The 576716-nt window shown below is 41.0% G+C and overlaps 20 protein-coding genes and 8 long non-coding RNA genes across 57 annotated transcripts; 12 read left to right on the top strand and 16 right to left on the bottom strand.

Annotated features, from left to right (window-relative positions):
* Positions 1–29964: 29964 nt before the first annotated feature.
* Positions 29965–33926, bottom strand: LOC125748453 (IgGFc-binding protein-like). Its single transcript, XM_049024581.1, has 6 exons — positions 33369–33926; positions 32420–32987; positions 31413–31612; positions 30838–31212; positions 30421–30704; positions 29965–30135 (listed from the first exon to the last, which is right to left on the bottom strand). The coding sequence occupies exons 1-6, from the start codon at positions 33870–33872 to the stop codon at positions 30126–30128; spliced, it is 1941 nt and encodes a 646-aa protein (XP_048880538.1). The 5' UTR covers positions 33873–33926; the 3' UTR covers positions 29965–30125.
* A 222-nt stretch (positions 33927–34148) lies between these two features.
* LOC125748881 (IgGFc-binding protein-like) lies at positions 34149–41343 on the bottom strand. Its single transcript, XM_049025547.1, has 6 exons — positions 41334–41343; positions 40252–40580; positions 36430–36594; positions 36018–36171; positions 34877–35472; positions 34149–34754 (listed from the first exon to the last, which is right to left on the bottom strand). Exons 1-6 carry the CDS (start codon positions 41341–41343, stop codon positions 34149–34151), a joined length of 1860 nt encoding a protein of 619 aa, XP_048881504.1.
* Positions 41344–58950: 17607 nt separating this feature from the next.
* On the bottom strand, positions 58951–61825 carry LOC125748470 (uncharacterized). The gene is made up of 5 exons (XR_007399556.1): positions 61554–61825; positions 60395–60469; positions 60242–60301; positions 60109–60149; positions 58951–59130 (listed from the first exon to the last, which is right to left on the bottom strand). It is a non-coding gene; the product is annotated as an uncharacterized LOC125748470 (long non-coding RNA).
* Positions 61826–69852: 8027 nt separating this feature from the next.
* Positions 69853–87299, top strand: si:dkey-262k9.2 (uncharacterized). Of its 7 annotated transcripts, none has more exons than XM_049024597.1 (8): positions 69853–69994; positions 80267–80318; positions 80719–80766; positions 81060–81074; positions 81590–81667; positions 82084–82152; positions 82653–82695; positions 84307–87299. In XM_049024597.1, exons 1-8 carry the CDS (start codon positions 69878–69880, stop codon positions 84350–84352), a joined length of 468 nt encoding a protein of 155 aa, XP_048880554.1. In that variant the 5' UTR covers positions 69853–69877; the 3' UTR covers positions 84353–87299. The 7 variants fall into 7 exon arrangements, with proteins under 7 accessions (XP_048880554.1, XP_048880553.1, XP_048880558.1 ...); XM_049024596.1 differs by having other exon boundaries at positions 69854–69994; positions 81584–81667; XM_049024601.1 differs by lacking the exon at positions 69853–69994 and adding an exon at positions 70034–70189 and having other exon boundaries at positions 81584–81667.
* fxyd5 (FXYD domain containing ion transport regulator 5) lies at positions 87197–96612 on the bottom strand. 2 transcript variants are annotated; one of them, XM_049024593.1, is made up of 11 exons: positions 96486–96612; positions 96041–96240; positions 95415–95454; positions 92378–92470; positions 92169–92267; positions 91831–91869; positions 91569–91664; positions 89976–90005; positions 89756–89830; positions 88686–88731; positions 87197–87951 (listed from the first exon to the last, which is right to left on the bottom strand). In XM_049024593.1, the coding sequence occupies exons 2-11, from the start codon at positions 96122–96124 to the stop codon at positions 87927–87929; spliced, it is 627 nt and encodes a 208-aa protein (XP_048880550.1). In that variant the 5' UTR covers positions 96125–96240; positions 96486–96612; the 3' UTR covers positions 87197–87926. The 2 variants fall into 2 exon arrangements, with proteins under 2 accessions (XP_048880550.1, XP_048880551.1); XM_049024594.1 differs by lacking the exons at positions 95415–95454; positions 96041–96240; positions 96486–96612 and adding an exon at positions 92629–93190.
* A 5519-nt stretch (positions 96613–102131) lies between these two features.
* nphs1 (NPHS1 adhesion molecule, nephrin) lies at positions 102132–135046 on the bottom strand. 4 transcript variants are annotated; one of them, XM_049024572.1, is made up of 31 exons: positions 134896–135046; positions 133482–133610; positions 133071–133145; positions 131942–132136; positions 129386–129508; positions 121427–121549; positions 120946–121027; positions 119235–119338; positions 118669–118790; positions 118176–118347; positions 117385–117542; positions 116745–116886; positions 116005–116129; positions 115537–115705; positions 114736–114865; positions 113996–114168; positions 113663–113803; positions 111032–111172; positions 110063–110184; positions 109587–109746; positions 109353–109509; positions 108924–109075; positions 106841–106952; positions 106553–106734; positions 106264–106311; positions 106014–106142; positions 105658–105703; positions 104803–104926; positions 104506–104587; positions 104266–104426; positions 102132–103283 (listed from the first exon to the last, which is right to left on the bottom strand). In XM_049024572.1, exons 3-31 carry the CDS (start codon positions 133117–133119, stop codon positions 103158–103160), a joined length of 3750 nt encoding a protein of 1249 aa, XP_048880529.1. In that variant the 5' UTR covers positions 133120–133145; positions 133482–133610; positions 134896–135046; the 3' UTR covers positions 102132–103157. The 4 variants fall into 4 exon arrangements, with proteins under 4 accessions (XP_048880529.1, XP_048880531.1, XP_048880530.1 ...); XM_049024574.1 differs by lacking the exon at positions 106014–106142; XM_049024573.1 differs by lacking the exon at positions 133482–133610 and having other exon boundaries at positions 134896–135035.
* A 3036-nt stretch (positions 135047–138082) lies between these two features.
* Positions 138083–147347, bottom strand: LOC125748471 (uncharacterized). The gene is made up of 3 exons (XR_007399557.1): positions 147208–147347; positions 146219–146295; positions 138083–138363 (listed from the first exon to the last, which is right to left on the bottom strand). It is a non-coding gene; the product is annotated as an uncharacterized LOC125748471 (long non-coding RNA).
* An 18725-nt stretch (positions 147348–166072) lies between these two features.
* Positions 166073–191515, bottom strand: LOC125748472 (uncharacterized). The gene is made up of 3 exons (XR_007399558.1): positions 191300–191515; positions 179760–179915; positions 166073–166242 (listed from the first exon to the last, which is right to left on the bottom strand). It is a non-coding gene; the product is annotated as an uncharacterized LOC125748472 (long non-coding RNA).
* Positions 191516–196273: 4758 nt separating this feature from the next.
* On the top strand, positions 196274–226433 carry kirrel3l (kirre like nephrin family adhesion molecule 3, like). Of its 2 annotated transcripts, none has more exons than XM_049024579.1 (15): positions 196274–197054; positions 216504–216656; positions 217014–217163; positions 218711–218868; positions 219929–220079; positions 220445–220550; positions 221051–221199; positions 221375–221502; positions 222298–222424; positions 222738–222838; positions 223625–223823; positions 224745–224852; positions 225036–225145; positions 225301–225390; positions 225493–226433. In XM_049024579.1, the coding sequence occupies exons 1-15, from the start codon at positions 197015–197017 to the stop codon at positions 226000–226002; spliced, it is 2280 nt and encodes a 759-aa protein (XP_048880536.1). In that variant the 5' UTR covers positions 196274–197014; the 3' UTR covers positions 226003–226433. The 2 variants fall into 2 exon arrangements, with proteins under 2 accessions (XP_048880536.1, XP_048880537.1); XM_049024580.1 differs by lacking the exon at positions 196274–197054 and adding an exon at positions 202484–202499.
* A 1694-nt stretch (positions 226434–228127) lies between these two features.
* Positions 228128–272874, bottom strand: st14 (ST14 transmembrane serine protease matriptase). 3 transcript variants are annotated; one of them, XM_049024576.1, is made up of 19 exons: positions 272559–272874; positions 256476–256620; positions 255521–255681; positions 252097–252167; positions 251730–251899; positions 251401–251436; positions 250994–251222; positions 245092–245231; positions 244771–244874; positions 241263–241372; positions 240685–240815; positions 236779–236883; positions 236132–236239; positions 234990–235115; positions 234113–234232; positions 233027–233207; positions 231355–231623; positions 230653–230792; positions 228128–230444 (listed from the first exon to the last, which is right to left on the bottom strand). In XM_049024576.1, the coding sequence occupies exons 1-19, from the start codon at positions 272583–272585 to the stop codon at positions 230283–230285; spliced, it is 2535 nt and encodes an 844-aa protein (XP_048880533.1). In that variant the 5' UTR covers positions 272586–272874; the 3' UTR covers positions 228128–230282. The 3 variants fall into 3 exon arrangements, 2 of the variants coding, with proteins under 2 accessions (XP_048880533.1, XP_048880535.1); XM_049024578.1 differs by having other exon boundaries at positions 230653–230789; XR_007399552.1 differs by having other exon boundaries at positions 230307–230444; positions 230653–230766.
* Positions 272875–281649: 8775 nt separating this feature from the next.
* On the top strand, positions 281650–285198 carry LOC125748688 (uncharacterized). The gene is made up of 3 exons (XR_007399650.1): positions 281650–282129; positions 282914–282957; positions 285117–285198. It is a non-coding gene; the product is annotated as an uncharacterized LOC125748688 (long non-coding RNA).
* Positions 283358–284188, bottom strand: LOC125748689 (uncharacterized). Its single transcript, XR_007399651.1, has 2 exons — positions 284030–284188; positions 283358–283493 (listed from the first exon to the last, which is right to left on the bottom strand). It is a non-coding gene; the product is annotated as an uncharacterized LOC125748689 (long non-coding RNA).
* A 2473-nt stretch (positions 285199–287671) lies between the features above and the next one.
* Positions 287672–316891, top strand: aplp1 (amyloid beta (A4) precursor-like protein 1). Its single transcript, XM_049025137.1, has 17 exons — positions 287672–288035; positions 304710–304889; positions 306070–306199; positions 308596–308708; positions 309014–309207; positions 309485–309741; positions 310111–310238; positions 310847–310921; positions 311020–311178; positions 311382–311510; positions 311740–311839; positions 311925–312092; positions 312496–312519; positions 312693–312760; positions 312904–312969; positions 313181–313324; positions 313703–316891. Exons 1-17 carry the CDS (start codon positions 287970–287972, stop codon positions 313802–313804), a joined length of 2103 nt encoding a protein of 700 aa, XP_048881094.1. The 5' UTR covers positions 287672–287969; the 3' UTR covers positions 313805–316891.
* A 2782-nt stretch (positions 316892–319673) lies between these two features.
* On the bottom strand, positions 319674–368041 carry LOC125748685 (uncharacterized). Of its 3 annotated transcripts, XR_007399648.1 has the most exons (5): positions 367867–368041; positions 356869–356931; positions 355423–355471; positions 352671–352832; positions 350968–351532 (listed from the first exon to the last, which is right to left on the bottom strand). It is a non-coding gene; the product is annotated as an uncharacterized LOC125748685 (long non-coding RNA). The 3 variants fall into 3 exon arrangements; XR_007399646.1 differs by lacking the exon at positions 355423–355471 and having other exon boundaries at positions 350546–351532; XR_007399647.1 differs by lacking the exons at positions 350968–351532; positions 352671–352832; positions 355423–355471 and adding an exon at positions 319674–320000.
* Positions 345525–361603, top strand: zbtb32 (zinc finger and BTB domain containing 32). 2 transcript variants are annotated; one of them, XM_049025141.1, is made up of 6 exons: positions 345525–345588; positions 351817–352848; positions 355045–355142; positions 359606–359776; positions 360025–360198; positions 360619–361603. In XM_049025141.1, the coding sequence occupies exons 2-6, from the start codon at positions 351908–351910 to the stop codon at positions 360846–360848; spliced, it is 1614 nt and encodes a 537-aa protein (XP_048881098.1). In that variant the 5' UTR covers positions 345525–345588; positions 351817–351907; the 3' UTR covers positions 360849–361603. The 2 variants fall into 2 exon arrangements, with proteins under 2 accessions (XP_048881098.1, XP_048881100.1); XM_049025143.1 differs by lacking the exon at positions 345525–345588 and adding an exon at positions 350930–351069.
* A 277-nt stretch (positions 368042–368318) lies between the features above and the next one.
* On the top strand, positions 368319–387153 carry igflr1 (IGF-like family receptor 1). The gene is made up of 8 exons (XM_049025149.1): positions 368319–368553; positions 371053–371245; positions 373162–373204; positions 375613–375654; positions 378881–378935; positions 379253–379354; positions 380892–381002; positions 385848–387153. Exons 1-8 carry the CDS (start codon positions 368388–368390, stop codon positions 386168–386170), a joined length of 1035 nt encoding a protein of 344 aa, XP_048881106.1. The 5' UTR covers positions 368319–368387; the 3' UTR covers positions 386171–387153.
* A 45-nt stretch (positions 387154–387198) lies between these two features.
* kmt2bb (lysine (K)-specific methyltransferase 2Bb) lies at positions 387199–429607 on the bottom strand. Of its 2 annotated transcripts, none has more exons than XM_049025135.1 (37): positions 429285–429607; positions 426925–427003; positions 421501–424773; positions 421128–421348; positions 420854–420970; positions 419361–419514; positions 418566–418794; positions 418385–418449; positions 416911–417165; positions 416702–416808; positions 415797–415907; positions 411762–411875; positions 410430–410576; positions 410238–410336; positions 410025–410142; positions 409014–409127; positions 407928–408112; positions 407127–407228; positions 406904–407017; positions 401103–401179; positions 400464–400690; positions 400222–400325; positions 398870–399007; positions 398266–398424; positions 398052–398169; positions 397889–397967; positions 397610–397770; positions 396973–397140; positions 393404–396563; positions 393217–393312; positions 392793–392911; positions 392504–392638; positions 392014–392266; positions 391731–391838; positions 391170–391253; positions 390206–390335; positions 387199–389386 (listed from the first exon to the last, which is right to left on the bottom strand). In XM_049025135.1, exons 1-37 carry the CDS (start codon positions 429588–429590, stop codon positions 389111–389113), a joined length of 11502 nt encoding a protein of 3833 aa, XP_048881092.1. In that variant the 5' UTR covers positions 429591–429607; the 3' UTR covers positions 387199–389110. The 2 variants fall into 2 exon arrangements, with proteins under 2 accessions (XP_048881092.1, XP_048881093.1); XM_049025136.1 differs by having other exon boundaries at positions 419361–419511.
* A 323-nt stretch (positions 429608–429930) lies between these two features.
* Positions 429931–432506, top strand: psenen (presenilin enhancer, gamma-secretase subunit). Of its 2 annotated transcripts, none has more exons than XM_049025159.1 (4): positions 429931–430018; positions 431164–431240; positions 431750–431854; positions 431976–432506. In XM_049025159.1, exons 2-4 carry the CDS (start codon positions 431180–431182, stop codon positions 432113–432115), a joined length of 306 nt encoding a protein of 101 aa, XP_048881116.1. In that variant the 5' UTR covers positions 429931–430018; positions 431164–431179; the 3' UTR covers positions 432116–432506. The 2 variants fall into 2 exon arrangements, with proteins under 2 accessions (XP_048881116.1, XP_048881115.1); XM_049025158.1 differs by lacking the exon at positions 429931–430018 and adding an exon at positions 430715–430824.
* Positions 432507–435845: 3339 nt separating this feature from the next.
* Positions 435846–446640, bottom strand: proser3 (proline and serine rich 3). 2 transcript variants are annotated; one of them, XM_049025138.1, is made up of 14 exons: positions 446368–446640; positions 446015–446072; positions 445804–445912; positions 445417–445691; positions 444887–445032; positions 443978–444063; positions 443135–443217; positions 440323–440453; positions 440001–440170; positions 439283–439707; positions 438761–439010; positions 438508–438679; positions 436559–436640; positions 435846–436436 (listed from the first exon to the last, which is right to left on the bottom strand). In XM_049025138.1, exons 2-14 carry the CDS (start codon positions 446023–446025, stop codon positions 436382–436384), a joined length of 1995 nt encoding a protein of 664 aa, XP_048881095.1. In that variant the 5' UTR covers positions 446026–446072; positions 446368–446640; the 3' UTR covers positions 435846–436381. The 2 variants fall into 2 exon arrangements, with proteins under 2 accessions (XP_048881095.1, XP_048881096.1); XM_049025139.1 differs by having other exon boundaries at positions 440001–440104.
* Positions 446641–446798: 158 nt separating this feature from the next.
* On the top strand, positions 446799–451474 carry lin37 (lin-37 DREAM MuvB core complex component). Of its 7 annotated transcripts, none has more exons than XM_049025155.1 (11): positions 446799–446847; positions 447006–447083; positions 447652–447704; positions 447801–447876; positions 447989–448039; positions 448468–448497; positions 448618–448703; positions 448895–449056; positions 449217–449347; positions 449590–449663; positions 451202–451474. In XM_049025155.1, the coding sequence occupies exons 3-11, from the start codon at positions 447671–447673 to the stop codon at positions 451278–451280; spliced, it is 723 nt and encodes a 240-aa protein (XP_048881112.1). In that variant the 5' UTR covers positions 446799–446847; positions 447006–447083; positions 447652–447670; the 3' UTR covers positions 451281–451474. The 7 variants fall into 7 exon arrangements, with proteins under 7 accessions (XP_048881112.1, XP_048881109.1, XP_048881108.1 ...); XM_049025152.1 differs by having other exon boundaries at positions 446799–446913; positions 447532–447704; XM_049025154.1 differs by having other exon boundaries at positions 446813–446913.
* Positions 451475–457096: 5622 nt separating this feature from the next.
* Positions 457097–461522, bottom strand: LOC125748680 (C3a anaphylatoxin chemotactic receptor-like). The gene is made up of 2 exons (XM_049025146.1): positions 461401–461522; positions 457097–460494 (listed from the first exon to the last, which is right to left on the bottom strand). The coding sequence occupies exon 2, from the start codon at positions 460490–460492 to the stop codon at positions 459443–459445; it is 1050 nt and encodes a 349-aa protein (XP_048881103.1). The 5' UTR covers positions 460493–460494; positions 461401–461522; the 3' UTR covers positions 457097–459442.
* A 2752-nt stretch (positions 461523–464274) lies between these two features.
* Positions 464275–474494, bottom strand: hsc70 (heat shock cognate 70). The gene is made up of 9 exons (XM_049025140.1): positions 474280–474494; positions 471336–471541; positions 468558–468763; positions 468012–468164; positions 467373–467928; positions 467037–467239; positions 466393–466591; positions 465356–465588; positions 464275–465193 (listed from the first exon to the last, which is right to left on the bottom strand). The coding sequence occupies exons 2-9, from the start codon at positions 471538–471540 to the stop codon at positions 465020–465022; spliced, it is 1929 nt and encodes a 642-aa protein (XP_048881097.1). The 5' UTR covers position 471541; positions 474280–474494; the 3' UTR covers positions 464275–465019.
* Positions 474495–475230: 736 nt separating this feature from the next.
* Positions 475231–490966, bottom strand: si:dkey-238d18.4 (TBC1 domain family member 15). 2 transcript variants are annotated; one of them, XM_049025144.1, is made up of 10 exons: positions 490462–490966; positions 488571–488756; positions 487909–488027; positions 486732–486835; positions 484831–484898; positions 481167–481313; positions 477897–477987; positions 476978–477126; positions 476452–476593; positions 475231–476278 (listed from the first exon to the last, which is right to left on the bottom strand). In XM_049025144.1, exons 1-10 carry the CDS (start codon positions 490718–490720, stop codon positions 476116–476118), a joined length of 1428 nt encoding a protein of 475 aa, XP_048881101.1. In that variant the 5' UTR covers positions 490721–490966; the 3' UTR covers positions 475231–476115. The 2 variants fall into 2 exon arrangements, with proteins under 2 accessions (XP_048881101.1, XP_048881102.1); XM_049025145.1 differs by having other exon boundaries at positions 490687–490966.
* Positions 490967–497704: 6738 nt separating this feature from the next.
* Positions 497705–522455, bottom strand: LOC125748687 (uncharacterized). The gene is made up of 2 exons (XR_007399649.1): positions 522303–522455; positions 497705–499337 (listed from the first exon to the last, which is right to left on the bottom strand). It is a non-coding gene; the product is annotated as an uncharacterized LOC125748687 (long non-coding RNA).
* Positions 499331–501388, top strand: LOC125748690 (uncharacterized). The gene is made up of 3 exons (XR_007399652.1): positions 499331–499489; positions 500511–500639; positions 501171–501388. It is a non-coding gene; the product is annotated as an uncharacterized LOC125748690 (long non-coding RNA).
* On the top strand, positions 505220–514280 carry LOC125748681 (myelin-associated glycoprotein-like). Of its 2 annotated transcripts, none has more exons than XM_049025148.1 (13): positions 505220–505374; positions 505795–505853; positions 506874–506939; positions 507096–507485; positions 507612–507908; positions 508191–508299; positions 508455–508493; positions 508858–508896; positions 512746–512892; positions 513059–513100; positions 513191–513250; positions 513398–513443; positions 513917–514280. In XM_049025148.1, exons 3-9 carry the CDS (start codon positions 506894–506896, stop codon positions 512864–512866), a joined length of 1041 nt encoding a protein of 346 aa, XP_048881105.1. In that variant the 5' UTR covers positions 505220–505374; positions 505795–505853; positions 506874–506893; the 3' UTR covers positions 512867–512892; positions 513059–513100; positions 513191–513250; positions 513398–513443; positions 513917–514280. The 2 variants fall into 2 exon arrangements, with proteins under 2 accessions (XP_048881105.1, XP_048881104.1); XM_049025147.1 differs by having other exon boundaries at positions 505222–505374; positions 512743–512892.
* A 9378-nt stretch (positions 522456–531833) lies between the features above and the next one.
* Positions 531834–550056, top strand: slc2a3b (solute carrier family 2 member 3b). Of its 2 annotated transcripts, none has more exons than XM_049026256.1 (11): positions 531834–531950; positions 538653–538719; positions 539907–540011; positions 540995–541155; positions 541253–541493; positions 542419–542581; positions 544314–544501; positions 544659–544763; positions 544871–544972; positions 545145–545348; positions 546474–550056. In XM_049026256.1, the coding sequence occupies exons 2-11, from the start codon at positions 538705–538707 to the stop codon at positions 546723–546725; spliced, it is 1536 nt and encodes a 511-aa protein (XP_048882213.1). In that variant the 5' UTR covers positions 531834–531950; positions 538653–538704; the 3' UTR covers positions 546726–550056. The 2 variants fall into 2 exon arrangements, with proteins under 2 accessions (XP_048882213.1, XP_048882212.1); XM_049026255.1 differs by lacking the exon at positions 531834–531950 and adding an exon at positions 537806–538084.
* A 985-nt stretch (positions 550057–551041) lies between these two features.
* Positions 551042–576454, top strand: ephb6 (eph receptor B6). 2 transcript variants are annotated; one of them, XM_049025170.1, is made up of 19 exons: positions 551042–551223; positions 556454–556518; positions 558453–558725; positions 558864–559033; positions 559127–559422; positions 565700–565855; positions 567736–568007; positions 568252–568333; positions 569993–570117; positions 570529–570691; positions 570854–570968; positions 571060–571115; positions 571384–571500; positions 571753–572000; positions 572279–572497; positions 572605–572754; positions 574102–574286; positions 574541–574696; positions 575263–576454. In XM_049025170.1, the coding sequence occupies exons 1-19, from the start codon at positions 551166–551168 to the stop codon at positions 575366–575368; spliced, it is 3012 nt and encodes a 1003-aa protein (XP_048881127.1). In that variant the 5' UTR covers positions 551042–551165; the 3' UTR covers positions 575369–576454. The 2 variants fall into 2 exon arrangements, with proteins under 2 accessions (XP_048881127.1, XP_048881126.1); XM_049025169.1 differs by having other exon boundaries at positions 551043–551223; positions 574538–574696.
* Positions 576455–576716: the final 262 nt, after the last annotated feature.

Raw genomic sequence — 576716 nt, 5'->3', positions numbered from 1 at the left:
CCTGTGGCACACAGCTCATAATGGCTGTTGGCAGGGCATTCGGCATCTACAGAAAAACAGGGAACATTCTGAAATTCCTTCTCATTGTTCAAAATTTTTAAGGTCTGTGGTAAAGATACATTACCCTTCCTAAAACCTGGTGGTTTTGAACTATATGGAATATACGTAACAGTAAATGGTGGATGATGATTTTTAAAACAGTATAGTCATAGTCCTTCTCCAAAAGTTTTTTTTTGAGGCAGTGAGCTGCTTATGTGTAAATTCTGCTCTTCTTTTTTTTGTAAGAAATAATTGTTATCCTGTCATACCCAGATGGCTACTTCTCAAGCGATTTGACCATTTTGAACAAAACAGCTTAGTTAGAGAGCTAACTACAAAACTGGTCTACTTTCACTGAAAATTAAGCAAACTATGAAACTCAAACTCAATGATAACACCATTATTTACAATATTTACAAATGCCAATAGTAAAAGATGACATACACAATGATGAACTCTCGATTGCAAGAAAATGCTTCTGTGTCTAAGCAATCAACAGAATTAAACAATACTACGAGTCAAAACTTCCATATGGGGTGCGGTTTGTAAAGGTAGCAAACATTTTTGTACTTGCCACTTTTTCAACATTTAGTGCAATTTTCTGACATTTAGCTAGAAGTCAATGGTGTTGTGGATCATCAGGTTTTTTTGTTGTGTAGATTATGTTCAAAATTGTTTATCATATGTAAATATAAATGGCATGTGTATATATAAATATTAAATGTAAATGTTAAATATAAATGTTAAATGTAAATATAAATGGTAAATATAAATGTTAAACATAAAACTTAAATATAAATGTTAAATGTCAAATATAAATGTTAAATGTCAAATATAAATGTTAAATATAAATGTTAAATGTAAAACTTAAATGTTAAATATAAATTCTAAATGTTAAATATAAATGTTAAATGTAGACTCTAAATGTTGAGAAAGTATGCAAATTAGCCACGCCCATCTGTGTAAAAATGGGCGGTATCGACGAGAGCGCAGGTTAGGGCTGATACAGGACAACATGGCGAATTCCACTCACTTAGAGGCCATAGAACGTGCAGTTTTGGCAGGTGTTCGCGCTGCGTTACATGGTATTGCTACACAGCCGGGAGCAACATCATGCACACCCTTCCACTGTGACATTGGGAAGTTATGAATGTATTTTGGGGCGGGAGGGGGATCAGTAGTATCGTATAAATTGGCCTTAAATATTTCCCACCATACTTTCGTTGGTGGCGGCAGTTCGTAAGATGCTGCTGCTGAACATTTTGTTCGAAAATGGCAAGAAATCGCTTGCAAAACGGCAGGTCCAGTCACAAGAACTGTGAGGATCATATTCCAAAATGTCAGAAAACTGCACTAAATGTTGAAAAATTGGCAAGTACAAAAATGTTTGCTACCTTTACAAACGGCACCCCATAACCGCATGCGTCAAATGTGAGCATTAATGTTATTAGTAGTTTTTCCCGTCTCAATGACCATGCGGAGAAGGTTTCCAGGCAAGTTTAAAATATCTGAATGCAAGTCTATATGTACAACGTTGCCTAAGCAAAAACTATGAATTAAGCTCTCATAGATTCCCAGTGAAGCCCTGCATCCGAGAGGACTCCAAAAACACATCATCGAAGCATAATGACCAGTAAGCATTTGTCTATTCTCCATTTAGAGAAAGAGTACAAGAATCTTTCATAGACTTTCAGTGAAGCACAGTGATAGCTTACATGTTGAATCACAAATAAAATTAATTTACATTGATACATTGATTACTTAAACTGAGGAACTGAGCTTTCCATGTACAGTAGTATTGAATCACTTGTGAGTGATATAACAAAAAAACACTTACTACAAAAGTTGCTGGACCTCCATGAATAAACTTGTGCCCCACGTTCCTGACAGGCAGTGGTGTAGGTGGCGATGGCCTGACACAACACATACTGAAGGCCGTTGTAGTGACAGAGATCGTATATGCAGTTGTTGAAGTAGTCGCTGGGGTTCAATACTTCATGGCAGTCACGAAAGGGGCCACTGGGGTCATTGATCAGGCCACAAAAGGTCCCTGTCTCATATTCCTGCTTTTGGGAGAGGTCACAGTTTGGACATCCACCTTCACAGCTTTGAACACAGCCTGATGTGTTAGAGATACACCAGGTGATACCGAATTCTTCAGGGATAGCTGTTGCTTGGCCGTTCTTCATGGTCAGATCATCTTCAGGCTTGTTGTTATAGTTTCCGCACAGGCCACAAACAGCACCCAGGTAGGTGCTGGGGAGAGTGACGGACACGGCGGCATTCCAGTCAAATGATACCGTCAAGTTAAAGTCAGTTTTGACCACAGCATTCCAGCCGCTCTTGTGGACAGATATTTTGCCTCCAGTTAAGGATATCGGCAGAAGAGTGAGCTCATTGTTTACCTGTTTTGCAATAAAAAATAATAGCAGTCACAAGGAAATAGTCTCTAGCAGTAATACATTACAGTGTGTTTTAAATTTCCAAATAAAATCCACTCACCCTGATCGTTCCTGGATTCTCTTTGCTAATCACAATACTCAGGTTATACACTTTCACTTCCACCCGTTTAGCATTGAAGACCACCTTACTATCCTGATTGTTATTCTGGACTAACACATCAAAGGGCACAAGGTTGGGGTCCTTGGAACAGAGACCCACCATCTGGAACAAGCCAGTGCCCTGAAAGTCAAAACGTCTGCCATCAAATGTAAGGTAATGGGGGTCACCAGTGACTGAGCAAACACTGTAGGAGACAGGATGGCAGTCCTGAATACCATCCACCACCTGACAGTGCTCACCAGCTCTACACCCAGAGTCTTGGCACTCAAGCTGGCTACTTGCAGGGTTGCAGGTACAACGTTTGTGACAGTGCTCATCAGTCCAGAAAGAATCTCCTGCTGGAATATTGCGGCCCTGGTAGTAGCAGCCACAGTGGGCGGCTGGCACGCACAGCCCTCCATTCAGGATAAAGCCACTGTTGCAGGTGCATGTCTCTACACAGGGATCCGTGCATCTGGAGGGGGCATCAGGGTCAGAACAGGTAGCAGGACAGGCGTCTCCACACTGCTCATAGTGACTGTTTTCTGGGCATCTGGAAGCTTTCGAGGAAAATGATCAATGGAGAAATTAAACCAATAATAACTGTAAAACATTTTGCAAATGAAATAATATAATACTCAAAAGAAATAATATAATACTCTAAAACTGTAGCAGGAATATATAAATGCAAGACATCAGACAGATTTAGAAGTATTAACTGAATTACATATGGAATGTTTATATATATATATATATATATATATATATATATATATATATATATGTTTTGGGAAGAGTAGTATCCCATTATATAAATTAAAAGATATGTAGTATACTGTATATAGAGAGAGAATTATATATATACACACAGCTCAAAAAAAAAAATAAAGGAACGCTTTGAAAACACATCTGATCTTATCTTCTGTGTCTGGTTTTTTTGTGCATTCAAATTATTCTTCTATAAGACTGATACTCCCATGTACAGAGCATGACCAAAATCTTCAAAGACTTCTTTGGCTTTGTATAGATTATCCAAAAGAGAGAGCAGTGAAACAATTAACACATGGTATGGATTTTCAGTAGAAAAATAATATTCTCTTTTGTTATTAGGACCATGACTAATACTTACTCATTTGATAGCTAATAAATCATATTATGGACCTACCAGGTTGGCTACACAGGGCAGGGGCTCCATATCCATTCTGCTGACTGATACCAATGCTGTAGAGGCCAAAGGGTGAATTGGGGAGGGTAACACTGTGCCACCCTGCTCCAGTTGGGAAAGGTACTTCAGCCCAGGAATATTCACTTTTCTCAACGGTTCTCCAGTGCATATTTCTGGTCACAGGGACATTGTCAAACTGCAGTTCATTCAGATCTTTTGTCAGAACCAGGATTATGACTCGGTTTTCAAAATCGCTCTGCCCATTGAATGCGTAAGAGGTACAGAAGTGATCAGTGGGCAAAATGTTCATGAGAAAGGGGTCATACAAGCGACCTCCAGCCACTTCGACCCCATTGAAGAGGAAGAGGACTTGGATGCCTTTGTTGGCAGTTATATGAAGGGCATTTGGCATGGAGAGTAGAAATTCCTGTGACTGGCCTTGCTTCATATCTATTTCCCTTGACTGGCCTGCTGATCTTACTACAACTTTAGTTGGTTGTGAAGCTAGAATGAAGATACTATCATAGTGATTCTGAAAACTCAGGGGTGGTACCAGAAAACTTTTGCCCCAACTATTAACTGGAGTCAGCTGCTCATAGACATGATTACATTTGGAGAATTTCCAAGTACACATGTGACCAGTGGAGACAGCAACTGGAAGCTTGGAGACAACCCGGGACCCAGTAATGTCATAAACACTCTGAAGCTGTGCACTCTCATAGGGCCCTAGTTCAATGGAGATCTGGCTTCCAGGTTTGTACAGTTTACCCTGGAATGTAATAGGTGCTTTAAGGAAGATGTCAACTGTGTTTTGGTCTTGGTAGTTTGTGATAGAGATTTCTTTGAAGGAACCAGCAGGAGAAATAGTAGGAGTGAAGACAAAATACTCGGTGCCCCACTCTGTCACTGGGTAGACTACTGAAGTGTCCGCTGTGTATAATTTGTAGTTAAGGGAGGTGACTGTCACTTCCTTGGTGGCTTCTATTAAGACTGTCTTGCTTGACTTTTGGCTGCCAATCATTTCTACACTATTTGGGAGTGTGATCGTCACCCCTTCTGTGTCAATTGAATGTTCTTGAGAAAAGCTAAGCTGGGGAACTGTCACTGTGACCTTGGTGTTGAGGTGCATTGCAGATATTTGGATCTGGAAGCGTTGGCCCTGGAGGTTGGGTAGGTAGTTCTGCATGAAAGCTGTTGCAAACTTCTTTCCAGCCGGAACAGCATGGCATTTCCCTACTGGAAAATATAGGAAACCATACGAACTGAATTAGCTATACTGTATACAAAAAGTGTTTGTTTCCTATTTATTGCAGTTAAAACAGTAGTTAAATGGATACATATGTTAAGCAAAACTACCATGTTATAAAACATGAGTTCTACAATCAACTTGATATTTTTGTGCAAAGGGAATTATAAATATATTAGCTGTAAATATAATAAAAAAAAACTAGTACAAATTATGAAGCTTTCAGTATCAGTGAGAATATTTCACTCTCGGTCTTATCAATACTGTTGATTTAGCATGTCACATAATTAATATACTTCAATATTAAGAACAATGGATAAGAACAAGATATATGACCATGACTACACAAAACTTTGGTACACTTGACCATTGTCCAAGACACACCTTGAAGTAACAAGGAAAGAAAAAAATCTAATTTAAAAAAATGTCTTGTGCAACCTGCCTAAACAGGATGGTAGAAAAATAGTTTTAATAATTGGTAAATATTAAATAATGTGGGTTTACCACTAATGCAGTGTAGTACAAAAGCTAAATTGAATCACTCTTGTTGTGAAAGATCTTTATTGTAGTTATATTTATTAATAATTTGCATCATACTATAACATGCTTTGTGAACATGCAATTTGTGCATTTTTTTGGGCATGACCCCAGGTAATCAGCAGTGGAAACACTCAGAACTAATTAGACACTTATAATTAATCCAAATTAGACACCGGCTTGGCACCAGCATCACACTCCACCAAACCCCCGAAATAATTTTGCAAGATGAAGATTTTGCTTAATTATTAAGACTTTTACTGAGGATTGTGGCATTAAATTATCAAAACCCTGAGAGCAAAGTAAACCTGAAAACAATCGTTCCACTGAATGTTCAATGTACCCCTTTAGCCTTTACATAATATGAGGAAAGAGGTTTTGAAGACTTTATGAAATATACCCAAAACAATACATAGAATATCGATAAAATACTAGCATTGTAAAAAACTGCCAGCGTTAAAAAAAGGAGTCACTGAATGATTATACAACATTTTGAGGGAAAAAAAATGAAAATTACAGTAACAAAAGTTTTTGTAGGTTTGCATGTTATGGTAAGAATTTCAATGCAGAAAATGCTGAAAATTGAATTTCCTAAATATCAAAACAAGACATGAAAATAGTTTAGTGCTACATCATTAATATTGTGATTTAACGCTATAAATCAGCAAACTATTATTGCACTTACCAAAAAGAAGTAGAGACAAAAAGCAGTAAAAAAAGTGACCTGCCATGTCTGACATGAGAGAGTTTTAAAAATTCAGCATATGATTGAATTGGTCTCACCTAAAGAGACTACTGGCAAATGAAATGAAATCCCCGGTACATCATGCTTAAATAATCCAACATTTCTTTGTGTTACAAATGCATCTGGGCCTATGTACATTTGCCCACCTTCCAAAATATTCCCTCCCCATTTCTAATGTTCTTGGACTTTCCCTCCTACACTCACACATACACCCTCTTCTCTTAAATTGTTCATTTGCAAACATTGTAGGAGTGCTACTTGTCTTATCAACATTCACAAAGGACTGACTAGAGGTCTATACCACAATTTCAATCAGTGATACTCATTACTCAATTCCCAGGTGATCATTTATTATATACATTTTACAGAACAGATCACTCGTAAGATCCTGACTGAATGAGCAGTAAATAAAATTAATTCATATAAAACAAGTATGCTGGATAATATGGTATCATGGTGCATGAAATTATGAATGAAATATAGTGATTAACAGATGAAGACATAAATCATTTCTGGTAAATGTAACCAACGGACACTTCCACTATTGACCATAATCCTTAATCTGACTTTCCATGATAAAAATAATTAGCTCTGTAGATGGGCGTCGTTAGGTTAATCATTCAGCGCTATAACCCCGAGTATTTTAAGCCTTACCCTGAGAACTTTAGCTCTAATGCCAATCTTTCATCAAAAAAAAAAAAAAAGATAAGCCCCAGGTAAACTTCACGTCTTCAATAGCTAGAAACTCCCCTGGCTCTATAGGTAAATAATCCATCCATTTTCCAAACCGCTGATCCTACTGGGTCGCGGAGGTCCGGAGCCTATCCCGGAATCAATGGGCACGAGGCAGGGAACAACCCACGATGGGGGCCAGCCCATCGCAGGGCACATTCACACACTGGTCAGTCACGCATGCATACCTACGGGCAATTTCGTAACTCCAATTAGCCTCAGCATGTTTTTGGACTGTGGGGGGAAACCGGAGTACCCGGAGGAAACCCCACGACGACATGGGGAGACCATGCAAACTCCGCACACATGTGACCCAGGCGGAGACTCGAACCCGGGTCCCAGCGGTGTGAGGCAACAGTGCTAACCACTGTACCACCATGCCGCCCTAGGTAAATAATGCTTTAGCAAATTTATCAGAAACAATGATACATAATAATGTCTTTTGGCAAGAAATATTCAAGCCCACCTGGCCCTAATTCTTTGTTGATTTTTTATCATAGCTTCACATGGTTTAAGAAAGATTGGAAAAATCTTGGTGTATCACTATGACTACATGACAATACTACTGATATCTTGGTCTGAGTTTATAATTTATGATTCTGGATTCTTGGTTTTCAGGCCCTACCTGGCTTTGTGATGGATGCACTCGGTTCTGGTTAATTGTCTAGCTTAACATTATATATTCCATTTGCTACTCACCTCATCCTGCTTTGTGACATTTTCTTTGTTGATTCCATATATTAGCACTTCAGTACAAGCCACCCTTCTCTTATGCATACTTCACAGTCAGCAGTCTCTGGTTCACTTAGAGAGCAACCTAAACCCAGCTTAGACACATGTCACTGCCAAGTTTGAAGTTTGTTAGCAAAGATCTTTATTATTTTTTGTTTTGTCTTTTTTAATCTTTTATTCAATACAAACTCAAAACCAATAATCTGAGACCATCTAGAATTTCATTATTCTATTTTTTGTTAAAATCAACTTTAAAACAATTTTCAGAGGTGCTGAGAAATTGTATAATGTTTATGGTATGCATCGATAGTTTATGTATATGTAGAGGCATATCTGTATACAATGTATGGATGTATGTATGTATGGATGTAGGTGCATAGAACGGGTGTATATATGTACATGCCAATACCCAGCACTACCTCAGTAGGAATTGTATATATAGTGGTTAAACAGTTGATTTTTATTACTACTTGCACTTTCCACAACCCACTACCCATATTCCATACGGTATGGGTGCACATAGGCATTATTATTTATTATTATTATTATTATTATTATTTGCTCTATCTTTTTATATTATTTTTATTTTGTATTCTTACCTGTATTTGTTATATTCTTTACTCTTGGCTGTCTGGAGCTGCGTTAACACGCAAATTTCCCCACTGTGGGATCAATAAAGTCCTATCTTATCTTATCTTTTAAATTCACTTTCTAAACATATCTAGCCAAGACTTTTGTTTTATTTGAATGCTACGGAGGCAGCAAACAAGATAACAATAAGGTTGCATAACAAGCAAAATATATTTCAGCTTTTGAATATGAAAGCTATTACACTGCTTGCAGACCTTTTATTGCCATTGATTGATCACTAACTAATGTGAACCTAGTAACAAAGTAAAAAAAAATGACTCAAGTAGTGGTTTTAAATGTCAGAATCAAGTATAATGTTCCACTTGATCAATAACCATCTAAACTAAAGAATTAATTCAGTCTAAACATCAACTGATTTTAGGCTGCAGATGAACGATATTTTGAGCTTCTTAGACTTTATTCAGTAGAATTTATAGCAAAGACATTTGTAGTTTTTATTGAACTCGTGTTTAATGGTTCATGGCAGATATCCATCCTGTGATTTCTTTCATCCAATGAACTTCTCAAGAGTCCTCCAGTGTCTCCTATGTATGGATTCTTGTCCACCTTCGGGCATATTATTGATGTCTGGATCTACAAGCCTTGAGATTACTAAATTTTGGAAGTGAGGTGCTCACTGTTGATGTTTGGGCAGCTGCAACTGAGAAAATCTGTCACAGTCATTGATTACGGCCATGGAGCCTGTCAATCGGCCGACAGTCATAATTATAGTTAATCCAGAGGTATATCTTTAGGTACCAGATACAAGGAAAACATACAAAGAGAAAATGGACGTGGCTGTATACACTGAAAGCGAAAGACTTTGATGGTTGTGAGCCTCCTGCTGTAAGTTATAAGTATATTGTGAATTATATGGTTTTTCAAATGTCAGGGGTGGCTCTGAAGCAGATGAAGTATTTTGGTATATTTATAGATAAGTACAGGTACTGTACAAGTATAAACAACATGCTTACTCATCATTTATTGTTATATATTATCATTATCTTAATTTCGTCATGTAATGGCAAAGTTAAGCCATTACATTGTTCTGGGCTCTAATGTTAACATTACGATGCTATACCTGTTTTTGTTGTCATTACAACAAACCTGATTTGATCACACATAAGTGAATGTGTTTTATAAGTAAATTGCAGATCAATTTATTTGTTTCTTTTTAATTACTTACTAGGTCAACCACTCCCAGAGAATTCCAGTTACTCCAGGGAGAACTTGTTTCTTTGCCAAGAAAGATGGAAAAGGTGACACATTTGCGTGTACTGTTTGTATTTTGTTTGCACTCTTATCGATGGTCTTTGTACTTTGCCTAACCTGCACAAACTTATGCGTGCTGAATATATTTATTGTTCCACTCCCCACATTGCATTGTCCCAACTCTTATTGCAGTTTTTATACTGTTTTGTCCCCCATGCACCTGTTCCCTCCCCTGTAACTGTGGCAGAAAAATTTTACTTTCACTGAGTTCTATGATGCATGTAAATAAAGTGATCATGATTTAACAGATGGGGGCAGCATGGTGGTGCAGTGGTTATCACTGTTGCCTCACACCTCTGGGACCCGGATTTGAGTCTTCGCCTGGGTCACATGTGTGTGGAGTTTGCATGCCCTCCCCATGTCGTCGTGGGGTTTCCTCCAGATACTCCGGTTTCTCCCACAGTCCAAAGACATCCTGAGGCTAATTGCCTGTAGAAGTGCATGTGTGAGTTACTGGTGTGTGAGTGTGCTCTGTGATGGGCAGGCCACCCATCCTGGGTTGTTCCCATAGCTTCCGGGATAGGCTCCGGACCGCCTGAGACCCAGAAGGATAAGCAGTTTGGAAAATGGATGGATGGATTTAAGACATTTCTCATTGACCCATATTTTAAGCACAATATGGAACAAACTTCCAAATGGCGCCATGAATGAAACGGTCATTATTCAGTTTGTCAATACATGCTGCTTTATATTTAAAGTTCTAGAAAATCCTCAATCAAACAGAACAACCAACTGACATTTAAGGCATGCCACAAGGGATCTCACCGCTGCCACCAGTGTAATGAACCTAAACTAGTGTCAGAGGCTGTAAAAGGAGAATAGATCACCACAAGAATCTTTTCCACCACCTTATATGGACCCTTAAACCTTCTCTGTAACTTTGGACATAACCCCCTTCTAGCCTTCCTCTGGACCCATATCAATCCCCCCTCTGAATAGTACTGGACTTGCGCTTTAAAGTCATATGCTTCCTTCTGTTTACCAGAAGCTGTTGATTGGTGACATGTCACTGCTTCCACCACTTTGGACAATGTGGCAACACTATCTCTTTCTCAAAAACAACTTTATATGGTGTAAACACAGTACTGGAGTGAATACTACTCCTGAAAGCCATCATCACATAAGGTAACAAAAGATCCCAATTGGACTGATTTTCCACCACAAAGAGAGACAACATTGCCAACAATGTCCTGTTAAATCATCCCATCTGACTCGGGGTGGTAAGCTGATATCCTGGTCTTTTGAATGTTCAACAATTGACACACATCTTTATATAGATTTGATTCAAGATTTCGACCCTGATCTGTATGAATAGAGCGAGGGGCCCCAAAGCGACAGACCCACTGCTCCACCAAGACCTTGGCCACAGTGGAAGCCTCCTGATTAGGGAGAGGGAATGCCTCAGTCCATTTTGAGAAATAATCCCCAATGACCACAATGTACATATTCATCCCTGGGGTTACCGGTAATGGCCGTAAAATGCCCAATGCTACCTGTTCATATGGCCTAGTGGTTACAATAGACTGCAGTGGGGCACACCTCTGTTTCCCCACCACTTTCCGGGAACCACAATCCACACACTCCCGACACCAGCGCTTAACATCCCCAAACCACCCCAGGCAATAAAATCGATCTTTTACCTTTGCTTGCAACTTTTGTACTCCCAAATGACCCCCAGTAGTAGCATTATGCAAATTCCTCAAAATATCTGGCACCAAAGACTTGGGGATAACAACCTGGACTTGATTTGCTGCATCAGAATGCAAAGGTGGATATCGTACCAACCTAGAACCCTGCACCTGCAACCATACTTAACAACTCAGGGAGGAGCGGTGATTGTCCGGGACCTCCTCGGGGACTGGAGCTAGAAGGCCAGAAGTGGGGTCAGGGATAGGAGTAACAGGGGTCACAGTCACTTGTAAAGGCGGAGGGAGCGCCTCAAGCGTGGGCGCGGGAGCTGCAGGCAGAGGGAGCGCCTCGGACACGGGAGCTGCAGACAGAGGGTGCGCCTCGGGCGTGGGAGCTGCAGACAGAGGGAGCGCCTCGGACACGGGAGCTGCAGACAGAGGGAGCGCCTCGGACACGGGAGCTGCAGACAGAGGGAGCGCCTCGGGCACGGGAGCTGCAGACAGAGGGAGCGCCTCGGGCACGGGAGCTGCAGACAGAGGGAGCGCCTCGGGCGTGGGAGCTGCAGACAGAGGGAGTGCCTCGGACACGGGAGCTGCAGACAGAGGGTGCGCCTCGGGCGTGGGAGCTGCAGACAGAGGGAGCGCCTCGGACACGGGAGCTGCAGACAGAGGGAGCGCCTCGGACACGGGAGCTGCAGACAGAGGGAGCGCCTCGGGCATGGGAGCTGCAGACAGAGGGAGCGCCTCGGGCATGGGAGCTGCAGACAGAGGGTGCGCCTCGGGCATGGGAGCTGCAGACAGAGGGAGCACCTCGGGCGCAGGAGCTGCAGACAGAGGGTGCGCCTCGGGCGCAGGAGCTGCAGACAGAGGGTGCGCCTCGGGCACGGGAGCTGCAGACAGAGGGTGCGCCTCGGGCGTGGGCGCTGGAGCCGCAGGCAAGGGCGGCTGCTTGGGCGCTGGAGCCGCAGGCAAGGGCGGCTGCTCGGGCTGCGCAGGTGCCGCAGGCGGAGGCGGCTGCTTGGGCGCCGTAGCAGGAACCGGGGCTCTCCGGAGCTGAATCAGCCTCCAGTACAGTCCCTAGAGGGTGAAGAACTGAGTGGCGAAGGCAGCTGTTGCGGCAGACAGAGGCGAAGGGAGCGCCTTGGGCGGGACTGGTAGGTCCCGTGTGGGCGAGACGGGCGTGGCCCCTTTAAAAGTGCGGGGCACATGCGGGATAGCGTCCCACACCACGCTGGCCCCCCTGTCGGCCAGCTGCTCGGGCTGGAAGAAATACCATTCAAGGGACGGCTGCAGCTCTGCGGTGAACGGCTCTGGTTCTCGGAGCAGGTAGGGTTCCTCCTCCTCCTCGCTCCCAGTCGGGAGCCAAAGCCCAGTGAGAGAGCAAGCTCCTAGGTGGATTGACGGCGCCTCCGGTCTCCTTCTCCTCTGCTTTTTCTTCTTTCTTTGTGGGTCCATCATTCTGTCACGATCCGCATTGAACAGGTGATCATTCGGGCAGGCGAGTGAGCAAGAAGCAGGCAAGGCAAGCAGAACACGGGAAAAACAGGGGTTTATTCTGGATCGGGACGGGCAAGACGGAACACTGATACTGACGTTCACAAACATCAATGACGGACCAGGAACAAAGGTAAGACATGGACTAAAATAGACGGGACTGGGCAAAAATAAGTGGACACAGCTGGGCTAGATCGGGGAAGCACACGTGGATAATCAGGGGGTGTGGCACACACGAGGATCGGATGAGCCGGGCATGACATGTACAATATAAGGTACAGTATATAGTGATTTCAGATTTAAGATATGACTTGTTTTCCCCAGCATGGCCAGAACATATTTAATGTGTGGTTTCCAGCAGCTTTTGTAGTCTGACATCATACCAAGGAATTTAATTTCATTTACTCTTTCCATGTTTACATTATCAATACATATTTTTACTTCCATATTTCTCTTATATTTTCCAAATAACATAAATTTAGTTTTATCTAAATTTAATGACAATTTATTTATATCAAACCATTTTAAAATTTAATTTATTTCCTTTGTGATCATCTCCAAAACCTGCTGCACTTCCACCTCGGAACAAAAAATATTTGTGTCATCTGAAAATAAAACAAATTTTTATATATTTTATTTTATAAATATCATTAATATACCTTATAAAAAATTTGGACCTAAAACTGATCCTTGCGGTACCCCACATGCTATATTCATAAATTTAGATTTATGTTGATTTATTTGTACACATTGTTGCCTATTAGTTATATGGCTCTTTAACCAGTCCAATACAATACCTCTGAAACCATATTTATCCATCCTTCTAATCAATATATCATGGTTGACAGTGTCAAATACTTTCTTTAAGTCTAAAAACACTCCAAGTGCATACCTCAATACATTCTGTTATTTCTTCTACCAAGTCCATCAATGCCAAGGCTGTCAATCTGTTATTCCTAAATCCATACTGGCTGTCTGTCAACAAATCATGTTCCTCAGTAAAACTATCAAATCATTTAATATAAAGTTTTTATAATATTTCAGAGAACTGGGAAAAACCCCAGTTTGTAAAGACAGGTTGTGTTAAAGGTTTTACAATGCCATCAGTAATACTCTTTACTGTTACCATATCAATATTATTCCAGTCTGTACTAGTTTTATTCTTAAAGCCCTTTACAATATCATACATTTCTTTCTCTTACACTGCTCTTAAAAACATCGAGTTACCATTTCTTTCAGTATAATCTGGCATAGCCATATATGTCCCAATAACCTGTTTTGCCAGTTGTAGTCCTATATTTACAGAAAATGTATTAAATCCATGCTTTATTCATATCTTTATTACTGTTTTCATTATCTATAAAATACTGAGGATAACTTTTGTTCCTCATTTCATTTTTAATTATACTGTTTAATACACTTACCTTTTGTATAATGTTTATGGTATTGAAACTTAATAAAATATTCCCTTTTACAAGTTATCATTATATTAATTAGCTTTTTTTTATCATTTTTGTATTTATGTTCTGCCTCAGTGGTCCTATTTTTTATTTTTTACAGGCATTTTGTCTTTTACATGCATATATTTTACTACTGGATAGTTTTTAAATACCCCCAAAATGTTTCATGTGCTTTATTTATATCATTTTCTTCTAATATAATATTCCAGTTTTGCTTTAGTACTTCATTTTTAAAAATATTTAGCTTCTTCTCATTTCTAATTCTTTTATACATAATCTTACATCCATCTCTGTTATCTTTATGATTACCATTACAGATGATCACTTATTCTATTGATTAATAACACACTTGTAATACTATCCTCCATTGTATTTGTACATATGTTATCAATTAAAGTGGCACTATCTGATGTTACTCTAGTTGGTCTTGTTATCAGGGGAAAAAGACTCATGCTATACATGGTATCAATATATTCATTTGTACATTTATTATGATTTGGATTGTAAAAGTACATATTTCGCCACAAATAAACATCTCTTTCTGGCTTAAATTAGTAAACAACCCCTCCATACTATTGTTAAAAATTTTAATCTTAGATCCTGGTGTTCTATATACACTGAACAAAAATATAAACGCAACACTTTTGTTTTTGCTCCCATTTTTCATGAGATGGACTTAAAGATCTACAATTCATTCCAGATACACAATATTACCATTTCTCTCAAACATTTCTCACAAATCAGTCTAAATGTGTGATAGTGAGCACTTCTGCTTTGCTGAGATAATCCATCCCACCTCACAGGTGTGCCACATCAAGATGCTGATCTGACATCATGGGTAGTGCACAGGTGTACCTTATACTGCCCACAATAAAAGGCCACCCTGGAATGTGCAGTTTTGTCTCACAGCAAAATGCCACAGATGCCACAAGCATTGAGGGAGCGTGCAATTGGCATGCGGACAGCAGGAATGTCAACCAGATCTGTTGCTCGTGCATTGAATGTTCATTTCTCAACCATAAGCCGTCTCCAAAGGCGTTTCAGAGAATATGGCAGTACATCCAACCGGCCTCACAACCGCAGACCACGTGTAACCACACCAGCCCAGGACCTCCACATCCAGCAGGTTCACCTCCAAGATCGTCTGAGACCAGCCACTCAGACAGATAATGCACGGCCCCATATTGCAAGGATCTGTACACAGTTCTTGGAAGCTGAAAATGTCCCAGTTCTTGCATGGCCAGCATACTCACCGGACATGTCACCCGTTGAGCATGTTTGGGATGTGCTTGACCGGCGTATACGACAGCGTGTACCAGTTCCCACTAATATCCAACAACTTCGCACAGCCATTGAAGAGGAGTGGACCAACATTCCACAGGCCACAATTGACAATCTGATAAACTCTATGCGAAGAAGATGTGTTGCATTGCATGAGGCAAATGGTGGTCACACCAGATACTGACCGGTTCTGAGTCCCCAGACCCCCAATAAAGCAAAAAACTGCACATTCCAGGGTGGCCTTTTATTGTGGGCAGTATAAGGTACACCTGTGCACTACCCATGATGTCAGATCAGCATCTTGATGTGGCACACCTGTGAGGTGGGATGGATTATCTCAGCAAAGCAGAAGTGCTCACTATCACACATTTAGACTGATTTGTGAGAAATGTTTGAGAGAAATGGTAATATTGTGTATCTGGAATGAATTGTAGATCTTTAAGTCCATCTCATGAAAAATGGGAGCAGAAACAAGAGTGTTGCGTTTATATTTTTGTTCAGTGTATGTAACTAAAGATTATGTTTCTCTTTCTTTCCATCCAAATTTCAACTGTTAAACATTCCATTACTCCATCAATAATAGTCGACATCCTTTAGACTTTTTTGGTAGTTTAAATTTTTATCAATATAAAGTGCCACCCCATTTCCCTTATTACTTATCCTATCTAAATGAAGGAATTCATATCCATTTAAATCAAAGTCTTCATTTTTTTCGGGGGTTATCTGTCACGCCCGGCTCATCCGATCCTCGTGTATGCCACGCCCCATCATCATCCACGTGTGCTTCCCCGATTGTGCCCAGCTGTTACCTGTTATTTTGCCCTTTTTGGTGTATATCCATCTGTCAGTACAAATGGCAGTACAAACACCTAGATTAATTCGGAGCAGTGCTTAACCCTTACCCTACGGTCTAGCTTACCATTAACCCTGGCCAGTGGAGTGTGCCCCATCTACCAAGAACATACTAAAATAAGTCAGACATCCAAAAAGAAATCAAAAGAACATTTATTCACAAATAATACAAAAAGACATACTACTACCAAGTACATAAACTCTACAGTAAATTAAATCTGGCTAGAAACTCATATACTATACATATTTAATACATCACAAACTGTGTAAAACCAAAAGGTTATATACATCAACTACATATGCAATGAGTGATGATGGGAAGGATTTGATTACAGATATAAATCCAGACAGCACTTTTTGGGAGCTCTGATTACAGTGTCCCCCGATCATCCTTGGAGCCGTTCTGAAGTACCAAAACCAAGTGATAGAATGTTTTTGAAGACTGGACTCTCTGACCAAATTTTGTGACTGTTTACTTTTAGGGACTGGTTTGATCTTGTGTGTGGTCTTGTGAATTGCTGACTTATCAGTTCTCGGGTGATCAAACAACTGAATTGCTTTACTGTATGTGGGTGTGTAAATTCCTTTGTCCCATTAGATAACGTCTTCCGCTTTAGTGGAATTAGTTTTGTTTTCTATATTCACTTATGTAATGACATATTGCTTTTGAGTTGTGCTCGTCATATCATGACCATTCAAACGAGACCAAACGTGTGTGTTCCTAATGTTAGTCTGTTTTGATGCTTCCTGTGCTTGAGTGTAGCATGTGTCTACAGTATATTGTGGCAGGACTTCACAAGAATCTGGCTTTGGGGTTCTTGTCACTCAGTGGGGTTGAGGCTGTGCTTTTAATGTGGTGATCTGGGTCCCGTCTTGTTGGAGCCAGTGGAACTTTGGTTTGGAGGGAACTGGTGCAGGTTTGCCAAACCTCAGGCTTGTAGGGCTTGTGGAGTCTTATAACATAATGATTTAAATCACCCAGTGTACTAACACCAATAACATATTGAACAATGTTTATTTTTCCACTCTAGTAACTTCAACATCATATGTCATTTCTCATATACTGCCCTCTAATCAGTTTTGCAATTTATGATTATTTTAAACATCTTGTACTGCACCACCCCCAAACCAAGATCTCTACATTTTAATCTACAGTTTGGTAGGTGCTGTTATAATCCCCCAGTCTAGGGGTTTGGGGTGTAACAGAATCATTTTCCAACCGAAGCAACTCTGGGTCTGACCCTGAGTGCCATTTGGCACTCCACCTCCCAGATTCCCTCCTCCTCCACTGGCTCTCATCTCCAAACCATGTACCTTTTGTGCTTCAACCCTTTATATACCCAAGTCAGCCATAGGCCCTCTCTGATTTCCCCGGTTGTGTCCCTTGGCTCATACTCCTGTATGTCCTGCCAGTAATCCATATTATCCAGGTCCCCAAGTTAAGTTACCCAAGGCATTCCCCATTCTGGTAGCCCTAAACCAGCTCCTTTTGATCCACCTGTCAATTGTGGTCCCCTTTAGGCTTCACGTCCTGGTTCAGTCAGTGTAGTTGCCTCGGTGTTCCTAACATCTAGCAGTTCTGTTTTTTTTTTGTCCCTTGTTCCTGTCTCCCTCTCCTGGAGCCGACACCTTATCGTGGTGGAGGGGTTTGCGTGTTCCAATGATCCTAGGAGCTATGTTGCCTGGGGCTTTATGCCCTTGGTAGGGTCACCCAAGACAAACAGGTCCTGGGTGAGGAACCAGACGAAGTATGGCTCACAAGAACCCAAATGACGGACAACATTTTGAATCCATGGTTTCCCTTGCCCGGATGCGGGTCACTGGGCCCCCCCCCCCCCCTGGAGCCAGGCCTGGGGGTGGGGCTCGATGGCGAGCCCCTGGTGGCCAGGCCTATACCTACAGTATGGGGCCTGGTCGGGCACAGCACGAACAAGGCACGTGGGTTTCCCCTCCAATAGGCTCACCACCTATAGGAGAGGCCATAGGGGTCGGGTGCAATGTGAGTTGGGCAGCGGCCAAAGGTGGGGACCTTGGGGAGGTTGAACCCTTTTCCACTCTGGAGTTGCCCGCGGGGAGAGGAGCTGAGCGGGGGTGGGCATACTTATTGCCCCCTGGCTGGGCGCCTGTACATTGGGGTTTACCGTAGTGGATGAGAGGGTAGCCTCCCTTTGCCTTCGGGTGGGGGGACGGGTCCTGACTGTTGTTTGTGCTTACGCGCCAAATGGCAGTTCAGAATACACACCCTTTTTGGACTCCTTGGAAGGGGTGTTGGAGAGCACTCCTCCTGGGGACTCTCTTGTTCTGCTATGGGACTTCAATGCTCACGTGGGCAATGACAGTGAGACCTGGAGTGGCGTGATTGGGAGGAACGCCCCCCCTGATCTGAACCCGAGCGGTGGTTTGTTATTGGACTTCTGTGCTCGTCATGGATTGTTCATAATGAACACTTGGCACCAGGACACCCTAGGCCGCAGTTCGATGATCGACTTTATAGTCGTGTCGTCGGACTTGCGGCCGCATGTCTTGGACACTCGGGTGAAGAGAGGGGCGGAGCTGTCAACTGATCACTACCTGGTGGTGGCTTGGCTCCACTGGTGAGGGAGGAAGCCGGCAAGGCCTGGCAGGCCCAAGCGTATAGTGAGGGTCTGCTGGGAACGTCTGGCAGAATCCCCTATCAGGAGGAGTTTTCAACTCCTACCTCCGGCAGAACATCTCCCATATCCCGGGGGAAGCGGGGGACATTGAGTCCGAATAGGCCATGTTCCGTGCCTACATTGTGGAGGCAGCTGACTGGAGCTGTGGCCATAAGGTGGTTGGTGCCTATCACGGCGGCAATCCCCGAACCCGCTGGTGGACACCGGTGGTGAGGGATGCCGTGAAGCTGAAGAAGGAGTCCTATCGGGCCTTTTTAGCCAATGGGACTCAGGAGGCAACTGATAGGTACCGGTGATGAAGGATGTTTTCCACTCGTCTCCCTCACGGAGGCGGACGAGATTGTAGGCATTGCGAAGATCTAACTTGGTAAAGATGGTTGCTTTCCGCAGATGTTCCAGGGTGGACGGAATGAGTGGGTATGGCTCTCGACGTTTGACAGTTATGGCGTTCAGCGATCGATAATCTATACAGGGACATAACCCTCCATCCTTCTTCACGAAGAGGAATCTAGCTATAGTTGGGGAGGTCAAAGGGCAGATGATACCTTGCGCTAAAGTGTCCTGTATATACTCCTCCAGGGCAGTTTCCTCAGCTTGTGACAAAGGGTACAATCAACCTTTTGGTCAACCGGTCTGGTACGGTGAGTGATTCTTCCCTTAGGAACTGGCTCTCCACAGATGCCTAAAGCTGCAATGGGTTGGTCGAGAGAGTGGATTAGGATATGAAATTGTTGCGTTAGGGACAGGTCCATGAAACCAGCTGCACCTGAAACGATCAGGGCCGATGTACCATGCATAACTCATATTCAAATTTATGGTCACAAGCAGAGTAAATTTAGTTTGTGAAACATAAGGAGAAGGGGCTGAGGCTACCTTGGTTGCGGAGTCCGGGCGGGGAGGACGCACAGGGCAGGTGCATAGAACATGTCCAAGATCTCCACAATATAGACATAAACCCTGTTCTGTACGTCGTTTCCACTCTGCCTGAGTAAGCGGTGATCTCCAGAGTTGCATGGGTTGGGAAGCTCCGGATGGAGTGACGTCAGTTAGGACCGGTAGCCGGGCTTGTCGGCGGCGGCGTTCATGCATGTTGTTATCCAAAGTGATGGACAGTTGGATGTAATCTTCAAAGGACAGACCGGCTCCAACGAGAAAGAAGTTTGTCCTGCACTTCTGGGTTGAGAGCTCGACGGTACAGGATACGGAGGCATTCCTCAGGCCAGCGCAGTCCCGCGGCGAGGGTACAAAACTCTAAGGAGAAGTCCGCTATAGTTCTGGTGCCTTGTTTGAGATCGATTAACCGTTCTCCTAGACTACGCCCCACAGTAGAATGATCGAACAGCTCCTTAAAGGCCGTTTGGAAATCGCGTGGCGATTCCAGCAAAGGGCTGTCGTCAGTCCACAAGGCCGTTGCTCAGTCGCGGGCTCTCCCGGTCAGCAGCGAGATCACAAACCTCATGCGAGCTGATTCTTCTTGGAATCGCTCAGGATGTTCTTCTACATAAAGTCCACATTGCATGAGAAAAGCTTTACATTGGTCGGGATTACCGTCATATTTATCGGGCAACACAACAGGAACCGGGATCTAGGTGGTGATTCAGGTAGCTGAGATTGACCTGCCTTCTGCTCGAGGAGTTGTGACACCAGGGAGGTAAGATGATCTACCTGTTGCTGAAGGCGTTGATTCTCCGCGGGGTCCATCTTGTCACGGAGAGCAGGGAGGAGGCAGACCCCGAAATACGGAGACAAAATCCTTTATTTTGAAGACCGGGTTATACAAAAGCAAAGAGGGAGGTTCTGAATTGTGGTCGAGGGGCAGGCGAGAGTCGAGAACCGTGAAGATCAGTCAGGCATGAATAGACGAGACGGGGATCCGGGGAGGGAGGAGGAGAGCCGACGAGGGAGCAGGGGACGAGCAGGGAAGGCAGGAAGGCGAGCAGGCAGGACACAGTGGGCAAGACGAACCAGGAAGAATACACAGAGAGATCGCTTGATAAGGCACATTACTAGAATGGCAACCATACTTTGCACTGCTTGCCAGGAGAACTGTGGTTAAGTAGCCGACCGATCAATTGGTGATCGGCAGCCGGTGCTCTGCCCCACCTGTGTGGGTGTGACAACCAGTTGTCACTGAGGTCCTTTGCCTCTTTTCTATGGTCATTTCTCTCTGTACAGGAGGAATTGCTTCAGACGTTATTCCTGATGAATCAACGACAAATCAGAAATTATATTTACCAAAACAGACCAAACAGGAAAAAATTCAATGACCAGTTGATGCCATTAAAATGACCATTCAATACAGTTTTGGCAATAAAGTTCCATAGCACAAATTAAAATCACATTGTCATGTGAATAACAACACTCTTGCAAATACCTTTATTCAGCAGCTCAGAATCCACTTCACCTTCACTCATGAATTCCTCCTCAGTAAGCTCATCAATCCTCTCTGTCAAAAAACGGAAGCAAAAACAGAAGTTATCATTCAAATGCAGGACTACATGGAGTTCTATTCTAATCTCTAATCTTTGGAGCACTTCATTAATTTAATCATCTAAAACTTAGTGACCTTACAGCTAATAAGCATAAAAAATGCATAGATATAAAAACATTTAAATAAAATATACATCCCTGTTGCCCAGTAAACATCCCAGTAAATGTGCACATCTCTGCCCAAATAATTCGCTATGGAAGCCTGTACTAGTTTAGAACAATAACACTGTATACATACATCAGCTTTGTTCAAGTTTAAGCTCCTTAAAATTGCCATTTATAATATAAGCCCATTTCAGATCATTTCATAATCGTAATGGAATAGTGATGTGGGCCCTGCATAGTGAAATTCAAGACAGACATTTCTTTATTCACCCAAAAAGTGTTACTTAGAATATTAACCCTGCAATGAGAATGACATGTTTCGTTATTTTATTATTAATATTTTATTTAAACATTCTTGTTTTTGAATGTATCACCACATTAAAGATTTTTAAGTCTAACAATTAGCAAGTAATTCGGACAACACTGCTAAATCTTGCAATTTAAATGCACAGACCAACATAATCACTAAATATCTTGTAGTAGAATAATATATTGTACTTTGACATATGAGCATTTGAGCATAATGAGTGAATGAGGCATACCGTTTGGGTCAATGTTAATTTGGTCCAAATTCTTTCCCTGAAAATCAGCTATCCTTCCCTTTTCAAGTGCCATCAGCACTTTGCTTACTTTAGCCAGCTGCAGTGTTTTTTCTGGCAATCTGTAAAATTCACGATGGACCCTTATATCATGGCCTAGAAAATTGGCAAGCTGATCCATTTCAGTGTTGCTCATGTTTAGAATAGTTGACAGTGTTGCAGCATGCTTGCGTAGCTTCGTTGATGTCAATGCCTTTGGACAGGAAGAATTGCAAGCAAGAGAAAATCTCCTTAAACAGTCAGACCCTCTGATGTGGGTGATGGCTAATGGTCGAGCAAACATACACACGTGGACAAAATTGTTGGTACCCTTCAGTCAATGAAAGAAAAACTCACAATGGTCACAGAAATAACTTTAATCTGACAAAAGTAATAATAAATAAAAATTCTATGAAATTTAACTAATAAAAGTCAGACATTGATTTTCAACCATGCTTCAACAGAATTAATAAAAAAAAAAAACTCATGAAACAGGCCTGGACAAAAACAATTTTGTCCACGTGTGTATATCCATTCTCTTCTAGCACTCCACAAGACTCCCTGTTCTTCACTAGCAACTCCAATGCTTGCAACATTTTAGGTGTAAGCAATAACAGGAACAGGCCGGCCTCTATTCCCTCTGATGACAATCCTGGAGTAATGTTTGCACAAGGTTTTCTCAAGCTCTGAAAGAGCCCAGTCCAAGTCATCATGATGGTCAGAGGTGTCCCTGGAAAGAAATGCCGACAAGGGCATTCTTGAAACTTCTCCTTCCCTATGCCTGTTGAATAATATTATTTCAGCCAAGCATGCTTTAGCAAGAGCAGACCAATTCTTGACTGAAGCCTCAGATGACAACTGGCAGACACACTCATCCAGTATTTTGTCCAAATAAGCATGCAGTTTTTGCACATCCCGTGTAAATGATAATAGCGAAGGTGCATTCCATTTTATTTCTGCAGCACTTCTCTTAGTGGACTTCTTGAAAGTCTGTGGCTTTCTTCTCCAATACTTCATTACCAGTAATTAATGCTTGAGCTTTAACGAGTTTACTCAGCTTCACTAAGGGTTTACGGGCAAGAGAGGGGATTTTGTATTTTTCAGATTCCTTTTGGTGTTCACATGTGATCTGAACTTTTTTGATAACTTCCAAATATTTTGAGGGATTAATAAAATCTTCCATTGTTTTTAGCGATGTGTATATTTTGGCAGTAACCAAGAGTCTTCCAAGTTCTTGCAAATTCTGTATAGTCCAGGTTTGTGCTGCATCACTCAATCCTTTTTTGTTAAGTAAATGCTCCCCACTTTTACTGTCGTTTTTTCAGGGCTTTCGTGACTTCATCAGCTTGCATGCCACTAAGTGTCTCCCATAATCGGTTACTGGCTTCAGAAGGTGCAGGCTCTGCAAAAGCACAAAGTGCTTGCACTCTATTTTTTCCCTGAACTGACTTAGTGCCTTTAGGACAAAATTTACACAGTTTCACATGTCGCCATAAAATCTTTCAAAGAAATAATCCCTGGCAATATGCACAGTGCAAGTAGTCATCTCCTCTACTTTCATTGTGTGGCTGTTTGCAAGCAACAAGCTGTCCTTCACCCGTCCTAATAACAGCTGCATTATGGGCAAAGTTCCCTTTATTCCTGAGAAAATCTAAATGCTTTCTTCTCTGTTTTGACCCCTTTGGAAAACTACAGGTTTTTGCTACCTCTCTCTCATTCCCCCAGGTGCCCGAGAGAAATATGTAGAAGGTATTGTCCACTATTTTCTCTCCAGGTGTCAGTCTCGTAACTAGTAATTGCAGTGAGAGGAGATGTTATACTTCTGCCTGATGTAAGTTTCATGTCTCTTTTAAAGGTTATTCTGTCATGAAATTCTCTTGCTTCAACTACTGTAGTGTTCCTCATTTTGCAGATTGAGGGCCTCAGTATATCTAGGGCTGGTGATGAAGACACATTGTCTGCAGACACTGAAAAGCCCACATGTGACATGGTTAGCAATCTGAAGCAGTCAATTTTATGAACAATAGACCTTGTTGCAGGATTTAGCCAGACCACAGTCCCCGTCAGCAAGGAGTGAAGTGAGTAACTACTCATTATTACTTGCAACATACTGTACTTAGAGTCTTTGTCAAGGTGAACTTTGACATCTTTCCATGTACAAAGAAGAATGGCAATTCTCAGGGTAGACAGTTTAATCATGTAATTTTTATTTACACATAGTCTACATGAACAAAGGATCATAAAAGACAAAGACAATTCCAACTAAGTGGACAAGGACAGTGCAAACAAGCTGAGGCATTTCAAGTAAATTAAGTAATTTGTGATGCAAACTATAGAATGATGCAAGCATACGCGCTAAGAGAAAAAGTACATGGCTTGGACAGTTTTTGATTTTATGTTCTCTCTCTCTCCACAGATTCAATCACAGCCTGAATAAGGAAAAGTATCAGTTTTGCACACATGTGTTTCATTTATCTAACAACATATGTGGGGGTTGGGGCTCAATGATCCTCAGTTGCCTTACATGAAGTATCCCTCTTCAGGAGCTGGAATATCCTCCCACTGCTCCTCCACCAGCACTGCGACCAGTCTCCCCCGGGACATTGTTGCAATATTGTGCCGAATGGCGCAGGCACCCACAATGCTGCATGCTTGCTCCAGCCTTACTCTGGCACTCAAATTTGCAAGGCTCAAAGCAGTGAGAGCTCTGCTGAAAAATTGCCTTGCAATAATTGTGAAATGTGTATGAATTTCAAACCTGGATTTTAATTTGCCAAAGGTCAACTGGTATCTCTCCCACAGATAGTCATCTGGGAAGGCAAGAGGGTTTACTCTGTCCCTAAAGACCCTTGGGGCTGGTGGTCTGAATGCTGTATGTGTTATCTGAGCACCCTTCTCCGCAGGGTCTTCAGTAAATAGGTAGGCCATGTGTCACGGGACGCTCGCGATCGCTCGGTGAGCGTGCAGGCGGGCGAGCGAGCAGGAACAGGCAAGCAGGCTGAAGACGGGGTAAACGGGGTTTTAATAAAGATATCCGGGGCAGGGAACACTGGACGGCAACAGACATCAATGACGGACGCAGGACTAAGGTAAGACACGGACTGAAATACACTGGACTGATTGAAAAGAAGCAGACACAGCTGGGTACAATCGGGAAAGAACACGTGGGTAATCCGGGGGCGTGGCACACAGGAGGAGCGGACGAGCCGGGCATGACACCATGATTGCGTTCTTGGTCTACTCTGGTTTTCTTCTCTGATTCCTCTGACTCTCCATGCAGGAGTTGATCTCACTCAGGAACAGCTTAAATAGCAGTTGTCTCACTCCACATTGCTGACCTTCATTATGTCATTAAGCTGACATATTGTTCTCTTTTATTTTTTCCCCTCCTCCTCTTATTAAATTACATTTGTCAGATGGTTTTTTACAAAGTGAACAATAGTATTCTCTTTATTATTGTTAAGTATAATAATATTATTAGTATTATACTGTATACAGTATATATAATTGAAGTTTTATTGGAAGATCAATATTGTAGTATGCCATGATGGGAATTTCCATTAGTGGTCTATAAAGCTGGTCAAATGCACCTTGTTCCTCTTTCCTCCCATTTCCACTCATCATCTTGCTTTGTGAGTTCCCAAAGTGGAATGGTCATAGTGGCAAACTGAGGTACAAGCTTTGCAAAACACTGAGCTAAGCCCAAGAAAACTGTGCATCTGAGAGGCATGTGTTGGTGGTGGAGCATTAATAATAGCCTTCACCTTTTCATCTGAGACTTTCAGACTAGCTTTAACCAAAATATGACCCATGTATTATATATGTAATTTTCATTAGGAACTTCTTCTCATTGATGGTCAGCCCTTGCTCTGCAAAGCGGTGAATCACTCTTGTTAATCTTTAATCATGCTCTGCTTCTGTGCAACCAATGAGTACTATGTCATCTGACATATTACTGTATATGCCACTGAGCAGTCCTTAATGACTTGATGATTATGATGATTATTTTCTGAAACTTCCCTGAGGCCTTGTTCACCCCAAGGTTACTTTTTAATTTCTTTAAAATTACATTATCCTGGGTTGCTGGGAGGCATATCCTGGGTAAACAAACATTACCTGTCATTTTACATGCATATCCTATATATTTACAGCTATCCATTTATCCATCCATTTTCCAAACCGCTTATCCTACTGAGTCGCGGGGGGTCCGGAGCCTATCCCGGAAGCAATGGGCACGAGGCAGGGAACAACCCAGGATGGGGGGCCAGCCCATCACAGGGCACACTCACACACCATTCACTCACACACGCATTCCCACGGGTAATTTAGCAACTCCAATTAGCCTCAGCATGTTTTTGGACTGTGGAGGGAAACCGGAGTACCCGGAGGAAACCCCATGACGACATGGGGAGAACATGCAAGCTCCACACACATGTAACCCAGGCGGAGACTCGAACCCAGAGGTGTGAGTCAACAGTGCTAACCACTGCACCACCATGCCGCCCCCTACTTACAGCTAATTACTGTTAAATGTTATTAAAGCCTTTTAAAAACTGTTTGCTCTCTGTTTCATCTACAAGATCTCTTTGTTATACTGTAATACAGAACATCATAAGTAACACAGAGACATGAAATGTAAAATTTCATGCTATTGTTCTTATATAAAAGTCTATGAAAGACAGTTGCCTTAAAAAGTACTGCATACTTTACTACATTGTACATTGAATAGATAGATAAAATAAGATTAAATGAATAAAAAAAGTTTGCCGTAATGACAAAGAAAATAATTTTTTTAGTATTCAGCAAATTTATATAATTTTTCCTATAAAACTGGATGAGAAGCTTAGTGAATATGCTTCCAAGAGCTCTCAGCTGTAACTGCGGATAATGGAGCTTTCATATACAACTGAATTGCTAGTCTCAATACTTACATAAATGTAAGATTTCAGTTTTAAATATTTAACATGTTTATTATTTATATATTTTTTATTTAAAATTACATTTACAACAAATACGAAAAGTAAAGGGGCCTGAATACTTTGAGGCAACTGTGTATGGCATTAAAGCTCAAAAACAAGATCAAAACTAAATCTTTACATCGGTTCTGAGCCACATTCTTAAAACCAGTAAAATTTTCCACAGCCTTTGTATCGCACTACCAATCATACCTGATACTGCACAGTAATGTTGCTGTAGCTCATAAGGTTATCATGGACATCCATCCATTTTCCAAACCGCTTATTCTTTCAATCTACATCTCCAACCTGCTCTCACTCCTAGCTTGTCAATGCTTTAGTGTTTTTGTCACTAGTTTTTTTCTGTGAAGAAATGGTACATAATAACTCTAAGTGAATATTTAATCTGTATCTTATTACACTGAACTGAATGTAATTTTATTGGACATTTCTGCTTCAAACTAATTTTATTAGATTTTATTATGTGATAGTTACTTTGGACATAAATCAAATGTATGTTTCTAATACCATAAATTCTGTATTTTTACAGGCATATGCATGTAGTTGGAAAAGGCTGTACTGGGTTGTCTTTTTAACAGCAATGTATAATAATTTTGCATTCAAGATCCTTTAAAAACAGCACAGCCATGTAAAAACACACTAGATTCTTGTAATATTACACATTTTAATCCTATTTTTATGAAACATAAATTAAAAAACCCAGATTTACTGTATTTTACAGGTATATTCTTAGAAAATGAAAAATATGGCAATGCCCCCCTGAAGGTCCCGACCACGCCCGCTGCCCTCGCCACTCAATTCTTCACCCTCCAGGGACTATACTGGAGGGTGATGGATGAACCGGCCACTCTGGGCAGCCCAGAGGAGGAACAGCTCGCCGTGAAGCTGCGTTATGACTTTGCCTTTTTTTCTCCCGCCTCTCCTTACCACGACTTGGAGAGATTAGCAGAGGGCCTAGGGAGGCTGCTCCAACTACGGAGAGCCCCGGCCCGTGCTGCACCTGCGCAGCCTGAGCAGCCACCTCCTCTGCCTGCTGCACCTGCGCAGCCCAAACAGCCGCCTCCTCTGCCTGCTGCACCTGCGCAGCCCGAGCAACCACCTCCTCTGCCTGCAGCTCCCGAGCAGCCCCTCCGCTGCCCGCAGCTCCCGCACCCACGCCTGAGGCACTCCCTCTGCCTGCAGCTCCTGCGCCCACGCCCGAGGCACTTCCTCTGCCTCCGCCCGCAGTCCCATCCGCACCAGTAACTGTGACTGTGAACCTTGTAACTCTTGTCCATGACCCCACTCCAGTCTCTCTGGCTCCAGTCCCCGAGGATGACCCCACCACCGCTCCTCCCTCCTTGGAGGTAGAGGAACTAGAATGGGACCCCTCGGGGATTCACCTTCTGACTCCTCCGCCCTCGCCCCGGCGAGCTCGACCCCAGCCAAGGGTCCCAATGTCTGTGTTCCGCAAGGGAATTGAACACAGGCGCAGGACTGGGGTCCCACCCACCCTGCCCCCTGGCTCGCCGTCCCTCGCCTGCGCTGGGGCTCGGAGAGCGCCTGCGGGTCCTGGCCCCCCGGGTCGGCTGTCGACTGCGGGCCCCCCTCTGAGGCCTCGTCGCCATGCCTCACTCCCGCCTCCGACCTCTCGTCGGTCACCTGCGGGCTCCCCTGAGGCAGCTCCTCAGTCGTTTGCGGTTCCCCCCACTCCAGCACGTAGGAGGACGTCGCTGCCTGCTGCAGCTCCCCCCCTCTCCTTGCCCTCACCAGGGTCCCCTCCAGCTCCCTCATCCCCTTCCCTGATTATCCCTCCAACTCCCTCCTCGGCCCCTCTGTCTGTCCCTCGCCCTGCCTCCTCTGCACCTCCAAGGTCCCCTCCTGCTCCGGCTGCCTGCGGCCCCTCCGGCTGCTCCCTGTCACCCACTGGGGCTCCCTCGGGCTCCCCTTGATTCCCCCTCCTTCTCTCCTTGGTCTCACGTCTATGTCCGTCCTATGTTTATCCCTCGTCCCGTTGTTCCTCCCGTCTCTGCTCCTCGTCCCCCGGTGTTCCCTCCATTCACTCCTGGCCCTTTTGTTCCACCTGTTCCCTCCATGTCCCCATTCCTGATCTGTCTGTCCGCGTTCCCCGTCCTATGTCAGGTTTTGTCATGGCTTATGCCCTTGTGCCAGTTCTGTCTTTCTGTTCTGTTTGCTGTACCTCGTTAATGATTTTGTTCTTCTTTTCCAGGTCCCGTTTCCCTCGTCTCGTCCGTCGCCTCCCCTGAGGCATGCCCGGAGAGCGCGCCTTTGGGGGGGGGGGGTTCTGTCACGTCCAGCTCATACGATCCTCGTGTGTGTCACGCCCCCCTGATTATCCACGTGTGCTTCCCCGATTGTACCCAGCTGTGTCCAATTATTTTCGCCCAGTCTTGTCTATTTCAGTCCCTGTCTTGCCTGAGTTCATGGTCCGTCATTGATGTTAGTCTTTGTCAGATGTTTCCTGGTCCTAGTTCCCGAATAAATCCCAGTTTCCCTGTATTCTGCCTGCCTGCCTGCTTTCTTGCCCGCTCATCTGCCCGAACGATCGCCCGCTTTATACAGCGATCGTATCAGAGACTTGCAAAGTAACCAATTAGATGTTTTGAACAGATTGAATATTTTAACATGATAATATAGCTACAGATGCAGATGCATTCCCAGGACTTGGTACATTAACAGGAATGGTAACAGACATTATGAAAGTAGCTGCAATATTTGCAAAAAAAGAAATCTCATCAGTATCAACTTTAATGTAAGATTTTATTTTATATATTTAGTCACCAAAATCCATTTTTCCAAAAGATTATAAAGATTGGTTTAAAAAAATTATAATAATTTGGCAATAACTAACAAGAATATGTATTGTTTAATAATTTTTTTTTAAATCATCAAAAAAAAACACAGTTGCATGGAAAAAACAAGTGTGTTGGAGGAGAGCCGACACGTTGGGTCATAGACATCAAGAGTTTCATGCACAGCTGAAATATAAAATGTAGAATGGGTTACTTGCTAGCTGAATATGTAAACTTATTTATCATCCAATTGATCATCTATTCAAGCAATAGTAACTGTGAAACAAGGTACATTTTGTAGTCAAATATTAAATACTTTGAATTAAATCATATGACAAACTGTCACAACAGAACTGAATGAAACTGAAAGTGATTTTAAAACTATACATAAACAACTAGACAACTATAAATTCATGTATCAGATTGGATGTATTGATTTCATTTATAGCACATAATATTTTAAATTCTCACCATCCAGATAGATCCATAGCTTTCCAGGAGTTAATGGCCTGTGACACGTTAGCAGAGATCGTGCCTCCTATTGGTGAAATGTTATTGCTGTTTCCATTGTAGTTACCACAGGCACCACACAACGTGCTACCCAGACTACCTGTGATAGTCACTTTAACCTCCTGGCTGGTAGAATAGGAGACTTGCAAATCTGCTGATATCTGTATGATCAGCAGTTCATCAACAGTAGTGATAGTTATCCCATTTGTGAGTCTTGCAGGGAGTTTGGTCTCCTTTCCATTTACCTGTACGCAGATGGAACATCAGATCCAATTAGTTTAGCTTAAAGTTCCTGAATAATCATCATATTAAATAAGCTTCTGATATTGAATAATCATCTCGTACGTGTATTGTATACCACCAAGAACAGCTACTCACCCAGGTACTCTGCTGCATGTTGATAACAATGGCTGTATCCAAGTAGTACACAAATACCGTGGACACAGCAGGGAAACCAGTCCTGCTGCACAATTCAACTACAATGCGGAACCAGTTGTTTAAGTTCTTGTCACAGACTGAGACGATGTCAAAGGCCCCATTATGGTTAATGTACCCCTCCATGCCATCGAATGTGGTGAAGATCGCGCCCTGTTGGACAGTGCAGATGCCCTGCCGGACATAACATCCTTGGATCCCGTCACGCACTTCACAGACCTGCCCGCCGGGACACATTAGCGCTTGACAGGTCACGGCCCCTGTCGCCTGGCACACACACTTTGAATTGCACAGCTTGTTCACCACAGACTGACCAACCTGTCAAAGAAACAACATCACGTTTCTATGATTCAATGATTATTACACAATATCCCGCAATGGGATGCTAATTTCATGCATATAGGAAGCCAGCATATCCAACAGCTAATTTTAAATCTATAGTAGCAGTTTCTTGCAATTAATTAGTATTTGACAGCGAGCTGTAAAACGCTAAACCGAGCAAAGGGGGTTTTCTGCACCTTCAAATATTGGCCTTCATAAATGCATCCGCAGGAATCCATAGACACACATGAGCTTCCATCCGACACAAAGCCAGGGTCACACTGGCAGCCCTCAAAGCATTGGGGGGTGCAGGTGCTGGGCAAGACCAGGTTGGCACAGTTCATGCCACAAGTGTCAGCACATAATTCATAGTGACTGTTGGCTGGGCAGGTCAGTGCTGGAGGGATACACAGATAGGCAGTTAAATGCATGATTTTTCTCAGTCTTGCTAAAGCAAAACATTTGGCTTACGACTGACCCCATTGCACAATTTTTACATTATGCTGTTGCTAATTTTGACATTTTAATTATTTTTACAACCATTAACTGCCATAAATCTCAAAATGCCACGAATAATACTACAAATAAACATTAAAACAGTAAAATGAGAAATTTGAAATAAGAATCCTGTTTGCAAATATTCAGCCCATCTTTGAAATTCATAATAATACAAAAAATTGTAAGGGTTTGAAATCAAGAACTATAAACTCTAAAGGTAGCTTCAGTAATGAAAGTTGCTTTACAGCAGAGCATGTGAGAGGAGTGGAGTGGCTGTTGGCTCCGCCCTCCCCTCTCCTCTGCTCTAATTCGCACTAAGCCACTTCACCATCAGCTCCTTTGTGAAATGCTTTGCAAATTCCATCTCGACCAATTTGTGTAACAGCCTTGATAATTGTACAGATGAATTCTGGGTAGATTTGGGCGGTTCTAGTGTGAGCGGTATCAGAGCGACTGCTCCAGCCTTAATTAAAAAACCGCTCTGCGTTCTGACCAAATTCCACCCGTTCCGCCCCTTGCTCACGCTCCGCTCCACTCACACGCTCTGCTTTATGGCATTCTTGCAAATTCAAAAGCAAGTGGAAGAAAAATTAAGGAAATGGGTTTGATTCACACTGCTACTAGCCATGACATTTATGTAACAATCGGTTACAATATAAGATACATTTTGAAATAATGAACCACACCCCATGTTTCTTGCACTTACGGCACAATGAACTGTTCCTCCAGCCGTTAATCTGAACTCCAGCACTCTGGCAGGCAATGGCATATGCTTGGACACTGTTGCACAGGGTGGTCCTGTTTCCATCCACAGTGCACAGGTCAAAAATACAGTTACTGACATAGTTCTTAGGTGGAACTACAGCATGACAGGCAGCGAAGGGGCCACTATTGCTGTTGATGATGCCACAGAACTCTAGCTGTCCATACAGAGCTTGCTTGTCCACGCTACAAGTTGGGCACTGGCTCCCACAGCCACCACACATAGCCTCCGGCAGGTTGACCACCCAGGCTCGCCCAAACACATCCACATCGGCTGTCTGCTGGCCATTGGGCAGGAGGAAATCATCCTGACTGTCACCATTGTAATTACCACAGAGGCCACACAGTCTGTCTTTATAGGATGAAGGGACATCCACCTCTACATAGTACTGAGTGTCATAGAGTAATTTCAGTCCAAAGTCCGTCTGCACTATGATGTTGCAGCCTTCCTGGTTTATAGTTATGCGTCCATCATCCAAAATGAGGGGTAAGTGGAAAAGTACTTTATCCACCTGTATGTGAACATAAAACACGGCATGTGTTACCACAACATTATCCTTGTCAGGATCGTGGAGCCATAAGCAAATATAATGTCACATCCTAACAAATACTGAGTCTGAAAATCTGCTCTATATTGCAGTAAAGGACAGCAGAATCTAGCTTTGTAATGTGGCATTCCTTAAATATAAGAAAAGTTAAATATGATAAGAAAACAATATGAGATAAATATGCCCAACATGTTACAATGTGCTTCCGTTTTAAAGAAATTATAATACTATTAAAATAACAGCAATAATAAAGTAACTGTGGGACACAACATTTTTATACAGTTTTTATAGCAATAGTGTGTAATTTTGCAGCACAAACAAAGGGTGAAATAGTGTAACACTCACCATAACTTCCCATTTCATTCCTTGCTTGATGGTGATAACATAGCCATAGACCTGCAGCATGACAGCTTTGGTCACAGCCACCCTGCCATCTCCATATGGCTCATTCTCCTCCTCCACAGCAAAGGGCACCAGCTCTGTGCTGTTATCACAAACCTCAGTGAGGGTGTAGATGCAGCGGCCCTGGAAGTCAAACCTGCGCCCATCGAAGGTGGTGTAATGTGGGTCGCCTGAAGCCACGCACTTGGCATTCCCAGTGGGATAGCAGCCCCACACTCCTTTAACCAACTGACAGGCCTCCCCAGGGCTGCAGGGAGATACCTCACAGGAGACAGCACCATTCTCCCCACACTGACACTTTGTCTGGCACTGTATCGGGTCATAGAACACCTCACCCAGCTTGTAGTACCGTCCGGAATAGGAGCAGCCACACTGTTTCCCAGGGACACAGGCGTCACCACTAAGCAGGTAGCCCTCTTCACACTGGCAGCCTTCTGTGCAATTCATGTGGCACTGGGTGGCTAAAGGCAGGTTGGCACATGTGTCGGGGCAGCCCGCTGAGCATAGTTTGTAATTGCTGTTTTTGGGACAGCTAGGTGCTGCAAAAGGGGGGACATGTAAATGGCAGGCCGGTCTATGTTTGTTAAATCACGAGATAGAAGCAAAAAATGTGGTAACCAGCACTCATAATTTTATGCTAATACTTTCATAACATAAATATACCAAAGTTAATATTTAAAGAATTAAAAAAATATATATACAATGTCACAGATGCAAAGAAAATCAAGAGATTCTCACAGAATGAAGCACAAACTTACGGCAGAAAGTGCTGCTCCTCCAGGCTTGGATGGTCACTCCTGCTTTCTGGCAGGCTACTGCATAGGCTGCTACAGCAGTGCAGATAACCCCATGGTAACCTTTGTACTGGCAGGCATCAAAAACACAGTCTTCCAGGTAGGGTTTAGGGTCAACGTAGGTGCGGCAAGCCCAGAAAGGCCCGTAATACTGGGTAATGATGCCACAGTAGCCTTGGGCCTGATAGACATCCATCTGGGTGGTAGAGCACCCCTGGCACAAGGAACCCTCACAAGTGGAGGAACAATCCACTGTTTGTCCGACCTGCCAACTGGCACCCAGTTGCTCATCAGTAGAGGCAATACCCCCACCCCTCATGGTGCGGTCATCAGTCGGGTTTCCATCGTAGTTGCCACATAGGCCACAGACAGCACCCCAGTAGGTGCTAGGCAAGGTCACCTGGACCAGGCTGTTCCAATCAAACGTCACCCGTAAGCCAAAACCGGCCTCTACAACTGCCATTGAACCACTGCGGTAGACCATCAGTTGCTTGTTGTCGTAATAGAATGGTAAAGACACAACCTGACCATCCACCTGTTATGTGCAAATTAAAAGTAAACAATACCAATTGGGTTAACACTGCTTTTAAGGAAACATAAACACATTTAAATAAAATAATTACTATTCTTTGTCATATTTATCTGTAGGACACTTACCAGGATTTTGTAGGGGAAGTCCTTGCTGATAGTGATATTCATCTCATAAATATCTATATTCACCACTTTCGTATAGGCTACAACTTCACTGCCGCGATGGTTGTTCTGTACCGTGACAGTGAATGGAATGAGCTTAGGGTCATTGGAACATAGTGCCACCAACTGGTATGTACAAGTGCCCTGGAAGTTGAAATAATATCCATCGAACGTGTGGTAGTGAGGATCTCCGGCAGCTGTGCAGGTGGAGTAGGTGATGGGCCGACAGAAACGCAGGCCATCCTCGAGAATGCACAGCTCGTTAGCCGCGCAGGCTGCATACCAGCACACCACCGTGCGGAAGTCAGGGTCACACTCACACTGCTGCTGACAGCCCTCGGTCCAGAAGTGCTCATGAGGCTTTACATAGTGGCCCTGATAAGAGCAGCCGCAGGTCTCGGGGAGCACGCACTGGCCTGCACTGAGGACGTAGCCGTTGTTACAGACACAAGCCTCCACGCAGATACCCTCGCAAGTTGGCTGGTTAGCTGGGAATGGGCAGGATTGCGGGCAAGGGCTTGTGCAATCCTCATAATGGCTGTACGGCTGGCAATTCATGGCTGAAAGGTAGAAATTAATCTGATTTATTTCTTATTACTCCATTGTGATGTAACTAATTTATCCAGTTAGGAATGCTACAGCATCTCAGAGAGGTAAGGAGCATGTGCTGATTACAGCATGTTCCTGCACTAACCACACAATAAACCACCTCAGTAAAGAGATCTGAGTGCAGCCATGCAGAGAGTGATACCTCAGCACCACAACAGTCCAATAGAACAGGGTGAGTTTTCCAGTGGCTGGAGTGCCAACCCTGCCACCAACCCCAATGTTTTCCTTATAAGTTGGAGGACCTCCTTGTGGGGCTGGATGTAGATTAACATCATACCCAGGACAAAGCAATTGCAGGTTAAGGGCCCAGCAGATTAGTATTACTCCAGGCATTCACAGAGTTCCAACCAGCAACTTTCTGATTGCTGGTATAGATCCTTAGCCTCAGAGCCACCACTCCACTCCAAAAAAGTGATTGAATTGAAGTTTTACTTTATTCATCTATTTTTCTTTATTAATCTTTTATATCTCTATACATAAATAAAAAAATACTTACGACAATTAAATTTCTCCCTCCAGCCTTTAAGAATGATGCCCTGAAGACGGCACATATTACTGTAAGAAGCCAATGCTGAGCACAGCATTTTCCGGTCCCCGTTGGTGGCACACATGTCATAGACACAGTTGTTCATGAAAGCCTGGGGGTCCACCTTAGCATGGCATTCCAGGAAGTAATTGTTAACACTTGTGGTTAGGGCACCACAGGAGCCCTCTGTCTCATAAAGCTTAACAATATTGCCACTGCAGGTAGGACAGTTGCCCTTACATGTGTCCCAGCAGTTGGGATTTTGGGGGTCAGGCACCCTCCAGCTCTTGGACCAGTTGATAAGGGAGGAGACAATGTCTCCGGCTGGGTCACGCATATCGTCGTTAGGATTGCCATTAAAGTTGCCACACAGGCCACACACACTGTCGTAGTAGCTACTTGGAAGCTTGACGATTACTTCCCAGTTATAATCATAGGAAACATACAGGCCAAAGTCTGTAGTTAGTACAGCTGTGCTACCGGTATAAGTTACAGTCAGTTGTCCATGGTTTAGGTACACCGGCAAGTTGTTAGTTTCATTGTTCACCTGTGGAATGAAGGAGAGTTCCGTAAAAATTTTTGCTAGAAGTGGTTAAGTTACCAGAATTGTAGAATTATCAAATATGATAGGTGTTGATTCATTTTCTGTAACTTCACACATAGTATTGGCCAGGTTAAACATAGTAGTAAATCAATGCAAGATTCCACCCATCCATCCATCATCCACTGCTTATCTAGGGTCGGGTTGCGGTCTAAGCAGAGATGCCCCAAACTGCCTCTCACTAGCCACCTCCTCCAGCTCCACCAAGGGAATACCAAGGTGTTTCCAGGCCAACCAAGAGATATAATCACTCCGGCATATCTTTCTTCTGCCCTGGGGCCTCCTCCTGGTTGGACATAACCGAAACATCACCCTAGGGACCCATCCAGGAGGCATCCCAGATAGATGTCTGAACCATATACTGTAAACTGGATCCTTTCGATGCAGAGGAGCAACGGCTCTACTTTGAGCCCCTCCTGAATGTCGAAGCTCCTCACCTTATTTCTAAGGCTGAGCTAAGACAACCTGCAGAGGAAACTCATTTCTGCCACTTGTGTCCGCGATCTCTTTCTTTCAGTCACTACCCAGAGCTCATGACCATAGGTGAGGGTAGAAATGTAGATTGACTGGTAAATTGAAAGCTTCACCTTCCAGATCAGCTCCCACTTTTCTACAACAGAACAGTACAGTGTTCGCATTATTGCCAATGCTGCACCAATCCATCTGTCTATCTGCCACTCCCTTCTCCCATCACTCGTGATCAAGATTCCGAGATATTTAAACTCCTCTGCTTAAGGCAGCAATTCCTCTCTCATCAGCAGAGGGAGATCCACCTTTTTTCTGGTTGAGAACAATGGCCTCAGACTTGGAGGTGTGGATGCTCATCCCAGCCACTTCACACTCATCTGCAAACCACCGCAATACATGCTACAGGGGCTGATTATGCCAATAGGACCATGTCATCTGCAAAAAGCAAACATGATTTTCTGAGGCCCCCAAACAGGACCCCCTCTGCCCCTTGACTACAGCTAGAAATTCTGTTCATTAAAATTATGAACAGAATCAGTGACAAATAGCAGCCCTGGTGGAGTCCAATGTCTACCAGGAATGAGTCTGGCTTATTGCTGGCAATGCAAACCAAACTCTGGCTTTGTTTGTACAGGGACGTGATGGCCTGCAACAACGGACCCTGTGCCCCATACTACAGAAACACACCCAACAGGAACCCCTCCCCTTGTGGGGCATGATTGTATGCCTTTTCCAAGTCCAGAAAACATATGTAGGCTGGTTGGATATATATCCATGAAGTCTCCAGTATCCTTGTGAGGGTGAAGAGCTGGTCCAGTGTTTTGCAGCCAGGACAGAATCCACGTTGTTCCTCCAGGATCCGAGGTTTGACCAATGGGATTGATCAACGGGCAAACCCTCCTCTTCAGTACCCTGGTATGTACCTTATCAGGGAAGCTGAGGAGTGTGATCCCTTTGAAGTTGCGGCACATCCCCTGATCCCCTTTCTTAAAGATTGGGACCACCACCCGAGTCTGCTAATCCAAAGGCATTGTTCCCAATGTCCACATAATATTGAAGAGGCATGTCAGCTAAGACAGCCCAACAACATCAAGAGCTTTCAAGAAGCCAGGGTAAATCTCATCCACCCCAGAGCCTTATCACCAAAGAGTTCTTTGACTACTTCAGTAACCTCAGCCCTAGAGATGGGCAAAACCCCGTCTAGACTTCTAATTCTACTTCTTACAAGGAAGGTGTAGCCGTGGGATTCAGGAGATCCTTGAAATATTCTTTCCACTGCCTGACTACAGTATATCCCCAGTTGAGGTCAACAGTTCTCCATCCCTGCTGTAAACAGCATGAGTAAAACCCTACTTCTCCTCTCCCTCCTGAGTTACCTGATGGTTTACCAGATTCTTTCTGAGGCCACCCGAGTTTTTGCTTCAGCAACTGCAAAAGCCTCTTTCCCCTTGGCCTGACAGTACCTGTCAGCTGCTTTAGAAGACCCATAAGTTAACTAAGCAAGGAAGGCTTCCTTCTTCCACCTGAAAGCTCCCTTTACTGCTGGGATTAGGGATTTCTGCCGCAACAGGCACCAACAACCTTACGGTTACAGCTCCACACTGTCACCTCAGCAATGGAGTTCCGGAACATGACCCATTCAGGCTCAATATCCTCTGACTCCCTTGGGATGCAAGAGAAGTTCTGCCAGAGGAGTTAGTTAAAGATCTTTCAGACAGGGGTCTCTGCTAGATGCTCCCAGCATACCCTTACTATGAGCTTGGGTCTTCCAGGTCTATCCAGCATCTAGCACCAACCATCAGATCTAATTCACCACTAGGTGGTGATCGGTTGACAGCTCAACTGCAGTGTCCAAAATATGTGGATGTACATATGATGGTACAATTGCAAAATCAATCATCAAACTTCAGCCGAGGGTGCTCTGGTGCCAAGCGCACTTATGTTCAAACATGTTGCTTATTACGGGCAAACTGTGATTAGATCAGAAAACCATATCTGATTACTGCTCAGGTACCAATCAGGCAGGTTATTCCTCTCAAACACACTCTTCCAGGTGTCACTGTCATTACCCACATGAACGTTAAATTCCCCCGGCAGAACAATGGAGTCGCCATCTTTAGCACCGCCTTCAAGGTCTCAAAGAAGGCCGGACACTCTGAACTGGTGCTTGGCACAAATGCACAAACAGCAATCAGAGCCCATCCCCCGACTCAAAGCCGAAGAGGTGACCCTCTTGTTCACTGGGATGAACAATGCATTGGCAACAAACCTGGGGGCTATAAGTAGACCCACCCCTGTTTGGCACCTCTCCACAATGTGTTAAAATGTCTAATTCTAACCCACTTTACTTAATTGCTATACATCACTTAAACAAAAATAGTGCTTCAGGCTGAAGGTCAGGACCTGTGGTCAGTTATTAAATACTAAAATGATTTACTGATGTAGTGCACTTGTATTTTACTAAGTCCTGTTAACCTGCCTAAAGACGATGGTATGAAAGCCTGGGGGCCTGTATCATGAAGCTGGATTTTTGGGTTAACAAGATAACTTTTTGCACGTAAGGTTGTCTGGGCTAAATACTGTATAAGTGAAGAAAGAAAAAGTTCATTTAACCTGGCTGTAATTCTAGCTCCCACCTCCCAAGCCTACATAGTACTTCTACTTAAAAATTTGCTTTTGGTTCATAAACTTGCAAATAATGTCTTCAAGTGAAAAACTGTAAGCCAAATGTGTGGTAACCATGGTTAATGGTTAAGTGGGTTAATGCACTGCAAGCCATACATTATATGTTTACAAACGCACTCAGCTTTGCCTTGGGCAGTTCTTGACCTCTGCAGGTGTGTCTGTAAAACCTATAAAGCACAACTTGGCAATGGACAGTAGGGACTTTTGTATTCCATGCGACTGAGTGTAAATTCAAATATGCCTATATAACCAAAAGGTGGAGTAAACTGGCCGAGAATTATCTTTTTTTTTTCCCTGTGTATACTATTCAGCTCAACTGAATTTGTTTTATAAAGCACCAGGACAGACTGACAAACATTATTACACTGCAGAATACAATAATTTAGAGCCTATGGGTTAGGTGTACTGTATGTATGTATATGTTCAGAAGATGCACTTTAAACATCTCACCAAAATCCGGCCATTCTGGTATTTAATCATGGTGATGTTGTAGCCATACACAAACACCTCCACATCCCTGACATAAGAAACCACGGTAGTTCCTCGGTTGTCATTCCTTTCCACAATGGAGAAGGGTACCAGGCCCGTCAGGTTCCCACATGTCGTAGACAGCGTGTATGTACAGGTGCCCTGGAAGTTGTAGTCGTATCCATCGAATGTGTGGTAGTGGGGATCGCCCCAGCCCCAGCAAGTGCCGGTATAGTCCGGGACGCACACAGCTTCACCCTTCTGTACTTTACATGTTTCCTTCACTCGACAGTTGACATTTTGACAAGGATCTTTTGTGGAGAGAACATAAAAGGAGAGAACACTTCAAAAACAGCAATGTAGAGCATTAAATACATAAAATCAAATGTAAAACTATATATATATAAAAGTATTATAACTTTACATTCTGATGCCAAATATATCGTTACTTTGAAAACGAACTACATTTTAGTCACAGCAAAATGTGTCATGTAAGCAATGACGGTGATAATGATTTCAAAATTCTGGAAGCCCAATTTGGTGTTGGAAGTTCTGGAACTGGTGAATTTGAATCACAGTAGCAGCCGTAGAAAAAAAAAATAATGCTTAACTCTCCATAAAGCAAAATTTACTGAATAGAATGACAAAATAAGATTTAATATTTTCTTAGGTTTGAACACTTTATTTCAGTTTCTTATAAATATTCAGTTTTGTACTAAGTGAAATTAGTTTTATTGTATTTGTTGTTTGAATAAAATATGCAAAAAAGAAATTAATATACTTTTTTATATTTCTAATTATTTGAGAATGATGATATGGTTCATTTGCTAAAAAAATATGAAATTGAGATGTATGGGTATGATCTACAGTGACGGAACATGAGGAAGGGGCAGTTCCGATAAAGGATTCAATACTTTCTTTAATTTATGTTCTTATGTATTGAATACTTAAACTGTTATGACTTATTATGACTTAGTCAAGCTAAAAACATTGTTTTGTAACCAAATAGCTTTTTTCCAAAGTGTTTTGGAAACCATGCTTACGGTTTGGTTCCTCTTACCTACGTGGTAACATGCTTTGACTCCTTTCTGGACCAGACACTTGGTTTCAATTGGGCAGGAGTATGGTCCACAAACCAAACCTTCCAAAGCTTTGCATACACACTTCACCTGGCAATCGTCCACATATACAACATCCCCTGGCTGTAAAGACACAGATTACATAAAATTAGTCCAAAAGTAAAAGGCATCACTTCTGTGTGTGTGTGTATATATATATATATATATATATATATATATATATATATATATATATATATATATATATATATATATATACACACACACATACACATAGCACCATTGCCCACCTTATATGTGTGTCCATTATTGTAGCAGCTGCACTGTTCTGGTGCAACACAATTCTGTCCATTGAAGACAAAGCCAGGGTTACAGGAGCAGCCCTCTGTACACGTGCTGGGACATGTTACAATCCCATTGAGGCCTGGACAGCCCAAGGAGCAGGAACTCATACAGATCTCATAGTGGCTGTTTGCTGGGCAGGACACAGCTGAGAGAGAGCAGAGGAAAGGTCTTTGAGTCAATTACTTGATTGTTAATTAAACTTACATAAAATTATATTAAATTTCAATGGTTTATTGAACTTTTTTCAACTAAGGCATGAATGAATTACTGTTTGAGTGATTGTCAGTGGACACAGAGAGCACTGCTGTATATTGCTTACGACAAAAGTAAGGTGTCCTCCAGGTCTTGATCTCAGCCCCTGCTAGCTGGCAGTTGTACACATAAGCGGCGATGGTATCACAGAGAACTTTGTGGTTTCCATAAGACGCACAGATATCATAGACACAGTCATTGAAGTAAAGGGTGGGATCCAGCTTGCTGTAGCAGGCAGTAAAGGGCCCGTCTGGTGCTGTAAGGATACCACAGTATCCTGCTGCACCATAGATAGTTTTCAGTGCAGGGACACAGTCTGGACAGGTATTGCCTGAGCATCCATCATCACACACCACATCAGGTATGGCCACCTTCCATGCTAAACCAAAGTCGTTGATGTTCTTTGTGAATGTGCCGCTGGGCAGGCGTAAGTCATCACTCTTATTCCCATTGAAATTGCCACAAAGGCCACATGTCTTGCCATAGTAGTTACTTGGCACGGCAACACTAACATGATACACATGATCATATGTGACAACCAGGCCAAAATTGGTCTTCATGACATAGGTGAAGCCCTGCAGGTATGCCACAACTGCACCGTTACTCAAGTTCAGTGGGAGGTAATTGAAAACTCCATTTACCTGAAGGAGAATACAAAAAGAAAAGTTCAGTGAACCTCAGTTATACAGATGCAGCCACCTCAATTTTCCTCTCCCAGCCGGCTGCCTGCCGGTTGCCAGCCAACTGCCAGCCGGCTGCCTGCCGGTTGCCTGCCAAAAGCCAGCCAAAGGGACTAAGCCCCCTCCTTCTGGGGGTGTGCCTAAATTCTTGGAGCTTAGAAGATCTGTTCAGAGAGCAGAGAACATTCTTTATGTGGGACAGAAAACCTTGTGACTGGAGATGTGATTTCCTTCACCTGTCCCTAATTTCTGTAATAATAATGAAAATTGTTTCTGTGTTTTGATTCACCGCAGTGAAGAAGATATTACCTGACGTCTGAAAAACTTTGACCATGAATTTGATTTTATTATTTATATTTTTGCCCCTAGTGACACTATAAAGGTTTTGAGGGTTTTCTCTTTTGCATCTGCCTCAATGATTTTTTTGCACTGATCATCCTTTATTAGATAAAGGACCTACTGATACTACCCACAATAAGTTTATCCATTTTTGCCCAGTCACTGTGCACAGATAACCAATCTAGCTGAAGTGATTCTCAGAAACGTTTTTTTTTTTTTTTCCATTTTCGACAGAAACTCCCTTATAGCTATAGTTATAACCAAAGTATTATCTTGGCATTTTATTCCTTTTATCTTATTTGACTGGTAGGACAAATTACTAGTACAAACACAGTAAGAGGTATACATGTCCATCTAAGATGTCTAAAACAAGGGTCCCCAACCACCGGGCCGTGGAGCATTTTGTGCCGGGCTGCGGCGAACAGATAACAGAGGCTTTTTTATTTCGGATAATGCTTCCATCTGTGGCTCATATGTGGCGATAAGGCAACGCACTTGGTCAGGGTTTCCGTGCGGTAGTAAAAAGTAGTAAAAGGTAGTAAATGAAATTAGACAAAATTAAGGCCCTTGAAAGGTATTAAAAGGTAGTAAATGGAATTTGACTTGGTAGTAAATTTTTCATCATCCAGCTCAATATATTATGAGTTTTCCATTTGTCTACATGTTTTAACTTAATCTAATTAAAAAATATATAATATACATGCTAGCAGGACCTGAGTCGGAATTAATAGCCTATCAGAATGACGCTGACACCATTTCTCCGCCTTTTATCCCAGTTGAACCAGGGTGATCTAACGTGTTGATATTAGCAGCCTCTGAAATTAGCTAGTAGATGGTGGTGAAGTGGGGAAATGAAAGTTTACTAAAAATTGGCTTGATAGCCTGTCATTTAAAAACTGGTGTAAGCCGGTCATGGGGAATGACTGGAAAGCATTCTGCAGTGTATGCTTTATATGCAGTATATCCTGCATGAACCCTGTTGGTGATTACAGTAAAATCCCGTTATAGTGGACTTGCTTATAACGGAATATTACCTGTAACGAATGAGGTATGCTGGTCCCGGTGTTCGGACGAGTTGAGCTACCTATTGAGACGTACTATCGAGCCTATTTGCGCATGTGCAGTTCCACCATTTGGGGGCTAGGGTTAGGTTTTAGGGGCTTAGGTTAGGGTTAGAGTAAGGGTTTTAGGGTTTTTTGGGGTAAAGGTTAGGGTTAGGGATATCGATTAGCACTACGGTAGCCTACAGTAACTCGACAAAGTAGCTCAACTTGACAGAACACTGGCCGTGCGCCTTTAAGAACCTGCAGAAGCAAAAAGCAGAAACTCTAGATATAACGAACTTCGGATATAACGGACTGTTTTGCCAGGTCCCTTGAAGTCCATTATAACTGGATTTTACTGTAGTTAAATATTGCACACCTCATAGTCTTTGTTACATGTCTCCGCTCCTTCCCCCAACACGGCTCGTAAGAGGGAAACAAGCTCAGGGCTCCTACTAATTCAGCAGGATGGTGAATTGTATTTTTAAGCACTTTGTTTGTAGTTGCTTCTATACCGGTTCATGAAAATATTGTTTTACATGAAATTGGTTCATGGTGCAAAAAAGGTTGGGGACCGTTACACCTCTCTGACAGTCAAATGTCAACGGAATAAAACTGGTCCGTGGTGGCAAAAAGGTTGGGGACCACTGATCTAAAACATCTACATATCTTATGCTAGGTAAAGCATTGCGGATCCCAGCAAATGGTTTTTTGTGACATCCTGTATAAAACCTTTAGAACATAATAGTTAAACGATTGGATGGTCACTTACCAAAACTCCTAGCATGTTGTTCTGCAAGATCAATGTATAGTTGTAGACCTCTAGGGCCACCAGTTTGGGGACAGAAACATTCTTGTTTTCCACCTCAGGCCACCATTCTTCATTTTCCACCATCACGGAGAAAGGGATGAGATGTGTTCCTTCCAGGTCACACCCCTTAGCTAAGACATAGGTGCAGGTACCCTGGAAGTCATATGGGAGCCCATCGAAGGTCTTGTAGTGCGGGTCTCCAGAGGCAGAGCAGACACCTGGACCCGCAGGCTGGCATGTATGAATGCCATTTACCAACTCACACTTTTCATTCTGGCCACAGGAGAACGGTTCACATTCAATCTAAAAAAAAAAAATTAATATCAGTATTATTGTCCCCAAAATCTTCAGAAGTAAGAATTCCAAGGAGCCATTCTGTCCTACCTTGCCTTCTTTTATACATGTGCATTGCTCCAGACACGTTCCGTTGGGAGAGAAGGAATCTCCAATATTGTAGTATTTGCTTTTGTAGACACAGCCACATTGGGAGACTGGTACACAATGATCACCACTGAGGATGAAACCATCGTTACAGATGCAGTCTTCTTTGCATAATGCGATACAGTTAAAGGGTATGGACATGGTGTAGCATGTGGCTGGGCAGCCTGTGGCACACAGCTCATAATGGCTGTTGGCAGGGCATTCGGTATCTACAGAAAAACAGGGAACATTCTGAAATTCCTGAAATTCTGAAATTGTTCAATCTTATTAATTATTATTAAAGTCTTGATAAGACTTTGCTTCATAAATCATTATAAAGCATCTATAATGCATTATAATTGTTGGTTTAAAGAATAAAGCATTAGAGTGTCTTCTATTGACAGTCATAAGGCATCTTAGTGTTGATTATAATTCTTCATAAGTTCCAATGAAGATCTGATATATAATGCTTTATAGATATCTTCTTAAGCAACAAAACATCCATAATTCTTATACCAGGGTTATGCAATTAGTTTCCCCCATGGGCCAGTGTTTTCAACAGTGCTCAATACGAGGCCAGTGTAGTTTTATACATGCATGAAAACACAATTATATGTTTTAGATAGCTGTTGTTTGAATAATAATTATTTTAATTATATTAATTATAATCATTAATTAGTAAGATACAAGGTCATATTTTTTGGGAAATACATAAGCTGTGTAAGCCTATTCAAATAGCTGTCTACATAATATTGCTTTTGTCAGATACCATTTAACATTTTTTAAACAAAACTAAACAGGGAAATCTCGTTCAGAGGGCCGAATATTTTTCTAAGTGGGCCAAATATGACTTATACCAACCATTCTAATACATGTACAATATAATAATACCACAAGTGTGTCTGAGCACAAGTGTTACCTAAGTCCTTAATAAAATTACATCACACTTTATAAAGCATGTTGGTTAGGAACTATATCAAATATAACAGTCAATGTGACCATAACACTTACTACAAAAGTTGCTGGACCTCCATGAATAAACTTTTGCCCCACTTTCCTGACAGGCAGTGGTGTAGGTGGTGATGGCCTGACACAACACATACTGAAGGCCGTTGTAGTGACAGAGATCGTATATGCAGTTGTTGAAGTAGTTGCTGGGGTTCACTACTTTATGGCAGTCACGAAAGGGGCCACTGGGGTCATTGATCAGGCCACAAAAGGTCCCTGTCTCATATTCCTGCTTTTGGGAGAGGTCACAGTTTGGACATCCACCTTCACAGCTTTGACCACAGCCTGTTGTACCAGGAATACACCAGGTGATACCGAATTCTTCAGGGATAGCTGTTGCTTGGCCGTTCTTCGTGGTCAGATCATCTTCAGGCTTGTTGTTATAGTTTCCGCACAGGCCACAAACAGCACCCAGGTAGGTGCTGGGGAGAGTGACGGACACAGCGGCATTCCAGTCAAATGATACCGTCAAGTTAAAGTCGGTTTTGACCACAGCATTCCAGCCGCTCTTGTGGACAGATATTTTGCCTCCAGTTAAGGATATCGGCAGAAGAGTGAGCTCATTGTTTACCTGTTTTGCAATAAAAAATAATAGCAGTCACAAGGAAATAGTCTCTAGCAGTAATACATTACAGTGTGTTTTAAATTTCCAAATAAAATCCACTCACCTTGATCGTTCCTGGATTCTCTTTGCTAATCACAATACTCAGGTTATACACTTTCACTTCCACCCGTTTAGCATTGAAGACCACCTTACTATCCTGATTGTTATTCTGGACTAACACATCAAAGGGCACAAGGTTGGGGTCCTTGGAACAGAGACCCACCATCTGGAACAAGCCAGTGCCCTGGAAGTCAAAACGTCTGCCATCAAATGTAAGGTAATGGGGGTCACCAGTGACTGAGCAAACACTGTAGGAGACAGGATGGCAGTCCTGAATACCATCCACCACCTGACAGTGCTCACCAGCTCTACACCCAGAGTCTTGGCACTCAAGCTGGCTACTTGCAGGGTTGCAGGTACAACGCTTGTGACAGTGCTCATCAGCCCAGAAAGAATCTCCTGCTGGAATTTTGCGGCCCTGGTAGTCGCAGCCACAGTGGGCGGCTGGCACGCACAGCCCTCCATTCAGGATAAAGCCACTGTTGCAGGTGCATGTCTCTACACAGGGATCCGTGCATCTGGAGGGGGCATCAGGGTCAGAACACGTAGCAGGACAGGCGTCTCCACACTGCTCATAGTGACTGTTTTCTGGGCATCTGGAAGCTTTTGAGGAAAAGAATCAATGGAGAAATTAAACCAATAAATGTGCAGGTGCAACAAACGCAATAAATAATAACTGTTATAAGTAACTGTTATATCATTTAAAATTTTTATAATTACAAATAATAACTATGCATCTTAAATAACAAGGATTTTCATATAATAATGTTGTCATTTCTTTGATCGCATTAACTTTAATTGCATTAATTTTGACACCCCTATAGGTGAGTATACTGTAGCATGAGATTTTTATTTTTATTTATTGATTTCCATTTTTATTGGAATTTAATTTCCATGATTTTTCAAGGTGTGTGAATAATCATAATGAAATATTTAATCATTTCATGGCCTTATTTTGATCACACACTTAAGACCTTTTCCCTTCCCCCATATGATGTAGCTGTTCTTTGTTGACAATGCAGAGGGTGCAAATACATCCGCTTCTTTAAGACAACAGGTCACACAGAGCTTAACCAGAAAGAAAACTTTCATGTCACAAAAATATAATTATATCTATCTATTTTCTGAAGCTGCTTGTCTTATTTATGGTCGCGGGGCAGTTTGGAGCTTATCCCAGGGGCTATGGCTATAAGGCTGGGAGGAATCCAGAATGGGGCACTAACTCATAGCAGGGCATACTCACACACCAGTCACTCACACACCATTCACTCACACACCAGTCACTCACACATCATTCACTCACACACCAGTCACTCACACACCATTCACTCACACACCAGTCACTCACACTCCATTCACTCACACGCCATTCACTCACACGCCATTCACTCACACACCATTCACTCACACACCATTCACTCACACACCATTCACACACACACTATTCACTCACACACCATTCACTCACACACCAGTCACTCACACACCATTCACTCACACATCATTCACTCACACACCATTCACTCACACACCAGTCACTCACACACCATTCACTCACACGCCAGTCACTCACACACCATTCACTCACACACCATTCACTCACACACCTACAGACAATTTGATAACCTCAGTTAAACTCAGTGTGTCTTTAGACTGTGGGCAGAAACCAGAGTATCCAGAGAAAACCCCACAATGAGACAAGGGAGAACATGCAAACCCCCCCACACAAAACTATGGCAGGGGCTCGATTGCTGATCTCAGTAGTGTGAGGCAACAGTACTAACCACTGTGCCACAGCAATATCATTTTAACAACCATGAATAATTATAATGACCACTGCCATGTGAAACCAGAAAAGTGCGACCACTAAGTCCATAGACCTCAATGTATTTCTCATCACCTTCTATTTAGTAGTTGATTGCATAGTTGAACACACCCAGGGAAGTATGCTTTGCCTATGACTGTGTTTTAGACACATACTGTAGATAACTGACACAAATTTAACCATTCATAATGTTATTTCAGTCATCTGACCATATATATATATATAGTGTATACACTACTTAGCTAGCAATATTCCTTGTTGGTTTGTGGACAAGGAATTGGTACGTTCTAAGGGAAAATTGCAAGAGCTTAACAACTCTAGAGATGAGTCTAGAGTCTGCTTCCCAAAAAAATTCGTTTGTAGGTACCACTGGAGTACATCTATTGGTACACTACACTACATAGCTTTTCTGTGCCAGCATTATAGAGGGTACAAGTACTAGTGTCGTGCTGGTGCTATGTTTATTGACAGAGAATGCTTAGGCTAACTTGACCACTGGTACTTAACATGAGTCGAAACATTATTTTTCGCAAAACGTCAACTAGGTACATTACAAAGCATTACTAAATGTTATTTATAACTAATTATTTGCTGCATCTTTATTGTCTATATTTTGCACTTGTACAAAAGACAGGTGTCACCACTTGTTCAAGCATATCCACGAAAAAGCCATCGAGTGATCACTTAGTCCCTGGATTCAGTCAGGCGCAGTTCATGCAAAACATTTCTTTCATCAGAAACATTAACATATACAACAAGCACCAGTTTTCAGTTTGTGTGCCTATAAGGAAATGTGTTGCATTTGCACTTTGAAGGCTGGCTACCAAAAATGAATGCAAAACAGTGGGACACTGTTGAACTTTTTCTGTCCTGTGCCGCTTTGTTCTTTTTTGTAGTTTCCATAGTCTTTTTGTGTTTTTTTAATTTCGTAAATTTGCTCCATTCTATGAATGTAGCAGGCTTTCTCAACCTTTGCTTTAATTTCTGCATGTTTTCGGCAAACGCAAAAATCAAATAAAACACCAAACACTGGAAATAACAAATGCGGCTCTGCTGAAGTTCGCAGTGCATTGTTGCCCCTCCCCACACGCCAACACCATGTGTTCGCAGTGCATTGTTGCCCCTCCCCACACGCCAACACCATGTGTTCGCAGTTTTAGACCGATTTTGTGGTGCAGGGCCAGAGTCAGCTTTTTTCCGGTATGACACCTGATAATCAGCAATGGAAATGCTAGGAACAAGTTCCAAATTAGGCACAGACTTGGACCCACAACACGTTGATTGAAAAGGGCTATACAGTATTTAGCCTTATGAACTGACCAACCCTGGGTTAATCACAATCCACCAAACCGCCAAAATAATTTTGCAAGATGAGCCTTTTACTGAGGATTGTTGGCATTAAATTATCAAAACCCTGAAAGTTAATGTTAAATATGCTGTTGTTAATAACACCCACATTTGAAATATATTCATTCATATTGAAATTTAGTGGTAATCATTGAGTAAGTAATAAAAGCATATCTGATTAAACTTTTGAAACAAAATTGTTTCACTTTTAGCCTTTACAAAACATGCAGAAAGAGGTTTTGAGGACATGAAATATTCAATCTTTCAATCAATGCAATACAATATAATATACATAAAATATTAGGTTTTATAGCTAAGGAATCATTCAGAGATTGCACAATATTTTGGAAATATAATTTGGATATTTACTATAACAAATGTAGGAAAATAATAAAAATGACTTTAATGTCTTTTTTTTTGAGGAGCATGCATGTCACTGGTGAAAATTTCAATAGAATATTAGTGAAAACAGATTTTACATATAATTAAAAGAAGACATGAAAATATTTTAGTCGTACATTATTAATGTTATTTGATGTTGTAAATAAGCAAAATATAATTTCAACTTACCGTGAAGAAGCAGCGGCATAAAACAATACAGTAAATAATGGCCCAGCATGTCTGAAATTAGAGGATTTGAAAAATGAAGTTAAAATCGGTACATTAAAGTAGTTAATTTTAAAAATCAAACATAAAAATAACAGCTGCACAACACCTTTAATAATTAATGACTCGGATTAAACCTGTCTCACCTAAACAGACTATTGGCAAATGAAATGAAATCCTCAGCACATCATGCTTAAATAATCCAACGTTTCTTTGTGTTATACAAAATAAATATTCCTACAAGTGTATATGTAACTCCAATTGGTCCTATGTGCACTTGCCCACCTTCAAAAACATTCCCTCCCCAGGTCTTGGACTTTCCCTTCTATACTCACACATACGCCCTCTTCGCTTGAATTGTTCAGTGGCAAACAGTGTAGGAGTGTCACTTATCTTATCGACCTTCCTAGGAAATTGACTAGACATCTATATCGCACTTTCAATCAGTGATACTCCTTGCCCAGTACCCAAACATTACTTAGACTAAGATCCTGATTGAATGAGCAGTTAATGAAATGAAATCATATAAAACAAGTATACTGGGCAATATTGAACCATGATGCATGAAATTATGAATGAAACATAGTGGTTAAAAGACGAACACATACTGTAATATATAACTTTTGGCAAGTCTCTGCCATGGCTTCATTTGTATAGAGTTTGCATGTTCTCCCTATGTCGTTGTGGGGTGTCCATGGTGAATTGGAGTTACCAGATTGCTCCTTGATGTGCATGTGTGTGTGAGGGAATGGTGTATGAGTAAAGGGTATAACTTTGGGTCGAGCATTAGGGAGGGTGAGGTCTCTACCTATTTAAGGGAGTCCAAGGTTGTATTGGCTGGTTTTGATTTTCTATTTATTTATTTTTTTTTGGGGGGGGGGTTACAACCTCCCCATCCCTCCCATAATTTACCCCTATGTGTATGAGTGTGCCCTGTGATGAGCTGGAACACTTACACTAGGTTATTCCCTGCCTTCTCACATGGAAAAATATTTAAAAAATAACATATGACTCTTATCCATTTTACCCAAACATATAAACTCTTTATATGACACTCAAAATAAACATACTATTCATATTTACATACCATGTCATTAGACATACATGTATGCTTTATTGATGTAACATACATATAAAATTATTGTACAGTCAAAAGTATAAGTCCTACATTCATGTACAGTGCATGTTAAATGAATCTTTTGTCAGCTTAATTTTTATGCATAATTCTTTGAATGAACTCAAATCATGGACAGTGGTTCCACATAATTAGAATGAGTACTTTGGAGAAAAAAAACATCCTTTTTGATGCATTCACTGAATTCTGAAAACATAATATGAATTAACATGTCTAATTACACCAATATGGAGAGATCATACTCATGTCTTTCATAAGAATAATATAAAAACAACACTTTAAGGAACAACAAGTAATAAACATGTATTTCCTACTAAACCCATATGTTATCACATATGGTAAAATATAAAATTCATGTAAAAGTAAACTGTCGACTTAGCCTCCCTGAAGCTGGGCCTGAATGTTGATGGTGATGGTGGGTGGTATGCAGCACCTTATTGCCCCTGCGATACTAATCTGGAATAGCTGGATCCTCTTTGGGAAGAGTGGAGGTCAGTGGCCCAACACACATTGAAAGGCTGTCAGATGGTGATGTTCTTGAGTCAAGGAGTCCCAAACGTACTCATTTAATGGGAGGAAAACAGGCTATCACAGGCATTTATTTGTTTCTTTATTTATTTATCCTTTATTTTAGCAAGAAGGTTCCATTGAGATACAATATCATTTCTTCTAGAAAGTCCTGGCCAAGATGGCTGTAAATAAGAAAAAAGACAGAAATTTCATATGCATACATACAGAGATGATTAATATGAACACAAACTAAAAGACATACAAATACTCAAGCTATACATTGAATAAAATTAATTTATATGAAACAATGATGCTGTTCTTTAAGCTCAGAGTTTAAGAGGTTTAAGAGAAGGCAAGGAGTTTAAATTCAATATATTTTGTAATGTGTTCCACTTATGTGGTGCATAACATCAAAAGCATAAAGCAGAAACAGGGCCTTTGTGGATTTTTCTGGTTTTCTGCTCAGCCAAGCCATTTGTCTGTGCAGAGTAACTAGAAGAGTGATCTCCGTGAAATATTCATGCAAGAACAGAAGGCCCAGAATAGACAATTTGACTATTTGACTTCCAGTCTGTCAGGGCAGACTGGAAGGACCACAAGGACAGACCCAGGAGGTTGGGCACCAAATCCAGGTTTCAAAGGATTGGCAGGACTGGGTGGCACCCCAAGACCCATAGGGACAGCACTGAAGGAACAAGACAACAGGACCTGAAGGGTATCAAGGAGACCACAGGAAGGGAACCAGAGCAGGAGGGCAAGACAGGATCAGGATCAAAACAGGAATAGGGACAAGAATTCAAACAGGAGGCCACCAAGGAGACTGCAGGACAGGGGGACACCACCAGGACCTACAGCGCAGGAACAGAGACTAGAACAAGCGCAAGAGGACAAGGGACTTAGATGGCCAGGCTAAACAGCATGTCCTTTCATTATCTCCTGAAGATAAGAGGTCAGCCTGCTCCTCTTCTGGTCCTTCACTTGCACCAAGACTTGGGACCAGATTAGTGTGCCCATATGGCCAACATGGGCCCCCCCAGAGCAGGACCTAGAGTGAGGCCCAGAGGGTCCCACTCCAAGTCCTCTAATTGGGCATCAGGGTCAGTCCACTACAGGCAATGACAACAACAAGTGACAAGGCAGTAACTCACATGAAAGCCAGGGACTACAAGGCAGGCACCAATGGGACATCCAGGGACAGTAAAACCAGTTCCAGCAAGACCTCAGGAAACAAAAAGGTGGTTGAAGTCAAGGTGGACACCTGCAGGGCATCAGGACACAGCAAAATTGGATCCAGCTGAACAACTGGAGGTGAATAAACCATAGCTGGGAGACCTGGCAGTGAGCAGGGCAAAGCAGGGGCACCTGGAGACAGAACAGGGCGGAATCCGGGCCACTGGAGGCACAATGAAGCACAACCAGGCCATCTGGAGACAGGCATGGCAGAACTGGACCAAAAGAGGCTCTCAGGGGTTGCTATAGAGGATCTTGCAGAGTCATGTCATTCTGTCACAACCAAAAACTCAAGAAGTTGTCCAAAACAACTAAACAAAACAAGGGCAGTGAAACCGGACTGGACCAGAACTGCATTTGTAACAAGGATTAATGAAGGAGCAAACAAGAGGCAGCTGGAGTGAAGCACACAAGGGTAGGAACAAGAGGCAAGACAAACACTTAGCAGGCGTTAGAGCCACACTATGGAGGAAAAAGGCAGGGTGTGACGCTTGGTCTATCACAATGACTTTTTGCTGAACATATAGTGGTTTGTGCGTTGATCAGGCAAATAAAACTGCTCTCTAAGCTTCTTCTGAAATCTTTATCATGAAGAAATGTGAATGACTAGCAGCATACATGTGATAAGAGGTAGCATATTATCCATATTTGAGAAATTAATCAGGATTTCCAGCCTAGAGTGCCATATCTGGTTCACATCCCACTTCAAAAGTTGCATGCTGCTGGTGTGATATTGCATTTACTCTAAAAATCTATTAATCTGCTTCATTTTATTCCACTCAATGCTTCTGCACACAGTCTTATAATTAAGATCTCTTGGTCTTGCTTTATAATTTATGATCTGGTTCTGGATTCTTGGTTTTCTGGTTCTACTTGATGGTGGATTGTGTCTAGCTGTTGTGGTTTATTGTCTAGCTTAGCACCCTATGTTGCTCCTCACCTCAACTTTCTTGATCTGTAATCCATCCATGGCAATTCCTCTACAGCTCATCACTGGAATAGAGCTCATCCATCTCGTCTCCATACCTCACATTCAGCTGCCCTTGCTTCTCTCAGCATTTAGAAATAATATATGTATAATAAGCCAGTATACAGCTTAGACTATGCCCATGTCTCATTAATCAGTTTTGAACTTGAAAGTTCTACTTTGTATAATGTCTTTTGACATCCAGGAATAATTTAAAAATGTCTGTCAAGGTGTGAAAAATTCTGTTTTATTTGAATGTTATGGAGGTTGAAAAAAAGATTACAATAGCATTACATAACAACTAAAACACATTGCAGCCTTTGAATGTGAAAAGCTAATACACTGTTTGCATACCTGTTACCAATGATTGATCAGTAAATAATGTGAATCCTGTAACAAAGGACAATGGCAGAAAAGAATGTTGGCTGTGGTTTATCACTCCCCAAAAGGCAAAGGACAAGAGGGCTGCTATCACTGGCACACAGCTTTGACCTGGTCACAGAAGAAGACCCAGCACTGGTTTTCACTACAGCATTTCCTTAAGTAATTTTTTTTTTCACAATAAGGCTTCTTGCAGCTGGATCTACTCCCCCTCTGTCTCTGACTTAAGGTAATTTTAATTCCATTTTTTAAAATTAGTATTTATTTGGTGAAATGCACCTTTATAACACATTCATATAACATTAAATGCACCTTCATAATGTATTCATAGAACATTCTTAAACCTCATGTAAGTATACCTTTGCATCCTAACATATCTTAACAGCTTTAAAATACATTAATAACAAACATTATGCTGTACAGTTATATATATATATATATATATATATATATATATATATATATATATATATATATATATATATATATATATATTTATTATCAGTGATGCAGCTGTCAGGTTCAATCCTTCCCTTCATGGCTCTACCCTGTTTGGCCAGCAGATGTCACTGGCCATCCCCCCCTTTTCACTCCTCTGTCTAACACCTCTGTGTTCCCGTGCTTCTTGGACTGCTGCATAGCTTAGGAGGCTGAGCGTGTGGTACAGAGGCTGCAACTCTGCAGTTTTGGGTTTGAGGCCAGCCTTACCAGTTTTATTGGTTTTTCCTAGTGATTATTTTAGTTTAGTTTCCTAGTGTTCATGTTAGTCTTCTTGTCCTAGGTTTTCCCTGCTTGTTTCCCCGTATGAAATCCCTGTGTTTACCAGCTGCTTCTTGTTTCTGTCATTAGTCCAATGTATTTAAGTCTGCGTTAGGCATGTTTCCCCAACCCTGTCATTGAAGTCGCTTCATGTATTGGCCCATATTCTTAGCTGTTTTCCCAAATAAATCCCTCGTTTTCCAATTCTCCATCTCCCAGCTCCAACTTCCGCCATCCATGACGTGACACAAAGTCACATATCTTTGTCTTGACAATGAACCTCGGTCAATTCTTAGCTGCCTTTCACTGTGAACTCTTATGTAGCTCATTAACTTTTAAATTTGGGTACAAAACCTAGTTCTCCTGATACCTACAGCTGTAACTTTGTACGTACTACGGCATAATTTAGACGGTTTGTATATTACAAAAAAAAGTGCCCTTTTTTTTAAAAATGAGTAGACTTTTAATGTTATTGTTCAGGCTAGCAGACTTTTATGATTGGAGGTTAGGGGTACCCAAGTATTATTTGCGATTTTTCGCATTTGTCTGGATCTTCTGCCCCTAACCTTTGCAATTGTGAAAGGATTACTACATAGGCTGTAGCTTTTAAACTGAAATGTTAAAACATAGAAACCACACATTTTCATTTCTGCTCTGTTTTTTATTGTTTATTTTTCAATACCAATATGCTTTAATTCCTGTTTCAGTCTCACTATTCGTCAACAGTAATAACGCTATAGTATGATCAGCCTTTCACCTCATCTTAGTGCTACACACTACATTTTGCCATATTCAGACTTTTTACATTTTTTGCCTTTTAACACCACACTTTAAACACATCATTTGGAACGGAAACATTTAAATTATGATATCCTCCCCCATCTTTCTGGTGTAAGAATATAAAATAGCTCAAAATTCAATTAAAAAAATAAGCTTGCATAAGCTTGGAGCCTGCGTTTTCTCCTTTTATTCACAAAACTTTTCTCCAATTGCCCTGGTTTTCTTCTGTGGTTTAAATCCTGATGGTGAAATGGTTCGCACTGTTGACTCACATCTCTGGGACGCGGGTTCGAGTCTCCGCCTGGGTCATATGTGTGCGGAGTTTGCATGTTCTCCCCATGTCGTCGTGGGGTTTCCTCCGGGTACTCCGGTTTCCCCCACAGTCCAAAAACATGCTGAGGCTAATTGGACTTGCTAAATTGCCCATAGGTGTACATGTGTGAGTGAATCGTGTGTGAGTGCACCCTGCGATGGGCTGGCCCCCCATCCTGGGTTGTTCCCTGCCTCGTGCAGTCCTTGGAACCTATCCCAGGCAGCACAGCCCTAAAAGCTGATGTACACCCTTAACAGGATACCAATATTAAAAAAACTGCTGTACTAACCATAATCAGACCAGTGTTGAAATACTGAAAACCATGCATAAACCCATTATGCACTAGCATGTTTCTTCATTAAGACTTGAGTAATCATTGCATGTTTATGACTGGAACAAAGAATTAACTTATTTATATATATATATAGAGTGGCAGGAGTGCACTGACATTCAGGAGATCAATAGCTTGGACGCAAGATTCCATTATGCATCAAATACAGGGAATATAAATACATTGCTGTTAGATTTCCCTGGCAAGCATTTCATCAAAGAAAGTGCACATCGGGGTCTTTCATTACTTCCACTTCTTTGTGTAATAAGTGAGGAACTTGCAGGGGTGAAAGTATGGTCTGAAACGCTTGCAGAAACAGGGTGTAGCAGATGATCCAAAAGAAATATAATGTAGTGTTATATTTGTTGTTCACTTTTGATTACTTAAGCAGATTACAATTTTTATCCCAGTGAACAATTTAGCCTCCCTGTAATATAATTTTCATTCATTTTGTCAGCAGTCAGTGTTATCAGAGGTAACTAAAATGATTTGCATTTTACAGCTGTATATGTACAGATCAGAGTCAGATATTTTTAACCCCCCCCCCCCCCCCCATATACTTCCATTAATATACTGTAAGGAAGCTTCAAAATATGAACTTTTATTGACATTCATTTTGCACATTACTTCCACATCAGGTTGTACCCCATCTGGAGCCTGCATTTTCTCCTTTTATTCACAAAACTTTCCTCCAATTGCCCTGTGGTTCCAAAAAATGCAGTTAGACGAAGTGGTTTCTCTACATTGTGATCAGTGTGTGAATAGTGCACATGAGTGGTCCCTGCAATGAAGAGCCACTCCATCCAGAATGCCTTTGCTGCATCCTGGACAGATTCCTGGATAGCTTCCAAACTCCTGTACTGGATAATAAATTATGGAAAATGGATGGAATTACAGGGGAGTGGACAAATAATGGAGTGATATGACAATATCAATATCAAGGATCTACAAAACACACTTTGTGGGGCCACACTTTGCCTTCGGAAAAGCATACTTTTCAAAATTGTGTGAAACTGCTCCTGAACCGGCTGCATGGGGAGGTCTGACCACCGTCCAAAAAGAAAAGAATCCAGTTGTTTGATTTATGAAGGAGATGTAAATCCATTTCCCACTGCAAGCTCCTTTCCAAAAAGGCTCAACAAACCAGAGAATGGGGAAGTCACTGTGAGGGAACAGTATAGGTGCAGCTGAAAAACAGCCACATATTTCATAACTGTTATTCGACTGCCACAAAATGGCTGCCTATACTAATACACACTGTGAGATGACGGTCTCCTTTGTCACAGTTCTGCTGTCATTTTGAAGCCGGTATTTTAGCTGTCACAATTTTGAGACTGTTCCCCTTAACACATTAAATAATTGTCATGCTTTGTAAACAATGCCTGTGTAATTTCACTTCTTTGCCCTCTTTGGGACTATGTAAGTTGCTTCTTGTTGTTTTTTGTTGATGAATATTATGTTTGCATAAAGTTAAATATTAATAACATTATCTACAACTGTGAAGTTACCATGAAGCATTTTCTGAATCAATTGCGTTTTTAAAAAGCTGAATGACAGGAAACCCAGTCAAGTGACCAACTTAGTACATCCTTCCTGAAACCATCAGAAATAAAAACACAATACCATGGGCGAGTGTAAGAATAATGACCTTCCTTGTTCCCAGTCATTTGTTCCGTGTAATCTGTGTCTATTTATATGGGTATGTGGTTTTTTTTTTGGCAGTAAAATACCAAAATTAAATAACATGCTGTTGTTAACATAGATCAAAAGAAAACAGCAGAGTGCCTGCATTGTTTTGTCTTTGTTTTATTTTTCTCCCTGACTTGTCCAGATGGTCACTGGTTTGAATCCCATGGATGGCAGAGTAATCATACTAAATTTGGCACGGCAAGACCTTTAACCCCAATTGCTGCAAGGAGGCTGCATGCTGGCTGACCCTGCTGTCTGACTCCAACCTTTGCTTTCACTTGTGTACAGGCGGATCCTTTCCCTAAGTCTGGCTTCAAGTAGAATTTGCTAGTAAGTTGGAGCAATATCTATACAGTACAAAATAATAATAATTATAATGCAGTAATAGTAAAAGTAACTGCATACCGTACTGCACTCCACTTCGCTGAAGCAACACAATGGGCACAATTTTGACGATCTAACGCAAAACGGAGCTAACAATTATGAGCAATTATCTCCAAATCCATTTTGCTATTTGGAGGGCGGAAAAACCAGACTTTGTGCCAGCACCAGGCGCGAAAATGTCCCCCACTATGTAACCTGTTTTTTGACGTTGTGGGGACCATTTTTCAAAGCCAGATCGCTTTTCATTCTAAGAAATGAGAACCTCATACGCGAGGTGAAAAGGCATGAGCATATCATCTTCCACCTAAGCCAGGGGTGTCCAATCTTATCCGCAAAGGGCCGGTGTGTATGCAGATTTTTGGGGTAACCTGTAGGTCAGGTGTTAAAATCCAGGTGTGAGGATTCTTCAGCCAATCAGTCCTCTAATTAGTAATTTAATTAGGGAGTTGCAGTGAAAACCCGCATACTGTACACGCTGGTCCATTGCAAATAAGATTGGACACCCCTGACCTAAGCCTACCGAGGTAAAGCAGGCGTGGGATGTGGTATCCGTGAGTGTGTCCTCGTTTTCTGCCATCATTAGATCATCCCCACAGTACCGAAAGCGGTATAATGATATCAGAAGACGGGGGAAACAGGAGCTGGCTGCTGAACGAGAGCAGCGGCTAGGAACTGGGACTTAATTATGCTTGTATGTTTTACTTTAATTTTGGATCTGCAGTTTGCAAAATATAAATAAAAGTTCGATCTTTGTTCAAACAAAACACAACCTGCCATTTTAAACGTATTTTTTAAATGTTAAACTAAAAGGCAATAGCGCCGTTATTTTCCTATTCTTACAATTAAGATCATAGAATCCTAGAGACATCCAGCAAGTACAAATAATAGAAAGATTTATTTGTCACGTCCCTCCGTCCAGCCCTCTCGTGGACCACACCTACCTCGTTAACCCCGTGTGGAATCCTTCCGTTTAGTACAATGTCTTGGGCAGAAAGAAAGGCAAAATGTCAAAAACCACAATGAATAATTAGAACTCATGACAGGTGAGTTAGTCTTCACATAGCTTTTACATACCATTCATTATCTTCCGAGGATCTTCAGAGTGACCCCCGGAAGACTCTGCAAGATTTGATCCTACAGAATAGGGGGCTTAGGTAATAACTGAATAACTTAACTATTAGCCATGTTTCCCAATACAAAAATGTAAATTAAAAAAACACTACAAACCTTGGTAGCAAGAAGGCGTCTGCAATGTGTGGTACTGTGGTTGATGGTGTTTGGGACTGGTACTCTGCGGTGTGTCTATTGGAATGAAAGTAAAATTACATGTAAAATGCTGACAGTCCAAGACAGATTCTTTACATTTTGAATACAATAATAGGCAGCGTGCTTTTCTGCTGCTGTGAAGGTGTGTGTGTATATATGTCTTCAAAGTCAAAACCTAAGTAGAAAGCATTTTAATCATTTAAGCAACACAAACAATTTAAATAATTTACTATTCTACACTTTACTGAGAAACCTTATGTTGTCTTATGGGTTATATTTCTTGCACCGAGTCAGATTAAATATTGATGTGCATTTTATCATCAGACTGACTTCAGATATTTTAAAAGGCTCTGGCAAGTTACCACATACAGCAGCCATAACTAAACAATTACTTATATTTACTGTACTTCTTTGGTGATTTTCATTTTGCCGTCCTTCAGTGTTTCAGTCTGCAGAACAGAAATGTGTACCAACTTAAATAATGCAAGGCGGCAGTCTAATAATAAAATTATCCAAGTTTTAATTACCATTGCTGGACCACTGTGAAGTGCAATGCCTGTTGTGTTGTTCAGGCTGTGCAAGGAGTGAAAACAAATTTTAAAAGGGATGTTTGAAAACAAACTTTTCAAAGCAGTGAAACATAAAAGAGAGGTTAATGGATGCTCAAACTAGTGCAATGCAATAAATGTAAATGAAATGAAAAAGGACACGTTAAAAAAAAAAGTGTGAAATTTTTAGTCACTTAGTTTGAAAAGTGTAGAATATGGAAACTTCGTGGAAAACAATAATATTAATAATGTTGCATTAATAAAATCAGGGGTCGGGGGACTCTTCTTTTGGGAGCATGTTTGTCGCTATAATCATCATCACTGTCCCCCATGTAGTTATGTAGTTCAGTTATGAAGCACATAAAATGAAATGTCAAATGTTTACTTTGCTCTTCTTTTCTGCCTCACATCCATTTCTTCATCTGATTGAATGTCTGTTGGGCAATCTACAGTAGTTGTACAGGCTTCTTGAGACATTGTTTTTCATATGATACCGGAAGCATAAAAAGTAAGTTTTGAGTTAAAAAATATATATTTTTAAGAAAACAAAAAATTATGGTTGCTTACCGCACCTTACCAACGCTCTTATATGCCTGTGAATGGGCCAGTCCTGTTCTGGTGGGATGTGGTCTATGACAGCCTTATGAAGTCGCTGCCCATCAAATGGTGGCCAGTAGCATGTCTTCTCATTATCCGTCTCATTCAGCCAGTTGGATGGTGCAATAGCTGTACCTTTGTCCTCAAACTCCACTACTTTCCACAACTGGCTGCTGGGATTGATGTAGAGGCTGCTGGGATTGCTGCACTGTGTGGGAGTAGTGAAGATGCTGTGTGCACTTGTGTTGTGTTGTGCGCCTGTTGAAGCGAAGGGGTTGACTGGATTATTTGAATGTATATATCAGTGTTTGTGTGCCAATACGGTTATGTGGGTGGTTGTTGTTTCATTTTTTATTTTTATTTATTTATTTTGTCTCAGTCTGCGTGAATATTTTTCTGTCCTTTTTAATAGACAGCAAGAGTGTTACTGACCACTGGGGGAGCGTTTCTGTCTGCGTACCTTCGCAGCAAACACCTGCGAGGTATAATATCTAATATTGGTGATGTTAACTCAGAAAAGGACAGTTGCTCCTGAGCTTTGCTCGGTCGCCAGTCGGGCATGGGAGGACATTCCCACTCCGGCAGTAGCCTGCTTTGAGAAGGTTTTTTGGCCTTCGTAGAGCAACTTTTAGTTAAAAGTGGTTCAGCAGGAAGTTAGTCTCCAGTAGGTAATTGTTAATTTGGTTATTTTAGAAGTATCCTGACGCTGTCGGATAATTTAAAAAGTTATCTTTTAACGCAAGTGTTAATTTATAGTTTTTTTGCACTCGGCACTTTATTGTTTTAACTATATGTTAATTAGATCAACTAAAAGTTTAAATATGCTATATTAATATACTGGGCTGGGAGCAAAGGACGGGGTCATAGTGAGTTGGGTAATTATGCGGCCCGCTCAGTTTTGTGTTTGCAAGATGTTTGCCCTTCTGGAAGTTTGCGTCCAGTCAGACTTCATCTGCAAGCGATGTAAGTTAGTGGACTCACTCATGGTCAAGATTCGTGACCTCGAGGAGCAACTGGCTCTCATCCAACACAACAGTGAGTTAAAGGAGAGAGTTAATGCGCCTTCTAGGGAGACTGTGTGTACGCCACAAGCGGGGAGGGGGGAGAATGAAGAACAGGTAGGTCGTGAGAGCTTGGCGAATGTAGGTCATAGATGTAGAACAGGGCGTACAAAGTTCACAGAGGCGGCATCACCTGAAGTCATGCTGCCTAACCGCTTTCAGGTCCCTCCAGCTTTAGAGTCTGAAGAGACTGGGGAGGCAGGTGGGCCCTTGGGCACCAAGGAGCCACCTACCCCCAGGAGCAGGGAGGTTGTGGTAGTAGGGGATTCAGTTATTAGAGGTGTAAACAGTTATTTGTGCACCCGTGATAGAGGGTCCCGTACGGTGTCTTGCCTCCCTAGTGCCCAGGTAGGGGACCACCCAAATCGTGTGGACAGGCTTCTGGCCCCAGCCGGGGTGGATCTAGTAGTCATGGTGCATGTTGGCACCAATGACACAGGAAAGGGTAGGAGGGCTGTTCTGCAGGATAAATTTATAGAAGTCCTGGATAAGCTTAGAAGCAGAACATCCACGGTGGTATTCTCTGGAATACTTCCCATGCCACGTGCAAGCCAGGCTAAGTTAGCTGAGGTAAGGAGATTAAACACGTGGCTAAAAGGGTAGTGTAGGAAAGAGGGATTTAGGTTTATGGGGCACTGGAAGATGGAGTACACTAGCAGGAAGACTAAGCTAAAACCCTGGGTTCATTTAAATCAGAGCTAGATAAGATTTTTAACAAGTCTGAGCTATTTGTAAAGTTCTCCCCAGACGAGCTTTGTTAGTCTCGTTACCCCTCTGTATTTAAGTTCTGCCTCTGTTTAGTTCCCTTGTGGTTTGTTAAGTTTTGTTGGATGTTTCTGAAGTCTGTATGCTTACCTGCTTTATTTCTGTAATTACACTTTGTTTATTCCCCTTTACTTTTGACCCCTTATGGTCCTTTGTTTTTGTTAGTGTTTTCTTGTGTTCTTTAGTTCAGTTAATAAACCCCGTTTGTTCCTTTGAGCCACAAGTGGGCCGTCCACCTTCTGTGCCTGCACCATGCCACGTCCTCGTGCTAAAGTCGCCTGAATCCTTAACGTATTTTAAAAAACTCATCAGACCGTTTCCTCGCTGTGGTCTCAGTACATGTCATCTTATTTCACCACTCGCCAACGTCATGGCATTTGTCACATCCTGAATAGCCATTGTGAGACTTAACATGCTTAATAATGAATGTGCTGGAGCATCACACACAAAGGATGACACAATGACCATCAAGGTTTCACCATTATTTGTCACACCATTAACTAACAGTTTGGAGAGGTCAGCCACAGTTTGGAGAGGTCATATTTCAAAGTCCTTGAAATAATCAAATACACTGTGTGGTTTTCCATCCAACCATCCATCCAACCATCCATTTTCTAAACCGCTTATCCTACTGGGTCGTGGGGGGGCCGGAGCCTATCCCGGAAGCTATGGGCACGAGGCAGGGAACAACCCAGGATGGGGGGCCAGCCCATCGCAGGGCACACTCACACACCATTCATGCACACCTACGGGCAATTTAGCAACTCTGATTAACCTCAGCATGTTTTTGGACTGTAGGGGGAAACCGGAGTACCCGGAGAAAACCCCACGACGACATGGGGAGATCATGCAAACTCCGCACACACGTGACCCAGTGCTAACCACTGCACCACCATGTCGCCCCTGAAGACACCCATCTTTGCTGAAATACAAAATGTAAAGAGTAAATAATAGTTACTTTATTTCACAGGGAAATGCCACCATCTAATGGCCACTTTGGTAAGAACTGTTCTATGTTAGTCTGGCCCTTACATATGATGTCAAAGGCTTTTCATGATAATAAATCTAAACACCCCACAGGCTGACACAATAACTGGCAATTGAAATAAAAATTTTGCTACAAAGCTAAATTCTGATAAAAATGTCCCAAGATATATAAATGTAAAATTAATTAAGGGCCCATTATAAACAAAGACCAGATCTAATTTCTGACCTATTAAAAGTCATTAAGAAATTACTTGTCACATTGTGGTTAGGGCTGGGTAGAGAATAAGGTCATCATGTTGTGATTATAGTTTTCCCCATATAAATGAATGGAGAGTCCCCAAAAATATAATTACAAACCTGTGTGTGTGTGTAGTTCATTGTTGTTGTTAGGTTTTACCCTATATGGTCTATGTTTGTAACTGCTCACACTAATTAAAGTATAGATGTTTTGCTCAAGGAATGTCTTCATCATATTTTTGAGAAAATTAAAATCTACATTAGAAAAGTACACAGGTTCTTACAAAACTGTTACTGCTTCAAAGCCATTTGAAATAGCGATTACTTTGAAAATGTATGTAAGACTAAGGAACTAGAAGACAAGCTGTTTTTGAACTGTTCGATTGGTGATTCCCATTTTGTCACATACTGTAAGTTACTCATAGAAAAAAACAAATAGGCATTTACATTTTTTATAAATAGTAATGTCCAATTGGAACCACGCTGGAGACCTGAGACTTGACTCAGACTGTAATTTTGTGACTTGTGAACATCTCTGCTCCTAGTGTACCAGTGCATTTATGCTTGTGACCATGGGTGAAGTTTTGGGAGGGGCTGTCCCCCAAGTCGCCTGAGTCAAAATTGCATTTAATTGGCAAGACCACCATTGCACAAGTTCTTAACTGGGACTTTGCACCTTTGCATAAGTGGCTTGTTGGTACCCTATACTATAGGTAGACAAAGTTATAGGTCACGTGTGCATCAGATATGTGGGTTAACACATAAGGTAAGCAGGATGCAGTTTTGTATTTTTGCCCATTAAGTGCAAACATCAAACTCTGCCAATGCATGTAATAAATTAAAATCTTGAATCTCATGCAAAAAGCTCTCTTTAATGGCCCAGTGCTGGATCACCTGTATGGGAGATGGATGGATAAAAACAATCACTGTCATGCCATAAGAACTACAAATGTGACACAGATTAAATGCCACAAAAGTTATATTTGGAATCCATATCTTTTGTAGCTGAATACATACAAAATGTCATATGTGCTACTGTGGGATCTGTGCTCAATCTGCTGCGCAATGTCACCTTAGATGCAGCTGTTTAAGAATGTTATATAATGTTCCATGAGAAAAACAGAAGGAAAAGGAAAGCCGGGCAGAAAAGTGAACACAGTGTATAATCAGAGTCAGCTTTATTCGCCAAGAGTTCTGGGGGACACAAGGAATTTGGTTCTGGCTGCTAGAGACTCCTTAGTACACAGACAACAAATGACACTGTACAAACAATAAACACTATTGCAGGGATCTGTTGAAGATCTGCTTGAAGACTGTAGTCAGTTGGTCAGCACAGACTTTGAGACAGGAGGGGGAGACACCGTCTGGGCCTGGTGCTTTCCTGGATCACATCCTTTTCTCATACATTGAGTGCCCTGTGTGCCCGAGGGGGGAGGGGGACTGCCAGAGGTGTGATAATACCCAATGAGTCAGAAAATATGTACAGTTTCTGTTTAAATAATTTGCAATTTATTTTTAAATATTAAAATTACTTAATATATTCTACATAAGCATCCATCCATCCTTCTTTAACTGCTTATCCTAGACAGGGTACAGAATCACATTACTTAAACTTCTCCAGTGATGCTGTTTTGTTGATTTTAGAAAGGAATTGCTCCATTTTTCAGATGAGATATAATGGGGTACATTGAATTTAATCAGTGCTATAAAGGTGCTCTGTTTAGAACTGGAATTGAAATACTTTAATGCATTTATCTCTTCACGTCTTGACTACTGTGATGCTTTGTACACACATCTAAGGAAATCTTCCCTTTCCAGGCTACAGTTAGTTCAAAATGCAGCTGCTAGGCTTTTAACCTGATATGGCTACAGGGCACATATTACCCCCATCATGTATGCACTGCACTGATTTCCGGTTGAGTACAGAATTCCTTTAAAAATGTTGGTGCTCACCTACAGAGTTCTGCATGGGTAAGTGCCAGAGTACTTTACTGGCATTGTGCACCGCTATACAGCCTCTCTGGAATGTAGGATGGGGAAACAAGGTCTCTTAGCCATCCCATGTACCCGGCTAAAGACACGCGGGGATTGTGCCTTTCAGTCTGTGGCACCAAGGTGTTTGGAACAGTCTTCTACTGCCATTGCGCTCAGCTGGGTCAGTTAACTCATTTGAAGAACAACTAAAGACTTTGTTTAAGCAGGCATTTGGATAGAGCTCAATAGTCTTCTGCTTGTATTCTGTTTTATTACTAGTTGTGTTCTAATTAATTTATTTTTCTTGTTGTGTTTTATTTTGATGGCTGCTTTAGTGTTATACGGAGCTTTGTGATCTCTTGTCTGTGAAAAGTGATTCATAAATAAATTCTACTGACTTATTTCTGGTATCCCTTGGTATCCTGTAGAGGGCAGCAGGTTCTGTGTCATGTTGAAATCTGGATCAGTGTCATCATGAAACTAAGGACTTTTTGTGACTAACATGCTTGCACCTAATGTCAGCCTTTTGAAATCAGATGGCTTGTGCAGTAGGTGCATACAAACCAGGGGGATTTTTCAGTTAGTATCCCACATTCGACTTGCTTATTGCTTAGTTTGAAGTTGTGTGCAGCCCCTCCAGGGTTAGGGGCTTGAGTCCCACCACTGCTCTGTGTGTGTGCAGTGTACATGTTCTCTCTGTACATGTTCTCTCTGTTTCACATAGGCTATTCCAGCTATTCCAGTTTCTTCCCATAGTCCAACAACATGAGGTTAAGAAAACGGGTGTCTAATTTGACCATAGTGTGAGTACCAGGTGATGGACTGGCATCCCACCCAAAGTATTCCCCAGCCTTGTGCCTTAAGCTACCAGGAATATGTGTCAACCCTGTAAGGCTTCAGTAGTTGCTTATTCTGGCCCTGTACCTTAAGATTGTGTGCCTGTATTTGGAAGGTGACTGGTTCAAATTCCATGAGTCTTTGAGCAAGGCCCTTAAACCCATTTGCTCCAGGGACTGACTGACACTGCTGTCTGATCCTCACTTGTATAAATACTACCAGTCAAAACTTTTTTTGCACACGCTGGGATTTTCTACATTTTCATGTTGTTGACTTAAAATTTGCAACAAATACACTCAGTATTTCTTTGATAACACATAAATTTACAGTATATTCACCATTTGAGTACATTTATTAGCAAGAAATTGTCATATCTTTGATTCCGCAAAGTAACCTCCTCTAGAAGTTATCAAAGCAGAGAAAATTCAAGGCATTCTTTCTACAAGAGACATTAAATTCTGCTGTGTTTCATGGAATGAGACACTTGAATATTTAATCAAACTAGTGCATTTAAAGTTAAAGGGCAGCCTAGAATTTGACTATGCAATCACAACACAACCAGTTAATAGGATGTCAGACATGCACTTTTACACTCTTTCCATGTTGTAAAGGAATTGTTTTGTTGGACAGTGGAAACTAAGGGGCCACTCTTTATTTTAAAACAATATGCATTTTTAAATTCTCCTTTTAATCGTGGTTCTACTGGCAGAAGGCTACGCTGAGGAGCAGGTTGCTTCCAAGCTCAAAATTTCTAATATACAGTAGCAGTACAAGAACAAGGTGAAGCAGGAGACAATGGGAACAGCTAGAAAGCAGCCAGGTAATGGGAGGAAGTGACTTTCTGGTGCCAGAAATGACCTAATTTATCCAACAGTGCCTTGTGGATCATAGGATGACCTCAAGTGACCTTCAAAAGGAATGGGACACATTAAGTGCAAGTCTGAAATGCACTGCTGGACAGTTTATATCAGGCACCTAGAAGAAGGACTGGAGTCCCATAAAGCAAAGAAGAAGCCCTTCATTAATGAGAAACAGAGAAAAACCAGGCTGGAGTAAATAAATTATATATATTGTTCACAGATGCATATCCATAAATTGAGAAATGAGTGAAACAAAAAATTGTGCTGTGGCCTCTTAATGTTTTCCACGACTGTATGTTCATTTATAGTTGTTGACTCAACTGTCCCATGCCTCTCACAAGAATAAAAATCTGCAGTTATATGAAATAAATGGAAAAAAGGTAAAAACCTGTGGTGTGAAAAAACTTTTAACTGGTAGTGTTTCACTTTGGACAAAAGAACCTACTAAAATAAATAAATTTAAGATGGTTAATTCCGTATTGAATTCCGTATGAATATCTAGGATAAATATTAGTTCACTTCTGTATATTAACTTTAGTGAATCAATATGTTGATGTACCTGTTTTGCACTTTGAAAGCCGGCCCAAATAACTAAGGAGTCCTAGAGTGACCTCAGAACTATATTTTCTACAATTCTACAATGTTTGAGACCTTTGAACTGGGAACTTTGGTCAGTCTCCTTTGGAAGCAAATGTGCTTCTTCATTGAGGCCCTTTTCTGGCTAGTGAGATAACTAATTTTCGAAATATGGTTCATTTTTACGGATTTAAAGACTGACCTTGCAAAATGTACTTTAAAATCTTATACCGAGAAATTTACATTGCTCAGCATGCATATTTTGTTGTAGACATCCTGAACCATGAAACCATTCATCCACAGAGCTATCACTTGAGGGCCATATTATACTAAAAACCTTGGTGCAGATCTACCGCACAGAACTAATGTACATCAAGAACATTATGTAAAATCCATTCAGACTATTATGTTCCCTATCCGAATCTGACTGCTGTGTCCTGGTTCTTCAGTGGAACAAACATATTCTTTCAAAACAATATCATAATAAAAGACCCTTGATAGAACACCTTCTTCAGTATATTATTAAAAGGCAGGACCATTATATAAAATTGCAAACTTCTAAAAAAATACTGTTGCTAGTTAACTTAATCATTGGTTATGTGTATTAATTTGTCTCTCTGTAGTTTATTTACAAATATATTTCTTACACCCATTTTAACATTTACAGGTTAATTCACTAAATTTAGTATATTAAGTGGCAGAAGGTATGACTACACTTAACAGTTAAAACCATACTTTGAATGTCAAATTAACTTTGTACCTAGTACTTTTACTGCATATAGCTATATACGGTGGTTTGATATTGTATTTTGCACTGCATTGTACACTATCCGCATCATTACACTGTGTCACATACATTTATCAGATGGTCTTTGTGTGTAAAGTATTACAAGAGAATATGTGATATTATCAGAAAAGGAGAAAAAAAAACTGCTGTACCTATCATGCTAAGTGTCAGGTTTCACTACACTTAGCAACCAATAAAATGCAGTGCTGGAGTTCATGACCGTCAGCTCTACACGTTCTCTGTGTACTCAAATTCAGGAAGTTCCTAGCAGTACCTACCAAGGAAAGACTAAAGCTTCTAAAATTCTCACCAGAGCAGGTTTATCTTGTAAGGTAAGGAAAAGTTTCTCTTCAGTTTTAAAATATGTGCAGTGTTTTGATTGTACATGTTGGTATTGTGTGGAGTGGAATATGTGCAAATTAAGTAAACGTTCTGATCTATAGTTTCATAAATATAGTTAAACTTAACTCCCTCTAATATGCAAAATTCTGTGCTTGGTGTGGACTCTTAACACTGCAATTATCAAGGTGAGTACATGAGCTTAAATTAATAGCTTGTAGTTCATGAACATTGTGCTTTGGGCTTGGTTTTGTGTGGACCAAATTTAACATCCAGGAAACTTAGAAGAAAATGTGATTATTCTTTAAGTTTTTTAAAACGCGTAAAATACATAAGATTACAAAGGCAACCAAAATACTGTTATTTTTCAATTGTGATATAGTAACATATTGGCTTATTTATTAGTGTGTTACATAACAAGATAATATGTTTAAATTAAATATGTAAAAAAAAAATCTAAATTTAAAGACATCAGTGTAAAAACTGGTGCTGCTTCTCGTGAATAAACAATATTCAACTGTTGGGTGGTTTTTGACAAAACCCGCATGTCATGATGAACATCCAATCAATTTCAGATTTTTGTTCGTATGAACAGAAAAGTGTAGAAAATCCTGTTTTGCAAAGATATGTTGTAACCAGTGGAGTTTAAGCTTCCGTAGTTCACTTCACAAGATAAGGGCAGCCTTTTTGAGGGCAGTAAAAATTAAGGTGTTATTTTCATCCCTTTGCAAATTCTACAATTTATTATTGTATATTTGTTACAAGCTGTAGGTGAATGATAATACACAGAATATTTAAAATGTACTAGTATTTTGAAATTCATTTTTAAAAATTCCGCCTGACGTACAAAAGTTTTGTGTTGTTTATTATTAGTTTACCAGCGATTCATCAGGCCATTTTACACTACACTGCTTATTTTGCAAACTGGATAGCTTTCCCTCATTATCATTATACTGCAGCTATCAATGTCCTGTTACGATAGGCAAAAGATATTTTGCTGTTTTTACAAAAACAGCAAAAGATTTGCTTAAAGCAGCTATCCATCAGATTTTAAAGAAAGTGAGGTGGATAGAACTCTATCTGAAGTAAAATCTGAGTTAAGGAAAATTTTGGTTGAAAAAGTTAAGGATTGATTTGACCATGCATCTCAGTTCATGAAACAAGTTTTAATAATTGAATGTAACTCCACCCTATAACAGCAAAAGACTGCACAAATAACAGCAAACTAAACAACCAAGACTTGTTAAGACTTGAGTGATTATAAAATGAGTGGTAGATGAGCAATGGGTAGTTTTCAAAGCAAGCAGAGGATTTAGATATAGATGCCTCAGAGATGAGGTTTTCTTCCCTTTATTCTTACGATTATTTTTTAATGTTATGACAACTAACTTATGTAGTCACACAGGAGACATCTCACAGTTCTCATGGTAACGCAAACTTTACACAACCTCGAAATGTTTGGAGCGACACTTTGCCTGTAGATTGATTATACTTTTGAATGAATGCCACTGAAGACAACGTTGAATAAATTCAATACAATCCAAAGTATATAGGCAAGAAATTGTCTCTGCCATATAAAAACAGTGCAAAAAAAGACAATAATTCCCATTTGGCTTCTGGTTTTGGATTATTTTTTATTGGCAGTTTTATTATCGTCAACTTTAATAACATCAGGTAATCTTACAGTAAACTGTAGAGTATTGTATGTAGCATGAAATGAGTATTGTAGCTCCATGTGTTTTGTGAGAAATCAAGCATGCTTTCATTATACTGTAAGCTTGCATTGCTGTGCAGTCACATCATACAGTATGTCCAGTCATATATATTGGTTTGTTCCTCTAAATTTATCACAATGTCAACAGCACATTTACACCATGACCATATATTGGATAATTATGAAAGCTGAATGAATTGGATTGATTTCAGGTTTCAATTTTACAAAAATTCCTTATTTATAAAAGGGGAACAAATACTATAAATAGTGTTTCACGATTCCAGTCCAGAAGGGCCACAACACAACACAGTCTGCAGATTTCCCTGCTCAGACACACCTACTAAACTTGGTAATTAGTTGGTAATTAGTTGAGTAAGATGTGCTTGAATATGGAAATCTGCAAACTGTGTTGTGTTGTGGCCTTTCTGGACTGGAATTGGGGAACCCTGCTATAAATAATGGGGAAATTATATCTGGCACTTGTGAGAGCCAAAAGAATGTTCATCGAACAGCTGCAAGAATAATACTTATTAATATAATATTGGTAGATTGTACGATTTTTTTAAAAAAAATTCTTTAGCTGGTAGCCAGTAACCATTAAGGCTGCAATTAAGAGTATTGGAAAAATGGATAAATATTTTTTTATTGTGCAATTTTCTGAAATTACCAAAAGCAGATGATGACTGATTTGCTGTTTTTTCCTTTCAAAACAAAATCAAAACTATACTCCTGAAAGCAGGAGTGTGAAATTCATGGCTTGCAGGCCACATCCAACTCGATAATATCTTAAGTCTATCAGATCTGGCCTATCTGTGTACGTGCCTCATTCCCAGACTGCACAGCGATAGGTGGCACGTTGGCACGTCAATTAAGCCTTTCAAGCTAGCTCCCCCTCCTGCCTCTTGGGGCGCTTTTCCACTGCACCAGGTACCGTACCTTTGGTATTTAAAGAAAGTACCAAAAGTACAGTACTTAAACATGTTGGCTTTCCACTGGCGTAAAAACTGGGGGCACCGAATAATATAACAATACGAGCCGGAGTATTTTGTACTGAATTCAAAAAAGATCTATAATATATTATAGGGCTGAGTGATGCATAATATTAATACCGACATTGTTATGCACATGCAATTCTTACATTGCTAGTCAGCTAGATTAAAATCAGGCTTTTTCTTCCCTTCCTACTGTACAGACATTATAGGGCAGGGAACATAAGAACATAAGAAACAAGAGGAGACCATTCGGCTCATCAAGCTTGTTTGGGGAGAATTCAACTCATTGCTCTGAGTTAATCCAGTTTAAAATGTTCTGCCAAAACATTTTTTCTTTGTCATATGAAAAAGAGTAAGCAAGTTTTCTAATTTTAATGATTATCCCTTTTCAGGATTATATAGTATATGTTTAAAAATCAGTTTAAAGTTTGCCTCCACTGCTTTTGCATCAGTACTGCATGCATTGTCCGAGATAAGCATAATCATTTTAATCTTTGCTGATAAAATAACTTCTAGAAATTTATGTTGAACACCTTTTTTGATTTATAAATACACCAATATTTATTACAACAAAATGTGGTGGAAAAGCTCCAGGAAAAGATGTCTTGGGAGAAGTTAAATTCATATTGCTGTATGAGTATTTTGGCATAATACATCTGACTAAATATGGTCAATTTAAGACTATTTTTCAATAAATACTGTCCTGGTTTGGTCCTCAAATTCAGCTCAGTTTTTTTCATTTTGAAGCCCTCTGTGACTGAGCTTGACACACCTGCATAATCTGGTATTGAAATTTTTTCATTTATATTTCTATTGTTCCATGCTCAACATAAGTGGTTGGTAGATGAATGGGTTTGTATTCTGTAAAATTGTAAAATCTATTTCTTTAAATTGTTCATAGTACGTTAGATGGTGTAGATAGTCATAATTCAAGTGAACATCAGTACAAGTCGAATTAGTTGAAATTTTATGTCATTTATGTTTGTACCAAGTGAAATGAAATGACATGTAAGATAATTGCGAGGGCAGTGCCTTTACATCTATGTGAAGATGCAAATATTAAAGTTTTTATGGTGAGTGAACCAATAACAACAACAACCCAAGGGTTGGTCTAGCTCCCTAAGGTGCCTTTGGTAGGAAAATCGGCTGATTATACCTGTTGAGATTTCATGTTCACTTCTTGATTGGCTACATCTGTTACATTGATGTACTGTTATTTTAGTACTCATTACTGTATAGTACGTTATTGCAACGTGATCCCTGTACAATGAAAACCTCACTGTCTAATACTGAGGAAATGGTTGGACTCACCAAGCAAATTGTTTCTCAAGATGCAAGGTTATGAAGACGTAATCACTGCTTCAGACAAATGTTCTACGTAGAAAAACGCGCAAAAAACAATGGCAACAAAACATTTCCTGTTCCACCCATGAAGTACATGTACCTTGTAAATAAGTCATCTGACAGTTCCTGTCACTTACCTTGACCCTTTACTTATATTGTAATTTACCATATGTAGAAAGCAAAACAAGGTTTGTTAATTTCACTTGTCAGACATGCGCTGCCTTATATTTTATCTGCATTTTATTATTTCAGTGTTCGGGGTGGGGAGAGTACAAATATTACTTTAAATAGATTGCATTATTATTTATATTATAATCTCTGAACATAGTTTACAGCACATTAATGCTTGAAAAATGACAATTTGTAACTCCATACCTGTTCAAACCCATATTCAGTAATGTTCATCCATTCACAGGAAGGCATGGTACATCCTGGACAAAAACAGGATGTGATGTAAGGTGTCCCCATATATTCGCTACAGATGGCTTTAATCACCTGTGTTGCATCTCAGGTAAAATCCATGCATGGTAGGGGCTGGATTTGTACTTTACCGACACAATAATTTCATTAACTGTTCTGCTAATGTGTACCTGCAGAAAAATATCTTGTACATTTAACACATTGACTACTTACACTGCCTGGCGTGTGTATGTTTGTGTATAGTGTCAAGAAGAATATCAAAAACAAACAGCTCATTAGACCTTACATTTTACCACAAGGCAACATATTTATCATTAACTCTTACTGCTCAGAAAGGGATGTAATTCCCCCTCCCCCCCCCCCCCCCCCCCCAAGTCCAGTTTTTCCTAAGGGATCAGTCAGTCATGGGTGACAACCCCATATTAAAACGGCCACCTTTAAAACGTTTCCTCTTATCTGTAAGGTTTCAAACAGTTCCTGCTTCACATTGGTGAATCTTGAAAAACTGTTATGGACCGTATCTTTTAGCCCTGCCCTGCATTTTGATTAGAAGTCCTAATTGGTAGCAGTAATTAACGGTTTCAATTTTGTGTTTTCCTGTACAAACCACTTTGTTCAACGCCTACCAAGACCTGGAGTGAGTTTTCCCGAAGACTTGTTAACGTTACGTCACTCTTAAGTTGTGTATCTTTTAACACATAACTTACGAACGACGTAGCGTCAAGTAGGCTTCAGGAAACTCATCCCTGTTTGATTATTAATTTAATTAGAAAAAAAATGTACGTGCTGTTTGGTGCTAATGCCTACAACAATAATGTGAAAAACTTATGATATTTAAAAAACTAAGTAAATTTGCTCTCCTTAAGTTGTATATATGAAATAACATATATAAGCAAGGATTTATTTATTTTTACCTTACATTTTATGTATGGGAAAAGAAAATAGCTACCATTCTGTTGAATTTTTTTGTTTATAATAAATGCTTTTTTAGTGTACAATATATTTTGCATGTGATTGGAAGTATTTTTGTTTCCATATGTAGGAAAAGTTAAACGGTGCACTGTAAATAAGAGTCCTTCCTTAGTCAGCGTTTTAAAGCTGCCCCGGAAAGTCCCTCTTTTATTTAAAACGACGTTTCTCTGCCACTTTGCACGTTTCCTGTATTTCATTACACTTGACGAGCGGTGGAGGTGAGAGCTTGCTGAGCGCTGCTTAGGCGAGGGAAAATCATGGTAAAGTTGAAATATAACTTAACCCGCGTGAGGAAATGAGGGAAAACTTTTTGTTTTTTTTCTCTTTCTGAATACAATACGTGTAGTTTGTTTGTGTGTGTAGGTTTATATCAATGGATGTCCACGGTCCACGGATGTACATGGATTAATTAATTTTCGTAATGTATTCAGGACATACAGAAAATTCTGGTAGCTCTATATATAGTGAACTTGGAGAGTATAACAATTGGTAACATCAGGCTGTTTTTCTAAGGAAGTTTAGTTTGTATTCCGGCGAGTTATTTGAGATTACGAATAGCGTGACCGTTACATACTAACGAGCGACATTGTGGTTGTAGCGTGGAAAGTTTCTTAGAAACCGAAGTGTATCTGTGAACAAAATAAGTCGAAGATTTTTTTTTTGGTGCAGCCATGATCAAAATAGAATATACGGTGCTCACAGAAACTCGAAGGCTTGCTTAATAATGTAAAAATGTTGTAGATGTATTGGTTTCATGACAAAAGTCCATTGACAAGCATGTCACAGACATTTTTTTTATTATGAATCATCATTTTGTGACAAACTCATTCAGTTTTCTTCTTGTCATTTTGCTATTGCAGTTGTAGTCATTGGCTAATTTGTTACTAGTTAAAAAGCACCCAATGAGACTGCTTGTCAATGAACTTTTTAACTCAAAACAGCACTTTTAGAACTATAATTTGGGTTTCAATTTCTTGCTGTCTAATGTCTAATGCGTGGATTTTTGTATATCATATGAAATACGTTGTATTTTAACATGTGGTTTTGTACAGCTGGTACCTGGGGTCTCTGTTGTAAAAGACAAATAATTTTGTGAACAAATTAATAATTTATAAGGTTATAAATTTTGTTAATACATCAGTAAATTGGCAATATTTGCAATGAATTAAGCATCCAAAGGCTTTCTGTGAGCACTGTGTAATTTTCGCTTGTTGTGAATTACACGAGACTGCACATTTGTTGACATCCCTGAAAATGTTAGGAGGAAACTTACACAATTCTGTGGGCAAAGGGAGATGGTTTTACTCCAAAATGATATTTATTATTTCTCTTGTGCTTGTGCCATTGCTATGCATCTTCCAACTGTTTGTCCTGCTCATGGTGCCCAGGGGGTCTAGAACCTGGAGCCCCAGAAGCTGAGGTAGACCCAGAGGTTGGAATAGACTTAGTGGCTCTGCTTGACCCAGATGCTGAGATAGATCCAACCAGAGATAGCCTCAGAAGCTGGGGTAGACCCAGACACTAGGATACACCCAGAGGCTAGGATATACTTACAGGCTGGGGTAGACCAAGAGGCTGGCGTAGACTAAGAGGTTGGGATAGACTTAGAGGTAGAGCTGGGATAGGATGTCCGTCCATCAAACTGCACACTCACATGCAGTCAGTGTTTATTGAAAACTTCTGCAAGAAGATTTTTTGGAGATGAGATGAGGCTATTAGGTTGTGTGAGATTAGTGGGTGAAACATATAATCAGGGTATCTATAGTTTCTTTGCTTTGTAAACTATGTTTCTAACACAGGTTTCATCTTTGCTACCCCTTATTTATTCTGGGTGTGAATAATAACTCTCTCTGTCACTCTTCCGTCATTGACTAATTCTTAACTTTAGAGTCGGAATTTAGAACAAACGCATGAATAATGGGAGTAAGTTGTAGATTATGTATAAAGTTATTTTGTTCCATATAGGTGGCCTGCTTTTGCTTGTGACACAGTGCTGCCTCAGCATTTAGCAGGGGGTTGGATAGCGTGCGATGCTCCTGTGCTGCTAGCAGCTATGAAACATGAAAAAAAAAACAAGCTGGCCTTATTGCCTTATTAGTCGGTACTTCCTTTGTGTTCGGTCGTGACATTTTATACCTTTGATTTTTGTGAGACAGTGAATCTCCTGCATAGATGTTTTTAGAAATACAAAGAGAAATTTCCAAGCAGATGTTAAAAAAAATATGAAAAGTTTAAGCTAAAGTGTGATTTTAACCTTCAAATCTGGAAAATGTTTGTTAGATTAGCTTGTATTTTTAGCTCAAATAAACTTTAAACGGCTGCACTGATATGTATTTTTCTTGGTGACACTGGTCTTAAGTTGTATTATTTGGGTAGTTGATGGACTTTGAAAAGCTTTGTTGCCATGGAAACACCAAGTGGACTCATGCCAGACAGCACCAGGTGGACTCATGCCAGGCATCCACACCATGGGGGCCAAAGCTGGAAACACTCCAGCTTCCTCTTCAGTAAAGTGCATAATCTGTTTCTGACTGCTGTTGTTGTCAATGACTATATGCAGTTCATTATTTAAAGTATTAATTGGAGGAAGCCTAAGACAATAGACTCTGATAATCATCTTGGTGGTCTGGTTCTTAGAGGGGGCACCTAGACTCCTTGATCTTCTGCTAGAGCAATACTGTGAATGTGAGCGGTTGTGTGGTAATGGTATGGTGAAGGTCCCTCCTCATGGCAGTAAAAATACTATCTTCATTTAAAATATCAAAACAAAAATGCAATTTCTAGCCTGTATTTGTTATCAATAGGAAACCTGAAATTTGTTTTAACAAACTACAAGCTGTGTTAATGAGTCTTGATTGTGCACAAATGGAATTTAAAACATTTAGGGCTCTATTTTCCTCTTGCACAAAGTGCGATACAAAGTTCTTTTGCTAGTTTTTTACCAGCGAATGGCTCATTTTCACGCCATGCGCACACAGATTTTGCACCCGTTTTTCACTCGTAGGAGTGGTGTTTTTTAAATGAGGTGTGGTCAGGCACATTGTTGGCGCATTGCTATTTTAATGTAGTGCAATGTCACTGCGCTTTAGTTTAAACCAACAAAAACTAAGTCAAAAGTTAGTGCTGCATTGTTAAACAGTATTTAAATGTGTGGGTGCATGACACTCGTTATTGATACAGATACGGACTCATGCACTAATGGTATTTAATTTGATTTGATTTCATTTATATACGTTTTTTTATAGAGTACGTCTGGTCCTTTCACACAATCATACTGTTTAATGAAACATCAAAAGAAAAACAACATATATTAAGTAAAGAATAAACCGCATCATTAAAAAACCTTTCTAGTCCATTATTAGAACTAACATACTGTAACTGAAAAGACATTTAGATTGCTGAAAATGCATTTCAGATATTTAGATTATTCAGGTGGAACATTACAACTCTCAGACGGTTGCAACATTCTTTGTGGTCATGTTGTATATTGCGCAACATTGCCATGCATGATAGATGTGTGTTGGACATAAATGAGGACACATTAGAGGACTTTAGAAGGCGTGATGCTGAACTGCATGTGCTGATGCCAACAAAGGAATGCATGCCAGCAGCAGTGCAGGCAGGGAGGGATCAGCTGGCAGAAGAGCTGCATTGTCTGTAGCCTGGTAAGGAATCTAAATTGTAAGAGTTGGAAAGTAACGGCCCTATTTCCTTTTAGTTGGACATTTATTTGAACAAAGAGTGCATTTTTATTTATATTTTGTGAACTGCAGACCCAGGATTGAAATAATAAACACACATGCATAATTAAGTGCCGGCTTCCAGCCGCTGCTCTCGTTCAGCAGCGAGCTTCCATTTTCCCCATCTTCTGACATCGTTATACCACTTTCAGTACTGCAGGGATGGTCTGGTGATGCGAGAAAAAGAGGGACACGTTAATTGTTACCTCATTCCATGCCCATTCCACCTTGAAAGGCTTCGGTGGAACAGTGGTGATCCCGTAGATGACATGCTCGCGCCTTTTCAGCTCACGCACAAGCACATCCATTTCCTCGGCAGGAAAACTGTTCTTGTTTGCCGGGCAAACTCACCATTGTAATAGCATCCCACAATAGATCTTGTGCTGCTACCGTCTATACAGTAGGTGAAGTGATGCGCCATTCGGATTGATTCTTTGCATGCTATGCCTAAAACATGCCTCTGAATAATTGAAAGAGTTAGTCTGGTTTTCCACTGTCAAAATAATTATATGGATTTGGACACACCCATAACTGTTAGTTCCACTTTGCATGTTACGCTTTATGTAATATATCGTCCAGATACAGCCCTTAGTGTTCATGTCTAACATTACAGAGGGGAATGAATGGGTGAATAGGTGAAGTAGGGTAGTGAGTTGGACTGAAGTGAACCATGATAAAAAAAACATGTTGTAGGATGAGATTTGTGCTGAGCTGTGTGGGAATGAGGTGACCTTCCAGCTGTGATAGGGATCTGATCTGTGACTGGTGTGCCACTGACCATTTTGGTCACTTGAGCGTAACTAACATAAAACTGAACCAAAACAGTTGTGCTGACATGTTATGTTTTAATCGACAGTGTTGCTTCGGTAATGGTTTCGGAAGGGAAATGGGTTGTGTTGTAGTGGTAAATTCCTAATAATGAGAGCAGAAACTGAAGTTAGTCATTCATTGTGTTTTATAAACTGGTATTCATGCTTGAATGCTTATTGTACAAGCCAGCACCGGTACAATCTACTGAAAATATCACCATTTCATTACACAAATGTGAATGAATACTTCTGACAAGTTATCTTTCTCTCACAGATTTTAAAGATGCTGAAACTGCTGGTCCTGTGTTTGATTATCAAAGCAACTGGTAAGAACCAATCCTAATCCTAAACATAACCATAATCCTAAATCTTAATTAAAATTAGCTGTATACCTAACCGTAGCCTGCAGCCTGTCAAATAAAACATTGGACTTTAAGATAAACATTAGATAACATGTACACATGGAATAAGTCTATATTTTTTAATTAGTTGTTAGTTTATACAGGTGTACATTTTTATAGGGCAGTGCACTTTAAGTATTTTGCATGTGTTCAGTATATGGACTTTATAAAACTTGTGTTACGAATTTGTGTTTTTAACCAATGCATGAGTCCTGCATCAAATGAGAAATCTTTGGCTGTTCATAAATTTTCTAGTAGCAGACTAAATAAAGCACAGGCTTTATTTTCATATGTCTGACGTAAGAATTTTGCATGTTCTTGGCAGTTTCAGCTGTTGAAATGGATGAGACAGAAGGATCAGCTGATATTGGAAGTGAGACCCCACATATTTACACAGCAGTGTAACTATTGTAAATAGTCAACTATGAATTTTATTCAACCATTTTAATTGTGGTTGACAAATGGGTTGTGTATATATTTGCATCTTATTTAGAAATTAATAATAATTTGAACTATATTAAAAGGACAGTGGATATACAAAAACATTTTCATTTTCCTTTAATTAAAGTAGCACTTTTGACAGCATGATTAAATTGTTAAAATGATAAATCTGATAAATTACACTGAAGTGACTCCTTTTTGTGTTTTCTCTGGCTTTTTCTACAGGTGACGATGAAGACTGTAGGTTTATACCATTTCGAAACAGAATTTAAGACCCAACAAGTTATGGTTGTAAAGATGACTTATATGTGCCTATTACTGCTAAGATTATCACATGCGCCACACATTCCTTCATACGAGTCTTCCCCCACTCAACCATCATTTAATTTGTCTCATAATTTGTACGACAGATACCTGTTTTGATTAATGACCCGCTTATAAAATCAATTAACTGATACAATAATGGTGTATAACCAGGAATTGGGGGCAACCTTAATGTGTGTAACAATGCCATTTATTATAGATGCAATCAGAACAAGCAAACATCAGCTATAAGGTTAATTTTTGGACATTAATCAATCCCACCCCAAACCTCCAGCATTCCGCAGCCTGGTAAAAAACTGACTAATGGTCACCCCTGATCTAGATCGTATATATGTTCAGGTGGCTTTTCAAAAGTATATCACCATTTGGGTCAATGTTATATGCAGTTGTCTGACCTATTCCATCAATCTTGCTTTGCATGCAAGTTGTAGATCATGTGAAAAGAACAAGTGTTAATCATAACTTGGAAAACGCTGGGAATTCCGATAAGTCAAGAGGAGACATTAACGGTAAATAATTAAACAACTAAATCTTGTACATCCTGCATCTTGTGTATATTGTATTTTTCAGGGTCTTACATAGTTTTCCGCATTGCAATAATTGTTTTAGTCACATGAAAACCAAGTAGACATTATGGTAAACAAATACAATATCATGTATTAAGACACATCCCATTCAACACTCAAACTAGTTGCTGAAAAATTACATTATTTAAATGTAATGGGTTAAAAATTCTTTGCAGTAAACAAATCTAAGAGCCTAGTGTAATTGTTAATTTCATGTAAAGTAAATGCTTTAGTCCCAAATGTGTCCATTTACATGTAAATCTATCCCATGTAAATTTGCTTCTAAACAGTCTCTTTGTATTTCACTTTCAAGTTTAAAACCTGTTTGTCTGAATGGTATTTTTCTCTGCAACATTTAGACGGGGTCACCACCATCATCATCATTGCAGCCGCGAGCACGACTGTGCTGATATTAGTCGTGATAGGAGGTAAGGGACATGTCACCTAAACTTGTTTTTGTCACATGATCTCTAGGGAGATGACACTAGGCAGTTTGATATGTATTGATTGTGTAGGGCCTTAGGCGATCAGGACTTACCTACAGTCCGATGAAATGACTTCATATCTGAACCCATCTAACTGCAGACTGTTTGCATGGACTGGCATGTCTGCTTGGGATATTCAATATCATTGTGTTTCCGATTAAGCCAGTGACGCCGCTATGAAAATAATTGACCATTACACTAGATAAAAGTCTTTTAATGTGACCACCTGTACTGTACAAGCAGTCCTTGATTTAAATAGTGATCTTTAGGAGGTATATAAAGTAGCTGCCTCACATGAATGCTTGTGATAAATGTATTTGAAAATCAGTTTTTGGAGCTACGTTTTGGGGCTCTGTTAGTATATCTAAAAATTATGTTCCGTTGATGAATTAGCCATGTAATCAGTGTAATTGCATGCTTTGCCTTTCCATCCTGTGTTTCAGCCATTTTTCTGGTCAAACACCACATGCACAATCTGCATCAAGGGTAAGGATACATATTTTGTTTTATTTGATTGTTAGATAATACCATAATTTGTATTGTTGCTTGCAACACTGTGAAAACCATTATTAGTTTTTAATAATGAGAAACATAAATTCTAAAATTGTATTAATTAGATGCCAATGCAAACTGAATGAGAAAACATCTGAATAATTAAAAATAAACTGATAATATTAAATGACAGATAAGAGACTTTGATATTGTATGTGGCAATATTGTAACTGTCCTCATATTATTACTGACCTGATGTTTCATTCTGCTTTCACCTTGGTGTCTGTGAAAAGGTGACAGTCACCCACAGAATAGAATCCTTTGTCAAAGCCTAATACTGTATCTGTTTAGTCAATGGACTTAATTATTTGGAAATGACTGTATGGAAAAGTGACAAACAAGTCTGATGGGTCACAGTCCCTGCTGCAGTTGGCAGCCTGGCCTCTGCTACGAAAATGTCATCATCGAAATCAGACAGTTGTGCCAAAGGCAAGCGGAATGAGACACATCCCCCTATCAGAGCTGGTTTATACTTGCACCTGAGTCACACACCACTTTGAGTCATCTGATGCCCCCACCTGCCAAAAGAAAAGAAAGGAGGGGGCGTCCTATGCATAACCCTTCGATACAAGACCTGACATGTGTCCAGAAAAGGGTGCATTCGGTGAAAATTTGGCTCTCTGAAATGAGAAAGCAGAAAAACAGCCTGCCTATCCCAGTATTGCTACACTCTGTCTGACATGAAGAGTCAGACAAAAGAACCGCCTCAACCAGTTTAACGGTGATACATTGTGTTTTTCTTACATGAAAATAACCAGCTTGTACAACAGGCCCCAGGGGATCTGTGCAGGTGGCTGAGTTGCGTTATATGAGGGTTATAGTTAATGCTGCGGCTGGCTTTCTGCAGAGTAATCACTTCCCGTCCCTATGTGCGCAGTGTGTGTGCTGCTCAGCCCTACCAGGTTATCAAATTGTCTGTGTACAGCAGAGTCGGTAACTTCTCACCTAGCAACTCGCATTAGCAGTCTGCATACTGAGTCCCCGCTGTGTCTTAATCAACCAAATACTTTAGTAACAGTGATGGTGCCTCCCGGAGTAAGATCTGAAGAGGGTGGTGGCCATAGTGATGAGTGACAGTGTGACTTAAAGGAGGCTTAATCACACAGCAACCCCCAAGTCTTTCAAGTCAACACTTTGGCTTTTTAGGAGATGCTGTAAAAACATTGCAATCACGCCCTGCAAATGTATGCCCTGTGTAAGTCTTTTAGACTTCTGTATGCGGCATTGAACATGGCATCAAATGGTTCGATCACAACAAAAGTAATTTGCAAAGAGTAATCACCACTTTAATCATTCAGTGTAATGGTAATTTACTTGGTTGTTCATTTACTTTGTGCATCATTCTGTATATGAAAAATTTCATATGCAGTCGTCAGTTTTTTTGTTTCTAGCATTATTGGATATTATTTAAGCTGGCTTTGAATTATATGAGTAGCAGTACGGAGTAATGTTAAAAATTAATATAAATATCTCCATGGAAGGCACTTTTGTCTTTGAACTGAAGTTGACATGTGTAGCTAATACATACACAATTTTTCCCTGCAGGATGTATGCTGTTCCAGCAGAACAGGCTCAGAAAGGGACAATCTAATCACCAAGATCTCTTCCCCATTCAACACCTGCCATGGAGCCCTTGCATGGGGCGCTGAGGGCAAAGCAGCCAGCATGGGAAGCCTAATATAACCCTCTTTGCACTCTTAGTTCTTCTTTGGCTTTTGACTCTGTCTCCTCTGTAAGTCGCATTTGTTCACATGCTGAATAATTCATACACTTGTTAGGTCAATCAATACTGCACACTCTTTGATCCACCTTTTTCCCATCTTGCCATTTTCCTCTAATCCCCCCCATGCTTAAAGTGCGATGCCACACTGTGCCTTGGGAAAGATCAGGGCTAATTTTTGCACTCCAGTCACTGTGGGACCTGAATAGGACAGAGTTGGATGAGATCTAACCAAGTCCGTTATTGTATTAAAAATCCTGTAATGCAGACACCTTCTCAGTAATGTACAGTAACTTACGGGTGGTTTTTAGCTAGTTTAACCACCACATACTATACTCATAGTACATCAAATAATAAATGGCATGTTACAGAAAGCACTGAACGTGATGCATTTAAAATATTTAGCAGACACTTTTATCCAAAGTGACATGCATTTTTGAGAAAGGAGGGTCAGACAGTCCCTGGAATAACTGGGGGCTAAGGGCCTCGCTTGAGGACAGCAATAAAATCACACAATTTGAACTAGCACCCTTCCAATCATAAACACACTGGCTCGCTAAGCCACACACCACCCCAATATCACAAGTATATGTTTTTTAACACAGAAAGGATTTCCTGCCCATGTTCTTGTTCCGTCATTATTCTGAAGCAGGAGGAATGCATCTGTCTATTTTTACCCTTATGATCTTAACCATCCTACACATTATCACTACCGGAATCTGCTTCCTGATGTACCACAATACCAAATAGCCAAAAGCTGTCCAGAACAAACAGTGATTTAAACAGTCCCTTGTCCCCCAGCATATTTTATTTCCTATTTGCCATGCATTTACCCTGACCTTGCACTGTAACATTTTTGTAAATAGCTTTGAAAAGTAGTCGTGGCAATATAAGGTTTCAGATGACAGGGTGGAGAGAGAATCAAATCAAGTGGGACAAATTGACTGGGAAACACTCCACAATAAACATCTTTCATTTATACCTTTCACTGTTTGAGTGGATCTGTTCACTTCCTCTTTTATAGAAAACCATCTTACCCACAGGCTTTGGAACATGAGGAATTGGATACAATAACTTTTTTAGTAGCTCCAGAATGCTTAGAAAATATCCTGGTGTGAGAAATTGGCAGAATCTTTTTTGCCATTGTATGAAAAGCGAGATTACGTAAAACAGCATGAGTCAAATGAATTGGTTGTCTACAAAGGGAAGCTAATTTAAAAAATTGTTTGGTAAAGTGAAAGGCATACATTATTATTTTGCTTGACCTTACAGCTATGATATCATTCAGTAGTTATTAGCATGGCTGAACACCTTCAAGGAAATGGAAATTGTTTTTTTTCCTGCTCAAGTTTGTTTTTTTCTGATTGCACTTTACTTACAATGCAAACAGTTTGCAGTCTGTTTGTATACTGAAATCCATTTTAGCCTGTTAACCTACCATAATCTGGAAGAATTTCAAATTTGAACATTTCATTAATGTTTGTTTCTTTCGCTATATCCTTTATATGAGTTGAAAAGTAATTTGTGTCTTGTTTAAGACATACCGCAAGCAATGTATTGTGCAATGAGCCAATGAAATTAGGAAATGATTATGGACAAAGCAATCATCACTGAAAAAATATATAAGCCTTGTAAATCTGCTATTTTTGCACCAAAGATAATTATTTGGAACCTAATGTGCTTACCAGCAAAGTACATAATTCATAACTTTGTAGCCAGATCTTTTTATGGTGTTTTTCTTGTGAATGTCAGAAGTTGTCCAGCACTTTCTGTTCCTTGCAGTGCTGGTCTTTGCGTTGGAATGGATTAGCAGGGCTGTGCTTGAATAGAACAGAAATGTGTTTAAACAAGTAATGTTGCTGAAGTCCATGAAATACTTTGTCCTTCACTCCTAAAGTATCTGAATGGCCTTTTTTTCCTGTATAAAATCTTCCGCCAGTCAATGTTTAGTGGGCTATACAATGTCCTCTTATTAGTTGTGGCACAACAAATTCAAATGGTCGTTAACCCCCCCACCTTGCAGTTTTTCGTCATCTTGAAATAACTGGACTGTCCATTCCTTCTCTGTATTATTATGTTATATTTTTATATTTGCTTAGTTTAATCAGGAGATATTTATGCATAAATACAAATATATAACGGGTGTTTTTGTTGTCAAAATGCAATATGATACTTGTAGCATGTTGAATGTAAGTCAAATCCATGTGATATTTTTGTTTGTTATTGAGAATTTCACATTTACAATAAATCATATTTTTTCTGTTTTGCAGTTATGGGTAAGTGGTACAATGGGCCTGTTTGTCTGGTTATTTTTTTTTTATTATTGAAATGTCTTATAAAGATTATGTATTATTGTATGATTCCATAATCAACTCTGTAACTGATTACCACAACTGGTTGATTAATGCAGTAAAAGGAGATGAGCAATGTCTAAAGGAGACAAAGTGTAATGCTCCTATATTTACTGTTGGTTTTATTGCCTGCCCAACCCACTTTGTCAATGTTTCTCAGACTAATCTGTGTACCTAACAGTTGCGTACTTAAAGGATCACACCTTGGAACAAGGAAAAAAAAAAAAACAGACATCATGTTTCAGTTGGAAATGTGGATAAGAAATTTGATACTGGCTTATATATGTAGATAGTAAAAGGGGTTTGATAGTCAACATAAGCACAAAATTGCATAGACCATTTACCAGAAGGTTTAAGCATGACATTTTACATTGAAATTTTATTAACAGTTGGTATGTGATTAATTATCCGTTGTATATATTCAAACACGTACGTGGACCAAATAATAATAAATGGTTTCTGCTGTACTTCCTGCCAGTCTTCAGTCTGTTCTTTAGGCAATGTCCTGCTTAGGTAACTTTTTGCTGAAGCATGGTGTTTGACAAAAAAAGTAATATGCATATATCTGAGCAATCCCTCAAACTTTTCAGACAGGGTTTATCGTAACTACAATGATGTAAAGAAGAAAATCTAAAACTACTAACAAAGTACCATTCATAAAGCATTTTTGAATAATTTAGCTGTAGTTACTACATCCATACATCCATCTATATTCCAAACACTTATCTTGGTCAAGGTCAAGGGGACCCTGGAGCCTATCCCAGGCAGCACAAGGCTAGGGTATGCCCTGGATGGGATGCCAATATGTCACAGGACACACACATACTGTACACCATCGTAGAGTGTTTCTCAATACTGAGAATGCAAAGATCCTACTTGTGTTCTTGGTCCTTTGCTAACTTGCCTCTCAAGAACAAACTTGGAACGTGATTAGCTACTGGAAGATGGATGGATGGATGGATTAAATTTATAAAATTTTAAGTTTTTGGCAATTGGTATTCATGCTTTTATACACATTACTGTATGCATTTTACAAGACTATGAGTTAATCACAATCATAACTTAATAACAACATCAATGAATGTTCATCTTATTTATACTCTGTTCACCTCGTAAAACCTGAAAGAGAAGCACAGATGTCAATGTCAACTTTTACAAAAAGCACTTTTAAAAACAACACTTGTATAGCATAGGAACCAATAAACACATTTGAATTAAAAGGCAAAAAAGAGTTATAAGATTAAACAATGAAGCATCAATAAAATAAAAACAACGAAAAGCAATCATCTAAAAAATATACAGTAAGTGAATTAAACCAAGAAATACAATAATATTGGTGAAGAGGTAAGGTGTTACATAGTTTAGGTGTTGCCACAGAAAAAGCACAATCACCCCTTTTTTCAGTCTCAATATCAGGACATTTAATAACGTCTGATCAGAAGACCTACTGTGAGTGACCTTGCTGGGACGTAAGTATGTAAGATATCACAGATATAATGTGATAATACAGGACTGGCAGACAACCTTCAAGCACTTTCAAAAGAACAGTAAAATCTTAAGATCGATTCTAAAACGGAATGGAAGCCAAAGAAGAGAGGCCAGGACAGGAAAAAATTGATCATGATTATGTGTCCGAGTTAAAAGGCACATAGCGACTGGTAAGTAGTTCAATTCCTGCCTTTTTCCATCGAGTCATACTTAAGCAAGGATTTAAGGCATCGTAAGGTATGTTTCCAGGAAAGACAGGTAGAGCCTCGCCATGTAACTGCAAGCCTCACATACTGAACCACACGTAAAGCGCACTGGGACACACTGATCTTGACATGAGCATATCATACAGTAGTAATACTCACTTTCCTGAAGTTACATGGCACCTAGACTTCCGGCACACTCTACCAACTGTGTTACAAGGAAGAAACCAGAGTCAAGATCTGTCTTTGAATCAATGGCATCTTTTCAAAGTTATATCCTGATAAGCTGATTTTAGTCTAGATCTCTTTTTGTCATATCAAGGCCTGAGAATGATCCATATTACATTTTGATGACAGTAGTGACTGTAGTAATCTGTAAATAATGAGCACAATAAAATTTGTCACATAAGGCAATACAACAATTCCAAATTCAATACTGGTTATTCTTATGTCCCAGCTCTAGAACATGTCAACATCTGACTTAGCATTTAGGGTTATTTATGAAGCAGATGTTTACTTATTCATCTAAAGTGAAAGCAGACTACTTTGCAAGCATACAACATATTGCAGATGGATTCTGCATATATGCTGACATCTGCTGTCATATAATATAATTGCAATTGTAGAAACGGCAAAAAGATATATATATATATATATATATATATATATATATATATATATATACACACACACACACACACACACATATATAGAGAGAGAGCAAGAGAGAGAGAGAATTTAAATGTATTTAAATAAATGTACTTAAGTACATACATTTAATGTACAAATGTAAATTTAAATACTTTTTCCAAACCCACGCACTGATCTGAGTAATTATTATGAAAACAATGAATGTAAAGAGCAAATAAATGTATGAAATGAATGAACTGCACGTTGCTCGCAGTGCTCTCCATTAAAGAGAATTGAACCAGAGAGGTGTATACCGTGCTCTTTTGAGTTATTGTTATATACTATGAGAACACACCTAAAAAACAGTTTTGTTCAATGTAAGTAATGCAAGTTTAAAGTTGTTGAATGGATTTATAACCTTTATGAAACCTAACTATTATTTGCCTTTTCCTGATCTGGTTAAAGTACTGGTTAAAGAATTTATGTCCAGATATTATAAATTTAAAATCAATCTCATGCTATGTTCCATATTAGTATCTCATTTCACTCACAGCATATGTCAGTGTAACAGTTTATGATTAGTATTCCAGATTAATACTTACACGTCACCACTGCGATTCCCATCAAGAAGAGCACCGCAGCCACAAATAACCCCACATGCCGAAGGGAACTGTAATCTGAGCAAGATATAAATTGAAACGTTTTTTATGTTTGTTAAAATACATAGGTTTAATCAAACAAGCAGCAGACTCATTAAAAATGAAACATTTTCAGATAGGAAAGCTCAAGGAATAAGTTACCATGAATAAAATATCAAATTACCGTAAACAAAAGCTGCATCACAATCGCCACCTGTGAAAAACAAGCTATACTTATATACATGTCTTAAAAAATTTGCAACAAATAACATAGAACAATACAGATGCTCCTCTACTTGCAAACTTTCAACTTACAAACTTTCAGACATACGATCGAAGAGGACTGTAAGTCCAAATTGTGTTCGCTGGGCTCCCATTTCTTGTTTGCAACATCAATTTTTTTTTTCTGTACGCCAATTCCGCCTAGTATGACTTCTGGCTGCTACTCCAGCCACGCAGCAGTGTAGCGTGCGTACTCCCAGAATTCTAGCTCTTTGTACTTGCGTATACCCTTAAAATGATGTCGAATAACAACTTACGAACATTTCAAGTTATGAATAGTCATTTGGAACATAACTTGTTCGTACGTAGAGGAGTTTCTGTAAGCAATTTTAACCTGCATCACACTTAAATGTTCATCAAAAATAAAACAATATGTAGTAGGAATTCTTCAATTTAGCCAAACAGACCAACTAACTAATTATTTAAAGAGTTGGTTTGATAATTTTATGAGAAGAAAATCCATATTTTTACCCATTTTTCCCATTGCACCATATGGTGGGCAGGCCCGTAGCCAGATATGAGCTCACTAAAGTCCAGAACTCGGTAATTTCTTAAGAGCTAAAAATAAAATTTGAAGCTAAATATTAAACTGAATAAAAAATTCAGCTAACTAATGTTAGTCCCAGATCTTGCTATTTTTGCAAACCCTGGCTATGGCCCAGATGGTTGGTTGAGGATTCAGGATCAGGAGCAGTTTGAGAGGTGGGGGGGGATAGTGCCCCTGTGACAACAGGCACCCCCCGCAGCCCCCCGCCCAAACACCTGTGCTATTGTGCTATTTGGGTCTGAAGAAAATGTATTATTTTTATTACTATTATTGTTATTTACATTTATATAGGAGGGCTAAAATTTTGTGCACTGGCAACAGGCGGAACACAAATGTAAGCACATTATCTAGACGGGCCCCTAACATGGGTCCACAGGGTGGTCCAGTTGGTAAAAAGCAAAGTTAACGACACAAAGGAAAATCAAACCTCTGGAAGGAAGACACTCTAAACAAGAAATCAGAGCGAGTTGCAAATCTGTAAAAACTGTAGTATGTGAGTGCAAAGCATTGCATAAATAGCATCGGTTTTCAATTGTCTTTTGCTTCTTAATGCTGGGAGGCCACAATCTGCCCCCTGAACCCACCCCCCCCCCCCCCCCCCCCCCCCGCCCACCTCTCATTTAGAACCGACAATGTTTGGGATTTAACTCCCAATAGTACTATACAAATGAAATAGACTGGTACAGTATAGAGTGGATCAGTATAAGCTACATCACCCTTAGCATACATGGATTCTTTAGGCCTTCCTGCAATGTCCCCTTAAAATAAACGTAGCATTTGATCTCCTTATTCATATGATATAATGAAAACCAAAATACGATATATTACCATTTCATTTATGTTATACAAACTTTAAAATTTTAGAAATTGCCATAAATAGACCACAAAGGAATTGCAGCAGTACTTTATGCTTTCTATTTATATATTTTACTGAGCTGTAGTATATACCACTTGGTCCTGTACACGATGGGTTGGTGCCTCCTTCTGGGTGCTTCCCTGCCTTGTGCCCGATGCTTCCATGATAAGTTCTGGACCCCAGTGACCCTGCATAGGACAAGAGGGTATGGAAAATGAAGGGATGGACTTGGTACTGTCCAGGATTTAATCAAAAATGTATTTAGCTATTAATCAAGTATAGGCCCATGAACCCATGGTTACCCGTGTAATCAACAAGAAGTGCTGAATTAAAAATAAGCATGTGCTGCCTCACCATTATTTGCCATGCTTGCTGTCTCGTTCGTCGTTTTTGCTTAAATTTTCATGGAAAAAGAGAAAAACAACAGTTACATTAATTTATTTAGCAGATATTTTTTACCACAGCAATGGACAAGTAAGAGTGCAGGTTCAGCCAAACCCTGTAGCAATTAGAATTATGAGCCTTGCACAGAGGTCGAACAGTAAAATCATCCTGCAGACCACAGGACTGACAACCTTCCAATCACAAGCACCAGTCTGAGTCATGAACCAACTGTAGTGTGATTTTATGCAGTTGATCTAGCAATATGAAACACAGCTCTTTAAAATGTGTCTCTTCAAGAGATCTTCTACCTGGCACAGTTAGCCCTGGTGATGTTGGAATACTTTCAGTGTTCATTTCCTCAGAGGAAGTATTTAATTCTGTCCCAGATCCAGAATCCTTCTCATTATCTTTGGAAAAAAGATAAATACATGCAAAATGACATAAAACACTCCATAAACCTCCAGTAAAGTTCCAGACTTTGTGTATCTGATTACCCCAGCGCATCAAATGTCATTACCTGTAGATAATGCAGTGGTGATCCATGCAGGTTGGTCAGACATAGGTTGGTCAGAAGTAGAAGTTGAGTAACTAAATGGTTCCATAACACAAGCTGTGAAGAACAAACAAAGTATTGAATAATCTTGGGCAATATTTTTTGTTGAACAAAATTTTGTATTTTCATTGCCTCCTACGTATTCCATTATTACATAGTTTACAGTTTAATAAAGTTCTTTATTTGCATATTTTCACGTCCGGATCAATGCCCACCCAAATTTCTGCTCTGCCCACCGAACTTTATTCCGCGCCATCGGAATCTGCCGATCGCGTTTATTTCATTCGTCATCAGAATTTCCTGATTTCCCATTTGCTGATTGGACAGAATAAATAACGGAGACGCCCCAACTACGATATTCTGTGGAGCATTTGTTGTCGCCTGTGAAAGTGGGGAAAGATTATGACCTTATTCTTATTAAAGCTTATTCTCGTTAAAATTTGTTGCTGTAGTTTGTTGTAATGTGTTGGATAAGGATATTTGCTTGTGGTTTAGTTTATTAGATAGACAAGATAGGTAACGTTTCTGTTTGATAGTAAACGCGCTAGAACAGTACGGTGAACCTTCATATCTGCTGATTTGGTAAGTGCGGTCTGTAATCGGTGGTTTACTATAGCTCAAAATTAACTGGAAAATTCAAAAAATCATCTTTTAATACGCTTTAAATTCCGCATCACTCTACCTAGCCTTTCCACCCCGTCTAGGCTACATACTGTAACACAGTAGAACACTGAAACTCGAACGCCTTATACATCGACCAACTCGATCATCGAACGGGTCTGCCCATCGAATTTTTTCCGATTTGTACCTCGACCGAAATCGTGGAGCTCGGACCTTTCCTACTAAACCATGTATGGGGCGAGACGCGTTCAAGTCTATCAATTCAAACATGTATAAATAACGTTCTTTTCGTGTACATGTATTCATGGTGCCTTCGAACAAGTGGGCAGTTCAACCAATAATGTTACACCTTCCCTGCCCACTTCCCACCAACACAGTGGAGGAAGCTGAGTAGTTTCCACCTTTGTATGGAAGCTAGTTTATTTATGGTTAGATAGTTTTAGCCGTTAATGATTCAAATATGATATTGTTTATGGCAAATGCTTTATTCTTTTATGTTATTATAGCAGCTCATGAGTTTGAGTTCCAAATTTGCTTTTAATATGCCAGTAGATCAATAGATAGGCTTTAATGTCAAAGTTTGACTAGCAGACACTTCTATCTAAAGCACCTTATAAAAATCACAATAATAATAATTAATAACAATAGTAATTTCTTTCCTGATTAGAGAGATGACTGAAAGAATAATGTTGAGTTCCCAAATAGTTCAAACGTAACATATGAAAAGCTGCCCACCCAAAAATTTTTTATTGCCCTCCCCCAACCTGAGCAGTCTAGATCCATCCATCCATCATCATAACCACTTAATCCCAACTGGGGTTATTATTATTATTGAATTAGATATGTTTTGGATTTTCCCCATTGGCTTATTTGCTGCCTGATTTAATCATATCCAACATAGGACGCAATATAAAGCTCCTAAACGTCAAATTATTCCCAATAATTATAAATTTTCCGGTTCCACTGCAACAAAGCCTAAATTTTAATTAGGATTAAGATGCACTTTATTGATCCCAGAAGGAAAGAAGAATAATGAGCGTCCAAATTGTTTTACATTTCGAACATGCAATATGTTCATTATCTTTGAAAAAGACAAGCAAGTGTATAATGTAATGTGGTTTAATATATTTGACATAAGTACCTTTTCACAAACTTAAGTTTCCTAAGGAAAGGTCTATATTTTATATATAAATATACACACTCAAAGACATACACACAGCAATGGAAAAAGTTGAGACCCCTCTTTTTCGTGGCTCAGTTAGCTAAGCCTATGTACCTGTAGTCACTGGTTCAAGCCCAGCCTCAGCCTGTCTGCAGTTCTTGAGCAAGGCCCTTAACCCCCAGCTCCCTGGGCACCCCAACAGGTGACTGCCCTTCACAGACAACTTACTCTACAACGAGCAAGTTGAGGGAGGCATAAAGACAATTTCCCCGCAGGGATCAGCGAAGTATCAATTATTATTATTTTAAAAAACAAGTCTGCATTTTAAAATCCTGGTTTAATGATGGTTCTGCTGGCAGAAGGCAACTCTGGGCAGCAGGTTGCTTCCAGGGTCAAAACTTTGAAGACAGCAGTACACAAAAATAAGGTGAAGCAGGAGACACTGGGAATGACCAGAAACCAGCCAGGTAAAAGGTTGATGACCGTTAACTTATCCAGTAGTTTCTTATGACCTTCAAAAAGAATGGGAAACATTAAGTGCAGGTGTGAACTGCACTGCTAGGAGAGTTCATATCAGGCTCCTAGAAGCAGGACTGAAGTCCCATAAAGCAAAGAAGAGACCTTTCATTAATGAGAAATGGGAAAGAACCAGGATGCAGTTTTCAAAAAAATGAATATATTATTCACAGATACATACCTGTAAATTGAGAAATGAGTAAAACTAAATATTGTGGTGTGTTTTTTTTCCACAGCTGTATGTGTGTGTATATATATATATATATATATATATATATATATATATATATATATATATATATATATATACACACACATACACACACAAACAGACACACATGTGGTATATATTCGTTTGTACACACACAAACATATAAATATAATAGCCCTCTCCTTAATATTTAAATAAGCAGTTTGTAAATAGTTATATTATGAAATACGTTATGTTACACACTGCATTTCTTTTTCAAACATAATCAATATAATGCATGGTCAAACTGTAAAACAGGTTGGACACACATTGCTCCTCTTTTCAACTGAGATCAATAAAGTGCATCTTATAAAGTGCATTAATAGACTACATATATACAGTCTCAAAATACCTCCCAGAACAGATTATGGCTGGAAAATATGTCTTTAGTGAAAAGCTACAGGCTTTTCCATAGTTAAATGGAAAAAGGAAAGTGATTATGCATGACTCACCCGCAAACATCATCGACAGACACAAATAAAGTATCTGTATCTGAAAATGGGTTAACAGAGAAAAATGAGCAAACAAAATCGTACAGTCCAGGTTTAGGTAATAATAAAGAACTGTTCAATATATTAAAAAATATATATAAAACCTTCAGTTATATAATTTTACATCCTGGTCTATAGAATCCATAGGACCATGAAAAAGCACAATTGCCAATTTAATCCCTATAGATTGCTAAAACCACAAGCACTGTGAGCTTACACTAGTATCAACTCTTACAATAGATGACAAGGATGCAGGAACTTAATCAGTGATAACCATAAAATATTTTCCGGTCATATTTTAATTGTATGATACCACAACATAATACTGCAAAACCTAACAAGCCTACATTGCTTAACATGGATTTGTAATTCTTCATCACAAATTTGCACTTCGGTACATGATTCGCTCATTAATCGGTATGATTCCTTGATCTCTGAGCATGTGGCAAGTGCCATTTGCAATTCATGAGGCCTGCTAGGTCCTTCTACTCCTCCTGAATTATCCCACAGCTTCTTCTAACCCATGGACTCTACGGGCCTCTCATACATTGTACACTGTGGGTCAGTCCATATGAGAACCCTCTTACCTTGACCCTCATCCTGAATCTCATTCCCAGCCGTTGGTCTGCAGAAGTACTTGAGCTCCCAGCACTTCTGTCAGTCATGTGCATTGTGAGCTTGTGGTTTCCTTACTTCCTGCCTGCTTCAACAGTGCTTATTGGTGCATCCCCCACTACCTTCGACCTCGGTTTTTTTTCTCTCTTCCGCCTTTAACTAACTCTTCTCCCTAACACATAACCGGAATACAAGACACAACTTCAGTTTAAAATCAGGACTGCAAGTTTTATTACATATCACCTTGTCTAAATATGTGTCCCATATGCATACATGAAATCTTTAAGAATAACAAAACATTTTTTGTGATTTACGTTCAGCACAATAGTGGTTCCATTGTATTTCGCTCATATAAAAGAGCCATTGAATTCACATTGAGCAGAAAACAGAATGCAAGCCAGTTGTAAGCATATTAACCCATTGAAATAGTCTTGTTCAGGAGGCCGCGCAATGCTTGATATCCAAGGCAGGAGCTGTGTCATGCATCTCCGAGAAGCATCAAAATGGAAAGCACCTGTTTCAGACGAACGGAAGGACACTGTGGTAAGAAAATGACCAAGAATGACGTGCTTGCATGAAATCCGCTAAGATCATATTTCACTCACGTGGCTCAAAGTGCAGCAGCTTTAAGCAACCCACACTTGATGGGCCTGGTTCTAGTCTGCCACAATGGACAATGTGGGATATTCACAAAGTTAAACAGAGGCACTAGTCTCTTCAACATAAGCAGAGGTGGACTGGGCCAGCTTAGCCCAGGCCGTGTTTATACTGAACTTGTTTACCTCCAATTATCTCCGACAAGTGCTTCAACAAACCCACATGTGTCTGTGCTCTTTCATTGCTTTGTGAAATGTTCTTGCCAGGATCACAAGACGTCCCTGTTCGATTTATGATCCCACTATTTATGTGATGTGTTTCATGTAAATTATGCCACATTCTCTGATTTTTATAGGAATGTCCTACTGATGTTATATCAAACTGGCAGCATATGAACATGGCACAAATATGAATGCATATGAATTTTTACTTGATCGTAATCTATTGTTACTGTAATCGTACAGCAGTCGTTCTCCCTTCAGGAGCATTTCTCCACTCTGTTATAGCCATTTGCCTGGAAACTAGAGTTGGTTACCTTACAGTGATGTAAGATTCTTGTAATGTGTAATGTTTTGTTTTTTTTTTTTGGGGGGGGGGGCTCATCATTTCTGAACACCATGCATGCAAACAAATCTATTAAATCCCCTACAAAACAGGTCTCTCTTATAGTATATATAATATCACATGCCTAATATTGTGTGTCTCCCTCATGCCATCAAAACAGCTCTGACCTGTTAAGGAATGGATTCCACAGGACTTTTGAAGGTGTTCTGTCGTATCTGGCACTAAGACAATTGCAGCAGATCCTTTAAGTGCTGTTAGTTGCAAAGTGGGGCCTACATGGATCAGACTTGTTTGTCCAGCACATCTTACAGATGCTGGACCGGACTGCGATCTGGTGACTTGGGAAGCCAATTAAACATATTGGACTCTTTTTTATATTTCTGTGCCATTTTTGTAGTGTGGCAGGGTGCATTATCCTGCTGAAAGAGGCCACTGCCGTTTGAGAATTCTGTTGCCATGATAGGGTGCACTAGGTAGGTGGTACGTGTCAAAGTTACATTGCCCAGAGCATCACACTGCATTTCCTGGCTTGCCTTCTTCCCATATTGCATCCTAGTTCCATCTTATCCCAAGGTAAATAATACAGATGCACCTGACTTTCTGCATGATGTAACAGAAAATGTGATTCAGCAGACCAGGCCATTTCCTTCCATTGCTTTGTGTTCTAGTTCTGACATTCATATGCCCATTATAGGTGCTTTTGGTGGTGGATAGGACTCAGCATGCATACTCTGACTGGTCTGCGGCTATGCAGCCCCAACAGTAGCAAACTGTGATGCACTGTGTGTTCTGACACTAATCTGTCGCAGCTAATGTTATCTTTTTCAACGATATGTGCTACAGTAGCTCTCCAGTGTGATTGGACTAGATGGGCTAAACTTTGCTCTCCATGTACTTCAGTAAGCCTTGGTCTCCTCTAACCCCATCACTGCGTCACTGGTTGGCCTTCCATAAACCACTTTGGTAAAGTACTTACCACTGCATACCAGGAATACCTCACAGGACTTGCGTTTTGGAGATGCTCTGACCCAGTCCTCTAGCCATCATAATTTGGCCCTTGTGGAAGTTGCTCAGATCCTTGCTCATTTGTGCATTATCATCCTGATACATGATACTACTTTCAGAGTATAATGTTTGAACCATTGGGAGAACATGGTCCTGCAAAATGGTTCAGTAGACCTTGGCAGTGACACACCCAGCTAGAACAAGGTCCCAATGAACAGGGTTAGAGCTATAACTGATAATTGCATTTCATGGACAATTTGTATGCAATGTCTAAACATTTTATATAAATTTATTTTTGTATACTTAGGGGTGAATATTTTATTCTTAGATAGTGTTATAGTAATTCAGTTAACATTTAAGTTTAAGACCCCTATATTGATTATTTTGGTATGACACTTTTTTTGTACGTAAACGGGGCCCATAGTCACGTGCAGTATTGATTTGTTTTCAAAAAAAAGGGAAGTAAATGGGATGAAGGGAAATAAGGAATTTATTTGTAGAGCAAAACAATTTCTTGACTGTGTTAATACATCCTGCGAATCTTTTTTTTTGTTTAAGAAGATATTGTAACCTGAACTTTATGTTTATAGATAAAGAAATTTTGTTGCATTATACGGCATTGCACGCGTCCATTTTTTTGCTTGAACGCTTTTCGGAATGGTGCAGGTACCAGATCTGTCACCATAACAAACAGTTTCGGTGGAAACAGGAGGGTCAAGGTGCACATTTAATTCTGCAGTGAGTTGGGCAGCTGCGGTTTTATGTTTTTTGGATATAATCCAGGTTTGTGCCTTTCAGACAGCTTCCTCATACGTCCACAGTTTACGTCCACTTTAGCGCGAGGACGTGGCATGATACAAGCAGAAATGCAGAGAGTGAACTACCCACGTGTGGCTCAAAGGACAAACGGATTCATTAAAAAAAACAAGAGAACACTAACAAAACAAAGGACCACGAGGGGTCAAAAACAAAAGGGGAGAAACAAAAATCTACAAAAGGGTCAAGGCAGGGAGGCAGGCTACAAAAAGAATATTCAAAACTAAACTGACATCCAACTAACATCATACATTCAACGAACCACTAGCAAACTAAACAGAGGCAGGGACTTAAATACAGAGGGGTATCAAGACCAAGAAGGGGCAGGTGAGATTAACAAGGGTTGGGAAAACAGGTGAAACTGATTAACTCAAAGGAAGTAAACAGGGAAACTAAGAACTAACCAAGAACAGCGGGAAAACAGAATATAACACTGGGAGTAACAAAACCAATAAAACATAACTAAGGCTCAAAACAAGAAACCAAAACAGAATACAAAAATCGCCAGACACGGTAACTGGAAAAACTCATACAAATAACAACACTAGGAACAAATACAAAGGAGGGGGATTCGAACACAGGACAGAAGGATTTACAAACGCAACAAGTCGAGCTATGCAACTAACAGGAAACCAGGGGAACATAAAGACTGACAGGAGGGATCAGATGGCCAGTGATGTCTGCTGGCTAAACGGGGAAGGATGGCCAGTGATGTCTGCTGGCTAAACGGGGAAGGGACAAAAGACTGAGACAACAGGAGCCGACCCTGACAGAAACTTAAATTATACAGTAGTTCTAAAAGAGCAGTTCTGGGTTACAAAGTTAACCGACAAGCATCATTGGGTGCTTATTAATTAGTAACACCTTTATGTCATGAACTGCGGGTAAGAACGGGCAGACAGGTGGGCAGGATGCAGGGAAGGACGAGGCAGGCAGGCGAAAGACAGGGAAAACTGGGGATTTATTAAAGGGGAGACGGTTATGGGAAGAACAGGACATCACAACGTTACTAACATCAATGACGGACATCAGACAGGGCAAGACGTGGACTGATGTAGAAAAGACTGGGGCAAACTAACAGGGCACAGCTGGGCATGACTGGGGAAGCACACGTGGATAATCAGGGGGTGTGGCACACACACGAGGATCGGACGAGCCGGGCGAGACACTTTACACCAAGCACTTTGTTTATTCTCACTTTAGGAGCCAAAGACTACAATTGCAATAAACAGCAAAATTTCAAGAACAGAACTGAATGAGTCAGTCAGTCAAAAAAATAAATAAATAAAATGTCTGTGGATATGGAAGATATGTTAAATATTGCTTGTCAATTAACTTTTGTTATGAAACCAATAAATTAGCAACATTATTACAAATTAAGGAAGCGTCCCGAGACATTTTTTGAGCACTGTATTGTTGAAAGGGAAACTTGTGGTACAAATGCATTGTCAGGCTACTTACCAAGCACCCATAGAACGCTTTGTGTGACTTTTTAAAATGCAATTACAGTAGGTTCACCAGATCTGTGCTCGTTCTTTCATGTATCAGCACTGACTAGGATGAGGGCTAAGTGACACAATTAAAATCCCCGTGATAAAATTTACTGAGTAGGGAGGGAGCCCTAGAAAGCATCGTGTTATTGTTTCAGCGTTGAATTATAGTAAAATGCCTTGAATTATGGTCAGTGTTAAATTATCAGCTTTGAAACTGAATTGATTTTTGGTCAGATTTTCAATATTATAATATTGATGGTGGCAAAACCTTTATTCAATTTTTATATAAAGTGACTTTTTCAATATTGAAAATAAGATGCTGAGTCAACATCGATATTACTGAAAATATTCAACACTGAATCAATTCATGCTCGGGGATGATCAATCAAGATTAATTCATGGTGGGTTCTTCAACATTGAATCAATTTATGCTCAGTGGTGAAATCAATATTGATATATGCATTTGTATTTTTAGTGTATATTAATTATAATAATATACAAATTACAATTTCACCATATTTATATTAATAATAATACTTTAATGTAGACAACATGCATTGTTTAATTCAGAGAAACAGCAGCGAAATATGCAGGCCTGAGGTGGATGTGTTCTCACTCATGGCGGGCTACAGGTTTAAACTGCTGCGAAGAGAAGCAACGTGTGAAAAAGCTCGTCGGAGGTTGTAAGACGATTATACGTGAGTATATTCTACTTTCTAAAAGGATAAATGGATATTTGTGGGTTTATATTTCAAAACTTGTTCTTTTCAAATAAATGTGTTTTTTAATGACAATTTGCGTTGAGGGCTTAGCAGTGGTAGGAGATATTGTCTTCGGTCAGTATTAGGGCTAAACAATTAAATACGGATTTTTTAAAATTGTGGTTTAAGTATAGATTATGTATTTGCCTATGTTCTTTCATTTCTCAGTAAGTAATGTCCACACTGTTTTTATAAGATACGCTTATAGTGTACCTACTAATATGATATAAGAACAACGGTAACACATTACAATGCTGGTCAACAAATACATTGATATATATTATGCTACAGATGTTCCAAACATCCATCCATCCATTTTCCAAACCACTTATCCTACTGGGTCGCCGGAGCCTATCCCGGAAGCAATGGGCACGAGGCAGGGAACAACCCAGGATGGGGGGGCAGCCCATCGCAGGGCACACTCACACACCATTCACTCTCACATGCACACCTATGGACAATTTAGCAAGTCCAATTAGCCTCAGCATGTTTTTGGACTGTGGGGGGAAACCGGAGTACCCGGAGGAAACCCCACGACGACATGGGGAGAACATGCAAACTCCACACGCATGAGACCCAGGTGGAGACACGAACCCGGGTCCCAGAGGTGTGAGGCAACAGTGCTAACCACTGCACCACCATGCCGCCCCATACAGTGCTAACCACTGCACCACCATGCCGCCCCATACAGTGCTAACCACTGCACCACCATGCCGCCCCATACATTGCTAACCACTGCACCACCATGCCGCCCTCTTGAAAGAAATATAAAACACTTAATCAAAAATAAGTTAAGGTTTAACAAGCCATCTAAAGAATGCCCAGACTGCATTGTTTCTGCATTTTATTGCTAATATATCCCAGAGTGATGCAATTCTCCTGTGAAGCATTTTAAAGGTTAGTCCCTTACATTAACAAAATTACTGTCATCAGTAAACACTGGGCCTTCATCTGGCTCATTCAGTCATTCAATTTGTGACTGCAGGCATGTGTCAGGAGAGCTTGACGTAAATGCCTCATTGATGCATATAAATACACTTATTAACGAAGGAGTACAACAGGGAGAAAGAGCAGAACATTTTGTGTGGTTGAAGTCCTCACAGTATGAAGATTATTCAGCTTTTGAATGCAGAAATATCATATATTCTTTTCCATAACTGATTATCCAGTAAAGGCTCGATGCCAACGATGCGAACTGAAGAAGCACAGGGCACAAGGCAGGGAAAACATGACTGCATATCCAGGGACTACATGGAGGGTTCTTGGAGGAAATTTATGTACGAACAAGAAGTATACATGCAAACATCACAAAGAGAACTGGGCTTATAATATTTCAACTGACAGGCAGGTAGGTGTGAGGCTACAGGGATGCCGCTACACTATATTATGCTGTGCAATAAACACGATGGTAGTATACAGAAAAAATATTACATTTTAATTATGTGAATAATCTGTATTGAAAGGGATTACATAACTGTTGTGAATTGTGGGCTCAATACATTTTATTGACATTCATTTAGCAGACACTTTTGCCTAACGCAACATTAAACTGAGTTCCTGGTATAATTGTGGCTAAAGGGCTTGCTTAAGGGTCCAGTGGTGATATCCCTCTTTTAACCATGGGACCGTCTAACTACACACCGCCCCACATCTGAAATCAAACAGTCAATACTGTATTAAAACGGTGTTGTTAGAATGTAATCAAAAAACAACAATCATAAAACCAAATGAAAAAAAAATTCTATCCTACTATTGATTTGATGAAAAATAATCTGCGACAGTGTTTATTTACTCATACATGACTTTTGCCTGCAGGTGCTTAGATGTTTACAGTCAAATAATCAAATATCATCTCAAACTAACTCCCCCCTGAGTTCAAATGGCAGCTCATAGTCATAGTTATGCTCCACTACTGAATCATATGCTCCGTCTTCTGTCTCCAAATCAGCTGTGTCTTTCCTTCTTCTCTGATAAGCCTCCTGTGAAGCATGGGAGGAGTGAGAGGATATCAAAACGTAATAAAGACATTTCTCTATAAGGGAGAATGTAAAGTCACGGCAGCAAAAATCGAACAGACCTGCTAGCAAGTAATCTCACTCACCTGGAGGTAGGGCTGCTAGATTATGGCAAAAATCATGGTTGTGGTCAATACTAAGATCAAGATTATTTAACACAATTACTCATTGACTTGGGAAGTATCACGCATTTATTGATCTTGTAAAAAAAAAATAAAAGTGTCCTTTTAACTGTAGATTTCCTTGAAATATACTGTAAATATAATTCAGCTGAGAAACTAATAAAAAGGATGTGGAAAGGGGTGCGTATGGCATCAAATCAGACTCACCACAACCTGAATTTGAATTTATTTACTAGAATTTAAATGTCAACCATAACTTCATTTCATTACCTGAATATCGGAACCTGAATGTTAACATGTTTACCTGAGCTTGAATTAAAGAACCTGAACTTGAAAACCTTCACCTGAACTTGAATTAAAGGAGCTGAGTTTGAATTTAGGGCGGCACAGTGGATAACACTGTCGCCTCCACCCCTGGGACCTGGGTTCCGCTCTCTGCCAGGCTTTACTCACTTTTCTCTCGCGCACAAGACAGGGCACCAGTTAGGTAATGAATTCAAATTTGGTGTCTTTAATTTAAATTCAGGTAAACATATTCAGATTCACATTCTGGGATTCAGGTAATGAAATCCAAGTTCAGGTTACCATTCAAATTCTAGTAAATAAATCCAAGTTCAGGTTACCATTCAAATTCTAGTAAATAAATCCAAATTCTGGTTGTGGTGAGTCTGATTTGACGCCATATCTGCGCTTTATAACACAAGACACAGGGGGAGAACAAAATGTGACACAATAATTGTTTTATCTTGATTATTTTATTTAGATTTTCGTGGGAAGCCAAAATCATAACTGAAATTAAAATTTGACTAATTGCCCAGCCCTACCTGGAGGTTGGTCTCCTGCCAAGACCTGTGATGGTCTGTCATGAAGGGGGGAATTAATAAATGAGGGGGGGGGAGGGACACTTCGCCCAAATCTTCATACATTCTCCAGTCCCTCACCTCCTCGTAGTTATGACTTTCTGCCCCCACAGAGTACCTGGCACCTTGGAAGGAAATCATGGTATATGATGAGTATATTTCTTTATGTTAAGTATTTCTGAATAACCAAAAATATTTTCTTACTGTGCATCTCTGGTCTCTCAGGGTGTGAGTACAGCGAGGGCTGAAAATTGGTGATGGGAAAGTAGTACTTATGGCTGTAATCCTGATGACACAAGATTCCCTTCATGATTAGTGTATTTTGAACTGGGTGTTCCTGAAATTCTGCAGTTTAAAGTTTTCATTTGCCCATGAAATTAGTTCTTGTAACTGCATGTCCAAAAAATAGCTAAATTTTCTGAAGAACCTGCCCACCCACTCAATTAGTACCATTATCCCTGTTACTCTTTCTCCTCCCCTTCTCTATCCAAGGTTGCTCACATCTCCATAGGTCTCATATACTGTGCTCCCAGGTTCCGAGCCACTGTCAACCAGTAAGGTGCGCTGGGCAGCTGTGTTGATCATCTCCCCTCCATCATATCGATTCAACTCAGCCAGCATGGACCTACATGGAGCAAGACAGTGACATTCATCAGAAAGTTTGGTAATGCCTCACATTAACTGCACTTTCCTAATACCTTTATAATGTATCTGCAGAACATTCAGTGGACAGGAAGAACAAAGCAAGTGCATAACTCTGAACCTTAAACATACATTAACAACAAACATTATGTGATTATAGTGCTTGTTATTAATATATACTACATCTGTCATGTCTTGTTCAGTGAAACCAGTATGAATGCAATGGGTTAAGACATGCAAAGTGTAATTACGTGCCGCTTATGAATGTCCTATTAATGCTTAATGAATGCCTTATGAAGGTGCAGTTAAGGCAAAGACCTACCAAAATTTCTACTGCTGCTCCTCATTATACTCACAACTACCCTCTTCTGGCATGCAACTACCCTCATGCCCTATGTTATCAAAAGACCCCTGATTCTTACAAACCATTGATTAACTGCACACCCTAAAAATTAGACACACCTGTAACAATGGGTTTCTGACTCCCCAGAATGATCTTAAAGAGATCCCTATCTGATTTTACTATTTCATTAAAGTTTAAAGTTAACAGCCTAACGAATGAGAATAGTATATTTTTTTAATACATGTACTTTTACTTTTTCTTTCAGCTTTACTATCTGTACTAAATCAAATGTGACTGTGATATTTCAAAGTAATTTCCAAGCATTGTTCGCCTGCAAAGGCTTGCTCAGAAAGTAAGCTGGGCTAACTCACCCCTCTCCCGTTTTCATACATCCTTCAGAGCGATTACTTTTTTCATCTGGGAAGAAGAGAAAAAGAGGAATAAGATAACAGAAGGACAGGAGGAAGAAGTGCAAACTGAAAAAGGGACATGGGAGGCGGAAACGACAACTGCAGAGAAAACAAAGTGGCATGCAAGGCCATGCAGATAGAGCTACTGGAGGAGTGAGAAGAGCAGGAAGATAAGAGGGGGAAAAGCGAGATTGCAAATGACAGACTCATTAGGTTTAAGACACATCTCCCCTCCCTTTAAAACTGAGCTTTACGGGCAGCTTCTGAAACTGTATCTGGTGCCAGATCAGGAATAAATGTCATGTCATGGACAGTACCTGTGAGGGTTTTCCCCCTTCTCTTCCTCAGACCTACATAGCAGCCCAATGAGTTGAGGACCAACAACACTCCACCCAGCACTGTCAGTGTTATCACCCAATCGAGCGGCATGACCAGGGACTCTGAGGCTAACAAAGACATTCATTAGCAAGATATACTGCTATATACAGGCTGGAAAGCCGTCATTGAAATTCTGCGAAAACACCGAAGGTCATTTGTTCTGTTTTTCCAAATATTACCAAATATTACCAAATGTTTCCATGTCCATGTCAGGCTGTCCATATGAAGGCTGCAGTTCTGTTGAGATGAAGAGAGCACAGAGAGTTGAATGTTGGAAACTGAACCAGAACAATATTCACAACAGCTGCAGGTTTCAGCTGAATACACTTTCAGAAATTCTAGAATAAAAACACTGCATTCATTTTTAATTAGTTTTTTTAATTCATCCCTTTTTTTGGTTTCATTGTTTTACAAAATACCGTGTTGAATAGACTATTAAGGGACGGCTCAAGAATAAAATATTCCATAAATCACTGACCCCTAGTGATGACTGTGAGAACTGTATCATTATCAGCATATCCACTCTCCCCCATGGAATTGAGGGCATTGACTGAGAAGCTGTATGCTGTCTGAGGAGACAGGCCACTGACTGTGAATATGGTAGCCCATGGTGGAAAGACGTCCACATACAGGAAGCTGGCAGACCCGGGCCAGCGATACCTGCCATGGATATAACCCAATGAAAGAAAGAGAATCACTGTCTGTAAAATTGCAAATCATAGATAATTCATTTTGATTACAGCCTTAATGAACTTAATGAATCCACCTGACACGAAATTTCTGCTCCAATCCACCGTCAAAGCCTTTGTTCCATTCCAGCGTAACTGTGCTGTGGGTGACGCTGACTAATTTTAATTCTGATGGAGGGTCAGGGTGACCTGTGAGAGAAAAATTGAAAAACATTTTGGAATAAAAGTGTAAACATATAAGACAGAAATCAAATTGTATCTATCACCTGTCACAGTCTTACAATAATAGTAGTACATTTTTCATTTGCATACACGATTAGCAACATGTGGCAACATGCAGCAACATATGGCAACAAAATAGCAGCTTCAACTCTTCTAAAATGATCAGAAATAATGAGTGAAAATTAGAATACAGATGTAAACAGAGATATTCAGGGCCGTCCAAAGGCATGAGATAGTTCAGCGGCTGCCTAGGGCCCATTGGTGCCCAGGGTGCCCCCTAAGAAATAAGATGACACATGACAAGTAGGTTAATCAAATTTTGCTTAAGGCCCTTAAAATGGTTGGGCCAGACCTGTAGATATAGACATACAGAGCCCAAGTCTATCGAGGACCATCACTTCGTTATGAGTTGTACTTCTAGGCTTGGAAATTCCTTTACATTAGTATTTGGGTGACAAGGCAGCAGTGCGGAGAAAAGAGCGATGCTGAGGTTGTGGGGTTGTTTCTGTCAGCTCCCTGCACTCACTGAGTTCCAACTGTAACAATCCAGCTGTGTGAACAGATACCAAACTCTGTAAAAAGGAGCTGGCTGAATAAAAAAATGCATATCAAGATTCCCATCAGAGAGTACGGCTCATCATTTCAAGGACAATTTGTGAGGTAGGCAAAAAAAAAAACTGGGGAATACAGCAAAAATAAACATTTCCAGAATAGCATCTTTTTTCCTTACTGCCCATGATGACATCATCAGCAGCTTCCATAAAGACATAAGTATGTAGAAGGAGAAACAGCAGAGATTAGGGTTAGACGCAGGAATAAGGAATAAGCTACAGAGTTCAGGATTAATTTTATTACTTCATGGGCCTGCACCTTCGAATCCTTAATTACCACAAGAATTTTTATTTCAACCTTATAATGATAAGGAGTATATATTATTTAATATAAATGTAACCGATTAATTATGAATATATGCACCAATAAAAAATAGTGAGAATACTGGATTGCACCTCATGGTTTCTAAGTTAAACATTAAATGTGTCTGGGAGGGCATTGCGGATGTGGATGGATATTAATTTCACAGCCTGAAGGCAGAGCAGCCAGGGCAGTGAACAGGGAAGCTCTTCGCAACCTTGCTATCAGGAAATGTTAGAACAAGAAACATTCTAGAATGTCGAATGTAGAAAGGTTCCCAGTGATGGGCACCTGCCTTCCACTGCATCTCACTTATCTACTATGACATCTAGGTCACTTTGTTTTACGTATCAGTGGTTTACAACTAATGATGAATTCCACGTTTTATTTTTGTATGCTTCTTTTGATTAGAGAGCAACAATATCAGGAGAAATAGGCTTCCATAATCACTTCATCTTCTTTTCACATGCTCTTTCCATTGGTTTAATTTACAGGCAGACTATCGCTGCTGTAAATGCCAAACAAGGAACGTTTCAGGTGTTGTCATGGAAATGGACTTTTTTTCCACACTGAGCTTTGGCCTCTCCCTTAATTGTAATCTCACAACACTGTGGCTAAGTGAGGGCAAAAATAACATTAGAATGATTATGTTTGCTTCATTCTTACCACTACATGCCTTGCTTTACATGTGTATGCCCTATATTTCTTCTGTGTTAATTAAAATTGACCCTGTTTCCCTGTTCCTACCATCATCTCCATTCCCATACACACTTCTTTCATACATTTACACCCCTCCTTTTTCCTTTTGTTTATCTGAGTATATTCCTGTCCAGCTTCTCCTCTCCAGCCACCCTTTATCAATATCTCCTTGTTTCCCTCACCATTAACTTCAAATATTATGCATTCTTGCCAAAGGACTTCATTACACCCATTACAAAACTTCATTACACACATTACAGCATCTTAAAAAGTAGTAAAGAATTTCTGGAGAGTAATGACTGGCTGGATTCTCGTCTCCCCACTTACTGGTGCTGAGGAGCTGGATGGCCAGCTGCTCCTCTCCCAGGGCATTGCGGGCATTGCAGGTGAATACGGCATAGTCCAGTGCTGTGCTGACATTGATGATAGTGACTATGCTGGTGTAAACCCAGCCTTCCCTAACAGTCCGCTCTTCGTACCTGCCACAAAAGGGTAGCACAGCTCGGGGAGACATCTCGCCTATGCCCACGACCGCTGATCCTTGAAGTTTATTCTAAATGTCCGCTACTGTTTCTTAGCCATTATAACTCATTATAATAAAACCCAGTGATGCTAAAATGTGCATGACATGCAAAATGAGAAGGCAGTGCATCCATTACTGATTTACACAAAAATATCGGTTTGCATTGACGTCAAACCAAATTCTTCAATGGCATATACTAAATAAGTGGGCGGATTAGAAATAGTTCTCCATACCTTGGGTCAGCAAAATCCATAGGCACATTATTTTTGGCCCAAGATAAATGAACTTTCGGTATCCCCTCAGCCTGGCAGATGACCTCAGCATTGCTGCTGCCATCGCCCCGACTTGCTACTTTGCTCCACTGCACCCCCTTCTGGATCTCAGGCTTAACTACAGGAATGGGAGAAAGCTGTAGAGCACCACATCGTCGTAATGTATCAATTACCTGTGGATGTTAAATTACTCACAGCGCACAACAAGTTGGACCTCTGCACTTGCAGAGGGTCCAATGCCATTGTCTACTGTGCACTTATAGCGCCCGCTGTGGGACCGGGTAACCTCGGCAATGGTGAGCCAACCAGTGTCTTCATCTTCATCCTGCAAACCAAGCTCTTCTTCTTCCTCTCCCTGAAATACACAGAGCAAGATTCTGATAATACTGAGTCAGCTGGAAAACACAGTTCCAATGAACTATGTGCTTAAAAGTGAGAGGATTAAATAATTCAAGATGGCATTGACAAACACTCCCTTTAGTAACACTGTTTTAATGAAACCTATTCTTCTTCCTTTGAGCAAAGAACAAAAGAAGTGGGAGAATGAGGAATTGTCAGGGCAATGAAAGGTTGCATGTTTCGGTTTGTAAAGGAATGGGTGATAAACAGGGGTGAGTTTAAAATACCATCAGTGAAAAAGATGGTATGCCTGGAATGACAGAAAATCTCACCAGCCACTCCCAGGAGAACATGCCCGAGATCAGGGGGTTGGCATCAGCCTTGCACATCAGGTTAGCTGTCTGGCCCAAATCCACATAGACTGGATCAGTCACTATCCTCACACTGGGGGCATCTAGGAACAAATTCAATTACCAAAAATAAAGAATAACTATTTGCCTAGAGTGTTGAAATACAGGTAGAAATTTGAGAAAGATGCTGCACACAGTGGTACATTGGAGAGTTCAGAGCTCCTTAGGTCCCCAAATATTTGTCTTAAACATTTGACAAACTTTAACAATCTTTGTAACCTCATGTGTCCTTTGGAAAATCTTCTACATTATAAACACACGCAAAATTCACCCTGCAATGTATTTGAAAAATTCAGAAATTAAGGTGCTGCGCTCATCATGAGGGTATTGTATGTGGCACATGGCACATGGCAAAGAGGAAATTAATAGTGACACACTATTCATTCCCATGTGGGAACTGGGTAGTTTATGCATATCCTCATCTTTTCCTCCACTAGACAAAACATATACAGGTATGTGCAAGTTTTGGGGTGCAGGGTCAGCTAGCATGCAGCACAGGGGTTAAGGGCCTTGATCAAGGGCCCAAAGCTGGAATAACTCCATCAGCCATTAGATTTGAACGAATGAACTTCAAATCACAGCTTTTAACTCCCAGAGCCACAAAGCATATGTCATGCATAACACCAGGGAAGGACAATCAGAGACAGGAAATCGGGCAATGCAGGGTGTAATTATAAACAACGCAGGCAAAACGCAGACGGACAATACGACGACCGGACTGGTGAAACAAACTGAACTGCGGACTAAACACATAGGGCTAATGACAACAATCAGAAACAGCTGGTAAACACAGGGAATCCACATGAGGTTAACGAGGCGGCGTGGCACATGGAAGGAGCGGACAATCGGGGCAGAACAGCATGCCCACTGCCTCTTTTATGCATGCCTTACACTGGACATCCAAGATGAGGGTGATGTTGCTCTGTCCCTCTGTATTGTTACAGTTGATATTGTACTGCCCCGCATCCTTCCTAGTCACATTCCAGATCTCCAGGCCCTCTCTCCAGTGATAGCGAAGATTGTTGTCTTTCCCTGGATATAAGGATAGTGACAATTGAGAGGCCAGCCACTCGCCTAACAATAGGTGCAGGGTTAGTATGGGCGATATGTAGGGGTCTAACAATTCTCATAATCTGTGGTTCGGTTTAGACCTAAATTCTTGAACCATGGTTCAGTATGCTTCACTTTTGTTTTTATAATTTTTTTTTTGGGGGGGGGGGGGTGGGTAAGTAATAAAAAATGGTAAAAATATTCTGGATTTTAATCATCAACAATTTGAAACACTAAAGTGGGTTTCAATAATGACGCCAGCCTACTGTAGGTGTGATCACTTGATCATGACTGGACCAAAACATATGACACATACATTTGCAAGACAATAAAATAGGTGTGAGGTGTAATATTTACAAAATATACAACTTGTCCTTACTTTAAATCAGGAGTGTCAAAGTCTAGGCACGTGGGTCATATCTGGCTCATGGTACAACTGTATCCGGCTGGCGAGATAATATCTTATGTCTATCAGAACTGGTCTGCTGGTGTATACCACTCCCATCACTGGTACTACAAATGCCAGACTGCACAGCGATAGGTGGCACGTTGGCACGTCAGTCAAGGCCTACGAGCTAGCTCCCCCTCCTGCCTCTTGGGGCGCTTTTCCCCCACACCGGCTACCATACTTTTGGTACTTCCAAGAAAGTACCAAAAGGATGGTACTTCAACATGTTGCTTTTCTACTGGCATAAAAACTGGGGGCATTGAATGACATCACAAAACGAGCTGGAGTACTGTACTGAATTCGAAAAATATCTGTAGCATATTATAGGGTTGGGTGATATGTGATATTAATTCCAACTTCAAATGCACATGCAATTCCTACATTACTAGTCAGTTAGATTAAGGTCAGACTTTTTCTTACTTTTATATTGTATGGACATTATAGTACAGGGAGTTCAAGCATTTTTACTCCATCATAGGAAAAAAAAACTTAAAGTTTTGTTATTTTAATAAAATTGAAAAATATTCCTTTTCTGGATTATGTAGCATCCGTTTTAACATCAGACTAAAGTTTATCCCCGCTGCTTTTGCAAAAGTGCTACATGCATTCTCTGAGACAATCATAATCATAATCATTTTCATATTGTTGCTTAAATCACTCCTAGATGAGTTTGTGAGAAATTTATGTTGAAATCCTTTTCTGCTTTATATATACACCAGTATTTATTACAACAAACTCACATTTCAATATCAATTTCAAGTACAATACTGTCCTAGTAGCTACATTATACAAAAAACTTTATTTCTTGTCATGCCATCCTGATGTTGATGTATCTGTTCTTCTGACCAGCTAGAGTCTCATAATTTGTTTAGCATTTCAAGTCCCACCCAAAAGTACTGAAGTACTAGAAAAGTACCCTACTGTACTTGATTGGCACTTTAGATAGTGGAACTTTTGCTACTGTGCTACTGGCACTCGACCAGAAGTAAATGGAAAAGGGAAAGTACCAAAAGTACCAAAAGTACCATACCTGGTGTGGTGGATAAGCACTAGGAAAAGATGTCTTGGGAGAAGAGTTCATATTTTTGTACGAGTAATACATCATAATACATCTAACTACACATGGTCAATTTAAGACAGCTTTTCAATAAATATTGACCTGGTTTGCCCGCCGAATTCAACCCAGTTCTTAATTTCAGCCCCCTACTTTAAATAGAATAATAATTTTATGATTTACATGAGGGGGCGACATGGTGGTTAGCACTGTTGCCTCACACCTCTGGAACCCGGGTTCGAGTCTCCGCCTGGGTCACATGTGTGTGGAGTTTGCATGTTCTCCCCATGTCGTCGTGGGGTTTCCTCCGGGTTCTCCGGTTTCCCCCCCCAGCCCAAAAACATGCTGAGGCTAATTGGAGTCGCTAAATTGCCCGTAGGAGTGAATGTGTGCGTGAATGGTGTGTGAGTGTGTCCTGCGATGGGCTGGCCCCCCATCCTGGGTTGTTCCCTGCCTTGTGAGCATTGCTTCCGGGATAGGCTCCAGACCGCCCGCGACCCAGTAAGATAAGCGGTTTGGAAAATGGATGGATGGATGATTTACATGAGTTATCGTGTTAATTGTGAAATGAAACATGAGTACTGTAAGGTTTCACATATAATGAGAACTCAACAGGATGCACCTGCAGCAGTGACAGCGAATGGGGTTGGGATGTCATGGTGCCGGAACCACAGCTTAAGATCATGAACGTTTATATCGCGGTTTCGGTCTTGGTTTCAGGACCATTACAGCAATAGAGTTAAGGGTGTGAGACTTCTTTGTACTACTGCCTCCTATATTTAAGGGGAAAACAAAAAGGAATTTGTTTCTTGCCAAGTTAAAATGATTGTTAGTACAAAAATGGAATCATGGATCCATTGTGTTATATTGCAAGGAGCGCAATTTTCATTTAGGCTGCATACATTAAAATGTAATGAGCATGGCATCTGGCAGATGGTTGTCCTGTTGATAGATCAGAGATGCTTCCTACCCTTCAGCAGCTCCTTGCCCAGAAAGGTCCAGACACAGTCAATATCATGTGGATTGGCAGAGACTATCAGTGGCAGGTGTATTGCATCATCCTCTTTTGCTTGGAATAGTATAGGCTGGTTTGGGTCAAATGCAGGGGGGTCTGAAAAACACAATGACGCAAGAAATTATTTTATAATAAACTAAATACCACCTTGCACAACCAATGATACACTCACATGACAATGAAATACAAGTCGATGCACAAAGTAACAAAGCTATCCCACAAACTCACACAGTATTGTTCAGTCATAAATCTGTGCACACAGTCACAGTTACAAAGTAAGGCACTCACAAAGCACACTGAGCTTGTAGAAGGTGTTAACCCCTTCAGACAAGAGGACACTGAAGGCTTCACAGGTGACCCTTAAGCCGTTTTGGTGGGAGTAGAGTAGAAGCGACAGCACACTGCGTGCAGATACGCCCCCATATTCAGCCTTGGTGGGGGCCTGGTCCACCCCATTCAGCCTTGTGAGACAAATAGATATTATAATCAAATTGCTCCTCCAAACCTCAGAGCTACTGCAGACTTCATTAAAATGTCAGCAGCACCCAAACATTGAGTTTTTAAACTATTAGTATTAGTATATGGTAACAGATTCCAAATTACACTAGGTACACCTTGTTTTATAATGTAGAGTACATTAGTACTAATCCAATTACTGGTCTTCATCCATCCATCCATCCATTTTCCAATGGATGAACAACCCAGGATGGGGGCCCAGCCCATCGCAGGGCACACTCACACACCATTCACTCACACATACACTCCTATGGGCAATTTAGCAACTCCAATTAGCCTCAGCATGTTTTGGGACTGTGGGAAGAAACCGGAGTACCCAGAGGAAACCCCACGACGACATGGGGAGAACATGCAACCTCCACACACATGTGACCCAGGCGGAGACTCTAACCCGGGTCCCAGAGGTGTGAGGCAACAGTGCTAACCACTGCACCACCATGCCACCCTCACTGCTCTTCAGCAGTTCTTTAAATAAAAACAAATGTAATTTCCTGCCCTCCGATATTTCTTACTTCTGAGGTCCAAGGTTCCAAGAGATATTTGCCTTGGGGTTGCTGCTGCCTGTGATGCATTCCAAGGTCAACTCCTGCCCACTGCTCACCTCTTTCTGTTTGGCCACAATCTTCACACTGATGGCTGGGACTGGAAGCACAGACACAGCGGTTACGACAAAAAGTTCCTTTCTTCAGACATATAATCCTTTCAGGATTTTTTTCACAACTACTTATCCAGTGCAGAGTTATGGAAGCTCAAGGCACAATGCACAGAATGCTCTAGATGGGATGCCAGGTCATAGCAGAAACACCAGTTCACCTAAATTGTCTGTGGAAGGAAACCCACAGGGAAAACATACAAGCTTCGCACACATTACTACAAGCACCCATAGCTCTGGAGGTAAGACAAGACAGGAGAGAATGCTAATTAATACAGTTCATTTCGGGCACAAAACATTCTTTCTGAACCTTCCGGTAAGTGGTATAATATTGAGATTTATATCACGGCTTTGGTAAATATTTTTTCCTTATGTGGTTTTGATTTTTGTGTAACTACACAATTGAAAATAAAATCTCCAACTTAGCACGTTACACCAAATTGCAGTTGATAATTTTCATTAGACCACACACCTCATCGTTCGTTATGCCTTTTTTAGTCTTTCCATTAATGTTTCACATACACATGTCATAGAACACAAAAATACTATGCAGCTGAAAAATGTGACATACTAAATTCCAACGGTAAATGTTGTGTTAGTACTTTAAATCTCAACTCATATTTGCAGACAGAAATTTCAATAATATTTGACATGTTCTTACAAAGTACGTGCAGCTTTGTCTCGACTGAAAGAACTTTCGTGGCGTCATTGGTAGCGTCACAGCGGTAGATGGCCATGTTGTCACTGGGCTGAAGGACAAGAATCAGTTCGCGGGAGACGCCCTTCTCTGTCGTCACAGGCTTCTCGGTGTCCCGGACGGCTTTACCATCCTGACAGATTGACAATGAGATCATTATGGTACCGCTATAAGATCTGGTGTAAGACTTCCAGCATTTGTAAACTAAGACTACAGTTTATTCAAATAAATCAGAAATAGCATTCCAAACTAAAGGTAGCATAATCCATGCAAATTTTTACCAATGCTGAGTCTATTCCAAAATGCAATCCAAACACTCAAGCATGAATGTTGAAATAAATTCACAGATGCAAAATCCTCAAAAAAACTCAGCAGCAGATTGCGATTTCTCAGAACAGGCAATTTGGCAATGTTCAATGTTTACTCTCGAACCTTGAGCCAAGTCAAGCGGCCAGGGGGGTTTCCACCAGTGGAAAAACACATGAATCTGACTGTAGTCCCTGAGTGCAGAGGGACTCCATCAGGAGGACCTTCAATCCAAACCTTCTGAGGAGGGTCTGAGAGATACATTGCAAAAAGGTCACCGACACAGACAAAATGGGACATGAAAGAGGATGTAAAAAGATAAAAAGAGAATTAGGGTCTAGGGGTAGAGTGTGATGAAGAGGGAAGCGAAAGGAAAATTTTAAGAACTAAAGCAGGAGCTAAAAAAAGGAAAACAGGCATAAAATGAGAGGACTGACAAAGACAAATGCAAAAAACTTATAATACACATCTGAATATTGAATAGTTCAACTGGAAAATTCTGTGGAATTATGATTATTTGCTTAGAGTGGGTGTGTCTAAAGATTTCTGTTATTCATAGCTAAGCAATGAATAAATAATTTAAGCAAATGTGTAAAATGCAATATCATTCAGATCACAAACATGAGAATACACATGTAGAATTACTTCCATTGTTTTGTATGTATAAAAAATCCATCTACTGTAACTGCTTATCCAGTTCAGCAGAGGGTTCCATGTAGGAGGCCATAGAGCTATCAACTCTGCTCAGTGTAACATATTTGATTTTTATAATGTGATGAATCATAGTTTCCCATCTATCATGGAATGCTGGCACATTCCTTGCATGCACATTTTTGCCTATGGGTAGGTGAGAGTCTCAGGCTTACAGAACACTTGCAGGGGAGTGGAAAGTATTTTGGAGTAGCGGGTCCCTCTGTTGAAGGCTTCACAGGTCAGCGGCAGCCCGTTTTCCTCTTGGGAGACCGTGTGGGTCAGGTTGGACATGGTCACCATACCCCCATTACTTCCCTTGAATTGGGACACCAGGTAAGGAAGCTTCAGGCCTGCCTGCTGGGCCAGCATGTTAACTAAACACAGCACCACCTACTGGCATGGAAAAGCACCTGCCACACTAATAAAGCAAATAAAGCTTTATGGAAGATATCTATATCTTTTTAAACTGTATTCCAGAAATCATCTTATTTTCAGCATTCATCAAGGTGTGGGACACAGAATGTTGCCTCATATCTCAGAGACTGACATTGTGTTGTTCTACGGAAGTGTTTGAAGGTATTCTAAAATAACTTTCCCTTTTGTGTAAAAATAAATGACATACAGATAAATTGTTTGTGCAAATTAGTTTACATCCTGGGCATTAAAAGATATATATATATATTTTTTTTTCTTGTTCTTTTTACCACACCCTGCTTCCTGTCTCTCTGTGGATTGTACGTGCAGCCATCTGAGTAGAAATAGTGTTTTGATCTTGTTAAGGATGGTTGTATAGTGTAGAAAAAAACAGCTCACCTCAGTGTACGTGACCACAGTCTGATTGAGCTCACGAAAGCCCAGCCACCAGCGAATATTAACTGGAGGGTTACTGGACGTCGTGTAGCAGGACAAGGTCACTGTTTTGCCAGCTATTGCCTTGGAAGATCCCAGCACCTTCACCTCTGCTGGCTCGACTGTGAGGAGAAGAAGAGGAGAAAGCCGGGCTGTGCAGTTAGATCCTGTGAACGCCTTAGAGGTAAAGACATGCACATTGGGTTAGTCTTCCCCAAACACATCATATCACATAGGCACAAAGTTGAGTATCTGTTGTACACAAAACGAAACACACATATGTGTGTGTGCGTGTGTGTGTGTGTGTGTGTGTGTGTGTGTGTGTGTGTGTTTGTGTGTGGCTTGGTGGTGCAGTGGTTAGCACTCTGGGACCCGGGTTCGAGTCTCCGCCTGGGTCACATGTGTGTGGAGTTTGCATGTTCTCCCCATGTTGTCGTGAGGTTTCCTCCGGGTACTCCGGTTTCCCCCCACAGTCCAAAAACATGTTGAGGCTAACTGGACTTGGAAATTTGCCCGTAGGAGTGCATATGTGAATGAATGGTTTGTGAATGGTTTGTGATGGCCCTCCATCCTGGGTTGTTCCCTGCCTCTTATCCATTGCTCCGCACCCCCCATGACCCAGTAGGATAAGCGGTTTCGGAAAATGGATGGATGGTTATATATGTATGTGTGTAGAACCTCGCGAAAACGGTAGCCATGCATTAATCATGCAACCATGCATGGTTCCAATAGGAGAAGGTGGGCAGTGGACTCACACAAGACAATAAGTCTGCGGAGCAGCACAAAAGGCTGTGGGGACACCTGGTTGACACTCTCACAGCTCAGCTCGGCATGGTTATCCTCTGGCTTCACCTGCAGCGTTAGGATGCTGCTAGCCTTGCGAGACAACGTGTCGACTTCCCAGCTGGTAGATATTACTTCCCCGTTCTGGGTGGGGATGATTGAGGGCCAGTGTTGGGAGGAATGCAAAGCCAGAGAGAAAGAGTGAGGAGCATAGCTCGTGGCTGCAACTTCAGACTAAACTGCAAATCTCATCTCAGTTCACTTAATCCGCTTAATAGCTTATGCCTTTCTGAAACTTGATATACAGAACGAATCTCTGGAGGTAAGCAGATGTCTTCCAAATCCTAATCCTGCTCAAATACTGTCATTGTCATTGAAACATTACCAGCAACCTAACGCCTATGAACCATGAAACAGATGCTTCACGGCATGACCATAAGTCATGGCACGCTCCTTCTTGCTGACCTTGGTCCAGTGTAGCATTGCTAGTGGGTTTCCTCCATGGGAAATGCACACCAGTTTAAGACTGGTCCCAGCTGGCACCATTTCTGTATCCAATCCCTCTAACACAGGAGGCTGAGGGGGGACTGAGAGGCAGATGAAAATTACAGGAGAAACAGAATGAAAAACCAGCATGAATAGTCCTGAACAAAACGTAATATGTCAAGATGCCATCACTAAATTGCACACATTTAACATGACTCTTGGCAAGCTTTTAATTGAAACACCAAGAGACTTGTCCCATGCCTGAAGCCCCATAAGGACAAATGACAAATATCTGAAGAAGATTGCAAGACAAAACATGAGAAAATCCCAGCCAATGAATAAAAGATGTACAATAAAGTACTTTACAGTGTGGTGGCTATCTTATTGCTGCAATCAGTCAAGGAGGCATCACAATACCGAGGCCAGTGTAACAGACTAGAAGGGCGTCAGATGTTATACTCAGCACGCCAGATTAAGAGGCCTGCTAAGTGCCCCAGTCCTGCTCTAGGCATGCAAGAAGAGGTGGAGTGGGAGAAAACCCTTACAGTATACATTCATGGTGATGGAGGTCTCCAGGGGATGTGATAAGACGGGATGCTTCACTCGACACACCACCTGCCGTCCGTTGTCTGAGCTCTGGGCAACAAACCTGGGAGCAGGAGCCCTAGTCAAACCAGCCTCATTTAACAGCCTTAAAGAGCCTTGCCATCTCCATTGCTCACAACATTTCACTATAAAGTTGATAAAGGCTGGATATTTTACGACGAGGATATTCTGCTATCCCTCATGGTGAAAGGTTATATCCAAAGCAGGGTCAGCCTGCTCTATGGGTGACAAGGGCGATCGCTTAGGGGTGCCGTGTGATTAAAAGGGGAGCATAAGAGTGAATGAAAAGAAGGATTGCCAGTACTTACATTCCGTGACATTGCAGTTATTTACACTAGTTTTAATTTTTCACTACCTTTCTTGTAAAACACATGCTAGCTAGGAGCTAGATACCCTGTCATACTGTAATATTTTAAGTATAAATGAGCAGAATCTCGCCTAGAGCCCCAGAACACCCACTGTTCCCAAGCATGTATCAATAAAGGTCTGATAAGAAAGCACATGTTAGATTGGGTTATTCCATCACTATCCACCCTTCTTCCATAACCAGTTATTAAATGCAGGGTCATGGTGAGTGTAGGGTCTATCCCAGCAAGGCCAGAGCACTGGGCGAGGGGACATCCTGGATGCCCATCACAGGGCACACAGTCACACAAACTACAACGCTATGAACAAGTAAGACTGAGGCAGGAGGTATGACTCCAATACTTCAATCCATCATGTCACCTACTGAAACGTGATCTTCAGTAAAACTGAATTAATTAAATTATTTGAATAAAAAATATATAAATTAATCAATCTAATGCATTATTTTAATTGACAATTAAAGGGGGCCCTATTATGTTTTTCTGTTTTTTTTTCCCTTTCCTTTGGTGTGTTATGTAGCTTTATGTGCATGTACATGATCCACAAAGTCTTAAAGCCCAAAGTAATCGCCAAAGGGAGTCCCTCTCACCACAGAAACCACTCCTCTTTAATCTGCTTGGAATGCAGCCCTTACTTATGTGACACGGTGAGAAAAAATCATAACATAATCCTTATTGGCTGTAAGCTTGGCACACTCTCACCAACCTGCAGCATGCTCAGCAACTTTTCCCAATAGGTGCGGAACATTTAGGGCAAACTGACCAATTGGACAAGCTGACCAATCGGAGCACAATGGGCTCATTCGGGGTGGGGCTTAAAGCTCTACCCGAGTGTTTCAGACAGAACTATAGACAGAGTGAATAGAGATGTACAGTATAAGAAAAATAATGTGCTTTTGGAACATCAAAGCATGTAAATCTATTGTAGTAGACCCCAAAAATAAAAATATGAACGGAGAAAATGAGGATAATAGGGCCTCTTTAACAATTAATTCATTAAATTAATTATCGACCTGATTCATAAGCTCCAATTATGAAGACAAGTCAGACATCATAAAACACACGGAATTCAGCTTTAATTTTCCCTTGTAGATTCACTCTAAGTCACTTATTTTATTCTAGCTTATGCAATTTCTTCTTGCACTTTAATGCACTTTAGCTTGGTGTTACAAACAGCTAACTGTGTGTGACTTAAGGGGAAAGCATCTTGAATATACACTGCAAAATTTCCACCAAAATATGCAGTTAGGGAGCTGTAGCATGAAGCAATGAAACGCCCACACACTTCACCATGGCCTCTGTATTCTCCAACTTCTCCTCTGAGCCAGACATGGTGACAGAGTCTGCTCCAGTCATCTCCACTCCATCTGCTCGGAGAGACACAGAAAGAAAAATGACATGTACTACATATATTCCTCAATGCTAATTTTTCCAAGAATTAATAATATTGCATTAACCTCTTACTTTGAATGGATCATTCATTTATTTGAAATTTGGATACCGAATTAAGTAAAGTAATTTTGTTTTCATTTTTGAAAATTAAATGAAAATGAGAACAAATTGCACTGGATGACATCAGAGACTAGAACAGTGTGTAATGTTTGGAAAAGTCTATTTTGTAAACGTTCAGCTATGCCCTTAAAATTAGCTCACTTTTGCTAATCTGAATCCATGATGTCATCACATCCATGACAGAAATAATGTAAGAATATAAAACAGTAATGGTACTCTATGTGGGATAATGATTGAGTGGGACAGGCACGTACCCTTGAACAGGGTGACATCAGCAGCTGGCTTGGCATCCTCGGCAGTGCAGGTAACAATATATTCCTGTCCTGCTATCCAGGGTTCCTCTGTGTTAACCTCAATGAAGAGCTTGGATGGGGGAACTGTAGTAAGGCATAAAACTCAGCTTAAGATAGGTCTCTCAAATTTCTGTAAACAAGGCCTCTTATTGCATAGCCAAAGGTCACATCCCTAGCAAGGTGCAGCGATGGTCACCAGAGGGGGCCTGTAAGCAGGGTTGTAGTAATCGAGTCCAGTATTTATGTGTCCCGGACTTGGGACATACATTTGTATCATATACAGTTGACCCTAACACATCGTAGGGATTAGGGGTGCAGGCTACCTGGAAACACTGCGTAAAATGTTTTGTTCCCCTTGGTGAGCGACGCAATGCATGTCAACATTAACAAAACTCGAAAACGTCAAGACAAAAGTGTAACGCCCAGCTCGTGCGATCCTCGTGTGTGCCACGCCCCCCTGATTACCCACGTGTGCTTCCCCGATCGTACCCAGCTGTGTCCACTTATACAGTCCTGTCTATTTCAGTCCATGTCTTGCCTGAGTTGATTATCTGTCATTGATGTTAGTAGATGGTCGTGCTTCGTCCCGCTTTGACCTTAATAAATCCCCAGTTATTCCCCGTATTCTCCCGGCTCGCCTGTTCCTTGCCCGCTTGCCTGAGCGATCCCGTTTTCACCCAGCGATTGCACCCCGCGTACGTGACACAAAAGCATTAACAAATTTAATTTTTTAATATTTTGTGCTTTCTTAATGCATTGTTATTTTCAAAAAGAAAATGACTTCCGGACAGCTTTGAGGAGATTCTGATCCATCATCCGCATCAACACTGTTTATGGTGGGGATGGGGGGCTGCTGACCTCAACTCGGGACATTTTGGGTCAGTGGAGGGAATACTTTGAAGACCTTCTCAATCCCACCAATATACCTTCCAATGAGGAAACAGAGTTTAGGGACATAGGGGTGGACTCTCCTATCTCTGGGGCAGAGGTCACTGAGGTGGTTAAAAAGCTCCTCAATGTCTGGGCCCCGGGGGTGGATAAGATCCTCCCAGAGTTCCTTAAGGCTCTGGATGCTGTAGGGCTGTCATCGTGGGCAGTGCCTCTGGACTAGCAGACCGGGGTGGTGATCCCCCTCTTTATGAAGGGGGACCAGAGGGTGTATTTACTATAGGAGTAAGTATTCTCGATTCCAACCATATGTGATTTGTGGGCATTATACATATGAAAAATCAACGCATTTTGCATTTGTCGGGTTCTACGGGTTAAAAAACATGGAAAATTTTTTATCAGATATCACATGTAAACGTAGCCACAGAAAAAAAAAATGATCTCACCACACGTGAGATAACAATATTCCTGGGTTTTTTCCGTCCATCAAAATCCCTGTGACGTGAACATTTCACAAAAGCATAGCTACTAACTGTCACGGCATCAAAACATTTAGTGTGGTAAACAGGATGGGTACACATAAGCGACTATGGCTAAACAGGGAGTCCAAGACTGGGAGATGCTAATATACCTGACTAAAAAGGAGGCAAAAACATCGCAGCTGTGACTGGTTAACAGGAGGGCAGGAACAAGAGGGAAGACTAACGAGCCCCAGTTTTGACTTGTTTAGAGCCACACCCAAGAGGAAATGTGGGGATCAGATGGGCGGAGTGGGATGGATGTGACACTAACTACATTAGCAACTTACACAGTTGGAACCATGCGACAGAATGAGTCCAACTATGTAACTTGCCAAACAGAGCTTTTGGGAATTGCACCCTGGGTAGATTGTAGCTGTGATTTTGGTATTCTGTGCAACATCACGACCGAAGCTTTCGCGTTGCTTAGAACCAAGAAGGATTGAGTACTTTTTGTCTCTATTGAGAATCTTTAACAGAGCCCTAATTTTAGCACATAACAAATCAATATAAACAGGATTGTGTCATCCTATATCTTATTTTAAAAACATATCGACATGCCACCCAGCCCTAACGGTCCGTCTTGATCATCGGGTCGAATATCCCTCCCTGTGGCGCGGAGCACTTCCGTTTTGAAAACCACAGCACACTAAAAAAACACACATTAAAAGAGCACAATGCATTAAAAAAATATTTTTAATTTTTTTGTCGTGATGGTTTTGAGTCATTTTTATGTTTTTGCGTCTTCTTAGTGTTTTTGAATTGTGTTAATGATGGCGTGCTCTGGACTTTTAGGGTCACTGTAATCAACAGCTAACAGCAAAATAAGCATGAAAGCAGGCTGGCTAAAACCACTGGATTACTTCGTCAGCAAGATGAACCGCACCCGGAAAGACTGATTGCTAAGGGAACGAATAACAACAAAAATGGCTTAGCAACAGAGAGCTATTGATCGCTACAACGTAACAGCTAACAACTGCAAACCATCATATTTTGAAATTACAAAACTACTTGTGTGGCTTTTGTTCATCTTATTTCCCAACAAGAGTTCACATGGACGATCAAAGTGACCTAAAAATGACTTCATTTCCTGTGCGGCGTTGATAAACTCCTTCAGCAATGTTCTGATATCCAAATTGTTCAAGATCGAGATTTAATCATAAAGTCATCTTTGACCCATTGTGAGATAATTAACATAACTATGTTTCTCTGATGAAAATTACAGGCATGGGCACGTTGTTCAACAGTAATCTGACACTGTATTACTACCAACAACCAGGTGGGGGAGTACTGAAGTACCCTCGGCACCCTACTTCTAGCGCTACTAATCAAATCCATAAACAAATATCGATATAATACCGAATTAGAAGGTTTCTGATAACCCTTACCATTAATGCCTATGCAGATTGTGACAGACGTCACATTCGTGCTTCTATTACTAAACCAAAATAGTTATAGAAGTTGTTTGGGTAGCACAGTGTGGAATACCAGCTATTATGTAGTACTGTTTCCATTACAAATTATTACAATAAATCAAAATCTATTATGCAAAACATAAAAATAAAACAGTAAAGTCATATTTTACGCATTAGATTTGTCTTATTTGTGTTATTATATCTAGTTTTGTATATAATGGCTTGGACTTGAGTAGTCATGACTCGTGACGACAACAGCCTTCTGGAAACTTCCAGGTCTGCCACCCCCCCACCCCCCCAAAAAAACAAACACCTGCAGACAATCACCCGTGTGTTAGGGAGGTACGTGATCTTGATCCCTCAGCCTGTGTTCGGTCATTAAAGCCATTCTTCTGTGTGTGCTACACTTGGGGCTGCACGGTGCTCTCCTGCATCTACTTGGCTTGGCAGTTTTTCTTTGGCTTGAGTACTCAAGGGCTTCTTTGGTGATGGGCTGAGTTAACGAGAAGTATGTGTTTGCTTTTGCCAATGCGAGAAATGCTTTCATATTTACAGACTTCAGCAGTGAAGCTTTATGTGGTCTGATGATGTTTTGTTGAAAGACTCAATGTATCTAAAAGACTAACCTGGGGGTTTCTTTGTTTATACTATACCGTGCAGAGTTTTTGGGTTCCTTACCATTTGTGAATCCCTTTTGTTTGCTGGGTTTCCACACATGTTCTTGGAAACAGTGCTATAAAGCCTTAGACATTGCTTTCACCAAGCCCTATACTTTACGAGTACCACTAGGGGGAGATGTTGTCATACTCAGCCAGCAGTGTTAGTTATTTCTTCACAGAGATGAAAATGATGTAGCTCAGGCTTAAAACTGATTTAAAGGAAGCAATTGGATCTCTCTGGATTGTCACTGCAGAACCCGATGCAGATATAATAGGAAGCATTTCGTCTTAAACCATTAAATTTGTCATGCAGTTATTGACAGCCAGTGCACTTTCAATGGAGTCATCTGCTGCATGTCTCCAGACAATACTATGGACCGCATCGCTTGGCATAGAGGAAGTCTGCCAAAACCACACAAATTCCCCAAAATAAGAAATAATGATACAGTTGCACTCTGAATTTCAGGCTGGAAATCTCACACCTCTTCTTCTCCCCTTTCAAAAGGATCCTGCTTCTTTTCAAGTTTTTTTTTCCTTTTTTTCTTGGTGTACCACTAACTTAAATAACCCCACTCTCTTTGTCTCCTCTTCATTCATCTCCCCACCCTCTATCTCCCCAACCATTCTCTTAAAAATGTTACCCTGTGTTTGTACCATCCTCTCCATTTCTCAGTCTGTCTCAGGCTCCTTCCATCCTGCCTTCTCTCTCTCCTCATCCCCCCCCTCCCCACACTCACTGTAGTTGAGCTCTGCAGAATATCAGTGCAGGTTGTACAGCTACTCAGGTTGGCAAGCAGAGGCCCACAAATAAGAGGTGTTCTGGTGAGCCGTAGGTGAGGCGTAAAATCCCAGCTGAGCCCCTCACCTCATGGACTTAAACACACAAACCCTACAGCAGCCATCCAGGTGACAGACAGACAGTGAAATACAGCAGTGGGTTCATCAGACGAACACGGAGGAGTGGGTGGGTAGGGCTGAGGAGAGAGAGCGAGAGAATATTTGTAAACACAAACAGCCCATAAGCGATGAAAAACAACTGATGTGATGTGTAAATACAGATGGAAGTTAAAAAGCAAATAGCCAGAGCAGCTGCTGATAAATCAACACACATCAGCAGCAACACATACGCCACATATATGTAGCCACATCACTCGTCAAGTGGAATTTGTTGAAAAGAATATATAATATTAATGCATAGAAGGCCACAATTAAGCACATTTCAGACGGTATGGAGGGGAAAAAAAAACAAATGCAGATACACAAAGTGCAAAAAACCAAGAAACACTCAGACGGGAATACACTGGCATATGGATGAACAAAGACACACACGCTTCTACTCTCGCGTCAACATCTGAGGGCTCAGGTGGGAAGCAGAGAGCCAGTGAATGGGGCACCTTTCTCTGATTCCTGTATTTCCCCAGTGCAGAACAGGAGAGGGGGCAGGTGTTTGCCAATGAAATACAGCTGTACTCATCTCCCTTCTCCCATTTGGACATCATCAGCTCTCAGCAGCTTAACTACTCTTTGTCGACCTTAAATGACAGTTTCTACTGTAGTAAAGAGAGTCGTGACTGAAGCAACAGCTCAGTAGCTATAGGGTATCTCATGATGATGATCGTGGTAGTAAGGGGTTTCCCTTCCAATGAGCTGCAGCTTTGTTGCTTTCACACTAGGATCCTCCCAAGTGCCTCAGAGAGCTACTTCATGTCAAGTAACTCCTATAATTTCCTATAGCTTTTCTATTAATCAAATCTTTGTAAGAGGTCCCCAAACATACTTATTATTTCTAATTATGCATGTTATTTCATCTAGATGATTACATATTGCGGTGTGACGCTGAAAAAAAAGTGAAAATGTTGTTTAATTAGATGGGTCCTTATTTCGGACAAACCTACACTCAGAAATTTCTCAGGAATTTAAATTTGGAATTAAATATATTCTGATCACTTTGTCTTCATATAATTTCTTGTCATTATGGACGTCACCTACAGAGTTGAAAATTAATTCGTGAAAAAAAAACCTAGAATAATATATGACTTTGATGATTCCAGAATAATTCTGAACAGATCTTAGTACAAAATTTTGTTGAAACTAGCCAAAAGAGAGTATCCCTCAAATGATTACTTTGATGGACTGTGAGGGCGTGCTTGATCTGGCTAGAGCAATAATCCTCGTGTAAAGCTCTGCAGGATTACAGAAAATGTAGGAGTAATGCCTCCTTTATAAGAATCGCTCCACATTTCTCTTTGTTGGCTTACAGAGTAAGGTTATTGACATTTTTCCTCCCTCGTAGCTACTTTTTTGCCTCAGGTAATGTATCTTGAATTAGCAGGTCATAATACATCTCATATTGATGGAAGAATCCAGTTAGGAACTTATGTTGACTTTTTTCCTTCAGATTATGTGCAGGAATTATTTTATCGTTACATTTATTCTGAAAAAAATAGTGGTGAATTTAATATACATTTTTGGCACTGTAAGCGGTATGACAATGGAGAGCATTGAAAACCACATGAGCACACTGAAGGCCTTCAAAACCAATGGCTGTAGACTCCCCAGAGATGAGACAAGTAGCAACCATATTTACTCAACCTTTGCTTGATTCTGCTTCTACAATTATTAGAAATACGAAAGGATGAATGTGGCTGATAAGTGACGGTCAGACCTCCAAGTTTGGGAATTCTACGTGTTTATCTGGAATGGGCATTTTCATCTATTCTTGGGCAATTTTTCTTATCCTACCATCTCAAAGCATACAGTTAGCACGTGTCTCTAAACTGGCCATAGTGAGTGTCAATGTATGTACAATAGACCGGCATCCTGTTCAGGGTGTCTCCCTGTTTTGTGCACTATGCTTCCTGGGATTGGCTCCAGATTCTCTGTGGCCTCATACTGTATTAAGAGGTTGAAAGACAAAGATTTTTGAAGATATTTTAAATAGTTTGGCAGGCTAGGATGCTGTGTCTGTGAGCAGAAGGGCGCCTGCTGAAATCGTGTAGTCGGCGGTGTGATGTTAACATTGGGACCCTGAGCAAGGCTCTTAACTCCAATTGCTCCAGGAACTAACTCTGCCTTCTCAAAAACAATGTACAGGGATGAATGCAATAAATAAACTGTAAATATTTACATTAAAATACGTAACCTATCTGCTTATAGGAAAGCCAAAATGGTTAATAAAATTTATAGTGGTTCAGCTAGGCAATAACCATTACCCTCCGAAATAATTACTGCTGAGAAATCCCCTTATATTCACTGCAGTGCCAGGAAATGCAAACAATGCGTGTTACTCTGCGCATCCAGAATCCCTTTCTTTGCACCGTGAAATCAGGTGGCCAATCTTTCTGGCCCTTATGTCGACTTATAAGCATGATCTAGCTACAGGTGCTACAGTGCTATATACACAGGCTCTCTTTATCTATCGTAATGTCCCCAACTGTGTGGAACAGTGACTCTCCCTCGGCCCTGTCAGTGATAGATGTGGGACTGAGTCCTGCTGTTCGAGTGGCTGGATAATAGGTTAGCACGCAGCCAGGCGGAGAGCAAGGAGAGGAGGGGCCGAGGAAGAGGAGGAGAAAGAGCTTCTGTTACTCTCCCTCGGCTTTATTCCTCTGTCTCTCGTGATGTCAGGAAAGACCGTTGTGTTCTCCCTTGGAAAGCAGACAAAGACCCATTCGTGTTGCTATGGAAACTGACCCCCCCTCATATGTACACAGACTATGGAAATGCAGGGGAGAGAAAGAGAAGTTAACGAAGTGCAGCATCTTTAAAAGGGCATTTTTAAAGGGCTTCCTGCATATGGACTCTCTCCCACAAGAAAGTGAGGCGGAAAAAGCAGAGAACATCGGAATATGACAACCAGTCACACAGTTACAAAAACTGTTACTCCTGTTTTTATGCAAGACGTTTTACTCCCTTGCTCTTTTAATTAATTTTTTCCTTATTAGGTTAGATCAGTAGGGAGTGGCCAAGGCAATGATATATTCAGTCTGACAACAAAACATATACTAGCAAATCATTTTTCCCAGCAATATAATCTACAGGGTTACGTCTATGTGATTCTGACCACAAGTTTAATGGTAGCAGAACATATGGTGCTGACAGGGGTTATGAAGGGTCTCTGGGCAGGACTCTATCAGTGACTGGAGTCAAACACCTGCCGCTTGCCATTTGCCATTTACCAGAAGATCTCCGAGTCAATAGCATGGCAGTGGCTCCAGTCTGTAGCCATTTGTTCACTAATTTAATATATTGCTTTCATGTCACAACTACAAAAATGAAATATTTTGCTTTTTTAACTCAGATTAGATTGACCCACAATAGTATTATTGAATTGTTCTAAGAAATGCCTTCATATGCATTTAAATCTTAACTTTAATCTCAACATTATGGTTCACACCTTCAACTGATTAGATGTACTGTAGGAGAGTTGGTTTTGCTTACTCAGTACAGTGATCCACACAGTATGAGAGATGATTGGTCCGCTGCTTTCAGACGGGCCCACTTGGCATTCATAGGGGGAATCGTCTTCCAAGGCAACCTTTTCAATCTGAAGATGGTACTCTCCTAAAATAGATAGGGAGGGAGACAGAAAGAGGTGTTGTTGCGACCAAAAAGTTGGCCCATCCTGTGGTCTATGTGGTCTTCAATGCCCCAGTGCAGTAATGAGAACACTGTGCTGTTAAAATGGTGTCATCCTTCTGATGAGAGATAAAACCGAAGTCCTGCCTCTCTGAGGTCATAAAAGATCCCTGAGCATCTTTTGAAAGTGTGGGGTTGGTACTCCAGTACCTTAACTAATTTGCCCACTGTGGCCTTTTGCAATTCTGACCTCATAATCATCCCCTATATCTAACTGGTGAATTTTCTCCTGCCCCTTCACCAGCTTAGTTATTGTACTGTGTGGTGAGTGTACTGGTGCAGAATGGCTGCTGTGGCATCATCCAGGTGGGAGCTACACAGTGGTGGCTCCCTATTGGTTCTGTAAAGTGCTTTAGATGTCCTTAAAGCACTGTATAAATGTAATGCTTATTTATTCACTGTTCATTCAACCCTTGCTTCTACTATAGAAGTTAATATATGGTACTGTAAATCTGGATTCTGGGGGTATCTAGATTAACTTCCCTGGATACAAGCAATTAGTACAGTAATCATGCAATCCAAGCTTTTTTTTACCCTACCTAACTATATATCCTTTAACTCCTCTGCTCACTAGGATCTGTACACTAGGAGGGATTGTGAAAGAACAGTCTGAGAATCAGGAGCATAGCCAACTTCTGTCACAGAAATTTACAAGACCAATTAGCGGAACAGATGCCTTTCTACAATTCTTTAATTCATAACATAATTAGCTCATCACTACTATCAGCACTATTCTCAGTTTTACAGAAACAAATTTCATTAGTATCTTGCTCACAAAATCTGCAATAGGAATACAGGAATATAGTGGCAGCCACTTTATTTTGAACACCAGTATACCTGTTTGGCCATGCCAATATCTAATCATCTGATCATGTGGCAACTGTGTAACAGATAAAGTCATGCAGACACCAGTTAAGTGCTTCAGTTAATGGCCAGATTACAAATCAGAATGGGGGATCTAAGCGATTTTACTGTGGCATGATTGTTGGTGCCAGACAGGGTGGTCTGAGTATTTCAGAACCTGCTGATCTCCGAGGATTTTCATGCTCTAGGGATTACACAGAATGGTGCAATAAACAAACAACATCCAGAGAACAGCGGTTCTGTTAGCGGAAATGGCTTGTTTGTGAGAAGAGAGGTTAGAGGAGAATGGCCACACAAGTTCAAGCTGACAGGAAGGGTACAGTGTCTCAAATAACCACCCTCAACCACAGTTGTGATCCGAAAAGTACAAGTACTCTACATGTCAAACCATGAGGTGAATGGGCTACAATATTAGAAGATTACATTCTGTCAGTTAAGTACAGGCTCACTGGAACTGGACAAGTTGAAGACTAGAAAAAATATCAACTGATCTGATTAATCTCGATTTCTGCTATAACATGCAGATATAAGGGTTATAATCTGGCATAAACAAACATGAATCCATAGACCCAGCTTGCCTTGTTTCAGGCTGGTAATGGTGGTGTAATGATGTGGGCAATGTTTTCTTGGCACATATTGGGCACTCTAATATCAATCAAGCATTGCTAAAATGCCATAGCTTATCTGAGTACTGTTGCTGACCATGTGCATCCCTTTATGGCCACAATTTACTCCTCTTCTAATGACTGTTTCCAGAAGGATAATGTGCCATATCACAAAGTCATCTCTAACTGCTTCCATGAACATGACAATGAATTTAGTGGACTTCAGTGATCTCCCAAGTCAACAGATCTGAATATAACAGAGCATCATTGGGATGTGGTGGAACATGAGATTTTACAGCATCAATGTGCAGTGACTAAATCTGCAAGAATAATGTAATGCAATGTCAAATGGACCAGAATCTCAAAGGCGGGGGTCTTGAACCTTATTTACAGTGAGAGCCACTTCTATTCCTTCTTAGGTACATGATTATATTAACCAGGGAGGTGGCAAACATTGACAATAAATCAACCAGAATGATCAACCAGATTAATTCTTCTTTCATTTAAGGTGGAATTCCTTGCAGTGTAGCAGTGTGCAGATATATGAGCTAAATTGAGAAAAAATAAGAATGTAACGTAATTTAGCCTAGTTTTGAAATGTTAAGGGGAGCTACTCATTGTCTCCATGTGAGCTACTCGTAGCTCACAGGCAAAGTGTTGGCAACCACCGCTCTAAGGACTGTGTTGAGTGCATGTCACAAAGAATTCAAGTGGTTCTGAATCGAGTCCTACCCAGTAATAATTCCTAATAATGTGGTTGGTGAATATGTATAAAATAAAAATCACAACATCAAATGCTACATAATGAGCAAAGATTTAAGGGGTTCAGCAATGGGTCAGGAACTTGGTGCCAATCATTTCCCAGTTTTCCTTTCCTCCAGTTTCTCACCTTTATCCTTGTTGCCAGTCATGCTGTATCTGGGGAAGCCGGGAAGACTGCGCTGGGGCCCCAAAAGAAGTCCGTCCTTGACCCACTGCACTACACCAGAGGGCCTCAACACGGCACACTTCATCACCACTGCGGCCCCCGCTTTCAGGGTTATATTCTTGGGCTGAGTCCTGAAGACTTGCTGAGAGCACACCGCTGTGGGAGCATGGCGTCAGTGTAGGGCAGGAGGTAAACAATCAGTGTGTATAGCACTGAAATGGTACATTATCTTAATAGGGAAATTACATCCACACAGCACCAGGCTGTCAGTGTTAACATGTTAACGTGCAATTAATTTTAAAAAGAATAACACGTTATTATTTTTTAATTGTGCTAACGTACAGCCTACAGCAGAGCCCCAATTGGGGTCAGGACAATGCATTTATCAAGTATTCTGTACCACATAGTTTATTTCAGACCAGAAGCCCAATTTAGACCATGCATGCATGAGAACACTTGTTTTATGCTGTTGATTTACAACAGTTTATAAAGTCAGATAACAACAAGAAAAGAATGAAGATCCTTTAATGACAAAATGAAGTCCGTTCATTGCTCATTATAAGACACATTAGGAATGTATCTTTTAGATGATGAATTTGATTCCACCATTGGGGACAGAATAAAACTTTAAGGTATTCATGAGTAGATTTAAAAAAAAAAAAAAAAAACAAACAAACATACTGTAGAAACATTGTTGTCAATTCTGCCGCATATTCCATTTTTCATTTTTAAAAATGCAAATTGCACATAAATTTCAGTCAGAAAACCATGTACAGATTGTGGTGTCTCATTAACAATTATTCTGACCATGTGCTTTATCCATAAATGCAAATTTGTACAATATAATGCTGTATATAAAAATTAAATGTATTTTCAACAAATTACAACGTAATTCAATATGTGATTAATCATGATTAAGAAAATTAATCTACCAACACATACAAAATAGATTTATCGACCAACATATACCACATGAAAAAATCTTTTTGGTCAATGAAACAAAAGTATAAAATATTAAGTTGCTTTGTGTTGTTGCCGATGCTAACTTTCATTCCCCACAGCATTGATTGGTTGATTTATTTTATCTTACCTGACAGGTGAATGAAAGAGAGAAAGAAGGACCAGCAAACGAGCAACATGCTTGAACGATTAACCAATCGCAGACCTGCAACGTAAAACAATCTGTCACAGAGTGCATGGATATTAGGAGCATCCAAGTCACAGCTCTATAGTATGGTCAGAAATGAAGAAATTGAGATTAGGTGGTTTAAGACTACTGGACTGGAATCAACATGTGATTTTCTCACTATTTCTCAGTACATTAAAAAAATTAAATGTGGCAATTCTTTTGGCAATGACCTTCGACGGATTAAATGCAGCTTATAATGGGCTTTGATTTCTTTTTATTATGTGCATGACGCTATGCTCAAATATTTGTTCTGCAGAATGGACGCTTAGAACATACTGACTGAAGTTTGCCTGCATAGTACCAAGCGCTCACCTCATGCTGCAAGCTTCTGATGGCATAAGTGGTGGGTGAAATGTGTGTGTAGAAGCCTAAAAGTGGGATGATTCAGCACTTTTTTTTACTCTTAATGAGAAAAGCTGATCCTTCTCTGACCTCTTTGACCTAAAGAGTGAAAGAAAAATCGGATCCTTAATTACTTGAAAAATATCGTCACTTCAGAGCAGAGAATTAATTAGATTTTAATTTTGTTTATTTTTTCTGTTAGAAGATGTTTTTTGCTGGTAGCATGCCCTTAGGATTTAACATGAGCATACAAACATACTGTATATGTGGTGAGACGCCCATAAACACATAGAAACACACCCAAGTAGCTTGACAGCAGAAGTGAACCCACATTCAAACAAAAATATCAAGTGAAACATAATAATTAGGATAGCAGTAGAAAAATTACACAAATGTCTATGTGAGTAGAACAGCATCCTTCTCTTCCACTTGTCTTAGGGGTTTATCTGTTTACTACTGAACAATCCATATATGTCTTTCCTTATGTTATAATTTAAAATTGTGAGTTCAGGCATAAGATAAAAGCTTGATTTTTTCCTCAGTCCTTTTTCAAAATATTTTGAATATTAATCTGGTCTCGATATTTGAAAGAATCTCTGAGACACAATGTCCCTTTGCCCTTACTATGACATTTAGAAGTGGAATCATTTAGAAATGCCATATTATGTGAATCTTAATAGATTCCTTTAGTATAACATAAAATGGCTTAATACACTCTATCCTAGGTTTGTTTGCATTCAGGTATCCCAAATGGATGTAAAATCCCATGAAATCACAAAACATGCAGGAAATGATTTTAACTACTCCAAACCATGAAAAGAGTGTGTATGTCTTCATCTTGTAACTCTTAAAAAAAATAAGATACTTATCTTCTGTGCACGTATTTTGCTAAACAAAAGTTGCAAAACGTTTCTGCCAAACAGTGTTGAAAAATCACCCACAGAGGCTTGTTCCATCCAGATGTTTAATTATGCAACTATCTACTTGTTTCACATTACTTGATTGGTATCCGTGATGGATCTGCATACCTTAGTACAAAAATTTTTGCTCTTCACAAATAAAAAGAGAATTCCAGAGATTATTTTGGGAATCTCCATTTGCTTGAAGGCATGCCTTCATGAAATTTGGCATTTTCTCAGGTGTGTAATAGTGTGGCACAACATTAAGTTTAACTTCATCTTACAGCATGAATGTCCCAAAATCCAAAGAGCCTAAATCATCAACACTGGGTCAAAGTAATTTAAAAGCTCTGTGTCCCTGAAATTCAACTGTGTAAGAGTACATAAAGGAGAACAACTACTGCACCACCCCACAATCCATACTGTCAACACCACCTTTGAAAAAAGAGCATTTTTTTATGTGTATGACAGAAAGGAGGCCATACCTGGGTGCAGTTCTGTTGAGGAACCCCTGTTCTCCACAGTGCTGCTTCTTTTGGGGAAGTAAGTGGAATCCTGATCTCTCTCTCCCTCAAGTAAAATATATCAAATGGGCGTTGAGGACAGACAACATAAAACAGCTGACAGTGAAAAAACTCCCTTCCTCCTTAAAACACATCAGTGCCGGAATGGAGAAATTATTTTATTAATTTCTTATTATTTTTATTATTATTCAAATCAAAGCAAAATGAAAAATCTAGAAAATGCAACTCTTATCCTCTGACTTGTTTCTTTGCCAGAGTGCAGTATGCAGTACAGTGAGGTCAATTTTTTGGACGGAAATCTGAAGTCTGAGACCCACTGCCCGTCGAAACAAACGCATCATAGTTGCTCCTACAGCCTTTAGGTTAACATTTATTTTCATAAATAATAAATTGAACAAGAAGTGCTCTCTTCATTTTGTTTTATGTATTGAATACTCCTAGGGGAATCTGTACCACTTCAAAGGGCAGACTTTGTGCAGAATTCATTTTCACAGCGGACTCCTTCATTTTCATAGAGTACTCAACTTTTTTTTTCTTATTCTATGCCTCTAACTGAACGGTAATTGCAGAAATGTGCATGAAATCCACCCTGGACTCATCGTCTGCTGTGACAAGGCTGTAGAATCATTGTTGCCAGAATTTCAATAACATTTTTAATACAGGTAGGAGGTGGACCTATTTGTATTGCACGTTTTTCTGTAAATCACACTCAGTAGGATACTTTCAGGGTTTAACTAGCAATGCCACTGTGCTAGTTCTGATTGCCTGATTTTACTGACCACCAAATTATTTCATTCAACAAAAAATCCTGATTGAATGAATGTCTTAACATTATTTGGGACAGCACAAAATATAAGATATAGTGCACAATGTATAATAAGCGAATACAGAAGATATACCTATTACTATTTTACACAGGGACAATCGTGCATTTTTTTGGTTTAACACTTTAGACCCCTAGAGATAGTGATACATAATAGAGAGGGGCTGTGAGAGGTGGGAGGAACAGATGCTAACAGCTGGACGTTGTTGTTCTAGCTGGACCGCTGACTATCATTAAGCACAGCAGCAGGGCTAAGAGGTTCATTTATGCTGTTTGGGGCCAGGGGAGGTTGCAGTGTGGGTGGATATGCGGATGGATCAGTGAGCTCATCAGCAGTACTGTCAGCAGCTCAGAGCGAAAGGAGACGTCGCTTCCTGACTAACATTTCAGCAAAAAACTGAAGTATACAAAAGGGAGGGAAAACTTAGGTAGAAAAGCAATAATACAAGATGGAACGAAGGAGAAGGGGAAGTAAAGAAATGAGATAATGATGCACATAGCAGAGTGAAAAAAAGGATAACAATGGTCTGAATGGAGAAAATGGCTACATGAATGCAGTGCCAGGCAAGCAGCCACTGTAACTGGACAAAAAAGAAAATGTAAAAGTGATCTAGGGGAACTCAATTGGTTAAAGACACCATTATATGTCTTGGAGGAAGGAAGCAGAAAGGAGAGTGCAGGTCAGAAGCAGCTGTCGACTTGGGAAGGATGTGTAGGAGGAGAGATTTGCTTTGCAGAGTTCAGATTAGTGTCAGGAATTTGACAGTATAGGTTGGGCATATTGAGGCAAAAAAGCAGTTTAATTATGAAATTGAAATGGATTGCCTGGGTTAGTGGCTTAATACATGAGCTGTGTACTCATTCGTTTTGTGATGAGCGCCAATGGAGGATTTAATTCCTACACACCAAGTGACTTAATGGACTGTGTTTAATGTAAAAAGCCCCAATGACCTTAAAGAACTCCAACAATCCTGACAATTAAGCCTGCAGCTATTACAGTCAGTGGAATTTTAGGGTACTGTGTGTGGCACCTGATATAAACCTTTTAATCTGCCATTCTGGAGTCACATTTTATTCTATATGGTCTTATGTACCAGGCTTGGGACCAATGTTCCACAAACAAAGTGAAAATAAAAATAGCACAATGCATTCTTCCCAAAACTCAAACACTAGTGCTAATTAACACATCTAGATCATGCAAATTATAAGTGATATTACTTAAAGGAGAACAAAACTAAAAAGAAGTAACTTGCTAGAAAGTTTATAACCCCTGGATGACTCAAGCAGCTCTCCCTTGCTTAAGGGTAGATAATGTCCCCCGATAATGTAGGGATTGTGTAGCAGAAGCGGGAAGGTTGATCTGAGATAAGACAGGTTTGGGCACCAGAACTCATCTGACACAGAAAACTTATTAGGATAAGGGGGCTGCCAGCTGGGGAGACCAGATTGCAAGGTTTAATCCCAAATCTGTTATATTTAATTCATCATTAAGTAACAGCTATTTATTGCATTTGGATCTGTGTTTTGGGGGCGGTGTGTGGTGCTGGAGGTTACATAATTGGTAGGTCGGCAGTTCAAATGCCATGGGAGGCAGACTGATACCACCGATAGGCCCTTGAGTATGGTCCTTAACCCCAAATGCCCCAGGGGTGCTGAATGCTGGCTGACCCTACGCTAGGACCCCCCAGACTTGCTGCCCCTCGTATATGTTTCTGTATGTCTCATGGGAGCAAGATGAGTTGAAACATGAGGTGAAAACAATTTTCCCATGGTAAAGAGTGAAGTATCTCTATTCTATTAAGGTAATTCAAATCTATTGGGATACTGAAACAGCTTCTTCTTTTGCAAATCAAATCGAACTTGGAGTGCTGTGAAAAAGGGTGATTTTCCTTTTGTGGTGTCCTTGAAAAGAATGTTTGTTAGTTGTATAACTAAATATCCATGTCTATATTTGAGTGAAAGTTAACGCTGAATGAGTTACTATGCATAAATATCACTGTGCAGGAACTGGAATGATATAAAATTAATATCTTGGGGATATGCTGTTCATTCCATGAAATCTGCTACGTAGATGAAATGGCATTGTAAATGACCGTTGTGTTTTTTTTTTCCACCTTTAAAGTTTGTATATCAATTCTATTAGCCGGACATGAGTGTGAATGTTAATTCTATTATATATAACGGTTTTATTTTATGTCAGGGTAACCTGATAGCTCAGTAGTTGTGGGTTTGAATCCCACCTCCACTCTGCATGCATGACATTTGAATGTTCTCCCACCATTGCAAAGATTACCTCCAGCTCCTCCCTGCCCATGTGGCCTCAGGACACATGGTTTGGCGAGCTAGCATCTCAAAAACCGCCTGTTTGTATGTACGTGTCCTGTGACGGCCTGGCATCCCATCTAGGGTTTACCCCAACCTTGTGCCCTATAATGACTGCTACGGGCTCCAGGCTTTCCTGTGACCTTCTTTTGGACAAGTAATTGGAATACGGGTGGGCGTTGCACAAGTTTAAACTCAGCCATGTGATGAGTTGGCACCCTGTCCTCAGCTATTCCCAGCCTTGCACCTGTAGCTTCCTGGATAGGCTCCGGACCCCAACATTTCTGCATAGGACAAGCAGATATGGCAAATGGATAAAAGGTTACAGTAAAAACACACCTAGAATTTCTTTGGAAACTACACATTAAAATATTGTCCTTCTACAGAAGGACTGATAAAAAGTAGCAGATTAAATCCACAAATGCTATGCTGAACATATTAAAGAAACAATCCTGAACAATAACTAGAGAAACTAACAAAGCCTAAAACAAGCGATAAAATTGTGAAATAATAGTTTTATAACAATCCCAGTGGGGTGTTATCTGTTTCTAGCACTCATACTTGATTATTCTCTCTCATTCATCTCATCACTGAACCCCATTCACCTCCACCACTCATAAAACACATAATCACTAAACCTTTCCTAACCTTCTTTAAGACCATTGCCTGAAATCAATTTTAATTAACATATCTGGGATGGCACTGGCTAAATCCTTCAGGCACGCCATGCAAATTGCACAACGCATCATCAGGATCAATATGCTAATGCAATCGAGGCATCACACTTTAAAAACGACAAAACAATCACTGCATGGTGTATTTTGTTTTGTCCAAAGTGGCATTCATATGGCTGTTCTGTTCCCAATGACATCCATCTGGAACGATGAGTAGCTCTACCTGTCTTTCAGCCTTAATCAATTTTTTAAAATATGTGTAATTACTTCCACTAGAAACCATGCAAAAATGGTTATACTTGTGCTTCTGTTGTGCTGGAGCTGATTTTCTAAAGCCAGCCACCCCCAGTGCAGCAGCGTCTTACACCTGCAGAACTCCTCACTGCAGACTGGAGAGCAAGGGAAAGTTAAGCAGCCAAGCAGATGGGTCCTTTTGTCTTCTCATAAAGGGATGGGGTTCAGGGAGATGTTGGCATGCATATGGAAGATGTGGGGGGTGGCAAAAGGAGGGGCCACTCAACAAAGTCGCCTGGAATGTGTAATCTGTACTATTAATGAACCCTGCACCAAAGGCTTAATGAACCATACTCCCTTTGCTAAAATTCGTGCCACTCTTTGACCTCTGCACTCCACTAACGCAAACAATATTTGGGGGGGTTGTATCCATAGAGATTTGAGTGAGATTTAAGTTTTCTAGAATCCCAAAATGTCCCCCACAATGTAATAAAACCTTAAAAATAAAAAAAATAAAAAACTTATTTTGACATTGTGGGGACTATTTGGACTCTCCACAAACATCTAGGACTGCAATCAAAAAACTAAAAAGTCTCAGACAAAAGGGGGCAGCTGAGGAAGCCTGGTGTTTTGGCAGAAACCAGTCTAGTTAACCAGTACTAATCCAACCCCAGACACACGTTAACAGCCCCCCACCCCCTGACTTTTGTGTAAGCATGGCCTAATCATTAAATAACACTGGTCTCCATGCAGACAAAGAGACAAAGCATGTGTGAGTTAATAACCCACCAGGCATCTAATTAACCAGCCTTTGCATTCTGTAGTATAAAATAAATTTAGATACGTCAATATGGAATTAAATGAAAGGATGCTATTACTGTATTTAAATCAGAACAACAAGAGTTAAGAGTGGGGGCTTCTATCCTGAAAAGACGTCCAGGGTAACTGCCAAATGGAAGCGATTTTGTGAATAAATACATCTCGGCTACTCTGGTGATGTACCTTGTCTTATAATATGATCGTTTCTGACACAGATGTGAGTGAGACTTTATATCTAACATGGCAGATTTTAAATAATCATCTAAAAATGATTTTTCTCTTGAAATAATCATGCTAATTAAGTTTTTTTTTTTGACGTATACTGTCCATGTAATTCAGCTGCAAAGAGGTTTTTGATCAATGTTGAACAATGTTGAGCTAATTGTGGGTAATTTTCAGTAAAATTATTGGAAGGTGCTTCTATGAAGCCCTGAGTGAACAACATCAGCAATCCAGTCCGATCTGACTGGTGTCTTTGAACTACAAAAATAAGAACTGGAGACTGTATAATAAAAAGTAAGACAAAACTTCAATAGACAATCAGTGATGTTCTGCCAGTGTGCAGTCCTGAGCTCACTGGTCTAATGGCACCATTCATAATGGGTGCTATTATAATAAAGAGACAGAGCCACACACAAAGCCATCATTTTCAAAAATTAAAGCTGAAGAAACAAACATTTGCCTCACCTCTAAGTGCCTGCATACTCCAAAAGAAATAAAGCAATCACGGTTATTTAAATGACTCTGTGGGCTGCGCCACATGCACGAGCTATGCGGAACGCAGAGCTGGAGCAACTGCAGGGCCCCGATCGGGGAGGTGGGGGGGCTGCAGGAGAGCAGTGGTGCATGTGTGTTTGCACTATGGAGGAAGGAGGTAGCATGGCTTTTCGCCATGGCAGCTGTGGTCATTAGTGCTGCCGAATGAGAGCTCGCAGACACTGGCAACAGGCAAGAACCTGAGAGGTGAAAGAGGGGGAGGTGGGATGCCAATGGCAGACACTCAGTTTGAGGGCTAATTGACAGGGGGGTAAAGAAGCAGTGTGTGAGCACATATAGTCAGAAGTCAGACGGGTGCCGGACTGGCATTTCAATCAGGGTATTTCTGTCTGCAGTGGTCTCATAATCTGGCAAATATTCTGAGGGTCATGGTTATGATACTGTGGAGTGTAGGATTTAATGTAATAATGTACACAAATATTTGTAAGGGTGCCCTAATAATGACTCCCAAAACAATTCAAATACCATATTTTCTTATAAAATTCAACAAAATTTGGTAACAGTTTCTATGAATGCCATGTCTACAAGCACATTCATAACACACTATAATGCCTCCACAAAGCATTATAAACATGGCTATAATGATTTACAAAATGGTGTAATATATTACATCCATGTTTATTATGCAATATGAATGCTTTATGAAGCTGTCATCTGTAATGCACCTTCATAATACAGTACAAAACATCCTTAATTAATATACCGACTATTATAATGCATTATGAAGGTATGTATAAAACATTATAGATGACAACTATAAGTAAACTGTCACCCAAAATTCCCCTTCCGCACAATATTGCCGTTTGTTGCTGTTTAACTTATGCTTGTTTGGTGCTTTCTCATATTAGACATGAAACTGTATTTTTTCCCCAATTTTTTAATTCGACCTTTAACACAAAAAAGAAAAAAGTAATACAATAAATACCAAAGCAATTAATGGTGGCACTTTTAACACTAGAACTGCCAAATCTACGCAAATTTGCGTAAATTCCCTGGGCCTAACACCTACTAGCATCCCTGCTGAGAGTTTCTTGGGCCATTGTCCTCCTGCTTTTGTTGTGCAAACACACCCATTACCTGTGAGGCCTGGCACATTTGCATTTTTTTACTCAGAGCAGCTAAAATCCAAGGCAGGCTAAACCTCTGTGTGTGACATGGAAACCTTCACAAAAGTCTGCCATATCTATACCAAATATCCCACATGCTGACTGACCTGCAAATATGAAAGACACACATTCACAAAATATATGGAAGCACAAGTCTGTTTTATTTATAAAAAAAATTTAGTGTTTCAAACTTTGCAGTGTTTGCAGACCCAGTGACCATCATCCCTGCATTTGGCGCAAGTGAATTTGTAACACTTTGCACTGGTAAACCTGCTGCGGTTTCTGTTGCAGTTCTCCTGTACCTGACACTGAGTTGTCCATACAAGTCCTGGCACAGCAGCAGCCTTCCTCTGTCCCCATAGCCTTTTGTGGCATAAATTGGCAATGGAGTTCCTTGGCTAGATGACTCAAAAATAATCTTCTTTTGCCTTCCCACCCTGTACATGCCTTGTACAGAACGTAGGAATTTGCCACCACCAGGTCCAGCATGTTGTAAAATACAGCTACTGGCCACCTGCATGTTGCTGCTCTTACGGAATACATGCGCGCCATTTGGTCCAACACATTTACACCACACTATAACAGCAGAGAGAGAGAGAGTCATGAGTGTATTTGCTTTTTTTCTACCTTCTTTCTATATAGGCCTGTATAGTACATATCAGAAAACATTGTAGCACTGATGTAAAATTATACACACATTCACATACCTTCATGTGGTTATAGTCTGTTATCGTGTTGGGTTTCCTCTTTCTGCCTTCACAGATCGCCACATCTTGGTCCAAGGAACTCAGAACACACACAATCTTGTTTTTTTAGGTGCATAAATTGTCAAGGAGACACTGCCACTTCTAAGCACTGACGCGGAGAATTCCTCTTGCTGTGCAGTGTCCTTTGAAATTGGAGGAAGTTCATACCAAACTTTATTCCCTGTGCTCAGTAGTGTTGTTTTGCGCTGAAGCAGTCTGTGTGACAGTGCCAGTGAGGTGAAGAAATTGTCCGTTGTGACATTTCTCCCGTCATCCAGAAATGGCTCCATCAGACTCATGACCATGTTCTCTGCCAGCCTCTCCCTTTTCTGGTGACTGGGGTCCTTTCCCAAGTTAGGGGACACGTTGCAGACGTATTTGGTCTCCAAATCCGTGGCCATCCAGAACTTGATCCCAAATTTGTCCGGCTTGGATGCGATATACCAAGTGACATGGAATGGATCCACATCTACTCCACGTTGTCTTTCCACCGGTGTCCCTCAGGGCTCGGTTCTTGGCCCTCTCCTATTCTCCCTCTACACTAAATCTCTTGGCGAAGTTATATCCTCACATGGCTTCTCCTACCACTGCTATGCCGATGACACTCAACTCATCCTCTCCTTCCCTCCCTCAGACACTCATGTCTCCACTAAGATCTCTACATGCTTGGCAGACATCTCATCTTGGATGACCACTCACCAGCTAAAACTCAAAACTAGTAAAACTGAGTTGCTTTACATCCCGGCTGACTCATCCCCCCTCCAGGACCTTGCGATCTCCTTTGACAACTCCCTGATCCGTCCTTCGGTTTCTGCTAGAAACCTTGGAGTTACCATAGATGATCGGTTGTCATTTTCCTCACATATCGCCAGTCTTTCTCGCTCTTGTCGGTTTCTCCTCTTTAACATCAGGAGGATACGTCCATTTCTTTCCACCCAGGCTACCCAGATACTCGTCCAGTCCCTCGTCATCTCACGCCTTGACTACTGCAACTCGCTTCTAGCGGGTTTACCACTGAGCGCCATCCGTCCCCTCCAACTGATTCAGAATGCAGCTGCTCGTCTTGTTTTCATCCTTCCCAAGTTCTCCCACACCACTCCTTTGCTGCGCTCCCTCCACTGGCTTCCTGTAGCTGCACGCATCAGATTCAAAACACTGATGCTCGCATACAAAGCCAAAAATTCTCTGGCACCATCCTACCTAAAGGACCTCATCACACCCCGCTCTGCACCATGATCTCTCCGATCCTCCAGCACTGCTCGACTGGTCCCACCTCCCCTCAAGGCACAAGGAAGACACGCATCTCGGCTCTTCTCTGTCCTGGCACCTAATTGATGGAATGAACTCCCCCTAGATGTCCGAACAGCTGAATCCTTGAGTGTCTTCAAGCGACGACTCAAAACTTTTCTTTTTCAGAAATACCTGACGTAGAACTTCTATATTCTTACTCGACTCTTTTTCTGGTGTGTGTTTTAAAAAAATTAAATAAAATAAAAATTCTGCACTACTCAATGGCGTTCTCAGAGATAGTATTCGTAGCTGGGGTCCTTATTGAGCTAGCATCGGAAATTCATTGCAGAGTCTCAAAGCACTTATGTAAGTCGCTCTGGCTAAGGGCGTCTGCCAAATCCTGTAAATGTAAATGTAAATATACTGCATGGACAATGAACCTTGGTCGAGAACAGCTGTACATCTATGTTCATGTGTTCTCCTGGAGTGAAACTTTCAGCACAGTTCTTGGTGAAGGCTGGCAGAGAACGTGGTCATGAGTCTGATGGAGTCATTTCTGGATGACGGGAGAAATGTCACAATGGACAATTTCTTCACCTCACTGTCACTGTCACACAGACTGCTTCACTTTACTGGGCATGGTGAATAACGTTTGCCGTGAACTTCCTCCATTGGCAAAGGACACTGCACAGGGAGAGGAATTCTCCACGTCAGTGTTTAGAATGGCGCGCATGTATTCAGTACGAGCAGCAACAAGCAAGTGGCCAGTAGCTGTGTTTTACAACATGCTGGACTTGGTGGCGGTGAATGCCTACGTTCTGTACAAAGCATCTACAGGGTGGAAAGGAAAAAGAAGATTGTTTCCGATTCTTCTAGCCAAGGAACTCCATTGCCAAATACAGGGATGATGGTCACTGGGTTTTCAAACGCTGCAAACACAGACTTTGAAAGATAGACAGACTGTGTGGGACAGTAACCACTGAGACAAAAGGCAGAAAGATGACGAAGAGATGAACCTGGAACTGAGGCACGGATACATCAATTTTTACATGAACAGCCAAACATGCAAAGCTGGAGAGATCACACAAAAACAAAATTCACTTTTGGTGTTATAATTCAGTGATGGCCAATGAAAATGAAATGACATTTTATTCTGTATGTGTATGAGCATGTCAAAAACCATGGACCATGACTTCACTCAGCTTATGACATTTATATACAAACATGCATTGGAGACTGAAGTGTTAGCATGTTTTCATTTTATTCATTTCATTCTATTAGCAACTTTTCATTCTATTTTCACTCAATTTGTTTTATAAATAACACAGACTTGTGTTTCCATATATTTTGTGAATGTGCGTCTTTCATATTTGCAGGTCAGTCAGCGTGTGGGATATTTGGTATAGATATGGCAGACTTTTGTGAAGGTTTCCATGTCACACACAGAGGTTTAGCCTGCCTTGGATTTGAGCTACTCTGAGTAAAAAATGCAAATGCGCCAGGCCTCACAGGTAATGGGTGTGTTTGCACAACAAAAGCAGGAGGAGGATGGGGCTGAAGACCTGCGAAAATCACAGCAGGGGTGACAAACACCTTGGGACTCTCAGCAGAGAATAAAAACTCGGTAAATCTAGTGTTAAAAGTCATAAGGCGCGCCATGCAAATGTCTGCCATGAACCAAGTCTTATGCTAACGTTTTTAAATAAGGTCAACCGATTCAGCTGCAAAAATTGTACATAAAGACAATTCACTGTTAATGTAGATAGTGCCATTATGACAATCACAGTAAGCCTGTAAGGGAACACCTTCCCTACTAAATGCTGTTTCCAAGCAAGCTGTGAGTGTGGACTATACATTTTGTCTATGTGTGCATGCTGTTTCTTTCCCCAAGTCTAAAATCATGTGATTTGTTAATATGGCATTGCTAAATTGTCCATAATGTTTGTATGGGTAGGTGCATGCGATTTGAGACAGCTCCCTGCTTTGGTGTCCTGAGCTGCTGGGGAAAAGCTTACTATGGCCTGCTACTATATAGTATCAGCTCTTATGGAAGACGGCTGGATGGATGGAGCTTTTCCTGAGTAATGCATTTAATAGAAAAAAGTCTGCCTTCTGAAAATCATGCAGGTCTCACTGGCTTTTTATTTAAGTCCTCTGATATCGCAGTTATGTGCACTGATAATCCAAAAGGTCCTTCCTATTCCTGACATGTAAATAATACTGACATGGATCTTAATCTGTCACGTAACCCTGATTTTTTTCAGCATAATACTAGTGCATAACATACAGTATGTTTCAGCATATAATGAAATGGAAGACTAATCCTTAAATTGTGCTTCCTCCCAAAGAACAATGCAATCTAAATCTGACTGACATGTAAGGCCCCTCTCTTGTTACACTAGAGTAAACAGACACAGAATTAATCCTGGTTTTATTGATAATCCACATTCTGTGTTTGAATCCATAATATACACGTTGTACAAAAGTGAAGACTATTATCATTATTATTATTATTATTAGAAGTAGTAGTAGTAATAGTAGTAGTAATATTACCTTTCTTGGGGGACAGTGTGTCTGTAATAGGAGGATCACCAGTTCAAATCCAGTCCTTAACTCCCACTTGCTTTCTGCTAAATAAATGAAATAAGTAGTATTAATAATAAGCAATTGTCACGTAATAAAAAACTGCATTTCAGAAACAGTGCAGATTCCGCAGGTTCCTGCCATAGGTTTTAGGATCAGTTCAAAGATATTCCCCATTATGCTGCTAGAGTCTCTTATTTTTTGAATATGTTGTATCTAGGATATTTGTATCATGGCTGTAGATGCTATGAGAAGATAACAGTCAGTAGCAGTAATCTGCAGAGAAAAAAAATCTAGTGGAAAAACCAAAGGCAAAAAGAGAGCAGGTCGGGGGTAGGGGGAGGGATATCAAACACTTTCCACATGCTTAACTATTTTGCACAGTAATGAACGCCCTTAAGGGCTATTAAAAGAGGCTGGCTAATATTTAATTAATGAAGAAGAGGGACCAAAAATATAATAAAAGAAAGGAAAATCAAATAATACAGTGGAAAAAACAGGTTGAGTGGATAATAAGATTGAGAAGTGGATGCCTTCAAGCAGGAGGGATGCAGAGAGCAAATCGATGCGAGAAGTTTCTGGCAACATTCTTGAGAGGCTCACACATGGCTTGCATGATCATGAATGGTGTGGTTATGCAAGCCCGGCGTGGGGGGGCTACCTGCTGTGAGGTATATTACCTGTTACACAAGCACTTGATTTCTAAATATTTTCAAATAATGGATATTGATGTATGCATTCTCATTTTGCACTTTTAAAATCTTCTCTGAATTTTGTAAACAAGGCAGCTTCAATCTGGGTAGTTCACTGAAGGCCATATACACCCAAGGTCTCATTCTCATCCCACCTCCCCGACTGACTGTCTCTGGTGAACTCTACACAGGCAAGGCTGCAGGGTCTGATGAAATCAGCCCCAGGGTGCTTCAGGACCTATCCCTGAGCCTGCAGATGGTTCCTACCCAGGAAGACATCCTGTATGGTCCAGGGACCAAAGACAGGGCGCTCCGGGGAGCCTTAAGGACTTCAGAGCAGTTGCTTTGACTTCACGCTCCATGAAGACCTTTGAGAGGGCGATCACAGGACAAACCATGGACCTTCTAGTAGTAGCTGCAGAGAAGATGTGGGAAAAAATGGAGAACATCATATACAATTCTACCCATCCCTTCCATGGGGCACTGTCTTGGAGCACCTTTAGCTATCGGCTTATTCTGCCATGTTGCACTAAGAAGCAATTCTAGGGATCTTTTCTCTCTGCTGACATCAAGAATTAAAATTCTTAAAAAACCTCCTCCTGACATGCCTGCCCTCACACGCAGCCCAACAACACACTTTTACAACACACCATTCAAAGCAGAGTAGAACATGCTGCACATATATATAAAATATAGATATGGGAACTGCCATATGTCACTGATGAACTTGTGTGGGGAGTGCTCTGCTCAAGATTTTTTTAAATCTAGTTGAAATGCTGGTGGCTCTCAAATTATTTACCAAACCGGTTTAGTACATTTACGCCTGTATTACAAATGTGTCAAAGGGGCAACATGTTGACAGTTCTTCCCTTTATGGTGTTAGTTGAGGCCAGGAGGGAGGACCAGCTGTGGGGTGTTTAAAACAGGTCTGGGGTCCTATTCCTGTGCTGGACACAAATTAACTTTAATGGTGGCAAATCGGCGGAAAAGTAGTCAACTAAGTGAAGTTGGATGAATGTATCATTCACCTACAATACCCGCCACTTATCTGACACCACTGGGACCTGGGTTCGAGTCTCCGCTTGGGTCACATGTGTGTGGAGTTTGCATGTTCTCCTCATGTCGTCGTGAGGTTTCCTTTGGGTGCTCCGGTTTCACCCCACAGTCCAAAAACATACTGAGGCTAATTGGAATTACTAAGTCACACATAGGTGTGCGTGTGTGAGTGTGCCCTGTGATGGGCTGGCCCCCCCATCCTGGGTTGTTCCCTGCCTCGTGCCCGTAGCTTCTGTGATAGGCTTCGAACCCCCCACAACCCAGAAGGACAAGTGGTTTGGAAAATGGATGGATGGATATATATATATACAACTATTTACATCACATGTGCACTCCACCCCTAACATAATTTCTTGTCTATTTTTGTCTCCTGCCTTGTCTATCTGTGCTATGTATATCAGTGCCCTTGATATATATTGTTTTGCTGTTTGCAGCCAGATGTCTCCTTACAATCAACAAAGCCTATCTATCTATCTATCTATCTATCTATCTATCTATCTATCTATCTATCTATCTATCTATCTATCTATCTATCTATCTATCTATCTATGCTCTGAAGTAAATGTACCATTCATCTCATTTAATTATTTTGCTGTGACATTTCTTTTACGCCATGTAGTGACCTAATTTAACCACTTGCCACTTCATAATCCACTTCTGGTGATGGTTAGGAGTTTTCAAACCATATAAAGCAATTTTAAACCATATTATTGGTAGTCTCTGGGTAAACTGGACCTTCTGTGGCCCCCTTCTCCACATCCAATCGCTTGGAGCCATTCAGAGAGCCGAGGAATAAAAGAAAGAATCAGCTCAGAAAGCCCACATGGGACTTTGCTTGTGAAATATGAGCCTTGGGAGCGAGCTGTCCTGGGTCAAAGGAAGACTCCCACCAGGACGTCTGCAGGCATTGGTGCTCTCCACCACAAAAACAGATGGTTTAGCCCTGGTTTCACCCCTTTAATAACACCTCCACTCTTTATTATATCCTATCAAGGTCCATTAGCCCCCCACCATGTGTGAACTACAGTGCCACAGGACTTCCACCATGCAGCTTCGGAGGCACTTCCAAGCTCCTGGGGTTAGTCTGGCCAATGGAAACCAGCCAGTCAGCGAACATTAAAACAAGGAAGTAACAGTGGCCAGGGCTGGCAAGAAGTCAACTGAGTGCAGAGCACATCTCTAAGTGTTTAAAAAATGAGGCAGTTCTGGATCAATACTCTGTTACTTGCTGTGCGGGTATTGTCTACTCACAGGGACAAAGACACCAGATGCATGCTATGGACACAAAAAATTAAGATGCGATTGGGAGACTGTAGATATTCTAGTGTACTGTACAAAGCAGAAAAATTATACCGCTGTTCACACATCTGATGGTTTTATTTAATTTTTTTTTTATTATTTTAAAGTATGAGTAGAATCATTATTCAGACGTAAATTTCACACAAACCTTCTGCATTAAGGCACATGAAAACCCATCCTTTTGTAGTTTTCATATTCCCAAAACTACACAAAACAGTACAAGATGCCTTGTTTACCCAAATACACGTTTGAATCTATTCACTTACTGTAAATATTTAACCTCTGTAACTAATTTCACAACAACACAAAATTTAATTATCAATTAAAGAACGAATCCTAACAAAGGGAGAATTGCTGGTCCTTTTTCCCAGGCAGAATGAACACAGGGCAAATGTGGCAGTTTTTCTCTGTAAAGACTGTTCGCTTGTTTACCTCGAGCCTCAGACAAATGTGTCGCTTGTCACGGCTTCCCGCTATCGAGTCAGACAGATACTGTTGTGCATGGTGGCTCACAGTTTGATTTTTTTAGAAGTCTTTCTTCATCACGGAAGATTATCTTTACCCTGGATTTCAGGAGGGGCATCGTTAAAGCTTGTGGCACATTCTAAGGTACAAGCCCACATATCAGTGTTGTTCTCTTGTTTGTTTATCAGAGACACTGTTGCTCAGCCAAAGAAGGCATCAACCTTCTAGTGTTGTGTATGGTATCTCCAATGGGCTGGTAGCTTTAAATTAGTAAAAATATCTGGTTTCCAATTAGCAAGCATCCAATTACATAAGTGAATGCTGGAGAATGTGTAGTGCTTCTAATGTTTGAACAAATATTAGCTCTCTATCGGTCTTTACTTCTGCATACCAAATTATCCTGATGTTTTGCATAGACAGGGTTTACAAAACTACAGATTTACTCACTATTAACAAATCTCAAAGGAGGATAAATCAAAGTCTAGTGGAGGCCAACAATAAGTGAAAGACATTGGGAAGAAAGTCAAGCAGGGGCATTCATTCACAAAATGGTACCTAGAGGACAACTCCATCATTTTGACAGGGTCCTCCTTGGCTCAGCAAGGTCCATCAGGATCTCTCCAGATGGTTGTGTCCTAGTGCCAGTTGGAAGCCTCTAGTTCCTTTATCTGCATCTTCAAAGACTCCTCAGTAGACTGCCAGCATAAAAGGCACAATGACATGTTTGTTTTGTCCCTACACAACTGCTCTGATATTGCTTTAGCCAGGAAACAGCAGTACAGAAACTCTGGTCTTCTAGCGCTCGATTGATCAGGGCAGATGACAGTGGAGACTGCCAGCCAGAAATGAATGGGGCTGAAAGTGTACTCCACAGTGCTGTAGTATTAAATGTCAACCAGCGTAGGAGAGGACCGCATTCAAAATGAACTATTTGGAGTTTGACCACATTTGCTTTTACAACCTTAAATGTGAAGATGTCCATGCATGATATTTGAAATGTACTTTGTTAATATTTTGGGTAGGTGAACCGTTACTACTAACCCACTTTTTCTCTCTTCATTTGTAATATAACAGATTTTCATATTACTTACGTCTGTGTTACACGTATGACACTATAGATTGTATCAATTACACATAATCAAATGCATACACAGGGTGAAATCTGATTCCTTTTCAACACACAAAATAGTTTGTTCATAGTCTACAGCAATACGCTATATTCATAACAACTCAATAATATGCAAGAGTGTGATTATTAGTTAGTTATTAGTGCAGGAACTTGTAAAAAATTATCGTACTTGTCATTCTGGAAAAAAAGGCAAGCATACTCAGAGTATAATAAACATTAGCGACCTTATTTTCCACTCAAGTTAAGTCAGAGCATGAGAAGCATTCCATGTGGATTCCAGACCATGCTGACCCATTACTTCCCACATCTGAATTAGCCAGAAGTGGATCTCTACCCTGAGTCACATGTGCCATCTCATCCTCCAGACTTGGACAGAGATCTGGTGACTGGGCAGGACACTGCATTAAGATGCACTATTTGTCATGTTCATGAAGCCATTCCTGGACAATCTTCCCAGCTATGGGCATTATCTCACAGAAAGAAAATGTATTTGATTGTAACACTCTGCTACTATGAATGGCTATACACACTTACCAATGATATTCAGATATTGGCCTGCATCAAAATACCGCACAATCACTACCATGACAACCACCAGCCTATCAGGCCAGGCTATTTTTTCAATCCTCCATATTGTCATATCAAGGTACATTCTTTTAGTAGTCCTATGTGCATTCTTTTACTGTCCATTTGGTACCAGCAACATACTGCATTGCCAGTTGCAATTCATCTGCACAATTTCTGTTAGACTTTAAGCTCTTTCATCAATGACCTGTTTTCACTCACCAGCTTGCTGTCAGCTGAAAGTCTCTCAAATGGCGGACAGTCCCAGGTGCACATGGGAGGCTGCTTAGCAGTGTGGTGCTTCTCTCCCTCCTCCTGTCCACCTGGTACCTGTTCACACGCCCAATTCAAAGGCACTCGCTCAGTCTCCTACAAAACACAGCATCTTAAAAATCTTTCCTCAGCCCCCCTCACCGAAATGGATTTAACAAGTGAAATTAGTTGCAGGATTGTACCTTTAATGTGGGTTAGTCTGGTCAGTGTCTTTCTAGGAAAGGGCAGGTGTCCTCAGTGTTTCGTATGAGAGTGCAGTCATTGAACAAAGTTTAAAAAGCGATCGATCCAGCCATCCATTTTTTGCAACCAAAAAATCCTGGTCAGGGTGACCGGGGGCCTGGAGCCTATTGGGACAAAGCAGAGAACAATCCAGGATGACACACCTACCCATCACATACTAACAAGCAAATTGGTAACTTCAATCAGCCTGTGCATGTTTTTGGACTGCGGGAGGAAACCCCACAAGGACGACACGCAAACTCTACACATGGAACCCTAGTAGGGACTATAACCGAGGTCCCAAAGATATGTAGTAGCAGTGCTAACCACTGTCTCACCATGCCAACCTAAGCGACAGGTATTATAGATGAATGATACATTCATCCAACTTCACTTAGTTGACTACTTTTCCGCCGATTTGCCACCATTAAAGTTAATTTGTGTCCAGCACAGGAATAGGACCCCAGACCTGTTTTAGACACCCCACAGCTGGTCCTCCCTCCTGGCCTCAACTAACACCATAAAGGGAAGAACTGTCAACATGTTGCCCCTTTGACACATTTCTAATACAGGCGCAACAGTATTAAACTGGTTTGGTAAATAAATTTGAGAGCCACCAGCATTTCAACTAGATTTAAACAAATCTTGAACATAGCACTCCCCACACAAGTTCAGCAGTGACATATGGCAGTTCCCATATCTAAGAGGAGAACACAGAGCACCACAGGAAGCATGGCTTTTTATGTGTCATCTTCATATGATTTGCCAGAGTTTCATGTCCAGCACTGTTTAATTAAGGGATGCCTTCATAAAGAGCAGACCGACTTTCTCTCTGTCACTCATGGGGTGATTAACAGCTGGAAGCAATTCGGGCTTAACTTTCAATTGTATAAATGTAGTTTCTGTTATTGTTATCCATTTCGCATTGAAGTTAGATTTAATTAAATGAATAATGTGTATTAAAGTAACTAATTTATAGTTACTTTAACTAATCTTCAAGCTTCAAGGAGGGATTTAGAACTTATTCACACTGCAACTCTGATCTCTGCATACTAGTTTAATTTAAGGGAATGGGCTCTTTCTGTTTTGAGTTTACATGTATATTTGTATGTTTGTATGTATGTATATATGTATGTATATATAGCTTTTGCTCTTGATTAGTAGTTTGAGCTGAGTTATAAGTGGAATTAATTTTATGCTAAATAAAAGAGGCCGCTATGTAATATTGGCACATATTTTCTTATACAACATTGCTGTAATCCCACATTATAGAGTAATATTTTTGTGGTCTTGGTTTGTGTCTTTTGTTTAATATGTATTATTTTGTGCCTGGTCTGTAAGTCCCTTTGAAGAAAAGCACCAACCAGAAAATTAAATGTAAATATGAGCAGGTCCTAAAGCCAACTACATGCATTCCGCAGCATTTTGAAAACATTTTAAATGCTTGTTTAAAACCCTCCAATGTAAGGGCTAGTAAGAGAACTTACAAAATCACCTTACAGTAAAATCATGCTTTATGAATTAGGATAACTGGGTTCCTGTCCACAAATCAAATGACTTACAAATTAAATGACTGTCCCACTCCCCCCCTCCCCCAATTGCCACCATCACTTGCCTGCAATCATTAGACATGGGAACCCATCCACATGTTTCGAGACTGGACTGCAGTGTGCCAGAACGGGGGGGTCTCACATAAAGAGCTCTTTCTTTCCTTTCCTGCCCCTTTCATTGGGTACGTAAAGGGGGTTACCAGGGTGATTGGTCCCTCCTGCTGAGGAGGTCTGGGAAATCTGCAGCTTGTCCTGACATTTTCTGGAGCAGAGAGAGGAATAACGGTGAGTAAAGATGAGGGAAGCCAGGCAGACGAGGAGAGGAAGGAGGCGGCCGGCGCCCCTGCAGCATCAGGAGAACATACTCCCACATTCAGAGACAGCTGGAGCCTCCCTGTTCTTCTTTTGTCTCCCATCTCAGTTTGTCCCTTTATTTATTACTGCTTTTCCCAGTTTTTCTTTCTCTTTCTTTGGATGGTTTTGACAGAAAGACAACAAACTGGAGTATCTCTCCCCATATATCGAACTTTCAACGTATCCTCCAGCTTGCACCGTCCCACAGAACAATAAAACAAAACACTGTGGTTTTTAATGAGAACTAGTACGACATGTTTAGCCAATCATATTATTCAACACTGCAATACTGGGCTGTATCCAGTCTGACCAAGTAACCAATTAGAGAAGCATGTTTTACATGGTCCAATAAGATTTCAGTGATTATTTTTCCAAATTCAAAAAGGAAAAAGTTGAGTTAAACTGTGCCACTTAAAATAAGTGCTGACATTTCCCTATAAGCAGCCATGGTTTCCTGACAAATATTAACATGAAAGAATGTCGCGAAGTGCTGTGAAAGTTGATATTAGTCTACATCAGCATCAGGCTATTTTCAAACTCAATCAATGTTTTCTGTAAAGCGCAATATGGCTTCAGACATCACGGAATGCGTGAGGAATTTCCATTCGACTTAACAGACGCATTTAAAAGCATCAGTGCTTTTAATGAAATGGTTGGCTTATGGTACAAAAGAAAGATAGCGTAATATGTCACTGTAGCTCTCAGTGTTGAAGACGCAACACATCATCTATTAAAATGCCAGTCTGTATGTGACTCTTTGTGCTTAAGAGGAAATATGCAAATACATAGTTTTCATGGAGCGACACGGGGGCCCCGCTGTCAGTTGCAAATGAGGTTTGCATTCTGAAGGTCTGCGCCAGTACATGATCCAGTAGAGATGTGGGCTCTTTCAGCACACTGTCGATCTCCGACACCAAATGAAGGAAAAGGGCTCCGGGGGAATACAAATGCTCAAGGCTACTGTTATCACTTTAGACAGCTTGGCTTATACTCTCCCCATCATCTTTACAAGGCATTTTCACGTAGACAGGGCACATTTAATGTAATGAATCCATTAGAGTTGTATCGCCAGCCTGGGAGGAGAAATGTTTCTTACAATCCCCGATTTCATCCTAGCATCCCAGCACTCTGAATTGGGTTTGTGTCGAACAGACCTACAGTATCACCTCTGGTCATTGGAAAAGAGATGCTGCTATGTGATTTAAAGTGCGAAAACAAGCCATTAATCTCCAATCTTATTTCTCTGTTACCAGTAGCTACAGGTCAATTTTTGGGAACGCTTTACATTAACTGCACCTTCATTATGCATTAGTAGAACATTCAGTGCACCGTCATAATGCATTTATAGAATATTCATAAGCTGCATATAAGTAACATACCTTAACAGCGTTATTACAGGTTAGTAACAAATATTATATAATAACAAGCATTATAAATATGTAATAATTTAATGTTTCTTATTAAAGTATATTAAAGTTATAAAGGCATGTTAGGAGGGTAAGCTTTACTTACATGCTGCTTATGAATGTTCTATGAATGCATAATCAGTGCATTACGAAGGTGAAGTTAATGTAAAGCGTTACCCAATTTTTGTAGCCATTTTTAATATCATACACATATATATTCAAGAACTGAAATATTTCCACCAAATTATGTAACTTCTATGCTGCATGTACACAGGCATGCAATGTAAAAGCATACCACAAGATGCACCTTATATAATGCAGGCCATTTGTACAAACACACATACACTCTCCCTGTTACACAGCAAAGGCAGTTTAGATTAACTGGTTTACACACCAAATCACAAGTGATGTTCCAGTTCACACAGCATCACCAGTGATAATCCAGTTGAAAGACATGGGCTCATTGAGTGCACCAAAATTACAATGGCACAGGACAGCATTATAGCAGCTATATTTACCTACCTCAGTCAGTCTGTCCTCATCCAAAAAAAGAAGTATTCAAGGTAATTCCACAAATAACTTTCCCTAAAAAACATTGTCCTATATATATATCCAAAATATCCAACACATACAATTGCAGGATTTATAAACTCAGATGAACTGTGCACAGTGCACTGCCATTAAAGACCATAATTAGATACTAGAACACTAAAACTGTCCAGAGTTTTCATAACTGTGAAATTTGGACCACTGGTTTGTTGAAAGGAAGCACTGGCAAAATTTTTTTCATAAAGGTTGCACTCAACACTTAAATCTGAAAGCCTGTACCAGCAGTTTTTATGCATCTATTACTCAGAACAAAATAACATTTTAAGTGTTCCTTGTGAAAGGTCATGAAGCAACCATGGTTTTGGTATTTGCCATGCATTTGCCATTCACAGATTTATTTATTCTAACGATGGATATTGGGTTTTATTTTTTGTTGTTGTTTAGTTACTGTTAAATGCATGCATCCATCCATCCATCTTCCAAGCAATTTTTCTGAAGTCTATTCCAGGCAACATAGGGCACAAGACTGGGGTACACACTGGGATTCCAGTCGATCACAGGGCACGTATACCCACACACTCACAATATGTGCAAGGTTGAGAAACTGATTAGCCTACCTGCATGTCTTTGAGCTGTGAGAGGCAACCCACACAAAGGAAGGAGAACATGCAAAGTCCCCACACACAGACAGACAGACACACACAGGTTTGTATTCATCTCTTTATAGAGATTGTCCATTCATTTCTATGGGCTTAACCCTAATGCCAACAACCTTAAACCCTACCAACCCCTAATCTTAACCGTAAGAAAGTAAACAAAATATAAGATTGTTGACATTTTTAGTTTTTTTTTATTGCACTCATAGATTTTTATGAAATTGAGTGTCTCCTTATGGGAAGCAAAAAAAAAACGGTTTTTATCATTGTGGTTTCCACAATGTAACACATATATGACCACTCTATGGGCATAACCCTGATCCTAACTATGACAGCCTAATGCTCTGCCCAACCCCGACCTTAACTACAAGCAACCAAACACAATACAAGGTCTCTGGCTACTTCAGTTTTTTGACTGCATTCATAGATTTTTAGAAATGATATTGTGAGGGCTCGAAAAATGTCTGCATATGCTAAAAAGTAACAGGTTTCGTAACATTCTTAAATACACCCCCCCCCCCCCCCCCCAGGGGCGCCGCTAGCAATTTTGGGCCCTATGACAAAATATGAGGTTGGGGCCCCCTACCACACCCATTCAGATCTCTGGGGGCCCCTAATGGGCGTGGGCCCTTAGAATTGTCCCAACTTTCCCCCCCTTAGCGGCGCCCCTGCCCCCCCCCCCCACACACACACACACACACACACACATACACACACAGAACAGAAGTGAGATTCAAACCTAAAACCCTACCCACTGAGCCACCATGCTACCCAACTAAATGTGCAGCAGCATCCCAAAGAAGCACATCAGGTTAAAAAAAAACAGGCCAAAAGAAGGATAAGCCAAAAGGATTTTACACCAAAAACTTGTGATTACTTTACTGAACTAAATTATGTTAATACATTCATTTCTAAAAGCAGTGTGATTATTTTGGCTTCTCTGCAACTGTTTTAGATTTCACTCGCTTGCCATTTTATGCAAAACATTCACCAGCGAAAGCCGAGTTTTTCAGATAAGGAAATTTGCAAGATCGTTGAGTACTTTGCCCTCTATGTTAATGTGTCCTTGATGTCTATATAAATGCAAATCAATATATATTTCCAGCACATTTTTTGATATTGCAATTTTTTTTTAAATTATACAAAAAAGCACACTGAATATATGTAATTTTCTTCATTCTGCTTTCATCTTTTAAATTGTCTTAGTATTGAAAAAGCCATTTTCCACATTCATAAAAAAAGAGTTTGCCTCAATTTGTTTAGGCAATAAAAACTAAACAGTAGCACTTCATATGGCCTCATGTACCCTTTCCAATGCTTCTTTATCTTCTGCTCTCTTCCATCTGACTGTGAAATATTATTTTAGGGAGGATGGGAAAATATCACCGTAGTACCAGACTGAATATGTTATAGCAGATGCCTTCTAATCCTGGGCATGGTGTAATTGAAGGAGACTGGGGCTCTTGCACTATGACTGCCTATGAAAAATTGCGCACCTAGGAATTTTCAAAATCCGGGCGACAAAAAACAGCATATGAGAGAGCGAGGGACAAACGACGTGGGGCGTGAAGTCACTGAGCAAAGCTGGGAGCAGGAGTGATTCTATGATTTTTTTTGAGATTGGGGGCATAAAAGGGGCCATAATTCATACCGAGGCGTTGACCATTTCATTAGCCAATGATATGTTTTGAATCCGTGAGTGACAGGGGAGGGGGCACTTCAGGGCCCAATCAGCTTTCAGCTTGGGTCATTGAACTGTCATATTGTGACAGCGTGATGGAAGTGTGCTGCTTGAGTTTTTCTCATGGACTGGCATCCCATCCATGGTCTACTCAGCCCTACGGCAGGCGAATGGATGTATGAGTGCTGATTTCCATTGAATTAAGTATGATTTCTGATAACTGAAACAAAGCTCACATACACTAAAATACAAGCTAAAACTAATAACAATGTTCTTCCCACACATTTTGCAATCACCTGCTTTCTTACAAGCACTATGGAAACAGAATACAGTATAATTATGATTATGCACTAAATTTTCCCATAAATCATTCTAATATGGCCATTCCTGGGTAGCCTTTCTGGTTAATATTCACTTCCTATTACACACAATTACATTTTTTTTCCCTCTCAGGTGCAAGCTATGAATATCATAATCACAGGTTGCCGATTATTCTGTGCATTAATTTCTTACACCATTCTTCTGGACTTGGTGACTCTCAGTTTGCTTTTGGCTTAACATGCATTTATTTACTAATAACATGCTGCGGAAAAGGCAGACTTAGCCTGTCCGTGGAGCAAATGGAGTCAGCGATTACATCACACTGTTGATTACCGGATTTTAACAAAAAACCTTCCCATCATAGACATGCAGTCCTAATTCACAGAGCCACAAATGTGTTATTTTCAAAGTTCCACAGCAATATGCCAACTATGAAGAGAAATGTGTGAACAAAGCTTGATGATGATGATGATGATGATGATGATGATGATGATGATGGAACTTCTCCGATAAGGAAGAGAATGTGAGTAGGATCCAGTCAACAATAGCATAATGTAACGGATTCTCTAAAGCTGAAAATCTGCATGATGTCAAAGACGGGAAAATATATACATATAAAGGAGGAATTTGAGAGGGAGAATTCATGGGTGTCCATCCTGAGCATGCAGGGAATCTGGTGACTAGTGGCATATCTTTTCACCTGCCACAATGAGTTGCTGTTTGTCTTCAAAATTCAGTTTAAACCCCCGTCTCGACACACACTGTCTTTATCGGCTGTTGCTTCTTAACATGTTCATTGTGACTCGTACAGATGTTGGTTGTTGTTTTCTCTCTTCAGCAGGTATTGAAGCAGATTATCTGTGTTTTTTTTCTTTACTCTCCCTCTCTCTCTCTCTCTCTCTCTATCTCCCTTCTTTTCTGTTTTATTCCTTCTTTCCCCCTCTCTCTCCCTCTCCTTCTCTTAAGGAAATAAATAAAAGTAAATAAATGAATAGGAATAAAGCAGTCCTCTGCAGAGGGGGGGTGGTGGAGGTAAAAAAATAAAAACCCCTGTCTCGATCTTTTCTTTTCATTGCCATTACGCAGGGAGAGCCTCGCAATCCTCTGTGAAGCGAGGTTGGATTTCATGGAATTAGATGAAACAGTAATTGTGTGTTGTGTCTTTTTCTCTTGTGCCCGACAGATTTGGAATTGTCTTCACAGCCTTCCACCCCGTTCAACAGAAGCCGCCCTGGTCAATTACCTGTGTCATGTGCATTTCTTCACCAACCCCTAAAAGACAAACTCTAATAAATTTGTTGTTTTCTATTAAAAGAACCAGTAAACCCTGAGCTTACCTGATCCAAGGAGTATTATGGGATCCTGGTATTTCAAGAAGTTTTACACAGTAACTCTAGAAACGTTCCTACTTCCCAAAGAGCAAACCAAAAAAATGTATAATTTAGTCTTTTTCCCTCTGACTTACTGAAGAGTATTAGTGGATTTAATTTTCCAGTGTTGTCTGTTTCAAAAAGCTGCATGCAAAAAATAAGCCTATTGACTTGGACATGCCAGTCTTATAAATTTGACAGAAATATGAGGGGTCCAAAGAGATGAGCCAGCCAGAGAGTCACAGCATGCCATTCCATTCATTCGTGACATTTCGTCGGGTGCATCAATGCAGAATCGCATAGTCAAATCATTCCATCCTTTCAGTTTTTCGTATATTCCTTTTACATATGCAGACCTATGTCAGAGTCAACATTTTGTTGTGTTTACTGGTAGGCGTTTCAATGATTCTTTATTATTTTTTGCTTTTGTTAATAATAGATAAAGACATATTCCTAGCATGACAGTTTCATTAATTACACAGTGAAGCCGGAAAAGTGAATAATTGTTTGTTTCCCTAAGGATCATATGATCAATGATCATATCTGCTATTTACATAGGTCTATTTATGTTCAGCTGCTAAACTGGCATTATTCCAGGTCAAGTATAATACAATGATACAGTACCATACCTAATATTTCATATGCACAGGTAGCAAGGTGTCGTGCACTGAAAGACAAGTTTTCTACTCCCCAGTAAGATCAGCTCATCCCATCCCCCAACCCTGTGTCCCATGGATCAGTTTCCTGTCAAAAAGTTCAAGGATTTTAACTGAAGTTAAATTCAGTTCTACCAACAGCTAAGTCTGTAATTCAGGAAAAAAGGCTTAATTACGTATGCAGAGAGCAGATGTCATTGGGCATATGCATGACCACAGCCAATGACTCAAATACCAAATGTCAGTTGGTTCAAGAAGCGTTCAGGACAACTGGGTTAAAGAGCAGTTTCCTTTAACAATGCTGATCTCACTAGGAAAGCCGGAGCAGGCCAATATGAGAAAAACAGTGATTTACTGATTTTCAGTTTAGGCACTTTAAGTTCAACATATGGAGGGTGCAGTATATTTTAAAGAATGCTGTGCAACTTGCACGTTCGCCACTGCCGGCACACTGTCACATCACACAAAGAACAAGTGGAGCACAAGAGCGCGAACGACAAGCAGAGGCATTCCAGCCAAGCATTCCACCCCTGGCGACTGGCAGCCGGCCACTGGAGGGAATCAGAAATGTCTGGAGGAGGTACGAGCACCATGCTGGAACAATGCCAATTATGTTTCACCACTGCAGACGTTACAGGCACAATCACAACTCACACTTCACAAAAAAACAATGTTATACTGCCTGGGCTTCTAGGGGTCCTTCCATTCTTACAAAGCTGAATGTTTAAGTGCCAAGTTACCTTGCCTTGTGGTATAAAAACTACTCCCCTCCTGTTGTATCAGTCTAGAATTTCAGGCCAGATTTTCTATAATTTCCGCAAAATGTTGAAAGGAAATACAAAAAAAGTACTTTTACGAAAATGAGGACTTCTCGAGTTTTACAAATTATTTTCAAATTCTTAGAAGAGATATGGGGGAGGATAAAATATATGAAGTTGCAACATGTGCCAAATGTTTTAAAAAATCCTTTGATTTACATGGGATTTCAGTTACATTTTTGTACCAAATAATTTTCCAAACTTTCCTATAAGAACTTAAGGAATCATATCCATGATGCATCAATAGCTGACATATGCACATAACATGAAAATGTGAGTGGTTGTAATAATAAGTCACATTCTACATCTTAATTGTCTGCAATGACAGGTAATTTCAGCCTCCTAAATAGAGAATTATGCTTATTTGGCCACTATACCAAGCTTATGATATTAGGTATGGGAGGGATACAAGCTAACTGATATACCGAGCTCCTGTTTCCACTAGAGACTGGTACTCTGCCCACACAACTGCCTCCATTGACTTAATCCTGTTATCAATTTCATGCTCCACCACTCAAGAACAGCACCCTAGACACTTAAACTCCTTAACTAGAGGTCGTTGTTCCCACCTTTCTTGAAGTGAGCATCCCACTCTTTTCTGGCAAAAAAAAAACACTGTCACACATTCAGATATTCCAGTTTTCATTCAAGCTGCTTCGCGGTCAGAAACGAATCACTGAAACATGTGCCAAAAGTCATGATCTGATGAGAGCAATATCATCTTCAAATTGCAACATCACTCTTAGTGTCATGACCTGCTCGTCCGATCCTCCTGTGTGCCACGCCCCCTTGTTACCTCGTGTGGAATCCCGGTGTTCTCAGCTGTGTCTAGTAGTTGTTAATTGATTCTGTGTGCTTCCGTATCTGTCTTACTGATTGAGGTAATTGAGGTTTGTTCATGCATTTCTGTCCTGCGTTTTGGTGTTTTCTCAAAATAAAACCCTGTTTACCCAACTTTCGACACCTGCGCCCGATTCCCTGGTCTGTGCCCGAGTGCACCGTAACACTTAGTCCTTCAAATCAAGCACACCTTGGTAGTTCCAAAAAAGTGGACACTCATCATGCATGATAACCCTGATAAAAATATTCCGGCACTATACTTGTGCCTCAATATATGATGAAGGAGAGTCAGAGACCTCCTTCAAGTTACCAAAATACATATAGTCTTAGAATGTGGTCTCATGCAGCTATAACAGAGCAAGGTGCTAGTTCAGTTTTGCAGCCAGAAAAGAATATGCATTGTTCCACCTGGATCTGAGGTTAGAACAGCTTGTCTTCTCTAGCACAGACTTTGCTAGAGAAGAGTTATGATTCCCTACCTTCAAAAAATATACCAAACTAGGAAATCAGTTTACCAGCCCAATAGTACTTTGTCCACCTCAATGGAATCAATTTTCTAATCCACCAGAGCCCTCAGGCAGTGGCTACTGAAAGGAGATAATTTCCAACAGGTTGTGATGTTTCCACAAATTACACCTTTCACTATTCAAAATAAAAGGTCAGTACTTCCTAAATTTTACTTAACACAGAATGGCTGAGGACACATTTACCTCTCCATGAAGCATTGTGTGGTCCAGAATTTGTGTTCCAACTGAAAAGTGTTTCAACCTGACCTCTAGATCCTGACTCTTTTTCAGGAAATGCTGTTCCTAATGTTGTTCTTTATCTAAGAATATACGTGAAACTACGTCCTTCAACTTGCCGGCTTTCTATATCATTTGTGTCTCAACAGTCTGAGTTTTTCCTCTCTGCACACTGCAGCCACATTTAGGCAACCATCTCCTGACCGGGAAATAATTAGACCTGTATGTGGAGAGGTTTAAAACCTGATAGACAAGTGGGTTTTTAATCATTTAATCAATCTGATACCATATGGATTGACAGGAAAAAATATTTTGCAGTTCTGTTGATAAAATATTGGAAGGATTTCAACCAGAAGCAGCCCAGAAAGAGTAGTGCAGTGTGAGCAAATTCGTTGGGTGTTGTAACAGAGGAATCTAACTGGTAACTATGGTTACATGGTGGGAAAGAGTGAGCTAGTTGCAGAGAATAATACCTAGATTCCTGGTAACCTAGGATTCTGTAGCAGTTGCACCCTTAACAGAAACTAGAAAAAAATGAGAAGAGTGTCTGACCGGAATGCAAATCAGCTACTTCTTGGAAATGTAAAACAAAAACTAAAAAAGTGAGTACATCAGTTCCCAAGCTCAATGTATTTAGAACAAAAACATAAAACATATGAAACTAGACTGGTGGGGGGGGCTGTTGAAATGACAGCATTGTATTTACTGGACAGCCCCGTCTCTGGCTCCGCCCATCTCATTCTCTGTACATTTTCTAGAATAAATGTGTTTTTACCTGAATGCTATGAGACCTAGTCATGACAACTTAACTCTGAAACTACACCTATTCATTTACTGCACATTCCACTTGCATGCAAATTTGCTGAATCTTTCTCCACCAATTAGGTGCTTACCTGTTCTGCTTTGTGTACGTCGTAATGTCCACGTCTTAAAGTGTCATTCATATTAGAAGTATTATTCATATTTTTATGTTACAATATTGATATTTATTTCTCATTTGCACTATAACCAACATTTTCCATAATATAACAGTAAGAGTATAGAAAGAGTCCAGTGGGACCACAGACAAATTTTTTGTACACTGTCTGCATGATGTACATGTAACTCATATACATTTAACTAGCACTTTTATCCAGATAGACTTATAGGACAGGTAAGGATGATTCAAGTGTGCTGGCAGAGACTTGGGCCAATGACCATCCTGCTCGAAGCGCAAGGCTGTATTGCTTGAGCTACAGAAATTAAATTATGCTTTAGTTCAATCTGCCTATAAAATTCTAACTCTAGCTCATGATCATGCCGCCCGATACTAAGACAGAAATTGCATCCCATACTGGTTCAACACTGGACACAGTATTCCATTTTTCTATACAGGGCAGGATGGGTGCAAACTCTAATCCTCACATTTCCAGAAAGACTTAATTGCATGACTACACTGGCATGTTCCTTTTGCATGATAAAAATCTGAAAAAAATCTTAAAAGTAAAAAAGTGCTCTTATTTTTAGAAAATCGATGGGATCACATACAATCAACAAGAACAGTATACACAAGTATTTTTTAACTCTTTCATTTTCACTTGAATATACTAATTCCTTACCCACAAAACAATGAATATTAACAAGCAAGTGTCTTTATCTTGCCTGAGCAAGTGTGATAAATTTTGACAATAAAACACTGCAGTCTAAAGAAAATATTATCACAAGCCTACCTTATACCTCTCCAGAAATATCAACTGATTAAATTCTCCGACAATAAATTCTGGCAATACATATTTTATCAACCAGCTACTGGATTGCTAAGGATAAAATCTGCAAAAAGGGAGGCTAGCAATGAAAAAAATCAATATGAAATTTGTTATAGATTATTCAGAAAATCATCTTGCGCCCCACAGATTTAGAATCACTGACCTGTACAGTGTTCCTGGGAAGTTTGCAAAAAGATCCACAAATTAAGTTTAGATGGCAGATGGCCGCGTTCACATGATGGAGGCTGCAGGCGCTACGGTGCCCTTTGTCTTGCAGTTCCAGTTCCCCAGTTTTGAGGTGACTTGGGGTCTGGTCAAGAGTCTTCAGGTGAAGATTTTCATCCATATAATGTTTTTATGAAGTGGTAATGAGATCCGTCAAAGACAAAATGGAGAAAATGTAATAATTAAAATGAGTCTGGGGAATACAAAAAAAAATATGAAATAATATGTGACATTAAGAAACAATTGCTTATGTAATTGCTAACTTCCAATGTTTTACTAAGTGATCCACTAATCTTACTTAAGGTAGTTATATTATCATTCATTGCCTAACAACAAAAACAGAAATGTCCTATATTTCATTTCACAGCAAATGACTACAATGACTTATTAAAACTGTCAACTACAAAATAATGATGGACTTCGTGTGGATATGAGACTAATCAATTATAGGTTAAAATTAAATATTTGCACATATTTATTTACTTAATAAACATATTTCTCCTTTTAACAAGTTTTATTTGTTGAACATAATGGACAATTAAAAGTTTTTTATTCAATATAAAAGTTATAAAAGGCGAAATGTAAATTATTTGAAATTAAAATACAGCAGTAAATATAGAAACATTCCATCTAATGAACCTGCTGCTATAATGTATTGTACTATGCACATTTAAAAATATTATTTATGCATAAAATTATTTATGCTGAATGACATGTGAATGTGCCTTGCGATAGGTATCCATGGTTATTCCCTGCCTTGCGTCTGTGGCCTTCAGGATACACTCTAGGCCATAATTGGATAAGTGGTTACAGAAAATGGATGGATGGATGGATGGATGGATGGATGGATGGATGAATGGATGAATGGATGGATGGATGGATGGATGGATGGATGGAATTTATTATGTTGCTCGTCTTGATTGTCTTTGCTGGTATGTAAAAGTACATGGCAATAAATAAACAATCCTGTTCTTGATTGTAAACGTCATGCACACAGCAAGGAAACTAACCCCCAGGACTGCGAGGTGTGAGGACAGGCTCTGTACCCTTGTACTTTGAATTGAAACTGACATAATAGCTCAAAATCAAAAATACTGCTTTCTACTTAGTCAGAAATTCATCATGCTCTAATTGGTACATCAGTAGTTAGTTAGTCTTGAACTGCTGTTTAATGGAAAAAATCATTCACCTTCCAACTGTTTATCCTGTATAAGGTCAGAGAGTGGCGTATCCCAGGCAGGACAGGGCACAGGGGTGGCGTACACCCTGAACAGAAAGGTGGTCCATCTGAAGGCAGTTCATTTTACTGCACACCTAAGGATTGCCGAAGAAAACTGGAGTCCTTGGAGGAAACCTGTCGATCTGGGGTTGAACGCAGCCCTGGAGGTGGGGGTGACAGTGTTACCTAATGCCAACATTTCCACTGCAACCAAACTATACAATCTATTATAATCATTTTACAGATGAACATGCAATGTAAGTTTTCCTCTAATACTCACACTATTTCAAGCTGTAGTTAAAATCTTCCTCCCCCCTCCCTTTCCTATCTAAATATGCTTTTAGAAATCTTCCCCCAGAAACCTGCACTGGTTAAGATAGTCACAAATATCAATGCAATGCAGACTGCTATCACTCAGTATCAGCACCTAAAGTAATTCATGTCAGCCAGCATGAAAGACAGATATCATAGGTCAAAGATTCTTGTGGTTATTGCAGTGCTATACACACAATGTTAAAATTGGGATCGCAGTTCATTGTGTGCCATGTTAAAAGAATTCCAAAAATAGAAAAAATATCATCAAAGTTAAGACTCAAAACCATATAATGAATATAAATGTGTCTCCACATTTTGTCCTCTGTCGCCAGGATATAGTGCCTATTGGCATCGTCTCATCATCCTGCATCCCGTTTAATCCTCACCAATTTACATTCATTCTAACCTGAGTTACTGCAGCTTTTATTCTTTTATTCTATTGAACCCATACAATCACACACATAACCCGAACTCAATGTATTATGTATGCCCGACATATAACATCAACATTTTTCTTTTTTAGCGCATTGTTCTTTTGATATGCAAATGCAAATTAAATCACTTGAGATACAACATAATTTCCGGTACAGGTGTGCAAGAGAAATATTACAAATTTCACTGCTGGAGACAGTGTCGTCTGTGTTATGTGACTTATCATTGTTCCATAGAATGCAGTGTCTCGGGCAATACAAATAGCTATACAAATATCAAAATGTAAAATATTACCAGAAGGAAATGAGCTGAAGTCATTTTATTGAGAAAATAGTGGAATATATATGCATATATATTCCTGAGCAAAATAGTTCCCAGTGCAGCATCCCAACACCTGCTCTATCCTGTATAGCAACCTATGATAATCTAAAAAATGAGGACAGAAATGAGAAGGCAACAATTGGTTTAATATAATATCAAAGAGTTCCCACTTAAAGGAGAACATATGGACATAAATCACCCAGATAAAGAATTTTAGAACAATTCATCTGAGGATTCCAAAAACCATTTAGTGTAATATCTATGCATTCCAATTGATTTAGTCCATTGGCTGCTAGGAGGCCTGGAGACATCTCTTTCAGAATCTTGCTTTATGCGATGACAACATTTCTCTGAACAGGCTGGCCAAGAACGGCAATCCGAATAAAACTACTGATACAATCATACCAGCAAACAATAGTCAAATAGAAGGTCTCACATACTAATGAGATAATGTCATTGGCAATATCGCTAAAATACTTACTGTGAGTCAGTCCCGGGATGTTTTGTTTTCCCCTTGGCTTTAATTTGCGGGTCTTAATTTCATTATTTATTTGCTTGACTGACACCACTGTCACAAAAGGATGAGGAGTGGGAAGGAGCTGGAGAAATGCATGGCGTCCGGTGGCCCACAGGCCACGGGAATGCAAGAGTGCAGAGAGGAGAGTATTGCAGAGCAGCGAAGAGGCTGCATGGAATACCAAATAAGTAGTCTGTCAGTCAGGAGAGCATGCATGGTGCAGATAAGTGCATTTATGGGGGAACCGCCAACATTTTATCTCCCTGCTTCAGGTTAGATCGCCGATTAAAAGGACCCAAGTGCAAATCTGCAGGACTGATAAGATGCAGACTCCTCTCTGCCCGCCCCTTACCTGAGTTGCCCATTCTCCAGGAATATTAAACTTGGCACAAATGTGATTACTTTTCACCGGTTGTCAAATACCTTGGATAAATTTGTATGTGTGTGTGTGTGTGTGTGTGTGTGTGTGTGTGTGTGTGTGTGTGTGGATGAGCTTTATATTACATTGTGGGGACCAAATGTCTCCACAATGTGATAAGTATCCATTATTTTGATGCTGTGGGGACCAGTTTTTGGAAGAAATTCAATTTTCTAAAAAACTGTGACTGCAATCAAAAAACTAAAAATGCGACTAATATTTTGTTTGGTCACTAATGGTTAAGGTTAGGGCTGGGTAGCGGTTGCGCTTGTCATTGTTGGGATTAGAGTTTTTCCCATATAACTGAACAGATAGCCCCCACAAAAACATGAATACAGGTCTGCGTGTGTGTGCGTGTGTGTGTGTGTGTGTGTGTGTGTGTGTGTGTGTGTGTGTTTGTGTGTGTGTGTGTGTGTGTGTGATGGTGGTAGGTGAAACATTATTAGAGAAATTAAAAGGAAGCACCAGGCTGCTGTCCAGCTTACCTGAAAACATAAGTATCCCAGAATGAGATACTGCAGTGCAAGCAAAATGACAAGCATCCCTGTTTTTATGTACTTTATTTTTCCTGGGTATATTTTATCACTCTTCTCCTTTACCAGCATCACTTTTACACCCCCATCCTACTTTCACACCCCCAGGCAATGAGGGGAGAATATTTCAGATTATTTTAAGCTGCAGAGTAAATGTGTTCAAGTGGAATACCTTAGAAGCGTTTAACCCCCTCATCCATCTGTCTCCTGCGCGTCCCTCTGTTTTTCTGGACCAGGCCCAAACAGGAGTACCGTAGGCGCCGCTGGTGAAATATGTTTCGAAGCATCATGAAAAATGTGTCCCGCCAGGGCCTGCCTCGCCTGTGCTTACAATGTGCAGAGGAGAGAGTGCGTTGGGCCGAGACGGAACAACCGCTATAGGCTACCCCTGGCATTCAGCGATTGATTTGCCTGACGCCCCTATTCAAATGCCTCGCTGTCGGAAAACTGCTGGTGGCTAAATGTACCCAGACGCACGCAGTCACACTGAGAACTTTTTATTGTGTTTGATGTTTTCTGACTTAAGAATTTAATTTATGAGCATGACACTGAGAGAGATACCTTTACACATAGATACACACTCACAGAGGAAGGCACGCATACCTTCACGCTATGTGTGAAAAACTTATTTTACATCAATTTTATTTATAGTTTTCCTATTTTCTATGTAAAAGGCATTTTATACACTTTATTGGTAAAAGTTTATAATCTGTAAAATTAGAAAAACAGATCATATTGTCAGTATTCCTCACGTTTATTCTTGAAAGAAACAATCCATAGCGCATCACAAGTGACAAATCTTTTATACCATAATGTTTTAATTAGATTTAATAATGATTCTTGTGACCTCACCATATAGGAATCCATGTGCACTTTTCCGACCTTAAATGGTGGTTTCTAATTTAGTTAACAATTATATGAAATACCCATCCATTTCCTCTCACCACTTATTCTATTCAGGGTCATAGGGGGTCCAGAGTCTATCCCAGAGGATACAGGTGGGAGACATGCAACCCAAGATGAGGTGCTAACCCATCCCAGGGCACACTCACACACCATTCACATTTATGTGTAATTTGGTGACTCCAATCAACCTCAGTATTCTTTTGGACTGTGGGGGGGGGGGGGGAACCAGAATACCCAGAGGAAACCCCCTGATGGCATGGGGAGAACAAGCACACACCACACATGAAACCCTAGTGAAGACCTGAACCTGAGTCCCAGAGGTATGAGGCAATAGTGATAACCACTCTACCACCATGCTGCCCTGAAGCAAAAATTGCAAAATAAATAATATTATCAGGGTGTACCCAAGGCATTCCCCTGCTTTATACCTTGTGCTGCCTGAGAAAGGCTCCACCCCTCCTTTCCCCCACCTCCCACAACCCTGATCAGAGTCACTGGTTGGAAGATGGATGGATGGATTAATTAAGGCTTCTTATCACTGGACTTACAATATTTTAAATCTATCTTTGGGCAAAAGACAAAGAAAAGGATAACGAGCTTTATTTCTACTATAAAGCATATATTTTTATCTTATCTCTCTCAGCCTAACAGCTTTTCGTGTGACTGACAACTTGAAATTGGTGTTCAGTGTGTGTGTGCGTGTGTGTGTGTGTGTCTGTGTCTGTGTATGTGTCTGTGAATCCCAAAATATGCATTGAATAAATGGTAGCCCTGCTCTTGTATTGCAGAGACAGGGCAAAAGGATGATAATGTTATGGCTTTATAGGTGGGAAGTTCATGTGCAGGTCCACTGGTAGAGGAGGTACCAAAATTTGTATGTTTGCCTGACTTGTCTGATTCAGCAGTAATTCTTAATCTCTGCACATTCCAGCCATTCATATCATATCGCCCCCACAGAGACAAACACAAGAATTTTTTTACTTCTATTTGATGTAACTAATGGTGAATTTCATTATGTTGAATTCCTCTTGACTGAATACTTGATGCTGTTTACCCCAGCAAAACCACAGGACTGACTATGAGGCACCAATGGCCAATGCATATAAATGTTTTATCAATTGTAAAAAGACTTATGTAAAAATTGTTTCAGTGAAAACTGGATGAAAGACAGGACGCCTCAGTAATTCAGTTTATGTTCCTGGATGTTCATCTCCTGAATTCTGTACATATGCTCCAATGGCAAAAACTGTCACACTGTAACTACTTAAGAAGCTGGAAACTGAATTTGCAACTTTGCTGATGGAGGCAAGTGGAAAAGGTGTCGGACAGCCCTGGGGGACGTGCGTAAACTATTTAGGATTTCCAATGCTACGGATTTTTTGGCAATATGCCTTTTGCTTGACCATCAGAGGGATTTTATGTAAGGCCAGGAGAATTGCCTGGAAAGGTTTGCCACTAAGCCACTAAGGACATCAGTGAATACATTTTTAAATAGCCCAGGAAGGCAGCATATTACTGTTTGCTGTACAAATAGTGCACTCATCTTGTCTGCCTTGCCTGTAAACCCACGTCCTGGATTACCTAGACCAGCTCGTATAGCTATTGGCTGAATGTATATTTAAATATGAAAAGCCCCTGTATGAATGTGTTTACATAAATCAGAAAATAACTGCTGAGCACAACTGGAAAGACGCACAGTGCACCATTTATCATAGATTTAGGTAAGAGGAAAGTTTCTTCTTAAACACCAAAGTCCATTCATCTTATCAAAGGACTATGGACGGCTTTAATGGGATTTAAAGCCGTCTTTCAGTAACATCAACGAAAGACCACAGAACTGACTATAAAGATAGAAAACACCATAATGCAAATTGATATAGCCTCTCTCTCTGACAGTGCTTACGATTTATTTATTTTTTTTAATTTGGCTATAAAGCAATATCAGAGTATAACAATGCAAGGCAAGGAATCAACCTTTTGGTATGCGACATGAACAACAGCATGGTATGTCTGCAGAAAAGTGTTTGAATTACCACCAAATGTTTCAGATATTTCTAAGAGAATTCCATATATCCCTGTTGTTTTTAATAGTAAATACCACACATAAGCACATATATTTATCATTAGAAAAGCAAAACATTGCTCTATGGTCAGTGGGTACTCACAAACAAACAAACAAAAAAACAAGCAAACAAGCAAACAAACAAGAAAGTACCCATCCATCTTCTGGCCATTTATCCTCGCCTGGGTCAAGGGGAGAACATGCAAACTCCACTGCCACAGAGCAGAGGTCCAGTTCGGAGCCCCAGCCCTGGAACTATGAGGTGACAGTGCTCCCATGCTGCCATGCTGCCGATTTCTAGTTATCTGGTAAGTATCTCCAAAAACTTGATACAGTTTTGTTAAATTAAAATTTAAAACATCACTATTGTTGTTGCTTTTCTATTGCTGTTACTGTTCTAGGGATTCTTGGTTTAGAGCAGTGTTTTTCAACCTGGTCCTCAGGAACCCCTGAGCCATGTTTTTGCTCCTCCTAGGACAGGCTGGGGGTCACAGAGAACTGGGTTGAGAAACACTGGCTTGGACAAATGAAGAAATCAAAATGTTCTCATTCAGAGTTTTAAAGCAGCATGTGATTAGGCACAATGCTGTTAAAGCTAAAGGTGCTGCAGCACTTTGTTTGGTTGAATTCTCATCTTTAAAAAGTGACAGGGCATCAGATAGATACATTTTTAAATTGTATAAATAAACAAAATTCAGGCCATGCCCAAACTATGATGATAAAAATTATGATGATAAATAACAACCAAGCACAAAGAAATGAAAAAAATGCTTCTCTTTGTGTCACTCCTACTTCAGATTAAATTCTTCCAATCTGGTCCATGTATTAGAATTGGCTCAAAGGCCAAGAAAGACTTAGGGGTTTGAATGCAGATCATAAGATGAAAGCTCTATGTAGCCTAAATACATGCTCTCCAAAAAACAAGAGCTTATGTAATCCACATAAAACATAACCTATGGATATGACAGTAGTAGTACAAGAGGAGATAAAAAGCAAGATTGAAGATTGAATGGAATAAGGGGCACAGGCAGATGGTCCTGTAGTCTTACAGAATGTGAAGCTTGTCTTCAGCTTCTAATGGTCACTTGCCATCTCAAATACATTTGGCTCATACAACAGGAAGACTCAAAAAGCCACTTCTAAATTCCGTAGAAGCCACTTATCTATAAATGTCAAACGAGTTATGAACCTTCGAGTGAAGAATAAGGCTAGGTTGAGCTTCATGTATCCAAAGTGAGGCATTCTCTAACTGTAAAATGGACAAATCAACTGTTCACAGGAGGCCTGACTTGCTGCTACCCCTGGATGAGGTAATCCCTTATAGAGGTTATCTATACTCCATTCTGCCAGAGTTGAGTTGGCACCCCGGGAACAGCCCGCTCTGCTGATCTCCATTACCAAACTGTCAGTGTCTCAGGTGGGGCTGATGTGAGAACCTGGCAGATGATAATACATGGATGGGGGGGTGGGGGTGGTGGTGAGCCTTGCCTTGACAGTTTCATAGTAAACAGAGGACTTACCCTCAGACTGACACATGTCTGTGTTATTATTCATTTTTATTCTCAAATGTGTGTTTCTCACGGCAAATTGCAAAGCTTGTAGCAGTAATTTGCTATGTTTTCTGTTCCTTTCATCCATGTTAAAATGGATATTTTGGGTCCCACAGTGCTATTCAACAGCCGAACATACCGTGCAACTCCCTGATTCTGCATTTTATACCCTATACTAGGGGTGGGACACATGGCCAAAATGTCACATCATTGTATTTTTCATCACAATACACTGTATAGATCACAATTTTTTTGGAATGTATATAGTAATGTTACTTGACCATTTTAAAAGATGTACGTTGCCACCTGTTGTGTGAATGGCTTTCAAAAATACAGCAGATTACTTCAGGTTGAATTTCGCAAATACAAACCATTTATATGTAATTGAAGGAGAACCTTTTTTGGCACTAGTTCTTCCCCAACAGTCGTGCTGCACACTAGGCTTATTAAGCAGCATAGCCAGCTCACCCTTGTATTGTCTGTTGCTTATCCTGTGCACAATAGCACAATATTTTTTAGTAGTTCAGTTGCAGGCCTATGTTACGTTTGTTTGTGTGTTTTTTACCAAGTTATGTAAAGCTCAATTAAGTTTTTAGTTCAAGATATAGCCACGGTAACACTTTACATGAGGGGACATGAATAATGTAGTAGAACACACTTAGTTAATGCATTAATTAACCAGTATCTAAGTGTTAAGTACTGATCCCACCTCCCCTCAAGTAAAGCGTGACCCTTAGTCACTAATCATCTCACGTGGTAGATGCTTACTGGTTTGTTGTGTCATTATATAATAATAATCTTAAGTAGTGCTTTTGTGACTGGGTATTCATTGGAAGCGGAGTTTAGCTTTATGCATGTATGCGTACTTGACTTCTTGACAGCACATATGTTTGTAATGTGTTTCCTCTACTTGCATGCCACTTTGAAGTAATGCATCTGCTAAATAAAAGTAAATGTAGTCAGAGATGAGTAGTTTAATTAAATGAATTTATTATTTAATTATGTATTTAATTACTTTTCAGTATTTTGTAACTTTATATTTTGCTGGACAAAAAAATGTACTGTAATTTGTAACAAAATACATTGAGAGATTGTATTTTGTGTATTTAATATATTCAAAATACTTAATTAAATTTACTTTCTGTCATATCATGAACTTTCATCACCAGACTTACAGATTTTTTAAATGTAATGTATCACCATCTTAAGCTAGATATAAGTAAGTCATATGGCACATTCTGTTGAGTCCACCTTGCTTGCTGTGAACTTTGTTTTCCCATGACCAGTAGTCCAAGGAGAATAGCCACTTTGGTGTTTCGTGCAAATTGCCAAGGTAAAGTATGTAGTAAACTATACTATCAGTGTCATGCCCGGCTCGTCCGATCCTCGTGTGTGCCACACCCCCCCCCCCACCCTGTGTGCTTCCCCAATCATGCCCAGCTTTGCCCTGTCATTTTGCCTTTGTCTTTTGTCTATATCAGCCCACGTCTTGCCCTGTCTGAGGTCCGTCACTGATGTTACCTGATGTTAGTAACATACCTGCTGCGTCCTTCCCTGCCTCCTGTCCTACCTGTTTGCACCCGCGTTACCTGACAATCAGATATTGCTCACCGAATGTCATTATAGGACACAAAAGTACAGCAATTATAATTTGTGAATTAAGTTGTAAGTAGTGCTTAAGCCTGGTGGCATTCTCTTAAATTTCATCAAGCATGCTCTGGCAGTGGCATCTTGTGCTTTGTCATATTTGGCAGACTTCATTAGCGATAAATCAAGCTAGCTACTTTTGTTATTAAGGAAGTTAATTTCTATCAGCTAAACATAGGCGTTTTTATATCCACTGAGCCTGTGTAAGAGGGAAAATGGACTGGCGGATTTGACGTTGCATATTATATTCATGGTTCCATTTTTTTTTATAAAAAAAAACTGTCTCTTTTTTCTTTGTGCATGATTGGAACTCTACTATAAGATAAAGCAGAAAATTCATGCATTATGATAATTAATTTAAGAAACCATTCATGTGCTTGCTCGCGTGCACATACACACACCAGCACCCCTGTCAGCCAACCGGCATTAATTCTGCGGGCCGAAGCCGCGATATCACCCCCAACCCCACCGCACTGCTGCAGATTCAGCTTTTTAGGCTCTTGTTTCGTTACCAATGTCACAAAATCATTTTTCATTTCTCAGTTTGCACTATAACACACACAGAATTTGAATTATTGCTATTTAAAGTTAGGGCAAGCTGTATATTTTTAAAATATTATAATATTACAAGGGCTGTGATGGTACACATATTTGTTTTTTATTATTTTTATTTTACAAATTACTTGAATTTTATTATAATACATTTTCTCAAACCATCCATCCATTTTCCAAACCACTTTTCCTTCTGGGTTGCAGGGAGTCTGGAGCCTATCCCAGAAGCTATGGGCACGAGGCAGGGAACAACCCAGGATGGGGGGCCAGCCCATCGCAGGGCGCACTCACACATCAGTCACTCACACAGGCAATTTAGTAACTACAATTAGCCTCAGCATGTCTTTGGACTGGGAGGAAATCCCACGACGACATGGGGAGAACATGCAAACTCCGCACACATGTAACCCAGGCAGAGACTCAAACCCGGGTCCCAGAGGCGTGAGACAACAGGAATAACCACTGCACCACCACACCGCCCCATTCTCAAACTACTATTTTGTATTTTATTTTGTTACATTTGGTGAGCAAGTATTTGTTATTTGTAACCATATTTGTTAATTTCTTAAGACTTTTTCATGTGTTTGGGCCCATCTCTGAACGTAGTGCTGTATTGCAATTTTTGCCATACCACTGAAATATGTACCATGGACACTAATTGTGACTGTTATGATAAAATATTGCCATATCGCCTATCACCACCCTTTACCTAGCATCACCTTGTCTTTGAACTGGTTCCAGGAATTCCAAGCCACTCTTTGCATAATGTAAAATATAAAGTTAATTTTTTAAACACCAGCATGAAAACCTACAAAATCTGCATAATATTCTAGAGCTGACAATAAATGTCTCTTTCTCAGCATACTATAACACAAGACTAGAGCTACTGGTATCGATGGATGTGGAATTGCTTTGCATCCTCCCCACCCATTCTGGGCCCAAGGAAAAATCACTATCTGGGAAAGGCTGGATTTTAATTGATCTCAGTCACAGTTAAATATAAGCATGGATTAGTGCTTAACAGTGCAGGAGATGGCCTTGGCAAAACGATTCCTTTTCTAGCATTAAACTGCTGCACTTTGTAAAACTGATTCTTGTGTGACCCATATAAACTGCAGTGGGACACTGTCTGACTTAATCCCACTGTCTCCGTGATGCATCCAAGCGAGAGGCTATTTATGGCCTATGTAGACCCTTGGCTTTGCTTTTAATCACCAACTGTTATTGCTCTTTAATTTATAGGACAACCATGTCATCCAGTGAAGTGCTGGAAAAGACTATAAACACACTGTAGAGAGAGTTCATGGTTTCCTGTAATACTGGTATTCTATACCAATAGGAGGGCTGCAGTAGTATTGTACAATCACCTTGTGCCGCCATCTTGGTGCATTGTTAGTCATGGTAAAAGAGTACTGAGCATGTTAATGCAATCAAATCAAAGTCAAGTAGGGCTTTATTGTCAGAGAAATCAAATTCAGTTCATTGCATACGGTGACACGAAATAACATTACATAACATGTTCTATAAAAGCAAAATAAATAAAAGAAAATAAAAGCAAACAATATAAAGAGAATGCAGATATTACTGGATGTGACCCAGACGCAGTGAAAGCAAACTGGTTGTGAGTCACCTGCTGCCATTTATGAGGATATTGTTAACTGTCTGGTTATGCAAATGTCATTTGGCAAATGGTAACAACAAAGCAAAATAAAGTGACTAAAAGTCTGGAGGTTTAATTTCTTTATTTCTGGCTGGGCAAAAAAAAACTGTGCTAGGAAAAGTCTGGCCAAAATATTGAAAAGTATTTAGGGGCAAGGGTACGGCATGGTGGTGCAGTGGTTATTCCTGTTGCCTCGCACCTCTGGGACCTGGGTTCGAATCTCCGCCTGGGTCATGTGTGTGGAGTTGGCATGTTCTCCCCATGTCGTCGTGGGGTTTCCTCTGGGTACTCCGGTTTCCCCCCACAGTCCAAAGACATGCTGAGGCTAATTGGGCTTGCTAAACTGCCCGTAGGAATACATGTGTGAGTGAATGGTGTGTGAGTGTGCCCTGTGATGGGCTGGCCCCCCATCCTGGGTTGTCCCCTACCTCATGCCCATTGCTTCCGGGATAGGTTCCAGATCCCCCATGACCCAGTAGGATAAGCGTTTTGGAAAATGGATGGATTTATGGGTAAATTCAAGTATAAATCTCATTTTTAGTGTTTACCATTTAGGTAACACTTAAGGCCCTTTTTTAATAATTTATAAACGCATTCCTAATGCAATGTAATGCATTCATTAAGCATTATAAAAATGGCTAAACTGCCTTATGAAGTAGTCATTTATAATGCACCATAGATACCTTTATAATGCAGTACAAAGCATCCTTGATGCTTATACCTAACATTATAAGTATAAGTATAATGCTTATACTTACCATTATGCTTATACCTGCATTATAAAGGTATCTATTTCTTAATTATTATAATTGAGAAATAAAGCTTTCAGAATGCATAATACAAATGGCTATAAAGTGTTATGATTTTTGATAAATATTTATAGCCATGTTTATAATGCTTTATGAATGCCTAAATGTTTGCTAGGAATGTATTTACAAATTGCTAAAAACAATGACCTTAAATAAAATGTTACCATCATGGATTATTATATATTGTTTATTGTTAAATTATTTCGTCATGTAATGGTGACGTTAAGAAATGATGTTGCTCTGTGCTGTAATGTTAACCTTATAGTATTGTGTCCCTTGTAGCTATTACAGCAAGTTTGGTTTGATCATACATAAGTTAATATATTTTAAAAATAAATTACTGATTGCTTTATTTTTTCCATGGATGTGTGAACTTCATTTGTCTGAAGCAACTGTCTGAGTAGGCATTTCTTTTTGTGTTCCTGTAATTCTGTCAGATTCTTCGTACTGCTGTGCCCCATGTTCACTGTTGGTACACGGTAAGTATTTCCTCAGTCATACACAGGGGCTGTGTTGTCTAATATGAAAGGATAAGAAAAACACATTGCATTTTCTAAACTGAATTATAATTTTATGTTATCAGCTTACCTCTTATAAATCATGTGGCGCAAAAAGCCATAAAATTACTTGTTTTCTACATTAGCTTACATCAGTCGCCACAATAATAAACACAATGAAGGTCATGAGATATAGTACCTGCTTTTTAAAACTTCATCTTTCCTCTCTGGATTACAGTTGAATCGGCAAAAGAAAAAGTAGCTTACAACAGCACACCCAACTACTGTATGATGAACACAACAAAACAGCAGAGATCGCACACACAGAGTACCACACTAGATGGGGAACACAGCACTGGTATGGTAGATGATGCCCTTTTTTGGTGTTGATGCAGTGTGACGTCATGTGCAACCCTCCTATATATCAATTTCTAGTTATCTACTTTGTACAGAACACAAAAGGGGCCTGTTTCATAGAGCTGGATTTCTCGTTTAGCAAAATCACTTGTCAGATTTAAGGTACCTCAGTTTAAATGGACTTTATCTGACTTCACTTATATTCAGCCCAGACTACTGTAAATCTGACACATTATCTGGTTAAGCAAGAAATCCTGCTTTGGGATGCAGGCCCATACAGGACCAAACAAATGTGCCAATTTTCTTCTTTTTTCCCCAAATGTAAGTCTTTTAATACTAGGATTTGCTTAAGTAGTTTAAACTTGTTTAAAAGAGAATGTCAGGAATTTCTGAGTTAAACAGGAACAGAAAAGTAGAATAAGAGCACCATAATGCTTGATGGAAATGGGCTTTATGAACAAAAAGCAGTCAATTCAAAATAGGGGCATGTTACAAATAGTGGATCCTAATGCATACCCCTAGCAAATTGCATGAGGTTGAGTTTGCTCAGTTCGGTTTCAGTCAATGAATTTATAAGGGAAAAGAGGTATATATCATGCAATACACATACTTGAAACCATGTTTTTCTATTATTTCAATTCAATTCTCTTATGAAAAAGACTTGTTAATATTGCAAGTCCTGTTAGCTTTGTATTTCCAGATCTTTATCAGTATGGAATACTCAGTATATTTATAGAGCTAGTTATCCTAAATCTTAAGATTTGTTAATCTATATTGCATTAAGTGGCAATTGACAAGTTATTGATATATGAGCCTTTTTATGATTCCATATATGAAGGATAAAAATGTAACTACCAATATATGAAAGATTACGAATACATGGTAAATTCCCTAACTTGTACCCTCCCAAGCCATAAAAATATATTTATGAGATCCATCTTCCAGTTGAGCGCTAGCATTCTTTGCCATTTTATTTTCACTCTACAATTCCATACATGTATCAAGGTGATTTTGAGAGCTCCTACTGTGTCACCCTGCATGAGAAATATGCATAATTCAGTAACATGCTTTTTTTTCTCGAATTGTACACTGGTAGTATTACCTGCTGATGGAGAGAGCATTATCTTGGAAAAGTGGGGAGCTAGAGGTTAGGTAGGAGTTATTTTTTTCTTTTCCCCAGGACACATACAGTGTAGAATCTGTGGATCATCTTCCTTCATTTGTTCTTTGGACTGGAGATATTTTTGCACGGGAAAGCCTGCAGATGAACAAACAAAGTGAACAATTCACGTTTCAGTTCATCTCACTTCACTGTTTTAAAATTCAAAGCCTACAGGATGTTCAAAAATTATGCAGCTGGTTTTATACTTCAATGTATATTTTTTTAAAAGATTCTTTTGCAAGGTCATGCATTAAGAACTTAGACAACAAAGACCACCAACACAAGCATGTACCTGATAAGCGCATTAAGCTTGGCTGCATCGCTGCTTGTATGAGATGCTAAATGTATATTATGGCTCATTGCTACAAGGTTATATTGAAATGTAATCATAATCTTATATGATTGAGAAAATGATTTATCAACGTTGTAAGATCCAAAACGTCGTCATGGCTCTGTGATGTGTGTGTCTGTGTGTGTGTGTTTGTGCACAGTGTATACAATGAATATGTCCTTAGTTTTAAGCTTAAGCATCTTGAGACAGTAGGGGTATTGTATTCCTGTGAAAGTTTACAAACCCCACTCTAGAACAGCAGCTTTACTAGGCAAAGCATGACGGGAACCATTGCATTCAGATATTCAGACCGGCAGATGGTAAAACAAATGATGCATGCATATTTCTCTCATGACCCTCCATATTTATTTTATGGTGACTGGCTCAATTTTCCTTTCTCAAAAATCACTGGACTATACCAGGAGATGTAAGGAGGAAATAATAAAGAAGGAGAGCCGTTCCACAAATAGATCCAGTAAGATTCTTAAGTAAATCTATCGTTGCTGTTGTAGTTATTGTTGTAGTTATTGTTGTTTTTTATCCATCATAACCAAGAGTGGGTTTATGATGGCGGATGTGATATATTTTAAAATGAGGGATGCATTTGCAATTGAAGGAGAAAAATCAGGTTTTCTTTCAGAATTACTAGCACCTCAATGCTGACTCACACCAAAATATGTATGCCATTTCATGGATTTTACTAAAATTGTAAGTCTTCCAAAAGCAAAGAATGGTCAGCCTAATGAGAATGATGAGTAATAATGCAGCATTTCTGAACACTAGCTAGTTTATTGTCATAATGGGTCCTCTTGTCCTGTCCCCACCCTGCCTTCTTTATTGTGTAAATATTTGAATGCGTATTTTTTGCATTACAGAATCTGGCAGTGGTCCAGGGCAATAGATGAAATTTAGGTTAATCATAGGAAGTGACATACGGGACACCCCCACCCCCCCAACCCTCCCGCCCAAGGCATTGGCTGAGTGAGCAGCTCAATTAAAATCAAACTGCTAAGACAGAGCGAGCTTTATCTGAGGGCTTACCGCAGCACTGCCCTTCCCCCAGACCATGCCATGGATAAAATCACTCTGCCAGAGGGTAGGGTGCCCATGTTATGACTATTCTATTTGTTCATCAGTAATTCAACATTTCGGATAGAATGAGAGAACCCAACGACCTCCACTCAATCTAATCAGCACCCTGACATGACATTCGTGGATAAATCCTGGGATATTAACTCAGTTCCATTTATCACAGTCTGGAGGAAAGAGTTTGTGCACCTACACCTCTGTCGTGCTCAGCCTTGAGAAATTTTAGCTTACTATGATTGTTACTGATGTTGCTATTAATTGAAGCTAAATATTGATTTTCCACCTATATTCTACGCCAGTGAATCAAGAGATCATAAATTTGCTTTTAAATAGTTCATTCCTGTGATAAAGATGTAGGGATAAGAAACAATAAACACTAACTGTAAGCAACATACATTGTTCACTCCATGCTATATTGACCAAACTACTGTCGCTACAACCTCTGATAGTTCTGCTAGTAATTTGTTTATAGATGAGAGGCCCTCAAATGTTTGAATTATGAATTATGTAAGGGCTGCAGAATATTAAGTGCTGTCCCTATTTGAGAATCCAAGCAACTTTGCTACATAGAGGATTTTTAGAAGTTAATGTAAAAGACATTTTGAGTTGGTTAATGTCAGTCTGTCTAGAATAAATCTTAACAGACATCAAGAAATACAACCCAGTTGACATTTTGAGGTCAGGGAATGTTGCTCCATTTTCAGCTTGGCCTGCTATCCTTTTTCAATCAACCTCATTAGTGAGCGGGAATATGAAAAGCTTCCACTGCACAAGCCTAAGAAATGCTTATGCAATTGATTACAAATGTTAATCTTTCAAAATTCAGATAATACTCTAGTCAGCATTACCCTCCTACCCAAGCAGTTTTGCCAAAAAATAAAGGAAAGGTTGGGTACGGCTTAAATTTTGGCCATTTGTCACCAGAAGTATCCAAGGGAGAGAGTTGCTGCTGAAGACACTCTGTGAGAGATAAAAGGAATGTGTGTGTGTGTATAAATGTGTGTGTATGTCAGACATATCAGGAGGTGTGTGGAGACAGTTACAGACAAGAAGGAGCTTGGCTGAAAGTGACCTAAGAACTCAAGACTTGTCAAGAAAAAGTGCTGTCCCGTGACAGCCATGTTGCACCCAGGGTAAAACAAACTGTCCTCTGTCTGGCTACATATTAGAATAATCACCATCTCTGCTGCGTACTGTAGGCCCCAAGTGGAACAGTTCATCGGCAAGCAGATAAGGAGGCGGTCCACTCCTAATATTTGTAGGAGCAAAGCTACTGTGCATGCTTGTTCTCTTCACAGCTTGGCTTTCTGTTCTAGTACAAACAATATTTGGACTGCCTGCCGCTTCTACTCAATCCGGTTTATGAATTTTGAGGTTGGAACAACATAATTCTACCACCTGGTCCATAGGCAAAACCAAGTCTTGATTAATCCAACCACAGAGACTCCATATACTTTAAACTGTCTTCAGTAGCAGCTAATAATAATAATAATAATTGATACTTTATTGATCCCCGTGTGGAAATTGTATTTACGCCTCCTTCAACTTGCTCTTTGTAGAGTCTGCTTTCCACGAAGGGCAGCCACCCGTAGCGGCGCCCAGGGAGCTGGGGGTTAAGGGCCTTGCTCAAGGACCCACAGGCTGAGGCTGGGTTTAAACTGGCAACATTCTGATTACAGGCACACAGGCTTAACCCACTGAGCCAAGAAAGTGTAATGCTGATTGAAAGTTGGTATCCAAAAACGATTATGCTTATTAATGGTGATAATCATATCAAAAAAGAAAAGGTATAGTCAGAAGTTATTTTCAATGCCTTTCTAGCTGTGCATCCCCAGGATACGATTTTTGGTGAATTGTTGACTTTTTAGTTGCAAAAGATGTGTAGCAAGGGCTGTTAACCTTTCAGAGTAAGTCTCTTTCCACTACTTACACTGATTAATTATCAATGATAATCTGCTGAACAAAATTGTTGGCGGCGCTTTTAAAGAACTTGATAACAGCCATAGCTTTTGGGTTTGGGCCACATCAGAGCCTTTGTCTTACTAACGATCACAGATTTAGGTGATGGTGGCAGTGTTTGCACTTACAGGATCCATTGATCTGATATAATTGTTTAGAGTGTAATTTAATCAGCACCGAATAACTGATAAAAAGAATGATGTGAAATCAGGAATGAATTGCGTTATTTTTATGTATTTATTTAACAGACTCTTTGGTGAAAACTGACATACAAATCAGGATCAGGCTACAGGCTACAGGGTGATCCACTTTCCCTGGAGCTATTGCGGTTAAGGCTCTTGCTGAGGGACCCAAAGATGACAGGATTATTTAGCCAGCCACGAGATTTGAAGCCACGACCTTCCAGACATGGGCATGGATCCCTAAAGGCTAGTTTATACTTCATGCGGACACTGATGCATCACCATGCGCAGTTGTAGCGACATAATTTTCATCACAGGCTGGCCCCAGGTGGGCATGGGCGAGGGAGCGTACCTCTCAAAATCTGAAGCAACAAGAACAATCTGTTCAGTGATGCAAACACGTCTCAATCATTCATTGGCCAGGAGAAAAGTAGCAGAAAGTCCGCCAGGAAATCAGAACAAAAGTTGAATACAAGCTCCTTTTCTTACCCTCTCTGATCAGACAGAAAACATATAGCTAGAGGGTTTGAAGAAAGGTTGGCTGAGAAAATTTAAAAAATACCGGCACTTACCCTATATGATTCCTCGCTACCCTATATGATTCCTCGCTAAAAAGACTCCCAAATGGCAACAGACTAAAATAAAATACATTTGTAATTGCAGCACCATGTACATGTCTATGTCCTTGCATCGGTTTTATTGTAGTTTGTATTTTTAATTTAGTTTTTCTGTTATTTTCAATTTTCATTTAAAATCATTTTTTAATCATTTAAGTTTTCAGTGTTATTTCATTAGTTTTTGTTTTAAAGATATATATTTATTTTTTATATATTTTGGTTTCTGCTTAAGTTTTAGTAATTTTATTTATAGGGAAAGACGGAAAATTGTAGGACTATTCTAGCTACTACAAAATGTCGCAATGCAGTGCCATTGGCTTTTTCTATAGTTCTAGTGCATGGTACAAAAGACACCCAAAGATGAATAATTGATACACTATATTGTCAAAGGTATTGGGACACCCCTCCAAATCATTGAATTCAGGTGTTCTAATCACTTCTATAGCCTCGGGAATATAAAATCAAGCATCTAAGCATGCAGACTGCTTCTACAAACATTTGCGAAAGAATGGATCACTCTCAGGAGCTCAGTGAATTCAAGCGTGGTACCATGATAGGATGCCACCTGTGCAATAAGTCCATTCGAGAAATTTCCTCGCTACTAAATATTCCACGGTCAACTGTTAGTGGTATTATAACCAAGTGGAAGCAACTGGTAACAACAGCAGCAACAGCCACATAAAATCAGAGAGCGGGGACAATGCATGCTGTGGCGCACGGTGTGCAAAAGCCGCTAACTGTCTGCAGAGTCAATAGCTACAGACCTCCAAACTTCATGTGGCCTTCAGATTAACTCAAGAACAGTGCATAGAGAACTTCATGGAATGGGTTTCCATGGCGATACAGCTGCATCCAACCCTTACATCACCAAGTGCAATAGAAAGTGTCAAATGCATTGGTGTAAAGAGAACTGCCACTGGACTCTTGAGTAGTGGAGACGTGTTCTCTGGAGTGACGGATCACGCTCCTCTGTCTGGCAATCCAATGGACGAGTCTGGGTTTGGCAGTTGCCAAGAGAATGGTACTTGCCTGACTGCATTGTGCCACGTGTAAAGTTTGGGGGATTATGGTGTGGGGTTATTTTTCAGGGGTTGGGCTTGGCCCCTTAGTTCCAGTGAAAGGAATTCTTAATACGGCAGTATTCAAAGCCATTTTGGACAATTTCATGCTCCCAACTTTGTGGGAACAGTTTGGGGATGGCTCCTTCCTGTTACAAAATGACTGTGCACCAGTGCATAAAGCAAGGTCCATAAGGACATGGATGAGCAAGTCTGGTGTGGAGGAATTCAACTGGCCTGTACAGAACCCTGACCTCAACCCGACAGAACACCTTTGGGATGAAATAAAGCGGAGACTGCGAGTCAGGCCATCTCATCCAACATCAGTACCTGACCTCACAAATGCCCTCCTAGAAGTATGGTCACAAATTCCCATAAGTACACTCCTAAACCTTGTGGACAGCTTTCCCAGAAGAGTTGAGGCTGTAATAGCTGCAAAGGGAGTTCCAACTGAAGTATTGCTGAAACATAATGCCAACTGAATGTAATCACAACTGCTTTACTTTGGTTAGTCATTCTTCATTGTGATCTCATCATACATTTGGAACCATATTTACCATACAGAAGCCAGAACCTTATTTATTACTGTAGGTCAGTCATATATGGGATCATTTAATTACTCAAAGGGGATGCATTGTTTGTTTTGAAGAACTCTATACATTCGTTAAAACCGTGGTTGATTACCATGCTTTGAATATCTCACGTTAAATACTGTCAGGCATCAACCAAAGTTAACAAAAGTCTCCCAGACGCAGGTGTGCAGGCGCAGTGTGCAGTGTTTTGTGTCAGTGAGAACACTGCAGAAGGCAGTGACAATGCTCTGGAGATTTTTACTGTTAATGTACAGTTGATACTGTCAGGATTGGTCCATGCCCTGCCCCCTTTTCATTATGTCCGTCAATTCCTTGTTTGGCCAGTTAGTGTTGCTGGTCATCCTGTTCGGTGTTTTCTTTTTCTATGTATTTGTGTGTGTTTGTAGCTGTTGCTGCCCTGTGTTTGCTACAGCTTAGATGTCTGTGTTTGCTTCTAGTTTTGCTCTGTGTGTTTGTGGTTTCCTGATTGCCATTCTCTCGTGTTATAGTATAGCCCTTATTAGTATTGCTTTTACTTTCCAGCTTTTGTTTGACTCTTCATGGTCCCATTGTCTTTCTGTTTTTTTTCCTGTTGGTGTGCAGTTTTGTTAAATAAAACCCCTTCCCCTGGAGCCTTACTGTGGATCTCTCATCCCTCACCATGCCCACTGACAACAGATATGGTTTGCATATGTTTAAATAAGGCACTGGCTATATTATTATTTTAATGTTTATGCAAACAAAAAATGCGTAGTGCTGCTAATTTGTGGTTTTCAATATAAAACTTGGTGAAATTATTTCAGTTTATTAATACATTTTGAACATTTTCAGCACATTTTGACAATAGCGTGATAATACTGATGACTATGATAACTATGGTCACTATAATTGTGATGTTAAATTTTCATACCATTTCATTTGTATTGCATACATATCAACTGACTGACAATCAGTAGTAATTATTCCAGGCAAAAAAATTACAGAATCCAGTTAGTGTCATGTTGGGCAGGCTGAAGGATGTGAGGGCAGGGCGGGTTGCAAAACAATAGGGGTTTTATTAAACTCACAAAACATAAAACAGGAAATAAACCAGATCATGAGGGATCAAAATGGGAGGAACAGAGGAAAGCAGGGCACAGGCAACACAAGGGTGCGACGTCAACGACCAGACTAACGAAGTTGGGTACAAACTGGTACTTTTTTTACATAGACTAATAAGGGGCAACAAGCATCCGGTGTGGCCCTTCAGGGCCATGTGTGGGAAGAGACAGAAGGGTCACGTGGATGTGGTGGACAGGATGTGACAGTAAACCCCACCCTGAAGCGTAGCTTCTGGTCACGAAGGACAAACGGGAGGGCAAAGGGACTGAATGACAGGGTAGTGGCAAATAAGCAATGAGCATCTACATTTTAAATTTCTGAAATCAATGGAAAATTAACCACAGAAACCCAAGTCTATGCTTAAAATCTTCTCACTTTGCGCCACACGTTTCCATTTGGGTATCTTAAATGGTGGGGAACAGACAGGATACTGGATGGGACAGGACATGACAGAGTTGACGGGACACACGGGACAGACGCCGCAAAAGATGAGATAGAACCACTGGACAGGGCAGGGCAGGACAGGGCAGGACAAACGACAAAGCAAGGGGCACCAAACAAGCAGAGATCGAACCAGGGACCAACAGGACAATAATAGAACCAAATGGACAAAACAGACTAACCTTGGGACATGACCCAGCACCTAGGACAAACTTCTGAACTTAGTGGGGACCAGGGAGCAGAAAAGGCAAAGACAGAGACAAACAGAACAGGCCAGACCAAGACAGGACAGACAAGTAGAGGGGCAACAGAGACTGCAGTGAAAACAGAACAGTAAGTCGCTGGGGACACAGATCAAGAAAAAAAACAAAGGTAGAATAGGGCACTATGACAGGGACAGGAGGCGCAATGAATGAAAATGTAGGCTGTCCGGGAAGTCTTCCAGACCCTGGAAACCTGGATGACACGGATCATCCTGGGCCCATTCATCGGCGAGGCAGAGCCCTTCTGGACTGTAGAATCAGAGAGCCTTGGAGGGCCAGAGGGTGCTGAGGTACCAGCAGGTCCAGAGGGTAATTAAGGCCAGTGGAATCAGAGAGCTCTGAGGGGATCGCAGGACAGGAGGGCATCGGGGGGCCTGCAGAACAGGAACAGGAGGGCACCGAGGTTTCTCTCCCCAAGGCTGCAGCAGAAGAGGTGTCCGGGTGGACATCACTCAACAGACCAGGTTCTGGGCAGCTGGCCCAGGTAGTGTAACTCCATCTATCCACTTCTGAAGAAGGAAACTCTGCCCCCTCTTCTGGGCCCCAGCTGGCGCTATTGACTACACCGGGACTTGGAACCGAGTTGGTGTGAGCATTCGGCTGAGGTAGGCTAAGAGCAGGACTTAGGGCAACTCCAAGTCTGGCTGCGCATCATCAGGGTCACCCCAACTTGGCCTGCCAGCAGCCAGGGAGTCAGGCATCAGCTTAGCAGCAGCCGGCGGGAAAAGAGGAGGCCGTTGGATATCTGGGCAACAACTGGAGATGTGGCGGGCCCCTGGACGATGACTGGAGATGAGGTGGGCACCACCGGAACATCAGGAGATGAGGGTAGGCCAGACTCTATTAGCTTGGGATGAGAGGTGGCCCCTCCTGGGCTAGACATTGGAAGATCGGGTGGAGCTGGAGCTAGCTTCAGGGAGACAGCAGGTAAATGAGTGGAGATCTGAGTAGCCTCACACAGCAGAGAGCCGGCATGCTAAGCGACAAGCAGTAGGCTGAACGGGTATCAGGAGATGAACAGACAACAGGCTAAACAGTCTCACACTCAATTATTCCATGCACTTCCGCCACCACGTGCCGGACCATCACTGCCTCTTGGAAATCCGCACCTGCGGTGAGTGTTTTGAACACCCTCTCCACCAACCAGACAAGAGTTTCGGCGTTGGGGATTCTCCAGACAATGGGATTATTCCTTAGCTCCAGGGTGGTCTCCAGGAGGGAATAGAAGTCCAACATTTGAAGCCGAGGTGCCTCCTGTGGAATGAGTAACCCCTAAGACACCTGCATCCAAGGCATTTGGGGTATCCAGCCTGCAGGATGCAGGGAGGTCTGAAAGCTGTAGCAGAGGGGCAGGCTGTTAGAGTTCTTTAGGAATCCGGTCATTCTGTTGTGTCGGGTGGGGTGAAGGACGCGAGAGCAGGCATGGTTGGAAAACAAAAGGGGATTTATTAAACTTACAGAACATAAAACGGGATCACATGAGATCAAAATGGGAGAAGCAGAGGAAGGCAGAACACAGGCCACATGAAGGTACATCAATGACCAGACTAACGAAGACGGGACAGATGGGTACTTTTATACATAGACTAATAAGGGGCAAAAAGCATCAGATATGGTCCATTAGGGCCACATGAAGGTGGAGACCAGAGGGTCAGGCAGATGTGGCAGGCAGGGCATGCAGTTAACCTAACTGCCTTTGGAATGTGGATTGAAATTGATCTAACCTTAACCCTAACCCAGAGGAAACCTGCACAACATAAGGAGAACAGGAAAACTGCAAACACTGAACCACCATTCAAACCACAACCATTTGATAAAAAATTATTTTACTGATGGATGGATATTTGCTTGAATACAAGGTACAATGGATTTTATATGTAAACAGGACTCCTAATGCGACACATTTTGAATGAAATGCTTGGATCTTAAGACCTTCTTCTTTGTGTTAAACTCCAACCTTACTTGGCAAGAAAGTCTAAATTAATAATGGTGGACAATAATGCTACATGTACGTGATTTATGTAATATTTACGCAATTGTCGAATTTTTGTCTTTTTCAAAACACAGCACAAGGAACATTCACAATAATAATGGCTTAGTCCAGGCAAATCAGTAGTAAACTATTCCATTATTGTCTCAGCTTTGCTGGAAGAGTATTGCCCTACCCCAGCAGTGTAAAATGTAATTAAGTCGCAGGAGTAAGTGGAACAGCTCCAGGAGGAAATGAAGAGCTAGCACCCCCCTTGATGTGACGAAAGCAGGGAGTTTCTCAGGGTCAGCTGCTTCTAATCAGCAGCCACACTCCACCAAAGGAAATCACAGGGTGGAGGAAATTAAGAGAAGACGACAGAGAGAGATGGGATGAGGCAAGCAGAGCGCCAGGGAGGATGAGGAACGCCACCAGGAAACCTGGGGGGGCAGGAAGGTATTTCCAAACAGAGAATCATTATAAATAGGTTAAGCCAAAAGAGAGCATGGCAAATAGCAACATCATCCGAGACACCAGAAGGAAAATAGCATTTTTCAGCATTAGCAGGATAATGTTTAAGGCCTTCAAGTTAAAAGTAAAGGTTGCTCCACTTTTTAATGCATTGACGGTGTTAAAATTCCTAAGTCCATTGCAGTAGTTTCAAAGTCCTTCACCAATAAATGTTGGTAGTTAGATTATTTTTTCACATTTTAAGTATACATCATTTTATTGTATAAAAATAGTCTCCATGTTATTCTCCAAAACAATCTGTTCTAGATCTGTTCAATAAAATAGTAATTTAAAAAAAAAAAAAACAATGACTCAATGCAGGACATCACACCCCCAGATATTTAAAGTCTTAGATTTACATGTCAAATTTCACCATTTCCATATCTTTAATAACTGAAATTTGCCTTTTATTCAGAGCTACACTCAAGAAAGGAGAAGCAAAATGATGGGGGGGAATAGACAGGTTGATTCATAGAGTCTATTGTAGTTAGGAAGTCAAAGTGAAAATAGTAGCACATATGTTGAACGCATTTTCAGATATCCAATCCTGGAGACAGTATGTGGACCCAGCTCTACCGCTAAGCTAGGATTGTCAGTAAAACTGAATAACTGATTGAACAATTGCAAGGAGAGCTAGCCATCTTTTAAATGGAAGAAAGGACTGGTTGTTTCGGCAGAGGCCACAATAGACAAGACAGCGCTGTCTATCAAGCAGCTGTCATTGTGCTCCAGATGCAGGTGCAGTGCAGACGCTTTGCATACATGTATCTGATGCTTGCCGCATAGTTTTTCTTGGCATGTGAGACAGGGAAGTGCTGTCACACTGGCAACACTGCTATCAAAACATTTATATGAGGTCACTTCTCCCACTCAACCAAAAAGCACAACACACCACAATAAAACTATCTACGATATCTTCAGATGACCTTCACATGGTACCCAGTTGCTCTAAGGGATGGAATATTTAACATTTTGCATTAGTTCTGCACTAAAGAGCTTCTCACATGTATTTACACACTCCTAATATAGATAATATTTAAAATGAACTGTATGATTGGTATTCAGATTCAGATATCTTTTAAGGATTCCCATGGAGAGATGCATTCCTTTGAAATTAGACGCCACATTAGCCATATTAGTACAGGTTCCTAAATGAGAGTTTCACCCAGTCTGCTGTCAGAAATCCACAGCACCCCAGGCCCTACAGCCTTGTGTAAACTTACCATGACATTCTAGGACGAGTTGACAAATATGTGACGACCATCCACATTTCAAATTTATGAAATCAATGAAAAATTAACCACAAAAACCCAAGTCTGTGCTTAAAACACTCTCACTTTCTGCCACACGTTCCTGCTTGGGAATCTCCCATAAATGACAGCACTTACCTCCTGTAGGCCTGCCTGGTCTGTGCAGCTGCGAGAATTGATGGGTCCGAAATTTAGAGAGACAGGAATACAAGGATTCTACTTTGGATCAGGGTTTTCATCCCACCCAACTCCCTGTCACAGCCATTCCTGCTGTATTTTTATGTTATTCCTCGCCCTGCATAATGCTTCCTGAAAGGTACCCAGCTATTAATAGAGTTCGCAGAGCTCTGCAGTCTTCGGCTCTGCCTTGCAGCTCTGGAGCTAAGTAGAACTGGTGATCCTGGTGAAAAGGTTCATGTCAGATCCATGGAAAATTCAACCTGCACACGATGGACACGAATGACTTGTACTATATGCAGCCTGATGCATATGCAGCTTGCCTATAATGAGGTACAAATAATTTATTAATATTTATTTATCCAGATTTCCACTTGATAGTAGCATTTTGTTGAATATATTCCTGGAAGCATGTGCTGAAGTAATGTATCCGCTGGCACTTTTTAATATAAATTTTCTAAAGCTATATAGGAGATGTGTGTGTGTGTGGGGGGGGGTTCATCTGCTTAAATATTTGTGTCTGTAGTCTATCCGTCTCTTTTTAACGATTCCTTCAACTCAAGCATTTCTCACATCTTCAATAACGCGTCTGGTTCTTTGGGAAAAACATACACTCCACACACTCCCTGTCAGCCAGCTGTTCCGCATTAATTTTTCCTCCCGTACAGCTGCACTCCTAAATAATCCATGATCTGGGTAGATATGGGCATATTGTCTGTTATCTGTTTGTATCTTCTTTGGTGCTAGCACTCACATTTCTTATAATTTGACATGCTTCAAATTATTTGTTGGATGTTTGGTAGAAATTGATGCACCAACAACACAGATTCAAGACAATCTCTTCAGATTTAGTCTCTAAATCTCTTCATACACAATTTAAAATAGAATGTTTTTTTAATTACAAATGCAAGCTTGGCCATTCTGTTTTTGTCTTTCCAAAGTATATTACTACAAGTAAAACAGTTACCTGTTGGAACTGTCAAATGCTCAACACCCTGAGGAATACTGGCAGTGTGTCTGTGATGAAGGTTTGTGTTTTGAAACTGACCTTACAACAAAACCAAAGGAAACAGGAAGGAGAGGAAAAGCCCTAATAATGGCCACTTGATGGCTTCTCACGGGATAGGAAGTGACAGTGGACAGGACATCCATTATTCATAGCTGCATCGCTGCATCATTTCTTCTTCCTCATGCCACAGTGCATGGAGCAAGTCAGAATTTCATTGAGAGGCTCTGCCCATGCTTGTGACACTGCTACCTGCAGGAATCACCAAACAGCCAATATGAGTGTTTAATCGCAAGGATATTATCATTAATGTATGTCTGTACACTCATTGATATAAAGGCTGTCCCTCGATCTAGCATTAAATGATGCTCTCGGAAATCAGCAGTTTTCAGTAATCTGGGATTAGGTTGTCTTAATTCAAGGCTAATAAGGAAATTGGTGTGTCCAAATTGTAATAGTGTCCAGCAGGAAGCTGCAGGGAGGTTAAATATATGGGGCATTTTTAGGGGTGTGGTTTGACTGAAGGTAAACTAATTCAAAAAAGCAAAAGAGCGTGTAATGGTCCCCAGGATGGACTGGCATTCCATCCATTGTGCCTCGTACCCTATAATTGCTGTGATATGCTCCAGGCTCTCTGTGATCCTCTACTGCAGTGCTGGTCAATCCTATAGGCGACATAGGCGGCCACCTGGGGCACCAAATTCTGAGACGGTGCCGAATTTCGAATTTCACTCATTCCTGGACAAGGGGCGCCGGCGGTGATACTTGTGCCATATCAACTAGGACCGGTATTGCTCTGCTACATAGGTCTTACGGAAGCTCAATAGTTGGACGATATTTAATGATATATGTCACATATCACTGAGGCACTCATTATTAAAAGCCAACCTTAAACCCAGTATAAAAATGTAGAACTTTTGAAGCCAATAGAGTTCATCAGAAGAGCCTATCTGAAACATGGTGGACAAGGAGGGCCGCTCTATAGCAGAAGTAATATGCCATGGGTTGTTAGCAGTCATTGGGGTAATGTTCACATTCATGGGTGACACAGATCAACCTGGCACTCAATATCGGAATTACAGTGACAGCTGCTGGAGTGTCCTTTGCTCATATGGTTTCTAATCCATCAGCAATAACTCCATGCTATAAATGTCTTACTGGCTGAAAGGTAACCCTATTATCAACTGGAAGTCATAATTTGGCTTCTGAATTTTATATTTGAAGAGACAATGATATTTAGAGAATGTAATATTTAATTCATATTCATAAGAAATAGAAAATTGCGTTGGCATCTGTTTTGTGGATGGAATATTTAATCTGATCTTGTGTGTGAAACATCTTTAAAGGATTTACTATCAATATTTAAGTTAGAAGTTTAGAGAAGTTAAAATAAGGGAATAACAGCTATTTGAAATGTGAACTAAACGTTTGTTTCAAATGTAATTGTCAAGCTGCACCAAGACAGTATCATTAAGGTTTTGCAGTATTTCCCCTATAGTCCCAGTTACAAACAATTTTAGATTATTTTGAATTTGTCATTCACAGCTGTGGCATTCAGTAGTCTCACGTCAAAGTATACAAGTATCATTAGAAAAAGAAACTAATAAATAAAAAAATGCACAAACATTAGCATGATTTAAAATTATCCAAATGAAAAGCATCCATGATTAGCCTGTTCCCTCAACTTACTTCAACGAAAAAGCACTGGATTATTCCGTGAATCATATATCAGTTAGCTATAGAGTTATATAATATTAATGGCCATGAACATCAACAGAAACAGAGCTACATTTTGGACATATGCATTTAATATTTCAGAATCTCTAATTTCAAGTATTTACTGACAATTGCTGTTCCAAGAAAAATATTTACCACCGCAACACAGCATTGAACCTGCCATTGACACAATATCAAAATGGTCAATTGACGTTGGTCTCTGATGGACACTTTTGGTGTAGCGCAAGACCACAAGTCGCGGATTATCAACAAAACACAAAAAACGCAGTAATTCCAACAGCTCGGTGTCAAAAAATTGCTTTTTTTTCCATTATAACTTTTTGTAATACCCATACCGGGAGCTTTCATGGACTTATCAAGACCATCTTCTACTAATTTTCACATTATATTCCAATATTATCTGGAAGCTTGTTATTATAAAGTCTTATCAAATAATATTATGAATGTTGTTATTTGTTTATAAAAAAATAACAATCCCCTTGGGAGCAAGGGTTTTCAGTAATTGTTGTAAAAGCAATATTACGATTTTAACTACGCAAGTCCAACCATTTATCTCTGTTTTAATTAATAATTGAACAAAACAAAACAAAAACGAATTCATCGACTTTCGACTTCATTCTTGTTTGGCATAATTCTGGAAAAACAGTAATATGGTCTGCTTTTCTGTGGCTATTGTGCTATGCCATCTGTGTTATGTTATACCAAGAAAAAAAATCCAAAATGTGATTTCAAACACTGCTCCAGCAATGGCAGATATTGTTGTTATATTTTTAATTGACCCCGGGTCAAATAAGGACTAAGATGATATTTTCTTAAGTTATTTCTATTCCCCACAGAAAGTGGTTGCGTGAAAACTTCATTCATAACTTTTGTTTTTTACTTATCTGCATGGCAGTAACCATGCAAATGACCCCTTAACTTTTCTCTGTTATGTGTGGTAGGGTTGCCTGTGAGAGTTATTGGGGCCACCATGTTGTGGCAGACATCAAACAGAGCTCTGCTGTGTGACACAGCCACTCTGCTGCACTTCCCTATATGGTCTCTCAGGACCATTCCCTCTCCTTTCAGTGACCCACCCCCCACCCCCCACTTCACAAACCAGCTGGTGTAAAGGCCATTTAATCGCTACGACTGCTGCAAAGCTTTTAAACAAGCTGTTTATCACATCAGCTCGTGACTACAAGTAATGGGTCACACACCTGTGGCTTTCAACTCAAAAGTCCAATAAAACAGGAACTTAAACAGTATTTTAAGTCTTAGTCAGAGGATGCAATGTTCTGTTCAATTCAGAACCTGCATGGGAAAACTGACAAAAACACGGCATATTTAATTAAAACCAGTAAATTTTGTGTCCCGCAACCTATTATGCCAGCTATGAAACTACCACACAAAGTACTCCTGTCACAGAATGGGAATTGTGGTGAAATTGATTAAAATGGTGAGTAAAACGGTTAGCAGACTTCCTCATGTGTTGTAATTCTCATATTACATGGATTTCATCATTTCATATCAATCACTGTGTGGCTCAGCTCGCTGAGTTGTGACTTCTGTAGTCTGAATTTGATTAAGCTCAGCTCGCAGCCAATTCTTAGTGCAATTTCAGGTCAAATTTAAGGCAATATATTTTCTACAAAAGACAATCACTTGTAATTGGAATAATTTGCAATTATATTTTACACCTCATAAAATATTTACAAGAACATTTCCATTATAAACAGGAGACCTGGTCGTTAGTTTGAGATGCATTTTAGGTAACTTATGTGGTCAGGGTTACTCAAAACTAAATATACTAGTTAACCTCCTTGTACAATGTTTCTATTATGTGTAAGCAAAACTAATTCTAGTGTTTATAACCAGTTCTGCAGTAGTAGCCTGAATTAAGAAAATCTACAATGTAATGTTCCATATTTAAAAGTGGTGTTTTTTAAGCAATTTTACCATATGTACATATATATTTCCTGACAAATTTCTTCAGGCTTTATAAGAATTTACCAGACATATAGCCATCCACTACATATTGGTAGCCTATTAATCTGGTCGCTCACATGATTTAAAAATTGGGGTGCCCCCCCCCCCCCGCCAAACTCCCTCCTTTCCCTCTGCTTTAGCCCCGCCAAGGAAACTGACCAATAGATATCCCTCTGGGGTCCCGGCCAACCTACAGTTGTTTGTGGTTTTCCTCATTTCTCAATGAATAAGTGCTCTTGAAAGCGGCTCTCCGTTTAAAAAGCCTGACATGTTTAAATCGGAAGGATCCCGAACAGATGATTGATGATTGTCAGCTTGGATTATCCCTCTAGCAGGTCGTAACAGGACAAAACAGCAGGGACCGCAAAAAGAGTGAGGGACAGAGAAACGGCGTGCTGGAGGAGAGAGCGAGAGGGAGAGAGTGTGTGTGAGAGAGAATAACACAGAGATCAACTTCACAAGACATTTATTGTTGAAATGCAACACGGCTGAGTTGCAGGGAGGCAAGACGCTGTTCAGCGGCACATTCAAGAAAGACGCGCAGGTTGAAGAAAACACTAAGAAGGACAGAATGATGTGCCATACACACTGTTTTTGAAAAGGACAGAAGGAATGTCTAGTTTGAAGAATAGATATACCTTTGCGATTATTAAAACATCGGATTCCCGAAAAAAAGGACATTGAAAACATCTGACAGAATATATATTGAAACGTAAACTACGGAATACAATTCCCACGACAGACTGACTGGAAAACTTAAAAACTCGATCTCAACGTCGTTTAACTTTACAGCTTTTCCATATCATTACTCTTTAAAGCAAACGTTCAAATCACCCACTGAAGAAAACTGGGGAAAACACCTTGGTCTGTTGTATCTATTACGACTCGCATCAGAAGAAAACGCGATTGCACCTTATCACACTTTGCCAGACGGAAGCCAGCTCAACCGGAGGCTTAGGGACAAAATGTTCACATTTTTGGTCGCCCTTTGCCATATGATAGCAGGTAAGAAAAATCGCAACAAAACAAGTGAAGACGCTACATGGTGTTGCCGGAATAAATCACGCAATGTTCATCTTTCATTGTTGGGAGCGCTGCGTCAAAACACACTGCGACGTGTTGACTGAAAAGAGATCATGTAGGATAAAAATCTGGACTGTATCGACAATAGTGCCATGTCGAATTCCGTTTCTACTCCAAATTAATGCATTCTATTCTGGCATACAAATGATTTAAAAGGTCCCAAAAACGACTTATTGTTTCAGTGGCATTGCGTCAAATAACTAATTAAACGAGGAGCAGAAGTGTAGGGACAAATGTGCTATTAGTATTATTTTCTTAACATTTAATTTTAAGAAGAACACATCCTGTGTATAGAAGTGCTTTATCGTGAAACAACACATGTGCACCTTCCGATCTGCAACTTTAAACAGTTAAATAAGAACGAGTGTTGGACGGTTTTCATCGCGGCATCGGATCAATTATTTTTGCGTTTACGGCGAAGTATTTCATTATGTAAAACAGTACGAAAATTTCTCTGATGTCAAAGTCAGAATACTGTGCATTTTCCCGTTCTTATTAAGTTTTAGGGCCAGCGATTCCCATCTTTTCCCAAAATTAAATGAAGTGGAAGGTGCTCCCCCAATATAGTTACACGGTACTTCCATGCGTTATTGTAGAGGAACACAGAGAGCGGCGGATCGTAAGTGCTCGAATTACTTATCCGTTTTACTCGTAGCCCTCAATGGGAATTCTTCAAAAGAATGGCTCTACTCGCTTTTCACTACTTTTCGCTATAGCCGTACTCAAATCAAGCTATGCTTTACAATGACTTGAGCGCAAAATAAATGGGCAATGCAAGTTCTCCGAAGGTAACAGAAGTCGTATGGCCACTGTTATTGTACTTTGGGTTGGCTGAATCACACATTGCGGCTCTCGAAACGCCCAATCTACCAGTTTCATCTAGCGGTGTGGCGTGCTCCTTTATAGGAAAAGTATCCGCAATATCTATACAACTTGTTTATGGCAAAGCATGTCTATCTATCTATCTATCTATCTATCTATCTATCTATCTATCTATCTATCTATCTATCTATCTATCTATCTATCTAGTCTACGTCCGTCCGTCTGTCTTCCTTTCTTTGCTTGTTTTGTACAGGTACTGGCAGCTGTCTGGCCATTTCCAGGTACCAACAATGCACACTGCGGTACGAGCGCTTAAATCAGATACAAATTAGATGCTGTGTTAAAAAAATGACCTTGTGGATACCTAGCTTTATAACATAAAAGGCTTAAATTAATTATACTATCGATGGGTAATTATGCATGATCAGCTCAACTGATAGATGAAAGTCTTGTTTTATTGCGGTCAATCGTACTGAATCGCAATGAAGGCGTATTTAATAATTTAATATTCAATAACTGAATGATGTAGCTTATGTATCGACATAATCAGTTCTTTACTGGTCAATTTAAGCAAAAGATTCCTATCTTTCTTTGTATTTAATGGGACATATTTGAGGTTGCGGATGTTTTGTGCATGGCAGCGTTTTCTTTCTTTTATTCTTGTTTTAAGCTATTGTATCAGTCAGAATTGGTTAATGACGAATTTGAGCAAAATGATTTACATCCCCCAGTCTTCAAGACACAAACGTTTATTTTTCTAATTAAGGAGCGAAGCAAGGCGCGTTCGGTGGACGCTTCAGTAAATGGATTAAAAAACAAATGTTTATTGGCTGTTAAGCTGTGGTTTTTTCCTCTTTTGATGAATGGGACTGGGATATTGACACGTCGGAAATGCTGTAATTAAATTTAAATGCTAAATCAGAATATACAAGCCCGACGCACCAACACCCACACTCCGTGTAGGAGAAAAAAGAGAAATGCTAATGAAATGCATGCTGCAAACTAAATTGGAAATACAGTTAGTGGGGGGGGGGGGGGGGAAGAAAGTGCCGCGCAGTTCTCCAGGGAAACCACACGCTCCTCTATTGAAACTTAGTTTCTTGAACACAGCAGCAAGCAAACTTTCAGTAGCCTATTAGGCTTTCTTACTCTTTTCGTCTGTGACGTATTAGGGAGTTTAATGAATCATGTATATGCATAAATATTCTGTTTCTAAGGGTTGTGAAAGTGAGTTTATGTCTAACATCGTCCATGTAGGCATTGTTGATGTTGGTTTGGAGCTGTTTCTATGGATCATGCTCTCTAGCCCATTTTTGTTAACACTTCTGTCTGTCTGATCGAAGTGAATAAGAAAAACTGAAATTTGCCTGGGACAGACCTCTTCAGGGGTCATGCCTTGCACATGCAGCAGACCCGCCTGCATTCCCTTGCCTGCCCCACTCTTCCTATTCACAGTAGACTTTCTCTGAATGTCCCAAGGTTCCCCAAGGATTTCCATTGCGCCCACATCAAAATTCTGAGTAATCTTCAATGAGCTCTTTCTGGAACCGTTAGATTTGAGTAGCTAAGTCTCACAGGACCAAGTTCAAAGTGAGTGTGCAGACATCACAGGTTTTTTTTTTTTCCATTCAGAAGTCCTGTTGCCACTGGAGGCTGTGACATTGCAGACTAAGCACCAGAATCTTGGTTACTTTTTCACTTCGGCCAAAACTATGAGGCAGTAAGACATTAGTGCCAGAGTAAGGCTGTCCAGCTAAATGGGTGGCATAAGTAACAGCAACGCTCTGTTTCTCATCTCCATGCACACACAACGTATTTAGTTGCCAAACTGATAGCTTTACCTCCCTTAACCATTAGCGAAGATTTGTCCAGGGCCTATGCTGTGATCAGCACAGGAAATATTTTATGCACCGAATCAGCTCTTGAGGTTTGCTGAGGGAGCTGTGCATATTTTATGAGACACGGTCTTTGAATTTGCCAGAGTCAGATTGGGGCTGGGGACAGAAGTCTGATAGCTACCCACGCCATGATTGACCTGACATGCAGCAGGGATGTGTGGTTGATCTATTTAGGGTGAAGTGTGCCGCAGAACCTCAGCTGCCACCACTGCTCCCCCCACCCCCCCCCCACCCGAAAGATTAGGGCCAGCTTTGGACGACATCACTGCGAATCCAGAGCTGATGAGCTGGTGACAGGCACACAATCGAGCAGACACAGCATAACCTGGCCAAGTCATGTACATTATTTAGTAGGCTGGCACTCATGGCTTAGATATGGAGGAATATTAGCCTACTTTGATTTCAGAACAGCACCTGATTTCCACAGATGCACCTGACATAAATACTATTATACACATATTTTAAGTCAATGAACGAAATAATGCACAGGAATTCTCTGGGGAAAAAAAGCGCTACAACTACTGGGGAGGGTGTACTTCTTATACCTGTTTATTCGGTAGATCAATTTTTGATGTATAACTTATTTTCTTAGTAGCCTGGTATTCCATGACTCAATTCTCAGTCAATAATTCTTTTGTTCTCATGCTCATCCGTGTCCAGACAGTTAACCACTTTTGAAAGAATTACTTGCTCTGTCTTCCTCCACAGACATTAATGATTAGACGGTGAGCAGCAAATGGAGGAATTCGAAGCAGAATGGCCTTTCTGTGCTGGTGTAAGACCTGCCAGGCCAATGGATAGGATCTCATTTCCTTCAAACCGTAAAGAATGACCCCCCCAAGGCTTTTTATTTGTCTGTGGCCTATTCTCAACAGCCCCCCTCCCACTCCCTGATTTTCTTCAGGTTTTTTGCACCCCCTCGGTCCAGGTTATAGGCAGACAAGGAAGGATAGGAAACAATGGGGGGTTCAATTTCTCTATAATCAGGTTTGCTATTCAAGTAAACAGATAAGAAGAAGCCATTGTGTCATGTGTCTTGTTATCAGCTGTTAGACCTCATTGGATGTGTTTTTATGGCACAGGTGAACACAATGGGCCTCCATTGTAGAAGCCCGTTTGTATGGCCTGGCCACTTCTACATTATTTGTTTTTGCTTTAAATCCTCTCTGCTCCGTCTCTATCTTAACACCTGAGAAACTCATCTTCCTGGGGAGATGTGGGTAAACAGAGACAGATGATGGGAAACCATTGATGGCCACCATTCCATAGACTCCTCCTTATACACACATTGCCCCCCCCCCCCCAACTGAAAACAGTTGTCTGCTTTATTGACCTTCATTTTCATACAGTGGCCATTGAGCTTCTATTGTTCTGTTCTTTCCTTCAAACACATTTTTTTTACTAGAGATTAAGAATAAATCATACAACAATGTTGAACTAAAATCTTAATATTTAAAAATTTAAAAATACTCATTACTTTTTTGTCACTGATGTCAAATGTGCACAACAATGAGAAAGAATAAAAATAAATAGTACAAAAGTAATACAGCAGAAATGTAGTAGAGTAGTAGAGATGTAGGATAGCTCATAGAATGATACCTTTGTTTCTAATTTCCAATCAATTCCTCTCCCCCAAGACAAGAATTTCATATCTATTACCAAGGCAGTGAAACCACCAGCAAATTGAAATTTATCTCATATGGTGGGCAATTTCTTTGTGTCTGGTATCTTTACTAGCCCCATTCCTTAACCTTATATTAAAGGCAGAACTATTGGGGTAACACGTTGACATGAGTATATACAGAGCACAGAAAATCTACTCAGTTGTGTAATAAACAAAATCCATCGGAATTGCAAACATTATTATTAATAATAATTTTATCAGTGACACATTTTCAATTATTTTCTCTTCAACTTAATGAAGAGATCATGATAAATTTATACTGCTAAATATGACTGATCATCTCTATCAGTTGTACATATAGCACATTTTAAACATGGCAGCAATTTCCTGCATGTATTTTCGGTCCGTTTTTCTGTATTTAAAGGTGAAAATAAACCTTTGCGATGCCTTCAACTATACGTTGCATCTACAAAGTCATGGGAGTTAGGTCTCTAGGGCTGATTAGTTGAGATGTAGGTTTTACCTCTTCAATAAGATGCGCTTTTACCAACTGATTAGCTAGAACATATACTGATACTACATCACACTAGACGCTGTTTACACAGGAAGGGAGTATACTCAAAGGAACTGGGGCTTGCATAGCAACATCTGAAAAGGCAGCTCTAACAGAGAGGATTCCCACACTCTCCTGGACTTGAGAACCTTGTCTATTTTAAATACGGACCACCTCCTGGCAGTTCAATCTGGCTGGAGGACAAGTACAAATATTGTGATTATGACTCAACCCCTAACCATAATACAGAGCTGTGCTGGAGGCTCAGGCGATACTCAGAGTTCAGTTGAAAATTATGATGACTGGCAGCTTGGTTTTCCTTTTGAAGGTAGACAGAGGGTGAGGAATGGGAGAAAATGGCAGCCATCTTATTATTACTGTGGTAGTTTAGAGGGTAATTTTGAAAATCACCCTGAACGATTTTCTGAGAGACATTGACCAATTTGCCATCAAGAGGTGCATGTCAGTCTGTGAGTATTTATTCAGCTTTCAAGTTTCAGACAAGTTCAGTATGCAAACATGATTGCCACCTCATTATGTCATTCTGAGTTCTGGTAAAAAAGTGTGTGTGTGTGTGTGTGTGTGTGTGCGTGTGTGTGTGTGGACTATGTATATGTTACATTGAAGGGGCCATCTGTCCCCACATTGTGATAAAAACCTGTTATTTTGATGTTGTGGGGACCACTTTTTTGAATGCCCACATGGAGAAACTCAGTTTGACAGAAACCTGTGACTTCATTCAAAAAACTAAACATGCTGTCTTGTATTTTACTTATGATTAAGGTTAGGTCTGATTAAGAGTTAAGATTGTTGTAGTTGGGATTATGTCTCAATGGAAGTGAATGGAGCGTCCCCATAAAGATATGAGAATGTGGACTGTGCAATCGTGTGTGCGTGTGGATTAGGGTTATATTACTTTATGGGGACCGTATGGGGACGTTGTGGGAACCATTTTTCAGGTCCCTACAAAGATCTGTGAATGCAAGCAAAAAAGTCAAAATGGCAAAAGTATCATATTTTGTTTGGTTACTTATGGTCATGGTTAGGGCTGGATAGGGGTTAAGGCCGTCATGTTGGGATTTGAGAGTTGGAGGATGGAGTTTTCCCCATAGACATGAATGGAGAGTCCCCACAAAGAAATAATTACAAACTTGTGTATGTGTGCGTGCATGTGTGTGTCTGTGTGTGTGTGTGTGTGTGTTTGGGAGGTGGGCTTTGGGCAGGCCTGCTAAATCCAAAACAGTCCTAAACAAGAACTGCAGCAAAGGTCTGAAAATATTTTTCTTTGTTTTTGTTTTTTTTTAAACAAAGGCAGCTACGTAGCATGACTGTATTACAGTGAAGTGAAAGAGGCAGACTGACTTTCACTTACTGGTGAAAATCTCCATTTATGACCACCTCTGTGACAAAAAAAAACCTTAAAGGTAGCAGATGAGCATCAGAAATCAAGTAAATTGATGGGGGGGGGGGGGGTTAGTCTCACTCAGAGGGCCAACGGCAGTGTCCTTTAAGCTGGGACTGATTGAGTATTTAGAGAAGGTTGTGATCATACACAGGAATAATCTTGATAGTATGGTGTCATTACTTTTCATTCTTTTCATTGCATTCTAATAAAGTAACACGTCATAATAGGACAATAACTCAATTTCATAAACATCTGTAACTGGAATCAAAATTCTAAAAATATCAAAATTGTCGGGGCTAGGGTTCTTCCCATAGAAATGAATGGAGAGTCCCCACAAAGACATAATTACAAACTTGTGTGTGTGTGTGTGTGTGTGGATGGTGAGAGTTGGCAGTATTTCTCCACGGGATGTTGACCGTTTGATTTGAATCCCAGGCAGTTGTCTTGCTGTATCACTGCACTGAACAAAAGGACATCCCATGAAAATGGGCCTCCAGTCAATCAGGGGAGTCAAGAGGATCAGTCAACAAAAAGACTGGGTGGAATCTGGTCTGGAGCTGTTATCAGCAAGTCGGGTGCCCAGTTTAGCTGGAAAGTGGCTTACATGGAGAAGTGATGGCGTCTTACATCCATCACAGGGTTTCTTTGTAATGATTGTTCTCATTATATTTTAGGAGTTGGAATGAAGTTTGAAAGCTGGGGAGACCGGTAATTTATTTCTGAGATAATTACACAGGGGCAGAAAAGTTTGGTAAATAGACAAGCAAAAGTATACAAAACAAGAGAAACAGATGTATAGGTAGATCAAAATGGGATTTCATGGTTTCTTAGATTCTCTAGACAGGAACAGAAAGTTAAGAAAGATAAAATACGAAGATAAGACCCCAGGAATGGATGTACAATTACACCTTGTGGAGTAAAAGGAAAAGTTCTACATGTGTTGTGTGTAATGGCCTGCTCGTTGGATCTTGCTCTCAGATAAGTGGCCCCTTTTGATGGCTTATATTCCTGTCTTGAAACCCATACAATGTCCCCTTCTATTCAGTTATAGGGACTTGAAGGCTAATGTCCAGCTTGCAATACCCTCTGTGAATGTGTGTGTCTGTGTGTGTGCGTGCCTGTTTCACTGTGCTTTGTCAGAGGAAAAATAAATGGGATCTTAATGGAGCCACTCAATCTCTGACCACTTACAAAGATGACCAAAGTGTATGAGCGATCAGGCAGGCTCAAGGGCCCATTCACAGAGCCAGAGGAGGCAGAGGGAATTATTTCATGGTGGAGGATTAGCCTTTCAGCCACTGCAGACCACTGGCTAACTTACATCGACTGGCTTATAAAGGAGTTGTCTACAGATTGGAAATCTGAACTGTGCAAAAGAATGGTGGATAGTCTTGAAATTCTATAAAAAGCATCATCTTCTTTGTTCCACAAATATCAAAGGGTACGTTTTCAAGTATTTCATGTTCTGGGTTTGGTTGAAAACTTTTTCAGAGAAGGATGAGGATAAGTTTGAAATGATGGTTTGGTCATGTTACTCACTGGGTTTTGAATCTAAGTCCATGTTCAGGCTTTATGATGAACGATATGGTATGGCCTCCATATAAAACTGTTGGAGGATTTAAGGATGTGGATTGGGTCTTTGGTTCTGCTGGCTGGAAGTACAATACACATATAAACATAAAACAGCAGACTGTTGGTTTTGTCACCAAACAGGCACTCTCTGATGCTGGGTGGCCCATTAATGAGCAAAAGCCCAAAGTACTCAGAGATAACAAAAGCCCAGTGTGCGTAGGTTTACAAGCGTGTCCTTTCACACCATTTAATGAAGCACTTTGTGAGCGTACCGAGGTGATGATGATTCTTTTCTGGCTGGGCTTTTGTCAGCCTCTGCTTGTCTGATGGCAGGTTCCTCTCTGGCGCATTATGGTAATTACCTCACGCCGTAATTAGCGCCAAGCACTGGATGTGACATAGAGCAAGGTCTCCATCTGGAGCAGGTCTGACTGCAAGGCTACTCTGTGAAGATGAGTGAGAAAGTTCGCACTCAGACAGCGGTCCTCCACTGCCAAATTGGCAACCTGTTGATTTTTTTTTTTTTTGTTATTTTAGTAAACCCAGTGCCAGTTTCAGCCATACATGAAAAAGGATTCCCTCTCAATGACATAATCACACATCTAATATTGGACATTCCTTCCCCATGTATTTCTATAAATTTTTAACCTTACATCTCAAACAACAGCATCTAGGGGATAGACATAGCTTTATCATGGTAAAAGAGAAGGAGAAAATAGAGTTAACCAGGAAAAGTAGAATGACAGATATCTCTCAAAGGAGCCCCTTGAAAAGAATTGTTTACCTTTCTCAGAGCACATATATGAAAGCTTTGCACACGGATTGAGAGACCAGGCTGGTGGGGGGTGCGGGTCGGGGTACTTGTTTACAAGAAGTTCTAGTGACCCTACCGTTATACCACAGCATATTTTGACACGCCCCTAAAATGTTTCCCCTGCTGTTAATTAAAAGCCAATAAGGCTTGTTCTTGCTGTGTGTTTACCTACACCAGAAGCTCCATTTTCCAGCTTAATCTTGGGAGAGGCTTAATGTCAACAGGTCAAGGCAGGGCTTTGGGCAAAACCAAGCAAAGAATAGTGTTGGGGGGAGAGACTGCTTTCCATATTTCCCCCTCTACGTGATTTAATTTTTCCCTTCTCCCACATCTAATCTGTATTAGCTGATTGTTCTAAGTTGCTCTCAGCGAGCCCATTAGACGCTGGGGTAGGGAGTCTATTTTAATTAAGATTTAAAAGAAACGTCCCTCAAGAAAAAGACTTAGGAGTTTAACATGAAGACTGTCTGCGGGATGGAGGGATGGAAGGCAAATGAAATGAGGTGGACTGGGACAGAAGCAAACAAAAAACAAACATACTACGTTAGTGGGGGGAAAAAGCAATAAAATGCACAGCATCGAGTCAAACAGCATGTCAAACAGGGTGACTGGGATTTTTTTAATAATCTACACATTTTCTACTAAAGGAAGTAGCAGCGGCTAAAAAGTAATTTAAGGCATCATCTCTGTGCTCCAATGATCAATAACCTTAAAGTGTCTGAGGCCAGTGATAGATATATAGATATTATTTATCAATTCCAGTCCGGATCAATGAATATTTTATGATGTGTTATCCTAGGAAAAAAAATTAATAAAACATTTTTCATGCAGATACCAAGGCCACTGTCTCCACTATGGAACATTTCTGCTGTAGTGTTTAAATATAAAGTAACAGGCAAGATGGGTTCGTAAGATGTTAACTACACAGTTGACATTCTACGTTCTTGATGTATACATTATTGAAGGTGCCTATTACTATGCTTCCCAACTCAGTAACATATACGGACACATACTCATGCACTGAGACACAGATGCATACCCTGGAATGAAGTAATGAATGGGGTCAAGGCCTTCCATACTTCAGGCTGCTAAATGAAGTGTTTAAGTTCATCAGACCACAAGCCCTGTTTAAGTAGTCAAGGGGGCTGAGAAAGACCGGGGGTCATGGGACCAGCCTGTGGCAGCCTTTCAGGGCTTACAGGCACCATATGTTCGCTGATTCAATAAGCTAGCAGAGCAGCAGGACAATGTGCCTATTCAGAGCTACAGAAGTATGAGGATATCCCTGATTCCATGCCATCACTGAGACAAAATACAGCACCAGTCAACTTTGTGAATATAGGAAGCCGAGCCAGAAATATGTGCTATACAACACATTCAGGATATACCCAGCTAATGCTGAGTTGCAGCATCGACTGCTGCTGAACTGCCAGCTATTTTCTGCCCAGGAGATTTCCATTTTCTATTTCTATTATTTAAGGGCTTGTTACAAATGGAAGAAGCAAACTGCCAAGAAATATATAGATGGCTGAAGCTTCTTCATTCAAGATCAAACTATTCATATGCAGTACCCCAAAGAGAAATGCCACAATTTAATGGGCCCAATAAAACTCTCCAGCTGGAAAATACATTCTGCATGTTGTCATTCTGCTGTGCAGTCAGGTAACATTCCAGAGCAAAAACCAACCAAACCACATGAAACGAAATGAAGTGCATACCTATATATACTATTTTACTGCAGAGATTAATATTATAAAAAAGGTCAAACCTGACTGGGAATGTGATATTATATCAAAGTCAGTCACAGACCATATTTCACACATCAGACGCAGTGTCTCATCAAACACGGTCACGCCGCATCAGTTTCGATGGCACGTCGTAAATGATTGATGGCTGCCCCAGTTTAAATGGCACTGTGAGGTAGCTGGGAAGCTCTCTCCAGTGCAGCAGATGCTGGCCGCAAGTCCGTCGCAGAGCAGATCAGTGTTTATACCCCATGCAACATGTGCCTCCCGAGCTGTAAATATCAAGTGTAGATATTGCTTTCATCACTATGAACAGAGCCTGGCTGACTGCGGACTCTCCTGACTTTGGAAACATACATGACTGCACAGGAATTGATGGAAGTGCCGCTGTTTATCCTGAACAGTGAGACCGAGGATTGAACAAACAACTTTCAGTCTTTTTCAGTATGTGCTTATAATTTGAAATTCTGGCCGTTTCTCTCCCCTTATCTTTCTTCCTTCCCTGTTTGTCCATTCTTATTCACAGTGCTCGCTTAATAATTAATTGATTAATTAGTTCTCTCATTAATCATTTATTCTTTAATCACAGCCTGATTCTTTTCTTGAGGAAGCAGTGGAATCCAACAAAAAGCCCTGACTTTACATTTTACTCTAATTATGTTCTTTTGCTAATCAATGGTAAAGGGGTGGAGGTAAGGAAATGAGTTTCTTTTCTGTTTTCCCTCAACGCAAAGCAGGATGTATTGTATCGAGGGCGGCAGGTAACGGTTTTCCTTTTTTTGTTCCGGAAACTCTTACTCAGTGATTTTAAGCATTTCAAGTATGGGGTAATCTGATGAAAGGAGTGAAAAATTCAGTTAATTAAAACTTTCCCTTGGACATTGATTAATAAATGGTGGCGTGACGGCCTGGTGTAGCAGCAGACGGCCCTTGATTACTGGGGAGCCCGCAATTGTTTCTTTTTGCTCCCTACCGCTCCTGGGGGGGCTGGGAGGCAATTTGTTTTAATCACCAGGAGGTTCGTGTCATAGATTTGAGTCTCAGTAATACAGAGGTGAGGGGTAGCAGCAGAAGGCGGAGAAGAGAGGGATCACAGAGGGGAGAAGGATTAAAAAAAGAAAGTTTATTATATTTAGTCATTCCAGAACACGTTCACACCAGTACTGCTTTATGTAACTGAACGGTCAAAAAAAAAAAAAAACAAATTAAAATGTGCTTCAGTGGAATTAATGGCAGTTCCACATTAACCTTTAAGCTTTAAAAAGCACACACATTAAGTAGGACTAATGAGACACTCACATAGCCCATCTTTTTTTATTTTAAAAAAAAAACAGCTCCAACCTGATGCAGTAACTGTTTCTTTCTCTGTGTTTATAGATACAAGCAGCTATGAGGAACAATAGCGATGAAAGCACATTCTGTAGTAATGAGATGCATACATTTACAAGATTACTATACTCATTAAAAACTAATAATAATAAAGAAAAATATATTAATTATGAAAGGCAGTGCTTCCTATCAAGCAGGGCCGCTGGCGCCTCCACTGGGCTCAATTAAGAAGTGTAGGTTGCAAATCCCCAGACTAAATTAATTGAGGCCCCAGGGCGTTGGGCCCAGAATCCCAGTGGCACTGTCTAAGTGGAGAATTCCTTTGTTTTCATTTCTGTTTCCTCTGAGAGAGGAGGGCTCACTTTTTAACATTATGCTTTCCACTTTTTATGGACTTTTAATTTATATTTCATGTATTTGCTGGTTCTGTTTACTTGTATTGCAGCTTTGGGAGCATGCAGGAATATATTTACGTCTGCTTTATTTATTTTACGGCGTCTACAAACAGTCGCCTTCTCAGATGTTGCCATGCTGTTGTTTTATCCAAAATGTCAGCTGTCACGCGTACAGTACACCCTGGTTTTTTGCAATCAGCTTGAGTTAATGATTTAAAAGCATAGTAAATTATACTGAAAGCCCTGGCAAGCTCAGGAGAGCATGGGAGAGAGAGGACGTGTGAGAGCAATCGGGGGGTGGGGTGTCTGGGTGGGGGGCAGGGGGGAGGGGCAGGTGGTACTGGGGGTAGTGGCAGAGCCTCTAAGTAGCCGTCTTGTAGGGAAATATCAGAGGGCTTGCAGCAGCGCAATGACAAGGTTGGCTCAATCAACGTCTCGTCAAGCCAACTGGCTGATGCACACAAACAACTCCTCCCCACCCTCCCCCTTTTTTGCGGGGCCCCTTTTCTCGGTCGACGACTCTGGTCGATGCTCTTGCTCGCTGGAGCTCCCTGACACTGAGAGCCAGCCTGGGGAGAGTGGGAGTTCTTGGAGCAGTGTTTGGCAGGGTTCGAGCACGAAGCTCCCTCAGCCACAAGGCCGGTGTGAGAGAAGCAGCCAGTGCAGTGTGGCAGCTGGCCGCTATGGCTCCTATGCACAGATAACAGCATCGTGCTCTGCAGCCCACTTCCCATTCACACCACTGTTACTTCAGCCATTGTCAGTAGCCGGAAATAAAATGGGCGCCGGGCCGCTGATGCCATGAACTTACTGACACTGAACCTGAATCGAAATTCACAGCATTTTCAGAACCCGGGCTGATGACCAGGAGCATTGCTAGAGTTTTTGGGCCCATCAAAGTATATCATATTGGGCCCCCCGATACAGATAAATCCAGTTATTTTCCGAAATTTTAGGGCCCCTGTTATTCAGGGGAACTTGGAATCATGCTAACTCCCCCCCCCTTTACGGCGCCCCTGCTGACGACACACAAGATGGCCAGATTATAGCCCTCCTTTCATTTCCATCATGCATTACCCCCCTTTTGAATCCCCACCTGTATTTTATTATAAGTGTTTCATCCCTTCCTCTGCTGGCCCAGCTTGCCGTGTTCAGGTGTGTGTGTGTGTGCGTGTGTGCGTGCGTGTGTGTGTGTGTGTGTGTGTGTGTGTGTGTGTGTGACCAAGCTGACACGAACCCCTGCGATTTTCACGGGGAGGATGGAGAGCGGCAGGGAGCTGATGACTATGGACGACAGGAAGCTCAGAGATGAGAGACACAACAGCCATGGAGAAGGCAAATCAACAATTAGCAGCACCTTACATAATTCTGCAAGGAGCAGTGACACATTGATTTCAAGGATCATGACTGCTAGGAGTCGCGGGGATGGTTAGCTACATGTCTGTTTTTGCGGGATGGGGGAGCATGTAGACAGTAAGGGACACAAAGCTGGAGGTGAGTTCAGTCTGAAGTGGGAAATGGTGGAAGGTTGTGAATTTTAGATGCTAGGGTCAGTTTCTCTTCTTATGCAAATATTTCTCTGGCCAGGCCTAGAAGAACCTTAGGTGTGACTGGTCATTGCACCACATGGCATGGCAGTCGAAAGGCACAGTTTTTATTAAGGATAACATTGCAAGCTAGCAAAACCAAATCTTTTTGGTAATAAAGAGAAGAAATATTTGCCTGGATTTTGAGAGAGAGAGAGAGAGGAGAGAGAGAGAGAGAGAGAGAGAGAGAGAGAGAGAGAGAGAGAGAGAGCGCCCAAATAGCAAATCTGGGTAAAAACAGGAAAAAAGCGCCTAACATATTCCCATCAACAGTAAGTGCAGGAGGTCCTGGTCTCAGTATATCATCTCGGGATGCTAAATAAGTCTTTAGACAGTTGGAGGGGATGGACTCTGTGTGCTCTCACTTTCTAAGCACACTGTAAGCTTCTGTAGGAAATGCTGTAATGTGATTAGACAGAGGCTCTGCATGCCGAACCCCAAGATAGACACAGGGGGACCGAATACAGCCAGCTTTCTCTCGTATGCGCTCCCATATGCACATGTCAGTAATGAGAGGGAAACAAAGGAGTTGATGGAAACAAGGACAATGAATCCTCTCAGTATGAGCCAGCCGAGAGAGCCAATGTTATTTACTCGCGTTATCTTAACCTGGCACAATGGATGGCACTGGAGGAGTGGGTCTGCTCCATTTGGGGTCTTTGGTTCAGCCGGTTTCCCAGTTTTCAGACGTAGAATCGAAAGCAAAATCCAAGCCTGTACGCACATGTCTGCAGAATTCTCAGATGGAATATATCACCAGATACTACTTTCTATTTTTATGCACTGAATTATTACCGCACCGGGTAAACTGCTCAGTCAACTTAAGAGCACTTGTGCTCCAAGACCTTGCAAGACTGCAAGACCCTGGAGTGAAAAGATAAAATGCGAGTGCTCTGGTGCTCCTAAAATAGAAACTGTCCCTGCCTTGAAGAAGCATTAAAGAAGGTCTTAAGTAGATCTCTGTGGGTAGGACATATTGAAGACATCTATGGGTTTTGCAGAACTGAACTGGTGGAGCGCCAGCCCCAGTCAAAAACTGGGAACAGAAACCCAGATCACCAGAATGCTTCGACTGGCCAGTCCAACAGTCAAATGCTTTCCATCTCCTTCCCATGAGCGTCCAGTAGCTTCAGTCCAAAACTATTATTTCTGTAATATGCTGCCCACCCATCGGTTCAGCACTCTGGCATGTGAAGTGGGGTCACTGAGAGAAAACTGCATGATGCATTCAGGAAATCTCCATGAGTGAGGTGGGCCATAGTGCCATATTTGGATGCACATTACAGTTCTCTGTAGTTCAGTGTTTAACATAGCAGGTGACACGCTGCCCCTGCCCATTACCATAATTCCATTAATGTTCTTTTATGTTCCCTGTGCTGTTGCCCCAGACTCCATTATTGGAAAGACCTGTTTGTATGCGTTTCCTAGTATTGTAAACATGTCTCTCAGTGTAGAAAATGAAAACAACTGGTACTGCGTTTGCCGGCATATATTGATTAGAAAACACAGCCTACCATGCCTAACTCCAATCATATGACATGCTAACAAATTCTCTGTATCAGAGAAAATAATGTAGTCTAGCCTTCAGTCCCCGTTAACTTGCCTGCTCTGTTTACGTGTGAGGCCCCCAGCCCTCTGCTGCTGTGCCCCCCACTGCCCCACCCCACCACAGCCTATGCATCCAGCGTAGTAAAATGATGTTCCGTTTTTTTAAAATCCGGATTAAAGCATATTGGGCCGAGCATGTTTTGACCTTGTTACTAAGGGAGGAAAAATGCAGTGCAATTCTGCCTTTTTGAAGTACACTGAACAAAAAAAAAATCATTTCCAGAAGGAGACTCAGAAGGGAGAGGTTGTACATAAAGGTCCTTTCCAAACTCACCCTGGCTTTCAAAGACAGGGGATGTACTCTAAGTGTCTGTGAAAATATCAGGTGCAATTCAGGCACATCATCCCAATGCCTTATACTCAGGCTGCCTTGATCTCAGTTCCTCTATTAGAAATTTATTCATGTATTTAAGCAGCTAATGTATCCTTAAAGAATTGGCTATTCAGCTAGGAGGTATTAAAGGAATTTTAAATTAATCATTAGCTAGTTGAAATGTTTTCTGCTGAAGATTTCCAGTAAGTATACTGAATTACTGATATTCTTCTGACTTTGTATGCGTAGCTGTTGTCCGTGAGCAAGTGAAATATTTACACAACTGTACGCGTGCAGTTTCCCAAAACAACCAGCAATGAATTATCTCCATTGGACGTTTAGACATTGGAACAGGATACATGCTGGTGACTGATGTGTATATTGTACTTTCCGTAAAAATAACACCTAAAAGCACTGAACAGTTAAAAGGCATTTGAAAAATTACAGTTCGCCATAAGAACAGAATACTGTGGTCAGCCAACCAGTAAGCAGGGTTTAATGTATGGCAAAGAAATCCCAACATCTTCTGAATGCCCAGTAGCTCAGACAGCCATGTTTTAGGTCCTTTGATCCACAACACATGAAACATGGACCTCATACTGACACACAGAAAGACCTTAAACAAAGCAGGGAAATGCATACTGGAATGGAATACGGTTGTATAGAGATGGGAGCTAAACTGGTTTGCGGCATGGACAGTTTATGACAGGGACCATTTGGTGGCTAGTTAAATTCAGAAAAGTTGGAAAGGACAGGGGTTGCGGGGGGGGGGGGGGGGGGGGTCAGGGTCTTGGGTGAGCAGGTTAGGATCGTAGGTTCAGCAGCATAGCCCAGATGAAGTGGATAATTGAGTGGCGAACAAACACTGCCAAGTGAGCTTGAAAGCCCCCTTTTCAATGGAGCACCTTTGAAAGAAAAAACAGAGAGCTAGGGGTGGGGGGTGTCGGTGAATAAGAGAGAAAATCCTGCTTCCCCTCTGGGGAAAAGACTGCTATTGAAAAGCTATTAAACTCACATTTAGCCGGATTGATTGGAAATAAATAGGCCTATTAAAACGCAGGGACAGCGGGACAATGGTGCGTCTCCAGCCACCGTATGCTGCCCTCCTTTCACAGCTTTCTTCCTTGGGAGGCCTCCTACTCTTGCTGTTTAAGTTCTCCAGGCCCAGCAAATAATTGGGCGGGGGGGGGGGGTAGGCGAGGGTCACTGAATAGACCCCCTCTTCATCTTTCTTTAGTCCTTATTCTTACATTTAACCACAAAGAAAGTAAGAGGGGGAAAATGAGGGAAAGCCTTTTTTTTCTGTGAAAAGGAGTTACCGCCCCACTCAACTCCTGCCCCCTCTCTTTCATGCTCTCCGTTTTCCTTATTTCCTTGGACAGATTTGTCACCTGTTTATCAGACACCATACATATGTTGTTTAAGTTATGGTCCAAGTCGTAGGACTTTCACCAGCAAGCCTACAGTAGAGATTTCCTGAGAAATAATGGCAGAGTATTGCCAAAGGCTCCTGTTGTTTTTCAGGACATTAATGGATGGCTCCCCCAGTGTGGCAAATGGTGTTTTGATTGTTTAACATCCATTTTGTAATACTGGCAAAGGCAAAAGGCATGATTTCAGCAGAGTGGGTATACCATATGGTCACAAGGAAGATTTTAATTATAAATTATAATTTGTTTAGGTTTTAACTTTTAGGTTTGCTGTAACACATTCCTAATTATACCACATACTTTATTATACTGTATAGAAATATACTTCCCTCACTTCAAATGAACTCAGTGTTTTGCTTGCAACTGGGATAAGTGCGTTTGTCATGAATACTAATACCTATTTCAAAGAGATAAAAGGTTGGCCACTGAAAACATAAAATGTTTGTGAAAACTCTCATAAGAAGTTACTTTGCTCGGCTTAATTTAGCTGGTTAATTCCTAATGCCAGAAACCCGTGGATGTGGTCTGGATATCAGAGTAGATCATTTTTCCTAGAATGCAGGTTTTCTCTGAGGCAAGGTTGTGATCTTGTGCTGTTCGTAAAACGAAATATCAGACAATATTCACTTGTGTTGCAGAACTTCCTCACAACCCTATACTGTATAAGTGGTTCATTTATGGAAATTATGGATGGATGGATGGATGGATGGATGGATGGATTGTTAATATTACAATGTTCTGTTGGGATATTAGAGTTAAATTTGTCATTCACTGTAGTGTTCATGTAAGTCAGTCCAATTTACAGCCCACTTTTTTGTATTTAAATGGTCTCCCTTGAATATTTTTGGCTTGGGGGTTGATGGTTTTTTTTTGTGAATGAGAAGTTCTCTAATGCATTTAATCATTTTTTGACACATTTCTGATGATCCCCTTAGACTGCTCTGTGGATCCCTGGGGGTGATTTTCCACCAACCTTGTTGCTTCAGCTAGCTAACTACTAATTTGAAATGGATGGCTTCCACGTTGCTCACATTGTAAATGGAAGTTGACTATTGAGAGACGTAACCTACAGCTTTTTTCATTGAAGAAATTAATACTGATATTAGCTAAGTGTTTTACAGTTGGGCTAAACAGATCCTCTTGCTTTGAATGTAAGTTAGTGATTATGAGAAAATGTTAGCCAGACACTACCCGGAGATGAGAATCCAAAACATTTGTAAGTCAAATGAAAATTATTATTATGTGTATTTTTTTGTCATGGTTGTATCCCAACTCTGCTGTTAGGCTCATCTGTATCTCTTTCAGCATTTTCATTTCTGGATTTACATTGACAATAAATAGCATGTAGTCATTACATTTGGAAATGTGTTTAATATGAGGGCAGCCTTACCTCCGGGGTGGAGGTTTGTTCTGTACCCATGGCTTGGTGTGTGGAGCTATGCATGTTCTCCCTGTGTGTAAGCGGGTCTCCACTGGGGACTCCGGTCTCCCCCTACAGTCCAAAAGCCACTTGGTTGAGTGAGCAGGTATCTCTGAATTACCCGTGGCAAGTGAGAGTGTGCCAGGCAATGGACCAGAGCCCATTCATGGTGCCTTCTCCTTGTGCCCAATGTTTTCTAATACAGGCTTCAGGTTCACCACAACCCTGTACTGGACAAGGAACATGAGTGGATGTTTCTTTTGATTGATGCACCTCTGTTTCTAGCAAGGAGTTCTTTTTAAAGTATCTCTGTACTGTAACAAACTATGGGTGTCTGTGAAGCCGGTTTTTGGCACATTATATACTTTGCTGAATAAGTTCTATGGGAGGCAGATTTCACTTCATGAAAAGGAACATTGATTTGAATGTTTACCTTTGAGGCCAGAGTTTGTACACATGCCTGATTCTTTCATGGTACAAAAGAACTTGAAATTCATACTGTTAACAATACAACCAAAAGCAAGATGGCTTATGATCTTGAACGCATTTTACACGTTTTATATGTTTCATATCATTAAAACAAACACATAATAAATACCTCCACAAACCTGTGTTGATGGTTTTGAAAAAGTACATGGGGAATGGATCTCTGTTCCTTTGTTTTTTTACTGTAAACATACCTTTTGCTGCTTTAGATCATGATTAGATCAGATTAGAGACCAGTCTGTTAGGAAACATAATGACTGATGTTCAAAGAACAAAGTCTGTGTGACATATCGGTCGCTAATAAATCAGCAGAGTGTCGTATTTTCTAAACCTTACATTGTTGCTCATGTGTTCCTCTTTGGCCCCAACAGCAGCCGAAGCCGCGTACTTCTCACAGCAACCTCAGGACCAGGTTGTGGTGTCTGGCCAGTCGGTGACACTGCCCTGCGTCATCGTTGGATACCGTGGCATGGTGCAGTGGACCAAAGACGGTCTGGCTTTGGGGGGAGAGAGGGACCTGCCAGGTGAGGCTATCTGATTGCAGGCGACATGATTTGTCAGAGTACACTGGGGACCATCTGCGGCTGAATTGACTTTGCTGAGTGGTGTTACCAAGAGACAGTGAAAATGTCCCACTAAATCACCACAGAATAAATGATGTCTTCAGAGGCCAGCTAACACCTGAATTCCCTGACTACTCCCATGCTCATCATCCTAGTGCTATTCCAAACCATGTTGCTTGCTTACTGGTGAGGAAGTCCCGTTAATGCAGTGAGAGTGCTGACACACCGTGTCTCATTCCCGGCTCCCTCTAGGGGCAGTCCTGTGTCCTGCTCATTTGTTTCGTTCCTGACGGTGCTTCCTTCCCTGGCTTCACGCAGGCTGGACACGCTATTCTCTGATGGGCGATGCACTCTCCGGGGAGCACAGCCTGCAGATAGACTCCGCCGAGCTGGCCGACGATGCCGTGTACGAGTGTCAGGCCACGCAGGCGGCGCTGCGCTCTCACCGTGCCAAACTCACTGTGCTAGGTAGGTAGCGCTCTCTGAACGCCGACGGGATTCCCATGACAGGCTACCACCTTCGTGCAGTTCTTAGCAAAGATATACAAGCATGGTGTGGTCTTTTAATAGGAAAATCTGCAACTTTGCATTTATTTATTTATTCATTCTTGTTCATTTTTATTATACTTTTAGCATATTTATTTCTCTGATAGATGTCCTGAGATGTTACTCTTGCCCTAACAGTAGTTCTGTATTCTAGCAGGCAGAAAAAAAGTCTTTTTACTTATATCTCATAAACATGACTGTGAAGATCCGGGGTACTGTGTTTGCCATATTCACCATTGACTTGCCTAGATGCTAAAACGTCAAGCTTTGCACAGTTAGCACATTTTACTGTGAGTCACCCAGTCTGTCAGCTGCGGGCAGCTTTTACATTAACACAATATGAGTGATTGGTGAATCCACGGGGCCCTCTGTCTCCAGGTCACTGGAGAGAGGGAAGACTGATGGAACGCTGGTGGCACCTGGTGGTTGCCCTAGGCATGGCAGGAATGGATTTTTTTTGTGGCGTTATTATTTGTTGATAGCAAAGAACAAAGAACATTGGAAACTGTTGTTTTAGGTTGCTGTGCTAAGAACTGAGCTGTGAGAAAGGGTGGTAATAAAAAGGTCAAACAAATAAAAGGAAAGTCAATGTCAGGATTGTCATCATTAGCAGTATGCATTTCTCCAGTCAGCACTCACAAACCACCCCAGCAAACAGAGTTCATGCCCAAGCTGGGCTCAGAGCGAAGCCCCAGAAGACAGTGAGGTCCTGGCCTCTTTTTCCTCTCTATCTGAGACCTCCATGAGACAGACGAATAAATCAAGCTGAGCACAGAGGACCAAAGCAATGTGTAGGGAGATCGATGCGCTGGATGAGACCCAAGCAATCCGATGCAACCATTCAGCAGTGGGGACGCAGTCAAGGGAATCCGTGAGGAAATTAAAATGGCCAACCACACACTAACCTAGCAGCACCGTGGGAAGACCTCTGATATCGACGGGGGGCAGGGGAGCCTTAGTTTTTATGTGCTGGTATTTTGTCTTGAGAGACAGATGCCTAGATTGGAGATGTATTTGGCTACCTGCCCTATTTGCAGGCACACAAGTGAAATAAATTTCCAAATCTACAGGTAATATGAGTCACTGCAGGACAAAGCCTCCAGAGTGGAGCTGGAAAATATATAAAGCAACTGGGATAAGTGCGTTTGTCATGAATACTAATACCTATTTCAAAGAGATAAAAGGTTGGCCACTGAAAACATAAAATGTTTGTGAAAACTCTCATAAGAAGTTACTTTGCTCGGCTTAATTTAGCTGGTTAATTCCTACAATTTAATTAGATAATCATCTCAGCTACTTTTAAAGAAGCATTGACTTTAACATGTTCTGTTTTGGAGCTTGAATGGTAGTTTATCGAAAGCCTTTTGTAGCCAGACAAACATGACACATCGTGGAAGTGAAACCACAGGGCGGTATGATGACTTAGCTGTACGGCTCTTGTTTGTGACCTGGATATTCATGATTTACAGTGCCCCCATCTGACCCGGTGGTGGAGGGAGGTCCGGTCGTAAAGCTGAAAGCCCACACCCCTCACAACCTTACCTGTAGAGCTTCAGGGGCCAAACCAGCAGCAGAGATCACCTGGTACAGAGATGGAGAGATCCAGGACTCTGCCATTTACTCCAAGGTAAGTGGAAGACTGGAGTTCTGCTGTAATGGGAGCTGGTTCCTCCCCTTTGATTAACTCCACTATCCCGAAAGACAAATGCTAGGAAGCACTGATTCAGATTGAATCTACAATTTCTAAGTCAGAGCAGTTTGAGAGCCGTGTTTTATCACAAAACCTCTCAAAAACAGCAGTATGGCTATACTTCTCTCTCTGCAGTCCACTATCCCCAGCTCAGGTCTCTAATGCACCAACATCTCAGCATAACTGGAGCATGGCGAAGCTCAGGCAGGCATGAACGTTGATACAGTAGAATTGCTGGGGAGGAGGGGGGTGGGGGTGGGGGGCAGCGGTGAAATCACCCACAACAATGCACAATGAGGATGTGGCGAGGCGTGAAACATCCATAGCCAGGAAGAGTGCCACATTTGTTATGCTCTCTGACCACACTAAACGATAGTAAATGACACGTTTAGAGGGTGAAAGCCAGGAGTGGATGTGGGGAGTAGGGGGGGGGGGCAAATGTCTATGTGAGGTACTTTGTGCTTTTTTGTCCTGGTTGTGGAACCAAACGGCCATTCTAGATGGGTGGGGAGTGAGCTCAGGATTACTCATCACATTATTAAGTTAAGTAGCATCTTGCTGTCAGCACTGACATAATTTTGAGGTACTTGCTGCCATTATTGGTCCGAGTCAGCGCTGAATTTTGCCTCCACCTGCAATAATCCTTCAAAGTGCGTATTTTCTCACTTAACAGTATTGATTTTTGCTAGCAACAAATTGACATCTGCGGCCAAAAAAACCTGGGAGAACAAACAAGGACTGTTTACCTCTGGATGCTAGCAAGCTGAGTAATAACGGACAAATAAATCAATGCGGTGTTATCCCAGGCCGTCTGATTTAAATAATAAACTAACAAATTGAGTACGCTGACTCATGCATGGTGTGCTTAATTTATGGAACGTAAGATTTCATACTGACACCATTTCATGAGGGTTTGAAGAATTCATATGGGCCTGACGAAGGCTGCAGTACCAAGAGCTTCGCTAAATTGGACGGTGTGTTTTCTCCGCAATGGCAGACGCTAATGGAGGATGGCAAACGGGAGGTGGCGGTGAGCATGCTCCCACTTACACCCGAAGACAAGGACTCGGGGAGCATTTATACCTGCAGGGTGCTGAACCCGGCGGCCCCAGGTGGACGGCAGACCTCGGTCACCGTCAATGTGCAGCGTAAGTATAAGCCACGTTCCCAGCCCTCCAGAAGCCAGCCGCAGCAGGCTCAGTCTCCGCTTAGTCTACGCCAGAAAAGGAAAGTCCCGGTTCAGAAAGTACAAATACAGACCAAGATTTTTATTTCAACTAGTTGGCTCTAGCTTCCACCTATGGTCTACACATGGAATGTTCATTCCCTGAATTGGAGTCTGAATTTGAATTTAGGAAAGTGAAGATCAATGCCTGCATAGGCTCTTTTGATTAGTGACCTGAGTACATTACGCATTAAAAATGTATTGTTTGTAATAAGAGCAGCTGTGGATATGGATAGTATAAAATGCACGATTTGAAAGGTTTTGTATAATGGACTAATATTGTTGCAGACCCGCCTTCAGTGACTCTGTCTGCCCAGCCACAAACAGTGATGGAGGGAGCCAAGGTCCTCTTTATTTGCATGGCCTCTGCCAACCCAGAGATCACAGGTTACAGGTAACTGTTGTACTGCTTACTCTCATATTAGGTAACACTACGTTACCAATACACTTCATAATGCCTTTATAATGCATTCATAGAACCATCTTTGGTAGCATGTAAGAATACCTTAATATCCTTAATAACTTAAAAATACATTAGTCTATCAATCAATCAATCAATCAATCAATATTTATTTATATAGCACTGTTTTAACCAAAGGGTTTACAAAGTGCTTTTAAAAGAACCCATGTTCTCAGTAGAGGACTTTAATGCCTAAATCGATTATACAATTATAATGTTTATTATTAATATATATATTAAAGCTGTCATGTCTTGTTCAATGAAAGTATTATGAATGCAATGCTTTGCGACATGTTAAAGTATACTTACATAATGCTTATGAGTGCTCTATGAATGCATCATGAATATGGTTTTGAACCAATAAATGTCAGTGGTTGACGTTGCATGGAGTAGTATGGTTTAATGATGTCATTAACATTACTGCGACCAACCAGGTGGTCAAAGGGTGGTGTTCCCATACCTGAAGCCAACGGAGACAGGCTGGAGGTGACAGTGGACTACTCCTACTTCACAGACCCGGTATCCTGTGAGGTATCCAATTCTGTGGGCAGCACCAATGTCAGCACACTTGTTGATGTCCAGTGTAAGTCAACAGCACACTGTTTATGCCGTTCAAAAATGTTAATAAGTTTGTATTAATAGATTTATAAAGCTGAATGATTATTTAAAGTAACATTTGTGATTCCTCTTAGCTTTTAGATCTTGAGCTTTTATAGAACATTAAGATGACTAATATGCTGCAAATTTGATGTCTTTAGTTGGTCCCAGACTGTTATCCGAGCCCAAGCCTGTGGCTGTAGACATAGGTATGGATGCAGCCTTCACCTGCTCATGGACCGGCAACCCCCCCTTAACCCTGGCCTGGACCAAGCAGGGCTCCAGCGTGGTAAGATCAGCTTCTGGAATCTCAAAACAAATCTAGACAGTGCAGTGGCTCTCAGTCTTATTTAGCTGGCATATGGTTCAATCTCAATAGGCGGTATCTGCTGAAAACTGCGAGGGAGGCTTTAATGGATGATCACACATTGCAGTATATTCTTTCTGCTTCTTTAAATGTCTTGTGTCCCCAAGGGTCTGAGGCTTAGGCTCAGAATCACTGAAACCGTGTGGTATTTGATGCTCCAGTCTACATTTATTTTAGTTTCTCATTCACTCACCAGATTCTGGTTTGCAGGATGCCCTGTCTGCTATTTTATCAGATTTATTTGGACGATTTAGAGCTGCATGTCAATATAGAAGCAATTGTGTTGCATAAAGAGAAAGATGTCCCACTGTGTCCCATGGAAATTTGGCTATTTTAATCCACAGGGTGCGTATTTCATTATCTAGGCGATATGGATTAATTGGGTAATTCAATAATTGGGAAGCTAAATGGATTAATCACAGCTTGAAATTTGGGGATCAATGAGCTCACAAGTGACCAAATGTAACTGGTCAAAAGGTTAAAAAGATTCTCATTCAGAATCCTTTGTTCTGTTCCTGCCTTTTTACTTAAAATTATTTGAAGAGCATAGCCGTGCTGACAAGGCAATATGGCTTAATTGCACGATTAACTTGATTACAATAGCGTTAATTCCGATGTTTTTACGCTGTGGTGTCAGTTTGCTGTTTGACTGGGCGACAGCGCTAGCACTGGTGTGCTGAATTAGATCAGTGTTGCATTTACCTCATCTTACCCCAGGTTCTCAGCAATGGCAACACCCTGCAGCTGAAGGCTGTCACACAGGAAGATGCTGGCGTCTACACCTGCAAAGCAATCGTTCCCAGGATTGGGGTGGCTGAGAGAGAGGTCACTCTCACTGTCAATGGTAAGTGTTTGTGACATTTGCATTTCAGTGGTGGCGATTTTTATTATGTCAGTGAGGAACATTACATTGACACCAACTCATCTGCACCAAGTTATATTATATTCGTCAGCTTTGTATTGGGTTTCTTTATGAAGTTAGCAGCTTTCTACTCTGAGTGTCCCTTCATATATGTGCTTGTCTCCGCTTAGCATCATCATTATCATCATCATCACCAGTAGCTCCCCTTCTTGCCGGAGCTTAGCCTGACCTTGCTTTCCTTCCTCTCCCTGTTTCCTTTTACCTCATTCACCATTATATCCAATCTGCCCACCAGGCCCCCCCATCATCACTGCAGATGCCACACAGCACGCAGTCAAGAACTCCAAGGGCAAGCTAGAGTGCGTGGTGGACAGCAGCCCCCCTCCTGACAAGATCGTAAGTGTACCTCCAGGGCACTTTCCATGTGCACATCTACACTTGCATGCAGATCTATGCTCTAGCACTCCCCCTGTTGCTCCCTTGCTTAAACAGCTGGCCTCTAGGTCTATGGACTGTGACCTCGCTGTTCAGACACTAAAATGTAAAGAGACACGCTCTGGCTAACATCCCTCAGGTGCTTCAGGATGCCTCTTAATTAGTGTTCAGAATTAGGGCCTACAAGAAATGGCCAGTTTGACCTCTGAGTCAAGGCCTTCCAGGACATTATTAAGAGCTGAGCAATGAAATCAGGGCACCACACTCACGCTTAAAGGAAGGCTATATAATAGGAAGAATTATATATCTAAAAATGGGGCGACGTAGCGGATTGGCACTGTCGCCTTACATCTCTGGGACCGGGTCTCCTCCCTGGATCCAAATTTGCCTGTTCCTTCCGTGTCATTATGAGGTTTCTGTCAGGCACTCTAGTTTCCCCCCACAATCCAAACACATGTTAACAAGGTGAACTGGAGTTACCAAATTGTCTGTAGGTGTGAATGGTGATTGTGTCCTGTGATGGTTTGTAAGTCCAGATACCCCATGACCCTGAACAGGACATGCAGAAATGGATGGATATTTCTAAAAACATATGAATTAAAAATTTGCTTTCCTCATATGAGGAAATTATGCATTAGGGAAACTGCAGAATGTATCTGTGGTCAAAGTTTCATGTTATCTATATATATTATGCAATACACAGTGAAACCTTTTCTGGGACACATGTGCTTCTCTCTTTATTTTCAGGTGTGGACCTTCGGGGACATGAGCCTGGCCTCTGGCTCTTCGGGACGGTTCACTGTCCAGACAGTCACCACAGATAGAGGGGTCCTGTCTTCCCTCATCCTCTCGGAGACCCTTGCACAAGACTTCCAGCTACGTTATAATTGCACTGCCTGGAACCATTTTGGAACTGGCACTGCATTGGTCACTCTCAAGGAGCAAGGTAGGGGTCCTTCTATAAAACTGTTTAACTACCATCAGCATACCTGTGTAATTTCACAGCTTTAATAACTTACACATTGATCTAGACTCAGTTTATGTAATCTGAAACATTTTTATCACACCTGCAGTGTTGGAGTTTGAAACTTGCTTCTGCTCTGTATGTGTGGAGTTTGCATGGGTTTCTGCCATCAGCTGTGTTTTCCACACACATTCCAAAAACAAGACACTAACTCATGTTACAGTGTCCTGTGATGCACTAGCTGCGCTCCATTCCTGGTCTGCCTAGACCAGTGTTTCTCAAACCAGTCCTCAGGGACCCCCAGCGGTCCACGTTTTTACTCCCTCCCCATTCCCAAGGAACTGGGAAAGAGCAAACAATTTGTTCATCTAAGGGGTCCCCGGGGACTTGTTTGGGAAACACTGGCATAGACCAGGAGAAGTGGCTAGGAGATGGATGCTGGCTTTCATGAGAAAAGTGTCATTACATGTATATTTGTTGTGAAAGAAAATTTAGAATATTAAGATGTTTCAAGAGGCAAAAAAGGCACAATTTCTTTCAAGCCTTATTGCAATTTTTCTCAATAATTCCTAAATAAGGATAACAGAATCATATCTTTTGTTGTACGAGACAATAGAAATAGAGCTGTCACTTAGCAAATTGTGTCCGTATATTGGTGTATTCTCAGGAGAGTTGCAGTGTGGTATCACCTAGCATCTCTAATCAGGTTGCTGCCTATTGCCTCATCATGCATTGGTGCCCTTTCCCATAAGAAATTATAGACAATTTCAGGCCTGGAACAAGAAAATAGGTTCCTATTCAATTTAATTCATGCTTACAAAGGCACTAAATACTACTTGCTAAAAGAATTACAGTACGATGTGCACCTGCACAAACCTCTGGCCTTTTGCTTCTTCCTAACAGAGGCTCTCCCTATACTCATCATTGTGGGGACTTCAGTCGGGGGAGGCTGTGTCCTCCTCATCTGTGTCATCACCCTGGTCACCCTCTGTTGCAGAAACTCTGTAAAAAGTAAGGTGAAACTCCACTAAGGAATGTTTATGTGATTAGGACTCAGTATTGGGATAAATCATGTATGGAAGCCATTAAGAGTTTAGGCCTAGGAATAGGGTGAGGGTTTTTGGTGACATTCTATTTGGATTATTCAGTTTATGCCTGTTTCGAATAACCACAAAAGAATAACTTTTTCTCAAGGTAAAAAGGGAACAAGGCTCTCTAAAAGTGACATCAGAGTCCAAATTGTGCACAGTGATCACAATGCAACGCGGAGCAACGATGATGAGGAAGATGTCAAGGAACCTATGGTACAGTGTCTTATCTCTGTTTCTTTCAGAACATTAGTACTTAAATTACTTGATATTTTTACGAAAGCTTGATGGGGAAAATTAGCAGCTTACAGCTTGTTACAGATTTAAGTAGGTCTAATTGTTGATTCTGGATAATATATTTAAACCTTCAGGCCCCAAACAGCAGCGAATCTCCAGGTACATCTCGAACAGAACACAGCGACCTTCTAGAAGAGGAGGAGGATGAGCGATCTGAGATCAAGGTAAAGCAGAAATGAAAAACGTAAGATGACACCTGCATGTTTGTGTTCCCTTGCATGCGTGCCTCTAAATTTGGTGGAGCCTAATCTGGTCTCTCTGTTTAGGATCCCACCAATGGCTATTACAATGTTCGGGCTCATGAAGATCGCCATGTACGCAGTGGTTTTTCAGAATATGTGTCCAATCCACGGCCTGTCTATACTCCATCCCAGCTGGCCTCACCTAACCCGCTGTATGGGCAGCACAGCACCCAGCCGCGGATCTATGATTTCTCCCATCGCTATGCCACCACCACGGGTGCACGTTCTACCTATGAGCAGCAGCAGCAGCAACAGCAGCAACAGCAGCAGCAGCAGCAGGCACAGCAGCAGCAGGGAATGTACCCCCCCGAGCCCCTGTATGGCAGCTCTGCTTACCTGCCCGCCACATACGGCCGTGCCTTTACGAGCTACGTCAAGCCCTCCACCTATGAGAAGGTGGACGCCTACGATCACTCGGATCAAGCCAGCAAAGTGTCCAGTTCCTCGCGTTTCTCCTACGCTTCCTCCCAGGTGTCTTCACAGCTGTCTGACTATGGCCGGCCCTCACACCAGCGCATGCAGACACACGTTTGACAAGACGGAGAGGCTGCAAGGGATAATAAGTGATCTATTCAAGCATCTCCTCTATAGGCTACATGGATACTGCTTTTCTTTCCCGTGGAATAGGTCTTGAAGAGGACCATTGGCTGAAGATTTAAGTTTTTTGGGAATACTGTTTTTAATTTATTGTGTGTTATTGTTCAATTGGATCTGTATCTTCTTATCCTCTGGATGAATTGGAGCTTCTGATGATGAATCCCCTTCAAGTGTGTTTCACTGTTTAATTTTTTAAGGATGACAAAGGCAAAGCCACACTAGTTTTACTGATGCCATCTGCTTAACTGTTATTGATTTATATCGTGCATGGGAAGGTGTGAATTGGAAATCTCCTCTTACCAAATGTCCCATGGCTGTAGAGTGAAATCAGGACTCAAAGACTTGCATCTGGTGAACTTAAGATTTTTTTTTTTTAAATAAAACTCATTCATTTTTGTTTCCATCAGCATGCAAAAGAATTCTAAGCACGCTCACGTTTCGATCCATTATAAACGACTGAGCCAAACCATGAGGTTCAGCTTCAAGCTGTGAAACTGGCATAAAAGTACAGCCAAGCAACATTCACATATTTTCTGGATGGTGAACTCTGTCGAGTTTTCCTAAAAAGATATTTTTATGCTTTTAAGATTATTTCAGACAACAGTTCTGGCCTGATGGATCAGTGCAGACAACTGAAAATAATGGATTTCAAATAATGGAGAAAAGCTGATAGCATTAGGTTACAGCTACGAAAGATGAAGGATAGTCTGTATTAATCATTCTTGCTTCAACGGGGGATGAGTGACTGAATGAATATCCAAAGATTGTGGGATATGCGCAGGTGGAAATCGCTGCCTCGCTCTATCATTTCTGTGTGATTACAGCGTACATCCTAGGCTCACTTTTAAAATTATGAGCATCACTGTTCAGTAATGTAGCTGATTTTCTGTTAAAGGCTGTGTTCTTGTACAGAGAAGGCTTTGAAGCTCGGTTGCAATTTTGCCAAACTTTCCGATCAAGAATCTTGATTACCAATGGAAAACTGTCACATTAGTATCCATCCATCCATCTTTCCATCCATCTTCCAACAGCTTATCCTGGTGAGGGTTGCGGGACTTGAGTATGTAGAAGCTTGAAAATGTTTACAAACCCTATACTACCCAAAACTAGTTAAGTGTACAAAAACATTGTCTATCTGTTGCATGCAGATGTGTTCAAGTGAAATACTTTGACATTTTTTCATTTCCATTGCCAATGTGAAAGATTACATATTGTATCTTGTTGCAACTTGGATCCAGTTCACTGGAACGGTGTACTGCCATTTTTCTCAGAACTGTCCACAATCCACTGGGTTGGGAAATGAAGCAAAGAGTGAAAAATATTGCTCGTCTTTATTTTTATATTTTATATAAGCCTTAATGTACAGCGTGTAAGCTGCTTTTACTGTAAATTGTATCTTTATATATACATGAATATATATCCTAACTTGATTTTTAAATTTGTCCTCCATTTGTCTTTTACTGTTTGTCCATCAACAAAAGCAGAGAAATACTTTTCTGAATGCGACTAATGGCCATTGTTTTATTTAATTTTTAATAATGGATTATGTTAAAAAGCGATTGTGCTTGTAACTTTGTACACATATTTATATTTAAATAAAACCATTTCAGATAAACCTGCCCAGCTGGGACAGTTTATGCTTGAGGACGTACAGCTGAATGCTTACAAATGCTTTTTGACAAGGCCACACATGTACCTGAACTGAAAAACCCTCGTTGGAATCCTGTTGCACACATTTCCAAGGTAGAAATGCTTATTATAATGAAGACAGATAAGATTTGAGCGCTCCTGCCTGTAAATGACACTCAGGAATAGTCACCAGCTGACTCCCAAGTGACCAATCAATCTGACCGTGCAAGGCATAATGTGACACTATAGCCGTGTCATGTCCATTTCCATGCTTCTTAATTATGAGCAACACTTCACAAATGCTGGCAATGGCTGGGAGAATAGACAGCAAAAAGAACTAAGACCGACAACAGAAACAAACGCTAAACGTTTCACATGCTTTGAGGATACAGCAAGCCCACAATGTATCTAGCACAAGGTATAATAACAAAACTTCAAAATCAAACAATATTTATTGAATACAATGAGGAGATCGTTGTTATAAAAAAGTGCACATAAACAAAATGTCAAACAAGGGCACCATGCACCTAGTCAGACACAGGTACTAGTGTATAAAACTCTAAACAAAACCAGTATTACTGGTACATCAACCAAGTGCTTGACGTTTGTTATACATCTCTTTGTGTGTACGTGTGTATATATACACACACACACACACACACATATATATATTATATATACATAAAATGGTATATTTCTGAGGGTTAATGCAATTGATTTCTTAGTAAGGAATTCATTACCTTGAAATACATATAGTCCTTTTTATGATTCCATCTGGATCATTCCCCTAGTTATAACATATATTAATAGCAGGTACTTTAACGAAATAAAACATGATGAAAGTTACCAAATACAAAAACGACCACATAATAATGGATAATTCAACACTGTATATGACCATGACAGAATTTAATTTACCTCTATTTCGTGACAGTTAATTTACCTCTAAATGTGTGACAGTAGCAAAGTAAATCATTTGTTGTACAGGCAGTCTCCCACTTAACATCCAACTTACAGACAACTCGTACTTACGAACGGACTGTCATAAAGCCTATTATATTTAGCATTTAGTTAAATACAATGGCTTTTAATAATGAATGCATGTACTACTTTGTGATGCTTATGAAAACATTGCGTGGTTTCAGTGGTGTGTCGGATCGAGGTACAGTACAGTACCATATGTATTTACTTTTATTATTACTTTATTGTGCTGTATAATTATTATTCTGAATTGCCTACAAATTCAATTTATATATATATATATATATATATTCCCTTACCTTTCTGTCGGTCCTCAACCCTAGACTGGGGATCATTAACAGATAGACTTAGGGAACAGATCTCATTCATATCCCATGGACTGCCTGTAATTGAACTGGAAAGTAACTTTTGGTTCTGGAGAGCTACACAAAACCTAACAAGCAGCAAGTAAAGAACAACTTAAAAAAGACAGGGATGTTTGTATGGAATACTGTTCACCGGCTTCAACATGAGAAAACATCACATCATCTTCATTTCTGTGCAAATATTAATAGCAGAAACGATCCCTGACCTGACCAAGATCCCAAAATAGCCAGAAATACATATGGCAATTACGTAATGTGTCCCTTTCATAAATAATTTAATAGTCTAACTATGACTTGGCATTTTACAGAGACATCAATGTACCAATGTATTCAACTTTCAAAAGTCTACACTTAACCAGGCTACACATTAACATTTTTTGCTGACTTTTTCAGAAGTATTTCAAGAACTTCAAAGTTCAAAATTCTCACCAACATGACTGACATCATGTGTTATATGGTCATTGTTAAAACTGCAGTAAAAACTCCATATTATACATTTTTACATCCCACCTCAGACCAGTGTTAACCACCACACATAAAACATCACAACTATATTAAAATTTCACCAAAAAATGTTCTCCTTATTCTCTTAATGCATATGATCAGCCAGGCCTTTCATACCTCAGAAAACTATGCAAATGATCCCGTCTATGGCCAAAGGTCATCGGATAGCAAGCTTGCTGAATATGGTTAATATTTGAGTGCTACTTCATGGATAAAATCTCTTAGGCCACCACATAAGAAATATGAGTTTGTAAAACTATGATTGTATGTCCATCAAAGTGTGTCATCTTAGCTATTTCAAAACTCATCAAACTGCAGGATTTGCAGTTAACATCCAACATGCCCATCTATGTGTTGAACTTGACCACCAGCACACATTATTTGGCTCATCAATACCTCCTAAATTTCAATAGCTAATTATGTTATTTAATTAAAAGTGAGCTGTTGGTGAAATGTGACAAATTCATGAATGCAAGGGCTGTCCCTTTTGGTTTTGGAACCAAAGCTCCGTATTACTTTTTATTGTATTAATGTTTATTTGTATATAATTTATTTATATTTTATTGTTAATTAATATCAATTTAAAACAGTACTGACTGAAGAGAGCTTTCCTAAATATTCTCAAACTATTCACCCCACCAACTTGAATCTCTTAACATTTACCCGAGTGACCTGCATGTCGGTATTACATGTGAATTTTCTGAAACTGCCCCCATTTTTCTGCTGGTAATGCCCAGTCTACACCCCACTCCCCTCCCGGATCCAGTCCCGCAGCTTGGTAACACGCGTGTAGACCCCGGGCTTGTTTCGGCGGGCACAGCCTTCGCCCCAGCTCACGATGCCAGCCTGGAACCACTTGCCACTCTCCTCTCTGCATACCAAAGGGCCCCCCGAGTCTCCCTGCAGGGGAGGGCCAGGAGAGAAAATGCTGTGAATTTCACACAAGAGGAAGGACAAGGAAAGGAGCCAGACTAGGGTGCACAACAAAACTTTGGTCCAGCATCTTCTGGAAGAAACTTTGCTGGAAAAGTCTTTGTAGCCGTAGCAAGTAAACAGTAGATATTTTAGATGCACGATTAACATTAAAAGGTAAGTTTGTGTTCTTCACCTGACAGGCGTCAACACCTCCTGCCAGAAACCCACTGCAGAGCATCCTGGATGTCACCTGGCCCTCTGTTACCGTGTCACAGATTGTGTCGTTGATGACCTTCACCTCTGCTTTCTGCAAGATTGGTGCAGTGTTACCTACTGGTCATTAAAAGGAACAAGAAACAAAAGATTGAGATATATTGGAGAATTACAAAAGAATCTTCCCTTCCACCCATACATTTCTTAATTGCTGATGCTGGCCAGAGTCACAGATGGGCTGGGAGCCTATTACAGGCAGCACAGAGCACAAGGCTGTGGTGCACACCGGATGTGATGACCATCCATGGCAGAATGCGGGCGCATGCACGCACACACACACACACACACACACACACACACAAGGAAATAGAGTGAGACCAATTAGTCTAACTGCATGTCTGTGAGATGGGCTGTAGAATGCACAGATAGAAGACACAAACTTCACACACACAGAGGAGGCGAGATTCAAATCTCCAGGTGTGAGGCAACAGTCCTGCCCTGTCAGTTTTTTTTAACTTAATTCCAAATTAATGCATTAATGGAGTGGACAAATGACATATGGCTATTATCGCAACAGTAATTGTTGCACTCAAATCATTCATGGAGTCAGCAGGTATGGAAACAATGTTCTATAGAGAAGTACTGTAGGGAGAAAGATGTTTCTGATATGGGGGGCGCTCACCTCCTTCACGCAGCGTCCCCCAGCCCGTCACCCAGCAGGAAAGCCCTGCTGGGAAGACGTGAGCGCTGTCAGGCAGGCAGATGGGGTAGATGGTGTTGGTGAAGACCAGTGGCTCATTCAGCTCCAGCAGGGCAATGTCATAATCGTTCGTCATGTCATTATATTCCGGGTGGGTGATTATCCTTTTGATGTTGCGCATCTGCACGTTTTCCTCAGAGTACTGGGTGCGCAATCCGCTGTATGCCCGCCAGTTGTCAGGAACGAGATTTCTGAACACAGTGAACATTTGAAAAATAATACAATACAATACACAAAGTACAGCTGGGCAATTCATTGAATTTTAATTTCAATTACCATTTTGATTCCCAAAGATTATCTAAGCAAAATAATCAAGATAAAACGATTATTGTATTGTACCGCATTTTGTTTCACAATGATACTCCCATTTTGTCTTTTGTTAGAAATCCAGTACATTCCTTTCTAACCCCTTATTTGTTTAGAGCTGAAGGAAACCCACAATTAAAAAGACAAGTTTTTTTTTTAAGTTCAATAAATGCATGGGTGTTCCCAAAGCCACCGTGCTAAATAACTGTGATCTCAATATTGACCAAAAGAATCGTGACTATGATTTTTGCCATAACTCAGCAGCCTGAACACAAAGTGAAAAATTCACTTCTGTCTCATGTTTTCATTACCAAACAATTATAGGAGTTTATAAAATTTGGGGTAGCACTCGATGCACTATGACTCTTGAAGACTTTAACAGCAAAAATTTTGAAAACTGAAAGAATCTCTCAAACAGAAGGTTAGTGCTTCCACCTAGTGTCAGAATTATAGAAATACAAGTATCAATTGTGAAATGGTCATAAGAATTCTGAACACAGAATCAAGTATCAAAGAAAACAAGGGAGTTTTAAGACAATTCTTACATGATGATGATTTGTAGTAGTGGTAGCAGTAGTAATAGTAGTGATATTAAGGATAATGGAAATAATATTAACAGTAGTGGTAACAAAAGCAGTAGTATACATCCACCTGAATTTGTAACTGCTTAGTCTGATCAGGATGACAGATGGGGCCTGAAGCCTATCCCAGTCTAGGTCAGAAGAGGGCAGCACAAGGCACAATTCGAGGACACACTCTGGACAGGATGTCAGCTTGATGTTTCGTTGTGCACCCTGAATCTGATACTAAAAATAACAAACTAGAACACAAAGGCTAAGGATGGGCTTTTTGGTGACTCAGTGGGTAGCGCTGTCACCTCACACCACTAGCAGACATACACTTAGGCTACTTTCCAATAATGTACTATTGTGTGTATGCATGTGTGTACTTTGCGATTGATTGACAACCCATCCAATGCATACCCCAGAATTGTGTCCTGTGCTGCCCTCTTGTGATCTAGACTGGGAGAAACAGGTAAAAGATGGATGGAGAGATGCATAAATGTTAAGGGAGTGGTTCAGTGGCTCAATGGGTAGGTATTTAAACTGTAGGGTTTAAATCTCCTCTGAGTGTGTGTGGAATTTTGATCACTGAATTTGATGAATGCTTAGTGTTGTTCGTACTCTGAGCATATGGCTAAATGAGGTCATGGTGATTGTTGCTGTTTGTATTGGCCCATCAGAGACACAGATAGTGGCACTAGAGAGGGCTGCACCATAGCACGTACTCTGGGGAGGTCGTTTGGAAGCAGTGAGTAGCCGACAGTAGCCAAGTCTTGGACAGGATGGAGGCACCACAAACGTGGCCATCGGTCTTGAAGTGTAGGCTGACCTGCCATGGCCACTCCCCGATGTCAGCATTTTGGCCACCCACGATGCGGTTGTGCTTGTAGGGCCTGGTGCCACACACTGAGGAGGGAAGGAATGGAAAAGGCAGGGAAGGACAGTAAAGGGAAGTACCGGGAAGGAAAAGGATGGGAAGGAAATGGCAGGAAAGGGCAGGGAAGGGAAGTAAAGGGAAGGGAAGGAAAATGATAGGAAGAAAAAGGCAGGCAATGGAAGGGAAGGGAAAAGAAAGAAAAGGATGGAAAGGAAAAGGAAGGGAAGGGAAAAGGAAGGGAAGGGAAGGGTAGGGAAGGGGAAGGAAGGAAAAGGCAGGCCAGAAAATGGGAGGGAAGGGATAAGGGAGTGAGGTAGGCAACTTAAACTGGGTTTAAAATATAAGTAGCATAAATGAATAAAACTTTCCTCTGGAAGACCAAGTGTACAGTTTTACAGATATGCTTTCAAAAATTAAATAGCAGCAGGAGCAAGGTTGTTCATGATTTGTATGTTCTGCTTGTGCTGTGTGGAATTTCTCCATCTACTGTGGGCTAACTGGTGTCCTTAAATTGGAGATAGTGAGGTTTGTGACTGTGCCCTGTAATAGACTGTCATCCCGTTCTATCCTGGTGTCCCCCTGCCTTGTGTCTGGTTCTGTCTGGAAATAGCACCTGTCACTCCCCAAACTGGATAAGGGGTTGCAAGATGGATGGATGGACAGCAGCACCTGAATCATTGTTAGAAATTATTCCATCATCTCCAAAAATAAGAAGCTCAGGACTGTTTTTTTCTGCACATAAATCTCTTTCTTTCGTGCTCAGACCCTCCCTAGAGAAATAATGGTATAATGGAAGGCAATGAATACCCAGTGAATGTACTGGGAGATGAGGGGTGGGCTGCCAAGCTCTGATTCAGTACTAAGGTACTATTCAAGTGCTCAAGCAATCAAGTTTAGACAGGCACACAGTGGGGGAAAGAAATTCCTTCATTACTGCAGCCCTCTTCATCAGATCCGTCACTGCAGTCATTGGTCAGGTCGCACTCGGCGTTGATCTTGTGCACACACTCCCCACTCTTGCACTTGAAGGTGTAGTCAGTGCAGACATTAATCCCTGTGCAGAAACCACGATGCATTTAAACCCAGACCCACTACGCAAGCACTAACATTTCACGTAACCTTAAGAAAACATGTGGCTCGCTCACATACTGCCGGGGTATGATGACTATGGCTCGCTCACATACTGCTGGGGTATGATGACTAAGGCTCGCTCACATACTGCCGGGGTATGATGACTAAGGCTCGCTCACATACTGCCGGGGTATGATGACTAAGGCTCGCTCACATACTGGCGGGGTATGATGACTATGGCTCGCTCACATACTGCTGGGGTATGATGACTAAGGCTCGCTCACATACTGCCGGGGTATGATGACTAAGGCTCGCTCACATACTGCCGGGGTATGATGACTATGGCTCGCTCACATACTGGCGGGGTATGATGACTAAGGCTCGCTCACATACTGGCGGGGTATGATGACTATGGCTCGCTCACATACTAGCGGGGTATGATGACTATGGATCGCTCACATACTGGCGGGGTATGATGACTATGGCTCGCTCACATACTGCCGGGGTATGATGACTATGGCTCGCTCACATACTGCCGGGGTATGATGACTATGGCTCGCTCACATACTGGCGGGGTATGATGACTATGGCTCCCTCACATACTGGCGGGGTATGATGACTATGGCTCGCTCACATACAGGAGGGGTATGATGACTATGGCTCGCTCGCAGAGCGGCGGATATAATGAGTATCGCGCTCAGACATAGCAAGGGGATGGAGATATGATGACTATGGCTCACTTCGAGATGATTCGGTGATGCAGTTTGACTCGTCGCTCCCATCTAAGCAGTCCTTCTTTCCATCACACATCAGGGTTTTCAAAATGCACATCCCATCAGAACACCTCCATTCGCTCTCCTCACATCCTGAGTTGGACAAAAGATTTACCAAGAAAACATCCAGGGAGCAACAGAACTGATGAAAAAATATATAGCCAATTAGATGCCGTCAGAACGATAATAATGTATTCCCTGGCCCTGTTGTCCCTGCAACATCTAATTCCTTCTCCTTCCACACCCCCCAAACTCCACAATCTATAGCCCCTCTACACACTCTCCCCTCCTCTCAAAAGATCTTTATTAAAAAACCTGATTTGTAGCACATGTCCCAATGTAATCAAGGTCACCAGATCTGTGACTGTAGCTGTACTTCCATGCGTCACCACTAAGCAGCATTACTGCAGTTTTGGTACAATTTGTCCCAAAATGAAACTGGTGCCAGATTATCACCTATACAATGTTCCAAGATCCACAAATATGCAAAGCCCTTATCACGTGCAAATTGCTTCTTATTTTTTTGGATATGATATTGTGTTTTATCACAAATAAAAATACATATTTGTGGATAGAAATGTATGTACAGAACAACTGCGGTATATGGAGCCCAGTAGGAAAATATTTTTTTTTTATAATTTTGTGTTTCCTCTCAATAGTTTTGTGTTCCCTAGCAATACTTTTCCATTACTAATAAATGAAGGAATAAAGCGTAATATGACATGATAAATGTTTTTGTTTTCCCATCCAATACATATTATATCACACATCCCTACTTCCATCTTGGTGCTCCGGCAATATTGTACTGCTACAGTCTGCGTATAATAATTGCATAGATCTGTATTTCCCATCTGAGGAATACAATAATTACACTTTTCATGTATTACTTTGGACAGTAATGGAGGGATGATGGCTCCCACCAAGTTACTAAGTTGCAGACTGAGATATAAACTGGAATAGGCTACGTTTAAGCCTTCTGAGGAAAACAAGGATGGTCTTCAATCATGCAGTGATCATGTAAATCAACATCTCGTCAATATGCTACCACACAGAGCACTCTCTTCATAGCCTTCTAATGCTGAATCTCCCAGCCAGAGAGGAGAACTCACCACAATCCTTCTCATCACTGCCGTCACCACAGTCATTGACACTGTCACACACCCAGTAAAGGGGTTTGCATCTGCCATTGGCACAGGCAAACTGCTCTTGGTCACATTCTGGAAAACAGAGCTCACTCAGTACTTCATTTATCTATGAGTCAGATGCCTTTTTTCAAAGTGACATTACATTTATTCATTTAACAGGCTCATTTAACTCTATCCAAAGCAATGCACAACTGAGAGAGCAGGATCAACCAGTCCTGGAACAAATGAGGTTAATGCCCCAACAGTGAAATCACTCTGTCAACACGGGGATTTGAACTGGCACCCTTCCGATTACAGGCACAGCATCATAACCTGTTAAGTCACACACGCTACCCTCTGCCATCTAAGTAATAAACTGCTTCTGAGTGTGGACATATTCAGAGCAGTATGAAAGCAGACATACAAGTGAAGGTCAGAGAGTAATGTCAGACAATGTGCCTGGAGCTATTGGGATGCTGAAGGGCCGAATATTCAACCAACTACAGGATTTGAACTTGCAACCTTCCGGTCGCAAGCATAGCCCAAACCAGCATACCACACTCCATTCCTCTTTTAACTTGTAGCAATAGTGGGCTTTCTTGGTGCAGTTTGAAGAAGGGGGGCAAACTCACTGCATTGTTCTTCATCACTCCGATCTCCACAATCATTCCAGCCATCACAGTGCAGTTGTTTCGCGATGCAGAATCCACTGGCACATGCAAACTGGTTAGGGCAGGCTGCAGAAAAAAGTAAATGACTGACTTCACTCAGAATCTTAAACAACAGAAAATCTACTGATATTAGGCTCATATGCCCTGTATTAGAAAAATTTGAAATTTCCTTCTGGGACCGATAGTTTCTTATCTTACTAAAAACATTGCTATCAAGGCCTTAAACGGTAGTGCGTTCACTTTGACAACGCTTTGCTTTTTGTAGCTGTCCAGGCTATCGAGGATGCCTGTACATGCACTCTGATAATTCAACACCACATCTATATCAAAAACATTTTTGGAACATTAAAAATGTAACTATTAAGGGTGGTTCACAACTAAATGTTTCTTATTACCAGACTGTTTCCTACATTTCCAAAGTAAATTGTTTTACAGCCCCCTGCAAAAAGAATCACCCTCTGACATCACATGGAGATATTTCAGGCTTGTAAAACTGAAGCATTGACCAACACATAGGTAATAATAGGGGAGAGTTCAATTCAAGACCACGACTTTGAAGCATTCGGTCAAAGTCAAGACCGAAAGGGGATCAAAACTGAAAAAGGTCCATTTTCAAGACCATGGTTTTAATTATACTTATTCACTATCGTCATCATTCCTGCTAATATTTAAAAGTTAAATTTTATTACTACAGAGTTCGAAGTTACGGGACAAATCTCATCCCGTATGTTCCTATACAGAATAAATTGCGTCAGTTCAAAAAGGTACACAGCATTTTATTAGTCAATATAGACAATCCCATGGTAACTTATAAGCTCTGTAATGTTTCAGACCAGTCAGGATGAAAAACAAAGATAAATCATTTGTGGCACAACCCTGTTTTCAAAAAAGTTGGGGCAATGTGTAAAATGTAAATAAAAACAGAATGCAATGATTTACAAATCATATTAATCCATATTTAATAGAAAACAGAATAAAAAGACATATCAAATTTTGAAACTAAGAAATCTTATGGTTTTATGACAAATATACGCTCAATTTGAATTTGATGCTAGCAACACATTTCAAAAAAGTTGGGATATGGCTGTTTCCCACTGTGTTGCATGTTTCCCACTGTGTTGCATCACTTCTTCTTTTAACAACACTCTGTAAATATTTGGGAACTGAGGAGATCAGTTGCTGGAGTTTCGAAAGTGAAATGCTGTCCCATTCTTCTCTTATATAGGATTTCAATTGCTCCATAGTTCAGGGTCTCCTTTGTCATATTGTTCGTTTCATGATGTGCATGATGTTGTCAGTGGGTGACAGGTATGGGCTGCAGGCAGGCCAGTCTAGCACCCAGACTCTTCTGCTACGAAGCTGTTGTAAACCTGGACAGTGTGCATTAGGACATCTTGCCATCTAGCTCATTTTACTTCTTCTGCCAGCCCCTGGAAGGTGGTTCCACCTTTGAATCTGGTTCCTCCCACTGTGTTTTCCTTTTAGGGAGGTTTTCCTTGCAATGTTAGCCTTTGGCTTACTCACTGGGGGCTTTGGGCAGGGATAATGTAAAGTGCTTTGAAACAATGTAATGTTGTGAAAATGCGCTAGAGAAATGAAATTGAATTGAACTGAAATGAATTAATATACACAGAATGCAGTTTGGCATTGTTTTGCTGAAATATACAAGGCCTTCTCTGAAAAAGAAATTGTGTGGATGGCAGCATCTTTTGCTCCAAAACCTGTACACATGGGCATTAATGCACACCCAAGCCATGGACACTAATGCACCCCCATACCACCATGGATGCTGGCTTTTCAACTGCTAGGAAGATGGGCACTTCTGTGGACTCTAGCCCCTCACTGGTCACGGAGTGCCTCCTGCTCATCAATCGTGCGACCCCAACTGCGAGCACGAGCAGGCAGAGTCTGAGCACAAGGAGGTGTGCCTCAGCTGGGAAGCCTGGCTTGCTGAAGAGCGCGTGAGCTGGAGGAGTGGTAGGAGCAGGACCATCATAAGCAGGAACAGCTACGGGAGTCCACAGAGTAGGCGCGGCAGGAGCTGGGCCGGCTGTGCAGTGAGCTGGCCAGCTGGGAGCCAGGCATGTTTAGCCGAGGCAGCAATGGCGGCATTACAGGGCCGTGAGACGGCACTGCTCAGCCGGGAGGAGACATGTCACAGCTTGGAAGCTCAGCTGATCCAGAAGTGCCACGAGCTACCTCATGGGGCTGTGAGGAGTTGTGCCACGCTCTTAAGGCACTGCTGGCCAAGGACCGCCACGAGCTGAGACAGAGCCCAACAAGCAGGAATGCCTGGACATCTGCCGCGGCTGGCAGGTCTTTCTGGTTGAAGAGTGCCACAGAAACTCATGAAGCATGCCCCCCAACCTGGGGACCCTGCTGCTGGAGGACATGGTCAGCTGGCAAGCCCAGCTCACAAACGACCTCCACGAGCAGCGCGAGGAGGATGCACGCTTCCAAGAAGCCATCCACCAGGTTGCAGTTGTGCAGGGCTGCCCAACCCCGCGAGCGGAAAACCCTGCAGCAGAACCTGTCTTCCGCCCAACATCAGGGCCCCACTCAGTGGGGGAAGAAAATGAGCCAAGACCAGGAAAAGGTCACACTGCAGTGCGGCCACAGCAGCACCTTGCGCTACCTGTCCCCGGAAAAGAGGGTCTGGAGGGGAGTTGCTGGGTTTGGGGTGGGTAGACCCCCTGGAAGGGGTCTTAGGTTCCTTTAAGGTGCACAAAAGGAAAGGTCGGCCCCAGGAATTATCTGAAACGCCAGTGGCCGCCAGCAGCTAGCCATTCCAGCGCTCAGGAAGCCCCGCCATTGGAGGTAATGCACCATTGGCTGCCAGAGGACCCCTGGGACTGGGGGGTGGTGGTAGCCGGGACAGTTGACCTCTGAGGAGGGGGCGAGATTTACATGTTCCAGCATCCTGTATTTGTAAATAGCCCCATGTATGTCCTGATGTTCTAGTTATGGTTATAGTTGTATTTCCCTGTTGTCGTGCATGTGTTTGCCCATGTCTTACATGCAACCTGTTCGATCCTCGTGTGTCTTCAGAATTGTGTAAATTACCCACCCGTGGGTACCTGATGGTCCAGCATCTGACCTCCCTGTCTTTTCATACTTGTTTTCTACTAGCACAGCCTGATACATGTAAAGCTGATAATATACTCATAAGGCAAATCAATCAGACAACGCATAAAACAGCCGTTAACATAATAGCTCCGTAACTCTCAAGAGCATTCGTGGAGAACTAGCCATGTGAAACCTACAGTAACTGATGATCACGCGCATTTCCATTCTAACAATATCCAATGGACTGAGAAGTTTGGATCTTGCTGTAAGCAAAGTGTGCTTTCATGTGAGAAAATCACTTCTGTGATTGAAGTAGCCAAATCTATTAATAACTGAAACTGGCATGTGTTCTGGAGGGATTTCCAAAGTGGCTTTGCACTCCAGGAAAGTCTAAAAAATTATGTAAAATAACTGCAGTATACAGGTAATACAACAAATGTGAATGATAGATTATTCGCATTTTTATCAACTGTATTTTATTAACATGCATCATTATTTTGAGAGGAGTAAGTGAAATTAGAAACTTCTGTGTATCAATGGTTAAAAAGTTACAGTCTAGTGTCTAGTGTCAGTCTAGTCCAAACCAAGACACAAAAAAGAGATGTTTTTAGTTCTGAGACAATTCCAAGTAAGTGAAAAGGTGATTTTGAGACACGAGTACTGCGACATTCCGGTTTCTAACCCTTCACATTTAAAAATGAAAGGCAATCTAGAGGATACTCAAATACTCAATATCAAAACAATCATTTAACTATTTAAACATTTGTTGTAAATCACTAACATGATGAAAAACTGACTTACGGTTCACGGGGTCATAGGCAACGTATGTTGCCCTGAAGCCTTTGTCTGTGTATGAGTCATCTGAATGGAACTTGACTTCTAGTGTGTTGTTCTGGCTTGAAAGGGCCAGTAAAGACTTCTCTCCACAGTATCTGTATGGAAAAAGCAGAAAAATGCAAAAAAGAAATATTCATCTATTTTCCACTCCTTATCCTGTATAAACTATCGCAGGCAGTATGGGATGCAAGGCAGGGACACCCTGGAAGGAATGGCAGTCCATCACAGGAAAAGTTAGAGAAACCAGTTTGCTTAACTGCATGTGGAAATTCCTCGAGGAAACCTGTGCGAACACGAAGAATATGCAAAACTTCCCCCCAAGCGGAGGTGGAGACAGAAGTCAAACTCACAGGCATGCAGATGTGAGACCACAGTGCTCTTCAACTCCCATCCATTACACAGCATTTTCTCTATGAGTAACAATCTCAGGAGTGATATACTTGGTTTATAAATAGCATCACACACACTACTAGTATAAACACCTCACTATTAGTGAGACATTTGTCAAGAGTAATTAAGCCACGATAAAAAAACAGCCTTACTTTATGCCCAACACCTCTACATAGTCCTTGTGGCAGACCTTAACATCCACTTTTGGTTCCTTCATGCGAAACATAGCGAATCTCAGCTGGATTTTCATGTTTGCAGGTACCTGACAGACAAAAAGGACACTCTGATTGGCAAATAACTAGACCATGGGAGAACTGACCTCCTTGGCATAATATTTTACTATTCAGACACAGTGTCACCTTCACGGGATGAATCAGAATTAGAGAGGAGGTACAGATGCGGGGGGGGAGGGGGGTTATTAGTAATGTAGTAAAGTTCATTTGTCAACAAGTTATGCTACCATAACAATACAAAATAAACTAAAGAAGTGATTAAAAAGTTATTTTTATGTGGTGTGGGTAGTGCTCACATTGCATGGCTAAACAGTACTTGATTTTTCTTTAAAACATAACATGTAAATGCATATGCAAATAGACTATCTGGCAAGGTGCAATTTGGACATTTGGAGGAAAAGCTGGGCTCTGCCAGACTGTCTATATTTAATCCCTGGTCACCTTTAAAAATAGTGACAACACATATTCTAACCACCTGAAAATGTGAACTTTGAGCCATCCATCCATCCATCCATCCATCCATCCATCTATCCATCACCTTCCGCTTATCTGAGATCGGGTTGCGGGGGCAGCAGTCTCAGCAGGAAAACCCAGACTTCCCTCTCCCCGGCTACTTCATCCAGCTCCTCCAGGGGAATCCCGAGGCGTTCCCAGACCAGCCGAGAAACATAGTCCCTCCAGCGTGTCCTGGGTCTTCCCCGGGGCCTCCTCCCAGTGGGACAAGCCCGGAACACCTCACCAGGGAGACGTCCAGGAGACATCCTAAGTAGGTGCCTGAGCCACCTCATCTGGCTCCTCTCAAAGCAGAGGAGCAGCAGCACTACTCTAAGTCTCTCCCAAATGACCGAGCTCCTCACCCTAGTCTAAGGGAGAGCCCAGCCACCCTGCGGAGGAAACTCATTTCGGCCGCTTGTACTTGCAATCTCGTTCATTCGGTCACTACCCATAGCTCATGACCATAGGTGAGGGTAGGAACGTAGATCGACTGGTAAATCGAGAGCTTTGCATTTTGGCTCAGCTCCTTCCTCACCCTGACAGAGCGATGCAGCGCCTGCATTACTGCTGAAGCCGCACCAATCCGCCTGTCGATCTCATGCTCTATCCTTCCCTCACTCTATAAAAGTTACAGAATCGGTGACAAAAGGCAGCCCTAGCGGAGTCCAACCCTCACCGAAAACGAGTCAGATTACTGCCGACAATGCGGACTAAGCTCTGACACCGGTTGTACAGGGACTGAACAGCCCCTATAAAGGTAGCCCAGCACCCCATACTCCCGGAGCACTCCCCACAGGACTCCCTGAGGGACACAGTCAAATGCCTTCTCCAAGTCCACAAAGCACATGTAGACTGATTGAGAAAACTCCCATGCACTCTCCCGTACCCTGCCGAGAATATAGAGCTGGTCCACTGTTCCACGACTAGGGCGAAAACCACACTGCTCCTCCTGAATCCAAGGTTTGACTATCCGACGGACCCTCCTCTCCAGCACCCCTGAATAGACCTTACCAGGGAGACTGAGGAGTGTGATCCCTCTATAGTTGGAAGACACCCTCCAGTCCCCCTTCTTGAAGAGGGGGACCACCAATCAAGTCTGCCAATCAAGAGGCACCGCCAGTGATGTCCACGTGATGCTGCAGATGCGTGTCAACTAAGACAGCCTCGCAACATCCAGAGCCTTGAGGAATTCCGTGTGGATCTCATCCACCCCCAGGGCCGGGCCACCGAGGAGTTCTTTAACCACCTCAGCGACCTCTGCCCCAGAGATAGGTGAGTCCACCCCGAAGTCCACAGAACCTGCCTCCTCAAGGAGTGTCGGTGGGATTGAGGAGGTCTTCAAAGTAGCACACCATCCCCCCATAAACAGTGTTGATGCTGCACCATTTCCCCGTCCTGAGCCGCCGAATGATGGACCAGAATCTCTTCAAAGCCGTCCAGAAGTTGTTCTCCATGGTCTGGCCAAACTCCTCCCATACCTGAGTTTTTGCCTTAACCCTGAAGCCGCGTTCCGCTTAGCCTGCTGGTATTCATCAACTGCCTCCAAAAAGGCCCGATAGCACTCCTTCTTCAGCTTGACGGCATCCCTCACCGCCAGTGTCCACAAGCGGGTTCGGGGATTGCCACCACGACAGGCACCAACGACCTTACGGCCACAGCTGTGGTCAGCTGCTTCCACAATGGAGGCGCGGAACATGGCCCATGACATGACTCAATGTCCCCCGCTTCCCCCATGGCATGGGCGAAGTACTGCCGGAGGTAGGAGTAGAAGCTCCTTCTAACGGGATTCTGCCACACGTTCCCAGCAGACTCGCATTATACGATTGGGGCTGCCAGGTCTGACCGGCATTCCTCCCCCACCAGCGGAGCCAACCCACCACCTGAGTGTCCAATACATGTGGCCGCAAGTCTAATGACACAACCACAAAGTTGATCATTGAACTGCGACCAAGAGTGTCCTGGTACACATATAGACACCCTTATGCTTGAACATGGTGCTCATTATGGACAATCCGTAATGAGCACAGAAGTGCAATAACAAAACACCACTTGGGTTCAGATTAGTGGGGCAGTTCCTCCCAATCACGCCCCTCCAGGTCTCACTGTCATTGCCCACATGAGCATTGAAGCAGAACAAGAAAGTCCCCAGGAAAAGCACTCTCCAACACCACTTCCAAGGACTCCAAAAACTCCAGTCCGTTCTGAACTGCAGTTTGGCGCATAAGTGCAAACAACAGTTAGGACCCTTCCCCCCCCCGAAGGTGAAGGGAGGCTACCCTCTCGTCCACTGCGGTAAACCCCAATGTACAAGTGCCCAGCCAGGGGGCAAAAAGAGTGCTCACTCCTGATCAGCGCCTCAGCAACTCACAGAAGAGGGTCCAACCCACTTCAAGGAAACTGGTTCCAGAGCCCAAGCCATGTGTTGAGGTGAGCCCGACTATACCTAGTCGGAACCTCACAACTTTGCGCACCAGCTCAGGCTCCTTCCCCACCAGAGAGGTCACATTCCATGTCCCTAGAGCTAGCTTCTGCAGCCGAGGATCAGACCGCCAAGGTCGCCGCCTTTGGCCACTGCCCAACTCGCATTGCACCCGACCCCTTTGGCCCCTCCTACAGGTGGTGAGCCCAATGGAGGGCGGACCCACGTGCCTTCTTCAGGCTGTGCCCGACCAGGCCCCATTTAAGCATTCTTAATAAATGTATTATTAATAGATAATAAAAACTGTATCAAACATAAGGGGAAACTCAGTAAAAAAAAGTAGAAAACTACTTTCTTGAAAGCTATTAAATAGATGTTAAATAGCTATTAAATAAATGTGCCAAATTATTACACAGGTTAACATTTGTCAGCCGTAGAAGAAGCAGTGAATGGAATTTTTGAGTCTCAAATATTGACAGCAAACTTGAACATTCTTAAGTCGTAAGTAATTACCTCAATTGTCCATTTGCAGTCTACAGAATTAGGGTAAAAGCTGGGGTAATGTGGAGAGTTGAAACTCCCAGACTTATTGGTCAATCGTCCTCCACATTGGTTAGCTTAAGAAGAATAAGACACAAAAAGATCCTTAAACCTAAATTGGACCATGTCACAAAGGCTCCACTGGATATTGAACACTTCAGGGAATCTACATAAAATCTTGAGCAAAGGAAATATAAAGTCTTAAGTTTTGCCTGTCTAATGAGATCTCTGACATGCACCATCTCCCTACTGAAATGTTGAGTGGCGAGGCTGTGTCAGATATAATGTTAGTACCTGTGATTAAAGGAACGACCATGTACATGGCACTGAAGCCAGGTTTCTCCCTGCTACTGTCCGATACCAAGTTTATCGACATTATGTTGCTTGATGACACAACCTCAAGGGGGTTGCTGGGAGGCCTCTGACCACACTTCCTGTAGAAGAAAAAAAAGCAACAATTACAACAATTACAACTTCACTCTTAGAAGGGAATGCATTGCATATCTAAGTAACCTATATTAAAATAAAGAATTTATTGCACTTTTTATTTAGAGTTTTCAAAACTCAAGTTTCAATATCTCTACCATAAAAAGAGGCATATCTGAATTTGTGTTTTAACACGTATTCAAAAAGCACTTTACCAATATACACTGCAGAGTTATCATGACCTTGGAGAATATCCAAGGATGCACAGACCACTTGGACAGAATGTCAGTGTATCACAGGACACACACACACACACACATACACACAAATGACAATTTGAAGTGTTTCTCTAGGTTGTGGAAGGCAAATGGTATACGTAAGGTAATGCTTTATTTATATATGATGAGCCATTACATTAAAACCACCTCCCTAATATTGTGTAGATCCCCCTTGTGGAGGCATGGACTCCACAAGGTGTCCTGTGGCATCAGGGATCAGGACGTTAGCAGTACATTCTCTAAGGTCTGTAAGTTGCAAGATGGGGTCTTCATGGATTGGACTTGTTTGTCCAGTGCATCCCATAGATGCTCGATCAAATTGCGATCTGGGGAATTTGGAGGCCAAGTTAATACCTTGATCTCTTTTCCATGTTCCTGAAACCATTCCTGAACATTTTTTGCAGTGTAGTAGCTGAAACAGGCCAGTGCTACTGCGGTTTCCACATGCATCACTGAGTCTTGGGTGCCCAAGACCCTTGTTCACCAGTTGGCCTTCCCTGGACTACTTTTGGAGGTACTAACCACTGCATAGTAGGAACATCCCACAGGACCTGCCATTTTGTTGATGCTCTGATTCAGTTGTCTAGCCATCACAATTTGGCCCTTGTCAAAGTCACTCAGATCCTTACACTTGCCCATTTTTCCTACTTTTAACACATCAACTTCAGGAACTGACTGTTCACTCATGAAATATACAATAGCACCCTTGACAGATTTCATTGCAAAGAGATAATCAATGTTATTCACTTCAACTCTCAGTGGTTTTAATGTTCTGGCTGATCATTAAATGGTGTATATTGCATTTCATACAGAGGCAGTTCATGGTGCTAAACAGAAAAAAGGACATATAGTAAAAAAGGACATATAGTAAAAAAAGGACATATAGTAAAGCAGAGAAGTCATCAACTACAAAAAATATAGTAAAAATAAAATGTAATGTGGTATTTGAATTTATTCAAAGGCAAGTCTGAATAAAAATGTTTTCAAGTTAGATTTGAATGTGTCTACTGCTGCACATCCAAGCTCTTTTGGGAGCAGGTTGCGGATGTGGGAAGCATAATGGCTGGGAGTCATTTCACCATGGTTGGTTCCAACTCTGCACTAATAGCCGACCAGTCCCTGGAGGTCTAAGAGATCTAGGAGCTTAACCTCAACGAAACCAACACGGACACTGCAGTAACATGCAAATTTCATAGAAAAAAAAGCTGACCTATAGCGATGGATGTGTGGAGAACATGATGGTCCCCACTGAGCACAAATTGCACAAATTTCGAGAGAGGTTCAAAGTTGTGATTTCCCCTGCTCCCTACTATCTGATCGGTATAGGGTTGGGATCCATTATTTTACTATATGGCTACATGCCTGCAGTCCTTGCTACTGTAAATAGAAATGATACAGACACACATTGTTCACTTACAGTTTTTCTTGATTGCTTTAGCTCATTTCTCAAATGACAATATCTACAAAATAAGTGCAATCTTTACACTATAATATGACTTTCGCAAAGCACATCATTTCTCATTGTTTCACGCAAATTTCCAAATGTTTCAGTACATGTGTGCAAATTGTTTTGTACATTTGTCGTTATTTACCACCATTCACATTTTCTTTAGTCTTGGTCAAAACAGATTATGTAATCTCCCCATTGTAATAATTTTACACCCAAAATTAAATATGCAAGTGATTATCTTGTAAGTCACCACACGCGAAACAGTTAACCAAGCTTTGAAAAGGATTAAAAAATATAATACATAAATTGCAGTGATACAACATAGTTGTGCTTTTTATCCCCACAGTACATGATTTTGTCTCCATTTTGTTGTTCTTGTATTGCTGTTTTGCTGTTTTTCTGTTATACAGTGCTATGTGACTTTTTTGTTTGCTATTGTTCTTTGTCTTGATATCAGATAAATACATACGAGTGCTTTCTTTCAACAGTGAACTTTACAGACTGTAATATGGAGTTTAGCAAAGTTGAAAGTAGTGTTTTTGATATGAATAACTATCAGTTCGCTAAAGAAGAACGATCGGTCAGTAATAATGAGAAAGTAAGAATCGCCTATTATTCAGAATTTTGGAGCTCAGAAGCATACTTACATTGACATACTTACGATATACCTAAGTGTTTTAACTCTAATGGTCAGAAACAATGTTGATTGCACTTTTTGTTTTCTTAGCACTGACTGATTCATCCATCCATTTTCCAAACCGCTTATCATACTGGGTATTGGGGGGTCTGGAGCCTATCGTGGGAGCAATGGGCACGAGGCAGGGAACAACCCAGGATGGGGGGCCAGCCCATCGCAGGGCACACTCATACACCTTTCACTCACACATGCACACCTACTGGCAATTTAGCAACTCCAATTAGTCTCAGCATGTCTTTGGACTGTGGGGGGAAACCGGAGTACCCGGAGGAAACCCCACGACGACATGGGGAGAACATGCAAACTCCACACACATGTGACCCAGACGGAGGCAACAGTGCTAACCACTGCACCACCATGCCGCCCCCTGACTGATTCATTATTTGTTTTCGATATGAGTTAATTGTTCTGGATGAGTCATGGCCTTATGCAGGTTAACTTTACTGTCACACTATATGCATGAATTGTTCTGACAAATGCTCTTGTAGTTCTGAGAATATTAAGTATGCTTCATGAAATGTTCTAAAGCACAAACTGTAATATTTTTATCACGAACTGCCATACTGAAACAGAAGATATTTAAAGCGAAAAAATGACTGTCTAAAACACAAAGCCTGAAACCAAAAAAATGCGATTTGCATACATATTCAGACCTGGTTCTAATTTAGCTCAAAGTCTAAAATATGTGAAATATACCAACCTAACCTATTTGCATTACCATAGGCTTTCACCCTTGCACCAATGAAGAAACTGCCCCTATATACTGGATAAAACCACTATATACAGGGACTGTTTATGAATCTGAAGGAAAAACAAATCAATGATTAAATACACATATACACATCTATGAAAGAGACAGACAGACAGACAGGCAGGCAAACAGAGAGACAGAAGGCATAACAAAACCCAGGAAACACACCATCTGGACAATCAGAAAAGTACTAGAAGCTACTGGGAATCTACCAAGCATCCTCAAAGATTAAGGAAGGTAGGGTTACCACTAACCACTATTCTTCTATCGATTAATCTATCGACTATTTTACCGATTGGTCGACTAATCCAAACGATGAATTTTCCTCCAGAAAATCAAATAGACCGTTTAAGTTCATTTTGTTTTGACAACAACAAACTGTATGTTATTGCGGGGCTTTAGATAATGGATGCTGACCTTTCGGAACTATACAGACATTATTTTTGTCCACGATTCAATAAGCAAATCAGGAGTATGCCTAAGATATTAACAAGCTGTGTATTGTCACGCTGAAAAGTTAGTAATCGGCATAAATTCGGCATATCCATATGCTTATTAAATTCGGTTAGCAGAGCGCACCACAGGCAACTGCTTTCGAGGCAGTGGGCTCAGTGGGCTAAGCCTATGTGCCTGTAATCAGGTCACTGATTCAAACACAGCCTCACGTCTGTGGGTCCCTGAGCGAGAACAAAATGCCAGATTTCAAAGAGCCATCCAGCCAACGTCCCAAGACCAACTGCACTGAGAATCCATGGTATGCTCTGCAAGCCACTCTCAACAAGTGCCGGACAAGGAACTGGGATTAGCTTGAGCTAATCGGCCAAAACCGAAACAGAGATCATCACTCCTGACCAGTGTCATAGCTGGTAAATACCTACTGCCATTAGACTATAAGCTGGAATTGTGGGAAATGGTGGAGCTATTAGAATACTTGTGTGAGGTCAGAATACTTATGCAAACAGCATATTTTAGTTTTAAGCTTTTCACCATGTATTAAAAATACCAGGCAAACATGTCTGTTTGATTTATAATGCAACAGAATTTGAAAACATTTTGAGCACTATACATTTCCAAAATTCATAAGTGCCTCGGGATTCTTATGAATAACATCCTACATAAACATTTTCATTTGATAAAACATATCATAGGCTTATTGGAAATCCAGAGGAGCAGTGATAGACCATTATTACATATTCTAACAAAAGTTTAAGCTTATTGAAATATGATCCCATCCAGGGTGCCCCAGTCTTGTGTCCTGCTAACTGGAACCCTGAACTGGATAAGAGATTATGAAAAATTGATGTAGTGAATATTTAGATATTAAGTTACATGTCATAATACTTAGAAAACTGGCATCTACATTTTGGTCATTTTAGTCCCAGGGACATAAATAAAGCAATGATAATTTGCATTTTGCAAAGGTTATCAAATGAAAACATATTACGAAATAATTTAATAAAATACACCCACGTGTAATAATATGCCATTTAATTATGGACAGAAGCACTAGACATTATTTTTAAATAAACTACATTTAATATGGCACCAATGTTCATTCTCAAATTTAGCAATGTATGTAATAATGAATTACTGCAGAAAATCACCCATAAGCCATGTGATATTCAATGATGCCATTCCTACCCATTTAAATTTGACATCCAGCACCTAACACACTCTGTGAACTTTTAAACTCGAAAATTGCCTACAGCTACTTTTTCCACTTGGCGTCACGACTTGCTTGGTGTTGCAACCGGGAGGCAGATATCAAGAGAACGGGACACATCTGGGGACAACTGGAATGACTGAAATGCCTGGAGAGATCTCATTAGCAGCTGATGCCCTGATAGGGCCCACAGGAAATTATGATTACAACTCAACTCATATCCAGGAAGTGGGATGGTAAAAATAAATAACCAAAGAGATCAGTGAAGTTTCGCATACATTTCGTTTTCGTTTTGTTTTAAGCCCTACGATGGCTGGCAAGCATCCTGCATCTTCTAAGCCTTCTGATAGTAGTGAGTCTAAGCGCCAGATGAAGACCTTGACCATTCACGAGAAGGTAAAACACTTGGATATGCGTCAGGAAGCAAAGCGTTACGCAGACGCCGCTCGTCATTATGGCTTGAATAAATCGACGGTACGATACATGAAGAAGGACAAAAAGAATATAAGAGCCACCGCATCACTTTCCTTTAGTCAAACAGGAAAGAGGGTGGCAACTCCTCGGAATAAAGCCATCGTTAAAATGGAATCACATACATTACATATTATTATTATTATGTTGCTCATATCCTTAGCCCGACATCCACATATCATATGTGTTGTTTTATATATGTGTGCGTGTGTGTATATATACACATACATACACACATACATACATACATAATAAAATATATGTACCACTTCCTTGTTCCTTGTTCATGGTTAGAATTTTACAAAGATGTATACATAGGGTTTGAAATTAATCCAGATATTTTAAAAAATCAAAACTTGTTTTGTCCCTTATCTCAAGAATCACTAAAATGTAACATGTAACTGTTGCAAGCAAACAGGTTGGATGTGCATTTGAAGAAACACTACATCCTAACACTCACTCTGTGATGGCCTTGGATTCCTCAGGGGTGAGTGAATCGTATAAGGACACAAAGTCGTTGGAGCAGTCATCCAGCACATTGAAGACAGGAAATTTAACCAAGATGGCGGCCGTCTTAGGAGCCCGGATCTGCCACTGGCAGCGGGAATGAGCTGGATATTTTTTAGGGAAACCAGGGGAAGTAAAGGTCTGTGGTTTGCTGTTGGCTTCCAGACGTGAAAAGCAATCCTCTAGCCGACAAGAGAAAAGAAATGTAAGGCCTACTCAGATTGATAAGCGATGCTTTTATACAGCATAATCAAATGAACTATAAACCAATGGCTAAACTTCAGGTATCATTCAAAATTTGATCTGAACCAGTAAATGATAAAATACTATAATAATCGGTTTTGGAAAAAGTGTACTCACCAGTTCGTGGGTTTATGACCAGCCGAGGATCAGCACCTGAAACGGAGAGAGAAAAGCAGAGAATTCAGATGCCTGTGGATTTAACTCTTACAGAATGAGTAGGTATGGTAGCAACTTCTAGGTCAATTTTACCAGACCACAATACTCAACAGTATACTATTTAAATCCTACTGAGGTTTTACTCTGGCACCAAGGGTCGTGTTCTTAAAAAGTTACTATTGGATATTAATGGGGATACTTTTTGACACTCAAGAAAATTATGACCTTGACGTAAGTACATAGAGTTTGAGAACTCATTTGCAGGCTTTAACCAACTGGCAGACACTCACGCGATGCTGTGATGTCAGTGATGAACAGCTCTCGAGTCCTTTGTTTACCCTCTGCTCTGATGCTACCCCGCAAGACACTGATGATTCGCTCATCTGTAAATTGTGAAATGATTTCTAGGTCTGTGACAGGGATGTCAAACCTGCTCCAGTAGTACACAAGCACACCTTCACTGCGCCCATGGAGGGGAAAAAAGAAATTATAGAAATTATATTATTATAATTCCCATAAAATAGAATGCGTTATGGAAATGATTTGACACATGCACCATTGTCCTATCATAGTCATGTGAAAATTATTTTCTACATAAGCTAATCATCTATAGAAAAAATAAAAATAGATTTCATTTTACGCGTATATGACTCTTACCTGAAACCAGAAACCACAGACTGGTTATAGTACTTGGAGAGAAAAACATCTTTTTCAAAAGTATTGTGCAACTGAAAGACACAAATACAAAAAAAAAGTGATTTTGGTTCCTTTAAGGACAAAAAGGTTTTGTATGAGTATGAAAGGAGTTGTGAATTTATAAAAACAAGCATATGCAGTAATGTACAGAAGTCTTAGGCAGTCATAGAAAATTGTACTTAAATAATCTGCATGTAAGTGAAAGACTAGGCTATTATGCCTAGCAAAGTGTGTCAGCTTAGCCATTTCAAAACCTCTCTTAGTCAACCCAGTATTTGCAGCAACTATATAATTCACTAGCATCTTTTCTGACCACTAGTTTACCATGTTCGGCTGATCAATAACTCTTAAAGTTATTAAAGTATTTAATTAATTAAATTAAGAAGGCTGGTGGAGAAATTTAACAAATGCTCTATATGGACAAAAGTATTGGGACACACCTCCTAATCACTGAATTCAGGTGTTTAGTTAAGACCCATTTCCACTGGTGCATAAAATCAAGCACCTAACCAGTCAGGTTTACAAACATTTGTGACAGAATTGGTTGTTCCAATAAGCTCAGTGAATTCAAGCGTGGTATTGTCATAGGATGCCAAGTTAGTTCATGAAATTTCTTACCTGCTAGATATTCTACGATCAGTTGCAAATGGTATTATTTCAAAGCGGAAGCATTTAAGAACAACAGAAACTCGGCCACGAAGTAGCAGAGCACTTGAAGTAACAGCGCAGGGTCATCAACACTCTGTTAACTCAATAACTGCAGAGTTTGAAAGTTCCTCTGGCATTAACCCCATCACAAAACTGTGCACCAGGAGCTTCATGGTATGCGCTTCCATGGCCGAGCAGTTGCATACAACCCTCATTAGATAGATAGATAGATAGATAGATAGATAGATAGATAGATAGATAGATAGATAGATAGATAGATAGATAGATAGATAGATAGATAGATAGATAGATAGATAGATAGATAGATAGATAGATAGATAGATAGATAGATAGATAGATAGATAGATAGATAGATAGATAGATAAACTTTATTGATCCCACAATGGGGAAATTTGTGTGTTATCACAGCTCCAAACAGATAGCAAGAGTAGAGAATATAAAAATACAAAATAAGAGTACAAAATAAAAATAATGTAAAATGAGATAGATAAGACCCTAATACAATAATAATAAAACCTATGTACACCCATACACAGTATGAAATATGGATAGTGCAAGTAATAATAAATATCCACTGCTATAGCTACAATTTACTATTCAAATGGTGCTGGGTAATGCAAAACCATATACATACACATGTACATGCTCATACCCATACCTCTATAAGGTGCGTTATGTATGAAATGGTCAGTAATGGTGACCCTCAAGTAGCATGTGGGTGACTCATAATGTGTTATAATGCCATATTGGCATATTGCCAAGCATCGGATGTAGTGGTATAAAGCACACTGGCACTGGACTCTGGAACAGTGGAAACGTGTTCTATGGAGTGATGAACATGCTTCTGTCTGGCAGTCTGATGGACGAGTCTGGGTTTGGTGGATGCCAGGAGGAAAACGGTACCCGTCTGACTGCATTGGGTCAATGTAAAGTTTGGTGGATGAGAGATAAGGGAATTCTTAATGCTTCAGCACAGCAGTACATTTTGAGCAATTCTATGCTTAAAACTGTTTAGGAACAGGTTGGAGAAGGCCCTTTCCTGTTCCAGCATGGTTGTGCCACAGTGCACAAAGTAAGATTTATAAAGATATTGTTGGGTGAGTATGGTGTGAAAATACTTGACTGGCCCACACAAAGTCCCAGCCACAACCCCACTGAACACCTTTGGGATGAACTAGAATGGAGTTTGCCAGTCTGGCCTTCAAATCCAACATCACACATCGACCTCACAAATGCTCTTCTGGATGATTGGTTAAAGATTCCCACAGACACCCTCCAAAATCTTCTGGAAAAGAAGAAAGAAAAGAAGAGAGACCAACTCCACGTTGATGCCTATGGATTTAGAATAGGATGTCATAAAAGTTCCTGTGGGTGTAATGGCCAGGTGTCCTAATACTTTTGTCCATATAGTGTATGTGAAACGACTGGGGTAGCCCTGAGGAGCGGTGTTAGAACTGAAGAAATGTTCTTATAGGTCTAAAAAATATATATATTTGCAGAACAAAACAAATTCTTAGCTTTTATTATCTTACTCTTAATTTGCATATATTCTAATATTAAATTATGTTTGTTGTTCTGAGCAAATATATTCTTACTACACAGATAAATTAAAAAAAAAGACTTTATCAGAGAGTACTGTAACTGCCAGAAATGAGTTACTGCCCCTTACTTCATTTTTAACAAGAAAAAACAATCACTAAATTATTATTAAATATTCTGAATCCTAAGGGTGAGGGAAAAAAATCTCCCCTTTCTGAGGAAGATTAGCTCAATCACTTCCAGGGAAATGTTAAGTAATTCAATGACACTTCAGCTTTGAATCCTTCTGTATGCATGTTTAATCTTCAAAGTCAAACTGTGTGGGGTATTTGAATATTATGTATATTCTGGTATATTAAAATATGGAAAATTTAAGAAAACATTCAAAAGGTAATAATCAACAGACAACTCAAAGGAACCAATTTGGAATTTCAAAGCCACTAAAGTTTCTCAATTTTCTTTTATTCAAATAGGAATAACTCCTGAGATACCTAATAAATCTTTCTGAATTCATTTGCCGCTACACTTCATAAATCAAGTGAGCACTGGTTCCATAAATTTGCAAATATATTCAGCACATTTGAGGAAGGTGACTTGGAGCATTACGCTTGTGTTACTGTGACCCTAAATCTCAATTACTGCAGATCCCAGGGTCATCCTGTGTTCATTTACCAGGCAGAAATTATTACTCCTTCCATCAAGCACACAAGACTGACTCACTGTTAAGATAAGAGGCCACAGCACAGGGAGAGGGGAGGGAGAGCGACAAAAGGACCGTAAGGGATGTTGTTTGTTTGCAGATAATTTATACAGAACATGCATCAATTTCCCTGTCCACTGTAAAGTTGGATATTTACACATTTGCTCTGACACTCTGATGTGTTTTTAGTTCTTACAGTAGGACTTCCTTGAGAAGAACTCTTTGTAGTACAGGTATAGTAGTCTAAAGAAAAAAAACAATGACTGAAATGCGTACTTTGTGACTTGCATCACTAAATATATTAATTAATAATATAAATAAAGCAATTAAAAATTAATTACTGCCATTTGCCTTTAGCATGTTAAGCAGTGGACCAGGTGAACTGGATAACTGAAGGGGAAATGATGATAAAGACAGTGCCCCTTAAAAATAAAGGACACTGAACAGCTGAAATGGAAGAACTTGAAGCTCACTCACAACTTGCTGCAGGTTATTTGCCAGGTCTGCGAACTGCTGGCTGTTGGGGTCCTCCAGCTGCTCACTGTAATTCACATTGGCCAGTCGCAGGTGGCCAGTAAAAACACGAGTCTCTGGGCCCCTCCTCCTCTCCAGCAGTGTCCCTGAGGTGTAGGGCTTAACTAGGAGAATGATATTTGCGGTAAGAGCAGACAATGAGATGGTTTAGCAATGCCAAAAAAACAAAAAATGGTAACAATTTACTTGAAGCTCTCATCTAAAATGCATTATAGATACCTTCATAGTACATTATAATGGTTTGTATAAGAATTTAGCATGCTCTATACTGCATTATGAAGTTATCTATAGTTCATTATGAATGAGAGCTTCATAAAGCATACACATAGCTATAATGTGTCTTTTTATAAATATATAGCCATGTTTATAATGCTTTATGAAAGCAATATAATGTGCTAAAATGCATTCATAGATTCTTGTAGACATAGCATTCATAGAAAGCATTACCCAAAAAAAAGGAAATACACCTTTTTTTATTGAACTGCACTAATTTATTAGACCACACTAGTTAAGATTTATTACCCTTCAAGCTTCAGTGTCCTTTTTATTGATGTCCCTAAATGTCCTATACAATGTAATAAAACATTGTATAATTTTAATATAACATTGCTCATTAGCATACACTGTGCTATTACTGAAAAATTCCATTCAAGATTTTGAATACTTTTTTGTCAATAGCACTAATTAAACAATAAAAAAAACATTAAAAAGTATGCCAGCATTATTAGAAAAAAACACGATATTAACATAACATTGGACTCAGGAATCCACCAACATAAGATTAATCAAACCAGAGTGTTATACTGCTTAGTGACTGAATAAAATCACACAATCTAAAAAGCAATTAACAATCTTCTAGTTAATAATGTAAAGTAATATTGTACATGTAAAGCCTTACTTGCAAAGAACCAGACCAGCACCCCTGCAGCAGCTAAAAAAGCCAGCAGAACTATGAGTCCAATCACCAGCCGCTTCTTCGTGTTAGACGGCTCCTTCCGTTTATTGTGCAAGAAGGTAACGTTCTCATGCCCACCATTTTGATCCTGATGAAGAGAATAATAAACAAATTCATCAGTGTTTATTCTTACCATCATTTCTGATACTTGTCCATAAATCGGAACTAAATCATTCCATTTTCTTTACCTGCTAAACCAAAGAATAGTGATATCCAAAAACATACTCAAGGAGTGAGAACAAGAGATGAACATGCAAGTTACTAGTCCTCTCTGCCAATTCACTGTGCCACTGCGACCAAACAGTGCAGCTAATTTAACATGCAGCTAACCTATATGTCTTAAATCCATCTTCATCTTATTAGACTCTGAGCAATACAATGGACATTTATACTGGGCACTTTATTAGGAACTTGCACTGTGAATCGATTAAAAAAGTTAACCAATTAATCGTAGAGTTTTCTGTGATTTAATCGTGATTCATTACATACCAGTTCTATTTTTAAAATTAGTCGATTTTTTCACAGGTGGAAAGCATTAGAAATTATGAAAAATGACAAAGCTAACCAAAAACTGAACAAATATAGACATCTTATCATACATACAAATTGTTTATTATGGGTTACATGAAACAAAACTTAAAAACATTTCATCAAGTTTTGTGTTCTTTGATTTCTGGCTACCTATTTGAGGAAAATAGTTTAAAAGAATCTTCATATCAGTGCAACAGATTACATATAATTGTAATAAACCTAATGATTGTAATGATAACTGCTCTACACGAAATATAAAAACTATACTTCATTTGAATCCTATTCTCTTGAAAAAAATCTCCAGATCCTGAGAATGTTCCATATTTTAATATTTAACGGTTTAACTTACACTTGTAATTTTCAAAAAAATACAGAGGCTCCTCTTACAAACTTTCAACTTACGAACTTTCAGACATACGAACTAAGAGGACTGCAAGTCGTTCGTTGGGCTCCCGTTTCCTGTCTGTAACATCAATGTTTTTTTCTGTGCGCCATTTCCGCCTAGTATGACTTCTGGCTGCTATTCCTGCCACGCAGCAGAGTAGCGTGTGTACTCCCAGAATTCTAGTTCTTTGTACTTGCGTATACCCTTAAAATGATGTTAAATAATGACTTACGAACATTTCAAGTTACGAACGTTAATGCTTTTAAAAAGGCTACTGTAGATGTACAAATGGCAATAAGGTAAGAGAAGGCATCGTATTATAAGCAGGGATGTTAATTTTTTAATTTTATTTTTTTATATCGCACGCCTTAATAGCATATACCACATATACATATAATCGCAGGTACTGTACTCAACAGGCAGATAGACAAACTGTTTAATTCCAAGCACATGATCGATCTAAAATTGAAAACCCATTTGGCAAATGGCTCTAAAAATGGAAACCTGACGACCACTGATAGTACAAAGTACATGTTCCAAGATTAATATTTTTATATAGGTGTCCACTGAAAATATATGATGTGGCAGATTTTGAAAGTGGAGATTTTACAAAAACTACCTTCTACCTTTGTACAATTGCAAAGATACTCAAGATTAAGAGTACTGTTTGGGAATGTCCCAATCTGTTTACAATGTACAAAGAACTGAATCATTTTTACTGGAAAATCGAATGAGAAGGAAAGCAATAGAATACCTTAATTAGTCAGAATAAGTAATGTGTGCATTGACCCAATCTTTAATGATTCTTTTAATTCATGATCACAGTCCAAATAAGGGCATATGTCAGATTTCAGCTGCATAAAAATTACTTAATTTAATTCATATAAATATAATTTATATGAATTTAATATAATTATGCTCTGAACATAAGGAAAACCTGAATGCTAAAAACATTCCTCAGTTTGTTTTCTGCGTTTCTATGTGAACCACCACCACAAAAGCAATTGTGCATTGTGACTAAGAATGGGACTTTTTTTATTTTAGTGTGGTTTGATAAGGGGTCTTATTCTCATGGGCTTGTGACAGGCACACATTTCATCTCTGAAGAATGAATCGATATTCAAAGCTCTTATGAGAATAAAATTTGAATCAGCATTCTTCAGAATTAGATTGCTGTCGGCCTCAAGGTTGCAAGTAATGTGGGCCTGACATTTCTGAGAAGCGTGCCAATATCATTGGCTTTCAAACTGGTTTTGCAGATCAACTGCTATTAAAATACAGGTAATTAACTTGATGATCTCTGGGTGTCAGCATAGAATACATACTTGGCTAGTTTGTCTTTTATATCTGGAGTGAAAATGATGCTCGTTCAAATCGGCTGGTACACAAACTCTTAAAATGACAGGTATGCAAGTATCATCAAAACAGGAAAAAAGTTAACGCCTGTTCTTGTGTTTATTTTGGAAACAGAGAGAGAGAGAGCGCGCAAGTGGGAGGGAGGGAGAGAGAGAGAGCGCAGTGAAGAGGGTGGTTTTAAACATTTATCACGTTCATGTCAAAGCTTGTCAAATCTACTCATTCCTCACTCCACCTGAGAACTGAGATTTGCACACTCTAAAGCCACCCCAACCCCCACCCCACTGCTGTATGATTTTTGTCACAAAATGGGTGAATTTATTTTTTGTTGTTGTGGAAATATTCAAAAGAAAGAAAAAAGATTTCCATAATTTTTAAGAATGTTATGCTGTAACAAGGGGCGGCATGGTGGTGCAGTGGTTAGCACTGTTGCCTCACACTTCTGGGACCCGGGTTCGAGTCTCCGCCTGAGTCACATGTGTGCGGAGTTTGCATGTTCTCCCCATGTCGTCGTGGGGTTTCCTCTGGGTACTCTGGTTTCCCCCCACAGTCCAAAAACATGCTGAGGCTAATTGGAGTTACTAAATTGCCCGTAGGTGTGCATGTGTGAGTGACTGGTGTGTGAGTGTGCCCTGTGATGGGCTGGCCCCCCCATCCTGGGTTGTTCCCTGCCTCGTGCCCGTTGCTTCCGGGATAGGCTCCAGACCCCCCGCGACCGAGTAGGATAAGCGGTTTGGAAAATGGATGGATGAATCAGTCAGTGCTAAGAAAACAAAAAGTACAATCAACATTGTTTCTGACCATTAGAGTTAAAACATTTAGGTATATTGTCAGTATGTCAGTGTAAGTATGCTTCTGAGCTCCAAAATTTTGAATAATAGGCGATTATTACTGACCGATCGTTCTTCTTTAGCAAACTGATAGTTATTCATATCAAAAACACTACTTTCAACTTTGCTAAACTCCATATTACAGTATGGAGGCTCCAGACCCCCCAAAACCCAGTAGGATAAGCGGTTTGGAAAGTGGATGGATGGATGGACTATAACAGTAAAATTACAGAATACATTGCAGTCAGGTCTGACAGCTAGTAAACACCATGGAATGGGGGTAGTGTGTAGCACACCAGGCTAAGCCTCTGTGCTTGTGATCAGAAGGTTGCAGGTTTATTATTATTATTATTATTATTATTATTATTATTATTAGTCCTTTAGTAAGTATGTCCAAATTTCTGTGTATCTACAGTACGTATGTCCCCAGCTACATGTGAGTGGAGTTTGCCTGTTCTCCCTGTGTCATCATAAGATTTCCTCCAGGTTCTCTGATTTTCCTTACATTCCAAACACATGTTAAGGTGAACTGGAGTTGACAAATCTTCCATAGGTGTAACTGTGTATGTGAATGGTGTGTGAGTGTGCCCTGCAATGGGCTGGCACCCCATCCTGGGTAATTCCCTGCCTTGCGCCCATAGCTTCTGGTATAGGGTCCGGACCTGTGAATGAATATATAATATGTACATACACTCCCTAGGCACTTTATTAGGAACACCTGTGCACTTGCTTATTCATTTCATTATATAATCATCCAATCATCTGGCAGCTACACAATGCATAAAATCATACAGACACAGGTCAAGAGCTTCAGATAATGGTCTCCTGCCTATTGTGAGAATGTCTGCAACAGTCTATCTGGCTGTTAGCTGACTACATACAGTTAGGTCCATATATATTTGGACACTTACACAAGTTTTACTATTTTACCTGTTTACTGAAATGTATTCCAATTGAAGTTATACAATGGGCATGGACATAAAGGCAGGCTCTTATATTTCATTTTAGGGTATCCACATTAAAATTAGATGAAGGGTTTAGGAATTTCAACTCATTAACATGTGCCACCCTCTTTTTAAAGGGGCCAAAAGTAATTGGATAATTCATTTAAAAGCTATTTCATGGACAGGTGTGGGCAATTCCTTTGTTCTTTCATTAACAATTAAGCAGATAAAAAGCCTGGACTTGATTTGAGGCGTCTAGTTTGCATTTGGAAGACCAAGTAGTTTGCATTTGGAAGACCAGCCAACCAAGTGATTAACACTCTCCAGGAGGTAGGCGTATCAATATCAATATCAAGTCTACCATAAAGAGAAAACTGCATGAAAGCAAATACAGAGGGTTCACTGCAAGATGTAAACCACTCATAAGCCTTAAGAATAGAAAGGCTAATTTGGACTTTGCAAAAAAAACATTTAAGAAAGCCAGCACAGTTCTGGAACAGCATTCTTTGGACAGATGAAACCAAGATCAACCTGGATCAGAATGATGGAAAAAAAAAGTATGGAGAATGGCTGGAACAGCTTATGATCCAAAGAACACTGCATCATCTGTAAAACATTGTGGAGGCAGTGTGATGGCTTGGGAGTGCATGGCTGCCAGTGGCACTGAGTCTTTAGTGTTTCTTGATGATGTGACACAGGATGGAAGCAGCCGAATGAATGCTGAGGTGTTTAGAGACATCATGCCTGCTGAAATCCAGCCAAATGCAGCCAAATTGATTGGGTGGCGTTTCATAATACAGATGGACAATGACCCGAAACACACAGCAAAAGTAACCCAGGACTTTATTAAAGCAAAGAAGTGGAATATTACCGAATGGCTAAGTCAGTCACCTGACCTTAACTCCATTGAGCGTGTATTTCACTTGCTAAAGATTAAACTACAGACAGAAAGACCCTCAAACAAACAGCAACTGAAAGCTTCCACAAACCATCAAGGAATATTAGTGAACAAATGAGTTTCTTAGTTAATCATGGTCCTTTTCAGACACATGCACACAGACACACACACACACACACACACACACAAACTTTTATATTCATATCTTTGCGGGGACCGTCCATTCATTTTTATGGGAAAAACCCTAATACCAATGATCACCTTATCCATTACCCAGCCCTCAACTTAACCATAAGTAACCAAACAATATACAAGACTTCTGATGTTTTCAATTTTTTGATTGCAATCACACATTTTTATAAAATACTCAAAATTTTATAAAAATCACCTCACAATGGTCCCCATCAATTTAATATATACATAACCCACACTCACACACTGGCCATTTTCTTAGGTACACCTGTTCAACTGCATGCTGAAGCAAATATCTAATCAGCCAATCATACGTGGGCAGAACAATGCATAACATCATGCAGAGGCAGGTCAGTTGATGTTCACATTCAAACACCAGATTGGGAAGAAAGGTGAAGTAACTTTGAACGTGATATGGTTGTTGGTGCCAGACAGGCTGGTATGAGTATTGCAGAAACAGCTGATCTGCTAGAATTTTAATGGGGTTTATAGAAAATGTATCACAAAAAAAAAATCCAGTGAGTGGCAGTTCTCTAACGAACACGCCTTGTTGGTGGCAGAGGTCAAAGAAGAATGGTAAAACTTGTTCAAGGTAATAGAAAGCAACAATAATCACTCGTTACAACCAAGGTATGCAAAAGAGCATCTCTGAACGCACAACACATTAAGCCTTGAAGCAGATGGGCTACTGCAGCAGGAGACCACACTGGGTGCCACTTCTGTCAGTTATGAACAGAAAATTAAGGCTACAGTTGGCAAGAGCTCACCAAAATTAGACAATACAAGATTGGAAAAACATTGCATGGTTAAATGAGTCTTGATTTCTGCTGTGGCACTCAGATGGTAGGGTCAGAATTTAGTATAAACCACATGAAAGCATGGATCTATCCTGCTTGTATCAACTATTCAGGCTGGTGGTGGTGGTATAATGGTGTGGAGGACATTTTCTTGGCACACTTTGGGCCAGCTAGTACCAAATGAGCATCACTTAAATGCCATAGCCTACCTTACTTTTGCTCACCATGTGCATCCCCTTATAACCACAGTGCACCCAGCTTCTAACGGCTACTTCCAGCAGGATAACCCGTCATGTCACAAAGCTCGTACAATTTGAGCCTGGTTCCTTGAACATGACAATGAGTTCACTGTACTCAAACGGCTTCACCAGATCTCAGTCCAAAAGAGAATGTGGTGGAACAGAAAATTTGCAAATACCTGCAATTCTGCAATTTTGCCACCCAGCTACCACACCACTACCAATAAAATTCGCCAAATTGGGGGGCTGGTAAAAGAATAAAAATATAAATTTTAGAATAGTCAGAAAATCATCTTGCACGCCACAGTTCTCACACACCTCTGCAATGTTCCTGGGAAGTTTACAAACAGATCTACGGAATACGTTTAGATGGCAGATGGCTGGGTTCACAAGATGGCGGACGCAGCCTCCATTTTCACCCTCAACTGCCCTCTGTCATTGAAGTTTCAATGTTGGGGACCAAGACTTATGTCAGGTGCAAATTTTCATCAATAAAATGGTTTTTTTTGTAAAATGCCAATAATATCCAATAATGGTCAAATACAGTACATAAAGTAATGATAGCACAGAGTTATCTTGTTCACAATGTTAAACCTCTTATACAAGTTACCCTTTGGTGTCACTAAGCAGCATTGCTTCAATTTTGGTGCAATTAATCTGAAACAGGTCCTGGTCCAGAACAGGTCCAGATCTTCACATATACAATGTGCCTGCAAAGTTAGGAAAAGATTGGATAAATAATTTTGAGTTGTGCTGCAAACAAGATCAAGAGTATGAGAGGGCCCTTCTATTTATCATCACTATGCGGCGGCACTAAGTTTAAATTAGTTTAAAAATATTATAACTTATAGATTGTTACCCATAAACTGCAAAATTTGAAAATGATCCATAAAATAAATTTAGTTATGGTTTACATGTCCAAGTGTCTTCTATAGCTGCCACCTCCTTCCTCTGCTGCTGTATCGCACTGCTTCATTGTTGAGACAATTTGTCTCAAAATGAAATCAGGTATAAATCTTCAACCATAAAATGTTTTTGTGAAGCAGTAATAAGATCCATCAAATACTTTTTGACTTATCACATTCTAAAAAGTCAAATGTCTCCTTTTTACCCTTCCCTTTTGCACCATTAAGCAGCATTGCTTCAATTTTGGGACAAATTTTCTCAAAATGTCATCAGTTCCTCACCTATACAATGTGTCTACAACGACTGAAAAAGATCTTTCAAACACTTTCAGTTATAACTCTAGCAAGATCAAGTGTCAAGCTGCCCTTTTCTTAAGTATCAGTATGTGGAGCAGCTTCAGTTTTAGTAAGATTTGTCGCATAATTTGATGAGTTTGAAAAAGATCCGTCGCAGACTTTTTGAGTTATCACATTAACGGGAAAGCATCTGCTGCAGTGGCACTGTATTGGTCCCACAACCACTTGTATGCCCTGCCTGGGGAATACAATAACAGCATTTCAAAGGACTCAAGTTAAGTTTAAAAGTTCATCACTGATTACATTGTACATCTCTGTGAGTCAAACTAAATATGGTTTGATGACTTTGTATTTGGGGAGTTCTGTATGCATTATGCCAAGAAAACTGTATCACTGCCAATATTTGGTACAGCAGTATATTGCACACCAAGCTATAAAGTTGTAAGAAATGACAAGATCCTGGTGATAACAGGTACACAACCAGACTCGTTGTGAGCACTGCCTTAGCATGTGCATTTCCAGGAACAAGAGTCAAACAGGTTCAACAGGACAAAACAGTAGTTATGCTGAAGACGAAGGTGTGGCAGAAGATCTTCATCTTCACAAGCCTCTTGCATTCCTTTGCATTTCCTTCAAACACTACACTACAAGGCACAAAATGTTACACATCAATCAACTCCTCATTGGTGTGAGATAGAACAATATACCAAAGAGTGCATTTTATTTGTAACTGCAGACAAATCACAAGACTATTTTCTATGTGACCAATTTATGTGAATAGTCATATATAATCTTTTCATTTTGACAGATATAGTCCAAGTGATAAATAACAATAGTAGTAATTTTGTAATAAATACAATTGATTAGTAATTGTTGCGATGGGCTGGCCCCCCATCCTGGGTTGTTCCCTGCCTCGTGCCCATTGCTTCCGGGATAGGCTCCGGACCCCCCGCGACCCAGTAGGAAATGCGGTTTGGAAAATGGATGGATGGATGGATTAGTAATTGTGCTTAATAAGAATATTCCAAGAATGACAACCAGACCTAACACTCCATAATACCTAAACACTTACATATGAGTTATAACTATAAAAACAGTCAAAGGATACCACATACAGAGACTTTGGAATTTATAAAGCTCTTTTTTTTATCTCAGACAGAAGAAAAAGGAAGTCATTTAAGGAAGTATTTAAGTTCATGCTTTTGATTTCACTGAGTGCATCAGCCTTATTTTGTATGTTATTCTTCAGCTCAATTATTAAGACAAAGTCCCTGGACAGACATTGTGAATACCATCCACTTCTCAAAAACAAAACACACTAACACTATGAAATGTCTATAACTCTATAAAGATGTGACAATAATGGATTCAACATGGATTCAATAATGGTTCCAAAAACCTATGCAGGGGGTGGTCCATTTTCAAATTTACATCACAGTTATAAATACACTATTTGTTTGCCTATGCAACTGAGCTTAAGAACACAGGGGAGTTTTCACTGTTTTCTGTCATGATCAGGAAGCAAGGGAGTCGAAGGCAGTGTGAGGGTCAAACAAAGGAGCTTTATTGATGCTATGAGGTTAATGACAGGACTAGGGAGCACAGGAGCAGGAAGCATTTTATACAAAGACTAATAAGGGAACAGTACAAGAGGCAGCTGGAGTGAATCACAGAAAGGCAGGAACAAGAGGTAAGACTAATATGAAACGACTAGGGAAGGAAACAGGAGGGTCGGCTGGACAGAGTGAAATTTTCACTGTTCTACAGTACAAGTGACCTTCCATGAGTAAAATTAAAATCCCACTGCAATCAAACAGAAAAAGCACTGTTCTTTCTAACAAAGATTTATATTGTGATACATTATATCCTGAATTTTGTCAGACTGGTTTACAATTAACACTGGTTATTGCTAGCAATAAAAGAAAAATGTCTGATGGCATTTACAGCTGAAACCTAACATAAAAATGCTATTATAAAGCAGGACCATAATAATATTGTGTTTATAAATTGCATATAAAAATCTGGTATTTCATTTTTGAAAAGGATAACTTTTTTTCAATTTTACCTAAGTAGAATATTTGTACAAAAAACCCTAATACTTATTTTTATCCTGTGAAGAATTTAAGTGAAATAGAACTCAGAATGAATGGCATGGCAAACTGAAGAAACGACATTCTCAAGATTAAGAAATTCAGCAAGTCCATAAGTGACAGTAGATGGATAACCAGTAATAAGCTAAAGGCACTTCTATTATTCAGCGTGTTTAAATATAAATGTATCATAAATCACATAGCATACTGCAGATGGGCAACATTATAATGAATAAACTTTTGGGGTTGCACCTCCTATTCTCCAGATCTGCCATGTACTGCAGCTGGATCCCTGTCTAGAATGCATGGCAGAGCCAAAAGGCAAAGCCTCTTTTGACAGCAAAAGCACTGCTTCACCATAATCGTGCTATCAATAGTACTCAAGAAACACGCTATTCTGTTGTTCATTTGACTAATGTGCCCTATGAATTGAACACAAATTAGCCTGAAAATCCAAACACTAAATTAAAACAAGGAACACATTGAAAGTCCACAAGCAGGCTGATTATGAGAGTGGCTCAGTAAGTTAGTACATGGTGCTTGTGACTGGAAGGTCTTAGGTTCAACTATCATGCTGATTTCACTGTTAAGTCCCTGAAAAAGGCAGTAGCTCCAGGGACTGTCTGACCCCGCTTTCCTAAAAAAAATGTATATTGCTTTAGATAAAAGTGTCTGCCAAATACAATAAAATGTAACCCTGCGGACCAAAAGAAGGTTTGCGAACCCATTACAAAATGAAAATGAAATACACAGCTTAATGGTCACAGCATAAATGTGTAATTACACAGAGGCTCCTTTTCAGTTTTTTCTGTTACAAAAGATCTGATTTGTGTTCCTGCTACAGATACCAGACAACTGATAACAAGCTCAGAACTGTAGTTGGAGTCAAACTGCAGGTCAGGACAGGTCAAAATGAAATGAAAGCTATGCACACTTGGCCTCCCATTACTACCACAGCCACAAAACATAACAGATTACATGCAGGTGGTTTCTGCTGATCCTTAAAAAAATACTTCAAGGATAAGCAATTTGAAGTTGCCTTGAACCCACCCCATTTCATTTCTTTTTTTCTTTTTTTAAAGTACGGAAGTATTTCAATTTTCAGGAATGCCTTGCTGGAATGCATTTTAAAATGATACACAGATTTCCTGTTTTGTATAGCATGCCAAAATGACTTTGAAATGGGTACAGAACAGGTCAGGTTTTACTTAAGTGAAAAAGTAGGTGAAAAATAATATTTTCTGTGATTTTAGCATTTACAATTTGAGTTCATCTAACATTTATGATTTCTGAATAAGCAATACATTAACAAAAAAGAAATTTCCTTTTGTTCTTCCAGGTCTTGAAGAAGATTTTTGACCACATTTTTAGATGATTTATTTCATTATGAAAAGCATGAAAAGGTCACAGTAGCCTTGTGGGGAGTATGAGTTGAGATTAGAGTTTAAAGCATATTGACCTTGAGTTTTTTGTTCCCTATGTAGAGATGAAACTTCACGAACAGAGCAGCAGGTCATCTAAGTCAGTGTTTCCCAACCGGGACCTCGGGGACCCCCAGACAGTCCTGGTTTTTGCCTACTAGGAGCTGGGAGGGAGCAAAAAGGTGGACTTGTCTGGGAGTCCCCGAGGGTCAGGGTGGGACACAATGATTCCCAGGCATTAGCCACCAGAACATGGTGAGAAAATTACAGCCCATTTTCTCCTTTTAACCTGCCAAAGGTGGAAGCATTTCTCAAACAAGAGAAGATTATCTCAGCTGCTAGGCCAAAGGCCGCAGCAAAAGTGGTTTGAATGAGATCCAGCAGAAACTGACTGGTATATGAGAGAGAGTAGGCATCTTTGCATGCAAAGTGAATTTGGCCTTTTGTGGTTCACACAAACATGTACTCCTTTCTCACCAGTACACCTAACCAAGCAATGGGACAGTGGAAGAGAAGGCCATCTCCTCCATTCTCTGCTTCCTTCAGCTTCTCAAGCAGCAGAAGCCTTCAGCTAGATGGAACAAGTAATTTCACCAGCTCCCCTGCAAACTCCGCTTCCATGGCAGAGCTGCTCCAAAGCAGAGACATGACCTTATAATTTACAGACCAGTTGATTTTCACAGGTTTGGCCTGTGTTACTGGATCTCTGATGAAGTGACTTGTTCTTCACATCTAGTTCTCTTCTTTTGAGAGGTCCAATTAAATCACTGACTGACTAAATATATTCGGAATGTATTTTTGTCAAATGCAACTCCCACAGCTCACAGAGCAAGACAACGAAAAACGCACTTGTTTTCACTGCCTGCCACAATGAAATTACACTCGCCCCAGGTTGAGCATCAGGGTGCTGTGCATATACAATTCATCGATTCAAACTACAATTCAACTAGTCAGCAAAGTTTCCAGTTTTGTTAGGATGCCCAACTATGAAGTGCAGTCTAGAAGAGTCCCCTGACATGGTGAGCGCTTGTTGAAGGCCAGTTTATTCAGAGTATTTATTTTGGTACCATGAAAGCCACATGGCACCTGCAGGTTGGCTGTCCCCAAGAAGCTGACCGCCATTGGCTGATGGCCATTTTGCTTAGATCTGCACAAGCCCCTTTAGATGGACCTTTGCCCAATTCTCCGTAGTGAGCTTGGGTCAGGAATTTCTGTGTGAATTAGATCTGCAGTCTGTAACAAAATGTACTCTCTTATCACAGACCTGCCACTGCAGCATACATTTAGGCCTCCTGTTGCAGAACAGGACAGCTGCTCTTCCAACCCTTGAATCACCGTTGCACCTTCTGCTGCATAGAGGGGTGGAAACCGGTAAGCCATGTTTGAAAAAAGTCTCAATTTTCTCCCTTTGGCATGGGGACCTTTCTCTCAACCAGTTGCTTCAGAGGCAAGGCCGTACTGCACACAGTACATCGACAGTGTTAAGTCAAGTCAAGTAGGTTTTATTGTCATTTCAACCATACACACAGTATATAGAGAAATGAGATCACGTTCCTCTAGGACTATGGTGCAACACAGAGCAGGACAAAGACAGAGCAACATCATAAGTGCAGACAGGACAGCATTACAGTACAGATTGACAAGACAAGACAACATACAGTGCCAATTAACGGTGGTATCAGTCTGGATACAGTATTTAAGTTACTGTATGGTAGCAGCGAAGGTTATATGTGCAAAAATGCTGTGCAAAAATGCCCAAGACAGGTCACTTTCCATGCTGTACTAAGTTTAAAGGCAGCTGGGGATGCAGAAGGTTCTCTTCTGTTAGATCTCTGGTGCATTTTATAACACCTGCCTAACACACTGTCATTTTTTCTTCACTGACGTATACTGATGTCCACTGAGAATCAGCTATTCAGTCAATGCAACTACATGCTGAAATGCACAGAATAATATGCATGTTTTTATAATAATATGCTGCATAGGGAGCAGCATATGGCTCAGTGGGCTAAGCCTTTGTGCCTGTAATCAGAAGGTCATAGGTTCAAACCCAGCCTCAGCCTGTGGGTCCTTGAGCAAGGCCCTTAACCCCCAGCTTCCTGGGCGCCACTACAGGTGGCAGCCCTTCGCAGACAACTTCCTCTATGGAAAAAAAAAGGAAGTTGTGGGAGGCGTAAAGACAATTTCCCTACGGGGACAATAAAAGTATCGATTATTATTATGTTCCATTTCAGACATGAATGCCTATTTGGCAGGAAGGCAAAAAAAAAAACTACAGCCTTTTGAACTATACATCGTAAGCTGATCTCAGGTTTTGTTCTGCCCATTTCCTGCAAAGAACAGGTCTAGGAATGACATGCTCACCTATCACAGCATATGACTCCTGTATTACAGCAGTCTCTACGAAACCTATTTAAAATCACACCGGATTGCCTAAAGGAAATCACCGTGTGACATGATCTCAACAGGATGCATAGAAGGTTTGCTCAATAACTAAAGCATTGTTAATTATTTTCCCCAGGTTTCATTCCTTGCACAATCATTCAGTACAAATATAAGATGGAGGTATTCCAGATTAGTCTAGGAAAATTACTGGTTTCTTAAATATGGAAGGGCAAAGCAAAAATGGTGAATTTCTTTAGTTTTCTGCATCTATCCGCATGGAAGTCATAAGACAGCCCTACTACCTCCAGAGTAGAGAAAGGGTTCATTCCTCCACATCCAGTCTACACAACTGATGTTTACAAATTGAAATATGGACCAAATGCAGAGTAGTAACCCCAAGACCCTTTGTAAATCAGAGCTAAAAATTCACCATGAGCTAGCTAGCCACAGGCCAAACAGCTACAACGAGGTCAGAATAGGTGTTGATGAGAGCCCAATATTCCACAGGTGGTCAGTCCCAATATACAAACCTTCTTCCAGTTGTCACTGAATAACTGATGAAACAGCAATATGAGTATGCACCTTCCCTGGGACGTGGAGGTTTGATGGTCCTAGAAGCCTTGCTTTGGCCTACCAGTAACATACTTTGGGCTCTAGCCCCCAGTGTAGAAAACCTGTGTTTGCACCTACTCAGGGGTGATATCACTTTTGATCGGACACCCAATGCTACTTATGTGTGCCTCCAATATTTGTTCAATGTCAACATATAGATTGAGGCAAGCACTGGTGTCAACCCAAGACAGTATTGCAGTGGTTGTTAGTTCAACCTATACAACAGATTATAAAAAGAGGAAGTTTGGAGGTGGAAATAAATGACATTCAGGGAACACTTCAGAAATACATTATATAATTATCAAAAGGTATAGATTTGATTTCAACAATAGTAAGGACCAAATCAGCCCCAAATACCTAAACACACACCGTAGAGTTGAGTTATGCAGCCATACATCCATTTTCCAAAAAATAACCTACTGGGTCATCCGGAGCCTATCCTGGAAGCAAAGGACACGAGGTAGGGAACAACCGAGGATAGGGGGCCAGCCCATTGCAGGGCACACTCACACACCATTCACACACTCCTACAGGCAATTTTAGCAAGTTCCATTAGCATGTCTTTGGACTGTGGAAGGGGAACTGGAGTATCTGAAAGAAACCCCATGACAACATGGGGAGAACATGCAAACTCCGCACACATGTGACCCAGGCAGAGACTCGAACCTGGGTCCCAGAGGTGTAAGGCAACAGATCTAACCACTGCACCACCATGCCACCCCACCTGCTAACCCATTCAGGATTATGCTGATTGTGAATACCATTGTGGGTAGTACCACACACCTGTGTTTTTTTTAAATATTACTTTTCATGAAGACTCTACATTTGTAGTCTAGCATGTACACAACCTAAATACAAAATCTGGTTAATTTTAAACCAGAAAAGGATGCAATGTGTGTACCTGAAAGATTATCTGCTTTTAGCATTTAACCAAAAAATAAAAAACAGATATGACAACCAAACTTTCAGTGTTCAGCATTGTTCAGTTTAGCTTCTGTTTAGATCTTACTGAGCCCCACATTGATTAGTATATCAGTTTTGTTTCAGACAAATTAATATTTCAAACTACAAAAACAATATAAAACCGATAATCCCAAAATAATCACATCACATCTACTCATTTCCCATACCGTTTATGCAGTAAAGCGCACTGAGGATCCTGGAAAGCAATCCCAGGAAGCAAAAGACTAAATGCCAACGCATCACAGAGGTCACACACCATATCAATTTATATAACATTTCATCTAAAATGTTTATTTCAAAGGGAACATTAGGTGGACACACAACCAAGCTCCACACACATATAGAGTAAGGGAATCAAACCCAAAACCCTTCAGTTTTGGGGCCACTACATTGTCCTAATTATAGCATATAAAGGTAATCAAAATAATGGGTATTACATTACATTTTTCACTATGTCCGGTAAGATGAATATTACCGAAGAAATCATGAGATGTAGGATCAACAGAAAATGGGTCATTATTTCTGGAAATGTTTTAACATACTTCATAAAGAATTTTTATAGTTCTACCCTGCAAGTTTCATGTGTGAACCCAATAGTTTGAACAGAAATATAGGTCTATTAAAACATCTACAACTGTTTAGGTGTCATCAAAGTACAGACACTCCTCCATTTGCGAACGAGATACGTTCCGAACGGCCGTTCGTAAGTTGTTATTCAACATCATTTTAAGGGTATACACAATTACAAAGAACAAGGATGCTGCAAGTACACACGCTGCGCTGCTGCACGGAGGGAGTAGCGGTCAGAAATCTCCCGGAATTGGCGCACAGAAAAAAAAAAAAAGATTTTGTAGCGGACAGGAAACGGGAGCCCAAGGAACACAATTTAGACTTACAGTCAGTCCTCTTCGTTGGTATGTCTGGAAGTTCGTAAGTTGAAAGTTCGTAAGTAGAGGAGCGTCTCTACATTACTTTTAACAGGCGAAATCAGACGTCGGTACAATCTGGGCGTTAGTTACAGCTCCACCTTAACCAATACTCTGAAGAAACTCCGATGGGTTTCCAGATGTAGTTTGCTTGCGTGCTTGTTTTAACAGACATTTACATCAGTAGCGAAGAAAAGTAAATTGGGAAGCAACTAATAAACCTGATACACATTTTAAAATAAAGTAAACACGTACCTTATTTTGAAATGCAACCGAGCTCATCCCCTTGCTATGGCTAATACTTCCAGGCAGAATCCAAAAGTGCCTAACACTTTATTAACAAAAAAGTAACCAAACAGACCAGCTATAGACCTGTGTGATTCAGGTGTCTAACCCTGCAGTTATAAAAAATCACTTTAAGGTCGATGATAGATAAAACAGACACGCAAAAACGAGATAACGTATTTTCTATCCTTCCTTCTAATTTAAGCTAGATGGTGCAGGTAAATTTAGGACAAGTCGTTCCTTCTCTTAACTAAAACACCCTCCGCCCTTTTCGATCCCACTGTGACGCAACTGTACCTGTCGCGTGACAGGGGTGCACAGTGAGTGAGTGCAGCTTTTGTTCCTTTTATAACAGTACCTGCGCTCCTTGTTTGTTTGCTTGTTTGTTTGATTGGTTGGGCTTAGCTTGTAAATTGAGATACGTGTAATAAAACTGGATCATTTTTTTGCATATCAGTCTAAATCTTTACAACTAAAAGAGCAAATGTTTCACTTAATGTGTCACCTTTATATTATTATAGCTACACAAGCTATTCATACACGAGTATCAGCCCGTTAACGTGTTCTTGTTTGTAGATGAGATATCAGAAACTATGAATGCCAGTTATTGCTCATTTGCCTCGGGCTTCAGTGACAATAGTTATGGAATTTGGTAGCATGTCATAAGGAATTGTTTTGAAGGTGATGCCAGTTTTATGAAAGGCGTTTTTTTTTTTTAAATGGGTGGAAACGATCGGTGGATACAATAAGCGTGCCTGTCAGCGTGCCCCAAAACCCATGAGCAAAATGAAATCAGCCCAGAAGCGTCCGTTTCCAACTGGAGACATGCCACGCCCTCCCTAAGCGCAAGTTAAGTGTCTTTCACCAGTGATACATTTAATACACGCCATGGACTCAATCTCCCACGAACCACGGAGCAGTACGTATTTCCCTCATCAGCGGCAGGGAGAAGGTACCGTTCAAGTCATGGACGTAAATTATCGAAACCAATAAAAATAACCGACTAACACAACCCCCCCCAAATAAACATGTCTCCCCCTAAATGTGTTGAGAACTCAACCCCGCCCCCCAATTGTCAAACCAAAGTTATGCCCTTGGTTCAAGGACTCTGCCTCCTGTATCAGATGATCTGACTCTTGGTAACCTCTCAGCACGATCATGCCATATCAACTAAAGGATTACACAGCTGTCATATTTTAAAGAAAAATAAGAAACCAGGGGAAATCCCATTTACAACTGCTCTCAGTCTCAACTTCAGAGTTCCACTCAAATTACCACTGTTCTCCCATCTCCCAGTCCTGCCTACCACTTTATCCATAGAGCTAATTTCACCAAACCAGCCTGTGTTGGGACCAGCTGACCTCCCAATTAGCTTGCTGTAATAACCCCTGTATCTCCACGGTACCTCCCTTATACCATCCCCTGACTTGCTCAGCCATTGGTTAAAAAGGAAAAATACTCCAGGCTTAATAGCATAGCTCAATTACGTTGAGGAAACCACTTATTACAGCAGGGATTAGCCTTTTGCTGAATCATTAATTCAAGAAGCAAACATCTGAGCAGTACATTATACAACATTATGGTTTCTAGAGTCATTCTTTACTATACTGATGATTTTAAAAGTGACAATGCGTCTTAACATCATTATTTACCATTCTTGAGTTTATGCATCACAATGCTTCATGCTACAGTGTGTATGTTATAATTTGTAAATTAGCTAATAACAAGAATAAGATCATAAGTCATTATCTTTCTTCCACAAACCCTGTTACCCAGAGTAACATACAAGTGAGGCAGATAGTGAACTTTTATTTTTAGAATACTAAATACTCAAGTATCGGGGTTAGTTTGACTATTATGCCTCAAAATATAATGCTAAATGTCAGGTTTCTTTTGAGATCAGTAAATGTGTGTTCATGGGTTTCTTAAAATTCCACATCCCTGAATTTCAGCAGTGCAGATGGGGGTGAGAAGGCACAGCGTGGTGTTCTCGGGTTGCTTTGGGGCATGCTTTCAGGCCTTTTTCGAACAGAGACCACTATCTAGTTGATTCAGGAAATACAGCAGAGAGAACCATCTAGTGGATTCAGGGAACACAACATGAGCATAGTATGAAAAGATATAAATATATAAACAATGTACTGTATACAACCCTGTTTCCAAAAGAGTTGGGAGGCTATGTAAGATTTAAATAAAAACAGAATGCAATGATTTACAAATTATATAAACCCATATTTAATTGAAAATAGAATAAAGACAAAATATCAAATGGTGAAACAGAAGTTTTATTGTTTTATGAGCAATATATGCTCAGTTTACATTTGCTGCCAGCAATACATTTGAAAAAACAAGGACAGGAGCATGTTTACCACCGTGTTGCATCAATCCTTCTTTTAACAACACTCTGCAAACATTTGGGAACTGAGGAGACCAGTTGCGGTAGTTTTGAAAGTAAAATGTTGTCCCATTCTTTCCTGATATAGTATTTTAACTTCTCAACAGTTTGGGGTCTCCTTTGTTGCATTTGTTTGTTTCATGATGTGCCAAAAATTTTCAGTGACAGGTCTAGACTGCAGGCAGGCCAGTCTAGCACACAGACTCTTTGACTACAGAGCCATGCTGTTGTAATACGTAGAAAACAGTTTGGCATTCCCTTGCTGAAATACAAGGCCTTCTCTGGAAAAGATTCTTTCTGGACGGCAGTATATGTTCCAAAACCTGTATTTTTGTTCAGCATTAATTACCAAATGTCCACACAATGTGATAAAACCTGTTATTTTAACATTTTGGGGACCATTTTTTGGTGCCCACCAGAGGAAACTCAATGTGTGTGTGTGAGAGAGAGAGATTAGGTTTATATTACATTGTAGGGTCCAAATGTCCCCCACAATATAATAAAAACCTGTTATCTTGACGTTGTGGGGACCACTTTTCAAGATCTGTGAATACAATAAAAAACTAAAAATCCCAGAAGTCCCATATTGACTTAGGTTAGGGCTAGGGGTGGGTATGGGTTAGGGGTGCCATGTTGGGATTAAATTTTTCCCCATAGAAATGAATGGAGAGTCCCCACAAAGATTTAATTACAGATCTGTGTTTGTGTGTGTCTACATGTGTTTGAGTATGTTTGATATTAATCGTTTAAGCATTCAAAATGTGAGTTCAGCCATCAGACAAGATACAGCCAGTTATTCACTAATATTCCTTGTTGATTTGTGAACAAAGAATTGGTATGCTCAAGTGAAAATGAGAGAGCCAAGAGTTAAAAATACTTAAAATTTTCTTCTCTTTTTTCTGTTTTGTAAAATAAATATGTCAGTGTATGATTTTGGGAAATGTGAAGATACAGTAAGAGTTTGTACCATATTCTTCTCCAGTTAGTGGTTTATGTTACACCCTTGCATATGCCGAGTTTGCTTTGTTTACTTCCTGCTTTCTGGAGCAGTCACTCCAGAATCAGGATCTTTATTGCCATTATACAAAAGTATAACTAAAATTGCATGGAGTCTCTTGCAGTGCAAAACTAATGGAATACTAAAAGCAATAAAATAATTTTCTTATGTACAAAAATAATATATAACAGAGCTTATTTGTATGTCTATTTTTACCTTAGTCACTCTCAGTTGTGGGTTACTTCTAAATAATGGTGCTGTATATAAGTGCTACCCAATCTTTTTTTCCCTAGTTCAGTCATTGTTGTGTGCTCACATCTATGATCCCAAGTACTGACTCTTAATAAAGTACCCCTGCGAGGGTTTGTTCAATTTGAATGCCGTATACTGGGTCATTCTTCCTGCTCAACGTGACACTAACCACCCAACATAAAGTGACCCAACTTGACTTAATGCTGGACCAGATTGCTAACTACTGCCCCATCAATTCATGCAACACTCTAATCACAAATTCTACAAATAGACAGCATTTCACAAGCGATTCATTTATATTTTGGGTTTCAAACTACTGGCACTCATTTTATTGACTTTGTCAACATTCATATAGATCACATCAGGCCAAGGAGGCTTATTATTTCACCAAAGGCCAGTCTGTATTTCTCTATTAATTGTTCATTACTGAAATTGTCTAAGGGGTTCATGGCCACCCACAAAAGCAACTTGGCTTCCTGGACGGCGCTGTCTTAAACGCTGTCTTCGGTCGATTTGCACAGTTTCTGCTGGTCGTGAGGGGTGATTCACCTTTCCAGTTCAAAAGATGTGACTGAACACAAACCATGTTTGATTGGTTAGCTCATTATAAAACTTACCAAGGTTATTCAGAATTTATGAATTTATGAATCAATTGGATTTTAAATGGACTTTGCCACCGAATAATATCGATGTTTATTATGATTATTGGGGGTGTTTTTTGTGGGAAATTAAAAAATATATTCCTCAATACGCACAGGATTACTCTGGAATATTTTAGCATACAATGTTGCAATTTAGATGACCAAATCAAGCAAGTTCTCTCGATTGCAAAATATGTGATGCATGTCTGTACATTATACAAATCCAAAGTTACAAGTCTGAGATTAATTGGTGCGAAAATCAACACATTTTGTGCTTGTTGGGTTCTAAGGGTTAACTAACATGAGTATTAAGCTGTTGTGATAAATATTGAGGCATTCTGATGAGTGGTCTTGACTGGTCTTGAAATAAAACCTCAAGCCTTCTACAGTATGTCTGAGGCCGAGACGAGACCGAGTCAAAATAAAGTTGATTCCGACATGAGACCAAGACTGCAACATGCGATCTCAAGACCGGTTTCGAGATCAAGACTGGTCTCGAGTGCTACAACACTAATTTACAGACTTTTTATTTAAGAAAGACAGTCATACTTTGTTCAGTAAAACACTGTTTAATAAAGAAAAAATGAAGTGAATTATCTTTTGTTTCTTTTACCCCCACTATACCAAAAATGTACCAAAACATGACTTCAAAACTGAGGTACGTACCAAACCGTGATTTTTGTGTACCGTTATACCCCTACTGTTTATTTGTGTTGCCATTTGTGAGGACTTTGCAGTAGTTTTTCTTGTGAGTGTTCCTGGATTAATAGATGTTCTTCCACCATGTTACACAAAATCACAGTTAAATTATTTATAGTGTAAGCAACACATCAAATGTGGCATTTTTAATAATTCTGATGTGCACAGACTTTTCAAGTAACAAACCATGCCCGGTGTTTGTGTGTCTAAAAAGACACACAAAAGAAAACACTGTCCAAAAAAAGACTAATTTGTTTTTGTCATCTGTTTTGACCGACCTCTGTGTCTCTGCAGCAGGATAGCATGCAAAACTTTAAAAAAAGAGTAACATAGAAAATAATGAGTTGGTAGGAGCATTTGTAAATCTACAAGCAAGATTACTAACTACTTCAGTTACCAAGGGTTTCAGGAAACACTTGCTAATTAACAATCGATCTTAAATGCAAGATAACGAACTACTTAGCGTTACAAAGTGTTACTCCAGCTCCAGAAAACTGTGGGAGTTGCTCCAAAGACGACACCAGCCAGGAGCTGGGGACGTTGTCTGGAACACCACCGGGAGCTCGGACCTCTGCAGCAGCTCAGTTGAGCCTGAGGAGGACAGGTTCGGGAAGGATATCATTGGGAACAGGCAAAGGAGTGGCAGCAGCAAGGAGAATGTACTCCGGGTCCGGAAAGATGGTGGAGGTGGAAGCAGCCATTCTCTGCTATCTTTGCCACCATCGAAAGGGATGGGCGAAAACCTTCGGGGAGTTCACCCGCACTGGAGCTGAAACCAGGCCAGGGACGGTCTTCTTTTCCTCGATAGGTGCCGCCTGTGTCCTCCACCTCCGCAATGCATGGCAGGAATAGGCAGTCTGCTGCAGGGAGCTATGGGGACTTAAGTAGGTGGGTTCTCCATACCAATAGAAGAACTGGACAGAGACTGGAGGCTGGCAGCTGGGGACAGTGAGCACACAAGGGCATAGACAACATTATGCTCTCTAGGCACACTACTATGTAGCTGGCGGTGTCCGATCATTCTGTCACAATCTGACAATGAAGGAGTCAGGAGCAGATGTGAGCACAAACAAATAATGGGTTTATTAAAGGAAATGGGAATAAGGCAAAAAAAGCACACCATATGGGGTCAAACAGAAGGCATGACTAGTGTTAGGGGACAGCACTGGAGCACATACTCGGGTGATGTCAATGACTGGGGAGCAGAGGACTGGGAGACACTAACATCTGGTATGAATTACATGAGGGTTGATACAAGAGGTAAAATAAGGGCTAGGGGTGATCAAGGGGTGATCTATAGACAAACAAGGCGTGACACCTATATAATTTTTGTTTATTTTATTTAAGCGTAAATGGTTTCAATAAGGCAAATTAAACCAGGATGATTAGAAGCCACAGTGTTACAATGGGGTGCGTTTCCTGAAAACTGCCTAATGCAAAGTAGTTCATTGTCTATCACTTTAGATCAATCGTTTGTGAGTGTTTCTCTAATCTCTTGGTAACTAAAGTAGTTTGTAATCTTGCTCGTAGATTTACGATTCCTCCGACCCACTTTTCACTTTTTCAATGACGTTCTTTATTTAAACTTTTGCCTGCTGTCTTGTTACAGAAACACAGAGATCACCCAAAACATAAAAAAACACATTGGTGCTCTTTTTTGGACAGTGTAATAATGATGTTGATTATGATATAATAATCATAAATGTTGCAACATAAACTATAATGTAGGCTATAAATTTGCACAAAAATGGCCATTTGAGGTCATAAATGGTTGTGCCACATTCAGAACTAAACTGAGAATGCCCTTGAAATTCTAATTTAGTTCATAAAATTGGTTGAAAACATGATGCAGAATTAAAAATTGAATATCAAGAAGTAGAATTAAAGTGGAGTTGATTTCTCGTAAATCCACATACATAGTGGAAGGGAAGCTGTAACAATTCAGCTTAATATTTCAGTAGGAATTACACAGCATGTTAACATAAACAGCATACATTAAATCCACCCCTTTCCCCACAATCATGAAAAATTACGTAATTTTACGCACCTGACTAAAAAGTTTCTGCAGATCACTGTTATTCAAAATGAAAGAATGCGACATTTGAAGCATCAAATATAGAACAAATAATTTAACTCTCATTTTGTTATCCAGGGTATCCCTACACACTGCTGATTACGTGGGTCAGGTGTGTTCAGTCAATCAGAAGTTGAAAGACAGCTGGGACTTGTGTGCGGGGCAGGGATAGCAGGAAAACAAGCAGGGCAGTGGGGCCAGAGGACCGACTTTGAGAACCACTGGTGTACCCTGAACTGAAGAGGAGGTTCGTGCTAGACACTGGTGCAGGTGATTTGGGCATAGGGGCTGTGTTGTCTCCAGAGACGGAGGGAGCTGAACGGATGGTGGCATATGCTAGTCGTGCTTTGACTAAAGCAGAGTGAAAATATGCTATCACGAGGAAGGAGTTATTGAGCATGGTCACCTTTATGAGGTATTTTCGACACTCTCTGATAGGACGTGAATTTGTGTTGTGCACAGATCATAACTCACTGCAGTGGTTACAGAACTTTCAGGGAGTGGAGGACCAGTTGGCTCGGTGGATGGAACAGTTGGCTTCTAATATAAATTATAACTTCCAATATATAATTGTACATAGAGCAGGTAAGCTGCATGCTAATGTGGATGCAATGTCTCAATTGCCAGTGTTTGAGAGGTATGAGGTGAAGCCCCAGGTTTGTGCCTTCCAGACTGCAACTTCAGGGGTGGGGAGTGTTGTGGAAGATATATCAGAGTTGGGGGAGGCACATCAGGAGGATGAAGTTATTAAACTTATTATTATCTTGAAGCAGAAGGGGTCAGATGGCAACTTGGAGGCAGAAGAGTACAAGGGTATGCGGTGTTACCTGACAGTTTGGGATGAGTTGAAAGTTTGGGAAGGGATGTTGGTGCGGAAAGTAGCGGGGCCACATGGGACCAATGGATGTTGGCCAACACAGATAGTAGTGCCCACAGGTATGGTAGCTTGTGTGTTGTATTGGCTGCATAATACCGTGACTGGTGTCCAGAAAGTTCAAGCTAAGGTACAGGGCCGCTTTTTCTGAACGGGGGTGGCAGGGGGATGTGCGGCGTTGGTGTCCGGAATGTATGGAGTATGCATCGCGGAAGGAGGTGGGGGCAGCGCCATGGGCACCTTTGTCCTCCACAGTGGCCACGCAACCATATGCGAGAGTAGCCTTGGATATTTCAGGACCCCTCCCGGAGATGGGGAGGGGGAATAAATATATTCTGGTGATTGCAGATTATTTCTCAAAATGGACAGATGCTTTTTCCTTGTCAAATCAAGAAGGAATTACAGTGACACGAGTACTATTAGAACAGTGGATGTGTAGGCATGGTACCCCGCACACTCTGCATTCAGATCAAGGAAGGAATTTGAGTCTCGGGTCTTAAAAGAGGGAACCTCTGTGTCTCAGGGGGTTGGAGCATGGCAGAAGGAGTAGAGGAGACGAGTAGGGGGTATTAAACAGCCTCAAGAGGCCCAGTCCCCTGCCAGTTGGTGGTTTTTGCAGCCAAGGGTTTGTTCAGGCAACGGTGGTACAATACAGCCGGAGACGACTGTGGCATTGCCTGGGACTGCAAGGGCACAGGAGCTGCGAAGGGGATCAGAGATTTCATCAGTGGGAATGGAGATGGCGACTTCAGAACAGGCAGGAGGACTCCCAAAGAAGATGGCATTACAAGAAGCCCAGGCTGGAGTTGCAGAGAGTCTGCAACCACAGCAACAGAGACCAAGGAGGGACAGAAGGTCTCCGGCTTGGACAAGGGACTTTAAGATGGACTGACTCGGGGACGAGTCTTTGTCGGCGGGCTGGGGGTTGTGCAGTGAGGGGCGTGGAGAGTATGCTATTTGTTATTGATGAGTTGCATCTGGAAGGGGTGGAAGGATGTATTTTTAAAAGGGTGGCTGGGACAGGTATGGGAAGAGCAGGTTGATTCGTGAGGGGGGGGAGGGGCGCTGGCGTGTGTTTGGAGGGAAACCACTCTGTTCACTCGCAGCTAATGTGGTTTGGGGAATGCGGCTTGCCCGTCACTGATATTAAGTTGGCCGCGGGTGAAGAGAGCGAGGCAAGTGCGGGGGGGGCAAGTTTGTAAGTTTGTAGGGAAGTTAGTTTTGTGCTAATCAAGTGAAGCTGCAAAGTGCTTTGAGCATTGAGAGCTGTGACTGTGGGGCAGTACCACGGCTCGGTACTTCTCCCTTCTCAGGAGGATTACGGGGAGGCTGGTACTGCCTCACTACAGGGGAGTAACCGTCATTTTTAACAATTACGTTTTGGTGTACATGTGTATGGATGTGTGCCGATGCAGTTTTAGCCGAGTGTCGCAGCAGGACTTTTTTGGGAGCGAGCGATGGAGAGCGGTTCTTCTTAACACAGAGCGTAGTGCTTATTTCCTCACTTAGAGTCTGTTTTGCAGATTGTACATTTTGTCAGATGTGATTGCATGCTTTGCTGTCTACACATTGGAGATATTGCCCTCTATTGCCCGGAGTTGTCTCCCAGGTAGGGTTATAGCTCTCGGATGTAATTATTAATAAAGGATATTCCCTCTTTATACCTCCTTCTCATGTGTCTGGACCTCCCCAGCTAATTTGTAAATAGGTGGTGGCAGCGATTACCAGGGGACCCGTCTATGTGTAGCGCTCATTATATACTTCTGGGCACGCTAAACTTATTACAATAAAATCAGTTTAAAGTTTACAGTACCTTCGCAGCTTTTACATGAGCGCTGCATGTGTTCTCTGATACAATCATAATCCTTTTCATCCTTGTGGTTCAATTCACTCCTAGACAAGTTTGTGAGAAATTTATTAACTCGTTTTTGCTGATTACCGTGCTTTGCTGCACCGAAAAAATCCTACCACAAAGTACTGAAGAAGTACCCCAGCTGGTTTGGCACTCTTGATACTCTACCGTAAATCAATGGAAAAGGAAAAGTATCAAAAGTACGGTACTTTGTGCAGTGAAAAAGCTCAATTTCTCCGTCTTTGGCAAGATGTGGCTCCTACACTGCATTAATGCAGGCCTGCTTACAGTGGCTACAATGGCTAATGGTCCCCAGTATATCATCTCCTACAAAAACAATGTATGTTTTGACTTACTGTGATGTGTATAGAATGTAATATACCTTCTTCACAGATCCTAATTATTTCCTGATTTTATTTCTGGTTTGTGGGTCTGCCAAAGGCTCTGTGGCAGTAGTGAGTATCTTTCAAATGTCTCTTTTCTATTTCATGTAGTGTAAATGTTCAGTGTACATGACATAACACACTTTTCTTCTTCACAGTAAACATGACTGTGTCAGGCGCGTTCAACATCTGTCTGAAGTAGGTGAGAACTTTTTTTTCTGATCATTTTCTGATAACATTTTATTCAACAATTTTAACATAGAATGAAACACAACAAAACCCCCCAACCCTGAAACAGCACGTAAGCTAGAAAAACACATATATATATATACACAATACATATATATATATATATATATATATATATATATATATATATATATATATATATATATATATATATATATATATATATATATATATATATATATATGGCGAGTGGTGGTGAGAGAAATACTGCCAAATAGTACCAAACAATGGTACCAATAGCCACACGTTAGTCCGACTACGCCACCCCAGGTATTACACCCAGAGAAAGTTAAAATCGCCCTATCCCCGGGCAAAGGCACACTGGTCCGTTCACCAGAAACAGCGAAGAGACGTTGTTCCAAACACACACACTTTTATTACACAATAAAACCATAAAAAGAGTAATCAGTCGATCCCAGCACCGTAAGCTTGGAGCACCGCCGCGTACCAGCAGCCACTTCCTGCCGATCTAAGGCTGGGCGCCGGGACCTAGAACAGCCAGAGTCGGGCGGGCACAAGCGAGGAGGGAAAAACAAGACGTAACCGCAAACCAAACAAAATCACGCAAAACCCAAAGAAAACACTGCAGTCTAAAAGAAACAAATAAAATACAAAACCATTACATTAATACACAATAAAAATCCCATTTAAAACAGAACAAATGTATCAACAAAACAAACATAATACAATCAAAACAAAACACAAACCCTTAGGAAGCGGGGGACCAGTCAGACTCTCCAACCCCCGCTCGCACTCATGTGGGCACGCACACCCCCCTGCCCCCAGCTATGGACCCGCTTGCGACTCAGCCTGCTATAGGCTAGACAGAGTATGGACAAACCGGAAGCGCAAAGCGCGAAAAGGTGCAAACGTCACTAGACAGCAGCAATAAGGCAACGTGAAGCTGAGCCGCCGCTAGGCAGAGCAGGGCGCAGTCGCCGCTAGGCAGAGCAGCAGTAGTTCCACGCGAGATGAAGCAGCTGTCAACCCCACGCCACAACACACGGGACCCGGGCTGAACACACCAAGGTAAAATGTCCGCAGACGAACAGGAGATCCAGCAATTAAGGTGACCGCCGACAAGGAGCCTAGAACATTGGTGCCAGGGTAACCCTTATAGTCTGAGCGCCCTCTCCGATTGGCCACTCCCCTCCAAAACTTAATTAGGCACACACCTCGTTTCCTTCTCCTGCTACATATATATATATATATATATATATATACATATACAGACACACTCATATCATCCATCACACACCCAGCCCAGAGACAGTGCAGCTGAAAGCTGCGAAAATAAACAAATGCAACAAAGTCAAATAATTTAATTAAAATAAGCAGATAGATGAATGAATAAATAATGCAGACTCACAAAATGACCCCCAGCCAACCCTTGACTACATGCATATGTTGAGGCCAGCTCAATGAAGAGTAGAGCTAAAAGAATTCATTTTTGCTGCAGACGGTTCGAGCAATTAAATGTCCTTCTGTCCCCCCTCCTGCTCCCCCTCCTGCCCCCCAGTGAGGAGTTGAACAGTTCGATGGTGTGTGGGACAAAGGAATTCCTAAGTCTGCCTGATTTGATGAGTAGTATCTTGCAACTGAGCATAATCCTCTGGTTGTTAATGATAGCGTGCAGAAGGTGCCTGGCATTCTCCATAATGGCCAGCAGTTTGTTCAGAGTCCTTTCCTCTGTCACTGGGGCCAGAGTGTCCAGCTTCATGCCAACAACAGAGCCAGTTTTTGTAGCCTGGATGAGTCCGTTTTTGCTGTGTCACTCCCCCAGCACACCACACCGAAAAAAAAGGACGCTGACCACCACAGACTGGTGAAACATCCACAGGAGCTTCCTGCAGATGTTAGAGGACCGCAGCCTCCTCAGGAAGTATGGCCTGCTTTGGCCCTTATTGTACAGTCCAGTTTATTGTCCACCCACAACTCGAGGCACTTGTAGTTGTGCACCACCTCCACCTCCTCTCCCTTGATCTGAAGTGGTCGTGGACTTGGTCTGGACCTCCCAAAATCTATAACCAGTTCCTTGGTTATAGATTTGACCAATTATACCTTTTTGAGAGACTAATGAAATAATTGTCTCGTTCCATAATGATGACACAGAGTTTGGAATGGAGTGTACAGTATGTATCATCAAGGGACTCTGCATCTACCTCCATGAGGACACAGTACACCTATTGAGGGAGTATGTAATAACCACCTTGTGTAAATTAGGGCTTGGGGTTATGGACAGAAAGATCCTATCTTGATATATTTTGGCTAAATGGTGATATATAAATATATCTCAGTATTTAAATATGAGATATAGCTCAATATTTTTATGAAGTGGAGAAAAAATCAGTCAAAGTGATACAAGATGTCCCCAAAACACTTCAACAAAAAGATAAATGATAAATGAATTTATAATTAATAGGCCTACAGTATCTGAAAGTGCTTTCAATAATTGTTTCAATTAGGCTACAGGTTAAGAAAGCAATGCTAATCTAAACAAAGTTCACAGTACAGTAGAGCAAAGCAGCAGCAGCTGTAGAACAGGCAGGCAAACCAAACAGCAGCCATAGTAATAGAGCAGGCAAAGCAGCAATAACTAATGGCGGTTCATGGTTTCCCCCCAACCAAACGGATAAACACCACCTCAAATCTGCATTTCCATCCCGGCTACAAAACAGTAGCTTCCATTTTTCTTTGACCTGTGGCCATAGCGGAAGTCGGGTGACCGGAAGGACAACATGCCACCGTCAGGTGCCTCAGCCAAACACTACCACTTTTATAGGGTGCCTATACTCTTTTTGACATTTGTAGAGCATGCTTTGGGCATGTGGAAGATGTGATTCTGGTGCCTACATAAGTCCTTGGGAGCTTTAAGATCTGTTGCGTGTAGTATGCTTCACAACATTACAGTAATTTTTTAAACTATATTTTTGGCCAACTATGCAATCAGTTGTTTAAAGGCTTCTTTTGAAAAATGTTACTTCATTTTCCTAGTCATATAATGTATTTCGCCACTGAAGTAGGTGGGATTGATGTTCCTGTTATTGACAGTCTGTGCTTTTCTTACTCGGAGGTCAGAGAGAGGCCTACAAAGTACTACTTTACGTTTGTTTGTTAATTCTGGAATAACAAAGGTTTTGGGAAACACTCGTGAATCTCGCTCGTTCTTTATCTACATCATTCATTTTGTTGTTCTTAGGCTATCCACTGAGATCAATTTCTTTCAGGAAATACACATATAAATAGTTACAAATGTAAATGAATGTATGCTTTCCAGCCAGTAATTGTCACGTCCTGCCCATCATGTATACCTTTCCCTCTCCTGCGTGCCTGCATCCTAGCAGAATGGGCAGTAGCGGCTTAATGGTTAAGGACGCACCTTTGTAATTGAGGGATTACTGGTTCGAATCCCTGACCAGCAGGGCACCAGTGAGGTACCCTGAGCAAGGTACAGTACTGCCCTCAAACACTGCTCCTCGCCTGATACGTCACGACGTCACATGGATTAAACAGTTCATTGTTGTGGTACGTCAACAATAGCCACTGATCTCTTAATTCTAAATGCGAAGTGCACAGAAATGCTCAGTGAAAGCGGAGGTAGCGTATTCAGCATTTGCGTACAGACATCAGAGTGTAGTGCAGTATAGTACAAGTGGCAACACTAAATCTTTGAAATATTTTCTATTAGATATCATCACTGAAACAATTTTTAAAATGTTATAATTCTTGTACAGCATTAATGCCATTTCAGTTAAAAGTTTAAGCACATCTGGAGGTCGTTATTTTAATGTATTATTTTTTTATTTAAACTGAATCTGAACTTTAGATTGATATTTTATAACAATATAATAATACACTGTAAACTATATATCAGGTTATACATTATTATATGCTTTGTATATCGGCTCAGTTTAATAAATAAATAAATGTACATTTCTCCATCTCGAAATAGTTTTCAAATTGCAATTAGTTATGGAATTAGTGTAGCCATTTCTAATTAGATTTTCCTTTGTAGCCTGAAATGTTACTTCGATTACAGTTTATCCCACATATAAAGGTTTATAACTGTATAAGTACAATAAACCGTTTCTTCAGTTGTTCTTGATTTCAAAGCAAAAATAACTCTTTTGGAAAATTACCTTTTGTTATATATACAAATTTGCTTTAACATCGTATTTCGGAATAGTGTAGTGATAATATGAAATTGAATAAAAAAAACATATAAATGAAAGTTGTATTATATTCTGCGTATTTATATGGGCTTCTGATATTTTGCTCTTTTTGTTGTTACAATGTGTCCAGGGGCAGAGGAGTTTGGCGTCTCACAGGCGGGAGGTAAATTGTTGCGAATCTTGCGTGGTTATCTGTTATGAAAAGGGGGGACGCGGTAAAATGCATGGACCGGGTGGGTCTCCCTGCCCTGCCTCCTCCGCTACACTGAACATGTCAGAATGATTAATTGTTGAATCATACGTCTACCGATATAACAAATTTGATTGCTTATATCTCACACTACTAGTGCAATACACAAAAATCGCATAAATGATAAGACAAAATGTTTCTGATATGACGTCTAGGGACAATGCAAATAAAATGCCCTTCACCGCCCAGACACGACTCCTACATCCATTTTTCGCCTCTCCTGTAGGCGTCCCTCTCTCTTGTCTGATATCTCCCTCTCTCTCTCCAGGACTATTCCTTGCTTCTCGGGTGAAGCAAATCCATTTTACGAGTCGGGTTGAGGCATACAAAAAGGGCTTGGTTTTCCAGTGTACCAGAAGCCACATAATATCCCAGGGTGTGATTGGAGCGCGGAGTCAAGCAATTGCAAGCAGTAAAACTGAAGACATATCACCGCTGGACACTGGCACACAGCAATTTCTTTAAAGATACCCAGATTTGGGAATATACCAGATTTATATAAGAACCTCCAGTTGGAAGGACGGGAAAGGGAAAGGAAGAAAAATGGGACATACTGTGTTATCTCTTTTAATTACAATACTGTCCCATTCCATTTGGAAAAACGCCGAGGTAAGATCTGAAATTGAACCGTTTCGTTGTTTATTTATATGCATTCTAATGTAATAATGGTTATTATAACCGAATTTAATATTATCATTTGTCTGAGTAGTCCTTGTTGTTTCCAGAACAACAAATCAGGGGAAACTTGCGCTAGGCAAAAAGAAACATAGCGGGTATAGTAAAAAAATAAAAATAAAATAAAACATTTTATTTGTTCGGTTTGCACATCTCAGTCCTGCACCACTTATAAAATCGTACCCGAGCTTTTCAGCCCCAATTCGCTTTAGCTTTTTGATCAGTAATTGCAAATATGTGTTAAAATTATATTGCTTAACATAACTAAATATTAAAAATTGTGCTTGCTTTCGATTCTTCCTGTTTTTGCTGGTGCTAGCGAGAAGGGGGGGTCATATCCTGGATGTCGTTTTGATAAATGGAGAAATAAATTTGTCGATGTTCTTTCTTGCATCAGACCGTCCACCGTTTTCAAATTATTTAAAAGACTAAGTACGCCGTGTTGTCTATGAATAAATCGCTTTTGATATAAACCTGTTTAGGATGTTTTATAACCGATTTCATAAAAAGCTGTCATATAATGTTGTATGACTGTGCTTTGAGCATGCGCATAAATTAGTAAGTAATAGAGAAATTTAACGTTTGTTTACAGTGATTTTAATTAGTCCTTCCCAATTCCCTGTTTTGGGTGATGACAAGTGATAACGTCCACCAGTACTAAGCTTCAAGAAATGATGTACGACGTGTATGCATTGGTTTAGTGTGATATTCTTAAGATGGACATCTGAGACTCCTGATAAAATTCAGGGCCTAATTCAACTGCACTCAGCATCATAACGATATTGTGGTGTTCTTAATTTGGGACTGTCTTAAATTATGATGAGGAGGTTGCTGAAAGGCAGCAGTCTGTCTGGATGAATTAATGAGCAGATAAAAGACAGAGCTCCTGTATAGAATAATCATTCTTTCAAGGCCTGTTCTTTTTGTACAGAAAACAGCAATAGCAAGCAGTTTGTTCCTATAATACCCAGGGGAACATGTATTATACAGAGTTATTTTTCTTTTGTAACCTAGCTACATCAAAACACAGAATTCTGTTCTTAACCCATCATTTATCGCCTTTTAAATAAGGGAATGATTATATGCATACATTTTTAAGAATTCTTAGGAATAAAAATATGTTTGTGCCTGCAAGATTTAGATGAGAAGTACTTCTACCCTATTCTACTATCTAGTATTGAAGTCATGTTGACATCAATTAATAACAGTCAAGCATGAATAATCTCATTAACAGACATGCAATGTAAAGACATACCCCTTGCTGGCATACAGATGTCCAGGTGACACAACAATGATCATGACTGGACCATTAGTCAGTCAACTTTTCCATATGCACAGCAGCTGATTGTGGTTGTATACTTTTTTACTCACAACTGATTATCAGTTCACAGGGTTTTTCACATGACAATACAAAACAAGCTACTTACTAATACTTTTCCCCACTGGTTTTACACTTTTTCCCCCAATCTGATTCCTATGGATTTCAGTCAGCTTAATATTTGTGTTCTATATTTGCACATCACAATTTTTGTACTTTGTGATTTTTCCTTCATCGATGTTAGTGTGGGCAGAGCTACTGATCACTACATCAATGCACAGCTTGCAATTGGGCAGTTGCTGTCTATCAGATCATAAGTCACTTTGTGATGGTCAGGAGAGCTAACTTTAGTCGTGCAGCTCTTGGATTCCAAATCCAGGCCTTGTTCTCAGTTCTTCTAGGTAGTTTGTTTTATAATTACTGATTCTGATTGGCCACAGAGGTTTCAAGCCCTCACAGGTAAAGGAAGACTGGAAAATTAGCCATGCTTGGACCCTGAGGAGCGTGATTTGAATAGCCCTGATTTACGCAACGATCTGCTGCACCACTCTGCCTACCTTAAAGGCTTTCATCATCAAAGAAATACCTCACACTCATCCTGAACTTGGCTGTATATGGTATTTTACCTGAATAGCGTGAATTTTTGGTTTTCACGCTAAAACAGACGAAAGCATAATATCTAACTATTGTTAGAGTAATGTCTGTAAGGAGTAATTATGATGCTTACTGATTCTCTGTTTCCAAAAATATGCAAACACAATAAACAGTTTAATTTAATTTTTTTTTGGTGGGGGGCAGGAAAATGTGTGAGGAAATGTACCAATAGCTAAAAATTAAGGATTCTAAAAAGACTAAAACAACTATGTAGATACTGGAAATTAAAGAAATCCTTGCCCATATTCATCACACTGAGATCCTGCCATTTCTTATTTCCTCTTGCTGTGCTGAGAGCAACAATCCTTGCTTGACATAATTGAAACGAAGACTTGAAGCTTTATAAAGCTAATACTCCATTTGTACTGTATGTGGTGTTTTTCACAATTATCAGTGTGACTATAAAGAATCCAAAATGTGATACAGTTCCCTACAGCGATTAATACAAAAGTAAGATTAGAATGAACAGTGTTTTTGTCAAGTCTTAATGCACCTGACAAGCATGAGGGAATCCTGACCCCAGCTAGTATTTAAACATGTAAGTCTCCTCGGAGATGGTAAATAATTTGCTCTCTGGGTGTCTGTTGAAATAGAGAGGCAAGAAGTAATTTAGTGGGGCTTATGGAGAGATAGACAGAGGAAGAGGCATACTGGGAATGTATCCAAGCCATGGGGATTACCAAGTGTCTTGTAGGGATGATAGTCAATGGAATTTGATTGATTGTAAGGTTTCTGAACTTGCGTGATACAGGAAGCACAATCTAATAAACTTGTAGTCTGCGAATTACCAGCCTAACAGCACAAGAGAGACTGGGAACAAATGCAGCAACATCCAATTTAATCTGAGAGTTCAGTGGCTTTGTAGTTTGACTTCGAGTCTTGATGAACACATGTACACGTATCATTTCAATTGGATATATTTTACAAGACTTTAAGCAAACTTTTGATAATATCACAAACCTCTAATAAATAAGAAATAAAAATGAAATTACTGTTGGTTGAGCAATCAGTGAACTTTCAGGGATACGTACAGGTCTGGTCATTTGCACTGACTTTGTAATTGGTTACAATTTGGTTGATTTCCATTTACTAAAATAACTCTCAAAACTAAGGATGAGAATACGACAGTGATGTGTTGTAGGTAAATGTTGCAACACGGAGTTTTGATGTCATTTGTACAAAGGTTCAGCACTGTAGATATGGTGTCTGAAGACAGTCTCAGCAAATGTGTGTTTCCCTGACCACCTGCATTTTGGCATTTTAAATTCTATCATTGATTCTCATCACTACAGCAAATTGAAACCTTAAATCAGGAGAAGTAGCTGATCACTAACAGTGGCTTTTATGGGGTTTATTTATTAACTCTGATCTGAATCCTTAATGTCGATAATAATTTATTTCAGGGTGAGCACATGGCTTGCCAAATACATTCAGAAGTCCAGCAAATAATAATCCTGTACTGCAAAACATCTACTACAAAAAATACAAGGATATGAAATAAAAATATATATATATTGTAATCTGAATTTCTAAAAGCTTTTTGTGATGTAGTGAGTCATTGAGTTGAAAACTGATGAACGAGCAAGTACAGGTTATTTTACATTTCATGCTGTACTAGGAACAAAAGAATGTTAAATCTATGGTGTGCATTAATCATAATTGATAACCCATGGTCAAAAATAATAAACTCAAGATAAAAACAAATGACAGCAAAATATCAAGTGAAGCACATTGTGTGATGTCACGTTCGGCACTGAGGCAAGAACCCGGGAGCATTGATTGTATCACTTCATGAATATTTCACTCTGCAGGTTTTGAGATCTGTTAAAACACGTAGCTGACTTACCCTTGTTTAATTAACTTAAGGGCCAAAAGATTATCAGGTTTCTTTAATGGCTTTGATGCATTTTTGAGATACCGTTTGCATATGCCACCGGCAAAATGTACCATAATATATCTTTTATTCACAGGGCTGTTTTGTGATTCAGACTAATGAAACCTTACATTGTGTGATTTCGGCTGCATTTGTGAGCTATTGCTTTTGAAGGTCCTGTGAGTGGCATTGAAAAAGTAATTAAATAAAAAAGTATAATCACCTAACATCACATTAGGTCAATATTCCAATTAATATGTCCTGCAAATACATGAATGAGTCACTGAAAATAGGATAAAACATCAGCAAAGTCTCATGGTCCTCTTTGCTCAAATTTCATAGACTAGTAAATTGCCCCCTTTCTTAAGCATGGGAATTTTCAGGGCACTGATGGGATCTTTTAGGGCTGCTTGATTATATAAAAAAATGATAATCACAATTATGATTAAGTCAATATTGACATCATGATTATTTAACACAATTCCGCATTGACTTTGGGAATATGCATTTATTGAACTTTTTAACAGTGGATTTCCTTGAACTCTATAAGTAATTGAACTGAGAAACCAATAAAAAGAGGCTGGGAAGGGGGGGGTGCTGTGTTTTTAACACAAAACAAACAGGGAGCATCATTATGAAATTAAAATGAGCAACAATATTTTTTTTTATCTTGATTATTTTGTTTTGATAATAAATAGAAGTGAAATTCACAATTGTAATTAAAATGAAAAGGGTCTAGGGTCTTAACAGAGTGTTTTGGAGAAAACCAATGGACATTACTTTGGAAATCTGCTGATTTCTTTCTGTCATATGCACTTTTTTTGTTGTTTGGATATTGGGTTGGGAGCATGGGCATTGCCGCCATTAAATCTGAGGGGGACGTGTCCCCCTCACATTTCATAATTATTCATTTGGACCCCCCCCCCACATTTAACATAAAATATTAGTTTTATGCCAGTGTCCCCCCCTAACATTCAAAATGCTTCTGACGCCCCTGGTTGGGAGTAGGTCCCCTACCTGAGATTTACTCACCTGAGCATTAATTTCGTAATCAGGACTGTGAGAGGGGACAAATGATGATGTTTATAACAAGTTATGGGTATGAATTCAATGGCAGAACTCTATGGATTCCAGCTCTTAAAATAATAATAATAATAATAATAATAATAATAATAATGATAATGACACTTTATTGATCCCCATGGGAAAATTCTCTTTTCACCTGTCCCACTGAAGACAGATATGCAGGTGAGAGCACGCTTGGCAGCAAAGGGCAGCCACCTGCAGTGGTGCCCATAGAGCCAGGGTGTTAAGGGTCACGCTCAAGGGCCCACAGACATGTGACTATTTTTCTGAAGCCTCTTACTAGCTGTCCTACTGATGGGATTTTTCTGGGTGGTACCTTACCTCAGTGGTGCTTTGTTGGTCGGGGATTTGAACCTGCAGTCTTTCAGTTACAAGTGGGTTTCCCTAACCATTAGGCCACCACTGCCCACTACAGTGACCGATGTAGTAGCTTAAGGGTAAATGATGGAACATTGGGACAGTATGATTTCACATGACCTCAGAGAAATTATTATGGTGTTACTGTCATATAAAAAATTCTGTTACATTTCTTCAAACTTTTCTTAACTACAATTATATCAGTTCAACAAAGGTCCCATAGAAAATATTATAAATTTAATCTTTCAAGCTGTCAGGAATTCTTGATTTAGGAAAACCACAAAGAATTTTTGTACAAAATATATAAATAAAGAAAGAAGCTTCGACTGCCGATGTTCAATGAGCAATGTGTTATTGATTATGAATTGCTGAGTTTCCCTTTAGGCACTAGAAATTAAAAACAACAGAGCGGTTATCATTTATTATTATTATTATTATTTTTGTTTTCTTGTGCAGCAATTATCCAGCCTGGCAATAGGTAACTAATTACTTATTGTGAATTCTGATGAAAATTTATCACAATAAGTTGGTGCTGTATTTTCAATTATTACATAATAAATAAACATTGGATACAATACCTTATTTTAAGATAATCAATGATGGTGCATTGCACAAGAATTAGCTGAAGCAGGCACTTTCAAAAATGTCTCCCTGAAAATTTCAAACATTTCTCCCTTTTGCAGAACATATGAAATGTATAATCACATAATCAGTCATTTTTGTCATGTGAGCGTCTGTGGAGGAACAACAGCCTTAATATGATATGGCCGATGTAAGGAATACAGATCTGAATTCTGAACTGCATTTAGAAATATAACCTGAATTTTAGAACACCTGGCTCGGCTGTTTGTGCGACATAATTCTTGTACCTATTCTGTGCATTTTTATTTTATGCATTGCTACAAATATGTCAGTCCTTGACCTCTTTTTACAGGACTGAACAGTTGGAAATATACCAGAGTATTTGAAGCACTGCAGTGACCAGCTGTAGCCAGGTTACAAAATTCAGAAATGTATGCACTGTGCCGTACACTTGCTCAAGGACAGTCGCTGAGTGGGACTTGAATAAAATCTAAACTAATTAATTAAGGGCTCAGTAGTCAGTGGTGGTTACTGTGCTATATTATTAACTGTGCAGAATTGATATATGATAAATGATGAAAAAATATTATACAAAACTTTTCACAGTTTAATATGCTTGAAAACCTAAATGGTACCTTTTTCAACAGTCTAATTAAGAATAAATGCAAGGAACTATAGACACATGAAATTTGTATTTTAGTTGTAATTATTAGTGTATTTCTGTAGATCATAACACACACACACACACCAAAATAAACATGTACTGACCAGAACATTAAACCCAGCATGTACTCAGATGAGACTCTATGAGGAAAATATATGGTGATGCTCAATTAGTAGAAGCAGATAGCTAGGGGAAGAGAGAGAGAGAGAGAGAGAGAGACTGAGAGAGTGGCACACTTGAAATTCTGCAGGGAGTATGTTGCTACGGTAACAAAGAAGGTAGCTGGGCTCCGGTGGGAGGTGTTTCCACAGCAACCAGCCATGAGTGGCCATATGATGCTGCTAAGAGAGAAAGGGAAGAAGGGAGTGATGGGAGGAGGTGGAACACTAACACACACACACACACACACCCATGTTTGTGTGTATGCTTCAAGCACAATTGTGTGTGTTTGTGTTTGCTTTGAGGCCATAGGAAAAGATCTACTGAAAAATCTGTTAAGATGTCATACAGAGCAGTTTATCTAGAAGTTTATTACTCATGAGTATCTTGGATTCCCTACGATTCAACACCTTAGTTGTAGAAATTCATACTGTTCTTTCCAGTCCCTAATCTTAATGGCTGCTGTCATGAATAAAAAATGCTGCGTAAACACTTCTTATTCCTATGAAGTGGAGAAACCAATTATATGGCATGTGATGTGAGTTGGTGCTTTGTCATTGTTCTTTACTCAAAATGCAACAGTGCACAAAGTGTAAGGTTGTGAGGACCGGCAGGCATGGCAGCGCCTCCTTTGTCCTGGGCTCAGTGTTCGCCTGCCGCTATCTGCCTGAACGCAGCGGCGCTGCAGCTGCACATCCATCACGCCTCAGCACCCAGGAGAATCGCCCTCCGCCCCACTCGCTGAAGAACCTCTCCTCCCCCACACTTACAAAGCTGAATTTGCATACCTGACTCATCTGTCACGTGGGATCCCCATTGGGGGCAGCCAGGAAGCAGAGGGAACACAATGCAGGCAGAATTAAATATTATTTTTATACGTTTCGCAAAGGCAGATAACATACAGCACATAGCCCTGACAACGGAGGCCTTTACCTCTGCTTTCTTTTCTAAATTTACAATGTTCAGTCCTTCAGCTAGGCAAAATGGCCTTCCTCAGCATGGCCTGGCGGCGTCGATGCCCTGTGGTCTGGAATGTCTGTGTTTGTGTCACACTTAGCTTAGCAGACACAGATCGCAGTGTGCTGGGTCGCAGCACTGCATGGCACATTCGCAACCTCCAGCGTGGCCCAGGAGACATAGACAAAATAACAGGGAGATTCAAGGTACTGAAACAAACAGGCTGCCTGAGGCGAGGCACGTTTAGGAAGACCACAGAGTCCTAATCTCCAGAGAGCGACGTGATTTTGCTAAATATCAACCAAATGATAGGCAGACAATGCAACCTGGATAACAGTAGAAGGCTAAGGTCAATGCCAGCTAAAGCAGCTTGTAGCTAATGCAAAATCAATTCCAGTACCGTATTCTTCAGTTCTGACAAGAGGGCATTTAAATATATTAATGTATATTTAGATATGCAAGTTATTTTGAAATCCTTGTCCTGCAGTCCTCTGTGATACGAATAACTGCTGGAAAAAAAGCTTCATCCTCTAAAATCCAATTTTACACGATCCCTTAATCTCTAGTAACCTGTGAAAGGAAGTGTTGTATTTCAGGAAAGGAATAACAGTTTCACACTCAATTATAGATTGAGTTCAAATGATCAGCTCCGTTAGAGGTGGTAATATGGCTAAGCAGTGATTTGCAGTGTTCCTTTCGAAAGCAATAGCAATCAGAATAGCACCCTTCAGTTTGCACTTGGTTGCTCATCTTTTGTGCTTTGTGTCATTTTCTCTATGAACAGCGGAAAAAATGAACAGAAGCCCCTATTCTGCTAATGCCTTTGGGGTGACGTTGTCACAACTGGGCTGGTTATCAGCTTAGCTCTGTATACAGTGACAAAGCGATGGTTTCACCATGAACCTCTGGTATTGTTTGGTTGTTCTTACATGTCTGTCTCTGCTTTGTAGGTAACTTATTTATTGCTTGCTACTTTATACACCACTTTTATTTTTGCCCAAGGTGCAACAAATACCCTGCTAAACAAATTTTTTGCTGTTGCAATGTGCAGTCATGTGTAGCCATGTGACATTGGCGTTAGAAGCTGCCACACATCGCATGCGCGATGCCAAGCCTTTGTGCTTGAATACGTAGTGTGCCTAGAAAGCATGCATACTGACCGTTCTGCTAGTGTTGCTTTAAAGGATGAGGACAAACTATGTAAAAAGCATCCTCTAGAACTGGAGTCAGAGGTAAGGCTATTCATTTTTGTCTCATTGCTTCATGATGGTGTCAAATTGTCGGCTGTGCACAGAACTCTGATCTGGACCAATATATTAAATTCATTAAGGTTCACACAAGCCCATTAACTGAGGTCTATTACTGCCGTGTCAGCAATGGTATCACGAATGCTAGTGCACATGATGCTGATCATTTGAGTGTAGCATGAGGGCTGGTAGGAGTGTGAGCAGCCAAAAACAGAGAGGAATCGTGCTCATTTTCATTTTTGCTGGGAAAGGGCGCTTTGTTTTTCAGAGGCACAGGAGACTTCCTGTGTTCCTCCATGCATGCAGACGTCAGGGAGCTCACTTTGTGCATGACGCACACAACACCTTCTGTTACAATGTGGGAGTCGAGGAGAGCAAGAGGATGCGGGACTGTCTCTTTTACAGTGATGCCAGCTTCAGTGGAACTGCACTATCAATATTATCTCCCCTGCTCAAGGCCAACGGAGCAGTCCTCTTTGGTAGAGTCTCCCCCACTTGGATTTTAAGTACTAGACTTAAAATTTGACAGAACACGGGTAATTTAACCAACAAAAGATTATTACTGTCATTATCACAATGTTCATCCATCCATAAATGAAACACATTTAGCACTGATCAGTGTCAAAGAAAGAAAATAAGAAGAGAAAAGAATGGCTGTTTAAGAGAAATAACATGAACCTTGGATCTACTTTTGCATGTGTAATTGGTATCCATCCATGCATTTTCTGTGGCTATTTGTCCTATTTAGCATCTTGCAATCTACAGTCACTAACCCATCACTATGTGTAATCAGTATTAATCATTAATATCCATGAATAAGAATATAGCATCTTGGAGGTTAAATCGTAATAGTAATATATTAGTAATGGGTATTAGTAGTAATAGTAATTTTATTAGAGAAAATCTTACTTGTATCCCATACCGACCTCCTGAGGTTATCTGAGTGTGCATGCAGCATGAGTAATAAGAATGTGTACAATTAATCTGGAGTGAGATTGTTTTGGAAGAGGACTCATTCGGTTCAAGTGTGATTCTTCATGTAGGCCGGTCCAGATGGTGCCATTCTATGAGAGAAACACCTCAGCTCTGTCTCCTACATTATGTCATAAACATCTTGCTATGCAAAGGTTATCTTTATACAAATCAGGATTTATTAATCTGAAATATGATGTAATGTTTTAAATACTGAATTTCCTTTGGCGAAATTCAGATATTCGGACCATAATATCGTTAATGATAATCATGTTCTTCAATATGCCATTAGTTATCTGCATGTTCTCAGGAGACCAGCAAAAGTGCTTCTCTTGACGACAGGCCTCAAACTTGGACCAGGGTTAAAACCTGTACTGTGACACCTTCTGAAGAGTTCAATAAAATGTGCTTCTGTTGTTGTGGGCAACACAAGTACAAATATGAAGCAGTGCTCATTTTATCCTGCTCTTCAAAAATTATTCAGTGCTTCATTTTTGCAAGCGTTATCTTTGCATGAAAGTGCTTTTCACCAGTGCCATTTTTCTGAATGACCTCTAGGGTATCAGAATGATTATAGTCCATCTGCTGTCTATTCAAACAGCTGGGTTTTGCTGAAACAATTAGGGTAAAATGCACTGATTAACAACACAGCCCAGTCAACCAATTCATTATTTTGGGTAATGGTCAGAGGGTGAAGGGGTTATGATATTTTAAAATCTCCTGGTATCTCAGTCATCAATTCATCAGCACCAATTCATCATTCATTGTCATTTTTTATTTAGGTATAATTTTGATCTTCTAGCCAACTTAGATCTACAAACTTTAGGCAATTCCTGTTTGGGTAGGGTTACCATATCTTGTGAGATGAAAAAGAGGACGTGTCCAGGGATCAGAATAGTAATGAGTTTTCACATTCATCAACTAATCAGGTAGCATTTCTCTTATGAATATTCATGAATTTCCCCTTTACAGCACCTTGTAAAATGAAAATTTGCATCCGGGGAAACCTGGACATATGGTAATTTTACAGTTAATTCTTGTTTTACTAATCCTATAATAAAACTTACCGAATACTAAGCTAATATTTGTTAAACTTTAAGCAGACTGTGCAATTGACAGTACACAAAGAAACAAAATGTCAACATGCCAGTGATTTCTGGAAGCTGACATCACTCATGCGCAGTGTAACATGTAGGGGTGTGCATTTTGTTCAATTTTTAAAGTAAATGTGTGCAGAAGCCTTGCAAATGCTGTGTGATGATATTGAGTGGCTGCCGTATATAGAAACTTGGTGCCTTTTCCTTCACTTGGTTCTCCACTGTAACTTGCAGCACTCGGTCATGTAGATTGCAGCGCTAAAGATGGACAAACCAGTGATTTTTAAAATCTGCCCGGACACCCGGACAGGGGTCCAAAAAGAGGACATGTCTGGGGAAACGCAGACGTATGGTAATCCTATGTTTCGGGTCAGCAGCTATAATGTTCCATTAATGATATAATTAGTTAAAAGCAGATGAATCCATATTGTAATTTAAAGCAGCCGTAAACACCATCGAAGACTGACGCACCAAGAAAGAGAATATCCATCAGACCCCTTGACAGGCACATAAATGAAAAATGGTAAAGGAATTAATGCATAATTATTGTGATGACAGTGATAAATGCTCGTGAAACTTTTGATGATCCAGACTACAGACACAGTTGCACAAAAACCTATGGGGACTGCGCAGGATGGAAATGCAAGTGAGGCCTGAATGAAGGTCTAGGGACTGCTGCAATCAGCAGAGAGGGTGGGTCAGTGTAGCAGGCACTCCCGCCAGCAGACCATCTGTGCTGCTGAGAGCTACATGCACAAGCAGCCCGTCAGGGTTATTAATAAGCAGGGGGACCAACCCACATTTCCACTGCATGCTGGATTCAGCCCTCACTCTGCTGGTGTCAAGAGGTTTCGGTGATCTGAGCAAACCTAAGTCAGGTCTCCATAAATTTAGCATCACCGCGCTAACATTAATCTGCAGTTGTCTTTGCTATGCAGAGTCACGTTGCAGTTGGTGATCCTTCAAAGGAGATTTACTATGTGACTTTTCACTGTATTATTAAGTTACTGAGACCCTGTACTGGTGTGCATTTATGGTTGGACAGGTAAATGAATGGGTGTCAACTAAGTGGGGTGTTAATTGGACTAAGCTGTGTCGCATCATGCTCAGACAGCAAGAAGAGGTGATGAACTGTGAGGAGCCCCTCCCATGCCTCCTACTCCCAAGCCTTCCTCCGTTAGGAGATTGCATCATTTCATTTCATGAAGTCATCCTGAAAAGAGGGACAGGTGATGAATATTTAATTTGGCAGCACTGTACTATGCGGAAGGATGTGCACATGCACATCCTACATACTGAGTCCAGGGTGCGACAGCCGCAACTGATGTGGATCTCGGGAGAAAATGCCATTATTTTTTGGTCAGTAAACTTGCCCTGCTCTGCTGGGCTTTGATGCATAGCGATTCGTCATAGAAGGATGTGAGGGAAAACACAAGCCCAGCGAAGTAGAGGCTGCCTCAATAAGCAGTGAAATGACATACATGGAAAAACAGAGGATGGGCCGGGGGGTGGGAGGGGGGGGATGCTCTGCTGGGAGCACGGAGGGGAAGTGGAAACCAATCAATGCATCAAGGCTTGTGTCAGCAGCCAACTATTAATGATGAGATTGGCATTGCAGTGTGTGGCTGTCAAGGCTTTCCTTGTCTGCTTGCCTAGCTCCTTCAGCACAGAGGTCTAATATGCCGGCATCTTCTGGGGGGGGGGGAGGCGGGTGTGCATTTCTAAGCCAGCTTTGTTCGCCCATTGTTCACCCATTGTTTACTAGGGTCTAGTTTAATTGTTCAGTTGAGTCAACTTTGGGGGAAGACAAAAGTTCTTTCATGCTGATTTCTGTATTTGTCAACAAATGTTCATTATCTTTCAAAAAACAGTATGAACCACAAATTAGTAATATTAGCAGTGAATCATCTTCTTATCATTGTAGCTCTGTTAAGACCATACAGTTATTTGTGTAGTTTGGCTTTTGAATAGAAGAATAGAAAGAGGTGACTAGATTACGTTAAAATACTGGCCTGTAAACTTAAACCCCAAAATAATTATAAATTTAATTTTAATTTCTTCTTGTGTGGACCGGAAAGGTGAATCCCCATAATGTCAAAATAACAGGTTTTTATTATACGACAACCTTAATCCCTACCCAGCCCTAACCAAATAAGTAACCAAATAAAATATGAGACTTGTGACATTATTGGTTTTTGATTGCAGACAGAGATTTTCATAAAATTGAGTTTCCGCTTGTGGGGACTGAGAAAATGACAAAATAGCAGGTTTTTATCTCATAATGGGGACACAATGTAATAAATGTATTAATAAATAAATAACACACACGCACATATATGAAATCTTATTTATAATCATATATTTTTATTGGCTGGAAATGGTCTCCTTCTCTAAGTTCCCATATACCCTCAAACTTTTTGTCAATTACACAACTCATTGTTTTCCTTTTGCCTTATTGGTCTTTCCTGATTTTTTTCTGCTCTATTTTCTTGCCTGATGTGCACAAAACTCTGGTGAGAATCTAAATTTAATTTTGTATGAAATACAAATGACAGCATGACAACAGGATAAGGAGGATTACTTTTCAGTTTTAATGTACTTTATTTTTGGTTTTTCAGATACTAGTCCAACTGCAGGATACTTTAAAAATTTCAAAATAAAAATACCATATCATCATGAGTTTAGATCCAGATGGTTTACCCAAACAAGGCTGTCATAGTGCTCTAATCATCCATCCATCTTTCAACTGCTTAGGCAAGGCATAGCATGTTAGACTTGCATAGCACTTGAACAGTGGGCCTGTCATGGGCAGGTGGGAGGGGTGTGTTAGAGAAGATGTTTGCAACCCCATTGCTGCTGTCTGTGTCCTCAAATCACAACCACAATGGTGTTGACGGCGGGGTCAGTGTGAAGAATTGTTCCTAAACTGGGTCAAAACAGGTGCTTGATTGGCTACAAGCAGAATTATGCAGCTTAAAAAAAGAGCCACCATCTTTGTTCATCACAGCTACCTTGGAGGCCTGAAGTTTTAATCTAATCCTGCATTAAATCTGAGTCAAGGATTTATATCACTGCTCATCCTTGCCTGTCTACTTTGTAGCTTTAGGCCCACGGCTTGAGAGATACTGAGATGGGTTCGCTATTGATCGGAGGAGCGCTATGATACAGTTGCAAGCGCATAGCATTGATTTTTGACAGGGCGGAGGCGGGGCGCCAGGGTGTTTCAGCTGTGGGGCAGAGGGGGCTGGCAGGTTATCTTCTCAAATGTCCGGAAGTCTTTCTTGTGGCGTTGACCTTCCCAAGTCAAAGAGGCTGGTCGGTTCAGTCTTGGCCTGTATCATTTTGACAGCGCAGAGCAGCCACTCTTGAGAAAGCAAGCTTTACATCAGCCTAAGTACAGTGATGTGAAAGGTCTGCATTCAGTGTATCTAGTTGCTTCAGCTGTAATTTTTTTTTATAGTAAAATACCTTAATATTTTAATGTTTAAGTATTTCTTGGCACAGAGGTCAGGATTCTGGAGCTGAACAGAAAAATCACCAACCAAGGATTGATTATGTTCAATACCAAGGTCTTTACCTTAGATTCAGTATGAATTCTCAGCGCATTGATTGGAACCCGCCTGAACAAGCTTGAAGCCTTTATGCAAATTCAAGAGATTCTTCAGTTGTTCCATACCATCCAAGAAAACTCTAATACCAGGCCAGAGTCTTTTACATTTATTACATATTTATATACGTATTTTATATTTTTGTTTTCCTTATACATTTGAATTACAACTTCTAAAGCTTTCATGTCAGACAAACAGTGTAAGACCTCCTTTGATCAGACATGACTCGCGTCATGCTGTGGAGTGTCTGGAATCTAGTCGGTTACTTGAATGTCTGTCCATCTGTCTGAACACGCATGTTTTCCTTCATTTGTATATAAAACCGTACTCAACAGAGTATTTCACAGCAATTTCACACACCCTTTGATCCAACTCTTAAGCCATTGCCTTTTGGTCTCAGGTCAGTCACCGTAATAACTGTGGCTACAACAACTAATCGATAGCCTTGATAAAAATAGTTGCCAAAGAATTTTATCATTGATTGGTTGCATTTTTGTGGTTTGGTGTGTAAATTGCATATAATGACATCACCACCTACCAATCTTAATGTTGATATTTGAAGCCTAGCTCATACTTCACTTTCCCACATGCTGTTACATTCCGTACACAACGCCCAGACTCTTGTGTACATATTGCATTTGTCTGTGGACACAGATGATTGCGATCAGTGCATGCATACAGCAGTGGCAGACCATCAGAAGGCAAATATATTGCAACCAACACAAATTCAAGCAGTGTAGTGAAATGCGTAAACCTCTATGAACTGTTTTAAAATTGTTAGTAGGCTTGGGTGGTATCACAGTAATACATTTGGCAAATTTTATTGGCAAGATTTCAAAATGCCAATATAACTTTGCAATCATAGCAAGCTGATTATGGTGGAGACAGCGGATCATTGTTTCCATGCCACTTTGTCACTTTAAATTCAGATCTCTACACTGTGGAAAGTGTTTTTACAACTGAAAAAATACATCTTGAGGTTTTTTTCCAAAAAGCATTTGAACTTTTCTTTAAACCCTGTGCTTTGGCCCAACTAATCAATTAATTGATTTCCTGCTCACTTTATTAATTAATGATCAAAATATATATTTTTTGCAGCCCTAGAACCATACCTTGCCTCTTTACTTCTGAAATGTACTTGATGATTTGGTTATGAATTGTATTTAGTGTTAAAAGGAACATCGTGTGTGATACATGGTTTGTTAATTGGTATTTTTTCTCCGCTGGGTTATGTGTTTCAGTCCCCCTTTTAACCCCACCTCCCTATGTATAGTGTTAATGTGCTGTAGTGGCCCAGCATTCAATGAGCTTGTCTTAACACCTGCCTCACACCATCCTGACATGCCGGTATTTGTTCTATCCTGGCGTCCCTGGAGTGCTCCTGAAAACAGAGCTTGGAAATGCATGGATCGATAGCGGTGTGTGAACAGCTGGGGGTGGGGCTGGGGGTGGGGCAGGGGGTGGGGCAGGGCCGGGGTGGTTTGGGGGTGCAAAGATGAGGGCCACGGCGACCGTGTGTCACATCTTTGTCATTGCAGGGTTTTGGCACAGACATATTGATTTCTACAGAGCCCTCAAGGGGACAGAGTATAATTTTGACACAATTTTGCATTCCCTTGCAAAACTTCCATAATAATTTCTATGGAAATGAAGCCATAACACTATATTTGTGCATTTTCGGACAAATTCAAAGTAAAAATCAAAAAGGTCACCCATTAGCGATGGATTTGTTGCTGTTGAAATGCATGAGTGCTTAGCATATATAGGTCACAAGACAGGATTGTGAGGATACACAAAAGTATTCGCGGGGGGATGCAAAAGTTTTGTGAAAGAATACAAAACAATTGTGAGTGAATGCAGGACTCTTGAAATTAAAACAGACTATATTTTAATTATATAATGATGCTATAACCAACCCAGTCAAAGTCAATAACAAGCCAACTAGCTAACCTGATTTTTCTCGGCCTGTATTACAATGGTAATGTCAACTCTCCACCTCTCCTCTCCCTCCTTCTCCTTCTCATATCATTCCAGGCTCTATCCATGGCTGAGGTGAATGAACCAGGCCCCCAAGCAGCAGAACCGCAGATCGCAATGTTCTGTGGGCGCCAGATTCTGCACATGAACCTGGAAAGTAGCCAATGGGAGCCTGACCCCCAGGGAAGGCAGGGCTGCTTCACGGAGCCCAGCCAGATCCTGTCATACTGCCAGGAGGTACAGCTCCATGATTGTGAAATGCCCATGCATAACAACAGCACTGTACAAAGGGAGGCTTATCTTCTCCTGTACACAATGTTCTCTTCTTGCGATAGTTTGTGTCATTCCACCATTGCTCAAGAAGCACAGCCCTACACCGGGATTGTGCAATACCTTACACACCCTTTACTTCTATCAAATAAGTTCCATGACATGCAACTATTTCATAATTTCCTTTTTATGTACATCAGAGGCGTTCATACAGAACTTATTAAAAGAAGGACGCTTATTGTCCAAATGCAACTACAGGTAGGTAATGCAGTCTGATGCTGCTCTTAAGTCATTGGGTACAATCAGCATGACACACCCTGACCAATTAAAAGGGCTGAGAGCATGGAAAATTATTTAGCAATTTTTTTTCATTTTTTGTGATAAATGTTTACTCCCTTTAAGATGCTATATCATATACCACATATAATATATTGCACAACACACCCTTTTTATGAAATGAAAGAAAACAAAATGTATTTTATTGAATGCTAAGTTTGGTCTTTCCTTTTCCTTTTCAAATGGGACTAAACGTTTTTATACAAATATGTTACGGGGCAGAAAAAGAAACATCCGCGCTCCATCTCTTTTCTGCTCTCTGCCTGACACTGATATCTCCCTAGTCACCTACATTTCTCTCTAGCCCATATCATAAAGTATGTCCCCATCCATCAATGTCAGAATAACGTAGAATCCTGCGTCTGAAGTTACTCCTCTCCTAAACAATATGAGGCGCCGTGTTCACTGAGGAAAACTATGCCATCTTGTGGTGAAAGAAGATTTTGCAGGAAAGTAGTGCAAAACTGTGGCGCTAACGCTGCAATTTACAGACTCTGTTATATGTTCTTTACAATTCTAGTTTCTCTATTTTACACGGATTTCCGTAGATGAAAGGCATTTATTTACCTGCAGTTTTGTGGAGTTACATGACACCCCCACCTTCTTAGTGCCTTTTCTTGGCTGGTATATCTTCCCTTTTCTTTTCCCTTATCTCCCTCCTTCTTCTTTCCCACCCATCCTCTATTTTTTTGTCCTCCCATCTCATCTTGTAATGTTGTGATAATGTGCTACACAAAAATAAATTTGTTTGTTGTTTGTTTGTTGTATCTTTTACTCCACTCCTAACTGCCTTCCCTGTCTTTATGTCCAGATGTATCCAGCTTTGCAAATTTCACGTGTGGAAGAGTCTTTAAACCCTGTGACTATTCCTGCCTGGTGTAAGAAAGGCTGGGGACACTGTCAAACTCATCCCTTCATTGTCATGCCCTACCGATGTCTAGGTAAGTAGCTGCCATACTCATCTTAGTCAATTTACATCTGTCAATTTATTATTATTATTATTATTATTATTATTATTATTACTAGTAGTAGAAGTATACCATTTCACAGTTGTCTGCTTTAGACATGCTCCTGCTGCATAGCTTCTTGCAAACAGAAATTGCAGAAACATAACATTTAGTGCAATAGATATTGTTGTTCTTTGTCGCCCCCTGTTGGAAAATGTTTTTAATTCTGCAGGTAGTGTAAGTCAAAACCCATCTGAGGTTAAAGTATAATTTGAAAAGACTATTTTAAAGTTTTTAATCAGTGTCCTTTGGCAGTAAAATCATAAAGATGGGACAATAAAATTAAAAAGACAGACTGCTTCAACCTGTCCTACCTGTTTTCAAAAATCTTAGTCAGTCTTGCTTCAACATGACTAACGCGCTCCAGAAAAACCGCGCTTTCAATAAAATTGCATACTAAAATACACATATCCTATGGGAAAAATATGGTTACAGGAATGCGAATCAAAACTTAATAACTCAAATGAAATAAATTAAATAATAAACAGTTATGCATTGGTTCATGTACAAAATTTGATCGATGAACAGATTCCTCAACCAGATGACTTTTATATTAGTGTAGCATCAGTGGGGCGCATGTCCCAGCATGTCCCAGCATGCCCCAGCGTGTCCCAGCGTGCCCCAGCGTATCCCAGCATGTCCCAGCGTGTCCCAGCGTGCCCCAGCGTGTCCCAGCATGCCCCAGCATGCCCCAGCGTGTCCCAGCATGCCCCAGCATGTCCCAGCATGCCCCAGCGTATCCCAGCGTGTCCCAGCGTGCCCCAGCATGTCCCAGCATGTCCCAGCATGCCCCAGCGTGTCCCAGCGTGCCCCAGCGTATCCCAGCATGTCCCAGCGTGTCCCAGCGTGCCCCAGCGTGTCCCAGCATGCCCCAGCGTGTCCCAGCATGCCCCAGCATGTCCCAGCATGCCCCAGCGTATCCCAGCGTGTCCCAGCGTGCCCCAGCATGTCCCAGCATGTCCCAGCATGCCCCAGCGTGTCCCAGCATGCCCCAGCATGTCCCAGCGTGCCCCAGCATGTCCCAGCATGCCCCAGCGTGTCCCAGCGTGCCCCAGCATGTCCCAGCATGCCCCAGCGTGTCCCAGCATGTCCCAGCGTGTCCCAGCGTGTCCCACCATGTCCCAGCGTGTCCCAGCATGCCCCAGCATGTCCCACCATGTCCCAGCATGCCCCAGCATGTCCCAGCGTGTCCCAGCATGCCCCAGCATGTCCTGCGTGCCCCAGCGTGTCCCAGCATGCCCCAGCGTGCCCCAGCATGTCCCAGCATGTCCCAGCATGTCCTGCATGCCCCAGCATGTCCCAGCATGTCCTGCATGCCCCAGCATGTCCCACCATGTCCCAGCATGTCCCCGCCTGCAATTGTAAATAGAAGAACTACAACAGGCAACTAACGAGGACCAAACCCAAATACACAGACGGGAAACACAAGGTTGTAAGATGCCGAACTGCAATATGCACACGGTGGAAGATTTACACACGCTAAATACACGTGAGGATCAGACCAGGTACACACGTGACAATAAGGAAATTCAACCATTAACATTAACAACAACAACAACAATACAAGGGTTAAAGACTATTAATAAAGACCGTGATTTTCCCCGCAAGCAAGTCTCCATGTCTCGCTCTGCTGCAGTGATGCCATGGGCCATCATCGCCGCACTATATTGTGTTTGTCTTTAAAGTTTTCTCTATAAAAACCAGAAACAACAAACAAAAATTATTGTTTGGTAGTCTTGTGAACAAATGAATTGAATTTCAATGCTTTCTTATGGGAAAAATTGCCTTGGTTTGCGTACAAATTGCTTCACGACCATTATTATGCGTGCAGGCACCACTGTATAGAACAGATTTGCGGCTTGATATCACATGTTGTAGCAGGACTGACTATGTGTTTAGATTTAAATACTTAATTAAAATACATACATATCAATTTGCACTTTTGTTAAAAAATAAGAAGAATGGAGGATAAATTCAGTGCAGCTGACATTTCACTGCAATACACTGTGCCATGCTGTTCCACAGGTTTTTATTGATTCCGGTTCAAACTTGAAGCTGTTCAGCCACTGGAAATATTACTCTTTACCACACAGATATTATTGTGTTAATTTCCTCTCTGAAAGAAGTTGATTTATAGTATTTTTAGTTTAAAATTTTTAATTTAAGGGATAGATTAATTACATCATAACCTAAAATCTGTGTAAATCTTTACCTTTTTTTATTCAATGAGTTTGACAATATCAGTGTAAATTTTTAAAAAATGGTTTAGGATCTTAGTGATTTCACTGGAATTTTCTTCCTTCCCCCTGGTCTGTCTTGCTTTGCGACAGTGAGAGAGTTTGTGAGTGAGGCTCTGCTGGTATCCGACCGCTGTCGATTCCTACGCCAGGAGCAGATGGAGACCTGCGAAAGCTCCGTGTACTGGCACAACATCGCCAAGGAGGTGGGCCCAGACGGCCCACAGTACAGCTGGGCGCAGCTCAGACACTCAGCATGGCAGCATAGGCCTATTAAATATACAGTTCGCATAGGTCTCCCTCCATCTCCTTGTCACATTTTTATTCCTCTGTCTCCCTGCTTAGTTAAGGAAGGATATACTCTTTCTAAATTAACCGTCCTTCCTGGCATGACTGTGGGCTCTTTGCAACAGTGTAATGAATAAACAGCGATACAATGTGGGTGGGTGGGTGGATGGATGGATGGCTGGATGGATGGATATTTTCCATGCTATCTGCTGTTTCTGTGCAGGCCTGCACAGCAGACAGGCTGGAGCTGCACAGCTATGGCATGCTCATGCCTTGTGGTGACCGCTTCCGTGGGGTGGAGTATGTCTGCTGTCCAGGGAGGGCCAGCTCCAGCGGGATTGGCGAGGCCGCAGGGGACACCCTACAGCTCGGCTACCAAACTCAGGCACCGCTAGCTACCACCTGGATCAGCAACAGGTGTGTTTCTGTTGCGTCTTTTTGCCGGATGGATGCAGATTTTAAATTTGCGTCTGTGCCCAGAATCCCATGGCCAGTATAATAATTATTATCATTGGACCCTTGAGAAGGACCCTTTACTATAATCTTGGCTTTCATCTGTGTGTGTGTGTGTGTGTGTGTGTGTGTGTGTGTATGTATCACATGGGAGAGCAATGTAAGATATGCCACCTGTACAATGAGAATTAAATAGAACGATGAGTTTGAGATGAGTAACGTTGAGTCTTCACAATTCTAGGGCCAAACTGAGTCCTCCCACCCCTAGCCCTTCCACTGAGGCTGAAGTGTACGACGAGGACATCAAGGAAGAGGGTGGGCGGGTGCAGGAGCAGGAGGAAGAGGAAGAAGGAGTGAAAGATGGAGAGGAATATGAGTACCCCATTGACCCCAGTGCCTACCAGACCTCAGACTACTTGGACTACTTCTACTATGAAAAGAATGGCCAGGCCAGCCGATGGTCTCCCACAACTGCCCCCCTAAGGAGAGGAGACAGCTGTGAGTGCTGTTCACATTCACAGGCCGTAGATTCACTTTGCAATACTCCCGAGTTTGTTTTTTGAAAAGATGATTTTTTGTCCAAGTGTTAAGAGGACAGGAAGTCAAATACAAAGCACACATTCTCCATTTCATCATTCATCCCAATTGCAAGCGCTTTCACCTACCATCTTCTTGAATCTAATTCCCTGTCCCTGAGTTTTCATTCTTCTTCTTCCAGTGATTCACCTCCAGTCCCACATCAGCCTCTGTAGTTTGCAAAAAAAGACGAAAAAAGAAAAAGCTATTTCTGACCCTTGAATGGCTGGAACTTCTTGTCACTTATTCTTTTTCGAGTTGAGTTGCTTATATTGCCAAACTTTCTTTCAGTTCCGACGCCACGGCCGACCGACGGGGTAGATGTGTATTTCGAGATGCCGAGTGATGACAGTGAGCATGCCAACTTTATGCGTGCCAAACTCGATCTGGAAGAAAGGAGAATGAAAAGCATCAATGAGGTGAGAAGCTATAGGACTCACAGGAAGCATAAGGGCAGCGGAGCATTAGAATGAGGAAGCAAATGAAGTGAATAGAGCATGGGTTTGTTAATGATGCCAGATTAATTAAAGCATGTGGTAGGGCGGCTCAGTGGGCAGTACAGTAGCCTCTGGTCCCTAAGCCTGGGGATTTGAATTCTGCCCCTGTTGTGTGTGTGGAGCTTGCATGTTCTCCTTGTGTTCCTTTGGGTTTCCTTCACAAACTCCAGTTTCTTTCCTCAGATGAGGAGCATGTTGTAGTTGTACTGGTGTTGCTCTGTTATATGACTGCTTCAATGTCCCTTGATGACCTGACCCATTGCCCGGAGTGACTCTACCTTATAGCCCCAGGCTGGTTGCCACCTTAGTTAAGGCTCTGCATTAGAAATCTCCAGCAAGTACCAGCTCCAATATGGGACTGAACCTTTTTGCTTAATTTTGATTGACTGATCAAGCCCTTTAGCATCTTTTGGCCTTTTCAACAGATATGTCACAAAGACAGGTTAGTTGACATTGTATGGAGATTGCAGAGCAGACAGGTCTTCATCTGAGCCATGTGTTACAGTAACTCATTGTGTTTACTCCTTTAGATCATGAAGGAGTGGGCTGAGGCTGACAATCAGTCCAGGAACCTGCCTAGGTCTGACCGCCAGGCCCTCAACGAGGTATAAAAAAGAGAAAGGATGATGAGAGAGATGTAGAGTTTTATTTTTTTTTTAAGTCTTTAGAGTTTTGTGACATGCTCTCGTTTGTTTTTGTCCAGCATTTCCAGAGTGTTCTTCAGACCCTTGAGGAACAGGTAGCTGGAGAGAGACAGAGGTTGGTGGAGACACACCTAGCCAGGGTGGTGGCCACTCTAAACAACAACCGTCGGCTGGCTCTGGAGAGCTACCTGACCGCCGTGCAGAGCATCCCTCCCCAGGTGAGCCAAAGAAAGGATGAAAGATGGGATGAAAGGCAGGAACTGGACTGCTGGCTTAAAATAACTGACTGGTGCCTGAATCGCTGATCTAACTGTTGTTCAACTTATTGATTATGACTAATTTGTAATGTGGAATTCCATCCATATAATCATTGTGAATGTATTCTATTTCTACTCCAATCTCTTCCCTTTCCACCCAACAGCGAGACCGTGTGCTCCAGGCCCTGAAGCGCTACATGGCTGCAGAACAGAAGGACCGCAGACACACCCTGAGACACTACAGGCACATTGAGGCAGCGGACCCCCAGAAGGCCGAACAGATGAAGTTCCAGGTAATATTTTGAGGGGGGGGGGGGGTTAGGGTTAGAGTTTGTTGCTAGACATGAAGAATATGAATGTGAGAAATAGGGTTATAACCGATGGTACTTAGACTCTCAAAATATAGATCAATAAATACAAAAAATTTATCAAAAATAATTTATAACTGACAAATATCAATCAGCTGTGTGCTCTAGCTCTTTTTGTCCATTTTTGAAGCTTTGGTTCCCTGGTTGTGTGCAGGTCTATACTCACCTTCATGTGATCGAGGAACGCATGAACCAGAGCCTGGCCTTGCTTTATAAGGTCCCCATGCTAGCAGAGGAGCTGCACGATGAGATCCGTGAGTCTGTCTACATCCCATCTTCTTTCCTTCTTCTTTTCCCTAAAAATGTGTCAAGTAAAATTCACCTTCTCTCTTTCTGCAGAAGAGCTGGTGAAATCAGAGAAGGGAGACATCAGCGAACTGATGACTACGTCTTTCTCCGAGACGCATACCACAGAGGAGCTGCTGCCGGCTGAGAGCGAGGAAGAGAAGGATGACGAGGAGGAAGAGGAGAAGGCCTTTCAGAACCGGCCATACCCACCGCACTTTGGTACGTATTCCATTCTTGTTCCTTCAAATGCTCATGCCAGCTATAGTGTTTGCTTCCTGGGAAAACAGAAGACTAATGAACTGGTGAGTCTAAAATAATATCAACTGATTTATTGATTAGTCATTACTTTAACCAGTTTATTGAATGTGGTTTTCACGTACACTGATCAGTAATAGTACTTATCATGTGTCACAAGGCAAGTATACTACAGGTTTTCTAAATGTGATACAGAATGATGTATTCAGAAATATATATACTAGCAAATTAAATGTGTGAGCTTGCCTTATTAATCAGATTTATGAATATGTATGTTCAATGATAACAGCAATGAGCAGAGTGACTAACTGGTTCTTATTCTCCTTGCATTTTGTTTGTCCCACTCTCTCTTTCTGCATACTCAAAGATTCCCAGCCCATCAATAAGAAAGGTCAGTAGTGGAGGTATTGGACACCCAGTAACAAATTTTCCTAGAATACAAAATGTGATTTCTGTTTTTGCTGAATAAGATGGTAGGAGGTTCAGTGTTTTGGAAACATGACCTTTTTTCCTGCACATCTTGCTCTTGTGATAATAGTACTCTTGTTTTTTGCTCTAAAACAGTCTCTGGAATGGACGAGTATGACTACACCACAGCTGAGAAAGTCCCAAATTACGAGTATGAAGAAAAGGTGAAGAGATCCATCGCTTTTCTTGCTTATGGCAAAAGAATATATACAGTATATACCTAGCAATGACTCCAATATTGTTGTCCCTCTCAGTTCATACATAGTGCACATTTTTCAAATGTTGTTGTGTTTTGGTATCTTGCTAGGTAAACTCTTCTGTAGAACTCAAGCAAGTAGTATACAAGTCACCTGGTATCCAGAGAGATGAGCTGGTAAATATTCAGATAGAATGATTTCAGCAAATCTGTTTTGTTTTCCTTTTGTGGAATTTGTGGAAAGTAAAATTGATTCTGTGGCTGACCAACCTTCACAATTAAAGTGACTTCACCACGTCTTTTCACTGTTGCCTCAAGCTAACTATACATGATTCTATGATTCACCTTTTATTAATTCATTATTTTTTTTTTTGTGTTCACCAATTAGCAACCAGATGCCCTGGAGACATTTAACCGTGGTGCTATGGTGGGGCTACTTGTGGTTGCTGTGGCAATTGCCATGGTTATGGTGATCAGTCTTCTGCTGGTGCGCAGGAAGCCTTATGGTACCATCAGCCACGGTATAGTCGAGGTAGGGACTCAGAAATGCCATTTCAATTTTATTACCACCTCAATTGTTTAAAATTAAAGAATTAGATTTCTGGTATCTGGAGTACTAGAATCAATATTGTAACATTGAAATTTTAGAGAAATAGATTTTGTGGTTTATTAACTGAGGTCGATGGAGAATAGACTCAGTTCATATGGAATCGCGTCCTGACCTCATATGCCTTTAGAGTTTGCGAAATATATGTAAACTCCTTCTCTCCTCTATACCAATCAATTATGTCAGTTATGAGGTCCAGCTGTTTCTTTTCTTTGTTTTAAAGTTATGAATGAGATTGCATCATTCCCCCCCCCCCCTCTCTCTTCCCCTGGCTGATGTGCGTCCCTCGCTGGCATCCTACAGCAGGTAGACCCAATGCTGTCCCCAGAAGAACGGCAGCTCAGCAAGATGCAGAACCATGGCTATGAAAATCCCACCTACAAATTCTTCGAGCAAATGAACTGAAAGGGATGGATGTGGCCACCTGGTTACTCCTGCAGCACTGGATTCCCTCTCCCTCTTTTTCTCTCTCTCTCTTGCTCTCTCTTCTCCCACCGAGGGGCATCGAAAGCACCTCTCATATTCCGATACGTTGCTTTAAGATCAATAACAACAACAACAAACATGACAAGCAAGTAAATTCCCTTACCTCCCAAACCCTTCATACATTTTTGACAGTAAACATTCTAAAAAAAAAAATAACCACCATCTTGTTTTTGTTGTTGTTGTTAAAAGCCGCTGATTGAGTCTGGTGTGGCATGTTTTTCATTTGTAATTTAAACATATTATCTAGTGTGAGAACAGGGGTTTATCACGGAGATGAAGATTCTGCGAAGTCTCGGAAATCTCCCTGTTTGTATGAATCAGAGTCAGTTGTTTAAAAAAATATATTTTATGTTGTACAGTAGTAGTACATTTCGTGAATATAATTTTGATTATAGCTGGAAAGTTTTTTTCAGTGAAATACTGTAACAGGAACACAACAAAAGCTCACATATTGTGCACTTAATAATAAACCCTGACCCTCATTCGCCTTTTAGTAAATAGACATTCCTGTTGTGACCCCCAATGCCACTGTAGTAGATTATGAAATCCTACTTCTAAAAAGGAAAAACTAAGAAACAAAGTATAACAAAACGTGTGTGTGTGAGAAAAGTAAAAGATTTGAGATAAAACTTTTTTTGCTCAATAATTTTTAATTGGGTATAATTGCATCATTATTATGAGAAACTCCCGTTTCCTAGAAATCCATAAAATAATTTACATTCCCTTTTAGACATTTAAATTCAAGCTGTAGCTGCCAGCTACAAATGTGGCTCAGATTAAATTACTGAATTAACCCAAAACATTAACTGTTTCTCGTTTTTGTTTGCTGCTGCCGCCTAAAAAGTCTTTAATCTATAATCAAATGTCCTTAATTAAAAAAAGCATGAAAATTTAATGTATAATGCTACCGTATTTGTGTTGTTCCTGTTTTTGCTTTTTATATAAGAATAATGTTGCAGTGTAATCAAAAATATAAATACAAAGGTAATTGAAAAATGTAACCTTTCGTTATTAATTTGCATCCGTGCAATGTATGAAGATTAAAAATAACAAAAAAATTACATATCATACATATGTATTTACATATATATGTATGTATATGTACACACACATTTTATATATACAGACACACACACACAGATATATGAAAACATACACTTTGTGCTGCTCAGAGTGGGAAAGAATTTTTAAAACATGGCTGATTGAAAACGGACTGTTGTAAAAACCAGCACAGCACAGATGACAGTGTAGTTACTTCTGACTGAATGTATTTTAAGTAGACTTTAAGTTCTTCAAATGTGCACCACCATATAATAGATCCCTTTTTAGGGAAAATTTATTAATGAGCTCATTACACTGTAGGCTTTTTGGATTATTCTAAAGTTGTTTGTTTCTTTCTGAAAATAAATTAATTGTGATTTTTATTTGCATATAACAATGTGGTGCAAATCTGGAGTGCACAGAAAAACATTTAAGTAACGTTCGATTTACAATGACAGGTGGCATTTTTAATATAGTGAATCTTAACACCGGTCAAAGCCCGAAGCCCAGAATTATGTAGTGTTAAATGACACGTCAGCGAATCAGGCATCAGAGGAACAGCGTGTGTGTGGTATTTTTAGGTGTTTGCTGTTAACATCTCTATTCTTGCACTGCTATAGCTCAGTAAGTCTTTATGCATTTCATGTGATGTTACGTAGTTCAAAATAATCCACTTGAAATCTTAGAGACGATAATGTGGAATGTTTTTTGTCAACTATAGATACTGCCTTTTTTGATTTACACATCCCACGAGAAGAATCGGGTCATGTGATTAAGAGGATAAACTTGAGTCTGTTGTAACCTAATGAACATTCTGTCTTTGTAAATAAGAATGAGTGGTCTAGGTCAGAGGCCTTTTAGAGGATTTTAGACATTTCTTCCTTCCAGATTAAGCTCCTTTGTGAACATAGCTAAACTTAGGTGGAATGGGTCACTATGTCTCTACTGACCAGAAAAGCATTTATGGACTTTTGAATCTACCATTTAATTGCATTGTTTTCTCAGTTTCTACAGCCAGGTTTTGTGGTCACTATAAGCATATTCTATACATATTCTGTAATGTGCGAAAACGTGCAAGTTAAACGTTCATGTGTGAGTAAGATTCACTGGATTCATTGGAATCTACTCTATTGTGAAATAATTTGTTTTGAATAATCTGCTTGTTTGGGCACAGGTGAATGAAACATGGAAAGAAAATATGGAGAAGCATACAATTCAAATTTGTACAGCCTGTGTTACTGAAGGAAATAGACATTGTTAATGGAGACCCAGCCCAGCTCATTCTTCATGACTATTATGAAAATTCAAATATAAAGTGACGTGATGAGAGGTTTGCCCACAGGTGGGGGTTCAAGTCTAAGTCAGTTTCCTACCAGCATTTTATGGCATTCTGCTTTTAATGATGTTATTTTAGAATTATATTTTATTTAAATTTTGCACTCAAATGAAGATGAAAATAATGTGAAACATTTACATTTCATTTATTGTGTTGATTTTTCCATACTCTTGAATGATGAGATATTACACATTTTATTTTTAATTTATAATACACAACTGTTTGGATTGAGGGTCATGCTTTTTGCTCTTTGGAGTTTTCAACCGCTTGAAAAATTTATAAACTAATATCACTCCTAATGGATTTTTGCTATCTAAACCAAAACCAGAGTGAGTTATATTAGAAGACATTATCCAAATAATTAAATATCTTACCTTCACCCAAATTATCTTATTGTATACGTTTCTTCACAGCAGACCTTCCAAAACCAGATATTGGATTTCTGCTGCTGGATTTGGCATTGTAAATAAGAAAATTATACCATGGAGTAAGCTGATCTTCAGTCCCATCCCACACTGGACTTGGAGAAGTCTGAATTATTTTGAATATTTTGTTCTGGAAAATTACCATGTATTGTAGGCCATCTGATTAAACAAGTCAAATAATAAAATTACAAATGACCCACAAAAGACTGGCAGTTGTTTCTTTTTGTGTATCCCTATTGAAAACATAAGAAGCCCTTAATAGCTTTTGTTAGAAAACTGAATGAAAAGTTATATTTTTCTTTCTTATAATGTTGCTTGCAGCTATGTCAAAAAAATCTGAAGAGATGTCATAGTTGTCACGATCCGTGGATACGGGTAAGGCGTACAGGCAGGCAAGCAGGCAGAAAGCAGGCGAGCAAGCGAAGTACGGGGAAATACTGGGGATTTATTGGGGAACAGGAACCACGGAAATCGACGAACATCAGGTAACATCAATGACGGACAATCAACTCTGGCAAGACAAGGACTGAAATAGACAGGACTGATTGAAAGTAAACGGACACAGCTGGGTACGATCAGGGAAGCACAGGTGGGTAAGCAGGGGGCGTGGCATACACGAGGAGCGACGGGCCGGGCATGACAATAGTGAGCTATTCACAGATAACTATTACAGTCCATTTCCAAACAAATGTAATGTGATGACCTGTCCAGGGTTTAGCTCCAAACTGAACATGCTCCACTTCTGGACAGGCAGCTATTGATGCATGAATCACTTTAACATATCCTCAACCAGACTTTTGTACGTTTCTGAATAAAATTGTGCCTATATACCTGCAATCAGTCATATATTTTCCACTTACTACTTTTCTCTAAACGAAAAACTGTAAACTAGTGTAAGTGTAAATTCTGCATGCACAGTGGCACATTAATATGGTTGGAGGATCAATGTCTATCTTTAACGAATCAGATGATGATCTTTGAGCAGAGCATTCTAGTGGTTGTTTTTTCTCCAATTCCAAAACAAAATCCAAAACTCAAACTCATCAACGGGAAATTACTTGGAAAACCAGAACAGACAAATCAATACTAAAATTGGAATCGGAATTGTAAAGTCTAGAAACAGGTGGGAGGTCAGAACACAATTGGCAACTAGCAATCAATGCTGAAAAATGCCCAGGATGGCATGAATTCATAATACCTCATACCGAACTAATGATAACAATCAAGGTTTAACTAAACAGAAAATGCTTAAGAGGTAGATTTAATAAGCTGATGAAGGCATTCGGGGAAGGGAATGAATCCCAGTCCTGGATCAAATGTTTTTTTGTCAGTACGAACGGTCCAATGCTTTTAACAAATTATACAACTTTGTATTTGGTCTCCCCTGCAAGCTTTAATAATGAGACTAATTTATTTAGATATTTTAGGAACTGTTAACACTTGCGTCCTTTAAACAATTTGATGTCTAAACAGGAACCGACTGTTACACACGTTCTGGCACTCTGGGTCTCTAGATATTAGCTGGGCCTTCAGGTTTACCGTCCATGTGTCCTTCATTAATGTCTCCTTGGTTACCTCTCCATATTTTATTAACTGGTTAATTACCCTGCTAGTCGTAGTCCAACTTCACGCCTCACGTCATTATCTTCGCGTCAGTTACCTGTGTTGACCATTTAATCTGCATCTTCCATTGGGCTCACAGTCAAATCTTTTACTCTCTCGCTAGTGTCTGCAGTACCCGCTTCGTCATGGTGTGCCACACCCAGCCAGTCCCTCTTTGCGGTTCCTTCATGGCTCGTCCTCAGTTTCTCTTTATACATGAGGCTCACAGGCTAGTGAGTTGAGCATCTGTTGCGTATCTTTGTGGTCAAAGGTGCAGGTGTTGGTCTGTGTTCCCTTAGTTGCATGTATCTACTTTGATGGTCCTCAGTAAAGCCTCCTTGACTCTACATATGCATCCTGCTCTCCCTACACTTGTACTTGTACTCAGCATCAAGTCATTACAGAACTGGCTCTAAAAAGATGTCATTTTCTTTTCATTTCTAGGTACGTAATCTGGGACCGTAATCTTTCATTGGGTTTGTCACCTCACTGCAGACTGTTAATCTAACCCATCTGTCACAGTAAATGAGATTCTGTATATCTGTCTATCTTCCATAACTGCATATCAGTTGCAGACATTACTTTGTACGTGATAAGCAGTCTACTCAGACTCACACATTCACCTAACCACATGGTGTAAATCCATAGTGTTATTCTCTGTACCATGGCACCACCTGCTCAGGAAAAATCCGAATCAAATCAAAACTTCATGGAAGAGGATGGGCATCTTTCCTGGGCACAATAAAAAGAAATTGTCTTGTGTGAGAGTGGAAACAAGAACCAAGTGAAATGAGTAAGTGGTCCCATCACCTGATTTTGCAGAGCCCTACATGGGCTAGACAAACACCCCGACAACGATATATATCTACTCTACTGGACAAATAACTTTATGATTTTAATCTATGAATATCTTTCCATCCTGCTGCTCATGCAGGACAGGTGACAAGGGGGTCTGGAGCCTGTCTGAGGGAGATTAAAGGAGATCATTCCTAGAACACGTAAGACTACAACATTGCAGATTATTCATATATAATTTTCTAAAAACATGAACAATATATATCATCAATAAAATGTATAACTTAATGTCTTCTATTCACTGAAAATGTGAAAACTGAAGCGATCCTAATGGAGTATGATTGATAGTGGCTTGCATATTATTTAGGAAAAGCAATCAAACAGATCCATAGGATATAGGGACTGGAGGATGATGATTTTATCTATGAAGATACTAAGATATTAACATGAATGCAGTCAATGTCTTTCTACATGAATTTTACCACAAAATTTGCTGTGATTTTTTCCAGAGCTGTAGCTGAGTTATATGATGAACCTTATATTCCCAGGTTTAGTTTGATTTTTAGATAAATGGATGGGTGGATTAATGTTATTTTATTCAATTCAATTCAATTTTATTTATATAGCGCTTTTATCAACAGTCATTGTCACAAAGCACGTTACATTTAACCGGCCAGAACCCCACCAATCAAGCCTGAGGTGACAGTGGCACTCCCTCTAGCAGGAAGAAACCTTGAGAGGAACCTAGACTCGGAAGGGGACCCCATATTCCTCTGGGCGACCGAGGAGCATGAAACTGCATTCATACTGAGATTCATTAGAGTTCATATAGTTGTAAAGTCCCAGTTGGTTTCATGTTGTTATCTCTAGGAGTCCAGGTGCGGGTTCACACGGTGTAGAGTCGGCTCGGGATCAGCTTGGAAAAGAGAAGATGGAGAAGAGTTATTGCCCTACACCTAACCTAAAATAACTATGGCAGCCTGGCTAAAAGAGAGACCTGGAAGGAAGCACAGACATGAGGGTTTCCAGAGATTTTAGCGTCAAGCCAACCTACCGTCAACAGCTTAAGGGTCAGTCCGTGCCAAATCAACCAATGTCCAGAAAGGTTCCATGGGCATCATTCCTGATTTTGATGAAAACTTAGTATTTTGATCCTTATAGAGAACACTGAAAATTCGGCAAGTTTTATTGAAAAATTCTGATGCAGTCCAAAGTTATGGCCCTTTCAAATTTGGGTGCCACGCCCCTTTTTTGCACTCGCATATAATTCATAAGGGTTTTCAGGAGACAATATCTTCATTTCTAAGCATGCTAGAGGGTTGAAAATTGCTCGACAGCACCAATCCCCCCTTTCACCTTTAATCTCAAATGACTATGAACCTCCAGATTTCCCATTCACCTTAGAAAAGGAGATTTTACAATCCAAAACACTGACTAAAGAGGTACGTCTTAAGCCTTGGCTTAAAAGCAGAGATTGTGTCTGAGTTCCGAACACTAATAGGATGTTTATTCCATAACCGCTCTTCCCCGAAAAGTAACGTTCTTTATTCTGGGTATGGATAGAAGACCTGCATCTTGTGATCTAAGTGTTCGGAATGTAGTTGCAAATGAGGTCACTCACATACTGCGGTGCAAAACCATTTACAGCTTTATAGGTTAAGAGCAGTATTTTGTAGTTAACACGAAAGTGCAGTGAAGATAAAATTGGAGTAATATGATCATATTTTTTAGTTTTGGTGAGGACTGTGGCTGCTGCATTCTGGACTAACTGGAGTTTAGTTAATGACCTATTTGGACAGCCGGAGAATAAGACATTACAGTAATCGAGCCTGGAGGTAATAAACGCATGAACAAATTTCTTTGCATCTTGAAAGGAGAGCGTGTTTCTTAACTTGGCAATATTACACAGGTGATAGTAGGTGGTACGACTAATGTTAGAAGCATGTACATCAAACAAAAGATCAGAGTCTAGAATAAGACCAAGGTTTTTAACAACAGTACAGTGTAATAGGTAGTCCATCCAGATTGATTGTGATGTCCGATTTACATCTGGTGGCTTTAGTGCCAGTAAGAAGAACCTCAGTCTTGTCTAGGTTCAACAGGAGGAAGTTGTCTGACATCCACTTTCTGATATGCATTAAACATTCTTCCATTCTCTGAAGTTGCCATCTATCTTTTGGTTTGGCCGATATATATAATTGTGTATCATCTGCAAAGCAATGAAAGCTAACTCCATGCTTACGAATAACTAAGCCTAAGGGTGACATAGTGAAAATAGTAGGGGAGCTAAAACTGAACCTTGTGACACTCCATATCCGACCTTGACATGTTCTGAGGAATCACTATTTAGATTCACATACTGATAGCGGTCTGACAGGTAAGATTTAAACCAAGAGAGTGCCCTTATGCCTACAGTATGTTAATGCCTATGTAGGAGAATGACATGGTCTATAGTATCAAAAGCAGTACTAAAGTCAAGCAGCACTAGGAGCGAGGAACAGCCTTGGTCAGCAGACAGGAGAAGGTCATTTACTACCTTCAGTAGAGCAGTTTCTGTGCTATGATGAGCTCTAAACCCAGACTGAAATCTCTCATAAATCTGATTCTCCTGCAGAAATGATGTTAGTTGACTAGCTATAACTCTCTGTATTATTTTAGAGATAAATAGTAGATTAGAGATTGGTCTATAGTTTGTCATTTCTAAGGGATCCAAGTTTAGCTTCTACAATAGAGGTTTAATTACTGCTAGTTTAAGAGATTTTGGTAGATAGCTGATGCTGATTGAGGAGTTAACTATTGCTAGTAGCGGTTCAATCAATTATTCAACTCTGAATAATTTTGTTGGAACAGGGTCTAGCAAACAAGTAGATGAATTTGAAGATAAAATTAAGGACGTCAGTTCTGACTGGTTAACCATAGTAAATGCTTCAAATAGGGTGGTGCAGCATTAGCACATGCCGTGTCAAGGCCAGAAAATGTAGTTATTAGAATATTCAAAATGTTCTGTCTAACTGAACATATTTTTTGGTCAAAAAACTTCATAAAGTCGTCACTGGAAAATAACGTGGGCACACTTTGAGTAGTAGTCTGGTTATTAGTCAGCTTGCACACCATATTAAATAGGAATCTAGGAATCTAGGATTATTTTTGTTTATTTCAATTAGTTGTGACAGATATTCTGATTTAGCGGCACTAAGAGCCTTTTTGTAGCTACCCATAGCCTCTTTCCATGCTAGTTCAAATACCACTAGTTTAGTTTGACGCCACTTACATATTAATTTCTGTGTCTCCTTTTTTAAAGTACGCAAGTGGTCATTATTCCAAGGAGCAGTTTTATTTACTCTGGTCTTTTTTATTTTTAACGAAGCAATTTTATCTAGGCTGGAATTAAGCATAAATGCTAAACAATCCATAATGCTATCAAGTTCAGCAGGATTCTACATTAATTTGGTCGAAAACGATAGCTCAGGGAGATTATCGATAAAGTTACTCACTGTATTTGACGTGCTTGTAAATCAATGGCATATCATTGATTTATTATAAGCATATTTTTTATGCTTTATATATTGTATATTTCTTAGTTTATTTATTTCACTCTTTCAAGACAGCTTTGTATCCCTCTGAATGGCATGTGCAATGCAGAATGCCTTTTGCCTGCTGGGATGGAAATTTCTCAGTGCAGATCTTACTCAATGAAAAATCTTTGTTGTTTTAAAAATAGCCATGTCTTCAGTCGCCTGACATATCTACACAGTTCTGTTCTGTTCCTCCTGAATGATAGTAAACTAGCTTTCCAAGGCATGTGCAGTGCCTGTTATGGAAATCTTTGTAAAAGGTTTTACAGAGAACCTTAAGAGAAACAAGCCACTGCAATTGTCATTTATTATCACCGTTTATTAATTGCTGTTCTTCCAGCTTAGGTAAGAAGATAGGAACCTGTTCTTTCCGCTCCGGGAGGCTCTCTTTTGCAATTTATGAACTAGCAGAATTTTCAGGCTTTTCAGTTCTCTTTTGATAGATGATCTGAAGTGACAAAAATCTCAGTAATAATTTGTTTCATTGCTATGTGTGATAATGCCTAATTTAATAAAAGTTACTTGACTTCTCCTGAAGCATATTATTTTCTATACTAATATAACTGGGTTTTAAATGTCAGAAATCAGTTTTTTTGAAATGTAAAATGGCATATATTTAATTTCAGATTGTGCTGATTGTAATGGATATTATAAAATAATTAGTTCTATCTATGAGGTGGAGGAGGTCCATGACTCTGTGTCATTCTCTCGGTTCATCAGCCTGAAACACTGACCTTCACTGTGGCAGTCAAACAAAGCAACCGTTTGTGGTGAGCTTCTCGTAATGACAAGTGATTCACATCACTTTTATCACCTAAGCCTTTCATTAAACTTTTCATTAAACTAAATTTTTGATTGTGGCTCATAATTAGCCTGTGTGCATTCCGACTCATTTTGCCAGCACGGGTCACATATATCCTGACTTTTTCTTCAGCAGAAGATTCCCAAAGAACTCTTTAGAGATGGGACATCTGCTACATTCCATGCGGCTACATGCCTTTTAACTGTAACACAAACTGCGGGGGGTTAGTGAATATCCGGATGTGTCGAATGTCATGAAGTGAGACAGCGGTCGTAGGGCCATTACCAGGATGCATCATAAGCCGACATAGACGTGCACAAAAAGCCCAAAACTTTCAGAACAATGCACTACACATGATTCACATTTTAGCCCAAAAGAAACTCATATAGTTTTGTTTTCTTCAGAATACCTGGAAGTAGCTTAATCAACTCATTTACTTACCAGAAACTATTTACTATCTACTATTGGTTTCAGGTAATTGGGTATTTGCTAAAGCGCAGGATTAGGGCATTCGGCTTGAAGCTTGTTATATGTAGGGTTCTTCACAGTTGTTCTGCTTTATTGTTTGAATGGAGTGACTGGGAAAAAGAAAATGAGATCAGATCCAGGAAAGTCACTTAGTCTGTGAGTTTATCTCTAGCGAAGCTTAATCTATGCTGAAATATATTGAATCTATGCTACAATGTAATTCTGAGGCATATTTTCATTTAAGCAATGTCATGCTTGTCCTTTTCAGTGATCATATCCCAGTATTGAGTTAATAACTCCAAGATCATAAACTATTAATTGTGTTTTGGAGAACTTCCATTCGTCTTCAATTGTTTTCCATGGTTTTTGTCTGACATAAAGATTTTGTGGCAATTTTTCTGCTTTTTAGCAAAAGATACAATTAGAAAGATAGATCAAACATCCATTGAGGCACTATTCCAGGACTGGATTATGGGGGATCCTGGAGCCCATCCCAGGCAGCACAGGGCATGAGACAGGGGACAGCCAGAACAACATGCCAGTTTCTGTGTTTTATGGTCTGTGAAAACCAATTCTGTGGATGAAAAACAAAATCCAAACCCAGAAATGTACCATGGTTATGCACAGTAGGCCTGAAGAAAAAATATGCACTAAGTGTCCTGTGAGGGATAGTATAGAATTATGTCAAGGTGAAGAGAACTTGAAATGCATGGTCATCTTAATCTGCCAAGCAGAGAATTCCTTGTGTTAGTAAAAGGGATAGAATTGCACCTTCAGTTTATTTGTATTTTTCTCTGTTACAGTAAAATTCTGAAACATTTCAGCCAAATGAACAAACAACTGGAAACTGCTAAATGAGTCATCATTTGTAACTGAAAGATGGGCTTGTTCACACACACACACACACACACACACACACACACACACACACACACACACGCACACACACACGTCGGGTAAACATATCTTTATGGGGATTGCTCATTCATTTCTATGGGAAAAACACTAACAATGACAACCTTAACCCCCACCCTGCCCTAACCATAACCATATGTAACCAAGAAAAGTTTTTGCATTTGTAACTTTTTCATAGCAGTCATCGGTTGTTATAAAATAGAGTTTTCCCTTATGGGGACCAGGAAAGCAGTATAGGGGGAAAAAAACTGATATTTATTACGTTATGGGGACATTGTGTCCCCATAAGGATAGGTATACCCACTGACACACACACACATAGATGCACACATATAGAGAGTACTGTGCAAAAGTCTTATGGAGTCAAAGGAAATGTTGAAAACTATTCATCTGGGTAGTAAGAGCACTCATTTAACATTAGAATGTTAACATCAGAACAAATGCAAATTAAGGGCACCTCAGCAATTCCATGTATTTGTAACATTTCACAATCAGCTCAATTAATTAATTAATTAATTAAGATAGTTTTAACAGTCAGTGAGGTATTATTTAGCCATACCAGGTGTGTTAGTGATAATGTGTTTGATGGTGGCTGCAAATAGTGAGGTGATTTCATGAAAGGTTTTGATATTGTTACTCTAGCACACTATTACAAACATAGTTTTACACCAACATGAAGATCAGTTAAACTTGTTCTGTCCTAAAGTATATCAGTAAAGTTTAAACCCTCAGATCCTTCACATTTATAGGGCAGAAAGGCCAGCAAATAAGGGAAGTTCTGACCCTGCCAGCTGACAAAAGTGAAAATTGTAATCATTAGATGGGGTACATCCACTGCTCTGCACCTGAAGCTGGTCACTGCGTTGCTCATCATGTGTGATTCCCCCATGTCGTTTTTTGGAAACACCCTCTTTCATACTCCCACTCAGAGAATGATTTGGGGGTACACAGGCCAATCATTACCCACCTACCCACCAAACTGACAAACCAGCAGACATAAAAGTCCCCAGGTGACAAAGTAATTTGGGTCACTGACCACCTCTTATTGTCTGATTTGATCATGTGAATACTATACTGTTCACTTACAAGTTCAATTCAAAATATGAATAAAAGGATGACTTTAAAGAATCTTATACAGCATTTTTTTCTTTTTTGTTGTTTTCTTCCTAAAAACAGCATTACGGGCTGAGTTGAGATTTGGCAGTAAGATTGAGGGTACACTGTACAGAGTTCATACTGTGCTGTACAGGCCATTTTGGGTGAGGGTCACCTCCCTGTACTCTGACTCACTCTCACCACATTGTACTCATTTGCATGGGGCGCTCATTTCTTTGTAAACTCTTGCATTTCCTTGGCAAGTTGGAACCATGACACTTCTGAGGAACTAGAAACTTCATGCTGCACTCACACACATGAACAGAAACCCACAGACACAGAAAAAGAGAGAGAGCAAGAGAGAGAGAAAGAAAGAATGAAAATGAGGCAGGTATTCGCTGCTACTATTATTTATTCCCTCGTTTTTGAAATTTTTGGAATTCAACTGTTATTTCTTCATAGGCATATTATTAGTGTTGCTAAAATCTTTATTAATCTAGATTGCCAGTGATGCAGTGGAGCAGAGTAAGACAGGTCTCAGTGGAATTTTAGTGTAGTTGCGGTAAAACAGAATTATAAATCTGGCCTTCCCACGGTGGAGTGACACATTCCTGCCCGAGCTTGGTTGCCAGGCCTGCAAGCCACGTGACTTGCCGAGTCGGGCAATTCTCAGTACCTCAAAACCTTGCTGACGAAAGGACTCCTGAGTCGTTTATTCACACAAGAACCCTGACCACAGACTCAGGGACTGTCCCCATTCTTCACAAATGCATATTGCCGATTGCAAAACACGCTGAGCTCGAACGTAAATAGCAAGATATCTAGGCTTTTGGTTTTCCCACATGGTCAAATTCAAGGAAGAGCAACTTTGGCTTATACAAGTAGCACTCAAGGGAAATAGAAAGTAAGATGGTTGTGAGTTCTCTGTTATTTGATAATGTGTGGTTACAATTATGAGAACATTGGTCAGATACCTATTTTAGTTGTTTTCTTACAGTAGGAAACTGAGAAAAGAATTTACCAACCAAAAGAACATGCAGTACTGTTGCCACAAATTTTGGTTATTCACAGATACATAATTTCTGCCTTTTAAATCTATTTAATGTTATTTGCCACATTTCACTTTATTCAATATCTGAAACCTTGAAATTTGTGTAAAAAATCAGATTTAACCTGGCATCTATTTGAAATTCTATATACAGTAGCCCCTTCACGTTCACGCATTTAACATTCTCAGTTTTGGTTATATACACGTTGGTCATGAACAATTAAACAGGAATATTTTTGGAGGTTGTCGAAAGATTGCAAAAAGTTGAACATGATGCGTAAGTTGAAAAACAATACTGAAAATGATTTGGATCACACAAAATTGCAAGATATATAGATGTATACCGTATGCGCTAATTTCTGCGAGCAAGTCTGTGGGAATTGTCATCTTAACACATCAAAAACTAACATTATTATTCGCTTGCGGAAATTTGCATCGCAAATCCATTTTGTTCAGCTGTTCTATAGTACTTTTCAGGTAGAAGGTTACAGATTTTCACTTTCCAAGTCATTGGGAATGCACTGATACATCACAATGTATGATACTACTAATGATGAAAAATATACTAATTTTTCCTTCAGATAATTCATGTGCAGAACACAGGTATCTCCATGGATTTAGACCAACTAGATGGTCGTGACGCAACCAGCTTCTTTTGGTCACATTTTCGGAATTCCTTATAAGTAGGGCCATGTCAGAGCTATTATGGTTCAGCTCACATACTTTACAATGGAAAACCGTCAGTGGCATGACTCAAGTATGGCTTGGTTCTTCTGGTAGCCTCACTTAAGTGCTACCTGTCTTTGTGACCATGGAATCTCGCATTTCTTGCAGTAACATTTAAACTTGGGTGCAAAATGTAGTGTTCCCAACATGTACTATAGTAACTTTGTACATTCAGGGGTTGTAGCCATGTTGCCTTCACTGCCCTTCCTCATACCATAATCCCTTGTATTTGTGCTGTATGCATGCCTGGCCGTATTGTGGCTGTGGCTCACAACTATCCATTCACCCATCCATTTTCTGAAACCACTTCTCCTATTCAGGGCTGTGGGGGGTCTGGAGCCTATAGGTATAAAGCAGGGAACAAGCCAGGATGGGGTGCCAACCCATTGCAGGATAGTCCTGGCTTATGATGGCTAAACCAATGCTTCATTGAATCATTTGCTGTATTTTCTGACCCAACTAGATGGTGTTTTCTGTTCAGAAAAAGGCTTAAGACATGCCCTAAAGGAAACCAAGAGGTTTACTTGCCCACAGCCTGCATTTCAGTCGTCCTTCTCAAGCTGATAACGTGACCGTTACTAAGTTAACCCAATTTTTCCCATTGGATATGTCCATCCATCCATTTTCTGAAACTGTTTGTCATTTGCAGGGTCCCCGGGGATCCAGAGCCTATCCCAGAGACTACAGGCACTAGGCAGAGAACAGCCCAGGATGGGGCACCAACCCATCGCAGGGGCCATTGGATATGGGTATATTAGTATGAGATTTTAGTGAATGCCAGATATTTCAGGAATGCATTAGTCATATTGTACCAGGACTGATTGTAGTTCATTACCTTTAGGGGCTTTGTATAGGTAGACTTTGAATGTTCTCCAGGAGGGGAACACCTTAAATGGGATACCAGTGCATCACACATACACTCACACACTATAGAAAATTTAGAAGTATTCGATTATCTATCTGCCTGTTTTGGAACTTCCGGAGCAAAAACATGCAAACTCCTCACCCAAAGAGTATGGGGGAACCTAAATTCCCAAGTCTTTACCCCCCACAATCGATAACAATATTCCATATTATTTGCAGTTAAATGAATTAAAAATCCAATGCAATTTATTGAGATCTTTTTATTTAACTACTTTCTACCAGAGGATGGGGTGGTAGCACAATGGTTAGCACTGCTGCCTCACACCTCTGGGACATGGGGACACTAACAGTTAACTACCCCCACAAAAGAAAAAAACTACAATGCATCTTGTTTAGCATCGTCCCTCAACAAGTAAAAAGAAACGCAGGAAAGTACAGATCTTAACAAGCTCTGAGTCTAGGGGGACAGATGACAGGGAGGGGGGGCACATCCACTACAGTTATTTAGGAACCCCGATCTGCCCTGATCTGTCAATTATCAGAAACTGCTCACAGCATGCGGTTCCTGCAGGTAGGAGTCCACACACCCGCATACGCGCATCCCTGTGCTGCGCACACGCATTCCCACCCTCTCACTGTCCCACTGATTTCCCTGCATTTGTAAGCAAACACACAGTCCTATAACCCTACACATAGCTTAAATATTTTCCACTGTCCCTACCAATTTAACAAAGCATAAATATGTCAAACGCTAATGTCACTTTCTTAAATATTTTATTCAAGAACATATATATTTGCCACATTTTTGTTGACCTTGTGCATTCGGTTTGTATTCTGTTGTGTTCTGGAATTTAGGTCCTGAACACATTGAGAACTGAGTTACCTAATTTGTGTCAGATGCAGTTTTGGTCACACAGACCTAATACATATACATTAAAAAATGCAACTGAGAAAAAAACACAAAGATCTATCACAGCATTCTTCCAAACAGAATACAGTGCAAGTAGATTTCTATAATTCTGTATAAACTATGCAAGCTTATGTTATTGTCCACATATTTTTTTAGACTAATTTATGTTACTGCAACAATGCTAATGATTCAATCTAAGTCTGACCCAAACTGAAAATTTGTCTGTTAGAATAAAGCAATAAATCTATGAATCTGTCCTCATACAATGTGTAACACTACAGTATACTGGGGCTCAGAAAGTTTAAAGTTGTGACACATTGTAGAAATCTATCTGTTGTTTAGACTATTGTCCAATAGGCCCAGGGGCATCAGAAGCATTTTGAATGTGGGGGGGGGGGCACACTGGCATAAAACTAATATTTTATGTTAAATGTGGGGGGGTTCCAAACAAATAATTATGAAATGTAAGGAGGATACATCCCCCTCAGATTTAATGGTGGCGACGCCCATGAATAGGCCAGTAGACCAGATAACAGTTACATTGTATGCATGTTGAGCAGAGTCAATCAAAATGTTTAATATATTAAGCCCTTAGCCTAAATTAGGCGAAATGCCTCATCAAGCATGGTTGGGTAAGCTTAAAAGTTGAGACCTTTTGCATATTGTTTGTTCCCCCCACTCCAAAAATCTCTCCAGCACACCAGTCTGTGTCCATCTATTATCTTTGAAGGGATAAAGTGCTGGATTTATAAAACTCCTCTATCTCATTATTTCAGACAAAAAAAAAAAGCTAAAATATACTGCCGATGCACTGTGACTACAACAATGATCAAACCATTTGACTTGGAAGGAAAATTTGCACTGGGGGTTTTTATATGAGCCTTGGAAAGCATTCAATGCACACCTCGCTAAATAATACAAATCAGAGATAACAGGACAAGGAAAACCCTCAAAACCCCAGCTACCCCTCCATTAATTTTTTCAGTTATGCAAAAATACACCCATTCACCTTCCATTGCAATTCACCCAACAGACCTTGTTAAACCAATGCTGTGGAGATTTAAAAAAATAATAAGTATCTATTTTCATTCAGTAACAGATAAAGGCAGTTATAAAAGTATATAACCTAAAGCTAGAAAACAATATAGCAATAAAGAATGCTTTAATCAGCATGAACTATGTCTCTGGAAGAAGCAGTGATATGTAACAGTACACAATCATTTGAAGTATTCAGCTAGGCAGGAGATAGAGACAGTAAATATATTATGAGAGTTAAGGACATACTTATCATCACCGTCAATGACAGAATTCATTCAATTAAATGTTTACATGGTAAAGGTCAGGGAAATGCAAAACAGTTACAAGCACACCTTTAAACCATTTCCAATTTAATAAGTCATTTGACGATAAATGAATGAACAACTTTCTCAAATAACAAGCTCCAGGGGGCTAGCCTGCAATTACAGAGAATTTTTCATGCAGCTGCATAATAACGTTTCGATTTTTTTTTTTTTGCATTTCTTCCAACCACAGCCCCAGAGACACTTTTTGAATGGCTGGCCCTAGTTTAGGAATTACTGTATACCCTCCAGCAGCCCATGACGGTTTTTCATTCATTCATTTTGTGTCACTCACAGTCATTGCTATACTGTTCCTCTGAACTGTGGCAAAGATTATTACCATCATCACACGTAGTTCTAGTCCTTCCATAAGTGTTCTGTCTGCCCCATTTTCACCCTCTTTGTTGTTTCATTGTGTCATTCATAAGAAACATCAAACAGTGTTTGATATTGCTAATTAAAGTGCTGAGAAGACCAATCAAGATTGTTTTTTTATAGCACATGAATAATCATACAAATGCCAAGCATCACAATGCACCAGCAGCAGGAGCTCAGGCTATTCATGTTTACCTAAATGGGAAGAAGCATTAATGTAAATTTCTAACTGACAATGAAAAAGAGTTGGTTAGGGTGACTTTAGAGATTATTGCCAGGTCTTCAGTTGATAAACCACAGAGAGCTATGCCCCCCCCCCCCCCCCCCAAACAAAAACAGCACGTACCCTTGCTACTTAACTGGAGTGCCTAATACTGCCGGAATCATTAAACAAAGGTGGTCTTCTCCACTCAATAAAGCATGCATCAAACCTAAATACTTTCGTGTAAACTTCTTTAAATAATACAACATTTAACAATGGTTTATTTTTCTTTAAATATAAAAGTGGGATATGTCAATGGGCATAACATGCAATTAAAGTTTGTAACACAAACATCTCAGAAATTCAAAATAGAAAATAGAATGTGATAGTTCAGACTGCATCACAACACTTTAATACATGATGTGTTGTTGCATTGGTGCATTGTGTATATTGTGTATGTGTCTATTCTTTATACTTTGTTACTGTATGACAACTAAGAAATAGAGTGAAGCCAGGAAAAGTGGGGCAACAGCTAAAATGGGACAAGTAAGGTTTTGCGTGTCTTGCTTTTTAAATAATGAAATCCTAGATGAAAAAAACTGTCATGGAATGTTCTGACAACGGTAGTAAACTTACACATCAGCAATTGATTGTTCAACTTCATTCCATCTGAATTGGAGAACGATTTGAAGAAGAATGTGGCAAGTCTCATACAAACTGCTGGGATTAGATATAGCAAGGATTCTAAACCAATACAAATTGATCAACAATATATATTTCATTTTCTAATGCTAATAAGTTGATTAAATCTGAATTCATCACTGTTCAGATATATTTATCCATTATTCTTAAAACTGCATTTTCTTTACTGTCCAATTTCACCTGAATGTGGAAAAAATGGGACAGTACCATTCAGCAAAATAGGGACATACTTTAAAATGAATAAAACTACTTTGTGAAGTTGTAGCATGTATGAGAAGCTGTGTAATGCAGAATTTGTACATTTTTCCAGAAAATGGTGCAGGTTTGTAGCACAAGACAGGGAGAGTGTCATGCCCTTCCTACCTGACCCTCCTGTTTCTTCCCCATTGTGGCCCTAATGAGCCACGCTTGGTCTTCCTTTGTCTTATTTCTCAATCCTACCCTCATTTTAACCACTCCCCACTGCCTCTTGTTTGCTCCCTTGTTAGTCATGTATTTAAGTGCTTCCTAGTCCTGTACTTGCTAGTTCCGTCATTAATGTCTCTCAGTCCTACTTGTAGCCTGCCCATTCCATAGTTTTCTGCACTCCCTGTCTTGATCCCGTCATCTGTTTTTTTCTGGTTTCTTGGTTTTGAGCTGAAAAAACCCTGTTTGTTTGCCCTGTGTCCTTCGTCCTGATAAAAAGAGGGAAGACATAGGCCTAGGCTAGGTGGAAGACGAAGGTACAACCGATGGAGTGCTGAAGGAATGACAGGTACAATAAATGAATATAGGGAATAGAGTGGAGGCAGGCCATAAATGTTCCCTCTGCAGCTTTGCTGTTTTTTAACTGGAGCATGGTCTGTTTCTTTGCCCACCTTTCAAAAAACAGTGATGCTGTAAGTGGCTTTTGTCATACCTCCAGTAGTAAACCATTTTTATTCGAATCGTCTGAGGAAGAATTAAGTGAGATGTTGAAGCATCTATCACAGAGAGGTTTCCCCCTGACTGAACAAGTCAACAACACACACAGTTAAGTTCATAGCTACTTACAAGCCATTGTATAATTTCATTTTTTTAGTTGAAGCACAGAATGAATCAAGTGTTGGAATGCATGTACAGTATACACACAAACAGGAAGAGAGGAAGACATGAATTTAAGTTTAGTTTGTACTTACCTACCTTTTCATATTTAAGACTTGTAATAAAATATTGTGTTTTTAAGGTTTTTAGGGTGTTTTTAAGGTGTATAGCCAACATATGCACACAAACACACACAGTTAAATTAATAGATTCTTAAATATTTAGGCTGCTTGCCTTTTAATATTTATGATTTGTTAGGATTTGTGGTTTATGTTTTGATAAAATAATAATAAGCATTAAGAAACAAACATACTTATTCATAATAAACATATTGACTATAAATCAAGCCACATCATTAAAATGGCAGGTCCCACCTTACAAACCCTGCTGTCTGAATGTAGGCCTACCTGAAACAGCCTCTTGAGAAAAAAATAACCTGTACTCATCTTCTTTGAACCTGTTATTTTTTTAACACCAATATTCTCTCCAAAAACATAGGTTTATGAGAAGAAAAAAGTGTTTACTATTTTATTAAACAGCATTACAGTAAGTGGATATATGTTTTAGGTACATTTTAAACGTTTGACCAAAAAACTCTCCTATTCTTGCTGACTTCACCTACCGTAAAATTATGATCAATATTACATGCAATCGCTAATTATGATTCAGCAGACCCCTGAGAAGCGGGGGGGTTGCATGTGGGAAACAGCGCGCATAGAGACACCAGGTGGGGAAGGTTGGAAGGGCGGTTTGTGTTACTGTACGCACTGTCCGTGAGTCAAGCCGAAACTGACGCGTGTGCGCCGGTGTCTCGCCTTACTAACAAGCCGACCGAAGCGGCTGCGGGACTCAACGCTTCCATCCGCCGCTTGATCAGGCTAACTGTGACCAAAATTAGCAGAGGAAAGGACCGCGCCTCCAATCGTGGAAATTATTCTCCACTCTACTCGCCATGTTCGTGTCTTTCCTTTTCAGTGGTTCTAAGCTGTTATAATGGTTTTCGACGGTTTGAAATGTTTCTCGAACCAGACGCACAACTAATTATTGTCAACGGATATGACGTTAAAGGTAATAATTACTAACTTACTATTCACGTGAGTAAGATTTTAGAGCACAGTATTATACATATTACGGTGATAAACATAAGGAAACAGGAAACTACCACTGGAGTGATGAGGAAACAAGACTCGTGTGAGATGCAACTTCTCCTGTGTCAGAAGATCAAAAAAATCACCGCAAAAGGGAAATATATATGATGAAATACATACACACCTAAAAGTTTCGAAAAGTGTAATCAATAAAAGGTCTGTTAATTCAAATGCAAAGTGTCTGCCTCAGTATGCCCGTAAGATACCAAATGCAAAAATATATATTTGCCTTTTGAGTAGCTGTGATACCTGATAAATTTGATAGTGTTTCACTTAGTATCTTCATACAAGGTGAATTAACATCAGGTAGATTACATATTTTTGGGTAGCACTTTACTTGAGGGGGCAAAAGTAACTTAGAGACTAGTACTGCTGAAGTACAAATCATGGACAAATACAGTAACTACATGAAATACATGAATGGTTATGATAGATTAATGATGATGTTTGTAATACTGTGCCCTGCGACAGGTTGGCACCCCATCCTAGGTTGTTCCACACCTTGTGCCCATAGCTTCCACGATAGGCCCTGGACCCCCAGCAACCCAGAATAGGACAAGCAGCTTCAGAAAATGGATGGATGTTTAGAATATGTAGTACTCCAGAATACACTATTCCTGAATAAGATGTTACATTTTAAAGAAATTTATATGCAAGCATTATGTATTACAACTGCTAAATTCAAACTCAGGGGATTTTATTAAACAGAAAGGTGTTGCTTGACAGAAAGTTAAGACAAAAACAGTAAATATAGTAAAAGCTTTCAAGCTAGCAATTTTAAATGATATTTTGCCTTGTCCCCTAATTTCTACATTCCCATCATTTCTCTCACAATCTAATCATTAATCATTCATTATACAATTAATCATTCATTAGTCATCTAATGAACTTTTCTAGTGGCTTTAACTATGACTGCACTCAAAGTAGTGAGATGTTACCCTCAAACATATACCACCCATATACAAGCCCCTGGAAGTGACTAAAAAAAGTGTCATAACACCTCCAAGAAGGTGAGTCTGCAGAAGAATGTACTCTCCGTGATGATGAAATGGGCGGAGCATGTGGCTGAAAGATTTTTTTTTTTTTATTATTAACAAAAGTATTTCAGGCAAATGGGTCAACAATGTTTTCACTTATTACATTAATTTTTTTCTTTTGTCTTGAGATTTGTTGCAACACTAAGATATGTTAAGAATGACACAATGCAACTAAATTATATTTAGTTTTGGTTGCTAAGAACAACTCAAAACTTGTTTAGGCATTCTTATTGTGTCGTGCAACATTAAAATGGCAGTATTGCCCTTTAGTGTTATGCAAAATTCCTGTTTAATGAAAATTACCATTTCCTCACATAGCACAAAAAAGATAATAGTAATAGTCATTTCTTTCCATTGCACCAAAGAATGGCATAATTCCCAAAAAAGGTAAAATATGCAATATTTGACTACAGATGTGTGTGTGTGTGTGCGTTTGTGTGTGTGTGTGTGTGTGAGAGAGAGAGAGAGAGAGAGAGAGAGAGAGAGAGAGCTGATAGGAATGAGAAAACACCTATATAACCAAGGCTCAGATGACCCCCAGGGAAGTTTGGCTACATGTTTGGTTTCTATGCAAAACTTGACATTTATGGGTGAGGGGGACTGGAATTTCCTGGACCAGTCAAACTGTTCAGTGGGCCGCCCACTACCTGAAACGCTTTTCAGAGCATCATTCATCACTGTGACAAAACATGATGCTATACTTCAGCCACTGCTGGTGGTATGTTCTACGAAGTCTCATATGGGCTTAGACTGAAGGAGACTCTGGAGAAGAGAACCAAACCCTGTCACTGTTGGACCATTCAGCAAGACCCTTAACTGCAGTTGCTCCAGGAACTATGTGACCCTGCTTTCTCAGTAGGAAAATTCTTTGGATAAAAGCATCTGCAAAATAATGTAAATTATGGGCTTATTAGGGGTATAAATATATCCAGGAGATGCCTTTTTATCTTTATTTCTTGTTATTTCAGATGATGCACTACACTGTAATAGCAGCCTTACATCTTACATATGATTTAGAACAAGTTTCTGCAAAGCAAGTAATATACAGTAGGCATTTTTAATACCTTTGACACAAACAGTTCAGCACTGATTTAAAGATTTGATCTTGCACCTTATGAATGAGCCACCTGAGCACCTTGTAGCTTACTTTAGCTTAATAGACATGCTCCATTAATCAAGGGTGACCACCTAGTCCATGTCAGGGGGGACACCATGAGCTAGGACACGGTCTGCAAACTACCATTTCAATTAAAAAGGCCTGCATTTCACTTTCAGCAAAATAGGCACACCCTGTGTGCTGTTTGGTCAGTCTCCTATAATAATGCATGTGTCACTGATATTAATATCAAACAGCTAGACGAGTCTTTCAATCAAGGAAACAAACAGGTCAATGCACAAGAAGAACTGAACTAATTAGCCAAGCACAGGAGCCTTTCAGTTTTAAAGTATTTGTAAAACCTGAATAAAATCATAGTGTCCCCACTGACATGGATTATGTGGTCACCCTACATTCATCCATCTATCCATCCATCATTCTTGTAGGGGTGGTTTGGAGCCTAGTCCACACCCAGTAATTCAGTATGCATATTAGAAAAGCTTATCACCGTTATCCATATCCTTAAGTCGGTGGAAGTGACTAGGGTTGCTTTGGAGTTGCCGGATGTGCGTCTGATGTGCTTTCAGAGCTGTGCTAAATTATCATCTGAGGAAGCACACTGGTAATCACACGGTGCATTTTACATTTTACTAGCTGTCATCTGAAGGTCCCTTGCACCTCACAAAGATAGAGCTGATAAGAAGGTGCTCATCAGTGTTGGACCTGCAGTGTCTAGAACAGGCTCCTTTGGGGAGCAGAACTTGTGGTCTCATCTCAAATATAAGTGGCCAGTGCGATGCAAGCTGGCCTTGCCTCTGATATGTATCTGCAACCCACAGCCTCACTGTGAAAGTAGCATCCCCTCTTTCACTTTTTAATTAGGAGTTACGATGACTATCTCAAAATTTCTCTGCATCTTGTTTTGTACCCTTGCAAGTATCACTACAGAAGGGCGGTTGCAGCAAAATTATAACAGCTTTTATTCACCCCTCCAGATCATTGAGATAGGCCCTGTTGTATTTTTCTCACATGGTAAAATAAAACTTGTTCATAAGATATGATTTAAACACGATCTAGAGAATTAATCTAAAAACAAGACCTATCAGGCATTATTTAGTAGGTAGTGTTGCAGTTTGGGGTGGAATGTAGTTTTGGGGCCCAGTTAAATCAAACAGAAATTTTGTTGTACTTGCTTAGTATGATGACAATACAGGCATTCTATTTTCGTGTAACCTATGGTAGTAGGTACGTCATTTTCCATTGAAGCCTCTTATCTGATCACAGACAGGAGGGTGACATATATAAGTTTGTGAGGCTCTAAAAACTGAATGCATTTGTGCCACAGTACAAAATATTTACTGTAAATAACACCCTCACATTGGAGGCGGTCTTCCTACTATAAAGCAGTTGGCCATATAACTTTAGTACATGAATGCAAATGAATAGAGCAAAACATTGTAATATGTACTGAACGATTTAAAGAGTCTTTAATGCTTGGGAATAAAATCTGGATGTTATAGCCATAAGAGTTTTAAAAAGGAATTTTATTAACAGTATTTAATATGAGGCACTAATGAATGGACAAAGTTCCAAGCAACATGCAATGAAATGCAGGAAGTGTCAGGCATTTCCTGTTTAAAAGCTGGTCTCCGAGTACTCAGGGCTGATAGGACTGGGGGTGCTGCATGCAAGCTATACCGATGAGACAGCTGCATTATACTCAAGTGTTGAGTTGAACAGGAAATGCTAAGGACAAGATCATAGCCTGAAGAGGAGGGGGAGGGGTTAAGAAGCAAAGAGAATCCAGGACACTAAGCTAGACCAAAGCACTGAACCAGGAAATCCAGAGTGCATAATGCCGAGTGCAACATAACAGAACCTAGCCCAACACTGGGCCAGGAACTATTCACTGTTCTCAGGGGCGTTTGATGCACATGGTCACCCAGGCTGAAGCACAGGGGCTAAAAAAAGGGCCTCAACTAACCTTGCTTACTACAAATTTAAAACACCCGTAGTCAACAATCTGTACCAGGGCAGAAGTGTCTGTAAGGTTGTTGATTTAAATGCCTTAGCAGGTAATCATCCCAGTTCGCCTTGTAGTGTAATCACATTACTGGAAGGCCCATAACCCTAAAAATGGCTCCATGGGTGCTACATAAATGGACAGCCCTGCACTCTCACCCCAAGCTTACCTCTCATATGAAAGCAAGGTGGAATATTTTAAAATGAAAGAATTCCTATATAACTGAGAAATTCGCATTTGGTTTTGTGATTTGGGCATTGTTAGGTTCACAGGGATGACACTTCAGTGCGAGTCGTCCACTTTAAAATCATTTACCTAGTACTGCATTGCAGGCAGCACCAGGCAGACAGGGATGCGGTGTGGATCTGTGGATCAGGACTCTATGCCCATGACTGAAAGGTGCCTGGTTGAAATCCTGTGGTTGGCAGAGTGGTTTACCATTGGGTCCTTAACCCCAACTGATCCAGGATGGGCTCACCCTGTTTCCTCAATTGTAAGTTGCTTTGAGCAAGAATGTCTGCTAAATAAATAATGGAGAACACCCTGGACTGGAGGGCAGTTTATGACAAATGCTGAACAGGTAATTTCCTGATGGCAGTATGCCTAATTCTATGCCTTTAGACAACAACAGGAGATCAGAATACCTTGAGAAATCCTGAAGAACACAGACTTAAAACCTTCAACCATGTAGTACTACCCGTTGAGCCATTGTGGAAATTATGGCAGCATTGTCATGCCCCGCTCGTCCACTCTTCCCATGTTCCACACCCCCTCATCTACCTGGTGTGGAATCCCCGTCTTTCCCAGCTGTTTCTTCTTCTTGTTGATGAGTCCAATGTATTTAAGTCTGCGTTACATATGTTTTCCCCAGTCCGTCATTAACGTTGTGACTTTACTGTCTTGCTTTTCCTCGTGTTTAGTGTTGCTTTCCTAATAAATCCCTCATTCCCCAATCCTCCGTCTCCCTGCTCCTGCTTCCCTGGTCCGTGCCATGACAAGCATAGTTTAAACAAATAAGAGGCCCCAGAACCATGGCAGGTTGCCATGATCTGGTACAACAAAACGAAACTGAAAATTTTCCAAACCGCTTATCCTACTAGGTCGCGGGGGGTCCGGAGCCCATCCCGGAAGCATTGGGCACGAGGCAGGGAACAACCTAGGATGGGGGGCCAGCCCATCGCAGGGCACACTCACACGCCATTCACTCACACATGCACACCTATGGGCAATTTAACAACTCCAATTAGCCTCAGCTAATTGGGGGGAAATTGAAGTACCCAGAGGAAACCCCACGACGACATGGGGAGAACATGCAAACTCTGCACACATGTGACCCAGGCGGAGACTCGAACCTGAGACCCAGAGGTTCCAGAGGTGAGCCAACAGTGCTAACCACTGCACCACAATGCCACCCCCTAGGTACAATGGCTGGGTGGGTAGGTCTCTCATTTCACGGGGTTGGGGTTCATCTTAATCTTAATATTGACCATAGTGTATGACTGTGTGTGTATATGGCTTGCAATGGGCTGGCAAACAGAGTCATATGTTTCCTGTCTCCATGCTCACACAACATGTAAAGGGCAAGGGATTTGAAGATGGATGGATGGATGGATGGATGGATGGATGGATGGATGGACAGAAAACTCAAGAACACACAGAACATATATATATATTACAAAAAAGTATAAACAGAAAAAGTGGTACACCATCCATTCATTAGTACATCCATTCTTTGGACACACTTGCCCTATTCAGGGTCATGCCTCTGACCATTTACACACACACATTGGTACATCAACCAGAAATGCTTAAAATACATACAAGATTTCTCTTTCTCCAATAGATTTTTTTCTCCCTTTTGGAACACGTGATGAGTTTATGTGATGAGCCAGTGTAATTCATCCCAGGATGCATTATCAACCTGTTTCAGATTCATTTTGAATCAAATGGCTTCTCTAAAAAACCTGGTCTTTCAATAAATACATTACTATATAGCTCTGTAATGGGTTGGTGGCATGTCCTGGGTTATTCTTTTGCTTGCCCCATAGCTTCTGGGATTGGCTCTGGAACCCAGTAACCCTGCACAGGACAAGCAGGTATACAAAAAGGTGGATGGACGGATATCATCATAAAAAAAAAATCACAATTCTGATCCACAAAAACCATGACAATCCATCCATCCATCCATTTTCCAAACCGCTTATCCTATTGGGTCGCGGGGGGTCCGGAGCCTATCCCGGAATCAATGGGCACGAGGCAGGGAAGAACCCAGGATAGGGGGCCAGCCCATCGCAGGGCACACTCACACACCATTCACTCACACATGCACACCTATGGGCAATTCAGCAACTCCAATTAGCCTCAGCATGTTTTTGGACTGTGGGGGGAAACCGGAGTACCCGGAGGAAACCCCACGACGACATGGGGAGAACATGCAAACTCCGCACACATGTGACCCAGGTGGAGACTTGAACCCGGGTCCCAGAGGTGTGAGGCGACAGTGCTAACCACTGCACCACCATGCCGCCCCACCATGACAATCAAAGACTACAAATACAAAAACAAGTTCTCCATTTTAGCAAAGCAGTTTCAGCACTTATTTTTTTTCACATTGTTGCCTAGAGCATACATTTTAAACTTCATGAGAATTTGAAGAGACTAATAACCCTGTACAGGATGTGACATTATAAGATGGATATTTTTGTTAGACTGAGAGCCAAGTCACAATGTGATTGTTTTGTTGAAGCATCCTACCTGCTCTTGGATGAACCACACTTGATCTCAGGCCGAAAGTAACTAGACAGCTAGGACAGAGAACCTGCTAGATACCAGCACTCCAGGATCAGGACTGCCAATCCAATAACATAAAGGGCAAGGATACATAGTGTTTTTGGAGTAAAAAAAAAAATCCACTTCCCGCACCCATCCAGATGATGTGTCATCTCACCTGAACTCTGGAGACACCTGCAGCAAATTTCTTGGTCTAAGGACGAAATGTGTAACGTCACGGAAGTAAGACTCCAGTAGATTCCAGCCTGGTCCCCGTTGAATCATATTGAGTCTTTGCACCAATGACAAATAACTTTTTACATCCTGCCTGTCTTCAGAAACTGCTTACAAGTTCAAGACTTTTATTTTCATTGTTCAGTTGCCTGGACAACGAAATTAGCTGACAGACCACAAAGATGTAAGAAAAGTGACGTACGAAGTTTGATTTGGATTTTGGTATATGTAGTACAGTCGGCCTTTTGTATCAGTGCGCTCTGCATCCACGGGTTCAACTACCACGGATCGAAAGTATACAAAAAAAAAAAACAGAAAGTTTCAAAAAGCAAAGCTTAAATTTGCCATGCTTGGAGCACTGAAATCACGAAATATATAAGCATACCTTGCCTCTTACAATTTCAGAGATTCTCAGTCTCTCTCCTACACTCATTGATTGAGCTTGGCTCACCTTACATCTCATTCATTTGCTATTTATGTTGTGTACACCCCATATTTCTGTACAAAAATGGCTCCTAAAAAGCAATTAAGTGTTTGGTATTGAATATATATAGACCTTTTTTGTCGTTATTCCCTAAATAATACTGGATAACAACTATTTATATAGTATTCACATTGTAATAGGTATGATAAGTAATCCAGAGATGATTTAAAATATATGGGGGGATGTGTGTAGGTTATATGAAACTACTACACCATTTACTGTAAGAGAAGGAACTTATTTGGGGAGGGGGGGGGTTCCTAAAACCAGTCCCTTACAGATATGGAGGACAGATTGTACTCTGGATGTTGAAAATCACAAATAAACTTAATACATATGTTTTCTGAGTGTTAAGGACTGCAAGCTGAGTTAACAATCAAATAAGTGGCACTCCTCACAGATGGTACTCTCCAAATTGCTGTAATACTGTTACTAACAATTCATTTATGTTGCAAAACTGAAACACCTGGTGTTTTAACATTCTCTGAAGAAAGTTTAACCTAATATAAAGACATAAGATATTAACTGTACTAGCTGTTGTGAATTTAGCATTGAGGGTAAATGATTACAATAAGGAGGTTAAATAGAAGACTGCAAGGGGATTTTTCATCAACTTTTTTCCAAGTTACCATCAGAACCCAATGAAATGGGGAGTTTCAAATAGGGAAACCAGTACTATTACAAAAACAGAATAAAGTGACTTCAAAGAGCTGACAAAAACTGCAAAAATGTATTTCCATTATGATTGACAAAGAACCACAGGGATACGTTAAAGCTTATCTTATAAAGCTTTTAAACAGTGAAGTGCTTATTACGTGTCATTTTGTTTCACACACTAAACAATATTTTATTATTTATGAGGGATTTTTAAAAAGGCCACACAATTGAGCACACATGTACATATACTGCATTTGCACACACCCATCCAAGCACACTCTAAGATTTTATATGCTTGTATAGTTGTGTTACTGTCTGCACGCTTTAATTTTGTTTACTCCTTTCTGAATCTATCCACTCCTTTTTTTTTCTTTCTCCTTTCCCTTCTTTTTCCTTCTTCTTTTCCCCCTCCCAATATGTCCCCCCTCTACGGCCAGCTCACCCACTGCAATGTTTTTACATGTGTGAAAAATTAAATAAATTTAAAAATAAAAAGAAATCGATTAACATGAGGGGCCTATACAGAGCTTATAAAGCCCCTCATGGTAAAGCAAACATGTTTGGCACAGCAGGGCATTCAGACCATGATTCTGCTAAAGCTGTCGGACAGGACCAAGGGAAAAAAAGGCCAGATAAATACCAGCCATCAGATAGTTAACAGACACCCATAAACTAACAAATCATCGGAGTGAGCTTCCTAAAGCCTTCTTAACGCTATGTCGTTCATAAGTTGTATATCTTGTAACACAGAACTTACGAACGACGTAGCGTTAAGAAGGCTTTGGGAAACTCAACGCCTTCTAATGCTTTAGTAATTATGTAATTTTAAATAATCCCAGAAAGAAACTTGGCTCTAATTGCCGCCAGTCCCATTTATAGGCCAATCACCCATTAATTATTTCTATTAGCAAGATAGTGTAGTACTTTTTTCAGTACAAGTAGTGTAAAGGGTTCAGTACAAGTAGTATAAATAATCTTTGGATATAAGCACCAAATATGCAACTACATACAGCGATCAGCCATTGTGTTAAAAGCACCTGCCTAATATCGTGTAGGTCTCCTTCATGCTGGCAAAACAGCTCTGATCCATTGAAGCATGGACTCCACATACCTCTGAAGGTATCCGATGGTAACTGGCCCGCAAGATACTTGCGGACTTCATGGATCGGACTTGTTTGTCCAGAACGTCCTGTAGATACTCAGTCAGACTGAGATCTGGGAAATTTGGAAGCCAAGTCAGCACCTTGAACTTGATGTTCTTCAAACCATTCCTGAACTATTTCTGTAGTGTGGCAGGGTGCATAATCTTGCTGAGAAAGGCCACTGCCATCGAGGAATACCATTGCCATGAAGGGGTTTACTTGATCTGCAACAATGTTTAGGTAGGTGGTAGGTGTAAAAATATCATCCACATGAATGCCCGCACCCAAGGTGTCTCAGAAGAATATTTCCAAGAGCATCACACTGCTTCTGCTAGCTTGCCTTCTTCTCATAGTGCATCCCGGTGGCATCTCTTCCTCAGATAAATAACACACACACAGCTGGACATCCACATAATGTAATGACACAGTTCTGACACTCACATGCCCATTATAGGTGCTTTTGGCAGTGGACCAGGGTCAGCATGGGCACTCTGACCTTTCTGTAGCTACACAGCTTCTTACGCAGCAAACCGCAATGCACTGTGTGTTCTGACACCTTTCTATCATAGCCAGTGTTAACTTTTTCAGCAATTTCTGCTACAGTAGCTCTCCTGTGGGATCAGAGTGGACGGGCTCAACTTTGCTCCCCACGCACATCAATGAGCCTTGGTCTCCCATAATTCCACTGCCGGTTCAACGTTTGGCCTTCCTTGGACCACGTTTGGTAAGTACTGACCACTGCATACCGGTAACACTCCACAAGACCTGCCATTGTGGAGGTGCTCAACTCGTCTAGCCATCACAATACGGACCTTGTCAAAGTCCTGCGTCTAACACATCAACTTCAGGAACTGATTGTTCACTTGCCTAATATATAATGGCACCCTTGGCAGGTGCCATTGTAATGAAATAATCAGTGTTATTCACTTCATCTCTTAGTGGTTTTAATGTTATGGCTAATTGGAGCATATCCAATGTCCTACCATTGAACCATTTATGTATTTATATATCAATGTTATACACATAATTATGTCTTTAGTCCACATTACAATGCTTTATCATATCGCGTCAGTGCATATTCAGTACACGTCGCAGTTTCACAATTGGTGGGTCATGAGACCATTTTCAGTGGGTCACGAAATGTGTGGTTAAAAAGTAATAATGTCACTGCTAGTACCTCTTTGCCCATGCTGGTTGACAAATATTACTGGTAATACATAAATTGTTGTTATATGTTTTATTCAGTATTAGTTAAAATTTAAACCAATAAGTATTAGGCTTATTTTACGAATTTGGATGTCTTGAGGCCAAACTAGTTGAGGACCACTGGTATGCTGTTTATAATTTATACACTGGTTTACTGTTTACTAATTTACTATGCAGAGTTGAGCTGCTGGATTTATCTGATGAAGTTATTTATAAATAGAAACATTTAAATGGTTAATTTTACTATTTATTGTTTGTGGGCAAGTTAGTATTTTCATGTAAATAAGATAAAATAATAATGAATGTGACTGATATTACCTGTAAAAGATTGATAAGTTCCTAGATAAAGATAATACTTTGCTCTGATATCTATTTAAATGATGCCTTTATCCTTTTTTAACACAGATAAGCAGGTTGCAGAAGTTTAGAAGCATGTGCAAATCATCTTTGAAGCTAGGAAAATTACCAACCAATCATATTCTTCCAAATAACTAGGGGTGGGTGTGAGAGGCCTGGCCACCACGTCCCTTACCTCCCTCACAACTAATGTCATTTCAAGCGAAGCCACAAAGTGTGTCTGCTCAGCGCTCAGGATGGAAAGGGGGCATATGAGTCACTTGTGAACTGGTGAGTTCAAGTACTGAACAAGCTTGCTGCTTTAGATTGAGTGGAACTCTGCTGACTGTATCACTAAATGTGTCTGATCTTCCCGGGGCTTTAGATACAATGCTATGCACTTTGATTTCAAAGAGCTACATGATTTATTCTTTATAAATCCAGAAAGGATGTATTATCCTGGGAAACAGCATCTTAAATTTGACCGATCACCAAAATATTATTACATTTTATTGTATTGTATCGTATCGTACAACTCTACTGTTGAGTATTGATTTTGGTGTCTGTAACTGCAGGAATAGATTGTATATGGAGCTATTATCTATGCTGATCACATCGATAAGGCTTTCTGTGACAAGTTCTTAGTTTAAGCATCTAACTCTGGGAAAATTATTTATTAAAACTCACCTACCTGGCAATTCTCAGTATAGGCCCTAATGCTATGAAACTAAACACGACTGTACTACTACCTGTTATGCATGTAGAGCTTGAGAGTACCTATACATTATGTTACACGAACTAATCTGTGTAAACATATCTGTCTATCACCATTGTTGCCTATCCTTCAGACACAGGCTACATCTGTTTAAGTAATGAGGCATTTTCTCGGTGCATTTTTCTCTGTGTATCTAGTCTTGCTATAATTGCAAAAAAATATTGTGTGTTGTTGGACTGACCTAGCCTAAGTTTACAAATCGGCAATACTATTCACCATAAACCCTCTACAGATGATTTTGTCCGACTATACTCTATGCAAAGCGTTTGTATGGTGCTGCGTTTGTGAAATTCAGTAATGGCCTAAAATATTACCATCATCTGCAAAGATTTATAAAACTTTTTTTCTTGTAAAAAACCGTGATAAGTACAAGCTTCTGAGCACCTTTTCTAGTGCTTAGCCCTATCACATATACCTAGAATTTCCAATTTTATGACAATACATTATCATTACCATTTTGATGTATTATCATTTCAGTATTGTGTTTTGAAAGTTTAGTTGATATATCTGAGACTAAGATCACTTTAAATATGAACTAAAATATTGATAACTCCTACATTTAAAATGAAACTATTTATCAGTACATTCCACTTCTACATATAGCTTATCAAAAATAACTTTATTTTAGTTATACTTGATAAAGTTAGTTAAATTGTGGCCATAAAATTGATGAAATCTTTTAAATTTGATGAAATTCTCACTATCACTCTCAGTACTTTAGAAAATGATCAGATGGACTTACATAGACACCAATGATTAAATGAATTCTAGGTATATTTTACTGTGTAAATGTGTTTTTTTTTCACCAGATGATATTTATGTCACATGAAAAATGAAAGGATTGTGTTTGCATAAACACAGTATAGAACTTTAGGCATAGTCAAAGAGGTATATGAACACTTTTTTTGTCAGTTTGTCAACATCAAAGGCTGTTCTCAGGTTGTAGATCTAAAGATAAGATCAATTTAGTCTAGGAAGAGCAGCTGAACTGAATACATAGTTTTTTTTCCGCCTTTTTTATATGTCCTAGATACAGGGCAGGAATTGCAATTTAAAAATATCTCCATATCATTAAAACCAACATTGATTTTTCAGATGCTCAAATGAGTTATCTTCTTAAGTAACATGTCGTTTTCCCCATGCTACAGCCCATTATGTTTTAAGATTTTTTTTTTTTTTACATCAAAAATGCATAAATTATGTCTATTTCAGAAAACAATGATATCTTCCAAATGATCAATTATGAAATTTTCTATGGACTGTAAAATCCAAGAACATGCTAGGCAGCCAAATATTACAAACATCATAATGTGAATTGCGGACACAGCTAATGGATACTGCTGGGTCTTACTGTTATATAGTACTAAAATGAATGTATTAACAAATAATATTTGAGCTTTTATTCAAACCGCATACTAAAGTCCATACACCTATTGTCTTTTGCCGCTTATCCCAGGAAGCACAGGGCAACAGCTTCAGGGTACAACAGTAGCCTTGTGAATAAAGTGGACAATAATTAACATGATCGCTATATATATATATATATATATATATATATATATATATATATATATATATATATATATATATATATACACACACACACACACACACACACACACACACACACACACACACATACACAAATGAGAAAAGTAAGTACTGAATATAAATTAATATAATTTGATGTAGGATCATTTGCGTTTACTCTGAAAATTCGCAAAAGCATCTTTTACGATTCAAAATACTTAATTTTGGGACTAAATAACAAAATAACTCAATAACACCAAACGCTGCTTGGGTATTACATTATGCAGTATAATTGTAATTTTTTATTGTTTCCTAGCGGTTTGACAAATGTCTATGTATTCAATAAGCTATTCTGGATTTACACTGTAGTGATATCTGGCCTTTTTAAAAATCTTGCACTTTGCAAGTAAATGATGAACAAAATAAAAACAATTTATTTCTTTCCAAAACAGCAGATGGCACAGTGGTTATTTTGCCGGACTTGATGTGTGTACATATTCCAAAATAGGCCGTTTTTTTATACTGAAAAAATTTAGTACTTCAGTTGAATTGTGTATGTGCACATAAAGTGTGTCACTTTAGCTGAGTGTTTTACCACATTTGGTAATAAGTCTCTGTGAAACAGCCATGGAATTTCTCATTATTGTTTAATTTACTCCCACCTTATTTCCCTTTCTAGATGAAAATGAGTAGCATAATGTTTATTTTGACCAGACTTTCAAATAAATGAGGATTTTGTTAGCTGGAAGCCATGCTTGTGCAGAAACCTCACATGGGAACACTGAGAGGTGACCCAGGTCTCTAGTTGACTGGCCTAACTATTGCCTAAGTAGAGAGAGTCTTTCATTTCATTTGATGCCTCAGACAGTCCCCAAATGTAGATTTTCACCTCATGTCTCATTCATTTAGTAAAAGAAAGTCACTGATTCACAATACAAATGCAGTTTTAGTCAACACTTTAAGTAAAAAATATATATTTAACCTATTTTAACTCGCTCTTTGGGAATAATATATTTGTGTTAAATTTATATTTGAATGTATAAATTTAAATTAACCACCAATATCTGGCTGTGAAAGACGGGTTTTGTTGCCCGTTGTGAACCTTTACATTGACTGAACATTCAGTCTAGACCATGACTGTTACTTAGTGTTGGTAATTTTTGCAAATATTGCATTGATTTTATTCAATGTAAAGTAAAGAATTAGTACCAAATAAAACCAAACATAAATAACTGAAACAAATTAAGAAATATCGTCTAGCCCCTCCGTTCATCAACTAGCTGCCACTCAGTAGTATGGATGGGGAGGGTCACTGGAGCGTACCCCAGGTATCATAAGGCAAAAGGAAATAGCAACTAAAGGAATCAAAAGACCTGCCCAACTTTTATTAAACTAGTGACATTGAGAACTTCAAAAAAACAGCATAACTTAAACTGTAAGTGATTTGAGATGGTTTGATAGCCACCGAAATGAACCACAACCCAGTATTAGATAAGTGATTATGGAAGACAATGAGGGGCTGGATTTTACAGTAAAAAAAAAACAAAAAAAAAACCTTTTTTGCTTTTTCTGTGTTCATTGTGGAGGAAGCAGTAATAAGTATGCGACGTTTGACGAAATGCGTGTACGAATCTTGTGAAAGCAATGTTCTGTATGTTCAGTACAATGGGCATTATACTGAAAATCCTAAATTAGCAGTTAAATTCGTGGTAGTTTGAATATTTAAGCATTCTGGGTGAAACAAAAAAATGACACACAGAACAGTTGGTATCCTAGGCTTCGTATCACGGCCTCTGGTCCCTGAGACCCATATCGAACTCAACACATCGAAATTATTTCACATACTACCATGCACTGCGTAGGCTTAAATGGGGACTAATACGATTTATCACCGTTACAAATTTTTATTGACAACGCATCATGAGTCTGAGAGCGAAACCGGCTGACATCTCCGGGCCCGTGTGTAACTGCCGATGCGTGTGTGTGCCTCTCTGCCTGAGGCTGCGAGGCTCACTTCCAGTAATCACAGTAATAAATGTTGTCATATCAGTTCCTCTACTTTCCAGTGCATCAGCCTTTGTCGGCAGACTGAGGAGGAGTGGACGTGCATCACCACTGCTTGTTATTTAAATTATTTTTTCATTCTTCTTTGCATTGTATAGCAACGTAAAGAGGGTTTCATATCAGATTTCTGATTTTAGTATCTTAGTGTTTTCAGCATCTTTTACTGAAGATGAGATGAATTCTCGCCTACTCTTTCCCTTACGTCATTTGGTGGAAGCACTATGAGAAAAGGCTTGGCGCTATAATTTATGCCAGTACCTGGTAACCCTTAATTGTACTATGAAGCCAATATGCAATCTATAAGAATGCCAGTTTTGATTATTTTAAGAATATAACAAGGTACTTAAACCTAATAACACACCAGCCCATGGTGTAGAGAGATTCTAGTGAGAATTCTGCTGTCTGTTTCTTCTAGTTGATGTTAACATAATAGCAGCATATCCTGCTTTGAGATTTCAAAGATTAAGAATTTTAGCTCTTTAATACCCCAGCTTAACAGGAGATACTGAAAACAAGGGCCCTGATATTTCAAACAAACCTGCTTTTAGGTAATTTTGCTCAGTTTAGTTCAGTTAATGTTTATCACTCTATTTTGCAAAGTAGATAAAGCAAGTGAGCTTAGTCATATGGCCGATATCAAAGCAAATCTTATGTAAGGAACTGTTCTATCAAACCTATTATTATTGTTGTTTGTTGATCAAAAAGGCAGTGAGCCTCGTCACAAGGCATACGAGTACTCCTGGCATTAGTCATGGTTTCGTATTTTAAGGAGGTTTGTGGCTTTGGTGTGCGTACTTGTAACTTGAATTACAAATTTGATGCAAAACTCCTTTTCCGCATTCTTGAATTCGCAGCCATAGACAGCACCTCAGGAGGGCATCAGCAGAATCCCTGGGAGTTTTATTCAATTTCAAAGGACATGGAAATAACATTAACATATATGATGTACCACTAGTGTGTGCTATATCAATAGACTAAAGGAACAAGAGAGAGCTAAGCAATTGATGGACTATTTGAGAAATCTCACAAAAGGTGATCCTTTAGTGTATAGTGCTAGCCTGGTATATGCTCCGTATGGTATATTGTGTGTCTGGTGATAACTGAGTCCTTGGGAGGTGCAATAAGGTCTGCATATGTGATCACACTTGGTTTTTGGCCAAGTACATATAATTTACAATTTTTTGGGTTATTTTTCCATTTTGTCTTATTTTCAGAAACAGCTCACACTTATCCAAAGTAAGAATGGAAGAATCAAGCTGACAAACTAAACGTGTGGGACATATGAAAATCATGTGCTGATGTTATCTCAGTCAGCTTTACTTTAAAAAGGAACATCCAAAAATCTCAAGTCTCCTTCATTAATACAAGCAAATAACCGCAGGAAATATTCACCAACGAAAATAGTGAGTGCTCCCTGAGACTATAGCATTGAGTTGTTTGCTGCCACAGTCGGTATAATTCAACATCGTATTTTATTAATCAATTTGAAAGCTCTGCTGGAATTGAGTTGATTCAAAAATGCTAGCCTACTGTTTGTTATAAAACTAATATTTTTCAACTCAAATGGACATTTCCACTGGAGATGAGAAAAAAAAACAATTCTAATTTGCATCGTGCTTCTGATTAGTTAAAGGTGATGGCCCATTTATGTATCAAACAGTATTAGTTGAGGGGAATAATACAAATGGATTAATGAAGAAAATCTCAAAACATTATAAAAATTAATGATATACATCCTCTTAAGTAATTTTAAAGTGGCAAAACCTATGGAAATATAATCATGCACTAAGTAAATGATCAAATGTCCATCCATCCATCTTCTAACTGCTTATCCTGGCCAGGGTCATGAGGATGATCAAATGTGTTCTGTGAAATAAAAATATATATAATATACAGTTAATTCGATAAACTTTTTAATATTTTATAACTATGATTTCCAAAAATGTCTAAACAAACATAATACTTAACAAGCTATTAAACACTCGAAATAGCTTTTTCCAAAATCATAATGTACCATCCATCTTTACAAACATAAGAGTACTAGCCAAACAGTTGATGGCATAAAAACAGAATTTGTTTTAGTGACTTTATTCAAATGATCAAAAAATTACAAATTCCCACATCCTGCTTTCTTACTTCTTTGTCTCCAGCAAACTGAATGGAGATCTCTTACTCAACATTCAAACCCAAGCCTTTTTTCACCGTTCTCTACCTGCTGTTCTACCCTTACCAAGTTCCACAATGAAGATCCGGCTCCACAACCAACAGTTTTCCTACTTCCTGTGTCAAGCCAACAAGATGCGGCTGTCCGGTGTTCTCTGTGACACAGTCATTGTGGTGGAAAACCAGACGTTCAAGGCCCACAGTCTTGTACTGGCTTGTGCCAGCAAGAAGCTGGAGAACCATCTTACTAGCACAGGAGATGGCCAGCAACATCACTGCACTCTCAACAGACTCTCTTCCCACACCTTCCAGCAGATTCTTGACTATGTCTACATGGAGACCCTTGAGGTCTCAGCTGAAGACCTAAGTGAACTTCTAAATGCAGCCCAGCTCTTAGAAATGCATCAGCTTGGGCAGCAGTGCCATGCTCAGCTTGAGACCCTGAACTTGACAGCTGGTGGAAGGCAGCTGCTGGCACCACCGGAAGTGGCTGGGATGGTGGGAGACGGACCCACAGAGATGCTTCCGAGCAGTCCACCACTCGAGGAACAGTCTATTACTCCTCCATCTCCTCCCCACCACTACAAAAAGCCCAATACAGACAACGTCTTACCTGTTACTGTGCCTCCAAGGGTAAGTGTGATAGCCAGCACTACCACAAGACTGCCCAACCCCTCTTCCTGCCGATCACCTAGGCTAGGATGGCATCCGGTCACTGCCTCTCCACGCATGACTCTGACTAGCACTGACTTCATGGCCATTCGTTCTCTCCACCCCCCGGAACATTTAGTGGCATGTCCCTTCCCCGTGCCAAATCCCATGTACCCCCTCTTTTCCTCACCTGCCCTGCCCCAAGGCCACAATCCCATTATGGGCTACGCAGGGATCTTCCACACTCTTCATCCTGCACTCCTGCCAGGATCCAATGAGCTGGCAATGACGGTCAAGAATAATTTACCAAGTAAAGTCGATTCGGTGGATGGAGCACTGATGGGTAGCACTGCTGAGGATGACAAGAGGTAAGGCAGCTCCCATTACACAGTGTATTCACATCTAGAATTAATGTTCCCTCTTTAATGGGTTAAATGCCGTTGGTTCATAGTCTCAAAACAAGAATACAGAGTCTCCCTCATTTGCCTAAAAGCCAAAGAACCAGCACAGGCCAATTCACAGGTGTGCGTGTGTTTGTCAGTGAGAATATTTTCCTGTCACACTTCTCTATATTCACAGTTTCCCTCACTTTAATTTCCCCCACATCTCCTGGTCACAATGATGCTAGATCTGTAGAAAGTCAGGCATACTTGCAGTCTCCACGCTCTGATTCTTCTCAAACTTCGTCATATATAACATCTATGCACCAAAGTCTTGAAGTAATATAATTAAGAGAAACTATATTTTATGCACATGCCATATCCATCGATCATCTAATCCAGCATTCACATTCCATTAACATACAAAATCTAATTCTGTGGTAGCGAAAGTATAGCAAAATAGGTTAGGAGTAGTATATGAAAACTGGTAGACCAAGGGATGAAAATGTTACTTTGACACAGTGACTCTTCTGGACTTGCCAAATGCCTTGTAGTTAACTTGTCACAAAGGATGTTGCAAGTGCGAACAACAGCAGCGAAAGCCCTTGTAAATACTTGTGCTGCCTTTGTTCCAAAGAAAGATCACTGGAACCAGATCACTTAAAGATAGAGTACAGTACCTATTAACAATCAGTATGGCTGGGGATTTCCCCCCTATTTCTCTCTTCTCTGCTGCAAACTGGTACATGAAAGGCCCAGAGGTCCACCCACCGATCAGCGCACGCTGTTTCACTCTCATTCTTAGACGCTGTCTGCAGTCTCCCACTACCGTATGACATATGTCAGATTTACGTTATCATATTTTCCTTCTCTACTTCGAGTCCACGAGACCCCATCCCCCTTAAATTATTCAGTTTTATAACAGAGGCAAGATCCGTTGAAGGTCGAGGGTAAAGTTGAATCAGCCTCCTACATTAAATGTACAACTTCGAAATCATTGATATGGGCCCCTTAAATCTAAAGCTGCAAGAATGTTTTCGCAGACACTATCTCCTCAGGTCCTCCTGCAGATCTTTATCGCTAATCCTTGTCAGTTAAGAGCTCTGCTCATTTCCTTTTACCTAAATGCAATTTCAGATGCCTGCTACTTGTGCTTAGTGTTTACTATGAAGGCTAAAAAATGTTAGCAGCACATATGTACTGTGCATGTCTATGGAAAATTACTTTTTTTGCCAGATACAAAACAAGTGATATACCGTTGTTAATACTAAACCAAAAATGTCTATCAGACGGTTAACAGTAAAATTTTTGTTCTGACACTGAAGAACCAACTTCCCCCAGAATACACGTCCCCTAGATTAAGCCACTTAGTTACACTACCATTATTCTGCATGTTCTAGTTATTTATAGAGAATATCATTTTCACTGAAGCCTCTCTTTCCTAGATCTCTAACCTAATATAATGTAAACATGCATAGAGTATGCAAGTATGCATAGCATTACTTTTTTTCTGGGAACAGCAAAACATGAGCCCAGACTAGTTTTGTACGAAAATGATTACATCAGTGTTTTTTTTAAAAAGAACAACTTTATTTCAGTGTAGTTTTTTTTTTGTAAACCACACTCGCATATCCTCAAGAATAACCTGAATTAATCCAAAATATACCCAAAATCTATTAGCTTTTGTCACCTAAAGCTATAAACAAGATGTTATTAATATATTGTGGTCAAAGCGGTTAGAGGAAGGACAGGATGTTTCGAGCAGAGATGTTAACATGCTCACATACCTGTTTTCACACCATCCATACTGCTGTTACATACCCCCTTTACCAGGAAACATATATGTTCAAAGATAAACCACAATGTCACTGCACAGTCTAGAAGCAGAGTTACACACGAAGTGCAATGCTTCTGATGAATACATCGGCATTGTTTTTGTACCGCTGTTATTGCTACGATCCAGTTTCAACTGCTATCATAGGTCCACTTAGCAAGTGTTCTGCTTTGAGTAACTTACTACAGCATGACATTATGCACAGTCAAAATGGCATTCATGTGACACAGTAACCTTGACTAAAACCTCAGCCAGACACCTGCTCCTTTTTTTTAGCAGAGGAAAAAAATGTGGTGGGAGAGAGATTCAAGCAGCTAAAGTAGCTTCTCTGCTAATCCTTTGTTCTCCAGGAAGCTTCCAGAAGCAATAGACAAGACATTCCATTGTCAGCAGCCTGGCGACATCCGAGACAGCCACCTTCTCCAGACCCAAGCTGTTTCACACCCGGGTGATTATGGCACCTACCATCCCAATTCTGCCATCCTTGTGAATTACATTAATCTACTACATAACTTTTCAAATTTTTCAACTTTTCAACACTTTCAAACTGCTGTCATTTAGGAAAACATTTCAAACTATGTTTGTAACACGCATCATACAGCTAAAAACATTTTGTGGTTTTTGGCAAAAGCTCAGCTTTTTATTAAGAGAGAGTGAGAGAGAGAGAGAGAGAGAGACAGAGAGAGAGAGAGAGAGAAATAAAAATGGTAGTCAGGCAGTGGAGTTACCAGGCGTAATGAACAGCATGTTCTGCCACAAACCAGTGGTATTGGAAATCTGCCAGAGGAAAAATAAAAGATGATTTTTCATTTTCTCACGATTTCCCCTTAAATTCGTAACACTTTTACAGTGCACAATTGTTACAGTGAGCGAGCCGGTAATACGTACAGTACATGAAGTGCTGATTCTTATCAGTGCCGGCAAGAAGCAAGCCAATACGCCACACACTCAGCCTTTCTCTACATGCAAAAATAGCGGCGCAGCATAGATGATGTTTTTTCTCCACCGTGTTTTTAAGCGGTTACTTTTCGTATGATGGCACTTTTCTGTTATGCAGCATAACCATATTCTAATTGTTTTATGTGGAATTAGACAAGAATCGATAACAGAGAAAGGATGTCTCAATCACAAGGTAAAAACATCGTTTTGGATCAGGTGTCTCTTAAGCTAATTCGTGTGTAAAGGTCCTTTGTTGTGGCTGCCCTCATGTTCTCCGCTCTCTGCTGGCCCCCCGTCACGCTTGGACAACCTCATGTTAGAGGTGTCAAGTTAACTAAGGTCCGCAACAAAAAAAGATCACACCTTCAGCATTGTAGCAGCATGGAGCTCCGTCTGTCCAGAAATGCCAAAAAAAACAAACTCTGCTGTCATATAAGGCAATGGAGTAACTCGGAAGAATATTTACATACAAGAAAGAGCCACCATTTTCAGCCAGTGCTGGTGACTGACAGAGGCCACTGCTTAAACCTGTTTGCTAAGTTTTTGGTAAACGGTTTCACAAATGATCAAATATTATTTAGCCTGAAGCAGAGGTATCAAGGCAGGAAAACAGCCTGCATGTGATGCCTGTCTGTCACCAGGCAATTCAGAGACACCAAGTCAACTAGTCAAACACATTTAGACTATGTGAGGAAGTCCAGGGTTTCTGGAGGAAACCTACATGAACACAGGGAGAATACAAAAGCTCCAAAAGCCAAGGGATTCCAACCCTCACAATAGATGTGAGGCTATTTGCTGAGGCACAACAAAGGACCATTAACAGGTAGGGTGACCTGATAGTCTATGTCAGGAAGGACACTTTGACAGGATTTGTAAACTACCGTTTCACTTAAAAGGACCTGGATTTCACTTAAGCACTGAATTCTTGCTGTGTGCTGATTGGTCAGTCTCTTATAATCATGCATGTGTCACTAATGTTAATGTCAAACAGCTGGATGAGTCTTTAAATCAAAGACACAAACCAGTCAGAGCTGAAGAAGAACTGAACCAATTAGCTAAGCACAGGGGCCTTTCAGTTTCAAAGTAGTCTGTAAAACCTTGAGTAGTTCAAAGTATCCTGCCTGACATGGATTATCTGGTCACCAAATCAACAGGTAGCTTACATGTAGTTGTATAGCTGATGCTTCTATCAAAAATGAGTTACACGTTTTATTTATGGTAGCTGGATATCTTACTGGAAACTTGATGAGGTTCTCTGCAGGTTGTGACTCCATGTCCTTTACAATCCCAACTGGTTCCTACATGAAATTAGAAATATACAACAAACCAGATTAGCAATGTCGACCCAACGATTTTCAGATCTCTGAGTCATGATGAATATCTTTTAACACCAGACATCACCTGCCAATTAAGAAAGTCTTTCAGTGTTTTGTATTTCCTTTTTAAGGCCGTCACATTGTCGAAGGATGTGAACTTGACTCCAGTTTTTGGAGTCTGTTTCATGCAACTGTGTAGTTTGGGCCATCGATGAATACATATCTAAAATATGTCACGCAACAAAGGGGAAGGTTTTAAATCAGTTTTTGCAATATTACACCAATATTCTGGCCCCCTATTGTTTGTATCCCATTGGGTTGGTTTTTTGAAATTCAATCGATAGACAGACAGACAGACAGACAGACAGACACTTTATTAATCCCAAAAGAAATTTAGGCATGCCGTGGCTTGAAAAGCACAATGATAGACACAATAATACACACGGTAATAGAATAAAACATAAGAATCCCCTGATGTAGAAGTGTGTCTATGGCTGCGTTAGTACCTTGAAGTGAAGTGTGTCTAGCATTAGTTAGTACCTTGAAGAGGCTTTACAGGTGAAAGTGATTATCTGCACGGATAATAGCAATAATTACTACACATTAAATTATATATATATATATATATATATATATATATATATGATTACATAAATAAATAATGTAAATATATTATATGAAATATATATATATATATATATATATATATATATATATATATATACACACACACACACACACACACACACAATAGTTTAACCTAAAATATATATCCCATAAATGATATTAAAAGGAAATATTTAAAATATATATGAAACGTATATAAAGTATGAAATAAATGATAAATTACATATGTATAAATATGTACTCTATAAAAAAAAGGTAAGCCATTTTTGTTCCTGTTTCTTTCGCTTTGTACTGACAACGGATGTGGTTCCGTCCCCAAGAAGCAGCGACCACTAGTCGCTTTGTTTCATCTTCGTGAGGGACTGCTGTCCTCCTGCCTCACCCATCTGCCATCTTGTGCAGAACACGCCATGGATCTTGAACGGCAACCCACGTTAACTCTGAAACAGTTTATCTGGCTGGTTTTGTGGGTGCAATGCAAACACAAACAGACAAACCAAACCGCATCCTTTCTGTAAGCTATTTATCTGATTGGTTTCAGAAGTGCGCTCTTTTACGAGGCCTTTGTACTAGACTGTATGTTACTGTACAGTAGGTGGCTTTTAATTCCTACTTTGGCATGCACCCTGACACACAGATCAAGTGCCACAACATATGTAACGTTTGCTAGAACAAATGTACTTTTAAGTATTTCTGCAAAAGGTTACCTCCCTAGATATTTTGGCTAAATGCCATTAGAACAACTATGCAGACTGCAGGAAATAGAAAACCTCTACCTATGTTTTTGTTTTTGAAGAAATAAACACTACACTGTCTTGTGGTCCCCATAATACTTGCAGTAGGAGGCACTAGACATGCAGGTTTTCACTGTCTGAGGACATACTGTGCTCGTGTGTTCTGGCAATATGTTTATTAGTGCCACAGAGGTTCTAAATAATAGCTTTTTGTTTTATTTTGGTGGCTTGAAAAGCTGATGGCATTTTTTCAATAATTATTGAAGTGAGTGTGGTTCCATTATAAGTCTAGTTCCATTACAACCAGTGTGGTTAACGCCTAGTGTGGACATGAGATTATTCACTATAATCCGGGGTAGCGTGTGGCTCTGCCAGTTAGTGCATGTGATCAGAAGGTTGTTGGTTCAAATCCCATAACTGGATAAGTTATTTCACTGTATGGCCTATGAGCAAAATCTAGTTGTTCTAGAGACTGCCTGTTTCTGTTCTCTCACATGTAAATTGCTTTGGAGAAAAGTATCTTCCTATAACTATATGAACCTATGTCAAAAGTATTTTTACCAAACGACTGCAGAAACCAATATCCCAAGCCAATATCAAAGATCGGACTCAGGGCTGATCCAGGCATTTTTTAACTGATCGGTATCGGATACCATAGTGCCATTTATTTAATTTCCTGTGTCTGCCTAATCATATCATTTGCACAGATTGTAAACTTCCATCACACACTACAGTAACCCTGAGGCACATGGCTTGAAACTACAAACTATCCAAGTATTAGTCGTGTAAATTCTTTAAATGGGAAACTCAATGTAGCCTAACAGTTACCTGCAATATTTGCAATCCATGCCATCAAGAGGAGGTAGCAACAGAACATCATTTAATACAATGAATCTAATTAGGCACTTGCAGCACAAGGAAGAAAATAGTTAAATCGTTCAGATGAATGTCCAGACAACTATTGTATTTATCTGTATGTAAATATTTATTAAATGGGATCAGATATTTTAATGGGTCAGTTCTGGGTAACAAGAAAACTAAGGCATCCCTAGCAGAAACCTTTCTATTAACCCATAAAACGCACCTATTATACATTGATTTTCTCGAAGAGCAACTTTACAGATTTTCCAGTCTTTCCCAAAATCTAATTTATGAAACATTGCATGCTCAGTTATGTGAATTCATTCACCCAATAACAGAAAATGTAGCCAGAGACTGGACTGCCTGCATTTTGGGCTAAAGCAGAAACCATTCTGTGTATCTGCAGACAGTAACCTCCATACCCCTCTCTGCAGCACCGGCAGAGCCCTTGCTTTGCCTTCTCTGTGGCAAAACCTTCAGGAGCCAGGCGTCCCCCAGGGAGCAGCAGTCTCTGCAGAGCACGATCTGGGGCCACATCTGCACCGACTGCAGACGCTCCTTTCCCAGCCATGCCGCCCTGCGCCGCCACCAAAGGCTGCACACACGTGGGTGATTCTGCTGAAATCCAACAGATCAAATTCCTCACTGAAGCGTTATTTTGCGTTTTTGCAATTTATATTCAGATTACACCTAGATTTAAAAAGGAAAAGTATTCTATATCATTATAGCTACCTAACACTTTAGCAGGTTGCGGAGTATCGAAATATTAAAACAGACAATTCCTTTGCTCCTCCATGTTATACACTTTTTGTTCCTTAATTGCTATTTTTGTGTTTCTTTAACTCCCTTGCAGGCCCAAGCGACATGACCCTGGGCTGCAAGTACTGCGGGCGCTATTTCCGCGATGAGGGCTCTTTGCGCTCCCACCGCCGTGTCCACAGCGGCGAGAAGCCCTATCAGTGCGAACGCTGCCCCAAGAGGTTCAGCCTGAAGCACCAACTAGACACCCACCATAGGGTGCATACTGGTACAGTGCATGGCCTATGCAGCACTCCTGCATGCAGCAATCTTGCTTGCACAGTCACTCTGCTACCTTGCCTTGCATCTACATGCACCCTAACCTCATGGTTTGCTTTTTTGTGGCCCTAAGATCAGGGAAAGTATGACAGTAGCTAAGGGCACAAAGATGTAGCCCAAAGGTTATCCCAGTAGGAACTATTACCATGCCTGAAACTTCAGTTACTGCAGATTTAATTACCGGTCACGTATAATGAAAGCCTCAGTTAAGCATAACAGTAGTAAGCTTGCCCACACTTTCTCTGCCTTGCTGAATCTTCTTGCAGTTGGCATCAACTTTGTTGAATCAGAAGCCTTTTGTTGACTCAGAAACCTTCAAGTATCTAAAGCCAATCCCATATCATGTCCCTCCACCCCCTCCCCAAAACAGGTGAGAAGCCTTTCGAGTGTCGACTGTGTGGCCAGCGTTCCCGCGACTACTCAGCAATGATCAAGCACCTCCGCACACATGGGGGCGCTGCACCCTACCAGTGCACCATCTGCATGGAGTTCTGCAGCAGCCTGGCCGCCATGCAGAAGCACATCAAGACTCACCCTGCAAAAGACTTCCCAGCAGACTGGAGCATCAACAATACCTACTTGTATAGCTGCCACAACTGATGCCCCTGCATTATACCTGAACCTCCGGAGGATACAAAATTGATTATCTTTTAGCTGCAAAACAGAAATGACAATTTCCAAGTAAATGCTTAGCATAGTACAAGACTCTCAAAGTAATTGCTCCATACTCAAACACAGACAAAATCAATATAAGGGGTACTTTTCCACTGCACTAGGGACCATACTTTTGGGTCTGGTGCAGTGGAAAAACGTTCAGAGACACAACCATGTTCTGAAGCATCAAGACAAAGACAAGCAATGCACAATCACACCACTTGATCTCAACAGATCTATAGACTATATCCTGTCAGGGATGAAGTGATTAAACACGGGCATTAAAAGATCCAAACTGGCAGTACGACAGGTTGGCATCCAACTACAGAACATGCTACTGATTGTCAAAGCCATGAATGAAAGGATACATAGCAAGCACTGATAGATAGCAGCAGAGCTGTCATGACCAAGCTCTTATAGGCCAGGGGGAATGCTGTTTTCGATTTAAAAGACCATTTAAGATCCAGACCTAGACTTTTGCTTAGTTTCAACTCTTAACCAACTCTTTATTTTTAAATGCCAGACTGCTGAACCAAAAGTAAGCTTTCAGTGCTAGCATTCGCTATTTTTAATTATGAGAAATGTGCCTTTGTTGTTTGGAAAAAAGTATGCAGAATTAATTATTAAATTTAATTTAATAAGTTATTTATGGCTTATTAATAAAGAGAACTGTTGACTAATAAAAAAATGTAAGTTGCATTATTCATTGGTATTCGTCATTCAATTATTGTTCTCATATTTTGAAACAGTGTTTTCAGTTTTTATGCTTTTAATCTAAACTCTGGACAAGCATCAGTTTAACATGATTTAAATAAAAGTCCAAATGGACATTGTCATGCCACGTAAACAGAGTGGAGACTGACACCTGTCTCGCCCGGCTCGTCCGATCCTCGTGTGTGCCACGCCCCGATTATCCACGTGTGCTTCCCCGATCTTGCCCAGCTGTGTCCTATTATTTTCGCCCAGTCTTGTCTATTTCAGTCCACGTCTTGCCCTGCTTGTGGTCCGTCATTGATGTTAGTTGATGTCTGATGTTTCCTCGCTGTTTCCCTGGCCTTCCCCGCAATAAATCCATGTTTTCCCTGACTTTCGCCTACCTGCCTGATCCTTCCTGCCAGCCTGCCCGTCGCACACCCGCGATTCTGACAACAAATTATAAGATCACGTTTGAAAAATTTCCTTTATCATTAGTGTATTAACTGTGAGCATTATTAATATAATATATATAACCATCATTAAAATATCCTATAACTTGCTGCTTTAATGTCAGGAACAAACTAAATTTCTATGTTTTACAAAAAGTAAAAACGCTCTTTTTTCACAGAAATGTAAGGCTTTAATGCATGGTGCTTTCTTAAATATCTTCAGTATTTTATAATTGTGAGTGTCATATAAAGCATATTTGACAAACCACAGGTAATGTTCTATATACCTATTATGGAATGACCTAATGACATCACAGTACTCATGCCCACAAATGTACACCTGTACATAAATATCTGAATTGCTTTGTTTGTGAAAATGAAGTGTTACTGGAGGTGCAGATTATAATGGATTGGTCAGATTTAAAACACTTGTGTCTTACCAAAACCAAAATTATTCTGTTCCAAGGATGAGTCTGTGAGTACGGTGATTTTTGCCTTATACTTTGATTCTGAGCGTTTTAAAAAGGATAGTACCCAGGGTGGCGGATTTTCTACAAGCTGTTTTCAATTACTTTAAATTCCATCCATCCATTTTCCAAACCGCTTATCCTATTGGGTCGCGGGGGGTCCGGAGCCTATCCTGGAAGCAATAGGCATGAGGCAGGGAACAACCCAGGATGGGGGGCCAGCCCATCACAGGGCACACTCACACACCATTCACTCACACACTCCTACGGGCAATTTAGGAAGTCCAATTAGCCTCAGCATGTCTTTGGACTGTGGGGGGAAACCGGAGTACTCAGAGGAAACCCCACAACGACATGGGGAGAACATGCAAACTCCACACACATGTGACCCAGGCGGAGACTCGAACCAGGGTCCCAGAGGTATGAGGCAACAGTGCTAACTACTGCACCATCATGCCGCCCCTTAATTTAAGTTCTCTACCAAATATAAATTTGAAATTGATCATAAACTGCATTCATGTGGGTCGTGTAAATTATGTAATCTTTTGAGCAAGTCCAACCTTACATACCCTTAATATCCCCAAATATGTTGTAGCTACAAAGACTTGCAATTGCTTGGAAATTATATAGTCTTGGCAAGCGTTTCGTTATTTTAATATACATGAAAGATACTTTACAACACCATTGCTCAATATAACAAAGGCATAAAGGAAATTAAAAAACTGATAGATACATTCTGGATTTCTTAATATATCGGTATGAAATTTCATGTACAATTTATATTATTATAAATTTTTCATTTTCACTTTTAACCAAATAAAATGCTTTAAAAGCAGTTCAGATTTTCAGACTGCTGTACTATAAGAGCAGTTTTTGAATTGTACTATTTGGAAACACTGACGTTAAAATGCATGCACAGCACAGACCTACTGCTTAAGTAGCAAACCTACCGCCTGTGACCACCGTGTGTCGCTATTTAATAAGGAAACTTAAACCAATGCTAATGTCTGAATGTGCACGTGAGTCCTCGTGCATAAATTGTTATGTATGGAACTGTACTGGGTTTGCTGAGGTTGTACTAGATGTGCCTTGGCCTCTCGTGTTGGCGTACTCCTTGTGACTAACACATCCTGAAGAAATATAAGGATGTCCGTATCAGTGACAACAAAGTGTGCAATGCGCCCTGGAGAGAAGGCCGACAGGAAAAAGCCATATGAAGTACATATGATGTAGAAATCCATGCCATGATGAAGATTTCAATATAATATTTATTCCAGGAAATTGTTACTTAAACAGAAATATTTTGTCATTAATAAGTACAAGTCACTACATTAAGTGGAGGAAGTGTGCTTTTGTAATACATGATCATGATCATGTTGCCTCAAACCTTACCTTTAATTTATTTACCAGATGCTTTTATCCAAAACAGCATAACTATTTTTAGGAAGCAGGACCACCCAGTCGCTTGAGCACCTGGTGAGTTAAGGGCCTTGCTCATTGGCCCTCAGTGAAATAATTCTACTGACACTGGTATTTCAATCAGCGATATTCCAGTCGGTCACAGCATCCTAACCCATTAAACCACACACCACCACCCAACTTCAAATAATGAGATATTTTTGTCTGTTCACTGAAGTCCTTTTATTGAGTAAATATTTTTTAGGTCCATCACATCATGGACAAAAGAGACAGAAGAGCTGACCTGAGGGTCTATAGCAACCTCAGTGCAATAGATCAACTGTCTGTGGTGCTTTATGCCCATACATGGTTTATTTAGTTATTATGGTTATTATGGTATGTCTTGTGTGATGTCCAGTGTCCAACAGTATTCATATGTCAATTTTGTCACTATAGTCACTTTAAAATAACAAACTGCACCTTGCAAAACAACTGCAAAACAACATACTGCACCTTGTATGTGATAAGATACCATAATGTGTGGGCAATATCAATATCAAGTAGCACCGTTAGTGCAATAGCTCATCTATTTATAGTATTTCATGTCCATACAGGGTTTACGTTATTACTATGTCATGTCCTGTGTGATGTCTCATGTGTTACTCATATGTTAATTTTTCTACTTGTTATGTGTGAATGCACCATTTGGACTGCTGCAAAAAATTCATTGTGCGCTGTACAATGACAATCTAATCTAATCTAATCTAATCTCTTCACCTTTATTACATGAAATCATCATTACTTACAAAGATTATATCTATCAGAACTAAATATCTTGCTTGTGACACTGAAAATATGTTGTGCAGGTGCGGATGAGGCAGGAATGGCCAAGTATTGGTAGGGCTTGAGATATAATGGGACATTCCCATAGCACCTCCTCAAGGAGGTGTCCTACACATGCCCGAACCACCTCAGCTGGGTCCTGCCGATGTGGAGCAGTAGTGGCTCTACTTTGAACCCCTCCCAAATATCTGATCACAAAGGCTGAGCCCAGATACCTTGAAAAAAAGTTCATTTCTGCTGCTTGTAGCCACAATCTCATTCTTTCAGTCACTGCCCAGAGCTTGTGGTCATAGGTAAGGGTAAGAATGTAGATTGTACAGTAAGTAGATAGCTTTGTCTTCTGGCTCAGCTCTCCCTTCAATGAGTCTCACTTACTGGCAATGCGAAGCAAACTCTCATTCCAGTTGTACAGGGACCAAATCGGTTGTAACAGCGAGCCCTGCACCCCCACCGTACCTGCCAAGGGACATAATTGTATGCCTTTTTCAAGTCCACAAACCATATGTAGATTGGTTGGGCAAATTCCCATGAACCCAACAGTATCCTTGTGAGGGTAAAAAACTGGTCCAGGATTCCACAGGTCAGGTCTGGTCAGGTTGGAGAACATGCACTGATGCAGGGCATTACTGCACCCACCATATGTATGACGAAACACAATCCAGGCGATCACCCTTCCCTTTCTAGATATGGAACCACACATCCAGCTGGTTCAAACTGGGCAGTGACGCACACATGCGTACATGTACAATATAGATAAACCAGATCCAGAATGAATGGATCGGGTAGGTTGTATGGATTGGGGAGTGACAGATATGAATAAGCCTGATCTTAATCAAAATGACCAGTGATGTGAGAAATGCATGTGCATAACATGTGATGTTGGTATTAATATTACGCATTGGCCAGCCCTATAATACAGTTTAGCAATTTTTCTAATTCAGTACACCACACCTCACACTGTGATGTTATTCAGTACCAGTACCAGTTTTTATGCCAGTGGAAAAGCAACACCTTGAAGTACCGTCCTTATGGTACTTTCTTGAGGTACCAAAAGTACAGCATCATGTGCCCACCGCAGCTAGGCAAAAGCAAGCTACTGTAGGTGGTGGTTAATTGACAGCTCAGCTCCCCTAATCACCTGAGACACGGATCTAATGATATGATTACAGAAATGATCATCCATCTACAGCCTATGGTGTTCTGGTGCACTTGCGACCCAACATGGTGCTTGTAATAGACAAACTGTGGCTAGCGCAGAAATCCAATAACAGAGCACTGCTCAGTTTCATATCACACAGGCCTTTTCTCCCAATCAAACCCTTCCTGGTTTCACTGTTGTTACCCATGTGCGTGTTTCAGTCCCCCAGCAGTGCTATGGAATACCCAGAGGAGGCACCTTCTAGCACACCACCCAGGTTCTCCAAGAAGGCCAAATACTCTGAACTGTTGTTTGGTGCATAAGCACAGACAACAGTTGGAGACCGTGCCCTGACTTGAAGTTAAAGGGAGGTGACCCTCTTATTCACCAGAGGGAACTCCAGCATGCTGGTGTCCAAACAGGGGGTTATTAGTAGACCCACACCTGCCCAATGCCGCTCCCCCAGGGAAACTCCAGAGTGGAATTGAATCAGCGCCTCTCCAGTGCGTTACGGTGAGCTTGACTATATCTAGATGTACCTTTCTACCTCTTTCGCTAACTCAGGATCCTTTTCCACCAGAGAGATTACATTCCAAGTTTCTAAAGTCAGTTTTGGTAAGCAACAATTGGTAACTAAAGCCTTTGACTGCCACCTGCTCCAAAATGCACTGGAATTAAGTGTAATTCAATTCTGCTTTCTGCAAATCCAATTCAATTCCAATTCTGTGATCCTAGGGCAGGGAGAGATTCCAATTTCAGTTCCAATTCCAGGAAGTGAATTGGAAATTATTATGCATTATTAATTAAATTAACGATAAACCTTACACACTTTTTAAGTTCTCCATGGAAAACAGGAGGTCAACATATAATGAGTAAAAACAGGCGATAAAAAACTATCCCGTGGGCCAATGTTTGGAATTATCAGCATCTGTCCTAAACTATACTGTAAGTATTTGATGCTTATTTTTTATTTTTTTTTGGAGGGGGTGCTTTTAATAGCAGGCCAGTCTGCCAAGATCGAGTTTCTAGTTTTGGTACCAGCACCAAATATTACAAAATATTTATTGGACTGCTGCTGATCCGTGCAGTAGGATTCATCGCTGTGAATCTGTCCTAGCGGAACACAGGCAGGCGGTGCATTTCCTGGCAGACTGGTTTGCCGTGAAATGCGCATGAATTTATTATGAAAATTCGGGTGTGCAGAATACAAGATGTAGACGGCATTTGGTTCATTATGATTGCTACGATGTTATATATTTCATTCATTAATTTTAGATAGGGTGAGTATTGTTAAAATGGGACGCTGTCTGTAAAAATCATCTCAATGGCTTGAATACCATTCTAAATAAATTCATGCCCATTGAACACTATATAGAGGGTGGCATGGTGGTGCAGTGGTTAGCACTGTTGCCTCACACCTCTGGGACCCGGGTTCGAATCTCCGCCTGGGTCACATGTGTGTGGAGTTTGCATGTTCTCCCCATGTCGTCGTGGGGTTTCCTCCGGGTTCTCCGGTTTCCCCTCACAGTCCAAAAACATGCTGAGGCTACATTGCCCAGTGAGTGAATGGTGTGTGAGTGTGCCCTGCAATGGGCTAGCCCCCCATCCTGGGTGTTCCCTGCCTCGTGCCCATTGCTTCCAGGATAGGCTCCGGACCCCCCGTGACCCAGTAGGATAAGCGGTTAAGAAGATGGATGGATGAACACTATATACAAAATAACATAAAGCGTTGCTAAACATATATTTACTGCAAAGTTTAACTGTCCCATTTTCACAATACATCACAATTTATCTTCACAATATGAACGCAAAGCGCTTTTAGGTTTAATTATTCAGACACGTCGACAGACGCATTGCTTTGTTTCCTTAGGTCAGCCAATTTAGGTCAGCTGGCTGGCGTGAGATTTTACGTTCGAGATAAGTCTGCACACATGCACGCGCATTAACATATATGTATGTAAGAGTTTTATTACCTTGTAAAGCAAGTGATAAAGGGATGCTCCTGTTATTTTCAAACATGCCGCTCCCGCTCCGGCTAAAATCCTTCTGCGATCGCTCCGCTCCGCTCACATGCTCTGAGCGGAAGCAAAGTTAAATTCACATTTTTCAAGGGTGCCTTTGTTTTTTTTTCCTTCAGACGTCGAAACAAACGTGAAGTAAAACATGGACATATGACACACGCGTGCGCGCTCATGCACACACACACGTGCGTGTGTGAGTGTGTGTGTGTGTGTGTATGTATGTGCGTGTATGTGTGTGTATATATATATAAGGTCAAGGACCATTATAATTGACTGTCTGTAGGACTGTGTATCTATTTATTTAAAGCGAAAATCTTAAATTGCGCGTTCCTGCCGCATGGACTGCATGCTTTTTACGTCAGGGGTGCAGAAACCGCAGCTGACATAGAGGAATATAGGTTTTATTCCGGGCTCCACCTACTGAAGTTTAGTTGGGTTTTGCAAATACTAATAATTCAGTAACCAGTGAAGACATGTCTTTAAAAGAGTTTTTATTAATCTTCTTCGTCGTTAGTTTTGTGAGATCAACCTCAGAACGTACCAGTTTCTCAAACAGATGCACGGATGATTTAGAAACTTTCTGGCAAAAGGATGAGAATGCTTGTCGACGATGCGACGAAGTTTTTACGTTACCGCCAGGTAGGACGAGTTAATTCTAATATTAAATTAAATTTTAAGATTAAATTAGGGTAAATTAAAACGCGAAGCTACTAATCCGCATTCATTCAGAATCTTTTACTCATCTAACACTTTTTCTTTAATTTATAAAGCCATGAAATTATGTGGCGGTCAGTATGTTTCCTGGAAGGAGATCATTAAAGAAATAATCTTAAGGAAAATCTATATCTAGTTAAAGTCACAATGTCTGGAAAAAATCTTGAACTTGTTTATCTGGACGATTCTAAATGTCACATGGACAGACACCTATACAAATTTACATATACAGTACATATCACTCACATACACAGAAACATTGACATTGTGATGTCTGACAATATTGAACATAAAATAACATTTACATTTACAGTATTTGGCAGACGCCCTTAGCCAGAGCGACTTACATAAGTGCTTACACTTATGCTTACTTACAAGACGCTGCGATGAATTTTTCCGATACTAGCTCAATAAGGACCCAAGCTATGAATACCATCTATCCGAACACTGTTGAGAAAGTGCAAAAAATTTTTTTATTTTTTTTGTAAACATACACACACACACGGAAAAGAGCAGAGTAAGAATACAGAGTACTACTTCAGGTATTTCTGAAAAAGGAAAGTTTTGAGTTGTCGCTTGAAGATAGCCAAGGTTTCCGCTGTTCGGACATCAAGGGGGAGTTCATTCCACCAACTAGGTGCCAGGACAGAGAAGATGTGTGTCGTCCTTGTGCCTTGAGGGGTGGTGGGACCAGTCTAACAGTGCTGGAGGATCGGAGAGATCGGGGCGCAGTACGGGGTGTGATGAGGTCTTTTAGATAGGATGGTGCCAGACCATTTTTGGCTTTGTATGCGAGCATCAGTGTTTTGAATTTGATGTGGGCGGCTATAGGAAGCCAGTGGAGAGAGCGCAGCAAAGGAGTGGTGTGGGAGAACTTGGGAAGGTTGAAAACAAGTCGAGCAGCTGCATTCTGAATCAGTTGGAGGGGACGGATGGCGCTCAGTGGTAAACCCGCTAGAAGCGAGTTGCAGTAGTCCAGGCGTGAGATGACGAGGGACTGGACGAGTATCTGGGTAGCCTGAGTGGAAAGAAATGGACGTATCCTCCTGATGTTAAAGAGGAGAAACCGACAAGAGCGAGAAAGACTGGCGATATGTGAGGAAAAGGACAAGCGATCATCCATGGTAACTCCAAGGTTGCGAGCAGAACCCGAAGGACGGATCAGGGAGTTGTCAAGGAAGATTGCAAGGTCCTGGAGGGGGGATGAGTCAGCCGGGATGTAAAGCAGTTCAGTTTTACTAGTGTTGAGTTTTAGCTGGTGAGCGGTCATCCAAGATGAGATGTCTGCCAAGCATGCAGAGATCTTAGTGGAGACATGAGTGTCTGAGGGAGGGAAGGAGAGGATGAGTTGAGTGTCATCGGCATAGCAGTGGTAGGAGAAGCCATGTGAGGATATAACCTCTCCAAGAGATTTAGTGTAGAGGGAGAATAAGAGAGGGCCAAGAACCGAGCCCTGAGGGACACCGGTGAAAATAACATGAACAATTGCTTCAGGCAGTTCACATCAAAGCCTACATTAGAATCATCTACTACTATCAAGTGTCAAACATTCAACCTTGTCACAATGATTCAATCCCGTTGCAATAAAAAATGTGATGGGGCTGAATTTAACAGGGTTCACCTTTTTGGCTAATATAGCCATATCCCCTTAATTAGCTTAGACAATACCACCACATGGCATTGAGGACATCATAAAATTGTAATATTTTGTTAATTTTTTCCTAAGCAATTATTTACGATTATGTATTCACACAGCAGTGTTGAAATGTTAAGCCTGACTATCTGAATCTGAGAATTTAAATTTTGTTAAGTTTGTAATCTGACATCAGACTATAGACATTGCAAAATGCAGTTTGGAACACTTGCAGAAACATTATAAAAGTACATAGTAAGCAATGCTGAAATTTAATTAAAATTAGTTAAGAAAAGATACTGGCAATTGCCTTTCTTTATAGTATATTCTTCAAAAGACTTGAAGTGATGTCAATTACTCAATGTTGATGTAACCCATTATTTTTATATGGTGTAAAATGTATGGGGGTGAAAATAAACTTGGGGACATGTGTTAACATTACAATTTAATTGATGCATCATATATTTCTTCAAAAATATATATTTTTCATTATTATAGACAAGCATATGATTATATTAACTACAAAATTCTGGTATTAACTGCAATTTCCATTTGATTTTTTTATTGAAAATGTAATGATGCTCAGTGAGAACATGCAGACATGTTTAGCACAATCTTTCATAAAGCTTTGATGCTGCAGTTACTCTAATATACTGAACGAATATTAATCGTTATTATATATTTATGTTGCATTTCGAATTGTACATGTCGTGAAGATTTTATATTAGCAAATTCTGAAGGACCTGTTTTTCAGCTGGAATGTCATTAAATGTGTCCATGATCTGCTGCAGGGCATGCATTTTCTCCAAACTGTGGGATGGATGATGCGGGAGGTCAGCATGTTCCAATATATGTTGCCTGTACTGATGGCACATATTATGATGGCAGTACCAGTAAATGCCAGCCCTGCACAATTTGCCCATCTAATCAGAAGACCTGGATGCCGTGCAATGCCACCATGGATACACAGTGCTATGAAATGGGGTAAGAGGCTTCGTTAATGAGTGAATGAAAGTTGCATTTATTTATTGCTTTTACTTTGGCAATAGGGAGTCACTTCAATCAAATGTTCCCTGCAATGTGATAAAATCCTGTTATTTTGACGTTAAGAGGACACTTTTTCAGTTCCCCACAAAGATCTGTGAATGCAATCAAAAAACTAAAACTGCCAAAAGTCTTGTATTTTGATTGGTTACTTATGGATAAGGTTAGGGCTGGGTAGGGGTTGAGGTTGTCATGTTAAGATTAGAGTTTTCCGCACACACACACACACACTAGTGTATACTAGCGTATATCCATCCATCCATTTTCCAAACCGCTTATCCTACTGGGTCACGGGGGGTCCGGGGCCTATCCCAGAAGCAATGGGCACGAGGCAGGGAACAACCCAGGATGGGGGGCCAGCCCATTGCAGGGCACACTCACACACCATTCACTCACACATGCACACCTATGGGCAATGTAGCAAGTCCAATTAGCCTCAGCATGTTTTTGGACTGTGGGGGGAAACCGGAGTACCTGGAGGAAACCCCACGACGACATGGGGAGAACATGCAAACTCCGCACACTATATTTATATAGGACTGGTTCTTTCCTGTTTCTCATTAATAAAGGGCTTCATCCTTGTATTATGGGACTTCAGTCCTGCTTCTAGCCGCCTGGTTCAAACTCTACTAGCAGTGCTATTCACACCTGCACTTAATGTTTTTTTTCCTGTTTGTTTTTCTCTTTTGTTTCCTTTTCCTTTTTTCCCTAATGTTCCTTTTGAAGGTCACCTGATGTCATTTTACAATTCATGACAAACTGTCAGATAAGTTAACGACCATCTCTGGCATTAGAATGTCGCTTCCTCCCTTTACCTGGCTGGTTTCTGGTCATTCCCAGTGTCTCCTGCTTCACCTTGTTCTTGTGTACTGCTGTCTTAGAAATTTTACACCTGGAAGCCACCTGCTGCACAGCGTAGCCTTCTGCCAGCAGATCCAAGATTAAACCAGGATTTAAAAATTGCGGATTTGTTTAAAAATATAGTGGTCTCTTCATGTTTTCCATGGCTGTATTTGTAACCATGCTTAGAATGCTTTTTGAAGGCATTATTATATAATGTATTATGAATGCGTTAGATTCTTCATAGATTCTAATAGACATGGCATTCTTAGAAAGTGTTATCCAACCATTTGCCAAATATGGGGTTTAGCTTTTAGATCAGTTATGTAGTTCGAATTAAATAGTGTGACGATCTACATGTTGAGTACCTGGAATGATTTGTACATGTGGTATATGCCATTAATCGATTTAAAAAAATATGTTCTTAAAAACATATAACGTAATGCCATCTCTTGTCTAATTGTCATTTGTGCAGGTAGCCTTTTTGAAAGTGTTGTATTTCAGCTTGTACTTGCTTACAAATAGTATTGCTTACAAATAGTATTGCTTACGAATAGTATTTTTTGCTAAAAACGATTAATTTGTACATCACAAATAAACCATTAAACAAGTATTAAAATATGGGTCATTTGAACTTTTTGAACAAAAATATTATAAAATGAAATACAGTTATTTTTCTAGTGTGGAGCAATTGGCATTACAGACATTTTAGGTATGTTGAAATTATGTAATTTGTGGTTCAAATCATCATATGATGATTTTTAAACCATATTCCCCAAATAGCCAGCTGGATTCGATGAAATACTGTTTATTACAGAAATGAATGGCAATATAACAAAACTGAATAATAAGTGTAATATAAAAAAGTACCGTAGAGGCAGAATCGACAGTATAAACAATATATAAACTTATTATTTAATAATAATAAGTAACGCTATTGCTTAAATAGCCTCAGTTTAGAGCACAAAGCTGTGATGATATTTTTGAGATATATTTTGTTTCTTTGTGTCTTACAGAGGGACTACTACCAGTGGAGAGACCCACCAAGTGACAACCCAGGTAAGTCTTAACATTTTAACGTTATTTCTGCCTTGCAAATAAGAGCAGGCCTTTTAAGGTAGGTGGAGCAGAATTTTATTTAGTCCTTACCAGAATTAATCTAGTTTATGCTATATGCACTGCAGTACCAAACAATTCAGTGTCATTATTATTATTATTATTATTATTAATAACAACAACAAGAAAGAAAAAGAAGAAAAAATGGATGGTTAAATGATCCATTGTGGTTGTTGTTGTCAAACAAGTGTTTTTACTTCCTGGTCAGTGTTGGTGTAGAATTTTTGCATGGACTCCAAGCCTCATAATCTGAAATTCCAGAGTGTAGAGTAATTCCCTTTTTATATGAAAGTTATTCTAAATATTTCCCTTATTCATAATTGCCCTGATTTCAGTTGATTGAAATGTTTCAGTTTGCTTTTTTTTGAATAGCTAAGATACTATTAATTTCCCTTTTTGCAAAATATCAACACAATTTCAAAACTTTCAAAATTACTAATAATACTAGCATTTACACCATATCTATTGGTTAGGCATATTTGGCTATTAATATATTCATTAGTATATTTGAAGGGTTTTTATATACAGTCTTTGGTCTGCTGTCCTTTCTGAATTTCTAGTACTACCTGAAGATCTTGCAGATCTCGGTCTCTGAGGCAGGGCCTTCTGGCCGAGCCACAGGGCAAGGTCCTCCAGCAGGGCATTTTCCGGGTCGACCAAACCTATTTTGGCAGTGATTGGGGAGTTGGAAGTTGGCCTGGCAGCAAAAGGGTAATCGGGCATTGGCCTGGTGGCTGCCAGGACACCTGGAGGTAAGCAGGGTCAAGTGGGGTGAAGCTGGGACACCTGATCCAACCCTGTTGGACGGCAGGCAAGAGACAGCAGCCAGCGCTGCCCAGAAGGCATTGTCTTACCTGGGACAGACGTAGGCATGGTGCTGACCCTCAGAGTAGGCTTAAGCGCCATGGCTGCTGCAGGACCTGGCAGCCAGGGACTCCGGTTGAGTGTCCCTCTCTGTGCTGGGAGCCTGTAGCTCAGGTGGAGCAGCCCTCTCTAGGCTGGGAGCGATTGGCCTCTGGGTGCACAGGAGTGGCAATGACAGCCTGTGAAGGTGCAGCAGAGCCAAAGAAAAGCGGAGCGGACCCTTTTGGGCAGGACTCTGGAGACTTGGGATGAGCATGGCCCTTTCTGGGCCGGACTAGAGGCACCTGAAGTCACCAGGTCTAGAGAGGTGGCAGCTATGGGCACAGTGGAGTGGCTTCATGCTGAGGAGTGGAGGTGAACAGTGTAGCTTCATGTTGTGGGGAAGTGGCAAAGCAGTCCTCATCGAAGACGCAAGGTTTTGGAGGGCCCAGCTTGGGCAAGTTGTCCTCGTCGTGGCAGTACCTTGGTCCGCACGGCGCTACATTATTGTCAGAAGTGGGATGCCAAAAGCAGCCCCACTGGTGCAGCTGGAGTGGGCGCTCCTCAACATCATCCGCCTCATTCCACCCCACAAAGCGGCTGAAAAGAAGGGCCGAGGCCAGGGGGATGCAGCACCACCAGCGTTCCCCAGCTGCTCCATGCATTGGTTGTCCCTGGAGAGGGGGCAACTGGCTGTGGGAGTCACTGGGTGTGGTGTTTCTGGGGATGGATGAAGGGCCAGCAGATCCCTCTAAGGTGAGGAAGAGGAAGGGTCGGCACCCATGGGGGATCTGTCATACCAGTGCCTGCCAGTGGTTCAGCATTTGCAAGCCTTCTGGTTTCCTTTGCCTAGCCAGTGCTTGCAAGTTTGGGAGCTGAATGCTCCTCCCTCCCACATCTGAGATGCATCAGTGGCTGCCATCGGTCCTGCTGAACCCAGAGCTGAGGTGGGGACTGGGGGGCAGTGTAGTGCCAGTGAATACGGAAGCCATTTGCATATGCCAACATGCTTGCCAGCCATTGTTATATTGTTATTACTTGTGTTCCTGATTGTCATGTGTGTGCGTGTTTGTCTGTCTCTTGTGTGAACCCTGCCCAATGCTCGGGTGTCTTTAGCCACTGCATAAATTACCCACTGTGTGTACCTTACTGTCTGGCATCCAACCTCCTCACTCTCTCCCCATTATAGGTGGTTCCGGGGCTCATTCAGTGCTAGACACAAGGCACGCCTAAATTTTATTCATGGAACTGGTCCAGGCTGAAGCGAACTGTTATACTAAATTAACAGAGGCTATTTCAAATAAGTCTCCATTTCATAAGCTCGCTTTATGGAATACCCTCCAGGTTTATTTATTGAAAACAATGTTAGATCACAGATTTAAACAGAGTAACCTTGGTTTCAGTAAGAAAACTTTGTATCGAAGTCCTCAGTGAGGCACATTACCTGCATTGTGAGAGAGCGTCAGTTATGGCATGTGGTGTGATTCCAAGGGTGATCTGGCTTGCAGGATCCTCAGTGCAGTGGAACCGAGCAGCTGGACCAGACCAAGGTGGGTAACGCCTGACTGTGGCAGATGGATGGCCATTTCTGGAGGGTAGGACGGGACTGCATGTCTGCCTGGGGGGCTGCCAGCTGGGATCCCGGGGTGTTTAGTCATGTGGTGGGTGCAGCAACGTGCTGCACTAGTGCATGCTCGCCAGCCTGACCTGACTTGAGTAAGAAAACCTAGCTTGACATAGATTGCTGATAGTCAATACCATGATATTGTTTATCTCAAATTGTATTTGTTTTCTGATTCTATTATGCTGAAATTTCTAACCCTTCCAACCCTGACTTTGTAAAACTAATTTCGTGGAACACCCCCCAGGGTTAGCATGGAATCCCAAGATAACAGTGTGGACTTGTGGGGGGTGGTGTGTGTGTGTGTGTGTGTGGGTGGGGGGGGGGGGTTCAATGTGCAAACAAAACAAAATACAGGCTACACACAATACAGAACTACACAAAGACTACTATTCAGGACAGAGGTAAATCTTGCGCAGAGTAAATAGTGCTCAAAGTTAAAATTTGCAAATATTGCACAGTGTCTCACAGTTGCCGTATTATAGCACAGAGTATAAGTGCAGATTACTTAGATATAATGTAGAAAGAGACTTAGTAGCACTAGTGAGGTAAAGTGAACAAGTGATAAGCAGAACATTTTTCCACAATCAAAATAGGTAATAGCAGCAGAGTATAGTAAATATGAAAACATGTTTTATTGTGTGTTATGGAAATGTTCACAATGTGAATATGTAGTGCACTGTTCACAATATGAATATGTAGTGCATTTATTAAAGTGAGTTTAGAAGTATAATGACCTGTGGGAAGAAGCTCTTGCTCAGTCGTGCAGTCTTACATCCCATAATGCGGTCTTACATCCCATACTGCGGTCTTACATCCCATACTGCTGTGTTACATCCCATACTGCGGTCTTACATCCCATACTGCTGTGTTACATCCCATAATGCGGTCTTACATCCCATACTGCTGTGTTACCTCCCATACTGCTGTGTTACATCCCATACTGCGGTCTTACATCCCATACTGCTGTGTTACATCCCATACTGCGGTCTTACATCCCATACTGCTGTGTTACATCCCATAATGCGGTCTTACATCCCATACTGCTGTGTTACCTCCCATACTGCTGTGTTACATCCCATACTGCGGTCTTACATCCCATACTGCAGTAGCGTTTACCGGATAGTAACATGTTGAACAGTCTGTAGGCTGGATGTGATGGATCCCTGACAATCCTGACTGCCTTGCTGAGGCATAGATGAATCTGCTGTCCTCACCACTCTATGAAGGGACTTCTGGTCAGAGGCATTACAGCTGCCATACCAGACTGAGACGCTGCTGGTCAGGATGCTCTCAATAGTACCCTTATAAAAAGATGAGTATTGGGACATCTGGCTGTTACACTTACAGAAACGTTTACGGCATCCGATTCTAAATCCAGTGGCATTAATATGGAGTTGGTTTCCTCTTTGCAGCTATTAAAGCTGCCACTTTTCTGGGAAGGCTTTCAAGATTTTGGAGCGGAATTTTTGCCTATTCATTCAGAATAGCATTTGTAAGGTCAAGCACTGATGTTGGATGTGAAGGCCTGCTAGCAATCTCCATTTTAGTTCATCCTGTAGGTGTCCCAAGGGGTTGAGATCATGGTGCTGTGTGGGCTAGTCTAAGTTGTATTGGAGTTGCCAAATTGCCGATAGGCGTAATTGTAAGTGTAAATGGTATAAGTGCACGCTACAATGGTTTGGCACCCCACCCTGGGGTACTCCAAACCTTGTGCTTGTAGCTTCCAGGATAGGTTCTGGACCCCCCGTGACCCGGAATAGGACAATAAATGAATGAATAAATGTATGAATGTTAGACACCCAAAGTGCTTTACAAAAAGTGGAGCCAGTTCAGCCACCACCACTGTGTAGCACCCACATAGAAAATGCAATGGCAACCATTCTGTGATGGAATTTAAGATTGCCTGTATATTTTATATGAAACATTGTATCTGTTGTACTAAATGTACACTTAAATTTTTACTATTAAGCAAAGTTAATTAGTTATTCTTTTGGGGGCAGTGTGTGGCTCAGCAGGTTAAATACTGATTTATACTTCTATATGGAAAGGATGCCCTAAGTATGGCATAACCATGGACCTTACACCATAGCCTTCACCATAGCCTGACATGGACCTACACATTGTGCCGATGCAGACCTCAAGAACTGTGATTGGTACGTCTTGTAGCATTGTTTTTTTTTTTTTTTTGCAAGCAAAGTGTACATCCCAGGTGTACTTGTGCTGCTGATTGAAACTGAAGCGATATTTGTATTTAGTGTTAAATAACCCACCATAGGCATCATAGCCACAGGTCAATAAAACACGCAGGATGACAGCACCAATTTCACTTACCCCCATGATGTTTATTCATACGTTACAAAACTAAAAAAAAAAAAACTGAAAAAAGTAGTATAGGCACTTGTGATGACCGTGTGCAGGGTGTGGGGAAGCAGGGTCAGGCACACGGAGATCCAAAAACAAAGGGTTTTATTTCTGGCAGAACAACAAAACGTCTATGACAGACCAGGGGAAACAAACTTGAACTTGAACTGAAATACACAGGACAAGCTGAAATAACAGGAAACAGATAGACACAATCGGGGTTTCACATGAGGTTACTGAGGGGGCGTGGCACCCAGGAGGATCGTACGCGCAGGTCATGACAGAATGGAAAATTCATAAAAAGAGACTCTGTAGCAGCATGACATTTGTCCAAATTTGTCTGAGGGAAGTTTCGAGCAGCGCAAATATAACAAGGAGCGAATAAATGGACACTTTCAATTGTGCGATTCTACAATCAAGCAGGGTGGGAAGACAAATGCAATGTCTAAAACTATGTATCACCTACAGATTTGGTGGTGTAATTGCTAAGCAACACAGACACACTAGTGCACAAGTACAAATGCTCGCAACGGCATTGGCCACATGCATAAGTGTAGGCTCAGCACAAATATAAATCAGCCTTAAGCCACCCAGTTCAACCACAGCTTAAGCAACAAAGCATAGTCACCTATCTGTGGGTCCTTGAGTAGGGTCCTTAGCCCCCAGCTCCATGGGTGCATGCCTTCACCTACATATGTGTGTGTCACGTGGAGCAAGATGGTGAGGACAAAAAGAGAATTACCTCACAGGGATCAATAAAAGTGTTATTATTAATGTTTTTTGCTTTGCAGCGGTCTGAGTCACCAAGTAATATCACTGACATGCTAAACCCGAGCCCGATGGTGTGTAAGTACTGTTATGAATTATGTAAATTCTAATATAATATTTAATGAATTGCAGCAGCTATAGCAGTTACTGTACTGACAGAGGTGTAGAGTTCAGTTTCAGAAAGTAAAAATCCGGATAAAGATTTTGTTTCAACCAACCAAGTTGAGTACTCTCTGACTGTGACTCTTTATACTCAACTGGTTGGCTGAAACAGAATCCTGGTCTGCATTTTTACTTTCTGGACCTGAACTATCCACTATTGTGTAAAATACTTTCTGCATGTACTTTACAAAAGAGTATCCTGCCCCATACCTGTTACCTCTGTATGTTCACAGGGATTGTCCTTTCTGTCACTTTACTATTATGTCTAATCAGCATATACTTATTCTGTTCAATGAAGAGGAAAAGAGGAGGATTACATGTCAGTAACACTGGTGGTAAGTAACCTGCTGCTAATACCTCAAAGTATCATTTCAGATATTCATCTATCCCTGTATCCACTGCATCTCCAGAGCAAGGTCTGGGGCGGGGGGAGGGCATATGTCAGGGGAATGCTATGTAGTTAGTCATCAGAGACCACACTCTCACAGATACACATTCATGGTCATAGACTATGGACAATTTAAAGACAGTAGGAGGACACTGACACAATAGATATGAAAGACAACAATGGCATCCATGGAAGTACTATGTACTATAGGTGATATAGGCTTCTCAGGGGGCACCGGCAGTGACGCTTGCCTAGAGCGCCTCATCCGCTTGCTCCGGTACTGACTGCATCACTGTTTTGGAACTGGTGGGTCGCACGATTATTTTCCCTAGGTCGTGCAGTGGACTTTCTTTGTTTTTTTAACCACCCACCTACTCCTCTCCCCAGTCGGCAAATTTTACTGGCCGCATTGGCAGGATTACATGTGTATGTTTTGGTCATGACTAAATGACCAAAGACCAAGGTGGGTTCTAAAGCTATGCCAGTAGAGAACTACTGCACTATATGGCCAGAAGTACATAGACACAAACACACACATACACATGCGCACACATACACACAAGTTGGTCTTCCTATGTAAATAGGGACTGTCCATTCATTTCTATGGGAAAAACTCTAATTTCAATCACGACACCCTTAACCCCTACCCAGCCCTAACCTTAACCATAAGGAACTAACCAAAATACAAGACTTTTGGCACTTTTACTGTTTTGATTGCATTCACAGATTTTTATAAAATTGAGGTTATCCAAATGGGGACCTGAGGGAGGGTCACCAAAAGTAAGGAAGTTTCAAGTTTGCAGCCACACTTTGGGGACATTTTGGTCCCCAAATGTGATCTATGCAAACCCACACACATTTCCCACACAGTTGTTTTGATTGTGAAATGGAAAAATCTGAGAGCATGTTAAGGTTCAAAGTGATAGGCTCCATAAACGTCCAGAACACCCGATCACTAATCTTACGGCATGTCATGGGAAGTCTTCCTGGAAGAATGGAGGCTCAAACGCATGTTAATACTCATTTCTGAATGTTGCACAGGCTGATTGCCACGTACTTCTGGCCGTACAGCGTGTGATGATTCCTAATCTGTTGTTTCTGGTTAAATGCCGTAATGGAAATGAAATATTTTAGCGAACAATAATTGAAATACTTCAGAGGCCTTCTATCACGTTTGCAAATATTTCATTATGTACATTGATTATTTGTGTTATGACCAAAACAAAAAATATATCCCTGGATATAACAGTGGGTATTAACATACGATAGGTCGGAATAGTTTTCCCGCTTATTATAATAAGCATATGTATTGCAGTATTATCAGATTTGTTCTGTTTCTTATCAACTGAGAAATAATCAGTCATAGCAATGACATACATGGATTTTTTTTTCCTCATATAAAACAGCTTGATCGTTGTCAGAGTTAAGCTTGAACAAGATATTTGCGCTAAAGTTTCTGAGGAAGCTGCATTTTTTCTTAACAGTGCTTGGAAAAAAACAGTACATTGAAGTGCGCAGTTTGGAAACGATGATAAGTGCAAATGACATCAGATATCTTCCACCGCACAAGAAGAAGCAACTGTCTGATATTCTGGGTGAGCCCACGCTGCTAACGTGCATTACTCAGGCCTTTTCTTAGAATGACTGTGTCTAAGTTCTGTATTGTCTTCCATGTTAATAGACTATTTTTATTTAACCAAAATGTACCAAATATTTTAAAGATCTTATACATTTTATTAGAGTTTAAGTATTATTATATACGAAAGAAAAATGGTACAGAATGGCAATGAAGGAAAAAAAGGTAATAATGACAAATACCATCTATGTAGTAAAAGGCTCATGAAATAACGTTTTACAGTGATCGCAATTGAACTCATTCTAAAAATTATATTAATTCAATAAATGCTTGAGGCATTTTACTGAAAGTTCCACCCAGGAAAAGAGCTTTCAAACAATGAGCACCCCCCCTGGCTCTGTAGTCTTGCCTTTTATATCCATCCCACATCATTGCCTTAGGTTAGGTGACTGTACTGACCATGTGATCACTTTCAACTAACCCCTCGTAGTTCTGACAAATTACATTCAGATTTCCTTCAGTTGGTCTGACAGATCATATTGCTTGAAGTTAAACAAAAATACTAAAATACCAGCTACGTAAACCCATGTGACCTAACAACTCAGGGCTAAGTTTAATCATGGCAAGCAGAGTGTGTGGTAGGTACTTGTTAGTCAGAGGGAATTTACAGTGGGAAGCATAAATGAAGGCATAGTCATATATATATATATATATATATATATACACACACACACACACACACACACACACGTGGACAAAATTGTTGGTACCCTTCAGTCAATGAAAGAAAAACTCACAATGGTCACAGAAATAACTTTAATCTGACAAAAGTAATAATAAATAAAAATTCTATGAAATTTAACTAATAAAAGTCAGACATTGATTTTTAACCATGCTTCAACAGAATTAATAAAAAAAAAACTCATGAAACAGGCCTGGACAAAAATGATGGTACCCCTAACTTAATATTTTGTTGCACAACCTTTTAAGGCAATCACTGCAATCAAACGATTCCTGTAACTGTCAATGAGACTTCTACACTTCTCAGCAGGTATTTTGGCCCACTCCTCATGAGCAAACTGCTCCAGTTGTCTCAGGTTTGAAGGGTGCCTTTTCCAGACGGCATGTTTCAGCTCTTTCCAAAGATGCTTAATAGGATTGAGGTCAGGGCTCATAGAAGGCCACTTTAGAATAGTCCAATGTTTTCCTCGTAGCCATTCTTGGGTGTTTTTAGCTGTGTGTTTTGGGTCATTGTCCTGTTGCAAGACCCATGACCTGCGACTGAGACCAAGCTTTCTGACACTGGCCAGCACATTTCTCTCTAGAATCCCTTGATAGTCTTGAGATTTCATTGTACCCTGCACAAATTCAAGACACCCTGTGCCAGATGCAGCAAAGCAGCCCCAGAACATAACAGAGCCTCCTCCATGTTTCACAGAAGGGACAGTGTTCTTTTCTTGATATGCTTCATTTTTCCGTCTGTGAACATAGAGCTGATGTGCCTTGGCAAAAAGTTCAATTTTTGTCTCATCTGTCCATAGGACATTCTCCCAGAATCTTTGTGGCTTGTCCACATGTAGTTTGGCAAATTCCAGTCTGGCTTTTTTATGACTTGTTTTCAACAATGGTGTCCTCCTTGGTCGTCTCCCATGAAGTCCACTTTGGCTCAAACAACGACGGATGGTGCGATCTGACACTGATGTTCCTTGAGCTTGAAGTTCACCTTGGATCTCTTTAGAAGTTTTTCTGGGCTCTTTTGTTACCATTCGTATTATCCGTCTCTTTGATTTGTCATCAATTTTCCTCCTGCGGCCACGTCCAGGGAGGTTGGCTACAGTCCCTTGGATCTTAAATTTCTGAATAATATGTGCAACTGTAGTCACAGGAACATCAAGCTGCTTCGAGATGGTCTTATAGCCTTTACCTTTGACATGCTTGTCTAGAATTTTCTTTCTAATCTCCTGAGACAACTCTTTCCTTCGCTTCCTCTGGTCCATGTTGAGTGTGGTACACACCATGTCACCAAACAACACAGTGACTACCTGGAGCCCTATATATAGGTCCACTGACTGATTACAAGATTGTAGACACCTGTGATGCTAATTAGTGGACACACCTTGGATTAACATGTCCCTTTGGTCACATTATTTTCAGTCTTTTCTAGGGGTACCATCATTTTTGTCCAGGCCTGTTTCATGAGTTTTTTTTTATTAATTCTGTTGAAGCATGGTTGAAAATCAATGTCTGACTTTTATTAGTTAAATTTCATAGAATTTTTATTTATTATTACTTTTGTCAGGTTAAAGTTATTTCTGTGACCATTGTGAGTTTTTCTTTCATTGACTGAAGGGTACCAACAATTTTGTCCACGTGTGTATATATATATATATATATATATATATATATATATATATATATATATATATATATATATATATATATATATATTGTATTTGTGTATTTATGAAATTTCCCTCCAACTTCAGCTTAACATAAATGTCAGGACAAACAAGTGTAAAGCTAATTAAAATGTGTAGTAAAGTTAGAATTTTGTTGTGTATCCCATGCATGTTATAACTGCCTCAAGTCTGCAAACCATCATAATTTTCCTTTGAGATGCTCTTCTGCATTTCTTTCAGTTGTGTTTTTTGGATTTAAATCAGGAAACCGACTTGGCCAGTTTAGAACTTTTAACTTTTTCATGAGCGTATGAGCTCCTTGGATGCTTTGCATTGGCTTGCAATTTTGCAGCATATTGAACTTGACTTTGGAGGCTTTTTATATGAAAAGATGAGATGTTTCTGCACACTTTCAGATTCAAATTCATTATGCTGTCATTGTCACCTATAGCTTGGAGGGATGTAAGGGATGGCCAGGGATGGCCATTCATCATTTAGTTGACTGAGGCGTGTCTTCAACCTGATTTCAAAATGATTAATGGGAAATGTTCATAATTGGCAATTATTAGTCCTTGTGGTCAAAAATCAGCTTTGGTGGTCTAAGGGTATGTAATGTTAATGTGGACAGTCATAGTAACGGTACTGCTAATGCTATCATTGATGCTAATGTGACCTTTTGTAGCCTAATGCTAACGTTCACGACTTGTAGTTACCTCTCTGCCCCCCTCACCACCAAGACCAGTGCTTTATAAAACTTCCTGTCTCCATACCTGTTCTCCCTTTATACCAATGACCGCACGTCAGATCATCGATCTATCACGCTCGTTAAGTTTTCTGATGACACCACGGTCCTTGGCCTCTTTGAGAACAATGATGAGTAGGTCTGTTGGCACCTGGTGACTCAGCTGGCAGCATGGTCCTTGGCCTCATCGAGAACAATGATGGCTTATAGGGTGGCACTGGGCTGATACCTGGCAGATGGAATTTACCGTAGAGAACTGTAAGGTAATCCATGCAGGAAGCAGAAATATAATGTACAGATATTTTATGGATTCCACTGAAATAAAGGAAGGTGATTATGAGAAAGACTTTGGCGTGTATTTTGATGCTTCCATGTCCCACTCTTGCTACTGTGAGGAAGCAATTAAAAAGTCCAGTAGGATATTGGGTTACATCTTTAGGTGTGTGGAGTTTAAGTCATGGGAGGTGATGCTAAGATTATGCTATTCCTTGGTAAGACCCCATCTGGAATACTGTGTGCAGGTTTGGTCACCATACCTTAAGAAGGCCATTGCTGTTTTAGAGGAATGTCTTATGAGGAGAGGTTAGCAGAATCTGAATCTGTTCATCCTCACGCAGAGGGTGCTATGGGGAGATATACATGGGTGTAAATTATGGGAGGGTGGGGGGTTTGTAACACCCCCAATAATCAGAACCGTCTAATACAACCCTCCCTTATTATAATGCCATGATGAGTGGGACCTTAACCTCTCCAATGTTGAATCCAAAGTTACGCCCTTAACTGAGGTCTAGATGCCATTTAACCTAATATTTATATAACTACAAGATACTGTAATTACTACAAGAACTAATGGTCATAGTGGAATTCAGTGGAAGAACATTGTAAACTGGATTTGAGAAAGCACTTCGTTACACAGGGTGTAGTTAGATTATGGAATAGTCTTCCTGTTAGGGTAGTGCAAGCTAAAACCCTGGGTTCCTTTAAATCAGAGCTAGATAAGATTTGAACAACTTTTAGCTTTTAGTTGAATTCTCCCCTAACGAGGTTGATGGGCCGAATGGTCTTGTCTAGTTTGTACACTTATGTTCTTATAGTGTACAGATAGGAACCTGGAGCTTAACATTGACAAAATTGTGGAAATGATTACTGACTTTCGCAAATTGCAATTAAAGCTGTGGACTGTGTCAAGTTCTTGGGAACAAAAATCAGCAGAGAGCTCAGATGGGAGACTCACTCCACCACCATCATCAAAGGAGTTCACTAGAGAATGTTTGTCCTCAGGCTGCTGCGGAAACTAATATCTCTCTGTGTCTGAACTCAAATTTCTATGTATATTGTGCATTTGGTGAATAAACTGCATGAATACATTACCCAGAAAATATCCGCCAATGAGTAACTTAGCCTCATTCTCATCTTTTGAGTTGAAATGCAGATTTCATGAGTATGAAATAAAAATAATAGCTTACTGCCCCAGTATTTATGCATCTCACTATATGTGAAATGTATGCATGAATGCAATGACTACTTTAATAGTGATTCTGTAATGGTTTAAGAACAGGTTTTAATATTTATTTTAAAATACAATGAATTGTTTCATAATGCACATTAGCTTAGTGCGCCACCAGAAAATGGAGTGTAAACACACAAACACATATTTATGTATAAAATGCTGTCCTCCAAGGTCTTCTGATATCAAACTGCGTTTCACACGCTTCACTTTCAGCTCCCGGCATTAACGGCGCCCCACTTTGGACAGTGCTGGACAACCTGGATGTGCTAGAGGAGCTGATCATGTTGCTGGACCCCGAGTGCACTGCTGCTAAGACCACTCGCCATGTGGCTGCCCAGTGTTCATTCTCAGCTACCTGGATCAACTACATTTACTCCATGCGAGACACCAAGAGTCCTTTTAAAACTGTGCTTGAGAGAATTACAACGGAATTCCCGGAGTGGACCGTTGGCGACCTTGCGAAGCTGTTTGCGGGCATTGGCCGCGGCGATGCAGTGACGGTGCTCGCAAAGCTTCCTGAATGGAAAGCCGTTTGAGTCTATATTGCTAGAATGCATGCAGTAAATACAATATATTTTTGCATTTCTTGCCGTATGTCCCATTTTGAGTGAAATCTTTCTGGGGAAAGGTTCATTCTACAAACGTTTCACAGAACTTTATTATTTTCTGCCTTAGTGGTGACTCTACAGCAGTGGTTCTCAAACTTTGGGGCACATCCCCCTCCCTGAGGGTCATACAGATCATATGGCTGGGGGGGAGGGGGCACATGACTGAGATTTAGGCAAACATGTCATCTTAGACTAATAGCCAGTTGGGATTTTTTTCCTCAATTTTTACAGTGTTTATCATATTATTCCAATACATTAAAAAGTTTTAATCCAATACATAAAAAATGTTTGAGCGGAGTGCACAAAGTTTGAAGACCACTGCTCTAAAGAAATGAAGCCTTTTACTTTATCTTACCAACTTTGTGTTTTTAGAAGTAAATAGATTTCAATCTTGGCGTTTGCAACTTGTTCCAAAAAAGCTGAGACAGGCAACAACTTTTGAACATTCCAAAATCCTCCTAGAACTGGTATAATGCTCAAGTTATAAAAGCTTCCATGAAAGAATGCAGGGATGGAAGATTACCGACATTCCGCAATAGATTTCAATCGTATCATTCACTCAGATTTCTCCATATTCTCAGAATATTTTAATACTACTACTTACTGCAGAAGGTGAATTTTGAAAATTCCTTTCAATTGCGCTTTGAGAAATGTTAAGATGTTGTATTATTCAATTACATTGTGGTCCTTCAAAGAGGATTTATAGTTACGGTTTTATTTGCATTGTATACCATACCATTTTTTAAAAACTGGAGTTACTAAGAAAACTACACCAAGATGTGTCAAAATAAACTAATATGGATAAGGAAACATCATAAAAATTGCTTAATTTTGTAGTTTTTTTTATTCAAAGAATGTCATGCTTCAGATATACTAAAGATCTGAGTATTAAAAACTGTACTACTGCATAATGTTTCTGAAAAGAACTGATTCATGAGTGATTACTCCAGAATAACTGCATTTCAAACATCTTAACATCTTTATTAAGCAAATAACATCATAAATAAAAAAGTGCATAGAAAAATTAAACAGGTTTAGAAATATGTATACAATTATGTACAAACTCAAGTTCTTTATACAAGGTAACAAAGCCAAGTTCACCAGTAATTCTAATTTTCCCCCAAATCTTTTTATGCTTTAAAATAAAGTTGGTACACAATGTTTGAAGAACAGTACTGGGAGTAATTTCCATGTTAAAAATTCGGTAAAACTAGTGCTTTGCATTCTTCATTGCACACAAGCCAGTTCTGCAGGACAGCTGAGACCAAGCCATATTTATGCACTTGCATTCCTTTACACCTTATGAGCTACTGAGGTAGAATCCTTGCAAGAGCTTTGTAGGGCAAGGTACCACGTAACACACACCATTAATGGTTTAATGGCGATAAAGAACAAGTAGTATTGGGTGGGGGGGGGAAATGGTCCTCCTCACTGTGTGGTGAAAGCTACGCAGAGGCAGTGAATTTCGCTGAAAGATGATGGGGGGAAGGCAGACTCGCTCCTTAGCAGGTCTGATTAACGGCTGATTGCTGAGCAAATTAAAATACTGGGGAACTAATAACTTTTGCTTTATGCTAAAGCAAATATGAACTGAAAAACAGGAAGCCAAGTTACCATAAACATTCCAGATACGTTCAACCACAATTATCTTAAAAGATAAAGAATCTGTCATATGGATAATGTGAGTGGCATCGTTTTTACATTATGGACAGCAAAGAATTCACTCTACCTCCCAGTTACTATGGGTTTGTTAACGGAAAACAAGGAAATTAACACAGCTAAATTTAAACACACAAGACCTCCTTTTTTTCCTTTAAATAATGTACAAAGGCAGCAGTTTCAAAAAGTCTAGAATTGGAGTGTGGGTGGCAAAACCAGAATTAGATTATTGCACTTACAATTAAGAAAGTGAAAAACCAGATACAAAGTGGTCCATAATAAGGGTAGGTAGTGTTTCGCACATAAATAGAATTTTAAAAGGCGTTCATAATTATTCAGTTAAAAATTACACGTTCCTAGACAGACAGATAATCAAATCTAGATGAATTTTGGAGATGTTAGAGAGCCTGGAAAGTTGAGCTTTCAAAAAGAAAAAAAAAAAAAAAACAGTATCAGTTTAGAGACGTTTAGAGATGTTCACTGGCAGTTTGACTGAAGCCATTATACAGAGACATGTCAGTAAAAAGCCAAAGTAGTCAGGGGAAAAAATAGTTCCTAAGATGCAGCAAACATCTGCCCTGAAAGTAGTATAGATCCAGATTTAAAGCTTTGCAACATTGTTTTATAGGAAAGTAAAACGCTTCATGGATTGTATACTCTCTGTGCATTCATACAGTTTCACTGAATACACAACACTAAGGAATGACTTAAAAATCTAAAATGAGTGATGGGATAAAAGATTACAGAATTCCCCTGATGTCAGAAGGGGAACATGCACAACTGGCTTCTGCTACCCAATACAATGATCTGAGCGTGAGGGACGTTTCTGCGCCATAGAAATCTGCAGTAGTAGCAGCTGCTGATACCAGTTTAAGAGACTAAACCATTTATTTTTTGATTTCCTGTTCTGAAAGTAGCTTCCCTTACCAGCTGTACACAGCACTTTCCTGGGGTGCATTATACTTATTTGTTTTGGCATGTGGGATTGTCAAACAAAGGCAGAGAGGAAGGAAAATGATGGCTCAGTTTAACTGGCGATAGGAGAGAAGTACCCCTCTCTTCTCCTTTGCCTTCCAGCTGACGTTAGCTCCTCCTCATCATCATCATCATCATGCCGGACCCGGGCCCTCTCTCCCTGCATAGCTCAGCAAGCTTTCTTCCAGCCAATGGCAGCACTTGGAGGACCTTCACTCTCATATTTCAGTGTTCCTAGTTAAGGAACCGACGGCAGCGTCTGGCTCCACAGTTGCAGTTCAGCTTGCTGCTGGCATCCTCAATGGGGAACTTGTAGTCGTAGGTGAGCTCCTCCCCCCGGTAGATCTTGCGCAAAGCGAAGATGACGATGTGCTTCTGGCCCTCCACGTTGATCACACGCGAGAAGCAGTTGGGCTCACAGGAGTGGTTGATGAAACGCGCTGCGTTCCCATGCATGGTGGCGTCCACCACATCAAAGTCGTCGATGCGGAACATATAGCAGCCAATGCCCTGCACAAAATAGTGAGGCAATAGAATTATTTACGCAATGGGTCGATGGGGCAATGATTCTGAATGGTAGTTAGACCCTTTCCGGAGAAAAAATGTCTATAAATCATTTATTCATCAGATATTTATTCATGCAATAAGATCTAGAAGCGCTAACAAGCTAACATATATATTTTAGCAACTAGTTTACCTTAGAAACAAAAATGTAAAAGGGTGTTTTGGTCCATTTCATCCTTTAAAGCGAACTTAGTTTGATTATTCAGTATTTTTTGCGTATATGTGAACACGGCAAACGAACTCGGACCCCTTTGAAATGAACTGAACTGAGACCACTTCGGGAGGCAGCCTCAGTCCGGTTCGCTTTTAGTCCACGTCACGGTTTGTTTAACTTGTGCATTATGAACGCAAAGTGGTCCTTGCTTGCTCCCACAATTTTTACTCTTTAGCTTTGCCGTAGGCAGACCACGTAGTACAGTCCCGGGAAACAAGCAAAAATAATGGCTGCAAATGTGGGACGGAGAATACAGCGCTTCTTGACATTTGGAACGAAGAAAACATAAAACGTCAACTATCTACAACACACAGAAAAGTTGCCTGATCAGTTTGTTGTGTCGCTGCAAAATTCTTCTTCTCTATGCTTGCTCCTGTTCAGTCTCCCAAGTCGTTTTTTGTGTTCAGAAGAAATTGTTCCATTTAACTTATCCCTGTGGGCTATTTTCTAGACCCACCACATGATGACAAGTATTGCAGCAGCCATCTTGTTTGAAGTAAAAACTACCCAGAATGCAAAGAAATAATTATTATATTAGACAACCATCTCACCTTGCCATCATAATATTTCTCCCTTTTGTCTGTAAGGACAGAACGGATGACAATTCCGGAATACTCGATAACCATTTCCCCGGCATCGATATTCCTCTTGCAAAACAGTCCGCGGCCGTGGATGGCAGACCTGAAAGAGACCGACGGAGGCCCAGAGCACAGGGATGACATTACAGAAACAATAAAATAACATAGCAATTAAATTTACATGTACATACCAGCAGTTTTGAATAATAAGGTGAGTCTTCACAAATCATGAATAAACAAGGCTGCAGACCAAAACATTAGCTTTATAATAATTTTCATAATCACTTTTCCTTGCTGTCTACTCTTAGTGTTACTCTAGCTCTTCACTACAGTTTGTTCCTCCTGCCTTCGTATTCATCTTAGTGAAATGCTAACTGATGTTCATTCCAACTCAAAAACAACAGTTAAAGTGGCGTGTGTCCTTTACACAAGAATGCCAAAATATCCAGGCTGCTTTGCTCTCCTTTTTGTCTGCTGCGTGGTGAGCCAGCACTTTACACAGAACTCGGGGTGAAACTCTTTGTGGTGAAGTCTCTGTGCCAACACAAACTAAATTCTACTGGGTTGTTCACTTTTGATTGGATTCAGCTTTGGGTTGACAAGATATGGAAATTTCAGCAACATGGCTCTCTTTCAAATGACTTCACAAAAACTGTTACAGAACTTGCCTGAAAAGCTTCATCTGCCCTGCAATAACATCACACGCCTATTCCTCAGACAAACAGAGTAAATTATTTACTTTTTAGGCTATATCATCTGGCCATGACAGATGACTGGGAATTAGGGCTATAACAGAACTGGTATTAATCATGTTTGGTTACGTGTTTTTTTTTTTTAATGAATTTGTGTACAGCCACACCCCAGTCCTTGACTTTATATTCTTGGTTGCAGCTGGAACCATTTAATCTGCAGTGTGCAGCGCCGAGGAACTGCCAACCTGTACACTCCCACTGCCTCCTTTGAAGTTCTCTCCAGATGTCGGAAGCGCATGGCCATAGGAAGCTCCATACTGGTTGCACGTCTTTAGGAAAAAAATAGAGTTCACAACAGGCTAATCAACATGCTATCAGCACACAGGAGGAGAAAGAGAAACACTCTCACCCTGATTTAACTTGGTCACAGTGTTTGCTTTCTAAATAACAAAATCATCTAAAATACAAGCAGAAGTTAGCGCTCTGGCATTTCTCCTAGTTAATTGGTTACATTTCTTTGATTAAAAGGGGAACTTCCAGCTTAAAATGTTTGTGTTGTCTGTTTCCTGTCCACCCACTGTGGTCTCTACAAATAGAAAAGCAATTCATTTTGTTGAGATAAGGCAAAGAAAATACAGCATAGTCTACTCAACATTGAAATGGGAATTTTAGGAGTATGCAAATTAAACTTCAACCCACCCACAGAAAAATTAGGCACGAGATAAAATGCAAAATGTGATAATTATGTGCACACAGTCAAAACACATTTCAGAACAGAGCCGACTAAACCAGCAGCTGTCTATTACCTGGTGGATTTCAGTGGAACTTCCTCCTCATCATCGTCATAAGGGCCATTGTCAGGCAACTGTCTGTGCTGGGAAGCCAGGAAGTTAAACATGTCGAAGGTGGACTTCCTGTGAAGAATCAGGGACCAAAAAAACATCCATAAAGATTCCTGAACTCAATTAACTGATAGCGTCTTGATACACAAGATACATTGTTAATTTCATGTGCAAAGATAACATTTCTGGTGAAAAATAGCAAACGTATTTATGATGGTGCACTGTGTTAAATTAAATGCTGCCTCACCTAAGATAAACCTCAGAGCGGGAACAGCCAGTGGGATTGACAGGAAGCTCTTCCTCTTGGGTGTCCTGCTTGTGGAAGCGAAAGGTATGGCGCTGACAGCGCTTGGCCCCCTGGAGCTGCTCCACAAGGAAGACCGCTGCGTCATGGAGGACACCCAACATGCGTGCCCCACCCATGCCGACGAAGGACAGCTGCCTGAGACGCGCTCCAGCTCGGGCCTCCTGCACTCCATCGATCACAGCTTTCCAAGCCACTAATAAATGAAGAGGGAGAGAGCAACAGGTCAATATACAAGGTATTTTTTTCTACAACTTACAAAGACTTGATATTCATTACTTCATTGCTAAGGTACAATCAGCTACACTTACCAGAATGTCAGTCAAATAACCAATGCAGTGTGTATATGCATTAAGTTTGCGCATATTATAATTGTTTTTATTTACGCATTTATTAAATTACACAGAAGGCTTGGGAGATGACAGCACCATACCCTCTATACTGTCTGCTTCTACGCTGAAGCCGTCCTCGCTAGTGATCTCAAAGCGCAGATGAGGCTGATCTTTGTTCACAGGGCACTCATCCAACTCAGGCGGTGGCATCTCATCATCTGAGCTTGACATTACACCTGTTTAACAGAAGTATCACAAAATGCATCACGAGGGCTAACACCACACACAATGGATACCAATGAGCAGAAAGATTAAGGGTACCAAACAGTGCCAGGTCAGTATTAAGTGAGTAACATTAAAACAAGCATGGAATGAATATGGAGGAGCCACCTGAGTGCTTATTCCAGTCAGTTAGGGCATAGCGCCCAGCGCTGTCCCACATAAGCGGCTTGCTGGAGCTGACATCCCCGCCCTTAGATGCTGAAGATAAGCGATCCCATGGTCCTGGCCTGTGACATAAAAAAAAAAAAAAACTATAACATTAAGTAAAACATTTCTCAGCCCACTAACTCCATTAGTAATCGCATTATCCAATTATCTATATATTTCTTTACTTCCTATATTTTAGTTAATTACCACTTAACCAATAATACAATTTAAATTGCTGAAAATGTTTTCAATTTTGTACCTAGAAGGGTCACTTATATTTGCACTGTTCGTAGCCATTTTGTTTTCTCTGGCTAATTCTTTTCATCGATTCATTCCTACTTCTTAAAACAAACTGATTCACAATGCAATGGTCATTAAAGTTTACCTTGGGTTCTCAAAGCTGCCTTGGCGTTCATCCTTTAAATCATCTAGGTCCAAAACACCCTTCACAGTGGGAGTTTTTATGCGGACACCTCCGGACCTGACGGGAACACCATGTTAATTTATCAGGCCGACAGCACCAGCCAACCAAAACATTCTCTAAACCCCGTCAACAATTTTTCTCCACCCACCTTGCCACAGAACTGCTAGTCTTGCGTTGTTCTTCCAGCGTAGTAGAAGGTTCCAACTCCATGACGTCAACCTTTGACTTCTTGGCTATGATACGGTCTGATAGGGATGATACCCTTTTAATGCGGACTTGAGAACGGGGGCGAGAGTTCGTGCTGATGGGTGTGGCTGCAGGTTCGGGTTCAATAAGGAGGTCAGGGGGCAGCACCACAGAGTTTGGCGCTGGTACTCTGTTCAAGGTGCGTAAATGAGAAGGGCTTAGAATGCTGGCTCCAGTAGGACTGTAGCAGCTAGCCATGGCTTTGTTAATTATGGCTTGGGCATTTAGTGAGGGTTTTTCTTGAACAGTCGACAGCTCAGGGCTGAGGACAGTGGCCATATTTAACTTATTTCTCTTGGGGTTAGGAGTAGCTTTCCTGCTCTTGGACTTTTTCATCCCAGGGGCGGTATTATCCATTGTTACTTTTGATTTCCTTCCCAGAAAGGCCTCAGGAGCTGCGACCATCCCATTACCACTGTGGGCTACAGGGTGGACAGAGGCTCCTGGGTGCATCACTGACAGTGATGTCACAGGGGTCACCATCTTGGGGGCTTGAGTTTGGACTGTCGGTCCTGCAACGCCTGACATGTTTCCTGCAGCTGCCAGAGTGGCAGACAGGGCATTGCTCTGAAGGAGGCTAGCGATTTGATTCACACAAGCATAGGAAGGGGAGCTGGGATTAGGAAGCTGAAAAGTGTTGTTTTCCGGATTTTTGACAAAAATTTGACCAAGGCGATTGACAAGTAAGACATGTGGGGTAGAGTCAACATTGGGGCCACCCACCTCACGAACTGTGAGTATTGCATGACCCGGTAAAGACTGATGTAGTATTTGTTGCTGGGGCTCCAGTGCTGGTCTGGGGGTGGAAAAGTTTATCGAGATAGTGCGCCCAGCAAAGGCATCCTTCTGAAAAGGTGTGGAACTACAACCATTTATTAAAATGGGGGTGGGTGTAGAGATAGGGGCAGGATGAGATGTGGGACGTACTGGCTGGCACTGGGGGGCATCCCTCAACTGAAAAGACAGACCTTCAGTTTTAGTGATGGTGTGAGAAGAAACGGCTGTACCGCCTGTTGGTAAAGTATGTGCCGGATATATGGGGACAGGCAATGAATTATAGGACCCAAGAGGGAGACCGGAGCTTGGTGTCAAAGATACAACGGTTTCATTCTGTGTAGGAAAACCAGAGGAAACATAAGTCACTGTAACAGGAACCGGACGACAGGGTTCGGTGGGTGATAAAGAAGTCCGAAAATTCTCCACAGACGGCAGAACTGTCACCCTGGTAGAATGCAGAGGCTCAACTGTGGCACGGATGTGGGCAAGGGGCGCAGGTCTGAAAGGCGGCATCGGGAGCTGCACTGAGATTGGGTGTCGTAATGGACCTGGTGAAGCCTGAGAGCTATCAGGAACAACTCTTTGAAGAACAGGCGTGCACTGAAGAGGACGCACCATTGTACTGAGGCTGCCATTATCTGTGCCTTCCAATGAACCTTTTTTATCTATGCCTTCAGTTAAAGGGTTCAAGTCAACCGCAGAGCCGTCCTCAGCTGAAACGAAATGCCCGCTGCTGGGATCCAAGAAAACTCCTTGCCGATCTTTGTTTGACTCTGTGTCCACTGAATCTTGGACTGTTACCAGATTAGTCATGCAAATATCTGGTAAAGGAAGGTCACGACGCTCTTGCACAAGAGAAAGTTCTGAATCGGACTCTCTTTGAACCAGTAAACTGTTAGAGAGCTCTGCACCAGTCATATCATAATTTTTGGCAGGTATAATGCTAATTGACTGTTGAGGACCAAAGGGCAAGTCTATAGTGGGACATTTTCTTACTTCATTTGTTTGTATAAAAGCTTTATGGGGTGCAAGTGAGTCAGCTGCTGTATAATGCAACAAGGTATGCTCTGTAATGGCACCCTCTTGTTTACTGGAATCTTCAGCTTTGGGGGATCCACAGCGTGTGTAGCCATACGGTACTTCTAAGGAAGAAGAGGTACTGGCTTTGGCCGATGTACCACAACCAGGGTATGTGGAGGCCACAGTCAGGTTGCATAATCCATTAGTTTGCCTGTCCTCCTGATGCAGTGAATGAAGTAACTGGTTGGGATTTTGAATTTGAGTTTGGGTAGAGCTCTTTAAGTTCTGAGTACCATCACTGGTGACCATGCTAGCATCACTTTCTGACCCATCATCCACACCATCTAGCTGGGAAATGGCACCTGAGGAAGAGGATGTTGGAGCTTGTGAAACTTCCTTGTGGACTGTGTGAGTCACTACTGTACGGGAGAAATTGTAGTAATTCTCCATGTCGTCATCAGACGACGTGTTACCCCAGTCCTCCCTGGACGGCAAGTTGGATTCAGCAGAAGCTCTGCCGTGAGAAGTCCTTTTAGCTATGTCTACCTCACCATCTCGAAATTCATCCGGGTTCTCCTCTCCATCCCCACAAACAACAATCTGGGCTCCACAGTTCATTGCAACACCTTCATTAAGTAAGGTCTCTTCAAATTCCAGGTCTGTGGTTACACCCACATCAGATTCAGCCTCAAATGGACCGTATGAGAAACTCTGATTTGAAACTAGAGAAGTGCCTTTTCCCGGTAAAACGTTGGCAGAAACTATGTTCTGTGGCTCTGATGACACAGTAAAATCATGGGGCCTTTCTGCTGAATCTGTCCTTTTTAAATCACAAGATAACCTTTGTCTTGGGGAGGGTTGAACGTTTTGTGAAGATGACAAACTGCCAGGCATATTCAAAGCAGGAGAGCTGACACCGTCTTGCCATTGGGTTTGAGGGAAAAGTCCTGAGGTAGAGTGGGGCGCTACCATCCTGGTACCATGCGCTAAGGGAGTGCTGCGACCCCCAACACGGGTTGAAGGACAGGGAAGTTGATTTTCAGTAGCACCAACAGAGAAATCTGGAGAGGTTGTTGGGGAGTTTTTGGGGTGCATGGACCCAGCTTCACGAAGGGCAATTGCTCCTGAGGATGTACCCAAGGGTGGGGACGAGATGCGACTGCGGGACCCAGTGGCATTTGAGCTGGGGCTATGGCGACGTGGACGACAGGTCTCATCCAAATCACTGATGGTGAGGATATGGTGAGACTTCGACAGCGTCGCCCCTAAAGAGGAAGGAATGCCAGTGAGAACTGTCAGATTATCATCATTATCATCTTTATAACAATAACAATAATAATAGTAATAGTCCAATGGACTATATTACAAATAGGCATGATTCCCAAATCATTAATCTGAAAAAAGTGTGTGTGTGACATAGCGGGGGGGCAGCTAATTCAGTGTTCGGGGAGCAGTGCCTTATTCAGGGTACCTCAGTGGTGCCTTGCAGGTCAGAGATTCAAACCAGCAATCTTTCAATTATAAGTGCGGATCCCAAACCATTAGGTCACCACTGCCCATTTACATTAGTATTTCAAATGACATTTTCTCAAGTTTTCCCAAAATTAATAATGCCAAAGAAATACCTTCAATTATTGTGTTTTTCGCAAGCCCATTTATACATGCAGTGGCTACCTGGAGAAGGGAGGGGTCGAGACATTCCGCCTGCAGGTTTCCTGGTTTGAGGATAACCAGGGACTTTGGGTCTCGCCCCTGGGTCTGCTTTTGTTAAGGGGGGTGGGAAGGAAGGTTCTTCTGTTGGAGAGTGATTTGGACACTTTTGGGGATCCATGGATTTAGTTTCTGTAGAAAATTGTAAGAAAAATGGCAACACAGCACAGTAAATGGAAAAATTTATTTTCCCAGCTGTGTGCTTCACTGACAAACACACCAACACACTCAAACTCCAGTTTCTGACATGCACCAAAAACAGCTCTATGTACACATTCGTAAGTCAGTCTTTATACCTCATTTTCTGTTGAAAAGGTTAAAAGTTCACCACTGGAAACTTTCCCCAGGCTTAAAGGAACCTCTTGCATCATAACACCATTGGCTAACTGTCCTTTCTTAGAACCTAATCAAACTGTTGTCACCAAAATTTAATGTTACCTTATACTGCAGTGTGTTCATAAGTATCTTCAAAATTAAGCACTCATAATTCCATTAAACTAATTTTGCCCGAAGTTCACGCACAGAACATTCAGAACACCATTTAAAGACAGACTTAGACAATTAGCAATTGCAGAACACATTGGACACCTAAATAACTTACCTGTTTGAGAACAGGGGCTGTGGGCAATTGTGTGGTTCTCTCCCTGGTCTGGTGTCTCTTCAATAGGCTTCTCCTGGATGGGAGGTCTAACCTCCTTGATCCGACATGTGTATCTGCATCTGCGACGTGGGTCCACCGTGCTCCAGAACCACCGTGAGCATCTCACAGAAAGTATGAGCAGAAAGGAATTTGAGTGTTTGAGGTTCTACTTACCAAGGATATACTGCAATAGTTACGCAAGTCTTTGGAATACTCTAAGATGCAAGAGATTCAACTTACTGATATCCCACAGGAAATAGCTTTCCTTGGCATGCTGAAAGTTCAGTTAATACACCGAGCTTTTCAATTTGCAATGAGCCTTAAAAAGACGACAAAAAAACACTTATGAGAAAAGGAACAAGAATTTTCACTCAAATTATTTCAGGTAAGGTATTCAACTCACCTATCAATATATTGATTAATTCTGGCTCTAAACCAGTCAGGAATTTCCTACGAAGGCTGATCCCTTCAAAATCCACATATACCCTTCGATGAACTTCGAAACCTTGTCCAGTAATTATCTTCAATGAGGGAGACGAGAGAAAATGCATCTTACCCCCTTCTGACATGCGAAAAAGGTTGTGACACATTTCAGCCGTACAGCCAGAGAGCGTTACCTTTCCGGTGATAAGATCCCGGTGCTTGTAGCAGAATACCTTCTTATCATCCTGAAAGACACAGTTCCGGGTACGAGCACACATGAAGTGGTAGTTGCTTTGGCAAGAGGTCAGACAACAACCTACAGTTGCCCCAGTCTGGTTACATCGCTCACAGCGCTGGAAAGAAAAGACAAGCAATGAATAAAATGACAAGTAGCATAACATTTAAATTTGGTGGAACTGAAGTACAGTTAACACAGGGATCGGTTGAAAAATGACAAGGGAGAGCACTACATTTTACATGAATTATACACAAACAGTAGCAGACAAAAGCTAAGAAAGCTGGAAAACAAGTTTTTTGTGTTTGATTACATATTTTCCCAAGAATACCTGAAAAAGGATGGCGGATTAGAACATTAATCAGAAAAGTGAACATTCTTCGATTTCTGATTGTTGGCCTTGACATGTCTTCTCTGTACTTCAGTGGCAAATCCCAGAGACACAGGGTACTTGTGGGTTCCTTGGCTTTGACTGGTACTGAGTGTGTATATTAAATGTTTCAAATGACAAGGGGGTCGGATTAAACAGTCAGGGCAAACTGGACAGAACGAGTCAAACTTACCATGAGGCGACCACGAGTAACAGCACTGTGTACATGCATTAAAGAGCCGTTGTCCTCTTCAAACACCTCTGCTGACCACATGGAGCAATTGACATGAGCCCACTCATTCTGGCCCAGGTACAGCAGCCTGCCAGCCTCCTGTGCAGTGGGAAGATTATTAAACAAGTTTAGACCAATGAGTGTACCCTTCCTACTCTTCAGTAGCTAATGAACTTCCACTGTCCATTCTTCAACAGCCAAAGAGCAGTGGTGCATTGTGACATTGAATGTGTGTTGACAGTTGGCCGTCTGACTAATCTTTCTTATTTTAAATCAGTCAGCTACTTGTATGTAAATTCTGCTCTCCTTTCTCTTTGGAATAAACGATGTATTTCCCTGTCATGTCATGCCTTCCTTCAAGAGATCTGACCATTCTGAACAAGCTAACTACCAAACTAGTCCATTAAAAATCATTGACTTTGCACTGAAAATTAGATGATGAAACTCAAAACTCAGTGACAATGACTATTTACAAAATTTATGAATGCCAATAGTGATAAATGAAATACTGTTACTCTGGGTTGCAACACAATGTTTCTGTGCCCCTGCATGCGACAAAGAACTGCAAGCCAACACTGCTGATACCAGTACATTGCGATATGCAATACTACTGATAATGAATAATATATAGAAAACACACCTTTTCCCTCAGATAATCCATGCACAGAGCACCGGAAAATCCATGCACTTAGACCCATCAGAGGGTGGTGACGCAACCAGCTTCGCTTGGTTACACTTATGGCGCTGCTACGGCTAAGCAAGGCTGTGTCAGTGTGGGTGCGGATAGGATATGGCTCATACTTTGGCAATGAAAACTGTCAGTTCCTGGTACGGGGGGACGGTTCAAAAACATGCTGAGGCTAAATTGCCCATAGGTGTGCATGTGTGAGTGTGCCCTGCGATGAGCTGCCCCCCCATGCTGGGTTGTTCCCTGCCTCGTGCCCATTGCTTCCGGGATAGGCTCCGGACCCCCCACGACCCAGTAGGATAAGCGGTTTGGAAAATGGATGGATGGATGGATGGATAGGATCAAAATTCAACCATTATTCTAATGGCATTTTCATAACGCTGGAGCTTCATGGTTTTTTTAGGAGAAAGAAAATTACATGGGAAAGAAATGCTAAATAAATACTAAAAAAATGCTTGACGTATTCTTTTTTAGTTGATGTTTGTACACTCATAGATGAAACATGACCTGTTCAAGTTTACTTTACATAAACTCAGGAACACAGATCAAGTTGAAGTTCAGTGGACATCATCTGAAGGAATTACACTGAGGCATCGGTTCAAGAGGCATTTGAGGTTATACTCACATTGGATTTTGCATCACCATATTTCTGGCAAAGGGAACACTGCCGTTCATCCTCCTTAGACCAGCCGGTGTCCAAGTCTGCCTTGGAGGGTCGGCCCTTCTTTCCTGTATTTCACAGGAAAATCCTCCCATGAGCAGAAAGAACCTATTCATTTGGTAGAATTTCTTACGCAAGCATGAGGTATGACAGTAAAGATACCCAGACAGCTGAGTAATTCAGGGTTACATAGAAAAAAGAGTTACCTTTGAGTTTTAATCTGTGGTTGCGCATATTTCGGAAATAGCTGGTGACTGGTTTGCTTGTCACTGGAGTGGAGAAGTGAGTCCTCTCTTCAGTGTTGTCCTCAAGATCCCCATCATCCACATTCTGGGTGCAAGACAGCACCATAGCCTTTTGCTCCTCCCTCTCTCGCCACTGGGCATACACATGCTCAGTGGATGGAGGCAGCACCGCGTTGGACAGCATTCCACTAGCAGGTGGAGAAGCAGCAAGAAACTAGTTATTTTCCACAAAACTAGGAGACAGCATACACACCCGACGGAAGCCATAAACAAGAGTAAATGTATGTGGATACCGTGTCTTAAGGCTCACCACAATGGTGTGACTGGTGTGTGAGTGACTGGTGTGTGAGTGTGCCCTGCGATGGGCTGGCCCCCCATCCTGGGCTGTTCCCTGCCTCATGCCCATTGCTTGCGGGAAAGGCTCCGGATAACCCCGCGACCCAGTAGGATAAGCGGTTTGGAAAATGGACGGATGGATGGATGGAAATTAACAGTTTATCGCCTAGCCCTAGTTCTTAGTCATGCAGATCAGATAAATGGAGGGGAACGGAAATAGAAGATAGAAATGGAGAACTTCGAGATCCAAACGCTGATACTTACGCCGGAAATTCTTTGGAACATGGATTCCATACTTTGGAATCTTGGCCATTAAACCAGCTGAAAACTTCTTCCAGCAGCTGCAAGTACAGAAAACAGGTTATAATGTAAATTACTGTGGATACATTTTAAATGGTGTAAAACAATGGACATAATAAACAATAAAAACTTTATTATTAGGACTCTGAATCGATCAAAAAAAAAAAAAACTAAATCACCAAGTTTTCTGTAATTAATAGCACTTAAATGTACCTAACATTAATACTTATAATCAGAAATATTTACAGATTGATCCCTACATTAATTTAGGGATCAAACACAAAGGAGGGTAAAATGAGTCACTCTCACAAACTCACTACCATAGCATATCAATTACTTTTAAGTAAGTTTGAAGTTATTCATACTTGGTTTGAACTACACACAAATTACAGAACTTCATTCTTGGCTAGCTATTTAGGGAAAATTACCCTTATTTTATATTTAATAGCTTAACTTCAACATTCACTATTTGTAAGCAAATGCAAGCTCAATTTCAACTGTGACAAAAACGCTAAAAATGCACAGACGGCAATAAGACAAAACCAGGCATTGTTTTATAAGCAGGGATGTTAAATAGTCCTCCATTATAACTACTTTTGTTTGACAATATATGATCCCAGAAATAACTGCAATATTTTTCAGTACAATACTATATTGATAAAACAGTACAATATGCATGCAATGGAGTGGTTTGTTGAAAGGAGAGCAAGGGTGTGTGCAAAGTCAAGGTCTTCCAACTGAGAGGACAGGGTCCATTAGCAGCCTTTGGGTTTGTCTGCTGTTGTGTTGGTTGTGATCCAGTCTTTTGCAAGTAGGAAGAGGATGGGAGAGATGATGTACCCATGTCTCACTCTGGACTGTACAGGGAACCATTCAGTGAGAGTGTTGCCCATAAGGACACTGCACTCAAATTTTTCATAGAAGATTTTTATGATTGTAATTGTTAAATAGTTGAGATGATGAGAACCCTTTATTGCTGTTGCAATACACCATGTCACTAGTCACAAGTACCAGCGAAAAAACTGACCATCAACCCGACCATACATATACACAAACATCACAGTAGGGGGTAGACAGGTTGGGAGACAGGGGCAAACAGAGAGAAGAAAAAGAAACAGAATGACATGAGGAGAGAGGAGGAGAATAAAAAAACAGCCCCCAGACTGTACTCCAGTGGGGAGGACATTGTAGGAACCGAAAAAAAACACCTCAGCAACATAAGCACATGGTCACTACACCTTACAACATAAAATGACACGACTTGCAACAGGTGAGGGAAATGGGGAGGTGGAGGTAGTCCAGCATAGACAAACAGCCATCCGGTCCTGCAGCCATGGGGGGCGCTGGTCACAGACCCGGCTGTCCACGCTGGGGGAATGAAGCGGCGAAGGCGTGGGATGGGGGGAGGGTGCGGTGAGTCCTTGGGATTGGGGGAGAGGAATGCAAGAGAGTCTCACTGCCTTGTTCTTCTGGGAGAGTTGTTAGTTCAGCAGCGGCCTTGGCCGAAGCCAGTGCTGATTAGGGGGAGCCAAAACCTGACAGGAAAGGGGTGTTTGGGTTTCCGGGCGAGACACTGTAATTTCCAGCTCCCCTAATGTCCACGCTGGTCTCCGCCATCCAATAATTTTTGCAAAGCCGTGAGCTTCTCCATGATGTTATCCAGTTTGCGATCAATTGTCAGAGTCTGAGTGCTAACAGCTCTGCCCACTCCATCAATCATTCCGGCCAGCCTAGTGGGGCTTTGAGCGGCTGTCACCGTTTTCTTCAATCTTTGATAAACCAGGGCAATGCCTAATCCATTCAGCATAATACCTGTAATCATGGTTCCGAATAGGTACATGTCTTCAATGTCCTCCACGGAAAGAGCTGCCAGGCACAGGAGGAGGACACTGCAGAACACTTTGCTTGGGATGGACAGAAGGCCGATTCCTCACCAGTTGTCGCAATTTTTTGGTATCACCTTTCTTTGGGATTTTGACTATGAGGTCCATAGACCAGTCTTCGGGGATGGTATCACTGTTCCAGATGTTTTGGAAGAGATCAGTAAGGACTTTAGTTGATGTTAAAATGTCGGTCTTCAGCGTCTCTGCATGGAATGCATTCAGGCCACGTGCCTTGCCACTCTTTAGGGACAGCATGGCAATTTTGACCTTGGAAAGGTCAGGGGGGTTGATGTAGATATCCAGGGTGTAATCTGTTGTGATGTTGGCAGGTTGTTCTGGCACGGAGTGACTCCTCAAAGTGTTGGACCCATATGGCTGCTTGCTCATGCTCTGATGAGCAAATGTTGCCGTCCTTATCCCTAATGTGGGTGCTTTGGCTTTAGTGGCTCCTCTCTGTTTATAGCCTAAGCCTTTCGTGCTGTTTCAGAGTATATGTTTCTGATGATGTTCCATTTGTGGTTTACAGAGGGCACTTCCGTTGCAGAGGTAGCATTCTAGTGTGTTAAAGCAGATCCCCAGTTCCAGCACGAATTCTGTTTTTCTTTGGGTAATGGAGCTTTACAATATCTAGCATCTTGTGCCGGGGGCCTTGTGGTGTCAACTTCTTCAGCTCGAGCTTGATGGTGGCAACAAGCAGATAGCGGTCACTGAAGGCATCTGCACCTCGATATGCTCTCACGTCTGATAATGACCTGCGCCACTTTCCATACTGGTTAGTTATTGGGGTGGATTGATCGCGATCATAACAGGACACATCCTTTCATTCATATTTTACTTGTATGATTCGTGACGTTTAAAATGCATACATAAATCTGGCCAGCAGATACAACTTTCATTTTTCACAGAATAATAAAAAACCTGCTAATAAGCACTGGCACGTTTCACCTCCGGCACTGGTACTATATGGAGACACAGGCAAAAAGGTATTCAATCACATTCAGGTACAAAAATAATTTCATCAGCTCTGTCTTTTTTTCTGTACAGATGTAGCCACGTGAATTTTCCCGTTTCCATGACTGGTCCCTGCTGGGTTCTGGGTAGGACCTAGACTATAATGAGATCCCCCCATAATAATGCAATGAACAAGGGCGCCGGCATGATCCGCCCCTTAACTCTCTGCACGTAAAAGTACTTGAAATTATTTATCCATCCACCAGGGAGAGCAGTAACTATGAAAGCTGAAGTGACTTACCTGAAATCAGGTAAGATACCTGACATCAGGTATTGTAACTCCACTGCAAAAAATGAAAATCTAAGCAAGTATAATTTACTTATCTCAATTTTCATTAATAAACTGCCTAAACTGCAATGAATGGACTGTGAAATTTAAGAAATTGTTTGTTGTGAAGCAAACTAGCCTAAAACTAGCAATATGTGTTTTTAGTCAGTTTATTGATGAAATTAGAGTTTGTATTTTATGTCCTACTAAAATCTCCTCTCCTTTAATCAAACTCACAAAACCTTACACTCGTCTTGCAAATCAGTCTTCTCAGAACTATATTATCTTTGCTCAAAAGCAAACACTGCTTTCAGATCATGCATCAAGCCAGTCAGTTAAACACCACTGAACAGTCATTACACACTACAGCAAAAAATTTAAAACACTACCAGTCAACACTTTTGTTGGCATGTAAATTAGAAATTGCAAGACTAGAGTGAAAAAGAAAAAAAAAAAAGTATGGTTGTTGTTGGAGTCAGTCTCTCGGTCTCTCGGCCAAGGATGGTTGTAAGTCAGCCCTTTATTCCTTGCACAGATCGCGATCCGGGAGCCACGCTCAGATGCACAAACAGTACATACCCGAGGAAGCTCAAACTCTATTGTCTGTGTCTGGCTTATATAGCCCGTCTGGGGCGTCAGCAACCCCTTCCCTTGTTAGGCCCAGTAGGTCAAGAGTAAGCATAATGTCACAACAACCCTGCAACACAAACCTTCTGCTTTTTCTGTCACACCACAGTCTAGGGTGAGCCCCCCTCCCCTACCTGCCTGCAAGTTGGTTCCTATCTTTAGTGTGACAAGGTTTAGCACAAAGCTTAGCCCCTTATCATCTACCAGAAATATTTGTATACTGTACAGAAATATTTGTATACTGTACAGTTATGACTGATAACTAATATGTAACGTTTGCCGTACTCCAGAAAAGTTACTATAAAGGACAAAGCCAAAAAGTAAACAAATGAGGCATATTACAGTAAAATGTTGTGCAACTAACAAGCCAGAGTCACGGAAGAATATTCATTCTGCCTCATCACCATGTCGCTGGGATGCAGATGCCGAAAGAATCCTCTGTGTGGCCCATTTCTACATTGACGTCGAAATTCAGCTCCTATTCACCAATGGCACACATTCTATGTTCTAGTCACTCTGACGTCTTCAAATGTTTAGAAATGCGTGTGAACAGTTTTGAGTCATCGTGTTTAAATGACTACTGTGTGCTGGCTGCACGTAACTTCTGCGGCCTGTGTTTTCTATTTTGCATCAAAGTTTATCAAAGCGCAAAATGCGTTTTGATGAATGAGAATTTGTTTCGAGTTTTGCAAAAAGGATGACTGAGATCTGCAAGTTGTGTCTAACTAGGTGAGCAAGGTTTAATGTTTCGCCAAACACGTGACTGATTCAATAAATGATTTTTTGGCAATTAATTTTTAATATTTCAACAATTTGGAAAAACTAAAATATTTCACCTACCTAAAAAACAGTTACCCCAAATTGCCAAAAATGCTTTTATTCAGCACCAATAATCTGAGATCATTTAGAACAGGCGTCTCCAACTCTGGTCCCGGAGAGCTACTATCCAGTAGGTTTTCTATCATACCTGGCTTCTGATGAGCCACACCTGTTCTCAGGTAAATACCAGGAACAGGTGTGGCTCATGAGAAGCTGGGTAGGATAGAAAACCTACTGGATAGAAGATCTCCAGAACCGGAGTTGGAGACCCCTGATTTAGAATGTGATTATATTTTTTTGTTAAAATCTAATTTAAACATATACTTTTACATAAACATAAACATATACACAAAAAAATCACATTATAAACATTTCTAGCCACGACTTTTGAGCTCTGAAGCTTATAGACATAGGGGCTGACTACACAAAGGTGAATGAGACATTCAAAAAAATTGTATGAGGTGTGATTACTAAAGTGTTACAACTTCGAAGTGACCTTGGAGCCACCACACCTTTGCATACTGTCAATGGCCCATCAGTCTGGAATGTCAGTCACTGCTCCTCACACTAATCAGTTTGGAAAAGCAGTGTGAATTTTACAGTTTTTTTTTTCAATTGCCAAGACAGATACTGATAATATAATGGATAAATGGCTCTAAAAACAGAAGCTGGACAACCACCGAAAGTGTACTAAACATAAGGCATAAGCTTTCTGGAATTATATGCAGTGTCAACCTGTTAACATGTATACATTCCCCAGCTTTATTTATTATATATTAAATTTACAAACTACTCAGATTTCACTGCCGCAGACAAATTTACAGCATTGGAATCAAACAGTGAATGAGTTGTGGTGTGCTGCCACTACCTCGACCGTTTGGTGTCAGGTGGTCAGGATAGCTTTCTGAAGGCAGTCTCTTTCTCGTTTTGACATTCCAATTAAAACATGCTTAATATAAAACCATGTTTAATATTATCATAGGTCCTTTGTCATGGCTCAACCACATAGTAGTTGACAATGTCCATGTCACTAACAGGTGAGCTCTGTTCAGCAACAAGCAGTGACCCTGCAAGATCCCCAAGCTTTGAAAAACCATGACCATGGAAATCTTTTGATTTTGTCTGTGCAAGAAAACTCCAGGATGTTAACTGCTTACCTTCAAATAGTAGGAACGGGCTAGAGCACTAGGCCTCTGCTCTTCTGGAAGCGCTTCTGCCTCTTCTGCCAGCTTTTTCTGGATCACGAGGGCCACATCCTCATGGAATAATTTCTAACATGAGGAAAGAAAGGGGCACTTGAAGATCTGGCTGTAATCATACATTTTTAAAACTAAGATTTCTACGTGAAATGGTTTTATCAAGAACAGAGACGAAAAATACCAATGTAGTATAGAGCCCTTTGTCAAACTTTCTGCCAATGGCACGAAGATCACAAGCTGGCTGTTCCTCTCTCCAACACTCTGAGTCAGTCAACACTGTGCACTGCAGGACAAGGAGATTTAATAAGAGAAAAAAAAAAATCACAGCCTGTATTTACCTGGTGCATAGTAAATCTCAATGGAATACCTTTCCAGATACATTCAAGTTTAATGTTAGGAGTTAAAAAAAAATACAATGAAATACTTATGCTATCTACCATACAAAAGACGTACATAAACAGAAATGAATTGAAATAAAATAACCTCTAAGAATAAAAAGCCTCAGATTACCCATCCAGTGCACCAGTAATTACAAAAACACATAGAAAATACATAGAATAAATTATTATTATATATATATTTTCTATCCAGTGTGCACTGGAATAAATAAGTGGGCTAATAACTCTAAAATTAAAGACATCTAGCGTATTGTGTAGTTCATTGTGGTACAGCATGCAACATTACTGCAAAAGGAAAGGTACATCTTCAGCTAGAGTTGGAGAACATCGCTTTAAAGTGCAGCTAATTAAAGTCACTTCAAGTGACTAAGTCATTAAAGTCACCCAGGTCGCATTGAATTGGCTGACCCTCAAGTCATTAGTCAGGTAATTTCCCTACTGATGAGTAGAGGCCTACTAAAATTAAAATGCTAAAAACACGCATCTCTGCAAAAGGATACAGAATCTCACAGCTTTACAAATAAACGATTGCAACAATAAACGAACTGTCAATGCCTGCAGTAGTATGAAAGCAGATAGCATACCTCACTGCAGCTGACCAAATGTTGGGTTAGCGAGGAGGTGAGTAGGCAGGCCAGCACTTTCTCCACACCAGCCTTCAGCTCCATGTGCAGCAGCTCCCTCCAGTTACTGGGCTGGCTGTGGCTACAGGGCTGGCATGAGTAAACCACACTCTCTGGGAGGCTAGACAGGATCTCATACAAGTCATCTAAAAGAGAAACACATTTGCAATACTAAGCATTAAGAACAAGGTGAAGGATGTAGAAGACTGGAAAATGCTAGCAAGTGCAGTGTACAGCTACTCAGAGGTTAGGACAGGAAGGATGAGACATGAATTTATAGTTCTCAGATGTAACCGCAACACAGGAATGTAATATTCTGCCCTGAAAAATCCCCGTACTGCATGTCAGGGATACACATTTTAAAATGCACCAAAACAAAGCATCAAGCCAGGACCGCCAAATACAGCAGGTCTCCATGATGGGGTAGAAAAGGAAACACAGGAAACGGACAGGACTTGTGCGAGTTATAGTCATTAGCAGAGGTGGAAAGTTCAGGTTTGAAAAGTACAAATTCAGACCAAGATTTTGTTTCAACAAACAAGTCGAATATAGTGTATCACATCCATTCATAAAGTTCTCATGCATTTTAACTTTTATATGCCGATTCGTACTTCATTTGCGGTACACAGGTTAAATTACCCCGCCTCATGCTGTCATATCATTCAGCAGCAGGACCCGTTTTTTACGCCAGTGAAAAACCAACACCTTGACATCCCGTACTTTCGGAACCTTCTTGAAGTTCCAGAAGTACAGTACCTGGTGCAGTGGAAAAGCGCTCCAGGCTGGAAATTACTAAGGAGACACCAATTATCCTAGAAGACAGCTCTGCCACGAAGCAAAGGCAGAATGGCTGCAGACCCGGTGAAATTTTAGCCAATTTAATAACTGAAGACATCTCAGGCAAGAGTTAGACATGTAAAGGGCGCATCATTGGGCGCTACAGGGACTTTTCGTAAGTTTTCCATAATTCTTCTTTTCTGGCTCTTTTGAAAGAGTTACCATGATGAAAGGAATGTGTGCGACTCCAAAAGCGGCTGTGTCACTTACCAGACAGTTCCTCACATTTTGCGTGGACCCAGTGGTTACAGGATGCACACTGCATCATCTGACTGTCATAGTCATTATCCTCATAGCACTTATTACAGATGGGACAGTAGTTGCCTGGAGGAAAACAAATCATTCTGCAGAGAACTGAGAAAGCAACTGAGCAACTGGGTGCAACTGAGGTTAAGGGCCTATTATTAACCGCAGGGATTAAAAAAAAAAAACAGAGGGAGAACCAAAAACGCTAAAGTATACATTCCAGACATATGAGATATTTGTGCATTTCCTCCTCATTCTACGAAGCCCACTCTCTGGTAATGCTTCTCAGATAAGCAAAAGAGCCCTAGTATTCCAAAATCATTTTCAAACATTTATGGAAATCTTATGCAGGGGTATGGATAAACGGGCCAATTCAAGGGGGCTCAGAACTTGACAGGGGTTGCTGAATATGTACGAACTGATCGTCTTAAGTTTAATCGACTGAAGCTAACATTTGTGTAGCATACTAGGGAACAAGTCTGGCCAGAGCATATTTATATGGTGGAGGAACAGAGTTAGCATGCAAAAAAGGAAACGGAAAATGAGCAATAAAAATAACCCCTGCTTCATCCGACTGCAAACATGATGAAATGAGTCACTGCAGCAGAAAGAACGTTAACTTATGTGGTGAACTGCCAGTAAAATGCAAATCTAAGAACAGAAAACAAGCACGAAGATCTCAAACATCTGAAGAACTTTCTGCTAATGTTTTAAACACATATGTATTATACCTACATTTAAAAAACAAACTTGAAATTCAAGTTATTCTTCATTTATTCCTGTAATAACACATAACACTGTAAGAGTACTCTTAGCACAAAGCACAAATGACTTGCAATGTTGATATGAACATACAATGGCATTGATTTAAATGAACATAACACAAAATGGATTAAATATAAATGATGTGGCTAGGCTAAAACTGAAAGATATGAAGCCCACTTCTCAAATGTCTTGCAAGCCGTGTGTGCTCACCTTGGTCATACAGTTTGGTGCAATCAGGACAAAGGCCCTTATCATGGTTCCATTCTGTGTCCCAACTTTTTCCTGGAGTCACACCACAGCTTTTACATCTGATACATGTCATGCACACCTGCAATTGAAAGGAACGGACAAAAGAAACATGCAGATACAGAACTGCAGACGCATACCCAAAATAAAACTCTGAATAAACAGGTATCTGCTCACCCATGATTTTTTGCAAGATTTCTTGTTAGGCTTCGGGTAGTTGGGTCCCAAGCAGGGTGGATGATAACAATTCTGACACCGCTCGCACTCCAAGAGTGGCTTAAAAACAAATATGACTGAAGTTAAGGCCCATATACACACCAGCTGATCACACCTTATGCATCGAGTTTGGTGCATCCAAGCCCTCTGTACCTTAGAATGCTTTCCCTTGCGGCCACAAACATGGCAGAATCTGCAGCGGCGACAGCACCAGTTCTCCTTGTTTTCCTCTAGGGGGCGCTCCCAGGGCTCCAAGCAGAAGGCATGGAAAGGTTCACAGCAAACCTGACAGTACACCATCTGAAGGATACACATTTTAGCCTTATTCCCCTGAATAACATCACCGTGTTAACACTGTTTACACAAAGAACGCCACTTTATAAAGTAGATGCTGGGAGAACATCATCCACCTTACCACAACCCCATCTAAATCCTACTCCTCTCACACCCTGTTTAAAAAATTGATCCTTCAAATAATTCTGTTAGCCTGATAATACAAGTGTAAAAACTGCCCTCTCTTCACTATGGGCATTACTTTTGGTGCGACTACTCTGAAAATTTAATCAGTTTCAGTTCTTCACACATACAATGTGTCTGCAAAGTTCGAAAAGAATTAATTGAATTTTTTCCCTAATTGTTGTGTTAACAAGAAAGTGTCTATTTCCAAAATCACAAAGAATGATCCATTACAGGGCTTGCAAAATCGGTAGCCCGACACCCAGTGCTATTAAGTTCTCCCATCAGGCTACCAAAATGCAAAACCACCCTGCCCAATGGACTACCTGAAATCAAATTCACTCCTTTATTTGCCCACTATTTGAGTGGGGAAAAATTATCAGGGAACAAACAGGTGTTTTATTATAATGATTTGTCCACAGAGACAAGTACGCCTGTGCATATGTGTAATGAGTTGACTTCTCCTCTCTTCTCCCTTTCATATGATGTTTGGCAAACAATTAATGCATTACTGCCAGCCCCTGTTAAGGGGGGTAGTTCTCACTTCATTCAGTCAACTAGATCAAAGATCTGGCTTTTTCTTACCTTCAGTTCTCTATGGATATTATAGTACAGGGTGTTTAAGTTTCGTTAAAATGTTTTTACTGTCATGGGGGAAAAAATTGGCTTTGCAATTTTAATGGTTATTCTTTTTCAAGATCATCTAGTTTATAGACGGTGGTTGTATTGTCTTTCAGTGGCAGGCTACTTGCATAACAAATCGACAAAGAAAGCTGCTCAAGTCCCACCCCAAAGTACCAAAGTATTTTGTTGTAATAAATTATTCGCGAGCTACCAAAACTCGAAGGCTGCCTGGCCAAAGGGCCATCAGGGATTTTGAAAGATCTGCATTATAAAAGGATGACTGTTCTCTGGTTTTTTAAATTACATTACATTTTTTGCTCATGAACTCATGCCGGCCCACAGTCTGGAGTTACATACTCCAGATGTAACTGCAATCTGGTCTCAATTCAGAAACTTGAATGTTACCTCATGCTGGCCTTTGCTGGCACAGAGCAGACAGACATGTGGAGGGACGACTGGGACTGAGGTTAGGATGCTGAGTCCTCCCAGCTTCCACACATTCTGAAGGCTGCAGTCCTCCTGCAGCCAGGCAAAACAGGAGGAATAGAAATCAGACGCTGGTGAAGGATAACGTTTAGCACACATAACAAGGACCAGAAGGTCTGTGAAAGGGCAAATTTTCATAATCAGTTGAGTGTGTCAGAGCAAACAAATGTCTAGGTGGGGGGGGGCATAAAAATCCTTTATTCATCTAAACAGTTCTGTGCCTGACAGGCAGATGCATACAAGCACAAGCCACCAGCCTGATCAACATCTCCCTGAAACAGGTCACCATCCCCACCTGCCTCGAGTCTGTCACCATCATCCCCGTCCCTAAACAGGCAGTGGTCAGGACCCTAAATAACTGCCGTCCAGTGGCCCTGACCCCCATTGCTATGAAGTGCTTTGAGTGGCTAATCTTAGCACACATCAAGAAAAACATACCTCCCTCCCTGGACCAACACCAGTTTTTCTACAGGTCAAACAGGTCAGCTGAAGATGCCATTACATTGGCCCTCCACACTGCCCTATCACACCTGGAGCAGCGGAACAGCTACATGCGGATGCTGCTTACTGACTACAGCTCCGCCTTTAACACCCCCCCCCCCATCAAGCTGGCCATCAAACTGCACAATCTTGGACTAAACACATACTCGTGCAACTGGGTCTTGGACCACAGACAGTGAGCATAGGTAACTGCACCTCCACTTCCTTTCAGCAAGACATTTAATAACATATTGCCAAGTATAAGTAAATACTGAATAAATAAAATTTACTGTAAGGCAGAACTACATATGGTAGGTAATGTGTGGGCAATAGTGAAATACCAACATGGGAAAAAAATAGTAGAAAATGGCATTCCACAAACATTTACACTCTAAATAAACAAACAAAAATACATTCAACACTGGATTTAATGAGATGGCTATTAAGGCTGCAATAGAATTTGATATTTTTTTGAGCTGTTTGGTACACTCCTGATGGTTCGATATTCCCACCTGAACCGAGGTATTACAACATGCCTGCAATTTTCTTATATGTACTGGCGTGAATATAAGACTCCAAAAAAAATATCTATTTAGATGTCATTATACAAAAGCAGATGACAAACTGTCTGCCTCCTGGATAAATGTTGCAATGGCAATCCCACAGACGGTCAACAACTGGCCGACATAATGCAACACTGTATGGTTGATCAGAGGCCGACAAGCTTTTACCGCGCCATGGTCGTCTTTAAATGGGGTAAATTAATATGTGTGTCCGTGTATTTATGCTAATACTGTAAACGTCGTAACTGTAGTTTACGTGCGTTTGGTTAGCCTGTAGCCATGAGTATCATGTAAACTGCTGGTTTGCTTTTCTGTTTCGCTGCTAGTATTAAACCGATAGTGACTGTTAGAGTATTCCTGTGGTCTAATGTGGGAGTATTCCATTTTAAAAGAGCTGTCGCCTTCTTTATTAAAATGACTGGACCACTCGCCACAATACTTTTTGCCCCCATGCTGCTTATGAATGTTCTATGAATGCATAATTAATGCACATTATGAAGATGCACTTAATATAAAGCGTTAATAAATAAACCAAGGCTTGCATGTGCAGCTTTTTAGCCTGGTTTGCCCTTTTAATAATATTCGCTCAGGCGGTGGTGAATTGAGCTCACTGTGGTGGACATGCTGAACCATGTTTGTTGTGCTATTTGTGTATGTTATTAGTCTTTTACAATGTTTGCACGCAGTTTTTATCTCATTTGCGTTTTTCTCACCGTTTTCGTTTGTAATCACCAAAAGCTAAAATGCTGCCACACCGCCAATTTAAGATCGGGGGTTCGTCCTCAATTTCAAATTCGCTTGCCATCTCGCATTCGGTCAAAACCAAAAACAAATGTGAGCAGATTGTGAAATCTGACAATGAACTGACATTGTGAAATCATATGTAATATTGCACCAGTTTTTCTGTTAAGTAAAAGTACCGTGAAGTACTCCTAAAGTAGCGATTCATTTTCCATATCAGCTGGATTACATAGATGTTTTACCGATTTGCGGTACATGCATACATGCATACACGCATCCATGCATCATTACATGCATACACACACACACACACACACACACACACACACACACATATATATATATCCATCCACCATTTACAAGCCATCATTCTGAGTGGAGATGTTTTCTAACAAAATTCAATGAAAAAATCTTTAGAAAATCTGATTCATTTTAGACGCCATTCAGCTTTTCCATGAGCAGCAGTCAGCCATGATAAACTGGCTGATATTTATTTCTGGAAAATGAAAAATTAAGATTTTCCTTAACATTTTGTGTAGTTATTTAAAAGTACTCTCTAAGTAAACATGATAAAATTCAGTTTAAGAATAAACTTGTTTTACTGTCATTATACTTCAAACAGAAGTACAACAAAATATTAAAGTTTCAGAACAGTCACGTTCCAAACAAGTGTGTTGCTGACAAGAGAGTTGTGGTGTGCCCTCTGGTGGACAAATTATGCAACGGCAAAATTGATAACGGTTTAAGGACCTCATCCAGGTGTGTGTGTGTGTGTGTACACACACACACACACACACACACACACACACACACACACACACACACACACACACACACACACACACACACACACCCTGCCTTCATTCATACTGGACAGAAGTGACTACAGAGAAATTGGGTAGGATAAGCTCATGATCACGATCATGATATACATATATATAGCCACCTCCGTCAATGCTTTCCACACATAATATATGTAAATCAAATAATTTTGCTTCAGAAACCTCGTCTGAAGTAGATTTCTTGGCAAAATCGTTTAAAACACCACTACCCTTTCGCGACAAAATCCTCTATGTTCCGAGAGCCAATCAGAACGCACAATCGAATCATGTGACTTCCAGTATCATCCAGAGTTGTTGGCTTTTTCTAAACCGTGTCTTTGTGACTTTAAAATGGAACATGGAGTATGACAGCATGGATGAGCCTGTCCTAAAGACAGTAAATGGGGAAGAAAACGGCCTCACCCATCCAAAAATGGGTATGAGTATGAATGAGCCTACCCCCCCCACAATTGCTTGTATGTGCTGTCATTATTTTCAGTGTTTCCAGTTGCATCATGTCATTTTGCAACTCTTTCCTATGTCTTTGTGGACGAGGTGGATTTAGAGGTTTTTGCGAGAAAAGGACCTTTGGATTTAGCTGGTTTTGACACAAAAGAACAAAAATATATAAAAAAACAGTGAATTGGCTGAAGTTACATTTCTCAAAAAGAAAAAAAAACATTTTTCACTAACTGATATCCTTATCATTGCCTTTAAGATTAAGTGACTGAACTTGAACATAGGCGCCTGATAAAAATGCTCTTAAGAGAAAAGTGGTCAGGCGGATTTAGAGGGTTTTGCATCTGAACTGTGCAACTGTGTTCCAACCTTTTCTGGGAATAATGATCCTTTGGTATCTATTCTCTTGTTTCATTTCTATTTACTTTTATCGTCTAAAATCTAACCATGTGAATGATACATTTTATTTTAAACCAACTATGTAAACAATTAGGCTTACGACATGTGACATGAAACAGGTAGTTTTCTACTTAGAGGTATTCAACAAAATTACCAGAATAGTCACATCCCTGATTTGAAATTTCAACATGGCAATATGCCATGATTGGTCAGAGTATATGAGGAGGAAATTAGTCCATATCAGGAGCAGTATTTTCTTTTCAGTGTCCAATAGAGGGCAGTAGCTGTTCTTTGGTGTTGCTTGCAATTGGGGCCTTTTTTTAATCTATAATTTCAGACTGTTCTTTGACCAAGTTGGTCGCTACTAGTATTAAGGTGCCGTATTAATCTTGTGTGAAGCTGCATGTTAAACTAGGGCATCAACAAAGCACCATATATTCTGTTGGTTGCAATTGACCCAGTGCTTTTTTCTCCCCCTAACAAGCGCTTACCTTGAAGTCGACCCGGATCTTGTGAGACGGCTGGGAAGGTTCCTTTTCCCTCTGGGCAAAGCCATTAGCCAGCGCAGCCAGGACACTGGGAGGCGTCTGCTCCAGGGGACTCTGAGAACGAGCAAGACACGCCAGATCAAAGCAGGCATTGTCAAGCATGGCTTCCTCTGCCTTGAGCTGCTCACCAGAACCCTCGGCCTGCACATGGTACTCGCCAAGTGGAGCTGGCAGACAATTCGGATCTATATTCAGGTCAGCTGACTCAGTCAGCAGAAACAAGGGCTCTAATAGCAGGTCCTCCTGCTCAGACCCTGCGTCCTCCTGTTCGGAGCATAATGGTGACTGCACTATTTGCAGGAGCAACTCCCGCGCCTGCAGGTTATTCCTTTCGGCCTGGTCGTCATCCTCAGGGTCGCCCGTTGGCTCCCAGCATTCGGCCTCCTGCTGTGCCTGTGAGGGGTAGGACCGCTATAGCCAGAGCCAAAAAGCAAGAGCAGAATACCTCAACTGCAGCAAGCAGCTACGCGCTATGAAAAAGATAGGAGAGAGGAATTCCCACCACCAAGTGTACATGGAGAGATGTGGATGAAAGAGGAGGGAAAAGTGCAGACACCACAGCACTTCCCGCAGGCACGTCATCCACCTCAGAGTCACCGTCAGTGTTAATCCATGCAGCCAGGAGTAAGGAAGCAACTGCGCATTTGCGCACCTCAAGGGTAAATGCGCAGTTGCATGCAATATACATTTCTAATAAAAGATTGAGCTATTGTGTCAGGAGAGGAAAATAAAAGCATCTCTGCACGCATACACACAATAAATGTGTAAAAAGGGAGTAACAACTAAATAGAAGAGCATCCTTTTGACATGAACCTGCCGGCACTTCACAAGGCTTCGGCGGCAGTTACCTTTTCGACTTTGCGGCGCCCTAATGGGCCTCTGTGCTGCCCTGAGCGACGACCCCTCATGCCATCTTCAGAGGTATCACCTGGCAACCCATCCATGGACCCAAAATCTACAGAAGAACAGGGCAATGAATACAACAGCATCCTCCTTCACTAGGTCATCTGGACCGGCCACTGCTCCCCAGTCCCGTTTCCACCCTCCCCACTCATACCCTGACTGCGGGGGCCTGTAGACCTTCTCCGTGGGGATGCCGAGTTGGTGCTGCCCATCAGATCTAGGTCTGAGTCGTAATCCAGAAGGTCGCAGTAAGAGCGCTGCTTGACACAGCGACGTGGCTGTTTCCGGAGCGATGGGCTTTGGCCATCAGGGAGGCCGGTGGGCGACGCCCTTCCCCCATCCCCAGCATCCCCTTCCTCATTGCTGGAATGGCACACACTGGCCGATGAGCGTCTCCGCTTACCATGGCCTGAGGAAGGGTTCAGTCACATAAAAGGAAAGTCACTTCAACAAGAGAGAAACTCATTATGAACTAAAGTCAATTCTTAACCACCTGGAGTCGTCGATCCCGCCGTGGGATCTGACAGATTTCGCTAAACCGTTTAAATAACTCTGCGAGTTTTTGTCATATAAACCATTTAAAAAACACCCTCAGAAACCTTGGACGGTCCACTTTTCATGCGAAAGCGGTTTGAATGCGCGGAAATGCGGCTATTTAGAACCTGAATAGCGATCTTCAGGTGAAAGCGGCACTACACGCCCCATGCAGGTAAAACAAAGAAAGGTGACATGGTTTACTTTTTTTGCCCAGTTAACCTAATTTTAAAAACTGTAATACTTCCGACAATGGACGTTTTGAAAAGAAAACAGATTACGGATTTAGTCAGTCTTTTTGTCATGATTCTACATAAAGAATTCAGCGAGAAATAAACTGGAATACACAAGAAAGACACGCGGTCGACGATGCCCTCGTCCCCAGAGCCTTAATAATAGTGAGGTATTTTATTTGCGTTAACTCTGCAGAGGCACTGCATCATATTTATCGCTTTCTATAGCGATAGGTCACAGTTATTCATTTCTCGTTCCATCTACCAATAAACTGAAAAGAATTTTATTGTTGCTGTTTTTGTTGCATTTCAAACTGCCTTTCCAAAGTGATGGATGTGGGGCGCAGTGACATTCCAGACTGATGGGCCATTGACGGTATGCAAACACCTACAGGTGTCCTATCTATCTAACTGAGAAAAAGAGAGTCACTCCAAAGTTCTAACACTTATGGTAATCAAACCACATAAAATTTCAGAATGTCTCTTTCAGCTATGTGTAACCAACCCCGGTATCAATAAGCTCAAAAGTTTTGGCTAGAAATGTTCACAATGTGATTTCTCAGCATGTCTGGAAATAGGTTTTTGAAAAGTATTTGTTTAAAGTTGATTTTAACAGAAAACAGAATACTAACATTAAGTGGTCTCGGATTATTGGTGCCGAGTTTGTGCTGAATAAAAGCACAATGTAACACTTTGGGATAAATGTTTTTTTAGATAGGTGAAATATTTAAAAATGTCAAGTCATGTCAGACTCTCTCGGAAATGGCTGAGAGGCCTCATACTCCTGAGGGTTAAACATTTAGATGTCATGTGTAATAGCGACACCCTGTGTGCATACAGTGCAAGTGCAGGCAGTCATACCCTTGTAAAGCTTCCCTCCTAAACGCAGTGCCTTTTTTTCCTCAATCCAATCGCACCTTTTATACCTAAAAGAGAAAGACCCAATTAAATAAAAAATTCATGCTAAATTACAGGACTGCTTAACAAAAATCCAAAAACACAATGTCTCTCACACAGTGAGAGACCTTCTGAAATCACTTACACACAGCACTGACGCTTGGTGTTAGGTCCACCGAACTTTGGCTTGTCCAGGCAGTTCATGCACTTGCCGCAATCCTCCTCATGCAAGCATCCCTTGCACTTGCCGCATCTGCGAGATCTCAAGCCGAAGCCCCCAAAGTCACCCCTGAACCGGCCCCCACATGACTTCCTCCCCTTAGGAGTTTTCTGGTCTTGTAGAGTGGGACTTTCTGGTTCAGACGGTGATACACCTGCAAAATATCAATGCAAGTCATCTTATACAAGAATGGTCACTAAGAGATCAGCTTTTAACTTTTAAAGGTGAATATTAATCTCTCACTAAAACAGAGGAGGTCTTAAGGTGTGGCAGGAAAAGTTGTTGAGGTGTTTTTACCACCCAAATCACTTGTGTCATCATCCATGTGACAAAGAATACTTAGAAACTCTTCCAGGCAAGGCTACCAAAAGATCAACAGAATTAAACCACAAAACAACACTCCAATAACCTCATATTCAGAATTATTTTACCAAACTGGTGGAGACCAGTGACTTGCCAGCAATGTCTGTGGAGCTACTCATGACTCAAAGTTCTATGAACTTTTTGCTTCTCCCATGCTTATTTAGCATAAAGGTCCCTGTTCCTGCTGTCTGGTGTGAAAGGGACACAAAAACGGGCAGAAGATACAAAGGTTCCAGGTCAAGACAGCCCAGGGACTTTGGTGTGAAAGCGCCTTATAGTAGCTACCGACTCACAGAAAAGGGGCCTCGTCGATTTCTTTGGGCATTTGTCTTACCGCTGCAGAAATGATGGCTTTACCTTGTGCTGCCGGAGAGGAGGGGATGGTCTCTCTCTCGTGAAGGGGCAGGGCGCTCAGTCTCGGAACGTCATCCGGCACCATGGCACGAGGCTGGCCCAGCACGACGGCGGCATCCCGGCACACGTGCTTGATCCGTGGCCCTCCCACTCGCTGCTTACCAGGGAGGCAGAGGGAAGATAGCCACCGTCACAAGTGATAGACACCGTAGGAATAAACACCAAAAAGAGCTGGCTGTATTTCATATACTCGAAGGTAGCAGCACCACGGCTAACAACACAGCTCCCGAAATACTGTAGATGACTGCGCTGGACAATCAGCCATTCAGACAAGGGATTTCGTCGGCTCACATACAGCCATGGAAAATGGTTTAATTGTGGTTCTGCTGACAGAAGGTTAGGCCGAGTAGCAGGATGTTTTCAGGTTCAAAATTTCTAAGACAGCAGACCACAAAAATAAGGTGAAACAGGAGACACTGGGAACGAGCAGAAACCAGACAGGTAAAGGGCAGAGGCGGCTTCCTAATGGCAGAGAGGACAGTCAGCATGTGCAACAGTGCCTCAAACTGCAGGATGACCTCAAGTGACCTTCAAAATGAATGGGAAACATTAAGTGCAGGTGTGAAGTGCACTGCTAGGAGAGTTCATATCAGGCTCCTAGAAACAGGACTGAATACACACACACACACACACACACACACACACACACACACACACACACACACACACACACACACACACACACACACACACACACACACACGTTTTTGCCTTTACTTTTTTAAAAACATAGGAAGTTTATGAAATGATCACTGAAGGCTCTAAAATCATATTTTTTGTTTGAAACGCCAAATAAATGTATAAAATAAAATTTCATATCACTCAACTCTTGTCAATGTTTCGGTCACTAAATGCCTACATGAACATATGCCAATTTCAATTTCAACCTGCTGTAAACCCAAGTCATTTAAAGTGCATTAACTAGGACTGAACGATTTGGGAAAAAAAAAAATTATGTTAAGCTTCAGTTCAATATTCAGTGTGTAGTAAATTTTTAAAGATGACGCAGTATTACCACATGAGATACCATCAAAATATTTATATGGTCTATATTCTAATGCAAGAATGAGAATTTAAAGACGTGGTGTGTTAAGTTAGAGTAATAATGAAAACAATTGCAGCAAAAAGAAAAAGCAATAGCGATCTTACATGTATTCAGCCCTTTTGTTTGTGCTAATGTGTTAGTGTTAGCGAATCTCACACTCAACCAAAAAGCTGTAATGTTCATAAGAGTGGCTGTTCTGTCCTGAAATCGTAAAGCTGGACATTTTTTAAACGTAGTATGCATTTTATAAAATGTTGAATAAATAGAAGGCTACACTGCAAGCGTACAAAGCTAAGACACTGCAACAAAGCTGTCGATATTGAAACAACAACATCACTATATCACCCAAGCCTAGCAATGACATCTCTAAATCAAGACCAGTTGTTTGTACCTGAGGAATACCATTCTGAGTTCCTCTCTCAAGGCGCTCTTTCAGTTTCCTTCTCCTCCTTTTCACAACCACCATACTTGGATCTCGAGAACCCATATTCTGAGATCCAGAAAGAAGCTGAAAGTGCAAAACAAGCAGGAAGAATAGACACTATTACAATGTTTTCTTTCTACATTACATATGTATTTACTACTGCTACCAGCAGTAATTTCAAAATGGACACATATGATGTTAGACATTGTAAGACCAACAAGGTATGGCACCAAGTCATTACCTGAGAGGACTTCAGTTGTTTCTGCTGGTCAATTTTAATGAGCTGGACCTTTGCTCTCTTTAAAAGATGAAACATTCTCTTGTTTGCACCGGTGAGACGAATTCTGTGGGAGGTGCCCTTCTCTTCCAGAACCACTCGGTCACTTTCTGCACTATGATCAAGCTCTTCCTTGGAGTCTTGCTTATGACCTTCTGGGTCAATCGATTCTCCTGTAGAGGATACTAACAAACATAAAAGCCAATTTAAGGATTGGTCATTAAATCCATTTATATTGCATAGTACTGACATAACCTACGCCAAAATTTGGCGTAACACTTCATATTTTAACTTCACGTTATAACCTTATCAAAATAAGCAAAAAGAAGAGTTTTACCTTTTGGCACATCCATTGGCCCGGTGGAGTCTAAATCCCTCTCAGTTTTGCTTTCTTCTCCTGGGTCTGTAGGCCTATCGGATTTGTTTCTCTTGTTTGCAGCACGTTCAATGTGAGATTTCAACATTTCAGAAGTAAGTGTGCGGACACAAACTGACACTTTACGTACAACACCTGGAGAGTCAAGGTCCTCTATCTTCAACTTGCCTTTTTCCAAGTTGGAGAGCAAAGAACAAGGTTTGGAACTTTTTGCCATTGTATCTTGCGTTCTACTCACTGTCTCGGAAGAGGACTTTAGAGCAGGTTTAACTAGATCACTAATACGTTTCCTTCGTTTTTTCCGTGTGCCTGCATTCAGCTTCTTCAATTTCTGGTACATTTCAAAGTGAGGAGTCTTCTTATTTAGCTTTTTGGCTTTTTTCAAAGCAGAACTAGCACTGACTGATGAAAGAAAATCAGAGGACTTCTCTCCCTTGCTGACTTGCTCGTTATGCTTCGCCAGTGTATACACTTCTCCGCCAGAGGAGCCAAGTACTCGCCACTTAAAGCTAGGCTCCCGCAAAAGAGATTTTCGCTTTCCAGACAGGCTTTCTAACAAGTGGCTTTCAGTAGCAGGTGTCAAGTTCTGGTCAGGCTCTGGAGATACTGACAAATCAACATCTGACAGCCTACCTGTTGGAAGGTCATCATCCTGCCCCGAGTGTTCAGGAAATTGGTGGTCTTCTACAGGACCATCTTTCTTTTTATATGAGCGATGGTGCAAATTAAAGTGGTAACCTTTTTTGGGGGAGGCCCTGCGTGGCAAAACAGACATGCCAGCATCATCCATGAACCTCTTCGGGGTTTTGATGACACGTGAGGAACGTGCACTAACCACAGGCATTATAAAGTGGCGGATATTCTTGAGAAACTTTGATTTACCTTGTTTGATATTCCTGGAAACCAAATGTGGCTCTGCCTGAACCCCATCCGTATCTTCTTGACTAAAGAGCTGCTTGGTCAAGCCCAATTCAACTTTCTTGCTTAAAATGGTCGACTTAGTTCTTGACCGCTTCATCCCATGGAATGGAAGGGATGAGCTAGAAACTGGTTTCTTTCTGTATTTCGTCTTCAGAACACCAACTAGTTTGGGTCTTGATGGCGTTGATGTAGCAACAGGAGAACAATTATTATCCAACTCAACCTCTTCCTCTTTGGGCAACTTTGGAAGTCCACCCCGTTTCAATCTCGGTCCAATTAATGATCGGCGTTTCTTTTTCCCACGTTTTAATGGGTGTCTGATGAAGCGTGAATGTGACTTTTCAGATATTGGAGGATCTAAGACAAGCACTTCACCTTCTGTTGGCTTCTGTTCCAGCTCTCCTTTGCTTTCTGCCTGCGAGTCTGGAATAGTCTGAGGTTCAGAAGAACTTGATTCGAAGGCATTTGTGGGCTCCGAGTCCTTTCGGCTTGAGGAAGAACATTCTGTATTTTCAATTCCCATTTCACTTGGTACAGATTTTGGTTCAACAATAGCAGCTAATATTAATTCCTCAGTCTGGACCTCATTTTGGGCAGCAGGCAAGACTGATTGGATTTCAGCACCATTGTTTTGCTTACTCTTACGTTTATGGGTTGTCCACGGTTTGTGGCCACGCTTTTTACGTGATGAGGCTAGGGGTAATCTAGTCTTTCGCTTAGAGATTGGGGGAGCAATCACCTCCAAAGTCAAAGGTTCTTGTGGAGTTTCAGTGATATTACCTGCAGTGAACACTTTTTCAGGAGGATCAGGATTGATTCTCCTGATAAAGAGAGATGGCTGCATGTTTTGTTTTCCTGGAGAGGAAACCAATTTCAGCTGAAGTGGTGGAACTGCTTTTTGCGATATCACAATATCATCTATTTGTGTTCCCTCCTCCAGATGTGCTTGAACTACCTCTACCTTTTCAACTTCGAGTAACGCATTGGGTGTTTCACTATCAAAAGACTTCTCCTGCCTCTCTTCAGGCTGAGTTACAGAGGCAGTATCAACTTTGGCGTCCTGGTTATCCTCCTTGTCCTGGCTCTGAGTCACCCAAGAGTCTGTAGATGCAGCTTGGATAACATCTGGCATTACTTTTGTCACTCCTACTTTCTTTCCAAAATCTACAGACTCTTCCATATTTGCATCTTTGCTTTTGCCTTTCACGACAGTCAGCGTCCAAACAAATTTACTCTGTTTCTTCCTAGAAGAGCCTTTGCTACCCCTGCCTCCACGAGACCGGCCTGAATCACCTACCATAGCCTTAGGATTCCTCACCCTTGTCAATTTCAAACCAGGAACCCGCATATCTTCACCTTGTTTTTCATACAATAAGTTCTCGCCAGGTTCTGTAGATGGTGTTTCCAACTCCGTAGCCAAAGAAAGTTTAATATCTGAAGCTTTGAATACAGCCCTCTGCTCTTCACTCGCAACTCCTTTGCTCTCTGTGCCCACTGGTTTGTCAGCTCCTGGGCTTGAAACCTCTGACAATTCTCTGGTCACACTTTCTTCCTGGTTGTCGTTTTCCGATTTAACAATAGGGTCTCCATCGTCACCTAATAACGGAGCCTGCTTTTTACGTGGTACCTTTCCTACTCTGCAGACTTCACTTCTCACTTTTGAAACTGAAGCATTTCCCCTACTTCTTTTTCGATCAGGTATAGATTCAGAACTGTTTTCCGAAAGTAAACCAAGCCTTGGCAGAGAGTTTGTGTCCTCCATTTTCTGGTTATCAATCTCACATTTGGCTCCAGGTTCACCATCATTTGATTCCATTGTTTTACCTAACAGTCGGCGCCGCAGTCTTGCAATTGCGAGACTTTGCCCAGTATCACTTGGTTCTTCTGGGTTTTCTGACTCACAGGTTTCTCTCCCACTCTTTAACTTAACATGAGCACTTGAAAGTTGAGCGCCTTGGACTTGCCTAGTTTTTGCTAAAAACTTGAACCCAGCTACTTTGAGCTTTTTCACAGCTTTTTTACGAACTACTTCTTTTTTAGCTGTCCTTTTAGTAACCAGCTTCACTGTGATCTTGGGTTTTGCGGTGTTTTGAGACTTCAATCCTTTTTTAATTATTTTAGATGGGCTGTTGTACGATGAATTCCTGCAACCACTTCTCCGTGACTTCGTATTTTCAGTTCTTGGTCTGCGTGCCTGATTAACTTTTGAAACTTTTGCCGAAGCTGGGGACTTAGCATTAGTTTCTGCTGCAACCAAAACTGGAGGGGGCTTGTCTTGCATCTGCTTTGAAAATTGAATGCGGACAGGTTTGCCTATAAAAAGACAGACAGATGGGAGGAAAAATATTATTCCAAAGCAAGACTTTGTCATTTGCGTACAAAGTACTATCACTGAAAACTTTTTCAACTGGGTTCAGGTTCACTATGTACAGACATACTCTCGCAGCCCAAAGACATGTATTCAGGGGTGCTAGTTTTATTTTATTTTATATATATAAATATATATGAATTTATATTCATATATATTTATATATATAAAATAAAATAAATCTAGCATATTTATTATGAATATTATTTTATGCTTGGATTGTATTCATTTATATATATATGAATGTATACAATCCAAGCATGCTTAGCCTAGTGAACATGGTAAGCAAATGTCAAGATCATTGGATGCATGCCCAATTTCCCTATAGAGGGAAGGCTAAAAGACGGGGTGGTTTAAGGAAGAGCGTTTTACAATTTTATGGAGCAACTGATCTACATCATGGGTAAACACTTCCTTTAACTTCAGCAGAGGTTCAGAGCTCATAAACAAAAGAAACACGTACATAAAAGAAAATTAAAGGGTTTTTCTACAACGACAATAGTCATACAGTCAGACCTCGGACATTTGCGAGATTAGGTTCCAGGACCCATCACGAAGGAGGTGGATTCGTGGATGTTTGGTAGTCACTAAAAATGGCAATATGTGCTTATTTCTGTAGTTTAAACCCAAAATATGACCCCAGTCATGCTCCCAAAACACTTCAATTTCATTTAAAAGTTTAATACGTTAACAAATGTTTGATGCAAAAATAGAGTAGATACAGTATCGCCTATTTGGTGTGATATTTGTCACACTAGCACATTTACAGTACAGTAAAGTTACCCCTACTAATTCATAGAACACGGCATTGGCTGCCGTTTGCTTTTGCATTCACAGTAAGGTAAAATGAGTAAACGAACGGGACTGTAAACTTATTGACATAAGTCATATACGTAACCAAGGTACAATTCAATAAAATATGTAAAGGAAACATGTACTGTACCTACAGGGTACAGGTATTCAACCAATTAAAAATTATGTAATGAGATACAGAAATAAGTTGTAAAAATATTACGCACGCTCTAACCAGGAAAAAGAGAACAAATACATACACACATTAAAAATATTTCATTAAAAAAAACAGCATAAAATTTTTGTGGATCTGTGAATTTGCAATTCACAAAGCGCGAATGCATGAGGGCCGACTATTTGCAACACTGGCTAAACATGAATGCAAGACATACAGCAGGTGTAAAACACTGTAACCAAGCTAGTACATTAGGGCTGTGCAGTACCTAAAAATAAGATATCGATTATATATTAGCAGGGCTGATCACCATTAATCTCTAGAAAAAGGTAAATCGGTGGGTCACATTTAATTAGTATTAAAAGACGTCACAAAAAGTGCAAACCCATCTGAAGCAGCGGTTCCTTAACCGCCCCGACAAAAGCAATAATTGCCGGTTAGTCACAGTCAAATATCAAAAGCATGTTACTTGTCTGCTGATTACTGATATCATCATATCACCCAGACTTATGAATGTAAATACCGCATTTCTTTATTCTTTAGGCAAATCACTGCCTGGAAAAATCTTCAATAATCCATTAAAAGGATGTCCTTTCAGTTTATTGCTAAAATGGCTGGCCACCTTCATAAATCAAAATTCACATCTTTTGCTGTGCATTTCCATTTCACTGTAAGCCTACCAAATGACTCAATATACTACTCAGTGTTTAGGTATGATTCCGCTTACGTGTGTCCAACAGCCTATTATAGCTGCCATCATCATCCCTACAAATACAAATTCCTCCTCTAAGCAATGCAAAAAAACATTGAGCACTGATGACACTTAATGTAATAACATGCAAAATAAAAATGTTTCACACCAAAAAATTGAGAAACAAGTGCAAAGGAGTAAGCAATTTCTAAACAGAATGGGTACAATATAGGTAATACAGGAATTGTTTAATTCAGCTTATGACATGAATAAGTAAAATAAATAAATTTTGTGATCACAATCCATTTCAATGTAAATTAGAAGTAAAAAGACAAAAAACAGCACACCAAATTTACAAAGCTTTAACTAGGTCCCCCATCACTATCATTATGGTTTACACAAACTAAGCAACAAAGACATGGCAGGAAGAATACTTACTTTTGCAGGAACGTTGTCCAAAACGAAGTGCGGTCCTGTAGCCTGCTTTTTTCGCTTCAAAACCAGGGAAATCATCTCCCTTAAAGATAGACAAGCATAACAAACATCTCAGAGGTCTTTATTATATCAAGCATGGTCTTATCCAACATCAAGTCAGCCAATTCAGTTATAGTCAAAGTATTGTACTGAAACTGGATGAGGACTGCAATCTTAATTAAAACTGGTGATGGGGAAAACAGTAAAAAGATTATCAGCCTTGGCTGGAAACACTGACATCTAGGCACCAATAAAATTTGATTCTTACACTACAAATTACAGCTAAATATCAAGTGTCATGTGATTAAAAATTTCACTTTAAAAATTTAGACCAGGCAAAACAGAAATTAAATGAAATGCATGAACAAACATGCTGACTGAGCTCTTAACAAATATTTGGGCATCCAGAAAAGATATGAAATTGAAGAACAAAGGATCATCATCTGAAACTTGGCATATAGCTAAAATGTGAAATTATACGGATAACACAGGAACATTCATAGCTGGCTTTTCAATATCCCATATTACTCAGTCATTTTAAGGCACCTCAATTCTTTTGCTTGGTAATTTAAAAAACTAAAATCCTTCTGTGCACACTTATTAAAGTGCTTGGAAAACACGCTGAATTCATGTGGTGTATCTGTGGTATCTCCTTCCATGGTATAAACTATTCCTCTGTTAATTAGTGCCCCAAATCAATGAATATTTTAACTAAATTAAATTCACACATATATGCAACATAAAATTCTTTCACTATGGAGAATTTACACTTGAATCACATTTCCCTAAAACTGAAATTTTACTGAAAAATTCACTAACCTTCAGGTGAGTCCTGAAAATAAGTTAATTTCCCAAATTAAAAAAGTACCCTCCTCGATAAACAGATAATTCAGATTCACAGACAGACTGGATGGGTGATTCAGGTGTATCACAATTCTACTTGCCACCTATGTATAATCCCATTCACTTTGGGGGCCTTATTAACATTAAATCTTTAATGTGTAGTGGGTATCAATTCACAGCGTCAACATAAGCCTTTCACAATTATGGACACAAAAGTGCTAGGCTATATTATTACTCTTTGCATTGGTACAAATACCTTTTAATGTAAATTAAGTAATGTGAAACACGAAAGATTTAATAGCACATACAAAGTAGCAGTTTGCTAATATTTAGCTATGAAGCTCAGCTTAAATAAATAAAAAACAGCGCAAGCCGAAATGTCAGTTCTAAGAATGTACTGTAGGATCTTTCTGTAACCGTTACATTTTCACTGTTTAAGCTAGTAATAAAATAAAATATTTTATATATTAAGAGAATTAGACATGTATCTCTTTAAACGTGTCCTTATGCTGAGAGAGAAGAGTACCATTTCTACACACCACTCGTATGTCAGGTTGAACTTCATCTCCTGCTGTCAAACAGTCATTCAACTTGCAAAGTGCACTGACATCATTTATGGCTGAACTGTGAAACAATCCAAACTCGGCAAGACATCAAACGTGCACACATGTACACTTTTAACGCAAAACGCGCATTTCCTAAGTGATGCTTTTATTGTTTTAGCGGAGTTGTACCTGGAACAATGGCGATACCATTTAAAAGTCCGCTCCAAAGTACCGAACTATGCCGATAAAACAGTAATATCCAAGGCATTTCGCTTCTCTGTTTGTAGAAATGAAGCTCAGCCTCTTCTTTAAACATACTTCATTTACTATAAATTAGACAGAACTGGAATTTAGATTTTCCCTCCATTAACTATTCTGCAATCACTGTTCTCTAACGACTCAGACTCTTTACTGGCGGATCCATATAACACTTAGACATAATGTAAATTGTCGACAAAAAACAAACTGTAGAATAGACGCTTATGGTTTTGAACCTTGCTTTAAAACGCCCATTTTGATGCACCCGATTAACCAGAATTTCTATTTCATTGAAGCTAACTGGCTAGCCCCCCTCCCCCTCCGGTGCACAATTAGCACTAGCAAGCTAATACCCACAACTAACACTATTTCGCCTATGTAGTCTACATAAACAACAAACAAACTGTTCATTTAATTGTGAAAAGAATTGCATTTGGTACCATGTGGCAGCTCAAGAAAATGAAAACTTGCTACCACTACCCAGTTGATGACAAAACAGCTCATAGCTAATAACTGTTAGCTATCCCCTTTTGTAGCTAGGCAGCCTAGTTATCTGTACAGCGGCTTTCTCTCACTTCTCCAAGCGCGTAAATGTATGCAACTAATTAAGACATGCAAGTTCAGTAATGCCGCATGATTTTATCTACGACACTTCAGACACGGCCTCTGTAAACTCACCTCTTCGCTGCCACTTGAGCTGTAGCCGGCCTCTCCCAGGCGCTTGTGTTTCGCCTCTATCCCCAGTAAGCGTAAATGAGAAGGGTCATCGTTCGCTGCCAGTCCACTGCTGGCGGGCCTTGGGCCTCCAATGCCCGTCTCCCCGGTATCGATCTTTAACCGACCGAGCTGCGAGCGCCTCTCCGAACGCAGACGGCTGCGAGATGACCACGGCCGACCCGGAAAGCGCCCCCGGGCTGCGGCCATACCGCTTGGGCCTCCAACAGCAGACGCGGTTGCCGATCCGCATCCCGCCGCCGCCATCATTAGCTTCGACAACAACACCGATGGAGTTTGAGAGAGACTAGAGGGGAAGGCGCGAGTTAGGGAGGGGGAGCCACAAGCACCATGGGAAAACGAGTCTTTGACTACAGTGGCGTTAATTTAACCCACTTAAAATATACAGCAAAACCATGACCAAATAACCAAAACAAGGGCCAACATTTTCTGAATAAATCTTTACGTTTCTTCGAATGGATAGAAAAAAATAACATTTCAACTACTGCGTTTCTGTACCATTTCACAAAATTCGACTACGTTTCTTCCGACATTACAACCGTTTAAAACTACAAATTCCAACTTGCTTTACGATAACTCGATGCATTTCATTCATCTCCTTCTCTCCTCTCAATGGTGTCCAGGCTTGCAGCTACAGTCATGTAAACTACATTTCATGTGTGCAATAAAAAATAACTGTAAGTCCTATAAATGTATTATTATAAACCACGTAAACGAAGTAATTTAGCAAAAAAATATGTGATGTACTGAACAAGATACTCGTGCTTTTTTGTTGTGATTGAAGTGAAAGATTACTCTTTATTGAACGAAGATAGTCGCGTCAGAGAACTGTATGTTGAAATACCTAATTTATTTAACCGTCTGTAGTTTTGCTAGCATACTTTTCCTGTGGTTTTGCATCTGATAAATGATTGCATTTTTGTTGCACTAGTGATTATATTTTTCCATGTTTATGGAGTCCAAATTGCACTCAAATACTAGGGTGAGTATCGTGAAAAATGGGACACCAGGCAAAACTTTGTAGTTAACGTATGTGTTTAGTAATATTGTACTTTATGTTCTATTCTATACGCTGTTCAATGGACATTAATGTATTTGGAATGATATCAAGTTCGGTTTCAAGACACCGATGATTTTTCCAGAAAGTGTCTCGTTTTAACAATACCCACCCTATCTGTATTTAATATATATATATAAAATCCAGCAATAAGTAAACATACACACCATTTGCTGGTATTTGTGAACAAGAATTAATATGTAAGCTATAAAATGTTCTTCAGACTGAATGGAAAACAATATTAATTACTCGAAATGATTTTGATTTATTTCAATTATTAATTATTTGCCAGCTGGTCAGAAACTACAGTACCCAAGATGCTTATAGAGGGAGCCGGATATAAATCTATATTTCGGAAGTGCCCAGGCGTTATTTTTGAAAGCGGAAGTAGAATATTTGCGTTTTTGTTTTGGAATTATCTTTAAGGTAAAGTATCGAAATTCGTTAAGAAATACAGTAACAGGCACATAGTTACTTTACAAACCTCTGCTGTTATATGTAAAGCGACGTACTAGCTAGAAATACCACGTCTCCAAATGAGTAATATTGTAACTAGTGTTAACAAGGTAGATGGATTTAACAGCGTTAATGACTTAGGTGAAGTGGAACGGGCTTTAGCTTATGCGGATTCATAAAAACGATTAATATGTATACATCGTGTTTTCCGAAAAGAAATGCTTCTCAGAAATAACTGATTCTCTCAAAATATATGAAATGATGACGATCATATAATTATCCATTGTGCTGTATGCAACATCTTTTTAGGTCTGGAAGTATCATCATGAATCTCGAGCGAGTTCCCAATGAGGAGAAACTAAACCTGTGCAGAAAGTACTATTTGGGTAAGTGTTTATACGTTTGTAGTGTAATTGGAAGCGTTTTGGTATCTAAACCAGTGGTTTTCAGTCCTGGTCCCAGTGACCCTAATTCTGTGGAGTTTCAGTTCATTAAAATGGTCTTATAAATGTTTATATAGTACAAATAATATATATCTTGTGGGTTAAACAAATGTTATTTGATTCTGATATTTCATTAAATGGTTATTGGACCTGGGGACCTTGTCACAATTACAGCTGGTTATATTGATTATATAGGAATATTTTGTTTTATTTTATGATTTTAAAAAAAGATTAATAACAGAAGTAATGACAAAACCTTCTGACATTATTATTATAATCACTGCAGTATTTAGTTAGATTGCGGTAGTAGAAGAGGGTAAAGGACTCATTGAATGAAATTCTCAGAGAAGAAACCTTACATTTCCATGCTAGATGTTTTTTGATAGGTTGTGCCATAGGTTGTTCCTTGATGATATTCTAGCATTTATGACATTAACCTATTTTATCCCCAGGTGGATTTGCATTTCTTCCATTCTTGTGGCTGGTTAATGTTGTGTGGTTTTTCAGAGAAGCTTTTGTAAAGCCAGCATACACTGAACAGTCTCAGATCAAAACATGTAAGTATGCAATCACTGGAATGTGTACGTGAGAACTTGTAGTAATATACATTTATTAAATCATCATTTCATCGTTGTATGTTTCTTTAATACTAATTTAGGTTTTGGCCTTCATTCACAGATGTGAAACGATCTGCCTTGGGCTTGTTACTCTGGGTGGCTGTACTCACAACTTGGATAACAATATTCCAGCATTTCAGAGCACAATGGGGAGAAGTTGCTGATTATTTGTCCTTCACTATTCCACTGGGCATTCCATGAACAGTAAAAAGACACTTGCTTTACTTTTTTTCCAACACAGTTACCCTAACCTAAACAGTTTCAGACTGAACATTAGAGAATCTCCCCTTATTTTTTACCAGATTAAAACTGTTTTCATAAATAATTTGTTTCAGTAACAGGTACCCAGAAACAGAATGATAGATTTGCAAAATCAAAATTTAATGTTTAGCTCTAACTCTGTAACACAGTAAAGAACATCCTTTTTCTGGAAAGAGTGAATATTTGTTGCCGTACTATGCTTACTTTAATGTCAAATTGCATCAGTTGCTATAGTATGTCATATTTTTAAGATATAAAGAATGTCTTAAATTTAAATTGATACGCTTTTGGAAATGTCATTGAAACCAAAATAAACGTGTAAGTAAATAAATTGTGTTACGTTATATATATATTTTAAATATCTCACAAACGAAGGAAAACTGTCTGAAAATACATTGTCCTGTCATTATCTTTGGAGGAAAATTGTAGCCAAGTACATATCAGTCTAGTTGTGCTGTCTCAATTATCATATACAATAATGAACAACAGACCTTCAGGTCAAGCAACAAAAAGATATTCTCATTACAACAGTCGGGAGAAAAATAATGGCATCCTTTTGGCGGTAAGTAGCTATATTTCTGGCACAATGGTGCAGTGGTTAGCGCTGCTGCCTTACAGTGAGGAGGTCCTGGATTTTGTCTCTGGGTTGGTCGTAGGTCTTCTCTGTGTGGAGTTCACATGCTCTCCCCGTGTTGGCGTGGGTTTCTGCCGGGGTTTCCGGTTTCCTCCCTCAGTCCAAAAGTGTGCACAACATATTGGCGACTAAATTGGTCCTGTGAGTGTGTGTGCCCTGCAGTGTGTTGGTGACTGCCCAGGGATGGTTCCTGCCTCCCCATTTTTTCCGGGATAGCCTTCAGTTCCCCGCTGCGACCCCGGTTAGGATTAAGTGGTTATGGTGATGGATGGATAGTTATATTTCATAAGAAAAGTCAGGCAACCAATTTTGCAAAATAGGTTATCAGGGACAAAATATCATACTCTTATAATCGTAATCTAATTTTACTTTTTAGTTAATTTCTTAGACATCTTATGAACCAGTTCACTTTACATGTGTTGATTTCACATATTATTTTAGTTCTATTCTTAATTTTTTTCTACCTTATTTTATTGATTGAATATTGTTTTGGATTTGATTTGTATTTTATCATTGCTACCTATACTGGACGTGAGAATCTCATATCGTTCCTTTCATGTACAACATGTTTTGGAATGACAACAAAACATCCATTATCCTTTAAGAACAAAATGTAATGCTTTGTAGGGCTGTTGCGCTGAAGGCATTTCCTCTGTGGTGATATGCAATATTATTGCCATTTTTTGTGTTATTTTTCTAAATTACTTTATCCTGATTTCAGTGCTATATGAATATGCTTTATTGCCAGGCTATTATAAGGTATATTGTTGCCTTTTAAATATGAGTGTTTTAGGGCCTGTCCTTGGTTCCAGAAGTTGGTCATGAATGTAAAAAATCGCTATTGCTAAATAATAAGTCTGAAAATGATTAAAGTATAAAAATATAAAAGTTTATATTAATCTTAAATCATTTTCCAATCATAATGCCATTATAACATATATTTGTAGTATTTGAACATGGACGCCAGTCCGAATGTGCACTTCTAGTTTGTCTATATTGTAGCACTAAGGGCAGTGCTACAGCTGAATGGGTACTGCATGTAAATAGTTCACTGTCTCTTTTGAGTAATGTGGGACTAGCTTGCGGCTCCCCACCTATCACACCTAAGGTATTCGCAATCTCTCCATGGCTGCCACATGTAGCATTAGTTTCCCTTTTTGTGTAAAACTGTAGTTATTGTGATTTTCCTGTCCGAACCTAATTACGTTTGCTTACTGTATCCTGTGTACCTTTCAATATCTGAGTATGTCACAACTGTGCTAATGCGTGGTCAAAATGTCTGTCCTTTTCTGTATTTTTTCATTGTTTGTGTATGTGAAGAAAGGTCTTCTCTTAAATTACTTTATTTCTGCTTAAATCACAATCCTTTAAAAGGCTCAAAATGAGGGTGTTTTAGTAAGTGCAGGTGTTGTTTGCTTTATGACGTCTTTGGTGCATCAATACTACAGCGTTGACTGGAGCAGGATAGCTGAAGAAATTACCTGAGAACGTCCAAAGACTCAAGCATGAAATAAGAAATAGCAGTGCTCCAGTTGGGGATAGAGGGGAGGAGCAGGTTTTGTGCTACTGTGAGGGACTAGCTAATGGCAGGTGGAGTGAGCACCCGTAGACAACCCAAGCTGGAAAGATGGACCAAAGTTCCCACTGCATGCTATATCCTCAACCTCCCAGCCACCCAGGCAGCACTAGTCAGGCTGCAAAAATTCAGTGGAGAGCAGACTCAGTGCAGAAGGATCTAGCGCTACCAGCCTTCCTCTCTGCTCTTGTCCCAGAGCGGTTACAACAGCAGCTGATCCTACCAGCTGCAATTAAAATGTGTGAAGTTATGATTGGGACTGAGGCTGCTAAGTTGAGAAATGTACCAATGTCAAATGACAGTGAAGAGAATTGAAGAAACTTCAGCTGACATTCGCTTGCAGCTCCTGGATAGAGTTTTGCAATGTGGGGTTGAGCTATACAAGGAGATCTTAGAGTATCTAAGAGATGTCAGTCCTGACAGTGCAGACTTGTTTGCTTGCATTTGTGGCAAAGCTGGCCTACCTTCGCAGACATATCCAACTCACTCAATAGCCTCTATCTCTCTGTCCAAGGAGATTACATTTCTGTCCTAGAGGTGAGTGACAAAATCACAGCATTCATGAAGAAAACAGCTATGGAGAAAAAGAATACAAGATGGAATTCTTGATATGTTTGTATGTTTCCCCAGGTTTCAGAGTCTCTTAATGAAAATGACCTGTTAACCGCATGTAGCCTCACCCATAAAGCAGTTGGAGCAACTGTTGGAGCTTTCCTGAGACAGAACATTAAAGGTCCGATTTCAGCAGATGTCTCATGCAGACTTTCGGCCCACCATCTCACAGGAGGATCCTGAAGTTAGCGCATAGGCCATGAGAATGTTGCTTCCCTTTCCTACTACCTACCTTTGTGAGGCCCCATTCTCAGCACTGGCTGCCATGAAAACAAAGCACAGGGTGCTTTTTCATGTGGAGGATGACGTCAGAATCTGCTTATCATCCATCACTCCCAGAATTGACAAACTGTTCAGCCAAAGAGAAGCTCACTCATCTCACTAATTTATCAGGTATATAATTATAATTACAGGGACGGCATAGTGGTGCAGTGGTTAGCACTGTTGCCTCACACCTCTGGGACCCGGGTTCGAGTCTCCGCCTGGGTTACATGTGTGTGGAGTTTGCATGTTCTCCCCATGTCGTCCTGGGGTTTCCTCCGGGTACCCCGGTTTCCCCCCACAGTCCAAAAACATGCTGAGGCTAATTGGAGTTGCTAAATTGCCCGTAGGTGTGAATGTGTGCGTGAATGGTGTGTGAGTGTGCCCTGCAATGGGCTGGACCCCCATCCTGGGTTGTTCCCTGCCTCGTGCCCATTGCTTCCAGGATAGGCTCCGGACCCCCCGCAACCCAGTAGGATAAGCAGTTTGGAAAATGGATGGATGGATTATGGAAGTTGAATATTTTTGTATTGATTATTTTACCAATGAAATACTAACTGAAATATCTTCAACTGAAATATTCAATGTAAATATTCAATGTTTTAATATACATTCACATTAAATTACAACCCCCAAATAGTCAAGCATTATTAAATGCAATGCGTTTTTATTCCAGTATTATTAAATGCAATGTGTTCTTATTCGATTAGTGTAATTCAAAGTGCTTTTTTGTATCAATGGCTTTTATCATCAATTTACTTCCACTGAATCCTAATGATGTCTGCTCCACTACAGCAGGAGAAATGTTTTTAGCCCTTCATTCACAGCAAGCTGTAATTTGTATTTTCGAAGGCCAAAGATTGTGCTTACACACAACATACAACCCTGCATCCAAAAAGTAATTTGTAATGTCCAACTGTCACAGAGTGAGATGTACACACAAAAACACCTATGAGAAACATGGCACGGAAAAAAAAACATATTACAAAATTTGTGCCTCTATTAATAATTGCCCATGTTTCATTATATAAGAATTTCATACCATTCCAGTTGGTTGTAAACTTTTACATTAAATAAGTGATTGTATTTATGCACAAATACAAATATTTCATATCTACATTGTTCATTCCTCGGCATTGCCAGTTTCTTGAAGATTATTCAACACTGCATCAATTTCACTGAAACATAAGACAAAAAAATCGTTTAAAAACGGCAAAATACTTCACATCCAATTAGCTTCTAAGAGAACAATTTTTTTTTTGCATGAACTCAATGGCCCTTTCTCAGTTCAGTCTCTTACCTGATCTGCTCTTTCACCCATTCCCTCTGCTGCCTTAGGACTTGCAGCAAGGGGTCATCTTCAAACTCCAGCCCATCCGAGTCTGAGGAAAAACATATTAAAAGAAAATGGAAAAACCATTAGTAAAAGAACTTATTTTGCAAAGCTGTAGCATTGAAAACAAAGACCTTCAGATACCCCTTTCACACAAAGTCCTTGCTGGAGCTGGGCTGGAGCTCACACAGGCCCCACCAAAAACCGCCTCACATTCACACTGCGCTTGGTGCTAAAAGGGGTAGAATGATGACATCAGCATGTACATATTGCTGTGGGAGGGGTACCGTTTCAGAAGAGAAGGCAAAAAAGGAGGACTGTACGAGATGCAATGAACAACACTTCTGAATTTACTGCATATGCTTACATTATTTTTACCCTTGTTCCTGGGTTTAACCCAATACAGTTCATTCAAAAATTTTGGAATGTCCTGCGAGTCATTTGAGTACATCTGCTAATGACTTATTCCTGCATTTGAGCAGACCAACACAAACTACCCTTTGTGTGTTCCAGTTAAAAAGTGGGTTGCAATCGGAGATGCATTCATGGATGAACTGTGGATTACGCATACTAATACGCTGGGGTGTATATAACTCAAACCCATGTATTCATTCAACCTTTAAAAGCCATACGTCAATTGATTATTGTAACAGCGGAAATGCATACTTATTTTATGGGCATTTGCGCTGCTATGACAAGAAATTAGTGTGCATTTTAACCTTTATACTGTAAATGAAATACAAATTAACATATAAAGGTTAAAATGCATAGTAATTTCTTGTCAAACCAGCGCAAATGCACATAAAATAATGGACGCTGAAGGAACTACTTCACAATATGCATTAATGGGCTACTTTGATAGGCAATGGGCTACTTCTGAAGATAAGAATAAAACATTTTGCTAAACTTATTTTACAAAATATACAAATCATGAAATATGTAAATATTTCACATGGAATACATAAATATAAAATGTGATGCTCCTGTTCATCTGCATTCTCTTCACCTGTGTTAAAACAAGCACACAGAAGACAAGATAGTAATTTCAGTGAAATTAACCTGACATTTCAATCAAGATAGTGTGCGAGTGATATTTTCATTGATGTAACAAAGCAGATAGCTGTATGTTATGTATCCCCGGCTGGTACACAGAGGTCAAATTTTAATGTTAACTTATTAGTTAACTAAATTGTCATTACAACAATGTATATAGCCCAACCCTGCCACAACACATGTCCTACACAGAAAACACAACTGATTATTTAATGATATTCCATTTTGTTTGACAGATCCTTGGAAGGCATCCAACATGCACCAAACGTGTTCAGTCACATTACAAGTAGACACAACAAAAACAACGTTCCAGATTCCTCCAAAGCGGTCGTCTAGATCAATGCTCCAGTCACCGGGATAGCAGGTGTGTTTCCAAACACGAAGTCCATGACATTTGTCTTTAGGGCACCCAGCACAGTTTTTATTTACCTCTCTTTTCGACTTACATTTTTTAAAATCTTGTTCACGACTTGCTTGTTATTCTGATAACCCCATGCCTTTTCCAACTTACTCTTCATTGCTTCATAAATTTGCTTTCCCCTGTGACGACTCTAACCACCCCTCCTGATGTCATGCGCTCCCAACTCTGACCCAGCAATCTTTCAGGGCCAAAATAATGAGCTACAGCCCGGATATATCGACACTGCACCGCATATTTTCGGTGTGAATGCAACAGCAGGGTCAGACTTTAGGTTCGGCACGGGCACCAGCTCTGGTGTGAAAGGGCCAAGAGATATAAACAAACAATAATATTGTAAATAAAAAATTGAATGAATGAAATTTTTGCTATTATTTTCATTTCCAGTACAGACTTGTGAGATTACATCGAGATAAAGAAGCGATGAAATAGCCCCATTCCCCACCTTCAGCCTCACGCAACAGCTGGACGATGGCCTCAGGGGGCTGCAATCTGTTGGTGTCAGCTGCTGGAGACTGTGGAGGTGCAGGAGGCGTGCTTCTGGGTGAACTGGAGAAGCCCGGAGTCCTGACTTCAATAGGAGAATCCGGCGCTGAGAAAAGTACCTCCGAGACCACCTGCCAATTTAATAATCAGCGCATATTACTAACACAGTGAAGAACGCAGCTATACACATTTAAAGGGTTTGTTGTTTTCACCTGTCCTAGAGTGCTGTGTATGGGAGAGGGTGGAGGTGCTTGGTCTCCTTTACGATCCCTGCATGTTGATACTTCATTTCCATCTGATTTATTTCCTCGTCTGGTGGATTTCTGTGGCCATGCGGTCAGCACCTCTCGCCTTTTGCCATCATTGGTGGCACCATACCCAAGCTGAGCTTCCATTTCATGATCAGCCTGTGGTGCCCCTTCCCTTCTGGCATGCTGTCTAGAAGATGGTTTTGTAGTGTGTCTACAACATAATTATTTACCACTTTGTTAAAGTAAAAAGATGAAAACAGTAAAATCGGAAATGCTTTAATTCCTGGACAATTTTATGAAGTGTGGATTTATGCCAGAAATTAATTTTTACTGATTAAAATGATCCCAGTTTTTTTTAAAGCAATTTTTGCAAGTATTGACAGACCTCACTCAAATCAACTCAATTTTTTACTGCTTTTAGAGATCAAAGCAAATCTAAAAAATGCATATAGGAAAATAAATTTGTTTAACATCCGGTTTTACCTGGGTGTGTTTCTCTTGGGCACTGTGGATTCCAGCTTTTGCTCAGTCTGGACTTCTTGTGACACCTTCCTCAGTTTCCTAGTGTTAGCTCCTGGATGTGCCCACTCGTCCTCAGCAGAGTCAGATGACACAGCAGGCAGAGAAGAGAAGTCTTTGCTGGGGACAGTCTCAGGGCTGCATTCAGTGGGGTCAGCCTGGGCTTGCGATGGATTACAGACAGGCTTTCCGAAACTTCCTCTTTGGACAGCGAGCTGTGGGTGCTGAAGTGAGCAAGGTGGCAAATTGCAAAGAAGGTGCATATGGGGTAGAATGGTGAGGTCACTGGGAAGCATTGTCACTATGGGACTAGAAATAGGGAGGGATGGAGTAGCTGTAGGCATTTGGAAGCCTCCATGAGTGGACTCTTGAGGAGTCAAGTAAGGTATCTGCATGAGGAAAAGAAGGATTAGATATCCTTTTCATTCACATCCATTTAACTTTAATGATCCTGATAAGGTCAAAGATCAGCATTAAAACACTTAATACGTCTATTTTATATATATTTAGATGATATATACACTGTATATGGTATGACTGAAATTTAAGCACTTGAGCCATTTGTTTAATTCAACCTACAAAAAGGACAGAATTACGCGAAGACAGAACACTATTGTATAGCATGTAATTATTCAATGCCTGTTGAGATGGTCATTTTAATAATGACCAGATGCCTACATACTGTGCTGGGCTGCTGTGAAGCTTGACCCCGAGGCTTTTGCAGTGGCCACTGGCTAGCCTGTTCCATCTTGCGGCGCAGTCGCCACTGGAACAGGATGTCATCTTCTGGGCGAGGATGGGAAGCAGAAAGGTGGTTCACAGGGGGTTTGACCTGAGCTCTGGGGGCTATACCTGGTGGGGTTACCAGGATAATGTAAACAAGACAATATATAAAAAACCTACTAAACACACTATGAAACAAAAATAGCCTGGGCTGTCCACTGGAAATTTGTTAACTTTATCGCAGTTCTTAAGGACTGCATGTCTGACACCTTCAGACTTACCACTGGTCAAGTCAATAGTGGTGGCAGGTGCAGGTTTTCGGACTGGCTCATCTACACTGACTGCAGAGGAAATTTCTGAGCCAAGGCCTTCAGAGCTGATAGGCAAAGAGCCACTGCTGAGAGACTGTTCACTGAAAGATCAAAGGAAAGCCAAGCCCGTGAGTGGGACAAACTGTGAATTTTAAAACCAACTCAAAACCAATTACAATCCATCCATCCATTATCTTCCGCTTATCCGAGTCGGGTCGCAGGGGCAGCAGTCTCAACAGGGAAATCCAGACTTCCCTCTCCCCGGCCACTTCATTCATCTCCTCCGGGGGTATCCTGAGGCGTTCCCAGGCCAGCCGAGAGACATAGTCCCTCCAGCGTGTCCTGGGTCTTCCCCGGGGCATCCTCCCAGTGGGACATGCCCGGAACACCTCACTAGGGAGGCATCCTAAGCAGATGCCCAAACCACCTCATCTGACTCCTCTCAATGCGAAGGACAGCGGCTCTACTCTGAGTCCCTCCCAAATGACCGAGCTCCTCACCCTATCTCTAAGGGAGAGCCCAGCCACCCTGCGGAGGAAACTCATTTTGGCCGCTTGTACTTGTGATCTTGTTCTTTCGGTCACTACCCAAAGCTCATGACCATAGGTGAGGGTAGGAAAGTAGATCGACTGGTAAAATCGAGAGCTCTGCCTTTTGGCTCATCTACTTCTTCACCATGACAGACCAATGCAGCGCCTGCATCACTGCTGACGCTGCACCGATCCGCCTGTCGATTTCCTGCTCCATCCTTCCCTCACTCGTGAACAGGACTCCAAGATACTTAAACTTCTCCACTTGGGGAAGAACCTGGAGAGAGCATTCTACCCTTGTCCGGCTGAGGACCAAGGTCACGGATTTGGAGGTGCTGATTTTCATCCCAGCCGCTTCACACTCGGCTGCAAACTGTCCCAGTGAGAGTTGAAGGTCACGGTCCGATGAGGCCAACAGAACCACATCATCTGCAAAAAGCAGAGACCTAATCCTGAGATCACCAAACCGGACACCCTCCGCCTAGAAATTCTGTCCATAAAAGTTATGAACAGAATCGGTGACAAAGGGCAGCCCTGGCAGTCCAACCGAGTCCAACCATCACCGGAAACGAGTCCGATTACTGTCGACAATGCGGACCAAGCTCTGACACCGGTTGTACAGGGACCGAACAGCCTCTATAAGGTAGCCTGGCACCCCATACTCCCGGAGCACTCCGCACAGGACTCCCCGAGGGACACAGTCAAATGCCTTCTCCACAAAGCACATGTAGACTGGTTGGACAAACTCCCACGCACCCTCCAGGACCCTGCCGAGAGTATAGAGCTGGTCCACTGTTCCATGGCCAGGGCGAAAAGTGTACGGCAAGACTACTTTAAACAAAGACACATGCTCAATCAATCACATATAGGCATATAACTTCCATATAACGCGTTGTCTTATTTCTTGGCAACTTTAGCAGCGGCCAGTTAGAGGAGGACCTAGCTTGGGCACAGGTGACACATGAAGATAATGCTGTATCACCAGTAATTAGAAGATGGCAGAGGTGAGGAAGCAGCAGTTCAATATGAAAATGACCACCAAGAAAGGATCACAGCCCACAGAACCCACGTCCATGCCACAGGGGGCGGCCCAAGCACCACATCAGTGTCACCTCTGGATGGTAACACAGCTCATGGACGAAACATCCCTAACAGGAGTCATTCCAGATGGTGACACTGACAGTGCACCTCCATTACCCAGCACCCAGGCTATCAGAAATAGGTAAGATACACTGTGGTTGCGTTTAACTGGTTGCAGCAAGTAATGCGTGTCGTATGCCGCAGTAGACCAACAAGTGAATGTTAACAAAAATTAATTGTGCCAAACACGTCTGTTGTCATGTAAAGCACATATTCATCCATCCATCCATCCATTTTCCAAACCGCTTATCGCGGGGGGTCCGGAGCCTATCCCGGAATCAATGGGCACGAGGCAGGGAACAACCCAGGATGGGGGGCCAGCCCATCGCAGGGCACACTCACACACCATTCACTCACACGCACACCTACGGGCAATTCAGCAACTCCAATTAGCCTCAGCATGTTTTTGGACTGTGGGGGGAAACCGGAGTACCCGGAGGAAACCCCACGACGACACAGGGAGAACATGCAAACTCCGCACACATGTGACCCAGGCGGAGACTCGAACCCGGGTCCCAGAGGTGTGAGGCGACAGTGCTAACCACTGCACCACCATGCCGCCCCAGCACATATTCAGTGTCAGTGAAATTATTTCTTTGGCCATGAATGTTATAAGACTTTGGAAAGACTTTGGACTTGCCTGCACATACTTTGTTTGAACACAACTAGATCATTCTATGTGTCAATTGATCCTATGTGCCAATTAATTCTTCTTCGCTTATCTGCCGCTACAGGCTTGTGCATACATATGATCATAAAAATACACACATTTCAACACACAGAAAGAAACTGATAAATACCATATACTATGTGTGAAGTTGTGCATATATGCAGTTTATGCACAAAATTGTTCATACACATGGTTGATAAATGAGATCCATGATTCTGATTATCAGCATTTCACCGGAACCCTCTACTGAAATAGCAGGCATGAAGGATGAATGGATGGATGAATTGCATTATTCCATATCAGTGAAAAACCTAAAAATACATGGTTACAGATATCTCTTTGATATTGTCATTATAGTATCTGCAGGTCATGTGTCTATGAAATGGGAAGAGGGAAAGGGAGCTATAGAACAGAATGGTAGTGCATTTTAGCTTAAGAGTACCTTCTCTGCAGCAGCCTGCTGGTCCTCTCTTGTAAATGCAGGATCTCTGGTTCTCCAACATCACAGTTGGAATCTGACAGACACTGCAGGACAAAGACGACCTGTCTTAGCTTTGCAGTCATTCACCAGACCATATGCACCCCAAAGGCAACTTGCTACTTTACTGTGTGTGTGTGTGTGTGTGTGGATTTAACTAAATCATTATTATCCATAATTCCAATCAGGCAAAATAAACAAATTTATGGGTAGTACACGAAACATTACTGCTAATGTTGAACACAGTCTAAGTCACATGTAAAGAATGGGATTACTTGCTAATTTTGATGCTGGAACGGATTAGATAGATACATTTAAAAAGAACCCCATCCATCCATCCATCCATCCATCCATCCGAGGGTCACAGAGGTCTGGAGCCTATCCCGGCAGCTACGGGCACCAGGCAGAAAATAACCCAGTGTGGGGTACCAACCCATCACAGTTTAAAAAGAACCATTAAATTGAATTGTGAAGAGGAAAACACTGCAAATTTTTATATGATTGTGTTTTTTTAAAACCAACCATCAAGAACTGACCAGGGCAATAGTCAGCCCACAGAGCTATTTTTACTGGCATGCATGATCATTAAAATAAAATCGGAGGGGGCGGCTGTAAAGTTTTAGGTTCCCTATGAACAGATTTTCCCTCACTGATCTTTCTCTGAATTAATAATAGCAATCAATATTCTATAACCACTTGTTCTGTTCAGGGTTGTGGAGGGTCCTGAGCTTATCCAAGCGGCTATGGGTTCAAGGCAGGGAACAACCCCGGATGGGATCAAAGAAATTATATCTCCAGCATACTAACCATGATGCTGTACTCATGGTCAAGGAGATGTGGGCAAGGAGGACTGAGCTGGCAGGGCTCAGTCGGGCCCAGCGCAGATTCTTCATCTAAACACAGACATGGAGACTGGGTGAGACATAGACTCACAATTTCTCCATTACAGTGGATTTGTTATTGCTTTTTAAATAACAACAATAATAATAATAATAATATTAGAAACAATGAATAAAGAATATTAGTTGTGGATCCCGCAGCCCAGGCTAATGTTTCACAAACAGTCTCTATGGATCTCAACATGGTTAGAAAAACAGGTTTCTCATTTTCTTTTGCGCACAGATTTCTAAAGCGAATGGTCCAATCACTGCTGTCTAGCCAGCGGGGGGGGGGGGGGGGGGTCGTCAAGGAAATGAGACAATACGTCAAGACCTTACTTGCACGGGGAAGACACATTAGAAACAAAAGAGCTACTGTGGTGCCCTGGAAAACTTGGCCAGTTACACACAGTGCCTGCTGCAAGCTTTCTAGGGGCGACGCTGCCTTATACATGACGAACTCCTCACTTGCAGCATTACTTTCTACCTGATGGAGCAGAGAGGATATTTCTTGCTTATTTATTGCTCTAAAGGACATTCTGAAGTGAGGTAGTATCCTATTAACAGGGGCACGGTTGAGGTGCAGTGGCTGTCGCCTCATCAATTAGACCTTAAGCGACTGTCCGTCGTATTCGCATTTCAAGGCGGCACAAAATCCACTCCATATATTCACACTCATACAGAAAATAAAAAGAAACAATATTTAAATAGTGAGTCAATGAAGAAATGAACATCATCTATGTAGCAACTTCAAAATGATTTAAGTAAAATTTCACAAGTCAGCAGAGACAAAGAACATTTGTCCAACAAAAATAACGACTATGTCAGGCAGGGATACCTCTCTGTACAGACTGTGACTGGGAGGAGGTGGCCTGGGAAGGGGATGAGGTTAACCACCAGAAAGACTGCCTGCCATCCATGGTTAATGAGTGTTTCCTCTCCTCTCGACTCTGAGGCCTCCCATGCCGAAAACGTTCAATATACCTGGAAATACATTAATAGCACATTCGCTTCATTTGTTTTGGTAAATTACAAGATCTGTACTCTAAGCTACAAGTGTGTAAGAAACAAATGATTAAAAAAATTAATAAAAACAGATGCTGGGCCATTAAAGCCCATGCTATCAGACCTAAAAACAGTTTTTAACCCAATGAGGTAACGAGGCTGAAGAGAGCACAAAAGGACCTGCACTGCATACTATTTATCACCTTTGTACTTTTGCACATATTTTTTGGTGATTGTGCACATATTGCTCACATGACATGCTCCGTCTTGTTTTTTTGTACCGCTCAGAGAACTGCCAACTCGGTTTCACTGTGCTGGCTTGTACAATGACAACAATAAAGAATTCAATTGGAGATAAAATACTTTGCCAACACAGAATCCTCTTCGGTTTCGGCTGCAGCAAACACCTGGGGTGCTCCTGAGGGGATAGTCCCAGCCAGAGCCTCAGTTTCTGGGATGGACTGCCGGTCAGTAGAAGGCCATGACTCAGAGAAGCTGGAATGCAGCCCCTTAGAGGGAGGGGGGCTATGGTGAAAACAACTGGATGTTGCAAGGGACTGCTGGTGTTCCTCACTGATTGAATCACTGCAGGGTAGAGGTGGGCTGGGTGCTTGAGGTAGGCGTACTGGACTTAGACTCTATAGTAAGCAAACAGAAATAAGCTAGCCATAATATAAATGAGACAATCAAAAATGTATAAATAACCATAATTTAATTTTAAGTTCTTTATAGCTTTTTTTCTTCTGTTACCATTTTCTTCTGCTGCTTAGAAACTTTCTGGATGATAGAGGGGTTGTAATGAGTTTTGGGTAAGGCAGGATTTGTGGGGAATGGGTTCCTTCTGGTGAATATCGCACCACTGAGGAGAAAGATAGTAATCATCAAACAATGGGCAGAATTTCCTCATTTAGTAATAAAATTTCACGAACCATTCTTATAGACAGTGTACGGGCGTTATTACCTGGACTTCATGGCAGCTCAATTCAACAGTCACCGATATGGCTCTTTGTTCACACAATCTAAGTTTTAATAAAACCAGAATTAACACACATATGTCCAAAATAACAAAGAATAACATGACATACCCATATATGCGAGTAACTGAGCGGACATGTAAGACGAAAAAACGTCATACATAATATCACACAACACTTCTCATTTATAAGTATAGTAAAGAAATTGAAGAAATGTATTTTAGGGGAGTAACTAACAGAATGTATGTCAAATACTTAAAGTTGCGCTAGTATTTGTCGGAAAACAATCACGTAATCACTTTAACTGCAAAGCATATCCACATACCCCAGTATACAGTACCTATTTAAGAAACCAGATGATGGCTGCATTCCGCTTTATCCACTTTACCAATATTCTCGTCTACTTTTCCGTTCCTGTTGTATCTGCTACTAGCTAAACCGCGCCAAACTCAAACATGTGTGGTTGCCGAGCAACTAAATGTAAAACCAACATTTAATAATATTTAACTTCTTTTATTTCCGCTAAAAAGTACCATTTAATCATGTAATACTAAATACACATTGAAAAAAACGAGCTAGTATTTAATATCATACAGGCGTTTTCACAGGTCGTCATGAGTAGGATCATGGGAAATGTAGTATCAGTCAATGAAATTACGCAAGGAGGAGCATTGACCAATCTGAATACAGGAGTTTAGTGAGTGAAATTGCAGAACACCAATGATCTTAAGAGATTGTCCTTTAATTCAACCAATAAACCAAAACTAATCCGATTGCGCGCGGAAGAGGAAAGTCCTTCGCTGGAGACTGGAGAGTAAACGTAGCTATTTATATAAACAAAAATAAGTTTCATTTCCAGTGTTTTGTAGAGTAGCGATTGCTTAAGGTACACTTTTGTAAATGAGGGCTATCTTAGTATGATGTACAAATAAGCTGATATTAAGGTAGATTTCTGGTTGACATATTATATATTTACAGAACCAGGTACGGTACTATCACCAGCTCGGTTTGCTAGCAACTGGGAAACTCGTTACAATATTTTTGCTGACTTGTACGGTAAGCACGTTAACCTTGTCAGTTAAGTAAGTCTTTAAAGCCCAGCATTGGGAAGCGCGCTATGTAATAATTACTTTGTTATTTTTTGGTAGTTAACTGCTCTTGTATGGTACCTAAATTTGTCATAACAGACTACTTACCTCGCTAGGCAGTATTTATATAGCCAGTATCATCGCAGGAACATTAAGCATATGGTTTGTATTTTACTGCTAGTTCGTGGTTGACTGATATTTTACATAAATCTCCAGAGGCAGGCATCTAATTAGTAAATATGGTAATATTTATTTTATATATAGGGTGTTAATTTCACAAAGTATTCATTGTTAGGGAACCGTTGTAATCAGAAATGGTCTTGGAGTAGTAAAGCGAACTGAATATCGGTTGAGTAATTCCTTCTGTCTTCATGCATAGTTTTTTTTATGTCATATTGTATGGATCTTTTCATTAGGTCCTGGCTAACTAGCTAATATAGTCAACTTAATACTGAACTGCCTGAAGAAGTCGGAAGGGGGATTGATAAATATTCGAGTTTGACGCCTCTGCTTTATATGTGGTTTGTGACTGCTAGCTGTCTTCGATTTTCAAGAATGCTACACGTGAAAATCAAGGCAGAAAAGACAGGTAGGAGGATCCGTTTTAACACCTGTACAAGACCCAAAGAGCAAATGTACTGTACTTGATTATTACAGCATGCTTTGTCTTCCCATGCTTTGGAAGATGCTGAAACAACTGGAGCGCGGGGACGCCTGGATGCCGTGCTGCAAGGTCTTGTTGAAAAGAGTGATAGTGAGCGGTGAGTTTATACCTGTCTAATTGCTTTTGTAGACTGTACTCTGATTATATTCTGAGATACTTCACTTGTTGCTGTGGTGATCTCTTTTTTTCCTTGTATTGCTGTGTTCCAGTGAACAAAATGAAGATGATTCTGGAAAGATGGCAACAGATTCTCTGAACAAGTATGATTATCTTTTTATATAAAAATATAAGTTGAGTGGTCTTTCCTTAAAATTATTCCAATGATAATAATCTATGTAATCATTATAATGTATATCAGTGCCCTTGATTTAAGATTCATGTTTTTACTGTCAACATAAGTCAACATAACATAACAGTATAAATATGGCATAACATATTTATAAAGTATTTGAAAACTTGTGGTCTGCAGCACTTAGCCTATATACTAAACAGGTCAATTACAGAGGAGCTCTAAAATAACTGGAACTTTTGAAGATATCTACAAGTGGATGACAATGTTTCTTTTCTTTAGATTCAAATGTATTGGGTTTGGTAGTTTAAGGTCTGTCGCTGACCTCTCATTATTAAAAAAGTACATTTGTTGTCAAATGAAACCCTGTTTTGGCTGATACTGATGTGTACTTCACAGAGATTTGTCTCCGTCTTCTGCTGGGAAGCGGTGAGTCAGTGATTTTGTTTTTTGTGCGTGGTATCTTAGGTCTAATGTTCAATATTTGCTGGAAAATTATCATTTTAAACTTGTAGTTTTAACAAATGATCAATTTGGTTGATGTTACAGACCATCGTCACGATTCCCACAGCATCGACGGAAGAAACGCAAGGAGATCGATGATGGGTTGTCGGAGAGCAACCAGCACAAGCAGAGTAAATATCTTGCTGAGTACAGCCAGTGTATACTAAGAACTGGGAGGTTTTGTGTGTGATTCTGCCCATCTACCCTTCAAATTCCTTTTATGTTGTTTTCATTGTCCTCTGCCACATTTGCTTCCTGCCGCCAACCCTGCCCCCCCCAACCCCCCCCCCCCCCCCCCCCCGCATGTTCTCTCTTCACTCAGATGCCTACATCATCAAGCTGTTTGACCGCAGTGTGGATCTGGCCCAGTTCAACACCAGCACCCCGCTTTATCCCATCTGCCGGGCCTGGATGCGGAATAACCCCACAGTCAGGGAGCGGGCAGCTTCCTCCAGTCCCTCTCACAGCCTTGGAGAGGAAGAAGAAAGTGCCTTACTAATATCTGTGCAAAGCTTTGAACTGCGAATTGTAAACTGTAGTATATGCATGAACTAAGATATTTCAGTGCTAAATGGGTCACATCAGATTATGCTTTTCCAGTTGCACGATGAGGTTTTATTTTATTCCTTTTTCTGTACCTTAGGTTGTGGACATGCTGAATGGAAAGGGACAAAACGTGTATCGGCTTCCCCCACCTTCCCCTTCTCCTATCGGTCCCTCTGGGGAGCCTGTCAATCTTCGTATTCCTCCTACAGAGAAATCCACTGCTGCCAAGGTAAAAAGGGTGTTATCTCAGGCGCTGATGTGGGTGGCCAGTTTACCTTTCTTTTTTGAAAGCAAATCAGCAGGATTAAAAAAGTATTTCATTTCAGTGTTTAATTTTGTTGTTCTTTTACACTCTGAAGGACAATGAACACTTTACGTAGCACTACAGAATGAACTACTTGTGTTAATGAAATGTATTCATCGGTTTTCGGTAGTAGATAAAGCTCTCTGTTTTGTATTTATTTGTTCCAGCCCTTTGATACTGCTCCTGTGTCCATACCTCTGGTATATAACCATATGGAACGATGGAAAAAAATTAGACAGAAGTAAGTTAATACTAATCGTATAATCTTTTTAGTGTACTTGTATTACAGTAGCCATGCATTTTCATGAGAAAACTAAATGCATATTTTCAGTGTGTGTGTATACAAATACATATGTGAGTGCAGAAATTTACATGTATGTATATGTACTGAGCAAGAATATAAACCCAACACTCAAACTAAGCTTGAAAATTTTATTGAAAAGAAATTCATGAATGTAAATCTGACAAGTGGCACAGATTCATTAGTCTCTCTTGGTCATGGATGCCCCGAGAAATAAGGTGCATCGTAGAAAAGAATTCCCACATTCATATCTGGAGTGGCAAGAATTTGACTGTTACATCCCGACACGTTTCCGTGGAGTTGATTACGTTGTTGATTGTGGCCTGTGGTTTCCAGATTCAGAGCATCACGAAGATATGAAGGGGTGATATGTAGGGCTGGACGATATGAAATATTGTATCATTGTGATCATTCATATTGTCCTAAATTTTAATATTGTGATATAGCCTAAGTACTTGTTTTCTTGCATAACTGACAGTTGTATTGCACTATTCTGTTTTTCGTAATTGATCATTATACCTGGCACATGCTCCATAACTACTAGTAAAACAATTTGGTCATCATAATCAGAAAAACTCAAAACCTCCTGTTATATTTTACTGTTTTCTACATATGAATCTTAGAATTTTTTGATAAATATAAATATTGTGAAGATCTCTGGGGAAAAAATGTCATTTTTCGGGCATATTGCCAAGCCCTAGTCAATCACATTCTCTGGAACAAACAGTGAGGCAGTCAGAGAAAAAAAACGAGCAACAAAACATACTGTTGGCTTTTTCTAGTGCTGTGTCCTACAATGAAAAAGTTTATTTTCATAATATTTATCTATTTAAAATAGATTTCAGTTGACAGTCCATTCAAGTTGTCACATGTTTATGTCCTGAATCTGTTTAAGGGCAATTTTTAAGAAAAAATGGAGCATTATTATTTTTTTACTTGAATGACTTGAACAATATTGTGATCAACATCATTTGATATGAAAAAAAATGATAAAATATTTTGCCATACCGTCCAGCCCTAGTGACGTGCAGTGAGTGTACAGATCACTTGGATAATGATTGTGAAGCCAGTTGGATATTCTGCCAAAAGTAGAGGCAACAGTTCTTAGTGGACATTCCAATGACAAACGGCCCTTTCATAGTCTCCATATTTAAGAAATCCTGTGTAGTGGTTTTGCTGCCACATGTTGATATGCCACATCTGTGCAGTAGATGGATTATTAATACAGAAGAAAACTAACAAAAAATGATTTATTTTGCAATTTTTGAAACATATATGCTCTTTGAATGCCTACAAAAATACAGATTTTTTTTTAAATTGCTGCAAAATAGGAACAAAACTAAGTGTTGCATTTATATTTTTGTTCAGTATACATATTGGCATAACTTCTTGTGTTTTATTTCATTAGGCTTTTATAATTATTACTTTATCAGAATTATCCACAAGTATTCTGAAGTTATATTTTGATTCTCATTCAGATGGAAGGAGTCCTCAAATAAAAACCAGCTGCGATACAGCGAAAGCATCAAGATCCTGAAGGAGATGTATGAACGTTAGCAGTGCCCGCAATGCTTCCCAGGTCTCGTGTGGTAGAAAAGCACGGGACAACACAGCCATTTAACTTAGTGGGAGGAGATTCCTAGAGTCTACAGCTTGCTGGGTATAGTAATTCAGTTTGTAGCAGTTGTTTCCTATTGGTTATATTCATATAATAAAGTGACTGCCACTCTGGTGTGAGGTGATTAAAACAATGGTAGCTTTGTCAATTTTTATATGGTTAAAATTAATTTGCCAATGCATCTGTTTGCAATTGTCTCTAAAGAGTCCAAATTCCATGTAATGGTGGGATACTGAATACCTGACAGAAGTCTTGATCCATACTTCACCTCACCTACTGCAGAGATAGGTGAAGATAGATGGGGGAAGCAGGAAGTCTTCCGTTTTGTCAGGATTGATGCATTGACAGTACAGCAGGTGTATGTGTGTTGCGTGTTTCTCCTTTTTGTATTTATTTGAAACTGGTCTTTATGTTTAATTAGCTTTAAATTTTCTTTGATTGACAGGTGTCCAGTCCTGGGTATCCCCTGTTATGTGCCCAGTACGTCCGGTGTTATTTATTCACAAAGACTTTCACAAACAATAGGGCAACAGACTTCGGGAGTGACACAGCCAAAACAATAAACAAAACAGCACTACCGCACACGTCCCAAAACTAAGCTAATTCTAAACGAAAAGAAAACGGGAAAACAAAATGACAAACCTACCTCTGACTCCCTCACCAAACAGTACAGTGAACCACACGCATGAACAAATGGGCAGTCACTCCTTACACATTTAACAGACACGGACATACAGAACACAGTATCCGAGGGGCGAGGCAAGAGAGGAGTCAGTAAGAAGACAAGAGATCAAAACCAGAAGGCAGTCAAAACCGAAGGCAAAGGTACAGAAGGGCAAAGCAAGAGACGAAAACCAGAAAACCAAAACTGTCATACACAATTAATCCACACACAAGCAATCCAATAACACAAAACCAAGTGTGAGCAGAGGTCCTGTTACTCTCCCGCCACGGCTTTTTCAATCGTAGCACCGGAAGCAGCGTCGAAGCTCTGGGCGTGGCCAGGTCCGGGAGGCGAAGTCGAAGGGAGCTGGGCAACAATCAGGATCTGCAGGGCAATCCCTCCCCTAACCTTACGGCCCGTAACAGGTATAATTAGTGATTATGAACCAAAAAAATTATGAACATTAAAAAAGCATGACTTGGCATAAGCTGGAGTTTATCAGTGACGGTGGTTCATCAAAGCACGCTGTTTGGGTTGCAGTACGATAGCACGTAAAGCAACCCCGGCATGTAAGACCTATGAACAAAAGCAGACTGTCGCCAAATTCAAAGTAGCATTGCAACTTTCTGAGCCAAAGGTGAAAATTTTATGTGGATATTACAAATGGATATTTCTTTTCCATTGATAATTCCATGCAAATGGCAGCACACAGGCATGTTCTTAAGTACTCTTCCCTGTGCCTCCTGTATACTGTGGGGAGATTTAATGCCTGCAAATCCAAGGTGATACAGGAATGGACTGGTAAAAATAATTCAGCATTGTTTTGGGAACACCCATTGAAAATGGCTGGACTTGGAATAATCTCTATTTTATTGAAAGCACAAATATACTAATGGCAATGGCTCTGTATAACTGGTGAATAAGTCACAGGGGAACATATTTATTATTCACTTAAATTTCTCTATGCTTGTATCTAAAATTAATAATTTTTTCTCAGTGTTGGTAAGTACTGTTAAGTGGATGTTAAATGCCTTTGAAATGGGGTGCAATATTAGTATTCGGAAAAATATTTTTAAAAAGTGAATGTTCTAGTATGTCTTCATTTGATTGTTGCCATTTTTCTTTTATCGGAAATGTGTTAAGTACGCTTGACGTTTATGCTACAAAAATATGAAAAAAGTCACCTAAAGTATTTAGAGTATTTAATAAGTCAAGTAGAGTTTAAGCTAATGTTTTTAAAAACACATGACACTCAGCTTTCTAGGTGAAATAATTCAAATGCCGTTAGGGCCAGTGCTTACCTTATATGGACATCGTGGATAAAGCAGAGTGAATGGAAGGGAAGGAACACATGGGCCAGCAGCCAGAAGCCGCGCGGATATTTTCACTTGGGGCGTGTGCAGCTGGTTGAAAAAGAGACAACTTCTGGATGAAGAGGACAAAGCGGCTCCTTAAACCCACAGATACTTAGCTGACCACAAACAGGCGTGTCACTTAAAAAGTACCTGATTTTACAGATGCTATAATATAACATGGATTAAAATGTATTCATGTGAGAGAAATTTGCAGTGCTCTGAGAAGATTTCTCTAATCTGTTATTTCTTTATTACACTGTGTCCAAGGCTTAAGTTATTTAGTTAGTATTTTCACTATAAAATTGTTTGAGATACTCTAATGGCTTTACATTGCAATGCATTTCTGCAGACAGAACCCAGTGTCCCAGGAAATATGTTAAGTTTTTTACTTTTCTGTATACATTCTGGAGTTAATGTCACAGTCACAGCTGGAGTGGCCACCCACAACCAATTGGCAAATGGTTGTATTGTTACACACAGCACATAATCATGTTATAGGTGTGGTCAGTTACCCATTTCCATCTCCAGGCAATTGTTATGTATTTTTACCCACACCTGCAAAACGCATTTTTACACTCACTCTGGTTAATGTCTCCTTGCCTTAGCCTGAGTTTTGGTTCTTCCTACTCAGCCTTAGTTGGATGTTCTCTTCATCTGGCTTTAAATTTGTCTTTCATGATACATATTGTCACTTGGCACTTGAGTTCGTCTTAGTCACCTCAGCTACTGAGTACTTGGTGCCTCACCAGCTGAAGAGGAAAGGACTGGCAGGCAGAAAACCCTGACAGGGGAGTGCCCTATAACTAGAACCCATATACCAGGCTTAGCCAAAGTAATTTTGATTTTCTTTAACTCTTTTGTGTTGTCATGACAATTTATGACCTATGTTTTTTACCTTATGTTTGCAGTCAGTTAAGCTAACCTGAAATAGGAATGACCATTGTCTGAAATGAATTGGCTTTCTGGGGGTGGCTGTTCAAAGGTCCTGACTTAAACAAACAGCCATGAAAAAAAGTGATAAAATATTTTGCCATACCGTCCAGCCCTAGTGACGTGCAGTGAGTGTACAGATCACTTGGATAATGATTGTGAAGCCAGTTGGATATTCTGCCAAAAGTAGAGGCAACAGTTCTTAGTGGACATTCCAATGACAAACGGCCCTTTCATAGTCTCCATATTTAAGAAATCCTGTGTAGTGGTTTTGCTGCCACATGTTGATATGCCACATCTGTGCAGTAGATGGATTATTAATACAGAAGAAAACTAACAAAAAATGATTTATTTTGCAATTTTTGAAACATATATGCTCTTTGAATGCCTACAAAAATAGATTTTTTTTTAAAATTGCTGCAAAATAGGAACAAAACTAAGTGTTGCATTTATATTTTTGTTCAGTATACATATCGGCATAACTTCTTGTGTTTTATTTCATTAGGCTTTTATAATTATTACTTTATCAGAATTATCCACAAGTATTCTGAAGTTATATTTTGATTTTCATTCAGATGGAAGGAGTCCTCAAATAAAAACCAGTCAGTCTGTGTCTGATGTCCCTTGCCCCGGTTCCTGCAATTAAACCCTTTGTTTTGCCCCGTATTCCGCCTGCCTGCCTGTTCCTGCTCGCTAGCTCTACCCTTGCGCTTTACTCGCGCTTCCGGATCGTGACAGAATGACGGACCTAAAAAAGAAGAAGCAGCGGAGAGGGAGAACAGAGGAGCCGACGATCCGTCTCGGAGCCTGCTCGCTCTCCCGGTCGTGGCAGTCTCCGGACACTAGGAAACCCGTCCTGACTCCAGCCCTGAGGCCGAGCCCCATGGTTTCTCGCTTTCACACGCTTTCTCCGTGTGGAGATATTGGCCCTTCCTCTACCCTCACCCGGAGCCTGTTTTTTCGCCGTCTGTTTTTACGGACATCGCGCCGCCTCCCGCCACCACCAGGCGCCAGAAGAGGAGGAGAAGGAGACGAAAATGAACGAACGAAAATGATCGATAATGAACGAACGAAAATGAACGAACGAAAATGATCGATAATGAACGAACGAAAATGAACGATCGAAAATGAACGAACGATCGAAAATGAACGAACGATCCAAAATGAACGAACGAAAATGAACGAACGAAAATGAGCGAACGAAAATGAGCGAACGAAAATGAATGAACGAAAATGATCGATAATGAATGAACGAAAATGAGCAAACGAAAATGATCGATAATGAACAAACGAAAATGAACGAACGGAAATGAACGAACGAAAATGAACACAAACTGATTTGGTTGAGGTTCAGGTTACATTTCCACATAAGAAATAATGTAAATGAATTTAATCCATTATTTAAACTTATCTACCTACCTTATTAATGATAAAAAAGCATTGACAATCAATATAAAGCTAATACACACATGAAAAAGCACGCATACAAAAGCGATAAACATCAAACAAATGTCAATCCCATGCTCCAAAGCACTTTACCGCCCCATTTAAGTTCTGAATTGGCAGAGTTGAACGTGTCTCAACCCATGCAAGCTCGTCTTTTAACTGGCACTCAGAAGTTTGAGCCCATTTCCCCTATTTATCCCCTATCGATAATGAACGAACGAAAATGAACGATCGAAAATGAACGAACGATCGAAAATGAACGAACGAAAATGAACGAACGAAAATGAACTAACGAAAATGAACGAACGAAAATGAACGAACGAACGAAAATGATCGATAATGAACGAACGAAAATGAGCGAACGAAAATGAGCGAACGATAATGAACGAACGATAATGAACGAACGAAAATGAATGAACGAAAATGATCGATAATGAAAGAACGAAAATGAGCAAACGAAAATGATCGATAATGAACAAACGAAAATGAGCGAACGATAATGAACGAACGAAAACGAATGAACGAAAATGATCGATAATGAACGAACGAAAATGAGCAAACGAAAATGATCGATAATGAACGAACAAAAATGAACGAACGAAAATGATCGATAATGAACGAACGAAAATGAGCAAACGAAAATTATCGATAATGAACAAACGAAAATGAACAAACGAAAACGAGCGAACGAGAACGAACGAGAACGAACGAAAATGATCGATAATGAACGAACGAAAATGAACGAACGAAAATGAACGAAGATGAACGAACGAAAATGAACGAACGAAAATGAACGAACGAAAATGAACGAACGAAAATGAACGAACGAAAATGAACGAACGAAAATGAACGAACGAACGAAAATGAACGAATGAACGATAACGAAAATGAACGAGAACGAACGAACGAGAATGAATGAAAACGAACGGACGATGACGAACAAACGAGAACGGACGAACGAACCAGAACGAATGAACGAACGAGAACGAACGAACGAAAAGGAACGAACGAGAATGAACGAACGAGAACGAAAGAACAAGAACGAACAAACGAGACAGAACGAACGAGAACGAACGAGCGAAAATGAACGAACAAATGAAAACGAATGAAAGAAAACGAACAAATGAAAGAAAGAAAACAAACGAAAAAGACACCCGTTAATCATACCATGAATGTTTCCTTATATTTATGAATAAACAGTCTGAACTCTTCTTAGGGTATATATGCGAGACACTGATATTCACTGATATGGCATATGGCATTCTTGGTAGAATACAGTACAAAAGCTAACTGCAACCCTCATTCACTGCCAGATAGTAGACAATTGTGTAAACAAAAATCACAGAGTTAACTCAATATATAGTGTTATTGTAAGTTTATTTATTTAGTATTATAATATACAACGCAAATTAAAAACAAATACAGTGGTAGCTTGAAACACAAACTGTGATTTGGTTGAGGTTCAGGTTACATTTCCACATAAGAAATAATGTAAATGAATTTAATCCATTATTTAAACTTATCTACCTACCTTATTAATGATAAAAAAGCATTGACAATCAATATAAAGCTAATACACACATGAAAAAGCACGCATACAAAAGCGATAAACATCAAACAAATGTCAATCCCATGCTCCAAAGCACTTTACCGCCCCATTTAAGTTCTGAATTGGCAGAGTTGAACGTGTCTCAACCCATACAAGCTCGTCTTTTAACTGGCACTCAGAAGTTTGAGCCCATTTCCCCTATTTTAGCTTTACTCTTTTTTAGCTTTTGCCCCATCCTATCTCTCTGAGCTGCTACTGCCTTATACACCCACCTGCTTTCTCAGGTCAGCCAATCAGCTGCTCCTGAATGTACCCAGGACTAAGTGTAAACTTGCAAGAGACTATGCCTTTGCTGTAGAAGCTCCCAAACTGTGGAATGATTTGCCTTATTATTAGACAGGCCTCTACTCTGTTTTTAAATCACTTCTAAAAACATCTATAAAAATCTCTATACCCTGGCCTTTGTCACCTTGTGAAATGTGTGTTTTAGCTCTTTTTCATTTTGATTGTTTTAGTTAATTATATGTTGTTTTATATTGTTTTAATATAGGGCCGTTATGTATTATGTGTTTTATTTTTGTTCTTATTTTTATGATGCTGTTTCATTTAATCTAATTTCTTAACTTATTTACTATACAGCACTTTGGTCCTGTGCTGGTTTGATTAAAGTGCTTTATAAATAAAGTTGGATTGGATTGGATATAAATTTTAGCAGGAACGGTCAAGTTCCATGATTTCAGTCTAGGTACAAGTCGAAAAAAATTAAACAGACCTGTTTAATGTCCAAGTTGATCCAATTAAGAGGCGTTCGAGTTCCAAGGTTCCACTGTATATAGTCATGAAAAGGTGTCAAAAGCTACCCTGAATTTAGTACTAAGTCTGGTTTTCATTTTATTATGTTCATAAAGAAAATTAGGATTGTTACCAATACATTTTAAGAGGGTAATAGAAGCTTTATGGGGGGTCTGCGATATGCTGAAGTAAAAAAGGTGTGCAGCTGCATGCTTTTTACACTTAAGCGTATTTTCTGATCAACTTAAGTCTGGGGTTTAAATACACTGAACACACCGAATTCAGGGGCTGTATCCTTGTAAAGTTGCGCTCGAAGACTGAGTGTGTCACAGCAGTTCAACAAGGCTTCTCGGCCCATTTCCACGAAGGATGCACCTGATAGATCTTTTGTAGCCAACATATCCCAAGATTCATTTTGCAGAGGTAAAGTGGGCGTGTCCTGGCTAAGACTCAAGGGTAAGGGCAGGAACAGCTGGTGACACAAATAGTGGTCAACCTTTGAAGAACGCAGCCTACAAAGGCTAAGGGTATTTCTCAATACCTAGAATATGAAAATAGTACCTGTGGTCTTAGTAAGACTGGTCTTGCTAATTTGCCTCACAAGAATTTGGGGCACAATGAATCATGGAACTGGTCTCATTTGGCAAGGGTGCACCAATGCATTCTTGATATTTGGGACAGGGCAAGAACGACATCCAAGGATTTCTACAGTCCTCTGTACTTCTGTTGAAGAATTGGAACTTGTCTTCGGCAATGGAAGATGACATAAAATGGGTATACAAGTACAGTTAAGTAGCCATATTGGGAATTGCCTCATGTCTTCATAGACCACGTTCTTCGAAGGATGCACCCCTGAATTTGGACAGAGCCTTAGGCTAGATACGCACTTTGGGAAGAGAAACATCAAAATATCGGTGTGTCACATGTAAATTACCCTTGCACACATTCGGCCACTGTCTTAAGTGATTCTAATTGCATTTTCAGTACGTGTTCTGGAATGCCATATTAAGTCACACACCTCTACATGGCCAAATGCAATCTTACATCATATTTACACCATATCTATTGGTTAGTCATATTTGATAGTTCACAGAAATTGTTTTGAATAGGGAAAAAGTATATGGATTCGTTCTTAAGTACAATATGGGTCATTCTCATGAACCCATTACCATAACACATCAATTTTCTTTAATTTTTAAAATTAGTTTGCTACATTGTATTATTGTCTAAAATGTCAATTTCACCCTATTGAAGATTGCACAATGAACATATGATGCAAATGGCCAAATGCAATAAGGAAATAATTATTTTTATACAGTTCCTTATTTGGCCCACTTTGTCTGCCAGTGTAAATAAGTTTAACTCTCAGTTATTCTGAGTCATTAGAAAGGCCCCAGTTTCGTTCATTTGGTCTTGATTCAGGGGTTTTGCTTGTGTGTGTTTGGATTTGCCAATGTTTATAAAGAGATGTTCCTCTAAAAAGACGCTCTCTAGAGCGGACAGGATGGACTGACGGAACTTCTGTTGAAAGTTCTCACACAAAAAGACATACAGGACGGGGTTCAGGCAGCTGTTTAGAAATGCCACACTAGTGGATAGGGGCACTCCAACAGACACGACCCTACAAAGGGTCCCGCTGAAATCGCCGTCAGAGTTGCACTTCAAGTCCAAATACTGGAATACGTGAAATGGCAGCCAGCAGAGGAAAAAGGCCAGAATTACTGCCAGAATGATCCGGAAGGGTTTTAATTTCTTCTTTCTCTGAAGGGATATAATACGCTTACCGATAGCTAAATATGATCCTAGGATAATAACAAAGGGGATAAAGAACCCTACCACACTTCTGAAAATAATGAGATCTCTATGAACTGTTGCAGTGATTCTTGGGGCACCACAAACAGTAGAGTTTTTGTACTGAAACACTTGTTTATAAGCACCGTATGGAATACTGCAACCAAGGGAAATTAACCATATAGTTATACAGACGACTTTGGCTTGGCATACGGTGCGTTTGTTCTGCGCCCATACAGCCATCCATGTTAACAAGCAGCGGTCAAGACTGATGACCATCAGCAGGAAGACACTGGTGAACATGTTCAGCACTCCAACCAGGGTATTGAGCTTGCAGAGGAAGTCTCCAAAGGGCCAGACGAAGCCTCTGGAGATGTAGACAATGTCAAAGAGCAGGAAAGCAGTAAAGAGAAAGTCGGCCACCGCAAGGTTAAGAAACCATATGATGTTGACTGTCTGTTTCATCTTGAATCCTGTCACATAAATGACCAGCCCGTTTCCCAGAGTGCCAAGGAGAAATGCCACACAGTATACAACTGTCGCCATAACTTGTACGTTCCCTCTGCTGATGTAAGACGAGTTCCCCCTCTGGGATTCATCTGTGATGTTTACTGGGTCTCCCATGACTTTTATTTAAAAAAAAAAAGTAAAGAAATAGATCATTAAATGAAACACACTATGGTGAAACTTTAACTCAAAGCAAGAAATAGCCAATATAGTCAAACAGCAAGAAATGCATCTTAATTTAAACTATTATTTTCAGCCCCCAAGTTAACCATTAAAGCCTAAAATAATACTTTCTATTTGTTGATTTTACTTCTCAATAGACATAAAAAACAATAATAACAAAAACTAATTCCTTATCCTAGTTGGGGCAACGTAACTAGGATCATTATATTCATTTTCTGCGGCTCATTGAGTAGCACAGCTGTTTCACATCTTTAGAGCTGGGGATAAAAGTGATAATCCGCTTGTAGGATACAGATCCGAGTGAAGAAAAACAGCTGGACAAAGATGAACGCGAGCAAAATCAATGCATAAATATGTTACGTAAGTCTAAGATGTCTAAAGCTTGATAATATGTTTCCTATAGGTAATATTTTTTAAAACTAGTAAAATGCACTCTGCTACTCTGTCTCCCGATAGTAAACTAATAATAATTTTTAAATAATCCCGGTATGTTAAAGTATCTTAGGGACAACCTCCCCAGTCTAACTGCAAAATATAAAATAGGAATTATCAGTATACCTAAATACTGATACATTCGTTGCACAGTAGCCGTGTCAAAAAACATTAAAAACATATATAGGCTATGTCTGCAATGTATGTACAAGTTTGATATAGATAACGGTGGTTAACCCTACGTACTAATTAGCACATATCTGTTATACAGCACATCATAAAAGCTGAAAAATACTGTTTCACCTTTCTTGTGTTGTATTTTTGCGGTACAAAAAACAACTTTATATTTTTCTATAAACTCCACAGAATACTGTATGTCAATCTATAAAATACACGTATTTAAACCTTACCTATAAGTGCTTCTTTTTGATCTTTTACAGACGATCGTGCTGCTGGAAGCTTTCCGCCTGAACTGGCAAACTTTGAGAGGCGTAGCCTACTTTTTAGCTTGGCACAGGTACAGCTCCTCTCAGTGTTGATATGAAGGGAAAGCATTTCAGCCATTTATCTTTTTAAAAATGTATTTACTATTTTTTTCTTTTACTGTTGCTTTCCTGTTCTATCTTTGTTGCTTACATGTATGACAGTGCCATTAACCAGTATTTAAAATACGAATTGAATCGCTAAATTGTTAACTTATTTTTCTTGTTTCCTTGGTATAGTCATTCTTTGGTATAAAAGACGAGTAATCAACTATATAAAATGAGTATTACAATATAGCATATAATTTCTAAATAATCGGGTGTTTTTTCTTTATATGGCCAGCAATAATCGATGCACGCTGTTACCAGAGAGCTAATTTGCACTTGATGGTGCAGGTGAACACATATTTTTATTTACAAATGACTCTTTTTTTCTATCATTACTTTGATTATTCTAGTCATTCAGCACAAACTGTTTGTGAACGTTTCTCATATCAATATGTATGTGAACACATAACATGAAGAGAATCAATAATACTGCATGTTATCTACAGCCAGTCCTACTGTTTTTTTCCCATATGGCGCTGAAATGTTTAAAACTAACGCTTCAGTGGTTTTTACGACGCAAAGGGTGCATTACTTCTGAACGCTCGATATTTGTGTGCGAACGTTTTAGCGATACTATTACAACATATCGATGTAAAAGTAGTGGAAGAAACAAAACAACTACTCCTCTCTCTTTTGTCGGGTGACCTGGCTTAGCAACCAGCAGACTCTCAGAATCTCCTAGATTGAAATTCTGGGAAGTTAGGATGTCCTATTGCCAGGACAAAAACCTCTCACTCAGCGTCAGTAAGACAAAGGAAATGATAGTGGACTACATGAGACAGCAAGAGTGGACACAGCAGTCCATCTACATCACAGAGGACCACACTGACACTGTGGTCATGAAAGCTCTACTTCCTGAGGAGACCAAAGAAGTTCAGCATGAATGCCAACGTCATCTCAATCTTCTGCAGGAGCACAATTACAGGCTGCATTACAGGATGGTATGGGAGCTCCTCTGCCCACAGCTGGAAATCACTACAGAGACCAGTGGTTTGTCCTGACCCTGTCTTAAGATACATATGAAAAACAAATTGAAACTTGAAAGTGAAACTCTGGCACATTAGAGAGGTATGTGCATTCCGGGGTGTTTGGAAATAGGGGAACCCTCCCTATATAAATACCCCCCCCACCCACACACACACACACACACACACACACACACACACACACACAAACATCACCTTCCTTATTTTTCATTATGAATCCGCGAGTTTCTGCGGCCAGTTCGCTCTGCATTCAGATTTCAAGGACAAAACCTAACGCTGATTGTAGTTATGTGACAGAAAAAATAATTTTACCATATGGATCATTTATTTCTTAGTTAAGTAATGTTTAGTTGTGAAACTGAACCCTTAAGTCTTATGTTAAATAATGACATCTTTGTTGTTTGAAAATTATATGCCAATCTCTTACATCGCACCCCATCCCCCAAAAACTGTTGAATGATCAGAGTACATATTAAATATTTATAGTACACCAGTGCTGCCATTGCAGTCAGGTCTCGCACACTACAAGGAGTAGAAGACGTTCGACTTGGCTGCAGTCAGTTTAAACTCTACCCCTGCAGCCGCCAGCAGATGGCGCTCCACGTCATGTCAGCTGCAGACAGACCTAAGCCCACGTCGATCGCACCCAATATTATGCAGGAGAAAGGATGAGTTTCACGTGAGAGATGTTAAACTAACGTCACGCCAATGAATGTGTGCTGTCTAGGTATATATGCATTAGTAAGGGAATTTAAACAATCCAAAAGGCAGTGCCCCCGTGAGAACATACATGCCCCTAAATATGTTACTTGTAAGTAAACATTTACCAGAGAAAAAAATAATCAAGCTTGTGGTGGAAAGACAGTCTAAATAGAAAGTTATAGTGTTTCATATTTATAAAACTGCAAAAAGTGACTGCAAAGCATTGCCTAAATAAGTTACTAGTTTTCAAAATTGTCTTCTGCTTCTTAATGCTGGCAATTTGATGTAAGTAATGCTTGGAGGACATTAAGGTCAAGTGCATCTAGCCCCCCTTAACAGAACCACTTGCCCCCAGTCTGGGGCCCCCACTTGAAATGGTCTAGAGCCACCCCTCTTCCCTTATGAATAATTTCTGTTCAACACTGAGTAATATTTAAGCACAAAAACATATTTTTCAATCAAACTTTCTATAAGATGTGCTCATGTGTGCATTCCGGCCTGCGTACTAAAGCCCATTGAAGCTATAACAGCCTTAATGAGGATGTCCGTGAGATCGTCCTCATTCAAGGCACCTCTGGGCAGGTAGAGGGTCAGTAATGTGGAGGCATATAAAAGCTGTTTGCTGACTCCCTCCTGGTCATAAAACACGACCTCCATTTGATTATAAAAGCCAAGAGGCTCATTCACTTTGTGTGAACACATCCACCAAGTGTGCTGGTCCTCACCTATTATGCATGCCTCTGTTTTGGAATATTGTCTTTTCCTGTTACATGATCATTCTTACTAAACCAAAAAAATAAAAAAAAAATGCATGCAGAGGAGAAGTAGAGCAGCATGATTCTGGGTAAAACTGGGATTTTCTCTCTCGATTCTTCAGAAATATCCATCTATCCATCCATTTTCCAAACCGCTCTTCCTACTTGGTCGCGGGGCGTCTGGAGCCTATCCTGGAAGCAATGGGCACAAGGCAGGGAACAACCCAGGATGGGGGGCCAGCCCATCGCAGTCTTGAGAAATTCTTTATTCTTTATTCTTCTTACTATTATTAGAATTACATATTGGCTTTTTGAAGATGGAACAAACAATATGTAATGATTCATGAAAGGTAATTAGTATGTATGATGTGTACTTTGATACTCAGTCCTTTCATTATATTTTACATTCAGTCAGTAAATTTTTACATTCATGACTTTGTTGAAAATGTCTGAATGAATCAGTTTTCCAATACCATACAATTAAGATGACATTGTTTGAAAAGAGATACTAAAAATTTAGCCTTTCATTTTTCTGTTCCTTATATAACTCACTTTATTTTTTCATTCTAACAGTGTTAAAGTATGATATTGTTTTGCACACCACACCAGTGTTATCACACTGTGTAATATGATAAGACAGAATAGGTTTGAATAAGACCAAATGTTTTCATATAAGAACATTGTTTTTTTAAGAACAGAAATGAGCAATAGACAGCAATATGAAAACCTAATAAGGAAATGATAATACAAGCTGCAGTGTGTGATGAACAGCTGCAGACAAATTATCAGAATATATTTTCCTAATCCATTGTGTTATACATTTTGTATATTACCATTTTTATTTGATTTGACTATTAAATGTCGTAAAAGCAACAGCCTCATTTGATCACATAATTCTTTTTGCTTATCTGAGGTGGCTCACAAATCAGAAAGACAGCAGGGTAGTTTTGAGAAATCAGATGCACCCCAGGTACTGGTGAAGAGACTGAAATACAGTTAGTCAACCTCCTCAATAGTGGGACCTGAAGAAGAGCTACTGGCGCCCCCAGGGAATCCCCCAGGCATCCCGCCGGGCATGCCACCAGCCCCCTGGTAAAGCTTTGTAATGATAGGATTACACACTTTTTCCAGCTCTTTTTGTTGATGCTCATATTCATCCTTTTCTGCTGTCTGTGAAGTACACGGGAGAAGGAGCAGTTAAAATAGTTTGTAATTTACTAAAAATAATAAAAATAATAGAAAAAAGATTTATCATCATCAGAATGAGATAACATCAGTTAATCACCATGTGACTATCAAAGACCTGCGTCTGTGCAGGACCTCTAAGATTACCTGATTCTTGTCCAGCCAGGAAATCACTTCATTGCACTTGTCTATGATCATCTTCTTGTCTTCTGCACTGATCTTGTCCTTCAGCTTCTCGTCTTCCACTGTACTCTTCATGTTGAAGGCGAGGGACTCCAACGAGTTCTTGGCCGTAACTTTTTCTCGCTGTACGTCATCTTCAGCACGGTACTGCTCCGCCTCCTGCACCATCCGTTCGATATCCTCCTTTGACAGTCGACCTGATGGGAAACACCGGGCATATTTACACAGCTACTAACCAGGTCATCAAAATTCTTCAGAATCTAGGGCTTCTAAAGAAAAATCTCGAGATAGCGAAAAGAAAAAAAAAGTTTATGCATGTCCTCTACAGTCTTCTGTATGAACGTATTTTATATAGTAATAACAAATAAAATGTAGCTATGGAGCTAAATAAATTATTATATATTCAAACATGTCGGTTATAGTATCAAGCTAAATGTAAACGATTTCTTAATAATAATAATAATAATAATAATAAAAACATACTTTTGCGAAAGATTCGTAATCGTATTTTATTGATGTGAAGTCTTGCTGGAGCGGTAACTGTGAACTTTAAACGTATGAGGTATCCTGAAACGGCATTGTCACGATTGCGTCATCGGCCTAACAGCTGACTGATACGTGAAGGAGAAGGATTTCATACGGGAAAAAAGATTTGTCATGACACATCCCATAAAGGAGTTTTTTGTAGGATCTTCCAGTACAATATGTTGATATTCAAAATCTCTCGCGGGCCAGATCAAACGGTTCTGGGCCGCGGGCCATATGTTGTAACCCAACCAGAAAAAATACAACTCTTTAAATAATAAGAATATTACTATGTATTATTGTATTTGTACAAATTTGAATAATTATACTAATTTAATCATGCAAGTTGGTCAGATATATTTTTAAATCCTAACAGAATTTAATAATTCACAGTATTCATAATCATAATTTCTCAAATTCAAACGCGTCCACGTAATGTCTATTTTACCAGTTTCATCTACACTCATGTTATATACCTTTGTCATTGGTGATGGTTATCTTGTTCTCTTTGCCTGTGCTCTTGTCCGCTGCTGACACATTGAGAATGCCATTTGCATCGATGTCAAAGGTCACCTCTATTTGAGGGACACCTCTGGGTGCAGGGGGGATCCCTGTCAGCTCGAATTTCCCCAGAATGTTGTTGTCTTTGGTCATTGCTCGCTCACCCTCATATACCTGAACAAAAACCAGAGGGGTAACCAGGTAGGATGCCGTTCTTACAGAACAGCCTGAAATCTTTGAGCCATGAACTCAACAAGGTGTTAGAAACTTTCCTTTTGACGTTATCCATAACATTTTTGCTCTTGTAACCTTTAAGGTGGCTTTAATCAATCTGAACCTGAACATTCCCCATGTAAATTGTCTCTTTCACCCTGAAAACTGCTACTGGCTGGATGCTTTTTCTTTTTTTGTCCATCGTAGGAGAAACAGTGTAACAGGCGAAAATCCCCAACTACACTGCATTTAAAATCACTTTAAAGTCAAGCAGCATTCTATTGTTAACAGCTTTGTTAAACACTAACTGAAACTCTTGACCTTGTCTACATGCTTCATATATTGAAATATGGCCACATGATTCTCTGTCTGCGGACATATTTTAGAATTAAGACAAACCACAGACCTGAATAAGTACTCCAGGCTGGTTGTCAGAGTACGTGGTGAAGGTCTGTGTCTGCTTGGTTGGGATGGTGGTATTTCTCTTGATAAGCACAGTCATGACCCCTCCAGCAGTTTCGATGCCCAGCGAGAGAGGTGTCACATCCAGAAGCAGAAGATCCTGGACGTTCTCTGACTTATCACCGGCCAGGATTGCAGCCTGCACAGCTGGGAACAACAGTAAAGCAATGTAACTGTATATGTCACGAGTGAGTTGATGAATGTTACAATATTACACTGCATACTTTGACATTCACTTTTGACTATAGGTAAATAATAAAAGATATACAGTAAGACATACCAGCACCATATGCCACAGCCTCATCTGGGTTGATGCTCTTGTTTAGGTCACGGCCGTTGAAGAAATCTTGCAGCAGCTTCTGGATTTTGGGGATTCGAGTGGAGCCGCCCACTAGGACAATGTCGTGGATTTGAGCCTTGTCCATTTTGGCATCCCTTAGAGCTTTCTCCACAGGCTCCAGGGTACCACGGAAGAGGTCAGCGTTGAGCTCCTCGAACCTTGCTCTGGTGATGGAGGTATAGAAATCGGCTCCCTCGTAGAGAGAGTCAATTTCAATACTTGCCTGGGTACTGGAGGACAGGGTTCTCTTGGCCCGCTCACATGCTGTCCGCAAGCGACGGACTGCTCTCTTGTTATTGGTGATGTCCTTCTTAAACTTACGCTTGAACTCCCCAATGAAGTGGTTGACCATTCGGTTGTCAAAGTCTTCCCCGCCTAGGTGAGTGTCCCCAGCAGTGGATTTGACTTCAAAGATCCCGTCTTCAATAGTCAGGATGGACACATCAAACGTTCCCCCACCAAGGTCAAAAATCAGAACATTGCGTTCTGCACCAACCTATAGTATGGAAAACATTTCGCATTTGAAAAGGACCACGGATATCATCTGGAGGTCTATGCTTCAAATCAAGATAAATGTACCTTCTTGTCCAGGCCATAGGCAATGGCCGCTGCAGTGGGTTCATTAATGATTCGTAGGACATTCAGCCCAGCAATGGTTCCAGCATCTTTGGTGGCTTGCCGTTGTGAGTCATTGAAGTATGCAGGTACGGTAACAACTGCATTTGTTATAGACTGACAGTGGAAAAGAACATTACAATGTGTTATTTTATGTTGTCATAGCTAACATTTTAGCAAAATAATAGACTATGTATAAGTGCACAGACAATTTGCTAAGTAAATAAGTAGCTCTCATTTACAATAAATTTGAACTCTGAATTACAGGATTTGTATATTTCCAGTTCAATCTGACAGTTAATCATTAAACTAAAAAGATTTTTTTACTTTTATCACCTAACTTTTCTGTGTGATCTTTAAATGCCTGAACAATGTTAATCCATTGATTTGTAGAAAAAAAGAATTATGAAATGTATTGCCTGTTAAAATGTTACATTAAATTTGTTTTAACATATGAGTCCTATAGTGATTTCTGTAATTTCTGTAATCATAGAAGCTTCACTGGCATACCTTGCCCAAATAGGCTTCAGATATCTCCTTCATTTTTGTAAGAACCATGGAGGAAATTTCCTCAGGAAAGAATGTCTTCGTCTCACCCTTGTACTCCACCTCCATCTTTGGCTTCCCACCATCATTAACCACCTTGAAGGGCCAATGCTTCATATCTGATTGTACAACAGGATCATCGTAGCGCCGACCAATTAGACGTTTGGCATCTAGGGTGGGGCAAGTTGGATGAGTAGAAATGTAAATGGTCTTGGCAAACAGTGGGATAATTAAGCTATAGGCATAAATACTTTGTAAAGACAATAATGCGTGTTTTATTACATATTCAAGATTCAGTTCTTTATTATCATTGTACGAGACAGCAGCTTCCTGAGTGGTGCAAACAAAACACAAGGCAGGACTACACATGTGACATTTCACAATATGTATAAAATACGGAATAATCATTAAATATTTACAAAGTACAATGGATAAGTAGTATATGGTGGTGTGGTGCATGAGGCGGTTGAGTCTTTTAGTGCTTCATTCAGCCTGATTACTGCATGTAACTGAAATACATAACTATGGAAGCTGAGTGAGGCTCTGAAACATTATTATGTTTTCTCAACAGACTTTGTTTTCTTGTAATAATGGAGAAAACACTTGTTTTTTCGTGTGAGCAGAATGATTTATTGGGGCAATACAGTGGTTAGCACTCTTGCCTGACACCTCTGGGACCCGGGTTCGAGTCTCCTCCCTGGCAATACATGTGTGGAGTTTGCATGCTCTCCTCATGTCATTGTGGGGTTTCCCCTGGGTACTCCGGTTTCCCCCCGCGGTCCAAAAACATGTTAAGGTCAATCAAGTCGCCAAACTGTCCACAGGTGTGACTGTGTGTGTGTGTCTTGTGCTGGGTTGGTGCTCAGTCCTGGCTTTTTCCCTGACTTGTTCCCTGTCATATCGGACAGGCTCCTAACTGCCATGATCCCACGTTGGACAACCAGGCACAGAAAATGGATGGATGGACGTAATCATGTGGAAAACTATGTGTTTTATTCATTAAACTGCACCATGGATCCCTTCAGAACTGCATTGAAAAACAGAGGGATACCAAATGCTGAACAAAACGCTAAAAGTAAAGTAGTGCACAGTGGCACCAGGCTCACGTAGAGTTTGCCTATAAAGCTGAAGCCTCCCTAATGTTCTTCTTAGATGACAAACAATAATGTTAGTATTTTCTAAAGCAAGGCAAGCTATTTCAACACGTTGCTTAAAGCAGTCGTATAATACATTATAGATACAGCTCCCCCCACAATTATTGGCACCCGTTGTAAAAATTTGTAAAAAGGGTTAGAAAGAAATCTACCTTTCAGTGAAGTAGCTTCACCTCACACCAAAAAAAAAATTGAAAAATCCAATCTTTATAAATTTATTCAAAGAAAAATAAATTCTTCATCAAGAAATAATTATAGTGAACACAATGTAACTGAAGCATGTTTCCCCTGTAAATTGTACATCTTTGAGTTGATTGGAGTGAAAAGGAACCTTCAAGCTGTTAACAATGACTTCCTGATTAACTGGGGTACAAACATGAGGTGACATAGATCACAAATTCCATTAGTCATCCATCAACATGGCAAAGGTAAGAGAACATACGAAACTAATGAGGGAGAAGTGTGTTGACCTTCATAAGTCAGGGACTGGGTATGAAAAATAGTTACTTGCCTGAAAATTTCTACTGTTAGGGAAATAAAAATGTGGACAACAACTGGAACTGTTACAAACCTGCCTGGAAGGGGACCCAAGTTTATTTTTCCTCCACATACAGTGAGGAAGATTGTAAGAGAGGCAAAAAATCCCCAAGGATCACTGGTGGTGATTTACAAGACCAAGTAAAATCTTGGGGTTACCTCAGCTCTGAAAAAACCATCAGACACCACATTCATTCTAACGTATTATTTGGATGTTATGCCAGAAAAAAAGCTTTTTTGTCAGTTAACCACAAACGTAAACACCTGGAGTTTGTGAAAGACTATTACAACTTTGACTGGAACCAAAATTCAACGGTCTGCTGAAACAAAAATGGAGCTTTATGGTAATAAGGTGGGTTTGGTGTAAAAAGAAGGATGGCTGTAGAAAAACCAACCTTATCCTTATTGAAATATGGTGGAGGTTCTGTGATGTTGTGAGGTTGTTTTTCCTACAAAAACCCTGGAAACCTTGTTACGGTACATGGCATTATGGGCTCCATGAAATGCCAGGATATTTGAAATCTGAATTTTGCTGCCTGCGCCAAGAAATTAAAACTGGGCCATCACTGGATTTTCCAGCAGGACAATTATCCTAAGCACATATCCAAATGAAAAAAAAATGTTAGGTGATCACAGAATCAAGCTTCTGCCATGGCCATCTCAGTCCCCTGACCTGAACCCCACTGAAAACCTGTGGGCTGAGGCTGAAAAGGTGAGTGTACAAGAGAGGGCCGAGGACCCTGGGTGATCTGGAGAGATTCTGTAAAGAGGAATGGACTCAGATGCCCTGCTCTGTATTCTCCAACCTTATTAAATGTTATAGGAGAAGACTCAGTGCTGTTATACTGGCAAAGGGATGTTGTACAGAGTATTAAATGCACAGGTGCCAATAATTGTGGCACATGTGTTTTTATTTAAAATAATTATTACTTAACGAAGGATTTGTTTTGAATAAATTTATTTTAAAGAAAGGAGGGATTTTTCTCCATTTTTCAGTGTCAGATGAAGCTACTTCACTGAAAGGTAGATTTTTTGTTGTTGAGATACTTACCAAACACTGTGTTGTTGGGGTTCATGGCCACTTGGTTCTTGGCAGCATCGCCGATCAGTCTTTCAGTGTCGGTGAATGCCACATAACTGGGTGTGGTCCTGTTGCCCTGGTCGTTGGCAATGATTTCCACCTTGCCATGTTGGAAGATGCCCACGCAGGAGTAAGTGGTTCCCAGGTCAATGCCAACAGCTGGACCCTTAGACATCCTATGCCAAGACAAAAATTATTAAGTTATTACTAGTGACATTGAAACCTAGCCTACAGTAATGGACAGTATATCATCCAACTGTCAAACATTCATCCAGTACAAAATCACAGAAACATATCTTTTTTGCCAATTGCAAGTACAGGTACATAGGAATTATTTGTTTATTACAGAATAATTTTAATAGTTCCCTAGATATGGGTGACTCAGAGAGAGTTAGCATGCTAACATTTAGCCACCTAACTGATAGATGAAAGCTCTCCTATGAGAGTTACCAGAGTCATGAAAAATTGTTGCTTTTTGCTCCACATTATTGTCTCTATTATTGTCTGTTGTATTGTTTCTATTATCATCATAAAGTGTATCTAAAACGTTTTGTGATCTGAATTAATGATGATATTGTAAGTAATTACTTGCTTTTGTAAGTAATTACACTGGTAGTTGTATCCCAATAATATTTCCATTGTTGGTATTGTTGAATTTTGACTCTTTTGTGGAAGAAACACAGCATGAAACTGAAAAGCCTTAGACAGAGAGGAGTTCCATCAAATCGACATGGACACCACAGAAACCCCTGAAACTGTGTCCTGACCATTATGCATGCATATTAACAAAAGAGTGCATTGGTGAAATAAAACTAAATTTAGAGGTCATGAGTATCTGATTTGGTTTTTAGACCAAGAAGAAATTAGTGGAATAAATATTAACGTAATATTTTCAGGAGAAACAAAAGAAAAGCAATTACAGCCATAATATGTGCACATAGCAGAAATAAGCCCTGTGACGGTTTTCATTCTAATATTGCCCCCCCTGCCCCCACCCACCTTTTCCCTGAATAAATCTGGAGCTGCTCCTGGGTTAAGGGCCCAGCAATGATATGATTACTCTGCCAGCAACATGGGTACAGACTTCGAGACAGAGCTACACAGTGCCTCATAACACTAAGAAAATTAAACCATTCATAAAATGTATTTTTAGCCTTGATATTGATCATGATCATGATCCCCAGCCTCTTTTTTCCACCACACTTAGTGTGTCACATTGTGTCTGACATCGGGGCTGAGCCCAGATCTGCATCCAGTCAAATGGCCTTTTAGCAGCTCTGTGCCGGCCCTGGGTGTCCCCTGCTGTCAGCACACCCCCCTGAAAAGGGCACTGTTTGTACACCACTAACAAAGAACTAACTTCATAGTCTATATGCAGCATTCTGGTTAAATCGATTCCAAGCATAATACTTGCACAGTAACTTGGTTGTGGCCCATTTGGCCGATTGCAGAAATGGATATTTAAAATGATTTTATTGTCATTCTTTATGTGTATACTGTGATGAGCTGTTCAGCTAACCAATTGTTGTTTAAAACAAACCCACAACTTTTGATTCATAAGCCATATAAATTTAAACCGAAAGTACAATTATATCTCAGATAACTGCCAAAAATTCTGGAAAATACATATAAATTCAAATTCAAAATCAGTCTGAAAAATAGATAAATGTTACATTGGAAGTTTATATATATATATAAAACCAAGTATGGGACTCTTTTTCATGTCAATTTTAGCATATATACTTAAGGATCTAACTGGGATTATACTAGGATTATAGCTGCGTGAAACGTGTTCGCATTCAAGCGTGATTCTGAGAACTCCATTCTAGAAAGAGTAATATTCTAGAAACAGCTGATGTGGCTCGAGTCCAGCCACAAGGGGTGTGGCATGCCCTGCTGTGTATCAGCTAAAAACAGCACCAATTCTGTCCGTGCCAAACGGGCCTGGCCACTCCCTGCTAGCTTCTCCGCTGCCACCAAAACCTTTTGTGTCAATGCCAAGCAATATTAGCCTTATTAACTAAATGTTGTGGGAAAACTGGAAAAACTACAATGAATTAATCATAAACATTAAATAAGATTTGCTTCATTAAATACAGTTAAACTGCAAACTGTAAGGGTATGTAATTAATACTTAAAACTATAAATGCTAATGGACAATGGAAAAAAATTCAATAAAATCCAAATCCAATAAAGATTGTCCTTAAGTCATTTGCAGAAAGACAGAAGTCCAGCCGTTTATCTCTATAGTTTGACAGGAGGTGCCATTGTCATGATACAAAACCAGCACAAGGAGTGATTGTTGTTAGAGGGTGCAGACCATCACCCAACATTTTTAAAGTATTTATGCTTTCTTGTGGGATCTCTCGGGAGGAAGAATGGTTAAATATGCAAAGATCATAATCCTTAATGAATTTGTACTTACAAAATAAAATCTGCCTACTATTGATTCAGCACTTATTGTTAAGTGTATTCATCTTACCGAATACATTCACATATAATGTTTCTGTTGCACAAACTGTATATATTCAAATACATTGTTTTCGTAAATCTTATGGAGATAGAATCTACTGTTATAGCAAATGTGTAAAATACGATGATCGTGAACGAATCATGCAGTGATTCTTTATGAAAAAGAATATAGACCAAAACATGAAAGATGGAAGCACAGCAGCATCTATCAAACAGCTAAACAATTTGAATTTTCTTTTTAGAAGTTGTCATTTGGTCACTTTTCATCCAAACATGACAGACATTTTTCTTACTAGAATTTTCCACAGCTTAACCAACAGAAGCATGCAAGAGCTGCACCCTCTGGCAAAGGCAGAATGTTTTCTGTCATTTGCCAACAAGCAAAGCAAAGAGCAAACTTCCCCAGTAGCTAAAGCTTGGGTTCTTGTAAACGAAGCGTTACCTTGTTTGGCCAGTTGTATTAGATTTGGATGATTACAGCAGTAAGCTTTTCGCCCCCAGACTAGCCAGTGGTCTGCCTTGGTCCAAATCGTGTTCACTCTCTGTGCTCAGAAAGTGGATGTGTTGCTCTCAGACTCTTGCACTGTGCAGCCCTGTGTATATACAAGCACCGAGGACTGAAATTCCTCTGGCACTCAGCTGACGCAGAGAAAGTTCCAGGCCTGCTTCTGTTTAGCTCACACACTCCAGCACCCAATCGGATGGCAGATACCAGCCCCGTCGCAGCGAATAAGAATGGAAATGTTGCAGAAGGGGATAGTCACTTCGTAGTCTTGACTCTGCAGACAGTTAGGCATGCAGTGGGGGGGGGGGGGGGGGGGGGGCTTTCCCAACAGTTTAAAATGATTTAACCGATTAAAACGGCTAAAGAAACAAGCAGCCCTTCTTGTACTAATGGTATGAAAACTTTATTTATTGGTAAAAGCCCCCGTAGCTCTGTACTGGGCAAGCAATTAGATGGGATGAATGGAGGCTTAAAACAACTCTGTAATCATGCGCAGATATTGCTTTTTATAAATGGACTGAAAATTATGTAGGAGACAAAAATTGCAGTAAATTTAATTATGTGTGTCTTTTATCGATAACACCAACCTGACACTTAATCCAGCACAAATGGTACAAGATAAATGTTATGTTTGAATCAGAATAGTACTGCTCAATGCAGTAAAAGTGATCCTAAAATAAGTCCCGCTTCTTCTCCTCACTTTCAGTAGCTGCTTACACATACCAATACATTTCTAAAACTGACTTTAGAGGAATTATAACAGGTGCACACGGCCAAAGCCCTCAAACCTTTTCCGGCATGATCCACCCGCACTCTGCCATCTAAAAAGCATATTCCCAGAGGAACCTACACTGGAATTGCACTAAAATCCACAGCATAAATGGGCAATAGTTTTAGACAATTTAATTACAATAGTCTACATATAATAAATTAAAGTTACGAGACATCCCACATTCATAAGCATTACAATTGTCCAACAGTATGATCATAATTACACAGCCTTCAATTTTCTATAATTGATCAGTGTGAATGGGAAATAGACACCAAGGGGCTCCATTTAAGTTCGTTACAACCTTAAGGGAGGTCAGTGGGGAACTCTGTGCCATGGCTATTTCTGTGTAGCTGACATATAAGCAGAGGTCTGGACTCTTCTGGAACAAGCACCACCTGGCCCAAGTTTTTCTATTTCAGGAACGGAAGCTTGGCATATAAAGCTCCTGCTAATATTAAGTTTGCAGTAAGTGATGTGTGGTCACCTAATGCCTGACTGAAGAATCATGCATCCAACTGAAGCTTCTTATATATTGTTACAAACTTTGCAAAAGTGATTTCACTATTTATTATATGTCAGTCTGAAGTATATTATGTATTACACCTTATTAATTAAGCAGGTGTTTCTAACTAAACATTGTCTTTGCTCTGTGAAGGCAGGGTGAGACAATCCCTGTAGCAATTGGGGTTAAGGGCTTTGCTCAGGGACGCCATGGTGAAATCACTCTGTTGACCCTAGGATTTGAACTGGAAACCTTCTAATCACAAGCACAGCACCCTAATCCACTGCGCCACACACCATGGGTTACTGCCATTTTCAGCAAAATAAGGAGGTGATGCCACGACCTTTCTTTCAATTCTGTGTAACACTCAGAATGGTGTTATGTCCCCATTAGTCCAGAGGTATTAACATACGTTCATAGTTGCAAGAGGGCACATGAAAGACAGGAGTTTCTAGAAAAGCAGCACTGGATCCACCCTTGTAACAGACATGGTCTGCCCTCAGGAGAAGAAGCTGCGAAGGTGCTGGATGAAGAGCTCCTCTTTATTCTTGCCAGGCTCGGAGGGTCCATTGCAGGGGTCACAGGCAGATCGCTTACAGTAGTTGTAGAAGTGTTCCTCTGCCTTCTTCAAGGTATAATTCAGATCCAACATGCCCTGTAGGCTTCATGGGAACAGGGAGAAAAGTAGAGTTGGGTGGAGAATTACAGCAGGGGCAAAAGGGAAAAAGGATCTGTTAGTCAACATGATAGGATTCTCTGCTGAAACAAACTGAAATTTCAATACTAATCACAACTGAGATTTTCACTCAGTTTCAGGTCACACACACACACACACCTGTTAGCAAAATGGATCAGCTGTGACTCATTTTGACACTTGAGGAGTGTCTCCCTGTGCTCCAATAAAATTGTGGCGCAGATGAACAGCTCAAACGTGAACTCCTGGTTGATGCCAGTCCGTTCTAATACTGGCTTGTCCTCTAGTTTCACGCAAATGACAAAGAGATATACACAACAAGTTAAAATCCAGAACTGGTTGTCTCCTTGCTCTTAGTTTAAACAAGTAAGATAACCTACACAAACTGTTACCAAGAAGACTTACATTTTATATTTAAGGTGGTATTATAGTCATGATCAGCATGACTACAGTACAGGTGGCGTATTGATATATAATTCCATGCAGTTTTTTTTATAAAATTATATTCGGTACATTGAAAACAAGGATATAAACATAAAATAACTATAAATTGCTACCATGAACTTGGACACATTGAAAGTGTCTTCTTTAACTTTATGTTACAGGTCAATGCATGATCTTTTACTCAGAATAGGAAGAACAGCTGTCTTTTGTGACAGGACCTAACCCAGGCTGTGCTTGCAGGCCAGCCGTTCCTGATACCAGGCCTTCTCCACCCGCTGAGAGATGAGCTCTAGGTGGTCACAGCTCAGGATCTCAAAGAGCCTCAGGGCATCGATGTGCTCAAACTCCCGCTGGAAGCCCAGCAGCAGCCACCTGGGCAGCGACCAGCAAGATACAGGATAATGAGGACAGTGGATGTGAAAAATGAAGCCGACGGGAATCAATCACATGATTCCAGTGTTTTAACTATCCATCACAGCGAAGCTGCCATAACAATCACTGTGCTGCAAATACAGCCAATTAGAAAAGTACGGCAAAGCATGTCTACACATTCACGGAAAAAAACAATAGCCTATACTGTGGCAACACATGTGCCCCACAATAATAGCAATACACAGTGTACTAGAGCAGAGTCTAGATGAACACAAAAGCCAAACAGTAAAAATTCTAATTTCTTAATTAATTATTTATTTAAGATACAGTTCGTTGTTTAGTCTCACACAGAAAAAAAAGACTAACTACATATGGAACTGTACTCTACACTGAGCCAATGAACTACGGGAGCTATGCAATGTTATCATGAGAATCACAAAGTAATGCATGCTTTTGTTACCAATTGTAATTAACCCACATTTTTATGTAATAGGCTTTATGGCAGCCCTTTCATAAGTACCAATTGTCTGCAAATCAAGCTTTCTTAACTTGGCGACTGCCTGTACTGCTAATGCTGAAAATGGCAAAATGGATCATTTTGTACATGACTGAAGATTATGGGTTATACAAAACAATAAAACAGCTCAAATGACCAAACTAGATATCTAGCTGGTTACACAAGGTTAATGATATTGTTTTGCTTTGCGAAAGAAAGATAGAAGCAAAACACAAAAAAACCACAGCAAAGTTAGCACAAGGGTGGGGGCTACCTGTGGCAGAAGGTGAGCTTATCCATGCTGTCCGTGACCAGATGAGCGTGGAGCTGGGGGTCCAGCTCCTTCAGTAGCTCGGCCTCTAGCTCTAAGCAGTGTACAGTAGCACCATATTTACAGCAATAAACAACTGCAACATATCAAAATGGTGACACACATTTTCCGAATTCCATCCATCTACACTATATTGCCAAAAGTATTGGGACACCCCTCCAAATCACTGAATTAATGTGTTCCAATCACTTCCATACCCACATGCATATAAAATCAAGCACTTAGGCATGCAGACTGCTTCTACAAACATTTGCGAAAGAAGTGGTCGCTCTCAGGAGTTCAGTGAATTCAAGCGTGGTACAGTGATAGGATGCCACCTGTGCAATAAGTCCATGAAATTTCCTCACTACCAAATATTCCATGGTCAATTGTTAGTGGTTTTATAACAGAGTGAAAGCGATTGGGAACAACAGCAACTCAGCTATGAAGTGGTAGTCCATGTAAGGTGCACAGTGTGCAGCAGTCGCCAACTGTCTGCAGAGTCAATAGCTACAGACCTCCAAAGTTCATGTGGGCTTCAGATTAGCTCAAGAACAGTGCATAGAGAACTTCATTGAATGGGTTTCCATGGCTGAGCAGCTGCATCCAAGCCTTATATCACCAAGTGGAATGTAAAGAGTAGGATGCAGTGGTGTAAAGCACACTGATGCTGGACTACAGAGCAGTGGAGATGTGTTCTCTGGAGTGGTGAATCATGCTTCTCTGTCTGGAAATCTGATGGACAAGTCTGGGTTTGGTGGATTCCAGGAGAACGGTACTTACCCGACTGTATTCTGCCAAGTGAAAGGAACTCTTAATGTAGCAGCATGCTAAGCTGTTTTGGACAATTTCACTTTGGTGATGGTCCATTCCTGTTCCAACATGACTGCGCACCAGTGCACAAATGAAGGTCCATAAGGACATGGAGCGAGTCTGGTGTGGAAGAACTTGACTGACCTGCACAGAGCCCTGACCTCAACCTGACAAAAACACCTTTGGGATCAATTACAGTGGAGACTGCAAGCCAGGCCTTCTCATACATCAGTGCCTGCCCTCACAAATGCTGTCCTGGAAGAATGATCAAAATTCCTACAAACACACTCCTAAACCGTGTGGACAGCCTTCCCAGAAGAGCTCAAGCTGTTATAGATGCAAAGGGTGGGCCTACTCCATATTAAGGTCAAGGTCAAGGTAAACTTTATTATCCCCCCAGGGGAAATTCATATGGCCAGCATTGCACGTCTCACATGACAAATAATATTCAAACAGGCGACAAAACAAATAGTAAACATACCACATTATAAACATAACAAAAATACAGAAATGGCAAGTGAATAAATAAAATTGCATGAATATGCAAAAGGATAAAATTAAGGTACAACATATACTTGTCTGCTATTGTGCAGTCTAATTGCTGTCGGCACAAATGACTTATGATACCCTGCTGTCCTGATTACTCTGCAGAATTCTGCCATTTGACCTACTACTTCTGACAAACCTCAAAAACAGAGGAAATGTAGGATCATCTAAAATTTGTTTCATCTTTTCCATAATAAGTTCATTGTACAGCTGGACTGCAGATACCTGATCAACTCCAATGACCCTACTGGCTAATTTGATAAAATGCTGCAATTTCTTATAATCCTATGAATGCATATTTCCAAAGGTACAAATTAACCCAAAGGACAAAACACTCTGCGAAAGAGCTTTGTAAAATACTTGGAGAATGCTAATATCTAATCTAAAAACGTTTAGTTTCCTAAGAAAAAACATCCTCTGCTGCAGTTTTCTGCACTTGTTCTGTGCACAATGATTAAAACATAATTTATCATCTATTTCAAATCCTAAATATTTGTAAGATGAAACCTGCCAAATCTGTTCACTTAGTGAAACCTTGATCTTCCCTTTCAAAGCCTTCTAAAGATGAGGTGTCAGAATGTAAAAAACCAACCAATGCAGAGTCATCAGCATGTACTATAAATATGAGCAGGAGAGGCTGCTTGGCAGAAATTTGTATATAATATGTAAAGGATGGGCATTTAATATGTAAAGGAGTGTTTGTGATAGCACACATCCCTGCGGTGCTCCAATATTAATGGTTTTTAGGGAGGAAACGTGTGTTAAATTTCACTTGCTGACCATGGTCAGTCAAGAAGTCATAATTCCATAATGTAAGTCTAGGATTTACCCCAAGATTTAACTATTTCCTCACCATCAGATGTGGTCGGATTGTATTAAAAGCGCTACTAAAATCAATAAACACAACCTTAACCAGGCTCCTTGCATGTTCAAGGTGCTCATAAACATTATTTATCAAAGTAAGAAGCCCGTCTTCAATTGGTCAGGGTCTAAAGAGTGTGAAACCTCCGAAAGAAGCTGTTTTAAAACATCCATCCATTTTCCAAACCGCTTATCCTATTGGGTCGCGGGGGGTCCGGAGCCTATCCCGGAAGCAATGGGCACGAGGCAGGGAACAACCCAGGATGGGGGGCCAGCCCATCGCAGGGCACACTCACACACCAGTCACTCACACATGCACACCTATGGGCAATTTAGCGACTCCAATTAGCCTCAGCATGTTTTTGGACTGTGGGGGGAAACCGGAGTACCCGGAGGAAACCCCACGACGACATGGGGAGAACATGCAAACTCCACACACATGTGACCCAGGCGGAGACTCGAACCCGGGTCCCAGAGGTGTGAGGCAACAGTGCTAACCACTGCACCACCATGCCACGCTGTTTTAAAACAATTTTCTCAAAACATTTCATTATTACAGATGAAAGAGTGACTGGAGTTCTTTAGGTCTATGGTTTTTGGCACTGGCACTATTAACTTTTTTCCATAAGCTGGGAACAGGAAGAGCCTCTGGAAGGGCACATCTGCCAGCTCATCTGCACAGATTAGATTATGCTTCATAATTGTGATTCACATGGATTTGAGTCTTCGTAACTAAAAACATCAAAACATTAAAACAAACAGGTAAGAGGCGACTCGCAGAGGACCGCCCGCGCATGTGCCAGTGGAACTAAGCACCAAAAGTAATCAGAAGTATTAAAGCTTAGGTATTAAGAATGGGATGTAATTCAAGTTCATGTGTGTCTAAAGGCAGGTGCCCTGATACTTTTGGCAATATAGTGCAACTTTTTATCCAGGGATGGTGGGGTATGCAATTTATTTTTGTAAATTCTTTTAAAAAGTTTCATTTTCACAAGTAGGACTCTATAGACACACCAATCTTCCGACGCAGGCCATCTGCACAAAAGTCCCGAGAGAACCTCTCCATGTAGCAGGAGAAGCTCCAGTAGGTGTCCACTTCGGAGTCCATGACCTCCAGGATCCGGCTGCATAGATCGTTCATTCCTTGGGCATAACTGACCTCTGAGCCCATGGCAATACAGAACAGAAGCAGAAATACAATTTGTGTGATTAAGAAGTGAAATTGTTTCATGATAAAAAGCATCAATGCCCAGCAAGACGAGGACTATTAAAAAATGTAGAGGAATGACCAGAATTCTGGTTTATAAGTATATATTAAATAACATTTGCCGTTTCCAATAATTATACATAAAAATTATTATTAAATGAAAGAGCTTAATGTCTTGAATGATAAATTCACAAAACAACAAACAACCCAACCACCTGAGAGCTCTGCAGAGACATTCTGAAGCTTATCAAATGTACCACGGCAAGAATACACACTGTATTGCACTCCAAGAACTGGTGTGGTCAGAAATAATGGCATTGTATTGCCCGTCTAATCCAACTCATCCCACACTTACCAACCTGTACAATTCTTAGAAGTACTGGATGTATCTCAGGGAAATGTGAAAGTTAATAAATGTGTTTTACCTGAATCCTGAGAGTCCTAGTCATGATATGTAGTTCTGAAAGTATACATATTCATTTATTGCACATTCCACCTTTATGACAGCTGGTTACTTGTACTCCTTTATGCATGTTTTAATGTCCATGTTTAAAGTGTCGTTTATATATTTCATTTGTTCAAGTATTTCTATTCTATTAATTTTTATTTCCCACAATGACAGAATTTTTGTAGCATAACAATAAGAACTAATAGACACACTAATGGGATAAAAAGAGGTCTGGTCTTGCTTTCATTTAATATGCTCATGAAACTCAATTGAGCTCACAATTGCACAGCCTGAAACTATGGGACAAATCACATCTGATATTGGTCCAAAACGGAATTTTATTTTTCAATGTGTGGTGATTACGCAATTTACTACATGGGCGCGAACTGTATAACTATCCTTATGGGGCCCACTCATTCATTTCTATTGGAAAAATGCTAATGCTAACTATGACGACCTTAACACCCACCCTGCCCTAACCTTAAACATTAACAGCCAACCAAAATACAAGACTTTTGGCACTTTAATTTTTTTGATTGCATTCACAGATTTTACTAAATTGAGGTTATCCAAATGGGGACCTGAAGAAGTGTCCTCAAAAAAAGTTTCAGGTTTTACTGTATTTTAGAGACATTTTGGTCACCACATGTGATCTATGCAAACACCCACCCACACACACACACACAGCGTCAGGTTATTTACCTGACACCCCTGGATCACTCTGGGTGACTTAATGGATCTCAATGCAATGAGGTGTCACGATATACCAGTAAAGTGATATTTGAAAAAAGAAATATCAATATGGTGTTAATAATTTACATGATAATATCATGAATAATCCAGTGTCAGTAACTATCAGATTCATACTCCAACATAACAGATGGCAGTATTGCTCCTTAACACTGATTGCCACCAGTGCTTAACTGTACACTCTGAGGCAGAGCTCATAAAGAGCACAGAGGCCAACTGCAACCACCGTTATATGAGGAAGCAGAGCACGCTGTCTTTGAACGACATCACACACACACATAATAATAATGGGCTGTTAATTACTTAAATACATAATGAAATATTTTTATTGACACTATTGACTGTTATTTACATTAGACTGAAAGACAGACCTACCCCATTAGATGAGTTTAATGGTCCAGATGGTAATTTAATCTATTATGTTTTTACATTTACAGCAAAATACAGTGATAGTTTTATTGTTTTGTGACATTTAATTGGTGTTGATTCCACTGACTGAAAAAAAAAAATCCATTTTCTTTGCTTGTCATTTTAAGTGTTCATTCTGGTCATCAGTTTCCAGTATTTCGATCAATACTAATGCCTAAATCCCATATCTTACTCATTTATTTCCATCAGTTTAAAATGTTGCAATATGGTATTTTAGTGTACTTAGAAATATGGTTCACTCTGAATTGAAATATGAAGTTTCGCATATTTCACATTTGTGCCAGCCAGATTTACTTCACTCCAAATTAGTGGGATCAGATTTTTAAAAAATGTAACAAATAATAACATTTAAAACGGACTGAAATAACTATGTGGCCTTGCTTCAGTTTCAGGGCCACTTGTCTCAAAATTTTATTCGGTCTGAATTTTCACTGTTACAACATGTCTGCAAAGATTAAAAAAAAGATATGTCAAATGCTTTGATGGTTGTCATGATAAAGGGGTCCAATGTCTGAAACTGCCCTTTTTTGTTATGAAAATGTGATGCTGCATCAATTTGCTCAAAATTTGATCACTTCTAGTTTGGTACCCTTACAATGTGCCTGTAAAGTTAGAAAAAGATCCATAAAATACTTTAGTTACTGTTTTCAGAAGACCAAGTGTTTTCTATACTTGCCATGTACTGCCACACAGCACTGCCACTTCAATTTTGGGGAAATTTGTTTGAAAATTAAATCAGGTTAGACCTTCATCCATATAATATTTTTGTGTAGCTGTAATAAGATCCTTTCAACTTTTTGACTTATCACACCCACATGGTCAAATGTCATCTGCTTTCACCCTTCACTTTTTTTCTGATCATATCTGGGTTGGCATTAATGGCACAAACACTGGTTCAGCTCCTATCTTAACCATAGGACTGTAAAGCAATTCCACTTCCCCACTGCCCCTAACTCTTACGGGGTTCCTCAGGGGTCTATCTTGGGGCCAGTCATTTTCTATCTGTATATCCTACCACTAAGTAACATTATCAGAAAATATAACATCTCAATCCATTTTTACGCCGATGATTCCCAGTTATACCACCTACTAAAATCTAGCAATTCCATACAGCTTCTCCTTGACTGCCTTATGAAGATTAAAACCTGGATGACAAATATATTTCTCAATTTAACAGTGATGAAACTGAAGTTATTTTTGGTACTCATAAATCCACAATCACTCTTGCTAGCAGGTTAGACCATCTCCCATGCGACGACTATGGGTGTTATTTTAGACTCAGACCTTCAACTTGACAAACAAACCAGCTCTGTTGTTAAAAATAGCTACTATCAGCTAAGGATAATTGCCGAACTCAAATAATTCCTGTCATATCATGATCTTGAAAAAGTTACCCATGCCTTCATTATGTCACACCTTGACTAAAGTAATTCCTTATATTTTGGCCTTGGCATCATGCAGTTGGTCCAGAATGCAAAATTGAATCACTTCAAATTCAGCACCCAAAAATTAACTGTCAAATACTTTTTGAGTTATCTTCCTAACGGCATCAAGGACCAAAACAACCCTTTATTTTGTATATTATCTTACTATGCAATTCTGCTTCAAATTTAGATTGAACCATCTCAAAATTGTCATTTACAATTTCTCACCCATACAATCCCTGTGCAAAGTTTTAAAAACATCTATCAAATAGTTTATTAGTAATCATCTGAACAAGCAAAGCATCTGCAGTGGTGGACCAGTGCTGAAGACATGTATTTGTCTGAGTCTGGGCAATACAATAACTGCATGTTAAATGGTGAAAAAGCAGAGTGTAAATAAAAGGAAAACTGGTTGGATACCTGGATGAAAAGCTGCAAATGTGATCAGAATCTCACGCAGCACCAGGAGATTGCTGGAACCTTCTCCCCTGTACACATAAGCATTAATACATGAGGTGAAATATCCCATAATTTAATAACTGTGGAATTGCAAACAAAGGCAGAAAAGCAGAAGATCTCTGGTTATAAATGCCAAAACATAATGCCACCACCAAAGCATTAAGACCACCAGAAATAACTTCTAAAGTACTTACCATCTCCCAATTTTGAAACATTTTCTAAAATACACCAGGAAAATGCATATCGTGTAGAAAACTTCATAAAAATACAGCAAAAATCTAAATGATATTGCTAGAGACCTTGCATGGGTCTCTGTTCACCCTGTGGTTAAAATTTAACCCATGATCACTATGTACTTTCATAAACATTGCTATCAAGATAAGACTAAAGAGCATGTTAAAGTAGATCACTTTATTCACAGTGTCAAGACGAAGTGAACCATTTGGAACACCTTGATTATCTGCATTAATTTGTCATAAAATGCGACTTGATCTTCATCCAAGTTACAATAACAAACAAAATCAATATGTTTTAACTGACAACACAAAAACTTTCTTGCCACTGTAGGTTTCTGGATTTTGTGTAAAAACACCAACATACAATGCCTTAGCATTACTTCATGGGATTTTATAAAATAGATTTTTGTGATCCATGCAGTCCTCATGTTACAAACAAGATCTGTTCCCTAAGTCTGTCTTTAAGTTGAAATTGTAGGTAAGTCGGAAAAAGAATAATATAGTACATAATTATAATAATTATGCAGTGATGATAAAAAAAAATCTTTAATTTTCAGACAGATCCAAATTATACAATTTAGTTGTCAATTTTGCCTCTGGGGTAGTTATGTTTTGTTTAAAAGTGATACACAAATATACATCTTACAAAACAAATTAACTGCTTATTATGCAATAAAGTTGAAATATTTGACATTTTATGTAATGTTGTGGCATTGATCTTGAATTTTAGGGTTTGTGCTTAGTGGTTTGATTAAAGGAGAGGAGATTTTAGGAAATGTGTTTTAGCAATTCAGAAAAACTGCAAAATGTCAAGGCATGTCAGACTACTTTGAAAGTGAGTCAGAGGCCTCAGACTCCAAAGGGTTACAGTAAATACTTTTCATGCTGTGTTTCTTTTCTGTTCCTCTTTTTGTGTCTGGTACTATGACAAAAAAAAATCCAATCTATCTTAACTAGTGCTGCTTCTTTATTCCTTCCTCTTTGTGTAATGTACTGATGTACAGTACTGTCAGCAAAACAGCATGATACTACCACCATTTTTTTCAGTGTTCTTAGGTTAAGAAAACAACCTCACCTTGATCCCCTGCAAACATATCTCTTTTCATTGTGGCCAAGCAGAGAAGTTAATGACACATCCACACATCATTGTAACTGCTTCCCCCCACCCCCTGTGAATGTGGAGCCATCAGCAGCCTTTCAGACTGTTAGCCAGACAGAAAGACAGAACACACTAAGGAATGTGTCTGTTATATTCAAGCACATTACAGAACCATATGCTTTTTTATTTTTTATTTTCCACACTGTCCACAATCAACCTTATTACTTTCTTTAGGCCTGTAATTAACCTGTCACACTCATCTTGGGTCACTCTACTCTCTTTAAAAAACTCTATTGCTTGAACTTTCTATTGCAAACTCTGCACACATATGACCCAGGCGGAGCCTCGAACCCGGGTCCCAGAGGTGTGAGACAACAGTGCTAACCACTGCACCATGAATGTGTTTATAAATTGCTAAAAACATGGCCTGAAGTAAAGTGCTACTGACATTTCTGTTGCATTTTTAGTCAGTTTATGTGGCTTTTATTGATCACTTTGTGTTAGAAGAGGGAATTGATGACACTTACAGGTAGTAATCAAGGTCCCTGTCTGTCCGAGGAACATCTTTGTCAATGATGCGTACAGCTTCTTGCAGCTCCTCCAAATCAAAGGAGACACGCTCCAGCATCACCTGAGCCAGGAAGCAAGAGAGGCAGTTCCGGGAAGCTTTCCTATAGGCACAGTGCATCCGGACAGTATTCACAGCGCATCACTTTTTTATGTTACAGCCTTATTCCAAAATGGATTAAATTAATTTTTCTCCTCAAAATTCTACATACAACACCCCATAATGACAATGCGAAAAAAGTTTACTTGAGATTTTTTGCAAATTTATTAAAAATAAGAAAAACTGAGAAATCACATGTACATAAGTATTCACGGGGCGGCGTGGTGGTGCAGTGGTTAGCACTGTTGCCTCACACCTCTGGGACGCGGGTTCGAGTCTCCGCCTGGGTCACATGTGTGCGGAGTTTGCATGTTCTCCCCATGTCGTCGTGGGGTTTCCTCCGGGTACTCCGGTTTCCCCCCACAGTCCAAAAACATGCTGAGGCTAATTGGAGTTGTTAAATTGCCCGTAGGAGTACATGTGTGAGTGAATGGTGTGTGAGTGTGCCCTGCGATGGGCTGGCCCCCCATCCTGGGTTGTTCCCTGCCTCGTGCCCATTGCTTCTGGGATAGGCACCGGACCCCCCGTGACCCAGTAGGATAAGCGGTTTGGAAAATGGATGGATGGATGGATGGATGTATGGATGGATGGATTGGTATTCACAGCCTTTGCTCAATATTTTGTTGATGCACCTTTTGCAGCAATTACAGGCTCAAGTCTTTTTGAATATGATGCCACAAGCTTGGCCACCTATCCTTGGGCAGTTTCACCAATTTATAATACAAACCCACAATGCAACCCATATCAAACTCTGTCAAGTACTAGTAATGCTGTCTAATGCGTCTATGAGGCATCCTCTGTGTCTGGTGACTAGACATACCAGCTCCTTGCAAATCAAATAATTTACATACCCTTCGCTGGTCTGCATGTGTAGCAAATTACATCCAAATCAGACTGTTACTTCTGGGTGCGTAACTTTTCTTTGTCAGTGAATGTACCTTGACACAATTGACATTAAAAGTAAAGTAAAAACAGTAGGCATAGAAAAAATCAGACCAGCATAAGAAAGGGGTCAAGTTTATAGTTGCCAGTGTTACCTGTGCCTGTAGCTCCAGAAAGGAGAGTATTTCCCTGAGCTCCTGGCTCTGATTTTCACACTGCTGCTTCACCTTCTCTTTCCTCTGTTCGAAGTACCTCACGGCTGCCACCAGCTCAGCTAAAAGGAGGAACACCGAGGTAAGTATGGTGACCAGCATATGATCGGACACCTTCATGCACAGGCTTCTCAATCTCAACATCTATAGCAATGAAACCTCATACCCCCTTAAATTGCCCAAAATTCTCTAATTAGAGTAATCCTGCCACCCCAAGAATCCACTACAGTGGCACTGCTTGTAGGAAGGTTGCTGGTTTAAATCCTGTGACCTCCATTGAGTCGTTGACCAGTGTCCTTAATTGCAACTGTACCAGAGGTGATGGGTGCTGGCTGACCTTGGCTGTGACCTCCAAGCTTGCTCTTACCTGTAGATGTCTATGAGTCTCATGGAGAGCAACATGGGTGAAAAGACTATTTCCCACGGGGATGAATAAAGTATCACTATTCTGATCTATAAAGGAATTTCTCCCTAACCAGACTCTTTGCATAAATGGCTCCATTATACAGCATGCATGAGTGAATAACTGGGGGAAGATGGTTCCCTGGTACAGCCTACTAGGCACACTAGTAGAGACATAAAACATAGAGAAGCTTCTGGAATACCGTCCGTGCCATTGAGACGCATGCACACGGCAGCAGGAAGTAGCTGTTGCCATTTCCTCTTCATAACGTGGTATCTCACAGCTAGCTGTTCATGCAGCAAAGAGCGCTCAGACGTGGTGGAACCACAGGGGTACACGCCAAACAGGAAACGCCACACTTGGCCACGTTCTGAAGGAGAAACTCCACCTGAAAACAAAAAAAAAATGCTAGATTAGCATATTGAGCCACTGACCCACAACAGAATGACACACAAAGATTCCACATACCAAAGTAAATTTTGAAATCAAGAAAGTTATTTATAAAGTGGAGAGGGAAACGTATTTGAGCCAGACTCCTTTTGTTGTAGTTATGAGGGTATTTAAATGTTTTTTTTGTAATACATGGTGCAAACTGTATAATTCTTTGAAACAGAAACACATTGTAACTGTGATAACTGTTTATTATGCTTTTGCTTCAGACATTAATACTTTTTCTTGATACCTGTTTACCTGCTGATATTAGAGTTTAAAGATGTTTCAGACAGCCAGCTTCTCCTATACCTTGACAATATTATCCTTTACTCCTCTCACGAGAATCATGTGCGCTTGACCGCAGAAGTACTAACAGTTCTGTGTCCACTTCACATGAGAAGGCTCGAATGCGGGAACTATGTCCCAAACCGTAGCAGTCCTAGGGAAATATACGATTTCTCTCTAATTGTTGTCATCCTTACTGTTTAAATCACTCGAAGATGGGTTTGTGAGATATTTATAAACTCCTTTTTTGTTTTATAAATACCCCAATATTACAACAAAATCACATCAGTAAGACAACAATTAATATATTCGACAAAATACGTTTTAATTTCCTTTCATGCCATCCGGATCTTTTTATTATACATGCACCTACAACCAAGTCAGATTTTATTTCACATCATTATTTTCTGAGTTTGCAACTTTTTACAAGTTTCAGAAGCAGGCTATCTGCATAACCAGTCGTCAAAGAAAGCATTTCAAGTCCCACCCCAAAGTACCTAAGTACCAAAGAAGCAGCCCAGCTGGTTTGACACTCGACTAGAAGTCAATGAAAAAACGAAAGGACCGAACATGCATTTAGACTAACTGATGTTTCTAAATTGCCCACTGGGCATGTGCCCTCTGACTGACATCTCATGCAGGGTGTACCCTGCCTTATGCCTTAGGATGCCTGGGCCAGGCTCCAGACCCCTCCTCCACCCATCCCAATACTGGTTAAGCGGCTGAGAGATGGGTGGGCTTTCTTGTGCTGAGACAGGCTTGTAAAAGTTTCTTTACCAAATTTATTAATTATATCATTTAAGCAATTATCACTAAATGGCACACTGCACACAGTACATTATCTTTCATGTATTCATAGATGCAAATGCACGAATCACGTATCAGTCCAATCGCTATTACGAGAACGTTCATAGCCAAAATCTTCGTAAAATATGGTTGTATTCATCTGGCCTACACAATGGTAACAATAAATTGCTTATTTTATTTCATGCAACTATACGAAAAAGCAGATCTTTTAGTTTTTCCATGTTAAACTGTAACACCATTTTCAAGTAACACAATTGATATTATTTATAAAAATATGCCATTATTAACTAAGTAGGCTTAGCTGCATATACTTTAGATAAATTATTATCAAGAATAAACGATCAAAACAGTGCGTTGAACACATTAACAAAATTAATCGTGAGCAGTGTCCTCTTTTTAAATAGCTTACGTGTCATGGGGTTAGCGAAAAGCAATTAGGCCTATCCTTGAACCGTTTTAAAATGAATTCCCACAGAACTGCTGCAATGTTTTCGGTTAATGTGCTGTAGCTAGCCAGGAAACAACTTAATGTCACAAAGCATTAAAAGACGCAGAGGCTCCTGACCTACCGTTTTTGAATATGTACGTGCGTAGCCTGGACCCGTCTACTCTCCCCTCTGAATCCATGATTCCAGGTAGACAGAGGCGCACATTGCATGAAGAAGGTGCGCACACCGATGATACACAGGTCACAACAGGAACCCTCGTGCTGATTTCGCTCTCCGATTCGTTTTTTCCCCGGTAATATTTTCCATCAACTCTTAAACCTGGGAGATTACGGTCAGGTAACACACCTCCATTTGTCTGCGGAGTTTCCATTATGTCCATAGGTCTGACGATTCCTTCACAAAAATTAAATTATTCCCACGAAGCTGATTTTGCATATGCATAAATGAGAAATCCCCGATGCCTTTGTGCTTTCCGCAAATATAAATGTAAAGTTTGTTTAGTACGAAACGTCTTTCTTACTTACTTTTTTTTTTTTTTTACTTAAATCGCCAACTACTTTTGCGGCTGACTACAAGTGCCCCCATTAGCGCAAACCTCACCGCCCCCACTCCCGCGAGTCATATGACTGTGCCTCCAGTCTTATCTCATAACCCTATTGCAGCTTGCGATTTTTTCCATTGTGTGCTTTTCTCAATCCTGTGGTGTTGTACTAGAAAGTCGTTTTAAACCTCTTGCTTGTAAATCTTCAAAGTCAATGCAGACATATGGTGCCTTTCACCTAAAAACGATGGACTGATCACCCAACATGTATTTTAACTTTAGGAGATTTTATAAACAAATAGCAGTTAATGGCCAGTATACACTATAATGCACATATTGGTAAAAAATACACAGAGGTACAATCTAGGGGGGAAAGAGTGTCAGGTAACAGAGACAGAAAGCACCCTAGTGATGTTTGCTGAGGAACCTAAGTAATCACAATGCTTGTTGTCTTACATTGCCCCCCACATGGATTGTGCAGAAGTGACTGCCTCTCTAAGGAACATGTGATACTGTAGGTCTATGTGTATGTTTGGAACTTCACCGGTTTTCTTGAACCGGTTCCCTGCTTCACACCTTTCCTTATTTGACATACTTATATACATTTACATACAATTACTTATTTATGTCATATTCAAACTCATTTTCATTAATATTTTACTGGGGCTTATTAACTTGTGTTTTTCATATAAATTCTGTGGCTCGGCTACATATGTTTGTTTTAAACATAAAACAGAGGCAAACACATATTTAGAGCTGAACAGAAAAGGAAATTTGGCTAATACAGTAGCAAATGAAACTCAGCAATCACTAAATAGTGACTTGACCTAAAACCCTCACATATCTGTATTCTGCAGCCGCTTTATTAAATTAACCTCTGACATATCAGCCCATACACAGCTTTCCTGTTTCTCAGATATTTGAGGTCATGTAGTCTCCCTTTGTTGTTTGTCTTCCCATTGGCTACCGAACAAGCAGTTGTTCTCTCTGATTCTGTTTTTTGCATGATGGTGCATTAATAACTGTCTAAAAATTGACCAAATTGATAGTATAGTGTAGTATAGAAAATATGATTTATTTTTTGTATGTCTAAACTGTAATTTAATGTGTACTTTTTCCTCTGATGTTTGTATAAGGTACACTCGGAAGATCTATCTATTGGAAGTTACGTATGGTATATTGCTAGTCTCATATGTGCATTCAATTCTACCTGGTAATATTTCGGGCCAAAATTGGTCAGTGACCAGCTTATAAAGTACACCTGCCCGCTAATGCAAGAAGCCTGCTCCTCCAAACACTGAGCCAATACACACATAGATAAGGTTATGAAGTACAGTTTCTGTTTGGCTAAGCATTAGAATGACTGATGTATGTTCCAATTGATTTTGAATGCGGAGTCATTGTTTGTGCCAGGCATAGTGGTTGCAGTATCTCAGAAACCACCACCTGGGAATTTCACCAACTACAGAGTGTACAGTTTACAGAGAATGTACAATACACACACACACACACACATATACATGCCAGTCAGCAGTGGTTCATTGGGTAAAGATATACCACCTTAAGAGGTATGTCCACAATAGAAAAAATAACATCTTGGTACAGTACCCCTGGATTATCAGTTCTGGTGTGCAGAAAGGCTTCAATGATCACACAAATCATCTACCCTCAAGGTAATAACTAAGATTAGCATAAGTTCAGAAGGGAAATCTAAAGAAGTTGTATCTGAATTAAAATCTGCAATAATATGAGCTGTAACTTTAATTTTAATCTAAGAAATTAGGGCAGACATTTTCAAAACAAAGATAATAACATGGTCATATAAAGTGTTTTGTACAAATCGGCTTTTGTCATCACATGACTCTATCAGCTGTTCCTTTCAGGACTGGAAGCATTGCACCCAACAGAAAGCCCTTTGAGAAGCACTGCTTGTATTTCATTTTTGTAGGAAAGACTTGGGACATTTGACTGTCTTGGTACTTATATCATCAGAGTAGTAGGTAAAAGCAAAAAGCCCAGAAATGAAACAAAATCACAATGAGGCATACACTACTGATCTCATTTTATTCCAGTTTATCTAGTATGCTGTCTGTATACCTGATTTAGTGATATATATTTATATATATATATATATATATATATATATATATATATATATATATATATATATATATATATATATATATATATATATCATTTTTCATATACTTTTCTGTGAAATAGATTAATGTACTGTATGTATTATTTGCATATTTTTCATTTATTATTCTAATTCCGTGTGTGCGTGGAGTTTGTATGGTTTCCTTGCATTTTGGGGGATTCCTCAGGTACTACAGTTTCCTACTACAATCCAAGAGCATGTAGTTATTGCTAACCAGGGTTTCTAAATTGCACATAGAGTATGATTATGAGTGAGTCTATGTGCTCTGTAACACATAGCAGGCTAATTGGCTAATTGGACTTGCTAAATTGCCCGTAGGTGTGCATTTGTCTGTGAATGGTGTGTGAGTGTGCCCTGCGATGGGCTGCCCCCCCATCCTGGGTTGTTCCCTGCCTCGTGCCCATTGCTTCCGGGATAGGCTCCGGATAACCCCGCGACCCAGTAGGATAAGCGGTTTGGAAAATGGATGGATGGAAATTTGACCGGTAGTCAATTTATGATTTGTCTGACCGTCTACAGTTGGATCACCCCCCAATCCGATGCTGTGCTCCCCCAGCTGCGTTACAGTTAATGTTTGTTCTAGGGGTTTATGCTACGGGCTCCTTCCAGGCTGTAATAGGCGGTGTATTTCATGTCCTCAAGTCACCAGTGTGCCGCGTCATTCATGTCCGCTACCATCGCCTCCTCATTTGAAAGACGTTTTGGAGATGGACCTCCACCTTGAAAATTACATTTTGTATAGAATAAATTCTGGTAATGAATTATTTCTTTTCTAGCACATTAGGTTGCAGTCTAAACGCGAGTGTCATATAACGTTAAGCCTGTTTCACGTTCAGCCGAGCTCGCTAACCATAGCCTATAGGGTTACGCACCCTTACAGTCTACTTTATCTCTTTACCTTAAATACTTTAATGTGTAATAATAACTTGTTGAAAGAAGATGAGGAACTTTTGTACAGAGATCTATTTCACTGTCATGGTGTGAGACGCGAAAGGGAAAGTCTGATAGGGTGGTGAAACTGCAAGCTCCGTCCTCATCGCCAAAATGTCATGTTTTAAGGAAGACAAAATACAGGTTGTAAGCAGAAGCTGTTCATTTATTTTTCAAAAAAAAAAAACTTCTCTCCTCTTCTCGCGCATTGTCCCCTTAATATCCCCCAAACGTGACGTGTTTTTTGTGCGTGTACATAACACTTGCATATGGTCAGTTTTTGGTAAGCTGTATAGTTGAGGGACTACAGAGACGAGGGTCCAATGTCCTCTTTGTGGGTCATGGGATCCTGGCTTCAGGTCCAGCTTCCAGTTTCTTGGATGTATTCCTTCCAGTCTCTCTCTGTACCCTGATTGCTCTACATATTACAAGATAACTAATGCATGCTGTTATGTATGAAACTAAATGTTGTGCTATGTGAATAGTAACTGGTAGGTGGCGCCAAGCGATTGATGTGTTGCGTATCAAGTGGAGTTCCCGCATGCAATGAAACTAGAATTAAGAAAGACAAGCAAAATGGTGGAACCCAAAGACCATGTGTCGGTGTGCATTTGAAATTCTTTGCATGTAGATATTTAGGAGTAACAAAACACATGGCATGCATTAATAATGCAAGAGTCAGCTCTTCTACTAATAGAAAAATACAAAAGTCATGTGATGTATTACAACAAAATCTCATAATGGACAGAAAAATATATTGTGTCCAGAAAAACTGAAAGCTAGAACAAACTGCCCTAAAATCGCTTGTTTACGTGGTCAATACTGTAATATCTCTAAACAGTCAGTTATCACTCGGAACATACTCAAATAACATGGCTGGTTAATAACGTGATGTCTCTATATTTTTACATTTTTAAAAACTCATTTAAATGACAAGGAAAATTAATGAATGAATTCCATTTTCTCCCTTAAACCATGGTATCTATAAATTCAACTCTTAACAGAATATTTTATTGAGTTACACACTCTTTATTTTAGGACAAAGGAGAAAAAAACAAATGCAACATTAAGATTCAACAAAAAATTACATTGTGAATGGATAATGAAGAGTTTTCTGCAGCCAAACAGGAAATGTAAAACAGTTTCTGTTTTCACTACCGAACCTTGTATAACAAATATAAACAGTCATCTTGGCGAAAATGTATTGTTGACACGAGAAAAAGATGTCCCTCAGGGAAAAAGGAAACTAGTTAAAAGGTTTGTTCTTGCCTAGCTATGACACGGGTTGGTATCCTACAACTTGGGAAGATTTGTCAGCAAACATTTTCATGTCAACATTAGCACTGGATTGGTCTTACATTAATAGGTTAATAATAATCGATACTTTATTGATCCCCATAGGGAAATTGTCTCTTTTTTCATAGAGGAAGTTGTCTGCGAAGGGCTGCCACCCATAGCAGCGCTCAAGGACCCATAGGCTGGGCTGGGTTTGAACCTGCGACCTTCTAATTACAGGCACACAGGCTTAGCCCACAGAGCCACACGCTACCCCAAATGTGAACTTTAAATGTGTCTCATGCAATTTCCACTGCATTCCAGCCCTGCCAGAAAAGGACCGGCTGACATCATGTCAGTGATTCTCTCATTAACACAGGTGAGAGTGTTGATGAGGACAAGGCTGGAGATCTCTCTGTCATGCTGATTCAGTTAGAATAGCAGACTGGATACTTTAAAAAGAGGGTGATACTTCAAATCATTGTTATTCCCCAGTTAACCAAGGAAACACATGCAGTCATCATCACTTTGCACAAAAAAGGCTTCACAAGCAAGGATATTGCTGCTAGTAAGATTGCACGTAAATTTCTGAATTTGAATCCCTTTTCCAATTGTTTGGGGAGTCCGGAAAAAAAGATTTTCTGGAGAGGAAAAGGTGAGCACTACCATCAGTCCTGTGTCATGCCAACAGTAAAGCATCCTGAGACCATTCATATATGGTGTTGAATCTCAGCCAATGGAGTGGGCTCATGCACAATTTTGCCAAAGAACACAGCTATGAATGAAGAATGGTACCAAAACATTCTCCAAGAGAAACTTCTCTCAACTATCCAAGAACAGTTTGGTGACAAGCAGCCTCTTCCAGCGTGATGGATCACCGTGCTATAAGGCAAAAGTGATAAGTAAGTGGCTTGGGGAACAAAACATCAACATTTTGGGTCCATGGCCAGGAAACTCCCCAGACCTTCCCTGCTCGTGCTGATCCTTGTGTGCCACACCCCCCTTGCTACCTCGTGTGGAATCCCCGTGTTACCAGCTGTTCATTGTTATTGTTAATTAGTCTGATATAAGTCCGTGTTTGAGTTTGTTTCCCCAGTCCAGTCACTAACGTCATAACGTCATTGCATGGTTTCTGCCTGTTCTCTGTCTTGCTTGTCTTCGCCCTGAATTAAACCCCATGTTTCCCCGATTCCTGGAGTTCTGCCTTTGCTTCCTCGGTCCATGCTCTAGTGCAACCGTGACACAGTCAGGATTTGCCCAGAATTTGATTGACAGCAGCCAGCACTTTGCATAAACTTAATGTAATCGTGAATAAAAACCTTTGACAGTTATGAAATGCGTGTAATGGTATTTCAGTGTACCATACAAACATCTGACGAAAAGATCTACAAACACTGAAGCAGTAAATTTTGTGAAAAGCAATACATGTGTCATTCTGAAAACTTTTGGCCACGTATTTCTTGATATGATTGCATAAAAACACTTTGCCATGCCCCAAAGAATATGTACACATAACTGTACCAGAAATAACAGTACTCAGAGTGCACTGAATCATGCAGCCGTGCAACTGTGGCATAGTGCATCACTTATTTTGGCGGTAACAGTGAGAATCCAAACTCAAGGACATTAAACAGGAAAGACAGTAATCAAACCAGGACAGTAATTAAAAAATGACAGATTTGGAATGTAAAAGGTGAAGTCAAACAAACAATGGGACAGAAAACGCTGGTAACAATATCAGAGAAAATCACACTAGGAGATCTTATTATGGAGATTAACTTGTGATACCAAGCAAAGATCTGAAATATGCATGGGGTATTCAAATGACTGTGAGGGGTAAACACGGTACAGATGACATCAGTGACCCAGAGAAGATGATCAGGACAGGGTAACTTTGGGGGCAATGGGGTGGCCTTGGTTGCCTGGTTCCCCCTGTCTTCGCCTTGGTCTCGGGGGTGGGGGTGGGGAGCTGTCAAATCCCCTGATGGCATCAAATGCCAGCACATCCAATGACAAATTAGTTCACACCTACATTTACATACAAGAACGGGCGCATAAGAAGTTGAGCGATCAGTATCATAATTTTTATTTCTTTTTAGTGTATGTTATAGATATTTGAATTGAAATATACGTGTATATGTGTAGGATCACGGGTGTGTGTCTGCTACATATATAATACCTATTTGTAACATTATTATTAGTAGTAGTATTGTTGTTCATATTGTTGCTGTTATAATTTTAGTTGTTTGATGTCCTTGTAATGAGTGTTATGTTTCTTATGGTTGTTTGTACTCTGTATTCCCCTACACTTTCTCTATCCCACCTTTATTACTATTATTTTACATTTCAAATTATTACTATTACTATTACTACTAATGTCTGTTATAGTTACGATTGTTGTGTCGGTGTCCCCTTCTCCCCCTTTTTTTTTTTTTTTTGTTGGTGGGCAATAAAATAAATAAATAAATAAATAAAATAAAGAGTAGATGAGGTTAAAGTTTATGTTTAGCATTTCTTGCATTTGGAAATGAGTTCTGTTCTGCTATCAAAGATTGACCTGTTTCAGCTCTTGTGTCTTTAGCTCTAGTGTTCATAACTTTGAATATTGATATAGTTTAAATATTGCCTGGCAATATTGGCCAAGACTGACACATTGGACTGGTATCTTGATTTTTAACAAATATCGGCTAATACCGATATGATAAATGATATATTGTGCATCACTACATATTTCTGTTTCATATTCATAAAAACAATATTCAATGTGAAATAGACAGATAGTCACTCACAAGTCGGAGTACTGAGTATGGGGGCATTATCTTGAAACAGGTGGTTGCAGCAACCTTCTATGTAAAAATGGTTTTCATATTATATGACCAATGGTATAACAGAAATTATAATTATATAATTATACAAAATAAAAGAGCGTTTCCCACACCAGCATCTTCAATGAAAAAGATATTCACAGTAACGCCCAATGCACCTTAGAAAACGATGAAGGTGAAGTTTCTTTTCAAACCAATAATTTAGTGTCCTAAAATTCACATGCCAGATTTAGTGTCTAACATTGTACTAATTTCAATGTATGATATGCAAAAATATATATTTTATTTTTATTTTCATCGTATTGTAGGGCTTTGTACACTCCTGCCATAGAGAATTACACTAACACTATATAAAATGTCACAGCTCTATTTCCGGTCCATATGTCATTTATCTTGTTTTCAAGATCTTTCAGTGCAGCCAGTTTCAGTTCCTTATTGTAACAGTCTCAGCCATAAATAGCCTGATGTAAAAATCTTATCTGGGGTGGTTTTTTATGTTATTCGAGAAATAACATCCTCTCCAGAACTTCTACTTGGCCTGCCATTGTTGAAGGATATGTATTTGATTATTTTCTTATATTGGTTGTCATTTGGTTTGTTTGTTGTTTGCTTTTTTCTGTTTATATAAGTTTATATATAAGGGAAAAAATCTGAAAGTAGTTCTCAAAAGAGCTGTATGGGAAAGCAAAATGAGTCTATGACTTATATCTCCTGTCTCTTATTTCTTATTTTCTCCAGAGGGAAACAAAAACCATACAAACTATCATATGACCCCCCCTTTAAATTTCAAAAGCGATTTCATCAAGCTCTACAATAGTTCTTAACTTATGCGTCTCATTTTGTTTCAAATACCTGCGTGAAGTTGGTACCCATATATTCATTTAGCCAAAGCAACTTACATAACTGCTTAATCTCATCAGTGAATGCATTCTGATACTGGTTCAACAGAACCCGGCTAAGAATACTTTCACTCTAAAAATTCTTTTGGAATGTAGTACAATTTTTTTAAATAAGAGCATAATCTTGAAAGTGCTCATCCAAGTACTTCTGAAAGAGGTCGATTTTTAGTTGTCGTTTGAAGACCCCCAAAGCCTCAGCTGTTCGGACATCTAGGAGAAGTTCATTCCATCACATAGGTGCCAAAACAGAAAACAGTCTAGGTGCAAGTCTTTCTTTTGCTGGAGTTGAATTTCAGATGATGGAGCTGTCATCCATGATGAGATGTCTGGAAGACATGCAGAGATCCGAGGAGAGACTTGAGTGTCTGAGGGAGGAAAGGAGAGGATAAGTTGAGTGTCATCTGTATGGGAGTGATATGAGAACCTATGTAACGATAAGACCTCGCTAAGAGATCTAGTACAGAGGGAGAGCAGAACAGGACCAAGAACTGAGCCCTGAAGGACGCCAGTGGAGAGTGTGAGTTGAGTTGAACTTTATTCTTTACGGGTTATTAACTTCATCAATCTCTAAAGTACAGTTATAATCGCCAAGGTGTCCCAGAAATCTTGTGCACTTTTTAAAACTATCAGTCACTTTTTGCTACATCAGTAGCATAAATGTACTGTTTACTGTTTAAATCCTCTTTCTTCTGGTAAAAATGGCAAAAGCCACTTAGTCTGGAAGAGGGTTTTTGGCCACTGGGGTATCGACATTTACAGGGTACCACCACACATGATCCTGTCAGAGCATCTATTTCTGGCAGAACTTCTGCTTCCCATTCATCAGAAAAGACAGGAGAACAGCGAGCTTTTCAAAAAAAAGGAGAACAGAGCAAAGTACATATTTCTTAGCATTTTATTAACAAAACGTTGATCAAATGTTGTAAACATGGGTTTTTGAGAGTTATTGAAAGGAAATAACATAAGCTCTGAGCATGGGTTAAATTTAAATTACCTTGCATCCAGACACTATACAGAACCAATCTTCCAGGAAAATCCATATTTCTTCAGCTCAACTATTCTGGAAACATTTCATTAATCAATTTAAATTTTATTGTACCAGAATTAGGCATTTTGGAGTATGGAGGATCTAAGATAATGTTACTGATTTGGGCTATATTTTAACACATCTTTATTTTCATTGACTGTTCTTTGATGGGCATGAAACTGGACAGCATAATTTTCATTTGTTTATAAAACATGGATGTTGATATATGTAATGCAAGATAAATGCTTATTTTCTTGAAACAACTTCGCTTACTGAAATGTACCTGGCAAAAGACATCTTTCCTATTTCACATAGCCTAAAGCATAATAAACTTAACCATTAACAGAGCAGGATGCACCCTGAATACATTTCTATAACAGAGCACACACACACAATTGCGGCTTAGACACCAGTGTACTCTCATGCACATAAGAAACTCTTACAAACATTTCTTTTAAATAGTTTAGTCATTTAAAGTGCTTGTTACAAATGACCTTTTTCCATCTTACAGCTGTTTCAGCTTGTACACAGGCATGCAGTTAGCCAAGGATGGATGGGATGGGTCCCCTTCAGATTCAGAGTGACCTCGATCCCCCCCCCCACTTACAGGACAAAAAAAAACAGCATCTGCCGTCTTTGTGTAAGGAAGAAATATCCCGTCAATACTGCGTTTGTTGAGTTGCAGCACAGACAGTTGGCATTAGCGTTTACTGAGAAGCCTGTATATCTTGTCACGTCAGCATCAATCTGCATGTGCGCAACATTCAGGGAGGGGACAGGCTAAAGCACAGAGTGATGGCTATAACTCATACTCCTGCTTTAGGGACTGAAACATTTTATTTCACACATCTTAAATGAAAATCTGAACATGCTTTATTACGGCTACCTTCAAGATAACATCAGGGACTCGGCAATGGACTCTTGCATTCTGCACAGCCAATTAGCAGATCATTTGTGCTTGCCTCATCAGTCACAGAACACATTCTAGACATTTTAGGTTCCATCACTGCTACAGTACACATTGGTGATACTACCTTATCCCATGTTTTCCATGTAGTACGTACATCTAGCCATCCAGTCATACTTGGGTGGGACTTTCTGTCTAAACATCGTGTCACTCTCGACCTTCCCTATGTTACATGGCTCTAAAGTGCCTCTTTCTTCCCCGCAGTGGCTTATTCCACTACAGTGTGCTGTTGCCAGCGCAGGTCCAGTAACCGAGCCTCCTTTGTCCATAATGGCCATTCCGGTATCTGTGCTGAATGACCAGCTGTCTTCGACAGACACGGGTTCGTACACTGTCCTTTTTGAACTTATAGCCACACCTACTACACTTTTGGGTGTTGCTCGGACTCTTACCTCAGTCACACATGGTTGGGATGTCATTAGAATAGTTAATTCATGCCCAGACCCTGTCTCTCTTGATAGTGGCTGTCCTTTGGGCCTACGGTTTTCAGTCACCGGCTGTGACCATGAGGTATACTTGCTAGTTTCTACTATTACAGCTTCACCTTCCCCCTCGGATTCTGTTCCCAATGTGGACTTACACAGCACATGCTTAAATGACTCTACACTCCCACATCTAAAAAATCTTTTGTCCGAATTCTCTGATATTTTCAGTTGTCATCATCATGATTATGGTCACATGGACCTAATCGCACGCCCCTACCGTACCTCACTGGCAACTCAAACTGTTTTGCAGAAGGAGGTTGCTAACCTCTTCACACATGACATCATTGAGGAATCGGATAGCCCTTGGTCAGCCCCGGTCGTGCTAGTGAGGAAAAAGGACAGCACCCACAGATTCTGTGTTGACTATCGTCACCTTAATTCCATCACTATTAAAGACTCTCACCCACTACCTAGTACATTCGATCTTACTGCTGGTTATTCGCAGATTCCCTTCGACCCTCAGGACAAACAAAAAACAGCCTTTTCCACGGGAAGAGGCCTGTACCAGTTCAGCATGATGCCTATAGGAATTACTAATGCCCCTCCTAGCTTCCAACGGTTGATGGAACTTGTACTACGAGGTCTCCACTGGAGAGTCTGTTTAATCTACTTAGATGACATCGTCGTCTATATTAAGGATTTTGAGCAACATTGTCAACATCTACGTGATGTCTTTCACCGGTTCATAGCGGCCGGTCTTAAACTAAACCGTCCAAATGTCACCTAGCACAATCTTCTGTCTCTTTCGTAGGACATCATGTGTCTGTTGATGGCGTCCTACCTGACCCTTCTAACACAGAGAAAGTGGCAAATTGGCCACTGCCTGAATCTCCAACTCAGGTCAGAGCCTTCCTAGGACTCCAATTACAGGAGATTCATGAAACACTTTGCACACATTGTGGAACCCCTACACCGTCTCACACACAAAGGCGTGCCATTTGTATGGTTATTTGACGCTGATCAGGCTTTTCGACTCCTGAAATTGGCCTTGACTTCTCCACCTGCGATGGCATTTCCTAACTTGTCTGTCCCATTCCTTTTGCACACTGAAGCGTCTCTTCACGCCATTGGTTCGGTTCTCTCTCAACCGATAGATGGCAAAGAACACGTTATTGCTTATACCAGTCGTGTACTTTCAGCGTCAGAAAAAAATGGTTGACGTTTCACTGTGAGCTGTTTGCTGTAGTATGGTCTGCTACTATGTGGCCTACAGTCCTCTCACCATCGTCACAGACCACAAACCTCTGGTGGGACTTCATAAGATACCACTGGATCACGGTCCTGGCCTGTAGTTGGTGCGAACATGGTGGTGCGATCGATGCCACCTATGCCTCATGTGACTGTCAGCCTTGCTGCCCAACCGCAGGAGGGTGGACTTTGCCTCAGTGCCAGTGACACATGCCAGGCATTTGCAGGGTTTTGTCTTACGCTACGAATAGATGCTGGACTGTTATGTGTACTAGGTAACATGTGTTAGTGCATGTTGATTGTCACTTTCATATCATGCATTATGTTGTACATGTTCTTGGGAAAAAAAGTAATTTATTCACTGTTGGGTTCTGTATGTATGTATATACATTTGCAATATAGACACTTTGTTAGGGAAGTTCCATTGTTACCCCGGTCTACTTTTGTTTCCTTTTTTTCCTTTTTCATTTCCTACGAAATGAGGACATTTCTTGTGGGGTGAGGGAGTTATGTAAATATAGGAATGGGGGATATGTTATCTGCTCCTTTTATTAGTTAAGGGAAAATGCTTATTCTGAGCGGAACTAATGTGTTTGAATTTGTTACATTGTGGGAGGAGTTAAAAAGGGGAGAGGATCTGGCAACCGCCTATTCTGGGTTCCTCGCAGTTGTTATAAAGAAAAGAATACCCCAATGTGAGTTAATGAGTGAAGTCTCTTTTATTCACTACCTGTAAGCCAGCGAGCCTCGTCTTCTGAGTAGATCGGTATTTAGATCCAGTAGCCTAGTCTAGTCCTGATATTACACTGATTTCTACAGAAAAATCACTTTTTATCAGAAGAATCAAATAAAAATTCATGTGATCTAGCACCGATCCTATTGTTACATGGTGTATTATTTCTGAGCAAATACACACTTACTACTGGCCGACTACATTCTGACATACATCTACAGAGTCAAGAATAGCTGCAAATGCTATTTTCAAAGGATCACTGTGTTTCTCCATGTGAGTATTAAAATCACCAAGTATAAATTACTTTACGGCCCAGGTGGTTGATACACAGTAACAATGGTGATTTGGGGTGAAGAGCTACAAAGAGATGAGCCAGCAAGGCTAAGAACAAGAGTTTCAAATGTGCTGAAGCTGAAACTAGGTTGGACTGAAAAATTGCAGCAACACCACCACCTTTGCGTTATGGTCGAGGGTTATGCTTATAACTGTATTTAGCTGGAGCAGAATTCATTTAGTGCCATGAATTCATTTGATTTAAGGCATAGGGCACCAAGACTACAATCAGTAATTATTTCATTTATCAATAGTGTATCCACAGGGGCAGGGCAGCACAGCAGCTAGCAATCACCTCATTTTCCACTACAATACTTAAAGCAAGAACAGCTAATTGCGAAGTATTGTTGCCATTATTCACCATTTCTTTGTCCCGTGTTTTCCTCGCCTGCCCTGCCTGCTCCTTAGTGCCCTGCTGCCTCACCTATCCTGCTTCCCTGGTCATCTCTGCCTTCCTGCCTGCTCCTGCCTGCCCTGCCTGCCTTCCCTGCCCTGCCTGCCTCGTCCGTTCCATCCCTTCATCTCCTCATCCAATCTCTCTCTATAGGACTGATCTCTCCGGCTTTGAATGTCCCACGACCGACCCGACTACGCTTCTGGATTTCCCCTTTGGCTTTGGTTGCTTTTGTCTTTGTCAGTCTCAATAAACTCTTCTCCTGCATTTCGGGGTCTGACTCTTCCCTGGATTAAAGTCCTGAATCACATAGTGCCTTAGGAGCCAGTGATCTTACATTGAGAAGTCCAAGTTTAAGTTTAAGCCTTGCTTCACAACTGTTTTATAGTAACGGATTCTTTGTGATTTTTATTAAGTTATTTTGGCACGCTCTACGGTGGAATAGGCTTCCATGATTAAAAGTGCGGGGAACAGTAATAAAATAAAATGAACCCTAGGTGACGACTCTCAGGTTATGCCAGTTTGCCTGCCACCTGGACTTGGCTTTAGTTAGTCAGCGATTTGCCTCGAGGCTGTGAGCTATGCTTTTGGACAGGAGGTCAGCACTAGCCCATATGGAGTGAATATCGTCCCTCTTCAAAAACCCTAGCTTGACCTGAAAATGTTACCTTGCAATTGGATCCTAGACAGCCTGTCAGGAAGGTAACTTCTGCTCCCATCAGTCTGCGCATGGAAACTCCACAAGGCTTTGCCTGAGCTCATGCTGATATTGGTCCTCTCTACCAGGACCAGCCCATGCAGACAACCCTACACAGATCAGCCCCATAAGTGGTGGAGACAAGTCTGCATACAGACGGGAGGTAAGAGAACTGGTGGAGTGGTACCAGGTCCACAATCTGCTACTCAAAGATGACAAGATGAAGAAAGTAATTGTGTACTTCAGATGAACTCAGCGGGAGCATCACATTTCTCAGCACGTGCCTTACTGAGGATCTCTCCTGGGACCAGCACATACACCCCCTGATCAAGAAGGCCTGGCAGCAAACCCATTTCCTGCATTGCTTGAGAGAGTGTGAATGCCACCTCCCATACTGCCAATCTTCTGCACTATTGAGAATATCCGCACAAACTGCATCACAGCCTGGTTTGGATCCTGCAATGTCTCATTTTGAAACAAACTGAAGCAAATTTGAACCAGCAGTGCTAGGTGGCAGCAAAGGAAGGTATTGATGGCTGTAGAAGACACTTCAGTTTGTGAACACAATAACCCTAAAAGTATTTGATTGATTTTTTTCAAACTTCCCAGGAACATTGTATAGGTGACCCGGCAAACCACACCAAAATTGAAGCAGTGTCACTGGGGTGGTGGCACGGTTTTCCTGGGAGCATATTTTCTGACACTATCCAGGTATACTTCCTGTCAGAATTTTTATGCATTGAGATGATCCTAATCAAATTCATAAACAAGATACAATACAAGCTAAAATAACATAAGGGTGGAAACAATATAGTCATCTGTCTAATCTACTGTATGCTAATTGCTTCGAAGAATTACTAAAATAAAGACATAAAGAGGAAGTATCTTTTTACCCATGGGATTTCAGTGGAACATTCTAGCCATCTATTCAACAAATTAAGGTGGAGTCAGAATGTGAGTTCCTTTTTATAAAGCAGTATCTTCTCATTCTGAACCAGGTACAATCTATACTCTAACCTGCATCTTTAAGGCTGTTCACAGAGCTTGGAGAAAAAAGGTAAGAATGTGCTTCAGTGATGAACAGTGATGAAAAACATTTGCAATATTTGTAAATTTATAAACACAGACATGATAAAAACTATGACTTTAAACTATTGATATTTAAAGTGATATTTCAGCTCAAATATAAAAGTATATCCTTTTCTGGTTTATAAGTACTGTAGGTTGCATGAGTATTTTAAGATTAAAGGAAATATTCTTAAACAGTTTGTAATGATATTTGAACAAAAAATTAACTTAAAAATATATCAAATAAAATTATTTGTATATGGCTCTAATTTAGTTTCACCTTTTTTGTTTTTAACTGAATGTTCATTTCCTGCTTTTTGCTGCAAATAAAGTAACATTTTATGCTGAAGACAAATGTTTACTATTTACCTGGTGTCAGTTCCTATGCCTGTATGTCATAGCCAGTTATAACTATGGTAAAGGATAGTAACCTACATGCCACAGGCTAGTAGATATTCTTTAATGATTTATGGCGTGAAGTTGAAAAGGCTTGAAGATTAAAGTAGACAAAACATTTGTAGCAAACACTCTTAAAGATTGAACTGTTTAAAAGATACATTTGTATAAATTGCCTAAGACCATGAGATTTACATTTAAGTATACTAATGTCTAAACTGTAATTGTATCTGTCCTCTGTCATAGGAATCCATTCAGGGTGTATCCTGCCCTGTGATCTACTCCCTAAATGATAGAGATCATTATGCCTTAATCCAGTGTATCTAAATGAGTTCATACTTTATGTGAAATTTGAAGTAGGACTTTTTCTCTAATTGACGACATATGTTTAAATGTTTTTTTTGTCAAAAAAATAAGTCAAACATATGAAAAAGAAATTAAATTAAATCACTTAAGAGCCAGACTACTGAAAAATCAGGAATGGCTAAGCTTGTTTAATGTCAATCAAAGCAAGCATCAATTGTGTGTCTCAGATGTCAACTTCCAATGCTGGGTTCTGATACAAGAAAATTTTAAATGTTTCATTCAAAGGCTGTTTTTCATTGTTTTTCAGTGTCATTGGGTAAAAGTGATATGGATTTTCTTGGAAGATTGTTTCTGTATTCTGCATGTATACAAGGTAATTCTGATTCACTCCATGTTCAAAGCGGATGACACATCCCTTCATTAACTCTCACAAACCCCATGTTACAAGTTAACATTTCATCAGTGTTTTTAAAAATGTCAATAAAATGCTAACAAATATGTATTTAACTATCTATACTTTCCTGAACAGCTTTCTGTTCTCCTGTCTTTTCTGCTGAATGGGAAGCAGAAGTTCTGCCAAAAATAACTGCTCTGATAGACTCATGTGTGGTGGTACCCTGTAAATTTCGATACCCCGGTGGCCAAAAACCCTCTTCCAGACTAAGTGGCCTTTGGCATTTTTACCAGAAGAAAGAAGATTTAAAGAGTAAACAGTACATTTACGCTGCTGATGTTTCAAAAGTGGAAGCTAGTTTTAAAGGGCGCACAAGACTTCTGGGAATCCTTGGCAAGGATAACTGTACTTTAGAGATTGATAAATTTAACGACCATGATGATGGTCCATTTTGCTTCAGGATTGAAATTCCTGATGAAGATAATTTTTCCTTTCGGGAAGAATGTGTATCGATCACTGCCATTAGTAAGTTTATTTTTCTTATTACTCAAAAGTGTATAATAAGTAGTTACAATTGAATATATTACATTCTGATAGAATCATTGAAACTTTAAAAAAAAAAAAATCTTTTTGAATTATTTTTCTGTGCAGCCACTCCTGAAAAACCAAAACTGACTCATGCAAAAAAATGCTATGAAGGGAAACCCTACACCATCACCTGCTCGGTCACTCACACTTGCCCTTCTCACATGCCTGTCCTCACCTGGAGTCGCCCCTCCGACAGTGAGATTATTACCCATTACAATAACCATCAACCCGGAATCTGGGAAGTTCAATCTATCCTGAATATTATTCCACATGCACGTGATGATCACAGTGAAATCACGTGTGAAGCTAAATTCCACGGAAATAAAATCTCAAAAAGCTCCATGGACCTGCATGTAATATGTAAGATGGGCTTTATGTTTTTTCTTTAATCTTTAATATAATTGAGAATGTATTTAAATCAAACCCACTGTAAGTATAGAGTGTTGTGTTAAAAGTAATATATATACTTCTGTTTTTCTTCTGAGACACAGTGGAAATTTACTGGATATACCTCTATTACGCTTCTGGTATATATTCTGATATATATTTTATACTGCAAGTAAGAATAGCTTATATGTTTTTATATATGACGTTTTTGACATTACATACTTTGTGCTGTTATGCTGATGATTTTTGCTCCAGACCCCACAGATAAAGTGGACATGCTCCATATCATTATTCCTGTTTCGGTTGTCGTGGTGACGGCAGTCCTTTTTGGGGGACTCTGCTTTTTAATGAGGAAAAAATACATGTAAGTCAATTTCATTAGGAGTATGAAAATGAAAAGGTTTTAATCACCAGGGTATTTACTAATAATCAGCTTTGAATACTTTGACATAGACTGACAAAGAATGTTTACATGTTTGTATTTATTTTGATTCCACTCATACTGGTTGCTGTCACTAGGAGACGTATTGAATCACTTCAAAATCAAGGTGGTTTTGGGTAAGTATATACAGTATGATATTCTCAACCCCACAGATGCCATTGTTCACAGTTTTCAGCCTATTTTATCATCTTACAACTGTTGGCGTGGCCCCAAATGAATCAACAATAAAATAACAATGTGCTGTAGTGTGGACATGAACCCCCCCCCCCCCCCAGCCCCTATTGACAAGTTTAAGGAGATCCCACCATTTTAGATGGCTGATAGTTTCCACCAAATTTTAGTTTTTTTAATCACCCATCTCACCGTTTTCACTTCAGCTAGAACAACATGTATGTAAATTTATCAGTTCAAATGTCTCTTGTATTTGGAACTACAATCTGCAACATGACATGATTTTCTGTCTTCTTCTCTTTTTGCCAGCATGTCCATGTGGAACCGTATTTCACGACTCTCTCGCAGGTCAGTCTCTGCACGTACATAAATACATACAGTGGACTTACACACCCCTGTTAAAATTCCAGGTTGTTGTGATGTAAAAACCATGATAATTTCAAAACTTTTCCCCCCTTTAATGTGACCTATCAGCTGTACAATTCAATTGAAAAACAAGCTGTTAGGTGTCACGGGAGATACGCTGCGACGCGGGCAGAGCGGCGATCGTGCGAGGCGAACGGGCAGGAAGCAGGCGGACAGGCAGAAGTCGGGGTAAACCAGGGATTTAATAACGAGAACGGGGATCTCACGCAAACAAACATCAATGACAGACAAGGCAAACAGGTAAGACCAGGACTTAAATAAGACAGGACCAAGCAAAGTAAATGGACAAAGCTGGAGACGATCAGGGAAGCACATGTGGGTAATCAGGGGGCGTGGCACACACGAGGAGCGGACGTCACAGAACCCCCCCCCCAAAGGCGCGCTACACCGGGCGCGCCCGGGAGGAGGCGAAGGACGGGACGAGACCAGGGAACCAAAACCTGAAAAACAAGAACCAAAACCATCAACGAGGGACAGGGAACAGGACAGACAGGCAAAACTGACACAAAGGCAGAAGCCAAGACAGGACACGACACAGGACAGGAAAAGCGGACAAACAGACCAGAAAAGGGGACACAGAGGGAACAGGCGGGACAAAAGGACCGGGAGTGAACGGAGGGAACCCAGAGAGAGAAGGAGGAACACGAGGAGCAGAGACGGGAGGAACAAAGGAACGAGGAACGGAGAAAGGAGGAAAGACGGGAGGTGGAGCAAACAAAGGAGGGACCAGGGCAGGAGAGAAGGGAGAGAAGGAGGGGGAACGAAGGGGAGCCCGAGGGAGCCCCAGCGGGCGACGGGAGGCAGCCGGAGGGGCCACAGGCGGCCGGGAGGCCGGAGCCGGAGGGGACCTCGGAGGGGCCGAGGAGACAGGGCGAGGGACCCGCAGAGGGGCCAGGGAGGGAGCAGGAGGGAGCACCGGGGAAGGGGATGAGGGAGCTGGAAGGGGCCAGGGCGAAGGCACGGAGGAGGGGGGAGCCGCAGCAGGCGGCGACGTCCTCCGACGGGCCGAAGGTGGGGGCCCCGCAGGCGACCGAGGAGCCGCCGTCGGGGAGCCCCCAGGCTACCGACCAGGCACCGGAGGGGGGAGCGAGGCAGGGCGACGAGGCACCGGAGAGGGATCCGCAGGCGACAGCCGACCCGGAGGGCCAGGACCCGCGGGCGGCAACCGAGCCCCAGCGCAGGCGAGGCAGGGCGAGCCAGGGGGCAGGGCGGGCGGGACCCCAGCCCTGCGTCTGTGTCCCCTCCCCTTGCGGGACACAGACAGGCCGACCCTAGGTCGGGGTCGACGCTGCCGGGGCGAGGGACCAGGGGTCACAGGAGCGGGGCCAGGGACAGGAGCGGGGCCAGGGACAGGAGCGGCTGCAGAGGGGGCGCCTCGTCAGGAACTGGAGCGCTGACGGGAGCTGCAGGTGGCTGCAGTGGGGGCGCCGGCCCGGGAACTGCAGGTTGCTGCAGTGGGGGCGCCGGCCCGGGAACTGCAGGTTGCTGGAGCGGGGTCCGCCGGCACAGGAGGCGGCTGCTCGGGCTGAGCAGGGGCTGCAGGCACAGGAGGCGGCTGCTCGGGCTGAGCAGGGGCTGCAGGCACAGGAGGCGGCTGCTCGGGCTGAGCAGGGGCTGCAGGCACAGGAGGCGGCTGCTCGGGCTGAGCAGGGGCTGCAGGCACAGGTACCGGTAGGTCCCGTGCGGGCAAGACGGACGTGGCCCCTTTAAGTGCCCGGGGCACACGCGGGATAGCGTCCCGCACTGCGCGGGCCCCCTTGTTGGCCAGCCGCTCGGGCCGGAAGTAGTACCGCTCGAGGGGGGGTAGCAGCTTAGCGGCGGCTGGGTGCTTTCTCCAGACGGGGAAAGCTGCCTGCGCGGGCAGCTTGGCAGCGGTGGTGTCGATAAGGACGGCCGAGGAGTCCTCCAGCTCTCCGGTTAAAAAAGAAGTGGGAACGAGCGTACACGCTCCCAGAGCGATCGCAGGGGCGGTCGTCTGTTTCTTCCTCTTCTTTTTTGTCACGGTGTCCGCGGGAGGCTGCTCCACGTCCGACAGGACGGACGACTGGGGAACAACCTCCGGGACGCACCGTGCGTCCAGCCCCAACCTCCGCGCTGTTAGGCGCTGAACCAGCTGGTTGAGGTTGGAGCGCACCTCTCCTAAACAATGTCCGCCCTCCTTTAGGGACATCCCCAGCAGGAGGTCGCAGCTGTCAGTGGCTAAGTTCAGCGCGACGGGATCCTCCCGGACGTCGGGCTGGTTTAGCCAATAATATACCTCTTGCAGCAGACCGAGACGTTGGCTCTCGGTCTGCTGCTGTGCCTTGTTGAGTTGGTCTGTCATTCTGTCACGGGAGATACGCTGCGACGCGGGCAGAGTGGCGATCGTGCGAGGCGAACGGGCAGGAAGCAGGCGGACAGGCAGAAGTCGGGGTAAACCAGGGATTTGATAACGAGACCGGGGATCTCACGCAAACAAACATCAATGACAGACAAGGCAAACAGGTAAGACCAGGACTTAAATAAGACAGGACCAAGCAAAGTAAATGGACAAAGCTGGAGACGATCAGGGAAGCACACGTGGGTAATCAGGGGGCGTGGCACACACGAGGAGCGGACGGAGCGGGCGTCACATTAGGGGAAAAACAATAAACAATAAAAAGTACAATAAACTGGCTGCATAAGTGTGCACTCCCTTAAACTAATACTGCGCTGAAACACATTTTGATTTAGTTACAGCATTCAGACTTTTTGGGTAGGAGTCTATCAGCGTGCAACATCTTGATCTGGCAATATTTTCCCACTCTTTCTTGCAAAAGCGCTCCAAATCTGTCAGATTGTGAGGGCATCTCTTGTACACAATCCTCTTCAGGTCACCCCACAAATTTTAAGTTGGATTTAGGTCTAGGCTCTGGCTGGGTCATTCCAAAACTAAAAATTTCTTCTGATGAAGCCATTCTTTTGTTGAATTTGATGTATGTTTGGAGTCACTGTTCATGCAGAAAGGTGAAATTCCTCTTCATCCTCAGCTGTCTACCAAACACCTGAAGGTTTTGGGCCAAAATTGACTGGTATTTGGAACTGTTCATAATTCCCTCCACCTTGACTAAAGTCCCAGTTCCAGCTGAAAAAACACCAACATGATGGTCCACCACTGTGCTTTACCATGGGTGTTCTTTTGGTGATGTGGAGTGTTATTTTTGCGCCAAACACATCTTTTGGAATTGTGGATAAAAAGTTCAACCATAATACATTTTCCCACATGCTTTTGGGAGACGATGTATGTTTTTTTTTGTTGCAAAATTTACCCAGGCCTGGATGTTTTTCTTTGTAAGACAAGGCTTCCTGCGTACCCTGTAGTCCAGACATACACTCAGAAAAAAGGGTAAAAACTTGTACATTTGCTTGTCACTGGGGCTGTACCCTTGTAATGGTACCTTTTAAAGTACAGAAATGGACTCAGAAGAACATCCCAAAGGTATAGACAGTATTAATGTACCATCAATGGTATAAAAATGTTCCTCAGAGTCCATTTCTGTACCTAAAAAGGTACAAATACTTACCGCCAAGGGTACAATAGGCAGATCCTTGAGGGTAAAGCCCTAGTGACAGACATAAAGGTACAATTTTTGCTCTTTTTCTGAGCATGTATGGAGAATACAGGAGATTGTTGTCACATTTACCACACAACTAGTTTGTTGTCCCATATTTTCTGCACTTCTTGATTATATGTATATAAAATCAGTCATGTCATTTGTCTTCACATTCATCAATCGTCATAACCCACAGAAGACACCCTGACCACTCTCCAGATAGACAGCGCCCTGAAAGGAGGCAAGTGCATAAATTCAACTTCAGTGTTTTTTTTGTTTTATCATCAAAAAACTGTGCTAATGCATTTTCTCATTTTTGAAGGTCATTTTGGAGCAGATTTTCCAGGTAGCTGACAGTGTTTTTCTGGAATTAAGTGTCATAATGTTTGATTTTGCTTTCTCAATATCTCATGTTTTGAATAAGCAGAAATGCAAAGTAATTTTAGTGCTTAATTAAGCTTGACCCATGACAGATTGAACCATTTTTTAAAAGACTTTGTTTGTGCTTTTAGAAGAACAAACATGACTCCCATGGACATGAATGCAGCTCACAGGTAGATCTTTCAATGTCATGTGAAAGTTAACATTTGACCACAGTTTTATTTTATAGCACATTTAATGTTAAATTGTGCTCTTTTTCAAAGAACGAATAATGACTCTGCAGGATGGGGTGCCTCAAAACCACGCCTTCCCTCTCCTAAAAGGTACATTGATTTACTTTTATTATTAATATTCAAAAAATAATATGCAATTATTTTTATTTTGAATGGGGAAGCTTCAGTGGGACAGACAAGCTTAACACATATGATCATCTTTATGAAACGACATAAAATTCATCCTGTTTTTCTTAGTAACCACAAACCAGCCTATGAAAGTAAACTTAAAGACTTTGATGAGGTATGTATTTCTCTCTGTTTTTTTGGTTAAGACGCAACTAGAAAGAACATAGATGGGAGACAGGAATAAGTGACCTCTAAGTTACTTCATATCATACTGCGCCATTTCTGAATTCTCTAATCTTTCTCTATGGTGAAGTTTCAGTATTTTTATTTTCAGTTTTAATGTCATACGTATTCATATTTATTGATTTTTCTTAATATTTCATCTTAGTGTATGACCCTTGCATCATATAGCTGCAGATGACAAAAAAAGATACTTTGACCTTGGTTACATATCCTTTGTCCTGGATGCCTGAAGAAAAAACGGTGCTTTGTTGTCTTTTGAATAAGTATGTGATGAGTTTCGATTGGCTGTTAGAAACCCGAGACTCATGATTGCCTATTTGACTGGTCAGTGTTCCACAGCATGAATGTCTGGATTACAAAGTGAGGGAAGATTGGTAATATATATTGTATCTTTTATGTCTCCAGTCTAACATTTATGGGAACACATAACTGATCCACGATGTTCAGGCTGAAGAAGAGAGCTGCAGACCACATATTTTCTTGCTTGTTTGTCTTTTATTTTGGCACTGCAAAGTTTGTCTTTAACATTATAGACCACTTAGCTTGCTATAACTAAAAACCACACCCAGAATAATTAACTAAAGTCAAGAACAGACACATTTTTCTGTGACTTTTTAAAATGAAAGGTTTCAAACTTGATATTGAAAATTGTATGTGCTTAGGCTAATTCTTTGTTACTTCTTTTGTAATTGTTGAAATTATGTACAAGTTGGAAGATGAATTCTTTGCTCTTTTACTTGAAAATAAAACAAAAGGCAAAAAAAATGTACCTTTTGCTTTGACTTCAGAGTTAATGAAGGGATATAACAGATATATATAATGGTTATAACCGTATAATGGTTGCCTTATGCTGTGTGCAATGATTAGTTTATCACGTAAGTACTGCATGGATCTCAATAGGGCTATATATTCCACTGCAGAGCAACAGACAATTATGGAAAAATATGAAGAATTCAGAAGTACAATAATGGTGAAGAGCAGTATTCTGGCTGCTGCCTGAACTATAAAGGTATGCTGGCTGCAGATCACTGACAGTATAAAATGCATAGGTACAGTTTGATTGTCATTAAGAAAATGTCAATAATTGTGTTAATTATTAAAACACAATTTACAATTGTCACGATCACGCCGGAGATACGCTGCGATCGTGCGGGCAAGCAGGCAAGCAGGAAGCAGGAATACGGGGCAAACGGGAGTTTAATACGAGGACAGGGACCGGGAAACAGCTCACGCTTACAAACATCAGGAACATCAATGACAGACCAAGGACTCGGGTAAGACACGGACTGAAATACACAGGACTGAGCAAATGAACTAGATACAGCTGGGTACAAATCGGGAGAAAACACGTGGGTAATCAGGGGGCGTGGCACACAGGAGGAGCCGACGAGCAGGGCATGACAGAACCCCCCCCCCCAAAGGCGCGCTTCACCGGGCGCGCCAGGGAGGAGGCGACAGACGGGACACGGGAACCGGGACCTGGAGCAAAAAAAAAAACAGAACCATCAACGAGAGACTGGAAACAGGACCGAGGCACAAAACAGGGCAAGCGACAGGATGTGAGACAGGAGCTGACACAGGACAGGGAAGGCAGAAAGACAAACCAGGAAAGGGGACACAGCGGGAACAGGAGGAACAAAAGGACCAGGAGTGAACGAAGGGAACAGAGGAGGATGAGGAGCAGAGACGGGAGGAACAAAGCGAGGGGGAGCAGAGACAGGCGGGACCAGGAAAGGGGAAGCAAATGAAGGAGGGACCAGGGCAGGAGAGAAGGGAGTGAAGGCGGGGGAACAAAGGGGAGCCCGTGGGAGCCCCAGCGGGCGACGGGCGGCAGCCGGAGGGGCCGCAGACGGCGGGGAGGCCGGAGCCGGAGGGGACTGAGAAGGGGCCGAGGAGACAGGGCGAGGGACCCGCGGAGGGGCCAGGGAGGGAGCAGGAGGGAGCACCGGGGAAGGGGACGAGGGAGCTGGAAGGGGCCAGGGCGAAGGCCCGGAGGAGGGGGGAGCCGCAGCAGGCGGCGACGTCCGGTGGAGGGCCGGAGGTAGGGGCCCCGCAGGCAACCGACCAGGACCCGGAGAGGGGAGCGAGGCAGGGCGACGAGGCACCGGAGGGGGACCCGCAGGCGACGTCCGACCCGGAGGGCCAGGACCCGCAGGCGCCAACCGAGCCAGAGCGCAGGCGAGGGAGGGCGAGCCAGGGGGCAGGGCGGGCGGGACCCCAGTCCTACGTCTGTGTCCCCTCCCCTTGCGGGACACAGACATAACGACCCTCGCTCGGGGTCGAGGTCGCTGGGGCGAGGGTAACGTCACAGGGGGAGAAGGGACAGGAGCTGGAGCTGCTGCAGGCGGAGGGGGCGCCTCTGGAGCTGCTGCAGGCGGAGGGGGCGCCTCTGGAGCTGGGACAGGAACGCGGTTAGCCGGCTGTGGGGGCGCTGGCCCGGGAGCCGCTGGAGCGCGGTCAGGACTTGGAGCGCGGTCAGGGGGCGCCTGCCCTGGAGCTGCAGGTGGCTGCAGTGGGGGCGCCTGCCCTGGAGCTGCAGGTGGCTGCAGTGGGGGCGCCTGCCCTGGAGCTGCAGGTGGCTGCAGTGGGGGCGCCTGCCCTGGAGCTGCAGCAGGCGAAGGGGGCTGCGCAGGCAGCGAAGGGGGCTGCGCAGGCAGCGGCGGCTGCACGGGAGCTGGGTCCGCCGGCAATGGCGGCTGCACGGGAGCTGGGTCCGCCGGCAATGGCGGCTGCACGGGAGCGGGGTCCGCCGGCAATGGCGGCTGCACGGGCTCTGGGGCCGCAGGGGGCGGGACCGGTAAGTCCCGTGTGGGCAGGACGGGCGTGGCCCCTTTAAGACTCCGGGGCACACGCGGGATAGCATCCTGCACTGTGCTGGCCCCTTTATTGGCCAGCCGGTCGGGGCGGAAGACAGGCAGGTTCGTGGCGGCGGGCCGCTCTCTCCGGATGGGGGAAGCTGCCTGTGCAAGCAGCGTAGCTGCGCCAGTGACGGTAAGAGCGGCCGGGGAGTCCTCTAGTTCCCCGGTCGGAAGGGAAGCGGGGACAAGAGCGCACGCCCCTACCACGATCGTCGGGGCGATTGCGTGCTTCTTTTTCCTCCTCCTCTTCGTCGTCACGGCGGTCGCCGGGGGTTGTTCCGCGTCCGCTGGGACGGACCACAGGGGAACGACCTCCGCGACGCCTGGCTCATCCAGCTCCAACCTCCGCGTGGTCACGCGCCTAACCAGCTGGTAGAGGTTGGAGCGCACCACTTCCAAGCGATGCCCGTCCTCCCGCGGGGACATCGCCAGCAGGTCGTCGCAGCTGTCGGTAGCCAACCTCAGCGCGACGGGGTCCTCCTGGACTTCGGGCTGGAGGAGCCAGTAATGCACCTCCTGCAGCAGACCGAGACGCTGGTCCTCGGTCTGCCGCGGTGCCTCGTTGGTTAGGTCTGTCATTCTGTCACGATCACGCCGGAGATACGCTGCGATCGTGCGGGCAAGCAGGAAGCAGGAATACGGGGCAAACGGGAGTTTAATACGAGGACAGGGACCGGGAAACAGCTCACGCTTACAAACATCAGGAACATCAATGACAGACCAAGGACTCGGGTAAGACACGGACTGAAATACACAGGACTGAGCAAATGAACTAGATACAGCTGGGTACAATCGGGAGAAAACACGTGGGTAATCAGGGGGCGTGGCACACAGGAGGAGCCGACGAGCAGGGCATGACAACAATACAATTCAATTGAAATTTGTTAAAACTGATTGTTAAAAAATACAACCCTGTAAGGTGGGGTTAGATGCATGGAATCACATCACACCACTGAAATACATTCATGGGCTGCAACTGTGCAATGCTGTGCCCATTGTCTGAGCACAATTTTGTTCAATGGAACAAAAAACTGTGGAAAATGTGGCACTAAAGCACTAAATACAGCCATTAAGCAAAGTATCTATTGCTCACCTACTGCTAATCTGTATCAGCCTGTTCCTTCACAAACACACTGACTCAAATGGCCAAGCATAAGAGCAACTTCATTTCACTGCTTAATGAGATTAATACAAACATGAAACCAAACAAAAATACTCTGATGTGTCTTAAATATATTCCAACTACGAGAATATATTTGCGAGAGAGAGCATGCTCCCCAACCTGACCTGAGCTATTAGTTAAGTTCTCCCCAACGAACACTTAAATAATGAAAAAGTAATATTGACAAGAAGCACAACGTCCATGGTGGTATTCTCTGCGAGCCAGGCTAAGTTAGCTGAGATAAGGAGATTTAACGTGTGGCTAAAATGGTGGTGCAGGAAAGAGGGGTTTAGGTTTATAGGGCACTGGAGAAACTTCTGGAACCAGAGGGGAACCAGTGTATTGGGGAGGTGTATGTGTAGAGTAGTTGAGGAGTTTTTAAACTAGGGACGGGGGGAGGGGGCAGGGAGGTTAATTAAGAATATTGGTGGGTTGCAGTATATGTCCGGATAGGCAAGAAGGGAGGTGGTGTTGCAGTATATGTCAAAGAAAAATTGCAGGCAAGGGAGCTCTGACAAGTACAGAAGCTATAAGGGTAAAACTAGATGCTAAAAACTCAAATGCACCTAATGTATTTGCAGAGCAGAATGTTATACAACCATATCAGGCTTATGAGTGAGAAAAATTATCTGGTAGTTATGGGTGAGGTTTTAGAACTACTTGACCATATTGATCATAACATGGTTAAATTTTAGGTTAATTTTAGTGTCCGAAGAGCAAAGTCCAAAACAAAAATATACAATGTTAGGAAGGATAACTTTAATGGTATGAGACTGAAACTAGAAACTGTAAACTGGATGGAGTTAAATAAAGAGGTAATGGAATCAAAAGCACATTATTGCAAGTACAAGTGGACTTCATACCTGTTTCCAGCTAAATTAAGTGGTTTACCACAGAAATTAAGCATAAAGTCAGGAGGAAAAGGCTTCTCTTCCACAAATGGAAAATAACTAGTGATTTCAAAATAAAATAGTGTCAGACGATTGTTGGCTAATCGCTCCACTTCTTAAGCGGCTGAGTCCAGACACTCAGTGGTAAGTAGCGTTGCCATTATTTCTGATGTGCGTTACTCAGCGATTCTCTGTCTTTTGTTTTCCCTGATTGTCCTACCTGCTGCATCCTGCCCTGCTGTCCTGCCTACCCGGCCTGTCACGCCTGCTCCCGCGACCTGCCTTCTCCTGTCCATCCTGCCTGCCTGCTCCGTCCTGCCCTGCTACCCCATCCACGTTATAGATTGATGGCAGTGTTTTACTGATGATGACTGATGAGCAGCTCAAAATGTATTTGCAATCCTATTGAGATTGACTTGTAGTGCTGGGCTTTTACAGAAGAAAGAATGACTCTAGACGTAGAAGAACAACGTTTTTCAAAAGACTAAAATCCAAATTGTCTAAGCAACAGACAGATGACAGTGCAGAAGCTGGTTCAGGTCACAGTGCAGAAAACCCTAATAAGAGATATATTTGCCTGAGAGTTTTGACAAACTTCTGGTGCCAGTTGGGTTAACACTTCCTTAGTCCAGTCTATTCCAACATTGACTATCTGTGTACCTCTTTCTTTTCTTGCACATACTTGTTTAAAACATTGCTCTCCTGCATCAAATTGCATCCAGCCCAATTCTGTTTTTCTAATTCTGATTTTCGCATTGCTCTGATGGATTATCTATCTTACCTTATAGCTACCTTATAGGGATATTATTTGTTGACCTTTAACTTTACTTTTTCAGAAATCCTTATCTGCTGGTGTGGTACCTTCTGATTGGACGCAGGCTAATATAATGGCCATATTCAAAAAAGGGAATAGAAATAATCCATCAAACCAGAGGCCAATTAGTTTAACTTACATTACTGGGAAAGTAATGGAATGTAATAAAAGTAAAAATGGTAGATTACCTGGATTCAGATAACATTCTGAGGGATAACCAACATGGATTTAGAGAAGATAGGTCCTGTTTAACTAATCTACGTGCGTTCTTTGAGGAAGCTGATCTCAAAAAGGCCTACGAGGTGATCTGCTTACGTCTCCAGAAGACCTTTGATGTTGTCCCCCACAAATGGCTTCTGCTTAAGTTAAAGGCAGCAGGGATTTTGGGGGGTACTTGTTATAGGCACAATGTCACAGTGGGTCTGCGTTGATAGAGGGGCACCACAGGGTTCAATTTTAGGACCACTATTATTCCTAGAATGATTCCTGGTCTTAGAGGAATGTCTTATGAGGAGAGGTTAGCTGAGCTGAATCTGTCCAGCCTCAAGCAAAGGAAACTAATGGGGGACATGATCCAGGTATATAAGATTCTAGCAGGTGTAGATGCTGTTCCGCCAAATAGTTACATCAGTATTAGATCAAATATAAGAACTCGTGGCCATAGGTGGAAATTAGCAGAACATTGTAAACTAGATTTGAGAAACCACTTTTTTACACAACCTGTGGTTAGAGTACAGAATAGTCTGCCTGTTAATGTAGTGCAAGCTAAAACCTTGGGTTCCATTAAATCAGAGCTAAATGAGATTTTAACACGGGGATGCCCGCGTAACACTGGCTGCAACAGATGGATAGTCATTTCCGGAGAGTGGGACTGGACCGTGTATCTGCTTGGGGGATCGCCAGCTGGGATCCCGAGGAGTCTCACTGTGTGCAGCAACGTGTTGCATCAGAGCATGCTCCCCAACCTGACCTGAGCTATTAGTTAAGTTCTCCCCAACGAGCTTGATGAGCCTAATGGCCTCCTCTCGTTTGTAAATTTCTTATGTAATAGCAGTGGTAGTAGTACGGTTGGGATTGATTTCAAGTGTCGATGAGGCATTTTTTTACAGGGCAAGACTATGGCAGCCCCAGAGGAACAGGTAAAAGGAAACTAAGATGAAAGGAAAAAAGCCAACTTGGGGACAGCAATGCATTGGGTCAGCAAAGCAGGCATGGGGGTCTTCCTGCTATCCAAAGCAGCCCATATGTCAGCTTTCTGTGCTTGCCATCTTGATTACCTGCCCTAGCTACCTAACCAACCTATCATTTGTATTGTACTGTTTGTTTGCAGCATGCTCAGAATTGCCCACTTTGGATGAATAAAGTATGTGTAGTTCTCAATAAGCAACATGTATTAATGCTGTCCAAATAACACTGATAAACAAGAATAAAAGACAACTAAAATGATCTAAAACAGTTGAAGACACCCACATGAGCTAAAATTACATTAAATGGAGGCAATTTGTCAGAACACTAACCTCTCACGAACTGTTAAACATTACTGTGGTCGCAAGCTCGACCGGATGCTGCTCAGACAAATATATACATACACACACACACACACACACATATATATATATAAGGTTGTTTTCGAAGACTGACTAAAATAAAGCCTTGAAGAGGAAGTACTCATGTACCCATGAGATTTCAGTGGAATGTTCTAGTCAACCACATAACAAATTAAAGTGGTGTCAGAATTTGAGCTCTTTCCTTATAAAGCAATGTGTTCACATCGGTGCACCAGCATAAAAGTTCACGATGTGACTGCCCCGATTAAATACTAGAACTTGTGGCCATTAGTGGAAATTACCAGGACAACATTTTAAAACGAATTTGAGGAAGCACTTCTTTACACAGCGTGTAGAGTACGGAATAGTCTTCATACTAGTGTAGCGCAAGCAAAAACCCTGGGTTCCTTTAAACCAGAGCTAGATAAGATTTCAACAACTCTGAGCTATTAGCTAAGTTCTCCCCAAACAAGCTTAATGGGCTGAATGGCCTCCTCTCGTTTGTAAATTTCTTATGTTTTTATGTTCTTAAATTCTGGCAACTTGAACAAGTCCTTCAAAACACCTGAGAACTGCCCTGAGCCTGTCCACCTCCTAAACAAGGGATGTGGGGGAACAGCTGTCAGAGCTTCCTGTCAACAAGGAACTAGACAGGAATGCTGACCAAGAAATGGCTGGATAGTGAAAGAGTCTGCTCCAGGCCATTTATAGGCCACATACTATAGGTCACTCACCTGGCCACCAGGAGCAGTTGCCTGGGCCAGGAACTGGAGAGGAAATGAGGGAAACTGATCATAATGTAAGAGGTGTCATGGAGCCTTGGAGGCATCTTTGGGAATCAGTTATTTGGTTACAGCAGGACATGGTCAAGGTGGAGAAAAAATAGGTGACAATTCACAGAGTGGGTCTGAGATAAATGGAGGAGCAGGAGGATCACTACCAAAACTGGAAAAACCAAGCATTGCTTAGAAGATCCATAACACTACAAGGGAACAGGTAGGCACTTAATTACACTGATCACAACGACTAACAAGGAACAGGTGTGGCCATATAAAACTAGGGAAAATGAGGAGCAGGTGGGAACAATCAAATCAACTGAGGGCATGGGGAAAAAAGGCACAGGTGGGGTAGTTACATTTAACAAACACAGAGAGGTCAATTAACAGATAGAAAAAGGACCAAACATTAAGAGAACTCAAAAAACAACAAACATCAAATAACAATTAGTTGAGACTGGCATCTGGACAGCTTCAAACCAACAACCACAAAAGATGGCTGATCACTTAGTCTGTTAATCCACATATCTGTGGCAGCCTGGGGGAAAGGTTAACACACTAGGGACTAAGGGGCAACAAAACCGTAGTAATGCGTTCAAGACTGATTGGCATTATGAATAACACATTCAAAATGAATTAAGAATACACTTTGTCTGCAGAAAATTGCTATTTTTTCTGTTCAGGTGAATATTTAGCTTCAAATTTTATTTTTAGCTCTTAAAAAAAAATTATGAAAGTCCATACCTTGGTGACCTCACATCTGGCTATGGCCCTGATTGGGAGTGCTCTCCAGACGGAGATGTATCCACTCAAGGTGAACTTACATGGACAAGAAGGCATAGAACAGCATGTGCATTCAAACAGAAACTGTAACCCACTGTGGTAGTTATAATCCAGTTGAGTGTGAGAGACCTATCAACAAACAGAGTGACGAATAGCCTTTGTCCATTGTATTTCGCCCCCTGGTGGCACAACTGACATACTAGTCAACTTTTAGTAGGACATTCTATAATTCTCAGTCTATAATGCTTGCATTTGTCCACCCCTCCTTTGCCCTGACTGGAGTCTTTGTTCCTGTCCCAGAATATTGTGTGTTCTGTTAGCTCAATAGCTACCTCGGTTGTATTAGTGGCAGAATACAATAGTTGTTTATGAGATTGTTTGCGGAAATGTGTGTGGAGCAGATTTAACTCATCCATTGTATTGTTTATGGATCTGGTACTAGGGAGAAAAATCTCCTACCTATGAACTTTCAGCTTATGCACTTTCTGACACAGGAACGAAGAGGACTGTAAGTCCAGATTGTGTTCTTTGGGCTCCCATTTCCTGTCCTCAATTTTTTTATTCTGTGCGGCAATTCAGTCTAGTACGACATCTGGCCGCTATTCCCGCCGCGCAGCAGCGTAGCGTGCGTACTCCCAGCATCCTAGTTCTTTGTACTTGCGTATACCCTTAAAATTATGTCGAATAATGACTTACGAACATTTCAAGTAACGAATTCATTTAAATAAATTGCATGTTTAATAATTCAAACAAGCAGGCAACAGATGTGGTATTACTGTTTATTCTGTTTCAGAAAATGACCCCCATGCCGGTGATGATGGTGCTCTTATGCCAAAGACACCTTCAGGTGCTGGCTGCACAAACTCCCTTTATAGCAATGTGCTATAACCACAGTGTAAGGAAATCTTATACATCTGTATGACACTCAGATAATACCTTCCCATACAGCAGGCATGGTGCGACTCAGTGATGACTTAGAAATACCTGATATCGCAGCCAATTCATGCTGCAAAGCTTCTGCCTGCCCCAGTTCAGCACACAGCTCCAAGAAGATAGCTCTTGGAAATCTAAATCAACTTAGAAGTCAGTCATCATCAAGGGACAGGAAATCAGTGTTATCTCTAAATACGCACTCTCTCCTAATACTTTTTTAATTTTATTTCCAATGCCTTCTGACAATGCTAAAGCAGCCACGGTAGCTAGAACACTTCGGTCATTCTGTGCACCATTTTATTGTTACAGGTTGATTACATTCAAGTGCCATACTTGTAAACAAAACGCAATTAATTTCCGTGCATTTGGTAAAGCCCATGTCACGGATGCGAATATAAGAAAGAAAGGAAAACCGCACAGAAACCGTAGCACTGCTTTGACGCTGGGTGCCGCTCGTTTGCAAAACTGAGCAGAAACGTGCATACATGTGGTCTGAGGCTGCTATGGAAATGTGTGTGGTGTTACGGCAAGTTTGTTTTTATACACCTCAACGTGAGCATGGAAACGGCCGCACGCAACGTTTTTGTGTGTACGCACTAGTTTTAAACCGATGTGAGGGGGATATAGGGCTCTCGAAGGAACAGGAGGCGTAAAGATAATTTCCCTACGGGGACAATAAAAGTATGGGCGGCATGGTGGTGCAGAGGTTAGCACTGTTGCCTCACACCTCTGGGACCTGGGTTCGAGTCTCCGCCTGGGTCACATGTGTGCGGAGTTTGCATGTTCTCCCCATGTCGTCGTGGGGTTTCCTCCAGGTACTCCGGTTTCCCCCCACAGTCCAAAAACATGCTGAGACAAATTGGAGTTGCTAGATTGCCCGTAGGAATGTATGTGTGAGTCACTGGTGTGTGAATGTGCCCTGCGATGGGCTGCCCCCCCCCCCATCCAGGGTTGTTCCCTGCCTCGTGCCCGTTGCTTCCGGGATAGGCTCCGGACCCCCCGCAACCCAGTAGGATAAGTGGTTTGGAAAATGGATGGATGGATGTACACCTTCTTTAAAATAACAAGAATATATCCTAAATTCTTACACCCCTGCCTGATTCCACAGGTCCTACCCCCCACTTATGTGTCCCCCATCCCACCCTTCCATGGCTTGTGAGATGGACTAGGACAGGGGCTGGAGCGGACACAGGGTCTGGACTAACGGGATCGAGGGCTAAGCAGCGGCGGAAACTTCAAACCTGCACATGACACTGTACATCGTACCCACAAAAAACAAGTGCATGGCCCATTCAAGGCTTAATATGTACTGTAGGGGCTCCTACCATTTAGGCAGAATTCACATTCTCCCTTATCTATGCTCATGCGCGCATGGTGTGGTGACACCTGTTTTTGGTGCTCCACTTGTGGTTACTTTTTTCTACCACACCATGGCGTGACAGTGGTGACCCCGATGTTTTGGTGCATTTTTCACCCCGACCATGCTCGCAAACGGAGATGCGCTCAAGCTCCCAGAGTTCCGGCACGGCTAGGCAGCAGTTTGGTTCGTGCAGGCGGAGGCTCAGTTTGCCTTGCCAGGTATTACACTATGAAATATTATTATGTCGTTGCAGCACTGAACAGCTCCACGGCAGCTGGAGTGGTGAGTCTGCTGCTGAACCCTCCGGAGGCAGTCAGATACAGTGCCTCTCTGTTGCTGAGCACTTACGAGCTTTCCGAGACAGAGCATGCGTGCCGCTTGCTTGCGCGGCCTGGACTCGGCGATTCACGGCCCTCGGAGCTAGCTCTCCTAGGTGACCATCAGCCCTGGTTTATTTTTAGGGAGCTTTTCTTACAACAGCTGCTCGCAGTGGTGCGGGGAGCTTTAGCTAATCTCCTGCTTAAAGGTTGTAGGGAGTTTGCTAGGAAGGCCGAAAAAGTGCACACCGCCAGGCTGGCAGCTGGTTCAGCCATGTGTGCCCAAAGCTGGGATAGCTCTCCGCCGTGTGCCATGGTTAGCGGCAGTGAGCATCGGCCGTTCCAGCAGCCTGCTCATCGTCATCGATGCTGTGTCTGGCTGCTGTTTCAACAACAACAACAACAAATTTATTTTTATATAGCGCATTATCACAACATTACATTGTCTCAAAGCGCTTTACAGTATCCTCACCCAAAGCCCCCAGTGAGTAAGCCATAGGCGACAGTGGCAAGGAAAAACTCCCTAGAAGGAAGAAACCTTGAGAGGGACCAGACTCAAAGGGGAAGCCCATCCTCCAGGGGCCGGCAGGGATAGTCAAATAGAGAGAGGAGAGCAAGGAAGATAAGCCAATGCCGAAGCCGAGTCTTCTTCCAATTGCCAGGCAACCAGAGGTAAGGCAGCGGGTCATACATGGAAGATCAGAACGGCGAGCTGGATGCAGGGACGTCACTGGTGGTGGTCGGGTGTGCTGGATATCTTGATAGATTGAGGTCTCCAGGCATCACCCCCAGGAGGAGTAGGGGAAATAAAATGTACAATTAGGCATAGTAGAGGAGGCTATTGGCAGTGCTAAAAGCTAGGTGAGTACAATATGAAGTGCAATCTGCAAGCTCCGGCAGATATGGCTATGGCAGCATCAGTAGGAGGGAGAGGCAAGTGGGAATGCCGGCATGGGGAGTCCCTGAAATGTCAGCACTCCAGTTCCACAAGAGATTGCAAAGCTAGAGTGACAGCACTGACAATCCAGTTCATCCAAAGCCAATGGCACCGATCCCCACCCAGCTCTACACCTCACACTACAGGTCTGCCTGGGAGTGAAGAGTTAGCTAGGGCTAGAACTAGTGTCCCTATACGCTAAACTAAACAGGTGTGTTTTTAGTCTGGACTTGAATATTGAGAGTGAACCTGAAACCCGCACATCCGGTGGAAGACCATTCCACAGCAGAGGAGCTTTGTAGGAGAAAGCTCTGCAGCCTGCCGTAGCTCTTTCTACCCTAGGCACTAACAGATATCCCATGGCTTGAGAGCGAAGCAAGCGTGGAGGGTTGTATGTGGTCAGCAGTTCACTAAGGTATTCTGGTGCAAGGCCATTTAGTGCTTTATAAGTTAATAGCAGTATTTTATAGTCAATTCGAGACTTAACTGGCAGCCAATGAAGAGAGGATAAGACCGGTGTAATATGATCAAATTTTTTAGTGTTTGTTAGAACTCTGGCTGCAGCATTCTGTACCATCTGAAGTTTATGCAAGGATCCAGACGGGCAACCCGATAGGAGGGCATTACAGTAATCCAGTCTGGAACTTACGAAGGCATGTATTAGTTTTTCTGCATCATTAAGTGAGAGCATCTTACGAAGCTTGGCTATGTTCCGTAAATGATAAAATGCAGTTCTAGTAATACTTCTTATGTGAGCATCAAAGCATAGATCTGAATCGACAAGAACGCCAAGATTTCTAACTACCATGTTAGGTTGTGTAGGAAGGTTACCAACGTTGAGGTGGTGGAACTTATTTCTAGCAGCCTTGGGACCAATTACCAGAACTTCTGTTTTTTCTGTGTTTAACATAAGGAAATTTTTTGCCATCCAGCACTGGATATCTAATAGACAGTCTTCTAACCGAGATAGCAGTGATATATCATCAGGGTTAACAGATATGTACAACTGTGTATCATCTGCATAACAATGAAACCCAATACCATGATTTCTAATAATGTTACCAAGAGGTAGCATGTATAGGGTAAACAGTAGCGGGCCCAGGACTGATCCCTGTGGGACACCATATTCAACTTTAGTGGCCTTGGATGATTCATTGTTTCCTCTGTGACGTGGGTGCGCAGGTCAGTGTTTACCTGTGTTTTACCTGTGCAAGTAGTCCCTTGAGTCTGCCCTTTACGCATCTTGTCCTGGATCCGAACCCTCCAGCCAGCAGCCCCTAGTCTCATTGGTTACCTGTTTCCTGCAGTGAGCTGTCTTAAGGTCTCAGAAGCCACTGGACAGAAAACCGGCCCTTGTGGATGCATGGGCCAGTTTGGAGTGCTCTGTTTTAGTTACGAAAGTCGCTAAATGTATATTTTAACAGAGTCCTTTAAGTTCCTGTCACGCCAATGGGCTTGCATTTATTAATATTGTGATGCAAACTGATGTCTTAGAGAAAGTTTAAATATTCATAGCAAGTGGAATCTGGTCAGAGTCTCAAAAGATAATGGTGGTGACATTGGAAAAATGCCTGACGATGACCTTTCTGTTAGCATTCTTATTAGGAAAAATTGGACATCTTTGCCTAATTCCGCATTTTATATGAAATCTACACTTAAGTTTAATTGGGCTGCTAACTGCCTTACAAGAAAAAGCCCCAAAGACATTTTTTTCTAATGAGCTCAACATTTGTCTTCAACAGCAAAATCTAAAAATAGAATAATAGTTCTGTAATCAGGTCTGAGTAATCAAAACTATCCAGTTGGCAAGCCGTCAGTTCCTGCCAATTTAATTGTATTCCCCAGACAAGTAATTCAAATGGTTTTGGAATAGTTTGCTGCCACTACCTACACTTGAGCTTGTTATCACAATAACTCAAAAAATATTTGATGGATCTTTTTCAAACTTTACTACATTGTGTGGGTGGGTATCTAAAACAATTCAAAATTTGAGACAAGTCACACAAAAATTAAAGAAGTAGTGATACTTGTCAGGTTCGCCGGGTAAGTGACGGGCAGGCAAGCGGGCAGGAAGCAGGCAAGGAAGCGAAAGTCGGGGAAAATGGGGATTTATTAAGGCTGCGGACAGACACGGAACAAAAGACTAGTACTCACATCGACTGACATCAGTGACGGACCACAAGGCAGGGCAAGACATGGACTGAAATAGAGAAGACTGGGCGAAAATAATCGGACACAGCTGGGCAAGATCGGGGAAGCACACGTGGATAATCAGGGGGCGTGGCACACACGAGGATGGGACGAGCCGGGCATGACAATATTAAGAGAAGAACAGCCTCAGACACATTATCTTGTTACCGCAGTAGCTCAGAAAGTATTGTGGTAAGAAAGTTGAAAATCAGTAGGCCCAGGGAGAGAGGCATATTGGATCTATTACGTCTTAGGTCTTAAGCAAAAAGATAATGTTTTGAATACTATGTGTCCTTGTCTCCCGGCAGCCTGCACATACTTAGTTTTGCAGGCCCTGAAGACCTTGGAGAGACAGACAGCAGGGGGGGGGGCACCTGCAGGTAGGGATTTAAAGGAGTCTCAATTGGTTAAGGAATATCATAGACCTAGAGCAGTCGCAATGTGTTATACGCCATAAGTTATATGGTAGTTCAAACACAAAAGTAGGATTACCCATACCATAACCATATCCAAGTCTAGCAGGAGAGAAGAATAGTATGTTTTGAGAAAATGGGCAAAATGGGTCGATGTTACCCTTATAATAAGAGATCAACAGAGGTGGAGGATTATGTTTGTTGAATGTTTCAGTCTTTTTTGTTGGTATTTTGTGACCAATCAGGACTTAGTATTCTTATGGTTTATCATCTGGTTGCTCTTTGTGCTTGAGGTGCCAGTGCAGTGCTGGATTGCTTGAATAAAGGAGAAAACTTTGGTCACCAGCTGCGAGGTCTGAAGTTTTATTTGAAGTAGGAACTATTAGAGAGGTTGATTTTATTTTTCTTCCACAGTATTTAATGGTATTTAATATTTTTCATACTTTGCAAACACATTGTAAAGATCTGGAACTGATCAAATTTAAAGACAAATCGCACCGAAACTGAAGCAGTGCTACATGATAGCAAACAGAACGGCAGCCTCAGACACTTCATCTTGTCGGCATGGTAACTCGAAGTATTTATCATATCTTTTTCAAATTTTGCAGACACATTTTATGGCTGATGATCTGGTACTGATACAATTTTGAGACAATTTCTACCTAAGTTGAGCAGCCAGAGAAACGCGAGGATCACCTACAACACAGGTAAGTACACACACGCCAACCAGGGGCAAGACACCACAAGTACAACCAACACAAGTTTATAACAGCCATTTGTAGAATTAAAAGGGAATTATAGTATGCATCTCTGTAAATTTATCTATCTTTCCATCCAAGTGCTTATCCTGGTCAGGGTAATGTGCAGGCCTGGAGCCTATTCCAGGTAGCATGGGGCACAAGGCTGAGGTACACTCTGGACTGGATGGCTGTGTATATACTATGCAATCTTATTTGAAAATGGAAAAAGATACAGTGAATATGGTTCTTATCCAGTAACTGCTTTAGTTTAATGACCAAAGTTCTTAGTTGTGCTACTGACCCTGTTACATACCTCTTATAGGCCAAATTACACTTGCCCAATCATAATTTAATACTGTATTTCAATGATTTATAAATAATATTGTTGTGCTTTGTGTGACTGCTTATGTCATGTGATGATTACATGGATTTTGGTCCATCCATTTCAGATGCGGTGCTTGTTATCAGATGATCAATCATAAAAGACATAGGTAGAGATAGTTCAGGGTGGTCTCAGTGAAAAAGTATGTCTTACGTAAGGTGGCTGGGGAGAAAAGAAGGGAGAACTTCTAAGGGAGGCAGTCACAAGTGAATGGATTACAGCTTGTGCTGAGCGCTAATGGTGTCTAAAGCAATACATAAACAGCTGAATGCTAACTAATGGCTTTGGATTATATATGTACCTCTGAGCCAAATGTATATGTACGTCTGAGCATTTTGTGCATGCATGTTTTTATTTGACATAGGCCTAGATTAAGAGAAACAAATGTCTGCTCTTGAGTAGGAGTGTTATTTTCATGCTGGTGTTTAATCTTCAAGAATCAGATTGACTTCGTAGCTGAGTTTTCTCATATTGACTTAGCGATAACAGCTAATCACTATAGTGCAAAATGTATTATGGGAAATAAATTGCTCAAGGGCATTTAACATCATTGATAGGTTAATGTAACTGGGTATATATACTGACCTTTATCTACTCCTATCCCATATTTTAAATTATGTTTTTTATATTAATAAATATTCGTCATTTAACGTCCTTGGACTTGTTGTCTTGAAGCCAGGTTATAAAGTAAAGTGGAGCATTGTGATTGCTTGTGGTTTTGCTGGTAACCACAGCTAAGAGGAGTGCTTTAAACTTCATTTAAACCCATTCTATTTATCCATCAGGTTCCAGATAACGAGTCCAGTTTAATGAGAAAGAGATGTATCAGATGACCTTTGTAGTACGTAATAAAGTCATTTAATATGAGCCCGTAAAATATCTATGTCTAATAATTCACGTAGCATAAAATATTTTCAAAATAAGTGAAAAGTGTGGTTCGTTCTTTGGATTTTCCGTTTCAAAACCAAACCGGAAAAACAAAAAAACAGCGGCTATATATATATAGACACACACACACACTTCTCAAAAAAACTAAAGGAACACTTTGAAAACGAATCAGATCTCAATGGGAGAAATCATGCTGGATATCTATACTGATGTAGACTGGGTAATGTGTTAGGAATGAAAGGATGCCACATCGTTTGATGGAAATGGAATTATCAACCTACTGAGGGCTGAATTCAAAGACACCCTGAAAATCAAAGTGAAAAATTATGCGGCAGGCTAGTCCATTTTGCCGAAATTTCATTACAGTAACTCAGAATTATACTCAGTAGATTGTATGGCCCCCACGTGGTTGTATGCATGTCTGACAATGTCAGGGCATGATCCTAATGAGACCACGGATGGTGTCCTGGGGGATCTCCTCTCAGATCTGGACCAGGGTATCACTGAGCTTCTGGACAGTCTGAGGTGCAACCTGGTGGCATCGGATGGACGAAACATAATGTCCCAGAGGTGTTCTATTGGATTTAGGTCAGGCGAACATGGGGGCCAATCATTGGTATCAATTCCTTTATCCTCCAGGAACTGCCTGCATACTCTCGCCACATGAGGCTGGGCATTGTCATGCACCAGGAGGAACCCAGGACCCACTGCACCAGCATAGGGTCTGTCAATGGGTCCAAGGATTTCATCCCGATACCTAATGGCAGTTGAGGTGCCCTTGTCTAGCCTGTAGAGGTCTGTGGTCTCCATGGATATGCCTCCACAGACCATCACTGACCCACCACCAAAACGGTCATGCTGAACAATGTTACAGGCATCATAATGTTCTAGACAGCTTCTCCAGACCCTTTCACGTCAGACCCTCAGACCACCCTCATGAAATCTGTTTCGGATTGCTTGGTCCTGTGTCCTGCTGGAGGTCATTTTGTAGGGCTCAGGCAGTGCTCATCCTGTTCCTCCTTGAACAAAGGAGCATATACCAGTCCTGCTGATGGGTTAAGGACCTTCTACGACCCTGTCCATCTCTCTTAGAGTAACTGCCTATCTCCTGGAATCTCCTCCATGTCCTTGAGACTGTGCATTTTAATATCACAAAACGAAACAATAATTTACAGTTTTCCCGTTTGGAAAACAATACAAGAAGAGCTGTATTTTCTTTCTTGTTTCTCATTTTCCCCGTTCTGAATTAAAAAACAGAAAAACCAAAAAACCATGCTGTTTTTCCGATTTGGTTTCTAAACGGATTCAATTGCCAGAAATCGTGATCACCCTAAATGCGCACTGCCTGTTTAGCGAGGGCAGCTTTACGCGTAGGGATGCAAATGTCTCTGGCTGCGGCTCCTTTCATTAGACACAGCAAAGCGACATATAGCTACGTTTTCCTTACAGGTAGGAAATGAGAGCAGTGGTATTTGTCTTTCGTTACAGCCGTCATGGGACCGAGTATGTGTCTGTCTGTATTTGCTACAAAAACGGCGTATTCGGGTATTGATATGAAAAAAATGCACGTATGGCTATTTTATATTTTATGGAAATGAAAGATCAAATCTGAAATGACAGCTTTCATTTAAAGCATCCTTTTTACGTATTTGGCTGTAAATATTGTTAAAACAACACATTTGTAGAAACAGGAAACCATGGCTCGTTGCAGCCACATCATTTGAAAGCACAACATTTTAATAAACGCGTGACTGATCTGAGATGTAATTTTCATTTTTCATCAAAGCTTATTTGTTTTTCTATGTATTGTCGCACTCATATGTCATGCCAAAGCCAAATGGTTTTATCGAACAATGTTTTTTTTTTTTTTTTTTTTTTTAATGCCTGTTGCACTACCTGTTTACAACCACAGGAGGGTCTCATTTCATTTTTTTGAGCCGTTTACTGTACAGAGCCGGCAGTGCTTATCCTTCTCAAGAAATGTACAAGGTCAAAGATGATAGAACGAAATAAATTCATTCTTAAAAAAATACTTTTTACATGCTTTCATTCCATGACCATGTATCTTCTAACCACTTACTATGAACATATAATAGATTACTTTGTATTATTCACATTTTAAAGTTCTTTGTAAATTTAACTAGCACTTTTTTGTCTGGTGGCATCCTCACCATCTCTGAGTGTGCCACCCATGCTCCTGCGCACGTATTCAATGGTAACTCCCCTGTAAAGTCCCTTCCCCCATTTAACGTCATAAATATGCACGGATTGTGATTGGTTGGAGTCATGAATCACGTCATAATGGTTTGTCATTCTGTCAAGCTGAAGTTAAGTGTGATTACACAGGAAATCAATAAATGCAATTTCAGTGGTCTGTCATTGCACGATTGAACTTAAGAGTACATTTGGCCGAATGCAATGGCATTACAGGGTATGTACACAAAGGGCAATTTAACCAATAAACCTAAACTGCATATTTTCTTATTGTGAAAGGAAAGCAATATCAAGACGAACATGCAAGCTCCAAGCACTAAGTCAGAGCAGGAATGAAACTGAAAACCCGGAAGGTATGAGATCACAGCACTAGGACTCTGAGCTCCCCGAAAGCCAGAAGGAAGCCTAATTTGGTTCACAGTTAAAGAGCTGCTCTCTGCAATTGTAGAAGCATTGTGCTACCTGTGAGAGGATACCAGAGTAGCTGGAGGACCCCAGTAAGAATAAAGACATGCAAATCTCCCCCCAGAGAGTCAGAATCAGAGGCACATTATAACATGGGCAGAGACCCCCCCTCAACTATTCACAGTGCTGTAGTTGGTGTCGTTGGGGGGGGCGGGTAACATTTTATTAAATTAGATTAGTTGAGGGTCCTTTCTAGAGGAGGCCCCTGGGCTTCAGCCTTGGTAAACCCATGCATTGAAGAGGCCCAATCAGAACACAAATCAAACTGACATCCCAGTAGGTGTGAGGTCACAGCATTTTCTATTAAGTTACTGCACCATCTGTAAGCCAGTTATATAGTAGCAGGTATATATGAAACTTTAATCTTCATAAAGTAACAGAGAAATATACTGATCAACTGTTGTCTGTCTTCAACTAATTTAATAATATTGCATGTTCCTGTATTCAAACAGCACCATAACAGTGAATCATCATCTTGTGTCAAAAGACTGGACTTTCCTCTTGCATCTGGCTTTCTATTGGAGCTGTTTATCATCTTTCTGCATTAGTTCTGTCTTTTACATCATTGTTAGCTAGCACAGTGTTACCTAGTGTCACTATACAAGAGGCTATGCCACCTATATGTGTCCATCACAAGCCTTATAAAGGATAATACTAATATTCAACTACACAGGAAACCACAGAGCTTCCGTCTGCTGAATACGGTTAAGCACAGACAAATTAGGGCATTCCAACATGTATTTTGATACTTTAAACTTAATCTAGATGACTTCGGTATCATTGCTGCTGCTACAAGGCTTGGAATGACAGATCACTGCAATGCCTTATTTTCAGAAAAATATTTTACCTCTTGCAGTTTAACTTGTGCAAGAGAAATCTGAAAAATGCTGCCACTGCAAAATGTGAAAAAGCGGTTCAGTGTTTTTAGTGCTTCTAGATTAGATTACTTTACTGTTCTACTATCTTTTGTACAAATAGTTAGCTAAGGTGTCTGCAACTGGTACAGAATGTCGCTGTAAGAATTCTCACTGCAGCTAAAATGTGCCAACTTTGTCACTTTCTCACCCTTTACTGCCAAGTAAGTTAGAGAAAGAAACGTGTCCTCAATAACAGAATTGTAGTGTTTTCATTTTGGATTTTCAAGCGCATATTCATTTAGGATTTATGCCCTCGTTAGCCTTGTTAACAGAAGCTAACTTTGTATGTGTTGCGCAATTTCCAAATAAGGAAAAGGGATCATGAATGAATTCGATCAGCAACAGGACAGTGATGATGGAATCTTTCCCCACCATCCTAATTTTCAGCTGACATTCCGAAGGTGCATGTGCTGTTTCCACGCAGGACAGTGTGTTGCTCTGCAGGTCAGGACACTGTGTCTGTTATCGGAAGGTTGGTGGCTCAAACCTGATGGCCGCAGAGTGACATTAGGGCCTTGAGCAAGACCCTTAATCCCAACAGCTCCAGTGGTTCTGGATGCTGCTCTCTGACATCAGAACTTGCAGTCACCTGTATGTGTGTCTCATGAAGAGCAAGAATGGTTATGAAAAAAACATACATTCTCCAGAGTGGTGAATAAAGCGCCTCTGTTCTGTTTACCTGCTAGACTTTATCTGGTTTATAGTTTATCTGGTTTACGGTTTTATCTGAGACTTACCACCTTAATCCGCTTATACAGCAGGATATTTCAGTTCACGTGGGGCACCTTACTCAAGGGAAAAACAGCAGAGTTTTTTTTCTAGGGTTTCAACCCAACTAGGGCTGTGATTAACAGTTGGAGTGCAACAGGGGCAGAGGTGGAGAGGACATCAACTGAAGATGATGACAATTCAAAAAGTTTTATGGCGGGAAATGTTAAAAAATACATTTAAAAGAGAACGAGATAGAAGAGCTGGTGTGGTTGAGCAACGTGAAGGCCGGAATAAATTCAGGAATTAAAATTAGTTCAGGAAATTACAAAATCCACTGACTGTGTTTTTGTAAAAGCCTCCTTAGTCATTCCACATTGCTGCACAGAGAATTAGTAAGCAGTGAACACTGCTATTACATTGCTGGAAAAAGGGGATGGCGTATCATTTGAAATAGATTCTATAATTAAACAACTGACAATAACAGTAATAAATATAAGGGATTGGCAATTTGAAAAGAAATACATGCAAAAACTATAGCAATAATTCAAATGTGGATTGAAAACCAGGTTTTCTTGTTGAATGTGTGTGTGTGTGTGTGTGTGGAGAGAGAGAGAGAGAGAGAGAGAGAGAGGTATGGTTGTAAAGAAAATCAATTGAATAATCAATTGAATATGACAGAGTGAACTGAAAACGTTGGTTTGCATTCAGATTCCTGTCCATCTCAGATTCAGTCTTTCAACTTGTGGTCAGTGTGCCATAAAGAAAACTGAGTAACACTATGGCTTTATAAGCTAAGGGATACAGGTTTAATTCTTGCCCTTGGCTGCCTTCTTGTGTGAGCATGTGGATATCTGCATGTTCCCCCATATTCTCATGGGTTTCCAATTGTCTTCCACAGTTCAAATGCATATTGATATGATTGGTGTTGTGCCCCCGGAACGGACTGCCATCCCATCCAGGGTGTCCCCTATCTTCTGCCTTGTGCTTCCTGGGATACATTCTAGGTTTAATATGGCACTGCACTGAAAACTGATTGTGGTTAGATGGATTTTTCAGGCTGCTGTAGTTCCTTTGATCAATGTAGCTGTTGAAGACTAGGAGACAACAGTCTCGCCTGTCTCATGTAAGTCAGTTCCCTGTTGGGTCTGCTTGGTTACATGCTGGGAGGCTACATGCTGACTCCTGGAGAGATTCTCAGTGAGGTGCACACCCAAAATTGCAATTTCTCTGAGATCTGATCACTGATGCATAGAGGAACTGCCCTACCACCAATTTCTTCTGAAATCGACAGTCATTTCCTTCATGTAATTGATTCTGAGAAGCAAATAATGGGCCTGACGTCGCTCCACCAGCTCGTTCACCTCCTGTCTGTATGCAGACGTGTGTCCTCCACTTACGAGGCCCACCATCGTGCTGTCGTCTGCATAGGTCATGATGTGATTGCAGGTGGCCATGGTGAAGCACTCAGATTCCAGGAGTGTGAATGAGAGGGGGCTACGGCAGCAGGCTTGGGGGTTCCTGATTTTAGTGGAGGTGATGTGCCCTACCCAGCTGAAGAAAATTTGAATAAAGGCATCTGTTAAATAAGTAAATGTGAATTCCATCCTCCATCTATATCGAAGCACTTATCCAACACAGGGCTTCAGGCTGCAGGAAGAAACCTCAACAATTGTAAAAAAAAGTGGAAACTCCATGTGCACTGAGCAGCATCTAAGCCCCCAACCCTAGAGATGTGAGATGACAGTGACACCCCTGAGGCACCATGCAACCTTCTTGGAGGAAACAATTATGAATAATTCCCTTGAGCAGCTCATGTGAAGAATCCCCCCCTAGTGCGACCTGGTTTTGCACGGTTGTGCTTCTTGTTTCTCCGTAGCAACGCTCACTTTTGTCAGTCATTATTGTGTAACTCATTTGCTGCAACCGGCTTCCTCATAGCAGCACAGCGCTTTATATTTTCTACATCTTGGTACATGTTCCGGCAGTCATTTCTCCACTTCCTGTTTTAAAGGAAATGTACTACAGAGATAAGCAGATAGAAAATGCAGACAAAAAAACCAAACCGTTGATGGTGGTTTGTGGAGTAGGTGCAAGGGAGTAACTTCGGCTGGAACATTGGAGAGGTTGAGCTCTCCACCCATTACGGGAGAAAAATGATTATCGGGGGGGTTGTATTAGCTGGTTTTGATTTATTCAGGGGGCAACAACCCCCCCCCCCCCACCCCCCTCGTAGTTTAGTAAGTAGGTGGCATATAGAATAGAAAAAGACTTTCTACCAAAGGCAGTAATATAACTCAAATGAATTTTTAATTCTTTTATATTGTTGTGACTTTTTTGGGTCCCTATATGACATTGTCACTTCGACTAATAAAATTCACACCATCTATGTATCGTGACATATGAAAAGGTCAGCTGATGCTCTCCACTTGTCCTTTCTCCACCTCCCCGCCTCTCATACTTCCCATTTTCTCCTCTGCATCTCCACCTTCCAATCATACTCACTCTGAACCTGATCTGTTCTTGGGAGAATACAGCCCTCCTTGCATTCCATATAACCTCAAGCCACTTATCATGTGCAGGGAGACAAGATCCTCTGCTCCCCATCACAGGAAACTAAGGGAACACCCAGGATGGGATACCAGTCAATAGTATGGCACTCACAAACATGTTAAGTGCAATTTAGAGATGTGACTTAGCCCCAGCAAATTTTAACTGCGACAGGAATCTATTAGTATCCAGAGAAACCCAGAAGATACAACCTACACACAAACAGGGGCAATTCAACCCCCCAACCCTGAAGTTAAAGGCATTAAAAAGCTTTATGCATGTTTTTGTGGCTGTTTTATTGTGCTACAGTAATATTAAACCGGTCACATTTTCATGATGCGTCTTCCGCTGTCGAATTAAAAGCATTTTAAAAATAACTAACGTTATTAGTAACTAATTAGTTAGTTATTATAACGTTAAATAATCCTAATCAAGGAAAAAGAAGAAGGTGCGTTACTAACTTGAATGATGAAAAACAAGCAACCCTTTCGTGGAATACCTATTTCTGGATAATGCGTGAGGTGTGTCGTCACAGCGAGGAAACGTGCAGTGTGCCTTGTACTACCATCCTATTTAAAACGGCACAGTGGAGGATAGCGAAGAAACGCTGCTCTGGTTTGGTGGAAATTTACAAAGTAACTGCAGATTCGCAGAACTGCAAACTCTTTATTTGCAAAGCGACAACCTGAGATAGAAAACTTAAAAGACACCTAAACGGCTGAGTCTAAGGTAAATTATTATATTTTTTCACTATCCAAACAATAATTGTATTAAGTAAAGAACTGCCATAATTTCTCATCAAATAGATCGAGTCATGCAATATGAATATAGCATTTGTTGGTTGTTTTTAATTATATAATTACAACGGCCGACAAAATAAATACTAGTGTACTACTACTGGTGATGGTGGTAGTAGGTATAGAGGTAACAGTATTGGTAGTAGTAGTAGTAGTAGTAGTAGTAATGATAATAATAGTAATAATAACAAACCAAAATCACATGTAACTACACTTATTTATTTTAAAAATCAATTTCATCTGTATTTCTGTATTGTAAATAACACTTGTTACATAATATAAAACAAAGTATGCTTTGCGTATACGGAAAATTAATTCATTTATATTGAGCATACGTCAGCAAACCGATCAATAAGCGAAAGGGTTTGTCTATACACCGGACATGATTTAAAATACAACACTGCAGATGACAGAAAATTGCATACGTGCACCGCCTGTTTGATTCATTATTTGATCTGAGTTAACATAGCCATTTTATGTGTGTTCATTTTACAAAATAGCTTGAAGACTTCGGCAAGCACATCGATCATTCATTGATACAGCATAAATAAGATGGATGGAGAGAAGGTGAGTGAAATTTCGTGATTTGAAATGTTATTTATTCTCTTTGAATACTTAGTAGGCCTACTTTAGAGAGAGGTTTAACGCTAATACGCTAGTTTCCGCCAGCTACACTTCACGTAATGGAGAGGACATGGACAACGGGTTTCGTTTTGCATTTGAATTTACTTCAAATTTTAAGAAGTAGTGCATGCGGGCAAAGGCGGGCTGTAATCATGCCCGGGCGATGAGTTGGAGCCCAAGAATTTACTCTGAGCTATAGTTCTGAGACCTGTTCTTGCATGCACAAGAGATGGGCAACTAGACGACAAGGAGATGGTTTTGTAAGGTAATGCTAGGTATAAAAAGCAGATTGGAACAGTACTAGAGGACCTGCATTATTCATTTGTGGGACTTGAGAGAGAATGTTTGGCCACTTCTCCATCCCGTCAATACAGTTTTTGTAATGGCTTTGCATAATATGGACTCTAGTCTGAAACAGCTTCCAAAATACTATCAGTAAGACTGCGTTCACTCTAATTTGTCTGTAGGTGTCATGTCTGCCCTGTTAATTCTGTGAAGTATGTTAATTAGACAGCTGTCAGCTGGCTGGATTTCATTTGTCAAAGCAATATTAAAAGTCAATTACAAAATCATTGAAATAATACATTACAGTTTGAATTTTTATGCACAACACTGTGGCCACCCAGGTTGGGGGTTCACATCCTATCTCCTCACTGTGAGTTTACATGAGCTGGTTGGAAGGCTTTCCTCCTGGTGTAGCTCAGCCTTGTGTGGGATGCTGCCTGGGCTTTTTGTTATACAGGAGTCTATATTATCGTTTGGAAATTTATGACTGGTTGATAATACTGTAAATATTACCTTCCATCTGGAGCTTAGCAGTTATATAGTGAAGCGTTTTTCTGCACTGGGCTGCATGGTGAAATCTTACAAATTTCTGTCTTTTGTACGTCTTGCACTATGGACTTCTGCCTCACATGACATTAATGGGAAGCAAATACTCATGTGGGAGTGAGGACATAAAGCCCTGTTGTACAGTGTTGCCCCTGACAATGAAGACTTTGTGGTCCCCAGAGAAGGTGGATTTGAGAGCTGATGCCAGTTTGCGGCAGAAAGCGTATCGGCCGCACCAATAGCCTAGTGTGTTAATTCAGTGTCCTGTGATTGGCCTTATTGCCCTTTGCTGCCTACAGAAGCCAAAGCAGGTGACTGCTTTCCTGTTGTTCTGTGTGGGCACAGCGGTTATTGGCTCCCTGCAGTTCGGCTACAACAGCGGGGTCATCAATGCTCCCGAGAAGGTCTGTATGTGTGTGTGTGTGTGTGTGTGTGTGTGTGTGTGTGTGTGTGTGCAGGCGGAATAAAGTGTTCAGTAGTCACAAATTGTTTCTGCTAATTTTCACCGGAAATGAGTAAAACATGATGCACCCCATTGGATGCCATTAAGTGCTCCTCACCAAAGCCATCCCAGGGCAACACACTGAATGATATTGATCAGTAGATGCCGTATGACATATCCTGATGTATGTTACAAGCAAACATGACACCACTTTAGCCAATTAGAAAGCAGGAGGGGTGGGACCGATTTTGATTCAAAGTCAGATGAAGGGCATTAAAACATGATCACTCATATGCTTACTAGTGATAGCTCACTGCAGTATTCTTACTAGACTGCTATCGTATAAGTGCATCATTTATTTTAGTGTGACTAGGTCTGATTGTGGTACAGTGGGAGACAATTATATGGCTGCAGTTCATTTAAGTACCTTAAAAGCCTGGTTTGTTTCTTAGTATGACAATTAAAAACATTGCCATAGCACTGATGGAATAGCTTCCTTATCATTATATAAATTAATATTAAAATTAATATTTATACAAATGTTGTGACTGTAAACTATTAGTCTTCTTGTTTGCCGTCACTCTCCCAATAGAGGCATGTTTTTATTTATATATAACACTATTATTCACATTGCATTGTGAATTTACTGATGAATATCCAACAAAATCTGTACTTCATGAGTTCGGTTTAACGGTTAACAGACATGTGATTCCACCATTTTGGCCACCTACTGGACAAAAAATGTTACAGCAGGATTTTTCTCAGTGTAATATATAATTGATGAGCTTTTTGGAAGTTGCTCCAATGCTTCCCTTCTCATATTTCTTTGTTTTGACACGGAAATTAATGCCAAACACCCTTGGTGCCCCATTTATTGTTTTTGTATCAGTTGTGTGCCTCCTCCTGACTTTACCTAAAGGCCTGTCTGTTCTCTGCTCAAATCAGAAAGTTCGAGAGTTCTTCAACAGCACATGGATAAAGAGGTACGGCCATCCCATCAGCTCTGGCATGGGCACCATCATCTGGAGTTTTGCCGTTTCTATTTTCAGCATCGGTGGCATGGTGGGATCGTTCAGTGTAGGCGCCATGGTCAACCGTTTTGGCAGGTGAGTAGGTGGGTCCACGGGCGCTGTCCAGCCTGCCATTGATAAACATGAGGGCCTGTAAGGTGACTGCTTCTCTTCTTTGCTGCTATGTCTGCAGGCGAAAGTCCATGCTGCTGGTGAATGCGCTAGTCCTGGCAGGTGCCGTTCTGATGGGCCTTGCCAAGATTTCCTCCTCCTTTGAAATGGTGATAGTGGGACGTCTGGTCGTCGGCCTCTTTTGTGGCTTCTGCACTGGGCTCACCCCCATGTATCTGGGTGAGGTGGCCCCCACCGCTGTCCGGGGGGCTTTTGGGACACTGCACCAGCTGGGTGTGGTTGTTGGGATCCTAATAGCCCAGGTGAGGCGACACATTTTATGCTGGGTTTTCATAACTCGGCAAAGGTGACGTTGGAGTGTAGACTGAACTGCGGCAACATTGTAGTTCACCATAGCTAAGAAGCGTGTAGAGGCAGTCTCCTGGTTATGAAGAGGATCCGTTCCCTAAGTCTGTCTTTAAGCTGAATTTGTAGGTCGGAACAGTTATATTAAAAGTACATAATAATAATGTAATAATAAAAGTAACTACATACGGTACTGTACTGTCCCTCAAGCCAAAGAACTGCTGAGGCTATGCAATATTTTCATGAGCGTCATAAAGTAGCATGTCACTTCTTTTAATACGAACCATTGTATGTACAGTAAGTATGAGCTGTCCGTAAGTTTGACGTTCTTAATCCGGGGACTGCCTGTATTAATGTCTTAAACATTTTCGCAAGCAAACTTTGATATTATGATATGAAGTTCAGAATATGTATTTAATGTGTTGCAATATTATTAATAACAGATAGGTGTGGAATAGTTCCCAGAGCTTCCACAACACTGGACATTGCAGTATGATACATATAAGTTGGTAAACTAGAAGAACCTTTTCTTCACCCATCCACGGACAATATCTTATCTAGTATAGGGAAACAGGAGCCTGAACCAGGCTGCACAGGGCACAAGGCAGCAGACATACTGGACTGCATGCCAGTACATCTCAGGGCCCAAGCCCACACACTAAGGCCCATTTAGAGAAGGCACTTCACATAGCTGCATGTCTTCAGATGGCCCAGTGACAGTGCTGCACACTGAGCCAGGACCCCTTTCAGTAACTGTTTGCCTCCAAAAGTACCTGTCATTATACTGGTTAGTTGGATTGTTGTGAGTAGTTTGGGCCTGAATTTGGAAGAAATTGAGCAGAAATTAATTATGTCCTGGATCGAAATGCTGTGTTTCTGTAGATCTTTGGCCTGGAGTCCCTGCTGGGCTCAGATACCCTTTGGCCTCTGCTATTAGCCCTGACGGCATTGCCAGCGGTCCTGCAGTGTCTGCTGCTACCTTTCTGCACAGAGAGCCCACGCTACCTCCTTATCACCCTCAATCAGGAAGAAGAAGCACGTAAAGGTGAGCCCACCATCGCGAACACTCAGGGGAACCAAAGGGAACCTCAGCCATGCACCATTCTCCGAATCATTCTTTGAAAACCATTGTGGGCACATTCGTTTTGCCGGAGGGGTATTCAGAAGAATCGAGTTGTGCCGACCCTGAGGGCACAGCAGAAGTCCGTGTTACTTTACATCGTACCGCCATGAACCTATTGGAGAGACATTTAGAATGATGATATAAAACAATAAATGGAAGTGGTAGCTAAGAGCAGGATAAAGCCTCTACTTTTTGAAATTTGAAATTTCTATGTGTGATGTGTGTTAGACAGTAGCTTGGTGCAATTAACCTTATCACCGGACTCGGCAATGACATTGCAGCTCTACCTGTAGTTCTTTTTGGAAAGCTACATTGAATCGACTAGTAACTGTTAACTTGGTTAAAACTAGTATTCCCAGCATGCATCACTCTACTAAGCTGAGCACTCGAAACAAAGTAAGTTACTGGCGGTCATGCTCAACAAAATAACTATCGCAGTGACAAATTGTCAGAGTTCGCGGGTGCGGACGAGCAGGCTGGCGGGAAGGAGGCAGGGAATGACGAAGCCGGGAGGCAAAAGGCAGGGAAAACTGGGGATTTATTAAGGGGACGACAGCTACGGGGAGAACGGGACATCACGGACCTCAACTAACATCACCTATCAGTGACGGACAAACGGCAGGGCAAGACGTGGACTGATATAGATAAAAGACAGGGCGAAATAACAAGACACAGCTGGGCATGATCGGGGAAGCACACGTGGATAATCAGGGGGCGTGGCACACACAAGGATCGGACAAGCCGGGCGTGACACAAACACCGTGTAATTTTTCTATGAATAGTTAAATAGGGGACAAATCATGTATTTTTGTGGATCGATATGTAACATGGAATATTTTTTTTTTCAGGATTGTGTGGTCTGCACACCACACTAGACAAACTTTTAAAAGTAATTAATAGCCTAGTCTAATTCTTCTAAAAATCATCAGTGGCTCATTTTATCACAAGTTTTAGCGTTATCCTATTTACTGGGCCATCAAGGCTGTCGGCAATGTGCTTATCTAAGCCTACTTTCCTGACAGGCAATAATCGCCAGTTAGTAACTATCAGGTATTGACACCAGGTTACTTGTATGATATCGAGTCCCCACAACGATATAATGACAAATCTCTGTGTGTGTTTGTGTGTGTGGGGTTGTATTTACCACATTGGGGGGTCAAATGTCCTCTAATCGTGTTAAAACATGTTACTATTTTTCTAGTGGGAACATTTTTCTGGTCCCCACAAAATTATAAAAATGCCATGTGTACACACGTTTCTGTACATAGTTCTGTGTACACACGTTTCTGTACATAGTGTTTGTGAGCCTGTTTTTCAGAGCAGGCTCCCTTTGTGTTTATTTTTGTTTTTTTTTATTTTTATTTATTTCCTTCAAATCACCTGACTGATGAGTGCCTTACTTTGAATGCAGTTATAAAATTGAATTATTAGCCGCCTTATGAATTTCATAAAACTTGGACATAAAGCACCCTTTTTGGACCGCATTGTTACTTTACTGAGGTTTTGTTGAGTCAGTTCTACAATTTTTTTTGTGTCAGCTGCTATTTTTTTTAACTTAATAGCACCTCTGCTACTTGGAAAAATGGCCAGTGTAGAGCCATGACCACCAAATCCCCATGAATCTCTCACACTTCTTCATGCGTCTCATCCTCAGCGCTTGTGCGGTTGCGGGGCTATGAGGACGTGAGTGCCGACATCCAAGAGATGAAGGAAGAGAGCATGAAGTTGGCCATGGAGAAACAGGTCACCATCCCTGAGCTGTTCCGCACTCGCGCCTACAGGCAGCCCATCATCATCGCCATCATCTTGCAACTCTCCCAGCAGCTCTCAGGAATCAACGCAGTAGGTGGACTTCATGTTCTCGGATCACCGATTGTCAGTAGCAGGACTGAGGCACTTTGATGGTGCTTCAGCTTGCTGATGATTTGTTCAAAGAGGTATGCTTGAGTTCATGATTGTTATTGTTCATATTCATGCTTGTTGTTCCTTTATTTCTCAGGTCTTCTACTACTCGACGGGTATTTTTGAAAATGCAGATATACCTGAACCCATTTATGCTACTATTGGCACAGGTGTAGTTAACACAGTGTTCACTGTTGTATCTGTAAGTATTTATTTACAGTATTTATTTCAATTACACATTGCAGATTCCAGTAATATTCTGTTGCTAATGTTAGTTGTACTGAAAGCTTGTCTGGATTCGCATTTCAGCTCTTTCTGGTGGAAAGGGCAGGACGCAGAACTCTGCACCTCCTCGGATGTGGTGGAATGGCTCTCTGTGGTCTTATCATGGCTGTTTCCCTCCAGCTGGTGGTAGGTTTCACCTGTTATACCCATCAATTTATTTAATATAACTTTATGAAGAATATTTTTTATTATTATGATTGTAAACATGTTTATATCGCAGCCCGCTTGTTGTTCTCCTATTTATAAATTGGCGGCTTTGGCTGTGTTTCTCATCCTTTCTTTCTCTCTATCTGAGCAGGACTCAACACCCCCGATGAAGTATGTGGCTATTGTGGCAGTGTTTGGATTTGTAGCCATGTTTGAGATGGGACCTGGGCCAATCCCCTGGTTCATTGTGGCCGAGCTGTTTTCTCAGGGGCCGCGACCCGCTGCCATGGCCGTGTCTGGCTGCTCCAACTGGACGGCCAACTTCATTGTTGGGCTCACCTTCCCAAAACTGGAGGTAATGTCATACAGATGCGTTTCTGCTAGATGGCCAGTATGTTAATTGTCTGGTCCCTCTAGCTGACTGTGGAAGAGCACTTTGTAAGTTGATCATTTGTCCACCTATTTTCGCTTGTCCATTACAGACCAAAGGGAGTTTCAGGAGCCTATCTCAAGTAGCAAAGGGCATGAGCCTATGAAGAGATTACCAATCAAACACTTGAGGCAATTTAAAGAAACCAATTAAGCAAACTGCATAGTTTTGGATTGTGGAAGGAGACCACAGCCATAGAGTGGTTAGGAAACATGTCAAAACTGGGAGAACCTGGAACTCCACTGTAATGAAAGAGGGCTGAGATCCAAGTGTAGAGTAGGCGGGATTATTGAATTATACTCCTGGATAACAGGCATCAATCATAATCAAAGTATTGTGTGTCCAATACTGAGGAAAGTCAGAAGCCGTCCGGAATAATATACATAAAAAACTGAAGTTCCACAAGCCGGGTCAGAAAAGATTAGAAAAACTGGTAGCAGTCAAGCAGAAGCACAAGTAGGCAAGACAGTTCAGCACAGAGCAAAATAAGAACCAACTGACATCAGGTGGTTTGGCCACCAGGCGTGGTTTTGGCCTCCAGGAGTGTTGACTGGTGTGATAAACACACACACAGAATCCGAGGCAAAACTCAAACCCCCAAACCCATGGTGAGGCCTTGATTTGAATATTGTATTGCCTAAATAAACACAAATGTATTTCAATATGACAACATAACATCACTCTCTAAACTACGCTATGAAAAAAGTGATTCTGTTACAAATATATTCTTGCTCCATAGTCACACATCCAGGCACAAACAAAGACCTAATTCTTCCGAAATACCAAACAAGCCTACATAAAGAGAATGTTGGCGTCTTCCTTGTGCAGTCCCAGACAAGGGTGTTGGTTTGCTTTCAGCATTGGTAGGGACCAAATCAGCCCTGACCCCCCCCCCCCCACTCTCCTAAACTCATCAGGTATTCCCACAATATTGGTAGGGGCATGTCCCTACCATCCATACCCAAATCTATGCCTTTGGTTCCAAACCTGCTCTCCTCTTACAGCTAAATCTTACTGCTCAATTCACCCTCTTTCCTCTTCGGTTTCCAGGAGCTGTGCGGATCCTACGTCTTTATCATCTTTGTGATCCTCCTCTTATTCTTCTTCATCTTCACATACTTCCGTGTTCCCGAGACCAAGGGGAAAACCTTCGAGGAAATCGCCTGTGGTTTCTCCAGACCTGAGAACACCGCATCGAGCCCGCCCCCTGAGAATGCCGCGACCTTGCCGGTATCTCCGACTGAGAAGGTTCCCATGGTGGAGTTTATTGGAGATCCTAAGGCTACAGACCAAAACAAATAGCTTTAGCAGGCACAATATATGAACGGTTGAAAGAAGCATTTGAATTGTACTTTTTGGAAAATGTACATGACAGGATTTAAAGACCACATATGGTTTAGAAAGGTAAAAAACCACTACTATGTGTACTATCTTGATGATAAAGTTTAGGAAATTTAGTTTTTATGAGCAGATATAATTATTTTTTTTTAATTGCTAACTAGCATAACACTGGTAACTTATGGGATACAGTATATTTTAATGCTGTATAGTGGATGTTGTACTAGAGCTACACTTTAAGGAAATATGGACTACTGCTATGTATCAGAGAGGACTATGTTTCATCCCTAAATGAAACTTTTTTGACTTAATTCTGGTTTTCAGAGGAAAGTGCATTGCGTGGAGAGAAAGAGTAAAATAATAGGCAAATTGTGGCTGTAAGCATATAACCGTATAATTTTCAGCAAAATTTAATTTGTTTGCCAGGGGCAGTGGTGGCTGGTGGTTTTTCAAACAGACGAAACACATTTTATCATTTTATCACAGCTGACCTTGGCTAGTTCCCCTGGCCCCCACACTGGCTAGTCCCCCCCCCACCGCCCCATGGCCTAGTTTGAAATAAATGAATGAACTTTAGTAACCTGGTAACGAAACAAGGAGCAGACGTAAGAACGCTATATTTATGTTTTTATTTACAGTAGGATATGTACAAATGAAAATTGAAAAAATGAAAACACATGCCTGGGATTGAACTTGAAACTCTCCGATGCTGAAGTATCATTTCAAAACACTGTCAGTCAAAATGAGGCGTAGCCACTTCGACAGTTCCTCCAGTCATCATGCAGAGCCCAGTGTCCTGGCCAGCCCACTGCCCCATTTACTCCCAGGGCCGCTGAGCTTCCCTGGAAATGACGCTTTCAAGCATTTGCCCAATAAACTTCTAGCTTTGCTGCCCTGAAAACATAAGTGCCATTGAAATCCAGATAAGCTGCACTTCAGTGGGTTTTACTGGAGTGCACTGCTACAGGAATGTAATGTATTAGAAAAAAAAATTATGTTAGACAACTTGCAAAAAATTATTGCTGATTCTGAATGAACTAGCTATGGAGCTGAATACATTCTAACACCGTCTTTGTAATAGCAGTGTAAATACAACAGAACATATTTGACAACATTTTTCGTGATGTTTTACCGGAGGCGGAGCTTCCTTTGTCTTAGCGCATTCGCCACTAGCCGGGGGTAAGGGACAGCATGGGAATGAATTATGCTTTGACATTGCTGCGAAGATGCCGTGGTGCATTTAGGATTCTTATATAACTGTGCTTGTGGGGCATTGATTGATTGTACAATACAATGATACCAATGGGCATTTTACTAACAGATGGGCACAGAACTCCTGTAAAGTGTGCAATCTTTTGCTATCATTTATATATTACGTATTTGTTAGGAAAACTGGTTATTTATTTTCTTATTTTTTTGCTTTAATTTAAGTAAGCATTTTTCTATTTTTGGGATAGAAATGTACAAAGAATGCCTTTTGCAATGTGCTAAATGCAATTATTTCATTCCTTTGAAGTAGTTATACTTTGATCAGAACCAGTATACATGAACGGTGAAAAACTCATATGCTTATGTGGGTAACACTTTACTTGAAGGGGCATAAGTACTTAGTAATACTCACTTACTACTGAATTACAAATCACGAACAAATCCAGAACAAATATAGTCACTACTTGAGATAAGATGTGTCATGATTCATCAATGATGAACAAACATAGATCAGAGATCAGTATTTCACTTATATTATTTTTGACTTGTTCCTTCAGTAGTTCACAAAGGTGTACAGAATTAACAGATACAGTAACAAATATAGTAAGTGATTGGGATGAAAGATGCATTATGATTCGTTAATGATGAACAAATGTGAGGTCAGTATTTAACTTGTGTTATTCATGAGTTGTACCTTCAGTAGATCCTTCAGTGCTACCTTCATTAGTTCAGAAAGATGTACAGAATTAACAGATATAGTAACTGTTTGGGGTGAAACATGCATCATGATTCATTAATGATAAATTAACATGAGATAAGCATGCAAGTAAGGCTTACTTTATGGTTATTTAATCCATAAGTAATAGTATATTACTATATTTATGCCCAGTGAAGTAAAGTGTTTAATGTGTGACCAGTAGTGAGAAATGTAAACCTATAATTAAAAAAAGATTTTTATTTATTGTATGTTATAAAAAGGATTAATTGGTATGACACATGAATGAGGTGTGAATGCAGTATTATTCAACAAATGTGTAAAAGAAATCACTGTATTGAAAATGTATTTCTGTGCAGGCGTGACTGGGATACGTTGTTAGTAGATGGATGAATGGATGGATGGAACTGTGGAATTATTGCAAAATACTTTAGGCTATTTATATGTCACTGAAATTTTATTTTTGTGTTTTTCTTCCCGGGTCTAGTTTAAAGTCATGATCTTTTTGGTTTCTAACGTTTAAAACGTAATTTATTATGTTAAACGATAGCAATTTTATAAACTTTAATTGACTTGCATATTTTTTTTAATATTTAGGTTTCTTTCACAGATTTTAACTTAAATTTAGAGGTATCACTGTGCTTTCTTGTTAAATTGTATGTATGGTTTCATGCTCGGCAGTGTTACAGTTATTAACTTTTGTCTTGAAGTGTATTTCCTGCTTTAGTGTTTCTCTCTACCTCCTTTTTACTCAGGCTTTCCTCAAGTGGTATTATATGCAATAGATATAGCGCATCTAATATTTTCATAGAGTGGGTTACACACAACGCTGCTAAACTGCTCATGTTCTTGATTGTTTGTATCTGTCCTCAATGTGTGGATCTTAATCAGATGCTATGCCACGTGTACAGTATCTTGTGTACTCCATGCTTTCTTCTGCCTTAAAGTGTCTCCTTCTGCAGTCATGCTTCTCCTCTACTCCCGTACTTAATGCTGTAAATGTCTTTGTACTTTGACACCTCCTCCCATGATGCACCAACACATGATCCTTACAAATTATGACCCAGTTGTTAAATTTGCTTAAATACTGTTGTGTCAAATGTATGTGCTTGTTTGTGGATGATGGTTCATCTCTGTTTATGAAAACTATAGCATTTTCAAATTCCCTGAGTAAAGTATTGCTGAAATGATAAAAGGTAAAAAAAATATAAGTGGAGATATTTTTGTGCAGATAAATGTTATTATATGTTGTATATACTGAAATAAATATTCAAAATTATGTTCATGAAAATAACATTGATCAAGAGTACGTGTTACTTTTCCATGATTCAGTCTGCTATACCATGAAATAAAACAGAAATTCTTTATAAATTCCTTGGTGGAAAATTTAGCCCTTTGAACCACAGACTGCCTCTATATGCACCCCTCCCAAGACACCCTAATTAGAATGTGGCATTAACCCATATAGATGTACATGTTGTTACAAGCAGAATAGTCTGTGTCAGAGAACCTTATCAGCGGAGTACTGGACAGATTTATGACCAAGTTCTAAGAGAAGTTTATGAACTTGTATGTATGGCCTGCAGTAGCTGGGGATGTCCACCAGGGGTCACTTTTTTACAAGATGTGGCCTTGAATGTGGCACTGTGTGTGTCCTTAATTGGTCAATAGACAATGTGTAAATATTTATATATATCAAATCATGACATATTAGTGGGCAGACTTATAGTTTTGAATCTCTCTGTGGGAAGTGTGTATTTTTTTCCACGAAGTTGCAGTCCAAAAAAAAATGTGTTTGGGCAAATTATGGTCTGACAATTGCCCATATATCATGCATGTGTATACAAATGTGTGTATGTGTATTCTGCAGTGATGTGATGTCCCGCCCAGGGCATCTTGTTGATTTGAGCCCTATGTTGCCTGGAATTGTCTCCAGGCCTCCCTGTAACCCTGTATTGAATCATAAGACTTATGGGTTATGATAGACCACTAAATGACAGGGAATTAAAAGGTAAAATCATGACAATGAGATGATTTTAAGGAAAAAAATAAAGGGCGAGAGGTTAGCTACCTACTCACAGTTAAATTTTGTGCAGCAGAAACTGCATTCCAGGCATTGTAATTATATCCTTCAGCCTATCTCAATTATTAGGCAGCAGGGGAGATTTTCCTCAGCATGTTCAGACACTTATATGGACTCACCAAACTTGTTTTCTTTACTCCTTTGTTCATATTAATATTTGCTTCCACTGCATGTCTATCCTCTTCTCTCACGGATTGCTTACATACTTGATTGGACATCTTCCCGTGTTTTTTTTTTTTTGCTAGTGTTCCTCTCTTCCACCTTTTCCCTTCCTCCATTCCTTACTATGATATAGAAAAGAGCAGACTCCTCCTTCTCCTCCCTCTTTTCCTCTCTCACTCTCTCTGCCTCTGCCCCTCTCTCTCCCTCCCACTGTCAGTGTTATTCTCAAGTGGAGATGTGGAGTGTCTTTCTCTCTCTCTCTCTGTTTCTCCAGCCAAATCTAGCTGAGGAAGGTAAGGACCGACTTTAACTCGCCTCGCTGCCGGTGTGTATTCGTGCGTGTGTGTGTGTGTGTCCTCGCTATACACGTGCCGGTAGCTGCGTGCGTTGCCGTGCGGGAGAGATTGACTTTGTATCTGACAGTTTGAGCAACCAACAGCTCAGAGCATCTCTGGGTAATTCAGACAGGCTCTGTTGGCAGGATGTTGGGCACGCTGGCCATGCCAAGCTCTCAAAACAAAAGAGCACAAGACGGAACGTAGCTGGATAACTAGAGAATCTGTGCTGCCTTCTTAATGCCTGACCTCCTCCATTCATGAAATCTACATTCATGGAACCCTATCCAGAATAGTTCATCTGCCCCCCTCCCCACCCCATCCTCTAAACTAAAACTAGATTTTGAATATTTTTCCTCAACCAGAATGTGGGCCTTCCCAGCTCTCTTGTGAATCTATTACCACATTGTCAGCTAAACTTTAATGCTATGTGCAACTTTGTGATGACTGTGCTGGGATGTAGATACATAGGGATGTAGCTAGGGTTTGTGGGTACGTGTTGTTGGATGCAGCCTGTTTAACCGATCCATATTTTGCGGTGGATGGCTGTTAAATGAGTGTCATCACTCAGTGTGTATGAGTGGGTGAAAAAGTGAAAGAAAGAAAGAAAGAAAGAAAGAAAGAAAGAAAGAAAGAAAGAAAGAAAGAAAGAAAGAAAGAAAGAAAGAAAGAAAGAAAAAGCCCGTCACTATAAAATGAGGCTTGCTGGGGATGCCTTTTTCTGAGCAATATGGCCAAAATGACAAGCTTCTACATGTATCAATGTATTTGTGTTTGGCAGCACACGTCGCCTAGGTGCTTATGTTTAATATCAGTCAGTTTTATTACTGGGCCCAGAAGTTGGCATTTATGAGACTGGATCAATGGAAGAGAGAACCACTAACACGTGCTGTCTGTATGGCGACTCCGTATGCTTTTCATGTGGCAGCCACTCCCAGAAGCAGTTGGGTGTTTCAGGGTCTGGAAAGCACTCTTCTGACCACTGTCCCCATACCAGTGTTTGTTTATATTATCATTTTTAGGATACCTGAGAGATACAGCTTATTTAGCAGATGCTTAACATGAAATCACGCTGCTGATTCTGGGTTACTTTCAGATCAAAGCAACCTTAACCTAAACATTCTCATGTGCTGTCTATGTGTACTTGACCTGAATTAACAGATATAGTAACAAATATAGTAACCTGATGACCTGATGTTTCTCTCAACATTTGTGACGCACCCTTGATGATGGGAAACCCTACCTTTCCCCATTGCCCTCCGCTTGCTGTGCTCTCCAGGACATATCTTGCCAATCAGCTCTCAGCATTCGATCACCCTGCGGCCTCTCGTCATATTTTCCCAGCAGCCTGTAGTTCTTATAATGACCTGAGCACCTCTTTCTCTTATCAAGGCTGTAATGGGGCATTTAAATCGATCCCACAGCTGTTCCAAACAAAGTTCTGTCTTGTCGGTGTGTTGTTGTCTTCGAGAGCGGGGGTTCTCGGGATTATTAGCAGAGATCAAACATTTCCTGCCTCTCAAGGACATATCTCAAGCAGAAGGATTGTGAGCCCAAAAGACATCAGCACACCACACCTGTCTGGTCTTCAGTCTGTTTTGGATATATCTGTGAATGAAGCACTAATCCTCTGCTTAGTGAGACGTACAGAGCACGCATACCGTCTTCCCATAGCCAATTGGCAGTGCCATTCCAATTTGCCGCGGTAGTTGATGATTTGCCCGCCTGTCACGTTCTGCCTTGTTTCACTCCCCCTCTCATCGTGGCAAGCAGAAGTGGATCCAGCAGATTTACTGGGAACATCTTCTGTTTCTGTCTTGCAGAAAAGACCCAGTACTTTTGGCTACATTAACTGATAAATGACAACACAGAAATTAAAACCAAGTGCCAATAAAGGCTCTTCAGCTCCAAGGCATGGTCATGTCTGTCTAAGAAGTCCTTCCCCTCCATCCTTTGTCTATCCTCAGTCTGACACTATTGCAGGGTTGAGTGTCTGAGGCTTGTTACCTTAATATAAGATACAGGATGTAGGAGGCAGCCAGGCTCCCAGAGGCTATCCTGAGGCAGTCTGAGGGCCCCCAGTTAGCCCAGTGCTTTGGGCCAATATGGTTTCCTGTCAAGGGCCTTCCAGTCTGCACTTAAAGGAATCCCATTTTCATCGAGGCAGGCTCATACTCTTATTGGCACGAGTTTCGAAGTCATGGAGCTGGTTCTGCCGGCACTACCATCTGGTACCCAGACAGAACCAGGGTCCAGAGCGCCCTGGGCTGGTGTCGTAGTGACTGCTGAGGAACATGCCAGCTTGAGGTGCAACAGCGAGTGAGGGGGGGTCGCCTGTGGCCTATAGGGAAAGAGACTCAATGAGGAAACGGACTTCATGAATTATACAACAGGCCACCCCATGCCCCCCCAGGCACCACAGGTTCACTGAGGGTAATGGACCTGCAGCATCCCTGGTAGGCATGCCTACGTCTGTATGGATCTATGAGGAATACCCCACTGTCCCTGTCAGCTACTCAGCCTGCTGTTTGTGGTAATAATGGTGGAGAACATTCTTAATCGTCTCTGTGTGGATCCTCACATCTGCAGAATGTTACCAGCAGACAGGGGTGGGCGATGTCCTAAGAGAATGCAAGTAAAAGGACGCAAGGAGCACGTAACCAATGCGAGGGAAAGCGAATGGGGAGAAGGGGCACGCCGCATATACGCCGATGGCCTGGAGATCTCTTTCCACTCCACTGCTAAAAAGGCTGTCACCAGCCAAGCTAATCGAATTAGCGGATGGGCGGGCAGAGCCAGGCTGACGCTCAACAGGCGTGGACGAAGGTGAAGGGCAGCAGTTAATATCATTGTAATGAGAAACTGGAAGCTGTCATCTGTCGCCAGCCAAACTCATACTGACGGAAAGCTATCCCAGAATGCTCTGCGCTGTTCTGTAACATCCCAGCGCTGTCACTGAGCAAGGGTATGCATTTGGTGTCGATTCACATGAGATGGAGCTGTGAACCCCCCCAGCTACACTCCGAGAGACAAAGGGTTAATGCATTGAAACCCCCCCCCCCCCCACCCATGTCTCAAATGGGATCTGCCTGCCAAACAGTGGCACACATCAATAATGGAACGAAATGTACCTCCTGTTCAAACCCCCTCAAAGCTTAGTGTCACTTTAGCGATGAATAATAGAGAAACACAGGAGTGGGGGGACATGGAAGGACAGATGGAGAGAGAGCAGGCTGGAAGGAGGGGGTTAAAGTGGTGTGTATGTGTGTGTGTGTGTCCCGGGCGACTGACCACTCGCACCCCATTTAGATAAGATCTCCCAGCATCAGTTTCAGATTCCACAAAGCAAGGAGCTGCGTGACACTGTAGAGTCTCCCTGCACCAGATGTACTTATATGTTAAAGACATCTCGCATGTATACTAGGTACTGCCAAGGCAGCTCTACAGATGAGATGATAAACACGGCATTTCAGCTGCTCCATCAGGTCCTTTACCTCACGCCACCAGCGAAACGTGGAGCGAGCTGCCCTGCCTCCCACAGCGTGAACGGCAACTCGCGGGGAAAAAGTTAAAAATTCACGACGCCTTAAACACTGAGCAATTTTGCTTAACTTCTAAAACACAAAAATGATTTGACTGTTAGAATTAATCTGAAAAGATTAGCGGCGAGTGTTGGGCGTGGGGGGAACGGGAATTGAGACTGGATGGAATAAGATAGACGAATTAATAGATGACTTGAAAAGAACAAACAAATGAAAGCGTCTTGTTTGTGTATCTGTGTGTGTGCCTCTGCTAACGTGTTATTAATACTAATGTAAGTAAAGATCAGTCCCGTTCAATAATATTTAGCATGACGCTCTTCAAACACTCACTTTAAGCTGGAGTCCTTTGATTCGCAATAACCTGATAGGAGACAGACGGGGAGGCAGGGGGGTGGGGGGCGATGGACTGAGCGCGAGATTGGAATAGTGTCCATCTGTGAACATAATCCGTGAAAATCTGTCTGCGCTCGGAAGGAAGAGGGAGCGACCAGGAGGGACATCGGCAAAACAAAGCGGCATAAACAACGCAGATGTAGGTTTTAAAAATGATTTTAGAACAGAAATTGAATTAGAATTAGAATGAGAAGGCAGTGAGCTGTTTATCTTTCTGTGTCACTGTTTTTTTCCAGAGATGGTTTTATTGTACTATTATTAAGATAATAACTGTTTGCTTGCTTCATTCCTCTATGCACAAGAGAGTGCATTTAGGCGTCAGCCCTTCATGTGAGAAATAGCTTATATCAAACACAAATGACACATCGATCTATTTTTTTTTTGCGATTCGTCCATCTTCAAAGTAGTTATTCTGGACAGGCAGGGGTTGTGGCAGCACAGGGCACAAGCTGGGGTACATCCTAGACAGGATGCCAGTCCATTACTGGGCACTAAGGATGGGAGACCCTGGATGGGATGCCAGTTTATCACAGGGCTGGGGTACTCCCTGAATGGGATTTTAGTCCATCAAAGGATAAAGGGCAGAGACACCCGGGACCAGATGCCAGTCCATCAGTGGCACAGGTTGGGGTTCTTACACACCCTCCAAATGATGTCTTTTGACTGCAGGTTGGAAACAACATGGAGAGAACATGTTCAAAAATCTTCTCCACTGGTGAAAACCTCAATGAGAAAGAGTTTCTATCAATGGATTAATTGGGTCTTGAATATTCCTTTATAGATTTAGATGTACTCAGTTGAATGGGAGTTAACCCTATAAGAATTATTAATAATGTTGTCTTTTTCTCAGTTTGAAACTTAATTATTCGTATCACGTGTTTTCCTTTGAAAGCAGCTTCAATTATATTTCCAGCTGTTATGCATTTTTAATTGGCACTTATGACGGTTATCTGAACTGAGTTCTTTCAGGCAAAATATAAAATGTTTTTTTTTTGCACAGTTTATGCCTAAATGATTGATAAATTGTTGATTTGTTCAAAAACTATCTTGCACGCTTGTATGCTTTCCCGGATGTGCATATAAAGGCTAACTTGTTGTTATTTATGCACAAAATGCATTAGAGCAGCAAGAGAGAAGCTGGCATCCCGCTGAGGGCCTAGTGACAGACGCACATCCATTTCCAAAAAATAATCGAAAGATAATTGATGGAGATAAAGAGAAATGTCACCTTTCACCTTGTTTTTCTGTTTTAGTGATGTTGTTGGATACCACAGAGACTGCGAGTGAGCTGGGCTGGACCACTTACCCAGATACTGGTGTGAGTATCTGTCCCCTCAGACCCCCAACCCCGGCATCATGACCACTGGTGACCACGCCCATTTCTGGGCTCCTGCAGATATGCAGATACACAGATTTTTTGAGGGAGGCACTTAAAATACTTTTGGCAAAAGGGGCAGGCACTCAGATAGCCCCAACCCCCCACGTGCCTGGCTGTGCATGTTAAATCGTCCTGAATCAGCCTTGGGGAGACACGAAATAACTCTGAGGATAACCTTTGACCTTTGGTTAAAAAGGAAGAAGGTCAAGCAGAGAGCCAGCAGTTGGCACTCTGCCTCAGCTCTCCATCCATCCTTTGAATCTCCTCCCTGTTCTCCATCTGCCCTCCTTCTTCGTTCGTCATTCAGCCTCGTCTCCATTCGAGCCTGAGCCTCCTCCCTGCTCCAGAGATGCAGACAGGCCGAGGAGACCCGTTCCCCAGCCTCAGCCCTGAAACAAAGCACTGTGATCTCCCGTTAGCCTCCTTTCCTGCCGGTCTCTCTGTCCACCTCTCCCCTGCTACCAGGGTCCTCCTCATCCCTGTCCCGTTCTGGGCTTATGGGGACGGGGGGGGGGGGGCAGAACCAGCTAGTTAAATGATTTATTTGTGATTTCTCGCAGCCGTGCCTTTTACCATCAGCCCCTGCCTTTGTTCACAGCTCCTGCTTCTCCTCAATTTTCCGTCTCCCAGTTCTTTTACTTCCATTTTTTCCTGCTCCAGCAACATCTGTGATGCCGCTTCATGCACTGCCGTTAATGGTGAGACATAATGTGCTATTCAGAGTATAAATAAAAGATTCTCAGCGCCCTCGCTGTCGTGTCAGCATTCAGGTGTTATGTAGTACCAACGGTGCTCTCTCTATGTGTAAAACTGTGAGAGTCCCTGCTGCGTGTCTTCTGCAGTGCTGCTGAAGTTTATCACCACCCCCCCCCACCATCAGAAACACAGCACCAGCAAAAGAGCACGATGCTTCTCACCGGATGAGGCCTGCATTGGCCTGCCTGCTTTGGCTGCCGCGCTCTGCCAAAAATCAGCATAATTTAGCTTTCATCTCATGCACAAACCTATAAATGATGGATAGCTTAGAAAATAAAAGTGCATGCTGCTCTCTTTTTATGTCTAAATAACTATCTCTTGCAGACTTTAATTCTCTGTTCCCTCGCAGAAAGTCCCTTCTCTTTCTTTGTTGTATAGTTGAAACAACATTTGCTGCCTCCCATTTGCATGATAACAGGTCTACACTGATCGGATAAGTGAATTATTACACATCGGCTGTAGCAGTATGGCCCTTTTCGCATACATTTTCACAAAACCAGGAGGATTCCCATATCCATCTATCATCCTACCGCTCATCAAAACATGGTACTGGGGGAGGAACCTCAGGCAGCATACAGCACAAGGCGGGGGCGGGGGGGGGACGCCCCGGACAGAATGCCAGGCCATTGGAGGACACAAACACGCAGACCATTCAGCGGCGCAGATTAACCTACTGTAACTGCATGTCTATGGACTGCAGGGGAAGACCACAGTGCACAGAGGAGGCGTGCACAGGGACCACAGAGAGTCGGCTGGGAATTGACTGCTTGTCCCGCAGGCGTGAGACCACAGTGCCACTGAGCCACCTTGTCAAGCCAGCGCAGACACCATATGTAAATGTTTTATCTGCAGCTAGCTGACACCCTCCGCGTTGTAGTTTCCCTGGAATCCAGTGCGCTCCCCGCAGATAAGAACTGTCAGTCAGGCCACAGTGGAACAAAGCAAATCCCACACTGCCTTTCAATAACCAGCAACACAAAGATGAAACCCTGATTCCAGTGGGGCTCCGTTTCCATGTGAATCCGGGGTTCCGGAAGAAGGGGCATGATGTCATAATAAGACACATCTCTCCCTCCTTTGGCTTGATTAAACTGTCTTTTCCTATCTCTCCCACCTAGTGGGATGAGGTGAGCATTCGAGATGACCGGGGCAGGCTCATCCGCACATTCGAGGTATGCCATGTCAACCCGAACCCCCATCTCCAAGACAACTGGCTGGCCACGCCCTTCCTGCTGCGGTGGTCGGCACCCCGCATCTTCGTGACCCTGCGCTTCTCAGTGCGGGATTGCTCAAGCCTGCGCTCACCCTCGCCTTCCTGCCGGGAGACTCTCACGCTGTACTACAGGCAGGCCGACTCCCAGAGAGAGGTGGAGCGCGCCTGGGGGGGGCAGGTGAGACCGCTGGGAGGGGCACAGTGCCTCAGGACTGGTGGCGTGCACTTCACAGACATTATTCTAACGGATTGCAGGTCTCTCAGTACCTCATACCCGGTTCCTGATCCCTGTCTGCCTCCTCCCCTACCTGTCCAGACAAGCAATGGAGAGAAAGACACGAGGGAGGGATGGATTAAGATTGACACCATTGCTGCCGACAAAAGCTTCAGCCGGGTGGAGCCCAGTCTACCTAACCAGTACCAGCCAGACCGGTACCAACAAATAAACATCAAGACTCGTAGCTTCGCACCACTGACACGGGCTGGGTATGTAGCTCCTATCACGTTTTGTATTGCACTGCGATGTTGATGCTCATGGTGTGTTCACAGCCCTGATCACCCCCACTATGCCCCTTCTAGATTTGTCCTAGCCATAGTGGACAGTGGAGCCTGCGTGTCCCTAATGGGCGTGTCCATCTTTTACCGCCGCTGCCCCTCCGCCAATCAAAACATGGCGTTTTTTCCGGCCACTCCCTCAGGGGCAGAGCCCACTGCTCTGGTGCCCGTGGATGGCATGTGCGTGCCTCACAGCCAACCGCAGGGAGGGATGATACCTCGCATGCACTGTAACGCAGAAGGCGACTGGATAGTGCCAGTCGGAGAGTGCATCTGCGACGAGGGCTTTGAGCCCAACCACAACAACTCAGCCTGTCAAGGTGAGTCCTCCATGCCAGTCGGAAACAAAAATTCAGAGTGTCTTATAAAGCGAGCAGCACTCTGTGAGTAGTGGAATCAGTGACATTCTGTATTGTAAATACTTTTACCCATACGTGCCTCAGCTTACAGACAGAGCTAATTAGATGGAGTGAACATATGACCCTTAGGAAAAGTAAGTTTGGAGCGGAAGTTGAGATGTCCATCAAATGTTTATAAAGTGTTTAAGTTCTACAACCATTGCAATAACATTTATATTTATTTATTTAGCAAACACTATTATTCAAAGCAATGCAAAATAGAGGGAGCTCAACAGTTGATGTAGCAATTGGGGTAAAGGCCTTGCTCAAGGGGTCGATAGTGAAATCACTGTCCACGGTCCAAGCACGAGATTTGACCTATTGACACTGCAGGCACACTAACCCACAGAGCCACAGACTGACTTATTATTGATGTTATATTCAGAGGTGGAAATTTCAAGCGCAGAAAATCCAGACCAAGATTCTTCATACTCAACAGGTTTGTTGCAACAAAATCTTGGTCTGGACATTTACTTTCTGAAGCTGAACTTCCCACCACTGGTTGTCTGTACAGAAAGCACCCAAAACTAGATGTCCACACTCAGGGCCGGTGTGCATAATCCCCCCCCACCCCCCCACACACACACACACACACATGAGGATCACTGTCTCTCGTTGTCTGATGCCCCCCCACCCCCCACACACACAGACACACAGACACACACACACACACACACACACATACAACATCAATCATTCAATCATCTGAACATATTGTTAGAGAGCCAGGGGAAAAACACACAAGGTCAAAATTTTAAGCCACATTCACATTAGAGGACACTAAAGTAGTCGGTTCATATAGGTTATATTGTAGTTTAGATGAAGCTTTTATCAGGAGGCGCTGACCTGTTTTGGTCGTGAACTCAGGATGGATGTGTACACTGCATACCTTACAGTACAGTACTGCAGGTCAGTCTGACATCTATGCAGATGAGGGGAAGGAACCTGTAAAGTTACATTGTCCATGATCCAGGTGAAGTCCAGCCAACCAGCATCCTCACCCAACCACCAACGAACTTTAAAATTACAAATAAAAAGAACAGGTCTCACAGGTGGCTAGAAATGTGAAGCTATACTAACAGGTGGTATACAGTGGGTTCAGGATAGAGGGCTCTGTGGCCAAAACCGAAAGTAAAACACGTAAGACGGCAGCAAGGGAAAGAGAGGAGGGATGGAGCATGTGTCACATTTAGGTCGTTGTGATGTAATGGCTACTCATGTGTGAACAAGTGACAGGAACCACAGGAGATTAAGAGAAGAAAGTCAAGCCGATGACTCAGAGAGTCAAACATGCAGAAATCCTACCAGAGGATGCAAGCAAAAACATTCTAAAACCTGTTTTACCATACGTGCAGTTATAACGGAAGGTAGAGGCCTGGCTCATTTGACTCATGTTTTAATGAGTATATTTAACAAGTCCATAGTGAGAGTAGTTAGGTGGAAAATATATTCAGTCCATCGAGGGTGACTTCATGCTTTATTGACCTATTAGCGCGGAAAGTTGAAATTAAGGGACAAGATTAGTTCAGGTTTCATACTTAAACGCATGCAATTACTAGCATTCATGAACATAATGTAACTTTAACACACCAGACTATTCATTGAGTATTAAACCTGTGAAAGATATGAATGCATTATTAAAAGGTTGTAATTCATCTTACAATTTTCTATAACTCTGTTGCTCCTGTCATTGGCTGCTGGCATAATGTCGCCCTGTTGGATATATCTATACAGAGACGCTCCTCTACGTACAAATGAGATACGCTCCGAACGGCCGTTCGTTATTTGAAATGTTTGTAAGTTGTTATTCAACACCATTTTAAGGGTATACGCAAGTACAAGTAGGATGCTGGGAGTACACACGCTACGCTGCTGTGTAGCGGCCAGAAATCGTACTCCCCGGAATTGGCGCGCAGAAAAAAAATTTATGTTGCGGACAGGAAACGGGAGTCCAGTGAACACAGTTTGGACTTACAGTCTTCTTCGTTCGTATGCCTGAAAGTTCATAAGTTGAAAGTTCGTAAGTAGAGGAGCGTCTGTATATATATATATATATATATATATATATATATATATATGCATGCAGAGTGTGCCTAGCCTTGTGCCCTATGGTGCCTACTATAGGCTCCCTCCTCCTCCACCCCGCGACCAGGATAAGCAGGTAGAAGATAGATAGATGGATGGATGGATGGATGGATGGATAGATAGATACACTATATATATTGCAATGTATTTTTCTCTGTTGTTATTGTCATTCAAATATATTATTATTCTCCACACTAATCCTAAACATCAATGCCTGTGTAAGATGGAAAAAATTCCTCTATATTTTTAAACTAATCTGCATTTTAAATCCTGGTTTAATCTTTGATCTGCTGCCAGAAGGCTATGCTGAGCAGCAGGTGGCTTCCAGGTTCAAAATTTCTAAGACCACAGTGCACAAGAACAAGGTGAAGCTGGAGACACTGGGAATGACCAGAAACCAGCCAGGTAAAGGGAGGAAGCGACATTCTAATGCCAGAGATGATCGTTAACTTATTTGACAGTTTGTCATGAATTGTAGAATGACATCAGGTGACCTTCAAAAGGAATAGGAAGCATTAAGTGCAGGTGTGAAGTGCACTGCTAGGACAGTTTGTATCAGGCTCCTAGAAGCAGGACTGAAGTCCCATAAAGCAAAGAAGAAGCCCTTCATTAATGAGAAAGAAGAAGAACCAGGCTGTAGTTTGCAATATATGTGTATATATATTATATATAAATTATTCACAGATGCACACCCATAAATTGAAAAATGAATGAAACAAAAAATTGTGCCATGGTCTCTTAATTTTTTCTGCAGCTGTGTGTGCATGCGCACGTGTCTGAATGTGTATGTGTATCCATCCATCCATCTTCCCAAATGCTTATCCTGCTGGGTCACGGGGGCCCGGAGCCTATCCCGGAAGGAATGGGCACGAAACGCTGGGGGGGAGAAATGGAGTACTTGGAAGAAACCCCATGATGACATGGGGAGAACATGCAAACTCCACACACATGTGACCCAGGCGGAGACTCGAACCCGGGTCCCAGAGGTGTGACGCAACAGTGCTAACCACTGCACCACCATGCCACCCCATACATACATACATACATATATATATATGCACACATACACACACAGAAATCATTCTCTGCTGTTGTTTTTGGCACCTCTCCTATATAATTCATGCCTTAGGAAGTCTTTGCTTTTTTTTAAAAAAAAAAAAAAACCTACACTGAAAAATAATGACAGATCTGAATGCTGATTGTAATGACAGAATGCAACCTGATCTGTGTTAAAAGTACAAGGCCAGAAAACAAGGCCGGTTTGTAGAACGCCCACTCAAAGTAGCACATTTTCCTGATTAGGCTAGCGGGTCAGAATTTCCATGTCATTTTCAGGGGGAGCGACAGATTTCTTCCAAGCGCGGATCTGGACGCCAAATAAAATGACTTTTATTCCCGTTCGTCTTGCAAATCGTCGAGCCAGCGTTGGGTTTCAGAGGCTCGAGACACGGAGACAGGTGCTCAGAAACATGCCAATGCTGGGGTCCGGAAGCCGGGGCTGCCGTCGGACAGCTAGCCTAAAAAGATGCTTAGCAATTGCATTTCTGTCTTTATATTTGTGTGTCAGTGATGTGTTATTAATTGCTATTTCTAGAGTGTATGTATGCGTATGGAAAAGTGTATACATTAGAAGATCGATCATGTGGGTACAGCAAATGGATGGATGAGACATATACTTCTTACACATGGTGTTTGACAGCAAGCAATTTTTTTTTTGTAAATCAATAGCTATTGGTAGTTACTTGCGGTTAGTTACCTATAAAAGCACAACCAATCATTCGCCACCATGTATTTATATCAGCTTTGTATTATGGCTTACATGTTGCTCACATGTAAAAGATCCCTCTTCCATAAATAATATAAATAATAATATGTAGTAATATAACATATACTGAAATTAAAATGTATGATTCACATAAACATTACTTGCTAAATTGCCCCTAGGAGTGCTTGTGTGAGTGAATGGTGTGTGAGTGTGCCCTGCGATGGGCTGGGTGAGTGTGCTGGCCCCCCATCCTGGGTTGTTCCCTGCCTCGTGCCCATTGCTTCCGGGATAGGCTCCGGACCCCCCGCGACCCAGTAGGATAAGCGGTTTGGAAAATGGATGGATGGATAAACATTAAAACAAGGAGTGTGTTTATGTTGATTTGCCTGCCATTTCCATAGTACTCATTATTATCATAAACAAATTCCACGGTTTATAGATTTTTTTTTTCAATTATATTAATACATTATTATTTTAGTCACACATCTGGGGTGGCACGGTGGTTAGCAGTCTCTGCCAGGGTTCTATGTGTGTGGAGAACCCTGTGTTATCATGGGGTTTCCTCTGGGTGCTCTAGCTTTCCCTCAGATTACAAAAACATACTGAGGCTAAATGGAGATACCAAATTGCCCGAAGGTGTGCATGGTGTGTGAGTGTGCCCTGCAATGGGTTGGCTCCTCATGCAGAGTCGTTTCCTGCCTTTCACCCATAGACTCTGGATTCCCTGTGACCCGGAATAGGCTAAACAGTTTCAGGAAATGTATGGATAGTTGTGCGTCTTTAAAGAACTTTTCACCGTATTGCCTGAAGTGATATATTTTCATTGCTTACTGTGCAGATTTTTGTGGGAAAAAAAACTCAACAATTATGAACTTAAGTATCATATTTGTTTTGGGGGAATATTCATTTCTTGGTTTTGGTTATATCTGTCAATTTAACCATGACTGGAGCAAGATAAACGCAAGTAGGCTGGACTTCCTGTGAGTTAGGTATCGTGTCACTCATGAACACATGTGGTACACATGTGCTTTTAAGACAGTATAGATCTGTTAAAGAGAAACAAATTGTGTGTTTTTGTGTCAGAAACATTATAATGCTGGGAGTGAGCAGGGAGGAGAGTGAACGAGAGAAAGAGTGAGAGAGAAAGGGAGAGTGAAATGGGGTCAGTGATCTAAATTCCAAGTACCATGTCAGCACCAAATTATACACTTCGCTGCCATCTCGCTCTCCTTTTTCCCCAGCTCTGATACTCAGTGTTGCCCATCCATCCCCCCACTCCTTCCTTTCTTCCTCCCTCTTGTCTCTGCATGTACACCACAGCATCCGGTTCTCTCTGTTAGACCACTCCTCATCTGCATACAAACCTCCAAGGTGTCACTGAAATGCCCAGCTTTTTGTTCATAGAATGTTGATGGAAATCAAATTTTAATAAGGGAATGCGAAAGGAGAGGGTCCATACTAAATAGCAGGAGACAGGCTTGTAGAGCAAGGGGGCAAAGGGGGGGGGGCATAAGTAGAAGCAATTTGATTGGCTAAGAGGAGGGAGAGAGCTGAAGCAGAGCTGGTATTGTCGGATGCAGTGGTACCAATCAGAGTGGTCTTGTTGGCACATCTCGCTGCTTATCACAGTCACATCTGAACACGTTTGGTAATGTGATTCAACAGCATGAATGATAGATGAAGGCAGGCCTCTCTTCTCTCTCCTTTTTTTCTGTCATCCTCTTCATCGCCTAATCCTAATGCCAGAAAAAATTGTGAGAACAGGGAAAGCCTCTTAGCCATTTGAATGCATTTGTCCCCTCCTGCCTTGGGCAGGAGCTGCTCAGGATCACACTCACGAGACTCAAGGACTGTCAGGAGAAGGTCAGCGGAAATGCCGCAGTATTAGCCTTTGGGCGTGTAAATCTCGCAGGCAGGTACAAGGGCCCGGCCATTAAAACCGTGCCATGTGTATTTCCTCTATTCTATTGTACACCTAATATCAGAAAATCTGTGCCAGCAAGGATGTTTAACAACCACAGTGTTAAAACACAGGTAGTTATGCCACCATTTGGTCTACTCATTCCTTATAGAGATATTTCCAATTAGCTATTGCTAACTAAATGAACCTAAAAACAAATCAATACTGCTATCTAATTAGCTGATCCAGTGAGTGCACGCTGTGCAAACATCACGGAGTATGAGGACGCGGCGGCAGCTGGACTGAGCCAGTGCTGTCGCTATGAGCACATGCCTGGAGAAGCTTCATCATGTGGGTCTTCTAGTGTGATAATGTTTTACCACTGTGATGCATTAACCCGAGCAGAGATTTTCACTGACCTTTAAGTGACCCTCTTCTCCTCCTTGCAGGCTGCCGGGTGGGTCATTTCAAGGCCGTGGTGGGGTCGCTGCCCTGTTCCCCGTGTCCGGGTAATAGCAGAACCAGCACAGAAGGGTCCAGGGTGTGTGAGTGCAGAAGCGGATTTTACCGAGCCCCTAATGATGCCAACGACACAGCCTGCACAGGTAACACGAATGTGGGAGGGGGGGGGGGGGGGTAGGCTAACGGCCGCTGCTGTGGAGAGCCATGGCTTCAGAGTTCACGTGTCTGATAGAGATTGATGAGGAACAGAATTTTCTGAGTTATTGGTAACAGAAGTGATATTTATCGCAAAGCAGAAACCAAGACAAACGCCTGATACATTCTGTATCCATCCATCCTCAATCCATGCATGCATCCATCCATCCATCCTTGTAACTACTTGGGACAGGGTTGCAAAGAGTAAAGGTCACCATTTTTAAAGTATTTTGTAATAATTTCAATGGTATAAGAAAGCATTATTTCTTGGTTATGTTTAGAGCCATGGTCATAGATCAACATGTTTCAGGCAGCTCAGTGTTGGGTGTTTGGGTGGCATAGCATCCGGATCTTGTGTCATTTTAATAGGTGACAAAACATTTCTGAGACATCTAGTAACAAAGGTAATATTTCCTTTCTTATTTTTATTTATTCAGTCAATAAAATAAAACAATAAAACATAAAGCATCCTTTGACAAAATAAAATATAATCACAATTACCAAAAAAATTTGATTTAGCTTGGGTAAGCAAAGGGTGACTTGTCTAGCAACTTCCCTTATGGGACAATGTTAGACTTGCCTTTATTATTTGCGTACGATCTCTAGTCTTTTAGTTATAGCTTTGTAGCAGTCCATTTAACCAGTGAATGGCTCTTTGTTTTAAACAATGGGAATGAATGAGTTTTCATGCCCTAGGACAAACTGTACTTGTAAGTAGTCATTGACAAGTGATGGCTAAAAAACAGCCCAGACATAAACATTCAGTAGGTCATTGTGAAGTTCACATCAATAGACATCCAACAAAGACGCACTATGTAAACTTTTCAAAAGGTGTGTCAGTGTGTAAGTACCTGGTGTATAAGGGATCAGCTAAGAAGATGTGTACTTATTAAAGTGTGTATTTGTAAGCATTTGTTTGCGAAAATATAAAGGTTATTTTAGATGTATTTACACAGCAAACAAAGGTGGAGAATAAGTATCAATGTTAGACAAAATATTGCTGAAGAAAAACATGCAGGTTTTTGGTTCTGTGTTGATGTGGCTCTGAAAGGTTTGTTCATGAGTGACGGAAGAAGGGAGCAGGAGATCGACAGGCGAATCGGTGCAGTGTCAGTGCTTACGTGGGCATTTTACGGGTCAGCTGTGGTAACGATGGAGCTGAGTCGGAAGGCAAAGCCATTGTCTTACTGATCAATCTATATTCCTCCCCTCACCTATGGTCACGATCTCTGGGCCAAAAGAACAAGACTGCAGAATCAAGTAGTGGATATTGAGCTTCTTTCGCAGGGTGTCTGGGCTCAGCCTTAGAGTTAGCCTGAGGAGCTCAGACCTTCCGGAGGAGAGCCGCTGCTCCTCCACATAGAAAGGAACCAGCTGAGGTGCTTCGGCCATCTCTCCTCCATCTGTCCATTCATGCCTCCTGGATGCCTCCCTGGGGAGGTCCACCTGGGATGATGCTGCCCCATCACTCAAGAGATAGTGTTTGGATGGATGGGTTTAAAGGATCATAGTGAGGAAGGGGGACCTTTTGAGACCTTGAAATATTTATCCATAAAGTAATATTATGATATATTGAAGGCAACCTACAATAAAAAGGGGCAGAACTGTAATGGGTTAATGTATGCCAGTCCTACCTAGGCACCTGTACCCTGAAATTTACTGTAGTATCATCACAAGGTAGCCATACCAAGTAACTATCCAGCTGTCTAATGAAGGGCTGGGGGCGGGGCTTGGTGCCTTTCCAGTGATTCGTCAGATGAAGGCTGATTGGTGTTTTTGACATTTCATTGTGATTGGTTCCTTCCTAAACCTCCTCTACCTTCTGCAGGTGCTCCATCAGCACCCCTATCTCTCTCCTGGGAGTATGAGAGCGGGGAAGGTGGAGTGTCCCTGCGCTGGCGTCCACCCCTAGATTCAGGGGGTCGGCGAGAGGTGTGGTATACCATTGTGTGCCGAATCTGCCCCTCTGCCTCCATGCTGTCCCCGGGGGTGTGCTCATGGTGTGGGGAGGCAGTGAGCTACACCCCATCGCAGACACGCCTTCAACAGACTAAGGTTACACTCAACAACCTGCTCACACGGGTCACCTACCTCATACAGGTACATTACCCATGATTCCCAAAACTAGGCCATGTCTCCTTAACCAGTTGGCTGCATGAAAGAGAAAGAACCAGTGTAATGTATGAAATGATATCATAATTCAGAGACTTTCATAATTTTGTTATAGTTTCATTTTAAGTGAATTTAGTCTGATGGGATACAAAGTGGAATGCAGTGCTCTATGTTCTGTTTCACTGTGTGCCACAGCATGTATGAAGTTAGTCTGCTTTCTGTTTATTGACAGGTGCAAGCAATAAATGACGTATCGACTTTGAGTCCCTACCCACCTCAATACGCCAGCATCAACTTCACCACCAGCCAATCAGGTGAGAGTGAGGAGGGACCAGGCTAGAACACTGCGAATGTAAAGTAAATTGTATGTAGAAGGCTGTGTTTATGAGAAAGAACAGTATATTACGTATATTATGTTTAATAATATATATATATATTTATGTTATGTATAGCGTATATATTATGCATATAAAATCTATCTGTCTGTCTGTCTGTCTGTTAAATGATGGATCCATAGATAGACAGACACCATCAGTGTCTCTTGCTGTTTTTGCTTGTCTGTATTGCTTTCCCTTCCTCCTCATGATCTTTGGACTCAGGTGGTTCTGGGTCACGATATCCTGTCGGTTCTCATCAGACTCAAAGGCCGAGTTGCGGTGGGGGAGGGGCTCGTACGGCCAGCGTGAGAGGACGGCAGGCAGGCTCACAGAAACACGGAGAGAGCGCAGGACATTCAGATCTGTGACGGCTTCAGATAAAGGCACACTAGCTACTAGAAGCCATGAAAATAGCACTTACATCAATTCAGAAAGAAGTGACCTCATTACCAGTTAAAAAAAGACTATACCCTTTCAAAACATTACTGTGGGAATTCAGTGAAATTCCTGCGAGCCCACAGTAATTCCTGAGGGTAGAGCAAGGCTCCCAGCCACCGTGTTGCTTTCTGTTCGCTGCGATCCAAACCCAGTGAGAGAGGAACCTATTTCTGGATTTACGGAGAGCGGGCCGCACCGCAAAGCCACAGACGTGCTACCATCCTGGGTGAAAGACCCCAGGTGATGGAGCCCAAATGATGACGAACGCAGCTGGAACTCAGCCAGAACCATGCGATATACAAGAGCCCGGCAAGCAGCGAAAACCACTGACCTCATTTTTGAAACACGAGCCTTAACGTGATACTAAGAAAAAAATGAACACACACATAGCCGTGCCTCAGAAATGCTAACTCAGGTGCATTTTGACTCAAACAAACTGGGAGAATTGGTTTCCTTCTGGGGAATATAAACAGGAAGAAAATACCAAGAAAGAGGATTTCGGGAAAAAAAAAATGAAAGTCAATAAAAGTCCTTGCCTGACACTGAGTGGTGATTCATCAGAGAGGCTGTTTCGCAGGAGGTGCCCTCGTCGCACATACAGAGGGCAGCTTAACACTTCCCGGCAATTCAGAGCAGAAGCTGAGATTTTCTCCCTCATCAGCGGCAGTAATGCGCCCGGGCCTCCGGGGGGAGCGGCACAGACGGCATGTGAGCGCCATTCTGCGTGAGCGCGTGGGTGACGTTTGCGGCAGTGCAGAGCAGACAGGTGGCGCCGTTTGCTCCTTCTGTTCCCTTTCTGGCTCTCTGGTGTCAGTGTGGAAGACTCCTCTGCTGCTTGTCTGGGATGGCTTTACGTAACATGGAAATGAAGACTGACTCCAAGTGGTCTGTCACATTTCAGTCCCCATGGATCCTATGCCCATTTTTTTGCTTTTATAAGGAATATATACAGACATGCTTTATCATGTTACTATGTAGGCTTTCAATAGGAATGATGTCTAAGGACTATAGATAGTGGTTCTATATTGAGTGGATGTCTACAGTTTTACCTGCCCGTACTGCCATCTAGTGGCCAGCCCTGGATCTGCATCTTCACCAGCTTGGATGCCAGCCTATGGCACTGCTGCATCTCTCTGATATGTCTTCGCTGTCTCGCAGTGCCCTCTCCTGTGCCCATGCTGCACCAGCTCAGCCGAGCAGCAGACTCCATCACCCTGTCATGGCCGCAGCCAGACAGGCCCAACGGAGACATCCTGGAATACCAACTCAGATACTACGACAAGGTAGCCACCATGCTGTCACTCTTACTGTCACATGCCACTTAGCATGATGTCATGCCAAGCTGTCGGCTTCGAGTTAATGTTTCCATTTAATCAGCTACTGTGCCTGGGTTCTAACAGGCTGATACACAGCAATCCAACCAACCTTGGTGCTATTATTTTGAAATTTACACATACACTTACATCATTACATCATTATACACACACACACACACACACACACACACATATATATATAAATGAAGCCATTTATAGAGCTGGTATGTTACTAGACCAAATCAGACTTTCTCAAAGGCACCTTAAGCTGCAGGTAACCGTCGAGTTGCTGCATCGCTCTTCAATACCTACATAGAACAACGGAACACGGTCATGAGGACTAAATGAATTAAGCGCTTGGTGCTCTTCCTGTGTCAGGGCACAGACGACGACAGCGCTGTCAGTGTGTTTACAGAGACCAACACGGTCACCGTCAATGCCCTGGCCCCAGGGTCAATCTACGCATTTCAGATTCGCGCCAGGAACGAAAGGGGCTTTGGGCCCTACAGCCCCACCGTCTACTTCACTACCCTGGCCTTGGGTACGCATACCAGCCTACCAGCTCCTGAATCACTCTCTGAATGCTGCTCAGAATCGTAATGGCTCACTGGACTGCAGTGTGCCTGATCACTTTTCACATATATGTAAGATCGTAACTTCATAATCGTCGCTGTAATTATCTCTCCATCTCCGTTCCTAACAGAAGAACGTTCTATGCAAATCCAGAATCGACTGCCTCTGATGGTTGGCTCCGTGATGGGAGGGGCTGCCTTCCTATTGGTCATTGCAGCTGTTGTCATTGTGTTTATGTTCCGAAGGTGATTACATCACAACCTGCATCCGTGTGTTTGGTGTCAGAAAGGTGTTTTCAGCTTGCATTTTGGCTGATGTGGCCTTTTTTTTTCCCAGGAAAAGGAGAGAAAGCCCTTATCATAACAGACTACAAAGATACATTACTAACAGAGGTAAGTGCATGTTCTCCATAATCATTCCCATGTTATTGAAAACTGCCAGCAAAAACCAACATTGTTTTTGCATGAAGCACAACCTCACAGGAGACCTTTTCTCAATTTCACCCTCACAACAAATATGTCATCGAACCGTCCCTAAATGTGCATGTAATTCAACAGTCTCTCAACACCAGGATGATTCTCCCCCCCGCCATTTATCCCACAAAGACCTTAAAAGGAATAATATTACTTAATAATTAACATTACTCCTCATTCTCTGCAGGGGGGGTGAAGTATTACGTGGACCCTTCTACCTATGAAGACCCAAGCGAGGTTGTGCGAGACTTTGCCAGAGAGATTGACCCTGCCCACCTCAAGATCGAAGAGGTCATTGGTGCTGGTGAGAGCCAAGAGTGCATATATTGGAGCCACTAACCTGAAGTTTTTTTATAGGAATTCAAGGCCAAGTGACATCAAACCACAATAAAAACCACTGGACTAACTGTGTAACTTATATGTCTGTCATTGTGTGATTTTACAGTAAATTTTCAATCATTTACACTATTATGCATATATTGACCCTCTGCTATACCCAACCAATAATGCATTAATATTAAATTTACCCATTTTTATGTGTGTTAATGCTCTTCAGCACAGTTTGGCGAAGTGTCCCGGGGCAGGTACCACCCCCTGGGCAGAAGAGAGGTGCAAGTGGCTGTGAAGACTTTGCGATGGGGAGTGACTGATCGGGAGAGGGCGGTTTTTCTGAGTGAAGCCGGAGTTCTGGGCCAATTCGACCACCCCAATGTCCTAAAACTAGAAGGGGTGATCACTCGCAGCCCTCCTGACAGGATCGTCACTGAGTTCATGGAGAACGGTCCACTGGATGCGTTTCTCAGGGTGTGTCTAGGACTACATTTCCCATCACCAGTCACTGTAAATAGCCCCCAAGAGCATGACAACTAAAAACCGCTATTAATAATGGCTAATAACATTCATATAAAAAGGTCAATACAGAATATTAAGACAATAATGATACTATACTACATATCAAAAACTAGATGCTGTAACCATGAAAGATGGATGATTGGAGCTCATTTCTGCTGACAAGTCTGACAGTTTCTAGCCATCCAGTGATATGTGTACAACATGTGAACCCTGGCTGTCTGCTCCATCAGGAAAACCTGGACCAGTTCAGCATCTTGCAGCTAGTGGGCATGTTGAGGGGAGTGGGCTCCGGCATGCGCTACCTCTCTGAGAGAAGCTTCGTCCACCGGGACCTGGCAGCCAGGAACGTGCTTGTGAACGCCAACCTGGTGTGCAAGGTGTCTGACTTTGGCCTGTCACGCCTCATGCAGGGCCTCGAACATGACATGCCAACCTACACTGCCTCCCTGGTGCGTCCACACACCTCACTGCCTCCGTCCAGATGTCTTCAAGCTTTTTATGAGCGCTGCCTCATGCAGAGGTCATTAGCACGTCTCTTCCCCTCTGACTCCCCCAGGGCAGTAAAATTCCGGTCAGGTGGTCAGCTCCTGAGGCATTCCAGCATCGGAAGTTCAGCTCCGCAAGCGACGTCTGGAGTTTTGGAATTCTGATGTGGGAGGTGATGTCATACGGTGAGCGCCCATACTGGGACATGAGTAACCAGGAGGTGAGTGTGAGGGACGTCCTTAAACCAACATAGAACCATAATCAGCACTGAGTTAATGTTCTCAAAGTCAAAGCCTTTTTACTGTCATCTTCAGCTATACGAGGCGTGGGCCATACCTGAGATGAAATTACAATCTGGTCAGAGTGCAGGAAATAAATGATAAAAAGAAATTAAATATGAATATGAAACGTTATAAACACTAATAATCTGACAATTTAAACACTGAGAAGCTGAGGCAAGGACATAAGGTAGACAGAAAAATACAATCATATATATATATATATATATATATATATATATATATACTGCACACACACAATATTCAGTCAAAGGAAGTGTTCAAAGCTATATACCTAGGGAGTAAGTGTATATTTGCTCAGAACAAAGACACAATTTAACATCAGGATATTTGCAAATTAATAGTAACACTATAAAAACTAGTATTGATTGCTTCTCTTCTCTAAAAAGTCATTGTTTTCCTTCTGGGTGGCTAGAGGAAACCCATTTGAAACCTCTCCGCTTGGGCACCCCAGCCATTCCATGTATTTGTGAAATTTTACTATTCACTTAATTATTTAATTAAATTTGTTAAAAATTCAATTAGGTTTTTGCCTGAACATGGTATACTAGTGGTTGAGCACAAAAGATACCCAATATACACTTTCAGTGAACATTTACTGCGTGAAACTGATTTACTGGCGATGGCTCTCGGAAGCCGGTACTGAGTAGGAAGGGGAACATAAACGCCTCACGTGAGACCGGGCTGGCGGCAGGATCTCTCTTTGGGGATCATGCTTCTGTCCAGGGCCGATCTGGTAAAAAAATGAGGGTAAACTAAGAAAAAGAAAAGGAGAGTGGGGTAAAAACAAAGCAGAGCACGTCTACAGCTAGGGCCCTGAGAGCAGCTAAGCCCTTCAGGGCCGCCATGCTGTGCCAAGGCGCCGGGGTGGGGTACTAGGGGCCCAAAAATAAAACAAACAGTGGGCTGACTTAGGCACAAGGTGGAAGGAATCCGCACAGAAAAGCCTGGTCACATGACACCCCTCCTCCCCAGTCCAGCAAAAGGTCACACCCCCCACCTCAGAAACCTATCATATTACCTTATATATATATATATATTTAACGTAACCAATGTGTTACTCATTTCAATCTATTTTTATATAGCGCCTTTCAGTCGCTCCAGGCACCTAACATGAGTGTGGGGCAATCAATCAGAACACTGTTTATTTAAAACGATGCATGAAACTCAGGCGAGGGGAAGGAATGTGTTTAGATGCTATGATGTGTTCCAGGCCACTCATGGTCCACTTGTGTCGTCGGTCCGCTGTGTCCCCTTGACACCCCCAGGTGATGAAGGCGGTGGCTGAGCTGTACCGCCTCCCCGTGCCCCATAACTGCCCCCCCGTGGTGCACTCCCTGATGTTACAGTGTTGGCAGGCAGACAGGCAGGATCGGCCAGGCTTTGACTCTCTCCTCTCATCTCTGGACCGGCTGATCCGACATCCAGCCTCTCTGAAGACCGAGCACAGCTGGTGAGACTGTAAAGCCCCCCCCCCCACGGGTCTGATTTCACACTAAAATGGTATTTCCCAATCCAGTCCTCAAGGATCCACAGACGGTCCATGTTTTTGCTGCCTCCCAACTCCCTGATAGACTTTTTTACCAGGAGCTGGGAAGGAGCAAAAACGTGGACTGCTGCTGGTCCCCAAGGACCGGAATGGGAAACACTGCCCTAAAATCCTCTGAATGTAGTGGCCTTTACATTCTGATCCTTTCCAATTAGCAGGTCCAGCCAGTCACTGCTCAGCCCCACCCTCACGGATCTGTCGACAGTAATGACTGTCAGTGATTGGCTGAGCGCCCTCCGGATGGAGCGGTACAGGGAGGAGTTTGAGAGGGCCCAGATACACAGTTTGGAATCAGCTAGCACCCTGACCATGGAGTGAGTCCTTATCCCTTAGTGAGGGCCCTTCTACACTGAAGGGGGGCACACACAGAATTTAGGGGCCGTGGCTTATAAGGGCCCGCTTACAGTATGTATATAATAAAACTCCTGCTTAATACTATGAATTTATTGATTTTTATGTGAGAATCAGGGCCCAAAGTTATACTCTCGCAAACTACAACAAAAGAAAATATATTCCTTAAAATTTACTACGGACATTTTATGGAATCAATGAAAACAAAAATACAGGCACTCCTCTCCCCCTGTGTTTGTTCAAGACACTTTTCATACCATTGACCAAAACTGCATCCCAAATGTTTTATCAATAATTGGTACCACCTCTCTAATGTAGTGACAAATCTGTTATTTATGAATTTTTCTTGTAATTGTATGAGGAACAGCCACATGTTACATGGTCGTTACTGGCTTTTAGATTATTTAGATAGGTTAAATCACTTACCCTGCAGTTACAGCATTACAAAGCCAGGGGGGAGCAAAAGTAGTAAAAATCTGTTGCCCGGCACCTGAAACTGACTTGATATTTCTCCCCCTTGACCATTCAGGGACATGCAAAACCTGGGAGTGAATCTGCTGGGTCACCAAAGAAAAATTGTCAGTGCTGCCCAGCAGCTGAAAATCCATCTGACGCAGGGTCAGGCTGAAGTATAGCAGAAAGCTGGCCATCCCCAACAGCCAGCCATTGGGTCCTGCAATCTGAATGTCAGGCACAGAAAAAAAGAACACAATTACTTTTGGACTGGAAGTGTGAGAACATGTACATACTGTTGAAACAGACCACTTTAGTCTCTGTGAACAGAGAGTATATCCTGTGAAAAACAGAGAAGGCTTATTTTTGCACAATAGTTGTGTAAAAAAATGCATCAGAATGAACTTTGGGAGGTGTGGGTCTAAGATGAAATATACTGTAGGAAATGGCTGATTAAGAAAAAGGCAGCAATTACTATAAGACAGCACTGTTTGGTTCATTCATTTATTTCTCCTATTCCTTTCCTTATTTACCTTGTTTATTTACCTTCTCATCCTTATTTCTCATCCTTATTTACCTCTTCTTATTTCTCCTTCTTATTTACCCCTCCTCCTTATTTCTCCTCCTTATATACCTTCTCGTCCTTATTTCTCCTCCTTATTCTCTTACTTATTTACCTCTCCTCCTTAGAGTTCCTCCTTATTTCTCCTCCTTATTTACCTTGTTTATTTACCTTCTCCTCCTTATTTATCTCTCCTTCTTATTTCACCTCCTCATTTTCCTTGAACCCTTTTTTATTTACCATTCACTCATCATTCATTTATTTATCATTATTTATTCCATTTATTATATAGAGAAAAGGGTAATTATTAGGGGCTTTCCAGTCCAAGTGCTTGTACAGTCCATTTTTTAATTGCTATTATGAGTATCGTTTACTTTATTGTTTGTTTTTTATGGTAATGAACCTCTTCTGAATGATGACTGGCCAAACAAACAAAATCACTGTGACGTAAATAAGAATCAGTGCCATGTCGAGTTGGCAAGAAGTAAATCTGGTTACTTTTCTGCTTCATCAGGCTAGTTGTATTCATATCGCTTTGTATGTTACATAGATTTGTGTCACAGATTAATATGAACAATGTTAATGTGAAACACATCAGGTGAGAGGAGCCATATGTGTGAGTGTGTCTCTTTGTTTGTGGGAATGTTCACCACTCTTCATCTATTGAGCAAATTTGTAAAATAAAAAGTCCTAATTTTATTTAAAACACTGGCTGCTTCTCCTTTATTGTCATGCGTAAAGGACTAGGGATTCATTAGATAACCTTGACTTACAAACGTCAAACAAGAGGCATTTTTCCCATAAAAAGGAGGACGTCAGCACACTGTTCCTTTACAATGTCAGACAATGATCTCTGAAGTCAGCACAAACACTACAAGCAAGCACTGGGTGTGAAATGGCAGCTCCAAGGTCATATTATAGACTCGTTAATATCAGGACTTTACTATTTATTCCCATTTTTATCTTCA

Source organism: Brienomyrus brachyistius, chromosome 9 (assembly GCF_023856365.1).
Source record: "Brienomyrus brachyistius isolate T26 chromosome 9, BBRACH_0.4, whole genome shotgun sequence".
Taxonomy (NCBI): Eukaryota; Metazoa; Chordata; class Actinopteri; order Osteoglossiformes; family Mormyridae; genus Brienomyrus; species Brienomyrus brachyistius.
The sequence above is the reverse complement of the archived record's forward strand: the minus strand, read 5'-3'. Positions and strand labels throughout refer to the sequence as shown.

Bases quoted from the DNA above. Each gene is read 5' to 3' on its own strand.
- LOC125748453 (XM_049024581.1), bottom strand. From the start codon at position 33,872: ATGAATTGCACAGAAGGCTGCCAGTGTGAAGAGGGCTACCTGCTTAGT. The intron at 31,613-32,419 runs GTAAGTGCAAGA...GTATCCCTCCAG, and splicing joins GAGGAACAGTTCATTGTGCC to CACTGACCTGCCCAGCCAAC. The intron at 30,705-30,837 runs GTGAGTAGCTGT...ATCTGCGTACAG, and splicing joins ACATGCAGCAGAGTACCTGG to GTAAATGGAAAGGAGACCAA.
- LOC125748881 (XM_049025547.1), bottom strand. The intron at 36,595-40,251 runs GTGAGATGTTTA...TTCATTCCACAG, and splicing joins ACCAGAATGGCCGGATTTTG to GTGAACAATGAAACTAACAA. The intron at 36,172-36,429 runs GTGTGTGGCCTG...TGCCATGCTAAG, and splicing joins CAAGTAGCTACTACGACAGT to GTGGACCCCCAGGCTTTCAT.
- si:dkey-262k9.2 (XM_049024596.1), top strand. From the start codon at position 69,878: ATGACCGTCAGCTCTACACGTTCTCTGTGTACTCAAATTCAGGAAGTT. The intron at 69,995-80,266 runs GTAAGGAAAAGT...TTTCTCTCACAG, and splicing joins GAGCAGGTTTATCTTGTAAG to ATTTTAAAGATGCTGAAACT. The intron at 80,319-80,718 runs GTAAGAACCAAT...TGTTCTTGGCAG, and splicing joins TTTGATTATCAAAGCAACTG to TTTCAGCTGTTGAAATGGAT.
- fxyd5 (XM_049024593.1), bottom strand. From the start codon at position 96,124: ATGCACATGACTGACAGAAGTGCTGGGAGCTCAAGTACTTCTGCAGAC. The intron at 95,455-96,040 runs GTAAGAGGGTTC...ACCCATTTTCAG, and splicing joins GATTCAGGATGAGGGTCAAG to ATACAGATACTTTATTTGTG. The intron at 92,471-95,414 runs GTGAGTCATGCA...TGTTCTTCACAG, and splicing joins TCTGTCGATGATGTTTGCGG to CTTGTGTTATGGAACCATTT.
- nphs1 (XM_049024572.1), bottom strand. From the start codon at position 133,119: ATGTTGCTCGTTTGCTGGTCCTTCTTTCTCTCTTTCATTCACCTGTCA. The intron at 129,509-131,941 runs GTGAGAAACTGG...TATCTATTTTAG, and splicing joins GACTGGCAACAAGGATAAAG to GAGAGTACCATCTTCAGATT. The intron at 106,953-108,923 runs GTAAGTGGGGAG...TTTCTCTCACAG, and splicing joins CATCCAGCTCCTCAGCACCA to GTCACCCTGACCCTCCATCA.
- kirrel3l (XM_049024579.1), top strand. From the start codon at position 197,015: ATGTTCACATTTTTGGTCGCCCTTTGCCATATGATAGCAG. The intron at 221,503-222,297 runs GTAAGATCAGCT...ATCTTACCCCAG, and splicing joins CCAAGCAGGGCTCCAGCGTG to GTTCTCAGCAATGGCAACAC. The intron at 223,824-224,744 runs GTAGGGGTCCTT...TCTTCCTAACAG, and splicing joins GGTCACTCTCAAGGAGCAAG to AGGCTCTCCCTATACTCATC.
- st14 (XM_049024576.1), bottom strand. From the start codon at position 272,585: ATGAGCTCGGTTGCATTTCAAAATAAG. The intron at 241,373-244,770 runs GTAATTACTTAC...TTTGTCTGTCAG, and splicing joins ACTGCAAATGGACAATTGAG to GTACCTGCAAACATGAAAAT. The intron at 231,624-233,026 runs GTACGTGCTATG...CACTGTGTTCAG, and splicing joins TTCCAAACGACCTCCCCAGA to AAATCTCGTTCCTGACAACT.
- aplp1 (XM_049025137.1), top strand. From the start codon at position 287,970: ATGGGACATACTGTGTTATCTCTTTTAATTACAATACTGTCCCATTCC. The intron at 309,208-309,484 runs GTGTGTTTCTGT...TCACAATTCTAG, and splicing joins ACCACCTGGATCAGCAACAG to GGCCAAACTGAGTCCTCCCA. The intron at 313,325-313,702 runs GTAGGGACTCAG...GGCATCCTACAG, and splicing joins TCAGCCACGGTATAGTCGAG to CAGGTAGACCCAATGCTGTC.
- zbtb32 (XM_049025141.1), top strand. From the start codon at position 351,908: ATGAAGATCCGGCTCCACAACCAACAGTTTTCCTACTTCCTGTGTCAA. The intron at 352,849-355,044 runs GTAAGGCAGCTC...TTTGTTCTCCAG, and splicing joins ACTGCTGAGGATGACAAGAG to GAAGCTTCCAGAAGCAATAG. The intron at 355,143-359,605 runs GTGATTATGGCA...CCCTCTCTGCAG, and splicing joins CCAAGCTGTTTCACACCCGG to CACCGGCAGAGCCCTTGCTT.
- igflr1 (XM_049025149.1), top strand. From the start codon at position 368,388: ATGTCTTTAAAAGAGTTTTTATTAATCTTCTTCGTCGTTAGTTTTGTG. The intron at 371,246-373,161 runs GTAAGAGGCTTC...TGTGTCTTACAG, and splicing joins ACACAGTGCTATGAAATGGG to AGGGACTACTACCAGTGGAG. The intron at 379,355-380,891 runs GTAAGTAACCTG...TTTTCTTAACAG, and splicing joins ACATGTCAGTAACACTGGTG to TGCTTGGAAAAAAACAGTAC.
- kmt2bb (XM_049025135.1), bottom strand. From the start codon at position 429,590: ATGATGGCGGCGGCGGGATGCGGATCGGCAACCGCGTCTGCTGTTGGA. The intron at 391,254-391,730 runs GTAATAGACAGC...TTTTTCCTAAAG, and splicing joins GTTCCACTGAAATCCACCAG to ACGTGCAACCAGTATGGAGC. The intron at 390,336-391,169 runs GTTGGCAGTTCC...GGTCTCTTTCAG, and splicing joins GAGGCAGTGGGAGTGTACAG to GTCTGCCATCCACGGCCGCG.
- psenen (XM_049025159.1), top strand. From the start codon at position 431,180: ATGAATCTCGAGCGAGTTCCCAATGAGGAGAAACTAAACCTGTGCAGA. The intron at 431,241-431,749 runs GTAAGTGTTTAT...TTTTATCCCCAG, and splicing joins GTGCAGAAAGTACTATTTGG to GTGGATTTGCATTTCTTCCA. The intron at 431,855-431,975 runs GTAAGTATGCAA...CTTCATTCACAG, and splicing joins ACAGTCTCAGATCAAAACAT to ATGTGAAACGATCTGCCTTG.
- proser3 (XM_049025138.1), bottom strand. The intron at 439,708-440,000 runs GTATGTAGGCAT...TTCCTCATGCAG, and splicing joins CTTCACAGCAGCCCAGCACA to ATACCTTACTTGACTCCTCA. The intron at 436,641-438,507 runs GTGGGGAATGGG...GTTTTTCCTCAG, and splicing joins GCTGTTGCGTGAGGCTGAAG to ACTCGGATGGGCTGGAGTTT.
- lin37 (XM_049025152.1), top strand. From the start codon at position 447,632: ATGTGGTTTGTGACTGCTAGCTGTCTTCGATTTTCAAGAATGCTACAC. The intron at 448,498-448,617 runs GTGAGTCAGTGA...TTGATGTTACAG, and splicing joins CCGTCTTCTGCTGGGAAGCG to ACCATCGTCACGATTCCCAC. The intron at 448,704-448,894 runs GTAAATATCTTG...CTCTTCACTCAG, and splicing joins GAGCAACCAGCACAAGCAGA to ATGCCTACATCATCAAGCTG.
- LOC125748680 (XM_049025146.1), bottom strand. From the start codon at position 460,492: ATGGGAGACCCAGTAAACATCACAGATGAATCCCAGAGGGGGAACTCG.
- hsc70 (XM_049025140.1), bottom strand. From the start codon at position 471,540: ATGTCTAAGGGTCCAGCTGTTGGCATTGACCTGGGAACCACTTACTCC. The intron at 468,764-471,335 runs GTAAGTATCTCA...GCCCCACCCTAG, and splicing joins CCCCAACAACACAGTGTTTG to ATGCCAAACGTCTAATTGGT. The intron at 466,592-467,036 runs GTCTGTGGTTTG...GTTTTTGTTCAG, and splicing joins AGCCTGGAGTACTTATTCAG to GTATATGAGGGTGAGCGAGC.
- si:dkey-238d18.4 (XM_049025144.1), bottom strand. From the start codon at position 490,720: ATGGACATAATGGAAACTCCGCAGACAAATGGAGGTGTGTTACCTGAC. The intron at 481,314-484,830 runs GTATCCAACCAG...CCATGGGCTCAG, and splicing joins ATTTGCAGCTTTTCATCCAG to AGGTCAGTTATGCCCAAGGA. The intron at 477,988-481,166 runs GTGTGTCTATAG...TACACTGCTTAG, and splicing joins TGGCCTGCGTCGGAAGATTG to AGCTAGAGGCCGAGCTACTG.
- LOC125748681 (XM_049025147.1), top strand. From the start codon at position 506,894: ATGGATTTTCTTGGAAGATTGTTTCTGTATTCTGCATGTATACAAG. The intron at 506,940-507,095 runs GTAATTCTGATT...TTTCCTGAACAG, and splicing joins GTATTCTGCATGTATACAAG to CTTTCTGTTCTCCTGTCTTT. The intron at 507,486-507,611 runs GTAAGTTTATTT...TTTTCTGTGCAG, and splicing joins TGTATCGATCACTGCCATTA to CCACTCCTGAAAAACCAAAA.
- slc2a3b (XM_049026256.1), top strand. The intron at 541,494-542,418 runs GTGAGGCGACAC...GTGTTTCTGTAG, and splicing joins TTGGGATCCTAATAGCCCAG to ATCTTTGGCCTGGAGTCCCT. The intron at 544,502-544,658 runs GTAGGTGGACTT...TTTATTTCTCAG, and splicing joins AGCTCTCAGGAATCAACGCA to GTCTTCTACTACTCGACGGG.
- ephb6 (XM_049025169.1), top strand. From the start codon at position 551,166: ATGTGGAGTGTCTTTCTCTCTCTCTCTCTGTTTCTCCAGCCAAATCTA. The intron at 571,501-571,752 runs GTGAGAGCCAAG...AATGCTCTTCAG, and splicing joins CGAAGAGGTCATTGGTGCTG to CACAGTTTGGCGAAGTGTCC. The intron at 572,755-574,101 runs GTGAGTGTGAGG...TGACACCCCCAG, and splicing joins GGGACATGAGTAACCAGGAG to GTGATGAAGGCGGTGGCTGA.